The following is a 481,000-nucleotide window of genomic DNA, read 5'->3' as shown; positions in this document are numbered from 1 at the left end:
CAAGCAGTAGGTACTTGATTGTGAATCGCAATTATCTTCCGAAAGGCAACAATCAACATGTTACTGTTGCGATTCCATCAGGTCCTCTTAAACAAATTAAGGCCGGAGTGTTTAAACTACTTGTCGAGTGTTGCCATTTGGATTTCTGGCTGTGTTTAAGGCCTGCGTAAATCCTATCTTATCTCTGTTTTTCTTACGAGATTGGAGTCCGTTTCTACGAAATCAGAACCACTCGTAAACACGTTCCCTACAAGCTTTGTTTCCTTTGGAGTGACCACTGGAGCTGGCAACATGGACCAGATTTGCAATCTCAAAAAGCGAGCCAGCGAGAAATGTGTTTAAGGCTTAAGGAATGACCTTCTAAATATACCAAGAGAGAAAATATAAACAGTTTCAACGAAAAAGCAATCAATCTTATCTGGAGGAGTGCACTATCAGCAATTTAAACGTGATGTTGTACACACTATATGTCCTTTAATATATCATTCAGCAAATCATTAATTTTATGTGGAAAAGCTACACTTACATGTGTTCTGTTGATCTGAAAACAATGAATGTGTCATAGTAATCAACATCTGAGATAAAAGTGTCCGGGAATGGCAGGGCATGTTTAATATCTCTCATCTAATGTTCAGCTATGATTAAATTGTGCAACTGTGGAGCAGCATTTCAATGTATATGCTGTATGAGAAAATGTGACTATTGACTGTTTTAATTAGCCTAGATTTCCCTGATATTTAGTGTAGATGGCGATTGCATTTGAGTATGATAAATAAAGCACCCGAAATCATCTCAGCTGAATTTGAAGTGGGGCTAATGCTTTTAGGCACAAACATTTATAATCACACTGTTTCTTTTGAGGTAAAAGGGTTCACTGTACAATACAACATACTGTACTTTTAAGAACTGAAAAGTTCCCAGTGGTTTACTGAAACTAAACCGCAAAAACAAAAACAAAAAATCATGGATGACATGATGAATTTGTAATAATGATTGTATTCATGTATCATTACATGAATATACTCATATCTTTTTTTGTGAAATTGTCCTGTCAGAAAAACCATTAGTAATCATTGTTGCTCATTTCACTTTCAAAGAGGTTAGCCAGTCAAAACACAGGTACTTTACAGTAGCCAAAAACATCTTTTTTAAAGCTATGATTCAAAAGGAGGCTGTAAAATGTTCAGAAAAACTAAATTAGGACTTTTCTGCTCCAAGGAAGCTTGACAAACACCATAAATAGACTTCAGGGAAAAATAGGATAGTTAAAAAGAAAGATGTGACCACCAGTCAATACGTGATTTACAAAGAATGCCATGTTTGTGTCGTATAGTATACGGTTTTCATTATACTATCAACAGTATCATGCAAAACAAATGAATAAAATGGCATACTATTTGCATAACAGAATACAAGCTCGGCAGGACAACAGAGCTGTAAAATAGCTTGAATAAATAGTAAGATTAATATTTATGCTAAGGAAAGTATAATTTTACATTTAGAGGAATATTTCACTGGGTGTGATGACAATTTAAACATGGTACTGAAGTAATTCCCTGTTCCAGTTCACAAAACACCAGGGAGGGATTTGTTTAGTTTATTCTGATTTATATTGCTTTTGCTCTAGTGGGACAGTGACTAAACGTATATAAAACTAATGTCAATGCTAACAGGGGATGGACTTTTTCACAGGAGGAAGCGTGATTATAGATTATGGACTTGTTTGGGCCAGAAGTAATAATTTAAAGTTAAAACTCTTTAATGATGGATTTGTTTCTTATAAACATGTAGCTTTTCACTTGACTAGATGTTAATTGATGGACTGAAGTGGTGTGGGTTACTTAAATACTGATGTATTTATCAGCTGTTTGGACTCTCATTCTGACGGCACCCATTCACTGCCTGCAGAAGATCCATTGATGAGCAAGTGACGTAATGCTACATTCCTCCAAATCTGTTCTGATTAAGAAACAAACTCATCTACATCTTGGATGGCCTGAGATTGAGTGAATTTTTAGCAAGTTTTTATTTTTAGGTGAACTATTCCTTTAAAATTAGATTTTTTTTTTTTTTTTTTTATTATATTTATACGATCTTTGAGTCTCAAAAATGTAGTTTGATCTTTGAAAAAATGTTTCTTTTAAAAATTAGAACAGCTTGCACATATATGTCACTTTGGACTGAAAAAGCTCTGCCAAATGACTATCTACAAAGTTTCAGATTCACATCAGCATAGTCAACACAGAAACCGAATCAGCCTCAGTCTCTTCAGAGAAGAGAGAGCATGCAAGGTTTGAGGGGGCGTGTTTAACTATGTTCAGAGTTTCTAAGGGTCTGGGGTCTGTGCAGTGTTCAAAATTCCCTCATTAATCCTCCTTTGAGTAGGAAACTTCCTGCAGCTAAGAGCGCTACTCCCCAGAGAGACGTAATTTACAGACTGCAGCACAATTGGTTCATGAACGCTGTCCGCAGCATTCTCTCTTTCACATGTGCACACAAACATAAACACGAACACTGAAACATCCTAACCCCCCAAAAAATGGCAGCACGCGATTGATGTCTGCTCAGGTCAAAGCTGACACTGTCCCATAGGGGTTGTTTCGCACTTTGCATTTTGACAGTGGGAAAACATTTTTTAGAATGTTGCCCTAAAACCAACACAAGGGTGAGCAATGATAATAATTTGTGAATGTCTATATTCCCATAGTCAAACAGAGGCTTTGCATTGTTGTCTATGTATGAGCGTGTTCATAGAGCCTATATGTGCATGCATTTGTGCAACCTTCGAAATACCAAGGTCTAAACTAAATCTAAATTTATACTTGATGATTTACATTTTCCATATTTGCCATAAGTACTTAAAGGCTACATAAACCTTGATGATGTTTAAATGCTTTCTGTTTTGCTTTAATGTTTTTCAAATAAGTTTCTTATGCTACATTTATTTGATACAAAATACAGTAAAAATACAGAAATATTATTACAATATAAAATAACTATTTTCTATTTGAATGCAATTTTAATATATTTTAAAATTTAATTTATTCCTGTGATGTAAAGCTGAATTTAGCATCATTACTGTCACGAATCTGGTCTGCACTCCCGTTCATTTACCACTAGAGGACACCACACATCACATGGACTGCATTTCCCATCAGCCATCTCACCAATCACACGCACACAGCTGTCACCAATCACTCATTGCTCTAATCACATGCACACCTGATCACACAGCATCACTAATCACACACACTATTTCAACCCTGGACATTCTCTCCCTCGTGGCCGAGTATTGTATGCATTATCGCTGCCCTACAGAGCCCCGTTAGTTTTCCTTTCCTTTCCTTGCCTTGCCTTTGTTGTTTAATCGTGTTTTCCCCTGCCTGGACTATCGCTGACGTTTTGGACTACCTCTCCTGTCTCACCCCTTTGGATACTGTTCGCTGATCATCGACCCACGCTTGTCTCTGTTTACTCTTTGTCTCGCCCCTGTTATACCTGTTTGCCACTGTTTGACCCTGCCTGTTATGACCACGTCTCTGCCTAATAAAAGTCTGCAAATGGATCCGCACGCCTCTCGTCTCGTCAGCCCCGTAACAGAATACTCGGCCGCACAAGGATCCAGCGGCTCCCCGTTTTATAGACTATGCTCTGTTATGTGTTGGCTTTTCATTTACTGTGGGTGTTGCGGAGGAGGAAAATAACACCGCGTTTGTGACTAAAATGGCAGTGACACCGGAGCCCGTTCACAAAATGGCAGCCACAACAACACTCCGTCATGTCATTCCTGCCAATAAAGAGCTAAGTCCAGTCACAGTTGCTCTTAAAGAGCCCAGTCAAGTCCCAGTTGCTGTTAAAGAGCCCAGTCAAGTCACCGTTGATTTTCATGAATCCAGTCAAGCTACCGCTGATCGTCATGAGTCAGGCCAATTCATAGCTTCTCTTCACGAATCAAGCCAAGACACAGCTGATCTTCACAAGCTAAGTCAAGTCACCGTTGATCATCATGAATCAAGCCAGGTCAAAGCTGATCTTCACAAGCTAAGTCAAGTCACTGTTGATCGTCACGAATCAAGACAAGTCACCGCTGATCTTCACAAGCTAAGTCAAGTCGCCATTGATCGTCATGAATCAAGCCAAGTCAAAGCTGATCTTCACGAGTCAAACCAAGTCAAAGCTGATCTTCACAAGCTAAGTCAAGTCACTGTTGATCTTCACAAGCTAAGTCAAGTCACTGTTGATCTTCACGAATCAAGCCAAGTCAGAGCTGATCTTCATGAGCTAAGTCAAGTCACCGTTGATCGTCATGAATCAAGCCAAGTCAGAGCTGATCTTCACAAGCTAAGTCAAGTCAAAGCTGATCGTCACGAACCAAGCCAAGTCAAAGCTGATCTTCACAAACTAAGTCAAGTCACCATAGATCGTCACGAATCAAGTAAAGTCAAAGCTGATCTTCAAGAACCAAGTCAAGTCACGGTTGATGTCAGAGAGTCAAGCCAAGTCACAGTTGGTCGTCATCAACCGAGTCACGTCTCAGCTGATCTCCTAAAGTCAAGTCACGTCACGGCTGTCCGTCCAGAGTCACAGCAGCACGACACAGCTGCTCGTCCAGAGTCACAGCAGCACGACACAGCTGCTCGTCCAGAGTCACAGCAGCACGACACAGCTGCTCGTCCAGAGTCACAGCAGCACGACACAGCTGCTCGTCCAGAGTCACTTCACGTCTCAGCTGATCTCCTAAAGTCAAGTCGCATCACAGCTGCTCGTCCAGAGTCACAGCAGCACGACACAGCTGCTCGTCCAGAGTCACTTCACGTCTCAGCTGATCTCCTAAAGTCAAGTCGCGTCACAGCTGCTCGTCCAGAGTCACAGCAACACGTCTCCGCTGACCTACCCAGATCATCAAGGTCAGTCCTTCATTATCCCAGTCTGATGTCTAGTCTGAGGGATGTACCGCTGGTGTCTGCACGCGCAGCTGGTATCCCCAAACTCACTCACTCTAACCCTCCTGTTCCTGAAATGATTCCCCTGTCTGAAACGCTTCCCCTGATGGGGATCGCATTTTGGTGTGTTTGGGCTGCATACACCACCACAGAACTCCCAGAGGTGGCGGCATCCACTATGATGTCTCTAGAGGTGGCGGCTGACGCTGCAGAACCTCCTGAGGTAGTGGCGCTGCCTGCCGTGTTCCCTGAAGTGATGGTGCCCGTTGCAGTTTCTCCAGAGGTGGTGGTACATGCTGCAGAACCTCCCGAAGCGGCGGTGCTCACTTCAGCTCCTCGTATGGTGGTGGCGCCCAGCAATGAACTCTCATTCTGTTGTGTTACGGTCGAAGAGACCATTACTGAACTCTCCCTGTGTCCTGTGTTTAACACTGTAGAACCTCCAGAGGTGGCGGCAACCGCCGCAGAACCTCCAGAGGTGTCAGCGGTATCAGTCAATGAACTCTCGTGCTGTCCTGTCACGGCTATGGAGGCCATCAATGAACTCTCGTGCTGTCCTGTCACGGCTAGGGAGGCCGTCAATGAACTCTCGTTCTGTCCTGTCACGGCAAGGGAGGCCGTCAATGAACTCTCGTTCTGTCCTGTCCCTGCTATGGAAACTAACCATGAACTTTCTGTGTTCCCTACCTCAGTCCTTGTGTCTGTGCATGTTCTGTCTGCTCCTTATGTCTCCATTCTCCCTAGGTCCCAGGCTCTGCTGTGGGTTCCTGATCCGTCGTGGTGGGCTCCCGCGCTATCTGCTCCACCGTGGTGGTCTTCTGCTCCACCTGTTCGATCTGTGCCGCCGTGGTGGTCTGCTGTCTGGTTCTGGTGGGCTCCTGTCCCGTCTGGTCCGCCCTGGTGGGCTCATGTTCTGTCGGCTCCGCCCTGGTGGGTTCCAGTCCCGTCCACTCTGCCCTGGCTTCCTGCTCTGCCAGCTCCACCTCGGTCCCAGATCACTCCACTTCCACAAGAACCTGGCCCTCCATCCCTCCATCCCTCCCCCTGTTCCGCCTCCGCTCCACCTCCCTCCTGATTATAGACTGTGTGGAGCGTCTGGAAGCCGCTCTTTGGGGGGGGGCTCTGTCACGAATCTGGTCCCGTTCATTTACCACTAGAGGACACCACACATCACATGGACTGCATTTCCCATCAGCCATCTCACCAATCACATGCACACAGCTGTCACCAATCACTCATTGCTCTAATCACATGCACACCTGATCACACAGCATCACTAATCACACACACTATTTCAACCCTGGACATTCTCTCCCTCGTGGCCGAGTATTGTATGCATTATCGCTGCCCTACAGAGCCCCGTTAGTTTTCCTTTCCTTGCCTTGCCTAGCCTTGCCTTTGTTTAATCGTGTTTTCCCCTGCCTGGACTATCGCTGACGTTTTGGACTACCTCTCCTGTCTCGCCCCTTTGGATACTGTTCACTGATCATCGACCCACGCTTGTCTCTGTTTACTCTGTCTCGCCCCTGTTATACCTGTTTGCCACTGTTTGACCCTGCCTGTTATGACCACGTCTCTGCCTAATAAAAGTCTGCAAATGGATCCGCACGCCTCTCGTCTCGTCAGCCCTGTAACAATTACCTTCAGAAATCATTCTAAAATGCTGATTTGCTGCTCAAGAAACCTTTCTTACTGTTATCAATTTGTACAGTTTTTGCATAAGGTTTTTTTTTTTAATTTAAAGAAATTGATACTTTTATTCAACAGCAAAAGTGCATTAAATGTGACATTTATAATGTTACAAAATATCTGGATTTTCTACAAATGTAGTACAATGCCCGCAAAAATATTAATATACAATGTTTTCATCATCTATTTGAAATGTTATGAATGTAGTATATGTATGTATGTAGTATATATGTATGGATGGCCTACTTTCAAGGAAATTTCAGCGGCATATTCTTAAAACTGTTTCTTACGACGTACCTGTATAATTTAACGTTGCCTTGACTTTAACTGTAGAGTGGACATTTTCTAGGTTAAAAGTAGGTGAACGAATTGTTCTCGACTTGTTCATAACAAACTGTTTGTTCACTGAGGTCTCTCTCTCCCTCTTTAAGCACCTCGTTCGTGAATGCTAACTGACTAGAAGAGAAACTGGGAAAACGATTATGATGCTTAAACCGTTTATGAGCCTCTCAGTAGGTTTGTAAAATGAATGAATGAAATGACTCACTCATAGCACAAAAAAAGGTGTCGTTACCACCAACTGGTGTAACGATAAAATCGACAAAAAGAGTCGAATTGAATTAAGTGAATCTGAATAAATATGTTTGTGCTAATTTGAATGCATTAAAATACTTACCGACCGCAGTTAGCATGTGCATCAGCGCCGCGGGTTTGTTTGCTGAGGAAACTGCATAGCATTCATTGATGAAATGCTAATAATTAATTAAATACAAATTGAAATAAGTATTTTTAAAGAAAACAGTCAAAATAAAACTATAACAAAAAAGATTAAATACCAAAAAAAAAAGGTAAATACCGACACCAGAGATTCTTGAACATGTATTGTGATATTAACTTCAATGTATTGAAATGTATTACTATTATTAATAAACCTTTTACTTTTCTAAGTGAGTAGTATCACAGTATCAGAAATGTTGAGGCACTGAGAAACCACCTAATTTAATCACATAGCCTAGCAATGTCTAATTTAGAACTCAGTGGATTATTAGCACTGTTTGTTGAAAGTTAACACATGGGTGTGTGTAGGGTTACAATGTTACAGGCATCCGATCAGTTTACTTAAACTTAAATTACACATGGAGACACCTGTGTAAATGCAACTTACAGACAGTATCATTTATGTTTGTAGTATAAAAGGTTTGACTATCGATTACCAAAACCTGTAGCCTATGTGCAATGGTGATGCTTCTCTTAGTAAACAGGACTAATTACAGTTCAACCAGAGGTGCTTTAATCATATGGAGTGTGTTTGCATTCTTGAGAAGACATGTGTCAGGTTGGATGCTGTTCGCACAGCATCAAGCTCACAACACATCATATAATGTGTCACTTCACATTGTATTTGGCATGTTTTCTCTGAGACTCCCACTGAGATGTTTAAGGTTTGTTGCAAAGTTTCATTGGGAGCTGGTGACCCTGCGCTGAGCGGATGACCTCTGAACTGGGTGCCTCTGTTGAGATGTAGAAACAGCCCTTATGATATTCATTCTTAATAGAAGGCTCATTTGATGTAGTGTAGCTGTAGATTTACATTTCAGGTGAACATTACCATCTAGTGGCTGAATATGGAAGAACGATGCTCTAAGAGGAGAGGCTGGTACAGTAATGGTGGTTTAAATTATTTGTAGAACAATTTAAAAATCCTTATTTTTTAAATATTTTACTTAGACTGAATATGCACAAATTCAATCCTAGTTTAATGCTGAAAATGTAAGAAATGTTTTCTTTCAAAAATACAGTAACCCAGTTGATTTGGACTATTATAAATAACCAGAAGCAATTTAGAAATTGGCTACAACCACTCATCTATAACAGAGAATTATATATAGATCAGTGGCTGAAACACACACTTATGGTTATTAACATGTATAAGGGGAAGCTGGGATTAGCTGTTGCATTTTTACTTTATTTATTGACACTAAAACATTTTTTTTTCAATTTTTTAACTTAATATTTATTATAGTGTTCTTAATGGTCCTTCAAAAAATAAAATAAAATATTAAAACAATTATGGAACACAAAACAATTCATGAATCACAGAAAAATAGTAAAAGTAACCACTTTTTAATTAATTAGTATATATATATATATATATATATATATATATGCAACCTGGCACAACCTTTTGAAAATTCATTTAATATTGTAAGAAATACCTTTGTCTTATCAGTCAGCATAGGCATTTACTTACCAAACAGCTTAAGCAATATTTGTACAAATATTTAAGAGAATATAATTACCAAAAATATTTATTTATTTATTTAATAAAATGTCATATGATGGGAAGTTAACATCTGCAGTTCACTTCAGAAAGGGATTTTATTTTCAGATTTAAAAAAAAAATCAACATGATCCCTTTCTTTTTTGTATAATTTTCATAACTCCTCATCTTGAGAAAAAAGTAAATATTCCTTTGGGTCTAATTGCTTTAGCGAGCAAAACTGTGATTTTTCCAGTAAATACATTTCAGCCGCCTGAGAGAATACTGTGGAGGAAAGCACAAATAAATCACATTCAAATCAGCACATTCCCGTCCTTCTCAAATCAAAAGCAGCATGTTTTAGAACATTTCAGTTTTCACGGGGGGACAATAATCAGTTTCAAAAGAGAAAAAAAAAGAGACAATGAGTTTAATGGTACAGTTGAGGCTCTAAGAAAATAATGCAATATTATACTTTAGTTTAAGCTGTTTAGACAAAGTATGCACAATACTGGAAAGTTAACTTAGAAATATACACGAGATATATACATTAATTTATCACTTTTCTTATTTAAAAAAAAATCTGTGCCACTCATTGGGTCACATGATGTGTCCACAGCCAATCACATGCCTGGAGACTAAATAAATTGAGTGCAAGTCATGATCTTGGCATCACTTTACACAATTCTTTACATTATTATTGGTTTTTTTTTTTTTTCTTCTAATGCAATTATAGCAAAGAAGTGCAAATATAGGGGGAGTATGTGGTTGGAAAACACAGATCAGCCCGAGGCATGTAGAGAAAGCTGTGGAGATACAGCTCAAACCACATGAAGCTGTTCGTCTTTTATTCATCAGATGGAAATGTACAATGACCATAGTCCAACATGGATCTTGTCTTTGTTAAACCACACTGTACTGGGGGTTAAGTCAGGCGTTAGTATTGGGGAAAACCCTCCCAACTTGTCAATAAAATAAATGCATAAATACAGGTTAGTATGCACCATAATAATGTAAACAAAACTTAATACAAATCCTTAAAAAAAGGATGTGCAATCTCTTGCTACATGTCAGATTCTAATTATTGAAGTAGAAATATTACAATTATTTATTCAAAATAATTTTGTAAAAATTTGTTTATAAAACTGTTTATATATATATATATATATATATATATATATATATATATATATATATATAATTTTTTTTTTTTTTTACATTCGCCATGGAGGTTCTGTGACAGTTTTGTTCCCAAACAGCTTCAGCATTTTCTGTGGCTTTCTTCTTTCTTCTCTCCTTACATTTTTCCTTTTATCTGTCAAGATAAAACCATAAAACCATGTAAAACAGTGAATCATATTCAAGTTAAATAATGTAGGCAATAAAACCATATATGTCCTTTATTATTGATGTAGAGCATTAAGAATTCAGTTTGATAACTTCAATATGTCCGTCACATCTATAATCTAGCCAGAGTGACATTTTTATTACATTTATTACAGAAATGACATTCTGCTGTGATGTTTTTTGTGTATTGATAAATTTCTTTCATTTTTCCGTTTTGAACATGCTGACATAACATGTCATTTAAGTGTCAAAGAAAAAAGAAAAAGGCCATTCCTTTAAAAAGAAAGAAAGAAAGAGGAAATCAACTACAATATGGAAATTATCCTATGGTGACTGTCCTCATCTTCAACTGTGAAATATAAAAATATATCAAAATGAAATGTGGATTTATGGGCTCTATTTAAAAAAAGAAAAAAAGAAAAAAATATGGGCCATGAATTTACACATTGCCATAAAAATGCATTGAAGAAAGTCTCAAAATATTACTTTGTCACCACGGTTACTGAGTCATGTGGAGTGACTCACAAAAACCATTTTTAATGGGGAATCCCTAGAGAGGTGCAGAAATAATAAGCAAAATTAACTTTTGTTTTCTAATGGTTAGAAACATTAAGCTGATTAAAAATGATGACCAGAAATGATGACCAGTTACACTCCTGACAGAAAATAAAATAAAATAAAATTCTTAAAAAAATTAAACACTAACAGTGCGACAAAATATCAACATAAAACAAAATGCAGTACTGATTTAAATTTATGAATTTATATAAAAGCAAGCTGTCGACTTTCAATGCCTTAGTTTTTAATTCTCCATGCTGAAACAAGGATTTCTTTTTGTATTTTTTGGGGTTAGTGGTCAATTTCTCACTGTCATGCAACAGACAACTCATAACCTGAGAATGCTTCATTGAGTTCCTTACAGTACTTCAAATGTTCATGTCTGGTTTGACTTTAAGATTCAAAATCAGCAACAGAGGAGCTTCAGGGTGGTATGTACTGTCGTCCTCAGAAAAGAGACAAAAAAAATATTCTGGAGCAAAAGCGGAACAAATAGTGCACAGAGGTGGGTGCTTAAGTGTATTTATGCAACATTTTTGTTAGCTAAAACCAAATCATGATCCATGTTTGTCTTTTTAAAGGGGACATAATAAGAGCATTATAAAACTGGAGTAAACAGTTATTATGGCCTAAGGAATGGGGTCTGTGGTCTGGAAAACACCACGGCTTGGCAAGAATGCCACTTTCGCCATCATTTTTTCCTGTTTTTCTCCTCTTGGTTCTCTCCAGTCTTTTTATCTGTTGATATTCTCTGCTCTGCTTTTTACCTGCTGTGATTGAAGCTTCCTAACTTTTTCATTTTCTCCGATTATGCACACACAAAGCACAAAAATTTGATATTTAGAGCACCGAATCATCTGTTTTAGGCCCACAGCGGCCACCGCCCTACCCTTTAATCCTAAAACCAACATCGGTCTCCATGTTCATGATCAGAGGTTTGTGTGTTATGATTTAGGCAGGTAAGTTTGGGTCACCTGCAGGGTCGTAACAGAAAACACTGGCAAATCTTCTGCTGTGAGCCCTTCTGAGATGTGCTGCCTGACTTTCATTAACTCTCAGGGTTACACTTCAATACAAGGAAACTTGAGAGGAAAGGAAATGATCTTGCGTTAATCTAGAGGACATCCAATGACTAAATTAATTCATCGGGTTCTCATTGGTCACACCATAAGTAAGTCTTTGAGGTGTCAACTTCAGAGATAAACCGCAATGGTACTGATGGAGAACATCTGATGTGGACAGTAACCGTGGAAATACTTCGTTATACTGTTTTTGAGTAGACTTTCTGTTGAATTCTGCTTCACTAAGATTCATCTCTGGTATTAGTCAAGTCAAGCCACCTTTATTTATATATAAACCTGATTGTGTCAAAGCAGCTTTACAGTGTCAACAGGAAAATAGTTTGTCAATAATGCAAGAGGACAATAACAAAGAGTCATTTTCCAGCTAAAGTCAGTTCATTGATGATTCAGTGATGTCGTCATCCAGTTAAGCTCTCTTCCATATATATTTTATATAATATTCTTTTTTATAATATTTCATAAATGTTATTTTGCTTTATACCACTATTTATATTAATATTATTTGCCATTATTAATCCAATTAAAAATGTTTTTGTTAGTCCAATGAGTTGCTAAAAAGTCACAGCTCATATTACTTTTTTTCCCACCATACTATAAATTTAATATCAAGTTGAGTGCATTGCATTGTTGGATACATCATTCCTATGCATTGTACTTTATAGTGCATGCATATAGAACATTTGCATACTACACCTTACATTCTCCCATAAATACTTAGTATGCCATTGCAAAGTGTTTTCTCACATGAAAAGGACAGCTATGAAAATTATAATAATAGAAAAAAGGCTATGTCATGCAGTCTTTCACATGGGTGCGACTGAAGGTGACAGAAAATATCATGCCTTGTCTTCTTAATGCCACCAGACATTTGATCTGCCAGCGATAATGAAGATTGCTGCAAACAAATGATTTCCAGTAGACCATCAAATGAAAACAAAACACAATTTCCCAAATTTAGTCAAGGAACCATTTCCACTTTTTATAGTGACAATGTTTGGATCTTGCGTTTCAGTTAATGTGAGTGTAGTGTGACTGGCTACAAAAAAAAAAAAAAAAATGTTATGATGTGGAAACAAGAGAGGGTTTAAAGAGGATCAGCTAAAAGTGGGGCTTATTCTGAAACCGGCATGAACATTTGAAAATATGAATCACCTTTTGGACACTTTATCTTCATCCGGCACTTACTACTCTCAGTCTGAGGTGGGCAGAGTGCTTCTGTCTCTTCAGGCGTGTTTCTGGACAGCTCACGGGTCCTGCTCTGCTGCCCCCATCTGACACCACAGCTCAGGCCGTTGTGCTGGCATGGGCTCCATTCACCCCAAAGCCCAAACATACTGAGCACACAGCCTTCTGGAGTACAAACAGAAAAAAGAATCCTTTACTTATTCTGCAAAATATCTTTTATTTTATTTTTGGGTGAGCTATTACTGATCTTTGTTAATTGATCAACTCTGCAAAATCAACATTACTGAACTGACTTGAGCTGAATAATAACACTATTGTTTTCTGTAGGGCTATTTTGCTGCTGAAATTGCATTAGTTTCATGCATGAAGAACACTGAAAAAATTTTTTAAGGTAAGTGGTCGCAAACAATTTATTTTAGCTACATTTAATTAAAAAAAATATGTTCAAAGTTAGTCAACTAAATTTGTTTATTTAAATGTAGCTAAAATAAATTGATTGCAACCACTTACCTTAAAAAAATTGAGTAAATTCAATGAATCATTTTTTTCAGTGAACTGTGCAACATTAATATTGCTATTTTCATTTTTATTAGTGAAGCAGGTTTGCATGGAAATTTAATTCCACCATGGGATTAAAAAAAATGTAATTGCAACTTTTTAATCAATATATAATTATAGATATAAAGTTGGAATTGCTTAATATAAAGTCAGAATTGTGAGATAAGAAAATTATTGTTACCTGTTTTATTTTTTCCATGTTGGGAAAAAAAAAAGTTTAATGTAAACTCAGAATTGTGAAAAAGTCTTGCAATTGTTTTTTGTTGTTGTTGTTGGAATTATTACATAAAAAGCTGCAGTTAGTTTTTTGAAATTGTTTTTATTGCTTCCATAGCTTTGAAAGAGTCTGTATTGAATAAAGCACTATAAATAAATGTAATTTGACTTGACTTGACTTAATCTTTAGTATCAAAGCTACTGTGTGAGTAAGCAAGTGAAATAACTCCTAAGTACTTGCACAACAACAAGTTAATGGCATGTAAATACCCTGGTAAATGCAACCCATACTTGCAACCCAAATACAAGTCCATATCTGCTGCTTTTCATTGCCACGCATGAGAAAACATCTTGAAGTAATTGTTTCAAATAAAACATGACTGATAGGTTTCTTTCAGTATGGTAATGAGAAATTAATGGCATCTACCCATAAAGTAGGTCTGAAAACAAGTAAAGTGCTTACCAACACAGTCTGTGGACTGAGGAAATGTGCCTTCTGGACAGTTTTTGAAGCATTTGCCTTTGAAAAGCAGATATCCTCCCTTGCACTTGGTGCAGAAGTCTTTGTTGAAACACCTCTCGCACTCTGGAGCTTTGCATTCTGGAAGAAATATGTATGAGGATTATAGTCTTATATAAGGTGTGTGGTATTGTTACAGGCTTTTTTACAGAATTTTTTTAATTTAAACATTTTATATTATAGATATATTTTTTACACATTTGACCATGTTTAATATGTGAGCAAATACCAAATATTAGTGAGAATATTAAATAAAATATGAATTTTAAATATTTTTTAAATATGGATTTAATAATGAGGACATATTTTTAAATTATTATTATTATTATTATTATTATACTATAAGTATTCATTTTAAATAAATATAAAATAAATGTAAATAATAATAATAATAATAAAGAAATCCAAATTTTCCAAGAGGTTTGTATACTATTGATATTGTATCATTTTCATATCATATCATATCATTATTGGATATATATTAACTCTTTTTTAGGATGGACTCACTCATGCAGCGGTTGAGATCTTTGCCTCGGAGGCCGAAGTGTCCGGAGGGACAGGAGTGAACACAAGAGCCGTGGTGTCTCATGCCATCTCTGTTCAGGAACAGGAAGAGGCGCTCAGAGCAGCGCAGGCAGCCATTTTCCTTCGAACACTCCAGACAGCTCCTGCAGTCCTGTCGCCAGCTCTCTGAAAAACATTTCAAATCATTATTAGCAAACAGGAAATGTAGCATCGCAAGGGAGCGTGTCTAAGACTGCGCACTGGGATTTATGTGTAGTCCCGTTATATGAAACGTTACATTTTCTGCGGTGGCATTTGAGGGTTTTGAGATGACATTCTAAAGGCCGTAAGCCTGTATGTCATCTCTGCGGCTTCTTGAAAAGGGCCTGGCTTCTAAACTCAAGAAATTATACTGCAGTGTGCATTTTAGCAATGCAGGATTTGAATTTTGATGTGTGCATTATCATCATTAATTGTGACATTAAGACTTAAGAGTTTCTCCTGGTAGATGATATCTAGAAAGCAGATTGTCAGAGAGACTCATCTGACACGAGAAACCACCTAGCAACCACCAAGAACACCCTACAAAACAAGATTTGCATGCTAAAGTACAATGCATAGGTAATGTTAAAATATCTAATATTAAATAATACAATTGGTACGTGCGAAAAATATAGCTCCAATCTTAAAATTGGTACATGCAAAATATCTAAATATATTTCGTTTAAACTTTTAAATGACAAAGTATATGGATTTTGGTTATGGACACTTTTTTGTTTTGTTCTATCATCTCCACATCTAAAACCATTAGGGTCCCACAAAACAATTGAGGCTCAGTGGTTAAAGGTCAGGGCCATTAAATAAAGTAACTGGTTCAATCCCTTCAAAGAAAGAGATATGAGCAGTCACCATCGTGCCCTTAAAGGAAGGAAGGGACGTGACGTGTGGCCAAGTATGGTGACCCATACTCGGAATTTGTGCTCTGCATTTAACCCATCCAAGTGCACACACACAGCAGTGAGAACAAACACACACACCCAGAGCAGTGGGCAGCCATTTACGCTGCGGCACCCGGGGAGCAGTTGGGGGTTCGGTGCCTTGCTCAAGGGTCTCACCTCAGTCGTGATATTGAGAGCGCTGGACATTCACTCCCCTCACCTACAATCCCCCCCGGACCTGAGACTCGAACCCGCAACCTTTGGGTTACAAATCCGACTCTCTATCCATTAGGCCATGACTAATGCAAGAACCATATCCCTGGACTGCTCCATGAGTTGGTTGTTGTAGTAAGTCAACTGTATAAAAGCATCTGCTAAATAACTGTTTACTCTCTCTCAGTCTTTTCACAAAATGTGTTCTTAATGTACAGAGTGCATGCATGTTTACATCCGACCGATGCCAAAGCCAGAGACTGGAGATTGAAGCCTCTTGTCTGCGTGTGTTGTGTCACACTGAGCCACTAGAGAGGGTTTGCAGGGGGCAGATGTGAGGAAACTGCCAGATGGTTCTTATCTTCATGTCCTTCATTAGGGAAATAAAGAGAGACACCACTGTCTAAAAAGATATCGGTGAGCCAAGCAGAGATGCTTCCGCTGAGTTCTCATCAATATATTGTTCACTATGTTCTGCATGGATGTCAATCAAATGAAATTGAGAAAATATGGCGAAATACAATTGAGAAATGAAGGCCAGATACTTCTACAACTGTGACTGAACATGCTCTGAGACGGAGTATTGAACTGAGAAAAGTCTGTGCGTTTTTGCTCAGTAGGACATCTCTATTCTTGGTTTTCTTTTATATATATATATATATATATATATATATATATATATATATATATAAATTTATAACTTTTTTATTCGCAGGTTTTGCAAACAAATTAGTGCTAGTTTGTATAGGTGCATAATTGGTTAGCTATATAAAAAAAAGAGTCGTTCAAAACAAGGGTTTCAAACAATTTTGCAGTTAAATTCCTTTGCTTGTGCTTTTATGATAGCTAGACAGAGACAGACAGACATATATATATATATAGAGAGAGAGATACAGTATATGCAGAATATAACCATCTCTAATTTAATTTCAAGCTTTCAAGTATAACATGAGGGGGGTTTAGTCACTCTTTTGAGGAAAAAAAATCAATACCTAAAGCAACACATACTGAAGCAGAGAAAAATCTCAGCCATCATAAATTAGATCTAATGCTTCGTGACTATTCTGGAAAATCAGTGGTAAATAAACTGACTGATCTTGCCGCAGTGCATCAAGATTTATTACCAACTGGTCTATATTTCAGTCTCGTTCTGCTGAAAATATGCACATAAATATGATCCACTCGGTGTACACTCCTAAAGCCTCATCACGGATAATACATTGTATGCATTGACTTTACAACTGTCAATCCATACTAGATAAAGGCAATACCAGTTTCATTTTTGTTTTTCCATTTAGATCGCAGTCTCAGACCATCACTTTAACACTGTTCATACTGGTAAAGTCATGGATGTTTAACACTTAGAAGAGACGTTACTGTCTCATCAGTCATTGAGTCAACATCGTTTCTATACCATATTTCATTTGATATAAAATATAATAACAAACATATGATATTATATAGAATTACTACTTCTTATTAAAATAAAGTTCCAAAATCACACAAGCCTATTACATACAATCAAATACAAACAAACCACTGGATGAACACTACACAGTAAATTAACCTTTGGAAATTTTCATACAGTCTTAGCCTAGCATATAATGGTGCCAAAAGCACTAAACAGCAACAAACACCACCAGTACTTTCCTAACAACAGTCTAATGCACTTCAAAATCTTCCTGCTCCATCATGTCACTGCATGTAAAGACAAACGTTTGTCTTTGAGCATTTTTATCAATGGTGTAGATTTATGCAGCTAATGACTGATTTTACTGTATCAAAATTATTTTTATATAGTGACAAAGATTGCGCTATTCACTATTGCCTCTGTATCTACACAATATCACTATACTCTCCAAATGGCCGTTAGCCCCAAGTGTGAGTTAAATGACCTCTGTGATTTTCAATCACAATAAACTTATTTTCTTTTTAGGTTTGCATCAATTAATATTAAATAAAACATATTGTCTTGCTACAGTATATATTACGGGATCATAAAAAAAAAATGACAAAAGCAATCTGAGATTACAATCAATCACATTAATTTATACATTTTTATTCATATTAATTTATACATTTTTAATCAATCACAGAAATCGTTTATATTTAGCAGCACTGAACTGATGCTGTAAGACCCTCGTCTATATCACGTATGGATCCATCAATACAGCGCTATCAACTCAATTAGCAATTAGACCTGCATCCCCCCCACCCTCCCGCCAATAAAAACTTCACACAATGACTTTCATTTTTTATTTAATCTCTTAAGTGTTTTCTAAAGCGAAACTATAATCTCTTATAATTATCTTATTTCAACAGGATGCCAAATCACAACAACTAACTAGAACAGAAATGTGCCATATTACAAATCTAAGCTTCAAATAGCCAGGGAAAGTCACTGCAACACACAGCCTCAAATAACTTATTACTGTCAGTAAATGGTGACAATAATACGGTTGCCAAGTATTGTATAATCCTCACATTACTTTATAATTAATCACACACCTGTCTATTCGCATAAATCACATCTGTTTAAACCACTTTGGCTCATCCAGTCAGATTTGAGAGTCGGAACTATTCTTTGCATAAAACAAATCAACATTGGTGCAAACATGCAATATTTGGTATTGGTACACGTATTGAATTTACATTACAAAAAAAGTACGACGGCACAAGAATTTCACTACCATGGAGCATATAGAAGAACTCCAAGAATACCATGGTACACTCTCAGAAAAAAGATACACTTTTATGTCTCATTTACCCCTAAAGAGTACACATTACCTACCATTAAAAGTACATATTAGAACATAAATGGTCAATTTCAGTAGGTTTTGAAAATGTACCGCCCCTGTGACAAGCTTTGTACCTTTTTTTCTGAGAATGTAACATGTCCATAACCTATAGTATTTGGTACTTTTTGTAAGTGTATAGTTATTATCATTTAAAAGCAGATATGATCTTACCACTTCGTTTTCTCACAGCGAACGTCGAAATAAGCGTTTGACAAACAAGGTAGAGGAGAGCCAAAAGTTGCCAATGCATCTGGACAAGGAACAGGTTCTGCAACATCTGCCTGAAAGACTGCCTCTGAAAGAGAGCCGGCCTCTTCTCTGCCACATGGAAACACATGGTTAACAGCCTGATGCTCACCCTGCCCACATCACCTGATCTCCACCAACATCTGTCCAATTTACCTTTCAGCTGTTGAGTAATTGTGCTCGTCTCAGGATGTCGTATTGCGTGTATTCCACCATTAATGTCGCATACCTGAGGCAAAACTCCACTTTTGACCTTTCTGTCAACCCACAATCCCAAGCCTGACTATTTCATCCCTCTATATTTAGATGGTTTAGAAGATCTGGGTTTATTTTTCCAAACACAGTGGAATACAGATTGCAGTTTGCTGTGGTTGTGGTGCCCTGTATCGTGCAGATCTCCTTCCTGTTCTCCGCAGCTTTGAGGTCAGGTTTGTTTAGTTTATCATATAAAGTTGAGGGTATCATTAAAGATCTGTGGAAATAAAAGAGCGAAAAGAGTGAGCGTATATATATATCAAATACATCTTGTTACTTGCCATCTGCAGATTGTCTTAACAAACAGCAAATGTTTCACAAAAAATGCAGGAATTAGACTGAAAAATGAGCAGATATAAACAAACAAACCAGTGAAAACAGCTTTCATGGTTAATTGGGCTACTGTTCTTTCCAAATATTATTAAGAGGGCTGTTTACAACATGCTTTAGAAGTCCATTTGTATGTAGTTAAATCTTTCTTTCAGTTTTCTCCTCACTGCTTGCATAAGTTCTCCATTTCAAGTGCATTTGTTTAAAACCAAAATGTAAAAATGATAAACTATTGATATTTATTTAATGCCAAGATTTACATTAAACATGAATAATTAACAAGAATTCAGTCATGCATGCAATCAATGGTACTTCGAAACATTTCAAAACATTGTAGTACCACGATGGAATCACATACAAAAACATAAATACACTTATGGGGTTTTGTTGAACATGGTACCATGGTACTATCATGGTATTCACACAAAAAACATGGTAGTACATCAGTGCTGTGATGATATTACATGATAGGTCTCACAAATCAAGTATTAAAAAGTACTGTGGTATACCTACTATGGTTTTGGACCATATGGTACTACCATGAATGGGGACATTCATAATATTTCATATGGTACTTCAATGTACATATATCATGGTATTCATCCCCCAAAAAATATGGTTATACCATGGTATATTTTTTAAAAGTGATATCACATGATAGCCCTTGCAAATCAAGTATCAAAAAGTACTGTGGTATACCGACTATGGCACCATGTATGGTACAATTACTATAATACTGTGGTACTAAAATTCATGTACCATGGTATTTTGTATGGTACTCCAGTAGTGTATTTCCAAACAACATAGTACTATGGTACATGTCTAGAAAAGTCTAGAGTAGTTTTTGTAAGTGATGTAAATTGCATGGTACATGAATATGGTAAACATTCATTATTGTGGTATATGTCAAAGTAATATTTATCAATCATAATTATCCTTAAAAAAAAAAGTCCTGTGATGCATCAGATGGTATCTGTCAACATACCATGATATTACCATCTGATACCATGATGGTATAGGAGTGACGCCTTGTGTCCCGCACGCATGCGGGCTGACATCACAAACCCAAGGTTGTGAACTCTCGAATCGTCTCTGTGTTTGATAAGCAGGCTGAAAGAGCATGGAGGGGGGATAGGCGCCGCTGCACTCATGACATCCCGCTAAATACGCACCAGATGCGGTGGGTAAGATACTGGCCGTTCAGAGGCACGCCATGAGGCAGTGGCACTACACATCTCTGTTGCGCTCTCTTCCAATCAGTGTAACTCCACTGGATTCAAAGCTCGCTGTCAGCTCTGGGTCTGCTGTGATGTCGGGGAGCCCACTTCCCTGCTGGTTCTCGTTTGTTGGATTGTCTCTCTGGTTTCCTTTGAGGCTGTTATGGATGTACTGAGACAGGCAGCTCTCCTCCACGGCCTTGAAGTGCCTGGTTCTCAATCTAATCACAGGATGAAGACACAGACGTACAGATGCATAAAAGATATTACATAACTACCGTTCTTTTTTCCAAAAAGGTTTTTAGCTTTCAGCATGTCTTTTAACATCTGTAAGGAGTCAAATCACTTTTCCCTTTACCATTTCCTTTGACAGAAATCATGTTTTACATAGGACTGCCATAATGCATGCATCATTTAACAGAAAGGTCCATCAAGAGATGAAAACTGCGTCATTATTAACTCACCCTCATGTTGTTCCAATTCAGGATGAAACAAAATAAGATGTTTTGGAGAAATGCGTTGCTCTTCTCCATGAAATGAATGCTTATTGTGACCTTGGCCTGTCATAGCTCCAGAAAGGACAAAAAAAAGTCATTGTGTGGTATACAAGTGAAACCATTCTTTGTATGCTCAACATCACAAAGTTTTGTAATTTTTAAAAAGAAAAACTATTTCCCAAAGGGAGATTCTTTAAAATAATAATTATATTTTAGAAGATATTTTTTCTTGTTTCAAGGATGATTAGATATTTAAACTTTCAAATTTTCACAATAAGAGAAAACTATTTAATAAAGATATATTTTCTAAAAACTATTTTTCTTTTCAATATATTTAAGCTTTAGATATTTTTTTCTACTGGAAAACAAAAGATTTAAAAAGTTGTTACGTATGCAAAATCCAACTTCCAAATTTTCCCAAATATAACATTTTTATTCCTCGCAGGATGATTTATTTGCCTCTGCCATAAAAGTAAAATCTGCTACTGACTTTTAAAGTGGTAGTTTCATTTAACACTGACCTGCACGGTCACCTTCTTGTTTCCCTTTAGCTTGAACTCATTCATCAGTTCACCTTAAAACACAGACATACTGATGACTGACACTCTAAAGTCTGCAGGTCTAGAGCGGAGAATGTACGTGGAATGCATGAAACATTCCTTCAGTATTGAACAGATGGAATGTGGGAGTGAGTTTTGAAGACATCATATATTTCTGTCAAACTCTCTGAAGCTGATTAAAATGTAATGTTTATTATTAATATTCTTATGATTATCAATTTGATTCATAAATGCGATTCATAAATATTGATTCATAAATGCTACGTGTATACTGTGAGACTTGTCATAGCACTTGTATACTGTTGCTCTCTCGTTGGTCTGATTACTTCTATTGTTCTCCTCATTTGTAAGTCGCTTTTGATAAAAGCGTCTGCTAAATGATTAAATGTAAAATATAAATGTAATAAATGTCAGACATTTCAGCTAACAGCCAAGTTTAATAGACAGTTTAGCTGATTGACAGGTTGAAGAGGTGTATGTAACGGTCTAGCAGTATCTGTCTTTGAAAGAGAAAGACAAGCAGTGGAGAGGTGCAAAGAAAAGAAGTTCAAGGTTTCACAGACTTTAGCTCAGATAAATAAAGTAGCAGGGCATCTCAAACGAGGACCATATGCTCCACCTGGACTGTGTGTAATGTGCTCAACAGGACAAGAGCAGCCAAAGCACGCTAACAACATCTCATACTTGGCACGCAGATCTATCTACCAATCTATCTAACATTGTATTTTGTAGTTGCATGTGTATTTTTAAGGCAATACTTTGAAGATTTCATGCATTCATTGGTAATGTTTGATTTTACTAAAATTCTATTTGCAACCACACTATTATAGTTTTGTCATGCAGTAAAACCTTTACTAACTAACCACAATTTATAGTTACAGAAATGTTTTGGTATCTAAACTTCTGCAGATGTCCAGAACGATGTTTGAAAAACAAAATAATTAAAATAACATAATTATTTAAATGAAATAAAATAAGACAAAATAAAATAAAATAAAATATGGAAGGACTAACTGTCAGATGACTCTTCGTAACGTTTTATTTGGATGTTTTATCACGTGACTCGTTGTTGTGTTGTGATAAGTAGCTTCATGGAGCTGGTCTGGCTTTGATGTGCAACGGAATAGCTCGTTTTTCATGATAATGATGCATCAAGTCTGGACCTCATTGGGTAACCAGCTGAAAACATTCACACATGGTGGCCTTATTGTCAGACAAACCTGAACCTGTGTGGACCAACCTACTGAAACTATGAGCCCTTATTTTCTGTATGTGATCTGAACTCAACATATGCCTTCAAGACAGCAGACTCTAGAGCTTCATACCTACCAGGCTTACAGTAAATCCTCCAGACTTTGAGAACTGAACTCATCTAATCTTACCAAGCTGAAGACCTACAGTCTTTAACAGGGAAATGAAAACACCTGTTTCGGGATTTCCTGCATGTCTGTTCACTGCGGCGAGAGGAAAAGCTGTGTTGTGGTTGGTTACTAGGATGTTGCTATAGAGGGATTTTAGCAATTCGCAATGATTCTACAGCATTTTTTTCAGGTGACTGCAAGTTGTTAGGTGCATTGTGTGCATTAGGCTAACCTAGACTTGTCATAGCACTTACATATAATTACTCTTTTGTTGGTTTTGATTGTCATCATTTGTCAGTCACTTTGGATAAAAGTGTCTGCTAAATGACTAAATGTATATAATTTCCCAATTCAAACTAGATTTTCTAAAAACAAGCAAACAACAAACAATTTAGCTATTGCAAGATTAATTTCCAATGCTACAGGCATTTAGGTGATTGCATATATAGCTAAAGATATCGATTTAGCTCCTTCACCAAAAATCTTTGAAAAGATTTTTTCACATCGTATCATAAGCCAGGTAAAAATCATAAGTCAGACTGCTAATAAATGTAAAAGCACACCACTATTCTGCATTTAAACATTATGTCTGAAAGAAACAATGACAAAAGAAACTGTTGCTGGTTGCTTTATATATAATGGACTGTTCTTGGCTAAACTAGGCTGAAAAGTGGTCTAGTCAAAAGTCTGCTTAGAAATTATACTGTTGCCATGAATTATCACTTTTCATTAAAGCAGATACTTTTGAGTACACATCAGACAGCAGCAAAGACTAATGTAGATGGGCAGTACTGTGCATTACTCTCATGCTGTAGTAATAAACCTTTCTAGAAGGTGCATCATGAATTAGGAACCCTTGAACTTTGAGTGGCATCATACAGAGACGACACTGAGCTGACGTACAGGCTCTTGATTGCTGTTGGCATCAAATACACATCTGGAGGCCATAATGGCAAAAGGAGACTTTTCATAGCTCCCTTAAGAACAAATGAGTAGTTGACATGAAATGTCAAGCTCTGGCAGCAGTGTTCTGCAAAAATGACATGTTTTATTAACAATGTTAAACAACATTTTTCTTATATAATTACTACTGTAGATACACTACTGTTCAAAACGTAGGGGTCAGTAAGATTTTAAAATGTTTTTGAAAGAACTCTCTCTCATGCTCACTACAGCTGCGTTTATTTGATTAAAAATCCAATAAAACAGTATATAGCAAAATATTATTACAATTTTAATATATTTGATCATTTCTCCAGTCTTCAGTGTCACATGATCCTTCAGAAAGTAGTGCTGCTTCATTTTTTTTTTTGAGGAACAGCAGATACATTTTGTAACATTAAAAATGTTTAACATTATAAATGTATTTACTTACAATTTATCAACATAATGCATCCTTGCTAAATAGTTATTAATTTCCTTAAAAAACTACAAAAAAGACTACATGAAAAACTTAAATTCATACATCAAATTGCATAACTACTCACAAATTCACAGCACACTTCAGTGACCACATTTTCAGTACATTGTGGTTTTAATACAGCTTTTTGTATATACTTTTACAGTATTTATTGTTTACTAGAGGAGAAAGTCCCAGAAATTCTGTCAAAGCAGAAAACATCTAAGCAGTGAATCTATGCGTTCTTTAAATAGAAGTTAAAAGGTTCGTAAGGCTCTTGTATGTGCTGTAACTGAATATAAGCAACACTGAAATGTTGATTAGATAGCAAGCCTGCTCTCTGAAGTAAGCTTCTGTGCAATGTGTTTTCAATGTACTGTAAGTCAAACCAGATGCTGATGTTATTGTTATTTTTAGCTTGAGAATGTCAAGTAAAGCCATGAACAATCAACTGGAATCCTTTCATTCGTTCATGATTTTAAAGCACAACAAAGATTAAAATGCTCACTTGAAGGGTTCTAATGCACTGCATTGTGATGAATATTATTGTTAGGACTGATTATTTCAGCTTAGCCTACATAATGTTTACACCCTATGTGTAAATGAATATTGTAGCCAGTAAACATTAAGTAAATAAATACATACATAAATAAAAGAAACATAACTATTTATAAACGAATAGCCAGTGGACATTAAATTAATGAATGAATTAATTATATATATGTTTATGAAAAGGCTCCATTGTAAGCAGGTGGTGACAGAAAACAAAACAAAACAAAAAAACTACTTAAATCTAAACGTACTGTGAATGGTATCACATGGTATAAGGTAGTGTATAAATTAATTGAAAGCTGTAATACTTACATTGTGATCTTTTATAAGACAACACACTAGTCCATGCAAACAAACAACCGTATTAATTCGAATAAACTCTAAAATATTCGGGTTAAAATGTATGTAATTAATATAACGGTTGCTATATTTTATCAGTGTCTGTATAGTGACAGCGTGTTATAAATCAGATTTTTAAATTATTTGAAAAACTATTTTCCAAAAGTGTCCCTTTGCTTTTAATGTCAACGGAACGAACGTTCAGTTAGTTGTTTCCAGTCGGGAACATTTTTAGTCGGACTGCTTCAGCGTGACAAACAAAATTAGAAATAAACATTTGTGAAATTCAAGTTTAAAAAACCTTGCAAAACACACGTAATATTACAGTTTAAGCCAAATATTTAGTGTGACGACTGCAGCGTCCATGCGCCATGCATTCAGAGTGAAGTCGCTGTTTATTGTCACTCAGACAGCGGTTTGTTTTGGTTTCATTTCTTCGGAACATCACTGTGTTTAAAGATGGCAGGACTGGAGCTGCTCTTCAACTGCGTATCAAACTCTTTAACCTGTTCTCAAGATGCTCTGATTTGTTTCGTACACTGGGAAATCGTGAAAAATGGCTATAAATGTCTGGGCATTGGAGATGAGGTAAGTCAGTGGTTACTTTGACTGTATACGTGATAATATCTTACAAAATGTTATAAACTTAAAATGTCTGATGGTCATTGCATTACATAAACTATCAAGCCAACAGGCATCTGCAGCAAATGATTTACTAGTTTGTTTTGGTGCAAGGTATCACAAACATTTGCCTGATTAGAAATTATCTATTTTCCACACAGCCTAAAGATGGAGAGAAGAAGTCAGAACTGCTTCCACACGGCTGGAATGAAAGCAAGGATCTGTATGCACTCAGATACAGATCCAGTGATGACAAGTCAAACCTACTGCTCAAAGCCTTCACAGTGGATTCAACCCTCATCTTCAATCTAATGGTAATTAAGCTGCATTACATGCAGTTCAGTCATTACTGCGCTGCCTGTCATCACAGATGATAGATTAATATCAGACTGAATGTTTTTTTATGTCTTTGCAGGACTCCAAGACAGAAAAAGTAACCGATCTCACAGTTAACGTCAGTGAGTATGTTGATGAAGCCAATCTGCAGACGTTTGAAAGGTTTGTGAATTTAACTGCAACTGTATGGTTTTTCTGCTCTCAATCTGTCATCAGTACGAATGTCTTTTCTGACTTTTTTGGACATTTCAGGCAAGACCCATGTTAATAGAGTGCAATATGTTGCAAAATTTACTTTATAATAGGATGCAACTTTTATAACAATTATATTTACAATTATGCAGCTTTATTTAGATAAAATTTACATGGGCAAGGCATACAATTGTTAAATGTTTGGAAATGTCTGTATTTTTGAAAGAAGCATGTCCAAAATTTCAAACTTAGTGTTCATCTGAAAATCTTAAGTGTTGGAAATCACATCAAAAATAATATTTATTTTTCCATAGTTTTCTGGGCATTGAAATTTGTCTCTAAAAAAAGAAAAATGCTTAATGCTGCTAACATTTGCAATGGTGGCATGTTTTCTAGCTGTGAGAAATCATAAAACACAACAATAAAAGCTTCAAATACATGGATAGATTAATCAAAAAGTAATTTCTACATGTTCTAACTTGTACATTTTGCTCTTTCAGCGTGTTTAAGAACACAGATGAGCTGATTACGAAGCTGAAGTCCTCACTGCTACCCACTGAAAAAGAGGAGCGTCAAGGAAAGGCAGAGAAGAAGACAGAACGTGAAAGAGCCTCAAACTTAAGGGACCCTCTCAGTGATCCTCTCCTGATCCCAACCAGAGGCCCTCCGAGAAGACACCCACCTAACTGGTGAACTTTCATTGTATCATTCCTTTCCTCATGCAAATTATACATTGGTTTTCAGAGGTGTCAACTTTTAAAGGGAATCTTTGGGTAATTTTGATATGCAGTCTCTGGAGATTTGTATAGCACCGTTGCCCTAACAGCACTCGAGCAGCCAGCTGTTGCTATGGTTACCGCCTCAGGTGATCCCAACTTCTGTTCACAAACATCTGTTTGATGGCAGGTGAAAAAAATATGCACACTGAATAATTTGTAATTCCACTTTTGTGGTCTGTACTGTTTAAAAACATAGCTAGAATATGAAATAAGGACCTTAATATTTAGGTCCCATCAGTATACCCAATATTACGTCAGTCCCATGCGTTTATGCTTTCATGGTCTGTATGTCTAAAATAGAAGAAAAGCTCAAAAAAATAATAATAATACACAGTTAGTGTCATTAAACTATTTATTTAATTGTTAGATGCTATAATATTTAAATGTGCAATTATTAAAACTGCTTAAAGTAATGCTGCGATCTGTTCTGAGAATAGCAACTAAACTCTAACAGATTAAAAAAGGTCTTTATGCTGCTTTGCCTCCGTGTTTGTCAAGTTAAGGTTCGTCTGTAAATTAAGGTGTTTGTATGTGAAGGCTGTTATGGGCTGCTTTGGGACTTTTAGGGCGAGTTTTGTAGGTGTCAGCTCATGTCCTCTGTCTTATTTAATATTTAGCAGCGTGAGTCCTGTGAGAGCTCTCTCTGCTGCGCTGTGTCTATTTTTTGAAGCACTGAGGGTTTTGTGTGTCTGGCGCTGCAGACTGTGGACTGAGAGACTGGGTGAGAGATGCCCAGTGCCAGCATCGCTTCCATCAAAAACAGCCAGTTTGGGGGATTTAGCAAATTCTGTTTGGTTGCAACCCACTCAAACATTTATATATTTACTAGAAAGGAGCCGTTGGGAGATGGCGGCCTGCGTCCTGACCTGATTCTCTCACCTTTATTTCCTGTTTTCTCTGCAGTCTCTATCAATAAAAATAAGATAGAATAGTAAGAAATAAGACAAACGAGAGAGACTGCAGAGTGGGGTCCTTAAGGTCATGGCAGAAACCCAGAGATGGATTTAGGTGTTTGTCTTCCACTTCCCCTTCCTGGGTTCACGGTGACCCCTATCAGATTCTTTATGATGTCAGCGATTTATCGACTGCTGTTGCTGTGGGCGATGTGATGCAATTCGTTCAAACATGCTCTGCTGCCAGCACTGTCTCGAGTTAAAGCCAAAGAGTCTGTAGACTTTCAAAACACTGAGCTGAGTCACACTGACAAATGTTGTGCCACAACACGCACTGGATAGATACTGAGAAATGAATCCAACAAATCATCAAAAATAACTATCTTTGATGTTGTTAAAAACTGTGAATGTTTGGCTGTTTGCATTATTTTATAGCATTGCATGATACAAAAATGCCACAAAAGCTATATAAGGTGTGTATATATATATATATATATATATATATATATATATATATATATATACTGTCATTCAAAAGTATGGGGTCAGATGGTTTTTTTTATGTATAAAACTAAAACTAACTTTTATTCAGGAAGGATGCATTATATTGATCTAAAGTGAGAGTAAAGACATTTATAATGTTACAAAAAATATATTTCTGGTGAATGCCTTTTTTGAACTCTCTATTCATCAACGAATCCTAAAAAATGCAGGATCATATGACATTGAAAACTGAAGGAATGGCTGCTGAAAATTCAGCTTTACATGGCAGGAATAAATGTAATTAAAAAATGTATAGCTATCTTAAATTGTAATAATATTTCACAATATTACAGATTTTACTGTATTTGTGATCAGATATATTCAGCCTTGGTGAGCAATGAGCATAAGAAACTCAAAACGTAAAAAATCTTAATGACCTCAAACTTTTGAACAGTGGTTTTATATATATATATATATATATGTGTGTGTATTTATTATGTATATATAAATACACACACATACTATATATTTTGAAAATATTTCCATGTATATATTTATATTCATATAATTGATATTATATATAAATATTTTAAATTTATAAACAACATATTTTTCTTAAATATATACATGCATGTGTGTGTATTTATACATAATAAATAAATAAATATATACAGTACACACACATATTATGTAAACAAAGACTTTTATTTTGGATGAGATTAATCGCAATTAATCATTGACAGCACTAATATATACACACACACACATATTTGTGTATATATACATATAAATATTTAACTAACATTCAACTAACCAGCCAACAGAATATTAAACCAGAAAATACTGAAAATAATTTCAAGAAATATTTTGAAAATGTTAAATGCAAAACTACAAATGCAAGACTTATTTTCAATATAGTATAAAAGAAAGCTTCTGAAATGTTTTTCTTTGTGTGTTGTTTTCTTAGGCCTGACCCGATGGCTCCATTTGCCGCAGGCGGTGCCGATCTGGACCCTTTCGGGTGAGTGATCCCATCAATTATTTGTCAAAACAGTCATCTGTAAATGCATCATGCATGTTGACCTGTAGTTTACAGATGTTTCTTGGTGATGCATCAAATATTTGTAGATTACCCTTACGTAGAAAAAACAGCTGGAAAAAGAAAAACTTGGTTAGGCTTTTTAGAATAACAGCTATCAAAGAACATTTAAGAACTCAAATGAATAAGTGCACCTTCAAGGAACGACTGTGCTCACTGAATTATTAATAGTTCTTGTTCTTGGTTCTTTCTCCAGGGGAAGAGCAGGAGGGATGATCGTCGATCCATTACGTGCCGGGTTTCCTCGCTCAGGGTTTGACCCCTCCTCTGGTATTCCTGGAGTCCTTCCCCCTGGCGCTGTGCCTCCTGGTGCCCGCTTTGACCCCTTCGGGCCAGTTGGGCGACACAGACCTGGGTAAGAGCTTTAATGGGATCTTTACAGTTCAGCTGTTAAATTGCTATTACCTCATTTGACCTCATGTCCACACCTCTGATGCCATTTGTTTTGCTCTACCTTGCAGGCCAGACCCTGATCACATGCCTCCACCAGGATATGACGACATGTTCATGTAGACGCATTAATATCCCATAGTTCTCGCTGCTCTGCAGTAATATGCACTTTGTGTTTGAATAAACTGGGTTGTGATGAAGCATAATTACTCTTAATAATTCTGTTACAGAATTATTATTAAAACAATAACAATATTGCCTAAAATATAACAACTGATAATTCCATTTACGTCTGATTGTGTTGTTACTGTTTGCTAAATTAAACTGCTTTTATTCTATTCCATGTGATTGATATTTTTCCGATATTGAAAAAGACAAAAAATGCTCAATTAAACAGTCAGATTTGAAACATTAATGTTTGCTATTACTTTTCTAATCTGCCTGACAGATAATAATAAATTTGGAAACAACTTCATTAAATAAGGGACCTCAGCCAAATGCTATTATAGTTTTTCTGAATATTTTGAATTCAATTTTGTTGTGTTTTGTCATTTTTATTAGTTTTTAAATAAATGTTTTTATTATTAATTTTGATTTGATATGTTTAGTTTATTTACTTTATTTTAGTACTTCGTTAAACTAAACAAAAATGATAAACGTTGCCTTTGCAACTATAGGTTGAAATTAAATAAGCTTAAGCTACGTATAATGTTATTTCAGTTATCATTTATTTTAAGTACAATTTTTTTCTCTGTAGTTTTAGGTTTAGTTAATAATAACAGAATGTAACCTGCTTGACCTTGACCATCCTAGCAACCACTCTGGTGCATTTTTGCTTGGTAAGCACCAATGACATTTTCTTCAGAAGAGTAAAAATATGTTATCTGAAATGTTACAAGTGCTTAGATTTGTGTGAGGGCTTTTCTCCTGTGCTCTCCAGTCTCTTTAAAGCATCAGTAGATGAAAGCAAAGCTTCTGGAGATGGTGGCTTCAGTGAGAGGGACGTCAGCAGCAGATGTAGTGGAAATCAATGCCTGTAATGGCCACAGTGAGTCATGATGGTCACGGTGTCGATGTGACTGTCCTCTACTGCCAGAGCTAAAGACACTCTCGAGTGTCCTCTAAACATGTCTGCACTAAAATCACTGAGAGTTAAGAGACAATTGGTTTAGGGAATTTAGAAGATATAGGACTGTGAGTCACGATAAAGAAAAATACTGTTGTGCTTCACATTTAATGGTAAAATGTGAACCACAACGTGCCCAAATCCACCATTTGAAACCATTTTCACTCAGAAAGTGCTGGTCAATTTCACAAATAATTCGAGAAACAGCCAGACAGATTGAATTAAATGTGAAATTTTGAAGTAGTATTTTCTTGTAAAATGTCCTCCGATAACTTAAAATAAATTTAAGAGCATAACTTTGATCATTCTGTGTATTGGTTTATTATTTAAAAGCTAACAAACCTGTTTAATATGAAATATTTTGTTTGTGCTATTTTTAAATAAAATAAATGCCACTGTTACCTTGTGCATGACATTTATGTATTTTAAGTGTGGCTGAAGTATCCAAATACTGTACTGTGCTATTCTTTAAAGTTCTCTGTCGTTCAATGTACACGAATGACTCAAATCAAACAGGTATAGCAACAAAAAGATTTATTTCACGCATGGAAACGGTATAAAAAACGTGACACATTTGCTTTGAACATACATGAAGTGGTTAAAGACTTAAAATGCACAGCTCACATTGTACATGCAATTCAAACACCCCCGCTCTCTACATTAAAAAAACAGAGTGATTGGCCCAGAAGTACTGTGGTACTGCATTTCATTTGAATACATAACAGTCTGTTTGGCCCACACAAGTATTATGCACATCATTAAGCCACTGCAGTGCTTGTGTTTTCTAGGAACTCTTTATAGCCTGACTCCATGATTAACCTTCACAGATTGTACAATGATGATCATTTAGTAACAAAGATGAGCAGCTGCTTCTAATCAGCACAAATGACTACAAGCCCCATTATTGTGCTCATTTGAACAGCATACTGTCATATTACACATACTTTATCTGCAATATATGCACATTTTCTGTATGCATGTAATACCCGAATGACCGACTAGTACAGTTGCAGTTCATAAATAACCGTCTTCAGCATTCCACTTGCTGAGTAGAATTTTTAGCTATTTTTTAGGTACACTACCATTCAAAACTTTGGGGTCGGTAACACTTTTTAAATGTTTCTGAAAGAAACATCCAAGGCTGCATTCATTTGATTAAAATTACTGTAAAAACAGTAATATTGCGAAAAAAGATGATAAATTAATTTAAAATAACTGTTTGAATATGTATTAAAAAGTAATTTAATAAATGACATATTCAAATATTAAATATACATATTCAAAAATTACATTTATTCCTGTGATGCAAAGCTTCAGTGTCACATGATCCTGATTTGCTCAAGAATATTTTTAGAATATTAATACTTTTGTGGAAACTGTGATACATTTTTTTTCAGGATTCTTTGATGAACAGATGAGGAAAGAACAGCATAATTGGAATAGAAATGAAACAATTTAAATGTCTTTATTGACCTTTTTGATCAATTTAATGCATCCTTGCTGACCAAAAGTATTAATTCCTTTAAAAAATAAAAAATCTTACTGACCCCCAACTTTTGAACAGTAGTTATTAATACACTAATATTCCATTCTCAATACAGTGACTCGACCAGTTCAGGCTGTCATGTTGAAAAAGCATTTCCTAATGTCTTTAAATGACCTTCATATTCATTTAGGAGCTTGTTCATGAGCAATGAGACCAACAGCACAGATTCGGTGTAAGATAAATGCTTAGTGTGCTCAATACTAGATCCTCTGTGCTTACAAGACAATATTTTACACAATTAAAGACGTGAAAGCAATATACCACTTTCCCTTAACCTTGTACCTTTACATCACACCATTACCAACATCTTACAGTTAATAAATGACAGAAATGTTTACTATAATTTAGCAATGTATCAAAGGAACATTACAACTAGTCCATTTCACTTCAAACAGCACTTAAGTTAGTGATGCATCGCGCAGCACATGAACGCATCACACTTTAAACACCACCAAATATTCAAAGGACAGTATATAGTAATGTTTCACTGCCATAGTAAATATATTGTGTAAAGAATATTTAACGTGAAATAAATTATAGGTATGTGACAATATTCTCTCTTTCTGATTTAATGTGCTCTCATTAACCATTAGGTTTAGTGTAACAGTGAAAAAATTTGGTGTTTTCATTTATCAAGATTCAAGCCTATAACATTTATATATTTAAAAAAAAGAAATCATAATCTTCTTTATTCTACAGTGGTTCCAAATGCTCACTTGCATGTTTCAAGAAGTGCACTTTTGGAAACTCTATCAATGCAATGTGAATTTTGCTTTCCCTAGCTTTATATTAGTTACCAGTTTCATTGAAAGAAACAGTTCATCCAAAAATGTATATTTACTGACCCCCAGGCCATCCAAGATGTAGATGACTTTGGAGAAATTTAGCATTACATCACTTGCTCACCAATGGATCTTCTGCAGTGAATGGGTGCCGTCAGAATCAGAGTCCAAACAGCTGATAAAAACATCACAAGTAATCCACACCAGTCCAGTCTATCAATTAACATCTTGTGAAGTGGAAAGCTACATGTTCGTAAGATACACACCTATTTTAAATCGCAACTTCTGGGAGTTCATAATCCATAATCCAGTAAAAACGTCCATCATGTTATCCTCTCACACCAACATCCACATATTTGTTTAGAACTGTTTGGCTTGTAAACGGTGCTTGATCTGTGCATATTCCTCTCCTGATTCACACAAGATGACTTTTTAAAGCAATATTATGAAGAGAGAACTCATATTTAAGCCAGAATTAACAGTTTAATAATAGACTTGTTTCTTACAAACATGCAGCCTGTGGATTACTTACGGATTATTGTGATGTTTTTATCAGCTGTTTGGATTCTCCTTCTGACGGCACCCATTCACTGCAGAGGATCCATTCTTTTCTCTAAATCTGTTCTGATGAAGAAAAACTTATCTACATCTAGGATGGCCTGAGGGTGAGTACATTTAGATGTTTTAGTAAACCGTTTCTTCAATGCCATTACAGAGTAATATACTGGGTATGTATTTTGGATACACCCGGAAATATAACATTGCAGGATAATCTTTACTACATATAAGACTTGTAATACATCTGCTGTTATTAGGTTTCTGCTTAGTTTTGATTACAATCTTGCTTTTGAACAGCGTACTTATAGAAAATAGTTACTACATCAGCAGAAAAACCAAACCAGTGAGGACGGCTTCATCTGGGATCAAGTACACATGAACGTCTGCTTATGTGCTATAACAATAGCTTTGTTTTAAAAGGGGTGATGAGCATATTCTTAAAGCGTACAGTAGCCTATATCTGTTGTGTCACTGAGAAGACAACAACTTTGTAACCTGAACATTGATATGGAAATATATATTTCTCTACTGGAATCTAATGCATATTGCACCATTACAGTAAAACTTCACATTTTTGTTAATTGTTAGCACAAATCTACTATATGACCATATTGATAGATGTTGTAAAATAGATATCTTGTTTAAAAGGTTAAGCATTCATATGTCTATTCTCTTGGTTGCGGTACATTGTCTTCTACTCCAAGAACGTGGGTTGATGACAACGAGTAAGTGTGTGACACAGATACAAAACACGAACAGTATACAAATACAAACAAGCCTAAATGTGTTCACGGTGAACATTTGTAACGTCTTAAGGCATATTGCATCCTTGGATAATAATAGCTTGTATATATTCCACTCATATAGTGTCTTTAGTGATGTTATAGATTATACAGACATTTATTTCAAGTTTTGTAGAGTAGCTGATGGCGGTTTGTTCTGCAGCATGTTGAGTTATTATGACGCTTCGCCATTGTGCTTTCATTCTTTCAACAGTCAACAGAGTTTTTAGCATCTCTTTTTGCACCGTCACATTCTGTGTTTTTGCGTGTTTGCCTACGCCTTGGGTAATATGAAGACAGTGCTTGCAAGGCAGCATGAACAGGTTAACGTATATGAAAACATTTCACATTTTACTCCAGAATTGAAAGGAAAAAATTTGAATGCATATTTTGGTACAAAGAAAATGAAACTTATTTTAGGAGTGTCAAAACTTTGCATTGTGACATAAAACTGTTTAGTCATGACTCATCACATCTATTTGTAAGCCAGCCAGGAAGGCTGATTAGTCATGGTAAGTCTTTATAAAAATGGTTTCCTTTACATTTTTTGTTGAAAAAACAGTGCATCAGTGATGTTAGCATTTTAAAAATACATCATTATTCTTCACTTTACAGTAATGAAGAGGGAATGACCTTGACAGGTTTTGTCTGTTTTGTTTTTATTATAAATATTATACTTCTTAAGAAATTACTTCAATTTAAGATTAAAGTATGAAAATCTAACTGACAGATGGCACTATTGCAATATTTGCATATTGCAATTAGTTTTTTTGTCGTCTTGTGTTTATTTGCATACCGAATCATGGTTGGTATTTTTTCTGTTTAATCATATGTTGCATTGTCCACCTATTATACGCAATTTAGGATTGTTTTTTCCCTACAGTTGCTTAGAAATATGGCCAGTCATGGGTTTCCATTTTTTAGGCTTATTTTTTGATGACTATACCGAATGATGCAGCTTTTTTTCTTTCCCGGGTATATGTGAATATAAAACGATGTAATTAAAATGCACGTGCCAACTGAAGTAATTAATTTAGTCTTTATGTAATCTATTTTTTGTTGTTGTTTTTTCTATTGATCAATTAATTATGAATTCATTATTATTATATTTTATTATATTTTATCATTTTTATTTTTAAGCAAGTTGCTTATCTGCCGTTTCTTTTTTTCTTTTCTTTTTTAGACCACGTTGCTTTTTGAGATCTGGCAACACAGCAGACAACCAAAAAAAAAAAATGGCAACAGCAACTGTGGCTCTGATGAGGTGTTTCATTCACAGATTATCAAAGCCCAAAACTGAAACTTATCCAAAAACCTTTATTTAAGCTGCCTTGCAAGCACTATTTCCTTTTTGCGACTGCAAATCTACAAATTTTTCAATGTGATTCAGTTGTGCTACGTGTTTAGCATTCCAGAAGGAACCTGATTACCGTTCGCAGCGTCAGCGGTGGCGTTCGGTTCACATTCCACAAGCGTCTCCCTCCCATCACCCTCAGCTAACTGCCTCATCCTCATATTAATGGATCCGTATGATTTCATGGGTCTTCTAGCGAAAGTCCTCCGGCGATACAGTTCCCCTTTGCATATAGACACCATTAATAAAATAGATAATAGCATTCCTCCCAAAGTGAGCAAACCAAGTCCTGCAATAATACATTTGTCGAGGTGAGAACCGAGTTGTGCGTAGTACATCTCCAGTTTCTCCATCTGCCGCGCTGTCACTTGGTCCGGGTTGACTTTAGCTTCTCTTGGGATCGTGTAGGCGATTACCACTAATATGATGCCGCTTACGAGGAAAATGAGTGCAAAAATGAACCCGTAGTCCACCGAGTGGCCGGTGTACTCGAGCTCAGGTTCGTCTTCGGAGCGCGGTGACGGCACTTCTCTCTGAATAGGCAGCGGATTTGACTGAGAGTTGATGGATGTGAACTCAGGCCCAGATGTTCTGGAGGTAACACGGATCCTCGTTCCCGGATCCTCATCCTCAAACGACGCGTTTTCGATGCCGGCTGTGGGCCGCGGTCCTGAGGAGGCCTGAGGAGGTTCTCTCCTCCTCCCATCCCCCAGTTCACGGAGCTCCACAGCGTTCAGAGACTCCATCGACACTCAACGCTTGCACTCATGTTGAATCAAATGCCTCCTGTTTCACCTTAAAAAAATAATATAGCATATATTACATTTTGAACCATGAAAGCATCCAAAAACTCTTTTAGATCCAGAGTCCATTCCAATACATAGCACTTTTTTATCTCAAAACTGAGGTAGGCCTATATCAGTGTGGACAAAAGAACTGTATTGTAAAACTGCTAAATGTGGTTTCAGTACAAATCACCTTACACGCTGTGTCCAAAACACAGTCAAATTGTAAAAACCAAATTGTAATTTTAACATCAAAACCAAATGCCTGTGTAGCAACAGCAGAAGTAGGCGTTCACATTGCTAATAGATTGACATTCAATTTGTAACCTGTTTCTCTTTAGAAAAACATGTTGGGAGGTGTGGCACTGTGATAAAATAAAACCAAAAAGTTACAGGTTAGATTCTGCAGAGGCCAACCCAAGAGCGATCAGCATACAATGTACACTCTCAGAAATAAAGGTACAAAAGCTGTCACTGGGGCGGTACCTTTTCAAAAGGTACACTTTTGTACCTATTAGGTTCAAATATGTACACTTTAAGTACTAATATGTAACTTTAAGGTACCCTTTAGGTACAAACATGTACCTTTTGAAAAGGTACCACCCCAGTGACAGCTTTTGTACCTTTATTTCTGAGAGTGTGCCCTTGAGCAAGGAATATAAACCCAAGTAGCTCCAGGGGATTGTCTCTACAATAAGTACTTGGCAAGGACATTTTAATGATCTTACACTATTTTATGAGTGTTTACATTAAAGGATTAAAATGTCCCATTAGCAGCAAAATGAAGCTTTAATGGTATTGATCCAGTGGTTTCATTAATGTATCAACTAATACCACTGAATTTAATCAACATCCAATCACTGCAAACTATTTTAAACAATTATTCCACAATTATTCCTAACATTTTTTGCTAAGGTGGGGAACTAAATTGATCACCCATAAGGTTATATATTTATATAAAAGCTAGTGGAGATTCAAAAGTAATGTATCATAAAATATTTCTATATATAAGGGGGGGGGCTTTGTAATTTTCTAATAATAGTGAAGATTTGCAAGCCCACCTCCCCAAACCTCCTCCAAATAAATTGTCCAAAAATAAATAAATAAATAAATTATTTTCAATAATTTCGGTGAATTAATTTTTTTTCTTACAAATTAGCTTTCAAGCCTCTATATTATGATAAAGTTAGAAAATTATTACATTCACCATTAATCAACAGCCTGATGTTTAAAATTCCTTTAGTAAATCTTCTTTAAAATACACAACAAAACCACCATAAGCAATATGGCACATGTCAATTCAACTTTTACACGTTCAAAATGACAATTTAAAGATGTTAAACCCACATTCAATCTAATCTCTCTCAACCCAGCCTCCTCCACACACATTTTAACATTTCATGCCATGCCTAGAATTAAAGGATAAATAATTGTTTAAACAGTATTTGTTTCTTTGTTCAAAATAATGGTTTTGCAGATTCTCTGTCCCGTTTTACGTACAGTGTTGACAAAGAAGAGGATTTCTGATATTTCAATAGCTCTTTGGCTTAAGCGGTTGTTTTTGCGACATATTTGTAACGAATACTGATAAAAGAGACCATAACACACAAACAGCGGTCTGGACGATATGCAGAGACATTTTTATTCCCCTCCGATGATTTACCAGAGAGTGGCCCGTTTTACCTGACTTCACCCTACGCGTAAAATCTTATTTCTCGAGAGCGACAATAACTAGGCGACGTATCTGCTCTTATTTATCCATGTACGCTCACATTAGCGCGCGTTTATAGTTTCAGATATGACCTTGTAAAAGCTCAAGCGTTAAATGGTTTCTTTGAATATTCAACAACCGGCCTAATTAAAATACAAATGTAGCGCGCCATCGAGCTTTTATTGACTCGCACCTGCTAGTATGTTTATCGGTTCGTTAATGTTATTGATAAGAGCGCGAGCTTACCTTCAGGCGCGCGATCGCTCCACAGATATCATAGTAACGCTGGGATGCTGCTGACAGGAAGACCTTTTCCACGGAGATCTCGAGGGGAGATTTAGCCATGCGCGATAGAAACACTATCATTTTTCAGAATTAAACGCAAATGCATCAACATGTCAGATTATTAATCGTCAATAACAACACAGCTCATGCTGTCGATGCGCATATTGCGTTGTTTATGTATGAAGTGCACATTTTAGTATGCACTAGATCAGCTTCAGTGATTTGTAAGGTGGCGTCTCTGTAGGGATGTGGGTGTAGGTTATATTTAATTAAATGCTTTAAATTAAAATATTGGAATTGATTTTACATGCTTTCAGGGCTTATGGAAGACTTTGTGTTTTTGCTCTGTTATGGTTTTCAGTATATATATATAATTACATAATCATAAATGAGAATTATTAGAATCTACTGAAATCTAGTGCTGGAATTTAAACATTAACTGTGCATTGTTAATGTTAATGTCATCTTTCCAAAAATAAATTAACATTTGCACTGCTTTTTTCCCCTTCTACCTTGACATTAATGTTACTAAGATTATTTTATTTTATTTTTATTTTTTGGACAAGAGGCCATAGGGAGATCGGTTTCTTAATCTGCCATCCAGGTAGATACATTATAATATTTCATTTGTATATCTCTTTTACAAATACAAGCATTACATTTCTTAAAGCTTTTCTAATTAGTTCCCATCAGTTTAAATGGTGTGGGAAGCACAAATGCATGCTTTATAAGCACTAAAAACCAGGTGGTGGACCAAGGGCATCAATGTGTGGGCATATGTCAGCAAAACTCAGACAGTAGTATGCATTATTACCAAAGATACACTTTTTTTTTCTTTCTTTCAATATTGCAGTTACATTAAGCACAACTACTTTAATGACAAACAACCTTTATTCAGTTTTTATTTAGTAACTGGTGGACAAGACTGGTACAATAGTACCATGGTATTTGGTACACAGTAAAATAGCAATTATATTTTACACATAAATGGAATTGGAAAACCATGTAAATAATATCATATTCATACAATGCAACCTGATATCAGTACCTTGATATCAGTACAATACTTTGGTAAAAGGCCATGCATGAAATAAATGTAAGACTAAAAATTAATCTTTTATCATTTGCATCTTTCAGAGAGAAACAGTAAGCTATATGATTTTTTTTTAATCAGGCATGTGTGGGACACCAGCCGTCGGTTGGGTCCTTAGAGTTCCACAAATATACGCAATCACCTAAACGAACTCAATGGCGACGGCTTGTATGCGAGATCGGGATTGGATTTAAAGAATGGCAGGTCTGAACACGATTATTTCAGCCTTTTACGCTTTAAATCTTGCCTATTTGAGACTGCCACGATCATATATTTTCACACATGTGTTCGGAAGGTTTATTTTTGTGCTAACACCTAGCCACATGCTAGATATCCGGTTAGCCAACGCGCTAACATCACAATGTTTTTATTGTTTATATCTGTTTTGTATTGATGACAATTTAAAAACAACAGCTGAAATATAAAATGCCCATAATTAAGTATAAAGTCACACTAACTGCTAGATTTCTTTCTTTTGTAGTTTTGTCGGTCATTCGTGTAAACAATGTAAGGAATGTCAGTCTAGGGAAATTCAGCATATATTTAAAATGTTCAGGGGCGTGAAGTATTTAAAAAATCAAACCACTTGTACTTGATTTGATGTCCCTAAATAATTAACGTATAATGTGAAAATAATTTCAAATTTCTTTGTCTTTGGTAGTTTATTCTCGATTATTTGTGTAAACAGTATACGGAGCGTCAGTCTAACGTACATGGGGAAACTATTAACGTTATTTTCCCAAAAACGACACTTTTTACTAGATATCTAAATGTTTTGCATTTTTATATTATACAACCACCCACCCATAAACCTGTTAAATGTATGCAGAGTTATTAAAAACATAGCTTTAATGTTGAGCATACGATTAATGAGCGAGGAATATTTAGGCTAACGTTAGATTTGAGCTCTTCAGCATAAATGTAAAATGTTTAGGGATGTGCAAAGTATAAAAACAATCAAAACACAATCTGAAATATTGGCCTTGTCCATAATTAATTATAATAATCACACTAATTACCAAATTCTTACCTGTGATTGTAGTTTATTAACAATTATTGATGTAAACGGTGTAAGAAATGTCAGTCTAAAATACACTATTTTCTTTAAAAAAAATTAATTTGATCATAGAAATCTGTAATTTTTACTATTTTTCTTGTATGTATGCAGAGTTATTAAAGTTCCACTATCGGTCTGTTAAATCTTCCTCTTATACATTAATTGAATTGAGTGTTTAACTAGTCAAAGATGACTTAAATAACGGTGTTGTCATGTTTTGTAGATAGAAGTTAGACTGTTGTCATGTAGAACTGAAGGCCAGCAACTATAAATAGCTAAATTTCTTAAAATACACGCATGCTTTGACCTCGGCGCCTTGTAAGGTGGTGTAAGACGAGCTAGGAATTGTGCGTATTAAATGGTTTTCTCTTTCTCTCTCCTTTTCCAAAGGCCTCGCCTGGTATTTGGACACCGCGTCTAATCCCTCGCAGATACACAAGGGATTTGTGATTGTGTAGCGTCACGTCGGATATCTGAGCTAATACGAGGCGGCCCAACACGCAGTGACCATGTACTGCCTCCAGTGGTTACTCCCGGTCCTCCTGATCCCCAAACCCTTAAATCCGGCCCTGTGGTTCAACCACTCCATGTTCATGGGCTTCTACCTGCTCAGCTTCCTGTTGGAGAGGAAGCCATGTACCATTTGTGCCTTAGTCTTCCTGGCGGCGTTGTTCCTCATCTGCTACAGCTGCTGGGGAAACTGCTTTCTGTACCACTGCCACGATTCTCCACTGCCGGACTCAGCACACGACCCCAACATCGTGGGCACCTAGACTCGGGTTTCTGCACGGACACATCCGGACTGTGAATACAAAAGCCGCCTGGAATGCTGGGAAGTTTCGATTCTTTATACCCACGTTGACAACCGCTCTCCGCTGTAACCCGTAACAAACCCTGACTTGAATCTCCTCGCAGGGGCGTCTGAAGCTTGCATGGGTTCCATTCTCGTTGTGTTCGGTGCACATTATTTCATTTCTGGATGCTGAATTTTTCCAAAGGGGTAGATGATAATGTGTGTGCGTGTTTGTATATTGCGATTTTGGGTTTCTGTTCATGTGTCAATAATCAGTATGAATCCAAGTGTTAAGCGGATAGACGCCAGATGAATTTTGTCACGCAACTTGAGCTGGAGGCATGCTTCTGCACTGCTGAGTTAGCTCAAATGCTGTCTCCACTTTTAATTCAATAAAGTTTCTAATGATCAACATCGAGCAGCTGTGTGTGTACATGTGAAATATCATCTTTTGTTTGACAGTGACACACTATAAACAACCTCAGAACAGCTGTGTGGATCAATCATGTTTTTTGCCCACTGTTTTTTCCAAGCAGGTCCGTTCTATGGCAGATAAACATGCATTTTTGGGGCGGAATTGGTGGTTAAGCAAATACAATTACCGTAGTGTTTTTTCACTAGCAGGGTGAGTCTCATGAAAGCCGTTTCACTAGACAGACCGGCTCACTAGGCAAATGTTTTGTTCATCGTGTTATTTAACAGATGCATTTAAAGTCATATCACCAAGTTGAAAAATTTCTATAGTTTGTTTTTCAGTTTAATTATTTTTGTCATACACTGTTAAAGTGAAATTTACATGATTTTTCACTTTAAATTATAAAATTACTTTCCATTTTTCACTTCATCAGTCCATTTTAATTTAACCGTATTTTAAATAAAATAAAGGAACTTGCTGTTAACCAATTTAGTCTTTGAACATTAAAATTTACAGTATTTTTTGACAGTGTATTTTAAACCATTCTGTTCTTGCCATGAAAATCTTTGGTGCTCACATGGCTTTAAAAAAGGAAACTTTATCAAATAAATCAAAATAAATTCTTAATAAAGTGTTTTTATAATTATTTTCACTTATAAAATATTATTGTAAAATATTGCAACGCATCCTGGTGCAGCATGATGAAAAACTGGACATGCAATGGAAGACAATTTGGTAACATTTAAGTAAATTAAATCTAAATAAAGTGTTTTTATAATTATTTTCACTTATAAAATATTATTGTAAAATATTGCAACGCAGCATGATGAAAAACTGGACATGCAATGCATTGCATGGGAATATGGAAGACAATTTGGTAACATTTTACAGTAAAGACCCATTATTAATGCATTAACAATGAGCTATATGTTTGTTACAGTATTTAGCAATCTTTGTTCATTATCTGTTCATTGTTACCTCAGGTCAATTAAATATTAACACATACAACTTTTGATTTTAATAATGCATTAGTAAGTCTTGAATAAACATTAAGATTAATATATGCTTTAGAAATATTTTTCATTGTTAGTTCCTGTTAATTAATATAGTTAATGTGAACAAATGAAAACTTACTGTAACATTTCACAGATTTTTTTAAATTTCTTTTTGTAAACTAATCCTAATTGTAAAAAGTAGATGTTTAGAGTTTATAGAGTTAATAAATCATTTAATTTGGGGTTACTTTAATGAACAAGTCAGAGTTCTCTTATTTACATTTATTGTCAATATATTTCATGTTTACTCATTTTGATACATAAGAAATAGAGAAGACAGTTTATTCATAAATATTTCATTTAAAATTCAAAATTAAAATTATGTAAAAGAAAATATAAAATAATAAACTGCATATTAAATACTTGGAAATGTGTGTACACAGAGATAAAACGTGTTCAATCAAAACCTCACAGTCTCTCAGCACCATCCAATCAGGTAAAATATTGAGTTTGTGGTCTTCCTATAAGATTGTGATTTCTGTTTCCAGGTTCTTGTAAGCCTCGTCCTGTAGCTCATATATCTGGTCCATACGCTGGAATGCCATGTGACCTTTCTTGCCTAAGACAGAACAATGTAAATCAGCTGTGACCAGTACCTCTGTACTTTATAATTACTTGAAAAATGTTGCCTTCTGATAGTATGAATGGCAAGGCACACCCAAATACAATGCTTATATTTTTATTCAGATCATAATAGATTATTCCAATATTCTTACAGAGAAATAAGCACTGTAGTCTTTGTTCTAGATTATTATGAGATCTTGTGCTTTGGAGATGGTCTACTCTGCAATGTCTTCATACAAAAACACCATCATTGACTGACTAGGTAGCAAGGTAGCTACCTTTGGATTCAGAATCAGACACAGCCTATATAGGGACAAAGCAGCACATGACACAGGTGCAGTAGTTACAGCTTAAGGGTCACGTACCGAAGGACAGTACGGTCTCCCGTGCGGCGTTCCTCAGGTCTTCATCCGTGGAGCGCCACAGTTCTGCCACCTGCTCTGCGCTCTCTGAGGCCTGAGAAACCACAAAACCATCACAAACTATCAACACAGAAACATAAAACAAAATTTCTTGATCTAGATTTGTTGAACAAATATATACTACCATTCGAAAGTTCAGTTTGTAAGATTTTTTTTGTTAAGATGTTTTTGAAAGAAGTCTCTTAGCTCACCATTTCTTTGATCCAAAAATATATAGTAAAAAGTAATATTGTGAAATATTACAATTTAAAATAACTGTTTTCCCACTGAATATATCTGAAAATGTAATTTATTCCTGTGATCAAAGCTGAATTTTCAGCATCATTACTCATGATCCTTCAGAAATCATTCTAATATACTGATTTGCTGCTCAAGAAACATTTCTGATTATTATCAATGTTGAAAACATTTTCAGGATTCTTTGATGAATAGAAAGCATTTATTTAAGATTACAAGATTGTCTTCACTGTCACTTCTGATTGCATCAAATATCAACAGGTCAATATAAATCCATTCTTCTGACTGAAAAATGTATTGTCTTGACGACTTACCTTTAGACATTTCAGAGCCAGACAGGCCTCATGCCGCACTTGTGTGTTGCTGTTTCTCAGCAGATCTGTGTAGTGAAGGACTGCCTATAAAACACCCACACAACTGCATCACACACAGAAAGCGCAGCTCACTCAAGCCACACTTAAAACTGCTCAACTGTGATTACATGAGCCAACAAGAAGAAAGATATCTTTGTGAAAAACTAAACTTTCACAAAATGAGGCTAGGTGGGGTTTAAATGGGAATTAAAGGAAAAGTTCATACAAAAATAAAAATGGCTGAAAATTAACATCCTCAAGCCATCATCAGATTTAAAGAAATGTAGCATTACATCACTTGCTCACCAATGAATCCTCTGCAGTGAATGGGTGCTGTCAGAATGAGAGTCCAAACAGCTGATAAAAACATCACAATAATCCACACCAGTCCAATTAATGTCTTGCGAAGTGAAAAGCGGCATTTAACTAAAAGAGTCCGAAACAAATATGTGGGTAGATTTTGATGTGAGAGGACAACAGGGGATGGACTTTTTCACCCAAGGAAGTGTTATTATGTGTTATGGACTCGTACTTTTAAAATGTCAAATCCATCAATGTCTTATTGATGGATTTGTTTAATACAAACACAGCTTTTGGCTTCACAAGAAGTTAATTGATGGACTGGAGTGGTGTGGATTACTTGTGGATTATTGTGATGTTTATATCAGCTGTTTGGACTCTCATTCTGACTGCACCCATTCACTGCAGAGGATCCACTGGTGAGCAAGTGATGTAATGCTAAATTTCTCCAAATCTGTTCCAATGAATAAACAAACCCATTAGTGTTTAGTCAATTTTCAGCAAATTTCCATTTCCATTTCCAAATGATGATAGAATTTTGGTTGGACTATCCCTTTAATTGTTTGGTATGAAAAGCATTAGTGTTTGATAGCAAGTTGGGCCCTTTCTACCTTTGCCCTGAAGGATTTGGACCGCGAGGCCCTGCTAAGGCAGGACGTGGCTGCTGAAGCCACCTTGTGATTGGCGTCTGTCTGTAGCTTGGCCAGGAGCTGGAGGGTGCGTCCCGTCGGCTGCAGCTCAGAGATGCGCTTGCCTTTCAGCTTTTTCAGAGCTCGCCTCCTCTTGGGACTCTCCAGACTGGCTATCAGATACACTGCAGCAAACCGATCCGAGGGAGAAACACAGAGGGAAGTCTCTTAATGAGATCTGTTGGGAAGAATCCTTGAGGGTGATTGATTGATGCTGAAAGCAGTAAACTCACAGTGAACCGATAAGGACAAAAGCATCTGTTTTTACTGCATTTCAGACTAGTTTCTCTGACGTTTCTGTCCTAAAGTGAGTCTGTAAACACTCTGTGCTGTTACCTTCTTTAGAGAGGAGAGAGATGTGCTCCCCAAAGTCAGTGATACTCCATCTGTTGAGGTAGACTAACAGCTGAAACACAGTCACTTGGTCTGTAGTGCACTGAGTCACAGACGCCATCATACAGCTGCACTGCACCTGATGCAGCAACTGACTGAAAACTGCAGGACAAAAGAAAACACTCCTCAGGAATCAGAAGACAAACATTTGCCAATCTGTAGATTAATCCAGTAGTGTGTGAATGAACAATAAACAATAAAATAGAATAGATAACACAAGATATATTATTATATACAAACTATAGGATTATTTCTGTAAGAAAGAAATTCTTCTTTTAGATTTATTCTTTATAAATGATCGGATTTTAGTGTAGTTAAATTCTGAAGGAACACTGAATATAATGGTAATAATAATAATACACTGCAATACATACATTTATTTTATACATAAAAATGTTATTAGATATTTATTTACTAAATTTGGCTTTTTGAAAATATAAGAAAGAATAGACATTTATTTTCATACAAAGCTTATTAGACTATTTCATAGGCAATTATTATTTCAAACAGAAAGCAATTCTACGTAACAATGAGCAGAATAGAAATAGCTTTAAAAATATAATAATAATTGCACAATTAAAAATATAATAATATAGTAAAATATAAAATGAAATGCAATTATTTTATATATTATAAAATAATATTAGATATTTATGTACAAATTAATGGGTTTGAAAATTAAATAACTTCTACAGGACAAACAGAATAGACATTTATTTTATTACACAAAGATTATAAGGTTATTTCAAAGACAATTAAATATTATTTGTGATTCAACAAGGAATGGAATAGAAATATCTTTCAGAAAAATAATATAATATAATATAACATTATATAATATAATAGGATATGATATATGATATAGTAAATTATATTATAATTGACTATGACTATGACATATAATATGAATGACCATTATATACAGTATATATATATATGAAATAATAATAAATCGTTAGATATTTATTTACAAATTGGTGGATTTCAGTTGTTTGAAAAATATTAAATTCTAAAAGACAAATAGAACAGACATTTATTTTATTATACAACGCTTATTACATTATTTGAAAGACAATTAATTACTATTTCAAAGAGAAATAAATTCTGAATATATAGAATAGAAATATCCTGCATAAATAAATACATAAATATTTAAGTAGTTTGTGACTGAAATTCTCAAGGAAGAAAAGAATATAATAAGACATTCCAAAATGTATTATTTTATTTTATTCCATTCTGCCTCGGGTACATCATTTCAGTAGTCTGTGGATTCAGTTCTTAGGGAGCATTAGAACAGAACAGAGTGTCCCACCTGCATCAGCCTGGCCTGGCTGTTTGGCTTTGACTTTGTGGATGTAATGTTTGCGCAGTGTCCTGAGAAACCCATCCGTGGAGCAGCAGAAAGGCGAGTCACTCTCGCAGCACTCCTTCCAAAATACTTCAATCCCCTTAGGAGCTCTGGCCAACACTGAGACACATCCACACACATGACTAATGCATCTAGAGCGCTTCACACTGACACGGCAAAGAGCCTGTGACCGCCGACAGTATAAAGTAACAGTCACAGCACATAATTGCATATTCTAGTGTTACCCTTAAATGGTACGGGAAAGAAAATCTGTTATAATCAATCATAAACTCTGTCATTTGAAAAGTTAGTGTTTGTAGGAAATCTATAAATCTCAATTATTAGGATATAAGGAGAGATTTCTCAGTGGTTCATTTACTCATTCAAGGCCTGGGATGCTGCTATACTTACATTCTGACACTGAGATCTCCTCTATCATCCTCTGCGACAGAGTGACGATTTTTTCCAGCATGTCAACTTGCCGCGAGATCTCCTCCATCACGTCTTTGTGCACAAGATCAGAGTCAGAACACTTTAGAGCCTGGAAGAAGACAGAATGTGAACTTACGCAGACACAAAGTAACAATATATGTTGATAACTGTCTGATGATTTGGTTAGACTGACTGCTCACCCCCAGCAGCACTGCGCAGACACTGAGGTGGGTTTCAAGAGCTTGATCCAGACTGTAGACCCCTGTGCTGAGTGACGGCTTTACTGCACCGTCTCCTCTCTGTCTGACCTCTCCTTCACCTGTGTCTTCTGAGGACGGAGCGGTTTTATCCTGAGATGACAGACCCATGCTTTTCAGGGTGTTCTCATTAAAGGAACCAATCCTGTGGAGAAAAAAAGAAAAAAGAAATAAAACATATTCTGAAGATTACATATAGACTGTATGTATATATTTATTTATTTTTAAAATCTTCTAACCTGAATTGATATTTGCATTTAATTAACTTATTACCATAATAAAGATTACTATAAATATTATATATATATATATATATATTATACTTTATACTTTAACCTGAATTAATATTTGCTATAAACTTTAACCATGTTATACATTTATATTTTTATATGAAAAAGAGCTGTGCAATATCATATCCATGCAAAGATAATTAAACGTCATGTACTGTTTAAATATCAGATCGCTAAATACATTAAATAAAATGTAATGGAGAGGCAACTGACCTTGTCCTGACAAATAAATGAGAGTGCGTACATTTCATGCATTACTCCATTTCATCCACAAGATGGCACTTTAAGCCATCATTTAACATGTTAGTGCAGCAACTTGCCTTTTGTTGCATAGAGATGCGACTTTGCATGAATTCATCAGCCCAAATGATCAGATCAAAGCTAAATAAAAAACATCTTTTTTTAACCAATTTTTCATTTTTATTTATTTTTTTATTAAACCCCACAAAAACATGTAAAAAAAAAAAAAAAAAAAACATTCCAAAATCAAACAAATCTAAATCTCTATATTTCCACAGGGGAATTTAAGCCAACTTTTAGGACCATTCCCACCATTAATTCCCAGCTCTGTAATGATAAAAAAAAAAAAAAAAATCGCCTTTTCATTTTAAAGTAAGTATATATATATATATATATATATATATACAGTGAGGAAAATAAGTATTTGAACACCCTGCTATTTTGCAAGTTCTCCCACTTAGAAATCATGGAGGGTCTGAAATTGTCATCGAGGTGCATGTCCACTGTGAGAGACATAATCTAAAAAAAATCCAGAAATCACAATGTATGATTTTTAACTATTTATTTGTATGATACAGCTGCAAATAAGTATTTGAACACCTGAGAAAATCAATGTTAATATTTGGTACAGTAGCCTTTGTTTGCAATTACAGAGGTCAAACGTTTCCTGTAGTTTTTCACCAGGTTTGCACACACTGCAGGAGGGATTTTGGCCCACTCCTCCACACAGATCTTCTCTAGATCAGTCAGGTTTCTGGCCTGTCGCTGAGAAACACGGAGTTTGAGCTCCTCCAAAGATTCTCTATTGGGTTTAGGTCTGGAGACTGGCTAGGCCACGCCAGAACCTTGATATGCTTCTTACAGAGCCACTCCTTGGTTATCCTGGCTGTGTGCTTCAGGTCATTGTCATGTTGGAAGACCCAGCCTCGACCCATCTTCAATGCTCTAACTGAGGGAAGGAGGTTGTTCCCCAAAATCTCGCAATACATGGCCCTGGTCATCCTCTCCTTAATACAGTGCAGTCGCCCTGTCCCATGTGCAGAAAAACACCCCCAAAGCATGATGCTACCACCCCCATGCTTCACAGTAGGGATGGTGTTCTTGGGATGGTACTCATCATCATTCACACGTTTAGGGGAATTATGACCAAAAAGTTCTATTTTGGTCTCATCTGACCACATGACTTTCTCCCATGACTCCTCTGGATCATCCAAATGGTCATTGGCAAACTTAAGTCGGGCCTGGACATGTGCTGGTTTAAGCAGGGGAACCTTCCGTGCCATTCATGATTTCAAACCATGACGTCTTAGTGTATTACCAACAGTAACCTTGGAAACGGTGGTCCCAGCTCTTTTCAGGTCATTGACCAGCTCCTCCCGTGTAGTTCTGGGCTGATTTCTCACCTTTCTTAGGATCATTGAGACCCCACGAGGTGAGATCTTGCATGGAGCCCCAGTCCGAGGGAGATTGACAGTCATGTTTAGCTTCTTCCATTTTCTAATGATTGCTCCAACAGTGGACCTTTTTCACCAAGCTGCTTGGCAATTTCCCGTAGCCCTTTCCAGCCTTGTGGAGGTGTACAATTTTGTCTCTAGTGTCTTTGGACAGCTCTTTGGTCTTGGCCATGTTAGTAGTTGGATTCTTACTGATTGTATGGGGTGGACAGGTGTCTTTATGCAGCTAACGACCTCAAACAGGTGCATCTAATTTAGGATAATAAATGGAGTGGAGGTGGACATTTTAAAGGCAGACTACCAGGTCTTTGAGGGTCAGAATTCTAGCTGATAGACAGGTGTTCAAATACTTATTTGCAGCTGTATCATACAAATAAATAGTTAAAAATCATACATTGTGATTTCTGGATTTTTTTTAGATTATGTCTCTCACAGTGGACATGCACCTCGATGACAATTTCAGACCCCTCCATGATTTCTAAGTGGGAGAACTTGCAAAATAGCAGGGTGTTCAAATACTTATTTTCCTCACTGTATATATAGACACACACACATTCTTTTTTTTCCCCTTGATTTTTTGACATTTCTTTGAAGTATCCACTCAGACACACCAGCTAAAAATAAGTTGGCTTACCCAGTGTACCCGAGTCTGATGCTGCCCATATTTGATATTTCATCTTCATTACAATCTGCAGAGAGGAAGTCGAAACTGCCCAGCACTTCCTCTTCCTCTACTGCTAGTGTCTGAGATGAGGGCATCTGTGGAGGGTCGAGGTCCTTCTAACATCAGGAAATATGAAAATGAAGAGCAAAGCCAATGAAACAATAGCAAACAAACATTTATCAACAACGCAAAAATGTATATTTATTAATACATTTATATTTCTATTAGAAATAGAAATATTTCTTATTTCTATATAATTAAATAAGTAATAAGAATATGGGGTGGAAATGTGTTTAGTTGTCAGAACAATCATTTAAAAAAATATATCACTTGCCCTAAAATATGCCTCATCCTTCAAGCCTTTAACAAATTGTTTCTTTATTTTGATTCTTGGGTGAAAAACATCCCAGACATGTTCTTGAACTCTTTCAAACAGTGAGCATTCATTTTCTTTTATGCATCCATTTATAAATCTTTTAAAGGAGTCTACCAGTCCATCGATTCATCCATCCACCCATCTCACCTTCAAGACCTCGTTCAGCAGCCGTATCTGCAGATCTAGCTTCTTTAATGTCTCTGCGTTGCTCATTTCCTCCAGCTCTCTATTCAGATCATCTAGCAGTGAACTGACTCTCTTAGCCACAGCTCTCTTCTGAGCTCTGCTCGCTTTTCTGTCCTTCACCAGGAGTCTGTCTTCAATTCCCTGCTTGAACGAGGTCTCCTCTTCAGGGGCCTCACCCGGGGCCGTCGTCTCTTGTGCGTCTCCTTCACCTGTGCTGGGGGTTGCCTCTCCATTTTGCTTGAGGATGTCAGGCGTGCTGTAGCGGTGAAAGAGGAATATGGAGTCTCGCTTGCTGCCCGCAGGACTGGGGGAAGCTGTGTCAGTCTCTGATGGCCATTCCACACTCTCCTCAGCCTAGGGTTATGAATGGAAAGTACTTTTGCAATTTTATATTTTTGAAAAATGTTAAAATCTTAGCACATGGTTTCTCAAAATATAAAATATATTAATATACTAACATTTCACTCAAAACAAATACATACACATTATATATATATATATATATATATATATATATATATATATATATATATATATATATATGTATTTGTTTTGATATAATTATTTAATTTTATTATAAAAGTGAATATTGCTTTTAGTAATAAAAATATAAAAGAATATACTAAAATTATATTATTATTATACATTTTATAATTTATATTTATAATAATATATTTAAAATGTTTATATTTCAAAGAAACCCCACAGCAGTTAAACTCTTAAATGATGGTTTTATAAAATTAAATGATATAAAAATTAAATGTTTTATTATTTTTAATAAAAGTGGCCATTGCTTTTACATATAAAAATATTGACATTGTATACATATAAAAATATTGACATTGTATATATATATATATATATATATATATATATAATAAATAAATAAACTTTTGATGATATTCTAATTATATGACCATCATCAAAAGTTGATTTATTTCACTAATTCCATTCAAAAGTGAAACTTGTATATTATATTCATTCATTACACACAGATTGATATATTTCAAATGTTTATTTCTTTTAATTTTGATGATTAGAGCTTACAGCTCATGAAAGTCAAATCAGTATCTCAAAATATTAGAATATTTACATTTGAGTTTGAATAAATGACCATCCCTACAGTATAAATTCGGGTATCTCTTGTTTTTGAAACCACAATAATGGGAAGACTGCTGACTTGGCAATGATCCAGAAGACGAACATTGACACCCTCCACAAAGAGGGTAAGTCACAGAAGGTCATTACTGAAAGGTGTGGCTGTTTACAGAGTGCTGCATCAAAGCATATTAAATGCAAAGTTGACTGGAAGGAAGAATTTGGGTAGGAAAAGGTGCACAAGCAACAGGGATGACCGCAAGCTTGAGAATACAGTCAAGCAAAGCCGATTCAAACACTTGTGAGAGCTTCACAAGGAGAGAACTGAAGCTGGAGTCAGTGCATCAAGAGTCACCACGCTCAGACGTCTTCAGGAAAAGGGCTACCAAGCCACTTCTAAACCAGAGACAACGTCAGAAGCGTCTTACCTGGGCTGTGGAGAAAAAGAACTGGACTGTTGCTCAGTGGTCCAAAGTCCTCTTTTCAGATAAAAGTCAATTTTACATTTCATTTGGAAATCAAGGTCCCAGAGTCTGAAGGAAGAGTGGAGAGGCACATAATCCATGTTGCTTGAAGTCCAGTGTGAAGTTTCCACAGTCTGTGATGATTTGGGCTGCCATGTCATCTGCTGGTGTTGGTCCACTGTGTTTTCTGATGCCCACAGTCAACGCAGCCATCTACCAGGAAATTTTAGAGCACTTCATGCTTCCTTCTGTTGACAAGCTTTATGGAGATGCTGATTTCATTTTCCAGCAGGACTTGACACCTGCCCACACTGCCAAAGGTACCAAAAGCTGGTTCAATGACCATAGTGTTACTGTGCTTGATTGGCCAGCAAACTCGCCTGACCTGAACCCCATATAGAATCTATGGGGTATTGTCAAGAGGAAGATGAGAGACACCAGACCCAACAATGCAGATGAGCTGAAGGCCACTATCAGAGCAACCTGGGCTCTTATAACACCTGAGCAGTGCCACAGACTGATCGACTCCATGCCACGCCGCATTGCTGCAGTAATTCAGGCAAAAGGAGCCCCAACTAAGTATTGAGTGCTGTACATGCTCATACTTTTCATTTTCATACTTTTCAGTTGGCCAAGATTTCTAAAAATCCTTTCTTTGTATTGGTCTTAAGTAATATTCTAATATTTTGAGATACTGATTTTTGACTTTCATGAGCTATAAGCTCTAATCATCAAAAATTAAAAGAAATAAACATTTTAAATATATCAGTCTGTGTGTAATGAATGAATATAATATACAAGTTTCACTTTTTGAATGGAATTAGTGAAATAAATCAACTTTTTGATGATATTCTAATTATATGACCAGCACCTGTGTATATGTGTGTGTGTATATATATATAAAAACACACTTTTTATTAGAGTATAAATATTTTTATATTTTAAAAAAATTGTAGATTTAAAAATAAACCGCAAAGGAAAACATTTATTGACTCTTAAAATATATTAAAATATAATAACATTTAACTAAAAAACAATTAGCTACTTTAAAATTAGCTACTTCTTTTAATAATAAAGATACAAACTAAAATTACATTATTATTATGTATATTTTAAATGTTTATATTGTTCATATTTTAAATATATATTTTAAATATAAATATAAAATCCCTCTTAATAATAAAACTGTATATATATAAAAAAACAAAACGATCAGTTTCATACGTCTTCTGTGGGAGTCTTCAGTAGATCGTCATCCTGTAATTTAGTGTCTAGAACAGGGTGGTGTATGGTTGATGGGTCACTTGTCTTCTCATAGGCAGGAGGACTGAGTGCCTGGGTGGAGTCAGCCAGGTAGCTGAGTAAAGACACGCCCCTCGATTCACGTGAGCCAATGGAGAAAGAGCCATCCACATCCTGTATCTGACGCATCATAGACTACAGCATAAAAGGACAGATGATATCATGCAAGGACATGTCAGCTCTTCAGGTAAAAGACAACAGAACAATGTGGTGAAGTGGGTAATTTCTGCCTCACTTGCTTTTGCCTAATGATGCCAGACACTCAAAAACCTTGACAACCATCAGCACAAATCTTGTTTGGGTTTGTGTGCCACCATTTCAAATTTGCATCTCATAATGAGGATGTCAAAACGATTTTTCTCAATCATTTTTGTCACAGACTGTGTCGGCTTTTACCCAAGATCTCACTGGGGTCACATCATACAATCTGTCAAGTAACAATCCTAAAGCTCAGATAAAATCTCACAGCGCACACCCGGCTTCACTTATAGTTGTCTCTGCACATTAAACCAGAATAGGAGAATGTATTTTAGCATCAGAAATTACACACTTCACCTTTAAATCGTTGTGAGCGGTCATGCTGGGAGTGTGTGTGGATGTAGGTCACAAACTCACTAGAAAGTATTTCTCAGTGAAACTGGGTGTGTTGGGAGGCGTCCAGCTATATACGGATCCCTTTCTGCTGTGGATGGACTGGCGGCTGGCGGACGCTGTGAGAGGCCTCACCTCACAGCTATCAAATGGACTGAAGGAAGAAAAAGTGAGGGAACAAGAAACTGTGAAGAAAATGGACTCTAGTACACTTACATGTCCAAAATAACAATGATTTTATGAAAAGATAGACAGATAGACAAAATAAAGCAGAAGACTAGTGTTTTAGGATTAAATATATGGTTGTTTGGATTTAAACTGGAATATCAATTGTGTTTAGAGATAACTACCGATCTAGCCACTTGTTGCCCATATATCATCACAATTGTAGGTGTAACATCACGTCCCACCTTAACCACAGCCCTACACAACACCCTTAAATCTTAAAACATAACCTTACCCATAATCCCACTCCTAACCCTGAGCGTAATTCTGAATGTCCCCGAGTCTCCTACACTTACTTTTACCCTACAATAAACTACCACCCAATGCTCAGTGACTTTCAAGTTGTTTTTAAGTTATATTTTTAAACTTGCAATCAAAAAAAACAAAACTTTTATTTTTTTTTTTAAAAGAAATTAAAGTTTTGTTCAAAAACGTATTAGCAAGGATGCATTAAATGAGCAATAGTGACAGTAAATACATTTACAATGCTACAAAAAAAATGTTAAATAAACGCTGTCTTTTCAATTAATCAAAGAATCCTGAAAAAATGTATGACCATTTCCACAAAAATATTAAGCAGCCTAAGTGTTAACCTTGATTATAATATGAAATTTTTTGAGCAGCAAATCAGCATATTAGAATGATTTCTGAAGGATCATGTGACACTGAAGACTGGAGTAATGATGCTGAAAATTCTTTGCTTTGATCACAGGAATAAATTATATTTTAAAACATTCAAATAGAAAACACTTATTTTAAATTGCAGTAATATTTTGTAATATTACTTGTTTACAGCATTTTGTTATTCAATAAATGCAGTTTTAGTGAGCATCATAAACTAATTTACTTTATGTTCGATTATTTTAATTTAATTTTTTTTTTAAATAAATAATTTTCTAGGTGTGTTATTTATACATTTTATACATTTAATTAAATATTTAATAATTTCCCATTAACTTGTTTAACACAAAATCTAACCTTCATTTTAACCTAACTTTCAAGCTAAATTGTGATTGGTCTTTTTTCCTGTGTTTATTTGCATACTAAATTAAAATAGTATTATTTATCTGAAGTCAACATAAAACAGCATTCACATGGTTTTCTGTTTTTCTAAACCATTTTTTTTTTACATATACTTGCTGACATTTATTGTTTTACTCACTAAAGAAGAGAGAGGTATCAAAAATGGTATGAATAAAAGTAACTCAGGATCTGATTGCATATGATATGTGGAGTGGCAGTGTGTGTGTGTGTCATCACTGCTTGATGAAGAGTGACACTGCTAACAGAGACTAAGCAGAACCAGAGGAAATGATGTGACGGCAGTGAACTAACACACACACGCACACACACACACGTACACGGTCACAGCAGAGCGTGGAGATGCTGAACAGACTGTGAGATGTGTTTAATTTAGTGACACTGTAAAAAGAGGCTCTGAAAAATCTTTTCCACCTGGACTGTGTAAAGAGCAGTGTAATTGGATCGGTGTGTGTGAGAGGGATGGGGCAGCGATGGACTATTTATCCATCTCTCTGCAGTCAGCTGGTCTTCCACAGCTGGTGTGTGTTAGGCGATAGCAGCGGAGCACTTACAGGGGGTGTGTTTGTGTGTGAGATCAGTGTCTTGTCTACTCAATTTCATGAAATAATCTTAAAATATGCTGCTCTTACTGTTTTCATGTTTGTGAAATCCAGATGTTAAAATATTAAACTAACCGTCACGGCATCTGAGCTTTTCCTACGAACTCTATCCTTGCTGTAACTGCATCTAGTATCATTCTGTAGTTGTTTTAAGTGCTGTCAAGCTCTTAAAAAAGCAAAAAGGACAATAAAACCAGTCCAATTTTTCAGAAGCCTTACAGAAGCTGTTATTTGCTGAAAATCTTGCCCTATGAAGGCCTTTCTCATTCACGGTTCTTACAAATGTGATTTTTTTAAAGATGCTTTTGAAAGAAGTATCTTATGCTCACCAAGGCTGCATTTATTTTATCAAAAATACAGCAAGAAATATTTCTTATTATCAATGTAGAAAACAGTTATGCTGCTTCATTTTCACGTTTTCAGGATTCCTTGATTAATAGAAAGTTCAAATTAACTGTTAATTACTGTTACTTTTAATCAATTTAATTCACCCTTGCTATATATAAGTACTAACTGTTCAAAAAAAACATCTGAACTCAAATTTTTATACAGAAGTGAACAAAATGCGTGTAAAATTTGATAGAGTTCGGTGTCACTGACATTAAATAAAGTCTAAAATGTCTTAAAATGCCCCATCAATCACTTTCAAGTATTTTGCAGCAGATTTAGCACTTCTTAAAAGTTTGTGTGACTTGTAAACTTACTTCCAAACCACCTCTAGCTGTAGCTTGATGGTTCCCAGCTCTGTAATATCCACAACCATCATCTGCGGCCGCGCTGTGAAAAAATCCGCACTCCTGCACGTTACCATGCCGACCAGGATAGAGCTTAACCCCTTGACCTCTGTGACCTGCAGGACATTTCAGAAAAACCTTCAGATCCAGCAGATGTTGTTGGCTTGACTAGAGTTTTTGAGGGAAATGATTTGTTTAACCTTCTTTATCATGTATGGTGGCCCAAAGGTCTCCCAGGATGGACTTGGCACTAACAAAAAAGTTGACTCCATCATTATGCTGCGGTAGGTGTTTTTTTTTTTTTTTTGGTGGTTGCTAGGGTGTTCTGGATGTGTAACCAAGTCCAACTCATTTGGAATTTTATATTTGAGATCTGATTTTGAATGACAGGGGTTTAAAAATGGACAAAGAGGATTCATCGTTTTCATCTGTAGTAGTTTGGCTCGATTTCTATATTTTCAGGGATGGAATCAATTTCAGACAATCAAACCTTTCATAAGCGTTATTCCACTGGTCCAAAAAGCTTCATAAAGTCTGTTAAACATCTCTATCATTCTCTCTCAGGGGCTTGTGGGAGGTTTATTGTGTCATATGACAATCTATTCAGATCTAACAAACAGTATAAGGACAAAAGCCCTGGAAACTTCTGTCATCGCAACCCCCACAGGTGACCTCGACAGGAAGTGCTATTTGCGTAGGTGTGCGCGTGAGTATAGGTGGACTTGCTCACCTTAATCTCAAAGTTCCCGTGGATGTGAGGGAGGAAGACCATCTCTTCTTCATCCCACAGCTGTCTGTCATCTGTCTGGATTCTCCCTCTGATTCTCCACCTCTGTCGGCCCAGCCGGATCAACACCTACACAAAATGAGACGCTCAATGTATGTGTGTGTTTGTGTGTGTGTGTGTGTGTGTGTGTGTGTGTGAGACCCCAATGAGTATTTGGACATTACACTACCGTTCAAAGGTTTGAGGATGTATGATTTTCTCTTATGTGCACCAAGGCTGTATTTATGTGATCAAAAACACCATAAAACAGGAATATTGTCAAATATTATTACAATTTAAAAGAACTGTTTTCTACTTTAATGTATTTTAAAATGTAATTTTTCCTAAGCGACTGAATTTCATTGCATTATATATCAAAATATCAAACCAAGTGGCATTCATTTTAACTGCTCCCATTCATCCCATTCCATTGACAAAATGTTCTGGCTTTCCATGTTTTCACTGTTATATGGTAGGAGGCACTATTACACATTTTCTGAAAGATTAATGAATGTCTGGATCAAAACGCAGGAGAAGAAGAAGCAGAAACAAGCAATCGCATATGTAAACAGATAAATATGTAAAATAATGCAATCATCATTCAGCATGTAAATAAAAACTGCCAAATGTTATCCAATCATCGTTCTGAATCTGGTCCGGATATAGCCTTTGACAATTATCAGCTTTTTTCTTATGAAACTCGCCCACATTCAAGTGTTGATAAAAAATATTGCATGAAGCTAGAATAAAACACTTTGTTTTGTTTAAAAGCTCTGTTCTTTCTTTTGATTTCTCACATATTTAGATATTCATACAAAAAATATTCTGGGGGCCATGAAAATTTCGTGGAAATGATAGAAAATGCTGGTGGTGGCTGGCAACTTTTTTTTTTTTTAAAAGCTGGCCAGGAAACAGTTAAAGAAAGATAGCAAAAGCACACCTTACAAGCAAAATATTCAGCAAAAAAGTTAAACTTTAAAGGTGCCATAGAATGTAACTGTTTTTACCTTGGCATAGTTGAATAATAAGAGTTCTGTACATGGAAATGACATACCGTGAGCCTCAAATACCATTGTTTCCTCCTCCTTATGTAAATCTTGTGCGTGCAAAAGACCACTGAAAAAAGGCGAATCAGAACGTAACACCGACTGTGACGTTACGGTCGGGATCACTAATAGTTACGCCCCCAACATTTGCATATACCCGACCATGTTCTAGGCCAGCCACCAGCCGAATCATCAGAAGTTCTGCAGTTATTGTGAAGAAACAAGCGAGGACAACAGCGAAAATGGCAGATCATGGAAATAAATGTTATGTTCCAGGCTGTGCAGGTGATGTGAAGTGCAAGGATGGGTTGGTGTCTGTATTCAGAAAGGCACGGAAAACAAATAGCGCGAGCCACTAAAGGGACATGGTTAGCTTCTTGCTAGCAGTAGCCTGTTACATTACAGTACATAAGATTTCACTTACCACATAAACAGAGTAAGGAGAGATGACTGAGGATGATGGCGAATGATTTACAGATCCTGAGCACCACTGACAAGCATCTGACCTTGTAAAATGTGTGGTAAGTACTGCCGCTCCATAGTATAAACAGAGTACGTGCGATCGAGAATCTCGAAAGTGAAACTAAAAAGCGATCGTGCATTCGAAAGCAGTTTCAATGCCCCACATATTAATAGCGGCTCCCTGATGCCCACATTTTATATACAGTATAATTACCCAACGATATAACTGCGTGAGAAAGTATTAAAACATATATTTTACTTGTGTTGCCTTCCTGCTGTGTGAGCTACTGAAATGAGCCGAGATCAGAGCAGAGCTCAACATTATTATTCATGACCCTTCCAAATAAGGTAATAACAGACCGTTTCATTCTAGGAACAAATCCTATGGTTGTAAATGGACATGTAAAACCGTTTCTGGAGATTGTTTGCCCTTACCTAAGCCACATACCTTCTATGTAGATATCAGAGAACGATTTAAAATATTGTATCAATGCATACCTTTAAATAAAAAGCAATAGATGTGGCGTTCAATACCTGGAAAACCCGTTGAAAGTGTTTTGAAACATCCATAGTTACATGAACATGTCTATAGTTATTGTGATCAACTACATACAACCACTGAAAATCGCTCTGGGTTAAACGTAATAAGTTGTGGGTCTAGCATAATGTTTGCATATATTTTTATATCAAATGCAATGAAATTCATATTCTTTGTCTTAATTTTCCAAATTCTTTTTGGGGTGGCTGCATGTGAATGTGTGGTCTCGTGCATGAGCCGGCTGACGGGTCCTGAGACCGCATTCCACTGTGCATGAAGTCATTGGAAACCTGGCCTTAAAAATGCAATCTGAATAGTTGGTGAAATATGTCATTTCTGCATAATATTTTCACATAAAAGAGCCATCATGCATTTGTCTCTATCATATGCAAAAAGAACAGTGAGCCTCGGATTAAGAGTGATGTTTTGGGGTGGAATGCCTTCACATCTTTATTACTTATATGTATTAAATGGATAGATCATCATCCTTCATTCACCCTCATGCCCATATGGCTTTCTTTCTTCCAGTCATATATGGAGCTTTTTTGTAATTTTGGGAGATCATCAATGTCCTAATTCACATTCACTGGAAAACAGCAGCATGAACATTGTGCTAAATGTTTCCCTTAGTGTTACACAGAATACAGAAAGATATACAGGTTTGGAGAAACATGAGGGTGAGTAAATGATAACAGAAGTTTAACAACAGTAGGACGTTGGGTTAAACCTCCTTACCTCATACTGATCTCCAGGGCAGAGTCGAGCAAATCCTATCAACCCTGCCTCAGAGAGAAGAGAGAAAAATTTAGCTGGAAATAGGATGTTTAGGAGACTCCTGCACATGTGAGGTGCTGTGTGTACCTTTCATTTTGATTTGCAGCTCGCCCAGCAGGATTTCCAGTTCTCCTTCCATTGCACACATATCCTGCAGGTATAGATGAGTGTGAAACAGAGATATTTCTGAAGTGAGATGTTTGAATTAACTTAATAGGTTCTTTTTAATCAGTGCATTGACTAAACATCACGTTAACAAAGGAAAAGTGGTTATAAAGTGTTGTTGTGTTGGGCTGGTCGGGATGTTTTGAAAGAGCCATCAAGCCACAGTGTTTACGCTTTTTGGGAAAACGACCACACGAATGGCTTCCTTATTGTTTGTTTTGAGTGTGTATGGTGTCCAAAACAGACTTCACCTCCAGGCTGTGTCTGTGGTTGCGGTTCAGCTCCAGTAGACTCTCTCTAGACTGTCGTGAAGACGGGGACAGAGAGAAAGCTCTCTTCATGTTCAAAGCTCCTTGGCAGAGCCGCCACTGGATACAATAGGACTCATACAGCTCTTCAACCTGTTGACATCCACATTCACATGATACAGGTTTATTCTTAGCACATCTGACTAGTGTTCATACATATAACCAAATTAAAGTATTTTCAAGCTGTGTTACCTTACTAATTTGAAACTCAAGGCGCCTTATGTATCTCTCTAAGGCTCGTATCTCCTGTTGTTGGCAAGCAGGATATAAAACAACATTACATTTTGTAACCTTTGGGTTTAAATGCAATTTTTAATATGGTACAAATAATGGTACAAATACTAACAAAAAAAGTCTCTAAAATATGTTTTTGTAAAGGAAAAAAATGATTGAATATCAGCAAACTTACCTTTTCCAGGTCATAGAAAAAACCCTGAGGAATGAAGAATACATTTTTGAATTAATTATTTTATATTTACATTAACAAATAATGTAAAAAAATTAAATAAAACAAAATGGATTAGGGCTTAAGACTAGAGTGTAAAGCTATTCTCAGTAAAAAGTCTCACAAGTCTGGAGTTCCTCTTTGTGTCTCTCTGCTGGGATGACAGGAAGTCCAGCTCTGTTTGATGGTTTTCCAAGTAGTCCCTATATGAGATGAGATATCATTAATATTCACAAGACTAGTGTGTGTGGTCCATGAGTCCATTCATTTCTCTGCTGCAATGGCTGCACATACTTGAGCCCTTTCCTCAAAGCTTGGAAGATTCTGTCCACCTGCTCAGGCTGTTGCCCCCAGACGCTGCTGCCCACCCGACTCGAGGAGGGTATTCTGGGAGATTTCCCTGCTACGACTTTTGTGCGAAGAGAGCTACGAGCCGAGGAAAGTCTGTGGGATGAGATGGAAAAAAGACTAAATTATTAAATAAAATTGGGTTATATATAAACTATTGTAAACGTTTGACTTAAATAGTTTTTTTGTTTTTTTAAAGACATGAATACTTTTGTTAAACAAGGATGCATTAAATCAAAAGACATTTTCAATGACAATGACATTAAAATTCAAATTACAATAAAGACATTTACAATGTTGCAAAATTTCTATTTCAAATAAATATATTACATATTTCTATATATAGCATATTTCTATTTAAAATAAATGTTGTTCTATTGAAATACCGTTGAAATTTGTTTCTAGAACAAAAAAAATCAACTTGAATCAAATCAAAAATGATTTCTGAAGGCTGGAGTAATGATGCTGAAAATTCAGCTTTGCATCACAGAAATAAATTATATTTGAAATGTATTCAACTATTAAACAGTTATTTTAATAATAATAATAATAATAATAATAATTCACAATATACTGTATTTTTGTTCAATTAAAGGCAGCTTTGTTGAGCATAAAAGACTTTCAAAAACATTTACAAATCTTACCAACAACTATGCAAATTAATAAAAAATGACAGCACACCAAAGAACAATCTTCTTCTCTCAAAAGAACCAGTAAGCTGTTTCTTTTGGCCTTTTCTGAACCCAAAATTGAAGTTCTCAAGTGTATGCAATGATTGGAAGACACCACACTGCAATTTCCACATTTCATTAAATAGCACACAGTGGTTTTCAGCTGGCCAGGACAATAAGAACTGCTTCTCTATTACAAGATTAGCATATTAGAATGCTTTCCTAAAACAGTGTTTTCTTATAGTAATAGCTGCTGAAAATGATGTTCTTAAGATCGCATTGCAGTTATTTCAAACTATAATAATCATTTTGAACATTAATAATGTTTTTGAATGTATTTTTGGTAAATTAAATACTACTTTGGTCAACAGAAGTATCAATCTCTTTCCAAAACCAACATTTGCTTTAGCAATTCCAACAGTAGCATATGTTTTTATATTCTGAATTTAATCCTCATATCCCATTTTAGTTACACCCACAATATAATCTACATATTCCGGCCATGTTCTGACAGTGTATGCTTACACAGCATAACAAACCCAATGACTCTGCAATGTAAATAAACTGTTCTCTTAGGGAAGGCATTCCTCAGTGCTGCTCTGGGGTCACTAATAACACAAGCTCTGGCTCTCACATCAGTATATTCCTTCCTGTCTCCATCACTGACATCTCCGCTGTAACTCGAGGTCCCTCAGTGGACAATGTCACATGTGACACCCTTTTTCTCAGGAATAAAGATCTTGATTTTCTATACTCAGCCCTCTGCATCCTAACATACCTTCAATGTATTATAAGTATTGTAAAAGTATGTACTTAAAATTAAAAGCATTTACCAGTTGAAAACAACTTCCAGTGGAAAACAACTTAATTGACTGTAACACAATTCATGTTTTTTGCTTACATGAATTAGTCACTACCCAACAAGGTTGTACACAGTGTCAAGATGAGTAATCTGGAATTTTTTTAGTGAAAACAGACATAAAATTGTTGACAGAGTGCTCATTTGACTACACCCAACTGCAAATAAAGGTTAATCAAAATGGGTTACAAAACTGGGAAAAAATAGAGAACGTTCATGTATTTGGATTAATCTATTAAACGCGTTCAGAGGTATTAATTAATCTCAGAGGTTTTTGTTTTGATGCAACCTCATGCTTTTTCCAAAAAATATATAATTTTTGTTAGTCACTAAAAGGACGTACTTAAAATTTTCTAAAAATCACAATTATTTAGGCCTATAATTTTGGTTACAGAGTAGGTTACAAAATATCAGCACGATATAACCTCAAAATGATACTAAAAAAATTAAATTAAATAAATAAAGTTGTATGTATATATATATATATATATATTTATTTATTTATTTATAAGAAGTCAGTTAGCCCTCATCCTGAAGAAAAAAAAGGTTTTCTTAATTATTTGGCAGTGTTGACAATAGTAGAGATACACTAAACTTATCCAATCAACAGAAGTCAAAAGAGTGGTTGAAATCGGTTTCTTTATAAATGAAAATCCATGATCTTAACAGGGTCATAGCTGACAGCTATAATTAATGTGCAGTTTACTAAGCGATTGAATGGTTAAAAAGCATTTTCTCACAATGCAGTTTTGTAAAGCTTTTGCCTTACAATAAAGAGTTTACAAATTGAAAGCAGGCGGATCCGCCTCTGAAGTTGTTTTGGCCTTTGTCTGCAATCATTTAGTTTCAATCTTTAACTTGGATGGGAATGCAGGAATGTAGTGTTATTGTGACAAATAAAATAAAAACTTGCACACATGCACGCACACATGCACACACACACACACACGCAGCTGTGTTTACTTATGTAAGCTGTCACACTGCTCAGATGATGCTTGTACTCGAATCTGAACCGTGCATCCTCTCAGGACCTTTGGTTCTTGAAATAACTATTGCCATTACATAATAACCAATGCTTGTTTACGTTACAGATTGTGTGGAATGCTGAATTAGAACTATAAGCAATCAAAGAAAAACCATAAACCACATCAGATTTAAGCTAAGCTCCATTCCAAAACCTAGTGAGCTCCCTGCTAAGGCAACATCCTATGCTTCCTAATTGACTGATTTGGAACATGAATAGAGTTTGCTGTAAGCTAACAAAATGAAATTCAAGTATACGTAAAAGTACATAAAGACACATATTAAATAAAATAGATCATTTTTAATTAGATAACACTGCTTGAACTTCATCCATACTTTTCAGTACTGAATGAAATATGTTTTGGATCCCTTTTGTTTCACTTTACTAAGACTGGAAATCTTCTACATACTATAAATTATGGAAAATGTTAAGGCAATTGGCAAGATGATGAATTTAGATTCCCAGAATGCACTAAAACAATAAAACAGCACTTGAAATTTATCTGGAACAAGTAGTCAGATGCCAGAGGTAGAAATGATCCTGCTGGGCTTTTATGTTGTTGCCAGTGTCATATTAGTATTATTTATGTACTATGATAGTATTTAATAATGTATCAAATTAGTTTTTATTTATAAATTTTCACAATAGTGCTTCTGTCAATTTTATTAGTTCATGTTTTTTTTTGTGAATATTTCTGTTTAAATTTATTTACATTTCTGATTTTCTTCTAGTAATTTTAATACTGTTCTTATTTTAGATTTTTTTTTTTTTTTTTTAGAAAAATAGTTTTAGCTTTACAGTTTTTTTAAAAGAGAAACCACTTTTCTAATTCTAATTTATTTCAATTACTGAAAAACTATTTGTATAGTTTCTAGTTTTACTTTTCGTTAACAATAACACCATGAATAGCTTTATTGCAGGAATGATCAGGACTCCTCCCAAATGTTTTGTTTTGTGCTCAGTTTTGAAACAAGACCTCCCTGAGATGTCCTCATAACATAAATTCCAGCGACCAAGAATCATGCTTTCCATGGGATTCCATGACCCCTGCTTTGAGGACATTTATCTTAATAAAAGTGCAAGTAATGCATTTTGACACACAAGGAAACACGTCATCTTCTCTCAAACACAAATCATAATTGCTTACCTTCTTCGGCCACCGAGTGTGTTTACTCCAGTGAAGGAGCGGCTCCGCTGCACCATCCCGCCGTCAGCCGGACAATCAAACTTCAGCTTTACTGACATCTCGCCTCCACCTACAACACACACAAACACAAGAAAAACAGTTCGAAATTGACTTTTAGTTTGAGTCATAGCCTACAACCAATCACAACACCAAAACAACGCGTTAAAAGGCACTCAGAACATGTTAGGATCTTGAAAACTAGAAAAGATCAGAACACAATTTTTGTCATTGTCACATTTGCAAATGTGTTACCCACACATCTGCTGAACATGAAGCTCCTCTTCACGAACCCTCTGCCTCTCATTTATCAACTAAGCAGCTACAACTTTAGTGACAGCCACTCTATTCTCCTCAATGACAAATGTCCATGTTTCTGTTCCATCTCTCCTCATCCCATAATTCTTCTCTTCTCTGTTATTGTACACAGCTTTTGAACATTCCTCAGACGCAGAGGCCCCAAACACCTACAATGGCCCCAAAAAGACACTAAAAGTTGTCACAAAATGAAAATTCACCCTATCTATCTTCTTAATGCATGTTATAGATCTTACTGTGAACAATTTATCGGTGCATGTTTCATTTTTGCAGTTTTTTGGACCTTGTAATGTTTAATGAAATTGCCATAATTGGATATTCCAGTGAAAAGGGCAGACTGATTGCATCGGACTGAAAAATATACAAATTATCTAGCATTTGTTTCAAATTAAGAAAAAATACAAAAAGATAATTTGAATTTGAGCACAGATGACACTTTGTAAATGTTTTTAAATGTGACTTTAGTGTCCAAATGCAGTTTTACCTCACTGCTGTTGGCTGTAAAATTCAGTTATGGCTTTTGCACCTGTTTGGCTAAAGGAAACGTTTTTTGTTGACAGTGGCACACAAGAGAGAGACAGAATGGAGAAAGTGAGAGGAAGACAGGATGAAGAGGAGAAACAGAGGACAGGAAAGAGACAGAGAGAGATGTCTTGATTGCAAACGCAGATTCGGTTATCATTCTCTACAGGACAGTAACTCATGTTCCTTTTCCTACAAGAGGAAGAGAGAGATCTGTGGGGTAGATGAAGAACTGTGGGGGGTAGATGAGCAGGGGGGTTCAGAGAACCATGTTTGTAAGAACCATGGAAACAGTGTTATGACAGCTGCTATCACTATGACAACGAGCAGTTAACCCTGTTGAAAAAACTAGCATGTCCTGGTTAGGTATATTTATAAGCAGGTTGCTGGTTTGAGCTGGTCATGGACCAGTTTAAACCAGCTCATGACCAGCTAAGGACCAGCTTAAACCAGCAGCTATGCTTCAAAACATACCTAACCAGCATTTTCTGGGGTTTTCAACAGGGAAGGAAAATTTAAAACAAGGAAGAGTATGTTTTTCATTTTTTTAGATGAAAATGAGTGGTGTTTCTCTCTAAAAAAAAATAAATAAATAAAAAATGCAGCCACAATTATAGACTGGCATAGAGTTGGCTTTACTTTGAACGTTCAAGCTTCACATTGATATACCTCAATTCTATGAGATGGGTCCCTCATTCAATATAAGTCTATTGATTTTTTCTAGGGCTGGATAAAAATATACATTTCCAGTTAATCTCAATATTTATTCAAATGATCTCCATATGCTTCAATATCTCCCAATAACTAGCTTTTTTGTCATTGTTTCCAGCAACGCTATTTTACAGGCGGCAAACCGCCGCTGTTGAATCTACAACTGCATGGTAAAATAAATCAATATCTTACCAGAGTTTGCTGTCTGGATTAAATGTACTACGTTTTAAAAAGATGTTTACCGCGAAATAATGGCAAAACACACATTTCCATCGAGTTGTCCTCGCGGGTTACACGTTTCTGCGTGGTCAGTTTAGCCAAACAGTGGTGTGTTTCCGAAAAGCATCGTTTGCTAACTATGGTCAACGGAACTTGCAACCATAGTTGCTTTTGGGAAACCCCTGATCGATTCGCGAACTTTGAATCATCGAATCATTCAAAAAGACTCGTGATGAATATTTGAATCAGTCTGACTGAATCCATTAGAGCGGTTTCCAAATCACCACGAAGATATCAAGAGACCAGTGACTGGGTATTTTAATATATGACAAGAAATATTGATGCAGTGTTACAGTTTATATTAATAAAAAAAATATCTCCGGTCATCGAATTTGACTGATAGCATCGCCAAGTGACTATTTCCAATTCGTCCAAAAAGCTAATTCATTCAGAATCAAAACAACCAGTGAGTCATTGAATCATTCGTTCAAAACACTCATTCAGTCAGGAACACATCTTCATTTCTACTAAGTGTTGCAGCGGAAAATTATGTTTTTTGCTGTAGTTGGCGGAGCAAATTTATCAACAAGTTTTACGATTTTATATATTGTTTATTTCTGTCACGCATATGTTGCAGTTTGGGGCATGGTACTAGTAATACCATGTTATTTGGACATGAAAGTGTCATGATTGAGAAAATGCAGAGGCTGTCTGTGTGCTTCACAAAAAGTAATTCAAAAGAATTCTGAATAAGTGTTGTTAATATGCCATGAAACACAAGTGCTGAAATGTTGAACCTCCTTCGAGCAAGTGGCACTGAGGTTAATCAAAAAAACAGCACAATGTTGTAATTAACCCAAGTCCATCTCTTTTTTGGATTGTTTACCATACAAAAAACCGAACTGCATTCTCCAAAAGTAGCTGTGGGCATCCAAATGCAATGAAAACTGAGGAATTCAATACATCCTTGAGGACATAAACACCAGACACAATGTGTGCGTCCAGAGTAGAAGAGGGAATCTTGTAAATGTTTGGGTTTACATGTTAACAGATCACAGAGATTCATAACAATAGATTATAACACCATTTTAATCAAATTTACATAAACAGTTAAAGGGATAATTCAACCAAAAAAGAAAATTCTGTCATCATACTCACCCTCATGTCAAAGTCATATGAATTTGAAGACTGATAAACTTCAGTCATAATGTACATTTCTTTGATTAGAATAATAATCTACTTATTTGCAAATGACATCTCTAGTTCTGTGCCCATAGTGAATATGCACTTATTTATTTATATGCACACACACATCATTCTCAGTGGGATGCGCAGTAAGACTTCTGAGAGCTGGCCAATCAAAATATTAGCACAAGGATCATGTCTAGCATGAGAAACTTCAATACTAAAACTTTTTTCCATTTGTTTTTTGGCAGGAGGAAGAAAAACAGAAGGGTGTAGAGGGGAGGTATTGTGGATTGACTGGCTTGAACCGTGATTCAGAGTATGATTGCCGTCATTCCAAAAACGCACAAAAATTTGGCTTGAATTTTTTCAGCCATGTGGGATAATTGAACATGGCATATGCGTTAACACTTACCGATAACACTAAGCAGTGAAGTATGTGAATCTTCCTGGAAACCATCTGATTGTCATCGATCATTTGTACAGGGGACTCATGGGATTTCACGCCAAAGAGAATAGATAGCTAGTCCAGAGCACACAAAATTGTGGATCAAGAAAAGCACGGGGTAATGATGGCATCGAAGGGGGGTTCACAGTCTAGGTCATGGTGGGATGGATTTTGTAGGACGGAACAGGACATAACATGTGTAATTTGATATGAAAACTTCTGTAGTTTTACAGGTAATTCAGTGAAAACCAGGCATTTTAGCAGTTATTTTTATAACATCTGTAACACAAAAACGATAGCCAAACATTTATGACGTTCTTCTGTGAATCCAGAAAGTCCAAACAGCAGTTGATCCCATTGACTCTCATTGTATGGATTAAAAAACAGACATTTTTCAAAATATCAGGTTTTGTGTTGCTCAGAAGAAACGACATGTGGTTGAACAAATGATGACAGAGTTTTAATTTTTGGGTAAAATATCCCTTTAAGATCATTAGTCTAGATGCTTAACCATGAAACTACCACATCATGTGAGACAACCCATATGAAACTCGAGCCTCAGCATCTTTTGAAGTCCCCCAGCATCTTCTCTCATAAATGTTTGAAATAGAAATGAGTTTTTAATGACACTCATTAACTTGCCAATATGTAAGCTGCCTATTTCCATGACCCAGATGGGAGTTCAACCTTGATGGTCTGTGCACAAATAAAATTTATTTAATATTTATCACATTGCACATTGCATAGAACTTAAGTCATAAACAGAAACAGACCTAATATCCAAATATCCATACAGACAGGAACCTGCTTGGTATGTAGCTTAGCCAGGGTCAGGCCATTGCTTGAATACCAGAGTCTACCTCCAAAGACTCTCTAACATGAGAAATTCGAAAGCATTTCCATGTGCATTTATGTGAACTCTACCGTATGTTGTAAATTAAGAGTGATTTGTGAGCTCCTTGATTGCACAATTTTCGTTCTGCCTTTTGTTTCTCATGGTTTATGATTCCGCTGTTATCTGGAACTGAGTCATAGGCTTCACTCTTAAATAACGTTCACGAAAGAGATCTCAGGGGGTCTCAGCTGTAAATGAACTCTGCCCCCCTCAGTGTGAACCACATAGACCTCATACACACCCACATACAAACACATCACCCCATCAATCCATACTGGAACAAAGCCACGCATGAGATCACTCAGCATTAATTAAATAATGTTGACTCGAAGCTTTCTTGTGAAAAATCGTCACCTTTATTTTGTAATATTATTACCCAATACCAACAAAAACCACAAAGCAGGGCTGAGGGGGATTTTATGTGGTGCTTACTAAGGCAAAGATCACTATAACTATTGCTCATACTTGGGGTTTGGGACCTTAAATGTAAATATTACAATAATGTAAATACTGCAGGCATGAATTATACTTCAAATTGTCCTGATGTTTGAGAGGAGATGTTCTGCTTAATGGTTTTTGCCTGTCAGATGATACAACAGGTGGGGAAACATTGTAGATTTGTATTCCATTGAGCCATACTTTGGAATATCATAGAGAATATCACATGGGTCTGATAAATAACCACCCAAAAGAGCTTAACAGCCGCATAGAAATGTATTAAAAATCTCTCAGAATGCCTTAGCAATCGCATAGCAATGCATTGGCTGCTACCCACAATACTCTAACATCAACATACTAAAAACCACTCAGAACCACTCATAATAACTTGGCAACCAACAACTACTGTAGCAGCTACTCACAACAACCTAGCAGCTGCATGCAAACATGCTAAAAAAAACACTTATTGTAGAACACCTTAGCAACTATTCTTGAGAACATGTCAAATTTTCTACCTCTAGCTGTTTAGAAGACTCTTTAGGCACTATGTGCGGGTCATGAATTAGCAAACATGCTAAATAAGCTTGCGTTTCAGAGATCTTGTGCAGATTTACAGGGGAGTTATGCACATCAATCTTGTAAGTTATTATGAGTACACACACATAACACATGCTCCGAGTTTGGCCATATTAGATGACAGAAACATGTTTTCATTGCTGTAATGAAAAAGAGAGCAGCATGTGAGTGCAAAGCGAGGAGTATAGAGAGAGGATCGCTTTGGGAGAAAGAGGAATTTGACAGACTAGCAAAAGAAAAATCAAAAAACATTTATTTTTTTGTTTTTTAAGTACAGACCTACCACAAGAAGGGAGCATAGCAATATAATCGTCATATAATGCATACATACGACTAAAATCCAGTTTACTAGTCAAGATGCAGTAGCTAAATCTTGTTACGCTCAACATAAAAGCTTAAAATGAGGGTCAGTATCAAGTTAAGGCATGTATTGTGCTTGATTATATTTAAAGACCTCATAAAATGGTTTGACCAAAGCAATTTGCATTCCTGTGTTTACATGTTTTAGTTAACAGCTTCACAGCTAAGCAAAATCGTGCTCATAAAAGCATGCTATCATACTACTGTTTTTGCAGTATGTACAGTATGAAGATTCATGGTGAGAGGAGGTAAGAAGATTTCTATCGACTTTGTTCAACTTTGTTAGGTGATTTAGTTTCAGTTGAACTCTGTTCTGTCCTCTGCTGGGCAGGTATAGTGTACATGCACCCATCTTGTGGTCTACATGGCATAAACTTGGCAAAGCTAGATTGCTTGAGTTGAAGCTAGGTGGGAATTCCAGGCTTTCTCAATCTAGACAGTATTTGATTGGACAAACAATGTAGACCATATACTACTAAACAATATGTGTCTTCATCAGTTGTTTCCAAACTTTTGGCATGAAATGCGACTTATGTTATTTTATGTTCAAATATATGCATATGCACCTTGTAAACAATTTGTTCTCGGTAATTTCTATCTAGTGTCTTCTTTTTTAACCAGTACACTAACTTAGCTACACCTGTAAAATCAGCACGAAGTGTGTAAAGACAGTAAACGCATGTGAAAGGAAGCAGGGTCGTCTGTTCACGTGGCTTTGTTTATGTTTTCTTGAGGGATGTTTGGCCCCTCTGCTCCTCAGTGATGTATATGTTGTGTGTGATATATGAGTGACTGAGAGTGCTCAGAAAGGCCGTATAAATCACAGAGAGGTCAGATGTAATTGTTAAGAATGCTTTTTTCCACTGCATCACACTGCGACCCCAGAGGCCTCTACACATACTCATGTGCTTTCACTCACAGTTCAGCATGATTGCATTAGTATTCATAGGTATTTGTATGTACAATGTACTCATTCATTTTATTGTAAAATAAATGCCACTTCAGAAGAGCTTCTGTTCCACCTTTAGAAGGTATTTGGCATTAGATACCTACACAAACACAACATTTATTTCATTTTACTTGCATATTATTTTTTGTTATTATGTTACTATAAATACATATTTAAATGTTTATAATATTTATCAAATATAATATTAAGCAATAATACAATTTAGATTAAATATATGATATTAAATATTATTTATAGGCACTTTTATGTCAAATGTAATTTTAATATAATAATGTAATAAAAAACATATTAAGATCAAATACAATCATTTTTATCAATATAAAAAAATTGATTTTGTGACCTGTACATGTGTTCATGATAATTACCAGATACAATTAAATGTTTGAATGCCTATAAACAATAACAAGGTCACACTGCAATTTTCACACCTTTTTTAATCTGTTTTTCCATCTTTTCTTGATCTTCTCTGCTGCACGAGCATAAATGTTAACAGTCATTAGTTGAAGGCACTTGAGAGGGTGTAAGAATGTGGGTAGGTTGTAAACCTGTGTTAATTTGGTAACCTAAACCACATGTTCCACTATCACAACAAACTTGCTCATAATTCCTCCGTAAACCCAAAATGTGGCAAAGCTTTGCATGTTCGCGGCTAATGGAGATGATTTTTATATAAGGACTCCTGATGTTTGGTGGTTGAGTGGAATGTTTTTGCCAGATGTTGCATCTTCCCCTTTTTCCTTCTTTCAGTCCTATGATGATTCATGACCTTGTCTCTCAATAATCAGTTCCTGATTTCTGTCCCATATTTCCACTACGCCAAAAGAGGTTCCTATGTATTCTCATGATAGTAATACTGAATGATGATGATCTCCTATCTCATGATTAGCATTATTTACGGGGCTGTTTTTCTCATCCAAGTGAATCTAGAAGTATAAAAGCCCAGAGTTGGTAATAGCACTTCACCAAGGTTGACTACATGCAAACATCCCTCTAGATGGCTTTTTAGCAAGTTTGTAAGCTTAGCTTTCATGCACACAAGGGGATTTTCATGTATCGGCAATAAGTCTAATAGTTTTCTTATGGGTGTACTTATGTGATGTTTAGTGTTACTTCAAAAGAGCATTCAAGAGTTGAGTCTAGACAGACGTTTTTCCATGTGCTTTGTGAAGCTGGTTAACTACCAGGAGTAAAGCATGGATTTAGTATCTGAGCCCATCTGGCAGGTTGAGACAGCCACAAAATTGGTTAGCGTCTCGAGAGTTTAAGGTCACTATAGACGTCTAAATCTTCTCTGAATAGTAGCTTAGAAACTGAAAGTTTTGTATTATTTCAGTCCAGTCTATGGATTATTTTGTCCAGTAATATGAAGACAGTGCTCTGTGTTACTATAACAACTCAGAAAAATACTAAAATAAAAAAGCTTTCAGCCAATTGGAGCTTGTTGCCAGAGGATGTGGGCTAACATCTCATCCAGTATTTCTCTATGAGGCATTGTCTCCATTTTACCTAAACCACTTTGAACTCCTTCACCTCCTTGGCTGGTTTCTGGTGAAGATTGAACATTGGCTTGAAAGTTTTCTTGGATGGCATGAACTAGGCAAGAGAATTGAGAAGCAGCTGTCCAATCCAAACTATCTATGAGGTTTTGGATTATACAGCAGATGTACACCAGATTTAGGTGGAAGGGTTTGTGGCAGGATGGTTTGTTCTGTAAACTGTCATCAGGTCAACAAGGGTTTAATGTTGCATATAGCCACATCCTTTACCAATAGTTTCCTAAAATTATGGATTTTCGTTCTAGATCAAAGATATATTGTTGGCCATTTTTGAATGAAACGTCTGCTGTTTTCAGTTACATTTGAATCTTTATTTTTGCATGAAAGGCTTAGGTCCATAACTCTTCATACTTCAGAAAACAGTTCATAATAGAACACAAGTGTTGCATTCTCAGCTTTTCCACAACGGATGCTATAGAGAAAATGAACTTGTGTTGTCTTGTTCTATGGTTAGTTTTCTCTTTCAGGTCAACTACTGCATTGTAGAACAACAGTTTGAAGAGAATCTGGCTGAGTAAAGTGTAAACATTGCTGGACTGCGATGTTAGTAACATGGTTTAATTGCTCAAACATTTGACGGTAACTTATTCAGTATACATGCACAAACATTTGTGTCCTATGGCAGATGATTATCAGTGCTTCTTACAATACTTAATGGTGCTTGCTTGCATGTTCCATGGCAAAAACTCAGTTTTTTCAGCTTTTTGTTCAAAATTTTGCTATTTTAATCAAACTTATCCACACTCAAGTTGATAAAATAGAATGCATGAATGCATTTTTTTAAGCAAAGGCTTTGTTCTTTTGACATATTGCTTGCTCAGATATTCATACAACAAAATATTTTGAGGGCCATAATGTTTTCGTGCAAAATGTGCATCTTGCTAAATAGAGGTTTGCAGTTTTTCTTCTTTTTCGTCAGACTTCAAATTTTTAAAGGCCTGTAAGTAACCACCTTACTTGAACACCCTAGCAACTGCATAGCAACAGCTTGACAACCACCCACAGCACCGTAGCAAAAATACAAATCTTCAACTTTGTTTAGTTGGTTTTTGTCATGTTTTGCATTTCACAGACAAAAATGACTGTCCTCAAATGCAGAACAGCATGAATGCTTTCAGATCTCATGAATTATGTGATTAACAGAGGAAATGCATTGCGTGGTTAGAGCCCTGAATGTATTCAGCTCTGCTTTTCGCATGTAAACAAATCCAAATGACCACCTTGCATCTCGGCGGCGAACCAGTGGCCACTTGAAAGTATGAGACAGTCTTCAAAGCAGACAGTGGGAATGCCAACGAAAGGTTCAATTAAGGCTTTTTGTATTTTATTTATTTATTTTTTACTCAAGCTGCATGTGAGTCGAGTTTTAATAGATCCCAGAGCTTTAGGGGGCTGTACATCCTGTTTGTGTATGCCATATGGGTTTAAGTGTGTGAGAGGCCAGTCAGTAAAGCAGGCCATGAACAGTGTAAGTGTAATTACTCTTCTCTCTCTGTCTGTACTTGTTTCTCTCTCTCTTTCAGTATCCTTCTTTTTCTTTCCACTGTAATAGTTTACAGAGATGTTCCTAATGCACTTCCAAGTCATGTCATTTTTCAAAAAGTCAAACTTGCTCTTTGGTTTTAAGGTCACAATTCTCAAATATTATTTTCATGCAGATTTAATATGTAATTAAATTGAAAGTAATTCTTTACAGTTTCAGATGGAAATGCAAGTGCAAAATTCCAAGCTTGCTAGGAAATTTATGCACTGAAGGTTACTTTCAGTATGAGCAAAAATAAAGACTTGCAACAATGAGTGAGGTTGTCTATTTTATTTTTATTATTTATTTATTTATTTTTATGATGGTGTTTTAAATTTAAAGACCAAAAATTTGGCATACTGATGGTACTAACAGTCAAAGTAATAATTAATTATAGTAATTAATAATGAATACAAAGTAATTAATTATAAAGTAAAAAAATTATTAGATATTTTACTACTACTAATAATGATTTTATTAATAATGATTGTAAGTAGTAAAATATTTTTAATTATTTTATTTTATTAGATTATTTTAATATTTTAGTTTTAATTATTATTATTAAACTTTAATTAAAGATTACATTTTCTAAATAATTCAACTTTTAAAAATTATCATTATTACTGTAATAGTATTTATTATTATCATTATTATCATTATTATTTAATATTTGAATTCATACATTTTATTATTATTATTATTATTATTATTATTGCTGTACTACAGTAAAACAGTACTTTTAAAATTGTGACCCTGGACCACAAAACCAGTCTTAAGTGTCAAAACTGGATAAATAAGCTTTCCATTGATGTATAGTTTGTTAGGATTGGACAATATTTGGCCAAGATACAACTGTTTGAAAATCTGGAATCTGAGGGTGCAAAAAAATCAAAATATTGAGAAAATCGCCTTTAAAGTTGTCCAAATGAAGTTCTTAGCAATGCATGTTACTAATCAAAAATTAAGTTTTTATACATTTACGGTAAGAAATTTACAAAATATCTTCATGGAACATGATCTTTACTTAATATCCTAATGATTTTTGGCATAAAAGAAAAATCGATAATTTTGACCCACACAATATATTTTTGGCTATCGCTACAAATATACCCCAGCGATTTAAGACTGGTTTTGTGGTCCAGGGTCACAATTGTATAATGTATTTGGTATCACTTTATCTGACCATTTATATATGAATGGTTTTAGAATATTAATAGAACTACAAGTCAAAGCACCACTTTTCAATGCTGAAAAACTGTTTAAATCAGCCTAAGCTGGTTTGTTGGTCTCCTAACATGGTCAAGCCAGGCTGTCAGCTGTATTTAAAGCTAAATTCAGCCTAAATCCAGTTTAGGTTGGATTAAGCTGGTTTAAAAAAAAAAAAAAAAACCTCAGCAAATTTCAAGACAATTACATGCCAGGCTATTTAATGATTGATGTGAGCAAGGCAGTATTCTGTGTGTTTATAAATCTGTCAGGGCTGTATTTAACATCCATATATGACTAACGTGTCTGATTGGTGTCTGGTAGACATGACTAAACCCAACCTGCATTTTGAAACTGTGTTGTTTTGTACAGAGCTAAGCAGGAGCATCTTTGTCAAACCTAAGATCTTATAGAAAACCAATGAAGAAACTTTTGAAACCTCCTTGACTGCTGCTGTCTTGATGTGACCTCTCTGACAGTCCTCACAATTAGTATCCCTTCGTTCTTGCGGATGGATCTACTTGTGGCGGTGTGTTTTTACAAAGTGGGGCTTTCCGCTCTGGCTTGGGTCCATCTGGGTCCACCTCGCTTTAAGTTCCTCCACCAGAGCGGTTGTACTTTTGGCTGCATGTTTGATGTGCAAATCCCTCCTTTTTCTGCACTTCCTACACTTCTCTCCTTTTGTTTTTCTTGTGTAAACGAATAAAGCATTGCAGAAATGGAGTGAGTTCATCGGGGATGAGAGCGTATTGGATATGTGGGTATCTCAGCAGGGTGTACCACCACTGAAGTCAATGACTAGATGTTATGAAAACACTGTTTCTCTTGCTTGTCTCGTACATACCCGCTCTCTTTCTATATGTACCCATGCCACACCTTTTAATAATGCAATCTGCTCACATTCCAGTACCTTTGTATGTAATATAAGCATTTGGAAATTGCATTTCATATCTGATTGAAGAAGAACGTCTCAAGTTGCACCTCTCCTGCTTGGCATTAATGAATGTAACAGAAATGAAAACGGCTCACCCCTGATGGCATATGAGGAGTGAAACATGCACAATCGTGCATCCCACTCTAGCCTCTAAAATCTATGAATTGTATTCAGTATTTCCATTTTTTGGTGAACTAGCCCATGCGTTCCTGATTGAGCTGGTGAGTCAGTGATAAAGGTTTCAGACAGTAACTCGTGTTTTTGTGGCTGGTCGTGTGTTATCTGAAGCGGACCACCAGCTGACTTTTGGAGTTGTCGTCTATGTGCATGAGTGTAGATAGTGTGAGACATGATTCCATATACACATATGGTCGTATATAAACAGGATGGAAGAGTTTTGTACTGTAATGAAATGGGAATCTTTGTATAGTTTCTGTTTCCCGAACAGGAAGGCAATGGATTTACCAAGCATTTGATGAATTAGAAGGTTTATGTTGAGGGCTCAAATTAGATTAAACGGGTGTGTTAAATTCTCACAGGCGACACCGAAGACAACTTGAGTTCTAAGATGATCATTTCTTGGGAAAGCCCCACCAACTCACACAGATGTTGAAGAATCAGTGGCTGTTCTGAGAACACACATTCTTACAGACGCAACTAATCAAATGCAGAAAATTTGATTCTTGTTCATTGTGTCTTCCAGTGCAACGTTCACAGTACAGACAGGTCAAATAGTCATGCATTTACCTTTACAATGTACTCATTTCATATTTTTTTCAGTATTGTGCTTGGGTCACATAAAACAAAATACCAAATGTGCCATGGTTACCTGCTAAACCATCATTGTACTAATAAGATACAAAGATATTAATATTTAGTTTGTTAAAAATATTTAACAATAATTTTATAATTAATTATTCATTATTAGTATCATCATTATTATAGAGCAAGCATTTATTAATAATATTAATATAATTATTTATTATTTTAACTTATTGTTATTATTAGAAGTTATTTAAATAATTGTTTTATATAATTATTTGTAATATAATTAATAGTAATGATTTATTTTTATAATTATTAACAAATTAATATTAGTATGAGTAAATGATAATAATATTAATAATATGTTATAATAATTTTCAGTTTATTTAATTTGTATATTCAAATTTTATTATTTATTATAATATTATTATTATTACAAGTAGTAAACATTTTAGCATTTTATTTTATTAATAATAATAAAATATTTTAATTTGATGTTGTTGATGTTGTGTTACTATTATTAGAAGTTATTTAAATAATTATTTTATATGATTACTATTAATAATAATTATATTATCAATAAATAAATATATATTAATTAAGTTATATTAATAATCATTATTATTCATGATAATTATTTTATATTTATTCATGAATTTATTTTATTAGCAGTAAAAATATAATAATTAATCATTATTATTATTTAATATTTTGTTTTTGTTTTTTTGTTTAATATCATATTATTATCAGATCACTTGATCCGAAAACAGTTTATCCATGAATGCTTGTATAAAATAAAAGGATGTAGCTTGTTTTTGCCTTATTTCCATATTTAAAGTGACCAAATACAAACCTGCCACACTCTCTGATATAGAACATGAGCACAGCTGGCACATCTTCAAATCTTTGACAAGTTTCTTAATTTAACTTGACAATCATGTATAACACTGCCATTGATGGCCGTCAAAGTATTTGCCTTTACGTGAAGCAACTGGTGTTTTTGATTGGAATTCTAGATTCCCAGATTCCTTCTGGGTGTTGTATCCATTCAAAAGGAAACAAAACCAATGAAAGGAGACGAAAGCAAGAAACAAAAGAGATTGAGAGAGAGAGGGAGAATCTGCATTTTGGGATGGCTCGATTTTCATAGTCTCACGGTTTGGGCCAGTCTTGTAATGGGGAATTGAGTTTCAGATTCCCACAGAGGGGCATCAGGGAGAGAGAGAGAGAGAGAGAGAGAGGAGAATGGAGGGATGAGCAAAGCAGAAGTGTGAAGGAGTGTAAATTGAAAAACACAAGGAGCCTCTCTGTGAACTCATTCTTCGAGGGCAGTGGAACCTGTCTGTTTTTTCCATAACCACTGGTTTGCGTTAAAGCATGACAAAGAGTTCCATTAAACATCATTTGTCTTCATGGAAACGCCCGCGGCCTCTTTCATTGTCTTTAAAGAAGATTTGCTTTTAAAACAGTGTTGCAGGTTAAATGCAGGTTAAGCCCTACCATCAGCATCTTGCGCTGTCAGAAATCATTTAAACTCTTCACTCAGTTCATAAAAGCAAACAAAAACGTGTTTACAGTAATGCACTTATACCATGGGAGTCTATGAGGCAAGACATTGCACCAGAATAAATGTTAATACATGTTCTGAAAATATTGCCATGCGATGTGTGTTAACCTGACACTAAATCTAATGCTCAAAATGTATTAAACTCAACTTCGGTGCATTTCTGTTTGTTACAGACTGAGGTTTAAGTAATAATCAACAAATTTGAACTTTATATGGATTTCTATTTGATTTTAACTTAAACTTTTATTAGATTTCTATCTATCTATCTATCTATCTATCTATCTATCTATCTATCTATCTATCTATCTATCTATCTATCTATCTATCTATCTATCTATCTATCTATCTATCTATCTATCTATCTATCTATCTATCTGTCTGTCTGTCTACACATCTGTTCATTTTGTATTCTTCCAAAGGCTAATCACCTGAATACATCCCTGTCTCTCTCTCCCAATGGCTTAGAGATCTATTATTACTTGCCATTTTTCCAAGAACACGTGCCAGCAGCTGCAAAAATAAACACCAACCCTAGACTGAGAGAAAAGAGTGTCCAACTCATAGCCTGAGGTGTTTTTCTTTCAGCCATCCTGTCCATACGCCACAGTTGACCGCTGATACACAACAACGTCTTTTTGGGGTTAATTTAGCGAAAAAGAAATGCTGGGCAGCATGTGAGATCCTGACAGCCTTGACCCAGGTGTTTCTGATAGCTGACATGCCACTGACACTCATAAATAGTTCATAATAACACTAGGAACATGCTTTAAGAAAGAAAACAAGGTCCGTGTGTTCACAAAATGATTGTGTTTAGACAGGTTTCCCTCAGTATGCCATTGGTTTGCCAAACAGTCCAGTCCGAAACACATGTTATGCACTGTTAGTAAGTTAGTAAATATACAAAAAAAATAATAATAATAATTTACACACATCCTTACATTTTAGCAGTCTACTTTTTGTCTTATTCCTAAAACACTATAATTGTTCACATTTCCATTGAAAAACAGCTGTTCTTTCTGGCTGAAGAGTGAACACAAAGCAGAACAACTTGAACTTTACATGCACAAACTGAAAATCTGTAGTTATAATTGTTCATCCTACCTGCTTCAGAGCTCTTCTATTCCAGAGCCGGGTTACGTCTGACAACTAAGCAAACGCACATTTGTGCTCATCTCTGCAGTAGCGTGCATGCGTGTGTGTGTGTGTGTGTGTGTGTTGCAGCAGCAGCAGATGTCTGTTGACTCCTGATAGCGTGTGTTTCTCCAGCAGCCAGAAATGACACCTGATTCTGAGAAGCTGCTTGTACAGAGCAAAAAGCGAAGTGACTGAATGCATCGAATGCGACTAGCTTTCTCCTACTTCTCTCATCCTGTACTGAGCCGGTCTCAGAATGCTCCCTCGTCGGCTTTAACTTTTCTAACTCTCTCTCCTTTTCTCCTCCCATTTTTGTTCATTGGAGTCTCACACACACTCACTTGTCATTTCTCTCCTCTGTCACACCAGGCAGGAAACACATCAAAGCTGTAAATTCAGAATTCTTCCATATTTTCTTGGCCGCTCGGCACATTTGGCAGCATGGATGGACTGAAAAACTTGGAACTGTTTCCGTGCAAACTGTACAAGTCCATTAAATATCCTGTGAATATGCTTGTGGGACACTTGGCCAAGACCCCCAATGGCTCGTCTGAATTAAACTATACTGCTTTCCACATATTTTCTAACACAGTCTGGTGTTGAAATAGGAATAATTCCTTTTTATGGGGCAATGGAGTCTGCATACTGGCAAATAGTTTGTTGTAATTTTTGTGAATTCTGTCCTCCAAACTAAAATTTAGGATCATATTTTTGTAATGTTGGACAAAAAAATTAAACTGATTGGTGAAAGTGTTCTCTTACGTCAGGTTGTCACATTTATATTGGGGCACGTTGTCACAAATGCTTTACACTTATAGTTCAAAACTTTGGAGTCAGATTTTTGTGTGTGTGTGTGTGTGTGTTTTTGAATGAAGTCTCTTCTGCGCACCAAGGCTGCATTAATTCAAGTCAAGTCAAGTCACCTTTATTTATATAGCGCTTTTAACAATACAGATTGTGTCAAAGCATTTAACAGTATCAAGTTGGAGGATAGAGTGTCAGTAATGTATAATGAAAAGATTAATTAAACACTCAATTTTCAGTTAAAGGCATTTCATTATTGAATTCAGAGATGTCATTGTCTAGCTCAGTTTAGTTTAAATGGTATCTGTGCAATCAAATCGGCGATAATCGCTAGAGATTAAGTGTCCCCAACTGAGCAAACCAGAGGCGACAGCGGCAAGGAACCAAAACTCCCTCAAAAAAAACCTTGGGAGAAACCAGACTCAGTCGGGGGGCCAGTTTTCCTCTGACCAGACGAAATCCGCAGTTCAAAAGTTTATTTCCATTTTAATTTTGTTGCAATTTCTAACAATAGTAGTATTATGTAGTTAGGTATTTTATAATATTTTTAGTTATTTCGTTATATTTTTTTAGTTTTATTGTATTTTAATCGAGGTTTTCGCTGGGGATATGTCTCTGGGGGTCATCTGGGTGTCCTGGTCTCTGCTGACGATCAGGGCTGTAGACATCATCTCTTGGTGCTGATCCACCATCTGATCGGATACGGACTGAGAAACAGAATAGGAAAGAAACAGACAAATATTAGCGTAGATGCCATTCTACTTACGATGTAACGAGTACATCGTGTGTTATGGGGAGTGTTCCCGGTTCCGGGTGATCTAATTAATGCAGCCTAACAATCCTTTAACGGATTTGAATAATAGAAGCGTATTAGTGTGTTATGTGTACACCAGGTTAAAGAGATGGGTCTTTAATCTAGATTTAAACTGACAGTGTGTCTGCCTCCCGAACAGTGTTAGGTAGACTGTTCCAGAGTTTGGGTGCTAAATAGGAAAAGGATCTGCCACCCGCAGTTGATTTTGATATTCTAGGTATTATCAAACGGCCAGAGTTTTGAGAACACAGTGGACGTGGAGGACTATATTGTGATAAGAGCTCGGTCAAGTACTGAGGATCTAACCATTCAGGGCTTTATAAGTAATTAACAAGATTTTAAAATCTATCCGATGTTTGATAGGGAGCCAGTGCAGTGTTGACAGAACCGGGCTAATATGGTCATATTTCCTGGTTCTAGTAAGGACTCTAGCTGCTGCATTTTGGACTAACTGTAGTTTGTTGATCAAGCGTGCAGAACAACCACCCAATAAAGCATTGCAATAGTCTAACCTTGAGGTCATAAACGCATTAATTTACATTTCTGCATTTGACGTTGAGAGCATAGGTCGCAATTTAGATATGCTTTTGAGATGAAAAAACACAGTTTTACAGATGCTAGAAACATGGCTTTCAAATGAAAGATTGCTATCATACAGCACACCTAGGTTCCTGACTGATGAAGAAGAATTGACAGAGCAGCCGTCAAGTGTTAGATAATGTTCTAGGTTATTACATGTGGGGTTTTAGGTCCGATAATTAACACCTCTGTTTTTCAGAATTTAGCAGTAAAAATTACCGTCATCCAGTTTTTTATATCGACTATGCATTCCGTTAGTTTCTCAATTTGGTGTGTTTCACCGGGCTGCGAAGAAATATAGAGCTGAGTATCATCAGCATAACAGTGAAAGCTAACACCATTAAACAGTAATATTGTGAAATTGTGAAAAAACAGTAATATGTAACTGTTTTCTATTCTAATATATTTTCAAATGTAATTTATTCATGTGATGGAAAAGCTGAATGTTCACAAACATTTCAAGAAACATTTCTTCTTATTATCGATGTTGAAAACAGTTGTGATGCTTTATATTTTCACTGTTTTTCTGTTATTATGCTTTATATGAACTGTGATACATGTTTTCAAGATTTTTTTCTTTACTTTCACTTTTGCTGCAACACTGTTGAATACTAATTTCTAGAAAAGGAAAGGAAAGAAAAGAAAACCCCAAACTTTTGAAAAATACTGTTACTGTCAACTAATTAGTGTTGGATTACTATGAACTATTAATTTTAGCCAAAACAAGGATTTGATATTTTCTGTACTGTATGTTACTGTATTTTCCTTAGTTAGCTTTTTCATTATTTTTTTATTTATTATTGTTTACCTATTTATTTATTTAGATGAAAGCTGACTATGCATAATGACTGTACATAATTTCATACATAAATGTTGTGGAAATGGCTTTTGTACTTTTAGATTGTATGTGTGAAATCATGCTGTTTTGCATGTCACAAAAGGTGTATATGAGTTCAGTGAACTGTATATTTTCTCCTACACGGTAACAGTGGAAATATTTTGCTTTTTAAGCAGTCAAGACCTTAAGGATTGTTTATAGAAATTGACTTTAAAAAATAAACCTGCCTTGAGAAATAGTCACCGGAGTAAAAGTTTGAGAACTAATTCTACATGCTAAAATTATGCCACATCTGCCCTCTGCTGGTTTTACATCACTATCACACCTGTGTCCGGTTCCAGATGTTTCAAAGGGGTCAAATATAAGGTTTAGGCTTGAGAACACAAAGAAAGAAAGAGAAAGGGAAAAAATGTTGTTTGTAGTATGGTGAGATGAACTGCAAGAGTGTTTATGGTTTGAATATTCTTGAAGCAATGAACGTCTTAAACTTCTGCCAGAGACACTCTGGGCTCAGAGCCAATGAAGGAGCAGAAGGGGAGAAAAGGAGAGGCAGGGAGCTTTAGGGATTTGTTATGTGCTCCTAAACAGATGCCCTGATAATTTCCTTCATGAATGTCATCTTACCTTCTCATTCTCAACCCCTTTATCACTGGAAAAATATGCATATAAACAGAGCCTCATTTGGCCCCAAAAGTATTTGGACCCTTAAATCACATTTGAAAAAAATGCCTAAATTTCATTGTTGCATGGATTTCAGTGCTGCGGGATCTTTTCTCTTCATTAACTCTTCTTCATCATGTTTTCTCTGTGTCAGCTGGTAAACAGTGGGATGTATATACAATGAATAAACTCCTTGAAATTAGTCCCAGTGTTGGAAAAATAATTTTCTATCAATTGTCTAACCAGATTGACCAGATTGTTTATACCTGCTGTAGAATTGGTCATTCCAGGGTGTTTTTAATACTAGGAGAATATCCTCCAACATGTTCTCTCTGCCAAATCCCTTTATCCATTAAGCATGTTTTATTAGATTGTGCTGGTTTTAACTCATTGAGATTTTTTTTAGAAATTATTATTCAGTTAACTCTTTTGAAGAATTTTTTTTTAACAGAGGTAAGCCAAATAGAGTTTTGGAGTTTTTAGCAAAAATAAATTATAAAAACATGATATAATTCAGCCATAATATTTCTCGCCATGAAAATAGCCACAAAAGCTGGAATGGCGTTAAACACAAACAAACAAACTGTGTCAGCTGGTGTTTTGGTGATTTTTATTGGATGTATGAAATCACTTCTCCAAGATCACACAGGTATCTATGAAATGTGTGTGTGTGCGTGTGTGTGTGTGTGTGTGTGTGTGCGACATATGAGGACACAAATTTGTATGATGACATGGGTATGACATAGGTATTACAAGGAGAAGGTGACTTATGAGGACATTTCCCCATGTCCCCATATTTCAAAAGGCTTATAAATCACACAGAATGAGTTTTTTTGAGAAAGTAAAAATGCACAAAGTTTCTTGTAAGGGGTAGGGTTAGATGTAGGGCGATAGAAAATACGGTTTGTACAGTATAAAAACCATTACGCCTATGGAATGTCCCCACAATTCACAAAACCAAACCTGTGTGTGTGCATGTATTTTATTTTCAGCTGATTGGCACATTTAGTCTGTGAGGGGGAAAAACACATATGATTACATTTATATTAATTAATAATAATTTTACTATTATATTAATTATTTAAAATAATTTTAACATACATTTTACTTGGTCAACAAAAGGTTTTAGACGTGGTTAGAGGACATATAGACAGCAGCTTGATCTACAGCTTACTTTTTTCTTTTCTTTTTTTAAGTTGTAAATACAATCAAGATTACTTGAATACATTTTACTGATTTCAATCTTGCTACTTCAAAATTTAACATGTTGCTTGTCACTTCTTTGTAATTAATTGTGAGGTTTACTAGCAATTTCTGAGTAAAAATAGTTTCTATACCATTTTTTTAGTGTACCTAATTGTTCCTCCTTTCTTTTTTTTCATCTCTTCAAGTCAGTTTACCATATGTGCAGAGATAGAGCAGATGGTTTGGAAATCAGCTGCTGTGAGGAACCTCAATCAGTGAAAGTGAGACGTGTGCAGGTGAACACACACGAGGGGAACATCCTCTGACTGCAGCGCAGAATGAACGCTATCCCTCTTCAGAGGTATTCCCTATATTTGTCCTTGATATTACAAACCTACATCTATTCTAATGTGTGCATTTGTGTCAGTGAAAGTGAAAGGTTCCTTTATAGGGGGGTAGTGTGATGTTTTAGAGATAAAACACAAGGCTTTGATTCTGTGAGCCATGAGCATCGCTTTTGCAGTCTTGCACGAGACACTTAACCCCCGGTTGCTTCAGATGGATTGTCCTTCACTTTATTGCATGCTGTGCTTTATGCAGTATGCTACCTTCAGTTTTTTAAAAATAACATTTGAATTTCTTCACATTCTTTTTATTCAGTTTATCATTTATTTTTCATTTGTGTAAAAAAAAAAGTCTCATAAAAAAGAAAAATGTTTTTGCAGTCTGATAATATGAGTCAAGAAATTGCAATGAGGTCAAGATTGTGATACAGTATTCACAGTGTATGTATTCTGCACTTTTCAATACATTTACTCATTTAGCTAATGCACTTCATTTGTCACAAAAAATAGCTTCTATCTTGAGCTGTTTGCTTTGCAGTAGTTGTGGCATGAGATATGCACATTCTGCACTCTCAGAAATAAAGGTACAAAAGCTGTCACTGGGGCAGTACCTTTTCAAAAGGTACACGTTGTGCCTATAAGGTTCAAATATATACACTTTAAGTACTAATATGTACCTTTAAAGTACCAAAATGGACCCTTTAGGTACAAACATGTACCTTTTGAAAAGGTACCGCCCCAGTGACAGCTTTTGTACCTTTATTTCTGAGAGTGTGTAGTAAGAACGCATCTGCCGAGCATAAAAATGTCAATTGCATGAATTGCCAAAAAAAAAAAAAAAAAGTTCAGAAGTTGAATTATTTATGAATTAACATAACAGAGCTGAAGGTCTCTTTACAGTGTGCTCCTCAAAGCACATGTAACTCAGCCGCAGATTACAAGCCAAAACTGCCAAAAACCTTTAGCAAAAGATGCCAAATTCAGCTTTTCTGTCATCTTCTGGAAAGTTTTGCTAAGTTGTAAACTTTTGAAATTGTAAATGTATATAAAATGGGGATCAATCTGGAATAATGTTGTAGTGTGACAGCACTCAGTTTGTGCCAGTAGGTTTAACGCTCATCAACTACCGGATTGGCAGGTAATTTATTTGAGTGCCGAGATGAGACTTTAAGTCAACATCCTCTTACCTTTAAGAGGAAATCCATGTGATTTTTAAGTGTTGTGTTTGACATGTAAAAACTCATTAGAAGGCTAGACTTAAGATAAAATGTTCTATTACATGCAAAAAGTGTAAACAAATATATGCTACTGATTGAACATTTGCACTGGTAAGATTTTATTTTATTTTTGCAAATATAAAGTCTCTTTTACTTACCAATTTATTTGATCAAAATTACAATAAAAACAGTAAAATTGAGGTGAAAAAAACTATTAGAATTTAAAACAACTGTTTTCTACTTAAATCTGTTTTAAAATGTAATTTATTCCTGTGGTGCAAAGCTGAATTTTCATCATCATTACTCCAGTCTTCAGTGTCACATGATCTTTCAGAAGTCTAATATGCTGATTTGATGCTCAAGAAACATTTCTTATTATTATCAATGTTATGATGCTTAATATTTTTGTAGAAACCATGTTAAATGTTTTTCAGGATGAATAGAAAGTTCAGCAGTAGTCTTTTGTAAGATCATAAAAGTCTTTACTGTCACTTTTGATCAATTTAATGTGCTGGATACAAGTATTAATTTCTTTAAAAACAAAAAGCACAAACTTTTAAAAATGGCATTTTTGTTATTCCTTACAAATAATACCATCACTTACAAAAAAGAAAAAAGAAAAGGGTATCAAGAAGTACCATGGTAGTCTACTACTACCAGGGTTTTGTACACGTGTTATTACAAAGCTATTTTAGATGTACCATGGTATATTTCAAACAAAGTACCTTATGATACCATAGCCTTGCACCATGCTATTTACTGTACATGGTACTCAAAGTATATGTAGTACAAGTCTATGACCAATGACCATGGTGCCATATCTAAACAATGGTAGTACCATGGTACTTTTTACTTAGTGCAAGACAAGTACGCCCAATTTACGGCAATGGCATATCCTAAACTGTTTGAAGCACGGCGTGAATTTCTTCTGTACAAGTCAAACACAGCTTCGCATTACTCAAAAGAGCTTCAGGAAACCCAACACATCACAAGGACATATGCAGCTTCACCCACACGCTTTATTATAACCCCTGCTATTCTCACATCCGGGATATGAAACATGAGCAAAGACGTGGAATGTTACATTTTTTTTCCTCTCTCACAGGCGCCGTAATGATGGAGTAAAAAGCATCACGATTGGTGGATGCGGCGAGAAGAAACATAAAACCCACAGCGTAGCTTTTGCACTCCGGACGCGACGCGACAAACGCGAATGAACCCAGCGCGTGCTTTCGGTCATCGGGGAAGAATTGGAATAGAAAAACCACTTGAATTGCAGCAAAAACATCCACATCCACACAACGGGCTAAAAGTACACAATGGTCGCTGGCGATATGTGTCTCTCAGACAAGCTTAGCGCAGCGTCGCTTGCGTGACAGCTCGCTGGCCAATAGGAGCCTCCAGCGGCCCAGCTGCGCTCAGACTCGTCCAATGGCGAGCGGCAGAATACGGGCCTAAACGCATGTTAGGCTGTTGTTGCAGGCGGCCAGCGCTAAACTTCACCAAATAATAGCTGTTTGTATTTTGGCTGCCGCAGTAGCCATTTTAGGTAAGCACATCTTTAAACTTTTTAATTTTAACGCGTCGCGCGTAAAACCGCATGGAGTAGGTGGCGCGCGGACGCGTCAAACTCTCGCATCCCCTCATGAATGAACTGCTCTTGTGCGTTAGGATTAAAGAAATTGCTCTGAGTTTTTTTCCCTTCCCCGACTCCCACCCCCTCTAATTTTTTATGCATTTTTCTAAACTGTCATGGCGTTTAGTGTCCTTGGAAATAAATGCGGAGAGAGGAACGCGTAGGTTTTTACGCTAACTGATGTCCGGAGCCGGCGTGTCCAGGTAGGTGAGGTCGCGTTTGACGGTCCCTCCGCGGAGTTTGAGCGGCTCTTCACGCGTGTAACGCCTGAAATATAGAGCACCGTTGCCGTGACTTTACAGTTAGCACGCTGGCTAGCGCCCTACAGGGGCTAATGTATATGGGACACGATGTTAGGCTTTTTATAAGAGTGCTTTATGAGGCAAGTTTGGCATCTGTTGAGGCACAAAGCATCCCATGACTGCTATCAAGTACTAGGAACAATGTAACTTCTAGCACTCATGTGGTTTACTTCTACTCCTGGTTTGTGCGATATCCCTGTTGTAATTAACCCGTTCTTTATTGATTTTTGTCACTAATACGAAAGCGTTATTGTAACAAATTCATGCTTTTTATTTTTTATACAATGGACATGCCTTAGTTACATTGACACCTGTCTTAACTCCAGGAACGGGTTAGTTAGTGTCAAGGGGCCCACCTGGTTTATAATGTAACCCTTTTGAAATTAAAGTGTTCATACGGATTTATACAATTAATGATGTTGCATTAGTGTCAACAATTTATGCCCTTCTTTTTTATACAATAATAACGCATGACTGGTAGTTTCACACCTGTCTTGCTTCATGTAATAGGTTAGTTAGTATTTGGGGTCCTACCTGGTTTATGATGTAATTATGTGATTATTATAGATTTATATCACAAATAATGTTGCGTTACTGTGACAACTTAATGTTTTTGTTTTTAATTCAGTGACAGTGCACCACAGGTAGATTGACATCTGTCATAGTTCAAGGAATGGGTTAGATAGTATCAATGGGCCCGTTTGGTTTATAATGTAATCCTTTTGAAATATATGTGTAAATGTGGAGTTATATCACCATAGATGTTGCATTCATGTCAAAACATTATACTTTCCCTTTTTATACAATTAAAAAATTGTATAAATTGCACGACAAGTAGAATGACACCTCTCTGTCATCAAGCAATGGGTTAGTTTGTACCAAGGGTCTCACCTAGTTTATGGTGAAAATTAACAACTAATAATGTTGTGTTTGTGTCAAAACTTTATATTTTTCTTTTTAATATAAGAGCATCACAGGTAGATTGACAGCTGTCTTACCTCAAACAATGGGATAGTTAGTATGATGTAATTCTGCTGTTATTACAGATTTATGTCACTTATAGAGATTTTAATGTTTTTAGTTTTAACTCAATGACAGTGCACCACAGGTAGATTGACACTAACTTTAAGTAATGCAACTTAAGGAACCGGTTAGTATCTAATGGCCTTGGTTTTAGTGAATGTTTCAAACTTACAAATTATTTCAATTAAACCCATTAGAAAATTAAAGTTAATAAAATATTTAGCAAAAGTGGAGAGAAGTTTAAGTCAATCATATGAATAATACACACTTTTGTTGTTACAAAGTTATGTCTTGGTGACGGGTGGTGATGCAATATAAAATTACCTTGTAAAGTTATGTATAACTAGTGTTGAATGAGAGTATGTTTATTGACATGACATGGTAAATATTATTAATGTCTACTGCAGTCTTATTCATAATATGCATTTTTAATCAAAATTTTTTCTACTATGTATTTATTCATAATTTTTTTATTTAATAGATCACAAGACTGTAATGACTAAGATGTCTAGATGTTAGTTTGAACTGCCTTTAAAATTTGTTGTGCACTCTGAATGGAACCACACTCTAAATGCTTTTATTTTCAGAATAATTAAAAAGTTGGTTTATGCTTTGCATAATTTCTATATTCATGACTCCTTGTATCTCTGTATTCCAGACACAGACACAGATATCAAGAAAAAATGAAAATACAAAAGAAGGACAAGCAGGTCGGTGTATCACATGTGTTTCTGTCAGACACTGTGTGAGAGTTCCCTCTGTCTCCCTCTCTCTGTTTCTCTCACACCGTCTCTCACACTTTCATCGTCATTTCAAAATTAGCATAAGTTTTAGTCCTTGCACTATAGCTGTAATTCAGAAAGATTCTCAACCTACTTTTTGTCTTTAATATTTAAAGTGCTGTTTGCAGTATTTTTTTTCTAAGCCTCTTAGGTAGTTAAACTTACCCTGATGCTAACTTTCCCTGAGTGCAATACTTTGAGACTATAGGTTTACGATTAGGATTTGAGGCACATGTAAAATGTGCAGAAAGCTTCTGAAATATGTTTGATCACATTGTTTTTATATCCTCCTAGAAGATTGTTATGGTTTTCAGTTATTATTTTCACAGTCCTGGAGATTTAATTGGGTTCTCAGTTGTGTTGCATTGCAAAATCAACTTTGTGTCTCCTACAGTTCCTAGTAAAAATAGAAACTAAATATTTTTTATATATAGTAAGAGTATAGAGCTATAAAAGTAACGTGGGCAGCATAGCTAAGATTATCTGCTTATGGAAGAATTTTATGAGAAAAATTCATAATGAATCCTTTGAATTTTGATAGCAGGCAAATATGAGTTGTGTTGTTGACAGATCTCTGAAACTCTAGAGGACACACATATGAGATTACAATAGTATATTTTTTCAGTAGAAGACATTTGCTCTCCTTTGAGTTTCTTTGCTACATATGAGAAACAATTAATATATTAAATCAGTTTTTGGGGGCTTTTAAGAATCTTTCAGTCCGTTTTCACATTTTGGCCAAGACCATGTCCTACTGCCCTTTTGTAATGCATATTTTTACTCTTTAATTCAATGTTTTTTTTTGTTTTTTTTTTCAATATTAGAATCAGAGATATGTAAAAAAAAATATATATATATATATAATCTCAGTTATGATGACTTTTGACTTGATAAATTATTGCTCAAGCCACGAAAGGCCTTAGATGGTTGTGATTTTAGTGATTGTAGCATGGGTAAGGTGTGTTGTTAAATAAACACTTCTGTCGGCTACAGCATGTTTATGGTTGCCAAGCATCAAAGCAGCTTTCTGTGTTATATAGAATGTGCAACTGTGCGCATATCTGCATTTTATATGCCTTTGAATGTGACTCATCCAATCAGAATTTATTGTGGTAACTATCCATTTTATAAACTCGGATACTCTGTCACAATTACTGATGACTTTTGACTTGAGTTGAAGATTCAAGGCAGATCATTTCTTCATAGCCTAAGCTAATGAATAGCTGTTATTTGTTAGGAAAGCATCAAATGGAAGATATCTTGTATTCTTCTTGAACGGTAATCTTCTGAATCTACCTCCAGTGTTTGCAGAGTTTATTTTTTATAATGACGGTCAAAAACCAAGAAGTTAAACATCTGTTTTGAGTATCTGTTTGACCAAACTGGCCAAAGCACCTCAGTTACTCCTGAGTTGATGCTTGAGTCAGACGCTCTCTAGAAGTGTAGGTACTGTCAGCGCCGGCTGGCTGGTGCAGTGATTCCTGTCCTACAGGTAAATGCTAAAATTTTGAATATAATATCTGTTGGCATGTGGTACGAATATGCTGTCTGCAGCACCTACATGGTATGACTTAAACCCAGTGTAAACTCCGCACACAAAGTTGCAAGAAGTTTAAATGTATAATTTTAGCAATAATCATTTTGTTCACATTGCTGCTACATGTCCGATTAATGTGCACCATCTGTGCTTTTTATATTACAGCTTTAGCATATAGCTGTGCTATTAATTATTGGCTTAGTGTACATTTGGTAACTATGCCAAATATCAACACGCGTTTTGGGTGATGTAATCACAAGTGGTCAGTCAAAAACTGGAATTAACATGCATCTAAAAGACCTCTCCTCTGACCAGCTGGATTCATTGCGGGATGGTGTGATGATTTGTATCACTTATACTTCAGTTTTCTAGTGCGTATTAATGTCATACATAGTGAAAATTTATTTGCACAAGCTTTTCCAATTTTTATTGATGACCATTTTTAAAAACCTTGTTTTCATGCATTGCAGACAGTTTTCGATGTTGTCTTTTTATTAGTGCTGTCAATCGATTAAAAAATTTAATCACTTTAATCACAGTCATGGACTGTGATTAATCATGATTAATCGCAAATTTAAAATACTAGGATTTACCTGTAAATGTGTTGAAAAAGAAATGCATGAAACTAGTTTAAGGAAACAGAACCTTTCACACTTCTGCCAGGTATGAGACATAATCCTTATTATTCTTTTATCATTATTCTTTTGTTTTTATTCAGCCATTATCAGCTTTTAAACTGGCAAAAAACTATTATCAAAAGTATTTCTAAATAAATACAACAAAACATTTCTTGCGTCCTTACGTGAAGTATTATGACAAAATGTATTATGAAGAAGAATTGGACCTGTTCTGCAGGTGCATTAGAGCTAACATTAGCATCATGCTTCATAAGACAATTTATGAGATTAATAGTACACTTTTACTCAGAACTCACTTCAAACCACCATCGAACGTTTGTAATAACTTCCTTTTGCGATCACATGTGGAATTTGGTCATTTACTGTTGTTAAAATATGCTATTTATAGCCTTTTATATCACTGCACAAATTAGCATTTCAGATGTACACATTATCTCAAGAAAATCACATACAGACCATATCTATCGTAATTGTGTGTTTATTATCTAATATAATCTATAGTGGCTGTTGTCATGTTTATTTCTGCTGTGTAAAAGCCTTAACATGTATGCTCTGCTGAAACTCACGTTGTTTGTGTTACAACCGCCTCTCAGTTCTTAAGTTGCCAGGTATACATTCCAAGTATAATACACATTAGTAAAAGGATCAAGCGATTAATTTGCGTTAAAAAATATTAACACGGTAAATTATTTTTGATTAATCGCATGCGTTAACGCGTTAACGTTGACACCCCTACTTTTTATATCTGTATTTTTAACAATTTGTGCTTGCATTTTAACATCTCGGAGGATGATCAAATGTTAATATTGTTTTTAATTTATAAATATATACAAAACCATTGCAATTCAGCTTCTTAGAAATCTACTAAAACACTCAGGAAGATTGAGGTGCATTTAGCTAAGATAGATCTTATGGAATAAACTGAATTATAAACTAATATCTAATGCTTTCTGGCAACTCCTAAACATTTAATGTTGTTCTCAGTTTTTCTGTAGCGTTTTTGGATATGCATAAATATTTCATTATTTTACAGATGAATGTAAATAATCCATGGATATTCGTACAGAAATGACTTGAATCATCATAATATTGGCATTTACACTTGAATCTAAATTTTTTGTGTCCTGCAAAATAGCAGTAAAAATAATTTAATGCAACATTAAGACATAAAGTTGCATTTGTAAAATTGACATTTCTGTATCTGCATCAAGTAGTGTGTTTTTCCTTAGATACAAAAAGCTACATAGAACATGTTTTATGAGATTTTCTTAGAGAGGTTAGTATTTTAGTAAGTGCAGAACTCTGTGTGTGATGTGTTTGAAATCTGTGGAGACCCCCAGTGTGGACCTGCACATGTCTGATTAGTACTCAGAACATTCAGTAACTTAACCTCCATTCACACCTCATACTTCTAGATGAGGATGTAGAGATGATGATAATGTTTAACTCAGTTTTGCTTTGTTAATGTTTGATTAGAAATCAATGAAATTCCCTAGCAATTTCCTAAGAAATACAACAGAAGTACTTGTAAAGAAGGTGTGACGTGTAGCAGAAAAATATATTCACTCATCCGTTTGAATGATGTGCCTTTGACATTGTGTTCTGTGCATCTATGCAATCTCTCTTCCAGTTTGTTTTGGTTTTCAGGCTGGCAACACCCACATAATCATGCTAATTGTCTAGCAATCATTGGCTGTGCTTTGAAACGTCAGGGGAAAATGATGTCAAAGTTGAACATTACCGCAGTATGCTTCGGTCTGTAGAGTTCAACACATTGGAGCATGCAATCGGTATTTAAATATGCCTTAATGTGTATTCATCTGTGTGGGAAATTTTAGTTAGTCAAGATTTAGGAGGTTACAAAAGAGTTCCCATGATGAAAAATAATCCACAATACAGTATTTTAAACATTTTTATGAATTCCCTTTTATCATGCATCACGCATGTCTATGTATTCCTGTGTGTCTGCCTGTCTGTTTCAACACTTTTGAGACCATAGTAATTAGTACAAAGAATCAGTTGTGACATTTATGAGTTGTGAATAAATCCCAGCCAGCGTTGTGATCATGCACAAGTTAAACAGAACATAAATCAATGTCAGCATCACTCAAACTCCTTCTGTCTCTCGTGCTTCCCCCTTGATCACTATTGCTGCATCAGTAAATAAATGTCAATGTTAGACGTGGTGTGTTGTAGTAAGGCTTTCCTGGTTTCGAGAAATGTACAGCATTTCTCACCTTTATGTGGAAAACCACCCGAGGACACTTCTGTGAAGCTGTCGGATTGTCAGCCGGATCAGGGAGGCTTTTGGTCTGCTGTCAGGCGCAGCGGATCTAGACTCGGCGCTGGGATTTCTTGAAGTGAAGAATGGCTGTGTGTCAGTAGTCAGTACAGCAATGAAGCAGTTAACTTGGATGGGATAAAACTCTCTGTCACATTGTCTGTTCAACGGGATTCATGTGTTTGTTGCTTTGACAGTGTGACCACCTTTTTGAGAGAAGCACGTTGGAGACACCAGTAGATTATGGATGACTTAAAAAGAATTTAAAGACATTAAAGTTGAGAAAGGCCAGAAAAGCGCTTTCACACTCAGACACTCTTCTGGTAGTTTCATGTCACTCTCATGCAAATAATCTGATCTGCATTTGGATTTGAATTTTGGTGGTGTCAAAATCAAACTAGTCCAATTTCGTTTTTTCATTCCCGCACTGCGAGGAAAGTGATTCAAAGGACACTTCCTAAGCGCCCTGAGAGCTTCATTGTCAGGCCTTTCTGAGGAACCAGCAGGGATTCACACCAGCTTAAACTGTTATTTGATTTTGACCAATTTGAAATCACTGCAGGTTTATAAAGTGATTAACAAGTCAAAGGAGGCTTTACAATTGGGTCTGATATTTCTGTCTGTTGTCATTAATCTTGAAGAAAAATGACAGTCATTGTTTGCATTTAGGTAAACATGAAATATGATATGTACTCAAAATATACATGCACACTAGCATTGAATGAATTCATGTTTTTCCTGATCCTTTGACCTAAAGGCATCTGTACAGATACAAATTATGATTTATTATGATTTTTTTTAAAATTTAAAACTATTATAGTAAAACTATTTTATTAATGTATATGCACTACCGTTCAGAGTTTGGGATCAGTTAGATTTTTTTTTGAAGAAAAAATCCTATTATGGTTTCCCTGAAAATATTAATCACAGCTCTTTTCCACATTGATAATAATAAATGTTTCTTGAGCAGAATATCAGCACAAGTGGGCTGTTTTGAAAATACAGTCGCGAGAAAAATTACAGAGCCGTGTGTTGCGGTTTTTTGGGCTACTTTTATAATGTACCGCGGCCGCCCAAAGTGTATATAGACAAATAAAAATTTCAATAGATCCTTTTACTAATGTGTATTATACTTGGAATGTATACCTGGCCACTTAAGAACGGAGAGGTGGTTGTAACATCACAAACAACGTGAGTTTCAGCAGAGCATACATGTTATGGCTTTTACACAGCAGAAATAAACATGACAACAGCCACTATAGATTATATAAAATAATAAACACACGATTATGATAGCATATTTGTATGTGATTTTCTTGAAATGAATGTGTATATCTGTATATATATATAAAAGGCTATAAATAGCATATTTTAACAACAGTAAACAACCAAATTCCACATGTGATCGCAAAAGGAAGTTATTACAAACACTCGATGGTGGTTTGAAGTGAGTTCTGAGTAAAAGTGTACTATTAATCTCATAAATTGTCTTATGAAGCATGATGGTAATATTAGCTCTTATGCACCTGCAGAACAGGTCCAATTCTTCTTCATAATGCATTTTGTCATAATACTTCACATAAGATCGCAAGAACATATTTTGTTGTATTTATTTAGAAATACTTTTGATAATAGTTGGGTAAATGTATACTGGGATTGAAGCGATGTGGCTTGGTAAAGGTTTTATTGCCAGTTTAAAGGCTGATAATGGCTGAATAAAAACAAAAGAATAATGATAAAAGAATAATAAGGATTATGTCTCATACCTGGCGGAAGTGTGAAAGGTTATTTTTCCTTGTCATGCATTTCTTTATTACAACACATTTACAGGTAAATCCTAGTATTTTAAATTTGTGATTAATCATGATTAATCACAGTCCATGACTGTGATTAACGAGATTAAATTTTTTCATTGATTGACAGCACTAATTAAAATAGACAATGCTTCTTTTGAATTGTAGTAATATTTCACATTTTCTAATATATTTTTGATCAAGTAAATGCAGCCTTGGTGAGCATTTGAGGCTTCTTTCAAGAAAATCTTACAGACTCCAAACTTTAGAACGGTAGTGTAAATAAGTAAATGTATTTATAATGGATGAGTTGGAGCAGATAGTTAAGGAAAATCAGTTAAGTGTCCATCATACATGTGAACTCCTTTTTATTTTGTTTAAAAGTGTCCCAGGTTGCACCTGAACCCTCTTGATGTTACCACTTTATGTAAAAAAAAAAAAAGAAAAACACATCTCAATGCTTTCACTGTTTCTTATTTCCCTCCCTGTTCTTGCCAGTACTCCTCTAGATAATGTTTGAAACTTTGTATTTTTATCAATTCTCATGTTATTGCCTCCTTAGGATGAATCACTTTTTTGTATTCATATCTTTTTTGCCCTCATTTTACCTTTCTTTGTAAGTAAGTGTGCCGTGATTATACTTTGCTTTACACTGTAAAACTCTTTATCTTTTAAATGTTTTTGAAGACACGTACAGATGGACATCCATGGCCATTGTGTTGTGTCTTTTGCTGTTTTTCTGAGCATCCTGCCTTGAGCACCACATGTTGTAGATGACATGTCAGGTTAAAAATAGTCCAACTTTTCTTGAGACCCTTGCCTTCTGTTCTCCTCTGTCTAGGTGTTTTGAACACAAGAACACATCCTTTTGTTTTCATTGAATAGACGTTGTCCTACGCATCTGCCTGTGACCATCCAAGCATGCAATTCGTTTTCAGTTTTTTCTGAAACCAAGAGCAAAATGATATGGACTTTATTTAGAGAGGCTTACAGTTGCACAGAGCAGTTGAAGGACCAAAACAGTTAATACTTACATTGTTATGCTTTACGTTATTGCGGTTAGCGTGACCACTGTCGTGCATTTGATGGAGAGGTGGATGCATGTTAGCGGGAGCGAGGTGTGTGCATGTTTTATAAAGCACGTTTGAGCAAGGTGTGTTCGGGTTTGGAGCTGGCATTGACTGAACTGCAGCTGTCGCGTTTGGGAGTTGGGAGTTGGTATTGATTCATAGGGAATTTGATTGCAAACTGTGTATGTGTGTGCGCTTGCGGTTGGCAGATTTGCCTGGCAAGCATGCATACTGCAGCACGTCACGGGAATAGTCTGCAGTGTTTGCGCATGCTTATGTGAGAGAATGTATGCACGCTTCCATGCACTTGTACGTATGGGTTTGCATGCATAAGCGCGTGATGCATAGAGAGAGCGTTCGAAAAAGGTCAACGTAAGGGCAAAAGTGAAAAGGGTAGTTGTAGGAAATTGTCTTTTACTCTTTCTGTCTTTATACAGAGAAGTTAAGTACAAGAAGTAGCTATTTTACCCATGCTGATATCACTAGTATTACCATCAAGAACAGTGAGGTTGATGCTTTTTAGACCTCAGAAAGGAAAGGGTTACCACGGAGACTGCGTGTTTACGTTCCCGCTTCCCACAGCTTGGTCCCGAGCCTGTTGTCATGACGACGGCCCTGATTCCAGCCCGCTTGCTTTGGAAAGCATGTGATTCATTGACATTATCCCCATACCTGCCTGCAGTCGCATGCTCTGTCGGGGAGCGTGTGTGTGTGTCTGCCTGCACATGCGCGTGCTGTTCCACATGTGTACTGCAACGCTAGGCGCAGTTAAAAATAAACGCACAAAGCTAAATGTGTACCAGAAACACAAAGCTCACATACGGCAGTGAATTCTGTTTACTTCATGCATGTGTTTTCCTTTAGAAGGAGGAGAACATTTTTATTTAATCTTCCCCTTTAATGTCTCATTGTTTGGGCATCTTATGGTTTCACTAGGGCGAAGAGATTTTGCCATGTCAGATGAAGTGAGTGTCAACAGGGATTGAATACATTATAAAGCTCATTTACTTTGTGCCTTAAAATTGCCTGTATTACATGCATTGACCTGCTTAGGGCATTTTAAAACTTGAGTGCTCTTTAAAAGAGCTGTAAATGGATTAAAAAGTGAACTGAGTGAAAAAGAACCCAGTTAATTTTGCATTCACTCTGTCCTTGGCCTTGAAATTGAAAGTGGACTCGAATCTCTCTTTTTGAAGTACCTTTTAAGCTTAGTTTAGTGTTGCACACACACACACACACACACACACACACACACAGTAATCAACATTTGAAGTGAATCAAAAAGGTTCAAGTTGTCAAGACAAGACAAGAACGCATTTTGGTTTTAGGTTTTAAGACAATTTTGATGAAAGGTTTTGATCCATTTCAAATGTTGATTAGTGTATGTATAATGTGTATATAATGTACATAAATAATAACATAACAGGTTAAACCAGCCAAAGTGCCTACATGAAAGTGCCCAAAACAATTTTTTTTTTTTTGATAACCAGCAAACTGGAAACCCATGATGGTTTTAACTGGTCAAATCTGAGCTAGATTAGCTACTCTACGCAGTTTATAATGTGAACATCTTTTTCATAAAGTTTAGTTTTCCAGTGATTTTGGGTTAATTTAACTATGATTTGAAAGACTGGATGAACAGTTTTAACTAGTCAGATCTGTCTGTTTTAAACAACACAAATAATGTTTAAATAAAGAAATGAATTTTAATCTAGCTCCTGTTTTTCTAGATGTCTGCCACCCATGTACTAAAGCACACTCCATCCGCTGCTGCCTCAAATGCCTCTGACCAAAACGCACAAACTACATTTCCCATCGGCCACTTGGGCAAAGAACAGTTACGAATCATTGGAGGGCCGCCCAATCATTGCATGGCTCACCCAAAGCACTCTGGCTTACGGGAGGCGGGGCCTGCGGCCAGCAGTCACAGTCTCCGCCCTTTATCAATCAACAGCGAGGAGGACGATGGAGGGGGTGGGACCAGGGTGAAGAAGAAACGAAGGAAAAAAGACAAGAAGGAGACAGAGTGGCACAAAGATGAAGAGAGCAACGCTAAACCAAAGAGAAGGGAGCAAAAGGAAGGGAAGGAGCTTCTTGCGAGAAAGGCAAAGGTGGCGAAGGAACAAAAGGATCATAAGAAGAGGGAGCCAAAAGCCCAAAAAGAGGTCAAAAAAGTCAAGAAAGGTCAAGATGTAAAAGTGAAAACACAGGCCAAGAACACTGCAACACATCCGCCCTCCAAAAGAGGGAGGAAGCCAAAGTGAGTAAAAAAAATGACAGAATTGCAGACAGAATTGTCATTTCAGATTATTGTCAGTGGGAACCATGCTTTCTGTGATGAACATGAATTTTTAAAAAACAGCATTCACTGTGAATTTTGTACAATTTAGTGTGTTTTTGCTGAATAATTTATTTTAAAAATTATTCACTCAGTATTTTGGCCTGACAGTGGAATACTACTTAATATGTGCTTTATAGCAAGACCATAATGGTGGGCATATTTAGCACACTTGGTGCTTCATTTACTAAGAGATGTCTCGAAGAGAGAGCAAAAATCATTTTAGTTGTTAACTAACAAATGTCACCTGACAAAACAGTCCCATTTCAGTAAATTGCATCCTTTGCATGTGACAGTTTTGCATGTATTGTCTCAGCACTGTTCTTGCTAAGCTCAATCACAGACCTTTTCATGTCTTGATTGGGTGAAATGTGATACAGGGATTGTGGGCGTTACAAGGTGAATGTAGGTACTTATTCGGTTTCTAATTTGAAACCAAGGTCAAACATGAAACCTGCGACCATGCCAAGGGCTCTTTGACCTTTTTGGCTATTTTTTTCTAGCGCATTTGGAGAAGTAAAGACACATTTTATACATGCATTCAAAAGGTACTCAAATATGTAATTTTCTCCAGGGTTGCATTAAACAATCCATTGCCACAATGATGGCACTAAAAAATGGCCTTATGAACACAGAGTTTATGCCAATCATCTTTTGTGATTGGATACATTCCCTTTTTAAACTTCCTTACCCACTTTGTGGTTCCCTCTCACCACTTGTTTTTCCAAAAGTAAGGCATTGAAATGCAATTTCATTCAAGTGCTGCACTTGTGCAAAACTGTTGTCCTACTTGTCCACTTATAAACGGTGTTGGGGAGTAACTATTTACATGTAACGGAATTACGTAATTTAATTACAAAATAAATGATACATGATTATTAGATAACCGTGATCACGGTTACAAAAGCATTGTTAGATGCCAGTGTTTCCTGTAGTCATGCAAAGATTTGGTTTCAAAAACAGTAACAATAAACTAATTCTTATTATTTTAAACCTGCATTGAACTTTAGATCAATCTCAAAGTAAAAGGTGCTTCAAGTATTATCATCCTAATTCAAGTGATGAATGAAAGATTTTGAAAGTCTGACATTAATCAGTGTTGAATACTACTGTTAACCCTGCATGATGTAAATGTTTTGAAAATGATTAACAGTTCAAAACATTCATTAGAAATTTAGAAAAGTAATCAAAAACTAATTAGTTACATTACTTTAGTAAAGTAATTGAAAAAGTTACACTACTATTACATTTTAAATAGGGTAACTTGTAATCTGTAACCTATTACATTTCCAAAGTAACATTCCCAACACTGCTTATAAACCAGTAAACGTCTGCACAGCAGATGTCGGTGTTTTGTACCATTATATGGCCAGATAATATCTGATTATCTCAAATATTATTTGTCATTCAAACAAGTCCTTGGGTGGTTTGCGCTAAGATCTATCAACCTGTGCAAAACTGGAGGTAAGATGGATTTTAAGAGCATTTTGTTGCTGTGTTATGCAGAGAGCAGGGTGCCATGCCTCCGGAGAAGAAGAAGAAGGGAAAGAGGAAAAGTGATGCTGTACTTGAGATGGTGGAGAGTGATGACACAACCTCTCTCAGCACACTCGCCACCGGCGAGGAAAGCATCGACCCTATGGATAACACTGTGAGTTCTTCTGAGCAGAATGATTATGGATTATGGATCATGCTGTGTATTTACACAAATACCAAATCCTAAAGTTCATGTTCAGAGTTCAGGTTCAAAGTTCTGCCAGGTTTAATAGAACTTTCCTAGGAGTATTTCCCTGGTATGTTAACAATTACCACAAAAACTAGGGATGCACAATATAGCTTTCATTTCAGTTATCAACCGCTGTTGTTTTTTGGATGATATTGTAGATTTAATTTTAGTGTCTTTTGTCCTGCTATTTTTACGTTTAGTTTAACTTTGCACTCACTTAATGTTTAATTATTTAAAATTGTTAAATGTGAACTTTAGAAACTCTCAAAGTGAGACATTTATTGCAGCATTTAAAATAATTGAAAAAACCCCCCCTGGAAATCAGAAGGAATAAATGTAAATATTTTCACTCTTTTAAAAAGTGTATCCATAAAAAATGGCTAAAAATAAATAATAAATAAATGTGTAAATTAGTGTGACTTTAAAATCACTTACAGATCTGGCAAAATTATATCAGTAATCTTTGGATACACAAAGATTTTTACACAAACTAAATAAGTCTAAATCATTTTCTTTCTCTCTTTCTTTCTTTCCTTTTTTTTTTGTTTTGCATTATTTTCTTAAACACATTTTCCCCATAATTTCATTGAGTAATGGATTTTTTTTGTTGCCATTAATTTATTCATTCATTTTCAAAATTTTTGGTAATTGTTTTGTTAATAATTTTACTGTAATGTATAATTTCTTTCTTTCTTTCTTTCTCTCTCTCTCTCTCTCTCTCTCTCTCTCTCTCTCTCTCTCTCTCTCTCTCTCTCTCTCTCTCTCTCTCTCTCTCTCTTTCTCTCTCTCTCTCTCTCTCTCTCTCTCTCTCTCTCTCTCTCTCTCTCTCTGTGCAGAAGAGGCGATCAGGGCGTCAAGTGAAGCGGCGGAAGTATAACGAAGATCTTGATTTCAAGGTCGTGGATGATGACGGGGAGACCATCGCCGTGTTGGGCTCAGGCCGGATTGCCGCCATGTCTTCCTCTACCCTTGCCTGGCAGGCTGAGGTAACCGTGGCAACATCTGCCATTATGCCACACCACAGACCTGCCCTACTTCTGGAGGGGCGGAGCAAAACACACACTGGAATAATTCCCACCTTCTGTCTTCCCAGGAACCCCCTGAAGATGAGGCTAATATCATTGAGAAAATACTCGCAGTGCGAACGGTCAAGAAAGAGGTAACAGTGTCAGGTTACATGTTACACTTAAAAATGATGGATTACCTACTTGCATTCAGGTCCATGCTAATTTTGCTAGTTATATAAAATTAAACAACAATATTTCTTAAATGGCTGAGAAATTTTCTATGGAGTGTGTATTTGATTCAGCATTTAGAATAGTGGTCCCTCAATATGTGGTGTTCAATTATTGATTCTTAAACCTTGAATGTTTGATTAAATTCTTGATTTACACCATGATACAAAAATACCAGAATACTGAAGACATCTGAATGCAGTTTACATTTACATTTACATTTATGCATTTAGCAGACGCTTTTATCCAAAGCGACTTACATTGCATTCAAGTTACAGTTTTTACATTTGATCAGCTCTTGCTTTCCCTGGGAATCGAACCCATGATCTTGGCGTTGCTAGCGCCATGCTCTACTATTTGAGCTACAGGAAAGCCTGTACTGTAGCATATACCGCTCTGTACACTGGGATGCAAGGATGCAATCTGCCTAAAATGAAATCGTTTTTTATGTAGACATCCCCTGACGAACCACCAGAAGAGATGGAGGAGTTTTATGTCAAGTACAGAAATTTGTAAGTGTACTCATGCAACTCAAACTGCTGTTACCTTTTTGTGCTCTCAAACACTCAAATTGTCAAACTGTCAGAGCAAACACATAACTCACATTTATTGTGTAATGCATTACTTAAAGTCATTTATGCATTAAATTATCCATCTGCTAGAGTGAGAATACAACCTGCCTCAAGGAATAATTTGCTGAATCAACAATGGTGTGATTTACAGCAAGATATTTTTCTGGTGTAATTCTGAAAATTACAGTACTGCAAATAGGAACAAGTTACAGGGTCACATTTAACCTCAAAAACAAAAGAAACATATAAATTGCTTAAATAAATTAAGAAAAATAGTACAGTACCTTTTAGGATCATTGATTTTTATTTTCCATTATTTTCATGATAATTAAGCATACCCCCCACCCATTTGTTTTTTAAATACTTTTGTTTTGGATTTTATTGTAATGTATATATATACTTACATTATTAGTATTATTTATAATTTAAATATATAATTTTTCTGTTTGCATTACAGTAGTGAGGGGGTTATGTGCTCAATTTTCAGTAATACCTCCATACATAAAATCGATGCTAATAATCCTAAAACGCTTCATTTTCTTTTTGCACAATGTAATTAATTATTTCTTTCTTTTGATTTTGAGTTGAAATGTGACTTAGACATGTTCTTGACGAGTTTAGCATAGATGGAGAAACAAGGACATATTGTAAAGAAAATACTGTTTTAAATCAAACACATGCATGCCAGTTGAAAGGTAAAGCACACAGTGTTGTTATCGCACATTGTCAGCTATGAAAGGCTTTTCTCATTGCCAGCTCCTATCTGCACTGTAAATGGGCGACCTTGGAGGAACTGGAGAAGGACCCACGCATTAGCCAAAAAATCAAGCGCTTCAGAAACAAGCAGGCGCAAATGAAGCACATTTTCACAGAGGTGCGTCTGCCAAAACATGCTGCAATTTATTTGTGATTCTTTTAAAGTTATAACCAGGAAATGCACCAGATATACTAGGATGTAAAAGCTAAGATGCATGTAGAAAATTCAAGAATTTGGGATATTTGTTTCGAGTACCTCACCTTTAAATCAATGCTTTTGTCATAGACTGTCTACATATGTATTATTTGATTAAATCTGGTTGACATGATATTGTTTTTCTCCTCAGCCGGATGAAGACCTGTTTAATCCAGATTATATTGAGGTTGATCGGGTCTTAGAGATTGCTATCACCACAGATACAGAGACTGGAGAGGTGAGGTGCTCTTCAAACGATCTTTAAAAAAAAAAAAGAAAGCAGCTGGCTGTTATATATACTTTTGGTGCCAGTCGTTTGATGTTTGGTGTGCTTGCATGTTAACAGGAAGTTACACACTACCTGGTGAAATGGTGCTCTTTGTCATATGAGGAGAGCACTTGGGAGCTTCAGGAAGATGTTGACCCTGTGAAAATCAGAGAGTTTGAAGATCTCAAGCAAATTCCAGAAATCAAGCATGTGGTAAGTCCTTGAATGCAAATGATTGCATGGTTCAGCTGCAGGTTTTATCATACGGTCGATAAATTTTTATTCTGCGTTGCTTTTTAGCATGCATCTCAGACTAGGAAAAGAAGTGGCAGTTCTCTTATCTTAATACAGGAAAGGCCTCTGCCCGAACAGTGGCAAAAACTGGAGAAGTCCAGAGAATACAGGAATGGAAACCAGCTGCGAGAATACCAGTTAGAGGGAATGAACTGGCTCCTTTTCAACTGGTACAACAGGTGAAACAAACTTTTAATATCAGCACTGGTAATGTCCCTAAACATCATGATCTTATTTTAAGGTATGAAGTCACTACTTAAGATTAAACTAAGGCTAATAATAATTATTACAGTGACAAAATGTCTTTTTTATGATTTAAATTGGTTAGTAAAATAAGAAACACTAGGACTTTCTGTAAATAATGATTAATCTATTTGTTTTATTAATTCATCTTGTGTTTAATTTGATGAAAAGATCACAATTTCATACAACAAAAAGATACCCAAAAGTGCAATCTGACTTGATCAATAAACACCTGAACCTGTTCCTCTTGATGCAGGAAAAACTGTATTCTGGCTGATGAGATGGGACTTGGGAAGACCATCCAGTCCATCACGTTCCTCTTTGAGATTTTCCTCATGGGTCTAAGGGGACCTTTCCTCATTATCGCCCCGCTCTCCACCATCACCAACTGGGAGAGAGAGTTCCGCACATGGACTGAAATGAACGTCATTGTCTATCACGGCAGCCAGATCAGTCGGCAGATGATCCTGCAGTATGAGATGTACCACCGAGATGAACAGGTGAGTCAAACAGAGCGATTAATTTTGAGCTGTCAGTAGTGAGATGAACAGAAGCACAGTATAGTTACATTAACCAACATAACCAAAACAAAATTTACACTTTTTGTTTTTTTATATCTTTATTGCGTCTGCTATTTATTATGTGTTGACAGTTTTTATTTAAAAAGTAGTCACTAAACTTCACTATGTAGACTTAGAATAGCATATAATTTATTTAGGAAATGAATACTTTTATTCAGCAAGGATGCATTAAATTGATCAAAATGAAGACATTTATAATGTTTGAAAATATTTAAAACAGCTTGCACATGTAGTGCTGTTTTTTGCATTTCAATCACTTGTTTTTAAACCACAATGCTTAAAAATGCATGCAAATGATGAGTTTTCGTGACCATGGCGCATACCAACATGACGTGAGTGCGCTAAATAGGTTAAAGCTTGCCGCAAAAGTTACCATGTATATGTTGGGGGGATATAGTAAGAAGATATTTGAATTATTTATTAATAAATGATTTATCGATCCTGACTCACCATCTCATCTTTAGACGCGCTTTTAGAAAGAAATGCAGCTTTACGGATTACATAATGAAAGAGTTTTGGATTTGAATTATTTCGTTTTGTGGTCATTTAAAGCTTTCTATAGATATATTCATCATGTCTGTAAGGGAAATATTCACTGAGTTTCAGTGCATTTTTGTGAAGCGCTCCTTCCAAGACCTAGACGAGAGAAATTGTATCGTATTTGTTTTCTTTATTATACAAACGCACAATGTTTTGTTGATATTTTGAGTGCACACAAATAAAAACATACCCTTTACAGTTCCAAACGATTTAGGGGTGGCTCGATACCACTTTTCCAGAACCGATCCGATACCAAAAATTCTGAGTATCTGCCGATACCGATATAGAGTAAAAGTCAGTGTTTTTTATTAATCAGTGTTGAATTTTTATACCTCAATGTGTGTTGACCTGATCATGACTTTTTTTGTGCTACACACAATCTACTAAATAGATAACTTTATTGTAAAGATAAACAACAAATGAGTGCATATATATTTATAATCTATGACAAAAATACTATTATAAACTAGGTTAGTGGATAATTCAATAGCAAAAGTTACTCTAGAACAATCATGAGTGCACAATTTTATAAAATCTAAAATTAGTGGGAAAAAAACATTATTTAGTGGGGAACAAATAAAAGTGAATAAGTGTAGGACTAAATCTAAAATGATAATGTAAAATGATATACATTGCTCTTTGTATTGTTGTAAAATACATTCATGAAAAACAAGTAATATATTTATATATATATATATATATATAATGTAAAATTAAAAGACATTTTAAATCTATAGCACAATAATGAGGTAGAAACATGATAGATTAGATGAACAAGAAAGGCTATTAATAATCTTTCATTGTGCAAAAGTATTATGATACGAAAGGTTTCAAATACAGAGCGACACAAAGTGCTTATGCGCATTCTTTGCGCAGAATGATGTGCTTGAAACAACACGGAGTCACAGCGCTCCGCAAGTCCGCATAGAAAGGTTCAAAGCACAAAGTGAAGAGATATTAATACGTAGTGTATTAAATCTGTGTGATAGTTTATTGAGCCCTTTCTTTTAACAGTTTTAAATTTCAGTTACTGTGCTTGTTAAGAACATAGTGCTCTCTAGTCCGGTGTTGTGATCTAACAGACACCAACATGATTTTGAAAACAGCACGAAGATAAAGTCCTGCAAGATAAAGTCATTTTATGCAAAACCATTTATCTTTATTTACAGATCAAGTATAATATTAGGAACATTTAATAATCTTGAGTTTCATCGTCTTGACTCTTCTTGGTTAAATGTTTAAAGTAACATTGTGATATGCTTTAAGTATATTATATCTACTTTATTTTTGGCAAGTCGTAATTACAACATCGTATGACATTGTCTCAAATGATGCTCATAAGTTTCTTCATATTGCGTTAGTATCTGATAACACCAAATCAGTAAAAGAATACAAATTGCACTATGAAAGATCTCCATGATTAGCCTGTTTTTGCGCTTCCTGTTTTCAACATTGTATTTGGTCTGGACCAAAGCAAGTGAACTAGTGGACTTTCTTGGTGTGAATACACCCTAAAAATTCATCTTTGCCATCACAGGAATAAATTACATTTTAAAATTTTACTGTTTTTATTGTATTTTTTTTTTTTATTAAATAAATGCATACTTGGTGAGTATGAGACTTTTTTTTTTTTTCAGAAACTTTAAAAAGTTTTACCAACCCCAAACTTGTAAACAGTAGTGTAACAAACACAAGAATTCAATGTGTGTTGCTTTTTACCCCCACATTATACATATCTAGGGTATTTATATCATTTTTTTGCCCAAACCCTGGTTAATGTCTAACCTTACTTTACACATCTATTTTACCAGAGTGAGAAGTTGTTAAGGCACATTAAATTTGTTAGTACAGTGTATACAATGGGTTTTTCTCTTGCTCCTTCAGGGAAACATCGTGTCTGGTCAGTTTAAGTTTCATGGCATCATCACTACATTTGAAATGATAATGGCCGACTGTCCAGAGCTGAAGAAAATTAACTGGCGCTGTGTGGTGATCGACGAGGCCCATCGTCTAAAAAACCGCAACTGTAAACTGCTGGAGGGACTCAAACTCATGAACCTGGTAATTATTTTATTTGCTCATTTATGGACCATGAAACATACACAGATGTTTTTGTCATGGGATGTATGTGTCATGTGTCATTTATAATATCAACTGCTCTACAAACGATTCAAAGAGGTCAAGTCTAAATGCAGAAAAGGGGAAGTGAAGCCATCTGTGAGCTAAACTACAGTGCTATCTCTTATGCACACATCTCATTTATCTGCCGAGTTCTGCTTCACTGCATTTACATACGCACATCCTCTCTGGACACAGAATGAGTAATCTCATCTCTCTCACTTTACATATTACTGCAGCTATGGCCAGTGTGTGCAAACTGAGCTACATTTGACGCAATGCTGTTTTATTCAAGAAAATAATCTCTCACAGCTGATTAGGTGTCCACAGATGTATTTTGATATACAGGGGTTTAAAACGTATTTGGACACTTAAGCCACTTTGCAGTAGTGAATGCCGTCCAGAAAGTGTATAAACTGTGTGTTTTCACTATATTTAAGTTTGTAAATAAATCCACAAAGATAATATGTGTGGTATTTAAATGAAAATGGTCCAATATTGAAGTGGAATACGTAAGCTTTGAGTAAATGAACATTGGTGACGTCAAATTGGTGATTTAAAAAGTGGGTGGAGGATTCATATTGTTTGGCACACTGAAGAAGGTCTTTGAGCTGAAACGTGTGTCCTTGTCCTATTGGTGATATGTATAATAAAACAAAAAGAGAACACTATATCATGTGAGTGCGGATCATGGTTTTGTATATCAAGTTTGTAAATAAATGCCACAAGTTTTGATATTTTGTATCCAATACATTTATTTTTAAGCAAGACTTCAGTGTCCAAATACTTTTTTTGGTCCAAGATATAGAAATATATCCTCTTGTTGTTCGAAGCCCAGCTCAAAGTTTTCCACTGTTGTATCTCCATCTTCATCTAGAGAGAGTTGGTATAGATATCTTAATGTACATACATTTTAGTGAATCAGTAGGCTGAACTTAATGTTTCTGTGTGTCTTCTCTCTCAAGGAACATAAAGTCCTTCTCACAGGAACTCCTTTGCAGAACTCGGTTGAGGAACTCTTCAGTCTGCTTAACTTTCTCGAACCCTCACAGTTCCCTTCAGAGACCACTTTCCTGGAGGAGTTTGGAGACCTGAAGACAGAAGAGCAGGTGAGAGCTAACCCTCAAATGCTTGATAGAAAGCTTGTTATGCACTGGATAAACATCTACACGCCTTTACCTCCAATTACACGAGCCACCTAGAGGATAGTAACATGCTGAAATCCTAAGTGGCCAAGGATGATAAACTCAAAATGGCCAAATAAACTGGAGTATTTTTGTAGGCTAGCCCAGAAAGATGGCATCACCTGGTTCTCTTTGACAAAAAGCCAGTATGATTTTTACATTGAATTTTGGATTTTTGCAGAAAATAAGCTCAGTGACCGAAAAAGTTTATGATTATTGCATGTTTTGTACATCTATACAATCTTCACAAATGAACACAACTTTAATGAATTTTGAAACCAATACAATCAATGTAAAAAGCTAACATTTGACTATAAACAAGGTACACCACAGTTATATGACTTCAGCGTCACCATTATGCTTTCAACAACTCTTTTAAAGCGGTCGTATGACGTTGCTAAAAAGATCATTATTTTGTGTATTTGGTGTAATGCAATGTGTTTACGTGGTTTGAGGTTCAAAAAACACATTATTTTCCACATACTGTACATTATTGTTGCTCCTCTATGCTCCACGTTTCTGAAACGTGCCGATTTTTACAAAGCTCATCGTTCTGAGAAGCGAGGTGTGCTCTGATTGGCCAGCTATCCAGTGCGTTTTGATTGGCCGAATACCTAAAGTGTGTGATGGAAATGTTACGCCCCTTAACGTATTGTGATGCCATGTCCCGGCGCGACGACACAAAAACAATAAAACCCACTATAAATGAGGCATTTGTTGCATTCAGTGAGGACATAATTACTGATTATAATGACTCATACTGTCTTTTTACACGTTGTGCCGCGCCGTGTAAACATAACACCATGTCTGCATTTGTGATCGGAGAAACGCCAAACAAGCACTACTCTACACAGCTCAAAAGTCACGTTTGAATAGTCAGTAGCAAATTCTTTAAATATCGAAACATACTTATAGGCTATGAGTCAGAAGCATCAGACTGTCCTTGCGACGTTGGAATTGCTTCACTTTATAGTGTTTAGCTATTCATAGTGTTCACATTGTAGGCTACTCTCTCCCTGGTTCAGAAAAATAGTCCTCCGTAAAATGCGCTGCGCACACTTGAATATTTGTGTTGTACTGTTCTGGAACAGTGTTGTAAATATAACTTAAACACTGATTTCTAGTTGTGTTCTAGTTGTGTGTTTCATAGGGTGGTGATATGCAAATCTCCCCACACCGTGACGTAGACATGTGGGGGCGTGTTTGAATGAGCCATTTTAGGAAGGCGTGGCAGAGTCTTAACTTTTATAAAGAATATCTCTTTGGGTTTGAGACTTTAATCTTTGCAACTTTACAGATCTTATATATGCACAAACAGCTTGTAACACTCCAAAGACAAAGGAAAACATGAAATCGCATCATATGACCCATTTAATCTTTATTTAAAATCTACAGTACAAGTTGAAAAGTTTGAGTTAAAAAATTGCAAGAGTGAAATTTTTTCACAGTGATGCTGTGAAAGCGACTAGTGAGTACATGTGTTTACCTGTTCGGTGTGATGTTCAGTGTCCCTAACAACCTCTGTAGTCCCATTTATCCCCTTGTTAGTAGTACCACATCTTTTTCAAGACATGTTAAAACATAAAGTTACTGATATTAATCATGCTGTAGTATAAAACTTGAAAACATCTTGAGCTTGTGTTCATCACGGACTTTATTTTAAGCATTTAACCTAAATCCGTTTCAAAAAACACTTTGACTTTGGGAAGATGGAAGTGTAAAATGCTAATTTATTTCCATGTTTTAAGACTTTATATTAGGCAATATGGCCTGATTATTGTTAAATGATTATGTGCCCAGCATTAACCTCAGAAACATCAACATACCCACAGGTAAAGAAACTGCAAGCCATTCTGAAGCCCATGATGTTAAGGAGACTGAAGGATGATGTGGAGAAGAATTTGGCCCCTAAAGAGGAGACAATCATTGAGGTGGAGCTCACTAATATTCAGAAGAAATACTACCGTGCCATTCTGGAGAAAAACTTTGCCTTCCTTGCCAAGGGAGCAAACCAGCACAACATGCCCAACCTCATCAACACAATGATGGAGCTTCGCAAGTGCTGCAATCACCCATACCTCATTACAGGTGACATCTGGTGTTTAGATCAAGTGTGAATATGAAATATCTTGTTTGCAGTTCTCTACATCTCAGTAACCACACCTCTAATTGGTATTGCTGACATAGTCTCCCATCTTCCTTCTGTAAGGTGCTGAAGAAAAGATCCTTGAGAGCTTCAGGAAAACCTACAGTTCTGAGGCTGCAGATTTTCAGCTGCAGGCAATGATCCAGGCTGCTGGTAAACTAGTGCTTATTGACAAGTTGCTGCCCAAACTGCTGGCCGGAGGACATAAAGTACTGGTGTTTTCCCAGATGGTCCGGTGCCTGGATATACTGGAGGACTACCTCATTCAGAGGAGGTGAGGCAGCTGCTTATTATACAGTGCCATTAGTCATACTTCTATAAAAAAAAATGTTCAGATGTTTTTGAGACTGTAAGTGAATGAAGAAATAGACTCCATGTCAACATGAAATCAAAACCTGGTTTACTTCACTTGTTGCTTTTCTTCAGGGATCATAATTTAAAAATAAAAACAAATTGAGAATGGTAGTGGGAATTTTTTTTTTTTTTTTTTTTTTTTTAAACTCATAGAAATTCTTTTAATGAAAAAATAAATAAAAAATAGTTCTCAAGTCCAAAATAATAGCTGGAAATTCATTGGTCAAAATGTGTGGGAACCCTGCATCTAATTATTACAACATTAAAAAAATAAGGTTTGGGCTCCTTAAGATTTTTTTAAAGAAACCAAGGATGCAATAAATTGATCAAAAGTGACAGCAAAGACACTATATTGTTACAAAAGATTTCTATTTCAAATAAATGCTGTTCTTTTTACCTTTCTATTAATCAAAAATCCCTGAAAAAATATAACCATTGACACAAAAATATTAAGCACAACTTTTTTCAACATTGAAAAAAAATAAGAAATGTTTCTTGAGCAGCAAATCAGCATGTTAGAACGATCTTGTGACACAGAACTGGAGTAATGATGCTGAAAATTCAGCTTTGGCAACACAGGAATAAATATTATTTTAAAATATATTAAAATAAAAAAAACATTAAGTTAAATTGCAATAACATTTCAGAATATATATATATGTATGTGTGTGTATATGTATGTATGTATGTATGTATGTATGTATATATGTATAATATTTATATTTATATTTATATTTATTTAGTTAGTTTTGGTTCTCAAATCTGATTGGTTGAGAACCGTGAGATATTGTACCGGTATCGCTACAGGAATGCCCTTTCACAATTTTGTATCACTTCGCTTGTTCTAGCCGGGTCTATGTTTTTTTTTAAATTATTCACTGACCTAATCGTAGAGTACGTTAGCTAATCTAAAAAGAAACAAACATGGCAAACAACAAATTTTTTTTTATGAACATTTCATTTGATATTAACTACGAAAGCTCAACAGATGATGAAGATGCAGGGGAATTCTCACTAACAGGCCAAACAGCAAGAAGTGCAGCCATTACATCTGCAGATTTGGACAATTTAGAAAAAACCCGACATGAAAATAACAAAAACAGTGTGACCTGTGAACTGTTTTAAATCTTGGTTATCCGAAAAACAGCTCAATATCGACTTCCAACACATCGAGAAGTCACAAATGAGCTCAGTTTTGTGCGATTTCTATGAGGACCAGTAAAAGAGAACTATATGGTATCAGCAGTTACTTGAGTCTTCGATCGGCGCTGAATCCCCACATTAATGAACCTCCTCTTAGCCGTGCATGGAATTTAATGCAAGACCCTGAGTTTATGTCCGCCAACAACAGATCCGACGATCCAACATCATACTACCCTCCGATTTCATCTGAAGACCAGCAAATACTGAAACAATCTGCTGCACTTGACCCTGGCAACCCGAAAGGTTTATCATTATGACTTTTTGTTTTTTGTAAAATAAAATAAACCTGACTTTGAGATTAAAAAAATAAAAATAAAATAAAAACTTAGGAACAAAAAAATATAAATATATTTTATGTTATGCTTGTGACTTTTTATTTTCTTTTGGTAAAATAAAATAAACCTGACTGAGATAAAAAAAAATTAAGAACACAAAATATAAATATATTTTATGTTATGATATGCTGATGACTTTTTGAAGGAAAATATCAGTTGATTCACTTATTAACTAGCCTTTTTGTATAAATGGTAATGTTACGGAAGATGCTGGAAATGTATACTTATTTGTTGTAATTGCATGCAATGGTTTGACTAAACTAATAAAAATGTATGTCAAGTCAGACCTATAAATCTTAAAATAAAAACGCATGCACATTAATCAGTCTAGCTTTGGGGTCTCTCTCTCTCTCTCTCTCATTTGGATGCACGCCTTGCCGCATTGTTTCTCTTAACGGATCCAGACACAATTTTGTTGCCCATTCTCAGTGGGAAAGTGGCCAAGAAACATTGCCCGGCAACATTGCTCAAAAAGTTGCCCCGTGTATGATCAGCTTTATAACCTCATTATTTCTTACTAATAACCTAACTGAAGCAGTACATGCCCTTGATACGAATTCTAAAAGTGACTCATGTTTAACTGTCAACATGAGCTTCGAATCCGTGGTGGAAGGAAGTAGTTCCGCACAAAAGAGGGTTTTATAAGGCACTCTGTTGTTTCTTGTTTAATTACACACATGTTCTGTCGAACTGTTGTATAAACGCAATATATATATACATATGTGTATATGTTTTTTTCTGTATTGTTGATCAGATAAATGCATCTTTGGTGAGCGTAATTCTTTTTTCAAAATCATTAAAAAAAATCTTCTCAATCCCAAACTTTTGTGTATATTCATCAGAATATTTCAAAATGCATGGCTGAAACCGTAAACCACATATGAGAACTATGGTGGAGAAAAGTGGAGTTAGTAATTTCCATGCATAAAGAATGAAGATGTGAAAAGGAAATGTCTTCTTATCTGAAATTTTTATAATACATGTAGGTATACGTATGAACGTATTGATGGGAGAGTTCGAGGGAATCTCCGGCAGGCTGCCATCGATCGTTTCAGTAAAGTGGACTCTGACCGCTTCGTGTTCCTCCTCTGTACACGAGCAGGAGGTCTGGGCATCAACCTCACCGCCGCCGACACCTGTATCATATTCGACTCAGACTGGAACCCGCAGAACGACTTGCAGGTGAACACGTAGCATCTTTTATGTACAGTATAATTGACACTCTCTCCCTTTAGAAATTTCCATACCAAGTATTAAAAAAAAAAAAACCGTGAATATTACATTTGTTACGAACATGCTTTGAATTCCACAGGCTCAAGCTCGCTGCCACCGGATCGGTCAGAGCAAAGCAGTAAAAGTATATCGCCTTATCACGCGAAACTCATATGAGAGGGAGATGTTTGACAAGGCCAGTTTGAAACTGGGATTGGACAAGGCTGTTCTGCAGGACATCAACCGCAAAGGCAGTCTCAATGGGGTGAGGGATCCACAACTTATAACTTTTTCTTCCAGTGATGAATTGAGAAAATCATCTTGTCTTGTTTAATTACTGTGCCGTCCTCTTTCAGGTTCAGCAGCTGTCTAAGATGGAGGTGGAAGATCTTCTCAGGAAGGGAGCGTATGGGGCGCTTATGGACGAGGAAGATGAGGGCTCTAAATTTTGTGAGGAGGATATTGATCAGATCCTGCAGAGACGCACACAGACCATCACAATCCAGTCTGAGGGGAAGGGATCAACTTTTGCCAAGGTGCACATATCGATATACACTACCATTAATGTTTGGGGTTTGTTTTTGAAAGTAGTCTCTGATGCTTACCAAGGCGGCATGTATTTGATCAAAAGTACAGTAAAACTGTAATATTGTGAAATGTTTCTATAATTCAAAAGTATAGTTTGCTGTTTGAATATATTTTAAAATGTAATTTAATCCTGTGATGCAAAGCTGAATTTTCATCATCATTACTCCAGTCTTCAGTGTCACATGATCCTTCAGAAATCATTCTAATATACTGAATTGCTGCTCGAGAAACATTTCTTATTATTATCAATGTTGAAAACAGTTAAACAGCGCTGCTTTATATTTTTTTGTGGAAACAGTGATAGAGTTTTTCCAAGATTGTTTAATGCATAAAAAGTTTGAAATGGAAAACTTAAAATTTTTAATTATCACCTGTGATAAGTATAACGGATCCTTGCGGAATAAATGTATTAATTTATTTTAAAAACAAATGACTGACCATTTGTGGTAATGTTTTCTGAGATTGCAATGTTGTTTTTCCTGGTATCTCTGTTCATGTTGTTACATTCACCACGGTAGGACATAAATATGGCGGATGAGTGGAAAAGTCATGTGATTGAACAAGATGAATAAGCATTGCTTGTATCAGTAAAACACAGGTTTTAACATGTGATCTGTATTTTGATAAAGTGCTCATAATCCTTTATTTTTACCAATTCCAGGCTAGCTTTGTGTCTTCAGGGAACCGTACAGACATTTCTTTGGATGATCCAAACTTCTGGCAAAAATGGGCCAAAATTGCTGAACTGGAAATCGACTCCAAGGCAGAAAAGGTAAAAATCGTGATGCTTTAAAAGCTTTGCATATATGAGCTCACCGTGACTCCCGATGGTGTAATGCAAGAGAATCAACTCATAGGCTGCGTTTACACTGGCACAAAAAATCCGATCTTTTGCTCACATGTGACACAGATCGGAATTTGTTGCGCACGTGTAAACGCAAAAACCCGCGTGAGATCCGATTTTTTCCGCATCCAATCTGAGCCACTTCCAAATGTGGATTTTAATCGGATACACATCCGATATGTGGACATCCGACCTACGTTTAAACACACATATATCCGATTCTCCACAGAACTCCCAATGTGAGGGCGGCACGTTTGCTCATAAAGATTTTTAATGGCGTTTTAATGCCGGCGTGCTGTATGTGCTCGCATTTTATTGAGATGGAAACTTTAGGTAAGAAATTTCACATTCAGGAGCTGGTTTTCAACCCCTGCCCCGTGAATTTTGAAAATACAACAGCTAAAAGCTACATTATATTTCTCAGCAATGAGGTGATAACTTTGCGGTTTTTGTAATTAAACCGACAAGCTTGTTTTTAATGCTTCACAATCACTCGCTCGCACGTGGGTGCATGCGTTCTCTCTCTCTCTCTCTCTCTCTCATTAATTCATTCGAATTCATTTTTATAAATATAATCTTTATTTCACTAAAGAATTCTACCTTTAACGAGCTGTAGATAAAATAGTCTAACAAATTAAAATTACCGTTATTTTCCGGTCTTTATCCATTCAATCAGATTTTGTGCTGCAAAACATCCATGACAGCCATTGTCTATGCTGGCAAATAATAATGGCCATTCGACGTGAATTATATGAATAATTTTAATAGCACGGCCATTTAAAACCCAAGGGTCTACCATGTGTATAGTAAAGCGATCACTGCAGACAATCCTTTTGGGCGGGAATTAATGTACACACAGATATCGGATACCAGTCGTGTCTAAAGTGAATGTAAACAGACAGGCCAAAAAATCGGATATGGTCAAAAGATCGGATCTGTGCATTAAGACTTGCCAGAGACTAGAGAGAGAATGGGGTCATTTGAATATCAGCAGAATCAAAACAGATGGGTTGCTTTAATGTGTGATTTTTAATGGGCACATTCTAGACTGTTTGCATATTGGTGACATTTAAGGAGTAAAATATTGAGACTGCAACACTTTCTGACTCATGTCTTTGTCTCTGCCAGGAGAGTCTGGTGATCGACACCCCTCGCGTACGGAAGCAGACGCGTCACTATAATTCGTTTGAGGACGATGAACTCATGGAGTTCTCTGAACTGGATAGTGACTCAGAGGAACGACCCTGTCGCACAAGACGTCTCAGCGATCGCAACAGACGCTACCTCCGAGCGGAGTGCTTCAGAGTGGAGAAAAACCTTCTCATTTTCGGGTCAGTGCTTAATTTGCTTTCAGCTGCCCACTCATTCCTTCTGGGTCACCTTCTGTTGCCCTACAACAGGCTGTTAATAAAGTGACTGTTTCCAAACAAGGGAACAAAAACTAAAGGAAATAATCTTTAGACCATTTTCTGCCATTATATTTGCAAGTCAAGCAGATGGTATGAATATTGGAGCCATAAAATAGGCCATATGCAGGTTATACATCTTAGACCAATGAAATGTTTTGTGTGTGTACAGGTGGGGTCGTTGGAAGGATATTCTCAATCATGGACGTTTTAAATGGCACCTGACGGAGAGAGACATGGAGGTGCTGTGCAGGGCTCTTCTGGTCTACTGTGTTCGCCATTATAAGGGAGATGATAAAATTAAGAGCTTCATCTGGGATCTGATCACACCCACTAAAGACGGACACAATCAAGCACTACAAAACCACTCAGGTTATTAATGATTTTGTTCACATCCTGAGTAATTTTTTTTTATCAATTCATTCATTCATTCATTCATTATTTTTGAGATGACTTTATTCAGGAACTTTTGTAATTTAAATAAAACAATAAATAAATCCTTTAATCATTAACACTAATATTGCGCCATGCTTGTGCAGGTCTCCAAAGAGTTTTAAAGGATTTTTGTTACATTTTCAAATAAAAAAAATGGAAACATTTAATTAAATAGAATGAATTAATTGATTACCAAATAATCAGTTTATTTTGATAGTTTAATTTGTTTGCCACCAATTCAAATAATTAAATTGATGATTAGTTTAATTTAGTTTCACTTTATCAATTTTAGTGTAAGTGTTTAATTTACCAGAAAATATTTTATTTAATTAATGTTATTTAAATGCACTTATACATAAGTATATAGACACTTTTTTCTTTTTTTAAAAAGTCACAACAGAATGCTTTCAGTGCTTGAATAAATAAAAATATTTGTGCTGAAATTGATTGACTATATTTAAACAATAAAATTATGAATTACCATTATTTGAATGTTGATTAATCATAAGCATCCCTAGTTCTTAGTTATTTGTCCATTTAAACATAATTCAATGACTGCTCTTCATATAATTGTAGAAAAATTGATTTAAAAACGTCATGAAAAACTTGTGTGTTCACCCGTCCAGGTCTGTCTGCTCCTGTCCCGCGGGGTCGTAAAGGCAAGAAGCTGAAGAACCAGTTGAGTCCCCCTGAGCTGAAGAATGCAGACTGGCTGGTCCACTGTAACCCAGAGGTTGTGCTTCAGGACGACAGCTACAAGAAACATCTCAAACAACACTGCAACAAGTAAGACTTGTGGATATTGCGCAACATGAGTATGCATTTGCAGAGTGTAGCGAAAGTACATTTTACACTCTGATCATACTACGTAAATAAGTACTTAAGTAATAAGTAAATAAGTAATAAATACTTTAATCGGGGTGCAAAATTAAAATGTTCATACATTCTACCAGTCATAAAGCAATATTTGTTATTTCATTACAGTATTATGAGATCAGAAATATTGTAATTGATACATGTGCTCATCATAATTACAGGGTTTTAAATGTGTGATCATCTTGTATCGTGTCATAAACAGGGTGCTACTGAGGGTGCGGATGCTGTACTATCTGAAGGTCGAAGTGCTGGGGGAGGCTGCTAATCAGGCTCTTGAAGGGATCCCAGCCAGGTACTACATGGCCCACAAATTATCTTAACCTCATGCATACTCCATGAATTCTGTATCAAACTGTTGTCATTTTTAAAGTGGCTTAATATGTAAGTGTTTTCTACAGTACACTGGAGGTAACCCTCCCTGATATCGACTATATTGAGATACCTACTATATGGTGGGATGCTGAAGCGGATAAATCGCTGCTTATTGGAGTTCACAAACATGGTGAGACAATCAAAGAAGAATGGGTGATACTGTCGCACCCATTTTTTATGATGCAATTATTGTGCTTACGCAATAGAAATCCTTGCAGACACAAATACATAAGTCATTTTTTACTTTTTAGCAGAGATGTGATGCATTTGAATGCATTTAGCAAATCTTTATATGCTTCATATGGTTCATATTGACTTCCTCTTGCTTTCATCATGTGCATTAACTTCTCTTTGTGTCCCATGCAGGGTATGAGCGGTATAACGCCATGCGTGCAGACCCTGCTCTGTGTTTCCTGGAACGAGTGGGTATGCCTGATGTTACTGCATTGACGGTAGAACAAAGTGGAGCAGAAACTGCTTCAGATGCACCTGATAGGTAATATGCTTTGAGCAGCAGAGATACAACAGTTGCACCGCTTGGCTCTTACACCCATAAACACGTTTCTTCTTTTGCAGTATCAGCAAGAGTGATGAAATCAAAGAGGAGAACGATATTAAGTCTGAGGAATTAGAAGAGAAAGTAGAGATCAAGGTAATAATAGGAAGTCAAAGAAGTGTGAAGTCAGATGAATTTTGCTAAGTGTTTTAACCAAATGCTCAGACTGTTCATTTAAGTAAAGTTTTCTTTTACAAAGGAGGAACCCATGTCAGAGGAAACGGGCAAAAATGACAATACAGTGACAGGTATTGAAACCTTCCTTATCTGTTTACTTATTTAGCAGTACTTAAGAGATGATCACAATATATTTTAACCATGTGAAGTTATTTGAGGGGATTATGTCATGCTTTACTGTGACATTAAAAGTCTACTTGTATGTATGTATGTATGTATGTGTGTGTGTGTGTGTATATATGCTATAAATATGCTATTTGTTTTTTATAAAACTTCACATGTTAGAGTTCTCTAAACTTCAACTTGAGTATGCAGGTGAAAAAAAAATTAAAATTGAAAGTTGTCATATTGCTCTATTGCATTGGCATCCGTATAAATGTGACACAAATCCTAAGGTGACCACCCCTTAAAATGAACTTATTTTAAGGTTGAGTCTAAAGTGTCATTTCTTTTGAAGGGGGATTTATAGTATCTCTCGCAGGAGACCTTGTTGCAGAAGTGATGGAGCAGGGACGGATACAGTGGCCAGCAGGCTCGGCTCTTACAGCACGTCTGCGACGGCTCATTACTGCCTATCAGCGTTATACACGACGTGAACCGCTTCGTCATGATTTCCTCTTACATGAGGGAATTGCACCTGTGGCTTGGCAAATAGGAGAGTTTAGGCACTGCACTACTGAGCCTGACCCACTCTTTTTGGAGTGGCAACGAAGGTGAGTTATGCAATGTTTTATTTTCTACAGTTATTTTCTCAATATGAAATGAGACATTCATTTGCTTTTTTTTTTTAAATATGCAAATGGAAACCAGCTCCTTTGGATCAAATTGTAGAATTCTTGCTGCCTTCAAGTCATGTTGAAGTAATCATAAACACTTAGCATTAAGAGGATGAGGAACATCAACAAAGTGAACAAAAAAAAATTAGATCAGCATGATAAAAAAAAGACAAAAGCAACAGCTAAAAGCTAAATAGAATTATTGGCTAGCATAAAGTCCTTGAGGACCGAAAAAACATTGAAACTTTGCAGGTCATGATGAACATTGGAAGAATAGTATTTTGACTCTGCTTTGGCTTAGAGATTAATAATGTGTGCTTAAAATCAGTTAATTCAGTTTTTGAGGGAAATTGCATTTTTAAAAAAAAAAAAACATATATTTTTTGACACAGGTGGACACGTCGAGAGCAGGCTGACTTCTATCGCACAGTGTCCTCTTTTGGAGTGGTGTATGACCCAGAGAAGAAGAATTTTGACTGGAACCAGTTCCGTGCCCTTGCTCGATTGGAGAGGAAGACAGATGAAAGCTTAGAGAGATATTTCCACAGCTTTGTTTCAATGTGTCGAACTGCGTGTAGACTGCCACCCAGAAAAGATGAAGGTAAAAAAGATAGTTGATAATATGGTGGGAAGATTAATATAAGCTAAATCATAGTCATAATATATACACAACTTCTTGTCTCATGTAGGTAATGTGGATCCTTCACTGTTTGTGGAGCCTGTTACAGAAGAGCGAGCTGCCCGAACATTATACCGTATCGAGCTTTTGAGAAAGGTCCGCGAGCAAGTATTGCGCCACCCACTCTTGGGGGCACGACTGCAGCTTTGTCGCCCTAGCTTGTATTTGCCTGTCTGGTGGGAGTGTGGCAAACATGACCGTGATCTTCTCATTGGGGTCGCTAAGCATGGCTTGAGTCGAACTGATTTCTACATCCTCAATGACCCCCAATTATCCTTCCTGGAGGCCCACCGGAACTACGTTCATAAAGAAAACCACAGATATCCAGTCCCAGGCCTGCCCCACCACCATTGCTGCTTGTATGATGCCAACCTTGGGCATTGTCAGTCCCCACAACCTCCAGAGTATCACCCCACATCTTCACACCACACACCAACACAACTCATCCATACTCATGGGCATCACCAGCCCACAGAAGTGGTGGCATCAGAGTCTGGAAGTTCCCTGGGGATAGGTACAGGAAACAGGGAAGGATTTTTGGATTGTCCTCCATTGGATGACTCTCTGGAGTTGGGGTCTTTACAACATGAAGGCTTGACATCAGACACACTACATGGCAAATCTGGTAAAGAGACCTTCAATGGATTCCCGTTCAATTCTGCAACCGGTGGGCAGAATATGCTAAATTCTTACGGTGTGCAAGGGGAGTTAAATGGGTCTCAAGGAGACATGGCGGACTCCATCGCTGGGAAACTTCGCAGCGATGTTCTGGTTGGAGAGCAAGGGTCCTCAGAGGAAACTGGCTTAATGGCTCCTTCTGTGGAACTAGATGAACTTCAAACTCCATGGGAAAGCTCGGATCCTGCTGAAACCTCTGACATGTTCAACGAGACTGATCCCATCTTGGGAGCACAAACTTTGGAACCCAGCTTTCTTGATACTCCTCAACCAGAAGATGGACGGGAGGGTGATGAAACGCTCACCGACTGTTTGAGCATGCCTAGTTCTGACTCTCAAAGCAACCCTGTTGAACCTCTGGCACCGAGCTTCATGTTGTTCAAAGACCTTAATGTTGGAGATACTTCTGTGGATCAGACAGATTTGTCAGCCAGTCTTCCAGAATATGTTCCACCACCACCTCTTGGACTCCCAGATGTGAGTCTTAACCAGACAGATCCCATTAGTGAGGAGCAAGAGGACAAGCTTAGTGATTCCAACATCACACATGGTGTTCCCAGTCCAGAAGAAGAAACTGAAAGCGTAGGGTTTCATTTTGAGAAAGAAGACCTTTCTCCAGACAGTCCGAAGACAAAGGATACTCAAGATGAGATCGACAAGATGCCTTCAATAGAGTCTCCAAGGGAAAATTGTCTCGAGGAATCCCAGAAAGGGGACTGCCAGGTGCCATTTGACGATTCTAATGGAGATTTGAAAGATCCTTGTGAAGTGGCTTTGGAAGAACCTTATGAAAAGCCTCTAACAGAGCCAGAAAAAGTGCCTTTAGAGGAGTCTTATGATTTAACTTGTGACGAGACCCTGCAGGAACCTTGCGAAGCGTTTCAGCAAGACACAGCAGAACAGCAGTTGATGGAAGAAACCTGCAAAGAACCGCCAGAGCCAATAGAAGAGTGCAATCTAACTGACACTACTCTTTCAACAGATTACCCTATGCCTTCTTCACTCCCATCGTCTCCAACTACCTTACCTGACACCTCTGTATCCCCGGGCCTTGACGCGGTCCCAAAACAAGAGTTTCTCGTGGATCCAGTGGTGTCAGATGTGAAGCCTGAGCCAGATAGCACTACGCAGACCCCTCACCTTGAGCAGACTGAGGTTTTGGAAGTAAAGGACAAGATAAAAGATGAAGGTGCAAAGGCACCAGGTACTGTGGCTGTAAACTTTAGCTTTCTACCTTTTATGTTTTGTTTCTGATTCTGTTAGTCATATGTAGTAGTTGCAGGTAGAATATTTAATTTCGTTCTTTAAAAAACTAGTAATGGCAGTTTGGGCTGTTTACCCTGTTGGAGAAAAGCATCTCGGCAGACTTAGCTGGTGTCCTAGCCTGGCCACGTTGGTGTTTAGCTTGTTAGACAGCTGTTCTCCAAGTCTGAACACTTAATAAGTGTCCAAAAGCTAGCAAACTGGATCAACTTGAACGGGTTAGGAGACCAGCAAACTAACTTTGGCTATTTTAGGCCCCCTTTATCGGTACCAGAAGTATGTACAGATCCGTTTTAGGGCTGAAAACATTTTAGAAGAAAGACAATGATAAAAATTGAATAACTGACTCCTGACTGTTGAATTATTGATAATTATTGATGTTGTGGCCGCATTACCACCTTTACTGTGCATTAAATAATTCAACAGTTTGTCATCAGTTATTTCTAATTGTTGACAAACACTAGTCAGATTTGCTTGATGGAATCACTTAATATTTTCTGTACTGCCCAACTTATTCAGACACATTGCATGCTGATAAATGATTGTTTCTTACTATGTTCAAAAGCCCAATGGAAAACATAAGGAATAAATAATTTAAAAAACTGTTTTAGTCTCTTTCTCTCTCAGCATGGTTTGAATAATAATTATTTGTTTTTTAGCATTATTGGGAGATGTTGATGGACCACGCTTTGCATTGCCCATATGTGAGATGGCAGACAGTGTCCATGAAATAAGGGAACCAACCATTGCTCAGCTTCTACAAGAGAAAGCACTCTTCTCCTTCTCAGAGTGGCCTAAGGTATTGTCCTGTTGGTGGCCATTCTTCATCAATTGGTTATACTGAAAAGATATTTTGCATATTCTGCTGAAAATGTGAAAGTCTTCTCTGAAAATTAAATAAGTAAGGCTGTTGTCGGCCCATAGCATACCACTAGACATGTATCAGTCACCTGTTTCTGCAGTTAGACCCAATTCATACGCTGTTTTGTTTTTTTGCTCCCTACAGGACAGAGTGATCATCAACCGTATTGACAGTATCTGCCACACTATCTTAAAGGGGAAGTGGCCTTCCTCCAGTCAACAATATGAATCTCCCACCTCATTGGCTAACACCTGCGTGCCCAGCAGTGCCCACCAGAGGGCAGGATTTCTGCATACCAGAATGCCTATATCTCAGAGCCTTAACTTTAACCTCTCACACACAGTATCCCACTTACCAAAGGTAGGTGTGAGATCACATCATCAGACAGGAGGTTCTTCAAGGTGTCTGCAAATCCTTAAATTCAAATCAGGTTTTGGAAGTATCTGGAAAAAATATATATTAATGAAAACTGGAGATATCAGAGTATTTTCAAAGTGTGATTTTGCAGACTGAAAGTCATGGACATTAATGGGATCTTGAAGTGTCTTGTGTCTAAATTGTGGTTTGTTTAAAAAAACGATGGAAATTTATCCATCTCACAATGTAAATATCATCAAACAGCTAATACATGTCAGGATTGCATTTGTTTATAGCCCAGCATTGAATATCATCCATACAGTTAAACTGATCACTGGTGTTTAAAGCTGTAGTTTTGGTAAAACCATGCTATTTACTTGCTTAATATGAATTTTCCTCCTTTGATTTGTTTCAAAACTTTTTAGATTTAATTAACTGAAACATGAAGATATTGTAGTTTTATTGAATTGATTTACAACTCTTGTCCCATCAGGAGCGGTTAGTGGCCCCAGCATTTCTCCCTGAGCTCAAACGTCCAAGACGTGGGTTTGAATTCGAAGCAGAAGTCCTTGCCAAACCAAGCCATCTTGGAGAAAAGATCCAGGTTGGCGTGCCTCATCGTGCTAACGCTCTACTCCTTAATGGCTGGCAGGAAGCCGCTATTGACCTCTCCAAACCAACAGAGCTAACAGTTGGTGGAGACAGTGGGCCAATCGGTCAGATGAGCCACACTGTCCAGTCAGCGCCCCATAAAATAACTGGGATAGGCTCCATACAAAGCTCACTGGGATTGGATATGGCTGGCATTTTGCAGGCTGGCCTGATTCACCCTGTCACAGGGCAAATTGTCAACGGCAGTCTTCGTCGTGATGATTCAATGTTGAGACGGAGGAGAGGACGAAGAAGAAATGTGGAGACTCCTGATCTCAGCTTTATGAAGGGACGGAGCGTCAACTTGCCTGAACAACAGGTTTGTGGAAACACATGTCAATGAAGTGGATATAGTAGGACACCCAAAGATGAAAATGGCCCCATGTGATTCTAGCATTGTACAATTTGTTTTGTGAAACATAAAAGGAGATGCTTGGCAAATCTACTCTTCTTTTCTGTGTAAAGAAAGTTGAAAAAACTAAAAAAGTTGAAAGTGATGATTTATCCCGCCAAGCTCAAAGAAGTTAAAAAAAAAAAAAGCACCATAAAAGATTAAAGTCTTCTTCAGAAATGGTTTGGGGTACTTTTTTGATGTTACTTTTTTGGGGGTATAATGGGACAATATTTTAAATATTAATATGGAAGATCTTATATAGTCTCTTTTGTGATGTTGAAAGAATCTTATTTTCAAAGTTTTTATTTCAAACTTGCCATGAAAAAAGCCTTTGATGCTGATATGGCACTAAAATAAATAAATAAATTATAAATAAGTCAATATAACTGGCAAGTGTTGTGTTTATCTTTGTATATTCCACAGAGCGGGTCAGAGAGTATCAGCCACCCTGTTGTGTCCTCCACATCCTCCCAGTCGGAAGGCCCTCCAGCCACCCAGACTACAATTCCTACTCAGCCTCCAGCACCCTCTCCAGCTCCTCCTCCAGCCTCAGAGACCCTGAATGTGAGCATGGACAGGGAAACGGCCAATAAAGGCCTAATGGAATGGCTCCGACAAAACCCTAACTACAACATGGAGCTTTCTGCTTTTCCGGTAAGTTAGAACAGAACTCATGATATTTTTGTGACATTTTCTTTCGAAAATTACAAACACAGATTAAATTCTTATTAGACAAAGTTAAAGGGGACATAACACACACAGTTTCACCCAATCTCATGTTAATCTTGAGTACCTATAGAGTAGTATTGCATCCTTCATATCTCTAAAAAGTCTTTAGGTTTATCATATTTATAAAAGAAAGATACAGCTTTACGATTCTCTCTGGAAAAAGCCGAGCTCCTGGAGTTAAAGAGTGACAAGCACTTGAGCGCTGATCGCCAACAAAACATAGACATTTGATGCTGTTTCACTTCCCATCTGCAGTTCTGAATCATGACCGGGATCTTTTATAGCTGGGACCGCTCCATCTTTTAGTATCAAACAATGTGCAAATCCAGCGTCAAACTGGGCCTTGTTTATAAAACGTTCGTCAACAAACACACTTGAGAAACTCCGTTGCTGCCCCGGAAAAACAAACTGCATCCACTGTTTACGTAACGCTGGGTTCTTCGGGAAGCTGAACGAGGTTGTCTTTCCCTCACAACCAAAAACACACTTCTTTAGAGACATTCTTCCCGAGCGAGTCCTCTTGCTCTCGCTCTGGTCGACGCGTGCATGGTCGCGTTCTTCCGGGAGAAATGCCCATATAAGGAGTTCCACCCTCATTTACGTCATGAAGAGCCATGATCGAAAAAAAACTCTCCGAAACTTGTACCAAGCCGAAAGTAAGATTTTTGGCACAGAAATACTCTGTTATACATCCAAATTATCTTTTGAAACTTTGTCCATGCTTAGCATGAGAATCCAACTCTTTAACAGTGTAAACAACTCTGAATGCATGAAACAGCATTGTACCCCCAAGCCCCTTTAAGGCTTATTTTTTTTCTTACATTTTAAATTTCCTGTTTTACTTGTAAGTATGTCACATTACTACTAAAACAGATGTATATGTGAATGCAATTTCATGTTGATGTATGTACTGTTAAGGAGCTTTTTTAAAAAAAAAATTACAAGGTTGTTAACACTATTTTTCCATCTAGAAAGATATTCGAATGATCCTAAAAGTAAATGTTTATTGTATACAGCTTATAATATATATTATATATTATAAGTCTTGTTACAAATAATATATTTGATATTTAATGCATTAATATAACCTAATTTATATTGCACTTCTTTCTTAGTCTCAGAATGCAAACATATTGCATGGTTTCCTGGAGCGTCCAAAACAGAGAAGGCATCGCTGCAAAGACCCATCCAAGCTCGACGTCAACTCTCTAACTGGGGAGGAGAGAGTCCCAGTAGTGCACAGAAACACAGGCCGCAGGGTAAGAAAACATACAAACATACTCCTATATCCTTTCTTGTTTATTTCATTTAAATTTAATGCGACAATTCCTCTCGTTGCAGCTTGGAGGCGCTATGGCTCCAGCGATTAAAGAGCTCTCCCGATGGCTGGATGCAAACTCAGAATACTCTGTGGCGCCTGATTGGGCGGATGTGGTGAAGCACTCGGTGAGTCATATTTATTCTGTCTAGAAAGAGACTGGAAACTGCAAGAAGCGGAGCAGAGATTGTTTCAGTGAAGCCACTTGTGAATATGTAGTAAACGGAACATGTGCTAATTGTCAAGGTTCAGCATCTAAATGTTGCCTGAAATGTATAGGTTCAGAGTGGAAGAAATCTCAATCTTGCTTAAGCACTTTAAAGTCTTTGAGCTGAGCTGAGCTGAGTTGAGTTTAGTTGACCCTCCTTATATTTTGTCTTGGACAAAAAACATCTGCTAGATGACTAACAATATAAATGTTTACTGCAAAAATTTCACCGGTTCTGTGTTCGTGTGATCTGCATGAAATCCCCCATATGGATGTCTATAATAATCTATACTGTAGTTTATAATATTCTATTGTATATTCATTTGTTGTTAGGGTAGGCATGGTAACTCTGAATTTGTTTTTATTTGTTTAAATTATATTATTATAGTATTATGCTCATATTAAAAATTTTTTTAAATCTTAACTGCTTGAGTGTCAGTGTTTCACTGAAATCCATTCCATTGAAATCCAACCCAAGTTTATGAGTTCTGCAATGACATATAACATGTATGCACATTTTAACTGCAATTAATGAGAGTTGATTTTGATCATGATTTTGAATGAAACTACTTTAAATTTTATATCATATATATGTGCAATTTTTATCCTATACATTAATAATATAGTCTTTGACTTTTATACATACTGGATGAATCTGTTCCTTGTAAACCAACGCTAAGTTTTCGTATCGCACTATCCCAGGGTTTTCTACCGGAGGGCAAATTCACACGCATCCTCTCTGGACCCGTGTGTCGGGATCCTGGTCCGCGTAGGAGAGGCAGGCGACCCCGCAACGAGATGCCCAAAGCCCCTGAGCTCGCCGCTGGCATGGGTCCGCTCTTCATGAACGGTGGGCTCATTGGCAGCATGGATCTGGTTAGCTTACCCAATCTCCGCAATGTCCCTGGCATTCCGCTAACCGGTATCATGGGCTTTCCTCACGGTTTCGCCACCGCTGTACCGTCAGGAGAAGATGCCAAGAATGGACTCAGCATGCTGCCCATGATGCTTCATGGCATGGCGGCCGTGCAGCCGCCCATGTACAGCGCTCACATGAGTGGAATGATAAATCAATCGCTGTCCACAGCGACGTCTACGATGTCCACTGCAACCACATCCTCCACTTCAGCGAGCGTGACTTCGACGAACTCCGCAACCGTAACCTCAACCTCAACCTCCAGCCCGGCGGACAGTTCAGATTCTGCGCCTCAGCGTGAGAACGCAAGCTCTCCGATGAGCACGGAGAACGGGAACAAGGAGGATGCAAAGCAAGGAGGGGAAGAGAAAAAAGTGTCCGCTTCGGTGTCTTCAGCTGCGGCCACTAACAGTAGTAGTAGTAGCATCACAAGCACCGGCAGCCATTTGACCTTTAACCCCTTTCTAATCCCAGGAATGTCGCATAGTCTGTTGTATCCGCATATGTTCTTGCCACCTGGCAGTATAATGGCGCTGCCCGCTATGCCCGCAGCAGACAGCACGGGCAGCCCCAAGAGGAAGAGGAAGAAGGTTAGGGAGGAAGGAGCAGAGGAGGGAAGCAGCAATGTTGGTGTGCATATAGATGGTGTGGAATCGAAGGGGGTTAAAGACGAGCAGACACCCGAACAAAAGAGCCAAGAGGGCAGAATGGAAGAAGGCGGACCTGATGTAGATTTAGCTCAGGTCAGAGATCCTTCTGACCCTATAAAAGGGCCTTCTGAGGATAAAAGTACTGAAGAAAAGGACAATAACGAGATAGGAGAAGAAACTGAGTCAAATGCTCAAGGCTCTTGTGACGGTGGAGACTAGAATGCATCCTCACGTTTGGGCGGCAGTACTTTTGTGTGTGTCGTGTCGGTAAAAGTTTGTGTATAGGACTTTGATTATCAATGTATTTGTTTATAGATCTGCCCTTGTAATTTCACTGACATCTACTCTACCTTCTGAGTGTGTGCTAAAGAAATGGACACTTGAAGCATGCAAACACTCAGAGGTCGCAAATCCTAAAAAAGGGACAACATCATCATTGGTGTTAGCGTGTTCCTTTTGCATCATGGGAATGGATATTCAGACGATTCTGTCTATTGACGGAGAACGCTCTTAGTGACCCTAGCATTTTTCCCCTTCGATTAGGTGTTATTCACTAGCATCTTTCACAGATTCTCAGAAAGCGGTAGGATGTTGGTATTGTGCAAAAAACAGACGGCGGTCTCACTTCGTAATGGTGTTTCGGATCACGCTCCTATAGTTGCATAAGACCTAGATTTGTGTTTTGAAACATTTCTCAGAATAATGTAAAGAAAACACTCATCCCATTGGTAGAGTACCAGCAGAGCTGCATTTGATACAGTCTTGATGGATCACAGTATTTTGTTCTTAGTTGCTTGCTGCTATGTATTCATTTTAGTGAAGATTTTAACCTAAATCCTTTACAAAGCTATAGGTGGCATGAGTGCAACATGGTGAGTGCAATGGAAACTCAAAAAGAGCAAGGCTTGAAATTGATGGCAAAGAACAATCCTGAGATTGATTTATCTTTTGTTTTGTTTGTCTTGTTTTTGATGTCATTTCCACATGGTTGCTTTGATAAGATGCCCCAGTTGGGATACTACTAATCATTATAGAGGTGGCTATATATTCTTAGGGGTGCTGCAAGTTCAAAAGTGAAGGGTTAGTGCCATAGATGAGACTTGGTTCTAAATGGTTTTGGTACATGACCTTATAAAATAAGGCTGATGGAAAGCAGATGGTAGAAAATTGCGAGAACTGTGTTTTTAGTGAATTTTAAAAGGATAATTCACCCTAAAATTAAAGTTCTGTCAACATTTCACCCTTATTTCATTCGAACCCGTCTGAATGTCTTCTGTGGAGCATAAAAGCCGCATGCTCACATTAAGAAGTGGCTATCAAGCTGCAAAAATGGCCATACAACTACTCCGTATGACTACTTTTCCTTATTAAAGCTACCTTCTGTCTTCAGATAACCTGGAATATAGTGCATAATTCATTTGAGCTACTTCTCATTTTTTCTCTTCTTGAAGTTTGATAACCCCTGGTCATTGTGTTTTTATGTGGGGAAGAGCAGTCTTCAAAACATCTCCTACAGGTTTGAAACAACATTAGGGTGAATAAATTGTGCCGGAAAGTTAAGTTTTGGGTGAAATATTCCTTTACCCAAAATAATACAAAAATATCTTTGCAAATCCCTGTTTGTTTTTGCCTTCACTAAAGCCCCTAGGTGATGGGGTTGACAGAAAGACGTCAGAGCGTCTCGTTCTCCTCATGGGTTACATTGCTCTTATTTTCTCTGGTGCATTTGAAAATACTGTAGAGTAAAACCTACCGAGATTTTTGAAAACATGTAAATCTATCTAGCTGTATATTGCTGTTACTTTTGTTTACAAGCAGACAATGTTATTTTTCCTCACCAGTATGTCTCATATTGGGAGGATGTGTAAAAAAAAAATAAAATCAGCACTAGTGTTTCATTTATTTGAAATACTTTACACTAGTTGATAACCAGAGATAATTTAACTCGTTTTCTCCCCCAGTCTCAACAGGGTCTCTCTTTTGTGGGAGTATTCATTTTCCACCTTTTCATCTTCCTTTTTTTTTTTTTTTCAGTTTTCGGATGTGAAAACATTTTTTGCACAGTCTTTTGGTGAATGTTTACCTGTAATTGTGTTCCGTCTTGTTTATGTGTGTTCGTGTGGACGCATGCGCACGCTTGCACATGTCACTTCCTGTACATTTTGACCTATGTAAACCTGTACTGTAAATTTCTTGTCTAAACAAAAAAAAAATAACAAATCATGGTCACCTTCAAAAAACATGCTGTTGTTGCCTTGTCACACTATTTGTGACACCATGTTGTAATTTATTTTGCGTTTATTTCTCTTTTTACTTTGCCAAATTCACCAAATACGACATTTCCCCTTTCTCATCACATCTATTTTATTGTGTTCACTTTGCAATGCCTTATTTAGTGGTTTATATATGGATGTTTGTTACATCTTTATGTTGGAAAATATATATCAAAATACTTGTGTACAGTGTCAACGTTTTGGGAAGCAGTCTTGGTCATACTAGTTAAAATCGAGTTGTACAGATACTGGCCGCCTTGTGCTTTTTTTGTGTAAAACGTCAGGTTATAAAACCTTAAACCTTTCAAATAACATAATCAGGCCTCTATTCTCTCTCAACTCATTCAAAGCAGTATCGCAAAGCACAAAGTCTACTCGACTTTCATAAATGTCTCGTTGTTAGTCTGAAAGCTTACCTCAGATCTTTCTCTATTGTCCCTACACTGCTTTCTCAGTAACATCTGGTGAACAAAAACGCACCTCGTCTAGACGTCTGGATGATTGTGTTATCCTTGCTTTTGACGTTTTGAGTTCGTAACTCCATTAAAGGCCTTCAAAATTTCAGGAGAAGCACAGCCAGTATATGTACAACTGGAGAGTTCAGACTGTTAGACTGAGAATGCTGCGTTGCTGGTTGTAAGTGTGTTGATTTTATAAATGTACTGTTTGTTGGAAATGTACAGTTTGAAAACACAACAATATTGTTGGAAAAACACTCCAGTTTAATTCGATTTGAATCACGGCGTTTGAAAAGAAAGTCTCCCTGGTGCAGTATCTGGGCTCATTTGAAGATCTATGAATATATATTCAATTCCGTGTCCTAGTAACACTCCAGATACCTATTTTTGTCTTTCTCCCCAGCTGAAACTGTTTGGTAGCTCATCTAAACATCTGATCAATTTCAATTTTTACCTGTATTTATTGTTTTACTGTCTCAGCGTTGTCTCCCTGTGTATTGCAACATGTACATAAACTTGCCGTCTCCAGGTTTTGGATGTTTTCCTATATGGGATGTCTACACTGATCCATTTTACTTTCCATAAAAGCTGAACTGTTCTGAAAACGGTAATGTTGACTGTATCTGTGTGTATAAATACGTCTCTGGATAGTTGCTCCCAGATACTCTCGAAAGCCTTCCCATTGGACCCCTACCTCCATTTTTGAATGGGTTGATCAAAGGGAGATCATTGTAGTAGCTTTGCATAGTGCATTTCCGATGGCGAGTGAGAATTGGGAAATTTGTGGTATCATATGCCAGTGTCATTTTGATCACTCTGTCAGCATTCAATATTTCCGATGCTTTCTAATATGCACGTAGTAGGAGACTGGATTTTGCTTTGCCACTGTCAGTGTTTGCATGTCAGGACCTGCTAAAAAGACCCAGTCACAACGTCTGAAACAGAGCAACATCGCATACTTAAAAGTGTATGCAAGTCAGGCTACTGTGGAGTGTTTCTTGTAACAACTGCTTAGCCAGACAAACTTAAGTCCTTAGTGTTCATGGCACAGTAGAGCATCATGTACCACGCTTGCGTCACTATTGAGCCCATGTTGGAGGTTCTGTTCCTCAAGATCTTGTAGAATAACATGGTCAGTGTTCATGACAAGGAAGTACTGTAAGTTCGTAGTTACATTGAAGCAAGTGCACTATATTGGGATGACTACACAAGATAAAAAGTGAACTTATACTCTTGGTATGAAATCTGCAGCAATGCTGAGAGTCGTGGGTGTTTTTATTATTTTATTTTGTAATTTTATTTTAATTTTTTTGGGGATATTTTGTTTGTTTTTGTTCAAATAGCTCCTGTACACCGATGTGGACCAATCATATAATTCAAACCATGGTATGTGATCTTTTATTGTGCAATAAAAGATGACTTTCAACTTTCAAGTCAATATGTCTTATGTTGATCAGTTGCCTGTCAAACAATCTTTAAATGTGAAGGTTTTTATGCACAAATCAGTGATTTAATTAAATTGAACAAAATGAATGCTGTAAATAAGTCATTAAAGATGGTATCAGTGGAGTTTTAAATTAATTTTATAATTCCATATAACATATTATATGTCAACATAGTTAATAATTGTAATTAAGTATTATGAAGTATAAAGGATAAACATGTCAAATGATGCAAGATAAGTATAATATAAAATGAGATGAAAAAACAAGCAACAAAACGGGACATTTGTTTATTGTGTGCGTTACAGATTAAGTCCCGGAATAAAGAGTACAGCAGGCGACTTTAGTTAAACGCCGGAGCTTATTATATTGTGTTTATGTTCTTCATATTGCATGTAATGGTTGGTAAACAGTACTGTGAGGAAGTTTAAATCCATCCTCCATGCTTCCTAGCTGTCGTCTTTGTTGTTGTAATGACGCCATTTACTCCTGTTCGCCCATTGGCTGAGAGGATCCCGTTTTCGCGCCATTCGCATGGCTCGGCATTGTGGGATAGCATCAGGAGGTCAGCGGCGCCCCGGGTCAACTCCGTGTTTTATCTAAACACCTTTCTTTGTACATTAACGGATTTTAACGGATTCCAGCAATGCGTGGAGATGAAACGGATTCGGAGTCCGTTAAATCAGCCGATGGTTCGATTCGGAGCAATCTCGAGGCGCTTTGTCAGGAGCTCAATATGGACGAAGAGACGGCAGCAGAAGCGCTTGAGAACTTCAGCTCCATCTGGAACACTTACACGCTAGAGGTGCGACTTTAATTCACATTCAAACAACGACCAAACGACAACAACAGCTGGTGCCTTCCCCCTGCCTTCAGCTCGTCTGTGTGTTCATACAGACACATAGTCAAAATAACCAGTACTAGTAATGGGTTTCTCTGAAGTACCATGGTATGCGAATATGGTACGAACACCATTATGCTACCATAGTACATATCGAAATACTATAGTTATACCGAGGTATTACACCGATGTCACTAATTTCAAAGTGTCTAAAGAAACATCAAAGTAATACCATTTAAAACGCATTTTTATTAGTGTTCTGCTTCAGGAATGACTGAGGGTTCCCTGATATGTCACATGACTTAATCACAAACAGAAGACGAGGAAGTCATTTAAAGGGAATGCTGGGAAAGATGCATTTTTTTTTTCTCACTGGCTGTTAGATCTGTCAGATTTCTGTAGATTAAAGATACAAGTGGTCTTCATTGTATTCAAGCTTTACCTTCTAAAAACTGACATGGAATAATGGTCACGAAAATCTAATTCATTTGAATGCCAGTTTATTGAACCCTTAAATATAATATATAAGAAATGTTTATGCATGTGTGTTTGTTTTGTATCATATTTGATACATCAGACGTCCATGGCTCTTATAATATGATGTAGGAGAATATGGAGGGGAAAAAAGAGTTCAGAGGCCCAAACTCAAGACAAAAAAAGAAAAAAGCAATTTGCAGTTTCTGATAATTATATGGCCAAAAAGTAAGATTAAAATTATGTTAGCTTGTAATGTAAGTCAGTGAGATCGTTCTAAAAGAAATGCAGATACTTGCATAAAATGCATATAAATATCAGTCGTCATTCTATATCTCTCTATGATGTCTCGGTAAGATGATATTTAAATGTTTAATGTTATGATCAAAGCTTTGTAGTTTTTAATGTGAGGAAAAGACACACAATGCAATATAGCAATGATTGATGAATCCAGTAATGTTTACTTTACTTTATAAAAAAATCATTAGATTTCACAGCAAAAGTCAAGCCTCCTTGTCATGCACCGTGTACACAGGTGTACTGGCGGTGCAAGTCTCTGTAACATGGCAGTGTGAACAACACAACATACATAAATAACAGTATACACCATATACACAGGGAATAGACCGTATACACAGGAAGTTGACATATGTTGCAACCGAATGCAGTTGCAGTAATCACAGACATGTAAACCACAGCCTGAAGGTGATCATTTTACAATTAAATACTAAAAAGCCTAAAACTATCAATCATACGATAGAAAGCGTATAGTAGGTTTTTCAGCAAGGCTCTGGTTATATTGATAATTTAGAGGCCTTAGAAATGAATGTAACTCATATGGGCTTTAGGGTTAATTTAGCTGTGTGTGATATGTGTTGATTTGTGTTATGTGTTTGGTTGTCTCAGGGTGATGTTGTTCACTGGCTGGCCTGCTCTCTGTATGCTGCCTGTAGGAAGAGCTCCATACCCACTGTGGGACGGGGTGTGATGGAGGGCAACGGCGTTTCCCTTACAAGGATCCTGCGCTCGGCGAAGCTCAGGTAAGGATCTTGAACAGACATGGACCGATACCTTCAGGATAGCCGTCTTCTCCTGTAATTTCAGTTTATTTATTGGAAAAGTTTTAGAGTAAGAATGATAATGGCAAGAGCATTTATTTTATGCATTCAAGGATTTTCATTTGTAATACATTTTTGTATTAAGATGTGAGTGTTGTTATGCTCTCTTTCCTCTAGTTTGATCCAGTTCTTCAGCAAGATGAAGAAATGGTCGGACATGTCGAACCTCTCTCAGGATTTCCGCAGCCGCATAGGTCGACTGGAGCGCAATTTCGAAGTGTCGACAGTGATTTTCCGTAAATTTGAGCCAATATTTCTGGACATGTTTCAGAACCCTCAGGGTGAACCTCCCCGGCTGCCTAGAAGCCGCAAACACCGGTAAATCTGCCTGCCTTTTCTCTCCTTTTTTAGCTTTCTTTTGAAAATGAAAATGGTAACATATATGTACTACTTTCTTTTGTAGGCGTCTTCCATGCCACATCAGTGACGTCTTCAAGTTCTGTTGGACTCTCTTTGTGTATACAAAAGGTAATTTGACTGAAAGAAGCCTGTTTGAACTATAGACCATCAGTATGGTTTAGATGAGCCTACTTGCACAGTCTGTGTCATATAATGCTATTAACATCTGTTAATTATTTCACAGCCATAATGAATGAATGAAATTGTGAAGATTTACCATCAAACATAAGTAAAAAGCCTACATTTTTAAAAGTTTGGGATTGGTAAGATTTTTAAATGTTTTTGAAGGGTTTTTAAATAATGACTCCAAGTAGTGTATTCTGAATGATTTGGAAAAAGTTTCTGGTTGACTTATATTAAACATTCTGAACGCTCAAGTAAACTCATGACATGATTTCTGCTTTATTTCAGGCAATTTCCGTATGATTGGAGATGACCTGGTCAACTCCTATCACCTCCTGCTCTGCTGTCTGGACCTGGTGTTTTGCAATGCCCTCATGTGTTCCAACAAGAAAGATCTCATCAATCAATACTTCAGAGGTAAAACTCCCTTCACCTCGCTGTGAGAGAATGTTTCCTTGATTAATTGTTGATTTTCTGTTTGCAACTCATTATCCTTGAGAAGGCAGACAGAGTTACAAGTAGGGCTGCACGATACATTGTTTCAGCATCGATATCGCGATGTGCGCTTCCGCGATAGTCACATTGCAAGATGTTATATTTATACTAATGACTCGTGTCGTGTCGCGCCGCAACAGCTAGAGGCTGTCTGCACTGGACGCGACAAAGCAACCGTTGCAAACCATGTGACCTTAGTGTCAGTAAGTCATAAATAGAATGCGGCATCAGTTTAATGTCGGGGATTTGTCATGCGTGCCGCATCCCAGACAGCATCACTGATTATGGGTTTGTCAATTTTACAACACACGTGCTGCAAAAGCTCACAACGCAAGCAAATAAAGAAACACACTGCAAATAGAAAAAAACACCTGCAAATTAAGAAAACAACTTCATCAATTTGACAACACACGTGCTGCAAATGCTCACAACACAACCAAAGAAACGCGCTGCAAATGAAAGTCTTTATTTGGTTGTGTTGTGAGCATTTGCAAGCACGTGTGTTGTCAAATTGATGATGTTTTCTTGATTTGCTGGTGCTTTTTCTATTTGTTTTCTGAAGTTGCAGCATGCTGAGCTCTCTCGGCCACCGTATATATTAGTATACAGATGCAGCAATGTAGGACTGAAATTTTTTTTTTTTAAGATTAATTTATGATCATATTAGTAGGTTGCTTTGTTGTAAATGCTTCATTTATAGTGTTTTGCTCACCTCTCTTTAGGACTGCCAAAGGACACAGAAAACTTGGAGGAAATACCCTGTGTCATTGACAAGTTGTGTGAGCTGCATGATGGGTTGGTGGTGGAGGCCAAAGGCATAAAGGAGCACTACTTCAAACCCTACATAAAGACACTGTTTGAGAAAAGAGTGAGCAACACACACGCACGCACTTTTACAACCAATCTACACTGCAAGAACATCATGATTGTTTACAGCTTGGTCATGCTTGCCATATTCTAAAAATATTCCCTTGTTTTTCTCAGATATTAAAAGGTGATGCTGAGACTCTGACTGAATTACTGGATACCCCAAATTTCCAAGACAACAAGTAAGCATATGCCTTAAAATGTCTGTGTACATTTTTTTTGTTGTTGTTGTTCTTTTTGGCATTTCCAGCAATTTTGCATTTAAATAAAACATAAAATGAAATGCCTTCTTTCAATAAGTACTTGAATATGAATATTGTTTTTTTTTTCTTCAGTAAAGCCATAAATCGTGAGTATGAGGAATATGTTTTGACTGTGGGGGATTTTGATGAGCGAGTGTTTTTGGGGGCCGACGCAGACGAGGAGATCGGCACACCTCGCAAGACCACCGCTGAGCCTCCGTCAGGTCAAATATCCGCCCGCATGCAGGTGGAGAACAACCTACAGCAGCACTTTGAGAAGGTACTGAAGATTTCTTTCACTGCTGCTACATTAAAGTAACATTTATTATGCTAATTGTTGATCTTAGCTGAAATATTTCTCCAGTCTTCAGTGTCAAATGATCCTTCAGAATATGCTAATTGCTGCTTAAGAAAAATGTAACCAATGTTGAAACCAGTTATGAAGCTTAGTATTTCTGTGGAAACCATGATGCATTTTTCAGGATTCTTTAATAATTTAATAATAATTTAATGTGGCCTTGCTGAATAGAAGTAGTCTTTAAAAAAAGTCTTACTGACTCCAAACTTTTGCGTCATCCTGCTGTGTTTTTGCACAGACACGTTCCCTTGCTCCCTCTACGCCTCTAACGGGTCGACGGTATCTGAAGGAGAAAGAGATGCTGGTCACCCCCGTTTCCTCAGCTACCCAAAGTGTGAGTCGCCTGCAGAGCATGGTGTCCGGCCTCCGAAACGCTCCAAGCGATGCTCTGGTCCAAATCTTTAAGTAAATATCTGCCTAATTCAAACCACCCACGAATAGAAATTAGACCTGATGATATGCATGTGTATCCAAGTATGCATAACCGGCCCTCAGTCTTCAGTCTGTTTTCTTATAGAGTTAGATTTTTTTTTTTTTTTACCATGTTTTTATAGTTCCTGCTCTCGAAATCCCACTGAATCCGTTCTGAACCGAGTGAAGACCATGGGAGAGAGGTTTAAACAGGCCTACAGCAAACCCACAGATGACCTGCCAGGAGCACATATGGGTCAGATATACTGCACATCTTACAAAAAAAGGGATAAAAAAGATGTTTAATATAGGTGATTGTTGTGAAAGCCTCATGTTTCATCTTGTAAGTAAGTGCTGGATCTTGTGTGTAGATTTCGCAGAGAATCGTCTGAAGCTGGCGGAGATCTTGTACTTTAAGATCCTGGAGAATATCTTGACTCAAGAGATGAAGAGATTACAAGGGAAAGACATGGCGGTAAGTCAGTGTAACGGCTAAACTTGATAAATGCACTAGTAAAAACCAATCGCCCTGATGCCAAATAATGTATATTTATCACCAAACAGAAAGAGGAAAATGGATTTTTGCCAGATGCTATTTTTGTGTTTTATATCTACAGCTCTTACATTCTGCTTTTTGTCTTACCTCTTCCTCTCTTCTCCTGATCTCGATCAGGTCCTGTTGGAGCAGGAGGTGCTCCATTGCTCCCTGTTGGCGTGCTGTCTGGAGGTGGTGCTTTTTGCGTACAGCTCTCAAAGAACATTCCCCTGGATACTGGAAATGTTTCAGATCCCGCCATTCTACTTTTACAAGGTACAGAACGGTGTACTGTTGCATCACGTTGCAGTAGATATTGATGTCTATAGAAAAAAAATCACAACAAACTGTTAACTTCTTTAAAGAAAACTGTTTATTTTGAAGCACTAAAGCAAATGTACATGTGTTTGTGCAGGTGATTGAGGTGTTCATCCGCTCCGAGGAGGGTTTGTCCCGAGACATGGTTAAGCATTTGAACAGTATAGAGGAGCAGGTGCTGGAAAGCAAAGCCTGGACCAGAGATTCGGCCCTGTGGACAGCACTCGGTAACGCTAATAATAAAGTCCCCACTGTAGAAGAGGTACATACATACACGCACACACAAAATCACTTTGTAGGGTGAACATATTGTAAAATTGTAAATGGGATCATTGAGGCAATTAAATTATAGAATATAACCTGTTTTGTATTTGATTCTTAGGTGAATTTTCCCAGTAATTTTGACACGGGCAACAATGCATGCGGTCCCACTCACCTCCCATTGGTGGCGCTATCCCCCATCATCCACCCTCGCATCCGGGAGGTCCGCACAGGCCTGGGCTCCAGCGCACGCAAAGGTACCACACATCTCAAAATAAGGCTTGACTTATTGACCCCCGACGGGCCCTGACTTTACATCCCTAGGGCCGGACTTCGGGACAATTTTCACATCATAATTCAGACATGGGCTGGGCCTCGTGCCTGTTTTAGGTTTCTCCTTATTTTTATATTTTAGACATCCATCAATTAGTGATGGAAAAATAAATTATAAATGGTGGAAACAACACGAGACCGTGCCACGATATTGCCCTGGTGCCTCCATGTCCTGCAGAGTGCGCTTTAGCTTCCACTCTCCGCACAAACTTGGATATAGGCTAGTGCACATTATTATAATAGTGCAGGTTTAACGTTTAAACATTGTTATATGCTTGAACTGTTTTAGTATATCTACAGATTTTATGTTAGGTAAGTCGTGATGATTTGAGAAGGCTAAATTGATCAAACATAGGCTATGATCAGCTCACTGTCTGCCGCTGGCGGCTCGGCCGTTACTTTAAAAAACAAAAACGTAACGAATAAAAATGCTCCGAACGTTTTTCTAAATTAACTTAATAAAAAAACAAAACGAAATATAATTATTTTGCCATTACATACAAAACTGAACTATTTTAATAGCCGAAACAGTAGTATAAGCTCGGGCCGGGCTAGGGCCTAAATTTGAGGCCCGTGCAGGGCTCTAATTAACGGATACAACTTTGAACTTTAGTAATGTGTTAATAAACATTGAAATTAATATTAATTGAGATTAATAAATGCTTTGCAAGTATTTTTCATTGTTAGTTCCTAATAACTAATGTTAAAGGTCTCATGGCATGAAAATTTCACTTTATGAGGTTATTTAACATTAATATGAGTTCCCCTAGCCTGCCTATGGTCCCCCAGTGGCTAGAAATGGCAATAGGTGTAAACCGAGCCCTGGGTATCCTGCTTCGCCTTTGAGAAAATGAAAGCTCAGATGTCCCAATCTGGAATCTTCCCTTTATGTCGTCATACGGGGGGAAAGGCTACCTCCCCTTTCTCTGCTTTGCCCGCCCATGAGAAAATGAGCTACTATCGTGCGAGGCGAGCGCAATATTTTTGTTTCTTCCTTGAGAGACATCATGGCTTGCAAACGAGCGAAGCATGGCAGTTGCTCAGTGTTTGGATGTACAAATGAACACCGAAGTATTTTAGTTCCTTCATCCGAGCCTATGAAGTGTAACATGACTTCAATACGTGGACATGGGCAACCTTGTCATTAAAAAAATTATCCAGAGTACAGTCTTCTCTAAACTACAAAGATTACTGATATACAGGTGCTGGTCATATAATTAGAATATCATCAAAAAGTTGATTTATTTCACTAATTCCATTCAAAAAGTGAAACTTGTATATTATATTCATTCATTACACACAGACTGATATATTTCAAATGTTTATTTCTTTTAATTTTGATGATTATAACTGACAACTAAGGAAAATCCCAAATTCAGTATCTCAGAAAATTAGAATATTGTGAAAAGGTTCAATATTGAAGACACCTGGTGCCACACTCTAATCAGCTAATTAACTCAAAACACCTGCAAAGGCCTTTAAATGGTCTCTCAGTCTAGTTCTGTAGGCTACACAATCATGGGGAAGACTGCTGACTTGACAGTTGTCCAAAAGACGACCATTGACACGTTGCCAAGGAGGGCAAGATACAAAAGGTCATTGCAAAAGAGGCTGGCTGTTCACAGAGCTCTGTGTCCAAGCACATTAATAGAGAGGCGAAGGGAAGATGTGGTAGAAAAAAGTGTACAAGCAATAGGGATAACCGCACCCTGGAGAGGATTGTGAGACAAAACCCATTCAAAAATGTGGGGGAGATTCACAAAGAGTGGACTGCAGCTGGAGTCAGTGCTTCAAGAACCACTACGCACAGATGTATGCAAGACATGGGTTTCAGATGTCGCATTCCTTGTGTCAAGCCACTCTTGAACAACAGACCGCGTCAGAAGCGTCTCGCCTGGGCTAAAGACAAAAAGGACTGGACTGCTGCTGAGTGGTCCAAAGTTATGTTCTCTGATGAAAGTAAATTTAGCATTTCCTTTGGAAATTAGGGTCCCAGAGTCTGGAGGAAGAGAGGACAGGCACACAATCCACGTTGCTTGAGGTCCAGTGTAAAGTTTCCACAGTCAGTGATGGTTTGGGGTGCCATGTCATCTGCTGGTGTTGGTCCACTGTGTTTTCTGAGGTCCAAGGTCAACGCAGCCGTATACCAGGACGTTTTAGAGCACTTCATGCGTCCTGCTGCTGACCAACTTTATGGAGATGCAGATTTCATTTTCCAACAGGACTTGGCACCTGCACACAGTGCCAAAGCAACCAGTATCTGGTTTAAGGACCATGGTATCCCCGTTCTTAATTGGCCAGCAAACTCGCCTGACCTTAACCCCATAGAAAATCTATGGGGTATTGTGAAGAGGAAGATGCGATATGCCAGACCCAACAATGCAGAAGAGCTGAAGGCCACTATCAGAGCAACCTGGGCTCTTATAACACCTGAGCAGTGCCACAGACTGATCGACTCCATGCCACGCCGCATTGCTGCAGTAATTCAGGCAAAAGGAGCCCCAACTAAGTATTGAGTGCTGTACATGCTCATACTTTTCAGTTGGCCAAGATTTCTAAAAATCCTTTCTTTGTATTGGTCTTAAGTAATATTCAAATTTTCTGAGATACTGAATTTGGGATTTTCCTTAGTTGTCAGTTATAATCATCAAAATGAAAAGAAATAAACATTTGAAATATATCAGTCTGTGTGTAATGAATGAATATAATATACAAGTTTCACTTTTTGAATGGAATTAGTGAAATAAATCAACTTTTTGATTATTTGATTACTTTCTGATTCTAATTATATGACCAGCACCTGTAGATGCTAATACAGCTTTAGAACCATAGCAAATCAGAGCAACATGAAAAATCGCCTCTCTCCTCCTCATTAGCATTTAAAGCTGCAGACACAGAAATGGCACGTCCTAAGGAAAGCTCATTGTGGGACTGGCTTGTAGTGGCTGAAATTCTACACCAAAGCTGAATTTCGGGAAAGAGTCTTCAGATACAGTACTAGGGACCACTTAGGCCTATATAAAAGCATCCAAAAAGCAGCATGTCATGGGACCTTTAAGAAATGGAACCGTATTGTAAAGAGTTACCTATTAAATTATTTTCATATCATTTCAATCATTTATAACATAAATGGACTAAAAAAGGCAAAAAATTCTTAATTGTTTTTATTATTAATCTTATTTTTACCCCTTCAGACCTGATTTTCTTTTGTTTCACAGAGCAAAAAAAAAAAAAAAAAATGAACATAAAAAATACTTATATTTTAACCATATGTATGAACTACAGTTTAAAAAGTTTTGAAAAGAATATACTTACTGTAGCAATGAGCAATGCAATAATAATGTGGAAAAAGATGGTAAGATGAAGTCTCAAACTCTTTAAATCTTTTTGTGGCTTGCAGTGGATGAATCTATGGCTCAATATCACCATAGAGTGCCTTTCAGCCCTCACAATACTCAATTTTGGTTTTAATTTCCCAGTCGCTTTGTCATAGCATAAATAGTAGACACTCAAGTACAATAGAAACATATTAGCTGAGCTCCCACACATTTTTTTTAGATAATTATGGGCCATTATTCGAAGCATAAGCCATAAGATATGTCCATCCTGTCATGGACATACAGTGCCCTCCAAAAGTATTGGAACAGTAAAGACAAAATTGCTCTGTTGGCTGTGGAGTCAAGACATTTACAAATATGATTAAAAGATGAATATGAGACAAAACTACAGAATGTCACATTTTATTATTGGGTGATTGAACACATAGATGTTTTTCGAGCTAAGAAGTTCAGCACTTTTTGAGTTTCATCCCTCTATCTGATGTGAGCATAAGTATTGGGACAGTTGCCTCACAGGTCTTTCTAAGTGATCAGCTGTGTCCTGTTGCATTAATTCTTCAGATATTAAAAGCAGAGAATGTGTCGTATCAGTTATATCCATTACTTCTGCATTCTGAATCTTGCATTCGATGATGACACACACAAACCAGGATGAAGATGAGGAACTGACTTTGAGAGAAAAGCAAGCAATTTGAATGCTAAAAGAAAAGAGGAAGTTAATTAGATCTATAGCAAAAACAAAGGGCATGGAGAAATCAAGAGTTTGGAAACCACCAGCGACACTAGGACTGTGCGATTTGGGGAAAATATGGAATTGCATTTTTTTTTTTTTTTGACAGATATTGCAGTTACGATTTGATTTGCGATTTTAATTTTGCAACGTCAAGCTTCAGCTCAATATTGTCAGTAGTGTGCAGCACAGTATGGGTATTGTTCTCTGCTGAAAAAAAACCAATAGAAACCATCACAGAAATTCTTATGGTTTCCATTAAAACCATTACAAAATTCCTTTTTGTAGTGTGTTTTGGGCATTATTGCAATAGGAATTACTGTTGTTCTGTTGGTTCCCATCTGCCAGATTACATCCCACCAATAGAATCCATCAAATGCCAGTAGACACCATTAGCTATATTAAAACCAATACAATTCTCATTATAACCCTTAAATCCATTACATTTTCTATTGTGTTTTGGGAGAGGTTCTATTGTTTTTCCAGCAGGGAAGATTATAATGGTATTACTACTTTTACAGAATTTACTTAATTACTGAATTTCACCAGAAAGATTTGTTTTATTACTTTATTACATTTATTCAATTATTATTATAACTTTATTACTTTAGTCAATTATTCAAGTATTACATAGGTTACATTTGCCTGATTTATTCATTTTTAAGTATTTGGGATTTTAAGAACAAGTGGAAAATGTGCTGAATGTTTCATTTCATCCAAGTGAAATTAGCAAAGCAGTTAGACTGAATTGACATTTGTTTCAAACGCGGAGCCAGGCGCAAGTTGACACAGGTTGCGCACGTGTGTCAAGCCTCGTCCATACTGCCAGATGCACTCGTATAGAAACTTGCGGTGCGGAGCCGGCGCAAGACTGTGAGTATAAACGAGCATTACGAAACGGGCTGCGTGTGTGCGGCAAGTGTAAACGTCTCGTCCGTGAGACGCGGGATATGCGCCGCGTGGGGCAGAGAGGAGTGAGTATGAGAAGCATTCAGAGACGCAGGCTGTGTGTGCGGTCTTCTGAATTGGGAATAGCGAACATGCATTATAAACTTATTTCAAATTAGAATCTGTTGGGGAGATAAAATGTGTAAGATAACGTTCATGTACTAATAAAAACAAATAAGAAAATGTATATTTTATTCTCCTGTACTAAAAGCAGAACCGATAAGGGAGCTCTTTTGCGTTGTGGCACAGCTCTTGCAAATTAACCTTTTTTGTTCGGTGTCTGTCATTTTGAAGCCGAAGTAATCTCATATTTTCTTTAGTGTTACTTTGCCTGACTATTGATCTGACCTTGTAGATGCCATAATCCCACTCGCGCGCACTTTCTAGGTTTTTTTTTTTTGCCTCTCAAGGCTGGCAGTCATGCATTTGCGTTTGATCTGGAACAGAGAATATCGTGTCTACATCGCAGGCTTTGCGATTTAGTAAATCGCAACATCTCAAATCGTGATTGCGGTTCGATTTTGATTAATCGCACAGCACTACCAGCAACCAACAACTACCTGATCGGCTGAGAAAACAACAGTAGTTGATGACATAAAAGCTGTGAAATTGAACCCTAAAAGACATGTCTGTAAAATCACCAACAACTTCCGGAAAGCTGGGTGATGCTCTGACAATCTACTGTCCTCAGGAGACTTTGACATAGAATAACCGATGCTACACAGCAAGATACAAACCTCTGACCAGCTCCAAAAATAGAAAGGCAAGATTAGAGTTTGCAAAAAAGCACAAACGTGAGACAGAAGAGTTTTGGAACTGTTTATGGACCGATGAGACAAAGATGATCCTTTATCTAAGTGATGGGAAAGCAAAAAGGGAACGGCAAATGATCCCAAGCATACAGCCTCATCTGTAAAGCATGGTGGAGGTGGTGTCATGGCATGGGCATGCATGGCTTCCTCTGGAACAGGCCCTCTCAACTTTACTGATGACTTAATGTATGATGACAGTAGCAGAATGAATTTGGAAGGGTACAAAACCATCTTGCCTACCAGTATTCAAGAAAATGCCACCAGATTCATTGGGAAGTGCTTCATATTGCATCAGGACAATGACCCAAAACACCTGCCAGTTCAGTCAAGGAATTTATAAGGGCAAAGAAATGGAAAGTCTTAGATTGCCCAAGTCAATCTCCAGATTTAAATCCGATTGAACATGAATTTCACCAGCTGAAGAGGAGAGTAAAGGCAGAAACTCCCCAAAACAAGCAACAGTTGGAATTGGCTGCATTAAAGGCTGGGAAAAGTATTTCAAAGGATGAGACCGAGAGTCTGGTGATGTCTATGGGTCACAGACTCACTGCTGTGAGTGCGCAAGGGATCTGCAACTAAATAATAGCTTTTAATCTTTTATATCTGCCTTATGTTCAGCTGTCCCAATACTTATGCTCACATCAATGAGTGGGATGAACTCTAAAAGTGCTGTTCTTTTTATATGGTAAAACATATATGTGTTGAAATGTCTAATAATAAAATGTGACATTCTGTAGTTTTGTCTCCTATTCATCTTTTCATCATGTTTGCAAATGTCTTGACTCCACAGCCAACAGAGAAATTTTGTCTTCACTGTTCCAGTACTTTTGGAGGGCACTGTATATATTACTGCTAAATACGTTTTCATTGCAAAATTAAGATGCAAATTATGTTTCCTGAAAGGTATGATGTCCCTTTCCTAAACAGGGTTATTTGTTTGCTTTCAAATTATAAATACATAAAATATTTTATGTAAACCATGTGTTTTTAAAGAAACTCATTCAATTCGCGCACATTTTTTTCTTAGTTGGACAAAACTGTGATATTTGGATGCAGTTTTTTTGTTTGCATGTTATTGCCCCCACACCTAGCTATTGAACACATTGAATTATATAGATATGATTTAAAATATTATTGTAAAATATCAAGACGACAGGGTGGACCAGAACATGACGGTGTGGACACATAAAGCAGAACACACAAAAAAATGTATTTGACTTCTAAAAAAATAATATAATAATAATAATAAATAATATAATTACATCTTCAGTCACATTGATATAACCCCCCCCCTGTTGATTTCCCAACAAGACAGGGTGGACAACCATTCAAGGGACATGGAAAAACTCTTCTTTTTTTTTATTAAATAAAAATATAGTTTTTATTACCAAATGATCAATACACTCAAATTGAGTTTAACACATTTAACAAAATATTAATAGAGAACAAAAATTTTTAACTTTATGATTTGACTGTGTTCTACTATTCTCATTCAAATTTAATGAGCAGTGCATGGGACATAGCAAAATAACACGCATCCTCACACAAAACCAAAATAAATCTAGAAAATGTATCTAAAGAGCCAAGTAATGCTTTTGTTATGAATATAAAAACTTAGCCTAATATAACACTCTTTCATAGTGATTTTTATTTTAAGTAATCATGGCAAATGAGTTATTTATGTACAGGATACCAAAAGGCACCCTACAGTGATATTGACCCCTATGTGTTTATATCTCTGTGTGTTTCTATGAATATTGAATATGTATTCATATGGATAATATTTCTCTCTCTCATAGACTTCCCTCAGTCTCCCATCTCTCTCCACGACCGATACAGCTCACCTGCAGCCGGCAGCGCCAAGAGACGCTTGTTTGGTGACGATCTTCCACCGCAGTCCCCAGTGAAAAGAATCTCAGTTACTCCCATCAAAATCATTCCCAACACCATAGAAAACAACCTGAATACCACAACAACTGTCTTCTCCATGGCCACCGGAAACGGCCAGCAGCTCACCATTCCACTGCCGGGTACCACTTTTGTTTTTTGTTGACATTTATTTGACAAAAAGACACAAAATTCCTGTTTTTATTGACGTGAAGGTTCCTCATCCTTTAGTGGTAAAGAACGAGATGGGCGGCATCACAGTCATCCAACTTCAGGCCAGTGATATGAACCCCCTCACTGCTCAAGTCTTACTGACCGCCTCCCCCAGCCGAACCGCAGCTCTACCCTCCAGCTCTGACACACAGCCACCGGCCGTCAACAGACCTCGCCGCACAGGATCCCTCGCTCTCTTCTTCAGGAAGGTGAGGAAATGTGTGCTGGGCTTTTTTTACATCTGCTCTTGAATGAAGATCTTTGTCAGCGGAAGTGCATATATGCTGTTGCTTGTCCTGTCAGGTGTATCATTTGGCCAGCGTGCGTCTGCGAGACCTGTGTCTGAAGCTGGATATCTCATCAGAGCTGCGAGGGAAGATCTGGACGTGTTTTGAGCACTCACTGCTGCACTGCACTGACCTGATGAAGGACAGGCACCTGGACCAGCTGCTGCTCTGTGCCGTCTACATTATATCAAAGGTATGGCTTTTGAAATGTGGAGAGAGGGGCTACTGTAACGCTGTTGTGTTGAGCTACAGCAGTTGACTAAAACTAAAGAACTACACTACCTTTCAAATTTTAGTGTCTTAAGATTTTTTTAATGTTTTTGTTTTTCAAATAAATTTCTTTCTCACCAACGCATGCATGCACACTTGCACTTATTTATTTACATTTGTTTATTTTTCGTAAAAATACAGACATATTGTGAAATATTATTACAATTTAAAATGTTTTCTATTTTAATGTATTTCAAAGTGTAATTTATTCCTGTGATGCAAAGCTGAATTTTCAGCATCATTACTCCAGTCTTACGTGTCACATGATACTTCAGAAATCATTCTAATATGCTGATTTGCTAAAAATACATTTCCTATTATCAATGTTAAAAATAGTCCTTGCTGAATATTAGTATTAACTTCTTTAAAAAAAAATATTGACCCAAACTTTTGCTTGTGTATATTACTGAAGAATTATCTCTGAGTGATTTTCATTTAAATGTTTTTTTTTTTTTTTTTGGCTGCTTCTGCAGATCACAAAAGAAGAGAACACTTTTCAGGACATTATGAAATGCTACCGAACCCAACCTCAAGCCAACAGTCACGTGAGTATAAACAGTCTTAGTCTTTCCAAACCTGCAACTGTTACTGTTTTTTTAGTTGTTTTGTTTAGTTTTTTTGTGCATGAGCTTAATGTGGAAATGCACATAAATGTCAGAGGTACACAATGTCTGTTTGCCCCAACTTCCTTGTGTCAAAAACCTTGACGTTTGGCTGTGATGACAGCACATATGAGGTTTTGGTGCGTCAGCATCCACAACATCTTGTTGGTGTGTTTGTAGGTGTACCGCAGTGTTTTACTGAAGAGGCGTCCCAGAGAGCAGCATACAGATGAGAACATGGAAGTGGATCCACCGGCAGAACAGTGTAAGGACAATGTCCTAGATGTTTCTTTATCCTTTTTTTCTAATGCACAATATATTACTGAAGAAAATGTACCAGTTTCCATAAAAATATTACACACTGTTGGTGTTTCTTGAGCAGCAAACCAGCATATTAGAAAGATTTCTGAAGGATTATGTGACATTTAAAGGGGTGGTTTACTGCTTTTTTTCTTTGCTTGATTGTGGTTATGGGGTGCAATATAACATGTCTTCGTGTTTCGTTTGTTAAAAAACGCCTTATTTTTCATATTTCACCTTTATTGTAAGCCGCTTTCTCCTCTGTCATTTGAACGACCGGTTGACTTCCTGATTCTCTGAAACCACTCCCTCAGAAACAGGCAATGGGCTCAGATTGGTTAGTTGGGCCGGTGTGTTGTGATTGGCTAAACTGCGTACTGCACATTGTCCGGAAACGTCACGCCCATTACCTTCACGGGCGACCGCTGCATGTGCTGCGGTCAAATGTAAATAATGGTGTCAATATTGCCGTATCAGTTTGAGCCAGAATCAGACCCAGAAAGCGGTAATGAAGAGAGTCAAGCAGAACTTCCGCATAACGGCTCTTACAAACGTTTCTGAATGGAAGTTTGCTGTTGTGATTACATATAATTTTTTGAAGTTTGTACACGTTTGTCTTATACACACAAAATAGCATCGAACTAACTGGCTACTATAACCAAACAGCGTTGGCTTGTGTTTACAGTCTTGATCAAATCGAAAAATCACGTCATAAAGTATACATGGAAAATACATTTACAAAATTAGTACATAATTACAAATTCGGGTCCAAAATGTTTGTACGCATTTGTCATAGACACACGAAATAGCTTTTAACTAACTGGCTACTAAAGCCAGCGTTGGCATTTGTTTACGTCCTTGATAAAACTAAAACATTACGTCTGAAATTATACATGCAAATACATTTAAAATGATGAAATCTTACTTACAGGTTGTGGCCCAACAACTGCTGCCTCTGGTTTTAAAGTTGGAACTGCTCCATGTTTTAGTAATAGTTTCTGTGTGAGTCCGGCATTGAACTCGTGTAGATTCTGGAAGCTGTCTTCCGTAAAATGCGCAGCACAGAGAGCTAAATTAGGATTGTAATTGTCAGGAACATAATCAAACACATTTTAACCATTGTTAACGAACTACAGCGTCCGTAGGAAGCCCGAACACAGAAGACCTGACAGCTGGGTGAAAATAACACGTTTTGACGGCATGGCTACAACTCTCCACTATAACTCTTCCTCTTCGACACAGCCGCAGAACATGGCCTTGCCCCCTTGTTGATGCTAATTTATGGGTTTATTACGTATGCAACCCGGGAAGTATCTCGTTGTAGTCCCATATGAGTTGTTTTTGTAGGCATTAAACCTCCTGATTTTTAAAAGACGATATCTTACGTTGAACCTTCAGCGCAGCAACTTTGCAGATACTGTTCATGCACCAACAGCAACATTACACACTATTTAAAATGAAAAAAGTGAAATCGCAGTAAATCATCCCTTTAAGATACTTTGTGACACTAATGAGGCTGAAAATTCAACTGTGCATCACAGGAATAAATTACATTTTAAAATATATACAAATAGAATCTATATTCAGCCTTGGTGAGCAGAAGAGACTTCTTTCAAAAACATCATGTTACCAATCCCAAACTTTTGATTGGGTGTGTGTGTAATGTATACCTATTTAGTTTTGATGTTGGCAAGTCTCCTTTTTTTTTATTGCAATTTAAAATATTTTTATTTATTTGTTTGTGTTTACAGCCAATGAGAGGACAGAACAGGCAAACACAACAGAGGCTGACAGCGAATCAGAGGAAAGAGGAGACCTCATACAGTTCTACAACTCCGTTTACGTAATGAAGATGAAATCATTCGCTCTCAAATATGCACATTCCACACTTGATAACAAGGTCGGTCTATTGTCTTTTAATAACTGATTTATTTTTTTTTAGATCACTTGGAAAAAGTATTTGACTCTTTCTCCCTCTTTCTCTGTAAAGATGGAGGCTCCTCCATTATCTCCGTTTCCATCGGTTCGCGCTCAGCCTCTCTCTCCTCGCCGTGTTTCTCAGAGACACTCCATTTTTGTCTCTCCTCATAAAAACGTCTCAAGTCTCACACCCAGTACTGCATACACGTACAAGTTCACTGGCAGCCCATCAAAGGTTAGTCAAACTACAGGATGTCACAACAAGCATCAACAGTAATAATTCCCTTTCAGAATATTTCATGAAATTTTTTTAATTGTAATCATTTACACATCCACGCCACTCCAAATCCATATGATTGACTTCTGTGGAACACAAAAGAAGGTGTTCTGAAGAATGTCCATATACAATGAAATACACACAATGCAACTGGGTATTATCATAGTCAGTATAAATAATCAATTAATTCCAATTTAGTGTCTTATTACATTTGAATGGTCATACTGTAAGTTTTTCCAGTTAGAGTTGTGGATCTAAAAGCCTTCTGCTTGCTGTTTCTCTTCAGGAGCTGAGTGACATAAACCAGATGATCCGTCAGGGTGGGGTGAGCAAGAAGCGGGCATTCACCATGGAAGGCGATGAGACTGAGTCTCCATCTAAATGCCTGCGGCAAGAGAACGACGATGTGCTGCTCAAACGCCTACAGGATGTGGTCAGCGAGAGAGCGAGTCTCTGAGCTGTGGCTCCTTACAGACCCAAAATAAAGCCAAAAACTCTTCCTATGTGCTGCTCAACGACTCCAGGATGTACAGAGAGATGAGACAACAATCAGTCTCTTATCTGTTCAGAATCGAGCACATTAATTATGTCACCGAACAATAGCAAAGCCAAAAACCATCACGCTTTATCATGACAGATTTTATTTTATTTTTTTAAATATCACACCAGGATTTCGGGAATATCAGGGAGATTGGTATAAACTTAATTGATTTATACCGAATCACGTATCATGTTTTTCATGATGCTCATCATGCTTTCATAATGAATCATTTCTTACCTTATTACAGAGATATTCTGTAGCTGTTGTTTTCTCAATCAAGTGTCACATGACTATCATTTTTGTAGTAGAATCTCTCATAATCTCCCAGATATATTAGTGATTTGTATTTTATTTTAATCCGGTTATTTACTGGCACAATGCACTGGGCAAATTTAATCTTTTTTTAATTTTTGTGTGTTTTTTGGTGAACCTGCCAATGGTAATTATCAAAGTTTTGCAAGCATTCTGCAGATCCTCTGTGCAGCTTTATATTCAGATGTGTGGTATCTACACCTCTCAATTAATTGTAATATTTCTCTTTAAAGTTTCATGTATTTTCTCAAAACAGTGTTCTGTTTCCTGAAATGGTCATGTTTACAGTGCATTTAACATTTTAGATGTTAAATTTGGTGGATTTTTCCATCTTCTTGCTTATGTGGTGTACAAATAACTTTTTCTACACTTTGTTTAACAGTGATACAGGTATAATTGCATTATTTTATTGACATTTATTGGTCACATGCTCAATGAGGTGGAAGTGAAATGTTTTCTTTGAATCATGTGACCAGTGCTATAGCTAGCTGTATCTGTATTTCTCAGAATTGTCGGTTAATTTGGGATTGCAGTTTTATTCTTGTACAAATGTTTATTTTATCCATTATGTTCTTTTGCCTTCATCTGACTCTATCTCTGATGTCCAACACTGATCTCTTTGCAGTTGGTGCTTTGTATATTCTCTGAAATACCTTTTATGTTTGTTTATACAAACTCCATATTTTAAGCTTAGAAATAATTTTCCACAAAACAATGCTTTTGTACTTTTTTTTACATCGACTGTTTGTAATTTAGCTTTTTTGTAATTGTTGGTTTGATCAGTCAGCTGTTGGTCAGTTCTGCAGAGTGCCTTAGCATGTACATAACAATAAAACTTTTATCAATTCTCAAAGAATTTTTTCCTTATTAGGACTTGATGCTGCACTTGCATCAGAAGATATGGTGACACTGTTTTAGCTCGTTTCTCCAGGTCTCATCTGAACATGTAGAATACTTGTGTTATGGAGGAATCGGATCCAAGTACAAGCTGAAGTTGGATAAGAAAGTTGACAATTGAAAGTTTTAATTATGTGTAAGTAAAATTGCACAATTATGTGTGACTTCTGCACAATGACCCTGAGACAGGATATCCATTATTTGTTTATGTATTTATTTATTGACCACTTAAGCTCATCGCAACACGTTTATTGAATGGCCAGTCATAAGTAGCACGGGTATATTTGTTGCAATAGCCAACAATACATTGTATGGGTCAAAATTATAGATTTTTCTTTTATGCCAAAAATCATTAGGATATTAAGATTAAAGGTCATGTTCCATGAAGATATTTTGTAAATTTCATACCGTAAATATATCAAAACTTCATTTTTGATTAGTAATATGCATTGCTAAGAACTTCACTTGAACAATTTTAAAGTCGATTTTCTCAATATTTAGATTTTTTTGCACCCTCAGATTACAGATTTTCAAATAGTTGTAGCTTGGCCAAATAGTGTCCTATCCTAACGAACCGTACATCAATAGAAATCTTATTTATTCAACCAGATGATGTATAAATCTCAAAAACTGACCCTTATGACTGGTTTTGTGGTCCAGGGTCACAAATGCGTATACTACGTTGTAATTCAAAATCAATATAAAAACCATATCTGTGTCCAAAATCTCTCTTTATTTTCCATAAAGTGCATGGTGGTGTACCATTCATTAGGATACACTTGGAAAAATGAACGCTTTCGGACGCATTGACGCTAGAGGGCTGCCGAGGCCAGCGAGTCTGAGCCAATCACAAAGCTCAGAACGAGTGACGCACATACGTCAATGTACTCGCAGGCCTACGTGACGCGCGAGCGGAGAATCAACTGATGTTGTGTGTAAATGAACTCTTTACGTGATTTCCCAAGATTTCCACGCCGCGAAATGTATGAAGAAATGTCAGTGGAAAGAAACTGGACGGACACCGAGACGAGGGCGCTGCTGTACATCCGACAGGATGAAGAAATCAGTAGGCAAATCAGCGGAACGGTTCGCGACTCTCTTATTTACGCCGAAATATCAAGGCTTCTGCGGGCGCAAGGGATCCACAGAACCAAGCGACAGGTCACCACCAAACTGAAAACACTCAAGCAGAAGTTCTTGAAAATACACCAACATCACAAAAACAACGGCCACGGCAGAGTCTACTGGAATTACTATGATCTCTGCAAGTCCATCTGGGGCAGCAACCGCTCCACAGACGCTTTAACACTTCATAATAACGTCAAACTCGAAGAGCCCCAGAGTACATCCATCGAGGATGCGAGAAACGAGAGCAGATCCACGGACATCGAGGTGTCAGTCAGTCATGATGAGGAGACGGATGACATGACAGACGGTGTGTTGATGCGTACTATTAAAGTAGTGTGTCAAATGGAACGATAGTGTTCTGCTTTATGGTCACATGATTTCACTTGCATCTTTATTTGAGCAATAGATACTGCGCGCTACATACTGCATTTCACGTAATACAAATATAGTGTGTGAAGAGCATGGCGCTAGCAACACCAAGATCATGGGTTCGATTCCCAGGGAAAGCAAGAGCAGATAAAATGTAAAAACTGTAACTTGAATGCAATGTAAGTCGCTTTGGATAAAAGCGTCTGCTAAATGCATAAATGTAAATGTAAATGAATCAAGTGTGCAACAATGGTAAACTAGTGTGCAACGATAAACATGCCAAACGCTCTATATACATTGATGTAACGTGGCCTAATTTGCAAGTTAGTTTGGTTATTGTGTATGTAGGCTAATGCATTTGATTTACAACGAATATGAAGAGCCTGTTTTGAATACAATATCAGCACTACTGCAAACACCGTACACACATGGTGAACATTTTTCTTAAAATAAATAGTATGTAGTATGTAATGTCTTTAATGCAAACAGTATTTAGTATGCAACGTTTTGCCACACTACTCATTTACATATTTAAATAAAGTAATGTGTTTACAATTATTTTTTTTTTAAATTACATTTTTTAAAAACGGTTTTAAAATTTCTTTTCGAATCTGTTTGAGTGAATAATTTAAAAGATCTATTCAAAATCATTCATTTGTAAATTGGACATCACTCTTTTTGTTTATACTTTGTAGCTTAAAATGGGACAATTGTTGCTTTATGTCAAGGTTTAGTAAACTGAGGTTCATGAGTTGATGAAACTAGTGTTTATTAAATGATAAAAATATCAAATTAAAAATAAGTAAAACACTTAGCATTTTTTTTTTTTTTTTTTTTAACAAAGTTTAAATATTTTATTTGTTTATTCGCATGTCGTGACCATTAAACAATATTGATGAATTCTTGAAATATTAATTTAAAATCACAGAGGGAATTAAAGAAAACATTTTAGGTTAGAGGGGTTCGACTGACAAAAACATTTGGGGATCCCTACTTTACCTGCACATGAATCATGATGTGCATAACTGATTATTTTGTCCATATTTTCAGTTGTCACTCAACCTGTGAGGAAGAAGGCCAAAAAACATTCCATTACCGACTCTATGAGAGATCAAGAGCCTCTCCACGTGCAGAACCAGAGGGAGTATGAGGAACGCTTGCGAAGGGAAGCCAGAGAAGAGCAGAAGGAGGAACGAGCAAGTCTTATGGCCATGTGGAAGGAGATGATGGAGTTTCAAGGGAACCTCTTAAAGGAGTTTATTCACCGCCCATCTCTGCCTTCACATCCATCTTACCACAGACATGCTCTTCACAACCAAGGACGCTCTAGTTTTCCAAGCACTAGCTACATGGCACCGTACGACTCGCCAGGGTATGAGCACAAACCTCTGATGACATGTTTTGTCCAACTCGGCATGATAATGTAGTCAAAGGTTATTTTAGTATTATATAGTTTAAAAAGTACATTAGTATATCAATTTTGAATTAAGGTTAATTTTATATTCAGTCCAAAACTTTTTTTTAATAATAATAATAATAATAATCTTGAATAAGTAATAGTAACATGAACAAAATTGTGGGCATTTTGTATTTTCCTTTTTTGATGTTTTCTGGCAAAAAAAAAAAAAATGGTGTAATTTTGCAGATTCAAATGCTAAAAGTTGTGTTAAAGAGATTTTTCACCCTCATGCCATTCCTGTATGCATTTATTTGTTAATTTTTGGTCATTTTATCTCTTGATAATGATCTTTGTTTTTAAAAATAACAACAAAGATGCAAATAAAGAGATAAGAAAATACATATGAAATACATTTTGGATTTACAGTTTTCAAATACATTAGTTCTATTCAACAGTAGCATTCAAGTAAGAAATTGAAAAATCGAATGTAAAAAGAAAACACTGCCTAATTCATTCACTGTATGAATTAAATATACATTGATTCTTATTAAGCTACCAAGTTATTCACTAAAAATCAGAGAACTGTTTGTCTTTTGTTTGATTAACATTAAAGACACAGACAGCAGCAGGTATATTAGGCAGCTGTCACTTTAAGACCTAATGCACAAATCCAGGACATCGATACACATATACGATTTTCTCCCGTTTACATTCACTTAAGACTTAACTGATTGTGTTTATGTGAATACTCTCCTAAGATGGGTATTTTGACATCATTTTGTATGTATTTGATCATTCAATCGCAAAAAGACACGAACTGATCACCATTTTGCTATTTTAACAACTTTGCCCTTTCACAGAGCTGAAACTGAGAATGAAAGTGCAATCTCACACGAGGAAGAGGAGGAGGAGGAAGAGGAGAAATATGTTATTCCAGCTGAGATTGCACCCATGTTGGACGTTCAGTCTGTTAACCGTGCGAACGACAGCCAATCAAACACAGCAGAGACTGTTTCACCCCCGACGCCTACACAATCAGCAGGAAAGAGCGATCTGGAGATGTCTGTGCTACGCAGACAGGAAAGAGTCTTACAGCTTCAGGAAGAATACTATTCACTCAAAATCAAGTATCTGAAACACAAGATGGCTAAGGATCCATGACAGAACGCTGAAGAGGAGTGTTAACTGTTCTGCTCTTTCAAGCTGTGAAAACTTGCTTTGCAAATGTAGATGTTCTCAGCTGGGCTGTGAAAAATATCAATGTGTACGTTTCTGTGCACCTCATATTCCTTGTAGTTTATTTGACATATTTTGACCAGTAGATGGCAAGGTGGTTACGTCATATTTTTCCTGGTGTCATTAGACATGTCCAAGAGAAATTAACAGGTAGGTCTACGTTTTTCTTTAAATATGTGAATATTTATAAACATTTGCTAATATGGCAGTTTACTAGCAGTTGTTGGTTTTTGGGACATTATTTAGTAAAATTCTCCCCATTTTCTCCACTAATTGGTTTGTTACTATATGTAACACCCACTTTCACAATTAATTCCTGATGGATAACAGTCTTGCTTTACCTTTTATGTTCCCATTTAAGGTTCTGTTTTGCACATTACAGCAGTAAAATGTGTTGTAAATACATTTTAATGTTGACTATATAGGAACTATCGTGAGCTAGACATTACTCTCCTAATGTGGAGTACGTCTATACCATTATTTTTCATTAAATTAATGAAAGCCATTGAGTCATACATAGTATTTAAAAAACTAAATCAAAAACAAAAGTCTTGGTCACACTTTATTTTAATGTCCAATTCTCGCTATTGACAAACCATTAACTACGACTTTTGCCGCTTATTAATAGTTAAGGTAGTTAAGTTTAGGTGTTGATTAGGGATGTAGAATATGGTAATGCAGAATATGTGCTTTATAAGTACTAATAAACCAATATGTTAATAGTAAGCATGCTAATGAGCACTAGTTAATAGTGAGAATTGGTCCCCTAAAATCTTTTTTTAAATAATTGTTTAAAAGCAGGGATTCCCAAATTATATTTGTTAGTCAAACCCCTTTGAACTAAAAGATTTTGAGATTTATATTTATTTTAAGTTATATTTAATATTTCAAAACATTTGCATGCTCATGGTTCTCTGATGTCAGTTAATGGTCACATGACATTTAGGTAAACAAATAAAAAATATATTTTTAAATGTTTTTATTTGGATTCATTTTATTCTAAAGTTATTTATTTATTTTTCATTTTAAAAGTTTCAATAAATAATGGATTTTCGTTATCTTTCAACCCTGTGCAGTTCCTTTGTGAACCCCAGATTGGGAAACGGTTCAATCAAAAAAGAAAAGAAAAAAAGTTGTTCTGAAGCCTTATGCTGTTATTTGTTCTGTACACAGCTTTTACAACATCCGTCAAGCTTTAAAAGGGACCAAAAATGCCATAAAACTGCTTCACATAGAACTTTTAGACTTGTGCTAAAGCACACAAGTATTATGGAGTATTTTGTGTTCCCTTACATCTGTCAAACTCCAAAAAGGCCCTTTTTGAGCTTGACAAACCCGAGTCACTGTGAACTCAACAATTCTTCAAAAATGTCTACATTTGTGTTTCACAGAAAAAAAATAAGCAAACAGGTTTGGAATAACACGAGTGAGTAAATAATGACAGGATTTCCGTTCTATATCCTATATCCTTCAGTGTTCTTTTTAAATTATCACTCTATTTTCACTTCCACCTCTCTCTTGTTCCAAGTCTCCCTCATGCTATTACTTCTCACAGGAAGACATGTCCAGTGTTTTTGTTTTAAAATGATGTGTGATGCCAAATTGGCTAGGATTTTCACTTTCTTTACTGTTGTGATTTATATATTTTTTTGTTTCAGTCTTTTGTGAAAAAAAAAAAGTTTATAGATCTGAACATGAAATGAAAGCGAAACAAAATCGATTAAAATATTTATAGTTATAAGGAATGTTTTGGATTATATACAAATCAAATAACAGAGCTTTATAGAGCTTATATATTACATGCTGTTGATTATGTAAACGCAAATATAGATTTTAATTAATGCATTTGGCAGATGCTTTTATTGCATTTAAGCATACATTTAATACAAGTGCACATTTTGTCAAGTTAAAGCAAATCGCTGAGTATTGAACCAATGATCTCAGTGTTGTTATGCATGCTCTGTTTGGGCTATAGGAATGGAGCTAATCATTTTGACTTGTCCTTAAATTTGTAAGAACAAGCTAAAGTTGGTTGGTAATGCATTACCAGTCATTTATTTGCCTAAAAAAGTAGTCTCACAACTAATGGCATAATTTAGGTGACTTTACAGCTCACATAACATTTTTTATTTATTTTTTTGTGTAAGAATTAATATAAGCGCTTAAAAAAGATACAGGATGCACATTTTAAGCCCACAAAAGGTTCTTTATTGACATCTGTGGTTCCATGAAGAACTTTTATCATCCATGGAATCTTTTCATTGTACTTGACAATTCACTTAACTTATTTATTTTTTCAATTTATTATTTATTTAATAATTTTAAGGCAACGGGCTTCCTCAATTTTTTTAAGTTAAGTCAACTTATCACTTTTTACAGTGTAGGCATTAATTGTAAATATACTGTACACTTTTATTCTTTAACTGACAGATGAGTTGAAAATGTCTGTGATAATCGATGAAATGCCACAGAAGTCATTCATAGATAAGTTTTGTTAAACTTTGACAATTGAAAGTTTGTTGGAAGCATTATGTCTGCAGAAGAAAGCATTGTAACCTTAAAATGTGTCAGGGCTTCACATCACAAAATGTCCATGGGGCTTTGTGGTAAAGCTGAATGTTCTAAGAAAGTAATTAATAAATAACTGGAATAAATACATAAGAACCTCACAAGAGTTCTCCTGTGGTTTTCCAGCGAGAGGCTGATGAGAAATGTCAAACATACTGGGCATGATTTTCTGTGAAGCAGCTGCTCACGGGGTCTTGCTGAGTGGGATTACACTTAACACTTCCCTCCTGGGTGAAATGTCGCCCTCAGACTGTTACCTAAGTGCTGCAGTCAAAATGAAAAACACTGCGACTCTTCAGATGCTTTGGAGTCAGTGTAGACTGGATGTTCAGCATGGTGAAGCCCAGATCTTGTATATGTCCCAGATCTGATGTTCTTTTAGAAAAATACATGAATACTTTACTCTGAGTGATTTCAGCTTTGTGATGTTATTGTGCATTTATGCCTTGCTAACAGGGAATTCCCAAGCAAACATTTGAAAGTAAACGTTACATTGTGGGAATATCCAATGCTTGGTTAGTTTAAAAATTCATATGCATTTTACTTGAGAATGAATGACAATGTTTGCTACATGAAATCTAGTTATCTTTAGTTTAAAATTTTTATGGATTTTAAAATATTGTGTCCCATTTCTTTTATTGTCTCTTATCGACAGCATCATGACCAATAAATAAAGTTTTAGTGCATTTAATATTTAAATTATATATATATATAACAGTAATATTAAATAACTGTTATATACATATACTAACATATACTGTATACGTATTACTTAATCTTGTGGATCTTTTTTCATTTATTTTGTTTTATTTTTCATGATTCTTTGATGAATACAAAATAGAACAGAAAATAATTAAAAGAATTTATTTGAAATGAACTGATTGTTTTGTAAAATTGAAAAAAAAAATGTCTTTACTATCAGCTTTGATCAGATTTAAGCATATTTTCTCAATTAAATTAGGTCTATAGATGGCACTGTGTATATAACCTACATTAAAATGGAAAATAATTGCCGTAAAATTGTTCATTTGCGATGTTAGTCTATTTCCAGTAACAAATTGTTACCAAATCATTATAGCTACTTCCTTTAGCTTCACTTCTGCTGGTTTTATCAAAGCTTAAAAAAGAAAAGGGGGTCCTGCTGAGAAACAGAACTGATATCTTTTGTGTGCTTAAATATTTAACGAGTCGAGGGAATCGAGAGCTATTATTGTGCCTGTTGAAGTTTTAGTTGATGGCCCACACAGAATCTGCGCCCACAGAACTCTACAGAAAGCTCAGCAGAATTGGACCGCCTGTCATTCACAAAGCTGCGCACATCCCCCGCCTCCTCCTTTATTACGTATTTTAGATATTTATTTTTATTTTTTTAACACATTTTACTATTTGAATCCATTCCACGGATCCACAGATTCTGCCCGGGCCTCATTTAGCAGCTTGCAGGGACATTTCATGGGTCAGCGCTATCAGGTTGACCATAGGCTACCCACGCTTCATCACCTCATTCTCTGGATCTCTTCCCATCTCTCGGTTTGTATTCCTGCGTGTCTTAATTTCTTTCCGTCGCTGAGCTGTTCGGGTAAACCGGACACGGGCAAAGTTGAAGGACGCTTGATCCGTCGCGCCGTGTTCTCTGCAGATCTCGGTAAAAGGCAGCACACGGGCTATGATTATCCTTCAGCTTTAGGAGGCTTTGTGACTGTACTCGTAGGATGATATCCGCACAATTTCTTTGTGACATTCAAGAGCCCAAATATAACCGGCGTGCCGCGCGCGGGGCTGAGTCAACTGTCACCGCGAACCGTCGCGCGCGAGAGAGCTGAGCAACAATGACTGTAAACAACTTTGAAAATGCGCGAGACCCCCTTGTCACACCAGTGTGTCCTGCGCCTCAACACACGGAGGTAGAGTGACACTTTTGGTGGGGCGTTCCATTATAATGAGGACTATTCTTGTAGGTTAGTTTAATTTTTGTTTTTTTTCTGTCCTCCCTTACTGTCACGGAAAGGGTTTGACAAGCCCTGTCACCTGTAAAGGTAAAGCTTTGCCTCGCGAAAGGCCATCTGTATTTAGAACAGGTTTGACGATTGCACCGTGACACAAAGTTGAATGTGTCACCTGCTCGGAGTTCATTTACATTTGGAAGATTCCCAATTCATTTTACATTCTGTGCAGAAGATAGGGGAGCATTTTAGATGAATGCATACAAAATGAAGACCTGAAACCTTGTAAGACATGGAAGGCCAGGTTTCACATTTTTACTGTTGTAATGTGACAGAAAAGTCCATAGGCCTATATCCGTTTGTTTATTTATTTATTTATTTATTTATTTCCTATTTATTCATTTTGTCAAATTGGTATTAAGGTAGACATGGTGCTTTTGAGAGTATTACCATTAACTAAAGCTCGGTGAAAACTATTAAAATATTTTTGTTAATTGAAATAAAATATATTAGGGTTATATAATAAACGTATATATTAGGGTATACGTTTTGTCTCTGAAAAGCATGTCCTATGGTGTGACACCATATCCTGGTTTTAAATTGGCCAATTCCAGAAAAAAAAATTTTATTTTTTGAGGGACCCCATTCATGATTATGAAGCCCATGACATGTGCACATGGTCAATTTTTCCCTCAGAACTGTTCAAATATTTAATTTATTTGGAACAACTACAAAAGTGTTACACTTTGTTGTCCTTTGGTGTGACACAACTAAATTATATTTTTTAATTAAAAACTGTATGTTAAACTACATAATCATGGAAAATTATGCAAATGTGTCTTGCTAACTACTAATGACAGGTTAGCTTGGAACGGCAAGGGCATTAATTGACAGAAAAAGGAAGAAATGTCCTCCGGTGTGACACCTGTATGTCACACCACAGGACAAAGATGTCACACCAGAGGACAAGGTTTCTTTAAAAAGCATTTAAAATAATTAAATAAGATTTGTTTTACTCCTTTTTTATTATTTTTTGATCATTATCATTGTTTTTAAATGCAATAATTACATTAATTAAACAATTTTCTGGTGTTTTACAGAAAACTTGTGCTGTTATAAAGTGTCATGAAAATAAGTATAAAATGTGATACTTTGTTTTTGAAACAGAAAGAATTGAGGGAGAGAAATTAAGGGAAGAGAGAGGACATGGAAATATAGACAGAAAATGAACAGGGATCCACCAGAAGGGAGGAGATCCTAAGAGAACAATGCAGAAAGTAAATAGAATCAAAATGATGCCTTAAAAGGATATCAATCATATTTAGCTGTGCCACACATGCAACGGGGACTAGAAGAGTTTCAGTAACATACTGATTGACTAAGATACTGACTTTGTTGATGAAAAGTATTTTTTGTTTTGTTTAAAAAACATGTTGATATTGTTTGTATCAAAATTAAACTTTCTTTCTCCTTTGACATGTTCAAAATGAAAAAGAAATCATTTAATTACTACCATTTCTGTCCTTTAGTGTGACGCAATGTCCTATGGTGTGACGTAATGTTGGTGTGACACACATAAAAGAACTAAAGATTTGTTTTTATCTCAAAATGTCTTTAAAAAAACAGTTGAGTATTGTAATAGGGGGGATATAAATATCACTCATATTAAAATTGTATCATTTTCAGCAGTTTTGAATGGATGACAGCAAAGTTTGTCTTGAAAAATGATGTTAATTATAATTTCATACTAAATAAATAACACTATATGAAAATAAGTGTCTAATAATGAAGATAAATCTCTCTCATGCTATTTATAAATTATTAAGAGTTTTTTTTTTTTTTTCTTAATTTTTGCTATGTCACACCAGGACAAATTTATGGTACAGTTCAGTGAAAATCTTTAAAAAAAAAAAAAACAATGAAAGAATCTCAAAGATCAGACTTCACACTACATAAATATATGCATTTCTTCTTCAAAAATTGTCTTTTACAAAATAAGCATTTTTTACTGCATATTTGTCAACTACCCATTAACTAAATGAAACTGAAATTAAGTTGATGCACTAAAATTACTAATAGAAAATAAATAAAACTAAAACTAAAATTGAACTGAAAATAAATGACAAAATTTAATTAAAAAAATAAAATAAAATCTAATTAAAAATATTTATAAAAACTATGATTCCATGCAAAGTTGGATGTAGGATGTTTACTAGACTTCCAAACAATGGTGGTCCGTATATGCAGCCTTTAAAAACACTTAATGCACAATAAAACAGAAAAATTTACAATGCTTTGCAATGCTAGAATACTCCCTATATATATATATATATATATACACTTCTCTGCAAGCTTAAAAATATCTTAAAAATGAATGTTTATGAATGTTTAATGTCTCCCTGGATGCCACTATATTTAGATGTCATCAATCCTGTTGAAATCAGAGCTCTGGAAGCCACATATCCCACTTGTCCATATAATTTGGGAACTGTGACTCTTAAATTGCATGGACTGCATGAATAACAAAATCAGTGCACTTTAAATTAAAGTACACAAATTTAAGACAGGCATTTTTGTATTCTTGCCAAGGCATGTGAAGTTGTGATGATGTTAGTTAAATAAAGCTCAGCACTGATGGCAGATAGTTTGTTTTAAACTTATCCAAGCCCAAACTGAAAATATCCGCTGTAGATTAAATCTGATTCTAGATTCTGATTCCAGGTTCAAACAGGCAGGACTAGACAGATTGTGCCTTATTTAGACAGGGAAACATTCGTCATAGTTGCATCACCGAGACTTCATATTAATGCATGGACACCCTACTTGACACTAGGAGGGAACTGAATAGCAAAGAGATATTATTAGATCTGTGACACTTTATAGATTGATTCCATCTCTATCTGAGATTAATCATCTACCATTTTGTAAGACTCATCTAGTCGCTCACATGATACTTGGAAGGAATCATGAGCAGTGGAAGGAAAGGAAAATAGTAGAAGTGATATCTCGAGACCGAGAATGTTATAATCTGTATCATCATGTAAGGGATAATGTACCATTAGCTGATTCATATCATAAACCAAAAAAAAAAAGGGAAAAAAAGGCACCTTCAGAAGTAAAACAAAACACATGAAATATTGAGTTGACATTTTATTATGTGAGAAGAAAGCACGGAGTGATTGATACAAGACATGAAACTAGTACATTTATGGAGAAAATAAGTTGAAACAGGATTGGATTGCAGATTATTAACAATAATAATATTTAAAATTATATTTCTTTCTATCTATCTATCTATCTATCTATCTATCTATCTATCTATCTATCTATCTATCTATCTATCTATCTATCTATCTATCTATCTATCTATCTATCTATCTATCTATCTATCTATCTATCTATCTATCTATCTATCTATCTACTGTATCTGTCTGTCTGTCTGTCTATCCATTCATCTGTCTGTCTGTCCGTCTGTCTGTCCGTCTGTCTGTCCGTTCGTTCGTTTATATCTATCTATCTATCTATCTATCTATCTATCTATCTATCTATCTATCTATCTATCTATCTATCTATCTATCTATCTATCTATCTATCTATCTATCTATCTATCTATCTATCTATCTATCTATCTATCTAATGTAGCTGTCTGTCTGTCTGTCTATCCATTCATCTGTATGTCTGTCCGTCCGTCCGTTCATTTCTATCTATCTTTATATCTATCTTTATATCTATCTATCTATCTATATCTATCTATCTATCTATCTATCTATCTATCTATCTATCTATCTATCTATCTATCTATCTATCTATCTATCTATCTATCTATCTATCTATCTATCTATCTATCTATCTATCTACTGTATCTGTCTGTCTGTCTGTCTGTCTGTCTATCCATTCATCTGTCTGTCTGTCCATCCGTCCGTCCGTCCGTTCGTTTCTATCTATCTATCTATCTATCTATCTATCTATCTATCTATCTATCTATCTATCTATCATCTATCTATCTATCTATCTATCTATCTATCTATCTATCTATCTATCTATCTATCTATCTATCTATCTATCTATCTATCTATCTAATGTAGCTGTCTGTTTGTCTGTCTATCCATTCATCTGTATGTCTGTCCGTCCGTCCGTCCGTCCGTTCATTTCTATCTATCTTTATATCTATCTATCTATCTATCTATCTATCTATCTATCTATCTATCTATCTATCTATCTATCTATCTATCTATCTATCTATCTATCTATCTATCTATCTATCTATCTATCTATCTGTCTATCTATCTATCTGTCTGTCTGTCTGTCTATCCATTCATCTGTCTGTCTGTCCGTCCGTCCGTTCGTTTCTATCTATCTATCTATCTATCTATCTATCTATCTATCTATCTATCTATCTATCTATCTATCTATCTATCTATCTATCTATCTATCTATCTATCTATCTATCTATCTATCTATCTATCTATCTATCTATCTATCTATCTACTGTATCTGTCTGTCTGTCTATCCATTCACCTGTCTGTCTGTCCGTCCGTTCGTTTATATCTATCTATCTATCTATCTATCTATCTATCTATCTATCTATCTATCTATCTATCTATCTATCTATCTATCTATCTATCTATCTATCTATCTATCTATCTATCTATCTATCTATCATTTTTCTAGTAGATTATAAAATAACAATATGAATTGCTGTTCTGCAGGTTATAATTGCTCTTGAGCACAAGGTGCAGATTCCTTCATTTGGTTCATGTTTCATGCTCATGATAAGTTTGTGATCATCATGAATGATTGTGTAAATCAGGACTTGTGTAGTGCTGGTACTTTGATGTAATATTTCAGTCACTGATACAATTTCTGACATTAAAACTTTAGGTGTGCTTTTAGTGTTACCTTGCCTTGTGCTTTTCATGTCACTAACTACATTTTGTGGTAATGAATCAGTTGCCTACAGTAAAAAAGTAATTTTATTGCACAACCCAAAAGAACGGAACATCTGAAACAAATATCCAGTATTCTTAGTATCAGTTTTATTCTAAAAATATTGAAGAGCAGTATATTTTGTTTTTAGCCCTTAAATTAGTTTGGATTGGGGAAGACTATTCTAATTTATGAGAGCAGTAAGGAAATAGGAAAAGAAATGAAACAGTCTTTGTTATTGATCTTGCATTTTACAAGGACACTATCAAATATACATTAGGCCACCCTCTCATAATTTGGAAGAAAGGCTGAATCATATTGGACTAGCAGTTCCATTGCAGTGAATTTGTACTCAGGAGAGCAGCTCAAAAAAAAAAAAAAAAACCTAAACAACAGACATTTTAGTGGAATCTATGCAAAGTTTTATGCATGAATTCCCAGGACTGATATTGTCTTTCGCTCATATGCGCCTCTAGCCAGGACTGTTTGCAAATGCACTGCGTCTTATGATGGAAAGAAGCTTCATTTCGGTTAAAATGGAATGTGTGCTTCATTCCGTTGAAAGAGATTTTTATCCTGTCCGGAGGAGGAGGAAGTTCTGTCCTCGTTTGTCAATATATTTAGTTTTAGTTGACTGAGCAATTCCCGAGATGTCAGGACTGCCGCAGAGCCTGTAGTGTGCAGCAATGAGTTTCTTCAAGTTCACTGATGAAGTCTAGGCATCAGCGAGAGGAAGGAGAGAATAACAGCTAACAGGTAAATAATGAAAGCTTAACCGTGGGCGCACATCATGCATAAAGATTAAGGGTGTGTTCGACTGCGAAATAGATTACAAATAGATTCAATTAATGACTCTCTTGCTGAATTTAGAATATATAAATTGCATATTAATATGCAATATGTTAATATCACTGTAAAATAACTATGAAATGACAAAAAAATCTATTTAAATTATATTTTCACAACACTCTCTCTCTCTATATATATACAGTATAATGTATATGTGTGTGTGTGTGTGTGTATGTATACACACACACACACACACACACACATATGTACAAATATATACACACACATACAGTGCCCTCCAATAGTATTGGAACAGTAAAGACAAAACTGCTGTTGGCTGTGGAGTCAAGACATTTACAAATATGATTAAAAGATGAATATGAGACAAAACTACAGAATGTCACATTTTATTATTGGGTGATTGAACACATAGATGTTTTTCGAGCTAAGAAGTTCAGCACTTTTTGAGTTTCATCCCTCTATCTGTGAGCATAAGTATTGGGACAGTTGCCTCACAGGTCTTTCTAAGTGATCAGCTGTGTCCTGTTGCATTAATTCTTCAGATATTAAAAGCAGAGAATGTGTCGTATCAGTTATATCCATTACTTCTGCATTCTGAATCTTGCATTCGATGATGACACACACAAACCAGGATGAAGATGAGGCAGCTGACTTTGAGAGAAAAGCAAGCAATTTGAATGCTAAAAGAAAAGAGGAAGTCAATTAGAGCTCTAGCAAAAACAAAGGGCATGGAGAAATCAAGAGTTTGGAAACCACCAGCAACCAACAACTACCTGATCAGCTGAGAAAACAACAGTAGTTGATGACAGACAAATCATAAAAGCTCTGAAAATGAACCCTAAAAGACGTGTCTGTAAAATCACCAACAACTTCCAGAAAGCTGGGGTGATGCTCTGACAATCTACTGTCCTCAGGAGACTTTGACACAGAATTACCGATGCTACACAGCAAGATACAAACCTCTGACCAGCTCCAAAAATAGAAAGGCAAGATTAGAGTTTGCAAAAAAGCACAAAGGTGAGACAGAAGAGTTTTGGAACTGTTTATGGACCGATGAGACAAAGATGAACCTTTATCGAAGTGATGGGAAAGCAAAAATGTGGAGAAAAAAAGGGAACTGCAATGATCCCAAGCATACAGCCTCATCTGTAAAGCATGGTGGAGGTGGTGTCATGGCATGGGCATGCATGGCTGCCTCTGGAACAGGCCCTCTCAACTTTACTGATGACTTAATGTATGATGACAGTAGCAGAATGAATTTGGAAGGGTACAAAACCATCAAAATTCAAGAAAATGCCACCAGATTCATTGGGAAGTGCTTCATATTGCATCAGGACAATGACCCAAAACACCTGCCAGTTCAGTCAAGGAATTTATAAGGGCAAAGAAATGGAAAGTCTTAGATTGCCCAAATCAATCTCCAGATTTAAATCCGATTGAACATGAATTTCACCAGCTGAAATGAATTTCACTAAAGGCAGAAACTCCCCAAAACAAGCAACAGTTGGAATTGGCTGCATTAAAGGCTGGGAAAAGTATTTCAAAGGATGAGACCGAGAGTCTGGTGATGTCTATGGGTCACAGACTCACTGCTGTGAGTGCGCAAGGGATCTGCAACTAAATAATAGCTTTTAATCTTTTATATCTGCCTTATGTTCAGCTGTCCCAATACTTATGCTCACATCAATGAGTGGGATGAACTCTAAAAGTGCTGTTCTTTTTATGTGGTAAAACATGTATGTGTTGAAACGGTTAATAATAAAATGTGACATTCTGTAGTTTTGTCTCATATTCATCTTTTCATCATATTTGCAAATCTCTCGACTCCACAGCCAACAGAACAATTTTGTCTTCACTGTTCCAGTGCTTTTGGAGGGCACTGTATATATACATATACACATGCATACATACAAAAAACACATTCAAAATAAAAATCATTAAAATTAGACTTAATTTATTTTATTGTTTATGTGGTTAAATTATGTGGGTATTTTGGATACCAGTCTGAAAGACTCAAATTCACTTCCTTTTTTGACACTGTTGGGTCATTTATGTTTAATTGCTTGTGCTTTCCCTAATTTTTAAGTCACTTTGAACAAAAGCATGTGCAAAATTAATAAATAATGTAAAGATTTTTCATTATTCAACATTACTAAGTGCCAACATTTGTCAACAATACTGATGCCGTTGATATTATGATGGATGAGCCATTTTTTCACTTGCAAAACTGAACCACTGATTACATCGCTACCAACGAAAAAGCTAGAAGTGAAACAAGGCATAAGAAATCTGAACTGTTGTAATGCTAAACTACATACAGATTTAGCAGAGACAGAATCATGCAGAGATAGGCCATGAAGCATTAGCATATGGTGCTTAGAAGCAGCGGTGAGTGACGGCTCGCTCCTGCCTCCTGGCCACAGACTGCCATCTCCTCCCTGCTGCTCCTGAGGCTTTTGTGCTCGGCTGTGATCCGGGGATCCGAGATAATGTTCTATTTGCTCGTTCTGGCTTTAACATGCCCAGTTGTCTCTGTACCGCCAGGGGGTAGCAAGCAGGATGAATAGAGAGCAAGCCCATGTTAAGGTTCTTCCCTTGGGGGCTGGCACTGGCAGAAATCATGTGGAGCGACAGCCGCACTGCTATGAGCACTAGAAGGGTGATATATAGCTAGCTTGTTCTCGCTTTTCAACTATTTCAAATGTTGTACCATGTCTGTTTGTATACTTGTGCTGCTAAAGTGAGATGACTTAAATAAATGTAATTTATTTTAGGGGTATTCAAATTGACAGGGAGTACTAGAGGGTCTGTGCAAAGTAAAATCAAATCAAATTTAACTATTAATTTAATCAAAATGTAATATTGATATTTTATCAAAAAATTAATAAATAAATACTTTTACATTGCTATTTTAAAATGTACTTGTTTTATTTAAATTTAAGTAAATATTTCTAAAAAATAAATATAAATATTTGTGATTAAATAAATTAAAGTAAATAAATCTACAGTACAGAAATTAAAATATTTTCAGAAATTAAAAATTTTCCATTACACATGGCATATTGATAATATTAATTTGTCATAGTATCAATAGTGTCTTTATAAATGACAATATATGGCTGCCGTTTAAATTTCAGGATGGGGGTCATTCATACAAGGATGATCATATTTGGGGGTCTGTGGTATCTAAAAGATTGAAAACCTCAGATTTTTTCCCCCTTTGCTTTTTAGTGCTTTCTTTACATTTAATGCTTTTACCTAATTTGACTTTTAAAATGGCTGTACTGTTTGATTCCTAAGGACTGGTCATAATAAGAAGACCAACACAGGTGTTTGTGTTCAAAACTGTGCTGTAGGCTTGTTTATTGCCGTAAGACTTTTGCTTATCAGTTAATGATGGAGGAAAGCCTTTTTAAATGCAAATTTAAAAGTCATTTGCGGATTTAGGCTGGGCATGCATGCTGCAGTTCAGCCTGTTGTACAAGTTTGCATCTGTGGATTTCTTCCCATATGGTTGCTGTTTGCATCCCTTCTTCTTCAGATTTTGTTGTTTAAATAGTAACTGCTGCATTAACTATTCGCCAATTTTTACATTCAATGAAAGATTTTAAAGACAAAATTGTCATTTGAATAATTACATTTTACATTTATGACAGATGCATTGCATTCAAAGCAGGCATTGTATCGAGTGCATGCATTCCCTGGGAGTCGAACCCATCCCTGTGTTGCAAGCGTCATGCTCTACTTTTGAAGCTGCAGGAATGGACAGTATAGAATAGATTGCTTCAGGATGACATTTTTGTTTACCAAAACCCAGAAAAGTGTTAGTATTTCAGTTTCTGGTTTCATCATCCTGAAGTCAGTGCGTTTGTAGATTGGGTTTTTGGTTTAATGTCTGAAATGAGGTCTGTGGTGAACAGTTCAAGCTCAATATATTTTTGTGTTTTCTTCTATGACATAAAACACATCAGTAACACCCCCTTTTGTTTGTTTTAGTTTTTTGTGAGTTTTTACTTGTCTTGAAAAAGGCGGTTTCTAACAAGTCTTTAAATGGGACTAAAGAGGTTGTGGACATTAGGTAAACGTCATCATGGCGACATCTAAAATCTCACTAGTTATATATTAATAAAGACTTGTCCAAAGCTTGGTAATGGCAGAGTTGAAGTCATGCAGTCGTGGTGTAGTTCATTAGCTTTTTACTTCTAGCCATTGCATTTTGCTTAAAAATATTAATTTGTGTTAATTTGTAAAGTTTATTAGAAAGGACAAAATGTGTAAGAATCATAAACATTTGTTCGTCACAGAGCTTATTTTAAGCATTAATCCAAAAGCCAGTGGAAAAATTGTCTTAGGAAATATTGGGTTTTTGTGGAGGGAACCAGGGTGATTTGAACATTTGAGTTGGCCTACAAAAATATGTTATTCCTGTAGCACTTCAGAATGTACACAGTAAGAGAAAGAACATGTCTTAACAAAGTAAACAGTCCATTTTGATTTCATGTTGACTTAAATGCATTAAAATCAAGGGCACTTAATTTCGAAAAGGAAACATGTGGCAAACTTCAGTTAATTGTACAGATTACTCCCAATTAATTGTTTAAGACTATCGACTGCCCTAATCTTTGTCTAAAGCTACCTAGTCAGTGCCAGTGTTTTGTCATTTGTCATTATCCGTCTTTTATGATGACTTGACCTGCCTGGATGTTGACGAACTGTGAAGTCGTCTAAGCCGCGACAGCACAGCTCAGATGGGATAATCGGTTAATCCATTATCTGCTTAGCCACGGAAGTGACTGGCCATGTGTGTGTCATTGGCTCTTATTTAATGATGAAGAGACTTTTCACAGGGAGCGAGGACTAAGAGGCGGATTTTCAAGGCCAGGTTTCTGTCGGCTCCAAAAACCCTGTAGTGTCTCTTCCTCTGGACTATCCTTGTCTGACCCCTCGACATGATGAAATACTGAATCAGGGTTGCCATTTATGTGCCCTTTTATTGACAATGGTAAAGATCAAAGAAGAAGAAAATCTTGTAAATCCTCGGTGTGATTGCTTCCGTGGCAAAACATGTTTTCTCAGTTACAAAATGCTGCATCTTGGTATTCACCTTTCATCTCCAAATCCATCTCTCCAAAGTTTCACGGCGAAAACACCCTGAGCCAAACCGTTCTTAGAGGCCTGACTGTCAAAGTAGGATTTTTTTTTTCCCTTCAGGAGGGATTTTATATCTTTTCTCAAGCCTTCCATCGTCTTTCTTTCAGTCACACAGTTTGACGTCTTTCTTCCGTAGGCAATGGGAGTCGTGCCTTGTTGCACAGAAGTCATAGCGAGAGGTGTGAGCGGGTATTTCTCAGTCAGGAGATTAGTATTAGCATTGGATTAGCAAAGGGTGCTGCCTTCGCAAACTCCTTGTGTGTATCTCCTTAATGTAGCGTCGGACGGTCTTGTGTGCAAAGCAATGCCTATTCACACGCATGTTAATACTGCAGGAGCCAGTTGGTTGCAGTTGAGCTGTGCTACTTCCTCTTAAAGTCTGGAACACGTTAGCCTTTAGCGGCTTACTTAGTCTGTGACCTGTGACATGTCTCAAGCCCACTTGAAAATTCCTAAAACCTACTTTTCAACGGTTCTGACTGCAGGGTTGCCAGGTTTTCACAACAAAAACCTGCCCAGTTGCTACTCAAAACTAGCCCAATCGTGTTTCGAGGGGGGCCCGCCTTTCAGGGGATAAAATATATGGTTTTTGGTGGGGTTCCCCTGGTAAAATTTGCATTCCAGGGGCTAAATATCACGTTATTGGGGTCACTTGAACCCACCGACATGAAAAACAACTGGCTGATGTTCAAAAGTGTTTTTTTTTTTTTTTTGGAATTTCAACATATACAAATTAATAATGTTTCAAATAAATACTTTTTTTTCATTATTTTTTAAACTTTCTATTCATCAAAAAAATCATGACAAATATGTATCATGATTACCACAAAAATATTACAGAAGATTTGAGTAATGACAAAAATCAGTTGTGCCATCACAGGAATAAATTACATTTTAAAATGTATTCAAATGAAAAAGAGTTATTGTAAATTGTAATTCTATTTCAGAATATTACTGTTTTTACAGTTTGAATAAATAAATGCAGCTTTGGTTAGCAAAAGAGACTTCCTTCAAAAACATTATTATTGTTTTTATTTTTATTTTTTACTGACCACAAACCTTTGAACAGTAGTGTGTATGTGTATATCTGTGTGTATATATATTCTGAAGCTTAAAATATTTATATGGTTAATGCATGTCATAAATATATTTCATATATTTAAATAATATTTAATTTATGAATAATGTTTTATTTATTATGATTAACAAACTGCATCCTTTAAATATGTGACTTCAGAAATAAAAGCGAATTTATCTTCTACTGGCACAATAATCTAAAATATTAAGAAATTGTTGTTTGTCTCTGTTTTATAAGAGCTCTGTTTGTATGTGTGTGTGTGTGTGTGTGTGTGTGTGTGTGTGTGTGTGGTGTACCGCTGTGCTGTGATGATTTAATAACAGCCCAGAGATGATTTCACTAGCACAGATCAATGTTGAGAGGCCAGAGAAAGAAAATTATTACTCTGCACTCCCAATACCTTTTACTAGAGAAACCTCTCATAGCATCCCATTGCACCACTTTTATAAAACTGATGTGGAGGGGTGGAAAATCATATAAAAATGCTATTTATTTTTCATCTCCTCTTATATTACACTTGTGCACTTCTCTCCCCTCGTCTCCCTGAAGGTTTCAAGGTATTGTTCAGGATGAAATGCAGACAAATACATTGTTTTCTGTGTGCGTTGGCTATGGCGCACCATGCAGCTCTCTAAGAGAGATGAATGCAAAACATATGTGTGTTTTGACATGCCATTATACATTTAGAACCTGTATGGGTTGTGTAGTGGTACAATACGGACAAAACATTCCATTTCTTAAATCTATAATATTAAAAGTGCAAGATGATGGATCATCTGATATATATATATATATATATATATATATATATATTTTTTTTACTATAAGAAGTACAGTACAAATTTTAAATGCGTATAATTCAGTTCAGTTTTATAAGTAAGCATAGCAGGCATTGACTTAAAGCCACAAAACTTCCATTTTGATTTTATGTCCTCTTTAAAATTCGATCATTTCAAAACATGAAGTCGTGAGTTAACATCATAATGCAGTCAAGGAAAGATTTGACTTCTCTGATGGAAGAAAGCCGTCTTTGTGACATGGACAATGTGAGATTTAACACTCCATTCAGAATGCAAATTAACTCTCAGGTCCTTTGTATGAGGTTTCACGTCCAAAGCCTGATTGCCAAGATTATTTAATTGTTTGTCCTATTCTCCATGAGTGCAAGTGAAAAGAGGCTATTATATTTGTATGAATTTCCGGAAAATGGTATTCAAGCAGGTTATAATAGTTGCCAGACAATCATTTTGACATTGCTCAGAGAATTGGCATCATCTGGCAAATATTTACCTGAAATTACACAAGTTCACAAATGATGTTTGTGAACTTGAGAGCATATACACAGAGACTCAAGATAGCAAACATCCCATCCACTGTTATAAGCTTCCACTGCACAGATGAATATTTTTAAATGTGCTTGAACGCATGAATTATTCATATAGTTAAAATCTTAATTCCCAAGACAGGGACTGCTGAAATCCAGACTGGCCTACAAAGACGTTATGTGATGTTGCCTTTAAACATGGTAAGGAACATCTTAACTTGATATGACAGATGAAAATTTTTTTTTCTTGTTCTAAATGTTTTTTATTTATTTATAATTTCTTTAATGTAATTAAACTAATTAATTAATTATATATTTTTATGTAATTTGTATTCAAGAATTGTCTTAAAGGTACAGTGTGTAAATATTACAGGGCTCGCAAAATTTCAAAATCCCTGGTAGCCCTTCGGGCAGGTACTCTTCAGATTTTGGTAGCCCAAATTAAAAAAATACTTTTTTTTATTTATTTTTTTAAATATAGAAAATCAGATAGGTAATAGGTAATCAGATAATCAGAAAATGTCAATCAAAAATATTTTCAATTCACAAATATAAACAAATATGAAGGAAGGAATCTTATTTCACTATTTACAGGGTATCTGCAGAATTTTTAAAAATAAATTTAAGGCAATTCATGACCCATTTTAAGAGCTGCACAAGTAAAATGAACACAGAATGAGCGGGGTTGGACAATGTCTATGGTAACATACAGTATTGAGCCATAAAATTACATGATTTACAGTTCAGATACAGGTTTTCATGTTAATTTAAGGCATTATGGTCAGGTATTATGTTAATTTAAAACTTAAAAATATTACTGTCTTAATTGTTTAAATTTTTAGAAGGCACATTAACTTCTTTCTCATTTACAACTCTATGTGTTTGCTGCGTAAAAAGTTGATATTTGCATTGATCTGATCATAAACAGCAAGAAAGGCTTATTGGAAATGCAGATTCATTCTGTGCCACAAGGTGGAGGTTTTTAGGAGCGCTGAAATACTGCGGTTTCCCCGGAAACGCTGTACACAAAGCAGCTCCGCGCTCATAAATGCTGCTTTATCAGGAATAAAATGCCAACGACACGTTTCTGAGGACAGTCGGTTCCCTTCAGATACATTCACAAGACATCCGCGCCATGCAATGAAAACAGTGGGGTCCAATGTCATTTGGACACCTTTGTGTTCATCAGAAGAAAGTCAGTTTAAAACCACATGATCGTGAGTAAAAATGACAGAATTTAAATTTTTAGGTGAACTATCCCTTTAATATATTTATTTTTTTCCCCTTTCCATTACCTTAATATATCTCCTTTTATTTAATTTATCCATTTGCGTTGTAAAATTGAAATCTAATCTTGGCCTTTTGGGAAGTGCTCATCAAATCATCCGTAATTGGCCATATTCAGCCACTGCGTGATTGAATCAAAAATATATTATCTGCCATGTGCACTTACAAAGAATATTGTGTGTCTAAGTTCCTAGTGTGTTTTCAGACTCTTTTCAGGCTGGTTCTCATCTGGGCCCTTTGGTGCTTTTTCCAAATGATAGCCTCTTAATGTGCTCAGCACATAAGATTATGACTATTGATCTCACAATCATTAAATTATGTCCAAGGTAGTGCATCAAAATTGATCCATGCAGTTCTTTAGATGAGTAATGGGCTTCCATCTTCGCTCAAGTTTCACTTTACACTTCCCTTCTCCACCACATTCCGACCCCTAGACACTTTGAACTAACAGTGAGGTCTTCAGGTCATTGTCTGCATCCTTGAGATGCGGTCTTGACATCAGACGAGTTCAGCAGAAAGTCGCTTCATTTCCACAAGAGGTCTTTGTCCCGGGAGCTCTCGCTTCTTGCAAACAGCAGGGGGTCCCGAGTCTCTCGAGCACACATGCGTTGGTATTAAAAGGCCAGAGAGGCGCTTCTCCAGCACTGAGGTAAAGCTGATATTACACACATTAGTCGTCTCATTAAACAGCTCCGCGGGGAGAGACGTTGTTTGAGCTGTTTTAATTGAAAGAGAAGTCATGGGAAGGAGCAATGGGTCCATGTGAAGTTACGCAGCGGTGTCTGCCCTGGAACGGAGGACCTAATATCCTGATGCTAGGCAAACAAGATGAGCTATCCAAAGTTTCACGGCTGTGTAATCGATTAAAGTCAGTGGCCGTTGTTACCGAACTTCATTACACAAAAGTTGGTTTGATTAAACTTCATTCGCAATTACGACTGCTTGTGAAGGTGTTTGTTTAGCTTGACGCCAGAGGAGTTAGATAATTGAACTGGAAGTTGTAGCTCGGCCACGACTGGGGTTTAAGTTCTTTCCGCTTTGTCAAACAATTTACACACCCTTATAATCTTTGTATGCACACTGACTCAAGAATATTGCTAAAACAAATGGCTCTTGGAATAGTTGACCTAAAAGTGAAAAATTGTCATCATTTACTCACCCTCATGTCGTTCCGAAAATGTATGACCTTCTTGTTTTCTGGAACACAAGGGAGAATGTCCCTTTCCACAAAATTAAAGCATATTATGTTCAATGGAAGAATGAAAGTCCTACAGATTCTGAATGGCATGAGAGTGAGTAAACAATGACAGAATTTGAATTAGTGGAAAAACTAATCAGTCAAGATTACATTTTTATTGCAAAGGTATAAAAAAACCACCACAAGAAACAACAACCAAAAAAAAAAAAGAGGCAGGTTTAATATGTTAGTAAATCTGTCATTTTTAATCAAACACTGAACATGCACTGTAACATTGCATAAAATATTGTTACTTAATTGAATTGGGAGTTGCAGCTTGGTTCTGATTTTGTCTTAAGTTATGCATTCTTGAAATCTTATAAGCTCACTCACTGAAGAATATGAGTGGCCCTTGGTCCCCAATGGATATTTGACCCCAAAAATTTGGTCACTTTTTCCTCACCCTCACGTCTTTCCAAACCTCTATGACTTTTTTTATTCACAAATGTCCTTCCAGTTTGGAATGATATGACGGTGTGTAAACAATGACAGAGTTTTATTCCTGGCTGAACTATCCCTTGAACCTGTAAAAAACAAACAAAACAAAAAAAATGAATACAATGTCAGTGGTCTTGTAATTATGATAAGAGGCGGTTGAAGATCCCAATGAGTGATATGTTAGTTACATGCCTGTAATATCCCAATAAACCGACCTCCAGTCCGACACTGGTCTCCAATAACTTCCTGGGTGCTGGAGTATATGATCTGACTGACCACAATTTCCTGTTGTGCTGTCTAGTGTATTTAATGAAGGAGCGAAAGTGTTAGGACGTGGCATGCGGGAAGAATTCAAATGAAGTTCTGGAGGAGTTTTGAAGGTTGCGGGGCCTATTTGCGATGAGAGTGAAAATGAACGTTACCTGAGGAGCTTCAATAAACTACAGATTTTATATTTAAAAAATATGAACCAATATAAAAACTTAAATACAGTCAAAATATAATCAGAAAGATGTGGGCATAAAAGCTTTTCAGTATGGCCAATGAACTGTCAAGGATGCATTTTAATAGGTGTATAATCTTGTGTTTCTATAGGCAGAAATGGAAGGAGACGGTGCTTATATGTGCATTCTGTGACTAAGTAGAGTTTCTTCAACTATAGGCACTCTCTGCCCTGTGGACTAGTTTAATTTGACAGTATACATCATATATACTGGTAAACCTCTTTGTTGTGATGGAAATTAGGGTACTGAGGTATGGATTTAATTTGTTTAAAAAAATGGAAATGCATAATTTTCAAGCGCTGAATATGTTGAAATGGTTTGGTTATTTATTTTAGTTTTTTTCAAAAAATAAATATTGGTCTATCAACATAAAATGTAATATTTAAATATTTGTATTGATTTAATAATGTTATATTTTGTAATATGTTGTATTACTCAGTATATTGTATCTTAAGCAATTGAATTTTACTTTGAACATTTAATAGCTTAATATGTCTTGGACAATCTAAACAATCTAAAAAGCATTAGGAAAGTTTGAATGTGTCCTTTACAGAAAAAGATGAAAACTGATATTTTAATCATAAAAGTGGCCATAGCTGAATAAATTTCCTACAACTGTGAAAAATACTGTAACTTGGCTATAAAAATCACATCATTCACTGGAAGAAACATTGTATGGTTTTATCTGCAACTTTATGATTTGCATTTGGAGGTTGTTGGAGATTCCAGACGTGCAGTTTAATCAATAAGCTGAGAACTAATATTTATACATAATGCATGAATTTAGCACCACACAAAAATCTTTCTTGCCCTCTAGTTTGCCAGAGACATATTGAATCCTTAATAGCCAGTCCATCTCTCTGGTGATTAGAAAACTCTTTTTCTGAACTCATAAAAATACAGTAGCTAATTCCCTACTTTACCATTTTCACTGTTTTCCAATACCGCCCAAAGAAATATCATTAGCTCACACTTTCTTTTTTTTAAGCAACGCCTCTTAAATTGTCCAACTCGACCCAGCAGGCTTTGAGCTGGCCAATTAAATCTATTGACTAACCGAGAGATGTTCCCTGCATGTAGGAGAAAAGAAGAGTGGATGGCGCATTGCATGCTTTGATGGTGGACAATCACGCTTATAAGAGTTCTTTATGACCTTTCCGATGACTGGGATGAGCGTGGTAAATGGTTGAAACCTTCAGGCACAGAGTACATATTACACACATTCAAGCTGTAGAAAGGCCTCCTGGTGGCTGTAACTATTGGCAGGTGTGTGGGGGGGACGACTTCCCACCTCTCGCTGCAACAGAATGATTTGCACCTACAGTATGGCGCTTTTCAATCCACAACCCCCTGCTGTGTTTATTAGCTCTAGTTCTGCTTTTGCCTTTAAGTTTAATATATTTATATATAGAGTGGGGTACCAAAGTTTGAGGCCACTGAGGCTATGCTTATATTTTGTAGACCTATGATTTAATCATTCCTTTATTTATTAAATGAGAGTATCAGCATAAAAAAATTAAGTATGGTTGAACTGAAAAATTAACATGAATTTCTCTATTTTTTTGGTATTTAGTTTTCCACCTCTTTGCTTTTATGACAGCAACACTCGAGCTCCAAAAGTTTGTGTAAAACCCGATGATCATGTTTTCCAGCATGATTTGAGAATGATCCAAAGAACATCTGTGCTTTTTTGTAGTTACAGAGAATTAAATATTTATTAATTTTTCATATTTTTTATTTTAAATGTATTACATTTAAATATAACTCTTATTCTTATGTCTTATTTACATTAGACTTTGAATCCCAGATTATCAATGTGCTTTCAGACTCCTATTTTATTAATTACATAATGAATATAAATATTTATTATATGAAATATTTACATTTATATTTAAATTAAGTATTGTACACACACATACACACACACACACACACACACACACACACACACACACACACACACACACAATGTATATAACTTTTAGTATGGATATAACTTTTTTTATATATTAGCACTACATTTGTTTCTGCACCACTGCCTAATTTGTATAATTCCTTTCATGAGCTGAAACGGTCAGCGCTATAAACTATTTTGATATAACTATTTGATTCAACTCATCCATATCAATGGATTTTAACTGCAGAGGCTGAATACCTTAAACTGGGTGCAACTGGATGACGAGCATAAAAGTATATGGTAATTATATGAAGCATTATTATATGTACACAATAGTAGTTTTTTACACATTTCTTTATCATTATATGTCCTGAGCTTGAAACAGCTCCACTTTATTTTACTCTGCTAAGCTGATTTGGGAGCTGAGAAGAACAGATGAAACGACGTATCACGCTGTGTCTGTGTGCATTCAGAGGAAGGGGAAAAAACTACACCCAGTTGACTCTTGTCCTCTCATTGTACTGATCTGAAGCCATTCTAGTTAGCATGGAAATAAGTCGAGGCTGTCTTGCAGAGTTATGAGATGGGGAGTGACTGGCTGGGGGCCGTGGGGGGTGCACATTGATCTAAAGTTATAAGGAAGTACATTTGAGATGTGCTCTCTCTTACTCACACAAACAACTCACACCCACAGCGATTGTCATTAGCAGTAATTATATTTTGGCTAGAGTAAGGCTGTTATCTAGGTCTAGCACTCTTCATGTTTTATGAATATTCAAAATGCTAGATTTAAAATGTTTGTTTGAAGGTTATTGAATGTTAGTAAAATATTTTTTTAAGGTTTTTGAATGTTAGTGGTGTTGGCCCATGCAGAACGTGATGCTCAGGTTTTGGTTTGTGGTTGTCAGGACGTAGTTGTGTTCGTAGTCCCCGCAGTGCTAGGTGGTTGCTATGTTTGAAAATATATAATTTTCCACAATATTGCTAATATAAATGTTATAATATATTCACATAACTAAAGCTTAATTTAAATATTTTTGGCCGTTTTGCATTTACCCAAAATGTAAAAAATAAAAATAAAAAAATAAAAATTAAGAATATATATTTTTCATGTAATATATTTTGGCACTTTATAAAAAATCTGTTTGGAATTTGAAAATATATTTTCTGTGTTACTTGCAACATAAATTTAGCAGATATTTTAGAAAGAAAAATAGTATTTGGCATTTTGGCATGAAATTACACCATACTTCTAAAAGAATGCTTCTGCTATTATTGTGAATGATCCATGCATGTGTTAAAAATAAATAAATAAATAAATAAAGATAAATAAATAAAATAAAAGTTTTCTGACCAAAATATCATAACTCCATATATTTTGGTGACTATGGTGACATTTGCAGGACTCTAATCATTTAGTCTGCTTAAGTCCTGCCCCTTTCTCACAACAGACTGCAAGCACACATTCAGTTCAGCCTCCATCCAATCAACAACCGACTGACTGAACTAAGACTACACTTTACGATTTTTATTTATTTTTCCAGTAATCTGTTTCACTCTGATGTACATCACGATATGGAAGAAAAGGTCACTACTTCTGTAACTACTTCTGTTTTTTTTTGTTTTTTATTGGCACTATAAATGACAAATAAACCTGCTTTGTTGATAGCTGTTCTGTATTAATTCAGAGATTTAAAAAAATAAAAATAAAAATCCTTTGCCTTTTATGCAACTGAAACCAATAGGATGGGATGAGCATGGGAGATTGATAGTGGAGTGAAGGCTCATGGACTAGAGTGGGTTGGTATGAAGGATGAAAGGGCACCTTTCTGTGTTAATGAGGCATTGATTTCCACATCACTAAATAATGAATTCATAAATTAGGTCTAACCATAAAACACTGTAACTGAAATCTGCCCACTCAGGGTGTTTCTATCTTATAAATGAACCATGGAGTTGACCATAAGCATTCTTCAACTTGATCTTGCGTTCTCTTCCTCACACACATATAAATGAAAAAAAAAAAAAAAAAACATAAGCAAGGATTCACTGTCTTGATGCAAAATGCAATGGGGATTGTGTGCAGTCAAAAAATTGTGTTAGTAGCTACAAAAAGCATTTGGGTATTTGAATATCAAACCAGGTTCCATCTTCAAATGCAATCTGTCCATCGTTGTCATTTTTTAAATCTGTCGTTCTACCTGAATTGTTTAAGTCAAGTCATCTTTATTTCTGTAGTGCTTTATGCAATGCAGATTATTTCTATCTATCTATCTATCTATCTATCTATCTATCTATCTATCTATCTATCTATCTATCTATCTATCTATCTATCTATCTATCTATCTATCTATCTAATCACTGTACCATTAATGGCATTATAGTAGACGTTTGGCCATCTTAGACATGGTTACAGCATTTCTGAACCCATAATACCCCAAAATACTGTCTGATTTATTACTTTTAATCACCTGTAGTTCATGATTTTAACTGTTGGTATGTTCCACTAACAAAATTTCCATATAATTTATAGGCCTATACTTTAATTATTATTATTATCATTTTTTTTTGATAATTAAAACGTATGTTTGTGAAATATTTAGCATAATAAGTGTTTTTGAGCTATATTTGAAATACTTGGCTTGATATTTTATGCAACTCCACAGCATTCATACATTTTTAAGTGTGTCTTAAGTGTCCAAATACTTTGTGGGACCTCTGTATGTAACACCGTGGAAAACAATGAAACTAGAGTGGTCTGGAACCTCTCTCACTCATTGCTCAGGGGTGTTGAATTACTTTAGGCACCGCGCAAGTGCGCACCGTGTCGCGTAGTGCACTAGAGAGCGTCTCCAGCGCGCGCTGTAGTGTGTAAAGCATCACTTCACCAGTATTTCTGGCAGGCAGGTCTAGGGACCTGGGGGATATTGGAACCCTCTCCTCGTTCATTCGCACCCACTCTCCTCCCCACACACCCTGTCGTAGCAGTACAGAAAGCCAACAATCAGACAGCTGTCGACTGGCGGCTTGAGTCGCGCCGCTACATCACCGATGCCGGGAAACCGTCAGCTCTCCCGCGCGCGAACGGACAGCGAGTGTGTGAAGTAGTGACCGCAAGAATGGACCAAAGGAACTACTTCGCCGTTCTGCTGCTTGTTTTTCACCTTCAACTCACATTTGGAGAGTTCTTTCCAGGCAAGTTTGCATTCTGTTCTGTATCTTTTTGGCCACTTTGCGGAGGTTGACGAGCTTTGAATGCCGTAACCCAAGACGGGATGAAACTTTAATAATTGTATCTTGTTTATTAATGACGACGTTCTGACGGGAGATGTAACTTCATATTATAACGTTAATGTTGGATGAATACGAATTCCAGAAGATCTGCTGTTGCTTTATTTATCGTTTGTGACTTTTTATACTCAAAGCATAGCCTACCTTTTAATGACGGATCTGTATCGATATTTGCCTCAGTTCTTTCATGTGGAGACAAGTCTTTCTGAAAGATGACTGTTGTCCTCTTTAAAAGTATTTTATTGTATTATAGCCTATTATATTTAAAATTACTATGTGTTAAGGCTATTCTATGCTCAAGCTGTATATTTATAAATGACAGACTGGATTAAGAAAAGTTTACTCCATAGCCTACGTTACTTAGTGCGCTCATAATTAAAAGAGCTATTGGTAGGTTACTTTGTGACTGGGATAATTAATTATATATTTTTGCGTCTGTCCCAGCAGTTTGGGGAACTGTTGAGCACGGCGATTAGATCTTAAAATAGTCTCGTATCGAGTGAGGGAATCGGTCACCGTGTCCGTGCCGCTGTGAAATGGCTGCAGTTCATCTCTCCGCCGGAGGGTGGCGCTCTGGGCACATCCAAACCCTGAACCACAGCGTCCCTGCTTGAATCGTGGGTCGCTGAGAAATCGTCCGAGAACAAGAAAGATTTATTCGTTTCTTTTGTTTAGGATATCATAAATATATTTTTTTGAAAAGCATATTTTCTTTTTCGTAAATAACCCGAGGCGTTCAAATATGTTACAAAAAAGAAAAGCAAAATTATACCAATCATGATAGACATATAGCTAATTGATAAAGAGGATTTCTGAAAAGAACCAAGCACGTTTTCACGTGTTTGGAAGAATGTATAGCCTGTAAGACAAAATAGAGAACTGTCTATTTTTATTTTACCTGAAAGATTCGAAAAGTCAATTATTTTTCAAATAGCTTCAAATAAAGAAATTCTAGAAGAAAAAGTCTTGTACGTTAAAACTTAATTGATGCCTTAAATTTAAATAAAGTGGTAAGTCTCTTACACTTGTTCACATTGAATTTAATTACTGATGTAGAAAATTGAGCTGAATCTCTGAGAACTCGTACAATTAAGAACGATGGCAGAAATGTAATAAGTTAGATGGATGGAAACAAAGGTGTTGATGTAACAGTGGGGATTTTTCCACGTTATTTGTAATAAATGATTAAAAAAACAGAACAACAATATTTTAATTAATAGTTTATTAAGCATAAATGTTTAATTATGCTCTTTATTAATTGGGTTTATTAAGTTTATTAATTATCACCATTGCATTGTTTAATAAGTGTTGTTTGTGCATTTCAGCTTTTGGCTTGAGGTCTGTGTGCTAAAGACTAACACTCAGGCAATAAAGTTAATCAACAGACAACCACAATGGACACATATTAAAATAGAATTAGCTAATTTACTTCTGGGCCTTGACTAATAAAACCAGGATAATTTCAGGACTTGCAGAAATATCTAGGCTTTGTTTGTTTGACACATCTCATGTGCTGTTGACCTGTTGAGCAAGCACGATGTGCTTCTGTTGTATCTTTCATGGCTTAAAATGTTCATTTAATAAGCCCCCAGACCAGTGTTTTAAAATTGCTTTTAGTGTCACGTCTGTAGCCTGGCTCTTGTTGCGAGGATAATTTGTGTTCCATTCTATCTTTGCTTGTAATTTTGGCAGGGCCAACAAGACTTTCTCTGTGCTTCAGTGAACAGCTTGACAAGTATAGGCCTATCTTTATTCACCAGTCTGAGGAAATGAAAGCAAGGCTATCAACGTAAAAAGACACTAACAAAAAAGTACATCTTTTTTTGGATGTGGTTCTGGTACGGTAGTATTCTTTGAAGCAGCGTTTACATTCTATGGCATGTGGTCATTTAGTGCCATGATAGGCCTATGTATCAAAGTATCATGGTTTTACTGTCTAATTCCACTATTGTACCATGAGAGCCTCAGGGCAAATGGGGCTAAATGCTTCTATCGCATTTATTCCAGATATTGATGGACGTCTCTTATACTTTATTGATGTTTACTTCATTTAAAAGCTGTTTTGGTGTGCAACTGGTGCAGTAAGTCTACATGTTTTATGCCTATGGGCGAAGCGGTTGATTGTGCTGTAATGGATTTAAAAGTGGCGATTATCCCACTGAAAGATTTTCATTTGGCATTTAATTGAATATCTTTGGCTGGCAGCAGAGAGACAAATAGGGAAGGCCTGACATGTCTGACTCTCAGCGTTTCTTGTCGTCATCTTCCTGTCATAAGATGCCATGCTTTCAGAACTGTCTTCTCTGTAAAATGATCTGTCTTCGTGAGATGAGAGTATGAACTTCTGTGGCGATGTACAGTACCATGGTATGAGATGGTAATACTATGATACTTTGGTATACACTTCCAGGTTAAAGGTTTGGATACACCTTCTCACTTTCTCATTTTTACTATCAAAATGTTTTTAAGATCATGAGAAACAAGAAAAGAGATAAGTGTGTCCAGACTTTTGACTAGTAGTGTATATTTTGGTACTATATTCAAGTACCATGGCATTACCTCAGTATTTAAATGTACTTCAAAGAATATAATCGTATTACGATTGTACTTTTTGCTGTTCTTTTTGTTAATGATAACGTAAGCTTGTTTGAGAATGGAGCTTTCTTTCTATAATGTAGTCTTTAATTATTTTAGGCTGTTTAACGTCACCATTTAGATGACAAAAAAGATTTACTGAACAAAATAAATAATTCAGTTGTATCAAAAAAATTTAAAAAAAGTTTCTTGGGCCCTCTATGCTCCTGTGATATAGCCTAAGTTTATTCACCGGAGCCGGGGGTGACGTGGTCCATCCATTTAAATTTATCCCCAGGCCCTGTCTGTTTTAGCAGCGGCATAGTAATTTATTGCAGGGCCAAGTTAGTTTATCTAACTCAGACGCATCAGTTTTTTTTTTTATTTGCCTGGCAGATTTTTTAATTTCATTGAGGTTGCGAGGAGACGCCTATTATTAATAAGAATGATTAATTAAAACTAATGAGAGATCATATACCCTGAGGGAGCTGTGGATTTGTCTCCCTCTCTCTCTCTCTCTCTCTCTGTCTGTCTCCTGCTCTCTGACAGCTACTCATTTGCAGCTCAGTGAAGTCTCTTATCATCCGCACACTGCCAGACTAATAGCTAATCCAGAAACTGCCAGACTACTGGATAATCCAGTTCACCCAGTGTGTGTTTCTTAGGGCTTCTAGATTAATTTTCATATCATTGAGCATGAGGCATTTAGGAATTCATATATACCTCTTTTTGCGCAATGTTGCTTCTTTTCTAATATATTCTGTTCATCTTTCCCTTTACTATGTCTTTCTGAAGGACTGACTGTTTCTTTGAGTGTTTACTGCTGTAGTTGAGGGATTCACTTATTGCATTTACTTATTTTTATGCATTTAACCCTTGTAGCATTGAATGGATTGTATATACATATACATATACATGTTTATAAATTCATATGCAGTCATATGATTATTATTTCAAAATGTCTTAAGAACCATTGTTTTAATGCAACCCTCAAGTATAGATTAAGTATAGGTCATAAATCTTTCAGGCTGTGACCCCCTAAATTTTATAGTAGAAATATGTTGTTATAGAATAAAATTTGTGTTACTTAAAATAGAAATTTTAAATTTGAAAAACAAAACTTTAACCAAAGGTAAAATTAATAGATTAAATTAATGTTTACATTTTTATATACAGTATATAATAAAATATTATAAAAATATTAAATTTCATGTGAAATTTAATATGCAATAATTGGCAGACTACCGTAGTTGTTTGTCATTCTGTGTAAAATATTTAGTAAGAATATATGTGGTAGATGACAGCTGAATGTCAGTTGAAAAGTAAAGTAATTTTAAAGGTGGACATTTTAATGAATATTTTTTTCTTTTGTAATAATGGGTGCTTATGAATGTTCACATTAAGACAGGGAACGTGTATTCAGAAATTTCACATTGATTGCATTTGACAAGATTTGTCTTAATTGAATTGACTGAAAAATTTGCGCAAGATGCAAAATTATGTCTACACCAACACCGTCTACTTCCTCAGTGTGTTATCTTTTTGAATGTTTGCCAACACTCTGATTTACGCACATTAGAAATGGCAGAGATGAGCCTTGAACGCACGGTCCAGTGGGCAAAAGCTCCTTATAATGAACAGAAAGCTCATTCCTTCTCCAACCACTTTGTCTGAGCCCTTGAATGAGACACTTCACCCATGTCTAATGGCTGCCCCGTGCTGTAACCCCATCTCTCTCGGAGTCAAACAAGAGTAAAAAGTCGTAAAAAAAACCCTGAGTAAAATGGAAACGAATGGCAAACGAAACTTAAAAGGAAAGAAAAAGAGTTTTAACTTCATTGAGAGTAACCGCCACATATTGAGTGAGTGAATTCTTGCCGAGGCTGCCAGGGCTAAATGAGCAGGCGAGTCTGAAAGCCTCACTCCGGCGCGACTTGTATGGAAACAAAACGAGTTGCCTTACTGTGACGGCTTCCTGTTTTGTTGTGATTGCTGCTCTAGACCGAGATGGAGAGCCTGTCTGAGGGGGTGGAATAACAATGCGAGAAATCAGGGAGAAATGAAACGCTGAGAGCCGCAACTGAGAGATAGACAGAAAAGAGCGAGGAGGGAAAGGGGGAAAAACAACACTTGAAGTGGACGAAAAAATGAGACACCTGAGAGGACCAACAAATGACTTTGCAAGGGCTGTCGGGACATAATGGATTTCACACACACACACACACACACACACACATAGAGGAACATGATTATTTCCCGTGTGTCCATTAGAAAGCGCCAGGGCCGTAATTGTTTTCTTTGACCTGCTTGTTATCGCCCTGCTCTTGGGTTGCCAGGTTTCAGCGCTCCACTCTTGCCCTCTGACAAGCTGTCACTCAGTGGCCTGTTTAGTATTCGAGCGAGAGCGAGAGAGAAAGGAAGACTGTCAGAGGTGTTATCTGCATGACTGTGCTGGTCTAATCCTCCCCACTTATTCTATTTGGCTGACTAAATGACAGCTCAATACTGGAGTGCGGGCCAAGTCCACTATAAATGAGACATCTCCTCCTCGTACTGTACAGAGAGCAAAAACCTCTGAAGCAGCCATGTTTAATATCCGAGGAGTTATCCGGAGCCACACTTAGTCAGTATTTAAAGTGGTAGTTCACCCAAAAAAGAGAAATATCCTCTAAAATACCCTCTTCATCTATTTGGTGTTGCCCAAACCACATTTTCGCTTGACACTTTTTGTGGAAAACAAAGTTGCTTTCTCATACAGTGAAAGTGAATCATGTAATCATATATATATGTATATGTGTGTGTGTATATATGTGTATATGTGTGTGTGTGTGTGTGTGAGAGACCCTGGACCACAAAACCCGTCATAAGTAGCACAGGTATAAACTTAATTTTTGATCAGTAATATGCATTGCTAAGGATTTCATTTGGACAAATTTAAAGGTGATTAAAGGCACCCTCAGATTCCAGATTTTCAAATAGTTGTATCTCAAACATTGTCCTATCCTAACAAACCATATATCAATGGAAAGCTTATTTATTCAGCTTTCAGATGATGTATAAATCTCAATTTCAAAAATTGACCCTTATGACTGGTTTTGTGGTCCAGAGTCACTATAAATATATATATTTGCCCTTTTTTTTGGTTTGCTGGTCACCAAACCCTCTTAATTTTCTCGACCACCTGTCATATAGAGATTTTTTTTAATTGAATTAATTTCATATGGATACAACGAAGTTCCAGCCTACCTAATTATAATTTTGTCTTTTTTAACATGCATCTCTTTCTCAGATAGGATTTTTTGTAATGCCATAGACGCTAAATTAATTAAGCATGTGACTCTGATCTAGTCTTATGCCAAGAGAGAACATGAAAGCGAGATCTTCCACTCTTCTTTCATCCATTTCTCCGGGGCACAAACATCCGTTCCCCTTCAGTCAGCACTCTCCAGCAGGGTCATGCTCATTCAGGATGGGCATAAGGACCCTCTCTGATGTCCAGGGTGTCAGGGGATTTAATGTGTGATAAAAAGTAATTATATTTTTTTTCTACTGTGTGTGCAAGCCTGGATTTACAGACATTCTCTCTGAAAAATTCATGAGAGTTTAAGAGGAGAAAGAAAGAGAGAGAGGTCGAAAGAGACACTGCTCCTGTGGGAGGAAAAAAGAGACAATGTCAAAGAGAGACCGAGAACACAGGAAGAGTGAGGAAATTGTAATGAGAAAAAAAAATCCCTACAAAAAATTACCACAGAACTACTACAGCTAAAGGTATATGTTAAAATGAGAGAGAGAGAGAGAAAATTATGTGTTATATATATATATAGCTGCATTGTGCATTAGGACACAATGTGAAGTGTTCACTGATATGAGGTGTTTTGAAATGTGAACCACTTTGCAACTGCTCAACATTTGATAAATTACGACACTTGCTTAAAATATTTTTGGATGGAATTAACTATCTGGCCTGTTGTTCTTTTTATTCACCTCTGTTTGGGTTGGAGATTGAACCGTTTTGTTGCCGTAGCATGTGAGGCTCAGTTACAGCATCATTAAAGAGACACAGGCTCATTTGACGCCCCATCAAGTCACTGTCAGTCTCCGTTCAGGGCTGCCATCGTAACGCTCTCAGAATCAATAGAGCAATAAAGAGCTTTGGACAAAAACAGCGAGGGACTCATTTGAATGTGACACCTTACACCTCTCTGTCCTGAGTACAAGCAGGGGATGGATTTCTATTCACGGCTGTAAGTGTCTCAAAGAAAGCATGCTAAGAGATTCCCACTTAAACCAAAGCAAAAAAGAGAGGAGAGAGAGAGACGGAAAAGAAAAAAAAGATGCTTTATAAATATCACTTAAGTTAAGAGGTGTCATTAGGCACAGAGGGAATCATAGAAAGGGTATTGTTAATAATAATATTAATAATTGCAATAATAGTTCTTTCACCATATTATGTAGTCAGTGAGCTTGGAAAAATGCCTGCTGTAACTGATGTCTTGTCATAGCTCGACTTATTTTGGGCTCATAAAAATGGCTCTTAAAATTAGACTTCAGATGTGTAACTGTTATTTTTTAATTAAGAATTATGCAATTAAGTACATGATGATGTGCAGTATTGTGGATGTACACGTAGTGAGGTGCCTGCAATGTGTATATTTACAATATAGCATGGCCTTGAGTGTTTTATTGCTAATAAAATTAAAATGTTTTCATTAAAGGGGTCATCGGATGCCCATTTTCCACAAGTTGATATGATTCTTTAGGGTCTTAATGAAAAGTCTATAACATACTTTGGTTAAAATTTCTCAATGGTAGTGTAAAAAACACCTTTTTTACCCTGTCAAAATCAGCTCTGTTTCAGCACGCTGTTCTAGTCCATGTTGCTTTAAATGCTAATGAGCTCTGTTCACTCCGCCCCTCTCTTCCGTGGGGTGACGAGCAGACTGTAAACTACAGCCGCGAATCTTGCTAACTAGCACATATTAGGAAAGACGATTTGCAAAGATTCATGAAAATCCCTTAAATTCACTTCTTCTGTAGGTGAGGCTGGATCACGAATGATTCACACGAACATAGACGCATTTAGGCAGATCGGAGATCGGCGCATTCCCTTCAAAACGAAAGTAACATTAATCCTCTGCATCTTCAGAGGCTCAGATGTCGGGAGTAAATGAGGACTGCTATGTTCATTATTACAGCCAACAACAAAACACCTCAATCACTTAATCGGAGACATCTTGTCTTCCCCTGCACCGGAGTCGACATAATGCCAGACTGATGACCGCTCACTCAGGGCGGGTCTAAGGTAAGACGGCCTTGTCATCTATCAACTATTGTGGGAGTGGCCATAAATGTGGGACATAATTCTGACAGGAATCTCAGAACAGCCTGATTTGAGAAAGGGGATTTAAAAAAACCCACTGGGTGAATTTTTATCATTATAGGATGGATGTGTACACGCACTTCCAACACACATTTATGTTCAAACAACTTGTAAAGTGAATTTTGCATCCGATGACCCCTTTAAACCATTATTTTATTAAGCAACTGTATTACTATCCTTTCCCTTCCAATTACATTTGTGTAACCTGGTAATACCAAACTCTGCTACTTCGCTTTGCTTCGTAGACAGAGTCCGGAAGGGCATAATTGACAAGCGTTTACTTTCTCGTGGGGCGGCGCTTGTCTGAAGTTTAAAATCATTGGTGTACCCGTAAGCCAATCACATAACGTTTGGTTATGACCAGAGGTGGGTAGTAACGAGTTACATTTACTTCGTTACATTTACTTCGTTACATTTACTTGAGTAAATTTTTTGGGTAACTAATACTTTTAGAGTATATTTAAAAATGGGTACTTTTACTCTTACTCAAGTACATTTTTAGTGAAAAAACGGTACTTTTACTTTGTTACTGTGGGCGACGCTCCTCTCGTTACTTTATCTTAATGCAATACAAGTTAAAAATCCTTCAATTTATTCCTTCTACTTTTTCTCTGGGCAATGAGCGATGCCCGTTCGCGAATGATTCATTCTTTTGAGTCAATTCTGTTCGAAGGCTTGATCAAACCAGTTGGCAGACCAGTGAATCGGTTCGCGAATCAGTTTGAATGATTTGTTCAGTTCCCTGCCGCACGCGCTGAGTCGTCTGAAGCGGTTCTCACTCAGAGTTGTAACATCAAGAGCGTTGAAGACGTGGCTTTGGATCTACAGTCAGTTGAAAGCAAATCTGCAAAGGCTATGGTTTGCTAGCTATGAAGATCTTTATTAGATGAACACCGCGTGTGCTGTCGATTCCACAGGTATAGATTCGATTACAATACACGATACCACTATGACATTAACAGTTTGTTGTACATGTACCTTACACATTAAATACATTGTATAATTTATTCATTAAATAAGCTGTCACAGAGTATGAAATGAACACCCGCCAAACACGCGTTAGTTCCAGGAGGAATGCCTTTGCCTAGACACAATTAATATTGATATTTTCACAATCTTTACGCTTGCAGAAATAAAGGCTACATTTGTTTACATTTTGCAGAACAGACGGAAGAAGATCCGTCAATGTGCATTTGTTTCGTTATGTTCAGATGTTCGGTAGCGGTCATGTGAGGAGTTTTCACTCTTCTCCGTGTCAGAGGTTATATACATTTATAATACATAATTAAACTTTAAAATATAATTTAATTTAACTCAGTGATGCAAATCAGAATTTGTATCAGCTGTTACTCCAGTTTTCAGAGACATATGATCTTCAGAAATCATTCAAATATATTGATTTATTACCAGTGTTGTTGAAAAAAACAAAAAACAAAACAGCATATATGCTGGTTAGGTATGTTTTGAAGCTGGGATGCTGGTTTATGCTGGTCTTGAGCTGGTCGGACCATCTTAGGACCAGCACAGGACCAGCACAGGACCAGCTTAAACCAGCAAAGGACCAGCTTAAATCAGCTCAAACCAGCATCCCATGCTTCAAAACATACCATACCTGCATATGCTGGTTTTTTCAACAGGGAACAGTTTTGCTGCTTAATATTTTTTGGAACCTGTGACATTTTGTTCAGGGTTCTTTTATGAATAGAAAGCTAATAAAGATCAGCACTGATAATAAATCAGGCTGATAAAAATTCTGATTTGCATCACTGAAATAAATTACATTAAAAAAAAAAACATTAAAAGTATTTTGAACAGCAGTGTGTGTATGTATATACAATTTTATCTAAATATCTATGTATCTAAATAAAAATAGACTATATTCAGTATATGATCCAAAGTAACTAGTAACTAACTACTTGAGTAGTTTTTTTATCCGATACTTTTTACTCTTACTCAAGTAACTATGCAGACTATTACTTTTACTTTTACTTGAGTAAATATTTCTTCAAGTACTTTTACTTTTACTTGAATACAGTTTTTGGGTACTCTACCCACCTCTGGTTATGACGTATGTTATGTGCCGGCTCAGCAGCCTCGAACGTCCGCTGTAAATACAGGTATGCGGCGAAAACAAAACCATCGAGCGAAATACCGGAGTGAAGATGGCTGTGAACGACTTTTGCAGATTATGTGAAGTAATCACATCACACACACACAATCACAATTATCGCCTTGCCGGACTTTGGCCTCCCCAGTTTCTCGCTGACGATCGGTAACAGTTGATAAATTAAACTTTTTCCCAAAACCTGTCGGGAGTAGGGCCACAACATCACCTCCATTCAAAATGTGAACCAAACACTCTTCTTGTTCGGGCTTCAGTTGGCAAATGCCGGGAATATTCTCCACAACAGAGCGAATAGCATCCCATGTCTCCATGTCAGCTGTCGTTTTAGATTTCCCTAACCTAAACTACAATCTTAAATTCGGCGCTTAGCGTCTACGTCACGGCTCTCAGCCCGCCCTCTGTTCGTTGGTTGGCCGGCTGCTGCGGAGGTAGTCTGGGAGATGGTTTGCTATATCAGACTGAGTACAGAAGCGAACTGAAATTGAGAGGATGTACAAAGTCTGACGTAATCAGGCTAACATTTGTGACCCTGGACCACAAAATCAGTCTTAAGTCGCTGGGGTATATTTGTAGCAATAGCCAAAAATACATTGTATGGATCAAAATTATAGATTTTTCTTTTATGCCAAAAATCATTAGGACTTTAATTAAAGATCATGTTCCATGAAGATATTTTGTAAATTTCCTACTGTAAATATATCAAAACTTAATTTTGATTAGTAATATGCATTGCTAAGAACTTCATTCACAGTTCTGTCACAGTTGTTACTATATTGGGTTTTTAGAATTCTTGGAATGTTATATTAACCAATCAGCATTTAGGACTGGAACTATTTGTTTTATAAATGTATGTAACCAATGGTGACATTGTATGTTGTTGCACTTCTAGTAGGGCTGTAATGCTACATTCAAGTCATATGATCATATTTATATGCTGAACAACATCATAAAATCATACGTTTCCGTTTTGCATCTGCGTTTACAGTGTGTCAGTTAAATGATGATGGTGGAAAGAAATTGTTATTGATATATAATACGTTGTAATTGTCAAAGTTTATGGTATAATATAGCTTGCACGTGTTCTGTGTGTTGTACTGCTGATGAAGAACAACAATAAAGCTTGCCACTAGTCATTTAGCCGGTTTATGAGGCGCCAGGCTTGTGTGACCAAACTACATTTACCATCATTCTCAACAGCAGCATGAAATGCACAGATAATCCATCAATTACAAATATAATGAGCATCCTTTGCTCTTTATTTTGTTGCAGTAGTGCTAAAAAGGTTTCTTTGTTGTCAGTATGGGTAAAAGGAAAAAATGCACAATGCATTTATGACTCCTGTGCTTGTAAGTATGAACTTCCCAGGAGGACTTGATCACTGTTTGTAAGCAGGATTGAATTGAATCGGGCGTAGATGTTCCTCAGAGAGCGAATGAGGGATGGAGGGGTTGAGATAAAGAGGATAAGGCTAAGGTTTTCTGGCAGAGGGTTATTCAAGAGGTGGATGAGAGAGAGAAAGAGGAAGGTGTTGGCAGAATGATTCAGATGGTGCAGATCTGGAGAGCTGAGCAAACATCATATGGCTGGCATTGAGAAATATCCTGTCCTTCTATTTACTCTACAATTCTCTCATGGAGAGGAACAAACTCAGAGAAACCTGCACAGATGTATGCACGCACACATACGCAGTAATTGCCATCAATGAATTCATCAATAAATTCAGTCTAATTGGATTGAGATGGAGAGTGTCTTGAATGTGAGTTTAGATTTGATTAATTGATAATTAAATTCGTTATTATGAAGACAGATTGCGTGTGGTTGTAAGCGAATCTTAATTTGAATAGCATTGGAAAGGTGTTGAAAGACCCCATTTTGGTCCGGCTGTTCATTTCTTTATGTGTTAATTATACAAAATCCAGCTGTTTCTTCATTTATCACTTTGAACAAAGCTTTATCCCTCTGTTTAATAGCTGACTAGTGAAGATCTCTGCAACTTGTCTTTTGAGTGTGTTTATTTAGATTTATTAATGCAAAGATTTTATTGAAAAAATACACACGTATTAAATACATTTTTCAAAAATATTTAAAATATTTGTTAAAAATATATTTAAAATGCATAGAATTTTATATATATACACACACACACAGTGCTGCTTGAAAGTTTGTGAACCCTTTAGAGTTTTCTATATTTATGCATAAATATGACCCAAAACTAGGGCTGTGTATCACCAGCAAAGTCACGACACGATACAGGACTGCACTGAATTTCACCTCAGCAGAATTTAGTAAAACAGCTGTTTATTAAACACTGCATACTATAGGGCCAATTCTAACTATAGGCAGAGCAGGCAGTTGACCTCTGCATTACGAAGGGCCTCCATAACTGTACCACAGTACAATATAGATAATGGCATATGTTTCAAAACCAAGCCAGTCGATTTGGTCAGTCAAACTTTTAAATACATTTTAGCATTTCTGTAGTAACGTACAAAGTCACAATCCGTATATCGTAATCTTTCAATCGTTAGGCCCCCGCAATTTCTAGCCATGCCCTGCAATTTTATCAACTAAATAGCTTAATCGCTCAAGAGCTACATTATCTTTCTCAACAAGGAGCTAGTAACATCATATTGTTTCTAAAGGAATAAAAGCCACAGCTTCACTGTTAATAGAGAAACGCGGCAAAACAGTAGTAATTCATACATGCATACACAGCCTCTCCCCCTCTCTCTCTCGCTCTCTCTCTCATAAATGAACACTTGATAAATTACACTTTTCTGATAATAGATTATTGAAGTGGAGATCGCTAAACTGCAAGCTAACCGGTGTTTTCAGAAAGCAAGCACATTTATCCACAGTGGAGAGAGCGCGTGCACATGGTTGCCAGGTTGACAAAGATAAGTATCACATTTAGCAGATATTTCCGTATTGCGCAAGTGGGAGGCTCTGTTTCGGGGATTACATCTCTTTATATCAGGCAACCCAGTTGTGTTCCTCTGCGGCCAGATAAAACTTTGTTGTAGCCTATATTTTATGCTCTATTCCAGGGATACTTAAGTTTAGCTCTAACCCTAATCAAACACACCTGAGCATGCTAATCAATGCCTTCATGATCATTAGAAAATCACAGGTAGGTGAGTTTGATCAGGGTTGGAGCTAAACTCTGCAGCAAAGTGGATCTCGCAAGCCAGATTTGAGGATCGCTGCTCTATTCATTATTTTTTAGAAACCTCGCACTTTTCTACTCAATTTTAAACTGTGTTCTTGTATTCAAATTAAGCGCGGTCACTGCTGCGCACGTGCCACAATATCGATACAGGGCCAGCTGTCAAATCTCTGTGACGATACATCGTCGTATCGATGTATCGAACACAGCACTACCCAAAACATCATCAGATTTTCATATAAGTCCTGAAAGTAGACAAAGAGAAAATTTTTTCTTTTGTCATTTATTTATTGAGAAAAAGGATCCAGTGTTACATATCTGTGCATTGCAAAAGTATGTGAATCTTTGGTTGGTGTGACCCCCTTTTGCTGCAGTAACTGAAGGTAAAGTTTCTTGCAAATGCTGATCAGTCCTGCATAATAACATGTAGGAGTTTTAGCCCATTCCTTAGTGCAGAAGCACTTAAACTCTGTGAGGTTGGTAGGTTTCCTCCTATGAACTGCTTGCTTAGGTCCTTCCACAACATTTTAATTGGATTAAAGTCTGGACTTTGACTCAGCCGTTCCTAAACATTAACTTTGTTCTTCTTTAACCATTCTTTGATAGAATGACTTGTGTGCTTGGGGTTGTTGTCTTGCTGCATGACCCACGTTCTCTTAAGACTCTGTTCTTAAACAGATGTCCTGACGTTTTCCTTTAGAATTTGCTGGTATAATTCAGAATTCATTGTTCCATCAATTATGGCAGGCTGTCCTGGCCAAGATGCAGCAAAACAGGCCCAAGCCATGATAACTACTACCACGATGTTTCACAGATGGGATAAGATTCTGAAGCTGGAATGCAGTGTGTTCTTTTCATCGAACATAATAGCTTCTCATTTAAACCAGTAAGTTCTGTTTTGGTTCCATCCATCCATTAAGCCTCTCTCGAATAGACCTCTGGTTTGTCCAAATGATCTTTAGCAAGCAATTTTCGTTTTGGAGAACAGTGGCTTTCTTCTTGCAGCTCTGCCATGCCACGCCATGGTTGCTCAGTGTTCTCCTGACAGTGGGCTCATGAACATTAACATTAGCCAATGTGAGAAAGGCCTTTAGTTGCTTAGAAGCTACCCTGGGAACTTTTGCAACCTCGCAGACTATTACACGTTCTGCTTTGGAATGATCATTTTTGGTCGATCACTTCTTGGGAAGGTAACAGTGGTCTTGAATTTCCTCCATTTGTACAAAATCCGTCTCACTTTGGATTTGTGGAGTCCAAACTCTTTATAGATGGTTTTGAAACCTTTTCTAGCCTGATGAGCAACATCAACTCTTTTTCCGAGGTCCTCAGTAATCTCATTTGTTCATGACATGATTCACTTCCACAAACATGATCAGACTTTGATAGATCCCTGTTCTTTGAATAAAACAGGTCACGTACTGACATTTGATAGTCATTGCACTGACTGAAAACACCTCTGCACAGATGGACTCTTAATTTCACCTTTAAATTAACTGCTAATCCAAGAGATTCACATACTTTTGCCACTCACAGATATGCAATATTGGATCATTTTCCTGAATAAATAAATGACAAAGAAAATATTTTTGTCTCATTTGTTTTATATACATACATACAGTCATGGCCAAAAATATCGGCACCCTTGGTAAATACGATCAAAGAAGGCTGTGCAAATTAATCTGCATTGTTAATCCTTTGGATCTTTTATTAAAAAAAATTCACAAAAATCTAACCTTTCATTGGATAATAAGAATTTAAAATTGGGGGAAATATCATTATGAAATAAATGTTTTTCTCTAATACATATTGGCCACAATTAACGGCAGCCTTTTATTCAATACTTTTTGAAACCTCCATTTGCCAGTTTAACAGATCTAAATTTTCTCCTATAATGCCTGATGAGGTTAGAGAACACCTGATAAGAGATCAGAGTCCATTGCTATGGCCATAGCAGAAGCTTGGTTTTGTGCTCAGTGACCTATTTTTGTGTTGTTTTTGAGGTTTGTGTTTGGATTATTGTATGGTTGGAAGATCCAAACATTGCCCATTATAAGATTTCTAACAGAGTCAGTCACTTGGATCTTTTCAAAAGTCGATCCAAGATGGCGCTGCTCATGGCAGCCTCCGTGGCGTCGTCTGCAGTTGTTTTTATGTTTTTGTTAGTTTGTCCTGTCTTTAGTTAAATCCCTGCAATCAGGGTATATCCCTGCTAATTTTAGCCTGATAGCACTGAAAGCGAACATCCCACCCTCCCTGCAATCTCCGTTTAAAGCCACGCCCCCTTGAGCGCATATACGCTCACAGACCAGAATACCAGAGACAACATTACTACAATAGGCTACATCAGCGGTTCCCAATTCCAGTCCTCACCCCCACCCCCACTGTTCTATTCAACCGTAAGTGCCCTGCGAAGTGGACATCACCGGATATTCCGCCATGATTCCAGTTCGAAGCGAGCGTATATGTTCCATACAAAGGGCATTAAAGTGTGCGAGATGTAAATTTAAATAGTATTTATTTACAGAGGTATATTATGTAACACTTCACACTTCTCTAGTAAGTTTCGTCTGTGTGTGAAGACGCTGTGCAGCGCAAATCTGTGAATGAATGTTCTGAAGTGAAGTAAACTTCAACGGATTTCCTCTGCTCAGGGAGTATGGAGCAAAGAACACTGTGTAGGGAGTCAATGTCAATCGGAACACAGTTCATGCACGTAGCTCTCTTCTAACGAGCTGGTTATCTGAATCGGGTGTGTTAACTAAGCAAGACGTGCAAAATGGAAAAAATGGCGAGGACTGGCGAGGTATGCAAATACATACATTGACAGGCAGGTAGGAAAGTCAATAAATATGCTCGGACCAAGCGTTTTGATTGGACCAACATTTCTAGGTCCTACGCCTTCCACAGAATATATAAATACATTTAGACCACTTAACTTAATGATTGCTATTGGGATGTGAAGAGACTTTCAACCAGCATAACAAAAAATGTTTCTGAAGACAATCACCTATTGCACCTTTAACACCCCGTCATGCAGAAAAAAAAATATTCTGTCATATACCGTGAAACCGGTAAAATTTTGAAAAATACCGTGATATAAATTTTTGGTCATAGTGCCCAGCACTAATGTAATGCACTATGCACTAATATATGTATTACATGTGTAAATTTAATTAATGAATTAATGTGCAAAAAGTTGTAGACAAACATACTAATCAAACTCATTAACGTACTAGTTGTTTGCTGAAAACTATCTGACCATCCTGACCTTAAATTGTGGGAGAGTAAAGTATTTTAACATCACTTTTGGTGTGTACACCACAATAATCCTGTCAATCTAATAAATAAGATAATAAATGAACAACCTTAGCTATCCAGACTCATGAGATAAAATCTGACCCTCGTAAATCAATGCTCATCCGAGCCCCCTCATTAGCCATTAGAAACCCGACAGTCTGCCACATTTTGCCCCGCACCACGCAGTTGATCCACAGAAGGAAACGTGTGGGCAAATGTAATGAGATGAAGTACCATTAATTGGCTGATCCAGCTCTGCACTGAAAGTTCTGTGCTTTTGTACTGCGGTTTGTTTTACTGTGTCATTGTTTCACTCATGCTGCTTCTCAGTGTCTAAAAACAGCTGCTGTTGCTTGGCCTTTTCATCCACCTGTTGTTCAATCCAGCAGGTTTCATATTTGCAAGAACTTACCATCTTAATCCTTTATCAAAATAATCACTTTTTGCTGCATATTGTTTTCCTAATATAATAACCTACTTCACTCTGAAATATGTCACATTACAGAAGCTGTGACTGCTGGTTCATGTGGACTTTAATTTCTTGTATAAACAGTATAGCGAGTGCAATACAAAAAAGACGAGGAAGATAGCAAGGGCAGGAATATTTGCAGAGCGCTGTGACCCAAACATAATGAACTGGGTGGCTCTTATGTCAGGGCTCTGTCAGAAGTCAAGGGAAGGGAGAGACGAGTAACAAGACCCCACACGCATTCATTCTCCTTACATTTCCTTCTCCAGAGACACCATTAACCTTTAAGGGCTGTGGTGGACATCCAAGACATACTTTTGGCTATTCGAGAGGGAGGCTATGTTCCCCAGTGGAAGATTAAAAACGCTTTTAATTGGTGTGGTTAATGGCGATTTGCAGGAGTGGATTCACGCTTTGGTGCATTATTTGGACGTTGTGAAAAGGTCATCCTCTAGAGCCGTGTGGTAAAGCATTTGGGGAGGCTATAGTAAAAGGGTTTAAATGAGAAAAAGAAAGTGGTTCACACTCTTTTGCAGTGTTTGAAATGTATTATGAACAACAAACTAGATAACGAAGAGCAATTACAAGGTGGAAAGTGTAACTTTTTGCAACCTTTTTTAAATGCAAATTATGCATGCAATGATTTGTACGGCGAGTGCAATGCATATAAATTGTATATGTAAGTCACATATTTTACTGACATTTTTAATATTTGGGGGAGGCAGAGCATGACACAGGATGAGCTATGGATATATAATATTTAATGAGGGTTTGAGCTAAAAAGCACATAGTTCAGAATCATATAAGGATGAGCTCTGCCTCCCTCAAATTCTCAATGAATCATGAATCTGTACATAATCATATTAAAGTAAATATTAAAAATGTCAGCAAAATGTGTGACTTTCAGATGCATTGTGTTGTTTTCAAGGTGTACTTCGATGTTCATACATCGATTTTGCCTGTGCTTTAAGATAAATGCTCTGCTTTTCTCATTTTCTGGTGGCTACTTCATCTCCCGCGAATGCGAATGCAATCGTCTTTTCCGGCTCGCCATTGTTCAAAGTGACAGTGTTAATTTGAATGTTTTCCCATTCTTTCATCTTCGCACATTTACTCCTGCTGACGGCCATTAATTATGTGAAAACCAAAGCCATCGTAAAAATGATGGATGAGTTACGCTTTCGACATGACAGCGAGATGCCAGAACCCAACAGGAGCTCCTTTGTGTAGAATGTTTGCCTTGATTGCCGCTAATGGGAAGTATTAAAATGATGACTTTTGACCTAAATCCAGCAAAGCACCCCTCATTATTTGAAATAGCATTTGTTAGACCACTTGTGGAATTGGGTGGAATTACATGGAATTCTGGTCCTTGTTCAGTTGAACTTGGAAATTAATTGAAAATCCAGACATTTTTCTATTTCTATTTTTAAAGTAGGTATAGTTTTATATAAGGTTTTACTCAAATAGTTTGACCTTATTCATGCAAGTACCTGGAAATGGCTCTGGGAATTCATTGACTCACTCTTGGACGCAGTGACATTGAGCTGGAAGGTTTGCTCGGGGTTTGAAATGAGAGATTTCTAAGTGCTTGAACTCTATTTGGGGTTTTGTTTAACCTTAAGCATAAGGTAACAATTCTAGTAAGACAATTCTATTTTGCATAACACAAGGTCTTCTTTAGTGCTTTAATAAAGAGTTTTTCTTTAAATGTGGCTTGTTGAGATGCCATCTTTATCTATCTAGATATTTTATTTTTTTGAAGCTGTGGTGTAGCTTAAAATACACTTTGAATGCATTAGAGTCGAACCTTGTATTTCTATATACCTATGCTCCCAATCTAAAAGCAACCAACATGTTAGAGCTATTAATAGGAGCACTGAGAGTGATCCATATCTCAGGGTCTTTGAGTTTTGAAGGTGCACTAGTTTTCACAATTTTCTCTTTTATATTTTATAGGTTATATGTGAAAGATTTTGCAAAATTGAAAAAAGACTTGGCAGTATGTTTGAAAGTGATTTTAAATGGTTTCAAAAGTATTTGCAGGGGGTTGTTTTGTACTCCCTGCTTAAGAAGCCTGCTAAAGCTATTAATTTTCTTTATCAGCATGAAGATGGCAGACTATGATGAATGCTGCTGGTGTTTTGCTGTTTCCACCCTCTCCTCAGTGCTCCCTGCAAATCCCCAAATATAATATTTGATTGTGTCATGTTGATTGGCAGTATCCTTCCTGACAGTGTTTTGAATTTTCTGCTGTTAGTTTAGTTAGCAGGAGATCATGCCTCGTGTTTCGTCAAAACCAAACATGCCAATGTATTGACCCTTTTATCCACCACTCTTTGATTTTAATTGTAAAGTTTCTTTTAGAGTACCACGGGAGGCCTTTATTCACCCCCCGGAGCTGTGAGAGGCATGTGTTTTTTATGGATTCGCGCACTTTATTTTACGTGTTTTGGACTGTGTAACACAAACATCTGCTGACTGCGATGATAGAGCTTAGAAGAGCCAGGACAATTTTGAATATTACTCCGATTGGATTCATCTGAAAGAAGAAAGTCATATACACCTAAGATGCCTTGAGGGTGAATAAAACATGGACTAATTTTCATTTTTGGGTGAACTAACCCTTTAAGACTGCATGCAAAATGTTACTGTAGCAACCCACTTGGGTTTGTGAGAAAAAAAAATAATCCAATTTGTAGTTAAAAAAAAATATCTTAAAATTGAATCAAATACACCAGATTTTAGTGGTTAAAAGTGAAATGTGTAATTTTTTTTAGGTTAAAATACATTCTGCTCATGTATAATATTGCATGTGCAAACCACAAATGTAAAAATTTAGGATATATGCGTATAACCTATGTTTGTTGTCACTTTCTTGAAAGAAAGGATGGAGGTGGTGTTTAAAACGGTTTAAAAAACAGAATTAATTTAGAAAATTGGAGACACTAGCAAAAAATGACACATTTCATCTTTACATTTGACAGGGTCATTGGTGCAGCCCTTTCCAGAGTGCTAACAAATATTGACAGATTTTGCTCAGTTGGATCAATGATCAGTAATTCCCTTGAAATGATCAGTTTGGTTAATATATGCCCAGAAAAATGCGACATTCCGAGAATGTACATTTCTTGCCTGGTGCGCTGTTCCTCTTGGCTTTCTCTGCAGTCTATTAGAGACCGAGGGTGAGTTATACTGTCCAGTGAAATAAAATCATGGACAAATAGAATCAGGTGGGAAAGAAAACTAGAATACCATTAGTCGTAATTTGCCCCCATCAGACCTGCATTCTGTCTCTATCCACCGTATCATCTATCACTTCTCTTTCTTTCACAGGCCTTGTGTGCACCTGCGTCTGGTCAATACCCCCCAGCCATTAGTTGATTTATCATCATTATTGTCTTTTCATACCTGCGGTTTATTTGATGAAGCTTTAGCGCGCCAGGCTTCCAGCCGCTATAATGGCTAACTCTCCTTCATCGGGACTGTAAATATGTTATGTGAAAAAGCTGAGGATATAAAGTGAATGAGAAGGCGGGCGGGAGGGGGGTTAAAGAGGAAAACATAGATCTTTTTAAACCCTTCATGTGACATAAGTGTAATTCTTTCCTATATTATTTGTGGTGCTTTCTATGTAAACCTCTTTGTACAAACCCACAAGTCTAAGACTGGATTCATCTTACTGATTCAAACCTGTAACTCCCGAGTTAGTGAGGCTTTTTGAGCAAAATTGTGTTATTTTAGTACTATTTTATTAATATTTGAAATTCTTTTTTATTTCTATCATTTCAGTTTTCATTTTAATTTGTTACATTTAAAAAAAAAATGTATATATTGTTATGTGCTTTTGTCATTTTTTTTTATATATTACTATTTTTTTTTTATTTCAGTTGTAGTTTTAATTCAGTGTAGTTTTTACTTATTTCTTTCTAGTATTCTTTATTTAGTAAATTTGACGTTCTTAAACTTGTTTCAGTTAGTTGCCAAGGCAGCATTTCTATTTTTAGTTTAAAGTTTTACATCTAATATTTATATTTAATTTTATTTCAGCTTTTATTTGTGAACAAGCATGTTTTTAATAGTTTCATGATAATAACCCTGCATAAGAATTTTACTCACTTTTGACTCATCATAACATTTGCTCGTGAATCAGACTACATTGGGTGTGCAGTATTTGTTTCTGATTCACTTAAGAGATTTGGTGCGTACAAGTTATTTGCATTGAGGTGGATTTCATTTGTTGTAATGTATGAATCAGCTCATATAACAAACAAGTCATTTGCTTGTGAATCAGACACATTCAAGATTGGGCTTATAAGGATCTTTTTGTTGTTGTTGATAAAGCTGTATTTGGCCATGCTGTATGTCTTTGTTTCATTTAAAAGCTTTGGTTCATAAGAGTAACATGTTCATGAATCAGACTACACTGGTTGTGCTGTATTTTTTTGATTCCCATAAGAGTTGGCATGTAGAAGTCTTTTTCTTTTTCTTTTAATCTCATCACATTTTTTTATTTGGTCCTGCAGATTCAGCAATGGTGGAAAGCCAGTTTTGAACATACAACATTGAAATCACCTTAGCAACCACATAACAACCATCAGAACATCTTAGCAAAAACATAGCAACACACTAGCAACCATTCACAATTTTGCACAGGTTTTGAATGTAAGACAGCAGGCCTCTCTGTAGACATTTAGTCTTGGACAGAATTTTATATGAACCTTTAATAAAACCTATATTGTATGTCCCTCTTTGCAGCTCATAAATGACACAGTGACATTATAAAAGTCTGTTGTCCTTGCATGTGTGCTTGATCCCACACTATATTCATTAATGCAATTGTAACATTGTAGCAAGGACACTATTTCTGCAGACACAGTGTGTGTGTGGACGTCCTCTCTTTATGAGCAGAGTCAGTATCATAGCCTCAGAGCTTTATTATTAGTTCTGTGTTTGATGTGTTAGCTGTACATTGCAATATTGCTGGATGACTGTCATAAAGCTATAACCCATTATATTTAATATAGCTTCATTCATTCTTGCTGGTGAATGCAGTGATGGTCTGTCATAAAGTACAGTTAGCCAAGAAAGAAAAACCAAAAATGAAATCTCTCTGATATCTCTAGTCTAGTTTTGCCTAGACCGTGATAAGATTAGGTGTAAAGAAATGTGGGATTTTCTGCTTGTTTCTTGTTATGCTTACTATAATTGTAGTGTAGATTTGTACCGCAATGTCCAACTTTCCTGAGCGCATTCACAACAGCCGGTGGATCAGAGGTAAAAAATGCTATAAATACTGTTCCGTTTCTTGCACAGACCGATTGTTACGCGTCTTAACACCTCAATGTATCGTCAGCCGCAGGGTTTAATTTGGTTTTGTCTGTGTATGTTTTTTTTACTCTCAAAGCCGTGGGTCCCATTGACTGCCATTATATGACTGACAGATTGCAACAGTTTGAGTTAAAAATCTTCATTTGTGTTCTACTGAAGAAACAAAGTCACCTACATCTTGGATGCCCGGGGGGTAAGCAGATAAACATCAAATTTTCATTTTTGGGTGAACTATCCCTTTAACAGTTTTGTTGGGTTACTGTACAAATATGATGTCCCGCAAATAATGTTCATGAGTCAAGCTGATAAGTTTTTTTTACGTCCCTGATCACAGACTGGTTTAATTTATTGAAAAGGACATGTAAATCTGCACTGACACACAAACCCTCGTATAAACTCACGCTTTTGCCCTTCTGTCGTGTACAAGTTGCATCCAAATGTCACCTGTTAAAAACAAGTTAAAGCTTCATGCAAATTATATGCTAATGTCGCTCTCCCCTCCCCCCATTCCAGTGTGTAATTGGTCCACGGCAGACGCTATGTAAATATTTTCTTTTATTTTTGATGCGTGTCATAATGGCGGGGAGACTAATTGAGTTTACTCAAAGTGTCGCCTGGTTTCAGCCTCAGACTGTCAACAGTGCACAGGGAGTGTGACAAGGGAAAGTGGATTTCGTACGCTAATGACATGTTGCACGCCAGCAAGTCACGCATTCGCATGGCGCCAATCTAACAGCTAAAACCCACGACCCGAGCACTCTGGGCTGCATTTACGCTTACAGGGCTTACTGTCTGTAAGCATATTGCAGGATGGGGATTCAGTATTTTTGAAACCACTGCCATAAAATTGAAAAAAAGGAGAATTTGTTCTGGCCTAAACCATAACAAATATGGAACTATGGGTTGAAAGGTTGAAAAATGTTTATTATATTTGATTATGGACTAAATTCTTAAGCTCATAATCAAATAAAATAATTTTATTTCGTAAATGTATTTTTTTTTAATTCAAGTGAAATGAAATGAAATGAAGCTAAATGTAATAAAGTAAACACTAGCTATTTCGGAAGCCAAAACCCGAAACAAATACATAAATTCTATTTAGTTGACCAGACAGCTTCAATCATTTCAGTCTGATTTGCTTAATTCACAGTTTATTAAATAATTATAAATAAAAATTTAATTCCGTTCGGTTCGATACGCATACCGTTACACCCCTAATATATATATATAATATTTTTGCATATATTTATACATATTTTATTTTTATATTTTGGATATGTTCATATTTGTGTGTATTATTTCAATATTAAAATACTTCCTTCTATCCTACCATAATGTGCAGAGACATTTTTAGGTCTTGTGTTTTGTGAAGTGTTGTAAATTTAGGCCAGGACTACCTGTTTGCTAAACAATGGCAGCTGGGGCATGTTTTGAAGTCTGTGTGGTAGCGGAGCAGAAATGACATGCTTCAGCTTTAACGGAAGCTATTTATGCTAAAGTGCTTTGACTTATCTGCCTGTGACTGCATGTGTTCTTTCTAGCATTAGTTGAAATGCAGTTGACCAGTGAGATTAGGCAGCAGCAGCATGGTGCGAAACGCATGCCAGCACACACGCTCTCGTGCCCAGAGACTTCAGAGGGCCACAGGGGGAGATCTTCATTTGTATGTGCGGCACTTGATTAGTCTTGCCTGTCAGGCTAATGATAGATCAGGGCAAATGTGCCCGCAACTCAGCTCCTAATGGAACGCTACCATTCCCCGCTGGCCCTGGAAGCATTTTACTCTATCAACTCTGGCCCCTGGAGTGTGAAAACACACAGACACACACTGCACGCACACGCTGACACTGATCATAACCTACACAGCTCAGCCTGGCACCCCGTGACCTCCGTTATGCTCTGAAAAACACACACAACCTTCGTTCTGCCTTCAGTGGTCCTGCCGTTGCCCCGTTTGCCACAGGGTACCGATGTTCTTGATGCCAGCTGACGAACCACCGAAGAGCAGGCTGCTGTAGAAGTGGATCACCTGCTTTTTGTTTTTCCGCTTTATTTTTCATTTCACTGCTCATGTGTTTCAAGGACGCTGATGCGAGTGTGTGTGTAGAGCTGCGATGAATGCTCTGGACACTTGACCCTACGGGCATTTGTCTCGAACCTGCACTACGTGTGGATCTGGTGCTGCTGTTCTGCTTTTTGCAAGGTCGGTTTGTCCTTTGTGTTTACATACAGTTGTTTGTGCACTTTAGTGGGTTTGCCAGTGTCAACATTAGTGCTGTTAGTATTGTTCATAGTTAGTGATTTAAACAAAGGTCTGTCCTAAATATTAAATCTCAGCTAGTAACTCAGCTCACTTCATTTATGCTGTCTGTATGGTTGGTACCTCAAACCTTGCATGTTGTTCAGGATGTTACATTTGCTGTGTGCAAAAATGGGTGAAAAAGGGACCAAAATATTATAGAATTACAGAATTACCCTGGCAACCAAATAGCAATGTCCTATCAATGACAGAACACTACATTTTTTTATGAGACCTATTGACTTGGCCTAATGACCTAATTTGTAAAAAAAAAAAAGAATTGTGTGTGTGTGTGTGTGTGTGTGTGTGTGTATATATATATATATATATATATAATTTATTTTTTTAAATTATTATTATAAGGTTTAAGGGTCTAGAAAATAGAGCAAGAAAACATTAGCTCTTTGTAAAATGAAAATTATTATTATTTTTTTTTAGTTAAATATATAGACAAATTACATGTATAGGTTTGTTGTTATTGTTAATTATTAATTATTTTATTTAACATTTATTTTGATAATTATATATAAATAAATTATAAATTATAAAAATAAAATAAATTATATAAATATTAAAGAACAAAAAATAAACAGTGCATACTGTAGGTAATTTAAAATAATTTTTTAATGTAAAGTTTATTTTAATATAATTTATTTTTAACAGTTAATTCATTTAAAGAATCACTATGGGCTTTAAGGGTAGGATTAGGATATATAAAACATTTTTAGCTCAGTATAAAACAATAAACGGGAGAAGAAAATCCCTACCATAACAGAAAAACAAACGTACGTGTGTGTGTGTATGTGTGTGTGTGTGTTTGACCCACAGTGATGAGAAGTTCAGGTAATACTGAGGATATCAAGTTAGGAAGCAGTGCTGAGAAGAGCTTAATTGCTTCTAGAATATCAGCAGAAAGTGTGTGTATGTGTGCACTTGTGTGTGTGTGTATGTGGTGTGTGTGTTCAAATCATCTGGCGTAAAAGTCACAAGCACTAGTTTCTCTGCTCAGTAATGAGTAACACCACAGGAGGAGCTCTCGCGAAGCCCGCTGACATCCACACACACACACATTGGTTCCACCAGGGTGCCTGAAGCTGTAATATGCAGAGAGATGTGACTGGTGGCAGAGTGCAGTTGAGGGAACGACCATTTGCATTCTCAACCTATTTGTTCTCATTAAGTCTCTCTCTCTCTCTTTCCTGGTCTGATTTGTCTCTCTGGGCCCTTAAGCTGCAAATAACACGTAAGGCTGCACCTTCGGCCCACCACGGTGAGACTAGGAGCACTCTAATTAATAAATAAATTAATAAAGCTTACTTAATGGTTGGATGCCCAACAGGCTATGAGAGATGAACAAAGGCCAGTGACAAATGACATTTCCTTTCATCCAGGGGTCCCTGTGTGAGTGTTACCTGCATTATGAATAATTTTTCACTGGCTTTTTGTGCAGTCTGTCAGTCTGTCCGGTTCTGAATATTTAATACACCGATCTAACTGAGCAAAGGATGGCTATGATTACAGGACAGTTATTTCTCTTTGAAATGCCGAAACGCTTTGAAACACCCGCACGGATGCAGACACGCACTTATGTGACTTCCAGATGGGCTTTCCCTGTTATTTATTCAGATTTGTCTGTGTTTGCCCCGTTGAAAAGACCAGCATATGGTGTGTCTTTCTATCTATCTATCTATCTATCTATCTATCTATCTATCTATCTATCTATCTATCTATCTATCTATCTATCTATCTATCTATCTATCTATCTATCTATCTATCTGTCAATTGTTCATTCATTCATTTGTTCTGTCTATCATTATATCATTTTATCTATCATTATTTGTTTGTTCGTTCTATCATTCATTCTATTTATCTGTCGTTCTATCTTTGTCATTCTATGTCTGTCTGTCTGTCTGTCATCTTTGGAAATCATGCACTGCTATCCTAACTATAAAAGGAAACTCCTCTATCCTCTGCATAGGTTATCTGGAAATTTTGACATTTTGACCTTTAGTCAAAATGTGTATTAATCATGATGAAGCCGCGCTGAATTACGTCATGAAATCTCAAACAGGAAATGGCTCTCTCTCGCCTCCTATCTTTGACTTCATGATAGTTATGCTTGAGTCTATTTTTTCCTCTACCGTGAAGTCCATTTGAGAATTCACCTTTGACCTCTCTCTCTTATCACAGGCAGTCCAATAGGAGTCCACGAAACTTTGAAATTATACTCTGACCGCTCACTTTCGCCCTCCCCAGCACTCTTGCACTTTCTAAATTTTTTCCTGCATTTTCTCTCAGGGCGGTCAGATCACTTTTCTAATATTCTACTCCTCTCGCTGTATATGGTTGTACTATTCGAACTAATTGCCTCATAGCTCAGCTACAAAAAGGCCTCCAGTGTCGATTGTTAGCTTTATCACGCAGAGAAAAGGCTAGGATACATTAGCATTTAAATTAGCTGGAGACGAATGCTAATAGAGAGAAGTGACACTGGCGGTCAAAGAAGATACAATCTGTAGCACACTTTAAAGAAGTACCTTTCAAAGGCGGTCACTGGTTTGGGATATTTTCATCAGCCTTTTATTCACATTTTCTCTGAGAATTAGCATGCTAATTGTTAATACGTTGATGTTAATGATGTTAGATTATTATAGTTAATTAACTAAATTTCATTGCTGTTTAACTGTGAAAGTACTGTATGTAGCTGTTCTTTTAATGCCTTTTAAGAACATGATTGACTGTTGTAAGAATGGCTATAGTTGAAGAAATTATTCATCTAAAAATGGAAAGTGGACTGCACAAATATATTCAACCATATTAATTGAGATTCCAAATTTGTATTCATTTTTATAACTACTTGAATTTCTGTTGTTCGATCAAGTGTATATATTCACAATTTTATATTTATATATATAATTAAATCGAATATTTTATATAAATGCACATTATTTCAATTAACTTTTCTTTTTAAATACACAAGTACAGGATAAAAATATTATTATAAATTATAAATTTTATAATAAATAATATTATAATAAACATTCTTGATAAACAATTTCTTTAAATATTTTTTCTATTTCTTTGTAAGTGGCAGAAGGCACCTTATGGACCCTAAAAACAGCCATGTAAGGTGTAATGGCCGTGGCTACACACACATTTTGTCACATGCATACACACATACTTTGAGGCCATTATTGTCCATATGGTGCAACACAGCTGGTTCAAACGTGTATGTGTGTGTAGTAGTGCAAGGTAAACTCAGCCTCTCCTCTCTCAGGGTGAAATTGCTGTCTTTGTCCTTGTGGGTAAAAGCTCTTTGCGAACCTCCTCATTTATTACCTGCTCACAGGTGCAAATGGAGCAAATCGCTGCCGTCCATCAGACAGTGGGAGGCATTGGAGTGTCCTGCTGCGTTGCTGCCCGTTCTTTACCCGCACACATGCTCGACGTGGGGGAATGGTTTGTCATAAAAAGCTCTTGTATGTTAATGTGTAGGTCTAATGCTGGAGGAGGTAATGGCTGGAAAAAAACTGCTGGATGCTGCTGCTGAATTCAGGAGGACGAGGCCTTGTGCCCACCCCAACCAGAACATACTGCTTAATGAGGCATCACAACTCCGATCAACATACATAAACACATTCTGCCATTGGTGTAGACAAGGTTTGGAGGAGCACAGCAGCTCAAATGAACCCAGAAATTAAGCGTGTGACCTTGAATGTACAATTTGTTTGGTGTTAAAAAGCATCCTTTTTACGATCCAGAGGGGAATGAGATGCTCCTCCTGGTCTCACGCTAGCAGGGACCAGTGAAGACCACAGCAATCTGATCTTACGGTTGTGTTTCTATTTTCAGGAGTCTCATGTATTCAGGCAGAGGAATTCGATATTGAATACCGAATCTTTATTTGTTGTCACATATCTAGGGCTGCTGGAGTTTGTTTCTGCAACTTTCACACAATGTCACATAAAAACTTATTTCAGGGACAGGCTTTCTTTCTTCCTTTCTTCCTTCCTTCCATCCATCCATTTATTCTTCCTTCCTTTATCACTCTATCCATCCATCCTTTATCACTCCATCCATCCATTCATGCTTACATTTAGGGCTGTGATGGTCACCGTGACGCGGTTGTCTATTGCCACCGGCGGTAGTGCATGTGACGTGTAATAATAGTAACAGTTGCAGATTGTTTTATTTAGACTGTAAGTCTATGCTAATTCACAAATTACCTCAAACGCTATACACGGCGTTTCCTTTAGATTGGCAGGTTTGAGCGCAGAAAAATACAGTTTATTCTGCATTCAGCAAATTTATTTAGTGTTGAGGGATGGACCTTGTTGGGAACCCAAATACTACATAGCCGATCTGGAATCATTTCCATTCATGTCACCCATCGGCGTTTGTAAGTGTCTTCAAGTTCACGTGATAGCAAACGCTCGGCTGATCAAGTTTTTATTGGGGAGGCTTTCTCCAAACTGGCCAAATACAAACGAGACAGCGGTAAATGGAAGATGCTGACAAGAAATGTGGCAACATATGCTGTGATTCCTATTCCACAGAGAGCGCGTGCAGACAAGGAGCCCACTTGCTTGGTGGCGTAACAGTGAACCGTGTCTACCGGACGCGACAGTTGTCACGCCACGTCACAGCCCAACAGGTTTAGTCTGTCTACAGGACATTTGAACTTTGTGTCAGTACGTCATAAATAGGACGAGGCAGTCTACTGTGGGGCATTTGTCATGTCGTGCCGCATCCAGTGTAGACAGCATCACTGTTCTGTAGTATTTTGTTGCGACTCGCTGCGCCGCGCCGCCTGCGTCCGGTAGACAGGGTGTATTTAACTAAATTTAATTAGTGTTTTGCAGGCTGCGTGTTCACTGACGGAAGTGCTAAATTAAACACGCACATTTGTTAATAGATGATCGAGCCTCATTTATTTATTTTTTGTGTTTCAAAATATTATATTTAGCCTATAGACATATATATAATTAATATCACAACATCGCGCCACCAGCGGTAGTTGGTCCATTACCACCGCGGTGGTAAAAATCTGCCACCGTCACAGCCCTACTTACATCCATCCATCCTTCCTTCCTTCATCTGTCTTCACCCTGTTCATCCATTTATCAATCATCCTATCTTTTTTACTCCATCCATCCATCCTCCCATCCATCTATTCATCCATCTATTTATCATTCTTTCTACCTGTATAACTCTATCCATCCATCCTTTCTTCCTTCCTTCCTTCCTTCCTTCCTTCATCTGTCTTCACCCTGTTTGTCCATTTATCATTCATCCTATCTTTTTTACTCCATCTATCCTTCCATCCATCTTCACTCTGTGCATCTATTTATCATTCTTTCTACCTTTATAACTCTATCTATCCATCCATCCATCCATCCATTCTTTCTTCCTTCCTTCCATCTGTCTTCACTCTGTGCATCCATTTATCATTCTTCCTACCTTTATAACGCCATCCATCCATATGTCCATCCATCCTTTATTACTTTATCTGTCCATCCATTATTTATTCTTTCTTCTTTTATCACTCTATGGATGGATGTGTGGCATTCATCCATCCATCCTTCCTTCCTTCATCACTCTATCCATCCATCATTCTTCCTTCATTCATCTGTTTTCCTTCATTCCTTCCTTCCTCCTCCATAATCCTTTTTTCTTTCTGTTATTCTGTCCATCCATCTATCCTTCATCTGCCTATCCATCCCCTCCTCCTCCTTTCCTTGCTCCCTTCCATCCACCTTTGCCATCCGTCTTTGCGTTGTGTTTAAATGTTTATTTTATTAGACTCTGAATAGAATTGACACTGAAGAATTACTGTTTTCTAAGACTTTTTCTCAAGTCATCATCATTCAGATGACTTCTTTTCTGTCATTAGTAATGAATGATGATGAATACTCACCAGGCGTTTTTCAAATCAACAAAAGCTGTATTTCTGTGGGTTTACAGTCAAATAAAAGCGCCAGTTCGAAGAAAGACGTCTGTTTAACTGATCATACAAATTGACTGATCTCAGGGCAGTAAATCCCATTATTTGCTTGAAGGACACGCAAGCATCACAGTGCTAATATCATTTCATAAATTTGTGAGTAAATCTTCTTTATTCAGCTCTTGTCTTTTAGCAGTTGACTAGTGGGTGATTTGAACAGATCGGCTGACATTATTGCATGTTGTACATCTTCACTGCATTCAGTAATGTTTGCTGAAGTGAAGGACGGGTTCTTGGAAGTTTACAAGTACGAACTGTTTAACATGAAAGGGCGAGAAAGGCCGAAATGATTTCATGTTCTTGGGGCATTAGAGGCATTTTTGGTGCTTTCTGTCAAACACATACCTGCATTTGTGCAGGTCTGACTGGATTGACATGGTCGAGACAGAAAAGGAGAAAGAGTTGCTCCAAATCTCTTTCCTTGGAGGTGTTGTTTTGTGTAGGGTCTGTTCAGATTGAGCTGTGTGTTCAATTGTGTGTGTTTCTGTGTGTCTGTCTGTCAATGTTGAACTCTAAAAGTGCTGACAGCACTTTGAGGTCACAAGGGCCACTGAAATGAACTGAACCGAACCACTGTTCCCTGCCAACACACACAGACTTGTATTCCTCATCTGCCAGTCAGTCCAGCAAAAAGAGAAAAAATCACTCATTTTTATTGGTATTTTAGCACAGAAACCTTTTGAACAAGCTCCTCTTGATAAGAATGAATCTTCACTATTTTTGCTACAGACAAATAATACCTCGAATCGTACGGCTTGTTGTAAGGGATGTGCTATTATCATTTTTTTTCTGCTATTATTACTTATTTTTCCTGTGCCAGCAGATAATAAAATGGGCAAAATAGACATTACATTTAAATTTGAAAGACATACCAGAGCCATACACTGTTTAAAGGTTTTGGGTCAGTAAGATATATTATTAATATATTTATTATATCAAATATGTCATTTTGTTGTGTGAAAGAATATAACACTTTTAATTTAGCAAGGATGCATTGAAATAAAAAGTGAAACAAATTCTGAAACAAATTATCATGGTTTCCCCAACTGTTTCCATGGCTGCACAACGAAATTGATTAAAATTGATAATAATAAGAAATTTTTCTTCAGCAGCATTTCGGGATATTAAAAAGATTTCTGAAGAATAATGTGACACTGAAGATCAGAGTAATGGTTGCTGAAAATTCAACTTTGCATCACAGGAATAAATGACAATTTAGAATATTTTAAAATAGAAACAATTTATTTTAAATTGTAATACTATTTCACAATATTCCTGTCCTCTTTTAACTGTGTTTTCAATCAAGTAAATACAGCCTTGGTGAACATAAGAGGCTTCTTTCAGAAACGTTTTTAGAATGCAAACTACTAAACAGTAGGCCAACCAATAAGTAACTACCAAACCAGACTGCTAAAATGTTAAAAAATAAATAAAAAAAATCTAGGTTTAAAAATTGAGTTTTAAATTTTTTAATTGAGGCCAACTTTTTTGTGGCTACCTATGATGAAGATGAGTTGTAATACTTCCCTGCATATTAGAGAAAATGTTCTTTAGATTATGGTGATTCTAGGATAACAGTGCTGGGCATTCATGAGTTATTTCTCTCTTTTATAGCTTTAAGGAGTTAGAAAGAAGAACTTTTTGAATAGTAGACTTGGAAAGGGTTTCTCGTAACTCCGGTGAATTTTAAGATGGAGCCATTCATCATTCTTGTCATTTTTGTCTCGAACATCTGTGTCTTTTGGGCCAGTAGACATGTGTTTTGCCTTTGACGTGCTCACGGAACCATATTTTATTCCCACTGCGGGTCTTTATGCTGTCCATCTGCCAAGTAAGTGCACACACTTGCAGGTTTTCATGTAGTTCCCATATAGTACTACTTCAAGAGTAAAAATTACAATCGTTTCTCTCATAAAATGTGTCTTAATGTGCTGTAATTGTGCAGTGATCCTGATACGTGGAAATTCAATGCTTGGCCACTCCAGAGAAAGGCATTGTGCGCGATTTTAGTTTTCGGTTCAGCCTGCCTTGCTGAGATATATTACACAAATGATTGTGGATGTCTGAAGTGCTCTTGAGATATAGGAGCTGACAGGGAAATATCTGTCCCATTTAAGGGTTGGCTTGTTGTGCATTAAACTGTATGGTTGGGATATCTGAAGATGTAGCTGAACACACTACCTTCGACAGGCCTCCTCAATATCCCTCGCTTGAGCGAACCGCTAGTTGATTGGAAAATTGAAGCGTCCATTCGATTGAAATGACACACACACACACCTCTCTGGTTTATTCTTCAGTTAATCACTGTGCGATTTTGGCCACAATTTGGTCGTCTGAGACCAATTTTGAAAATCCTAAAAGATTCCTATAATCCTAGGCTAAAATCTGAAGTCTTTGATCGCTGGTTCACCGACAGCCGATTAATGGCCGTTGCGATCAAATTTCACCTCCGACGAAATTCTGGCAGTGTCAGAAGATTTGGCGCACAGTCCTGCAGTGTGACAACCCTACAATGAATGTCAGATTGTCTCATTTTTTCAAGACAAGCTATGAGCAGAATTAATGCTGGAGAATTCATCCATATCAGCCATAAACTTCGGCGCTCACGGAATTCATGTGATATGTTGCCTTTTCTATATAAACACTGGTTGCGCCGCTGTTTTCATGTGGGTGTGTAGAGCTGCATACACTATTCTTCTTAAATACGCTGGTATTGTCACCATTCATATACTTTTCATGATAGCCAACATTTCGGTCCCACGTGCAGTGAAGTTCGCAGTCACTGGACGTGTATGGGTTGATAATGTAAAACTCCGGAGAAGTTTTCTTGCACGCACCCATTTTTAATTCGTCTTGACTGTCGTACAGTCTGACATTAATGACAGCTGAGATCCCATAGTGTGACATGATCATCATGTTCGTACAGTCTGACAAGTACAATCCTAAAGGACTTTTAAAAAATCACTCAGTGTGAGCCCGGCTTAATTTAAAGGAAATATATTTATTGTTATTTATTTAATGTTTTTGAAAGAAGTGGCTGCCTTTATTTGATGAAATATATAATAAATAAATATTATTACAAATTAAAATAATTATTTTGTATTTGATTTATATATTAAAATATAATTTATTTCTGTGATGCAAAGCTGAATTTTCAGCATCTTTACTCCAGTCACATGATTCTTCAGAAATCATTCTAATATGCTGATTTGCTTCTAAAGAATAATTTCTTATTATCATTGTTGAAAACAGATGTGCTGAGTAATATTTTTGTGGAAACCATGATGCATATTTTTCAGGATTCTTTGATGAATAGAAAATTCTTTTGAAATAAAAATATTTTGTAACATTATAATTTTTTTTTTTATCAATTTAATGCATTCTGAATAAAAGTATTAATTTCTTTAAAAAAAAGCATGTGTCATATAAAATAGCTCTATAAAGGTGAATCAAAAGGAGAATCTGGCTCTTCTAAGAGGAAATTTATAGAAGTTGGAGGAAGTTGGGCAATTTTCTATCAGTTTATCTCTCCCCATCCCCAGTAGTTGAGTATGTGGTGACTGATGAGGCCTTTGGAGACTCGTGTTTTGTGTGTGTTAGCAGTTCTGTTTCAGCCCATACCAGTGTTTTTGTCATTATCAGCATACAGAGATGGAGTTTTTGTAAGCATATGTCTGAGTGTGTTCCTAAGTGGGCATTTTACTTGAAGGAAGTACTAATCACATGATGACGAGTCGCTTAACAGGGGTACGTATTTAAACTGCTAATTAATTTGGTGTCTTAATTGCTGTGTAATGAATTGCTTGTTAGGCAACGAGTCGCAAACGCTCATATAGTACCACAAGGTCATTTACGACTAAAGGCGAAAACATATAGTCTCAGTTAGTGTGTGTTTAGTATGCACTTCATATTCAGTGCACCTCATGGGCTGATGCCATTCAGATAGACGTGGATGCTTGTGACCTCAATTAAGTTTTTGTTTGCGGGCAATAATGCTTAGCATGCATCAGCTGTGTGTGTGTGCATGTGTCATACCTGTCCAAACCCATAAACCCACTGCTAGGTGTTTATAGGAAGTCTGCAGCCTATAGCATTGCCTCAGTGCCCCTTCACTCTCTCAAAGCGAAGCATGACCTCTTTTATTCTCCACGCGGGCCAGGATGACCCCAGGTGTGTGTGTATTTATGCGTGTGTGCTTGACACACTCCAACCCACATCCCAGCTACCAGCTTCCTCGGCCTGTCAGTGTGACCGTCAGAGCGTCAGAGGTCTGTCCATTTTCCATTTTATCTTTTGATGGTGCCCCAAATAATGAGTGTAATTCGGCCGTAGCAGCATCAGCCCACAGCCAGCTAGAAACCATCCCGCAATGATTCTGCTAAAGTGAAGCGCTAATAGAGCGGAGTCATTTCCACAGAGATCAGCGGGACTGGTTCTGGATCAGTGTTCAGCGTTTGGCTGAGATCATGAATCTGTGGGCTGGAGAAATCTGCTGTCTGAACAGGTGCTCTGTGTGGTGAGGAAGGTAGGAGTGCTGAAAAGAGTGAATAATGGAGCACTGAGTTTATATCTTTTGAATTGGACGGCTAAGCTTCTTCAGACTTGTTTTTCAGCTTTTTATTCATTTTGCTTTGTGTGATTGTGTGTGTGTTGACAGAGCTAGACAACTAGCCATTGTGGATCAAATATATAGAAAAATATGGAGGGGATTAGAGTTTTTTTCATATGCTCACCAAGGCTGCAAAACAATAATACAGTATAATTACAGTATAATTGAGAGATATAAATTTTAACATTTATTAGACTTTTAAAAAATAGCTTCTAATTTAAGTGAACTTAAAACAATCTTCGCATAAACCCATTGTAATAAATGCCATATTTACCTGTGCCCTTCAGCAGAAATATACAGAAATTGAAACTGAAGTTATCAAACACTAAATACTAAATTAAATATAGATGAATCCTTAAAGCTATAAAAGTTATTTTTTCCTCTTTTTTTTTTTTTGTCATTTGATTAATAGGCATCACAGCAGCTGGTTATTAGGTTATTTTGGTTGTTATTTCTTTAAGAGCTGCCACTGCTGAACGTGACGTGGCTCTGACACGCATCATATTTTCTCTCAACTCTTTTTACCATTTCTGACACACTTCAGGTAGTAAAATCTCTATTAATGAGCTGACGAGTTGAATCGTGTGTGTTAGATGAGGGAGAAAGTGCTGGGCTGCTCCAGGACAGTTTTGAAAACCATTTCATAGACATGTTCGTAAATGTTACTCATATAAAATATATTACATGCACACACAGTTTTAAGGCAGCTTTATTCGCCTTTTTGGTAACATCATGACTAACTGACCACGACATTGCATGCACGTAGTTTATTTCGCGCTTTGATATGAAATGATACAGGCTACGAGGGTAACGGCACAAGTGGGCTATTTTGAAAATACAGTCACGGGAAAAATTACAGAGCCGTTTTGGGCTACTTTTTTAATGTACCGCGGCCACCCAAAGTGTATATAGACAAATAAAAATTAAATAGATCCTTTTACTAATGTGTATTATACTTGGAATGTATCCCTGGCAACTTAAGAACGGAGAGGCGGTTGTAACACAAACAACGTGAGTTTCAGCCAGAGCAGCAGAAATAAACGTGACAACAGCCACTATAGATTATATAAGATAATAAACACACGATTACGATAGGATATGGTCTGTATGTGATTTTTTTTAGATTAATGTGCACATCTGAAATGCTAATTTGTGCAGCGATATAAAAGGCTATAAATAGCATATTTTAACAACAGTAAACGACCAAATTCCACATGTGATCGCAAAAGGAAGTTATTACAAACACTCGATGGTGGTTTGAAGTGAGTTCTGAGTAAAAGTGTACTATTAATCTCATAAATTGTCTTATGAAGCATGATGCTAATGTTAGCTCTAATGCAGCTGCAGAACAGGTCCAATTCTTCATAAGGCATTTTGTCATAATACTTCACGTAAGGTCGCAAGAAATGTTTTGTTGTATTTATTTAGAAACACTTTTGATAATAGTTGGGTAAATGTATACTGGGATTGAAGCGATGTGGCTTGGTAAACGTTTTATTGCCAGTTTAAAGGCTGATAATGGCTGAATAAAAACAAAAGAATAATGATAAAAGAATAATAAGGATTATGTCTCATACCTGGCGGAAGTGTGAAAGGTTCTGTTTCCTTGTCATGCATTTCTTTATTTCAACACATTTACAGGTAAATCCTAGTATTTTAAATTTTTAATCGATTGACAGCACTAATATATATATATATATATATATATATATATATATATATATATATATATATATATATATATATATATATATATATATATATATATATATATATATATATATATATATATATATATATATATATATACATATACATATACATATATAAAATCATATATTCAAATATTGAAATGAAAATTATGTAATGTTACTTCTTTTGCATTCTAAAATAAATTTAACTGATGAAAATAGTAATTGATACTGATATGTCCATACATTAGGGGCATTCGTGGCCTAATGGATAGACAGTTGCATTTGTAATCCGAAGGTTGCGGGTTTGAGTCTCATGTCTGGCAGGGATTCTTGGTGGGGGAGTGAATAACTAGTGCTCTCTCCACTTTCAATACCATGACTGAGGTGAGACCCTTGAGCAAGGCACCGAACTCCCAACTGCTCCGGGTGTGTGTTCACGGTGTGTGTGTGTGTGTTCACTGCTGTGTATGTGCACTTGGATGGGTTAAATGCAGAGCACTAATTCCAGTATGGGTAACCATACTTGGCCACACTTCACTTTCACTTTCACTTTCAAATAAACAAAATAAGTATTACATTATATTACATTGTATTACATTATATTACATTACATTACATTACAGATACAGTAGACTCATGCCCACCCATAAATTATGATTAAGGTTTTCATTTTGCAGATCTTATTTTTGAAAATAAATATAAATTTAATTGTATTACTTTGAATCAACGTCTGTCATTAGTAAAGTTCCACACAACTCGCTAACTCCATGCGCGTTTCTTCATATTGATAAGGGTTTTATTCTTAACTCTGTTTAACATATTTTTCTATATCTAAACCCATTCCCCAGAATTTCACAGTTTCCCTGCACAATCAGCACCAAAATGTGTGACACATTCCGTGCGGACCTAAAGTTGTGCTGACAGTGATAGTACTGTTTACCTAACTGTGTGTTTCGGTGTGTGTGTCACAGTTTATATTGGCGAAGTAATAAAATGTCATATCAGCAGAGCTTGGCTAAACGGCAAGAAATCAGAACGTCTGCTAAATATTCATGACAGGTTACAGGAGCGTGGAGCTGTGTGTGTGTGTGTTCTGGTCCCTGCGCAGAATTCGCCATCACATGCCACCGATCCAGATGATAATTAACTGTTTGCATGCATGTCATATTCTGAAGGTCACACACACACACACTCACATACACACAAAGGACCAGACAATAAATGAAGGACAGGTGAAGAGTCTATCAATCTAGTTAACACATACACGACTTTGACAGCGACCCAGTCCATTTAGAATATCCAATGGCAGATTATTCCAGAGAGTGACATTCAAAATGTGTATTTGTGTCTCCTGGAGTGTGTGTGTGTCTGTGTGTAAGGGGCAGTGGAGTACTGTAAGATTAGATGCTTTGCTTGACTGGGAATCCTCCCATAATATATAATAATTACATGGATCATTGCTTTCCCACCTCAGAGAGAAAGAGAGAGAGAGAGATGGCCAAATGAATTCAATTTCATCTGAGCTCCTCCATGCTGATGAGGAGAACAGCCTTATGGGATATGGTGAGGATGACAGCACGCCTTACTGCTCTCGTTTCACTAATCACTCCATCCAGCACTTCTCTATCATCTGACTGTCCTCTTCCTCCTCTCCTTCGCTCACCCATCTGTCTCTGAGTGCTTCATGCCTCCAAGTTTGTACTGAAGTCATTGAAACGTCGCTTCATGCAGATCTTTCTGATAAATTCAACTTCTCTTTCTGAAGCTTTCACTTCAGTCTGACTGGCGTCTTTTCTTTAGACCTTAAAGGGACAGATCATCGAAATCACTTGCCACTTTCAGCCTGAATCGAATTTGATATGATAAAAAGACTGTGTACCACAAAGTAAAGGCAAGACAGCATGTTTTTTTTTATTAGGTTGTCCAGTTTTGTGTGTCTGTGCTTGTCACGCTTGTTTGACTACAAATGACTCTTATGAACCGGTTCTTTGAATGAATCATTCAAACAGACTCATAAACTCCTATTTGATTGTGTTTGATAAATACTTGACTGAATAAACTGATTCAGTCACTGAATCAACATCTGATTGCTTTCAGTGATGTAAAGCACTTAAAGTTTGTGAAACATATAACAAAATGTATCCACAGTGACAGCATTTATTTATTATTTATTTTTAAAATATTATGTTACTGTTAAAAAGCTTAAGGTCAGTAAGATTTTTCTAAAGATATTAATTTTTATTCAGCAAAGATGCATTAAATTGAACAAAAGTGACAGTAAAGACATTTATAATGTTACAAAAGTTTTTCTTTAATTTTTATTCTTAAAAGTTGAAAATCCTGTTCTTTTCAACTTTGTATTTGTCAAATTGTCATGACAACGGAAATATTAAGCAGCACAGCTGTTTTCAACTTTGATAAAATTAATAAGAAATGTTTCTTGAGCATCAAATCAACATATTAGAATGATTTCTGAAAGATCATGTGACACTAGTAATGATGCTGAAAATTCAGCTTTGCATCACAAAAATAAATTACATTTTAAATTATATTCAAATAGAAAATTGTTATTTTTAATTGTAATAATATTTTTTTGATCAAATAAATTTCAAAAACATTGGAAAGAGCAACGTGAACATTCTCCTAAACATCATCAGTTGCATTCCACTGAAGATTCGTAAATGAATCCACCCTATTTCTTAGATCAGTCCCTACATCTTTCATCCATTTCTGTGTTTTTTCCTGCCTTTCTCTTCTCACCGCAGGACCGCATGACTCCCTCTGCTGACAACGATAAGGGTGAAAGGAGGGAAATAAGAGAAGAGGGAGTTATAGGGGAGAGAGGGGCTAAGACGGGAAGAGAAGGGGTCTGAGTGGGCATCCCTGCGGAGCTCACAGAGCAGTAGATGGACCTGTAATGAGCACCTGAGAGAGTGAGAGAAAGACAAAAAGAGTGGGAGTTAAGCTTGAAAAATATTGCAGTCCTCAAGCAAGGATCAGCTGAGAAATGTGCCGATGTTTCTCCCAAATGCATCCGCGCGAAAACACACGTTGATGATTTCTCATTATTATTGCGTGGTGTTCGTACAGTACTGTTAATGTAGGGGTTTAATTATTGCTTTAACATCTGCATAAAAGCTGTTGCGCGCGCACACTCGCGCACAGATACACAATTTAATCACAGTGCCGGGGACCTGATGCAGCTGAGAATTCAGCAAGCGGAGCTGGACTAGAATACTGACAATCACAGCCAGAGAACGGTAAACACAAGCTCGCACACACATACAAATAGCCTTGCAGAATACTAATACACACACCACTCCCACCAGAGGCCATGGGTGCTAAATTAGATTGGCAATTGAAATATGTTTTTCTATGCTAATTTACTGCCTCTGTTTCCCTCTGAAAGATTTTCATTAGCCACTCTCGCTAACACCTCACTTGAGGCTGACCGACAACTTTTAAAGAAGTAAATGAGAATACGTTTCCATTTTACTTGCATATTTGCATAAATAAGTGTCAAATTGACAATCAAACGCACACACGCAAATATTTTATTCAGTTTCTTTTTAAGTAGCTAAGTAGATGCTGGCTTGACAATGTGACTGTCAAATATCTATTGCAACTATTGATTTTTTTCTGATATTGAAAGGAATAGATCACCCATAAGTAAAAATGTTATTATATTATGTTACTTTATTATTCTTCTTATTTTTATTAGTACATATAATGAATATTATTTATTTTATATTTGAAATGCAGATTATTTACTCTTGTAATTGACTTGTTTATAAATGGTTGCCAGGTTGGGAAGATTAAGTAAACCACTTTATCCATTTAAGAGAAAAACTCAGATTGGGGGATTTAAACTCTTGACATCTGGCAACTGCAACCATTAACCAAATATCACAGACAATTATGCTAAATAAATAGTGAGAACCAGAAATCGTGATCACGATTCAAAAAATATGATTTATCTTCCAGCTCTACTGTAGATCATAATGGCTACATCTGTCTGCTCTGTAATGGCAAAAAGTAGTCTCAAGCTCATAAATGCATAATGTAAGTACATTTTACATAAGACTTGTGCGCTGGATTGTTTATCAAAGTCGATGAAATTCTGGTCATTTACTAAAAATCTTGTCCTTCTTGTAATTCTTCTACCCCTATTTAAATTGCATTTGGCTATGATCTATGTGAGAACCAATGGCATGATTTTGAGAAGTAATTTTGAATTTGAATGTGAAGAACGGGAGATTTTCAGTGAACAAAGTTGTATGCCTTCAGAACACGTGGAATAAAGCAAATAAGTCATATGGAATATTTTATGCTGCTTTTTCTGCCTTTTTGGAACTTGATTTAAGGAAAATGTCTTTTGTGTGATGGATGAATCCATTTTTTGGGTGAACCTTAATCTTTGCACCTCAGCATGAAAGAACGGTCAAACTATTGCACTATGAACTGCAAGATATTGCACCTTTTAATGTAAAACTTCATGCAGTTTGCACAGTTAAGCATGTTACTATGAGCTTTCTTCGAGAACAGTTATGCAGGTGAAGATCTTTGACATTCATTTCTCACTCAGCACTTGAACTTTCCTTTTTTTCCCTCTCTAGTATTTCACACTCTCGGGTTTTTGACAGCTTGGGCGTCGGGAGTATTTCAAATGAGCGTGTTCAGTTCAAACCCCGTGCAGAAGGGCACTTTGAAGTGCACTTTGACAATGCTTTTAGTGTGCCTCCTAAAATGCTCTCAATATTTTCATGTCTCCAATGTCTTTCAGAGTTTCGCTCTGCCACTTCAGTCATTTTTTTTTTCTTTTTTTTGGGGGGCTGATAGGTTTTGTCGAACATGTCTCACACGTAACAAGCATCTCCCCGGGTGAAAATTTCCCAAGAGGCATGCATGACCCTGAAGCTTCAGCGTGACGTTAAACCTAACAAACCGCAGTGCTGAAAACACTCACAATACGTTTGCAGTTTTCAGACACAGAGATCCATTATGGCTTGTACAGAGTGCAGGGGGTTTCAGAGCCCTGTTGCATTGCTGTAGGTAGTGCTCTACGGTCGGGGTGTTCATAGAGAGCTGCTATTATAGAAAGGTTAAGGGTTGGTACAGACAGAGAAATGGATTGACAGCAGGAACGTTTGATGCATCAGTGACCATATTGGTATCGGCCAGTGTTTTCTGTTTTAATTATGCATGTTTGCATTGATCTGATTATTGGAATTATGATGTTTCGAAGCCTTAATTTACTTTTTGATCATGTCCAAATACCAGATAAACGCCACATGCTTTGGGTTAAGGGGTTTCTTCAAATAACAAAGAAGGGTTGAAATCACTGGCTTCGGAAAGTGTGTTTATATGGGAGTGTGCATAGTACGACCCCGTATAACCTATAACTTCAGGGCTGAAAACCCTTAAATGGGAAGTTTAACAGCTCTTTGAAGCGTGTATTCCTCTGGCTTGTTTGTTTGTGTGTGTGTGTGTGTGTGTGCGTATGAGCCAGTAATAGCAGTTGAGCTGATAGGAACAGACAGAGATGGATGGCAATGTACTGACATATTAAAGCTGCTGTGTGAATGAGGGTGTGTGTTTGTGTGAGCGGCTCAGTAATAAAAACCTTCTTCTGCTGTCTGGAAAGTATGTGTTGCTGACCTTATGAAACCTGTCAGGAACATTTCCACTGCAAAATAAATTAAATGTATAAAATTAAATTTTAATATTTTAAAAATATGAATAATTAAATATTTAATATGTATTATTTTATTTGCTGGTTATAGGACTATTCTGTTTTTGTTGCATGTTTATGTATCTCATTCTCTGTACTGTAATGCAAAAATATAGTGATACATTTATAAGTATTTATGGTAGTATTTGTTTTATGCCGATTTAAATAAACACTTTTATAGTCATTTTTACTGTAAATAAATGTTAAATAAATGTAAACGAAACGTTTACAGTAAAGAAAATCGAATATTGGTATTTATAATGATTTACAAAAATCTCATTACGGTAATGAAAATGTGGGGGAAATTGTATTCCTTGCGGAAAAATAATTGTAATTAAAAAATAATTGTGTGGCACTTGAAGTTTGTGAAGATATTTGGTGTGGGTGTGCGCATGTGCGTCCTCTCACTGTCTGCCCTGGGACAAGCGAGAGAGCAGGAGGACATTTTTATTTATGACCCGTCCAAAGCAGCAGAAACAGTTGTTTAGAGTTGCACACGCAGACGTGTTTTACTGCCCGAATGAGCTTTCATTTCTCTAGTAATCATTTTTTAAGGGAAGAAAAACTGCAGGACATGCAGTTTGTGGCAGCTAATAATTTTTATTGGCAAATTTTTAAGACCTAAAGTGCAGCACTGGAACATTTGTCATTTTTAATCAGAGAGAGAGTCTCCTGAGATGTATTCGTAGTTACCTGAGGCAGCTCTACCTTCTCTGCGTGTGTATTCTGCTGTTTCGGCTGCCAACCTCCACTTGGCCTCTGCGGAGGGAAAAAAATAATTAACTTCCAAGGACATACAGTATTGAGACTGTGAGTCTGTCTGTCTGCAGGGGGGAACTCATAAAATGAGGTGGAAAAGTGAGCTGTAAAGTCTTAAACTGACAAATACAAATTCCCAAGAAAAAAGTAGCAGGGATGTATGCAGTAAACATTAATTATTGGTATTTTCTCATAGGCAAGCATCAGGAGGGTTCTCGCACCGTTTGTGCTTCAGACACGAATGATACCTCAAATTGCATATGTGCTATTACTTTCCTAATCATCAGACTTACTATTGCAACTTGGGTCAGTAAGAAACCACCAAGAACACATTAGTAACCACAGTGCGACTGCCTAAAGTTGCCATCACATTAGCCAAATTTCAGAGAATTTAGTGGGCAAAAAAGGTCCATTGCCTGTCATCAACAGCGAATTCACATGACCAACTGAAACCGATCCAAAGTCTGAGTGGGGAAATCTTTCGCTGAAATTACTGAATTTTGCAACAGTGCATTAAAACCACCCAGAACACCTTAGAAATGTCCTGACAAACAACTTAGTATCACAGCAACAAAGTTTTGCATGAGCAATTCCTGTTTTTACTATGTTTTCTGTATACAGTAAAATTCACTATATTAATATTGAAGTTGATATAATAAAGGAAGTTTGTTGCCTATATAAGTATTATTATTTTTTTAACCTATGCAGTTTAAATGGAGCAAAACGCCAACAAAATGTAGGCTACTTAAAAAATAAGATGAGATCATTTGACTGGTTTTCATTTTTCTGGTAGCATTCAGAACAAATAATACGCTTTAAAGCTGTTCAAGGTGGTCATGTAGCAATGTTAAACTGGTAATGACAGTCTACGTGCAAAAATAACCAGCTTGAATAGCTTGTGTTTGTAACGGACCAACATTGACCATATAAAATCCCAAAATGGACAGGATTTTGCTAGTCCAAACTCATCTAAGCTCTGTATTTCTCTGCAGGGAAGGTATCCTGACCCTGTATGTCAAATATTGTACTGCAGAGTATTATAGACTGTTTTCTTCAGAGAAACCCGGAGGAAGAGATTTAACATGAGCCTTTGAGGTAAAGTATCGGGCCTATTCAGCCCAGTGGGAAAGTGAGAATAATATCAGAAAGAATCCCGTGTCTGCAGGAAGTTTCAGCTGGAGTCGGTATGTGCTAAGCGGATCAGAACAAACCGGGTCAAGAGAAGATCTACCAAGTTCAGCTGAGTCAACTAGTAGCACTAATCAAATTCTCAGACTCTTTGAAACAGACATATGGCAACTGATTAATTCTTACCAATTATTCAACAAACAAGCACTGTAAAGGAATAAACACGCCATTTGTCAGCAGAACTGCAGGGTATTGTGAAAGGTGAGAATTGAGTTTTTGGCAAAAGCGTGTTGCATTTTCACTTGGTCTATGGGGGAAAGTGGTTTGGCACTGAATGTCCGGTCAAAACTGCTTTTCTAGCACTGATATTTAACTCCAGAGTGTTGCAATTGAAGGTGTAAAATGTGATTTTTAGCAAGTCACGCAACGTGTGGATCCATGGGAGCGGTGCGGGGTACCGAACCCCGTAATCCGTGTAGCGTTTTAAAGGCGCGAAAACCTACTCGAGCAACACGACACTTCCCACTCGCGCTGGTGAAAGTGTGAATGTCTGTTGGACGCCTGTTCTTGGAGGACCCGAGTCCTGCTGTCTTTGTGTGGGTGTAGTGTGTACTAAATGAAGGAATCGCTGAGGTGTGTACAGCTAGTATATGGGGACGTATGAATGAGTTTGAACAATTAGGAAGTTGGCGTCAGGGAGGGTGGTAAATATCTGCTCAGGCGTGGGTGGACTGGCACCTCTTTGTCCTTCTGTTGTAAGTGAAACTAGGAAATCAGCGCCTATCCGGCAGGCACGGCTGCACCTGTAGCACAGATGATGGATGAGAGAGATTTGCAGCGCACAATGGATTCTGTGGCCCGAGCGGACGAGGTTAAAGGCGGCAGGTGAGGTGGAAAAAGTTGCATTAGCTCAGGTTGACGGAGCTGCTACACTGAATGAGTGACAAGCTCGCTAGAGAGCGGCCGCGTGTGTTTGTGTGCTAAAAGGTGTCGGAGACGGAAACAAGTGAGTGTGTGATGTGGAGTTTCCTTTCTCGTTGTACGCCGTGTCAGGCCACTCTTGCTTAATTCAGAGCGACAAGCTGTGCGAGGTTGCCTTCAAAACGAGTGTGTGTGTGTGTGTATGTGTACGTGTGTTTCGTGGATTAAATTGGCCCACTTGCTCTTGGTCCGTGCACCCGTCTGATCTGATTGGAGTTGTCCTCTTCTGGGGTGGGGGAGGTTGGTTTTCTCCTGTGAACTCCATAATCACAACAGCAGCCGTCTCTTGTTATCAATAATATTGACAAAAAAAATCTCTGGGTTATGTTCTGCATTACATTTTGAACTATGACATTTTGTAAAATGAATATGCTTATATTTAAGGTAGTATTTCAGCATATGAACGGAAATAAGGAACTAGATGTAGAGGGGTTTTACAGTTTTATAGAAAAACCTAAAAATGATTAATTATGTGCATGGACATTATCTGTCTAAAGATTTTTTTGAATGAGACAAACCTCAAAAAAAAAAAAAAAAAAATCATCAAATCCTTTTGGATGTTTTCCCATCATAGAGATGTCACTTCCTGGAGGATGATGCTATTAGGAACTGGCTTTTGTTAGTTAGGGATTTTACAAGCCTAACAGGACAGAAAGTCATATTGAGGACACAGGAAAAATACTGAATCAATAACCAACTGTATGTATGTATCTATCTATCTATCTATCTATCTATCTATCTATCTATCTATCTATCTATCTATCTATCTATCTATCTATCTCTCTCTCTCTCTCTCTCTATATATATATATATATATATATATACATACTCTAAAGTTGTCATGTGGAAACATGAACAAGTACTTCATAGAAATGAGCCCCTCTCAGTTTGGCTTGGATTTTCAGTATGTTTCTTTCACACAAATAAAGCCTGTTATAGATTTGGGTGTAGCTTGGAACAGAAAATAAACTATATACATATGATGGGATTTTAAACAGCACTTTGATCGCTGCATTAACAACACATATCTGAGCTATTATCTGTGCTTAGTGGGTGGACATAATCACTTTAGTTTCAAACCGACTATTTGTCTGCTCGACTGGAAATGCCGCTGGTGAGGGCCAAGAAAGACACAGCATATGCTTATGACTAATGCAGTTAAACTCTCAAACATGAATGTAACGTCAGTATCTATTAACTAAGGTGCGGGTACCGAACCCCGTAATCCGTGTAGCGTTTTAAAGGCGCGAAAACCTACTGAGCAACACGACACTTCCCACTCGCGCTGGTGAAAGTGTGAATGTCTGTTGGACGCCTGTTCTTGGAGGACCCGAGTCCTGCTGTCTTTGTGTGGGTGTAGTGTGTACTAAATGAAGGAATCGCTGAGGTGTGTACAGCTAGTATATGGGGACGTATGAATGAGTTTGAACAATTAGGAAGTTGGCGTCAGGGAGGGTGGTAAATATCTGCTCAGGCGTGGGTGGACTGGCACCTCTTTGTCCTTCTGTTGTAAGTGAAACTAGGAAATCAGCGCCTATCCGGCAGGCACGGCTGCACCTGTAGCACAGATGATGGATGAGAGAGATTTGCAGCGCACAATGGATTCTGTGGCCCGAGCGGACGAGGTTAAAGGCGGCAGGTGAGGTGGAAAAAGTTGCATTAGCTCAGGTTGACGGAGCTGCTACACTGAATGAGTGACAAGCTCGCTAGAGAGCGGCCGCGTGTGTTTGTGTGCTAAAAGGTGTCGGGAGACGGGAAACAAGTGAGTGTGTGATGTGGAGTTTCCTTTCTCGTTGTACGCTCGTGTCAGGCCACTCTTGCTTAATTCAGAGCGACAAGCTGTGCGAGGTTGCCTTCAAAACGAGTGTGTGTGTGTGTGTATGTGTACGTGTGTTTCGTGGATTAAATTGGCCCACTTGCTCTTGGTCCGTGCACCCGTCTGATCTGATTGGAGTTGTCCTCTTCTGGGGTGGGGGAGGTTGGTTTTCTCCTGTGAACTCCATAATCACAACAGCAGCCGTCTCTTGTTATCAATAATATTGACAAAAAAAATCTCTGGGTTATGTTCTGCATTACATTTTGAACTATGACATTTTGTAAAATGAATATGCTTATATTTAAGGTAGTATTTCAGCATATGAACGGAAATAAGGAACTAGATGTAGAGGGGTTTTACAGTTTTATAGAAAAACCTAAAATGATTAATTATGTGCATGGACATTATCTGTCTAAAGATTTTTTGAATGAGACAAACCTCAAAAAAAAAAAATCATCAAATCCTTTTGGATGTTTTCCCATCATAGAGATGTCACTTCCTGGAGGATGATGCTATTAGGAACTGGCTTTTGTTAGTTAGGGATTTTACAAGCCTAACAGGACAGAAAGTCATATTGAGGACACAGGAAAAATACTGAATCAATAACCAACTGTATGTATGTATCTATCTATCTATCTATCTATCTATCTATCTATCTATCTATCTATCTATCTATCTATCTATCTATCTATCTCTCTCTCTCTCTCTCTCTCTATATATATATATATATATATATACATACTCTAAAGTTGTCATGTGGAAACATGAACAAGTACTTCATAGAAATGAGCCCCTCTCAGTTTGGCTTGGATTTTCAGTATGTTTCTTTCACACAAATAAAGCCTGTTATAGATTTGGGTGTAGCTTGGAACAGAAAATAAACTATATACATATGATGGGATTTTAAACAGCACTTTGATCGCTGCATTAACAACACATATCTGAGCTATTATCTGTGCTTAGTGGGGTGGACATAATCACTTTAGTTTCAAACCGACTATTTGTCTGCTCGACTGGAAATGCCGCTGGTGAGGGCCAAGAAAGACACAGCATATGCTTATGACTAATGCAGTTAAACTCTCAAACATGAATGTAACGTCAGTATCTATTAACTAAGATCTTAACTAAAGGATGAAAACTATAGCTGAACATTCAAAACATTCAGCTGTCATTTCAGTAGTTGTTTCATGTTATACAGTTAGCCAAGTATCTCGTTTTTTTTTGTAGCATAGACAAAGGTCGGTCTGTCTGTCTTTCAAATTCAAAATTGCTTTATTGGCATGACTGTAAAAAATACAATATTACCAAAGTTTGAAATATAATAACAATGAAAAGATCAAAATAATAGAATAAAAACATTATAACAATATGAACTTAAATAAACAGTGTAACAAATAAGAACTTGTGTGAGCATTTCATACCACAGTGTTTAACACGTATAAACACACACAGGCTGAGGGTCACTGTGGTAGACAGTAGGGAAACACACAGAGGTCAGACATTATATACATTATACACGTTCACCTGCTGTCTCTCAGGCTGTGGCACGTCCACACGTATCTCGCAGCCAGTGCTGCTGTCTGTCCCTCTCCTAGTATTGTCTGTCTGTCTATCTATCTATCTATGTATCTATCTATCGGTTTATTGATCTATCGATCTATCATATCGTTCTATCTATTGTTCTGTCTGTTCTATTGATTTATCATTCAATCATTCTGTTGTTCGGTCTGTTGTTCTGTCCATTGTTTCGTAATTCTGTCATTCTGTGTATTGTTTTATAATTCTGTCTGTTTTTTATCATTTTATCAATCAATATTGTTTTGTCTGTCATTGTATCATTCTGTTGTTCTGTTTGTTGTTTTATCATTCTATTGTTCTGTCTGTTATTTTATTCTGTCGTTCTATCATTCTACCATTCTCTCTGTTGTTCTATTATTCTATTGTTCTGTCTGTCGTTTTATCATTCTATCAGTTTGTCGTTCTATCATTTTCTCGTTCTGTTTGTCTATTTGTCTGTCGTTCTGTCATTCTCTTGTTCTGTCTGTTTATTATGTTTTGAAAGTAAATTAGTGGCGTTATAAGACACAATTATTCATGTTGCAGTTAAAGAGAACAGTAAAGACCGTGACACTGCTGTTTCTGTACACGCCAGTTATTTTTCAGAGTGTAAACAAACCCTTCTGTTAATCGAGCAGATGTTACCCATCCACCCCTTCCACATCCGCCCCAAATCTCACTTCTTCCTTTCCTGCGCTGTGAAATCATCTCTAAGTTCATCAAGCGCTCCTGATAGGGCAGCACGAGCGCTAGATTCGATAAACATCGTATTGACAGCGTGCCAGCAGCAGGGCATATGCCATCGAGCTGTGAGAGGTGTGGAGCCGTGAGCAGCAGATGTGGGGGACGAGTCAAGCTCGTACCGCTGCCATGTCTGCCGCTGATGAGATTGGAAACTGTTGCTTGTCTGCTGTGGGGCAACTTATCAATAATGGATCAAATTGGTAGGCAACATTAATTAGAGGAGAAATGAAGAACTTGTGCTTGTTTTATGTTTGCGTGTGAGTGTGAGTGTGTGTGCAGTGTGATCTCATTAGTACTTGTAAATATTTGGATGTGAAGTATGGTTCTAGCACATTTTAATACATTTCCATTCATTTGGATAGACACTGCTGACAGCAGATACTGTAAAACATAAACCTTATTACATTTAAATGACTTGAAATGTTATAGAATCCTTAACGGTGCATAGAACAGAGCGAGTTTATTGTGTTTTTAATAATAAAATATTAAATGTTTAATGTCATCAACAATGCAGTTAACTATTTATTAGTCATTTGTTTCTTGGGGTTTCTAAACAATGAATCAGTGAAATATGGAAAGTACTATACTTTTGTTAGTCCCATTTAAATTTCATTTATAAACAAATTTGCCATTTAAAAAGATCTTGAAAGTTTCTCCTCAAAGTCCTGTTTCTTCTCAAAAGTCATGCAATGGGCTTGTGTTTGAGTCACCTGTTGGAGTAAACTCTCAAACTTTCTGACACGTCAGAGATTTCAAAAAGTCTTGTACGTCTCTAAAGTGGTACATATATAAAAGGCTTTTGAACTTTAGATACTATCAGTGATTGTATCTCTCCAAAAGTGTATGAATCCTTAAACATCCCTCAACAAATCCAAAATTCAGACCAACAAATTCAGACGCTTTTCGATTCTGAGTATGAAAACATCTTCTTTTCCCAGCATAGGCCGGGGACGAGCAGGGTGGCAGTATGAATATGTGAACACTTCAAAGGCAATTAGAAACCGAGGGTTACATAAACTACAGGAGACCTAATTTCTTCTTCTGCTGCTGTCTAACTGAACCCCAGCGGGCTGACGTGTTCCACAAAATCACGTCTTTGACTGGTTAATTTTTTCCTTCAATAGATCGCGACGCTATCCGATCGCTCCCCCTGGAAAATTCTGAATATATAACTATTATTGTTTTTTACGGTTGTGCGATTTCTTTGAGAATACCTTTGATGTGGTTTGCGAGTCTTGCTGGTATTGTAAGATTCATCGTCTTTCGGCGCTCATGGCAAATTAATTATTTTTGTAGCATTTTAATCCTCTTGTGTAGCTTAATACGCAGGGGCAAATTAAGACGGCAATGAATATTTGGTCCTTGAAATATGCAGAAATGTAAGTATCCTGCAGGCAGAAGTTTCATCATGTTGAATCTGAGCGCTTAACATGCACACAAACCAAAGCGATTTCCATGTTGGGTGGTACAGAAAGTAACGTCCAATCGAATGAGGCTGTCTGACACAAATAGTCTGACACAAAGAAAATAGTCTAAAAGGAAATGAGAAATATAAATAAATGTATATGTATATATGTGTATAGCAATATGCTTATTGGTCAATACAGTATTCCAGTCATAATATAGTAATTTTATTATTTCTTTTTTTAAATCTGCTATTGTAGAGGCACAAAAACGATCTCAGATATAAGAGCTTCATTGTTTTTTTTTTTTCTTTTGTTTTTTTTTTTAGATTTTTCATGATAGTTTCACAAAATATCATATGTCTGAACTGTTTTTAAAAACTTTAACCTTTTTTTCTACTTTTTATTTTTTCATTGGTAATTTAAATCAGAAAATACTGCACTTGTCAAAATTAAGTTGACATGATGTCTTATTAATATATAATTTTTTAATAAAAAAAAAAAAAAAAAAATATATATATATATATATATATATATATATATATATATATAATTTAAATATTCAGAGACAATGTATTTTATTAATTTACTTTATAATGTAGTATTTTAATAAAAATCTGTGATCTTGATTTATTTTTTTATGTGGTAACCATTTCTTAAAAACAGTAAGCCAAGGCTGTGCTGTATTGTGTCACTCATGTCATAAATAGCAATGGCCTTTTAGTCATGTCTATATTCACAATACAGCACGCCCTCTTGCACCTTACTGCTTAAATAAACCCCCTCTCAAAGCTACGATACAAGAAGATGTGTTAAAACGAGTACATTTAATTAGTGCTATTTCATCCTGGCTTTCTAATCCTTAGCTCCTGGCTAGCATAAAGCTTAATGCAGTGGAAAATCGTGTTTTTAGCGAAGATGAAGTAATGATGGCGCTCTGTGGCTTAATCATGTTGACACATGCCATCTTCCCCTCTTCTCTCTTGTGTGTGTTCTGTAGGCAGCTGTTCGTTTGAAGAGCACTACAGTAATTGCGGCTACAGCGTGGCATTGGGGACTAATGGCTTCGCCTGGGAGCAAGTCAACACCTGGGAGAGACCCTCCATGGATGCGGCCGTTCCCACAGGTATGGGATACACCTTCATGGCTCACTCTTTCCTGTTTTCTTCATCTCTTTCTCTTCTGCTGAGGATTTTTTAAAGGAATAGTTCACTCAAAAATGAAAGTTCTGCCATTGTTGTCATTCCAGACCTGTGTGCTATCATTTCTTCCATGGAGCATGTCTCCAAATGGACATAAAACACCATTAAAGTCAGGGATCCGCTATGACGGATTTCCGTTAATTAGAAAAATTAGAATTAGAAAAATGCATTTACAAAAGTAAAAAGAAAATTCCCCTGTAAATCACTGTCAAATGTCACCTTGTATTAAAAAGGCTAATTTTTGATCAGAATTTTTTATTATTTATTAGAAGGTGCTCCTAAATTTTTTTAAATTAGGAGGACAAGTGCTCCTAATTACAAGAAGAAAAACACGGCTCTTAAACTGGGTGTGTGACAGGTATGGCTGTGGATCCGGGGTTTGGCCGAGGAAAAATTTTCAGTCAAAAGATTTTTTTTTTGCTTTAACCCCTGTAAAGTGCACCGTAGAGTACAGCAGTCGGCAGTAAAAATCCCATTCATTTTCTTCTAAGTGGAATTGATCTTTAATATTATCTTATAAACCTTTAAATACGGACCTGCTGTGAACTGCAAGGTTGTTAAAGGAATGTATATGCTTGTGTTGAAGCCATCAGTCTGCATTATTTCAACTTAAATAATTGTGTTTAATGATGGAATTGGAGGAAAAACTACATTACCCATGATTTTGCAAAGAAATTCCACCAATCAGAGAATAATACTTGTATATTTTGCAATATATAGTTTCATTAAACACAATCTTTAAATCAATCATTTTATATTTATTTGTAATTTTTAATTTAGTTATTTTATTTGCAGTGCTTCATGGGATTGTAGTTCTTTCCCTCCTTTAAAGGGTTAGTTTACCCAAAAATGAAAATTCCGTCATTAATTACTCACCCTCATGTCGTTCCAAACCCGTAAGACCTTTGGTCATCTTCAGAACACAAATTAAGATGTTTTTGCTGAAATCAGAGAGCTCTCTGACCCTTCCATAGACAGCAATGCCGAAGATGACCGAAGGTCTTATGGGTTTAGAACGATATGAGGGTGAGTAATTCATGACAGAAATTTTATTTTGGGGTGAACTAACCCTTTGAGCTTTTCAGTACAGTCTTCTACCTTTTTCTTTGTCTTTTTTTTCCGATTGGTGAATACTTTTCAAAGTTTAAATCAAAGTTTGTAATGTTGTGATTAACCTCGTAGCTGGTTGATTTGGTTCGTGGCGTATAACTTTTTAACAAAGACTTTTTAAAAATCCCTATGGGAAAAATGACAGGGGACTAAAGGTGCGTTCACACCAGACGCGAATGAAGTGTTAAGCGCGAGTGATTTACATGTTAAGTCAATGCAAAGAAGCGAATAGACATCCTGCGGTGCGATTCGCGCGAATGAGGTGGCGCGAATTGAGCGTTTCGGGCGAATCGAAAAATCTGAACTTTGGTGAAAATTTGCGCCGCATTAACCAATCAGGAGCTTGCTCTAGTAGTGACGTGATTACGACGTAGCCAGCAGAGGGAATCCCAAACAACAATGGAGGACAAAATAATCATCGCTGTTTGTGGACACCCAGAGCTGTATGATAGCCTACATTTTCGTACTTTTACAGAAACAGGAATAAAAAGATTTTGCTTGGAAGCAAGTGAGTGAGGAGGTCAGACAATCTGGTAAGTTGTAAAAAACGCTCTTTATACAATTTAAGCTATATATACATATTGAGACTACAAGCTAGCTAAATTGAGCTTATTCGGCGTATTTTATCCATGTCAGCCATTTCGCAACGAGACTGGAGCCGTTCGCCTGGCAGAAGCCCCTCCTATGACGTGAATTCGCATCTGTTGTGAAGTGAATGTGACGCGCGAATGAAGCGAATTTCACGCGCGAATGAAGCAAGTAAACTCAAAATGTTCAAGCGTCCAACTACGTGCAAATAGCACGATTTATTCGCGCAAGTCGCGTCTGGTGTGAACGCACAGTAAGACTGCTGAATAAATGGGTGCACACTTCTGCACTCTATAAAGACTTTTGCACTATATCATCGTTTTGTCTGAAGAACAGACCAAAATTTAAGTTAAGTTAAAGTAGTTTATGTTCATGTATGTTTTTTTTTGTTTTTTTTCCTTTTAGAGCTTAATGTTGTATGAAGAAACAAACATACAGGTTTGAAACAAGTAAATTTTCATTTTTGGGTGATCAGTTCCTTTTCCAGCTGCTTTCTTTCAGCAATTCCCAAGATCCATATTCTTCAGTCATATCTCAGTCTCTCCACCATTTTGTTCATGTTTTTTCCTTTGACTCTTCTCTCTGTTGGCCTCTTGTTATATGGAGAAGGCACTTTGGTCTCCCGTCTGTCTCGAAGTCTATCTCTTTCTCTCTCGGAAGCGAGGCAGTAGTTCACAGTGAGACAAATGGCAATCAAGTTCGCTGTCACTCTCACTCAGCCATCTCCTGCAGCGCTCAACAACCTCTGTCTCACAGCACCCTTAAAGACAATAGAGTCAGCTACACAACTGCGTCTCTCCCCACCAGTTTATTTAACCCCATTTGCTCCCTACACACTACATCTGACACCAAAGCACTCCAGCTTCCAGGCACTCCATTGGAAAGATGCTACATCCTTATAAATGACAATTTTGGGGGGGTAGTGTGATACTTTCAAGCCACTAAAGAAGTTTATGATTGCTGTAGTGGAAGCACCTTTCCCAGAATTGGATGGTGGTTTTCAGAAGACAATAGTGTTTTTTTTATTTTAATTTTTTTTTTATAAAAGGCAGTGGTTCTCAGTTGGTGTCCTAAAAATATGAGCTTTTGTGGTTCAGAGGATATATATATATATATATATATATATATATATATATATATATTGAATTTAATATATTCCTAAACGCCATTTAAAAAAAATTGAGTTAACACCAAAATCAGTATTGTAAACGCCAGTCTCCCTTCTCTGCAGAACGCAATATATCCGCTCAACCAATCACAGTGCACCATTCCACACACTGTAGACAGTAATGGCGGCGCTTTGAATACACCCAGCATCCGAGTTTTCTTCATCTACTTTGTACTTTGTGATCAACAAACAAACAAAAAGGGCTGCACGATAAATCGCATGTGATTGTCATGCGCATCTCATCAGTAAAGCCGGTTTTGTGAGCAAATCTTTTAGCAAATCTCCATGACGTGCTTTCAGATGGAGCAGCATTTAATACACAGAGCCGTAGTTCACTGACAAGCTATGCAATATCGCATTCATAATCTTAGATGAATGGCATTCGATTATAAACGCGTTATTGCTTAGCTTGTCAGTGTAAGTGTTTTTATTAGTGCCATTAATGTTTTTGTTAATACAGCTTATAGCACTAGTCAATTAAATGAATGTAACATGGCAAAGATGAATGCACTTTTGGAAGTTGAATGTAAGGGAAATGTCATTTTGGAATTTCTGTGGTCTAATGTGATATTGTTTTTCATGTTCTTGTTCATGATGAAATTTTGTTTTATTGTTGTAATTAATTTATAGAATTAACAAAATGACCCGTTGAATTCATTTTGGGAGTGATGACTGGTTTAATGGCTATTTTTAGTCCAGTGCCTTTATATAAGATTAGTATTGACCAAGTTCAGAGGCTGTTATATGTGGATTAACTTGCTTTGTTGTGTATTTTCAACAAATTTCAATATGAAAAATAACTTTTATATTAATTAAATGGATTGCATTTTGAAAAAAAAAAAAAAAAAACTGTCATGAATTTATTGCATTTTGGTAAAAAATTATCTCTTTTATAATAAAACTTTGAAAATCAAAATCTGGATTTGAATTTTTAATGTTATTATAACCTAAAGTTGGTATGTGAAAGTTTGAAACAGGAAATAGTGGTTTTCATCTTGCCACTTTCTTGGTAAAGTAAACAAATTTTTGCTCAAATTAATCAAAATGGATTTATAGCATTTTGGAACCAAACTCTTATAACTCAAATATTTAATGTATTCATTATTTAAAAAACACAATCTGTAGTTTGTAATTGAATTGAATATTATGGATATATTTTATTATTTGTTAATAATTAATTAATTAATTAATTAATAAGAAATACATAAATACATAAATACATTAAATATTATATATAATATTTTATATATTTTTATATATATTTAAATTAGTAAATTAATGAATGTATTTATGAGCAATACTAGTATCCACCCAAAAATACATTAATTCATATATATATATATATATATATATATGAATTAATTTATTTGGGTGGATCCTATTATTGCTCATAGCTTGTTGTAGTTATGGCTGATTAGGACAAAACCACAAATTTACATGCTTTATGATGATTTATTGCATCATGCCTGATTAGGACACAGTGTTGAGTTGCCACTTGTTGTCCAAAGTAAAATCTGGGTCCTGAAGCAAAGCCAGTTGAGACGTACTGTTTTAAGGAAATGGGGTCGTCAGCAGCTTCAAACAAAATCCAGCCGAAAACATCAAAGTCTAGTAATTTTTCTCTATTGGGGGCACTAGCATCAGGCCCCATCTGATAAAAATACACAAGCACTCATTAATAAATAAACGGCTGAAGAAGCACCATCTGCGCATGTTGATGTCATCAGGATCTGATTGTCTAATCAGGGGAGGAAATTGGGCCGCGGCATGATCCTTCCGTCATTAAACCCCGTGGAGACACGCCGATATCAGTCTCTCCTCTCTGATTGTAGGCGGCACTTAATACAGTGTTCAGTGAATTACACCCAGGATGCAAAGGACCTGATGAAAAAGGAGCAATTGAAGAGTGTACCCACAGGAAAATTGTATTGCTCAGAGGTTGCTCTTTCATATCATGCTGCAAATATAGATCACCCCAAATTCCATGATGATAGAATTGAGAATAGAATAAAATAAAAATATAATATAATATAATATAATATAATATAATATAATATAATATAATATAATATAATATAATATAATGTGTAATTTTAAAATAAAATAAATCAATGGTTTTACAATCATTTTAGAACAGCCTTAAGATGACAGCTAATATAGTCTTGTCTCATCCATGGGGGACTTAATTGACTTCTAATTTAAGTTTATAATTTAAATTTGTTGTTTTTTTAGAAGAAATGAAAATAGACACAAATTAGACTACTGTTGATGTATAGTACGAGTATAGAGCTAAATAATGTACTAAGCAGAAGTTATATTACGGAGCCGGCGAACTAAGCAGAAAGGACTCTGGCCTGCAAGGCGGGGATGTCCAGGTTGTAAAACCTTACAAATGTGGACGGCGAGGATCAGCCGGCCGCCTCACAAATTTCCGAAATGGACACCCTGCTGGACCATTCCCAGGAAGAGGCAATGCCTCTGGTGGAATGGGCTCTGACTCCAGTGGGGCACTGCAAGCCCAAGGAGGAGTATGCTAGGGTGATAGCATCCACTAACCACCTGGAAATTCTTTGCTTCGTAACAGGGCTAACTAAATTTGTACAGCTGCTTTTTGTTTTGTGCTGCTGTTCCCTGAAGAAAATTCAATAAACAGTTAACAAAAAAATATTGACCATGGCATCAGAGTGTAAATAGGTTTAGGATTAGGATATTTTTATCAAAAGAAAACTCTGAGAAGGATAAGATTGAAGCACACATCTCCTTTTGCTCTCCAATTAGTCTCATTGCTGCCCAGGAGAATCAATTGTATTAATATGGATGTCTTATTTACATTTTGTTTTCTCCACGGGCAGAGCAAGACGAGGTGGGAGATAGAGAGAGAAAGGTGACTCAGGTGGGGATGAGGGCACCTTAATGTGTTCTTACAGGATGTGTAATGAAGCCTGTCAGTCGCCACTGTTTCGTTTTATTCCTCCGTGGACCGCGGGTCACTAGCATCAATACAATCCATTCCTCTCATTACCGCCACTCTCAGAAGGCTTCAGAGACAAGCTCCTCCAGGGAAAACACATCTGTGAATGAGATGTTGTGGCCAGGTGTACACGCTCTTATTGCACTCTGAGAGGAGACCAATCATTGATGCCACACTTCAAAATGCTAAGTGAGGGAATGTGCACCGGTACTTTCAGTTGGAGTTTTTTCAGGTAGTCAAAACATCTGTGTTAATGTGCACAGGTGATTTGAGAGAGGTTCTTTTTTGAGGGAAATATCCCTTTAAAGGAATAGTTCACAGAAAAATGAAAATTTGCTAAAAACTTACAGTACTTACCTTCAGGCCATCCAAGATGTAGATGAGTTTGATTCTTCATCAGAACTGATTTGGAGAAATTCATCATTGCATCACTTGCTCACCAATGCATCCTCTGCAGTGAATGGGTGCCGTCAGAATGACAGTCCAAACTGTTGATAAAATCATTACAATAATCCACAGGTAATCCTCAGTCCATTAATTAACATGTTGTGAAGCAAGATTCTCCAGTGAAAAGTCCATCCCCTGTTGTCCTCTCACATCAAAATCTTAGTTTAGAACTGTTTTGGACAGTTTTGGCTTGTAAACTATGCTTGATCTGTACTTATTTCTCTCCTGATTCAAATATGATGTCTTGAGAAAGCAATAGTATGGATAGAGGACTTAACTGGAAACAAGAGGTTTATAATAAATTTGTCTTACAAACACACAGCTTTTCACTTCATAAGATATCAGTTGATGGACAGTTGATGGAGTTGTGTGGATTACTTGTGGATTATTGCAGTGTTTTATCAGTTGTTTGGACTCTCATTCTGACGGCACCCATTCACTGCAGAGGATGCATTGGTGAGCAAGTGATGTAATGTTAAATTTCTTCAAATCTGCTCTGATGAAGAAACAAACTCATTTACATCTTGAATGGCCCGAGGGTAAGTAGATTTTCAGCAAATTTTCATTTTGGGTGAACTATTCCTTTAAATGTAAGATTAAGACAGCTCTATCTGGGTATTTTTAGACTGAGATTTAGGGTCACTGGTTTGTTCTTTGAAGGAAAAACTAAGTATCTTTCTGAATGGCCTAGACTTTGAGTTTATAGCTTAGCGATGTGTTTGATTTATAACATTTTTTGAAATCTGTATGGACCTAATGATCTCAAAGAGGTGTTGATTTTCAGATATGTTTGCATTTGATATGTTGTCTTTGATGGACAGATGAAAGCTCTTGGCCTAATTTTAGTGTTCTTTCACTGTTTCTATTCCTCTGTTTCTCATGTTTGTCTGATATTTGTCCTACTGTTTCTCTCCTCTGATTGGCCAGAGCTGTCAACAAATCAGAGCCAGTCAAAAGAGCTGTCATTTAATCATGACAAACGATTTTGTGCAGGCGTCCACTTGGGTGTCCGAAGTCCCTGTGCATACTGTGCACTTTTTGGAATGGTAATTGAGTTCTGAATTATAGGTTGTCAGGGCGGTATTGCATAAATGTGCACGTTACAGATGGTTGACGAGGGTAAATGGCATTTTTAGCCTTTCATTTTTCCGTTTTCAATTTTTTTTTGTTCTTCGTGATGATTTGAGGGCCCTCATGGACAGCAGTGCTTGATTGTGTGTCTGATTTCTTTCCTCTAAGATTAGAAAGTGGGGCAGAAAAGGTTGCAATTGAAAAGAAATTGACAGGGAAGGAGCTTTAGGCAAGAACTTGCGTACACCCACTTACACATACACTTAATCATATGGATGTGCATAAAAACCAGTGTTGGGGAAGCTTCAAGGTGCTCATAATTCCAAGTAGTTAAACTACAGTCATGTTACACTACAAGTTAATGAATTAATTTACTTTTCTTTGCAATCAGAGCAGTGTTTTTCTAACACAAAAACAATGTGTCCTAATTAAGATGACAGATTTGAACAGATTTATTCACAAAATGCCCCTAATATAACTAGAGAACACCATCATTCATATAATTTATATTATTTTATAATTGATTTAATATTACAATTCACAGTTTTAATGAACTGGTGCATTTAAATTAACTGTCCAAGTGAACAGATTTGCTAAAATGAATCTTCCCTAAGTTTTATTTGAGAGAGCTAACATTTAGTGCCTTAGTTTGCTCGGCTATAAATGCATAATGCTACATTACAAAAAACAGTGATGAACTGTGATATATATATATGTGTGTGAGTGTGTATACTGTATGTACACACATAATATAATATATTATAATATAATGTAATGTAATATATGTAATATTTTATTTAATAATAATGATAATAATAATAATAATAATAATAAATAATAATTTATCAAATATTACTAAAGTAATAATCCACAATAAAATAAAAAGTAATAATATAATAATAATAATAATAATAATATAAATTAATATTTAGATATTTTCTCCTCATCGTGCAGCCCTCCTTGCAAGATTGATCTGGAACTAGTGGTATAACAGGCTTCATTGACATTCTGTCATTTTACAGTGATAATAAAGGATTATCTGATGATTCTGGTGAGTAGGTGGTTTTGCAAGGTTGACTATGTAAAAATGCTACTCGGAGAGATATAGAGAATGAAGGAAGTTGGGTATCCAGCAGCGAACTGCCTGTATGACTTAAAGAGATTGACAGACCAAAAGAGACAATAGACAGAAATTGAGAGCGATAGACAGAAAAAGACAGATAGAAAAAGATGATGGAGAGTGCGTTAGTGGGTTTGGCATCCTATCCCAACACACATCAGTCTTGTTTACTGATTTCCAGGCTCCAATAAAGCAAAGCTACAGCCTCTAAGATTCTCCTGCCGCGAGCTGCCGGAATCACGCTCTCACACTGGGGACCCGACTGCTAAGAGCCCTCCGCTCTTCCCTTCTCCCTCTGCCTCTATCTTCCCTCTCCCCCTCCCATGTCTCTCGAATTCATCACACCTTCCGCTGACACGCTGCTTTCATTAAAGCCTCGCTCGGCCCCTCTGCTGACTTACATGTCTCTGCTCTGGTTTACATGCCTCGATGAACACACTCCCAGTGATGCATTCACACTTACAGACTCACACACACACTCACACTCACTCGGTGGGACAGAATGCTGCTGAGCGGCTCTGGTCAGGAATCGGAGCTTGTGATTAACAGGACAAAAACATGCATCTGTTCTCGGCGGGAAAACAGAATGTTTTTTTGTCCACGTCTGCTTCGTTTGGTTGTTTGTTCACGTCTCCTTCCTTATCAAAGAGTGATTTAGGATTTAAATAGGGACTATTATGCTTTTTTTTTCTTTTTTTCTTTAAATTGCCTCTCTCATGTCTACTTAGAATGTTGGAAGAATTTTTTTTAGAACTAAAAACAGCAAAATTTGCAGTGGGTGAACAACGATATGAATAACGACAACGACACTGAATTGAACTGAATAATGATGCTGTTGTCTTCTGTAGAGCTACTTATAGCTAAATTAAATAATTGTTTCATAATTGATTAACTTTTTGCACAGATTTTCAATGCTAAACTGACTTGAGCTGAATAATGACACTATTGTGTTTTTTAGAGCTGCTTTACAGCAGAATTTGAATTTGTCTCATATTTGAAGAAGTCAGCATCAATGATTGTTATTTTCCTCTTTAGTACTGTGAAGCCGGGAATCTGTATTGTATATATATATTGCTATCAGCGCCGACTCTGATGTCAGTTTTAATAGATTCAGTTTAGTTTCTGTTTTTAGGTATGAAAACTGTTTTAGGTATGTTTCTATCCCTTAGGATTAACAAAAACCCACAAACAAATGATGTGATTGCATTAATGATTTAAAATTAGGATATGATTAAATTTTTTTATATCACAAATTGACCTGTTCACCCTTCAGTTTTTTAAGCTTGGGAGCCTAAATTTGCTTTGCATTAGATTCTGTGTGATTTGAAACCATTGCAGCATTAAAAGTTTGTGCGTGTGTGTCTCTGTGCCGTTGAATTTAACAGACATACAGACTTGAAGGCCTTGTGATCGCCTGTCAGAAACACGCAGTGTCTTTTCCCCTCGTACAGCACCTCGGAAAGTGAAATGCTTCGTCTTTCCATCCTCCCCTTATCCCTCAATATGCCCATTTTTCATTGTCCCCGTATCGCTCACGTTCTCATCTCCTCTGTTTAGTAATCCTTTTATCTCTGTGCTCGGATAATACAATTTTCTGATCATTTCTGTGTCGGGATGAAGCAGTTTGTGTTATCCATCACTCGTAACAGAGGCCAGAAGTTTGTTGTCTGGTTATGACCTTGAGCAGTGTGTGGTTGTGTGGTCGCCTTTTCCCTTGTTCACATAGAGGAACCAGGGATGGATAACCATAAGTCAATGCCATTTTTCAACCGGCAGAGCATTTAAAAGCCATTGCTGTCAGGCGCAATGTTGCCCCAGAGAGAACGCAGAGTTGGTAGCTTTCTTCATGGCGAGTATAAGCTTTATGCAGCACTGCCTCAGTAAGAACAAATCAGAGGCCTTGATCGTGCATTGAGAATAGCATGCACTGCAAGGTCTGTCAGGACTGAATAAAACTGCTAATCATTAGGGCTGCACGATATATTGCATGCAATATTTAATGCGCATCTTGTCAGTAAAGCCGGTTCTGTAATCAGCGGTAATTTCCATCACGTGCATGATTTCACATGGAGCAGCATTTACTACACAGAGCCACTGTTCACTGACAAGCTGCGCAAATCCACATTGATAATGAACTAATCATACTATAATGCATCACATAGGTCATTCAGTTCTTATGAAGGCAGATGAAGTATTTTCAGTGGATGAAGATGCTGTATGGGAGTTCTACAGACATATAATATCTATGTAAAAAAAAAGGGCAGCATAAAAGAAGGACATTTAAATTTAAAGAAGGAAATAATGGAAACCCTGTAATTAAAACAGTGGTTTATAGGCCTAGAAAATTATTGTAGTAAATGTCATATTATATATAATGAAAATTAAAAAACATCATAGAAATTGTGTAGTCACTATAGACTTTCCCATTTATGTTCTTTTTGTCTCTGTACAAAATTCTAAAAAAATTAATTGTGGTTAAAATCCTCATCCAGTGCTCATAAATGACTGGAAAAGTCACAGAAGTTTGTGTGGAAACCCAGAAGTTAATTTCAGAGATATAAAGGTTACTCAAAATGGAAAAGTCCAAAAAGTTGTGTAAAACCAGCATATTTCAGGGATATTTTAAATTTGTGATTCCCAGGCCTTTTTTCTACTAATTATCACATATTTAGTTGTCTAGAATTTGTCCTCTAAATAAATGACTGGAAATCATTGGTCAAAAATTTTGGAAACTCTGAAGTTCTTATAAGAGGTTCAAAGGTTTGCACTCAGAAAGAACTGAATGCAAATCCTTTGAGAAAGCAGACAGACCTATGAATCAGTTTCCCTTTTGTACTACAGTTTTAGATGGTTTGCATGTGCATTTGTTAAGCAAGATATTAAAATTGCTGTACACATCATTAAAATTTATCAAGATGATGTAACCTAGATTTAATCACAGAGATGGGGAATTGTTGTTCATTATTAGTGATGAGTGTTTTAAATAAACAAAGGAAAATATTCTGCATTGTAATTAAGCGAAAACAGTGGCTTGCTAATTTAGAGTATTGCACACATGGGTGATGAATCACACAGATCTGCCATTCAGTTTTTCTATGCAAAATACTGTGTAATATTACTTTTAAAAGTAGCACAACATTATTGAATTAAAGTAACAAATTGTGTTGCACTGTAATTTTTTATGGAAAGTTTTATATTAGTATTTTAAAGTTTGTGTGTTACTTTTGCTTTTGCCACGTGGTCTCTTAACTTTCAGAAATATTGCACCATGATTGACTTTCGGGTGTTTTTATTTTTTATTTCGGAATAAATAAATAGAAAAGTAGCTTGTTTTTAAGAGTGCACTAGCATATAAATTACCTCAAAGCCAATAGGCATGGACAAGGTCTTAAAGGGATTGTTCACTCAAAAATGAAAACTTTGTCATCCTTTACTCACCCTCAAGTTGTTCCAAACCTGTATGAGTGTCTTTCTTCTGCTGAACAGAAAAGAATGTTGGTGGTCCCCATTGACTCCCATAGTATTTTTTTCCATTCTGTAGAAGTCAGTGGGGACCAGTATCTGTTTGGTTACACACATTCTTTAAAAAAAATCTTCTTTTCTGTTCAACAGGAGAAGGAAAATCATACAGGGTTGAGAATTTTTATTTCGGGGTGAACTATCCCTTTAAGTCTCTGCGAGTTCCTATTAGTCTTTAGTTTGCTCTTTTCTTCTTGTTTGTAAAGGAACAGGGTACAAAGGGTAGTTTCATGGAAAAGAGTCATTTGGGTTTACAAAGACATAAGGGTGAGTAATTAGTGAAATCATTTTCATTTTTGGGTGAACTGTCCCTTTAAATCTCTCTACCAAACATCTGTTTTGATTTTTCGCCTCGTGTTCATAAGCATACTATCACAATTCAGCAAATTGTCCTCACCAAATCAGTTAACTTCACATTCGTCTCATAGTCTCTTCACATTACATTTGTTTGAAATGATTTTATGAGACAATGCACCTTATGTTCCACCAAATTTCATTCATGGGAGCCATTTCTTCACTGGAATAGTTTAATCTGAAATAATGTGACCAGAAAGATTACATTGGGCTGGCAGAGAGAAGGGCATAATTAATTTGATGGTGACTTAATAAATGCAGGGTGACATATGAGGCACTGCGAGGCATGCTTAATGAGAGCGGGAATAAAAACGAGAGAATGAGAGAGAGCAGAGATGTTCTACTGTCTTTCCACAGATTGTGAAGCAGACAGCAGAGCTCCGGGCGATGAGAGGGCCACTTTACAGCTGAAGTTAAATACCACAAGAGAGCTTCGACTCTGAACAGTTGAACCCAGCAGATCCATACTGATCCTTGAGCTAAAGTGACGTTACCTCAGTCTCTCTGCCAACAAAGTTTGGGTGTCAAAGGCAAAGGCCTTATCGGTGATTTTAGGAAGTTTTAGTTAGCGATGCCATTTTTCAGATGATTTGTACCTTGCTCAGATTGTGATTTAGCCACAGTACCTATGATGATCTTGTGTCCCTGATATTGTGTGTTCTCAAGAACATGTCTGGGTCATATAGAACCCCAAAAATCAAAAGAAAGAAACAAGAGGTTAAATTCTGTATAAATTTGTGGAACCATTAAGGCTGCATTGGAATTATTTTCACATTATTATTATTATTATTATTATTATTATTATTATTATTATTAATTAATTAATTAATTTATTTATTTATTTTTTAATTATTTTAAATTAAAATATAAATATAAATTGTGCTATTACAATTTATAACACAAAATATTGTGTTATTATAATTTATTATAATAGTAATATGTATAACAATATTAATTTTTATTTAATTATTTAAAATAATAATCATATTAATTATTATTAGTCATACTGATATATAAGCCTTTTACTTTTTACATTTTTGGCTAACAAACCTATTGTTCTTTATATAGATGTTTGTCTTTATCTAAATGTTTGCATTTTAAATTGTAATCGCAATTTTTAACCAGAAAAACTGCAAATTGATTTTTCCCCAAATTGGGAAGTCCTAGCTGAAACTCCCAAAACTGTCTGGGTCATAAATCATGCCAAACATCAAAAGAAAGAAATAATTCAGAACAATTAAGATTACATTTAAATTATTGTCATGGTATTATTAATCTTATTTCCTAACTGAGTTATCATTACTGTAATTCAAACAAAACAAAACAAAAAGCACTAAGCATTTATAATTCATGGTATTGTTTGCTATGGTGCCCTTATGTTGATTAAATAAAAAATAAACAATTTATTTACTGTAATACAGTCAAATATCACTGTATTACACTAATGAAAATCTAATGTAATTAAAATTGTGTGGATGCATTGTGGGAAGGGAAATTTCCTACTGTACATTGCTACATTATGTGATTACATCTTAAAAAATTTATTTTTGTACGAACAGCTTAAAAATGATTATTTTTCAAATAAAATCACAATTCTTGTAATTCATTAGCTTGAAAGCCAAATTGGTGCATTAATATGGAATATTCAGGGATTCGAAGCAACATCATCTCATCGGATATACTTAATGTTTGCTAAGCGTATTAGGCTGTTCCTGTTCTGCACCTGTTGTTATGTCTCGCTAACTGCCTCATGTAACGTAATGCTTAATGACTATTCATTGTAGAACGGCCACAAGGCTTTTAAGTGCCTATTATGTGTACATTGTGTGTGCGAGTGTGTACTAGAATGGTTGAGCTTGTAGAAAAACAGAAAGCTGGGAGGGCCAAACAAAACAATCGAACTCGGCAGATGCTTTGCCAGAGAAAGGGACACCCTCCGGTCTCATTTTTCTCCCAACTCCTTTAAGAAAGGCTTGCCGATAGTATTACAACTTCATTATGGGAGTTCAAAGCACAGAAATAGTGTTTCCAGCAAAAGAGAGCATTTATTTTGCCCTTAGATCTCTTGTTCTTTGTGGGCTTTTTTCTGCTTGCTGATTTTCCAGCCCAGCAGCAGCGTTGTATATCACGACACACAACACAAACCTCATTCTATAGAGCTTGCTTAGTTGCTACAAGTCATTTGTCGTAAGTCTTTGTCCTGCTTTACCGTTTTGTTAGCCAGCCCTGTTATCTTCTTCTGTGTGTGTTGGTTCACATGTGTGTATTTAGACTGTAACCGTTGCTTATCAGCAGATATAATACGGTGGTTCCAGCTGAATGCTCTTTTTGTCCTCCTTGCAATCAGACCCCGGCCTGGCCTTTGTTGACGGAGCGTTTCTCTCCAACCCTCAGGGAACAATGAAGGCTCATCTGAAAGCTTGATTCAAGAGTGGCCGTCCAAAACCACCAGGCTTGGGCGTATGTGCGATATTGAATAGGCCCTCTGAAAGCACTGACCTTTTCTTTTGCCAAACCAACAACAGATTTCACTTTTGCTGCTACCTTGGGGACAATTATGCATCTGCTTTCCCCCCCATTTTTTTCTTACCTCTCTCTATCTCTCGCTCTCTCTCTCTGTTTACCACATTTGTTGTATTGTGTGAGTGTAAGGTCAACTGCCTCGGCGTGCTTTGAATCATTCTCGTTTCACAGGAATGCCTGCGTTTGGGAGGCTTGCAGCCTCCGGGGAAAGACTGAGATGTCATCTTTGATATTTTGCGGAAAATGACTAGTTCTATATGTCTCAGATCTTAAATGAACTCTTCTCTTTGGGATTTAGCAAACATTTAACCATCCAATGCTCATATATTTACCCCATTGCAGTTTTTAGCCTGCCTTGGTGTAATATTGTATAATCAAAATATAATAACTTGTTCCACCAAGAAAATATTATATCAGTCTTTCTACTTAAAATTCTTACGTTTGATTAAACATATTACTTGCTGTTTCTTTCCGATTATTCGTGAAATTCTCTGCCAGTTTTTGAGTGAAAATAGTTTCTACATCAGTGGGTTTTTTTTCGTCTTTAAGTGACTTTTTTTTAACTTTGATTTGGCGGATTATGTAAAGGCCTCATTATCTTCAGGTTCAGCTACGAATTTTGAAGAATTTTGCATGTGGAAATGATTGTGATTTGTTTTATTAGCTAGAAAACATTCTGGTTTTAATACTGCATCAAAAAATGTGAAAAATATATTTAAAAAATGTAATAAAATCTGAGAATACCCAAGGATTTGGAATGGTTTTGGTGGTGCACAAGAAAAGTTGTTATTTTCAATTTTAGTAAATGGAGGCCCTTGTGGATTGTAAGTGCAGTGCGTCTACTACAAGAAGGCTTTTCATTGGTCCTCAAGACTTCCTTTACAGCCACATGTGGTCTGTCAGTACTTCCCTATCACTTCCATTCTCTTTCCTCCCCTCTATGAAAGATAAAGTGTCATTTGACCTAGTTTTTTACAAATACAACCGAATTCCTCTCTTTTCTCTTTCTCATTCCCTCTCTGATGGTTATAGTGATAGAGAGAGAGAGTGTGGGTGAGTGCTTATTACTTCTATCTCCACCATGTCAAATCCAGGGGATGTGGAAAAGGTGTTTTTTATAATACCACCACACCTTTTCGCTAAGGGCTGGCTGTCCCTCGTTTTTCATCTTCCCCTGTCAGCCCAATCCTCAAATCTCCTAAGTGTTGAAAAGGATGAGTTTGAGAGTGTGTCTGGCTAACCTGAGAGACAAAAATGTTTGATAAGAGCGAGAGAAGTACATCTTTTTGTCCGTGGTCTTTTTTGCCTGTTCCACCGAGTTCATGTAAAAGCGGTCTGGAAATCATGTCAATATGAAATGGCATTCACAATACATTTTAGTTCTGTAGTTTGATTTCTAAATAAAAATACAGTGGGGCAAAAAAGTATTTAGTCAGCCACCAATTGTGCAAGTTCTCCCACTTAAAAAGATGAGAGAGGCCTGTAATTTTCATCATAGGTATACCTCAACTATGAGAGACAAAATGAGAAAAAAATCCAGAAAATCACATTGTAGGATTTTTAAAGAATTTATTTGCAAATTATGGTGGAAAATAAGTATTTGGTCAATAACAAAATTTCATCTCAATACTTTGTTATATACCCTTTGTTGGCAATGACAGAGGTCAAACGTTTTCTGTAAGTCTTCACACACTGTTGCTGGTATTTTGGCCCATTCCTCCATGCAGATCTCCTCTAGAGCAGTAATGTTTTGGGGCTGTCGCTGGGCAACACGGACTTTCAACTTTTCGATAGGGTTGAGATCTGGAGACTGGCTAGGCCACTCCAGGACCTTGAAATGCTTCTTACGAAGCCACTCCTTCGTTGCCCGGGCGGTGTGTTTGGGATCATTGTCATGCTGAATGACCCAGCCACGTTTCATCTTCAATGCCCTTGCTGATGGAAGGAGGTTTTCACTCAGAATCTCACGATACATGGCCCCATTCATTCTTTCGTTTACATTCTTTTCGTTCTTTGGATGCAACTCAGCATTCTTTCTCCTCCAAACACGACAAGTTGAGTTTTTACCAAAAAGTAAAAACTCAACTTGCAATCCTCTTCTGGATCATCCAAATGCTCTCTAGCAAACTTCAGACGGGCCGGACATGTACTGGCTTAAGCAGGGGGACACGTCTGGCACTGCAGGATTTGAGTCCCTGGCGGCGCAGTGTGTTACTGATGGTAGCCTTTGTTACTTTGGTCCCAGCTCTCTGCAGGTCATTCACTAGGTCCCCCCGTGTGGTTCTGGGATTTTTGCTCACAGTTCTTGTGATCATTTTGACCCCACGGGGTGAGATCTTGTGTGGAGCCCCAGATCGAGGGAGATTATCAGTGGTCTTGTATGTCTTCCATTTTCTAATAATTGCTCCCACAGTTGATTTCTTCACACCAAGCTGCTTACCTATTGCAGATTCAGTCTTCCCAGCCTGGTGCAGGTCTACAATTTTGTTTCTGGTGTCCTTTGACAGCTCTTTGGTCTTGGCCATGGTGGAGTTTGGAGTTGGATTGTTTGAGGTTGTGGACAGGTGTCTTTTATACTGATAACAAGTTCAAACAGATGCCATTAATACAGGTAACGAGTGGAGGACAGAGGAGCCTCTTAAAGAAGAAGTTACAGGTCTGTGAGAGCCAGAAATCTTGCTTGTTTGTAGGTGACCAAATACTTATTTTACCGAGGAATTTACCAATTAATTCTTTAAAAATCCAACAATGTGATTTTCTGGATTTTTTTTTTTCTCATTTTGTCTCTCATAGTTGAGGTATACCTATGATGAAAATTACAGGCCTCTCTCATCTTTTTAAGTGGGAGAACTTGCACAATTGGTGGCTGACTAAATACTTTTTTGCCCCACTGTAGATGCTCAACTGGAAAAAAAGAGGTATAGGTCAGGACTTGATTTTATCTGTCAAGATGCTGAAAAAAACGAACATACCCAAATGTGAGAGTTAAATAGATTACAAAGGTCTTTTCCTGAAGCACCACAGCATCTGCTTTTGAAATACATTACAGAAGTAGGTTGTGAATGACATATGTTGATGTTAAGCCTGAATCTCTCTGCAGTGTTATTTTTGTATTATTTATATACTATTGTAGTATTTATTGATATTTTCAGTTTATATTTTAATTTTAGTTTGTGCTAATATGTGCATTTGTGTAATATTTTATTTTGTTTTTTATATTTCTATTTCCTTTCATTTATTTAGATTTCAGTTTTAGTAATTTTAGTATATTTCTAATTTTCTAGTAAGTTTAGGTTTTCATCTAATATTTACATTTTATTTGATTCCAGCTTTATTTTAATTAACAAACAGGATTTCTAATAGCTTTAGTTAAGAACAAAACTGTCTTTCTGTTATTCATTTGATTTTTAACAAGCCGTCATGTACCACTGAACACATCAAGATGTTGAGATTAAAACTGTATTCAGACCACTTTCCTCCTAAATTTAATCACCAATTATATGTGTATTTGTGTTTATGTGAGCAGAAGAGAGAAAATGAAAGTGCTTTCATCCTCAAGAGTCAGTAAAGAACAAAATAATGCGTGTTTGCTGAGAATTACATCACTGTTCAAGATCTAATTATGTCTGAAGAACATAAATCTGCAATATTGATATTTATTACGCGTGTGCATTTGTTTAAGGCAGACAGGTGATTTATCTCAATGTGTGAGTGTATCTTGCACCTTTTCTCGCTCTCCGTCCCTCCAAGCTCCCTGACAGAATGTCATTAGAGTTGTGGTTGCATGCATTCTTCATGAGAGATGCCTGCTGGAGCCATTAGCTAATTATGGTCATGATTTGATCGCTTATGGATTAGTGCACAAGGCCCAGTGTTAACTACACATAGCATGCTGTCTTGCGTGAGTTATATATATATATATATATATATATATATATATATATATATATAAGAGTGAATCTGTGTGCCGTCGTGCATGTGTTTGATGGAAGTCATCTGGACAGGCTAATGCACACTAAATATTACTTTTGGACAGGCGCCCGCTGTTTTCCCTTCAGCTCTGAAGACACCTGTATTGACCCCTGAAAGCTCTTTTAATTATGTGTTGGTGGAAATTTTGCATCAAGCCTCGAGTTTTGAGTTTTGAAGGGAAATGGCAGGGGCAAGATGGATGGCAGGAGGAAATGTATCTCACGATTAGGCTTTAGGTATCCATTGTACACACATAAATGTGTACTTTAATTATTATTATTATTATTATTATTATTATTATAAATCATTTACATTTAGTCATTCAGCAGACACTCTTATCCAAAGCGACTTACAAATGAAGAACATCACGAGCCACATTTCAAGAATCAGCTAGAGCAAAAGTAAAAATAAAATATGCCAGAGAAAGAAGAAAACATGTAAATTGTGCCTTTCATTTGTGATTTCCTTTGTAATGCTCATATAAATCATGTGTGTTTCCACACTTTCACCTGCAAATCTTTAGACCAGTGTTGGGAAACATTTCAAGTTATGAACTGCTGGAAATAACAAGATAAGTAATATTCTCTTCTTGAATTTAAATTGTTGGAAAAAAAAAATAAATTACTGGCCATAAATTGTCTTCAGCAGGCTTGAAACTATAGATTATATTATTTCCTTGTATATACCATTCAAATGTTTGGGGACCATTCATTTGTCTCACCAAGAATGCATATTTGATCAAAAATATGGTAAAAACTATAATGTTCTGGAATATTATTACCACTTAAATAAACTGTTTATTACTATAAAAAGCAGTTGTGTTGCTTAATGTCTTTTTAGAAACCGTGATATATTCTTTCAGGATTCTTTGATGAATAAAAGCATTTTTTGAAATATATACAGTGGGGCAAAAAAGTATTTAGTCAGCCACCAATTGTGCAAGTTCTCCCACTTAAAAAGATGAGAGAGGCCTGTAATTTTCATCATAGGTATACCTCAACTATGAGAGACAAAATGAGAAAAAAAAATCCAGAAAATCACATTGTAGGATTTTTAAAGAATTTATTTGCAAATTATGGTGGAAAATAAGTATTTGGTCAATAACAAAATTTCATCTCAATACTTTGTTATATACCCTTTGTTGGCAATGACAGAGGTCAAACGTTTTCTGTAAGTCTTCACACACTGTTGCTGGTATTTTGGCCCATTCCTCCATGCAGATCTCCTCTAGAGCAGTAATGTTTTGGGGCTGTCGCTGAGCAACACGGACTTTCAACTCCCTCCAAAGATTTTCGATGGGGTTGAGATCTGGAGACTGGCTAGGCCACTCCAGGACCTTGAAATGCTTCTTACGAAGCCACTCCTTCATTACCCGGGCGGTGTGTTTGGGATCATTGTCATGCTGAAAGACCCAGCCACGTTTCATCTTCAATGCCCTTGCTGATGGAAGGAGGTTTTCACTCAGAATCTCACGATACATGGCCCCATTCATTCTTTCGTTTACACGGATCAGTCGTCCTGGTCCCTTTGCAGAAAAACAGCCCCAAAGCATGATGTTTCCACCCCCATGCTTCACAGTAGGTATGGTGTTCTTTGGATGCAACTCAGCATTCTTTCTCCTCCAAACACGACAACAATCCTCCTCTGGATCATCCAAATGCTCTCTAGCAAACTTCAGACGGGCCCGTACATGTACTGGCTTAAGCAGGGGGACACGTCTGGCACTGCAGGATTTGAGTCCCTGGCGGCGCAGTGTGTTACTGATGGTAGCCTTTGTTACTTTGGTCCCAGCTCTCTGCAGGTCATTCACTAGGTCCCCGTGTGGTTCTGGGATTTTGCTCACAGTTCTTGTGATCATTTTGACCCCACGGGTGAGATCTTGTGGAGCCCCAGATCGAGGGAGATTATCAGTGGTCTTGTATGTCTTCCATTTTCTAATAATTGCTCCCACAGTTGATTTCTTCACACCAAGCTGCTTACCTATTGCAGATTCAGTCTTCCCAGCCTGGTGCAGGTCTACAATTTTGTTTCTGGTGTCCTTTGACAGCTCTTTGGTCTTGGCCATGGTGGAGTTTGGAGTTGGACTGTTTGAGGTTGTGGACAGGTGTCTTTTATACTGATAACGAGTTCAAACAGATGCCATTAATACAGGTAACGAGTGGAGGACAGAGGAGCCTCTTAAAGAAGAAGTTACAGGTCTGTGAGAGCCAGAAATCTTGCTTGTTTGTAGGTGACCAAATACTTATTTTACCGAGGAATTTACCAATTAATTCTTTAAAAATCCTACAATGTGATTTTCTGGATTTTTTCTTCTCATTTTGTCTCTCATAGTTGAGGTATACCTATGATGAAAATTACAGGCCTCTCTCATCTTTTTAAGTGGGAGAACTTGCACAATTGGTGGCTGACTAAATACTTTTTTGCCCAACTGTATGTATATATATCTATATATGTATGTGTATGTATGTATGTATGTATGTATATATATGTATGCATGTATGTGTATATATATATATTAGGGCTGTCAATCGATTAAAATATTTAATCGCGATTAGTTAACTCGTGATTAATCGCAACTTAATCACACGTTTTTATCTGTTCTAAATGTACTTTAAATTAATACTTTTCAAGTTTTTAGTACTCTAATTCACATGGGCATGGACAAATATGGATGCTTTATGCAATATATGTTTATTATTAGTGAAACCATAGTCAACATAGAGCATGGAGACTAGACATGTTTCAAAGGTCATAGATGTTTTTCAAAGAACTTGTTCATGTCTATTAGACACATGAAAAAAAGAACATAGAAATTCCAGGTTCTTATTACTTCTCTTTCTTTGCACAATTGGAAATGAGGAATTTACTTACACAAGCCTGTTTATATTTTCGCAGGACAGGGCAGCTCACTTGTTCTGAACATGAAAATTTACATTATTTATTATTATTACATTTGTTTGCCTCTCTGTGCCCACATACTGTATTCTGATGCAGCTAAATTCTCAATAAAACTGTTTTCATTGATGTATTTTACTGTTTCTGTTGCCAGACAACCGAATTAATATGAAATAGTAACTGAAACGCGACCCATTAAGACTACATAGCTCTCCCTTCCAAGACATTAATCTGCACAAAAATCCTGATTTATAATCGAGCCGTCGTCTGATAAAATCCAATAGGCTAAACATAAGATAAAGACAATAGCTGTGCTGTGATTTCGGCTATACCTGCATGTAAAATTAGAGAAGCAACAATATACCTGTTTAACTGAAAGCGCTGCTCCTCTCTGCCGCTCACTGAAGAATGCAGACGCACAGAAAGAACCCAAAAAAACTTAACTGACCTTAAACTTTTAAGGATGGAACCAATCTGAGGAAGCTTATGATTTTAATTATGGGTTTACATGTGATGTTCATGCGGTGCATCTCTTTGACCATCAATCTTGGTTACTTGCCCCCAATTTGACAATCTCCTTCCTGAGTTGGGATTATCAATGGCTTTTTTTGTGTTCATGTTGTAAGTTGTTCTGTGCGAGAGGCTTGTTTCAGACTGGCTGGCTCTAGGGTGTCGTGGACAGATTTATGACGAACATCCTGTTGTCTCGGGGCCTCTTTGTGGATTTTGCTCTTTTGGTGGTTCCAACACCAATCTGATCGATTCTTAAATTGTCTGATTCGCTCTGATATCCTACAAACTTGTGTAGTGCAACTATTGTTGGCTCTTATGAGAGATTGCTTGTGATGCTCTTCTTTTGTAAAATATTATGGATAAAAGTGTCTGCTAAATGAAGGGCAATCCAGTGCATCTAACACCAAATCAGCAATCTGCAAGTGAAACTAGATTGTTCCCGTTACCGGAACTGCTGTATCTATTCTCTTTTAGGAGTAACACAGTAATGTAACCCACTAAACTTTTGAATGTAACGCTCCTGTCATTGCCTTTGACCTCTACTATTGTTCTTTTCTCAAGTTAGAAATTGCGAGAGCCGCTGAAAGATAGCGTAAATTCAGCTGGTGTCATATTTTCCCTTGGGTTTACTATTCTCACTCTAGATACCTGTGAAGAGAAATCACTAACATCAAACCAGAGGAAGAAGAAAGAAAGAGACAAAAACAGCATCCTACCCTAAAACAGGATAAATGTCTCCCAGAATTCCCATTTTCCCTCCTGGCCTCACAACAATTGGCCAGAGTTTGATAAATGACAAGCCTACAGGACCAATGACAGTTTTGTTGCTCAGGGATATTTTTATACCCAGTAGGGTTTTTAATGATAGATAGCCTCTGGTATGAAAGGGCTGCCTCCTTTTTTTTCCCTTTTGTCCTATTTGTTCTGTCACAATCTAAAATTAGCTAATGTGATGGCAAATAACCAAAACCTTGCTTCTGTCTCAATCTCTTTCAGTTGTAATAATTTTTTGATGTCTAATTTTAGTAAAAAAAAACAAACCACATGCTGTGAATAGTTTTTTTATTTTTTCCTGTACAAGCTCTTTTTTTTCCCATTGCAGTACTAGGAAAGAATCTCAAATGAAAAAAATTGTTTCTCCTAGACAGCGTTGAGATTAGAAGGAGTGATGTTCAGTAGAGGGATGCTTAGATGTTTTTCATATGATTTTCTCAACAATGTCTCAATCTGTGCTCAGATTTGATATATGAACAATATGAACTTTCAAGACCAAAAGAAACATCTTTAAAACATATCTTAAAATCTCCTGAGACACAAAAGAGCAACCTCTGAGCATTAAAATTATATTTTGGGCTGTTGTGTTCAGTTGTCCATACCAGAGTTTCTCAGCTGAAGTTTTTATTGTGTTGGTGTCTGTGACCTCATCATTAGTGGCTGATCCCAGGCACATCAAACACACAGCAGCCAGCAAAAAGTTAGTGCTTTGTTTTATGTTTACACCATGGAGTGTATCTGCAGACATTAATAAAGGACACGTATATACAGTATGTGTGTGAGAGAGGCAGAGAGGTTATTAAAGAGATGTGTGAAGAGTGTGTGTGCTGGCATGTCTGGATCAATATCACTACACACCATGTTTTTAGCCCTTGTCAGTTTCATGATGTAGCTTGTCCAACGAAGTGTAAGGTTCCAGTTGAACCATTGTATCGTGTGTGTGTGTGTCCTGAAGTGCTGTAAACCCCAGGCTCGTGATGCTCTCCATGCCACCACTGAAGCAGAACAGAGCACTGGGCGATGTTCCAGTTGTAGGTCATTATCCCCTATGCCATACACCCTGATTCCTGCCAAGTGTACTTCCTTTTCACTGCCTAATACACTCTTCTAAGTAATCATGATGCCACCCTTTAGGCAAGATATTTTTTCTTTCCCTTTGTTTTCTGGCTCTCATTTACACTTTTATTCACTAAATGAGTACTAGCTCCATCTCTGCAACAGACTATAGGTCAACTTTCTTTTCACCTTTGAGAATGTATACATATCAAAGGATTTGATTTTTAAAATAAATAAAATAAAAGTAATTTAAATTGTGTTAATTCTGAACCAGCACTGAACTGATTGGAGCTGAATAATGACACTATTGTGTTTCTACAGTTGCTTTATAGCAGAATTATGGATTGCCTCATTTTTTAAATTTGCCTAGTTGACTCTTTTCTGCTTAATACTGTGAAGCTGCAGTGAAACAATCTCTATTATATAAAGTGCTATAAAAAATTAAGTTGACTACGTTTATTTTTGTTTAATATAATTTTTCTTTACTTTTATTAAATTTAATTATTTTTATTTCATATTTTCTTAAATTAAATAAATTAATAACAGATAATACATGTTTGATTACCACAAAAAATGATTTTGACTCGCCCCTGAATTTGTTAAAAATAAAAAAAAAGAATATGTCTGCAGTAATACCCATACAGCATTTGGAGTTGTTCAATAGGCAAAAATCTTGTTGTTGTTTTTAACCAATGATTGAAATAGACAATTCTGCTCATGTTTCTGGAAGGCTTATTGTACAACTGTTTCTGTAAACACACTTTCCATTTATTTCTACAAACTGATTGACAAGTCAAAATGGTCACAGGATACTGTTATAGACAACATTAACATGTACATGACTTGGAATATTCCTTAGAATGAAAGAAGATGGCCATTTCCTTATCCAGACATGTACTTCGGCTTCTTCTATACTTCCTCTCCTCTTTTCTTCAATATTTCCTTGTCCTTTGTCATTCTCTCTGATCTTCCTCATGCATTTCTTCCCGCTGCTCTGACGCCCTTCAGAACGTTCCCCAGGAAACCCCTGTGGAGTTACATCGGACACATCTAATTTCCAACTTTAGGAGTGCAGCTTCTGTTTTCATTTTGACCCAGGGTGGATCCATCCTGATTGTTATCTGTGAACGTCTTGCCTGTCGCTGGGATTTGAGTGTCTCAGCTTGGCTTTCAGTGACCATCCCTGTGTGAAAGCATACGGACAACCTCAAATAACCGGCTTACAAAATCGCTCGTGGCTCGCTCTCAAGGGCCCGGGAATGCACTTCCCTCTGTGAGGTTGAAGAGTTCAGCGGGAAATATTTTATAGCAGCAGCACAGGAGAAAGTGTCCAATTGCTCTCAAGGGAGCAGTAACAGAGACTACTTAAGCAGCTACGGACTTCTGCCCACCATAACAGTTACAGAAGCCAAGATATCTCCACCAAACACTGGCAGGGCAAATCTCTGTAGGTGTCAAGATGTGTAGAGCAGTGATTAGAGGTGGATGATATAAGCAAACATTTATATCACTATTTAGCTTGAAGACAATGTCTGTCTGTCTGTCTATCTATCTATCTATCTATGTCGTTCTTTCATTCTGTCTATTATTCTATCTATTTATCGTTCTGCTGTTCTCTCTATAAGGCCTTTCAGACTTGCAGAAAAGTCAACATTCAAAGTTTTTGTTAGTTAAATTAAATTATTTCCTGTAAATTTATCTAGATTATTACTAGATATAGTATAAAAAATGTATTAGAAAAATGCAATAAAAATATTATTTAATAATTAAAAGTTATTTACTTTATTTGCACAGTTAAGAAAGTTTTGCTAGTAGGAAAGCTTTGTAGCAACAGTAACTAAATATGCTCTCCTTTTGTGGTGCTCCAGCTTTGTCGTAGCACACATGGAACTCAAGGACACCTGGTCCATGCATGGGAAAGACCGGTCTCAGCAAAAAGAGAAGTGATACTAGATTTATGGCTGTGTGACAAGGTGCAATAAGCATCAAGTTCGCCTCGTCGCACGCTGCCAGCAGGACGCCGCTGTCGTGCCCCTCTTCTCAGCCACCTGTTCCTGTCATGAACCTGGACGTGGGCCGGCAATAGGTGGGCCAGGGCGACTGTGAATTTGGAGCAAGCAGGTCTTCTGTCCCAACACAACTCTTTAATTTGACACAAATCTGTTCACCTAGAGCTAAATTTACTTGTTACTTGAGGGTAAATGGAGCTTGAGTTTAAATTGGCTTTCTCAGCTTCAGAAAATACTGACAAAATTGCACCGTTTTTAGATCATTTCGGATGGTTCCACTTTCATACACATATCTGCAGTCTGTCAATTGAGATTCATTATTGCGCATTCTGTCATCTGGACTGTTTTGCAGAAAATACGAATCTTTACCAGACATGGAGATGTGTATCTGTTTAAAATGTATTTTTAGATGCTATTGGACTCTTTTGCATCTCCCTTTATCTTTCTCCCTTTTGTATTTCTTCTTCCTCTCCCTTGTTAGGCTAGCTATGATCTCCCCAGGCAATTTGACCGCCTTTGGATCTTTTCAGTCCTTTCCTTTTAGATGCTAATAATAAATAGCCAGAATACGATCAATTTGAGACAACCTGAGTCTAATACAACTACTTGGCCACTGAGGCAGACTTTACTAGGAACTGATAAAAGGCCATCCTTTGTTCCAAAATGAACACACACACAAAATAAGAATAAGAAACAGAAGAATCCTTTTTCCTTTTAAAACCCATTCTGAAATGCAGATTTCAGAATTCAAATAACCATAATTCAAATGCCAAGATGGCCAGTTTCAGAAAGCCGCAATCAAAAGAATGCCAAAATAAACACAACAAATTGGACCAGCATTCTTGAAATCTGCATGCACAGCAGCCACAGAAATTATCTGGAAATACTTAAAAATGTATAAATGTCATTGTCTTATGGCACAAACCAGCTTAAGCAGTTAAATCAGGTTTCTCAAACATTGTTGGAACATGTTCATAGTTTGTGATGAACTTGTGATTTTCATATATTTACTAAAAATCACAGCTTTTAACCAGCTTTTAAAATTGAATGGCTTTTTTTTTTCCAGATGCCACTTTAGATATTTTTTAGATTTTGTTTTCAAATGCATTTACTTACATTTTTAAATGTAGCTTAAGTGTATAGTTCACCTCAAATTAAAAATTCTGTCATCATTTTTTCACCATATCTATCTTTCTTCTGCAAAGCACACAAGAAAAGAAGATATTTTGTATCAGTTTTTTTCCCCATGCAGTGAAAGTCAAATGTTATTCAGATATCAACATTCCTCCACCAAAGAAAGAAACTCGGAAAGCATGAGGGTGAATAAATTATGAAATAATTTGAATATCTTTAAGAACCTAATTACTATATAGTATGTTTGCAAAACACATCCTTATTGTGTAATATTAATTAGCTGTCTGTTCTGTTAAAAAGCAATTGGAAGGCTCCCTATTTGCATATGCATTTACCCTTGATTTAAATAGTCCCTGTATCAACATCAGTTCTTCTGTAGCCAATCAGCAAATGGAAGTCTAGTGAAGCAGAAAGCGTGAGCTGGAATCCTTAACCACTGATGAAGTTGTATCTATTGGATTTGCCATCGGACGATTCACTGATTTGCATTAAGGTGTCCAAGCGTGGCGTCTTCACTCAGATAATGACACTTCAATTATTGATTTTCCACTTATCGGATTATCACAGTCTCGAGGGTTTGCGACAAGGCCCACCGAGGGCCCATGAGAAAAGGGCATCGGAAGTAAAGGCTGGCACCATTTCAAAGGGCCATGACGAATTGCGGCACACAGCCGGTGGGTCTTGTTGACTCTACGCCAATCACGTATCATTTGGCGCGACAAGCAGGGCGAGGCGGTTTCTGCTCGGGTTGAGATGGAAAATGGGTGTGCATGTGTGAGAAGTAATAACGAGGGCTTCGGAGAGAGAAGAGGACACGGATAGCGCCATATCATGAAGGTCCATTACACATCCAGGGCAGCAAACATATGGGGCCCGGCTGAAGTAGCCAACTGTCTCCCGTCCTGTCTCTCTGCCATTAAAGCATCCATTCCGTTCCTTTTACACTTACTTTCACATATACACTCTCCATGAGGTGAGGAGGGATTTGGGGAATTTCCTGTGCTTAAATGTGTCAAATGGGCCACAGCGCAGATCCACTGTACTCTCGAGACCTATAAAGAGTATGTATGTGTTTATAAAGGGGCGGCCCATCTGCAGCCTGTTGTTGGGGGGAGGGAATCAGGCGCGCATCTTTTCTTGATCGCAGCTGCTCCAAACTAAATGATTGCAGCTGAAGCATCACCATTTCCTCTGAAATAGGGCCGTACAGTGGACTTCTGATATGAGAGGGCAAACTGTTATTTAATTATTTTTGAGTAAATTATTGTTCCAGATGCATCTGATGTTTACACAGTGGCAAAGGGAGTTAATATTATAATTTTTTTAATTTATTTTCTTTATTTTAACATACTTAAAGTATTTCAACTATATTTGTCAATGTTTTAGTCTTTTAAAAGTTTATTTATTTCATATGCTTCAAAAATATTTTTGTATCATTTTTTTTGTAGCTTTTATTTGTCCAAATTTTATTTTTCTTCGACAAGTCCTCTGTACACATTGCAGATGTCATCAACATTGCTGGCAGGGAGATACACCTTTAATTTAACCAAGCTTACCAAGTTGCTACAAATTGACTCATTTCGTGTTTCACAAGTCATTTTAGCTTTGTTTAGATTCGGATGTGACCGAAAGTGTGATGTCCGAGTGGCTGAGTTGTTTACTTAGTAATTTTAACCCTCTCAGGTCATTTGCGGATCACTTGTTAACATAAGTGGGAATTATCTCATTCACTGGGTAATCGGCCAATTTTGTCCTATCATGTGACTTTTTGACTGTATTTTGCAAATGTCTCTCTCACATTCACACTACAGGACCTCAATTAAGAACACAGTGAGCTCAAGAGTGATAAAAGGTGTCCTTTTAGAAAATTAAGTATTAATTGATCTCACATTTCAAAGTATACACAACCATTTAAAACTTTGGGGTTGGTATGTTTTTTTTTTTTTTTTGAAAGAAGCTGAATTTTCAGCACCATTACTCCAGTTTTCAGTGTCACATGATCCTTCAGAAATCACTCTAATAAGCTGTTTTAATGCTTAAGAAATAGTTTTTATTATTATCAATGTTGAAAACTGTTGTGCTGCTTAATATTATTGTGGTATTAATGCAACATTTTTTTTAGTATTCTTTGATGAATAGAATGTTCATAAGAACAGCCTTTTTTTGAAATAGAAATCTTTTGTTACATTATAAATGTCTTTACTGTCACTTTCAATTTAATGCGGCCTTGCTGAATAAAAGCATTAATCATACAGACCCCCAATTTTTGAATGGTAGTTGATATATTTTTATTGTTTTTTGTGCTGTCTGAATATTTTAGCAGAAGCTCAAAGCGATCTGGCCTCCGATATACGCTGCCACACCTATTGAAGCTCTTTCCTCGCTTCCTTTTTATTCCTCCCTGTGTTTTTCCTCTCAACGCATTAGCTTTTCCATGGTATGTTTCAGATTACCGCCCTTGCTTGGCTCAATGGTAAATAAGTGCTTTATTGTTCCCGGGATAAAACTGCCAGGCAGAAATGAGGAATGCCGTGACTTTATCAGACCGAGCAGCAGAGGGCCCAAAGTACAGGGACCTGCCATAATTGCATATTAAAGTGACAACTAGCCGAGTTTTTGCTATTTGTCATGTGGGGGATCATATTATGATGGCGGGAATGTGACATTTAGTGCAAAGAGCTCCCAGTGGAAATACTCAGAGGGAATAATGACTTTCACCGGCAAGTCCTCTCGGTACTTTGCAGCCACACGCAGAAGAATCCTCTCCAAGAAAATGAGTTGAAATTGCCGCACAAGGGCCAGGCGTCTCTAAGATTGATGTGAATTGCACGGCATTCTAAAACTGCTTCTCAGATGTTTGAACCGATAAATCTTCCAATCAAGGTCGTTTAGACATAAATGAATTCATATAACATCTCTTCATATTAACGCAGGGGTGACAGCTGTCAACCAAGCGGCACTGAAGCGATACCTTATCGGGTTGCCTCGTGTGGCCCCTATGAAGATGTTTTACAGACTGTTGCGCTGTCCTAGAAAAACAGTAATGGATCTGTCTCAACGTTGGTCTTGAAAACCACGTACTGGTTATTGGTTGATGTGAACAACATTAAATCACCAGTAGTGTAGCTGTGATTCTGTGAGGACTCTATTTTGTTGACGGCACGTTTGCTGATAGCTGAGAACGACTCTCATATTGCTATCGATTTTAGTAAAGGAGATCGCCAAGTGCTGCGTTTTACTCCAGAAGCCAATTTCATTCTGCAGTAAGCATTGAGAGAAATCTTCATCGACATTGATTTGTGTTTATCTGCACCCACAGTTCCAGGAAAAATTATTATCATCCAAATAGCGTTGCCCTTGAGAATGTACATAACAAGTTGTATATCATGCTCAGGTATTTCTCAGAATATTCAAAAAATTACTTTTAATAATATTTTGATTCATCCCAGAACTTATTAATAAATGAAATGTAAGTGCCTCCAATGCATTGGGACTCCAGGAGGTAATTGAAATCTGGTAATATCACTGAAGCAATTTGGACGCTACGTGTTTTTAATCCGTTTTCCAGCAAGAGCTGAGGCGGCATTGCATTCTTAGTGATGTAAACATGAATTTCCATTTAAAATTCTCGTGCAAAGTCCCACCGCAAGATTGTGCCAATCACAGGCATGTTTGTAGTGTTGTCATGCTCATGTAGGCCGATTTGTCAAGAATTCTTTGTGCATCCAGCAGTCCACCTGGAATAAAATGTGTTGAATTATTTATCTTAGAACCATTACATCCGATTTCACATTAGCTCAGCTTAAGACAGTGTAATCTACTGAAGCGGCCGATGGTGTGATTGAGGACACTCGTATTGACCGTGGTGGTAGGGCTGATTGCCTGCTTGTAGGTTCGCTCTAAATTACCTCTCGGTTCAAAGGCCTCGCTTTGCCCGAACATATATATTGGCAATCATCAACGGTAGGGAATATATAGATGTCTGCTCAGAATACCTGATGGAAAATGCACGTGGGCCGAGAGGGTTGAATATGAAATGCAATCAGGCGAGTTCACTACCAGCCCGCTGTTTAGGGGGCCTTCGCTAGATTGGATCAGTGTGCAGAATTGATTGGCCTCATCCCAGGGCTCAAGGTTGTGTTGATTGATAGATGCGATGCGCTCGGGTCTTGTGGTCATGTCTTAGATAATACTTGTGATGAATGGGGTGTTATGGCAATGGCTTCCTCTGCCCACCTGGCAAATTATGTATGGTGATTTAGCACAGCCAGGCAGAAAGGTGTGGAAAAAAATTTGGGACTGATTTTGACCTACTTATGTGATGTTTTAACCTAGCCCTTAACATATGGATCCAAAAAGCCTGGTTCTGCATTGGCAAGCTTTCAGAAGTTCTGTTTGAAATAACATTTTTGCAAGCAATGTACTGTATATTATAGTAGATAGATATACTCCATTTTTTGCATGTCACAGCTTAGAATAGTCCCTAGTGAAGGGATCTGCATATGCACACGGCCTTGGAAATATTTCAAAGGTCTTTCAGTCACCAAATCATGAACAAGCCAGCGCTATAATTTCTGTAAAAACACTATTGAATAGCCAGGGTTTTGATTGATAACCTTTGTTAAGGCTAAAACCTTTTACCTGAAATGAATGAGCTGAACTCTTTTGTGGGATTTTTTTTAAAGAACTTTGAATGAATTACTATAATTTAGCCTATCAAAAAAATGCTACTGCTGGGTCCTTTAGCTTAACTAAATGCTTTTCCCTGAGGAAAGTGAATTATTGTCACTTTTTTTTCAAGAAATCATGCGCTCTTTCTTCTTTCTCAACACAGTCTCATCCCAACTGATCACATATTGAAGCTTGGACAGGACCGTTTTGGCATCACTTTTCGACGTGAAGGGTCCTCCGTTGTTTTAAATAGGAAACCCTTAGCGTCAATATGCCGACGCGATACTGGGAATTTTATCGTCATAATTAAAAGATATATTGGGTAATAACATTGCCATTATTGCATATATGTAGGGGTGTGATTTTTCAATGTAAACAATCAAAACTTTCAGTCAAAAGTTTTATTTATATTACATTATTTACACATTTATGAGCACATAACCCAACCCCTGCCCCTAAACCTGCCATCTGTCAATAAAACACAAGATATAGCAGGCAGATACAACTACCGTCGTCATTTATTTAAAAAGTATTAATATTCCAAGTTAGTGTTGTCACGGTACCAAAATTTCAGTATTCGGTACCGATACCAGTGAAAATCCACAGTTCTCGGTACCAATTTCGGTACCACATGCTAATTAAAAAACACACTATTTTTAATAATAAAGTCAAACAAAAATAAAATGTACAAAAATAAATGCCATTCTTTATACTTATTTAAATTGTTTCAAGTTTTTCCGCAAGTAATAAAAGTATGAAAAACAGTAAACAGTAAAGTTTCACCCAAATTTAATTTGTCTTTTAATTAATGAAATTTAAACATATTTTATTTATTTTTTGGTAAATAAAGGGGATTTACTATTAAAATTAAAATATGGAAGAAATATTTTGTGATTATGTCTTTAAAAATAAATATTATTTTTTTTCAACAGTAGTAATAGTATCACATACATTCTACTAAATAATAGTAATATATTTCTGGCACAATGTATTTAAGATAAACTTTTATTTTGACGGGTTGTCGTGAATACCTTTAAATTTCTGTGTGTAGCTATATGATATGACGCTGGTTTTACTCAAATGAAACGGTAAAATGCTCGTGAAGTGACTCTCAGAGCAGTTCTGTAGATGTTGTTTATGTTTTTATGTCCTCATTGAGACGGCAGATGCTGAAATCACCGCGAGCGTCACGCGCGCTTCAGTGTATGTAGTAAAAAAAGACGCGCATCTCTGCTATTTATTCATTCACACAGAGACTCGCAGAACATGCGAGATTCATATCTGAATCGACTTTTGCGGCTTAATATTTACAGATACTAGTCAGTGTCGCGATTTGATTTAAGTGCAATAACCTACTTTTGATTAATTCATCCAAACTTTGACAAATTCCGTGGCATTCCGTGTTAAACTGTAAATTCAGTTTTTATAACTGGATTCCGAGGTTCCGTCCGCGTTTTCGGCATCGCGGAAATCATAGGGCCGCACGCTGGCCAAGAACTGGTTGACTGGTACTCGGTACCACCGGTACTTAAAAAAATCTGGTACCGTGACGTTTTCATTTTTTTAGTACCGACTTGGTACCAAAGTACCGGGTCTTTTGACAACACTATTCCAAGTCTTCCAAGGCAAAATGATTGATTTGTGAGAGGAACAGACGCGATCGCCATCCGCCGCAAAGACTTCCTGTGTGCTGTTGCAGTCTGTGCGCGAATTCAAAAAATGCCGCCATAAGAAGCCTTACATCAGCTTTGGTCAATAGCATCCAGCTGCAGCCCCGCAGACTCACCTCCGGCTAGACACCAGTGGCTGGACACCAGTGGATAGACAGCCTACGTCATTTCCATTTTCTCCGTCATTTCCGTTTCGCCGCTAATTTCCGTTTTCACCGCTGGATGGACATATATTTATTTTATATTTTCACCTCTGGATAGACAACATATTTAATTTATATTTTCACCTCTGGATTGACATATATTTATTTTATATTTTCACCTATGGATAGACAGCATATTTATTTTCGGGTTTTCACCAGTGGATAGACAGCTTCTATAAATGCTGTGTGCAAATTGAAATATGATCTTTATCATATCTCTTTACTTAAAACAATTCTCAATAATATACTTAATATTATAACATCAATAATTCATGCAAACTGCATTCACAAGAACCACCTTGAAAATATATATTGTTCAGATCATATCACTATTTTTTTGTGACTTAAATTCAGTCTAGATCAATGGACTATAACGTTTTGCCAATACAACAGACTTGTACATGTTAATTGCCCACAGTTTTTTGCCTTGCACATTTGGATATTCAATTCAGATTTTTTTTTGTAAATGTAACCACTTCTGTTTTTAAAATATACGTAGATTCACATGATCAGACAATTTACCAAACAATCCAGATCAAATTAACACTTCATGGTTTTGCAATATTTATTGGAAATTACACAATCTAATTAGTAAAATTAGACCATCAGAATGAAGATGCCACAGTCAGGCCCGTAAGGTTGTGGGGGAAGTCTCTATTTCAAGAGAAAATAAACAGTTGACAAAAAAAAAAAAAATGGCAAAAAAAAAAAAAAAATGAACAGTTCCAAATAAACTATTGCACACTGTGCACACCACACCTCATTCCTGCCCCCTAAAACTGGCAGTCTGGGCAATGCTCAGGAAATTCAGGCTCTGTATAAAACCCTCGCAGGTCTCCACGTCTTCCGTTTCCACAGTACCCCACCCAGTCTTTGAAAAAACATCTGCAATTTCTGCATTGCACAATTTTAAAAGGGACACACATGTCTCTTACAGCCTGGGGCAGTTTTTTGACATTCACCACACCTAAAGCAAGAACAGATGTACAATATGATTATAATGAGCATGTTTATATTTAACTATATTAGAGTAATATATAACACGACACAGTACCTTGAAAACAAGACGATTTTTTTTTACTAGCTAGTTTGTGCATTTGAATTCTGACATGACCAATAAATCATATTATTTTTTCTTACCGCTGACATCTGCATGGCGCGTCAAATTTGAAAAGTGAATGACGATACGGAAATGACGTCAATTTGAAAAGTGAATGACGATACAGAAATGACGTCTGCTGTCCATCCACTGGTGTCCAGCCACTGGTGTCTAGCAAGAAGTAAGTCTGCGGGGCTGCAGCTGGATCCCTCTCGCTTTGGTTGTGAAATGCCATTGGCTCTTGAGTGTCTTGTGACCAATTACGTCATGCTACAGGAGTATCTTTTTGAATGAGATGCGAGCGCGTTAATGGAGCGGGATGATTTTCAACGATTAAAACCTTGTGTTTTACTCTCTTCTTCGCATAAAGACTTCGTATGGCTTCAGAAGACTTGGAATGCAACACGACTTGTTTGTAATGTTTTTATACTGCTTGTTTATGGTCAGTTTTTGCAATAAATACCTGTGACTGCACTTATATTTGCCTGTGTATGTTTTATATTGTTCAGAGGTGGGGTTAGGTGCTCCAATGAAAGTAAAAATGTGTATAAACTTATTTAAATTTTTTACAAATGCATGCAAACCATTAAATTAAGACAAACAACTCGCTCAAAAAGCGACGCCAAAACGGTCCTGACCAAGCTTCAATATGTGACGAGTTGGGAGTGAGACTGGGTTGTGCCGCTGTTGGTAGTGACTTGTACAAAACTACACATAAGGCTGTAAGATGGCATATTGTCTCATAAAATTGGAGTAAAATGGATGTAAAGCTGTCCGCAGAATCATTTCATAAGTAGTGCCTCAGCACTTTACAGTTTCAGGGTGGTTTTATAGCAGGCAGTTACCCAGTTACTCGGTTATGTGATGTGTTATGCTTACAAAGGCACAAAAGACCATGAACATGATTGTGTCATGTAAAATGACAATGACAATGTAGCCTTCAATGTGGGAAAAGAGTATAAGGTACCGTACATCAAAACATTCTTCTCAGTAAGCGTTCTTTTAGGAGGTCTATTCTATTCTGTTCTACTCTGTTGTACTGCAGTGCAGGCTACTTAAACATCAAGACATCCTTGTTTATAACCAATGCTATGTGGAAATATTATATTCTGGAACACATTTTTATATTATATATTTTTATTTGGAAAATTGATTATTTTTTTATATTTATTTCAACATACTATATTTATATTTTAACTTATTTGTCTTTTTTCAAGAGGTATCCTATTCTATTCTATTCATCCTCATCTATGGACATTACTGTGAATAAATATTCTACTGTGGATTGGGCTTTTTATTTAAATTTTTTTAAATATCAGTTTTATTTGATGTTTTGATGTGATTGTTTTTTTGATGATAGTTAAAGGAAAAAGCAATCCATATTATAATACATTGCCCGACCAAAAAAAATGTCACACACTCTAATATTTCGTTGGACCGCCTTTAGCCTTGATTACGGCACGCATTTGCCGTGGCATCGTTTGGATAAGCTTCTGCAATGTCACAACATTTATTCCCATCCAGAGTTGCTTTAATTTTTCGCCAAGATCTTGTATTGATGATGGGAGAGTAGGCACTAGGCATGACTAGGGTGCATCACTTCATCCGCCTCTCTTCTTACCCTGATGCGCCCATCACTCTGGAACAGGGTAAATCTGGACTCATCAGACCACATGACCTTCTTCCATTACTCCAGAGTCCAATCTTTATGCTCCCTAGCAATTTGAAGAATTTTTTTTTAGCCTCACTGATAAGTGGTTTTCTTAAGGCTACACAGCTGTTTAGTCCCAATCCCTTGAGTTCCCTTCACATTGTGCGTGTGGAAAAGCTCTTACTTTCACTATTAAACATAGCCCTGAGTTCTACTGTTGTTTTTTTACGATTTGATTTCACCAAACGTTTAAGTGATTGCCGATCACGATCATTCAAGATTTTTTTTCCTACCACATTCCTTCCTCGAAGATGATGGTTCCCCACTATCCTTCCAGTTTTTAATAATGCGCTGGACAGTTCTTAACCCAATTTTAGTAGTTTCAGCAATCACCTTAGATGCTTTCTTTGCTTGATGCATGCCAATAATTTGACCCTTCTGAAACAGATTAACGTCTTTTCCACGACCACAGGATGTGTCTTCCGACATGGTTGTTTAAGAAATGAGAAGCTACTCACTGCATCAGTTAGGGTTAAATAACTTGATGCCGGCAGAAACATAATCATCCATGCAGTAATTATCCAATGGGGAGGCTCTTACCTATTTGCTTCCTTAAATCCAGGTGTTGACTTTTTTTTTTTAGCATGTTTATTTTAATGTACTATTTATTTAAAACAAATTTATGAGTTGATTCAGTAAACAATTTGTGCGTCTGAATCAGTTTTGTCTGAATCAGTCAGTCTTCAGTCTTTTTGAATGATTATTTAAAAGACTGGCCCCAAGAATCAATAAGAAACACTTGTTCACTTGTGGCTTTGTTGCAGCTGCTACATTTCCAGTTGAATGTGGTGAATTGTTCTATTCTGTTCTATTCTGTTGTACTGCAGACTACTTCAAAATCAAGACATCCTCGTTTATAACCATTGCTATGTGGAAATATTCTGTTCTGGAACATATTTTTATATGATATATTTTTTTATTTGGAAAATTGATTATTTTTCATATTCATTTCAACATACTACATTTATCTAATTTGTCTTTTTCAAGAGGGACATCATTAAAAGGAAATGATAACTTGTAGTTGACTGATTGATGTTGAATGAGTGAAAGTGATAAACAGAATTCTATTCTATACATCCTCATCTATGAACATTACTGTGAGTAAATATTCTATTGTTGATTGGGCTAACACTTTATTATTATATATTAGGGCTGTCAACGTTAACGCGTTAATGCATGCGAGTAATCTTAAAATTTTAATGCGTTAATATTTGTTTTAACGCAAATTAATTGTTTGATGAGGTTTGACCCCAACTTCTTGCTATCGTCGCAGTGCGGAAGGTTATCTATCATTGTGTGATAAGGGTGTTGCCAGGGTCGCGGTTTTCCCGCACAATTGGGCTATTTTGAATATACAGTCTATGACTTTACCAATCGACAATTGGCTCTTTCATTTAGAAGGCGGGACTATCCCGCCATATTGCGCATTGCACTTTCTCCCATTCATAAGTGTAGGAGTGAACTGTCTTTGTATTTCTATAGTCTTTGCTCTAATGCAGCTGCAGGACAGGTCCAATTCTTCTTCATAATGCATTTTGTCATAATACTTCACGTAAGGTCGCAAGAAAATGTTTTGTTTATTTAGAAATACTTTTGATAATAGTTGGGTAAATGTATACTGGGATTGAAGCGATGTGGCTTGGTAAACGTTTTATTGCCAGTATAAAGGCTGATAATGGCTGAATAAAAAGAATAATAAGGATTATGTCTCATACCTGTCCGAGGTGTGAAAGGTTCTGTTTCCTTTGTCATGCATTTCTTTATTTCAACACATTTACAGGTAAATGCTAGTATTTGAAATTTGCGATTAATCGTGATTAATCACAGTCCATGACGTGATTAAATTTTTTAATCGATTGAAGAAATATATATATTTATTTTATTTATTTTTTTTTAATGAAAGCAACCCATATTATAATATTTCAGTATGTCTATTCTATTTTTTTTTTTTACTATACCAATTTCCGTATGTTGTATTACTTCCGATTCCTTCTAATAAAGTGTAGTTAAGTCTCCAGTTGATTGATTGACCTATTGTAAATGATGTTTTCCTCTTCTAGGTTCCTTCATGATGGTGAATGCTTCAGGTCGTGCATCAGGTCAGAAGGCACACCTGCTTCTGCCCACGCTGAAAGAGAACGACACCCACTGCATAGACTTTCACTACTCCTTGTCCAGCCGGGATGGGACAAGTCCTGGAACCCTCAATGTCTATATAAAAGTGGACGGTGGACCGCAGGGGAATCCCATCTGGAATGCCTCAGCACCCGTCACGGAAGGCTGGGTGAAAGCTGAACTCGCCATCAGCACCTTTTGGCCCAACTCCTACCAGGTAAGCATGATGATAACAATGCCAGAGTCATGGGTTTCAATTCAGAGAATCTGCATACTGTAAGAAAATATTCTGGTTTAAAAAAAAAAAAAAATGCATTAACAGTTATGCACTTACAATGGAAGTCTATGGAGTAAACGGTCTATGATCATTTAGGTTGTTTTTAGCAGGATGAGCCACATAGCAAACAAACTAATAGAAGCTAAAAGAACTGCAGCCAAAAGAAGTACTGAAAATGTTGTCCCCTTGGCCACTGAAATCGACTGAAGTTTATTTTATGCCATATATTTGTGGTGAATGGCACCAATTGAACTGCAGAGAGGGGCAGTAGATTGCTCTCTACTCCAATTACCACTGCAATCACTGTCCCCTAATCTCACCCACAAATGGCCCTGGTGAATAAGCTTTTAGCTGTTAATTTTAGATCTGTCTTTTTTTACCTCTAACTCTCACCCCCTCCTTCTTTTTCTCTTCTGATTCTTTACACCCAGATCTCTCTCTATCTCTCTCTGCCTCTTACGCTCCTCTTCATTCTGTCTATAGATTCACCGGTCAATCTGTGCAGTGAAATACCCTCATAAGATTAGCCGTGTAATTGAATTAACTAATGAGAAGAGCAAATATTTAGAATGTGCTGGGAATACTCAAATTCTCTTGGCAAACAGCAGACCAATATTTGCTAAAGGCAATATTTGCTTAGGGCATCTATTTGACCAGCAGGCAATATCAAAGCTTTTGCGTGTATGCGAGTGTGTGTGTGTGTGTGTATTTGTACATGAGGTTAATGTCACAAAAACATGTGCAAGTATTATTATTATTATTATTTTGTATTGTGGTATTTATTGCATATTATAAATTATAATTATAGTAATTTAGATTGTTGCAATTCCTTTTAAAATGTAAGATTCTTTTTTAAAAATATAATAAGATTGTATTACTTATTATACAATATTACAATTATATTTCTTTTTTGGGGGGGTTTATTTTGATTTTGAATTAAGACCCTGACATATTTTCGAGATTCACACTCTCTGCGTGCTTGTTCCCAGTTTGTGTTCACAGGACGCCATTTAAAGTTTTTAAAAGCATTCACTTCTCTTGCTGAGTTGAACTTAATAAATTACCGGGTAAATATCGAGAACTAATCTCCTAGAAAATCAGTCCGTGGGATCATAAACTTGCCATAGTAAAAAATATCCCACTGTGAGTTTGATTAGAGCAACAAATTTGCCAGATAAGTGGCCAATTTTGCCAAAACGAATCTCTGGGTTAATTTACTTGTTTCCTGCCGTGATACATTTTAAATCGTAGGGTGCCACTTTCAACGTGACCGTGTTTAAAGGGTAAAGATTTATGATATGCAAGGAAAAAAGGCAAATCTGTCTCCTTTTGAACATATGACGGTACGTTTTTAAAAGCAGTTATTTTTCCCATGTCCTGACAGTTTTAGACATCATTTGAGTCAGCCATAATGTTGTGAATAAATGATGAATACAGCAATGTCCTTGAGTAGGGGAAAGGATGATAAAATGACGATGTAACGGGTTTGCTAATTCAAAATAGAAAATACCGTCATTGGTTGCTCAACCTCATGTTGTTCCAAACCTGCGTAACTTTCTTGTGGCAGGATATTCGAACGGCTCTTTTCTAGGATTGAGAATTGATCTAAACAACAACACTGTGCCAAAGCCACTGAAAGCAGTTTCCACAACATTTCTGATCCGAAACGTGACATTCTCTGGTTGTGGTTTGTGCAAACACACACCTTAAGTCTCTACAGTCTCACCCTGAATAACATGGTGAGAATTGAATCTGTTCGAGTAGATTGAGTCTCTTGACTGGTCACAGTGAGGCCTTTTTGGGAAGCCAGGGACTCAAGTGCATCCTGTGTCCAAGTTTTGGCATTCTACTTCCAGTCCTTGGCAGCTTTATGAGAGAGGGCATTGTTCAGACCACACATGTCCTCACCACATGGCATGTACAGTATGCCATGCAAACCATGCCAGTCCCATATGTGTGTGCTCGCATTTGTGTTTACAAAGTTTCAGTGCAGATTATCAGATTATCATGTCTTGCTTGAAATGTTTTCTTGTGCTATCTCTCTTTAAAATTAATGCAAGATGCATTGACATTCAAACATTTTTAATGACTCGTTTCCACCGAGCGGTACGGGTCAGTACAGTACAGTACAGTACGATCCGGGATGGAACACCCTGATCTAGCTTGCATTTCTACCGCCAACAGTACCCTTACTTGATACGCATGGTGTATGCCTGAAAGTTGCGAACGACGATAAAGCGCGACAATAAGCACAACTCTGCCTCTTTTTGTTAAATGTCAGTCTTAATGAACAATAATAGCCATTATAAAAGTATAAGTACAAAGTATAAGAGGCTTATATAAGGACAAAATAAAGACGAAAGCAAACAATTCAGTCAAACATATGCTACAAACTCAGCGCAGTACTACGGTGAAGTTCAAAATAAATATATAAAGTTAAACATAACTTTGTGCTCAGCAAAAACGATATGACCATGAACAAATAATAGATTCATGAGACCACGAATGCCTGTTAAATATACCCAAAATGAATGGGATCTCATGTTTAATCACTACAGAGACATCAGAGCCAGCGGCAAATGTCGGAAGGACTAGCCGAGCTAAGGCTGCTCTAGGCGGATACATGAGCACTGAGTGCCTAGTGATCGCCGATCGTCCGAAATTGGCATAGAAAATTTATAAACCACAGATTTGAGTATTAAACAACTACATTCATGCCTGAAAAACTCTTAAAACTACATTTCATGACACAATAACAGTAATATTTTGAGAATTATGCGGGTTTTTGGACAATGACGTTTCACCTAGTCCACAAGAACAGACAAGAACGCATATTGAGAAACGGCTATTGTCTGTGTAAAAATATAAAATTATAAAATACACTGTTATATTTTTTTTGTGTTTGCACACCATGTAAATAAGCCCAACACTCACGGACAGCAGAGCGGAACGAGTGAAGGAGAAGCTTTATGCTCTTGTATCATGCAAAAGTGACGATTCTAGTCATCCAATCAGCATTCTGTAGTGAATTTAGCTCCACCCTTTTGGTACCCTTTGCTGTGCTAGGTACCCAACGGAAGGGTACCAAAAAAGTGGTACGGTACGGTTCGCTATTTTGGTACCATTCACAACTTCTGACAATGGAAACGGACATAATTGCATACTGTACCGTACCGTACTGAACCGTACCGCTCGGTGGAAACGAGCCATAAGTGTGCCACGAGTGTTTGGGGCCACTGTAGGTGGTTTTACAGTTAAAGATCTCTCCTGTTGACTTACCAATTTGAATATTTTCATGCTTGAAATAAATTCACCATCTCAGTTCAGACTTTAACAAGCTGACTTGATTTAAACACTTGATTTCCTCTCCCCTCTTCTCTCATTTAGGTTATTTTTGAGGCAGTATCTGTACAAGGGCATCCGGGGTTCATCGCAGTGGATGAGATGCACGTTTTGGCCCACCCTTGTCGTGAGTACACACACACACAGTGCCTGCTTACTTTCACAGTCTTGGCTACGCTGTAGGAGTTCAGTCTGTCAACTACTATGAAAAGCACTTCATGTGGATCGAGGGTTGAACAGAGATGGAAAAGGCCAGCAAACAAGCAGGTCTGTGCTGAGGATGAGAGAGAGGGAGACAGATTGCAGAGCTGAGTGCTCAGACTTCAGGCCCACATCATTCTTGTTGTGACGGGAGAACTTTAGCCTTTGACTTCCATTGTCCAGGATATCTCTGTGTCACTAATGTAAAGCCAGCAGTGCCAATTAAGAAACGAGGTTAATTCATATTTTAGAAGTGATAATGACCCCTGGACTTATTGTGCATGATTAATCATTGCATGTCATTCCAAAAAAGTTTGACTTCATAGGCATTTTATTAATGTTCAAAATCCTTATCAAATAGAATTATGTTTGGTTACAGATGTAAAATAAGTTTCGAATGACAGATCACATAAAAAAAAGTGACTGTGTTCACTCAAAAGACTTTTAAGACATTAAAAGACATTTATGAATAATGAATAATAAGACATTTCCGGTGTGAGTGTGACTAATATTTTTTTTCTTATTTTTTTCCTTAATTTAATCATTGCAGACACTTTTATTCAAAGAAAAGTCATCTTAACAGTTGGCATTGATTATCTTTGCATAATGCATAGTTTTACATTCAGTGTTTGAAAAACAGTAAATAGTGTATATTGCACATATGTGGTAAACTAGTATTCCATTTCACACAACCAGAATTTTAAATAAAAATGTAATAAGAACTGAGTTGAAGAAACACAAGCATAGATCTTATCTTGATTTTTTTTTTAAAAATTTTAATTTGCTATAATATATGTGGGTAATTTTAAGATTCCGTCATTAAATCTGAGAGCGTTCCACATTATAGCAGAGAAACTAAAAAAAAGAAAGAAAAGAAATCTATATTCTCAGTGACTTTAATTGAAAAAGATTGATATTGCTTTAGTGCAGAAATGCATGCACAGATAATGAAGCTGGCAGAGAGAGTGGGTGGAGACTGCTGTACTGAGACACAAGAATTCAGCTAGTGCACGAGTTACCCTTCTGACAAATGCACCTGTACATGCACATGTAAATTGAATACAAATGGGATCTCCATTTAATTTCTAGTTTTCAGATGGTGATTCTAAAAGTACAAACAGAAAAACAGACAGAAATGTTCCATGTTCACCATCTCAAAACAAATATGCAAGAGCTGAAAGGAGCATTTGGACACTTGTGGAACACTTACAAAATCAGAATGTCATTTCATTAGATACAATAAATGACACTTGTTTTGATATTTTGCAAGGACGTTAGCACAAGTACACTTCATTAGCAAAAAAATTCTCAAAAATATATTCACAAAAACATGTTCATAGCTAAAGCTGCACCTTTTTAAATGTGGAAACACTTTTGGGCCACTGTATAGTTGACCACCAGTGTCTTTGGAGCATGTGCTTTATTTGATTTGCATGGATGTTGTAAGATTTTTGTGTTTTGAAGGTATATGTGTGTATGTGTGTTTTTTGGTAGGCAAGACACCACATTTTCTGCGGCTGCAGAATGTCGAGGTGAACGTGGGACAGAATGCCACCTTCCAGTGTATTGCTGGAGGCAAATGGTCACAACATGACAAACTCTGGCTACAGGTGAGTCATGCACACGACCTCACACATATGCATTCACATATAATCTCACATAAAGGGACTGCAACGTAAATTTTTTATGATCATTATGTTTTGTGTGTGCTATTTCTTATTTTGTTAAACTATGTGCTGCCTCCTTTGGCCAGGAGCTGCTTGCAAAAGGGATTTTAAATCTCAAGAGTATTTTTTATTTTTTTTAATCCTGGTTAAATGAAACTAAAATACCTATAGAAACATTCAGTGACATATTAAACCTGGTTTGATTATGCACTGAAAAAAAAAATACTTTGGACCCATTTTGTTACAGCAAAAATGTACTCGCGTTATATTTATGGTTTGGTTTAAACCTTATTTCTTTTCTCAAAGACAAAAACAATCACACAAAGATTATTTATTATAAAAACCTTTTTGTTTAGACATGATCCAAAATGTAACTTAATGTAAGCTAAAATATATATATGTGTTTAATTTAGGTTACTTACAGCAAATAAAGACAACTTTGAAAAACCTTAATTTTTAAAATAAGCATTATATTTAACTGAATAACTGAACTAAAAAAGTTTAAACCAGAAGCCAAGCTTTTCAGTTAGACCAATATAAGATTTTAAATAAATGACAGTCGTTTAGTTTTTTTCAGTGTACATGCTCAAAATGTTGATTTTATCCCTGAGCATCTCTATTATGTATGTGCGTGTAACGTTCACTTCATTTGCATTGGGAGGTTTTGAACCTTGGTCCCGAGACACATCGCTTGAGGAAACTTAATAACTTGTTGGAGATTTTTGTCAGCAGGATTTCTAAGCCAGTGTCTATGTCCATGAAGTCTTGGATAAAATTACCTTTTCCCTTGGCTGGAGACTATAAGCCTCCATCTATCCTGTGCTACAGCTTTGAGACATGAAGACAATACACCAGTTCTTATTGTGCACAGTGTGTTTTAAGAGCTTGTGCCTCTGTCTTGATGTAGCACTATGGTCCACCTTGTAAAACATATTATGTGTGCTTATTGTCGCTTGCAAGAATGATTATTTTTCTGTTTTTCAGCAATGGAATGGTAAAGACACATCTCTCATGGTGACCCGAGTGGTGAACCATCGGCGCTTCTCCGCCACCGTTAGCGTAACGGACACGTCACAGCGCAGCACCAGCCGTTACCGCTGCGTCATTCGTTCAGATGGAGGATCTGGAGTGTCCAACTACGCTGAACTCAGCGTCAAAGGTGCGTATAGATACCTGAAAGCATCGATGCCACTGGTTTCAAATGAACTAAAATGTGAATGTTAATTTGTAATGATGATGCAATTGCTTTTGTCCCTGTACATATGATATGTGATGAGTTCTTCAGTAGTCAAAAACTATTGTCATCAGTCTGACTAGGGATGCTCTGATCAGGATTTTTGCAGCCGATACAGAGTACCGATTTCTTGTCATGGTGATCGGCCGATGCCGATTCTGATGCTTCAAGCTTTATATAACATATGTAATAATGTTATATACATAATCACAAAAATTATTCCTTATACAGTTAACATTTTAATATTCATTTAAAATAGTGTTTATGCATAACATATGCTATATCCTCTAGTATTTTTCATCTAAAGCCAAACACGCTTTATTCAACCGTGCCCTTTCTCTCTCTCTCTCCGGACGCGCGCCGGCGTCAAGTTTAAGAGCTGCGATGACGCGGTTATTCTAACAACAACAGAAACACGGTGAGCAGCAAAAAATTATAGATTACTTTCACTAAAACACAGCAGAAAACAACAATGCTGCAAATATAGTTATTTTTCTTTCTTTCTATCTATATTTATCTATCTATAACCTATGACTCTGAGTATTCAAACCAGACGTTTAATCTGTAGGCTAAGAACATTTAAATATATAAATAAATATATATATATAATTGCTGTTAGATGGCTAGGTTGAAATTTAAACTTTGAAACTGTTATCTTTCATAAATAATTTATGTCCTCACACATCATGTACGTCCTCGCGCATTGATGTCATCAAATTGCGATCAGTTCGTGAGATCAGTCAAATGTATGAGTACCGATCGAGTCATAAAATGTGATTATCGGCCGATACCGATCTCCGGCCGATCGATCGGAGCATCCCTAAGTCTGACTGATACTTGGCAACATAAAGAGTTCATTCCAACCTATTCAATTCTATTGGATGATAGACAGTGTCTATGACAACAGCTAGCCTCCTCATGTTGATCAGCTAATCACAGCAAAGAAAAAGGAAGCGTTTTTTTGTTTGTTGGTTTGGGTTGTTTGGCTATATTTAAAACATACTGTTAAAGGTGCAAATGTAGTAGTAGTAGTAATACTAATAATTTTATATTAATAATGTTATATTTATTTTTATGTTAATATTAAATTAAAATTAAATGTTTTATAGTAACATTTGCACTTTTAACAGTGTTTGAATATAACCAAACAATTCTTCTTCTTAATAATAATAATTATAATATTAATTGTGTGCCATTGTTAAACATTATATATTTAGAAAATATTCTGATTACTAGAATTTAAATCAGTTAAGTTCAATAAAATTTTAAGTAGAATCAGAGTTGTTTTGATTTAGTGTAGTTTGATTTAGATTTGTTCATTGCACTTCTTAACCATTTTATTTCATCTACTTTATTTTGAAAATTCAAGCAGAAATAGTGATTTTGTTCGAATGATTCAACCTTTTTTATCAATGTAAATTTTCCATTCTTATTGTCTACTGCCTGAATGCAGAAAGTTTACTTTGATTTTATGCAAATTGCCATAGCTCGCGTATCATAAATGTGGCCCAGTGTTCAAGGACATTGGCTTTCAAATGCTGGCGTGCACGTTGAGAGATGCTCGCTAAAACACAAAGCAAGCCCACAGCCCAAAATACAGCATTTGTAGCCCGCATCAGCCGTCAACAGCAGGATTCCTCCTGAATTGTTACCCACAGAGTGTTCATTATTTCAGCTAGCATTGCTAACGACTAGTGGAGAAGCCTTGATTCTCCTCTGTTTCTTAAGATAATGGGGTAGAGCCTCAGCTTTGCTACAGAGCCATTGTCCCACTTAAGCAGAAAAAAAAAAAACTGGTTTTCTGCAAGGCTTGTCAGCGCGTAGTCACTGGACTTGAAAGAAATGCTAGCATCTGTTTGGCTGTAGCTGTGCAGTGTGTGACTTAGCATGGCCAAAAACACCTTTTGTGATGCTCTTTACCCCTGATAAGATTGGTCTGGGATTCAAGCTTGTCTGCCCATATGGCACTTGGAAGTAAAACAGGAGAAATAACTAAAATCCAACAGTTTGTCAATGCTGCTTTTGGAACAAAGACATGATTAAATCCCTTAATCAATATAGAGACATCAGTAATTGTCCTTAGTCTTTATTAGAAGCTGCTATTCTTCATTTCAGATAGCAATAGATTAGGTAAAATGGCTTTTTACAAAGTAATAGAACATCTTTTGGCCAATAATTCAACATCACATTCACATTTATTTCTAGGTAGAGTGCATTTGTAGCTCTCGATCTGTTCAGTTTGAATTTAGGCTGATATGCAATATATCAATGTATTTTCAAAGTTTCAATGTCAAATTAGGTATATGTGAGTGCTAACAGTGTTAAATTAACATTTCGGCACTGTTAAGCATATTTAATCAATCTCATTTATTAGAAATATGCTAAAATTAGGCTATCCGTTCAATAATCTGTGAACCTAAACAGAGGATTTTGTATTTCTGTGAAGCCATGCATAAAAAGCCATCCATATGGTATTGTATGTATCAGTGTCTATTCAAATGTAAAAATGTATGAATATCTATGAATAATAATGAGAAGACTGTAAGAAATGATTTTTAAGGAAGACTGGACAATAATGTAATTGACTAATCATTTAAGGTGAAGTGTGTAATTGCTGTGCCACTAGTGGAATTGCAGAAGTAATTAATGTTTTCAAATAGATTTCCCAAACACTTCTTGCACCCCTTCTGCCATTGTTAGACCAAACTGATTGTCCCATCTAGCACCAGTGATTCAAAAAGATATGTATTTGACTTGCGTGCAGTTGTGCAGATTAAATTCTGAGTCAAAGAATCATTCGAACAGAACTGAATCTTTGACTCAGACAGTAAAAGTAAGTTTAAGGCCTGACAAACCTGCATTACAGTTGGAACCGCTCGAGTTCCCAGGTGTACCCAGCATGACGGTGGATCTAAAGCTTCTCTTTGCAGATGATTTAGCATTGCTGTCGCTGCTAGAGTGAGCACTGTGGGACAGTTTCAAGTCCTGTGTTTGCTCTGTAAGATCTGGTTGTCCCTGTATCTTTTGGGGGAAAAAGGAAAATATTAGAAACTTTAGAACCCCAAACTTCACAGACATCATTTGATTGTTTGATAGTTTGAATTTACTGTTCATAACTTAAATACGTGTGTTTTAGATTGCTTATGTGATGTGACTTTCATTATATGAATATATAGACATATATATGAATTTTTTTAAATTAATTAATAGTAAATTAATAATCATTTTATTCAGCCAAGATGCACCAATTTGATCAAAAGTGCCAGTAAATGCATTTATAATCCTACATAAAAATGCTGTTCTTTTGAACTTTCGATTCATCATTGAATCTTGAAAAACACTGTTTCACGGTTTCCACATAAATATTAAGCAGCACAACTGTTTTCAACATTGATAATAATCAGAAATGTTTCATCAGCATATTAGAATGATTTCTGAAGGATCATGTGACACTGAAGACTGAAGTAATGATGCTGAAAATTCAGCTTTGCATCACAGGAATAAATTATATTGTAAAATATATTCAAATAGAAAACATTTTAAATTAATATAATGTTAGACAATATTGCTGTTTTTACTGCATTTTAACCAAAGATGTGAAGCCTTTGTGAGCAATACGACTCTTAATTCCAAAGGTTTGAATAGTAGTGTTTGATTCATTACATAACTAATGATATTAATTTCAAGTGCAAATGGATATATTCTCTTACCGTTGTCATCTTATGAAGCTATATTCACTAAGCACAGGAGAATCTACACTGCAAATAAGTTCATCATTATCCTGTGATGCAATGTGTAGCATGCAGGTACTCTATTGTCAAGGCTGTTATCTGTCATTTCAAGCAGTGATATATTCTATTCTGCTTGAATTCCAAATTTTATTAAATGCCACTAAAGTGTAAATTAACGGTCAGATCACATCTAGAGTTTCGGAGTAGCTAGACCAAACTAGTTCAAAGCTAAATATTTTCAAAATTGATGTATCCCCTTAATCATGATAAAATGGAGCAGTTAAATTGGCTTTTCACGAAATTTAAATACCCCTTTATTTATACCTAAAGTGTCTTTGTAGCACACAATTTTAAAGTTTTAATTTGAACCTACACGGAGGATTTTGTATTTCTTTGCAGTCATACATAAAAAAAAAAAAAAAAAAAAAAAGGATTTGTCTATTTGTTGATATTGTATGTATCCATAGTGTAAATGGTTTTGTTATACACAAGGCCAAACTTCAGTGTCTGAAACCCCATTAACCATGGTAAAATCATTCTAACTTCTCATGGTTTATTATGAAATGGTTGGAAAGATGGCCATGTTCAATTAAATAACTAAGATAGTTTTTAACAACAAACAGTTTTTCACCAGGTGTTATACAGTAGTTTATTTTAGCCTTTTAGTAAGTGAAATTTTAGATTGATTCAGAGTATAATGATCATCTGTGACTCATCTAATCAGATTTTCTTGTACAGTAATGACCCATCTTTGTAATATTAGTATGCATCTGATTAACATGCCAAATCTAGAAGTTAACAGAGGTGTCACATATAGTGGCAGCGTGATCGTGTTTCTCGAGCAGCGTGTTTGTGGCTGGCTCTGCCAGCGATCACTGCCATCTGGCTTTGCTGAGCATGTCCTGGGAGGGGTGGTGCACGCTGGGGCAATATCCCTCAGGCTGTGAGCGCCTCAGGTGCTCAAAGAGTCCAGTGTCATCCTGGGAATTCAGAGGTGTGTGGATGCGTCTGCGTACAGTGTGTGTGTGATTAGGGAAGTCAACAGAGGGGTGATGTATAACATCATTTCCCTGGGGAAATGAATAGAGTGGAAGGCAATATGCTGCACAGCACAGGCATGCTAAATGATATATGCATTAATTAATGCATGTGGTGCCAGGGATTCAGTCCAGGGGGAGGAGGTAGGGGCAGCGTGTATGGCATGAGTGGCATTGTTCCAGCCAGACACTGACAATTAATAAAGAGAACTTGCTGGGGGCGTAACTTTTAACAGGAGCTGAGCTGAAAAGGCCAAAAGTTTGACCTGTTATAACTGAAGAAATGCAGACTAAGTGGACCTGCAGAGACAATTATTTTCTTAATCAGTTTTTTGGCCTTAACATCCCTAATGCAAGATAAATTCACTGGAGAAGTAAAATTATGCTCAATTAAGTATATTCCTCATACCCCATTGGCAGTGTTTTTCTTGTTCTTACCTCGTTAGCAATTAATTTTTCTTGTTTTAAGCATAAATGCCATTAAATTTAGTTAAATTATTACTGTTGTTGTCTACTATTCAAAGGTTTGTAGTCGATTTTTAAATGTTCATGAAATAAGTCTCTTTTCGCTCACCAAGGCTGCATTTATTTGACCAACAACACAGTAAAGGTCTCTCCACACTGGCAGCGGTGTGAAAAAGCGAAACGAATGTCCGGCGAATTGAGTATTCACATCAATGGCAAAATGAATGCTCGCATCTTCAATTTGACGCCTACATGGTAGGTGGCGCTGACTGAACTACATCAAAGCTTATACTATACGATATAAATATATCAATTTTCTCCGTGATTCTTTGCCACAAAACATCTTTTTTGTCCTGGTTCTTGTAGTCGGTGTGACTTTTGAAAAAAAGTTCTCTATGTTCAGACACCAACGACAACATCTCAACATCCATATTCTTTGTATGTTGGTTGAAAGTCCCCTACTTTGGTGTTTTTACGCTCATGCTCAATACAGTCTTCTGAGCGCTTCTTTAGCGCCACCGCGTCGACCTTTTGGGTAACAGCAGTTGCTCTGGCCATGTGATGTAATGCTCAAATCTTATTGGACGGCCCGTGTTTTTGCTTTGCGAAACTGAAAAGATTTGACGGACTGGTTTGAAAAAAAAAAACAGTCACATTTTTTGGTGCGCGAATGTTCGCAGTCTATGTGGAAGCATCCATAGGAATCTGTTGTTTTATTCCAGCGCGTCATCGAACCCAATATTCGTTTCGCTTTTTTGCGCTTAGGCCTTAAAACAATAATATTATGAAATATTTTATAAATATATTTTAAATTGTAATTTATTCCTGTGATGCAAATCTGAATTTTCAGCATTACTCCAGTCTTCAGTGTCACATGATCCTTCATAAGTAATTCTAGTATGCTGATCTGCTCCTCAAGAAACATTTTTATAATTATCAATGTTGAAAACAGTTGTGCTGCTTAATATTTTTGTGGAAGCTTTGAATTTTTTCAGGATTTTTCAGCATTTTTGCTAACTTTTTAACTTTTCCTTGCTGAATTAAAATATAAATTTACTGATCCCAAACTTTTGAACTGTTCAGAAAATATCTGAATATATAAAATAAATTGAACAAATAGTTTTGGTTTTGTTTTAAGCATAAATCTCACTAAAGTAAAAGTTTTTCCTCCATTTTCCCACAAAATTGTCTTAACATTGCTCTTTTTAATGTACAGCAACATGTCGGTCAAGTTTCAAAAAAAGGGAAAAACCATAAAAGACTATATTAGGAATATTTTGGATGAGTTGTATAACCGGTTAAGCAACAGAAAGAAAAAGAGAACGTTGGGGTGTAAATACGAGTAAGCGTGCTCAGTTTTGGGCAGGTGCCTGAACTGTAAGTACTGGTCATTGCATTCTCTATCCCCCGTAAAGGTGTCAGCCACTGAATGTATGAGTGTGTTTGCAGGCTGAGGGAGCGCGGGGGAGTAACACACACCGAAAGAGATTAAAACGGTGAGTTTTATAAATGGGGTGCTCACAGATGGGTGCAGGGGTCATTAATAACCACCGGCTGATGGCATAGAGAGAGAGATAGAGAGAAAGACAGACAGAGGTGCTAGTAATTGTGATGTGAGGGTACCTTCCTGCTGGTGACCATGGAAAAAGTCCCATTATTTGGCATTTTCTTCTCATGTCTCTTTTATTTATGTTTGCTTTTGCTCTCTCGGGATTTCCTTTGTGAATATGTTTCCCCTATGCGTGCCTGTATCTCTTATTTTGATTGCTTTCTCAGCCACAGTAACATTTTATTGCTCACAGGTTGCTCTTTCATAGCTCAGGAGTTTTAATGAGTTCACAATTATGTTTTATTGCAGTACTTGGAAGGCAGTAGAGTAGATATTCCTCAAACAATCTGGTTAGTTTGTTCTAAACTCCTCACCTTAAGTGTAAAACTTCTGCAACTAATTGAGCCTGAATCGCTTGGCATTTTCACTACGTTTTTAAACTTCAGGGTTCTGCAAAGTGTTATAGGCCTATTTTGTTATAAAGATTGAAAATGAACACATTTGCACTGTCAAATGCAACTGACACTCATGATGTCATTGTGATGTTTGTCTACAGAATTGTTGTTGGTATTCTTTGATTTGCTTACTGAATTGTGATTGGCTTGACATTCTTGCTTAATGTTGAAGTTTTCCTTTAAATAGATCCAAAACCTGAAACCTAAGCTTACCTTAAAAAAACATAAACATTGTTACTTTACCTCCTTGCAAGCATTGTTTGTACTTTCAGGAAATACAAATGTAGTTTAATCACTTGTTTTCTTAGATGTTTCTTCTGAAATCAATTTAGATGAATATACACAAATTAGATGATCGTTGAAGTACAGTAAGACAGCAGAGCTATGAAGAATTGTAGTTCAGATCAATTTGTGATTATAGAATGTTATACAAATGTTCATACTGGGATCTCTTTTGACTTTTGATTGCAGAATTTGGTATCTTGGCCAATATGAACGCAGTTTGAGAAACATAGCAGATGATTACTGAGGTATTTTTTCTCTTAGGATGAAGAAGTAGACTTCTGAATTTGCTATCTATTTAATCTCTCTTAGTCTATGAGCAACAACTGAGATGTCTTTTGTGATTTATCTTTCCTGTGGGCAGCACTTTCCTGTCATTACTCTTCGTTTCTGTCTCAGACACATTTGGACGTACAATAATTTTCATCTGCCTGCATTATCATCTTTATTTCCTTTTTTCCTCTTCCTTTCCTGTTTTCTTTATCTCTACTTCAAGCCTATGTGGTGTCAAAGCTCCCCCGTTTTTCATATTTAATGTATGCTAATCTGTGTTAAGTAATATTCATTCTGACAGTCATTTCACTCTCTCATGTCCTCTCACAATCTCACCCTGATGCAATTTTAACCCAAAACCCTCTGTGCCTTATTAGCCCATTTATACACATTTGCATCATAGTGTCAGAGGGTGAGAGATGTGGGAGAAAGAAAACTTTTAGATTCATTGTAGAAGAAACCATTTGCACAGGTTATTAAAAAATCTATGGGTTAAATTAGGATTTTGGAGGTGGGAAAACCCATTCATTTCGGTTTGGATCTTGGTGGTTGACAAACAGCTTCCCTCAAAATAATTGACTTGATATATATCAGTCAAATGTTTGCAATAATTACAATTCTTTGATGTTTTTGAAAGAAAGAAGTCTCTTATGGTCACCAAGGCTGCATTTATTTGTTCAAAAATACGGTAAAATCTTTTTTTGCTGCTTAATATTTTTTTGTACAATATATGAATACACTATATATATAATTTTATTTATTTATTTTTTTTAAATTACTCACCCTAAACATTTAAATGGTAGTGTATTCATAGATTATATATAGCCACACGTGTTTGTATATATTTAGCTGCTATGGTCCTATTTTCATCATAGATTAAAATGAATACAATTACCATATATTTATAGAAATCTCTTATAGAAAAGCCTTACTGACTTCAGTATTCTCATATAAATATGAACTCTTCTTGAATCTTCACTATCTCTCAGTGAATCACAGGCCTGTGCACAGTAACCTCTCAGTGTGGCGGAGGCAGTGCGCTAGGTTAGTTAGCATGCAGGTCTTGGCGTCCCCATGGTTCACGAAACCCCTCTCTGCCTCTGACAAGACAGGAGGCCCCCAGAGGCCCTTCATCCACACCACACTCTCCCCACAGACTCACATCAGCAGAATAATAGCAAGGTCTGTGCGAATGACTGTGTCCAGTACGGCCTTATTGATATGCTGCTGGTCAGCGTTGGACCTTTCATGTGAGAGTGAATGAAAGAGAATAATATAGTGTTGATATAGCTAATGGATTCATAGAGAGAGGGATGGCTTCAGGTAGAGGCACTAATGACAGGTGACAGCTGTAATCTGGGACCGAACTCCAGGGTGTAATCTGGATCGATTCTCTGTAGTCTCTGTTTGGTATGATGTCCGTGTAGTTGATGAGGGGCATGTGGAGAATATAAACCTACTGTAAAAGAATGCAGTAGACTGCAGAATCTTCAGTTCTAAATTATGTATATTGTCTTTATAGCATAACAAAAAACTTTTATAAATAAGATGTATTTTTGATTTCCAGAACAAAAGCAGTTGTCATTTTATTTTATTTTGTTTTATAAAGCATAGTACAATCGTATGAACATGCCTGGATGATACTTTTTCAAGAGTTTTTTTCCCCCTTGAAAAATTAAGTTATAATGATTTTTAAGCTCTTTTGGGCCAAATCTGAACACAAAATTCCATTTGTTCTTTACAGATTTCATTTTTAATGTATTTTATTATATTTAATGTATGTTTTACCTGTAACAACCAAATATAAAACTCTATTGGAAATAATTGTGAGCTGCTGCTTTGTGACATTTACTGTTCAGATTTCCAGTCTATGGAGAAGGTTTTTATTTTATTTGTATTTATTTATTTTAAGTGAGATTCCATGTTACCTTAGAAGTCAGCTGTCTAAGTAGAAAGCTTCCTAGGTTTGTGGGTGGTTTCAGGATATTGGATGGAAATACAGTGAGTTTGCAACTTGTGCGTGTAGAGTTTCAACACGTACCTAAATGTCTGCCAACATCGCTGGTCTGTGCGTGTTTTTTGCAAGAGTTGTTTATGTGTGTGATGGTGATGCAGAAAGCACTGTGTTATCAACACACAGACAGAGAGAAGTATTAGTGAAGGATTTTGGAAGTCTGTGTGTGTGTCCGTAGACTGCCTGCGAGCGGCCTTCACTACAGAGATGGATTAGAGCTCAGTAATACTACAGCCCAGATAAGCAGGAGCCGAGGAGTTAGCACTTCAAACACTCGCAGCCACTTTATTTGTCTGTGTGAATATTTATTTATTTAGTTTGTATTCCGTAGCCTCTTGATGCACTGCTCTCCAAGTACCCGGCACTTCAAAGTATATGCCGCATATGTGCATTGAAATACATAGCTTTTTCACAGACTCCCCATCTCATAGGAATACAGTTGTTCAGTTTCCAAAACCTAGTCAGCTGCCTACCTAGACAGCATTATAAGGCACCGCAGGTGAGCTACTGACACAAAGACTGCAGAGAGAGTATAAGGAATGTGAGACAGACCACTTAAAGAAAAAAGGTAGAATCATAAGACACTGTATAGTGGCTATAGGAATGTAAGTTATGCCTTTCTGTTAAAAGAGCCATTTATGATTAATTTATGATACTATTGCTGTTAGATGTTATTGCTCAACTGAAATATTTATTAAAACAAAAAAAGTATAGCTGTATTTGTATGTATGTGTGTGTGTGTGTATATAATATATATTACCTAAGTAGAAAATAACCAAGAAGGCTACAGAGTGAACTGTCTTGTCTTAGTGGGGCTTCAAAAACTGTTGCAGGGTAGTTTAATTATGCAGCTTCTATAAGATACTTCAAATGTAGCATTATGCATATACATTGCAGAAAAATCAATCCATACCTTGTCGCGAACTCAGTGAAGAAATTAATTCAAGATTGTGTTTAAGTCTATAAAATGATGATGATGATTTTAAGCATACTTTAAGATATTAAGATATTATAAAAGTTAAAATCATAATAGTCTGTAAAGCTGCTTTGAAACCATTTGTATTCTGAAAATATATAAATAAACTTGATTAGCATCATGCTAATCAAAGTCTTTGCAGCAATTGTGAGTAGCTTTATTGTGTGCTTCACATAAGCAGCACTGTTTGTGTAGCAACTGAACATTTTTAGTTTGTTCCAAATTGGTCACATAGGCCCGAAACCTACACTATGCAAATGCATGATCATAAATGCCTATAGCTATCAAACACACAAGTTTGTGTTGTATTCTGTAGTGAACACTAATGTAAACTGCCATCTCTTACAGTCAGTTTTCTGTTACAGGGTCTTCATTTCTGATCTTATGAGGCTCCATTTAGGATGCCTATGTAGGCAGCATACAGTAAGGCAGCTCACTAGATTTTGGAACAGATATTTGTGCGTGTGTGTGTGTGCGTGTGTGTGTGTTTTACGTCTCACTGAGTCCAGAGATGTTTCTGGAGCAGAATTTTGAATTTTATGCACAGGTGTCCTCAGCATGCCGTCTTTGAACAGTGCCGGGTTTGTGAATTCAGTCTAGCGAAAGACGCCTCCTCCCTTATTTTCACTCTCTCCCTCTCTTGTCGTTCGTTCCCCGTGCATTGCTTTTATATGTCCAGACCTGAATGTACTTCTTCTGAAAGAGGATTTGAAGAGCATTCACTCCTCTCACGCTGTTCTCACTGCGCTTGTATGTTTACAGCGTTCCTCTGTATTTTGCTTGTTCCCTGCTCTTCTACAATGCTCAATATGGTGTTTTGATTAAAGCATCCTTTGAGGGCATCCAACAGAAACCTTTCTAACACCAATGCACAACTAAAAAAAAAATAGAAGGGAAATTAGTTTTTAAATGGAAGGAAGAAAAAAGCAGGAATTGTAGTTCCTCGCCCTGACAAAGAGAATCAAACCTCCAAAGAGATACTTCATCAAGGGATAAGGGTCAGGTCAAAGGCACAGACTGCATCTCTCCTGGCATCTCTCATCTGCTTCCCCTGAGCCATTCTTCCGAGGTTTGATCCAAACAATAAAGCGAATGAGCCGAAACAACTGTGTGAGTCACTCGGATCTGTTTCCCATGAGGCTGCAGGTATGGAGGATGTGTCTTTGTGGGTGCTGCTGTAATCTTGGTTTGCAGAGAGCTTGCTAGTTCTATGGAGAGCTTTGCAATTGTTCTGAAGTGCTTCTGTGATTTTTGGCACAATGTGATGCAATTGTTAAATGGAATGAAAATCTGAGGATGTTGCTCAATACATTTTTGTGATGTTATTAATACTCTGTGGTTGTGTAACATATATAAGACATTATTTTTCAATTATGCTAGCAAAATTCATCTGATTTGGAAGAGCTTTAAGTGAAACCAAGTTGAAGTTTAACGTTTGTAGAGCTGGAATATGAATATGCACAAGAAACATTCAATTGATCAAAAGTGACAGTAAAGACTCTTACATTATTACCAAAAATCCAATTAAATGCTGTTCTTCTGAACTGTATGCACATCAGTGCATCCTGAAAAAAGTATCAAGATTTCCACAAAAATATAAAGCAGCCCAACTGTAACACCTAAGACTGGAGTAATGGCTGCTAAAAATTCAGCTTTGCATCACAGAAATAAATATATATTTTTAAATATATTTAAATGGAAAATAGTTATTTAGAATTGCAATAATATTTCTCAATATTACTGTTCGTACTGTATTTTTGATCATATAAATGCAGCCTTGGTAAGAGAAACCCCAAACTTTTGAATGTTGTATGTAATGTGTGTGTGTGTATATATATATATATATATATATATATATATATATATATATATATATATTAGTGTAACGGTTCACAAAATTCACGGTTCGGTTCGATACGACACAGTGGTGTCACGGTTCGGTACGTTTTCAATACGGGGGGCGGGGCAATTGGTTATGTAGCAATGTTGGATTTCTGTTTTAAACCATGAAGTGAGCCAATGGATATCACACTAGCACACGTTTGCACACGTGCAAACTTTGCGCAAGATAATCTCAGTCAATTCACTATAAGCAGAAAGTGAAAGTAAAAACTGAATGACGGAGTAATGACGGAGTTTTTGGCATCTGATGCCTCTCAAATGGATTCTCTCAGAGACAAAGAGAGACGAATCTACTTCAACATGCTGATAATGGTATAGCTGTTTTCATTTATTTCCTTTATATTTCTCTTGTGACCCCCAAAAAAAAGAAACACATTTTGTGTTAAACAGGTTGTTAAGTCGGTGCTTAAAATAAAAGCTTTTTATTTCATTGATTTTTATTGATGGCTGCAGTGTTAATATTTTAATTATAGGACTATAATTCATTGTAGGTAGCCTGTAGCCTAATAGACCTGTTTTAAAAGACCTTTTTAAAAAACATTTTAATTGAGGAGTAAATATAGCCTAATCTTATCCTCGCAGCGCGTCAGTTATGCGTTAATTATTGCAGGGCAAATTAATTGTGCTTTTAATTTAATAATAAAAGTAACTTCATAATAATAATAGGCCTAATAAAAATAAGAATGTAACAGGCCTACATTAATTGGAAATGCCAAATCCTCTTAAGATTGGCAATAATTGATGTTTTTGACAATATCTCTGACTATCGTTGATACAAGATCATCGTCTTTCGACGCACCCCAACAAGGGGAGGTCGCGGGCAGACAGCACTTTACTTCATTTGAGCTGCGTTGTTGAGCGTAGTGGCACTGATATTTCACACACTTTAAGCATTTATTTTATTTTATTTTTATTTAAGTAATAGGATTAGTCCAACGAATCGTTCGGTTTGTAATGCATCATATATATATATAATTTCACAGCCAAAATAATATAGAATCATAAATACTCATTTATCATCCTGCAAGTGTGTACGCAAGCACAAATGTGTATGTATCAGTTTTTGCATCAATTGAATTGTGGATATTAAAAAACGCTGTGGTTCTAGATTAAATCTTTCTAAACTTTCTAATACTGTAGCCGTATTCTCTCTTTCTCGGTTTCTGTTGAATTGGTTGTTCCAACAGGCAAGAAACCAGATTGCAATTATTGTTGTTTCACAGCTACAAATTCCCATTTGACGGTGGAGCTCATCTTTCTCTCCTTCAGCTCTGCTATCAGACAAACCCGGTGGGCTTTGATCAGATAGCAGTGTGGGATTTCTGGAGATTTCTCGCAAATCCAGCTGGTTTTAAAACCTCCCTGCGGACACCAGGTGATAAAGGATAAAATTACAGGGGCGCTTGGCCACATGGACACACAAACACCTGCACAGGGACTCCAATCACCACATTGCTTCTAATATTCCTGAACGTATGGCAAAGTATCAGTGGAAATGGGAATGAACTTTGTGTATCAAGGGAATTTGATAAGAAAAGAGTATTTAGAATTGTGCTCTCTCACACACATGAACTTCTACACCTGAAATAATAAATAGTGTGTGCAGGAAACCTCTTATGTCTGGAGAAAATAGGTTTTCCCTGGAGTGAAAGGGACCCCTGGTGAACGGGTAATGCTCCTATTGTTATCTGTATCCATACTGTGCGGTTGTGTCTAGCCTGTCTGAGCCTAGCATATTTCCTTATTCATTCTCATTTCATCTCTTTGAGAGAATATACTGACATAAGAAATGGAGAACTTTAGAAGTAGCTGAGATGAGCTGAAGCCTTTGTGTCATTCATATATTTGTTTTTGTTCTGCCAGCATATTTATATACAAGCCCTCCCTCACTATATTCGAGCACTTGCAGTTATTAGTTGTGATACCACAATTTCTTATTTCTTTGTCAAGACTGTTGCGACATCCTAAGCAATATGTGATCTGAATTGGACTACAAAGTAATTAATAGACGTCAGATGTTTTAACATTCCTGTAATGAACATATATTGATCTCTCTAGTGACGTAGCCACAAACCACTGTGCTAATCAACAACCACATCGTCAAAGCTGGAAGCTCAAAATAGTTTGTAAATCATCCGGAGTACAATAACACTCAGCCAATCATCAACAAGCAATCACCAAGATTCAGCCAGTCATCAGCAGCATCCAAACCTCATTTCAATCCAGCTGCAATCATAAACGCTCAATCCAAAATCACTCCACTAATCGGAGGGTTTATCAACTGCAGGACCATAAATGCCCACGCCAGGACAATGTGCTGACATAAAGCCTGCTGAAAATGCATTAAACGATGGAAGTGTATTAATGGTTTGAACAAAGGCACTACTTCAAAATTGCAATTTAGATGTGATAGCTGCCTTGATGAACAACACGCTGGAGTCCATTCATATGATAAATAAGACATTATCCATAGGCAATATCTCATTTCACACTAAAGTGTTGATGATTTGTTTTGCAGTCATTATTAGTGGGGTTTACTATGGTAAATTATTGGTCTTGCTTATGGCTAGGGATTTAAACAAACCCCTATGCTTAAGTATTACACACATATTAGTTTCCTTAGCCAATAAAATGGGCAAGATATCCAATAGGCTTGCATTAAATGAGGGACTCATTTGAAAAAACAGAATATTATAGAGACTATAGGTGGACAGTATTTGCAGAAAATGTTTTTCCTTTTTCTTACCCTCCTATATTTCCTGTCTTTTTTCTGTGGTAATCTCTGTTTACTTTTTATTATTCCTCCTTACTTTCTGTTATCGTTTTTATGTTCTCCCACCTTCATTTTCATTTCAAGCACTAAACGCTCTTAAACTTCGGAGGTTGACGGGTCACGTCTAAACTCTCTTCTTCGAGCTAGAGCGTATCCTTTCTGGGCAGCTGAGGGAGTCAGTGGTTATCAGCTGTGGGTAAATGGGCTTTGGTAATCTGGCTTAGTTGATTACATGGCACAGTAGAGACAGCAGCCTCTCATTAGAGTGGGCCTGGGTGGCTCTTCCATGCTCTGATGAACCTTCATGCACCGCTACTCACCTCTAACCCTGGATTAGTGTCTGTCTGCACCCTCTCCTGCTGAGAGAGAGTGCCAAAAAGACGATTAGAAGATGGAAGGCGGGAACTGAGAAAGAAAGAAAGAAAGGATAAAATAAAGAAAATGATTCTGAATGTATCTTTTTACAGTTGGAACATAAAAAATTAATCGGGGAAACAATATTGTTTGAATGTAATATTTACATTTTATAAAGAAAGTGTTTGGGAAAAACACAAAAGTCATTGCTAATGTGTTCCGGATGGTTGCTAGGGTTCTTTTTCTTATTTACTTGAAATAAAGAATGAAATTGTGAGAAAGGAAGTATGGAAAGAAGGAAGGAAATGGGGAGGAAGGAAGTATGGAAAGATGGAAGGAAAGGGGGAGGAAGAAAGGATGGAAGGAAATGGGGAGGAATAAGGAAATGGAGAGAAAAAGAAGGAAGGAAATGGGGAGGAATGAAGGAAATGGAGAGAAAAAGAAGGAAGGAAGGAAATGGAAAGCAAGAAAGGAAATGGGTTGGAAGGAAGCAAATGGGGAGAAAGAATGGAAGGAAATGGGCTGAAAGAAGGAAGGAAATGGGAGAAAGGAAGGAAGAAATGAAGAAAGGAAGTATGGATGTAAGGTAGGGAGTAAGGGAGAAAGGAACAAAAAAGGATCTTGGTGAAAAAGAATGAAGGAAGAAAGGAAGAAAACAGGAGAAAATACAGAAATTAAGAAAAAGAAGGGGAAGGGAAGAAAAAGAGAGAGGAAGTAGGACATAAAAAAGGAGGGGAACGAGTTGAAGGTAGGAAAGTAGTAAAGAAGGAATCATGAGCGTAAGGATGGAAGGGAGTAAACAATGAAAGAAGGAAGCAAGCAAGAAAGAAAAAAAGAAATATTGTTTACCTTTCACAGGTTTGAGGCTAAATCTGAGGTGCTCAAAGGCAGTGAGACAAAGAAGGAAGAGACAGGCAGAGACAGGAAGTTAATGCAGTGCAAGCCGTAAGCTGTCTCCAGTGGATTTAATGTGAGTGGGTAGAAGCAATGGAGAGAGAGAGAGAGAGAGGGAGAGAGCTTAGCTAAGTGTTTAGGGAAAAGCTATGGCCCACCTTCTCAACTGGGATTCCAGGAAACGTTTCATTCCATTTATTCTAACAATTCTGCCGGCCAAGCAAGTCTGTCTGATATCCCTTAATGAGCTTCAAAGCTTCGGCCGCATGCTTCAATGTAATTCCAGCCTTCATTTTCCTCTCACCATTTTGCACTACAAAAGCAAATGTGAAATGATGGCTGAATGCAGTGTAATAGTGAAGCGAGATTACTTTCTACAGCCCTTAATTGCTCTTTCAACAACTTTTTTAAATTTGCTGAAAAATTATTGCCAGAAATGGCTGATGTATTTCAGTGTAGCCTCTTTTTTCATTTCTTTCTATTGCTTCTTCCACCGCCTTCAAATATGGATTTATTCGTATATTGAAGATGCTTGGTATTGATCATAATGGGTGTTTGGTAAATGCATCAGTTTGTACACATTTTGTGTGCTATTGATGAAGAATAATCAAAAATATGCAGATAAAACATTGATTATAGATCTAATTCACATTTATTGTTCTTTTTTTTTTTTTGCACTAGTGTTAAAAAGCTTTTTGGTGTAAAGTGCAAAAGAAAGGAATATGAAAACCTTTTTGATTCTGACATTCAATGCACTTCATAATAATGGTTATGACTTCTGAGTTTCTATGTGAAAACTTCCTAGAAGTATTTGAAGAGAACATGATAATAAAAAGGCAAAAAGTCTTGCCTTTTCTATGATGCCATTTTGTAAGGGGTTGATTGTGTGGTGATAAATACAGATTGTAGATAATAATCAATATGTAAACAATCCCTTTCTTTTTTCTTCTTCAGCACCCCCCACACCCATCGCTCCACCTGAGCTTCTCGCAGTTGGTGCCACCTACTTGTGGATCAAACCAAATGCCAACTCCATTATCGGCGACGGCCCTATCATCCTGAAAGAGGTGGAGTACCGCACCACCACTGGAAACTGGGCCGAGACGCATGTCGTGGATGCGCCAACCTACAAGCTCTGGCATTTGGATCCGGATGTGGAGTATGAGATTAAGGTTCTTCTGACCCGACCTGGGGAGGGTGGCACTGGACCACCGGGACCACCCCTCATCACTCGGACCAAATGTGCTGGTAAGTGTCAGTATATATGATTAGAGCTTACTTTGAGGAGAAGGTTAAGAGCAATGGAATAGACAAGTGCTTGGACAGTTCAAAAGTAGTGTACTTGTCTCTGGTTGTTTCTTTTCTATGTTTCTCTCATTCTTCAGAGGGAACAGTTACTACAATAAAGTGGCCATTCTATTTGTTTGTTACATTGGCTTTTACACCTAAAGCATCCAAGAATGGTAACGTTTTTTTTTTTCTTGCTGTAAAAGCAAGAGTAGTGTGTTATTTGTGGCTAAACGCTCTGCTGTGGTCTTTTTTTTTTTTAGAAATGACCTTTGTAGACTTTTAGGTTGAATCAAAGTAAAGGTTTGGAATTGCTCTTCATACCTGGTACTCTTCTCTAGTAAAAGAAAGAGACTTTTATGGACCAATAAGTAGAGTTTTGTTTTTTGCTTTTATTTAGGGTAGTAGAGTGTAGACAGGAAAGTAGGGTAGGAGAGACAGAACTGGAACAACGTTTGGTCTGAGGTCAGTGCCATTATAATGGAGCCCTTTGACTTTTTTATTATAATATATTTATTATTTGAACATTACTTAAAAGAATATTGGATTCCTTGAGGCTTGTGTAATATTTGTGTGTGATGATTTTAAGACAGTTTTGTTGAGCTGCATAACATGAAAAAAAACAATAATTCATTTAAAAAAAAGAATGATACATGCAGCTACTATTTCAAAAGTTAATGTTGATTTTAAATGCTTATATATAAAGTTGTATTTTTTAAAATAAATTAATATATTTATTCAGCTAGAATTTATTAAATTGTTCAAAAGTCATTGAAAAAAAAAACGATTTTAAAGAAACATATTTTATTTAAGTTATTTTGTAGAGTTTTTTTATGAAGTACTTTCTATTCATCAACCCTGAAAAACAGTTTTCACAAAAAATAGTAAGCAGCACAAATGTTTTCAACTTTATGCTGCAAATCAGCATATTAGAATGATTTCTTGAAGGATCATGTGACACTGAAGAAATGATGCTGAAAATTATGATTAAATGACATTTTTAAATATATTCAAATAGAAATTAATTATTTTACAACATTACTGTTTGTACAGCATTTTTTGAACACTTCTTTTGAACAGAAGTGTGTTTTATGCTTAATAAAAATAATCATGTCCTTAACTTTGCAACATGCTGGGTTGTATTCGAGACAGGGTGAGTGAGACAGCACTTAAGTACTCTATCAGTCAGTAGTAGTAGTAATCTAAAAAGAGTCCAAATGAGAGCGTGATATTGTGAAGTTTCCTGAGGAGAAATGGGGAGAGACTGGGATGATTTGATATGATGTATGGGGGGGTGAAGGTGTTAGTTGTAATGATAATTGAGATTGTTACATTTCCACTGCAGAATGATGGCAAAGAGCAGGAGAGACAAAGGCTATAGGTGGGAACAATTTTCAGGCGTAATTATGAACACAGCAGGGTGGCATGTGGAGCGGCGCTCAGATAGACAGAGACACTCTTGATCTGATAAAGTGACAGATAATGAGATGACGGGAGCAGATGAGAGAGCCCTAGGAAGTAAGGAAGACTGTGATCCAGGTGAAGGAAGTCACTCTGTGTGTGTGTGTGTGTGAGAGAGAGAGAAAGGGAGAAAGATCCAGGTGAGGGTTATGTGATGAAGGAGCTGGATTGTCATTGATGACACAGCGGGTGAGATCCAGAGGGGCTCTTCTGTGTCTCCTCTCCTCTGTCACTCTCCCTCATTCTCTTTTCCTCCACCTTACTTCCTCTTTGACATTAGGATGCATACATGTTCACACATAGTCTTGCACAAATTCAGCTGGAAACTAATGGGCTTCCAGTGGCAAGGACATTTCACTTCAAGTAATGTGCAAGTTGTGCAAGATTTGAATTAAAATGCGGATTTTAGATTCCTATTCATTTTCAAATAAATTTTCTGAATTTAAATTGCATTTGAATTGAGTTTGCAAGCATGATGCAGAATTGCAATTCATATAGCTGGCATTTCTACATAGAAAAGCAAAAAACATGAGTAGTAAAGGAGGGCTAAGGTGACGGTGTATTGATGACAATTTTCACCATCCTTTTCCTGCTCTTTTTTTTAAATTCTAGAGTATTTGGCCATGAATATGAGCTGTGTGTGTGTGTGCTTGTTTGATATTTTTTACTTGTCCAGGTGAGGCTGTTCTGCATAATCAGTGCGTTCATGCCAGCTCACCACAGGTAGCCGTCTATTAAATATATACACACACTCGCACACATTTCTGATCCAATGAAGTTGCTTCCAGCCGACAGCACTGATCTTCCTTGTCCTTCCAATTCAATTTTTCTCCTCCGCTCCGCAGCACAGGAGCTCTATTGGTATGCTAATACAGTCACACAGAAGTGTGTCCTCTTTAAAATACACCAGCAGACTGGAGGGTGTCATTGTACGAGTACAGAAACACACACACATACATTTTGCCTTTCTCTTTCAATATTTATTCTGAAATACAAGGATGTTAATACATGTAAACAATATGGCTCTTATACTTGGTGCAGGTATTTGAGCTAAGTATTCAACATCAGCGTGTAACAATAAAATCCAGAACACTTTAGCAACCACATAGCAATGACCTGGCAACTATCTGTGTGTTTACACCTGTTATTTTATAAGACGTTTACACTTTACATTGCACCAAACCTACAAATATAGACCCCACAACACTTTACCTTCGTACACTTTCTATAATGGAACAAAACCACTGGGTTGTCAATGTTGACACGCTCCCCTTGAGATTCAAGCTGCAGCCCACCTAATGAGCTGGAAGCTGGGTGTCAACTCACACGATTCTGACTCTTGCCCTCAGCCCAGTGAGTTCTGATAGTTTTGGTCTATAAGGGTCCAATTGGCATTCAGGTACCACAAAATCTGTCTACAGCTTTATCAACAATCCAAACTGTGTAAAATTGCTGATATAGCAGGAGAGTTTGAGGGGAAACAGGAGCGAGAGAGGTCAAAGAACTCAATGATAAGGCTGATTGCAGCAACCATCAAAGCCTTGTGATCCACGCTTGTGTGTGGAGATCAATGTGAAATCCACTGTCAGCTTTCATTGCATCACAGCCAGGGAGGCATTTTGGGAGTGAGAGGACAGGACAGACAGAGGGATTGGAGAGAGGTGAAGCGTGTCGGAAAAAACATGTGTTTATGAAGTGACGGCACTGTCTACCTGTCACACACGCATGCGCGCACACACAGCGGTGCGTATCTGTCACACAGCACTGATTAGAGCAGACAGGTGTGGAGGTGCTGTGGTCAGGTGAGGCCTGTTTGAGGAAGTGTGAGTGTGTGCTGCAGGAAAGTTACTGGGTCATGACAAAAGATGGACACACACTCTTCAGGGCTCTTGTTCTGGAATTGGATTTGCTTCAGTTGTTATTATCCATGAGTCCATGCAGGGTGTCAATCTTTGACATATGCAAGAGTATTTTATTTAAAAGCGAGATAACTCTTAGAAACCTGAGCATTAATAAAAGTATTTTCTTGATTAATTATAAATATTTGTATAAAGTCACTTTGTTTGTTTGTGTTAATTTTTTGTTTAGCTGAAGCTTCTATATTTTTTATATGGGCTGCCGTTCAAAAGTTTGGGTCAGTAAGATTTAAAAAAAATACTTTTATTCAGCAAGCATGCTTTAAATTGATCAAAAGTGACACTGAAGACATCTAAAATGTTACGAAACGAAAGACTTTACTTCAAACACCTTTCTTTTGAACTTTCTATTGATCAAAGAATACTGAAATTTTTTTATTAATTTTTCAGCAAAAAAATATTAAGCAGCACAACCAATGTTCCCTCTAAATTTCTTTTCTTGCTGAGCAAAACTTTTCTCTGTTGGGCGGGTTTGGGATCAGTAAAGTTTTTTTTAAAGAAGTTTCTTATGCTCATCAAGGCTGTATCTATTTATTAAAAAATACTGAATATTATTTCACAAAATAATATTGTGAAATATTATTGCAATTTAAAATAAAAGTTTTCTATTTTAATATATTTTAAAGTATAATTTATTCTTGTGAAGCAAAGCTGAATTTTCAGCATCATTACTCCAGTCTTCAGTGTCACATGATCCTTCAAAAATCATTCTAATATGCTGATTTTTAATCAATGTTGGAAACAGTTGTGCTGCGTAATATGTTTTGGGACTTGTGATATTGTTGATAAATAAAAAGTTAAAAAGAACAGTGTTTATTCAAAATAATTTTGTGTTACAATATACACTATTCAAAAGCTTGGGGTCAGTAAAAAAAAAAAAAAAAATCTTTCTTTTTTAAAGAAACTTTATTCAGCAAGGATGTGTTAAATGGATAAAACCGACATTAAAGACTTATATTGTTAGAAAAGATTTCTATTTTGAATAAATGCTGTTCGCTCACACTTTATATTAGGTGGCCTTAACTACTATGTACTTACATCAAAAAATAAGTAAAATGTACTTATTGTGTTCGTACTGTATTGCAAAACACTATTGCTGCTATTCAGGTGGGATACAGGTAAGGTTAGGGACAGGTTTGGTGGTATGGGTAGGTTTAAGGGTGGGTTAAGCTGTAAGGGATGGGTCAACAGTGTAATTATAAATTTAATTGCAGAAATTAATTACAGATGTAATTACATATATGTATTTTTAAAAATATAAGTACAATGTAAAAACATGTATGTACACAATAAGTGCATTGTATCAAATTATTAATTTAAATGTAAGTACATTGTAGTTAAGGCCACCTAATATAAAGTGGGACCTGCTGTTCTTTTTAACTTTTTTATTAATAGTATAGGTATTAATAAAATAGAAAACCAATATTCGAAATTGAAATAATATTTCGCAATATCACAGTTTTTTTTTTTCTCTGTATTTTTGAAATAAATACAGCCTTGATGAGCAAGAGACTCCATTAAAAAAACAAGGTCAATTATTTATTAGGTTTATAATATAGGCCTAACATGTTACTGTAATATCAAAACAAACTAAAGCATTTAATCTGATAGAATAGAATAGAATAGAAAACAAACTGAAGCAAAACTTAAACTGAGATCTGTAAGTTAAATATTTTCAAAAAACTGAACATGTGAATTCTTATATGGTTATCTAAACATCCCTATGAAGTGTCGTTTGCACAATACACCTGTGTGTGACTGTAAATGTCTCTAAGTTTTGTTAACGTTCTGTGCCAATCCTCCGCTATTTCCACCACTTAATCAAGTCACTCTTCTTTAATACATGAGGACTTTTTATTTCACGTCATTGCGTTTGCGTTGGTTCTCGATTTGAGCTATTTCGTCCCCACCATTGAAGTATTCGGTTTCTACAGCGACTCATTTGGCGCACATCGTTCTCTTTCTGTAACCTGTAAACCGCATTCACCAGTTCTAACTCTATAGCAAAATCAACTCTATAGCTGTTTACCCGACCATTGTAATTCTTTCGCTTTTACTAGAATTCAATCAAATGGCTTTCCCAACTCATTTTTGCGTGTGCGCGGCCCATTATTTCTTCTGCGCAGCCACGATGGAAGAAGTGCACGGGCAAATCAGTATTGGAATGATTTCTGAAGGGTCATGTGACACTGATGACTGGAGTAATTATGCTGAAAATTCAGCTTTGATCACGGGAATAAATTACATTTTCAGATATATTCAGTGATAAAACAGCTATTTTAAATTGTAATAATATTTCACAATATTGCTGCTTTTATCAAATAAATTCAGCCTTGGTGAGCATGCAAGATTTCTTTCAAAAACATTAGAACCTGCCAACCACAAAATTTTGAATCTTACTATGATTCTGCTCCCCCCCCCCCCCCCCAAAAAAAACCTTATTAAAAATTATTTATTTATATATTTACTTTCTTACAGACCTTAACTGTTCCTGTATACCTCGGTTTTGTGCCAAATTGACCAGAAAATAATGTGTCCTCCTAAGTAAGCCATGATCAAAGAAAGACACCCAATATCCAGCTGATACTGACTCTGTAATTTTAATACCACTTGTGTGGGGGAAGTGTTGGATAAGATGAAAATGGAGTTGACATTTGGGATCTATTATAATAACTTTCCTGTAGTCCAGTCTCTCATCCACCGCACAGCTGCAATCCTTCTGGGAAATATCTGCAGTTTCGTGGACTTGCTAGCAGGATTCATATAAAAACTAAATAATATTGTTCTTTCTAAAGTTTCTTTTTATTTATTTCTTTTGTTTATTCATGAATACATTTGTCTTTCATTTAGTATTTCTTCCTTCGTTCCTTCCTTCCTTCCACACCTGCATCCTTTACAATGCTCTGCATCTTCCCCTCTGCCGTTCTGTTTTTGTCCTGCTCCATCACCCTCTGTGGCACAGACGTATTTAGGTGTGGAGATCTCTCATCCATTCTTTCTCTTCTCTTCTCTTCTCTTCCCTTCCATCTAGCACAAATGATGGATAGAGTTTAGTCCTCTGCTTGACTCTCCAGCAAAGTGGATTTATTTAAATATATTTCCACATCGCTCATGATAAATCTTCATCCTCTGCAGGGGCAGGAAGACGGAGGTGATAATGTATGTGTTCTTAATTGCTGAATATCCATTGAAGTGACTGTGGTGCTCTTAATATTTAATGCAGCAATTTTTCAAAAAAAAAAAAAGAAAAAAAAAAGAAAAGCTCTCAGTGGCAATATCTCATCTTTTCATCCTCCGCTATAAATTCTACCCTGAGATCTTAAAGCAAATTTACTTTACCTGTAGACAGTCCTTCATCATCCTTTTCCACTTTTCATGGAAACCCAGGGCTTCCACACACACACACACACACACACGGTTAAGGTCAATTACCGTCTCCTCTCTAGCCTGAAACCTTGAGATAAAGCCTGTCATAAAGAACCTCTTTGATTTGCTGTGGCCTTTGGGACTTCTTTTTGTTAAATTTACGACATTTTAAAACACCTCCGCTTTACGAGTTAATTACCAACATATTTCTGAGTTAGAGGGCCTAATGTGTCTTCTGGCTTATGTCCTAACATTATGAAGGAATATGTTTGGAGATACCAGCACTCTGCAGTCCATCAGTTAATGATATTATATATAAGCAGAGGTTTGGGCAGCTTTAGGTGTCCTTTACTGTCTTTACTGCTATTCGTATGGAATATGTAGATATCAATGGCTGCAAGTTTCACAGCGCTTTCAAAGTGAAATGTCAATTGAGTGGCATAAAAATGGCATTCGGTTTTATGCAAAACAGGTGAATGTAAATTTGGTAACATTTTATTATGTTAGTTGTTGTATGTAGTGCAGCAGTTCTGAAATGAAATGTCCATTGAGTGGCACTAAAAGGTTAAAGCTCTATAGCATTTGAAAATAACATACCACCTACATTAAACCTGACCCAAAACCAAATAAGAAATATTAACAGGCAATGAAAGCAAAAGTGAGAAAAAAGCACATTTGTCATGCTTGCTTCTGTAAGTCTTTTATCATGACTCATGATTCTTCTTTAAGCGCTCCACATTGCAAGTGCAATGCTGTACCAGGTGAGCTACCGAGCAAGTTTACTACATCAGAAAAGCCATTCATATGGAGTTTATGTGAATCAAACATCAAAATATTTTAGTTGTACAAATCTTGTATTGTTCAATAGACCGCATAGAAATAAGTCTTTATTAATCAATAATCTGCCCCCGTAATCATAATTAGGTTAAAAGGAATAAAAATCGCTGGTGTTTTACTGCCACAAGGGTTCATTTAAACTGAAAACTGCCGTCAATTGTTGTAGTTAGAGGCATGTTTTTCAAATGAGCCTATGTTGAATTTTATTCAGACGGTACTGAAAAAAGCAGACGTTGTGCCAAATATCCAAATTCTCATTATAATGCTAAGTGTCGATCAGTAGCCCTGTAGCACTTATCAGTACTCAAAGATGATTTTCAAAACAAATTTTTGGTCATTTCCTCCTTTTAACTCAGAGATGTCAATTCAGATGGGAAATAAATCAAACAATAGTAGATAATTCACTTTTTTCCTGGATGATGAGAGTAAAAAGAAATGGACATTTTCAATTCATACAGCAATAAAATCATCTACTAGCTCATGTGGATACTGAAATAACCTCACAGTCTTATGTAAAGCAATTACAGTCTCAATAGGACTTTTGTCATGAATGATTAGACATCAGCGCAGCAGCAGATGACATACATGTCTGGGTACTGTTGTCTTACCTGAGAGAAAATAGATGTAATGGAGAATGCGGCCTTATCATTATCAATGAGAGGGGTTTGTAATGGATTTTCGACTTTTGAATAAAATTCAGTTATGTGAAAAAATGTGAGTGGTACAGAACGATAATGAAAGTTGACACTCTTTAAAGGGGCAGTGATGTAGGGCTGTAGCGATTCGTCGATTTTAGTCGACTAGTCGGTTTTTAAAAATCATCAACTTAATTTTGCTTGCGTCGACTAACCGGCAAAATACCGGAAGTAGCGCATTTCACGGACAAGAATCCATGGCTGCATCCGAAAACTGAAAAATACTGCCTTCGGAGGTCGCATTCCAAGGCAGGAAGGCATCAAGGCACATCCGAATCCAAAGTTAGCTTCACTTCCTGTCTCCTGAGATGCCTTCATTTGATCGATTTTTGAAGGCAGCATAGATGTATCCTTCGCTGCCTTTGATATCCCACAATCCTGTGCGTTCCATTCCGAGATGGTTGAGCTAAAAAATAAAGAGGGCGGCTGGAAGTTGCGTTTGGTGGTTAGATTGTGTGTAAATGTATATTTCTGATTAACTTTTTGCACTTTTGATATTACTTCTAGAGAGAAATGAGTATTATAGTAATTAAATATTCGTTTAGTTATCACCAAAACTGGTTCTATTTTGTTTTAGATCGTTAAACCGTTACGCTGCCTCAGAAGCCTGTCCAAAATTAGTTTCGTGTGGTACCTTCGTGCATAAACACTGCCTGCAAAGTCATTGCCTCATAAGGAAGCTGCCTAAGTTTTCGGATACAGCCCATAAAACTCATTTATAGACTATTTTCCAAGGCTGAATGATATATTAAACCCATTTAAAAAGCATAATTAAGCGTAATTGTGAATTCAAAAATGCTATGATTTAATAAAATAATTATATGCGATGCCGTTCTAATACAGTATATGCGCTTTAATTATTTACATGCGTGTATGTTAAGCACGTGCGTCACACAGCGGCTCCGTGTGTGTGGAGCGTCTCAAACTCCATCTCTGCATGTTGTTGTGAGTTTGGGTTTATTATAACGTTCATCTGGGAACGCAACGTGCGCCATTTCATCAGATTTGTAAGGTAAATCATTTATAAATCTACACAAACACAGGAGAATTCATCGCGATTTCAAAATAAAAGCTCAAACAGGTTTTGATGTCCACATATTCATTTAATTACAGTTGCTATAGCATTTCTGTCCTAAGGTAATTGCCAAATATTAAAGATTAAGCGGACATTTAAATTAAATGGTTCTTGGTCAATATTAAACAAGGATTAGATCGCGCAGTGATGTGTAAAAATAATCATCAGGCTGTCGGCGCCCCCTGCAGGCCTTTGTTGTTATGCGTAATGTTCATTAGCTCTATTGTTTATAATACTTTATGTATTTTAACAGTTTTGTTCAATAAAACCATATGATTTCTTGCTTTTGATACTTTATTTGAACGAATTATTATTGCATCATTGCTATTATATATGTATTTTAAGTCATTTTAAAAGCTATTGTTCACTTAAATCAATTTTTTTTTTTTTTCAGAAATACTGCACATTTACATTTTTCACCTAAATAAATTCTGGTAAATAATATATTTGGTAAATGCTCCTTTAAAAAGTGTTTTTTGATTTATAATTTTATTATTAGTAGACTAGAACACGTGGATTAATAGAAATAAAAATAGTCGTTAGTGGCAGCCCTACAGTGATGCAATATGTTCAGTGTTTAATGTGTGTAGACTTAATGTGAGACAATTTTTGGTTAACTGTCTGAAGAGTGTAAACACTGTAAACACTGACAAAAAAAAGCATTGTTTCTGGCTCAGCCAATAGCGTGCGTTTGGAGGCGGGGCTGCTTTTTTTGTGGTAATAATGATCTTTTCTAATAATAATGATTACCTTACCTTTATGAAGCATGACATTTCTCTGATCACTGTAGTTTTTTTTTTTTTTTTTTATGGTGTATTTTATGAATATAGCTTTCATAAAGTGAAATAAGACATGGTAATGAGGCAGCAGAGAAAAGTAGAAGAGAGAAGGGAAGAGGACTCCTCTTAGAGGAGAAGCAGGCACATAGATAGGCTTATATTGTCTTTCCCAGCACGTCAGGCGGTCACGGTGCAGAGATGGTGAATAATGCACAGGGGGCAGAGTGAGAGAGAGAGGATGGAGATAGACAAGGATGGAGGGAAGTTTTTTTTTTTTTTTTTTTTTTTTTTGTGTGTGTGTGATTCTGAAGTTGATTCAGTTTTGTGAGGCCTCGGCTGTGGAGCCTGTGGCAGTGATTATGTTTAAGTCCCTGGAAACTAGGGAAAATATTATTCTAAACTTTCATTCTAGCCTTAAAGGCATAGTTCACCAAAAAATGAAAATCCTGTCATTATTTATTGCCTTATGTCATTCCAGACATTCAAAATATCTTATTTTTTGTTCTGAAGAAGAAATAATGACATGGGGGTGAGTAAATGATGACAAGAGTTTTCATTTTTTTGGTGAACTATCTATCTTGTGCCATACAGAACTGCACTGTTTATTTAAAGGGATAGTTCACTCCAAAATGAAAATCCTGTCATTTACTTACTGCTGCCGAGGTCTTTCATGCCGTGGACCAGATATTTTGCAATTATTTTGACAGTGTTTATGAACTTTTGTTGTTCATCCAAATATGAATATTTACCCAAAAATTAAAATTTGCTGAAAGTTTACTCATCCTCAGGTCATTCAAGGTGTAGGCCTAGATGAGTTTGTTTCTTCATCAGAAAAGCTTTGGATACATTTAGCATTGCATCACTTGCTCAGCAATGGATTCTCTGCAGTGAATGGGTGCCATCAGAATGAGAGTCCGGACAGCTGATAAAAACATCACAATAATCCACGTGACTTCAAACTGTAGTAAATGTTGAAACCTGTATTTTACCAAGACCAGTATTTTAGTAGCTTTATGTGAGAAACAGACTGAAAATTCTGTCTGTTTCTCACAAAGCAATCATTTGGCATCAGAGGACTTGAAAAATTAAAGTCCTTCAAGTCCTTTACTTAAGAGTATGTCCATATCATAACTACAGGAATTATTGTGCCGTAATGCATGCATAAGACATTTCTACACCTGTTTCTGTAATACAGTACAAGCTTGTGTACTTTAGATGTGGATGCTCACAGTATTCCGGCAGGATCTGTAAATCCCTCTTGTGCCACGTTTGAGGCCCCATCACACCCCATTTGCCAAACACAGAGTCCGCCCGCCCCCCTGAGCAACATCAGAATACATTGTATGTCTGCTCGAGTTTTTGATGGTTGATCACACCCTCAGATTGCCCTCTGGGAGATGTTCTCTGAATTATAATACAGTTGGCGTTCTGTATTTTACATCAGCTGCAGTAGTTCCCCTCTCGCTCTGTCATCACGATCTTGCATCAAACGTGGCTTTCTGACTGAATGTGACTGAAAGGATTGAGCTCCTAAAAGACTTGTACTTAAAGGAACGTTCCGGGTTCAAAACAACCTAAGCGCTGTTGACAGCATCTGTAACATGCCATAGACGATTAGCACAGAGAATAATTGAGCTGTAAATTTGTCCAAGTCACCTTTCATAGGTGGATAATTTGACAAAATTTGCACATAATTTGACAGTTACAATATGTATGTATGTATGTTTAAGACTTTCTTAAGAATTTTTTTATTTTATTTTTTCTGTGAAAGAAATGAATACATTTGTACAGCAAGCATGCATTAAATTGATCAAAAGTGACAGGTATTGATAATGTTATGAAAGATTTATATTTTAAATAAATAATCCTGGTCATGGCATGGAAAGTGTACCATGGTTTCCACAACATTAAAATAAGTTCTTGAGCAATTAACAAGCATATTAGAATGATTTCTGCAGGATCATGCGACATTGAAGACTGGAGTAATGACGCTGAAAATTCAGCTTTCACAACAGGAATAAATGTTATATAAAAATACATTTAAATGGGAAACTGTTATTTTACTTTATAATATTATTTTACAATATTACTGTTTTTACTGTATTTTTGATCAAATAAATGCAGACTTGGTGAGCAGAAGAGACTTCTTTCAAAAACATTTAAAAAATCTTAATGAATTTTAGTGTATTTTAATGTTTATCCTGCTTCATTATACTGCAAATCCATTTTTTTGTTTTTACAAACTGACAGACGAGTTTAATTTATTATTTATTTATATATTCATTTATTTTTAATTTAATTTTTTTTTTTGTGGTGAAGGATGACTTATGTTGAACTTGGAACATTTCTCCAAGAAAAAAAACTAATTTATTTCAAATTCCAGTATCTCTTCCCCTGAGTAGCAGTTGTTTGTTGTATATTATTTGCTTTATTCTTTGTTTTAGAGATTTCTGATAAGAGTTGGTGCTCAGTAATAACAGGTGACATTATTCAAAGATTACTTTTGAAGAAACTGTAATGAATGTTATTGTGAATTTGTTTTGTCTTGAACAAAGACATGGCTGGGTGAGAAACAGAGGGAGAAATTCTGACCAAAGAGGAGGAGGAGAAGAAAAACATCCAGCATAAATATTAATTTCTCTTTTGTTCAACAAGAACGACCCAATCAAATCCTCAGCGGATTCCAATCCACCTCAAATAGTTTTGTTATTCATAACCTGCCTTTATATATTAACATAGAATACTTCAAAATGAAATCACATCAATCCCTCTGGATCATGGGAAATGTGGATTTACCACATTTGTTGATTTCTAACAGATTGGATTTCACTGACATCTGTGGTCATAAATCAAACATTTACAATGGATAAATCAATATCTCTACTATAGGGACAAATTTAAAATGGTTTATTGTAAATACATCTGAGAGGGAGCAAGAAACCACAACAAAAATGATCTGTGATTTTAACAGTTTTACTCCTAGATGCACTGTTGTTTCAATGAAATGCCCCCCTCCCCCATAGTGATTGTTAAGCTTTTATTCCTTTGTATTGTAAATTAAAATAAAATGCTAGGAATTGAATAGCTGACAATATATCAAACAAAGAGGACTGTGAGTGTAATTGGTACAAATAGCCACAGATATCTCAGTCTTGCACAAGACTGCTCTAGAGAGAAGGAAATAAATGAAGAATTTCAAATCATTTGAAAATGCAGCTACTGTTTCAGTAATGGAGATGAGGGGAAAATGTGCTTTTCCTTAATTAATTTGAACGTCTTATAGAGGGAAGATGAGGCGGTTTGCTTGTTGGGAGAGTAGCGCCCACTGGGCACCAACATATGGAGGCTGCATTTGGCTTTGGGTGACGTTTAATGAACTTCTCATGATTATGAGTTCCGATACCAAAAATAGCCCCCAACGGACCTGAAGCAGGCCCTTATCTACAGGAGAAGCAGACTTTGTGGTTTAGCTTTAGGTTGTGTCCCACTGTGATTCAGCTTTACAACGCCGCGTTCACGCTCGCCTCGCTGACAGCCAGATGTTTTTCGAGACTGGAGTCATGTTTTCTTGTAGGCCTGGCCTTAGGGCAGCTTTCCATTTTGATGGGCTCATGAACATGAATAAAAAAAAAACAGGAGAGAGAGACAAAGAGGGTGGCATTAATAAATCGTCCATGAATAATGCAGCTTTGCTTGTCAGATGAAGGCTTTCTGTAATCTTAGGGTCATTATCAGTTTTGAAATAAACTTGTTTGCTTCATTTCTCTTCCCAAATTAGTGTGGAGATTTAGGTCTCTAGAGTTGGACAATAAGCAATATTACATGTAAATTTCTTGATGGAAAAAATGAGGATCTACGCTATGCTACTGTAAGATTTTTCAGAAAGAAGCCTCACATGTTCGCTATGGATGCATTTATTTGATCAAAAATACAGTAAAAACAGTAATATTGTATTTAAAATGTAACTGGCAAAGCTGAATATTCAGCAGCCATTACTCCAGTCAATAAGTCATACTTATTGCTCAGCAATAAATCAATGTCCCACTGGCCCAAAGCAATGTTGCTATACCGCAAAGCTTTCACTCATTCATCTTGTAAATCCAGTTTTCATGCCTTGCAAAATTAAACATTTGCTTTTCTGTGATTTACTCTATATTGTTCTGTCAACATTTTCTGATTTGTCACATCACAAAAATGATTTGTGATGGTCTTGAAAACATCAGTAAGAATGTGTTAAACTGCATATAAATCAGTACTATTTTGCATAATATACCATTGCTTTTCAGCAAATGAAGATATTTGAATTTATATACCTATACAAAAAAAATTAAATAAATAGTGAACAAAATATATATATACTCGCTGTGAATACATAAGATTTATTAAATAATTATATATACAGTGTATATATATATATATATTAGGGGTGGCACGGTACACAGATGTCACGGTTCAGTACGTACCTCGGTTCGGGGGTCACGGTTCGATACGATTTCGGTACAACGGGGGAAAAAAAATCTACTATGCTCAATTTCTTTTCATTTATCTTGAACAGACAGTAGTGATTATTAATAAGACAATAAGTGTTTAAAGTTGATTCTGCTGGTATAAGGAAACAGCACGCGCACGCACGCACACACACACACACACATACAAAAAAAACACATCAGTTCCAGCATTGCTAACTTGACAGCGCAGTTGGTACTTTATCAAAATAAAATACAGTGAGCCAAACATCAGCGCGGCCTCCTCTTTGTCACCGTTGGAACGCGACTGAAGTACAAAGCCTATCATTTACATAATAAATAATAGTTTAGCATTCAGATACATTACATCGCAAATATGGAAATATTATGGAATATTTGGATTTGTGCCGAATGAGAGAGGTAGGATACTCGAGCACAAAGCTCCATTTCGCAAACAGATGAGTGCGCAAGCCTTTAAAGTATACTCCCTTGTCAAGTCTATGTGAGAGATGCGTTCAGAATCAGCACGTGGTCACTGTCTAGTGTGCTTTGTTTTCAAGTGCTGCGGGCGCCCCCTTCTGGATTGGGGGTGAATTGCCTGTATTCGTCGTAAGGTCTCATGCACCGAACCGAGACGCCCGTACTGTGGCGGTTCGGTACGAATACATGTATATATATATATATATATATATATATATATATATAAACTTATATAAAGCTGGGTAGTAACTGATTTACATTAATCAGATTCCAAAAATCAAGTACTTGTAATTAGACTATATTAATTTAATCTTAATTTTTTTTAACGTTTTTTTGTCAGCCAAACCACTTTAACATGTAATATTTACTTAAAATATTTCTGAGGAATTTAATATTAAAATAATTTACCAACATATTTGCATGTGTACAGTCCTTTTAATGTTGCTTAATGGTCATATTGACATGCAGGTAAACAAATGAAATATTCCTATTTTTAGTGTTCAAGGGTTTAAATTTTTATTTTATTTTATTTAACCTTTATTTAACCAGGAGAGAACCTCCATTGAGATTAAAAATCTATTTTCCAGGAGTGTCCTGGCCAAGATAGGCGGCCCAGTTATACAAATACATGTATTACAAACAACAGTACATCACAACAATAAAAATATTACAGCATTAGAAGCATTTGCAGATCATTAAATTATTTATTTTACATTTTTATGATTGAATTGATTATTAGCTTTTTATCAACTCACAAACCCCTTGCAGTTCTTACATTAAGCCCAGTTTGGGAAACCTTGGTACTGTATAATTTTAATGTTTAATGCATTTTACGATGCTGGTATCAAAAAATGGAGTATATGTTTTGTTTTTTCTCTCTTTGCTTTTTTACTGTATATCAATGTGGTATGTTTAATGGTAAGTTTACGTAGCCTAATCTAAAAAAGTAGTCTAATTAATCTAAAAAATAGAATACATTACCTAAAATCAGTAACCTAGATTACATTATTAATTACAGTGTTCATCATGTAATCTGTAATTAGTAAGTGACTACTATTTGTAAGTAATCTATACAGCTCTCTCTATATATAAATATATAAATGCTTTTAAAAATGAACTTTCAGTAGCTCCATTAGATGCCATTTTCTTTCAGTTAGATCAGCCGTTAAATCACATACATGTGTTGTCGGTAGGCTGTGAAGGGTAATTCTGGTTTGCGCCTTTTAATCAAAATTTTTAGTGTTCTTTCTCTTTATCTATCTCCCATTCTACTTCCTTTCCTCTCTGCGTGACTATATTTGGACCTGTCAACCAGATGCAGTGTGGGTTTTGGAGCGTCGCATTCTAAAATGAGCCGTTAGCGAGCAGGTACATAAGCTGCCAATGACAATGTCACATTCCCAGCATGCAAAAAATGAGGAATCATTAATAACCAGGCCAGGCAGTCTCTGTGCTCAGGTGGTACGCTCACCACTGCACATTAAAAGAGTAACAATGATTTAATCGTCAACTCTTCTGTAAATTGTTTCCAGGCAATCTGTCTTAAACGTAATGATCTCAGTTTGATGAAAGAACTGGAAGGAGACTTAAAAGAGAGACGCGGCACAGCGTGGGGGGCTGGAAGCGGAGAGTTTTGCTGCGCTGTCAGATTTTTTTTTGTCTAGAAAAGTGAAGTGTATTCACGAAGGACGATGTTTCGTAAGACATATCGGCTGGTGTTCTCTTTCTTTTTAATGGTGCGTTTAGTTCACGTGCTTGTTGTTGCCTGAGCCGACCTTTTTAAAGATCAACAGATCTGTGCAGGGATTAGAGAGTTAGTTCTCCAAATGACTGAGAGAGATGGTCTATGGGGGCTTATCTTGAGGGGAATGGCTGGTTGAAGAGCCATTCGACTGGAGAGCAGGGAAACAATGTGAAGAAAGAGTTTTGGAAGGGAAAAGTGAGCACAGCCCTCTTCTTTAGCTCCCTTTGGAGCTGTCACCCTGTCTTGACGTGCATGGCTGCAGATAGCATGCTGACCAGAGGAGGCTGACAGGTGGAGCTGACCCCCTCATTCAGGCTTCCAGAAACACCTCCGAAATCCATGACGCCAGGCACAACCATTGAAGTGTGTCCAAAAACCACACAGAGTGGTTGGGGGAATGGAGGGGGAAACAAAGAAATGGGAAAGTTTCCTTCACAGCAGACAGGTATAAATGGAATGCGGTGAAAATGAAATTACGTTTGTTGTTGGCTTGTCAAACATTGCAAACCTGCATAATGTGATTATTAGTGCCACAAGCATTGTAAACGGTTTCAACCCACCTTAGCTTGAAAACGTTTCATTTTTTGCCTTAAACGTTTGAGTAAAATGAAAGTGGTTCTCAAGTTACAACTTACAGGGGCTCCAGAAGTATTTGTATACTTATAGATAAGGGTGTAACGATTCATCGATATGGATCGATGCATCGATGCCACGCGTAAAATATCGATATCTATAGTATAATTAGGCACCTTTATTTTGCCACTGTCCACATTTTCACATAATGTCTGTCTATGCATTACCGCCAACACGTGCATTCTCGTTCAAACTCACGTATCAGGACTCAATATAAGGACTGCCCGAAGGCACAAGGTGAGCACAAAAGACGCTTGGGATTGTTTGGGGAACAGTCGAGCGCTGGCTGTGCAAGACGTTTTCTGCGCACACATCTGACCCGAATGCACACAGACTACCGCATTCTACATCGCGTGAGTACTAAATTGAGCTCTCTTCTGCTTTTTTGTGCAGGAATGAATAAATACAGACAAAATTACATCAAAATGTGTGTTTTGCGAGTATCCTAGTAAACACAGTCGCTTAGGCATATGTCTTAACGTAAACAGTTGAGAAAGAAAACTCATGTGTATCAGTAGCCTACATTAAATCCGTGCTTTCGTTCTTAAAGTGAAAGCAAACGCTGTCAAAGAAAAATACAAGTGCTCACTGCTCCTGACTAAATAACCTTTGTAACATCAAAAATTATTAATCTATATTAAGCATACCTGAAAATGTATTTTAGACTGAGCAGAAAAACCTGAAAAGCACTGTTTATTGAACTTGTGTCTATGTTCTATTGTATTTATTTTCTGCTATTGCTTGTAATTTGGTTATCTGTAGAAAAGATTTTTAGCACTGAGCCCATAGCAGCCAGAATTGTTTTTCCAATTGTTTATATTCTTTATTATTAAATATATATATATATATATATAGGCCTATACATATATAAATGTATAGGCCTATTGAATTGAATTGAGGTACAGGATGTGAAAATCTCAGATAAATGTTCATGTTATATACAGGTGCATCTCAATAAATTAGAATGTCGTGGAAAAGTTAATTTATTTCAGTAACTCAACTCAAATTGTGAAACTCGTGTATTAAATAAATTCAATGCACACAGACTGAAGTAGTTTAAGTCTTTGGTTCTTTTAATTGTGATGATTTTGGCTCACATTTAACAAACACCTCAATAAATTAGAATACTTCATAAGACCAATAAAAAAGAATTGTTGGCCTTCTGGAAAGTATGTTCATTTACTGTATATGTACTCAATACTTGTTAGGGGCTCTTGGTAGATTCTCTCTGGGGTTCAGGTCTGGTGAGTTTGCTGGCCAGTCAGGCACACCAACACCATGGTCATTTAACCAACTTTTGGTGCTTTTCGCAGTGTGGGCAGGTGCCAAGTCCTGCTGGAAAATGAAATCAACATCTTCAAAAAGCTGGTCAGCAGAAGGAAGCATGAAGTGCTCCAAAATTTCTTTTTAAACGGGTGCAGTGACTTTGGTTTTCAAAAAACATAATGGACCAACACCAGCAGATGACATTGCACCCCAAATCATCACAGACTGTGGAAACTTAACACTGGACTTCAAGAAACTTGGGCTATGAGCTTCTCCACCCTTCCTCCAGACTCTAGTGCCTTGGTTTCCAATTGAAATACAAAACTTGCTCTCATCTGAAAAGAGGACTTTGGACCATTGGGCAACAGTCCAGTTCTTCTTCTCCTTAGCCCAGGTAAGACGCCTCTGACGTTGTATGTGGTTCAGGAGTGGCTTAACAAGAGGAATACGACAACTGTAGCCAAATTCCTTGACATGTCTGCGTGTGGTGGCTCTTGATGCCTTGAACCCAGTCTCAGTCCATTCCTTGTGAAGTTCACCCAAATTCTTGAATCGATTTTGCTTGACAATCCTCATAAGGCTGCGGTTCTCTCGGTTGGTTGTGCATCTTTTTCTTCCACACTTTTTTCCTTCCGCTCAACTTTCTGTTAACATGCTTGGATACAGCACTCTGTGAACAGCCAGCTTCTTTGGCAATGAATGTTTGTGGCTTACCCTCCTTGTGAAGGGTGTCAATGATTGTCTTCTGGACAACTGTCAGATCAGCAGTCTTCCCCATGATCGTGTAGCCTAGTGAACCAAACTGAGAGACCATTTTGAAGGCTCAGGAAACCTTTGCAGGTGTTTTAAGTTGATTAGCTGATTGACATGTAACCATATTCTAATTTGTTGAGATAGTGAATTGGTGGGTTTTTGTTAAATGTGAGCCTAAATCATCACAATTAAAAGAACCAAAGACTTAAACTACTTCAGTCTGTGTGCATTGAATTTATTTAATACACGAGTTTCACAATTTGAGTTGAATTACTGAAATAAATGAACTTTTCCACGACATTCTAATTTATTGAGATGCACCTGCATTTTGGTTGCATTTGTGAGTTAATAAAAATGTAGATGGTTGTTTAAAATATGTATATAATATCATATCAAAATATCGATCAATATACTCCTGAATCGTAATCGTATCGTAGAATTATTTTGAGGTATCGGCAAATATCGTATCGCTGGGTATGACAATCAATATCGTATTGTATCGTGGCAAAAAATCTGATTTACACCCCTACTTGTAGATGTCTAAATGTCATTGCATTAGATTTAAAATATAAAAAGGAAACCACCAAGTGGCATATCATTTTTAAGATAGCACAAGCATAATTTAGAATTTGAGGTCTGATAGGGTTAAATAAATAAAATAAAATCCTGGGTTGAATTTAGGTCTGAATTTCTCAATAAAATTCAGTTTTGATTCACAAGATTTTGATTCGACTGATTTCGGTTGGTTCAATTAGATTCTGATTCTCATCTGGATTACATTTAAGCGGATTCTGATTTATTTGGTTATTTCAGTCATATGAAATAAATAATTTCTCTGCTAATGCTGTAAATGACACATTACAGCATTTCAGTCTGGTTCGAATCAGTTTTAGAACCAGCTCATAAGAGTCATTTGTTTTGGGAATTGGGTGACATTGGTCACAATATGTTTTTGATTTACTAAAATGAACTGGCTCATAACAGTGATTTGTTCATGAATTAGACTTCACCAAGACCGTTCAATATCTTTTTGTTGCATCATATTTAGTACAGTCTCAAATGTAAATCAGACAGGCTTTCAAGTTTTCAAATACTTGTTGGGTTTGCTCTAGTTTTCAACTATTTTGATTTTACTTAGGCATAAGCAAAATTGAGCTGCATCTCTGAAAACCCAGAGGTTTTTTTAATTTATTAATTTATTTTTTTACAAATTTTGATAACAGAGTGGATTGAAACAAAGAAGCTGTTATAATGATGCAATCATTTTTACAATTGATTTTTATTACACTTTCTCACATTCAAAAAGCTTTGAGCTAATATCAGAAATCTACTGTCTACTGAGGCGTTTGGGTCCTTGGAGACTCAGGCTACTCAGAGAGACTTCATAATTCACGCATAGCAATGTGCTCCTTGGCCTTTTCCAGTCGAGGTCATCTGGGACAGAAAGGTCTTTCTCACTCGATAGGAGGGGAATAGCAATATTGTAACCTTTTTCAGCATTTGATTGAACAGGCAATTAAAATTTATATCATGTAACTTCATACTAGCACCATTGCAGCTGAAGTTTTGTGCCTAAGAACATTATTTCCTAAAGAAATAATTATAACCAATGAGACACTGACAAAAAAATAGCAAAATCTACACTTTTATGCACAAATGCTTCCGACTGAAGTAATTCTCTGCTGATGTCATTAGTTCAATGATGACTATTTATGAAGTATTTTCAGAATTAAGTACTAGCATATTGCTTATTATATACTGAATTTACGCAATGAACTTTTCAAACATTGATATGCTACATTGTAACATGAACAGTTAATTTGCAACAACCAAATGCATCCAATCTGAATATGTATGGTTTGTGCTTAAGAGAAGATGAGTTTAAAAATACAACTTTTCTAAGAGGGCTTTTATTGGAGAGGGTTTTTACCATGAATTTTCAACAAGAAAATGTAGATAAACTACTTGACCTAACTAATCAACTTGTTGACTATCTCGACCCATCCCTAGTCCAATCAAATGAGTTTAGTGTTCATTTGACACACTAGAAATGGAATGTCAAGTTGAGTGCAGTGCATTCTGGGATACAGTATACTACACATTTGTGAAAAGATCATAGGTCAACAATGCATGAAAATTTGCATACTAAGAACAAAACGCATGCTACTTTCTATAGAAATTGTACAGGTTGTGTCATAAGTTGATATGCAAATTTAATGCAGTTGAATTAACCATAAAGCATCAATGTTAATTATTCTTGCCATTCAGCAAGCATATATTAGTGGATTGCGCACACACATGTGCATTAATATTTTAATGTCTGTCTGCAGTTAAGAGAAAACAATCATTGTATGATGGAGGAATTAAATAGTTTGACATTGAATATGCATGAAAATGGGTTTAATAATGTGAAGTTTTGGATTTATTTATTTATTTATTTTTTGCATCTGACGCAGTATATGCATGCGATTGGTTTAACGTTTTTCTTTTAAATAGCTATTTTATATCTGCTATTATAGCTTTCTTGCAGTAATTTCAGTTGCTTATTTCCAGGCTTTTCATGAAGCTAAGGCCAGAAAGCACTTCAACCCTCAACAAAAACTAGGAACAATCACCTTTGTCAGGAGACGAAGCTTAATTGTTTTTATATGACAATCAAAACTTCATGCAGAATTGCATTGAATGTGGTTGTATAGTTTCTTGGGCTGTGGAATTAGACTTCTAAATATTAGTTAGCCTCCGTTCACACCTCAGCAATCCTCACACAGACGCACCAGAGAACACCACGCATGCTCTCGTAGGTTCTTTTTGATGTCTGCTCCAACCTTTTCTGATTCAAAAGCTCTCCAAGTCTTTCACAATTGCCGTCGCCCCCCCTTCTACAACAGATTGCTTACATGCACTCCCAGTCTTTCCGTAATGTCCCGAAACCTCCTGCGGAGTTCATGAATATAAGCACTTTTCCCCTCCACTCTTATCCCAACTCCCACCGATCTGCTCTCCTCCTCGCCGCCCGCCGTTTGATATATCATGATCCTCGTTGCGTGAAGTCATTACTGCAGGAAGTGGAAAGCAAGACAGTTCACACTGTTTTGCTCTTGGAAGGTTTAAATGATTGGAATCCTGGAGCTCATGATTGACTAGGGAAGAGGGAAGGGTGATTGCTTTTTTCCCCGTCCGGCGCCCAGTTGAAGGCTAAACAATAACAAGACAGACTTGGAGTCATCTTTTGGGAATGGATTGTGTGAGGGTGTCTTATGGCTTTTTGTTTTATAACTCCTCTGTGTGTATTGTTGTTATTTTTTTATTTTTTTTCTACTGAGATTTTCTTCAATTTTTTTCTGCTGTTTATTTTCATTGAAACAATGTAGCAAGAATCTCTCTGCTCTGTGTTCATTTTTCAGCTCATTTATGGCCATCAAGTATCCGTGGATGAATGGTAAAATGGCTGTTTTCTGCTCTAAGGCAACTGTGGGAAATCATACTAAACATCTGAAAATAAAATCTTCAGATATTTAAAGTAAATATTTTATATTGATGTTTCCAATATTTCAAAACTGACTTGTAGTGTTGAAAGTATAAAAAACTAAAATAATAATAATATAAATAAATCATTTTTTGCACTCTTCATTATGACATAATAGTTAATAGTTTTATTGACAATTTAAAACTTACAATAATGTGTACTTTTTGAAATTAATAAATTTTTGTATTATTTATTTATTTGTTTGGATGGGTTTTTTATTTTAGATACATTTTTTTTAATAATGTGTTCTTCTTGGTGTAATATTAATAAAATATATTATATAAAATATGAATAAACTAAAATTGAAATGTCACTTTTTTGTGGTTGAACCAATTAAAAAAAATGTCATAGGGCAATTAAACATCTGAACTACAAACCACAATACTGTTTTCTGTTTAGATTGCACCGATATCAATTTGGGTCATCTGAAATATTGTAAAATATCTGAAAAATATAGTGAGAAAATGAAACCGAATTCATCATCTAATCGGTTCCCATGACAATGAGGAAACCTAAAAACAACAGAGAACACCATGTTACTTCACACTGTCATCGTGTTGGATGATCCAACAAAATATGATAAAGGACTTTTTTCTTTTTTGGTCAGTTCAAAGACTGCTTCCCTTTCAGACCAACCACTGTTCTCAACATCTCTCAGTTAAGGCAGATTGAGTGTTTTCTCAGAACTGCAGCATTCTCTCTTGTGTTCAGTGTTCAGTGTGGGTTTGTCTTCCTGTCTGTCAGTAAATAGTTTGCTTGAGCAATCTCAGTTAGACTTTCACTAAAAATGTTTGAAAAAAAGGCTTTTATGCTCACCAAGGCTGCATTTATTTGATAAAAAGACTCGTAAAATGTTATTACAAATTAAAATGGCTATTTTCTATTTTAATACATTTTAAAATGTTGTTTATTCCTCTGATGCAAAAGAGAATTTTCAGCATCATAACTCCTAATATGCTGATTTGCTGCTCAAGAAACATTTCTGATTATTATCAATGTTGAAAACAGTTGTGCTGCGTAATATATTTTTTTGTGTGTAAACTGCAATACAGGATTCTTTGATGCATAGATCAATTTAATGCATTCTTGCTTAATAAAATTATTATTAATAATAAATAAAAAAAAAGCTACTGACCTCAAACTTTTGAACAGTACTGTATACCGTGGTTTTACAATTTAAATTTTAAATGTTGAACTACCACAGTACTCTAATTTTTTTAAAGGTAGGTGTGACATGTATTCAAGGGTTAATTTGTTAGGATTCATGTCAAGCATTATAGCGTATAGTGGCATGTGTGGCTGTTGAAGGTTATTGTGTACTACAGGATAAACCACAACAACAGCACACCCACAAAGGGACGACCAGACAGACGGCGGTGTCGGCCTCACAGAGAGTATATTCCTTTTGATCTGCTGAGTCTCTCTCTCTCCATTTCCCCTGTTCCCCTTCCACTTTCACTTTTTTCCCTTAAGATCATCAGTGTGAAATCACAACCAAATATATTTTGTTGCCTTTGAAACTCTTGCTGATGTTGCCAGCTGCTGCCGCTCGAAGGAATAGTTCACCCAAAAATGATGAAATCATTTACTCACCCTGTTTTCATTCTACCCCGTATGTCTTTCTTTCTTCTTTAGAACACAAAAGACTTTTTTAAAAATGGCAGTTTTATCATTTTAGGTGAACTATCGCTTTAAATTCACTTCCTTTTCTCTTTCCGCACAATGAATGTACTTTTAACGTGTAAAACTGCAACTCAGCACCCATATCCTCATAAAAAATCGAGTTTTCCTCTTTAAAAATGTTCAACTTTGCCACGCAGTGGCACTTGACCCTTCAGCATGCCCTTGGCTGAAATGTAGCAGCAGTATAGCAGAACTTTGCTTTGCTGAGTGTTTTAGAGCTCAAAGCTGCAGTGAAGGTGAAAACTGTTAATGCTGAAGCAGTATGTATGAGGAACTTCTGTATGATGTCAGTTGTCCTCAGTGTTTGTGACTGCTGCAGCCGTGAGATATTCCTTAGCTGGGAATGTAACCCGACACAAACGTCAAGTCCCAGCGTGATACGCAAACTCTTGCTTCACGCTGCGCAAAGTACAACCGTTTCACTTTGATGCGCGTCACCTAATTAAAAGGAGAAGTTTTAAAGTTACATCCAGTGTTAAATGCTAAGTATTGTTTACTGCAGCTACAAAAAAAACAGACAGTAATTAAAAAACACTCTGGAGAGAAACGACCCAACATCTGTTCCCAGTGTTAATCTAATTGATTCGAGTTGTGTCACTGCATGGGGTGACTCGAGTCTTAGGGAGACTTTGGATATCTGATTCTATAAATGCATTAACTGGCACACAATGCGTACTTCCTGTCCACGTCCAATATTCTTTAATTGTGTTATGTGCTGAGAACACATTCTTTTTTGCAATGACTTTGTTTCAAAACCTGTGAGCTGCCTAACTAGGCAGCATTGTAAGGCATTATACGTGGACAGTACTTTTGGACCAATTCCATTGCACTTTTATGACTGAATTTGTATTTCTTTCTTTCTCTGTTTGTTCATATAAAAGCAACAGTCTATGTAGGCAGTATACAGCAAAGCAGATCACTGGGTTTTGGAGCAAAGATTATATACAGTATTTTGTGTCCATCCACACACTTTTTTAACCTTCGATGGGTTTTTCTTTGATTGGATGGAGATGTTTGTGAAGGTTGGCCATGTTTTCATGTAACCGATGGTGCCACTTTGGCCTACAAATGACCATTGAATGGAAGCTTTAGTGAGTTTTGAAGACAAAGTGCAACCTTGCAAAAATATCTGAACATTTTCTCTGAAGAAAAGACAAGACTCTTTAGAAGTGTAATAAAGCATCTGTCAAGCGTGCTGTGTTTTATTGTTCTCTGCAAGACTCGCAAATGACAAAAAAACTTTGACTCGTCTATATATATATTTTTCTCTTTCTCATTTATTTTTTTATTTTATTTCTAGTTTGTTAATTGATTTATTTCATTATTAAAAATCAAATATTTTATTTATTCATTTTATGATCAATTTTATAGTTCTTTTCTTTATTGTTTTGTTTTATTTTTATCTGTATTTTTTACAGTTGTTTTTCCCATTTGTTCTATACAGCAGAGGACTCTTGAAATGCTTTCTTTATTTCAAACAATAAAAATGGGTCATCATGTCATTTTCAATGCTTGATGCTGATATCTAGAAAGCAGAATGGCTGTTGGCCAATATATGATACAATTACATTATGGCGAATGAGGCACATTTTGTTTTGTTTCATTTTTCACTGCTGTTTTCCACTGTTGTTCATTCCCTGCCTCTCTTTCCCTCATCTGAATATCTCGGTTTAAAAAACCCACGCAGCTGGGTATGGTGGACACCTATTGATATGTTTATTGCTTGCAGTTTCCCCTCTCGTTCCAGAGAGAGCGAGAGGGATGGTGGAGGTGTGATAAATGTTGCAGGGCATTTGGGTCTGAAGAGATCGCGCCAAAGCAGCGCAGCAGCAGTACTGAAGATTGATTTCTCTTATGCAATTCTCCCCAATGTCTGCGATTAATGACCCTCTACGCTCACCATCCATCAGCATCTCCCCTTTCTAAACCACACCAGCCCTCTTCCAGGCTCCAAAAGCCCACCTATGGCACCACGGCGTACCCTGCAGCCGCGCATTAGCGTGTTGCTAAAGCTCTCACATATTCACCTCTTTCTGTCAGATTAATGATGATAGTGTTACCCCGCACCTGTCCACCAGGCAAATCCCCTGCCCGCCCAACACCTTCCCTCGACGGGGGCTTCATGTTGGACACGGACCCTCAGTGGCTGAAAGCCAAAGCATTGCCTGATCAGACATATGTCTCTACTTTTATAGCTAGTGAGGCTTAACCACGCACAGTAGGATTTACAGTCTTAAATCTGCTCAGATGTCACCTTTAGATGGGAAGCAACTCTGATTAAACATAGATTAGCCATAATCTGGCCTTCAGGAGCAAAGGATTTGGGGTTTTGGGTCATTTGTTGTTATTTTTAAGCAATTTGCTCAGCTATGAGTTCAGCTTCAGTACAAATCTCCAGCAGAGAACCTAAAATGAGGCTCCCAAATAGGTACAGACAACAAAACAGTATCTTTTTCCGACTTTCATGGTTTGCTTGATCTTGAATAGAATTCAGTTGAATAAGCAATGCTTCAAACTTTGTAAGTCTAAAACTCCCATGTGTAGGAGCCACTGATGACTGAGCCATTGAAGCTGAAAAACGCTGATGTCTGTCCTAGACGTGACACAGTTCTCACAATGCTCAAATTGCTCTGCACCCAGGAACTCTCAGAACTTTGAGAATGAAAGCGTCCTAAGAGAGCTGCCATGATGTAAACTATCTTAAGACGTTAAAACTCCCTTTCACATGCGGCTCCCTCAAGATTCACCCAAGGCCAAAGTCAAAAACCAGTCGCCTGCCTCTTTTATGCTTTTCTTCTAATCTAGAGGAATTAGTGTGAGAGATTTTGTCCAACAGCCCCACTGGATCCACTGGCGAGTCTCTGATACTGTTTGTTTCACTGCTCGATATTGTTCTAGGATCTCATATACAACAGAGAGTAGTTGTAATGCTTAGTTGTAGCATTTATTTATTTTTTGAAAGCTCTTGCAATTTTGATTACGAAAGTGATGATCTGCTAAAAATATAAAAAAAAATAAAGGTTTGAGAACCTAGAGAGCAGGTTGTCCAAATATAATGCTGAAATATAAGGGATGCTTAATGCTATAAGTCAGTGGTTCTCACACTGCGATTTTTTTTAAACGTCCTTTTTACTTGTCAGACTGTACGAACATGATGATTATGTCACACTATGGGATCTCAGCTGTCATTAATGTCAGACTGTACGACAGTCAAGACAAGTTAAAAACGGGTGCGTGCAAGAAAACTTCTCCGGAGTTTTACATTATCAACCCATACACGTCCAGTGACTGCGAACTGCATTGCACGTGGGAACGAAATGTTGGCTGTCATGAAAAGTATATGAACGGTGACAATACCAGCGTATTTAAGAAGAATAGTGTATGCAGCTCTACATATTTTCTTTATATAGAAAAGGCAACATATCAGATGAATTCCGTGAGCAGTGACCGGGAGCGCCGGAGTTTATGGCTGATAGAATATTTCTCCAGCATTAATTCTGCTCATAGCTTGTCTTGAAAAACAGAGACAATTTGACATTCACTGTAGGGGTAGTCACACTGCAGGACTGTGCGCCAAATCTTCTGACACTGCCATAATTTCGTCGGAGGTGAATGGCCATTAATTGGCTGTCGGTGAACATGTCAGACCAGCAATCAAAGACTACAGATTTTAGCCTAGGATTATAGGAATCTTTTAGGATTTTCAAAATTTGTCTCAGAAGAACAAATCGTGGCCAAAATCACACAGTGTGAGCTGGGCTTTATATCGGACACACCCACTTCAGCTCTTGCAGTCTCCACTAACGACCTGATGAGTTGAATCAGGTGTGATAGATGAGGGAGACATACAAAATGTGCAGGGCTGGGGTACTCCAGGACAGGTTTGAGAACCACTGCTATAAGTAATAATGTACTGTACAGCGAGACAATTATTATAGATTTTTTTTTTTTTTGTGATAATGACTCTATGACTGTCTTTTATCTCACTAATCACAGTTACATTGTTACCAAATAAATAATGGGCATGAAATATTGATTAGATTTTAAATTAAGCTGTATAGAAATATTTGACTGCCAAATGCAACAATTGAACAGTCAGAATAAAGTATTTAAAGTATATTCAATGAGTTCAAATTGCTTTATAATTTTTAATTATATATATTCTATTCAAAAGTCTGGGGTCAGTTTTATTCAGCAAAGAAAACATTAAATTTACCAAAATCAACAGTAAAGGCTTATATATTGTCAAATTTCTAAATCAGCTAAGTTGTTTTGAACTTTTTGTTCATCAAAGAATCCTGAAAAATGCATCACTTTTTCCACAAAAATATTAAGCAGCACAACTGTCAACATTGATAATAATAAGAAATGTTTCTTGAGCAGCAAATCAGCGTATTAGAATTATTCCTGAAGGATCATGTGACACTGAAGACTTGAGTAATGACGTCATCACAGGAATACATTTTATTTACAATATTACTGTTACTTTTATTTGTAATTTTGATCAAATAAATGCAGCCTTGGTGAACGGAAGAGACCCAAAAACAAAAATATTACCGACCCCTTTTGAACAGTGTACATATATTTTTATGAAAGAAGAAATGTGTCTTTTGATAAGTGTTTCTCATATGACTCAAAATAAATTGGCCATGTAATGACAATTTCCCATCATATATATCTCTGACCTTCTATTCTCTTTCTCCTATTTGTATCCCTACAGATCCAGTCAACGGTCCCCAGAACGTGAACGTGGTGGACATCCGTGCCCGTCAGCTGACCCTGCAGTGGGAGACCTTCGGATACGCTGTGACACGCTGCCACAGCTTCAACCTGACCGTACAATACCAGTATGTGTTCAACCAGCAGGAGTTTGCTGCTGAGGAGCTGATACCGACCTCCTCTCATTACACTCTGAGGGGACTCAGGCCTTTCGTGACGGTCAGACTACGGCTGGTGCTGGCCAACCCCGAGGGCAGCAAGGAGAGCGAGGAGATCGTCAAACAGACGGAGGAAGACGGTGAGTGGGATTAAGTTGGTGGAATGGGATAGATGTTGTAAGTGTATGAAACCTTTCATTTTTGCTGGCTTTAATTTTTACAATCCAGCGCTCAGTATTGGCGTTGGTCTGACATGATTTTTGTTTTGTTGTTGTTGTTGTCACATCCATCCCTACTTCAAGTCCTCCATAATTTGCACCCTGACTTCTCCAGTTTATAATAAGATTACTTTACTAATTACTGTGTCTGAACAGTAATCACATTACTGATAATCACTCATGACTTAATTTCTGAAACCCATCATCCTTTAGCAGATGGACAAGACAACATGCCAAACTGTCCATCCAGTTGTAAATTCAAAAGATCATTGCAGTTCAGAAGTATTTTCACCAGAACATGATTTCACTCTTATATACTTTTCTGTAAATGTCAGTCAAAAATGAAGTAAGGCAAGAAAAGGTAATATATTTATATAACACATTTCACACACAGTAGTACTTCAAAGTGCTTTTTAAAAAGTAAGTAATCAAAAAAGTTTCATAAAAGATCCAATAAAAGTAAAAAGTACAAATTGAAGAAAAATTTGTAAGTTAAAATGCAATAAGATTCTACATTAAAATGAATAAGTGTAATAAGACTAATTTTATATTCTGCATGCAAGCGATTACATTTAGTGTTGTTCTCTCTATTAAATTTCATCCATTTTTGTTTCATTACACATAAAAGAAATTACAATTATGCTAATGCATGTTTACATTGTAAACTCGTGGTTCACATCATATAAAAGAAGACCTGACAGAACATTATGGCTACTTTACAATAAATGAACAAATAAAGAAACAAACATGTAACATGTGGAAATGATTTTATCTTGTGAAAAGAATGAGACCATAGAGTACTATGAGAGACATGAAACTAACACAGTATAGGAAATTGATTGCTAGGCAGAACAATTATACAGTTTAGTGGTCATTATACAAAGAACATTTGATTATTCAATCAGAATAAAGCATTCCAAAGAGCCATGTTAATATTTACTAATCTTTTTTTTTTAAACTGAACACTCTTTCTCTCTCTCTCTCTCTAATGAAACTCCTGAATTTATCTGTATGTTTTCATTTACAAACAGTGTTGTATTGAATATATTTTTCTGTTTACTGACAGCAAAACTCTCAAGACAACTATATCTAAAATTGAATAGCTGCCGTTATAGTTTTTAATATCTAAGTGCTGATTTAGGCTAATTAGAAAACTTCCTTGGTAAGAGTTATAATTGTAAGCAGTATAAATACATTGATTGTCCTCTTCTTGAATTGATATATTTTTACTTGAAGGTTGTTTGAGGAACATTTTAAATGGAGCTTTGTTTGGAACAGAAATCATTAATACTTGTTCTTGGCATTTAATCTTACTAGACATTCAAATTAAACAAGAACAGAAGAAATAACTACTAACCTTCACTGGAAGAATTGCACTTGTAGAGAAAGGCTGGAGGTTATTGCTTCAGTACTATGAAGCAAAACATGACTATTATAGGCTAGAACATCCTTTCATAGCCAATATTCAGCATCAGGGACTCTGCTATTATAGCTAATGTTGACAGTTGTAGATTTTGGCAAATTAGTTTCACAACATGCGTGACCCTTACCACATTCTCAAATGCAAAAATGGGAATAGTTCAATGACCTCAGCCCATTATTTCAATTGTCCAACATTTTAATTAATGACTCTTACCCCTGGTTCTTGAGGGCTGAAGGGCCGTTGGTTTTGTTTTTAAATCTTTGTCTTAGAGCGCTTACGTGTTCTTTCCAGCTGAATGCAATTCTGAAGCTTTTCAGAGTGCAGCTGTGGAAATTCAGTTTTGTGTTTTTTGGGGGGTGGGAAATGCTGTTCAATAGTGGTCGCTCACAGATTTTTAAAAATGGTTTAAAAGCAGGTTTTTTTTTTCTTTGTTACATTTTGTCTGTTCATTGCCTATCAGTTATGATAAAATAAGAAAAAAGAAAACCAAGAGTCCTTTTTTTAAAGCAATGACTAAAGATAAAAATAAAATAAAAATCTGTGTCTTCTATTATGTCAATTTGCTGCTCAACAAACATGTCGTCTTATGATAAATTTTGAAAACAGTTGTGTTGCTTAATATTTTGTGGAAACTGTGATGCATTTTTATCAGAATTCTTGACGACTACAAAGTTCAAAAGAACTGCATTTATTTTAAATGGAAATCTTTTGTGGCACTTTAAACGTATCAGTCATTTCTGAGCAATTTAATTAAAAAAATACTTAATTAATAAATAAAAAAATAAAAAATCCTACTGTCCCTAAACTTTTGAACATTAGTGTTGATATGCAATTGTTTTATGATTCAATGATGCTGTGCAATGGGGTTGTTTTCCAGCATATATTAAAACAACGCCGATGGCAAATGATCTGTGTCCCTTCTTAATGTACATTATATTTACATTATAAAGTTTGGTGCAGTTAAAGTTAAAGTTGATTTAGTTCAGCTCATAAAGGAAACCAGTGTACTTTTTGAATAACACATTAAATTGTTGTTTAGTAATGGTGAAGCTTTAGAAAAATCTTTAGTAAACGATTTGGAAATGGTTTTAATAATGCATCCTCTCTGATATCTGCAGTTGTAATGCTCACAGTGAAACTGTTTGTATTGTGAGACATTAGATTGTCTTGTGTATTTGAGAATCACTACAGATCTGTTCAGAAGTCAGATCCACTCAGAGAAGTAAATGGAAACAGAATTGTTAGACTGTAGTACTGCTCTGCTCTTCCTGAAGAAAAACAACAAATATGAAACAAAGATGATGAAAGCCGTCCTCCTTTAATCCATCCGTTCCATTGATGTGTTGCAGTTAAAAGGAAATCCCAACGTAGAGCATGTTAAAGCTTCACAGTCTGCGAAAAGACACAATGTTTCTCAGACGGAGGGAAGGTTTGCAAGAGGCGCTTAATTCGAAAATTTCCCAGAGGGAAACGCTCAGCCACCGTTTACAATTAATTTCTCCCAGCTTGTTTTTAATGCTAAGCAATAAAACCGTGTGAAAAGACAGCCTATTGTCAGGCCTTAGATTATTAGATTATAGCGTATAATTCAAGCTCGTCTCATTTTCTTTTCGTTTTTCATTTTCATGTTCTGATGAGTCTGTTTTGATATGGATAGAACTCTTTTGGTTATTCAGTATCTGCTCTTGTCTGCCGCACTGATGTTTTTTCTTTTTTTAAATGTTTTTTGCATATGAAAACCTATAATTGCTGTCCTTTGTGTTAGCAAATTGATGGACAGCTGCAACATATCAATAGTGAAGCAAATTTGTCTCTCTGTGTAACCTTATATGGGGATAATTGCAGGAGGGTGAAATTAACATGAGGACGGCAGACCGTTTTTTTTTTACCTTATTAGGTCAACAACAACACCGACCCTGCACTTACCGAAACCTGCTTGCCCGTAAACAGGAACAGAGCGAATATGTTGTTCGTGATTTATTCAGAGAGACGAAAATAATCAGTAAGATTCGATGTATAATAATTACGAAACCTTTCAAAAGTTATTTGTATCTGAGAGGGGCAAGCATAAAGGGGAAAAATGGTTTCCTCCGCCTCAAACTTAGTCTCCACACGAGAGAAGCTAATCAGCTGGATTAATATGTAAAGCGGCATTTCTCGCACATGCATGGTTATATGGTGGAAAAGATAGCGGACGGAGGACTGGATCTAATTATATTTCATTGTAACCGTGATTTAATGTGCTTGTTGGCTAGTGCCCAATCAAGCTATTTGAAGAATTGTTGAAAATCTAATTTAACTGGCCTCACTTTGCAGTACAATATCTGACATCAGCACCTCGGTGAGAGAGCAGTATTCACCTTTTCTTTGATTAGCTCAATTCTTTTCCCTATTTAGCTTTTAATAGCGATTGAGGGCAAATAACTCAACCTCACTACCTTTTTTTGAAGATGAACCTAGTCGCATGCGATAGAAACAATCAGAAAGAATGATATGAGATGAAATCTGTTCTATGAGGAAAAAGCAACTTTCCTGTGAGATTTCCATAGATGGCTATATTCACTCTAATTTAGAATATATTCATAGCCATTTTCTCTTACAACATAAAGTCTGGTGCAGTTGTGCTCATTGATTAGTTCAGAAAATGTATTTCTGCTAATAAAGGAAACCAGTGTACTTTCTAAAAATAAATCAATATTTAATAATTTATTAATTTCATTTAATTGCATAAATCATATATGGACATTGGCTAGAATTTCTCTCAGATCTCAGCAGTTGTAATGCTCACAATAAAAGTGTTTTTATTTTAAGATATATCAGATTAGCTCAAATCATTTCCTATTAAAGTATAAATGCCAAAGACTATTCAGCTTTTAATAGCAATTTAAGGCAAATATCTCAACCTCTTTACATTTTGAAGATGAACTGAGGCTTATGCAATATAAACAAACAGAAAGAATGAGATGAGATCCTTTCTTTTTTTCCTCATTAATTGGAAGAAACAATCAAACATTTCAAGACATAACTTAATACTTGGAAAAATTACAGAATTACAGTATGAGAACAAAAGAAAGAAATGCAAGCATAATGTATGCCAGTGTATATGAACATACAAACACAGTATTATATGCATGATTGCTGCATAAATCATAATTGTGTGTGGGCATTGACAAGAAATTATTTGCATGCTTTATTAATCTCAAGACACAGTGAGTGTGTTTTTATTTTAAGTTATTATATCAGCTCAAATCTTTTGCCTTTGAAGAATAAATGTTAAAGTCTATTCAGCTTTTAATAATGAATGAAGGCAAATATCTCAACCTCTCAACGTTTTCAAGATGAGCTTAGTTACAAAAGAAATAAACAGAAAGATTTGAGTGAGATTAAATCTGTTCAATGTGGAAAAAAAGAAACACTCTTTTGTTAAGAATAAATGAGATTCCCAAAATAAAAATACAGCTCGATTAGATTTCCTCAATGAAATAGTTTTGTGTGTTTTTGCTGTGTTAATGAAATGCTCCATGAACAATAGATGTTGTCATTCTATTCTTCGCCATTCAAGACGACCTCCAGCTTATCTGTTTGTGCCCGAGCTTCCTCTCCCGCTTGCCCCCGTTACGGCCCTGCCACGCTCATCTTTTTAATCTGCCCTCCCAATTAGCCGCGACTTAGTGCAAAGCAAACAGCAACGCTCAGGCTGCTAAGTTGGACTAAACGGCCTCTTAGCTAAGTCATTAGCTCCCTTTGACTCATTAGTGTGTCATCGCTAACAGTCAAGTCAAAGACACTAACCAAGACTGAGAAGTGAAAGACAACTAGCCGCAAGTTAACATATATGGGCTGTTGTCAAACTGAGCTAAATTAGCACATTTACTAGCTAATTTATGAAATCATCAAGTCATAGCATCTCTGAAAATGCCATGCTGGCGTACGAGAGCAGGGTGAGGCTGTATATGGAGAATGACATCTTGAAAACAGGTTTTTAGGGTATTAATGATGTTCTAGCAAGAGTATATCTGGAAAACTTGCAATGTGTGCCAGAGGGGACGTGCGCACAAAAATATGCAAATAGAGACACGCATATGCGCGCAGTGGTACTCGTAACACTTGTTAACACCTCTCTATACCGAAGGGTAGCAAAGCTGCTACAATTCACACTTCGAACATTGCGACTGAGGTGTGTTTGACATAGTTTTGCTTCTTTAGTCAGCCAATCTCTGCTTGCCTCACTTTACCTTCTACCCAACAACAAGCCATTTCTGTCACCCTACGTCACATCTGTTCTCAAAACAGTCACGTTTTATTGAAAGGTGTTGATGCAATGGTGCAGTATATGAGTTATAGATGTTGACTAAACATGTTTTTGAGTTGCTAAATGTTTTGAATGCGTGTTTGTGTTTCTATACTAGTTCCTGGCCCTATTCCTATGGAGTCCATTCAGACAGGCCCTTACGAGGAGAAGATCTTCATGCAATGGAAGGCTCCGAATGAAACTAATGGAGTCATTACACTCTATGAGGTAAGAAAATGTTCCATCTTTTTTTTGTTTATTTATATTTAATGTACTTATAATTCATATATGTATATAAATATAATATTATAAGGCCCTTCCACAAATTATGGCCTTAAAAAGTCATAAATTCATTGTCATGCATTGCCAAAAATGAAAATCTTCTTCAGTATTTTTGCATATTTAGCAACACAAATATTGAAACATCCTTAACTTAAGGTGTCTCGAGATTTAATGAAGTCTTGTAAAACTGAACAAAATTAAGTTAGTTATGCTTAAAACAGAAACGGATATCTCTCGATGGGGTACTTGATTTAATTAATTAAGTTTAATCAAGCTGATTGGCAGATATTCTGGCTTGTTTTAATCATGCAGTCACTTCATTCTGATCAATTCCACAGAAAACAAGACTTCTTATGTAATATAGCTTCTCAAGTAAACGTGTCTTCTAGATTGCAGTGGTTGGAAGCAGAGGAATTCATTGTAATACTATTTTTGCTACAATTAAATAAAAAGTAAGGTAGATAGGTTGGAAGTTGCATTTTCATGCATGAAACTGAGATGTTGCTGTGTATGTGTTTCAAAACTATATATCAAAGTAAATATCTGTGGTAAAATTAGGTGGCAGGACAAAAATAAGTGATTTTCTGTTGCAGGAAATGTTGTTTGACAGGCCGGATCTCTTGCAAATTAATTATTTCTTAGTCAATGCATAGAATATCCGCATTACAAGCAAGGAAATAAAGTCACTGCATAACAAAAACAAATTACATCCAGATTTTGCTTTAATGTGTGTGTTCGAGTGGCCTGGAGGCACAAAAGAGCCTCACTATCTCTTTGATTTGATGAGGAAGACAAACCACGTGCAAGACATTGTGCATATCCAGGTACATCATTAAAACGGGGTTACGGCGTGTGCCATCTTGGTGATAAGAAGATTGACAGAATTTACTAAATGTATCGAGCGGACACAATGCGGTCCCATTTGGCCGGATAATTGCTATAATAGCCCTCATTGATTTAATTAGAAGCGTCCAATAGAATTATCCAGGAGATCTGAGCAGCCGTATGCCTCCTCTCCTCGCTTTTAGTGATTCAGACAAATTAGACTTAGGACAAAGAGCTTGGAGGCAGGAAAAGGAAAGCGCGGAGATGAATGCAGCGGAAGGGTCACAAAAGGATACGGTTTTGTTTGTGGCAAGCAAGTTTCTTGATTCGAAGCGTCAGGAAAGTTTGGACTTGGAGACTCATGGAAATAAAATAGGGCTGCAACAACTAGCAATAAAACATTAAAGATTGATAGTGTTTTTATGTATTTTGTTTTTGTTTTTAAATATATTATTTAAATTTTTTTTTAAATGAAATATTGCATATACAATGTGTAATGCTTTTATTGCTATGCATGTTATGTATTTTAAATGTTTAAAAAATGTTTATATATTAACCATATTTAAAAACATATCAAATGACGGACGGACGGATAGATAGACAGATAGCAATTATTAGATTATAAAGATATATGGTTTTGAGATGATAACTACAAAATAGTATTATATGATATACATTTGATAGTTAATGTATTTTTGTTGCTACATATTTACAAAAAATATACAATATAATATATATTGTATAATTATATATACACACGCACACACATATTTCACAGTCTTGACAGAAAAGTTGTCAGTAACACATCATTTAGTGTTGAATGAAGAATGAATTCTACAGCAGAGTTGAAAGATTTGAACGACTTAAATATAGACTTTTCTGTTGACAGTCACAGTCTGTGCTCATAGAAGTTTCTATAACTAAAAGCGTTTCCAGTACACTCACTTCCACGGCAAACACACCAGAAGTGATTTGAGGTTACGTACCTGGAACAAGGACACAGAGATGATTACTTATGGCTCAACCCTTGTAGGAATGAACCAGTATCCTTCTGGTTGCCAGACACTAGGCCACATCACCCTATATGTACTATATGTAATGACGTGCTGGGTGGTTCATTGATCTACTCTTATAAGAGCAGCTCAGCAGCCTGCTAAATATGACACGCATACATCGCAGTGGGTTTCAGATCAGTTTCTGAGTACCTGAGATGTGTCCTGCATCAGAATCCATACTTTTGATCAAATTTCCCCTCTCTCTCTCTCTGTCTCTTTCCTCTCCCTTCATTTCACTGCACAACAGCCTCCTGTTATCAAACCATCAAAGCCTTTCAGAAATTAATTGCTTTGCTGACAAAATAAGAGTGTGCGTATGAAAGCGCATGGAAAGTAAGACAGAGAAGATCCTCAACAGCTCCTTATTAATCAACACTGAGACGTGTAAAGCGAAGGTGTCTTTTGTCCTCCTGCTTCTTTATTTTTCTTTATCTCCATGCAAATGAGGATGAGTAAATAGCAGAACACTTCTGCACATGCGGGTGTTTAGTCCTTGATCTTTGTTTTGTTTAATTTGCGTGACATGTTGTGAGTTTGCGATGACGTGATGTCTTCCACCCCTCTGCTGTGTCTCGCGCGGTGTTTCTGAAGACTTCCTGTCTGGAGTTAGGTGGAAACAAACCACCCACTTTGTTTACAGAGAGAACATGTCTGATGGTTTTTCTTTGGAGTGATGGACAGGGACATTGACACTCTCTGTGGGTACTGTTATTTATGTACACACTTTAAAACATTTGAGTCTGACATTTGAGTTTGAACTGATTTTTTGCAACTAAAATGTACCATATTATTATACCATGTTTTTTTAACAATTGTATTTCAGTTCGTACAAAATGTACCATGATATTATACCATCCACATACCTTGGAGAACTTTATATAAAAAAACGAAAAAAACATCAGATGCCATCAATGTACCATGTACTTATTTGTGTGATACATGCATGGTATTTTTTTCATGCTAAGATTTTTAGTTATCTTTTCTTGGCTTTTATGAAAGGAATTAATATTATTATTCAGCAAGGACACATTAAATTGATCAAAAGTGACTGTAAAGACATTTATTATGTTTCAATTTCTATTTCAAATAAAACAACATTGATAATAATAAGGTTTTTTAAAGCAGCAAATCAGCACATTAGAATGATTTCTGAAGCATCATGTGACACTGAAGACTGGAGTAATGATGCTGAAAATTCAGCTTTGCATCACAGGAATAAATTCACATAGAAAACATCTATTATTTTAAATTGTAATAATATTTCACAATATTGCTGTTTTTACTGTATTTTTGATCAAATAACTACAGGCTTGGTGAACCTTTAAAAAAACAACAAAAAAAAAAAACATTAAAGCATTTACCAACCCAAAACTTTTGGGTAACACTTTATAATAACTGCACACTATAAATCATTAGTTAATCATTAGTAAATAGTCAATTCATCATTTATAAAGCATTGTTCCAACATTAATAGGCATTAGTAAGCAGTTTATAAATACAGCTATAAATGTTTTGTTCTTGAGCATATCTATAATGTTTAATAACTGTATTTCCATACTTTATTAATGATCAGTTTATAATTTCTAAATTATTACGTTATTTACAAACCAGTTATTTAGGAGTTGTCAGTGGTTCATAAGATCATTTAGAAAGTGTAAGTAAATGATTAATAAACTATTTAAATGTACATTTATGAATCTTATGATTTAGACACATGATAATAGTTGCTCAGTGTGTTAATAAATGCTTTATTAACACATATTCCTGCTATAATTCGTGATAAAGTCAGGTAGTTATAAAACATTTAGTAGTTGCCAGCCATCTATTTTTGTGAGCTCATCTAAAGTGAGGACTATTCATACCTCGTAAAGCGTTTACAAAGGAGATTTAAAGGCTCATTTATCTTCCAAACAGACAAGTTAAACAAACACAATACAGAGGGATACAGAACACAGAAATAATTTTTTTCATGATGCAAAAAGGAAACTGTACAACTAAAAAGAAAAATTAAAGTGTACAGTTTCATTTTTTTTTTCACCTTGAAATAAATATTTCTGAGTTGTGTATCCCTCTGTGTTGTGTTTGTTTATTTTTTTGTTAGGAAGATAAATGAGCCTTTAAATCTCCCTTTGTAATAGATATGCTTATAAATCAAGAACAAGGCATTTATAGCTGTATTTATAAACTGCTTACTAATGTTGGTTAATATTAATGTTGGAGCAATGCTTTATAAAGGATGAACTGACTATTTACTAATGCTTACCTAATGATTCATAGCATGCAGTTATTATAAAGTGTTACCAACTTTTGAACACTAGAATAAATACTTTAGTATACAAATACAATAATCATGACTAGTGCCATGGTACCACCATAATGCTTTTTTTCTAAGTAAAAATCTCCTTTTCTCTGTCTAAATAAGTCAAAATAAGGAGCTGTTGTTCTGTGTGCTGATGCAGTGTGGAAGGTTTCACCTCTAACGAAGATAAACAGCCTTTTCTGGCCTTACGGGATGGAGGAAAACCTGTGCACGTCCCACCTCCTCCCTCCATGGTGTTGTTTTCATTTCTATCAATAAGCGCTTGAGTTGCAAGCACTCGAGTTGAGAGAACCAGTAACCCCTATCTCTCCAGAGCGGCTAAACCCGGTTAATGGGCTCACGGTCCTGCACGTCTGGTCTAGAGACAGCTGGAGGGAGGTCTAAATCTGGGTTAATGTCGAGAGTGTGGTTTTTATTTACCGTTTGTCTTGTCATGTGACCGTGAGATTCAAGTACCCTTATTTTGTCCCAAACAGCAGACATTAGTGTAGTATTGCTAGTAGTCGGAAGGAAGTTGTAACAATGTACCGAGTTGAGTTGATTGAGTTAGTCAATGGATTTGACAGCGTTTGTGAGGTTTATGACATCTTTTAAAGAGATTCAGAATTTTCATAAGCAAGTAAACAAAAAAAATCCATGAACATATTGTGTATTCTGCTTTTTTCAGAGTAGCTTTCTATGAAGTAAAGTTTTTATTTTTGGGGAGAATTAAATTTGTATCACCACGTCTATAGACATTTTCCTCTATTTTCATTCTCTCTCATGCCGTATAGTTGTTTGTGGAGAATGGTGAGCTATTATTTGAATAATTCGTTTGTCATTGTTTTCAGATTTATTCACATTAAAAATAATGTAAAATCACATTGTATTGTAGTTGATCATGGTGGTCAGTGTCTGAGCAGACAGTTCTTGATCAGTCTGATTATATGAGACTGTATTATTAGTATTTACAGTACTGTATTTTCTTCTATATATGTTTCTTTGTGTATTTTATTCTGTTTTATGCCTGCAGAATTGAGTGGAATGTAACATATTATTCTCTACACCAAATGTTGAGTAACCTCATTTCTTCCTGGCATCCCAAACCCTCATAACTCATCCTCAAAATTGACAAAATACTAAATATTCTGTGTTCTCAGCCAGTCTGTTTACCAACTGTAAATCTCAGGAGATGCTGGCTTGAACGAGGCCGAAGAATTACTAACCAATTCCAGCTTGGGTTTATAGTTTTGCATTTCACGCGTCTGCTTGTATAACAGCTGCTTTGGATTTCAGGTTCTTATAATCTTTTCTGAAGAGTTGAAAGTCCATGCAGAATTAATTTTAGATGTGTAATTGCTTCGAGCTTATTGAAGCACTTCTTTGTGACAGATGTATTCAAGTGTGGTTGCAGGTTTGTTTGTTTGTTTTTCTAGGGTGCCTTTTTTTGTTAGTTGTTTTACTTGTCACATGACAAAAGGAATATTGTATGACAGTGTCACAAGAGACTTTATCCCTGTTCCAAAGCGTAGTGAGCTGCCTTCAGTATATGCCTGCTGTGTACATTGGCATCTGCCTTCTATGGCTCAGTTATATTGGAACCTCCATAAGTGTCTGTTTTAAATAAATGATAAATTAAATAAATGCCGTGGTATTCAAAAAACTTATTTAAACACACAGAATAGTAGTTTTATTATGTTGCTAATATTTATTTATTTGCCCTTGCGCATCACAATGCATTTGTCCAAAAACAAGCTGTAAAAATCATCTTTCAAAGTGTTATATTATAAAGTACTATTTCAGTTTTCCTACTGCAAAAGTTTTTTATTCGCTATGTTTCCTGCTGTTTCTTTGTAATTGATTGTGCAATTTACTAACAATTTCAGATTGGAAATCTACACCTTTTTTTTCTTTTTTCTTTTCACTGTATAGCATAAGAAGCAGTGTGCTTAAGTTGCCTTTAGAAAAGTCTTTTTGTTGCTAGTGCACTTATGAGGCCTTAAAAGGCAGCTCACTGTGTTTTGGAACAGCATCTCTCTCCTTTTTTAATACTCATTGCTGAAGTGAAGTAGCCATAAATTCAATATCTCCCACAAACAGGGCTGTTTTCTTCGCATTCCCATCTCCACTGAGAAACTGAACTGGGAAATGAACCCTTTTCAAATCAGCTGTGGTCAATTAAACTCAAGCGGCTCTTTTAACAGAGAGCCACAGTGCGTTCAGTAGTGCATTAGGCCACTTTTAGCAGCCTGTCGCGTGGCATCACATGCCCCCTGGCCAACACCTCCTGACAACAGTCTGAAGCGAGAGAGGGAGGACAGATCCCCCATCCTCACCTCTTCATTTCATACTTTCAGTCTTCTACAGGATTAACCATACCTTGTGTTTTTTTGCCCGTCGGGACATTTAAGTGATGACCGGGTAATTGGAGGTCTATTGATCTCTATGCTGGCCTTTGAGTTGTTGTGTTGTTATTGCTGTTTTTTTTTTCATTTAGTCACATAGAAAATGGAAGAACTGCTTGATTTTGTTCTGGACATGTTGTCAAAAGTGAAATTACTCTGGTAGTACATTTTAATGACATCATAAATGGAGTATCCATGTGTTCTCTTGTTGAGCTGGAAAATACACTTAATCAAACGTACTACAAATATTACTATACAACAACAACTAGTTTAATGCAAAAATGTGTGTAGATTGTTTATTCTGTTTGTATAACAGATGCCTTGGATTTCAGGTTCTTCTAATCTTTTCTGAAGGGTTGAAAGGTAATGTAGGATGAATTTTGAGATGTTTAATTGTTTTGAGCTTATTAAAGTACTTCACTATTTTTAATTCAGCGTGTTACTTGCTGTGTCTTTGTAATTGTTGGAGAAATGTACCTGCAATTTCTGAGTGAAAATCGTTTCTTTACCAAATTCGTTTCAGCGAGGTTACTCCACTAGACTACCTAGTGCACTCCAGATGCTTTTTGAATCTGATGCGGTCTGTATATTTCACGAACAATACCCTTCAGCCACCTCACGCTTTCTGTTTCATTGGGCTGTAAAGAACCTGTGTTTTACGAGATATGTTCAATACGGCCCGCTGTTGGCTGAGTATATTAACACCGAACAAGGGCACAAATTTAAAGAGGAGCTTCGCTAAAGGCAATAGATGATATTTTAAAAGCCCCTTTAATAAAAGGCCTGCCATCAATCTCTAATGCCCTTTCATTTACAGGAAAACCTATGAATTTAAAACAAAAAGTATCTAACCGGTAGGTATGCAAAGCTAAAACTGGACACAATTAAATGTTAAAGGTGAATTTCTTTAATGCTTAAACTTCTGGCTCAACTAAAGGCATGAGTTGAAGCAGAAATACCTGTTTGTCCAAACAGTAGCTGAAGAGGATTTAAACATTTCAGTCAGCATGTACAGTAAATTGGCAGCTGTAAAAGCAAAATTCAGGCTGTAACTCTCTATTAAGACTGATTTATAATCCGTAACATGTAAACTTGTGCTTGGCAGTATATTACACCAGGCTGCTCCGCCACACCTCAGCACCGCTGTGTGATTTACTGACCCAACATGAAATCATAAACATGATAGCATATTAAATCAAAACTAGGCTGCTGGAAAACATAAAAAAAATATGCCAGTATAAACAATCCTTTGACATGAAATAAAACAGCAAGCATGAAGGTTTAAGGAAAACCTATGTATAGTTGGATACTGTTACTGCATATTCTTGTCCTATACAAGACATCGCATGCAGGATTGTTTTTCTTTGACATATTATTTAAAAAACAATTACGTCCAAACATTCATACACCCATGGTGTGTGTGAGTCAGTATGAGAGTGTTTATGAGACAGTACTGTCTAATAAATGATAATTCTGTCATTATTAACTGTACTCATCTTCATGTTGCTCCAAACCGGTATGACTTTATTTCTTCTGTGGAACATAAGTGCAGATTTTCCAAGCTGATTTTTCCAACAATTATTTCCAATATTTTTTTTTTTGTTCTGTTCACAAGGACACATAACTACTTTCGGAACTGATAATAATAAGAAATGTTTCTTAAGCAACAAATCAACATATTAGAATGAAGTGACACTGAAAACTGGAGTAATAATGCTGAAAATTCAGCTTTGCATCACAAGAATAAATTACACTTTACATTTTGATTTTGGTTGCACTGTCCCTTTAAGTGACTTTACTGTATATGTGACTCTGGACCACAAACCCAGTCTTAAGTCGCTGGGGTATATTTGTAGCAATAGCCAAAAATACACTGTATGGGTCAAAATGATAGATTTTTCTTTTATGCCAAAAATCATTAGTATATTAAGTAAAGATCGTATTCCATGAAGATATTTTGTAAATTTACTACTGTAAATATATCAAAACGTCGTTTTTGATAAGTAATATGCATTGCTAAGAATTCATTTGGACAACTTTAAAAGCGATTTTCTCAATATTTTGATTTTTTTGCTACCTCAGATTCCAGATTTCCAAATAGTTGTATCTCGGCCAAATAATGTCAGATCCTAACAAACCATGCATCAATGGAAAGCTTATTTATTCAGCTTTCAGATGATGTATAAATCTCACTTAAGACTGGTTTTGTGGTCCAGGGTCACATATACTGTCTTTATACATCTATATGCCATCTGAGGTTTTCTTTTTCCTAAAGATGAACAATGTTCCAAATATTAATTTTAATTTCAGAATTAAATGGGTAACACTTTACAATAAGGTTCATTAGTTAAACATTAGCTAATGTATTAACTAACATGAACTAACCATGAGCAATACATTTGTTACTGTATTTACTAATCTTCACTAACGTTAGTTAATAAAAATACAGATGTTCATTGTTAGTTCATGTTAGCTCACAGTGCATTAACTAATGTTAACAAGATTTTAATAATGTATTAGTAAATGTTGAAATTAACATTAACAAAGATTAATAAACGCTGTATAAGTGCAGTTTATTATTAGTTAATGTTAACTAATGTAGTTAACTAATGAACCTTATTGTAAAGTGTTACCATTAAATGTTTATTATGTTGACGTCTGAAAAGTTTCATCACTGCATTGTGTCTGTCTCTCAAATATGTGTGTGGATTTTCTGGAGTGATATTTGGTTTGAATGTGCAGATTTGCTTCTCCTGACTGTTTTGTTGCCTGTGGTCAGTGGACAGTCACGGATGTGTGTGTGTGTGTGTGTGTGTGTGTGTGTGTGTGTGTGAGTGAGAGTGTTTAGAGGGCATTCCGAATCACTCCACTATGCATGAAAAGCTTTTAGGCAGCGGGCCTGCCAGGCACCCAGCTGTCAATTTATTTGATTTGAATTGTGGAATGGAGTTATGAAGTGTGAAACGTCAGGGCTAAAATGTTTTGATTACCCCCATACACTGTGGCCATCAATTTCCATCAGCCTCCTCTAATATATGGAAGGTATGTGCGTCTTAGCATGAAAATGGTTATCTGTAACCTAGTTTAGTAATTGTTTTGGGGCGTGTTAATTCTTAGCTGGATATTGTTTTCTAAAATTTACATGTTCAAAGCAGATCCGAAAGCCTCGTAAAAGTGTTTAATAAGCAGCTTGTATTTACAGCGCAGTGCACTGAATGTTCTTGTTATTCATTGTATTCATAATGTAATATTTGGGTTGCATTTCTAGTCACTGAAATTGTCTCAAATATTTGAAGAGAACATCTGAATGCAGAAAACCCAAAGTAACTGAAAGAGATCCAGTAAAACAAAAATGTTCAGTGCTAAATTGCTTTTCCTGTTTCAAAATGTTTACGTTATTAAGAAAAATAATGTTTAAAGGAAGAATTTACTCCAGGATGAAATATTATTTGCTCACACTCATGTTGTTCCAAACCTGTATGACTTTCTCCTTTCAGTGAAATAGGAATCCAATGAAAGCACAGGCCAATATATATAGTTTATAGTTCCAAGTGTTTTCAATAAAAAAGCACCATGAACATTAATGAAAACATTTTTTGTTTGTATAAATATAAATCTTGAAAAAATATATAAAAATGTAAAATATACCATATAAGTGCTTAACCCTAAAGGTCCTTGCACACTGAGTCTGAAATTTTCGTATGCATTTTTTCGTATTCGTCATCCTTTCCTATCAAAATACTTGCTATGGACGCGAAAACGCAGAAAATCGAACCCGGTCCGATTTTTTTTTTTTTTTTTTTTTTATTAACGAAAAGACGAAAGATTCGGTGGCAGTGTGTGGCACAACGTGAGGTTGTATTTATTTTTCAACGTGCAAAAATTTTGGACGAAAATTTCGGACTTCAGTGTGCAATGGCCTTAAGTCATGCAAGTCTTTTGAAATCATGCTGTTGTATAAACTTTGTGTGAAGAACAGACTGAAATTTAAGCCATCAGTCATTGTATAAATGTGGCATGTGAAGACAGGTTTGTCATTGAAACAAAACTGGAGCATTTTAATTATTTTATTTCTTTGAAACTGACAGCCTTTGGTCAAGATACAGCATGCTTTTGTTGCATGTATAAAGGGGCAGCATGAACATTCATCAAAACCTTTTCTTTTGTATTTTTTGGAAAAAATAAAGTAATTCAGGTCTGGAACTTAATGGTAAATAAACTAAGACATAACCTTTATTTTGGGGAATATACATAGTATAATACATTTAAATTTGTGATTCCATTGAATCTACAAAACTCTTAATGAACTTATTATTGTAAATGTCTATCGGTCTCTTCTTTTTCATTAGATCACCTATAAGGCTCTTGGCTCCCTGGACCCCAGTGCAGATTTGACAACACAACGTGGCCGTGTCTTCAAACTCCAAAATGAGACCCATCATCTCTTCGTAGGGTTGTATCCTGGCACCACGTACTACTTTACTCTGAAAGCCAGTACAAATAAAGGCTTTGGCCCCCCTGTGACCACCCGTATTGCCACCAAAATCGCAGGTAAGGGAACGGCAGGGTTTTAGTTGAGGGTTCAGCTAAGATTATTGGATATTTTCCAAAAGCTAATGATAATTATACACAATTATAGTAAAACAGACCCTCAAGTTCCAGTTTAATTGAGTTAATGTGACAGATATTTGTTCTTTATGGATATAGAGTATTGACGTCGGACAGACTGGTGATAGTGTATGAAATTATTTCAGGGAACATGAACTGACGGGGTTAAATAAGCTTAATTTGATTGCTTACCTAATTATCTCTTGCATTTCAAAAATTTGCATAATTAGTTTTGTCATTTTGACTTTTTTGTGTCTTAAAGAAGCTTTGCTGGAGCGAAAATCTCATTAGCGAGTCGTGTTATTGGCATAAATATCATTGGAATACAGTTAATGTAAAGTGAACAAAATAATGAGAACATGAATCGTAAACAACATCCTCCACAAGTTCAGCCATATTCCTGTGGCCCGCGGCTGTCAGTTCGTTCCATTTCATAATGACGTGGCATTTGTGCAGCACCCCAGACACCATTTATTAAAACCGTATTGTTCACTGAATCTAAACATTGTAATGAGAGAGTGACATTTTCGATACGATTACATAGTAATGATCGTTTTGAGTCAGACTTCAAAACTGTATGCTTTCTCGTAGGAGTAAATACTGTGAAATGAATGTTTTCACAAATACATGAATATTAATTATGCATAATATTAAAACATGTTTTTGTGTGTTTGAAAGGCAGCTGAGTTCCAAGTTCAATACAAGCTAAACTCTGCTGACATGCTGTCAGTTGCCGCAGACAACAATTTTGACATCTCCTTCAGTTTGTAAAACATGCAAGAAGTGTTTACAGTAATGCACTTTGATTTCAAAGCTGTTTTAATAAATATTGGTCATTTTATACTTGCAAATGCAATTAACTCTCATCCATTTGTCCTTGTCAGTTGAGATGAGGTCTGCGAAGCTATACAGTACGTGCTTGCTTTATATACTGATAGTTGGTGTCCTTTAACATGAATCTATGTGTCTGCAGCTCCATCCATGCCTGAATATGAGACCGACTCTCCTCTCAACGAGACAGACACGACAATCACCGTCCTCTTAAAACCCGCCCAATCACGAGGGGCCCCTGTCAGGTGAGCGTCCAAAGTATTTTTATTTCTTTTACATTGAAGAATTGATCAAATGTAAATAAAATAAAATGTATACCTTGAATGCAATCTAAGTTGCTTGCGATTAAAAGCATCTGTCAAATGCATAAATGTTATTGATGTTGAGTGTTTGCATTTATAACTTTATCTATGAAAATTCCTGTCAAGTGTGCTCTTTTGACACTTTTATTCAAAGGAGAATATAGAGAGGACAAATATAATGAGGAAATTTAAAATCCTAATTGGCTGTTATCAATTGCCTGAGATTAGGAGCCTGAAAGTTTGTCCCCTTGAGCTCGCTGGACCTCAACATTGGCTGTGTTTTAAGTACTTGTTCACATGCTGATTGTGTCAAACTACAAAACTGGTAATGCTTTATTTCCATAGTCCACTTTAGACATACTAGCTGTAAATAACTTTGTCAACTACTAGTTGTTACAGTACTAGTAGACTATCATTTAACATCTGTTTCAATAAAGAGATTTTGGTGTCAACATCAAATAATGTTTGTAAAAGTGATTTTATTTACATAGAAGTTAGTGGGTGTCTTCTTTAAACCATGGTAAAAATGTATGATAGTCGTTATTTTTTGGTCATTAAAAAATAAAAAAAACATTAAACAGGATTATTCGGTAAAACTTTATAATAACTGCACACTGAATCATTAGTAAATAGTCAATTGATCCTTTATAAAGCATTGTTCCAAAATTAATAGGCATTAGTAAGCAGTTTATAAATACAGCTATAAATGTTTTGTTCTTGAGCATATCTATAATGTTTAATATTTGTATTTTCATGCTTTATTAACGATCAATTTATAATTTCTGAATTATTACGTTATTTACAAAACAGTTATTTAGTTGTCAGTGGTTCATAAGATCATTTAGAAAGTGTAAGTAAATGATTAATAAACATTATAAACATTTATAAATCTTATTATTTAGACACAATAATAGTTGCTCAGTGTGTTAATAAATGCTTTATTAACAAACATTCCTGCTGTAATTCATGATTAATTCAGGTAGTTATAAAACATTTAGTAGTTACCAGCCATCTATTTTTGTGAGCTCATCTAAAGTGGACAATTTATACCTTGTAAAGCCTTTACAAAGGAGATTTATCTCCCAAACAGAAAAGTTAAACAAACACAACACAGAGGGATGCAGAACACAAAAATGCAAAAAACTGTACAACTGTACACTTGATAAACAGTGAAAAATAAACCTCTGCAATTTCATAGGGAATTTTTTTTTAAATAAAAATTCAAGTGTACAGTTTCATTTTTTGCATCTTGAATTAAATATTTCTGAGTTGTGTATCCCTCTGTGTTGTGTTTGTTTATTTTTTCTGTTAGGAAGATAAATGAGCCTTTAAATCTCCTTTGTAATAGATATGCTTATAAGTCAAGAACAAGGCATTTATAGCTGTATTTATAAACTGCTTACTAATGGCTATTAATGTTTGGACAATGCTTTATTAAGGATGAACTGACTATTTACTAATGCTTACCTAATGATTCATAGCGTGCAGTTATTATAAAGTGTTACCGATTATTCTAATGTACGGGAGGGAAAAAACTCTGTTAAGCTGTATTAAGCTTTTATTGTTCTGATGCTTGAAAACCCCTTTTTGTCTTTGACCCATCTGTTAACACTTAATTATGAATAGTTCCCTAACAGACATTCTACTGACTTTGCAAGTACATGTCAACTTATGCTACTAACTATAAACCTAACCCTGACTTAACAGTCTACTAATACTCTAATGAGAGTTAGTGGACATGTAGTTGCAAATAAATGACAGTTAACTAAGTTGCTGCAAACTTTCTTACAGTAAGTAGAATGTCTAATGTGGACTGTCATAAAAAAACAACAACAACAAAAAAAACAAATTCTTTAAATCTGCAGACAGATGCGAAGCACATTAAAAGGCAAGAATATACCAAATTACCCATGATTCCTCTCTCCAATCATCCAAGAGGAGTCTAGTGCATCGTCTGAATGAAGAAGTGCATTACTGTTGATTCACTCGGGGTCCTGGGGGTTTTTAAATGCAGTCATTCAAATAAGCGTCATTTGTATGCTAAGCCTTTGAGGGGATCCTGGTCCATTTGGCTGTGTTTTGGCACTCAAACAGAGCCTTCCTCTGTGTGGAAATTCAGACTGTGAATGTGCAACAGATTTTGGCAAATTCTCGAAATTGCAAGTCGACACTGACTTGGAAGAATAGCACAGTTGATGTGCAGTGGGAGCCCATCAGTAATTATGACAATTATTTGGTTGCAAACACGATTCTGAGTTGTATTTGCCAGTATCATCGAGATACTACTTTTTATTAATATTTTGAGTCAGTTTTATTTTTTTATATTTTTGGTTTTCATTCTAGTTAAAGTTTTTGTAATTTTGTTGTGCGTTTTTATTTATTTTTATTTCATTTTTATTTATTGTAGTGTGTCAAGTTAAACTAAGTTTCAGTGAGAAATGTTGCCTTGGAAACTAGCTAAAATAATATATTTTATTTCAAGTAATAATAATTTTTAATGGCTTTAATTGTAGTTTCAGTTTGATATATCTCAGTTTAATTTTATTTTCAGTTGATATATATTTAAGGGTAGAACCAAAACCTATAAAACTTATGCCTGTTTTACAGTAAACATGTGGAAAAATGTATTTCCATTGTTAGTGTGCTCTATAATGCATATGACCCTGGCAATCCATAAGCGTCTTTATGAAAAATACACAACTGAAAATTGTTTATAATTACAGCAGCTTTCGACCAGGGTTATAGTGGATGCACAACACACGACATCCAGTGTGCACTTAAAGCCATTAGTTTGAAATGGAGATCCAGCGTGTTTGAAAGAGAAAAGCAGGCAGGCCTCTTTGGTCATGGGAAATTATCCTTTATGAAAGATGCCAGATTAGAGGCTAGGATAATTTGCCACATCTTTTTGCCGAAACATACATTTCCCTAATTGCACATAATTGGGAAGTATGTTCTTGGAGTAAGACCACATAATTGCAAACAAGTACTATTAGCACAGGGAGCTCAAAAGATGTCCTTATCTATTCACCGTGTACTGAAACACACACATGCCCCTCTCCAGTCCTTCCCCATGACGAGCACTTTCAAAAAGCCCCATGCGCACAAATCCGCCACCTCCCCTCCAGCTAATTACCGTAGTAGAGATTTCCCTCTGCTGGCTTGCTACCGTATCGCCTGCCTCATCGTTTTCTCTCAAGAGGAGAAGCAGCTGTGTATTTTTGGGTCTCAAATAAAGAGTTTTTTTTTTTTATTATTCCAAGAAGAGAGTTTAATAGAGATGTTTAGCAGCTAGTTGTTAGCGGTAGAGAATTCTTGATGGCTGACAAGGCCTTCTGTGATTCTTAGAAAGCTACGGGAAGAGATGTTCTTGATGGTTTTAATGGCTCGTTAAATTGCCTCGGGCACAGCTCTCTCTCTCTTTTTTGGATGTGCCATCACTAGCTGAAGATATTTCTCAAATCAAGAGGCTGCAGTACAAGCGGCTAATGCTAAAGCATGTGCTTAAATACTAAAATTAATGTTTACAAGTCCCATCCTACTGTTTTCTCATTGAATGTCATGTTTTCCTAATCAATATGTCACATTACAGAAATTAAATGCATTGTGAACATGTTTCATGTTGACTTAAAAACCTATTGGAATTGCGCCTCTTCATTATTGTTTCTGAGGCCTCGTCAGAGACTAACTACAATAATGACATATTAGGTACTTGTTTTGATATTTAGTACATTAATTTGTCTTTTTTCCCTCTAGTGCTTATCAAGTGGTGGTTCAAGAGGAAAGGAAGCAGAAAGTTCGCAGAGCCACTGATGTGCTGGAGTGTTTCTCCGTTCCTGTTAGTTTCAGAAACGCCTCCATCTTGAATTCACCTCACTATTTCGCTGCTGAACTCCCCCCTGTTAGTCTTGCAGTAGTACAGCCTTTTACTATAGGAGACAACAAGACTTACAATGGCTACTGGAACGCTCCGCTGTCACCAGCCAAAAGCTACAGCATTTACTTCCAGGCCCTGAGCAAAGCCAACGGGGTGAGTGTTTCATTTACTGTTTATTTCATTTACCAATTCAATCTGCTTGATAACAGTTGACACTTAAAGCTGCAGTCCGTAACTTTTAGCTCTCTAGCGGTTAATAAACAGAACTGCATGCTTCTTGCGGAAGAACATTGTAGCCGGAGCTGCTTCTCTCTGTTTATGTCTATGACGGTACCTACCCGAACCAGTCTAAAATAATCCGAATATAAACACTTATTAAAGGTGTACCGTAGTGATTCAGGACTAGCCGAAAACACGGTTTGGAAATTGGATTTATGGTATACTCGCTTACTATATGCATTTTGTCAATTTTGAACACAAAAATGTTACGGACTGCAGCTTTAAGTATTGGTTAGAAAATTGAACTCAAACTGAATGAAGTAATGAATTATATTTTACACATAAAAATTGAACTTTTTGCATGGTCATGACAGTTAAACGTATTCCAGTTCTCATCGTGATAATCATGAAAAAATAACCCCCAAAAATACTTATATTACTTACTTCAGTATGTTTTGTACTAACAAATGCTGTGAGGCATACACATACCAAAACCTAATGCAGATGCACGTCAAAAATGTATATTGCAAAATAACACTGTTGGCACACTGTTATTATTAATAATATTCTTCCCCCTAATATATTTAATAATAGGAGTCAAAGTAAGAAACAATATTGACAGTTATGTGAATTATAAAAAAGGTCAATTTAAAAAGACACATTTGTAGCTTTTTAATCTTATTTTTATTAATATTACGGTATTTTGAGAGATTCAGTCTTAAACAAGTCATCTTTACATTTGAGAAGTCGTACCATTGGGGAAAAAAGTCACATTTCAAAGCATGAAGCTGTAGGATAAAAAGTCTAAAAGTACACAGAATGTAACCTCTGCTGTATATCATCCAAAATTACAAGGCTATCCTAGAAACGGGTAGATGTATTAATGCATATTTAGATATATATTCACACATTAGCATTTCAGCAGGCATAATGCGCTCAGTAAAGGCTCCATTTGGGCCTGCTGCATTGCTCTGCGTTTTGAAGTATGTGGTTCCCGATTTGATTGGATTTGATTCAATTCAATCTCTCAGTCTCAGGCGGCTGGAGAAAAGCACTCAAAAACAACCTCAGACCGTGACCCAGATAATTTGATTGGAGATTCATGCATAAAATATGGATTTAGGTTGGTAGTTCAGATTTGTTTTCAACTTACCTTGTTCCAAGTGTGTTCGAGGAGCGCTTGGCGTAAATGTGTGCCATTCGATTTTTTTTCATTTCCACGGCGCAAAGTAACAAATAAATTCACAATGCAATTCAGTGCTGGGATTACCTGTCATATTGATAGCTATTCAAACCGGCTTGATGTAGCAGTTGTTATTAGTAGAATCATTTATTGATTTGATGCATTCTGTGCAGTTTCGGAATGATATTTATGTGTGAAAAATACAAAACAAAATTGCTGCTTTATACAGTGACTCCGAAGAGTATTTGGACGTTAAAGTGATGCTTAAAAATGTCTGAATGTGAATGCACTGAAATACCAAGTGTAGACAAATGCACATCTCAAACTTCTTTTAGTTTGTATTATCTAATAAAGACATTCAGAGATTGTTAAGTGTCACTTAAGCATCCACGTACTTGTAGAAAGTTTCTTAACAACACCAGAAACTAAAAACATCACACAACGCAATACTCTCTAATGAACTACCTTTGCTCCGTAATGTCAGCATGAGCAGGAACTGTAGTCCACATTAAATCTGCTAGTCATCATTATCACTTTCCATGGAGTCCAAATGCCAGCCTGACTTTTAAAGGCCTTTTCAGATGAAGTGTGTAATTTTGGGGGTGTTAAAGTACTTTTTCTTATCCCTGCTTAAGCCAATCATAGGTTGATTCCCCCGAAAAGAGCCCATCTTCGGTTGACATTGCACACATCACTTTAGAGACAGAAATACTGCTGTTTCTTGATCTCTCCGTGTAGCAGCAGTCCATAAACGATGGCATCTCAGAGCGCCGCTGCCCACAGAGTTTCTCCTGGCACTGCTAATAGCACCAGGTCACTTCTGATAGACTTTATCACGTCAGTCTTGCCAGAGATGGCGAGAGAGGGAGGGTCGGTCAGGGGAATAGGGGTCTCAAACTGTTCTAAGCTAAATTAGGATTCCTCTGCTTGCTTTTGTCCCTCCGGTGTGTTTGTGAACAGGACCGCAGACGCTCGGGCTAAAAGAGCAAGTAATTGCCGCTGCAGGCGTCTTTTGTTCTGAAAGAGGGATACGGAGTTGTGAAGAGGCACTCACTCGTTTAAGTGGCTGAACCCACACTAGACAGAAATTGAAACAGACACATGCAGCTTTTAACAAAATGGAACCCGTAAAGCACGTCCTGTCTTCGGTGTGTGGCAAGTAAAAGGATAAGTTTGCGGCACTTTGTTTCCACGGATGTGTAGCTCTAATAGGAACAAACACTCTAGAGGAAAACAGCTTGCATTTAAAAGTCGCGACCTGTCAAAGGTGAAATCATGGCTTGTTGGAGTGTGGCAGCTATTATTGGACAACTTGATTAAAAAAAAAAATAACCAAGCAAATAAAGTGTGTAAAAACGTTTCCCCCTCCGGTCTAGTGTTAAATGGTAGGTCACGTAAATAAAGAAGAAATATTTTAGAATCTGCACTAAATTGTTAGAAAAGGTCAGATTTTCCTTTATTCCACTGAAGCACAAGATGCTCATAATAATAATAATTATTTTATTTTTATTTTAATAGTAGCTTTTTTACTAGCTGTCTTTTACCTTTGGACCCAATCCAAATGTATACATTTGAAACTAAAATCTTGATGAACTACCCAATATGTGTGCCTTGATGCGTTCAAACACTGAATGCAGAGTTTTCATTTGGTCAGTGCAATGAAATACTTAAAGCAGTATTCATATATTCATGGTTATGATTAATTGCTTCCTAATTGCATAAATGAAATGGGAATAGCCTTAATAACGGGTTAATTTGTGTATCACCCTCTTCCTGTTGTTCTGTACAGTTCATCAGTGTCTGATACCATTGATACTCTTGGTCGGAGACAAAACATTTCTCTCGTGGTGGTCGGGAGTGTTTTTGAAGCGTCTCGCACTTCTTTCACACGTTTTTTGAGAATCTCTTGCCGTTTCTTTCTTCATTTACACCTAACGCTGCAGTCAGCTGTCATGCTTTCCTTTTGTTCTTCATGAAAAACAGAGTGCTCTGTATGAATGAAAACATTATAGATAGCAAAAGCAGCTTGTGTCATAGTTTTTTGTTTTGTTTTTTAGTTTCTTTTGCTTAATCCTCCTGTTAATACTTCACCAGACTGGAGGTGTTACTCTCGAAAGCAACGTCTCCTGAAATAGTAGCGCCGCTGTCTCAAATACCTCCAGAAGACTGGCTGATGCCACTTTTCTTTTGTCATTTTGTACCGCACATTTCTTTTATTCCTTCTCAATGGAGCGTTTTTCCTCCTGAGCCCCTAATGTGTAGATGATTGCCTCAGGAGGTTGTTGTAATCATTCAAACCTGCGTTCATAATACTTAATTATAAGCATCCATTGCACAATCTGTTTAAAACGCTGCAGAAACTAGGTGAACTTGGCTTAAATTGTGAGACACTTTCATGCTTTTGTTCGTCTCCTAGGAAATAATGTTTTTCAGTTCAGTTTGTGTGACATGCAAAAGCTGATTGTGACAAATAAATCGATTTTAATAAATAGAAGTTTCATCATGGATTATGTCTGTAGCGTATATGTGGTTATTTGTTCCTTCTAGAGGCCCAAATTTGCAGAAATCAACGTGTTCACACAAACTGACCTAGTTAATAGTTAGATATGTGTTCGTAGGTTGCAGCAGCTGTTGTCATCAGCAGATTTTGCTGCAGGCATGTCAAGATAACTGCTGTAATGGCTAACTAATCCATAACATGCTTCAGAATTGAATGAGTGACCAACTAGAAACCGTATTGACTGTAAATCTGCTGTCATATGGATTAACTCTAGCAGGCATGGCAAAAAGCTGAACGGTGACATGAAATCCATATTCTTTAACTTCTCTGGCTAACCATTAGGCATTTGTCATAAGAGTCCTGTGTTCTTTTTAAACACATCAATGAAAAATTGTCACTCAGTAAATTGCAGTCGGTTGGATTTGTCTGTGGAGAGTTATTAGCTTATTTTTGCTTTCCCTTTCTTTCAAAACTGTCTTGAATGTCCCAATCTTTCCTCATCAACAGCCATCTTTTTTGATTTTGTTTTGTTTCAGAACATCCTAACCACCATAGCAACTGCATAGAACAACTCAGAATACCTTAGCAGCTGCCTCACAACGCCCTGACAACGTACCACATAGGGGTGGGAATCTTCAGGCACTTCATGATCCGATCCGATTCCAATTCTAGGAGTCACGATCCGATTCCAAAACGATTCTTGATCTACATTTTTTCCCCAATTAATTATTCTGCTGTGCAAATACATATTTACAACTTTATATTTTAACCAAAATTGCAGTTTCTATGGTTTTTGTTTATAGTTGGAATCTCTGTATGTCAGTACTGCCATCTTAAAAATAGGGGTGTGAAACTTCACTGGTTTCACGATTCAATTCAATTACGATTATCATTGTCAACTCAATATCACGAAGCGTCACATTCTCAGTTTTCAATATTACTGCACACGGCTACATTTTCATATAAATTTTATATCAAATTTATTTTGTGCAAAATTTACTTTATTTATTTTTTATTATATTAGCAGGCTACTTTTTAAAAAAAATACTTATTTAAAATAAGTGTTCTTTAAGTATCCGAAAGTTTACAGACAATTGTTATGGGTTTTTCTTTTTCCCTCAGCATTATTGCTGTTTGATTATTACTGGTGAGATCATAGACAGTGGCAGCTTTAACAGGCTGCATTCAGACTAATGCACAGATCGATTTCGATATATCAGATGTTTTGTCTTGCTCTGAAAACATAACTGACTGTGTGTACATCAATTTCATATAAAAGTATTCGAAAATGCAAGTGCATTTAACCGCAGCCGCAATCAAGCTTCAGGACTAACAAACACAAAGCGCACGTGAAAGTCTGTTAGTGCGCGATTTTTGTGCATCTAATAGTACTGCATTCCAAACAGCATAAATGAAAGCATATCTAAAGAAAACACAGCGGGTGGAAGCACACACTGTAAAGCAATGCGCACGTGTCTCACAGTGCAAATTCTGTGCAGTGAAGCCTGCCGCATCTCTAGCACAAACTCGTGCCATATGCGGGGGGAAAAAAAGCAGAAAAGCTCAGAATCGATTCTGAAATATTCGACACCGCGATGCGAAAGAATCAATCAAATATCACAGCCAATCAGAAGTGTTTGTGGGCGGGCTCTCTCTGGAAGTGCACTGCACTCACAACAAAATGTTTATGATCTAATTCATAAAAATTAAACCTTTTTAACATTCTAAAATTTATAGGGCTGACCCCTACTAGTCGAGTAATCGTTAGTTGACCAGAAGAGTTTTGGTCAACCAAAATGTATTAGTCGCTTAGTTGCAGAAAAAAAAATAGCCACACGAATTGCATGGCGAAGTCACGCATTTTGTGACAGACAGATTGTTAACGGCTGGTCTATGGTAATACAGTACATCGGGCAGGACATCCAAACGCTCGCCTATCATTCATTGACATCATATATAGCTTATCATCTGAAATATGTTATTAGCAACTTTACATGGCCACTAATGTTAACCTAGAGAAATGTGTGCTATTCAAGTGTCTGTGTGGAGTGTGGAAGCCGAACAGTAGCGCTCACTGCAGGACAGATGGAGGCACCGGTGCGGACGTGGTCACTTGCTCTTAAAATACTCCGTAATTTTTGGTCATACAGATAAGAGTAATACAGCTTTCAAATCTGTAAAGACTACGTTTATTTGTTTGCACTCACAATAACAACAAAACCTGCTTTTGTAAAATAATGAAAGCAAACAGGATGTGCTTTCTGCCATCTCGGTCTCTGTGAACTTGAGAGCGAAACTCCCTATATATCTTTGCCTTACAGACATTAAAAAAATCTATAGAAAGTGAAATGTCTACTTTCACATGAACCAATTCAAATAGAAAACAAATATTCTCAGATTATGTAATCTGTATGAAACATGCATACAGGCACATCACTACTGCTGAGATGACGAGTCAGTGTCACCGACTTCATCTCTTGACTTAAGCCGAAACAAAGAAAGCACTTGTTTATCAGTGAATTATTAAAATGTTAATGCAGCCTCCTTACTGTTTTTCCCTGACACATTCATAATCATTACTTCTGCCGGTGCACTGTAGCAAGCTTTATGCATGTGCTTGAGCGCTTATAGGCTATGTAGGCAATTAAAGGCTCATTATAATGATTTAAATGGTTTATTGATAAACGTGCGATTAGTCAACTAATGCTTAAAATGAATGACTACTAGTCGACAAGAAAAATCCTTAGTCGAGGGCAGCCCTAAAAATTTGCATACTGAGTGACTGATAACATCTTTGTTTTGGAATACGCTTGTTGGTTCGCAGTGAGTTCACAGTTTTAACTGTGTTTAAATAAGTTTATATGTTTGCTTTAATTTATTTTCAAGATCTAAGGTAAACTAGCCTATCTATTGTTGATTTCAGTATGGCTGTAAGGTCACACAAAATGATATTTAAACTCATATTAGACACGTTTAACTTTGAATAATGCACATAATCAGCTGAGATTATCTACTGTCATATAGTTTTTATGTTGTTGTTCCTGCCGTGTTGTCGCGGAAATAGAAACCATTTCTAAAATAGAAATTTAGCCATGGTTAGTTAGGACAAAAACTCTGATTAACATTGAAAAGATACCTTTTATCATGTGTCATTGCGTTGCGTGTAGTTAGGACACGGTGTATGTCATCCAAGTTATCTTTCTTTCTTCAGTCGAAAAGAAATTAAGGTTTTTGAGGAAAACATTAGTACAAGATGAGCATTTGTGGTTAAAAAGTATTTAAATTGTAATTTTCTTTAGAAAATGGCCAATCGTTTCACTAGATAAGACCCTTATTTCTCAGCTGGGTTCGTGCAGAACAATCCTTTAAGTTAAATGTTTAGATGAAGACTCTTTTCTCGTTTTTTACTCACACTTTTCCCTGAGCTGCAAAGGCTTGTTCTTTTTCATACCTTTTTCTCCATCTTTCTCAGTCTTCCTCTCTCCATCATTACACGGCCATCGTAAAAAGCCTTTGACAGTCTGTCAGTGAATTATTTGACTGGAGGGGCAGACAGTATAGCTCAGCTGTCACTTCCTGTAGGGATGTTTCCCATCAGCCGAGACCCCCTCGTATTATTCCATTCCCCAAGTCCCAACGCTCCGACTGCACTCAGAAACGAAGTACTGGCCCTCAGCTCCTTACTCTCACCCTTCTCTCTTACAAAATGTACTGGAGCCGTACCATGGTGAGGCAGAATTTTGGGTAAGACTTAGATTAGGTAATTATAAAAATCCATCCAGTGTTTTTTTTTAAATCCTTATTTTAAAATCCCCTTTCTCAAATCAGGCTGTTCTGAGGGTCCTGTCAGAATGAGCAGGCTGCTCCCACGATAGTTGATTGACAAGGCCGTCTTACCTTAGACCCGCCCTGAGTGAGCTGTAAACAGTCCGACCGCCATTGTGTCGACTCTGGTGCAGGGGAAGACAAGATGTCTCAGATTAAGCGATTGAGGTGCTTTGTTGTTGGATGTAATAATGAATATAGCAGCCATTATTTACTCCCGACATCTGAGCCTCTGAAGACGCAGAGGATTAACGTTACTTTCGTTCTGAAGTGAGTGCGCCGATCCCCAATCTGCCTAAATGCGTCTATGTTTGTGTGAATCATTCGTGATCCAGCCTCGCCTACAGAAGAAGTGAGTATAAGGGTTTTTTATGAAACTTGGCAAATCGCCTTTCCTAATAACGTGCTAGTTAGCCAGTTTCGTGGATAAAGTAAACAGTACTGCTTGTCACCCTACGGAAGAGAGGGGCGGAGTGAACAGAGCTCATTAGCATTTAAAGCAACAAAAAAGGTGCTTTTTACACTACCATTGAGAAATTTTAACCAAAGTATGTTATAGACTTTTAATTAAGACCCTAAAGAATCATATCAACTTGTGCAAAATGGGTATCCGATGACCCCTTTAAGTAGTTGTTGTAGTAGTTATATTTTGGTTTTAGTTAGGGTTAATGGATTAAGAATGTAGCAATGCAGAATAAGGAATTGCATTCATATGTGCTTTAGAAGTATTAATAATATGCATGCTAAATAAGAATCACCCGGCACTTATTCCATTGTCATTTGCCAAGTTATGGACAAGTTAAGACTAGATTGCTCATTGCTGCTCAATATTTGACCGAATGGGTAAAAATGACAGTTATTTCCATCAGTTATGGCACGTTAGCTCTAGCATTCTGCCTGCTTCAAATCAGACACAGAGATGAAATAGTGCGGTAAGATCACATTTATTTGAATGAATTATAGCATTTAATTCAATTAATTATCGATCGAGAGAGAGAGATGACAGCTGTGTGTGCGTTACCTGCGTGTTGCGTCTGCACGTCTCTCTATACAAACAATAATTAGGCTACTTCAAAAACAGTGATTTTACACCTCATTGCTGAGGAATATAATGTAGCAATCTAGTATCTAGGCTATTTTATTAATAAAAATTACGGGGGAAGCATTGACAACAAATTTACGTGTGATCTGCGATCTCCGACTCTCTCTCTCCCTCTGTGTGTGTGTGTGTGTGTGTGTGTGTGTGTGCATCAATTAAAGCAGCGCATTAATATGGAACGGTGATTAAACTTAAACATCAATTTAATGCATCCTTGTTGAATAAAAGGAAATCAATAATTTATTTTAAAAAAAGACCCCAAACTTTTGTGTAGAATTACCATCTGATACCATCGATGTACCATGGTACCGCCATAGTACTTTTTTGGAAGTGAGCTCTTACTATGGTAAATACCATGGTACAGAATAAGTATCCTATTCACATTTCATGGTATTTACTTGATACTCTAAGGTACTTCTAGAACACCATCGTCTCAAAAATCACCATGCCCAGTTAAAACTGGTACTTTTTCATTAATAACCTCTTTTTGACTTCCCTCCCTGTTTTTGTAGCTTGTATATTTGCCTCCCTCCATTCATCTGCATCAAAAGTCCTCATAGAACTCGAACAATATTATTTTCACCCACTTTTACAGTGGCCAGCAGTGTTTGACCCTGCATGTCTGATAGCAGTCTGTGACAGACAGATGGTCCGCTCACATATGGACCCCTCTCCGCTTCGCTGTGTCAGTCCACCCCCTGCTTCAATGCCACAATCAGATGGGACAAACCGTCACTGACAGCGAGGTCACATGTTAGTGGCTGCCCTTTTCCACTGCATTGACGGTTAATTTCTCAGTGTCAACAGTGTGAGTCGAGGGCATTGTTGTGTTTGCATTCATCAGCATTGGATGTATTTGAGAAACTCATATGGGTTTTGATTGCTGTGAGCCAAATTGATATGTGCAATGAAGTGTTGCCAAGGGGATTTTTAATATTTCTGAAGAGTGCCGCTGATAAAGGCATAGTGAGTTATAATATAAATTCTAGGAGAGAGACTGCCTGTATTGCCTCTTCGAAATGCATTTTCTGATTGATTTATTAGTGGTGCTTGCTAAGCCGAGCTTCATTACTGTTGTTAGGGTCAGTCATTTAATAAAACCCCTAAACTGTCCCAGTGTCATGTTGAGGAGAGGTGTGCTTTTACTTTTCTAAGCAATCAGACTTGTGATTTTCACTTGGCAGACGATACATCCCATAGACTTACATTGAAGGAGGGTCCGGGGCCATATATTGGGGGTCAGAATACCATATTGTCCATGCTTGAGTCTTTTGACATGGGCCAATGCATAACCACCTAGCAACCAACCAGAATACCGCAACAACTGCAAGGCAACATTTTGGCAAATACATACTGGCTATATCATCAATGCATTTATTCCAATACACAATGTGTATTATTCCAGTGCATTACTCTTATAATGGCATCTAATAAAACAAAAATGGCAAAAAAAGTATTTACCATGGTAACAAACTATTTTTTAGTCTGTGTTGTCACGCCTCTGGTAGCGACATTCTGAACTTGTAAAGAATCAGTTGGCAGATTAATTTGAATGATTTATGCAGCATACAGCAAAGTGATGTTGAGTGGTGCTAAAATAAAGAAAAAGAATTAGCAGTGAATTTTGAGAACATTTGTAGGGTTTATTTAGTAGTAGGCTGTCATTCAGCAGATGATTTTATCTAATGCAACCTGTAGTGCACTTATTAAGGTAGAAGCACACTCTGAGAATGTGCACATACGCAGGTGTGAATGCTCAGACAGTGCATTGCAAGTTCAACTTAAAGGGATAGTCCACCCAAAAATGAAAATGTAGTTATCGTTTTCTCATGTCGTTCCAAACCCATAAGACGAATTAAGACATTTTTGAAGAAACCTGATTGCTTTCTGTCCCTCCATTGAAAGTCCAGGTGTTGTAATCAATCCATATGACCCATAAAATCATAATCCGTGATCTGAGTCTTGTGAAGAGATATAATTGCTTTATATGGAGAACAGGTTTCATTTAGGCTTTTTTATAGATCTAAACAATGATCAACACATGAATAGAGAGCATGTTTGAGGTTCTGTGTTTACCGTATGTGATGGCTCTACGTATGTGTGCTTATAAACACATCAAATAAATCTGTTCATCATATAAAGCAAATTAAACAGACACCTTTGTGACCTTTTAGGATCTTCTACGTTTTGGTTACCTGGACTTTCAATGGAGTGAAAGAAACCTCTCAGGTTTTATTAGGTTTAAAATGACATGAAGGTGAATAAATAATGACAGAATTTTCATTTTTTGGGGGGTGAACCGTCTCGTTAATGCTCATTCTTGCATTGCTATGATGTTGTTATCAGTTTATCTTTCTTAGTAAGATTCTTGTCAAACAGTTGCTTTTCCGTGACAGTAGTAGTTTACGTAAAAGAGAAAAAATGAGCACAGAAGAAAATAATTTATGCTATAGAGCCTCTTGTGGCAACACTGAGATTGCACAATGTACTTCTGGCACTTTTTCAGATTTATAATACAGCTGCTGTACAATATAACTTTCTGAAGTATTGCTATTAGCAAAACCTTTCAAGGCCCTGCGCTGTGTAGGCATTCATGTTTACTTGCCTGCTGAGATGAGGTGCAGAAGGACAGCAGATCTAATCAAAACAAGTGGCTGTTGTAAACACACTCACAGAAACACATGGTAGCATCTGGCTTCCTGTCTCAGAGCTCTAAACTTCCATGCAGACTTCACACCCAAATCTGCCAACTAATTAACACCTGTCATGCCACACGTGCCATTCGGAGGATGCAAGTGAGATTTTTATCATCATAACTGGCATTCTAAAGGCAGCCATATACACTTTTGAATAGAATAGAATACTATTTTGTTGTCTAAATTAACGGTTTTATTCATATTGATAACTAATTAGTATGACTAATGATTTCACTGGGTAATACCATCAGAAGTATTCTTTTAAGCATCAAATCATGTTTTATGTGTTATGGTTGTTTTATGACCTTAAATAGCTTTACTTAACTTGGCTGTCATGACTTTACATGAATGGGAAAACTGAACTCTGTTTTGGCCTCAGCTCTGCATTTGTGAATCCTTCACTATCATTAGAAATGTTGTTATATAATTAACTGTTTCTTAATGTCATGCACCTCGTGATGAAAATAACCCGCACTTCATTGTGTTGCAATTACTAAGATCACTGTAGCTTGACAAAAACAATGTTCCTCAATCCAGTGTCGTTTTGACGTTTAATTAAAACACAAACTTTCCTCTCCTCTTCCAGGAAACCAAAATCAACTGTGTGCGACTAGCTACCAAAGGTATGAGAATTGTTTCACTTATTTTTAGCTTGTATGAATGAAACATTTTAGTATTACTTACAATTGATTTATTCATTTATTTATTTGCTTGTTCCTTTTGAATGTTCAGATGAGACTTGCTTTGGAAAAGTTCTTTGGCTGGGTTGATATTTGGCTAGTTCCCTGTAGCACAAAAACACTCAATCAAATTCAATGAAATAATGTTGTGGTTGGAATTAAGCAGATGTAATATTAGAAATGTTATTTCCTCTGTATTCTTAATAGACCTTTGATTTTAGAGTGGAACCCATTATTAAGCATGATGAGGTACAAAAAAAATAAATAAAAGGACGAAGCCTTTTCATTTAAGTTGTACATTCAGACAAAGCTCAGTTGCATCAGACTGAGATTAGTGCTCCCGGTTTCATTGAAAAATCTGAAATCCCATTTTATTTTACCTGCATGATTATCTGCCTCTGGCCAACAATTCTGTTCAGTTTCTTTTGCTCCATTTCATTTCCCCTTCTCTCCGTAAAAAGACCCTTTTACATAATCACTTCCAGGAACAGAGCAATCACAAGAGACTTTCTATTATTTAATGGACATAACAGATAAAGAGTTACTATAGCCGTGCAGCGCTACAGACTCATCATATTTGTTTTTCCTTCCCCATTCTTTCTTTTCCAGTTTTCTTTCATTCCTTTTGTTTTTTTTTCTCCATCTTATTCAATAAGCTTGCTTCAGCACACACCTGTTTGTTTGTTTGTTTTGCTGAACTCATTTTATTTTGCTCCATGTCAGGCTTTTTTTTTTCTTTTCTTTTGGTCATGGCCTGTTTTCCTTTCATATCCCAGATAGATCTGTCCTGAGTTGGGTTCTTATTATGATTGTAAAAACCAATTACTTTTGTGTTTCTGCTTTAGAAAGACATGCTTTACACTTTGTGATGCCTTGGATACAGACATTTGAGAGTTTCAGCCTTTCCTTGCCTTTTTAATGTTGGTGTTTTTAATAGCTTTAGATTACGGGGTGAATTCACTAAACGGTTGTGATTTTTTTTTTTTTTTTTTTTTCACATGGTATTCACTCACCACCTGAAAACTAGTTTAATGAGAATGAAACAGTGCTACACTGTATTAATTGGATTTGAATCCAAACACATCTCTTTTTTTATGTGCATTAGACTGATTTAAGGTCATGCCTTGTTCATAAAACCCAGCTCTTTGTGCTGAAATACCATTAAGTTATGTTTGCCTAGATTTTATAGTGATCGAGTGCAGTTTCTGTATTTTAAATAACTGATTTAAGGAATAGCTCACCCAAAAATGAAAATTTACACACCATCTATGATATAGATGAGTTAGATGATATAGATGAGTTTATTTGTTTGTTGGAACAAATTTGGAGAAATGTAGCATTACATCACTTGCTCAACAATGGATCCTCTGCAGTGGGTGCCGTCAGTAATGCACTGGAATAAATCAGCCAAACAGCTGATAAAAACATCACAACAATCTACAAGTAATCCACACCACTCCAATCCATCAATTCATGTTTTTTTTTTTTTTTGTTTTTTTACAAACATGCAGAATTTCACCTCACAAGATATTAATTGATGGAAATTTCTCCAAATCTCTCCCGCATCTAGAATGGTCTAAATGTGCGTACGTTTTCAGCAAATTTTCATTTTTGGGTGAACTATTCCTTTTCCAATGTTTAAATTGCAGTGGTAGAACTGTATTATACAAGTTAAGTATGCCAAAATACAGAAGTCTGCTGTACTCTCCACATCCTAGCACTCTGAACCCGCATGCGAGCTGGGGAATTGTTACATGCGATTTTGAATTCAGCACAAATTTTGTAGTGTCATTAGCACAGTTTGCATAATTTGCATAATTCCTTTATTAAATTGGTTGATAAAACAGTGCAAATGCATATAAATGACAGCATACGCAATTCAGTCTTAGTGCATTCCCCCCGTATTTTATTTTTCTTTCAGTTTTCATACAATTGGAGACTCAGAATAGAACAATTTTTCAAAGCCACACAAGGCCTCAGCTTGTAAAATATTTGCATTCATATGAAAAATATCTATTTATAAAATTTTCTTAACTCCTATGCTTACTCTGTCAGTTCCACTAGATGATTCTGGAGTAATATTAATTTTCCCATGTAAAATAGCCTACCTGTTGTATCCTACACATTTCAGTTTCCTTTCCAGCCAAATGTTACTCGCTCGAAGGAAGCTCAGATGATTGAGTTGAAAGCATAATTCTTTAGACTATTTTTTCTTTCCTTCTTTTCTCTCATGCATGCCGGCCTGGAACGTAAAACCTTGTGTTAGTGGTAATAGGTAGGGGACAAAATACCACGCCCTACATACTTGTCATTCCCAGTGAAGGTGAATATTATACCATAGTCAAACTTTTCTTTCTTCTTTGTTCTTTCCACCCATCTACATTTCTTCTGCTGTTGTTTCCTTCTCTACTTTTTTGTTTTTACTTATTCTTTTTTTTTTCAAATCTTGTTCCTTTATTCTGCTTCTCTCCATCTGCATCTTAATGCATTTTTTGCATGTCTGGTTCACTAAAAAGTCTAGCTGGTTCTCATTGACTCCATTGACACTATTGTAATTTGGGACCCTGAGAATGTACAGTGCCGCCCACATGTCTTAAATGATCGTATTATTATTAATATTTCATGTTTAAAAACAACAGATATCCCCTCTCTATGATAGTTTTGCTCATGACCTTGTTATGCTCTGAAAAACTGAATCCGTAATTGATATCAATTATCCTCTTTTAAAGAAAATTGCCTGCTTAGAAATTACATAATCTTGCTTTTAATGATCTGTTGTTAATTGGGGGAAAAAATCCTTATGTACTTCTTTTTTAAAAATTATATATAAATTAAAATTTTATATTATTTATTTATTTATTTTTATTTTTACTTAAGCTCTATAACCCAGCCCTGCTATTGTTCTGGAGTAAATTAATTCATTTACGTTCCACTCAGACTATTACTTAATTACTGTTTGGATATGCATAAAGATATTTTACAGTAGAGCTTAATAAGTTTTTGAGCAAAATGTGAGCATAAAGTAATGTTGCCTTACCTACAACACTCCACCCCCTTACATGTGCAAGTGACCACTTCACCTAACATGACCCCAGTCATACACTCTGACCCTGCCAGCCTAACCGGTGTGTGTGTGTGTGTGTGTGTGTGCGCATGCGAGTGTGTTTGCCAGCATGTGTATGTTTGTGTGTGTTTACTAGATATGTGTTCCTGTGCACATATACAATGTGTGTGGAAGAATTGAGTACTTAATTGTTATATTTGTTTATTGTATGTTCATGTTATTCTTAATTAATTCCTAATATTAATTATATTGAAGGATTTTGCTGTTTAAATCAGATATCAAGCTCTAACACACATGCACGCACAGGTGTCAGCTCTTTAGTTCCAGTGCAGTAAGGTCCACGTTTCGTTGCTTCTCCATTTCACTCTACAGTCATATACAATACGTTCAATTGCCCTGACAGAAATTACAAATTGCTTGTACTAAAATATCTCACATTTCTAAAGGATCGTGCTGGATATCTGCATTGCACAGGAGATAGCCGACTTTTAGCCAGCTAGTGAACCGTTCCAATGCCTAATCGTCTGAATTAAGCAGATTACAGCTCTCGCCATTTTACGTTTTAAGTACATATTTTGACATGCAGTTATAAGGATCATAATTATATTTTAAGAGTTAAATTTGAGTGTACGGTGGCCCCAAAAAGTAATTCGAACCTTGAAACTTGAATATGCAATGAATGTCATTGTACTAATTAGCATATTAAAGGTGGGTTTATTGTAGAGAAAGAGCATAAACACAAAACACTGGACTTTTGCACAGTACTTAACTACAAATTGCATTAATAAATAACATTATTCAATTGCAGATGTAACTTGGATTGATATTTTGTGATATTTTAATTCTATGCAATGAAATTCTGATATTTTTGGTGTGGCTTTTACAGACACTTTTTCGGCCCAGTAATATTCACTATGCAATAAAAAGCAAAACCTAGTTGTGTTTGCAGCATTATCCCAACAGTTCCAATAACAAGCAAAAAAGAAACAAACAAAAGACATCATGCATTATGCATGTACACTTTGAGCTCAAAATCAATTGTCAGTTTACACAAATACCTTTGTTTCTCAATACTCCCATCTGGAATTTAACAAAATGCTCAAGACCAACAATGCTTAAATGTAAACCCAGATACACTTGTGAGTTAGAAACAAAAGGATTTTGAACTAAATGTATTTAAAATCCACCCATTAACCTCTCTGTATTTGCTGAAGGGGGACGCTTTGTTAGTATCATGGGTTGTTTACATGACTGCCTGGTCTTAATCCCAGTCCATCTGAGATTATAATCCTGTTAGATGCATCCAATGCCGCATCTGTAATCCTGTCAGCTGCAGAACAATGGCAATAGAGATGTCAGCAGCGATATGCACCCCCATAAACCTTTGCGTAATCCCTCAGCCTACAGACCTGCTTTAAATAAAGTTATACAAAAGTACCGTTTCACACGCTAACAGAACCACACAGAGTATCGCAAAATGCCGGCAATTAAAATGGCAAAACTCACCCACTCCAACGCCCCCCACCCCGTATATGGAAGGGATTAAATTTTAATATGATGGGCTTTGATAATAATTCCTCTTTGATACTTAATTTTACCCCCTCAAAATAAAATGATTTGCATACTCGCATATTTTATTGGGCATACAACAGGGCTCGTGGGTGAAGAGAAATTTACAGTGCTTCTATAATCAAGGGCAGATTGTTTTTCTGTATTATATTACTTAACATTTTATGGTAAATAAAAAAAATAGCACAGCTCTTAAAGGATCGCTGACCTATGATTGCTAAGATCTTTATGATTCATATGAGTGTAAGAGTCATTAAAACCAATATTATTGTCAAAATTATACAGATACAAGCACTTAGAATCACTTTCTAACCGTTTTATTAGGTTGTAGGTGGTACGTATGAAATTAACTGTTGTAAAATCATTATTTTAAGCTGTAGTTTGAACCATTTTTGTCCCAAAGACCCTTTCAATGAACATTAAAAGAATTGTTGTTGTTTTTTCTTAGTGTGAAGAACATTTTTTTTTTTTAAATCTAAAGAATCGTTTTCCACTTTAAAGATCTAAAAAATTTAATTCAAAAAGTTTGTTTTCATAGTGATGCCATAAAAGAACCATTTTTGGTTCTTCAAAGAACCTTTCAGTGAATAGTTCTTTAAAGAACCGTGATTTTCTTAAATAACCTTTATTTGTGAGTGCGCCATGATTTACTGCTTGCTGTTGCTGGTCAAAAGGGAGACATTTTCTGTACAGAGGGCATTTTATTGGACACAGATTTAAACTGGTCTTTTTGTACCAGTAAATTTTAAATGTACATACTAAAAATTAATCTGGTCAATTCTTAGGTGCATGCTGCCATTTAGAGCTCTATGATGAGAAGTGATTTTCTGTTCTAAAGGCTCAGTAAAATGAGTCAATTGGTTGGTCAAGATTAATATTGTTGTATTGTCATGAAGATAGTGCTGTCGTGGAGGATGATATCAGAAAATAGACTGAAAGAACCCCATCATGGTGTAAGTGTGTGTGTGAGTGTGTTTGTGTGTGTGAATCATGAACTGTTGAACCCAATCAGATCAGAGCAGACTGGAGGACATGGAGTTCAGTTACTACGTTGATAGAGTGAAAGGAGAACACATAGTCCATCCGCATAGACCATCCATAGCTCTCCCTTCACCTTCTGACAGCTGTAGATGGAGCTAAAATGTGTTTGGCTGGAAAACACTCCAAAGACTAGCAAGGTTAGCAGAGATTGGCTCAGTGTTCTTTTCAAAGGTCAAAAGAAACTAAAAGTTGTGAATGTTTTCAAGGTCCAGTCTCAGATGTCTTTTAGGGGTTTGCTTAAGTCACCTTAGATTGCAAACCCATTGGAAATTAATTACTTCTGATCACTGATGCCATTGGAAATCACTGTCAGCACATATACATAGTATTTTTATCATGTTCATATCTGAGTGTCCTTAGAACACCTTGATGAGCAAAACTGCATAAAATAGTTACACTTTTTTCAGTTACTGAATCTTGAATGAGTTTTTACCCCATCGATTAAAAAAAAAAAAAAAAAAAACTTTCTTGTGTGTATGTGTAATTTACATACTGAAAAACAAGACAAAAATACTGTTTGGTTTTGCTCTGAAGGTTTAGCTCTTCAATGTACAGTTCCAGAAATGTCTGTACGTTTAATGTCGAATGTTTGCTCATGCTTAAAAGAACTGTATGGTTTGAGGGAAATAAATAAATCAAATTATTGAGCTTACATGAAAGCAAACCTCCCACATAAAGAGATCAATGCGTTAATATGCAACAGATTGTTAAAGATGTCACACTGGCAGGTTAAAACATTCTCTTAAAAGCGAAGCGGAGGTAAATATAACAACATAATTGTTTAATCACTCAGCACAGGGATTACATGCTTGCATGCATGCAGGTTTGTGTATCTGTATATAATATGCAACTATTTATTTAGGCTATATTTATGTGTTTTTTGAAGTCTATTCAACCTTTCGTCTTCATATCATATTAGGATTGATGTAGATTATTAAATGGTGGAATATGTTTCATTTAGTTCAGGCTTTGAAAATAAAATGCAAAGATGATTATGATCTTTTCAACAGTGAAATATGACAACAACAAACAGCTGACGTTCTTTCATATAAATAATGGCAATTTCACAGTAGAATCACATGCCTGATGAAGGTAGATGAGCCGTTTGGTGCGGAGCCACGCTAATCTGAACAGCATTTTCTAAAAGTCATGCATGGTCGTACAGATTTTATACAGATATTACAATAACAATATATTGTCAACAAAACGTCCCGCAAGATACCGTGCATGCAAGTATGCAACAAACATATGCACACAAAGACACACATACATCTGCATGAATCTCTGCCTTCATCCTCTTTTTGTTTCTTCTATCCATATTTCATGCCTGCATTCCTTGCGTTGAATTGTCTTTTGGTTTTTTTTTGCATTCTCTAACCCAGAATCCAAAGGCCCTAAAGTGTTTCATTTCACCACAGTGATCCAGTATTTGAAAAGCTCCTTAAGGTCTTTTTTTTTGTCTGTTGCCTGTTAATTAATACCATTCAATAAACGATTCCCCTTTGCCATAAACCCGCCACACAGTAATGATCAATGTCGCTTGTGCATTTGTTTTGTCTGAATTTAAATGCATTTAATTAATTTGATTTTGAAGTGTGTCTTTCGTTTTCTGTTTTTGGACTGGTTGTATTTATTGAATGAAAGTGTGAGAACGTGAGATGTGCTTGTATGTACTTTCTGTTTGTGTTTTTATTTGATTCTTCCGTTTGTTTGTTTTGTGTGTTACCGTAGAGCCTTTCTCTTCAGTTCCTGTCATAGTTAAAGGCCCTTTCTCTTCTTTGTGATGTACTTGTTGCTTTAAAGGTGCTTCTACCCAGAATTCCAATGACATAGAGCCTGAAAAACAGGTGGACAGCACTGTAAAGATGGCAGGGGTCATTGCAGGAATCCTCATGTTTGTCATCATTCTCCTGGGCGTTCTCCTCACCTTCAAACGCAGGTACTGCTTGCACACGCACACACACACACACACACACACACACACGTTCAGCTTAATATTACAATAATAGAGTTTATGTATATGCAGTTGCTCATATTTGAATGTACAGTAGCTGAGGCGCTTTTCTTTTCAGAGGAATTTGAGAGTGTTAGTTAGCATTGCTTTTGACATAATCAGCTTTTGTGTCTCCTGATGAAACATGCACACTGGCTTTCTTTCATTACATCACTTCCTCTCACCAACTTTGCCACCCACCCCCCAACACACCTCCTCATGTCATTGTGCCTTACAAGAGCCCACCTCTTCCCATAGTGTCTCTGCCGTCCCTGCCGCACACCGACACTCGCACACCCTGCTCTCGCTCCTCGTAGATCTTTCCTCTAGTGTCTGTCTGTAACAGTTTATTTGGTCTAGGCATGAATTACGGGGGTGTTTGTCTCACCTGCTATTTAAGGCTTGAACTCTTTAAATTGAAACCAAAACTAGAGTTTGAGGTAGTAGGGATCGGGTTGAAAAGATCCTATCTGTGACAGAACAATGTTTCTGTACTTCATAATTTCTGTACTTGTGTAAGTTCCCTTGTGTCAGTTACAAAACCTATCTGCAGTCTTGTCTCAACATATAGATATTTAATCATAAACTTTTTCTGTTTTTATAGTCTTTCAGCTAATTTTTAGTACATGTGCAAAATAAGCTTATTCAGAACTTTGATGCATGTTTCATTTTGCATTATTCAATTGAATTATTTATAATATATTGACATTATATTAGCTTTAGATATTTACTAATAAATTTTTGTTTTTAAAAATGTAAGTGAATTTTCACCAAATATTGTGTGAAATAGGTTTATGCATGTTATATGCATTATTAAATTAAGTAATTGGTAATATATGGCATTATATTGACCTTATAGGTATTTAATAATGAACTGTTTCTATTTTTAAAATTTTACAGAATTTTTATCAAATATTGTTTGAAATAGCTTTTTGCGTGTTATATGCATCTCTTTTTACATTATTAAATGGAATTATTTATAATATATATTGGCATTATATGGGTCATTTGTCATATTAAATATAGTATGCTACATTCATAATATACTAGTTTGAAAATGTAAACAAGTTTCTTGCCAACTGCTTTCTACTGTATGCTTCACAAACACTGAGACTATTTGCCAGATACACTTAACGTTGTGCATTTATAGACCACAGAAACCTGGAGGTAAACAGAATTTTATTGTAAAATGTTTATGTAGATTTTCCAGTGGTCGTGACAGCAGTAAGTCATCAAATGATGGAGAAGAGCATTATAACTAGGCACGTATCCAGATGCACATTGTAGTTAAACACACTTTCTGCATTCCAAAGAGCCAATTTAAGAGTATATACTGATGCTGTACATCCTAGCAAAGTATGTCAGAGTGGGACAGTCTGCTGCTTTTTTTTCATCAATCTCTGCATATTAAACTACGACAAGAGCTGGGCAACGATTAATCGCATCCAAAATAAAAGTTTTTGTGTACATAATATATGTGTGTGTACTGTGTATATTTATTATGTATATATAAAAACACACACATCCAGTATATATTTTGAAAATATTTACATGTATTTTCATGTATATATTTATATTCATATAATTTATATTATATATAAATATATTTTATATAAAAATGTAACCTTTTTCTTAAATATATACATGTATGTGTGTGTATTTATACAGGTATATATATATAATAAATATACACAGTACACACATGTATATTATGTACACAAAAACTTTTATTTTGGATGTGTTTAGTCGCGATTAAGCGTTGCCCAGCTCTAATTTTAACATCTAAAAACATGGATTACTTCTTGAAGAACTGATGAGAATTCCTTGGAAATCATTTAACAATTTGTACATTGTGTAACATTAGAAGGACAACAGTGAATAGCCTGTACATCACACTCAAACCCCTCTGTGAAGCACTATTCCTGTTCTTCATGGCATAGTTAGGATTCGCACTCATGCTGCTTTCTTCAAATAGCTGATTAAGTTGACCACGTCTTTATGCATGTGAACCTATAAAGCTAGGAGTTTTTCATTTGTTTTTTAACCCGTTTGATTGTTCAGAAGGGCAAGGTGATAACCGGGACCTTAGAGTGAACGGCACATTGCCCATATAAGCCACAGTCGGAAATACAATAGTGGTTAAAACCGCCAGCTAAATCAATAATCTCTAATTACCATGAATTGTAAAGGAGAGCTTGACAGCACCATTGTTAATGCATCACTGTCTGGAGCAGCGTGAATGGAAACTTAATGATAGATCTCGCTATTAAAAGAGCGGGAATCAAAAGGTTAGCCATGAATGGCCTTAGTAGGTGTTCATTTTCCACAGTCGATGGAGGAAGGGCACTTCTGCTATTCATAAGGCAGAAACTTTGAGGCTTGAATATTACAATAATAGCTTATGCTTTTTTGTCATTTTTCTGATGTGTGGGAGTCATAGCTGCAGAAGTTATATGCAAATACAAGAGTTCCTCAAGTCTGGATTCACACAAATAGCTCAGACTGCGGTTGGTTTGAAAACTTTACAGCTATAATGCATGCATCTAGACACCACCGTACTGTAGCATTGTGTTTCCAACCCTAGTGAGCTGCTTCTCTGTCTGCTATCTATATAGGAGGCTGCTTTTTAAGACAGTCAGTTAGAGTTTATGTTTACATGTTGCTGAGATAGCAACTCCAAACTCTAAGAAATACAAAAATACATGTTGCATGCACATATTGGATGAAATATTTTTAGTACCTTTTAAAAGTGCAAAATCTGATTTAAATTGTCAGTACATGAATGTGAATTTGAATTGAATTGGACATCGCTTTGTTGTCTATCTCTCGTTCAGTCCAACAATCATTCTGTCATTTTATCTGTTGTTTTCTCTTTAAGGCCCATAAACCTTCAAACTTCAACGCATTTAAAAAAATAAAAAATAATGGTTTTGTCAAAACAACGTTTAAAATTTGTCTTGACAAACTTTGCTTTTGTGGTTAAAAATTGCAGTTTAAATATCAATTTATCTAAATAATAAATAAATAAATAATGCTTATTTTATTTCAATAAAAATTACTACATTTTTAAATATAATAAATAATAGAAATAATTTAATAAATAATATTTATTGTATTTCAATTCAATTTTCAATTTTTTGTATTCAAATTGTACATCCTGTTATTCATCAAATTTAGGAGATAAATTACAATTTTAAAGGCATTCTCAATTCAATCCTAAGTGGCACACAGTCCTGTTACTAGAGATGTGTTTATTTCATGACTACCACAAACAATATTATCCATGTCCAATTTTTGGTTTAAAAAGTCAACCAGATCAGTACATACAGGTAGTGCACATTTTCTGTTTTCAAGTATACTGTGTTGAATTTTGAGTAAATATTCAGCTGTTTAGGGAAGCAGCTCAATAGGACTAATAGGGCTTGGAACAGACTAGGGTCTAGTGCACTAGAATTGTACATTTTAAGCATCAGAGGACTCGGGAATTCAATTTACGATGATTGTAGATGTCTGCACTCTAGTTACCCACAAACAAGAAAAGACAAAATTGCTTATCCCTCAACTTTTGATCATTCATATTTTAGCCACTGACACCAGCACTTAAGTCAGGCGATGATGTCTCATGAATTGCAGCATTTTACATGTCTTTCAGTCACCATGAATTATTTCTGTGGCATCAAAAATGCTTGCAAGCTCATAAGCTATGCTTTTTTATCTCTCAGAGCTTGTGTAAAGCATGTTTTTTTAAAGGCAGGAGAGATGGACTTCATTTTTAAACTAATAATACAAGGATGAATGGACTGGACAGGCTGAGTCTAATGGCAAATTGATGTTTTACTTCTTGGTAATAAAATGTCCCCTCAGGCATCTTTGACCAAGCCTAGGATAGATTGTAATTAATAATGGATGGCTCGCATATCTCTTAAAAGTGGAATTGTGGCAGCTTTCTTGCATTGAGCCACAGGAGATTTGGCTCCGGTGCCATTCAGTTTGGATATCTAAACACACTGTGCTCGACCTGAAAGGAACATGCGTTGGTCATAGTACTCCATGAAGTCTAATGTGCTATTTCACATTTCTGTATGCCGCCTGTTATGTACAACAGGTCTTATTTTGCCTTAAAAACTTGTAGGTTTTGTCCCAGAAGAACTGTTAAGAACATGTCTAGGTCACATTAAAACCTAAAATCAAAGTATTTTAATGAATAAAAGCCTATTGTTTACTATTGTGACATTATTTCATGAAAAAAAAAAAAAAAAACTTTCCCCCTCAAATTCTCATTAATGTAACATATCTAGATAATTCTAATTCTTCTCAACTGATAGTCATTGCATTTTTTTTAAATACTGCAATACATTGCTTTTTAAATTAACTTCAGCATACATTAGCACACTACTATTGACCATATATATTTTATGTATATTAATATATTAAAAATTTTCTCCACATTACTGTCATGGAAATGTAATGAAAATTGGATGGAAAATGTGCTTAATTGTCATCTTAATTTAAAAAATCTTAATGCTTAATGTTCTTGAATGGTCTTTATTTCTTATGCTTTTAGGGTGAAATGTGACCCAGACATGTTCTTGATCATTCAAAACTAATCTCAAATGGCAATGTCATATGTATACTGGCTATAATGTATTTTTAAGGTAGACTGATGTATAATGTGCTGAAACGTTTCTATGTGAGGCATGGGACAGTGTAAAATTTCCATCTCAGAACTCACCCGCTCATTCAAGTTTCTCCATTTCAGCCAGAGTCAAAGCTCAATGAGTTGCATGCAGCGCAGTACATACACTCACAGTTTGGCCTACCACACGGGAAACCCTCAGATGCTGTATTATATGCTGTGAAGTATGAAAAGGTGATGTTAGTGTGTGTGTGTGTGTGTGTGTGTGTGTGTGTGTGTGTGTGTGTGCGAGTGTGTGCGAGTGTGTGTGAGTGTGTGTGAGTGTGTGTTACTTAACCTCTAGACTCATACCCTGTCTTTTATTTCTCCTCCTCTGGGCTACGTCCGCTAGAGAAATCCACACCTGGAGAACTCTAAGTGTGGGGTATTGTATGTTTAATTCTAGCCACAGTACGCATCCTGAGCCCATTCACACACCATTTTCTTTTATTTGATCCCATTTGTGTCATGTTGTATGCTTTTCTTTATTTATTTCAAATATTTGTTTAGTTGGTTTTTGTCATTCACATTTTGGCACATGCACGGAAACGATCATCTTGATTTGTTTGTATTAGTGATTAAATACAAGCTCTGTTCCCAAACCTAGTGAGCTGTCTTGCTGCCTACTGCCTACTTAGCCACCTGCTGTCTAAAACAACGGACTGATTTGGAGTGCTGTGTATATATATATATATATATATATATGCAAAAAATATAAATAAATAAATGAATAAAAACTCATACTTTAGCTCATAGAATTTGAGACACAACTTATTTTAGGAGAATTTACTCTGATACTCTAATAAGCCTAAACATAACACAGTATTGAGTAAAATTGCACGATATTGAATAAAAATATAAGTATATTAATAATTGAGATTTTTATTGCATTGGCAAGTTTAGATTTGCATTGAACGTATCATGATTTTCAATGTTGTGATCTCAGTGAAAGAAATAACTCTAAAATAGCGATGAAATTGACAACGCAAGAAAAATCTAAATTATAATTAGCATATAAATGCATAAAATATATATAAATGAAAAAATATATTAATATGAAGGTTTACACCTTGATAATGGTAGTGTGCTAATATATGCTGAATTTAATAATATGCTGAAAATCATAACAATAATAATAAGAAATAAATAAATAAGTGAAATTGCCGATGCAAGATGAATAATAGTGAATGTTATCACTAAAATCCCTAAATGCATAATGAGATGATTGAAAAAAATTAATCGGACCGGAAATTGACGACAGGATGCATCAAGGATTGGTTAAAAGCAAGGAATCTTATAAGGCAGCATCTGTTGAGCTTCTATGATGCCTTGAAATGCTGTCTCTGTAGGCAGTTGACTAGGTTTTGGAACAGAGCAATAGTGGGTTGTTGGTGTTAATTGTGAAAGTATGATGCTTTTGCTCGCTATCAGTGTGCCCTGTGTTTAATGTGTGTTCAATTTTTTCTGCATTCTCACTCTTGTTTTTGATTGCTTGTTGTTGTGCATTGTCGCTGTTAAATGTTAGAGAAATCTGCAGTGATTTGTGCCGGGAAATTTAAGGGCGGTTCAAATGTCACTACATTACCATATTAAAATAAGTTTAATTTCTGCAGCGAATCCCGTTGCCTGTTAGATCACCTTCTCATAAATAGCATTAGCATATGTCCCATGGTGCAACAATTACAGTGAAAAGGGCACTTCATTCGCTTAGAGAGTGGCTTCAAATGACACTTTATACTGCAATCCGGGCTAGCTGGTAATTATTCCTCTTTAATACTGTCACAACCCTGCCTCATGTGCCGCACTACGCCGTTAAGCTAATATGGTATGTTTATGAAGGCAAAGGGTGATTACTCCCACGCCAAGACACCTACACAACCAACTGTATAGAGGATTTAGCTTAAAGCCCAGAGGTTGCCAGGTCTTTTCTGTAATCTTACAAAATCCACTGCAACATTACTGAGAACACATTATAATATCAGTGCTTAAGGTCGTTTGGCTTGGATTACAGAGGGCAACAGTAACAGGTAAACGATTTATGGTTTATGGTACGTTTTCATATCGGAATTGTATAGGCTGTAAAGTAGCTCTTTGGAATATGGAACCAGACACTGATGCGTTGTGGGTTTTCTTTTCAGCCTGTTTAATAGAATGTTATAGCGCCATAAATCGATATTAAAAAGGGTCTCTTTGAAATCCTTAAACATAACAGCACTGAAATATTCATAGCAATATTCCATAAGCTGACATGCATCAGCCCCTTTTAATAGCAATTTCTGTCTTGTATTTCAAGGTATTGATGTGGAAGCACTGAATTTTTGGAAGTACTTGTTCATCTTTAAAGGGGTCATAAACTTTCTTTAATTTAATTTAATTTGTGTTTTATTTTGTGGTCAGTTTATCATGTAATCCCTCTTTTTCTTTTTCCTGAAAAACGGTTATTATGTGGAAAATTTTACTAAAAGATTAAAATGTCCAGTTTATGTACAAACATTTCCTCAAGTTCACATTTTCTGTGAATGCCACTTTAGAGACTTTGTGCAATTCTTTGTTTCTCTGTCATGTTTTCTTGCAAAACAGTTATTTTTCCACCCTTACAATTAATTTTTGATAAGTTAAGAATTACTTGTAAACAATACTTTTTTGAAATTATTTCCTTTCTGTTGTATATTTGTTGATATATGAATTATTTAAGAATTATTATTATTATTATTAGCTAATGTCTTTGCAGGTGAATTAGGTGTCCTTGCTTATTGTTGAGTATAATGTAATTGGCTCTGCCCAATCTTTCAGTAACATCATCTTTGCAGACTCTTTGTGACAGATTCATAAAACAGTCCACGTTGAAATGATCTGCTGCTGTTCCACATGAACGGTTAAAATACCTTGATAAAAATAAACTTTCCTAACATTGGGATCACTCATTTGCATAGAACCCTAAAAGATGGAGGTAGATTTGACTTTTCACAACATGATCTTTTTATTAAATACCTTCAGTCTGGTTTTGGATCCGTTTTGCTTTTTAACATGAAGCCAGAAGTGCATAAGTGCTATTATCTGATTCCAGATCAGAGCTCCAATGCTAAGAGATCTCAGGAGGTGCAAGTATATTATGTGAAATATAGTGGCTTATGGTCGGCCCTGCTGAAAATTGATGTATGTGATGATTCAGTGTGTAATCATATGCATAGGCAGCACAGCTATTACACAAAGTGTTGGTCTATTTCTCCCTCGGTCAGCATTACCGTGGAGCGATGAGGGAGTCGATCTTGGACAGAGTTCGTTCGGACACTACTCAGTCCCAGACCATTAAACACACACTCTCATGCGCGCACACACACACACACACACACACACACACACACACAGAAACTGCAGTATGGCCCTGCACTCAACACACGGCAGTGAAACTCTTGCACATCTTTGGGGTTTTGATCAATGACAGACCTAGACACAAAGCAATTTAACATAAATAATAGATGATTGCTATAGGAGGGCGATGTAGTAGCATAAAACAGTACACATATAGGGAGAGACAGAAAGAAATAATTTCATAATATGGTGCATGTGAAAGTGTCATAGTATTTCTATGTAATACAAGGTACCATAGTATTATTTTAAGTACCCTGGATTGCCAACATAAATTTGTACTATATTTACCTACATATTGCAGCATTTTTATTTTATTTTATTTTATTATGTATTTAGTTAGTATTTATTTATTTATTTTACCTTTTTTTTTCTGTTTGCCAAGGTAAAATCATGTTTGTGGACGTGTACCATGGTAGTATGTGAGCATGATAGTCATTCAGTACTGTAGCATACAGCAAAGTACCATGATATTGGCATCAAAAGCTAATTAGCTAAATCTGACATCTTCAGAAGTGAAAATAATGTACGTATATACATTATATTATACGTATACAGTGGTGGCCAAAATTATTAGAAGACTAGTATTTTCACCAGCTAAAAAAAAATGGTTTTAAGTCAGTTATTTCTATGTTTGGTAACACTTTATTTTGATGGTCCCTTTTGAACATTCTGTTGACACTAAGTAATGTTGCAACTACATGTCAACAAACTCTCATAAGAGTATTAGTAGACTGTCTACTTCATATATACTAACTCCTTATTGTTTTGGTCTCTCAACAGACACTCTACTGACTATAAGTAACTGCAAGAACGTGTCAACTTATTCTAACCCTACCAGTCTACTAATACACTACTAACAATCTAATGAGAGTTAGTAGAAATGTGCGTGCAACATTACTTATAGTCAATAGAATGTGTTAAATGGGCCATCAAAATAAAGTGAAACCCTATGTTTTGCTTTAAACGCAAAGGATTCTCACACCAAATGTTGATTTAATTTACTTAATAGAAGTTAATTGATAAAGAAAATCTATTTATGACATCATCCTCATTTTACAGCAAAACTTTTAAAAGTACTGTAGCTTTGCAGGTAGGTTTCTTGATTCTTCTGGATTTAGTCCGTGTCAGTTTGTTCTGTTTCTTCATGTCATTCCAGACAGACTGATGAGGATCAGATCAGATCTCTGTGTGGAGCACTGGCTGTTATCAGACAAAAATCTCACTGGATTATTACAATTAATGGCAAAATGAATGTTTGGAAATGTAAACTGATTTCCTACTGACACACTACAGCTAACTTAAAACCATTTTTAGCTGGTGAAAATACTAGTGTTCTAATAAATTTGGCCACCACTGTATATATGCATGTAATTATTATTATTATTATTATTAATATTTTGAGCTACATTTTGCAGGCTTGGCATGTCCTGATTTATGCTGGTAGGCGTGTATGTGGATGTGTGAGAGATGTGTGTGCACACTTCTACATGCTTGTCAGCCGATTGTGCGTTTGCTTTCAAGCCTGAATGGATGAATGAACAATTTTATGATCTAATAAACCACACTGTCTCATTTACAGTCATTAGCTGAAATAAAGTTGTATGAAGTCTTTTGGCACTTTGTTAAACAAACCAACCGTTTGTTGAGTTTCGAACCCTTTCTCTTCCCCGTCTTCCTCCACCCTCCCTCTCTCTCTCTCTTTCCCATGTAAAGTAGCGGTACATGCGTGTAACATCACTGTGGGCATCACACTTTCTCCTCACACCAGAAATGCGTCTCGTTTCAGGAATGATGATAAATCACAGGAGAGCCCAAAAAATAATAAAGAGGCCACTTATGCTGCGAGCTCCTCGCAGTTCTACTCTATTAATATTTATGGCCACCTTCGCCCGCCGTGGTGCTCTTCACTTCGCTCTCTTTTATTAATATCATCAGAACAATGTCAGCAGGCCATTTTAAAGGGCCATTGAGATGAAATGGCCAAAGATGGATGCCCCTGCTGCATATGCATGCCGCCTAACGCATCGACCGTTTGCATCTGTTTTAGCACCGTCAGCCCGTCGCAAAACACATTTTCCATAACAGCCCATATCCAAACTGTGTTTTTATTGCCTACAGAGAAGTCACAGGGTCATTAAATATATTTACTTTGGTGCTGCTTTAGCGATAAAGCGAGCAGTTTGGGTGCTATAGCTTGCTTTTATGATACACGAAGCGCACAGGCGAGAATTTAGTGTTTGTGTGACTTAATGCAGCTGTGTGCCAAAGGATAACTCTGACAGGCTGATGCATGATTATTCCGGTTTGTATTATTGTAAAGATTTGTGCAAAGTGGGAGGTTTTGGGGGTATTTGTAGCATGAAAAACATGTTAATAACTCAGGCTAGTGTATGATTTCTTTAGCAGTTTCATTTCGTCATGAAGGTTTATACATGGCGGGAAATTTTGATTGATAGATGAAACATGATTACTTTGGTTGGGTTTTTATCATTGTAAAGGTTTGCGCAAATTTTTAAGGTTATTATATATAAATCATTAGTTGAAAAATGGTAAAGTCAATATAGTTATTTTACACAATATACATTTTGCACTAAGTTTTAAAGGATATTTGATGTATATTTATTTTTCAAAATTATATTAATATATGATATTAATCCATCTACAGCTTGTTATTATTTATTATAATTTGTATTATTACTTTATATGATCATAAAAGTTTGAGCAAAATGGCAAAATTTGAAAGTTGTTTGTCAATTGCTAGCGTGAAAACATGCTATTAACTCAGACTACAGTACTACATTATTATTTTAGCGGGTTTGTTTCAGTGTAAAGGTTTGCACAGTGGCAAATTTGAAGTTCATTTCAAAAATGTTAAAAAGCAAAGAACGCACCTTGTGGAAGATATGTTTCAGAAAAGCGATAAAAAGCAGTGAGCGCAGTCAAGAAGCAGACGGCCATGAAGTCACTAATTGACAACTTCACTTGCATGTCATCACCGATATTACAGTTAATCAAATCGCCGTTAACAGACACCATCTGGTCTTTGTTATGGTATCAGGCTGCAGTCGCTGTCCTAGCTTGCCGTATGTCACCTGCTCTCGTCTTTACCCGGAAGGAACCAGTCCACAGAGACGTCAGCGCTGAGACACGCTGATGACAAGGCCTCATTTTGGAGTAGCAAAAGTGTGATGTGCTCGCCAACTGCTTTTGGTGTCTCTTGTCCTCCTCCTTTCTCTTTCTGTCTCTGCTAAGCTCATAACAGAAAACAGAGTTACAATATGTCTGTGAAACACCCACCATTCCTGTCCATCTCTTTAGCTGTCCAAACACACACACTCCCACCAGTACAGGTACATAGACTTTTCCTTCTTTTTGTTCTCTTTCACATTTTTTTTCTTTCCCTTGAAGGGGAGCCAGATGTGCAGTTTCATACATTTTCATTTGTTGTTTAATGATCATTTTTTACAGATTTACTAACTATTACTGATGCAAAGGCCGTTCACAAACCTAAATTTACAGCCTCAGGTAGCAGAAATTCATAGCTTAGCTACATGAAGCTGCGTAGCATTTTCTTGTCTAAATAAAACATTATGTGGTCAGCATGTAACAGTGGCAAGTTTTAATATATTTGTCATTAAACATCTCGTTATTTACAATACTGATCACTAATCAATGTGTTTGTCCTTTTTTGGTTCCTTTTTTGTTTTATGTTATATTTAAAATTTTATTCTATTGTGGTATTTTCATTTATTATTATTATTATATTTTAATTTGTATTTCATATTTCATATTGTTTAAATATTTATATTTTATTTTATTTATATTTTCATATTTCCATATTTTTTATTTTATTTTATTATATTAAATATTTTATTGATTTTTTTGTTGTTGTTTTGTTTTGTTTTTCTTTCTTGTTTTTGTTTTGTCCTTATCTTGCTGCTCCAGAAGAAATGCGTATTCCTACTCTTATTACCTGTAAGTAGCATTAAATACAGAACATCTAACCAACAATCCTGTTTTTTTTTTTTTTATTTATACTTTCCTATTCATTTTTCTTCTAAGTACTTTTAACAATTCCTAAAAAGTAAAAAAAAAAAAACCTCCTTAGTTCATTAGAAGAAAAAAGTAAGAGAATGAATTAAATGAAATTAAAGTTAAGTGACAATTAATCTTAGTACCAAAAGCCTCCTAACTTTGCCATGGTGAACAAAGCTTTTCAAAATCGGTTTTATATTCATCACACTTTGCTCCAATATTTCAGCATCACAGTAGTTCCATTTTCTAGCAAACACAGTCGATTTCGGCCATAAACCGTCTTATGCACTATATACCTACAGTTTTTTTCAGATTGCATTGAAACTTTAGCAGGTCCACAGTTATAAATTGCTCTCGTGTGCACGTAAATTGATGTAGCTCCACTGTTATCTTATTATTATCGACTTTTGCTTGTTCAGCTCAAATCCCTTTGGTCTGCGGACTCCACCTCTACTTTTTATTAGTTTTCCGTTACGCTTAAACTATTCACTATTACCTCGACTAGCTGTTATGCCTGCCTCAGCATTTTACTGTGCGGGATTGTTTCATTTGCGCTGTGTGCAACAGAGCCTAGCTGCAGGATGTTTACCTCACGCGTTAAAGGATTTAAAAGCTCAGATTCACAGTCGGTCTACTATGTGCATTCTCCCTGCTCTCTCCCCGCTCCTGAAATATAGATGAAAGTAGGAACACAGCCAGCAGGAGCTCTTTCAAAAGGATATCATCTGAGAGGGCAAAGACAGACAGCTACAGGCTAAAGCTAACCGTGACGCCAGTATATTCCCCAAACCCGGAGAGCAAGGCATTCTCATATTCAACGAGGTTATGTTATGGACGTTTTTTAGCATGCCAGTTCAGATTTAGTAGCGTAATCAGTGCACATCTTCACTCTTGTCCTTGCCCAGTCACAAACTGAGTTTATCGTTAGGAAAGAAGTTTTGACTTTGATACCAATTTGTAATCTTGTACTCAAAGCCTAAAATTAACACTCACCGAGCACCAAATGTGACTGAAAAATAGCATTGAAGAGTATATGAAACAGTGTTATGGTTTAGTGTGATTTCAAATTGCAATGATTGTGTAGTAATTATATAAATACAGTGGGGCAAAAAAGTATTTAGTCAGCCACCAATTGTGCAAGTTCTCCCACTTAAAAAGATGAGAGAGGCCTGTAATTTTCATCATAGGTATACCTCAACTATGAGAGACAAAATGAGAAGAAAAAATCCAGAAAATCACATTGTTGGATTTTTAAAGAATTAATTGGTAAATTCCTCGGTAAAATAAGTATTTGGTCACCTACAAACAAGCAAGATTTCTGGCTCTCACAGACCTGTAACTTCTTCTTTAAGAGGCTCCTCTGTCCTCCACTCGTTACCTGTATTAATGGCATCGGTTTGAACTCGTTATCAGTATAAAAGACACCTGTCCACAACCTCAAACAGTCCAACTCCAAACTCCACCATGGCCAAGACCAAAGAGCTGTCAAAGGACACCAGAAACAAAATTGTAGACCTGCACCAGGCTGGGAAGACTGAATCTGCAATAGGTAAGCAGCTTGGTGTGAAGAAATCAACTGTGGGAGCGATTATTAGAAAATGGAAGACATACAAGACCACTGATAATCTCCCTCGATCTGGGGCTCCACACAAGATCTCACCCCGTGGGGTCAAAATGATCACAAGAACTGTGAGCAAAAATCCCAGAACCACACGGAGGGACCTAGTGAATGACCTGCAGAGAGCTGGGACCAAAGTAACAAAGGCCTCAAATCCTGCAGTGCCAGATGTGTCCCCCTGCTTAAGCCAGTACATGTCCGGGCCCGTCTGAAGTTTGCTAGAGAGCATTTGGATGATCCAGAAGAGGATTGGGAGAATGTCATATTCCAAAATAGAACTTTTTGGTAAAAACTCAACTTGTCGTGTTTGGTGGAGAAAGAATGCTGAGTTGTATCCAAAGAACACCATACCTACTGTGAAGCATGGGGGTGGAAACATCATGCTTTGGGGCTGTTTTTCTGCAAAGGGACCAGGACGACTGATCCGTGTAAACGAAAGAATGAATGGGGCCATGTATCGTGAGATTCTGAGTGAAAACCTCCTTCCATCAGCAAGGGCATTGAAGATGAAACGTGGCTGGGTCGTTCAGCATGACAATGATCCCAAACACACCGCCTGGTAATGAAGGAGTGGCTTCAGAAGAAGCATTTCAAGGTCCTGGAGTGGCCTAGCCAGTCTCCAGATCTCAACCCCATCGAAAATCTTTGCAGGGAGTTGAAAGTCCGTGTTGCCCAGCGACAGCCCCAAAACATTACTGCTCTAGAGGAGATCTGCATGGAGGAATGGGCCAAAATACCAGCAACAGTGTGTGAAAACCTTGTGAAGACTTACAGAAAACGTTTGACCTCTGTCATTGCCAACAAAGGGTATATAACAAAGTATTGAGATGAAATTTTGTTATTGACCAAATACTTATTTTCCACCATAATTTGCAAATAAATTCTTTAAAAATCCTACAATGTGATTTTCTGGATTTTTTTTTTTTTCTCATTTTGTCTCTCATAGTTGAGGTATACCTATGATGAAAATTACAGGCCTCTCTCATCTTTTTAAGTGGGAGAACTTGCACAATTGGTGGCTGACTAAATACTTTTTTGCCCCACTGTATGTAATCTGATGTAATGTGTAGTGATTATTTTACATGAGCAGTTCATGATAACAGTGTTTTCAGTGTATCAAAACTTGCAATGTGAAGCATTTATAAATGTTGTCAACAAAGAAATGCATTTTAAAAGACATTTCCCTGCATTTTTAAGTCAAAATAAAATGATTTAACTTTCGAAAGCAAAGGAAAAACAACTAAAAATATCTAAATAAATACATAAAAATCTATTATTAATAATAATTGCAATTAGATGTGTTTCCCAAATTTGTTCTGCCTGTTACAGACTTTTGAGTATGTAGTAAGACATGACACTTGCGTAGCACAATCTACTTTAAAATCAATACCACAGTGCACTTTTTGGGCCAGATTTACTAACAGCTTGCACCAGCACAAACCGTCTTTTGGCGTTAAAATAGTACTGTCAGGATTTACTAAAGACGTGCAGTGAAAAAATAGGGCTGAAAAGGCGTGGACAGTTATTTTTGCGTCTGACCTTATTTAATGTGCATTTGTAGGAGTTTCCCTTTGAGATGGGAAATTTATGGGGGGAGAGTATTAAGATGAATCACGCAACGCAATTTGCTAACGTTTGCGCTCGTCAAATTACTGGTATTTAATGCCCGAAAAAGCATGTCTTAAATCAGGCGGTAATTTTCGCTGCTCTTGGTTGATTGCGCTGGTCATTATGGAAATGATCTGGTTGTGTCTGTTTTCTTTCATGTGCGCATTGTTATTAAATAACCCGCAGAATTTTCCCCTCCCATCGGTGCTTTTATGGAATTCCGATTTAACACTAATTTGCCCTGTTTAGTAAATCTGGCCCTTTGTTTTCATGTATTATGATTTTAGGGGGATACAACAGTCATAATATATGGTGCTTTTGATGTTTATTCCAGATTCATCAGCATGTCTACTCCAGAAATTTGTTTGTGCATGAATTTACACGTTTGGCAGATGCTTTTATGTGACTTAAAGGCATTCAAAGACATCAACAGAGTTTTAACACCGTGTTCCCTGGGAATCAAACCCATGACCTTGTCCTTCCTAATGCCATGCCCTACAAGTTAACCCTTGTGCATGCAAGCAACTGAATAATAGTGGTTAGTTTAAAGGTTATTTTGAGATCTTCTGCATGCTTACTAACACTGCTTTGACATGCACTTCCTGGCCAACTGCCTTGTCTTTGCATGTTCTGATGTCACGAGTGCACATGTCTTTGTACTGTTTCCTCCATTCTAGTTTTAGCTCATCCAAGTGTGATATCCTTATTAATGAACAGTTGGTGAATTTTATGCATGAATGAAGAGCAAAATCAAGTCAGATTTTACAGCTATCTCCTCATTCTTCCCCCCTCGCTCTTTCTCTTTTACAAAAAGCCATTAACAAAAGTTGGTGCTATAAATACTGTTTATGGTGCCCTAACTATAGTATAGTCTTCACTTTTAATGAAGTGCTGCACTGACATTCATTAAATAAGGATTATCTATAGTTTATGCCACTTGCAATATGTCCAGAACTTGGCACTTGAAACGAGACCTATTACTGCAGCAATCAATGGGTTTTATTATCTGATGGCTGTTGTATTATAAAACACTGTGACCTTCAGCATTCATTGTGGGATGAGCCAATGGTTTGTTGACTATGCTGTCTAGGTAGGGAGCACACTAGGTTCTGGTATAGAGTTTGTGCATTGCAGTTTCTACTACGGAATCTCAGCACTTCATAGTCATCACATTGATGCTTGGCTGCTTAATTGGAAAGTCGTGACCCCTCTCTTATTGCTTCTTGGTGTTAAGACCTGCTTCTGAACACTTTTCGTCCTCTTTTGATCCTCAGTCACCAAAAACCAATGTTACTGAATTTATTTTCCAACCAAGGTAAAATGGCCCCAATTTGAAAGGTTGGCCTGGTTTTTGTGAAAGCTGAAACTTTATTTGATTTTTTAAAATTCCCAGCAGAGAAAATAACAAAACAAAGAGTTATTATCAGCTCGGCCCCGTAAGAGAAGGGAGCACATATTGAGGTCAAATGGTGTTCTGTGGGACCTGGAGAATGAGTCGTTTTATTGGATGACTCCAATCCATTGCTGACAGTAATATCTTCCTTGAAGTTCTGTGCACTAAAGTGTGGGGAGACCTCAGCTTATGAACAGCCAGACAAATCAACAAATCAAGGAGCAGCAGAAGTGAAGTCTGCTGCCTTTATAAAAACTGCCATAGATTAATTTTATTTGGTTATATTTTGAGGCCATTTTATGGATAATAAGGCAGGAAATGACAGGTGAAGAGGAGGGATGAGATCAGGAAATGTTGCAAACCACATTTAAACATCACAGCTCAGTGTGTTAAAGTAATAACTGCTAGGTCACTTATTCAACATGTCACAGTTTTAACAACGATATAATGCTTTCATAGTGCAATGATATCTGTACTTAATGAAACATTGCAGCTGTCATCCATGTGTGTGCTGCCCATTGCAACAGTTATGTACTGGACCTTTAAGAGAAAACGTTGCAATATATTAATATTTTATTAATGTATAGTACTTTAATATGTTCGTCTGCATTATCTACAAGCGAATGTGTTCGTGTACAAGTCTTTGCTGATCAATAGACTTGTAGTGTTCAATTGGCTTTGTTCTGCATGGCAAGGTTTTGAGCTTCTCTCTCTTGATTTGAGTAGGTTTGTGATTTTTCTTCTCTCTCTTTCTCACTCACTGGCATATATCACTGCAGAATATATATTTTAGATGATAATACAGAAATCATACAGCCAGTGCGACTGGAATAGACAAATGCCAGCCTCACTTCTTGTCCTCTATGTGCCCAGTGTCTGTTTGTGTGTGTTTGCCTTGTATATCTTGTGTGTCAGTTTTACTGCAGTGTTGTGGCAATGCTTTGGTTTAGTGCAGTATACTGTTACTATTACATTCTTATACTATATGTACTGTATATGTCTAACCAGAAAAACGGCAAGTCTAGCAGTAACTACTGTAACTTGATAACTGATTTTAATAAAAAAAGTGAATACTTTTTGCACATTTAAAATGTTTGTACAAAAGTTAAACAGTTTGCACTAGCCAAAAGCATTTCACCAAGACTGAAGTGTCTTCTTTTGATCATGTGTATAAACTTGCCCTGTTGTGGATGGATTTGAAGGAAACTAGCTAAAAAACAGAAGGAGACAGCCAGCAGCAGCACTCAGAGAGAGATGGGACCCGTAGGCACAGCGGATAAAAGCACAGGAAAAGTCAGCACGTTACACAAGGACGATCCGTTCTCCACCAGCAACCAGGACCTCAACGGATTCTGTGAGTTCAGCAAATATTGTGCTGTGACATTATTGTGCTGCCTTGTTTTTCGTATAATCTCTGTTTATATCAAATGTACCTGTGCTCTGATAACAGTAGTTACTTAGAGAGGGAAGTTGGCATTAACTGATAAACCAATGAAAATAGAAATGAATGAATGAACAAATTAAAGAATGAATCAAGACATGAATGAACAAATTAAAGAATGAATGAATGCATGAAATTACAAATGAGCAAATGAAAGAATTATAGGATTCACACATGAACAAATTAAAGAATGCATGAATGCTCAAATGAACTAATGAATGAACTCAATAAGTGAACAAAGAAATTAATACATGAACAAATTAATGAAATAATGAATGAACAAATGTTCAAATGAATTAGTAAATGAACAAATTATTTAATGAATAATCAAATGCATGAATAAAATATTGAACATGTAAACAAATGATTGAATTAAAAAACCAATGAATGAAGAATTGAATGAACGGAGAGATTAATGAACAAATGAATGAATGATTTCACAGAAACTTAAGTGTTATTTTTAACATACTTATTTTACTTTAGGAAGCAATTAGTGATGCACTGAAATTTTTCGTGAAACTTGGCCAACTATTCAGCCAGAATAGAAAAAAAAATAAATTTGGTTTGGTCATTGATGAAACAGCAATGTTTGGTGCATTTTGACTGTGTTTATTACGTGCACACAATGATAGTGATGAAACAAGATCTCTTAGTCTGTGCTGTTTTCTATTGATGCATGAAAACGACACATTATTTATAGCAATCATCCCATCCAATAATCGCCATAAGCTTTTTTACTTTTAATTTGAAAGTCTCAGCAATCATCTGTTCCTCTTTACTACTAATTATAGCACTAAATAAACATCAGTTAACATTACAAGATATGTTGAAAGATACAGCAATGGTTTCATGTTCAGTCAGACATTTTCACAGTTTCTCTTTAGAGAACTTCTTGCTCTTTTCCACCGGTCTCAAAAGTCAAAGTCCACAGGTCATATAATCACCACGTTCCCCAAATACCACGATCTTCTGTAGTGGCCGCAGTGTGTGTGAGCCAGTCTCTGGACTCATTACTGCAATCACACAAACCTCCTGCACGTCCCACCATCACGCTGATGAGCTCAGCAAGCCCTAAAAGGGGTCAAAAGCAGTCAACAATCTGTCATTTTAACTCAACTCACCATTCTCCTTGATTGTCTTTACTAAGCATCCATCAGGAAACCAAATGATGGGACGCCACCACCTCACACCTGCCATTCACAGATCTGAATGTCGCCCGCCGCAGAGAGCTATTTTGTAGCTACACAGCACGGACCGAAGCGTTCTACATATCAAGAGACCTTGCTATTGATGTGCTGCTTTAAGAGGCGCTAGAGAAGAATAGCAAGTGGCATTTGGACTAGGCATTTTTTTCTTTCTCTTGCTTTCATTCTCAGTTTTAAGTGGGCTCTGGCATGCTGTGAAGGGGCTGTAATTAGGATGGGTCTTTCTGAGTCGCTTTTTGCACAAAATGTCACAGTGGCCTTTGTGTACAGAATAATTTGAATGGAGCTGGAAGAAGAGGAGGCAACGGAGAGTAAGAGCAAGATACATAGAGAGAGAGAGAGAGGGAGAGAATGTCATTATGCATAATGATCACATTTATTTCCTTTAAAATCAACACTGATTGGCAATGTGTTCTGCATGTTTAGTGTTCCTTAGTTCCTTTGAATGTCATTGGTCAGAGGATGTGCAAATGCAGTTTATTTGAATGTTTATTTCGGATCATTACAGGCACAGAGTAATTGGAGGCTGTTATTGTATCTGTTGTTTATCAAATGGTCAGAGAGTCACTATTACTGAACCAGTACAGGCTCTTTATTATAAGCATGAATCTCAGCTGGGGTGTTGGAACAGAAACAATCTAGAACTCAGCCCAGCTCATAATTGCTGTTTGCGAGCAGTTCTTTAAAAAAAAAATTGTGTCAAATGCCTGGTGATACATTATCAGAGACCATACATTTTCAACTCAAACTTTAAAGCTGCAGAGGGTAATTTCTGTGTTGGATTTGCAAAATAATTTTTTCTGACTGTATTTTTTTTTTTGCTGCAAAAATCATTTCTTAATCACTATTTTGTCTTTTGATATAACAACCTTCTTAAAAGAATATTAAATGAATATAACATTCTTAAAATAAGATCTTAAAATAAGAAAGAAAATTATTGTACTTTTTTATTTTTTTTTATTTGTCTAATATTGCATTATTTGATATGTTATATAGGCGTTTATAAAGCATAGCATGTGCTGGCTTTACTGTATTTTTGTTCCAGCTAATTTTTCTATCAGTTTTATATTTTTTACTATGTGCATGACAAGGCACAGGCAGAATCTGCTGCTTTTTATTTTTTTAATATTTTTGCACTGGTTCTAGGAGGGAAATCTTTGGAGAGTAGTATGTGTTGAACTCTGTGAATGACAGGCCTTCCAATTTGTAAAGCCTTTTCTGTGGGCACCAAATTCTTGCGGGCCTTTATGTCTCATATTGCAATTTTCGTTTTTCTGATTTTATATCCAGACCTTCCTCTCACTGGCTCCACAGTTACAATCACACACTATCATTATTATTATTTTTTTATATCTGGGTTTTTTTTGAAGACGATTCGACATAAGATGTGTGAGATAGAGATCATAGCGATCCCAGCCTACAAACTCAGCATTTTAGCTGTATTACCATTTAAATGAACACAGAGACACCTGCCTCTAACCTTCCACGCTTCTCTCATTCAGGCGCTCTCGATCTCACCCCGCTGGCCCATGAGCTTTTGCTGCCAAAGCACTTTCTGTAGAGATCCTTATGTGAGCAAATGCGTATGCGACTACACATGTGAGATGCAGGGATTTGTGTAAAGGGAGATCTGGAGTGATAGGTGATTAAAATGGAAAGTAAAAAGGATAAGACTTCAGCCGAGAAGAGTAAAAGAAGGTTACTGGAGTGTGTGATGCTCTAATAGTGTGTTTCTGTGACTTTCATTTACTTTGTAGTGGAAGTCTACACTGTAAAAAAAAAATTCAAAGGTGTGAATAAAACAAATATTATTGGAATATGTTTTAATATGCAAGTTTTCTACTTCAAAATCAATGTTTTACTTGCTGTTTCTTTGTAATTATTTGTAAATTTTACTGGAAATGTCTAAGTAAAAATTTGTTTCCACACCAGTTTTTTTCAATCTATGTTTTTTATTACAGACATTGTTTAGAAAACCACTGTATATACTGGGCTAGGATATGCATGTGGATATGTTCAAAATAGTCCATGACATTTAAAGGTCTTGTTGACTACAGCAAAGATGCATTCGATTAGTGTGATATCTGTCTCCTTTGCAGAAAGTGACCTAAAAATCTTGTATTCTGTTGACACTGTGTTTCTGTCACAATGGGACACTGCTATTAATCTGAACATAATGTGGTGTTTTATAGATGTGCAGCATGTGTATAGTACTGTAAGGTCACTGTCTAAGCGCTCTCCTCTCTGTCTTTCCCAGCCTCCTCTTCTCCATGCTCCTTCTCCATCCAGGGTAAAGCCCTCCAGAGTAAAACCCTCCTCAACTCCTACTACTCGGGTTTGTAGCTTTCTATGTTGGATAGGTCCATGTGGTAGAGTAATAAAAATTCCTGGACTGGTAACCAAAAGATTTGAACTGTATAATGTATCAGCAGGCCAATCACAGAAGGCTCTGCGGAATTTGAACCTCACAAAGTTCTATATATTTCCTACCACTTGCATGTTCATTTGAAATATTTAGGCTAATTTGATGATGCTTTCAGTTGCCAGTAAGAATGCAGTGCTCTGTTCTTAAAAAAAAAAAATCTTTCTCTCAGCTTTTAATACGTTTTTAAAGCCAAACACTTTAAAACTAGGTTTCTACAGGATCACGGTATATTATATTAAATGTTGCTTTAGACAAGGCATCTGCTAAGTGACTGCTGAAAGGAATAGTTCACAAAAAAATTTAAATTATGCTATCAAGCTTCAAAAAGGACCCATTACAAATAGACTAAACAAAACTAAGCCTGTGAACGAATCATTCAGACTGGCTTTGTAAAACTGATCAGCTGATTCACTGAAAACATCTGATTAAAAAGAATGATTCATTCATGATTGGACATCGCATTAATTCATGAAGACTTGGCATGTAGCACAGTCATACATTTTTTATAGTATTTTGCATCCTTTTTGAAGATTTAATAGAGGCATTTTTATCCTTTTTTTGTTGCATGGAAGAAAAAAATGTTATGTTTGTGAGTGTTTTGATAACAATGTTATTTTAGCATAAAATATATTATTGTTGTATTTATTAATATTTTAGTAATTTTGTTAAGTCCTTTTGTCATTTTATGAGTTTTTTATATTTCATATTTTTCATTTCAGTTTTAGTAATTTTAATACTTAAGCTTATTTCTGTGAATGAAGATATATTATTTAATTTATTTAACATTTAATTTCAGCTTTATTTCAATTAATGAAAACAGTTTTCAATAGTTTTAGGTAACAATAACAACAGCATTTTTTTCTTAAGAATCTCAGAACAATATAACTGTTGCTGTGTTGCATATATCCCAAAGCCAAAAATAAAATACATACATAAATTTCGGTTTTATTCTGTTTTTAATTGCAGTTTCTAAGGAGCCAGTCCCTGCCACAGCATCCATAGGTAAGACACTTTTCCTTCTCCGCTGATTATACGTGGATTACATTAAACCGTTTCTTCTGTTTCTTTTGATGTGAATGTAGGAGGAAGCTGATCTTAGACAAAATGAATATTCAGAGGCAAATTGCTATTAAGTGTGTAGTTTCATTCCAAACCTGCGTGTGTATCGGCGAAACATCTCTGAGTCATAAAGTATGGGTTTAGATGATGAAAGATCATAACATTGACCTTTGAAGTCAAAAGCAGGCGCTCGAGACTTTGGCTCCCATCCGATCAAACTAATTGCAGCTTGTAATTTTGCGGCAGCTGAATGTGGTTTCAGTGAAGAGTCGGTGGCGTCCTCCTCACACTGATGCGTCCGTCCCACGCTGAGCCAGATTAGAGGAATGAAAGCCCTCTGGCAGTTCAAACAAACTCTATGTTTATATCCCAATGTGTGGAAAGTGATTGAATCAGATCGTTAGCTGTCGGAATGCTAATTTTCAGATTTGGCAGATTGGTGTGTGACACACACACACCCTCATGTCTTTTCAAAGGCAGACTGACCATTTCACAGCCAATCGCAATACCTCATAATAAAGACTTATCCATCCTTCCTTCATTCTGTCTTTATTTTTTGTTCATTCATTTATTCTTCCTTCCTTTCTTCTGTTCTTTCCTTTTTTCATTTGTTAATATATTTGTCCATTTGTTGTTCCTTCCATGTTTTCAATTGATTGTCCTTTCTTCCTTCTGTTCTTTACTTCCTTCTTTTCCTTTGTTTGTTAATTTTATTCATTTTTTTTGTTTATCTGTCCTTCCTTTCTTCCTTTTCAATTTTGTCATTCATTTGTTAGTTCATTTCAATCCATTTTTTTCTTTTCTTTCTTGTTTTCATTAATCATTATTTCTCTTCATTATTTATCATTTCCAGTTATTTATTCTTCACTGAAAGCTTTGAGAAATTCTTGGACAAATCGAACAGTAATTGCATTTCATCAGTGTCCCAAATTTACAACAACAACCCGCCGTCAACACAGAAATAACTGTTGATTGCAGATGATTTGGATGTTTACTTTTCCTTCACTGTCAAGCATGTTTCGGATGAAAACATACTCACTTTAGCAGCTACAGTGAACTACAGTACTTCTGCTCCACTGCTGACACTTTCAAGTTTTTCCTGGTCACGCAAAGCTTCATCCTTTACTCGTTCTTCAGGAGATATTGAAAGCGTCTTTACAGTTGGCTTTTGAAAAGGGATTTCTGATAGATATCTTGGTGGGCTCGGGGCTTAGAGTCAGTCCAAAAGCTCATTTCAAAGGTTCACTCTAAAAGGCTCAGATGCAGGGGTCTCTAAACACGCACCTCTGATCCAGACAGCTTCTAGTAGGAGTTTGAAAACTCTCGCTTTAAGCTAAACTCAGCAGCGGAGACCACGACTCTCCCATACACATACACACTCAACGCCAATAAACCACTGAGAGCAAACGTATTTACAGAGGTTATGAAGGTGGAGACGGCTTGCTTGGTGCCGATGGAGAAAAGAGAAAATGAGCACACAGGTGGTGTATTGAAGGAAGAGAGGGAGCAAAATGGGGAAAAATTTGAAGCAATAAATTTGGACTGTGAGATATTTGTAAACTGGACGTGAAACATGCCACAATCATACTTTCAAATTCATGCCAACCTGACCCAGGGAAGCCAAGGGATGAACAGAAAAATATGAGTAGAAAATCTGAGATTAAAAAGCGCAGTAGAAGGTGATGGAGGCTGAGAGATGAACTGCAGTTAATGGAGGACTGGGATGGAGGAAGAAAGGAATGGATCAGAAGTAAAAGAATACAAGTTAGAGTGGGAATCTGGGATGTCAGAATAAAACTATAAAAATATTAAGAAAATATTAAGCACTCGGGAGCCAAAGTAGTGTTGAAACTGTTGGTAAATTTAAGTTGTAGGCTTTGATTCTCTATCAATGTTATAAAGTATATTGTCTATAGTGTTCAAAACTTTGGAGTAGGTAGTTTTTTTTTTTACTCGGTAGGTAGGTTTTGCTCAACAAGGCTGCATTTATTTGATCTAAAATACAATAAAAACAGTAATTTTGTGAAATACAATTTAAAATAACTTATTATATTTTAAAATATAATTTATTCTTGTAATGCAAAGCTGAATTTTCAGTGTCACATGATCCTTCAGAAATCATTCCAATGTGCTGATTTGCTTCTCAAGAATCATTTCTTATTATCAATGTTAAAACAGTTGTACTGCTTAGTATTTTTGTGGAAAACGAGTTTATTGGGTTACAAAGAATAGCATTTGTTTTAAATAGATTTTTGTATTAAGCTTATTACTATTATTATTATTACTACTATTTATTTATTGTATTAAGATTATAAAAGTCCTGAACCACAAGTCAAAATATACAAATTAGAATGTCGTAATCGTTGTTGATGTAGATAGTGTAAATCAAAATGAAATGACCATTGAAATCAAAATTTACTTCTTAACTTTATTGTGCACAATTCATCAGTGCATGCATAAACTGTTTTTTGTTGTTGTTGTTTTTATTTTTGTTAAATTACACTGAACAAAACTATAAACGCAACACTTTTGTTTTTGCCCCCATTTTTCATGAGCTGAACTCAAAGATCTAAGACTTTTTCTATGTACACAAAAGGCCTATTTTTCTCAAATATTGTTCACAAATCTGTCTAAATCTGTGTTAGTGAGCACTTCTCCCTTGCCGAGATACTCCATCCACCTCACAGGTGTGGCATATCAAGATGCTGATTAGACAGCATGATTATTGCACAGGTGTGCCTTAGGCTGGCCACAATAAAAGGTCAGCTCATGAAAAATGGGGGCAAAAACAAAAGTGTTTGTTCAGTGTATAATTGCTTTATCTCTGGTGGTTTTGTTGGGTAAAATCATATCTTGGCCTGCTTTTTCAATATGTCATGGCACTAAGACGGATTTCAAATACCATTTCATGTCGACTTTAACGTCAAGTTGCTTTAAAAGTAAAATGTTTATTAAAAAGAATGGATAATACAAATAAGATTGAAATTATCTTCAAAACAAAGGTTGAATGGATTCTAGAGTCTAGCAAGCACTGTATTAAGGAGTGATTGTGTAAAGAAGAATGGAAAAGGTGAAATCGAGTGAAGGGTAAAGATAGTGAGATGGAGAGAAGATAGCAAGAAATACAGCCACCAGTACAGATAAAAGAATGAGGCATTAAATGAGGAAGGAGGCCTTTTCATTCTGTTTTACAGACCCCATCTCTCGCTCTGAGTGAGGGCGGTCATATTTCTGTTCTGGAGATGCTCCCTGCCGAAACGATGTCGCTGAGATTACGAGGTCGGGAAAGACTGTCGGCCCCTAATCATTTATAAACCTGCCTATTATGTGGGCTTCCAGTTCATTTACAGGCTATCGATCACCTTGTGGGACGAAAGCCTTGGTAATCGCTTACAGGAACTGTGAGGGAGAACTGTTTTTTAAAATCATATCTCCTGTAATACACGCAGAGATGATCATCAATGCATCTGATGAGCAGTCCGAGTTTTGCATCTGGGAGAGAGAACATTGTGTTAGAAAGAGAGGATAATGGTAGAGATAATAGGGTACGTGCAATATTTTAGAGCGAGATAAAGAGTAAAAGATTTAGATGTTGCAGAGGAGTGTAGATATCTGCAGGATCGATGGAAATGAAGAAAAAAAAACAGAATGGAGGAGCAGAGATAGGAATGGGGAGAGAGAGACAAGGGTTCTGTTTCATGGAGAAACGATAGTTTTAGAGGCTGGAAATGGATAACCCGCTAAGGGATGTGTGTGATTCTGCTGGTTAGCTGAAAGACGCCTGACGACTCCAGCTTAACTTTGATAATGGCATTTAGTGTAATGACATTGCTCAAAGGTTGCTCTTTCTTAACTTCGGAGACTTACAGGAGTGAAAAATAGACACAAATGAGACCGTTTTGATATATAGTAATAGTAATAATACAGTAAGTGGTGCAAACTCAGTGTTACATTTCTACAGTCTGCTGTGGGTGTTGCTGCGTAATTGCTAGGTGGTTACTTTTTAAGTAAGAAAGTAATCTTTTTGATATGGCTCTGTGAAAAATCTATCATTATTTTTTATACTATGGTATTTATTTATTTATTTTGCTCATTTTATTGTCCTACAGGTAAAAACCATGAGCCTAATCATTAAAAAAAAAATTATAATAATAATACACTGTTTAATTAAAGAAAATAAATCATATATGTGTACGTTCGAATGTTGAACTGTAAAATCTCTTGTGCTTATCAATGCTGCATTCATTCAATCGAAAATATTAACTATTTGAGAATATTTTAATATATTTTCAAATGCATTTTATTCCTGTGATGCAAAGCTGAATTATTAGCTGGAAAGCATGATTGAAAGTTCAAAAGAACAGCATTTATTTGCAACATTATAAACAGTGTTGGGGAAAGTTACTTTTAAAAGTAATGCATTACAATATTGCATTACTCCCTAAAAAAGTAATTCATTACTTTATTTAGTTACCTTTTATGGAAAGTAATGCATTACGTTACTTTTGCGTTACTTTTTAAATATGAGAAGCATCTATTTATAGCAAATGTAAAAGCTCTTTCACACCAAAAAGTGTAATGAATAAACCTCAGGCTGAAGGAAAAGTAAATTCATGTCTGTACAGTAGAACACAGGAGAAGAAGGTTCAACACTCTTCAGCAATAAAAAAACAATGAAGCACAATTGTTATTTTATCTAAAGTTATTTTTGCTTATTAGTATGATTGAACTGGATCATCAAAGGTCAGCAGCAACGACATTGGTTAATAAAATGGGATTAGATACATTTGTGTTGTTTAACATATTTAATTATTGAAGGTTTGCTCATATTCTGAGTTTGCATTTCACTGTTTTAATTCATTTTGATTCTGTTTTCTTGCGAGTGGGATGAATTAATGCACATTCACGTTTAGTCTAGAACTACAGTAACATCATGTTTACACAGCGCACACAACGCCTCTGTACTTCCGATTTCTCTCAACATCGGGACAGGAGAACTGTCAGTCAATAAATGGGAAAAAAGTAACTCTTGTAAATTATATTATATTGATATTTTCTTGTAAATTAAAAGGTAATGCGTTACTTTACTAGTTACTTGATAAGTAATCTGATTACGTAACTCGCGTTACTTGTAATGCGTTACCCCCAACACTGATTATAAATGCTTCACTATCACTTTTGATCACTTGAACATGTCCTTGCTGAAAAAAAGTGTAATTTTCTTACATAGAAATGTCTTACTGACTCCAAACTTTTGAATAGTGGTGTATATATTTAAACAAACTACTTTCAGATGACTTTTTCAATTCTGTAGCCAAGGACAAAAAGCTTGGCATAGTGAAGCATGTTGCAACAATGCCCGTGCTAATGTTTTTTATAATACTTTGCTAATAATTCCAATGACTTTAATTTATTTTGCTTTGACAGCACTTACTACAATTACACGTATTTGTTTTTTTATATCACATTTATTTTCCTCCATATACCCACACGAGAGCCATTCACATATGACATTTGAAAGTAATTTACAATGTCATTATTTAGTCACCTGTGCTTTATTGTGACTTGTCAGGTAATTATTGTTAATGGCAAACACCATAGTAGATGATCATAATGTAACAGTGCATGCCGATAATTGAGCTTTAATGCGATTTTAGCTCTAATCATCTGAATGCATATAATGCGATGGCCACAAAGAGTTCATGCTCAAATGAAAGATGCCATTATGGGACGGAACAAGGCTGAAATGAGAAAATTACCTCTGTAAGGAGAATAGTTACGTGGCATACGTCTTTCTCTCTCTTTCACTTAATATATGACATGAACTATAGTATGCTTACTAATATTCCAATACATGCAGTTGCACTGTAGCAGGACATGCTGTGTATCTGTACATCTCTCAACATTTCTCAAAATGATACTTCTTATTTAATATTTTAATGGATACTTGAAGTCGGTTCTCTTCCAAAACCAGAGGTGAAGTTCATCACAAGTTTCAAAGCCACAGTGTCACATTACTTTTTACATTCATTTACTGTTGTTTTATCATTTCAAACCTATTTGTTGCACCTACAAGGAACACAGAGAGAACTTTGTGTTAGAAACAGAAGATATGAATGTGCAGATGTGCATTATGTTAGAAAAAGTTTTAGATGTGGCTGAGATTTTGTAGAGGAGTCAACTCTAAATACATTATTGGCCTGTATGAATCACGTCTAGCTAAATATTATCAGAAAAATTAAGTCAATGCCCATGGTACCAGTGAAGATATAAATCAGAAACGTAATATAGTATTTATTTATCTATAACTTACCACATTTACACAATTAAAGATGCGTTACTGTTATTGTTTGGTACATAAAATACACATTTCGAATTTAATGAAGGACATATTAAAATCTAGTTAAGTATTCATATTGTTTTTTCCATATGGGTTTTCAGTCATGTTTTTTATGTTCCCATCATCCTAAGGTGTATGTAGGACTGAATGTATCCCATAGGACCTCACAGTAAAATCTGCTAATGGTTCAGTATAATTTATTTATAAATTGCACTCTTCTATTTATCAACTCATAACTTGGAACTCATCATCCTGAAGATTTAAAACTACAAAATCTAAACGTTTATCCATAAACTACATAACGGTCTCCTATATGAGGTCACCTAAAATGTGCAGTTGACCTTTTGTTTCTAGAGCAAGAGCTCTTCGATATTTCTCTGGGTTGGATGTGGCAGACGCGTCGTAATAACAACATAATACACCCACTGGGCCGCCACTTTGGGATTCGCTCCATGCTGCTGAGACAAAAACACATGAATAATTAATTATAAAAAAATTGATAGCGATAGAGGGAAGGGGAAAGGCAGAGGGTGGGGCAGTAAATTGAGAGACCTTAGAGTCTCTAGTGTATACTTCTCTATCGCACACTCTTTTTTCTCTTTTAGTGTTTGTATGTTGGCATGAGTCATAAACATTTTTTTTTTTTTGCAACATGAATTTGCCTAGTCCAAATATCATGACATGTAATATTCAAATATCATGACTTTGTGCACAAAAATGTGTTTTGGAACTAAAGTTTTTAGGAGTATTTGATTTTTATTTATTTTTTTGCAAAGCTAAAGATCAAGCTTAACATGTTATGCTTTCCATTGACTGTTGGCTTTAATTGTTGGCTTGGACTGTTTAGACCATGTATTGTTAAAAACGTGTAAATATCAGGGGAAAAAATGAATAGTTCACCCAAAAATGAAAACTCATCTTTTACTCATATCGTTTAAACCCTTTATGACTTTTTCTTCTGTGGAACGTACAAGAAGGTATTTTGAAGAATGTTGGCAACCAAACAGGTTCAGTTCCCATTGACTTCCATTGTGTTTGTGTCCATACATTGGAAGTCAGTGGGAACCAAAACTGTTAGCCATTCAGTCAGATCCAAATGATGTTTTGTGTGCTGGTTGTGAACCTGTTCAGATTCATTGAGCAGCCTCAGCACCTCTCTGCTAGTTACTTTTTTGTGCCCTTTAAAAAGACCCTCCTGAGGCTACGACTGTGGCATAATTGTTTTCTTCATTATACATTGTCGCCGCTAATACTTTCAACTTTTTCCTTCCGGCGCTAAAGTTGCTACAGCGCTAACACGTCATGCAAAATTACTCGTATTTCGCCGTGTCGAAAGCGTAGATGTTTGGTGTGGATTATAAATTTTTTAGCCCCAGAATTACTTTAAGTGTATAATGAATTTTCAAGGCGATTAAGATGCAAATAGCCACATTAATAATTTGTCGAGCAATATTCCATCCCTCTATGCATCTGAATGATGCTTTAGCCAGTTAAATGAGGCCATATGAAAAAAAAAAATCTCTGTCATTTGCTTAATGAACTCATTAACATCAATAAACTACTTCCCAGTCTTATTCTAATAAAAGAGTTTGCAAGGAGGGACTGTCTGCATCTCAGTATATTGTCATGCATAACTGAAGTCTGCAGTGAGCTGTGATTGAATGGCGCTCAGATAGCTCACAGTAGTCGAGGTCTTAGCCGAGCTTTCAGGGGTTTGGTCTTGATTGAGAGGTATTAGTGCACAGTAAACAAAGCTGTGCTTTTTTGAGAGCAACATGATATCCTAGACTGCAAATATTTGTGTTTTCTTTGTCATTTTCTGAGTGGTTCTACAGATTATGTGGTATTAATGTGTGTGGTCTGGTTGGCTAGTTCCCATAACATTTTATTCACGTCTGTTTGCTTTGAGCTCGTCTTTATGCTAGCATACTCCTAAAGGTTATATGAAATTAAGTATTTACATTTAAAATCAATTTAAAAATTAGTTTTTCTGTATTGCAATTTCAAATAACTGTATTCTATTGTAATATTAGCATGTTAGAATGATAGATGAAGGATCGTGTGATGCTAAAGACCATCACATTGTAAAATATGTTGAAATACAAAATGGTTATTTTAAAGCATAAAAAGACTTCTTTCTATTGAAACTGTTAATTTATATATTGGATGGGGGAGAGGGGGAGATGGCCGTTACATTTTTAATACATTTAAAATGCATATATACACTTTAATGTATTTTTTTTTTTTTTATGCAGGCTGGGTTTGTCTTTTAAATATTGATAATATTAGTAGCAGTGGGAAAAATTTAGAAGAATCCAATTTAATCTTTAGATGGTCTGAAACAGAAATGCACTATTCATTATAGCAATTCAACCTGCCTAGGTTGTAAATTATTGAATAAAAGCACCCAATCTTCTAGCGTTTCCATTTTTGCCCATGGCTTTTACATTGATAGATTGTAATGTACGTGGGAGATTGTGAATCCAACAGTTGTAGAAATTAATTATGCCTTTTCTGGGTAAACTGTAAATTAAACATGCTGCTCAGTGGAAACTATACGCTACAGAACAAAGAATTTTTTCGTAAAATGACCAGGACTGGAAGAGTCCGTTACTTTTATGCCTTGAAAGTGCAACCCAGAGTTTTCTGCCTTGCTTGCCTTGTTTGGTGTGAAAGCAGCAGCCTTCCAGCTGGCGATTGGACATTGTGATGGTTACTCAAGGATTGTGAATTGTTCCTCCACAGATGGCAGCCACAGTGAGATGTCCCAGCCCTCGATGACCATCCAGACGTACCCATATGGAGGCTGTGAGTCGGTGGAGATGTCCTACCAGGCTGGCCAGTTCCAACCGGCCATCAGAGTGGCAGACTTGCTCCAGCACATCACTCAGATGAAGTGTGGGCAGGGTTACGGCTTTAAAGAGGAGTACGAGGTAAGAAGTCTTGAGCTTGTGTGATCGACATCAATAAGAATTAAACTTTCAGTATGGCAAGGCAAGTTTATTTATATAGCACATTTCATACACAATGGTTTTACATAAAAATGACTTGACCCTGAAAAGAATATCGACGCTGCTTTGTTTGCTGCATTTAATAAATGAAGCCGTCTTTACTGTACTTTGCTGAAAGTTTTCTCTCTTCTGTTGCTCTCAGTATCATTTGCTTACTTTTTAGTGTACTAAATTTGTAAAAGTGTGTTAGATCAAGCCTCTCTGCAGTAATTACGACAGCCGCACAGCTATGAAATTTGTTTTTGCCTTTGCATGCACAGTAAGCCAAAAAATGATGTGAAATTAATCTTACAACTGTTTTATTGAGGGGGTTATTAAAATGTCAGGCATCTTTTTTTTTTTTTTTTTTATCATTCAATAATGACTGGGTTTTTTGTTGTTGATGTTGTTGCTAATTTCCTGTCTTTTTTCACATCGTTTTATTTCTTAAACACATTTGAATAACTTATAAAAAAAACATCTGTGCTTATTAAAATAAGCAGGTCTGTGCATCTCGATGACATGCTGGCATTTTGTTCAGAAAAGGTCACGTGAGATACGAAGCACTTCTTGAAAAATCTGCCCACACAGTGGGCCACAGAAGATCAGCCCCCCGTGACAATAAAACCAATTACTGTATCTTTCACTGTCCTAAACCTTTACTGGTAAGAATATGAAAAAGACCTTTGTGTCAATAGCATGTCTTATTCTAGATTTTTTTTAAAAAGCATTCTAACCTCGGGCTTGAAGGCTCACTTATCTCTGCCGTCCGTCCCCACACACAATCCGCTCGCTTTAATAATACAAATAAAGACCTCATTTTGCTCGTTCACGAAGGTCAGCAACATAGAAATTGCATCTGTTAGATTGTCTCCTTGTCATTTGAACATTAAGACATGTTTTTTTGTGCATGCGTCTTATTGTTCTCTGTTTGTAAGGTACAGATGTTGTAGTAGGGTAAAGTGTTTTATGATTGAGAAATCGTGCACTGGCATCGTTGTGCCTCTGTTATTTTGTTTGAATAGCGCTAGAGGAAAGATGCTGCCAACAAAAGAGAGATATGAAATGAACTTTTGATAAGGTCATTTATTTTTCCTCTAAATGTATTTCCTACAAATTGTGGCTTTGAAGTAGCTGCCTTGTATGAGTTCCAGCTTCACTTTGTGATTTGTTTTCATTAAAGGGATCGTTCACCCTCCAAAAATGACAATTCTGTCATAATTGATCTTTCTTCTGTGCATCATAAGTTTTACATTTTTTAAAGAATGTACTGGATGCACTTGTCCTTGCAATTTAAACAAAATGTGGACTGGAGCTTTAAAAAAAAAAAAACACCTTAAAAGTACCATAAAAGTAGATATTGAGCTAAAGTATATACTCTACCAGCCAGAAGTTTGGAATAATTCTGACTTTTTAATGTTTTCATATAAAGTTTCTTATGCTCACCAAGGCTGCATTTATTTGATCAAATAGGCAGTGAAAAGAGTGATGAAAAACTGTGAAATATTACCTCAGTTTCAAACTGTTTTCTATCTACTTCAACTTCAATTTCTATTAGTCATTATTGGTGCATTTTGGTAGCAATAGCCAAAAATACATTGCATGGGTCAAAATGATCGATTTTTCTTTTATGCCAAAAATCATTAGGATATTAAGGAAAGATCATGTTCCATGAATATATTTGTAAATTTCCTACCGTAAATATATAAAAACCTAATTTTTGATTCGTAATATGCATTGCAAAGAACTTCATTTGAACAACTTTAAAGGTGATTTTCTCAGTATTTAGATTTTTTTGCACCCTCAGATTCCAGATTTTCAAATAGATGCATCTCGACCAAATAATGTCCTGTTCTAACGAACCATACATCAATGGAAAGCTTATTTATCCAGCTTTCAGATGATGAATGAATCTCAATTTCAAAAAAATAAACCCTTATGACTGGTTTTGTGGTCCAGGGTCACATATGATGGCAATTTTGCATTTTAAACGTCTTATTCAGAATTCTAATATGGAATCTGGTCTGTAATCAGATATTCTGAACAGCTCTTTGCTCACTAATGTAGGAATACTCTTAAGTAAGCTATCAAAGGAGAGTATTGTGTAAACATTCAGCAGAGAACTTTGCTTGAGTATAAGTATGAATCATAATTGGCACATTGTTGTGTATTCAGACAGGGCCTTGATGAATGGCTCTGGCAACAAGAGACATCAGTGAATTAGAGAGGAAGGATGCTCTCTGCGTCCAAATTTTCAATCACCTGGATTGAAGGCATGTTTAAAAGGGCAAAGATTGCACTTTTAAAGACGAGGCTCTCATTTATAAAGAATGACTCATAGTTATGGCTGTCATACATCTGATTTACTATTCAGAGACGACAAAATAATAAATCGATGTGCATGTTCTGTAGTATCTATTTTGTCCAATTTATTGTGAGTGCCAGAAATAGGATAATGCAGCTCCACACCAAGCCTGAAGGAGATCTAGATGTTACAGAGGTCTGTCCCAACCTCCTCTCTTACTCTCTTAACAGGATCACTTGAAGGGTTAGGCTAGGCCTAGCTTAATTTCAGCAGTGGAATGCTCAGCTGTTTAGGCTGGTCTCGGCCATCTGAAGGGTTGAGGTAAACATGAGATAGATGTATGGCTGGCAGCTCATTCCTGTCATAGGCAGTCTGATAGCACCAGAGCCTGTGCCTCCGTGTTTAAAGGGTCATTCATCAAGGCAGACGTTTTTATAACTCCTTTTTGTTATCGCCTCTCTCTTCTAACCTGATTTGCCTCACAAGTTTGCCTGCAAATGAAGTTGGCAGCTTTTTGCATCAGCCCATCTCTACCCTTGCCGCCCGAAAATAAGTCATTTTTCCTAATATGTGGTGAAGGAGGAGAAACTCAATACATTTACACTGAGTTGAATGGAGTGTTTGCTTACTGGCTTGTGACTGGCTGATATGAGCGAGAGCACATTAGGGGCAAATACTGCGTTTCCCATAATGCACGTTTCACTGTGAATTTGGAGGTGGTTTTTACTGCAAATGAGATTTTAATGTTACTAGTGCCCAATAATTGAACCTTTTTAGCTTTTTAACCCCTTCGAATGAGCTGATAAATTAAGATACGTGAAGATACGTGTCATAAATGCTTCATATCTGGACTTGTTCATACCTGGACTGGTATTTTCATTTAATTTAATAATTGTAAGTTATTTTAATTAAATTAAATTAAAGTATTAAATTAAATATTTTTAATTTAAAGCATTTATTTTATTTAATATTTAAAAAGTTAAGCGGCTGTTATTCCATATAATTTTCCTGAACATCTATGTGATGCATATTTGTCAGTTATACGTAAATGAAACAAGAATGAGATTTATATAGCAACACTAATAAACTGAATATTTTAAATATACAGTAATCAGATTTATATATTTATCATCGATAACTGTGTTTTGTTTAAATCTAATACATTTGAACTGAATCGTGCTTGTTTCACACTTTGCATGTTTAAACAATGTTCATACATTTAATTGTTTACGTTTAATTTATTTTCACATTTCATCGATTTATGCTGGTAAGGGATGTGAAAAAATGACTTGAAAGTATGATTATTAAAATGAAGTCAAATAAATGCAAATACATGTCATACAACATGCTTAGACATGTTACAATATAAAACAATGTCATATTTCTCACTCAATAACATTCATTTTTTTAGTGCATTAGTGGATCTTACACCTCTAATTTTACATGACGCGTAAAGTAGAACAAACAAATAGTTGAGTTGAGACAGAAGGAATGGAGATGGATGAGATATGATGGACAGCGAGTGAGTGATGCAGATCTGATCATGTTGGTAAAAGCTGATGATGGCCACCTGTGTGTGTATGTCAGCACAATCGCATCATTAATCTCAGCCTGCCAGATGTGTGATCCTGCATCTGTGCTCACGTTACAGAGAGAAGAAACAACGAGAAGTTAATGGTACGTACAAATATGGAGAAGGTTACAGTGGCCCCATAAAGTATTTGGACACTTAAGTCACACTCAATGTGTGAATGTCATTGCATTAGATAACCAAATAACAAAGTGATGAAGAGTAGAAGTGTAGCTGGTGAAGAGGATTATGAAATGTTTGTTAGTGTGAGGTAGGAAGAGGTCTGACTGTGTCTCTGCTGTCTTTGTGTCCACACACACATACACGCCACATTTTATTCTTCACTGTCTTCTCATCACTTCTCTAAAGTATTAATAGTATCAAAATCAGAAGATCAGAAGACGAGAGAGGCTCCAGTGAGGACATTTTTGGAGGGTGGATGAGGAACCGGTACAGAACAAATGAAGAATAAGTTTAGCTCACTGCCAGAAGACAGAAGTTTAAGGCTTTTTGTGTAGCGATTCTCTCCGGATGTCTCAAAATGTATCATTAAGAAGCCCTCAAACAGTTTTAGCATCGCATTCTGTCAGGCAGACAGAGAGTTTGGCCATAACTGACTCAGTTACCCTGACTGTTACCGTGATAATAATGAGAACATGGGCAGAGTTGCCAGATCCCAGCATCCCTGTGCAACTGAATATGACTGATTTATTGGAAGGGTTGCCAGATCATGTTTAATTCACACATGAAAGAGCAATTCAACAAAAATGAGGCTTTGTGAGGTTTCGATTTTCACAGGTGCCAGATCACGTTTAATGCACGCGAAGGAACAGTACAGCAGAGATGATACGGTCTGTATGTTCAGGCTTCTGTGCTTCACTAGTTCCAGATGGGATCCATCGTACAGCCTTGGGAGAGGAAACAAGTCTTGTACATATATGACCCTATCTGATGCTGATTGATTCACCCAACCAGAACAGTCAATTAGTTAAAAACTACTGCATGTAGTTATGCATGATGGAACACATTTTTTTTCAATAATACTTTTAATTTATATATATATATATATATATATATATATATATATATATATAAAACAATGTCAAAAGCTGACAAAAAAACGATTTTTTTCAGCCATTTTTTTTTTGTTTGTTGGTTGGTTGGTTGGTTGGTTATTTATTTATTTACTTTTTTATTATTATTTTTCTATCCATCTATCCATCTGGTATTGCTTTTTGGTACATTGATTAACGCTACATGCTACATCAATAGAGGTACCAAAAAGCAATACCGTATGGATGGATGGAATACAATTCATGCAATAGATACAATTCATTATGTGATATCTAGTTACTGACATTATATTTTTCTAAAATATATAGTTGTGATTATTAAATGTAGATAAAACAATGCATGAATGAAGTAGTCTGTCATTCACTGATGGCCAACATGTATTATGATCAATTTTCTTTTTGTTAAACCTTAATTATATAAACTGGTAATGAACTTATAATGCATTTTTTGACTTGGTGTGCGAGCTCATGTCAATAACGGTATGCATTGTAAAAACCTTCTAGTGTATTATCAGAAATTTTTGATCGTCTAACATGAAATTCAGGTATATTGCATCACAGACTAATAGATTTAAGAACAGTTTCTACCCCAGAACCATATGAACTTAACAACACTGCTGAACACTGAACTTTTAATTATACTTCGAACTGACATGATTCAATTGCACTAATTATTATTAGACATAGGGTCACTTTATGGTAACAATGTGCAATATCTTCACATGCAAGTGCCAAAGTTACTACATGAATTTCGTCCCCCAAATTTTACTGAGTGTGAAAATAGATGAATGAAGAAAAGACACATCATGAGGTCTGTGAATGAACTTTTATCTCTCAGTCGATTCTCGGTTGCTGTTCTTTTACAGAGACATCTTTTGAAGATAGACCTTCACTAAATTGCGGCATCACCCCTCCAATTCATCTTTAAAATGTGCTTGTTTTGAATCACTTTGTCCATGAAGTCTTTCTTTAATGCAGACACTTTGCAGACCACCGTTGTTTCTCTACATCTGTCACCATAAATGGCTTGTCTTGTGTGTGCTGGACAGGATGAAGATTGCACTACGGCTTTAAGTGGCCACCATTCAGCCCTCTTGTCTGACATTTCAGAGTCTTGTCTTTGCCCCAAGGCTAAAGGATGAGTCTACAATTACCAGACTCTTCCAAACACAAGAGTCTTTCAGTGATATCAAGGGAAAAGAGGCACCTAACTATTTCAGAAAAGCATCTCAAAGTGTGAAAAGTCTTTTAGCTATCAGAAAATATATGATATGTATATATGTATGTATATGTGCAAAAGCAGTCTCTGTAATGGAGTAACATGTTAAAAAATATTCTTGATTTGATTCCAGGGTCTGGCTGAGGGACAAACGGCTCCATGGGAAACTGCCAAGAAGGATGAAAACCGCAACAAGAATCGCTACGGCAATATCATCGCTTGTGAGTACTGAAACAACAAGGATCCTAAATAGTGTTTAAACTACATTTTTAAGTCAAATTTTGGGTTTCTTTCACCTTGATAACTGCAGCTCACTCCTCAACCGCACCAGTAGCTATGTTATATCCATTATGCTTAAAAAGTACTATGGAAGTACTCTACTACAGTAAGGTATCAGATGGTAATATCATGAAACGTATGATATATACTTTAGCATATTCATGTATGTTTTACAAGTTCCTTTAAGGTAAGATCACATTGAAAATCCACAGTACTGAACCACTTCATTCAAAAAAGTACCAAAATCTACCATGGCACTACACTGGTACATTTAAATACCATGGTACTTGAATTTCAGTATATTTTAAAGTACCATAGTTTTCCCCATACAATGAAAATACCATATGAACATGGTACACCAAGGCATTTCAAAGAAAACTTTTGAAGACGTCAAAACATTATGGTACTGCTATGGGAGTACCATGTTAGACTTTGGTAATTATTTTGCTAATATAGCACCATTAAATGATATCTGGTTGTTTTCATTATATTTCTTCTACAACATTACTTGTCAGTTGTCACTGTCACGGTGTTCTTAAAATGAGATGAAACATTGGGCCAAATGAAATAGCCTGTCAGTCGCTGATGGCCAGCGGGTATTATGATGAATTTGCTATTAGTTAAACCAATTTAATTATACAAGTTGCTAATGAAAACTGTCCATCAGGCTGTTCATCAGTACAACGGATCATTTTTGTGGAAAAATAGTGAAATATGGAGATAAGGGAGATGGCTTTATTTAACACCAGGTGCCTAGGGTGTTGCTTTGCTTGTAACTGTGACTTTAGCCTATATAGTAATTTGTTACATTTAGCACAGCGTTCTTGTATTAGTTAAATGACTGCTTAAAGACACCTAAACTTAATTATTATGTTAAGAGCAGTGCAAAAGCTGTCAAAAAATATGAAAATGATGGTAATTATGATTAGAATACACATATTATGAAGCAGATCGGTCCCTTCTTACTATATTTGATGATAGCTTTATGGCTTATCATGTGGCTACATTTAATGTAACAAAAAGCATCGCATTTGGACTTGGGTAATGGGTTTTTAAGTAACTGAAAAGTCTCAAGTCTACCAGCCAAAGGAGGACGTTGTTTTGTGAAGCATTTCATTATGTGAATGCATGTTTAACCACCCCAAATTGGAGCAATGTCTTACAAACTGAGCCAAGAAAAAAATTAACCCACAAACAAAATTGGCCGTGCATCCCTTGATTAACTTTGACAATTTATGGGAGATGAGGAAAGCCGTTTCAATTAGAGACATCTGTCCGGTCTCGCTCATCTCTTCAGTGTTTCAGCAGGCAATGTCAGCCATTCAAGCCCATATGGTCATCTATAATTCACGAGACTCTACACCCAAAATAAACTGTTATTGGCAAACATTTACATATCAGAGAGACGAGAAAAGGGGGTGGGGGGGTGGGGGTATTGGGAAGACGGCTGTATTTACTCCTGCTCGCCTTCAAGACCAATTTCTGCTTTTCTGTGTATGCTGAGATTTTTGTATCTTTTCCAAATGATTCCTCATTAGTATATTTCATCAATTATGGTTGGGAAAGAGGTATGTGCAGACAGTGAGCCTACTATGATTTGGCGCAGGCCGTTTGACAGATGCATGCTGTTGAGCCCCTTTGCGTAGTCTGTTTGGACTGAGATTGCAGGAAATGCTTTGGCAGCAGGTTTGAATAGGAATGGATGAGTCACAGCATACCTAAGGGGCTGATCCTAAAGCAGAGGACAATGACATCACAGCGGAAGGTTAGTAATGGAATGTTTAAAGGGGACTTTGAAAAAGCAAAAAAGATTGCAGCTCTGTACTTACCTGAAATCGAAGTATTTTTACAGTAATTTGAAGAATTTATGAACATTCTATGGAAGATGAATCTCAGATTTTCAGAAGAAAATAAAAACCAAACCTCAGTTCAGGCATCACAATCCTGTTCCAACCATTTTTATTATTATTATTGTTTTAATCAGCTTTTATTTCTGTATATATATATATATATATAAATATTTTTTTTTTTCATTTTCATTTAAGTGCTTCTGTTTTTATTAGTGTATATATATCTGTCACAACACATTCTAGGATTGCCTTGTTTGTCCATATGAGGTCATTTTCTCATTTTCGTGTCATTCCAATCCAGTATTACTTTCAAAAAAGATATGAAAAATGTCTTGGTGTTACAATGAATAGAATCCAATGATGTTCAGACCCCATCTAATTTTGTGTTCTATTTGTTGTCACTTCATTTATTAACTCTACTTGTAGTGCAGAGGAAATTTTCCTTTATGTTGTATGAACTGAATTCAGTTCTGTTGCTGAGTAAAACTCTCACATGATGCAATTCATGTAGCGAACACCAACATCACACAGTCATCCCATGGAGAGGGATGAAACCCCCAACGGATAACCAGCACACATTGGCTCATTATCCAAACCGTCATTCATTTTAACCAGTTAGTATCAATGCCTTTGTGGATCTGAGGTTAAAATATGCAAGGTAAGGCACCTGCTGAATAATAAATGTCCAGGTTGTTCATCTTCATTAGTCCAAACACAGAGGAGAGCGTGTCTTGCTCTTTTAAGTGCTCTGCATGCGTGGATCCGTGTGTCTGGATGAAGACACCTTCTCATTTCTTCTCTCTGAGCTCCTCAAATTCTGACATTTATTCCTTTCACGTAGCGCTGCCAGAATCGTCAGGTTCCCTTGAAGTCTTAGCGGAAAAAACCTCCTCTGATGTATTGACCAAAGCTGGAGAATTAGCATTCACATGAGCTGTGTAGTGTATTACGCTCTCGCTTCTGTTTGTTTGTTTGTTTGTTTATCGTCGTCGATTAATGCTCTTAACCGAGAATAAACACCTAGATTCAGATTCATACCTCGTTTACATTCAAATGATTAGTGGATTTTGGCATCATCAATATTTAGAGGTTGCTGTTTCATAGCTCAGAAAACTCTGTTATGCTTTATTCAAGAATCAACTTTTTAATTTTGATAAGAAATGTTTGAGTTGATATTGAAATTCCACTTTTGATTGCAGAAGCACAGCTTTTATGAGATTTCTAAAGAAATGAACGTTCAAGAAGTGGAAAAGGCCAGCAAAAGTCACCATTAGGGATGTAACGATTACCGGTTTGACGATAAATCATGATAAAACTCCCCACGGTTAGTATTACCGTTTCATTTTTTAATTATCATTAAAACCAAAAACGGACCCAATTTGCATGCCCTGCTCTAAATTTTGCCCGGTTGAGGAAAAACAAGCTTATGTGGATTCTACACATTTAAACAATTCAGATAAGTTATGTAGAATTATTTATGGAGCAGATAAAATACATATAACCATTTATTCATCAATTATCATTTTGACTTAACCCTTTTCTTTATTTCAAGGCTGAAATGTGAGGTTTACCTTTTTATTAAACTTTTTCAATGCTTTATTTGAACATTTACATTAGATATTTGAACATGCTATTAAACTGTTGTCATTTAAAATCCAAACATCATTGGTAATGTTATTGTTTTAGTGATTATGCAAACAAAAAGTCATTTTGTTTGTTGTTTATTGATTTTTAAATATAAAACTTGATGAAGGGATTTATGTGTCTGTACTTTTGGAACATCTCCAGCACATTTTAATAATACCGTGATAATACTGATAACCGTGATAATTTTGGTCACTATAATCGTGATAAGAAATTTTCGTTTTTTTTTTACTGTTACATCCCTAGTAACCATTTAGTATTAATACTGTCTAGGAGAAACAAATTGAGATACTAAAGAGTGATGTTTCTATCCTTTAGCTTGTTATATAAACTAATAGGATCACTTCCTTACAAAATGGTGCGAATAACAGATGGAAATTAATTTCTTTAATAAGAATCATTGCGTATGTGGCAAAAAAAAGATCCTTTTTATTGCCGTTGGTGCAAATTAACCTTCCGAAATGAATCCCTTTCAGATTAGGATGACACTTGTCCTAACACCAAGCTCTCAAAGCTCAAGCATTCACATAAACTCTGCTGCTGCTTTCTAAAACCCTCTCAGGTAGACTTCATGAGCAAAGCGTCTTATCCCAGAGCGGATGGAAATGGATTAAACTGGATTAGAGTGCTTCGCTCTCACGCCACGAGGTGTGTGCGACAGCACTCGGCCCATTTGACACAGGAACCTCTTTTCTGCAGAGCAGGGATTTAATAGGCTGTTTAGGTGTATAATGCACTGGGGCCAGCTGACAACACACTGAGGTTATATATAAGAGCAGCGGCGAGGACACGGGCTTAAGAGCGCTGATTAAGAGACTGCTGAAATTTTTCGGGTGCGGTACTTTTAAACACACAAACGAACAGAGTTGTTCTCTTTGTGATTCATTTACTTTAGGATGGCGTGCAAAATAAGAGATTTTTAATGTTACCTCTGCACCTGAAATCCATTATCTGAGATTTTAGCCTAATGATGTTTGTTGTGTTTTGTTGTTGTTGTTGTTCAAATGATTGCATCAGCATGATTAGGCCGATAACCGATGCAATGGCCTTAGAAATTATTTGGAAACTACGATAGACTTTAAAATGAATGAATGCCATGACACTAAAGTATCTTAGTGACCTTGAAAGTCATTGCAAAAATGGGTCAGAAAAGTGCAGAATTTGTTTGCAGATGCTTCTTCTATATATTTCAAATTCTTTATGCCATTCATTCAATTTCAGGTGGCCACTGTAATTTTATAACTTTATTTTTTTCCAATTCAAACTGTAAATTCTCTTCTTGCCATGCATCTTGTCTGCTGTACATTAAAATGTTTCAGTGCCAGATTTACATTTGAATAATGTAAAATATATTGATGCTATTGTGTACAAACTAAATCTTTTTGTTAAAAAGCTGCAGTCATACTGGTTATTAACAATAATGAGATAAATTGTTTTTTAAAAATGTGATTAAAATAGATTTGTAATGACTAGTGTCTGCCTGTGCAGATTGCTAGAGTGTTCTGGGTCGTTGCTTACTGGCCCAAGTCAAAAGAGTAGCTAGATATGGCTCATGTCCCCAGATTTCTTTCTTTCTTTCTTTTTTTTTTTTTTTAAGCAGTCTAAGCATAGAAAAGTAACTCTAACCACTTAGAAAAGTAATAGCACACCTCTCCTCATTTGAACTGCATGACGTGAGGAATCATGTCTGTGGTGCAAACGGTGCAGAATTAAGATCCTTACTCATCATCATGTCACTGTAACGCCTCTCATCCGCATCTAAACAGGTGATCATCCAGACATCTGGATAGTTTTGCAGGCTGACTCAGAACTACTGTACCCATGCATCACGGCGCTCGTCTGCAGTCCGGTCATTCTCTCCCAATTAGAGCTTTGTGTCTGGCCCCTCACTGCGGAGAAGAACCCTGCCGAGTGCTTGCTGTTATGACAACTGACTCAGTGGCGTCTAATTAGCCCCGTCTCTTTCTCTCGCTCTCTTTCCGCATCCCTCCATTTCCCTCTTTTCTGCTTCCCTCACGCACGTTCCTTTTCAGGGAGCAGAGAGGTCAGCAGACAGACCAAAGCGCCGGCGAGAGACAGCTGAGATGTTTGTGAGGCGAAAGAGAGAGAAAGGAGCTAATAAAAAAAAAAGTCTGAAGTTAAAAAAAATATAAGTTGGTGAATTTTGAGCAGACAGAATAAGAAACACAGCAAGTTTGGACAGGAAGGAGGGGCTGTCTGAGAGTAAACAACCTTCACGACCCGCTTACAGCTCCAGACACGGACCTGCTTCTCCTCAGAACGAAAAAACGGAAAGACTGAGAGAAATCAGGAGGGATTCTGCAGAGCTGCCTGCCATCAGAGAACATCCGCTGGCTTGGAGTCGACATGCCTCAACGGCGCATTTGCATTCTCCATGTGATCAAAGAAGAACGCCACATGGGTTTGCGGGAGCTAGTGTCAGACCTTTCCTTTACCGCTCCTCTCTTTCCGTTTCCACCCTCTTCCCCTTTTCCAGAAGCGTCGTCGTAATTGCCAAGACATGCAGCTTCACCTTTCAAGGATGGAAAGACGCGGTGCTTGAGCTTAACATTAGCAGGTCAAGTGTTTATAGCGAAGACAAGATGAAGATTGGCGGTGCTGGAGTAATTGCATTAATTACATCACTGGTCAACTGTACATCCACTCTTCGTTGGATGGGAAAATTGTCTGATTCTTGTTGTCAATTCCCAAAGTGCAACGCTGAACTTGGGGCACCCAGACTTGAGTTGCTTAGAAACAAGAACTTTTTTGAAAACTGTTCCCCATCATTATAGATATTTAAAAAAAATTGTAATTGTCTTCCTTATGCAGGAAGTTACTCTGAGGTTGCAGGTCTTTTAAAACAGCACATAATTCATCAGCACCATTGGTAAATCACACTAAATGTGATGTCTTTTATTTAAGGAGATTGCTGGCATAGTTCTCATACTCATTAGATGCTGTTTTTGTTTTTGAACTCAAATGTGCCTACTATATTAAAGTGATATATTCAAATCCACATCATAGTTGACCCTGGAGGGGAAAAAAAGCTCATTTAAATCTGCAAATTAGTAGGAATGTATGTAGAGTTTGACAGTTTTCTCTGTCCAAAAGTGATTGTTTCACACACAAAACTCCTGCTACAGTTCAGTACGGTTGTGTTTCCTGGACAGCTCATGCATGTTTAGCTCCCCTTTAAAGTGTATGTGTAACTTTAGACCGGCTCTTCTGTGAATATTTGACCCCACAGACGATCACACTCGTGTCCGACTGCAACTGCTGGAGGGAGACCCCCACTCTGACTACATAAACGCCAACTACATAGACGTGAGTATGACACGTTATACATACATATATAATGTTACAATGATATTTATTAATTCCTTATTATGATCTTTAGCGCTGAAAGTTCAATGCAAACAGAGATATCGTCTTTTAAAATTCTGGAAGTTTAATGCCTACAAAAACGGCTGGTAAGGGACTACAACGAACTACTTCCCGGATCTGATACGTCACTGACCCAGATAAACCCCGCCCTCGGGAACATGTAAGGAAGGGGGCGAGGCCATGCTGTGCTGCTTTAGAGAAGAGGAAGAGAAAACTAGGGGTGCACGTAAAAATCTATTCATATATGAATCGCGATTCTGTCTTCAAGCGATTCTAATGGATTCACAAGTTTCAAAATTAATGTTCTAAAACAGCCGTTCTTAATACTGTTCCTCGCGTCGCTCTCTCTCTCTCTCTCTCTCTCTCTCTCTCGCTCTCTCTCTTTCTCTCTCATTCAGATCAGCTCCAACAAACTGTTCCAATTATACATTTTCACATAGCAATGAGAAGCGTTATACATGGACGTGTGTGCGGTTGCCGTACTGTATTAAAGCTTTAATCAGAATAAAACCGTATATTAAAAGCTAACATAAGCAGTAGCATAATAACAGCGTATCTAAAAGTATGAGACAACAAACATACCATTAAGAGCCGTGCTTGCACAGGTTCTGCGCGATCCTCTTCACTAATATCCTCTGAGTCTCAATCGGGCTCAAATTGATAAGCAATATAGACAACGCCATTGTTTACAATACAACCGAGCACATGCCGCTGAGCTGAGGGGCGGGACATTTAGACGCACGCTCGGCGGTTTAGTGAATCACAACACACTGAGCCAGCTAACCAATCAGAGCCCATCACGTATTTCTGAGGGAGGGGCTTCATAAAAACAGGAAATAATCGAGGCGTTTGTCAGAGAAGGGAAGGAGCGGTGTGGAATAAAGGTAAATTATATGAAAAATAATGCGTTTTTAAAAAAACAAAGCATGAACACATGTTAGACTGCACCCCATAAACACAATCAAGCCTAGAAAAAAAAACAGTAAACCACCCCTTTAAAGGTGCTATAGAAAGGAAAACTGTATTTACCTTGGCATAGTTGAATAATAAGAGTTCTGTACATGGAAATGACATACCGTGAGCCTCAAACACCATTGTTTCCTCCCCCTTATGTAAATTTTGTGCGTGCAAAAGACCACTGAAAAAGAGGCTAATCCAAACATAACACCGACTGTGACGTTACAGTCAGGATCATTATTGTTTACGCCCCCAACATTTGCATAACGTATACCAGTCCATGTTCTAGGCCAGCCGGACCTGTACAGCCAAATCATCGATGCAGTGTTGCCAGATATTGCTATTAAAACAAACAAAAAATTATAGGTAAATAAATAAATAAACATAAACTGAAATTATTTCAAATCTTTTGCAATTAAGATAAAATAAAGATATCGCTGACCCTAAACTGCAACGTCCTACTTTATTAACTTTCTAAAGTGTCAAAAAGAGTGAAAAGACAAGTCCAAAAATGCTTATAACAGCTGGATCTGGCAACACAGAGGCTGCGTCGGCGCCCTTACTCTCAACTCTGAACTCTCTCTCAAGCCTCGTTCACTCCAGCAGCATCTCACAGTGATCATCTTCATACCATGGACGCTAAACATTCTTGCAAAATCTCTCAAAATCTGCATCTTCGTCTGATACAGGCTCAAACATATAAGGTTGGATGCCTAATCCTCCCATCATTCACGCTGGACAGTAGAGATCTGTTTTCTATGTGAGCTACTGAAATGAGCCACACTGTGAAACAGCCAATCAGAGCAGAGCTCAGCATTATTATTCATGACCCTTCCAAATAAGGTAATCACAGACCATTTAACTCTAGGGACAAATCCTAGTATTGTAAATGGACATGTAAAACCGTTTTTGGAAAAACTTTGGCCTTACCTAAGCCACATACCTTCTGTAGATATCAGAGAACAATTTAAAATATTGTATCAATGCTTTCTAGGGCACCTTTAATGAGCACAAGTGACTTCTTTCAAAAATCTTGCCAACCCTGCACTGTATTTTTTGAACTGTATATATTCATATCTATTCAGATTTCGATATTTTCCTTATTTCATTTTAACTGAACATACAACAAGCTTCACATATACTGATAATAAAAAAATGATCTGCAAGTTTCAACATAGTATTAATGACCTTTAAAGTCTGCGTATTGCATAACCACCTTAAAATGTCAGAACAACTTCACTCTTTGCTGTCAAAGAAGGGCTTAATAGATTAATGCAACATTTATGTGCTTCGCTTACAACGAATGAAGGATACAAGGGATTTCTGCACTTAAATCGCTCTTCTGAGTTTCTGCAAATTACTCGAGCAAATGCTCCATGTCCACAGCTAGCGACAGCTCGATTGAAAGTGCTTCCCTGGCTGCTCCAGATCCACTAACTTGATCTAAACACCATGATGACACAGTCGATATGATTGTGATCATTACAAAATGGGAAGTAAACACGTGCGGATATGCTTCAGCGCGAGGCTTCTCGCCCCGTGGCAGCTATAATCAGGCCACCCAATCTCATTCTCGATAATAAAACAATTACGGGCTCTGTTGTACCACAGACCCGCTCGTAAAACGCAGCAGCGCTTTAAAGCCTGACATGAGCAAGGCTACATTGGTCACCAATTTGTTTCACAGTGGTTAAAATGCTAATGAAGCCAAGGCATCAGAAAGGTGAAATTACAATGTCTCATTGAGTGCTGAATTGGATTCAAACTAAGATTTTTTTTAAGCAAGTTCATTGTTGCATACGGTTTGTGCAGGTCTAAAAATTAGTTTCATTTGAATAATTTATCTTCTTTTTTCATTCTGTTTCCCAGGGCTACCACAGACCAAGGCACTACATAGCCACACAAGGTAATTAACAAAACACATAACAAAGGCACAGCATCGGCAAAACCAAGATAAGTCTTCTGACATGAACACGATCTATGCATCTGTCACTACATGGAAAATTATAAGTATGATTAATTAGAATATCTAAACTTAATGTAGGCTTTTGAATGTTATAAATAAAGCATGCATCTGTGTGATATGCTGAGTCACATTGTTTATACATGCAGCTTTATAGCCTAGCAAATTCATTTTGCACTTCATAGGCTTCTGATTTATAAATGAGGTTGTTTCTTAGCTTTATTGGTTGTATTTAGTGTAAAAAGTTTGGTAAATTAAGTTGAATGTCACCCTAATTGAAATCCTGTTTGTTTTTATGCAAATTAAGCACTGCTAAATATCAGCATAGCTCTGCTAGAAATAGTTCAATTTGTAATATTTAATTTTCAAAAAGTTATCACCCCCTTAAATAGTCCCAGTGTAGTTAGCTGTTTTAACAGTTGTTAATGTAGACAGTTAACTAGTTTAGTTATCACTTTACTGCAGTTTGCACATCTGCATAGAAAAAAAAAATGAAAATGACTTACTTTTAATACATATTTTTAGGATTTGATTTGGGGAAAAATTTAGATGTTCACACATGGGTTTACTCTTTTGCAAGAACCAACTCACACCATAAAGTGAACAGTTTAAAGGATTAGTTGACCCAAAAAAGAACATTTGCTAGAAATGTACTCCCCCATAGGCCATTCGAGATGTGGATGAGTTTGTTTCTTCATCAGAACAGTGTAATCCGCAATTACTTGTGGATTGTTGTGATGTTTTTCTCAGCTGTTTGGACTCTCATTCTGACGGCACCCATTCACTGCATAGGATCCGTTGGTGAGCAAGTGATGTAATGCTACATTTCTCCAAATCTGTTCCGATGAAGAAACAAACTCGTAGTATAACTTGGATGACCTGAGGCCGGTTTTCAGCAAATTTTTATTTTTGGCCAAACAAGCCAAAATATCTTTCCACTCGAGTTTTTACAGGCCACATTGTCACTTTTTTTACTTGAATAAAAAATATTAGACAAAATAAGAAACTGCAATAATATTATTAGTGCAAAATAAAAAATAAACTGTAAAGTTACGATACTAAGTACTTTAGATTGGTTAACCATCTTCAGACGAAAAACTGACCTATGATACTTGCTTGCATACTAGCGTGCACTAATGTGGGCATTTATGCTGGTCTGCGATGCTCTTTCCCTCAGGGACTGTCTGTGAATCCATCTTATTTCTAGTTGTTTTGTGAGTATTGCATGATCTTCTAAATTTGTCCCTCCTCCTCTCCTGTAGGCCCCATGCAGGAAACCGTGAGGGATTTCTGGAGGATGATTTGGCAAGAGAATTCTGCCAGTATCGTCATGGTAACCAACCTGGTGGAAGTGGGCAGGGTAGGGTTCTTGTAATTATCTCTTCCCTTAATAAATATCACAGGATTAAGAATGTTATTTACGAAGTGCTCCTCCAATTGCTACACATTTAATTACGGTCTCACGGTTAAACGGAGTGTATATTTAAATCTGTGAGGTGGGTGCGTGTGCAATGATTTTGGAAGTAACATCTAGCAAGAAATCCATGCAAATGTGCAATATGTTTCTGGATCTCAAGGAATAGAGCATAGCAAGCAACATCAAGGTCTTGGGTTCCATTCCTGTACACATCTTGGATGCTCCTACAACTAGCATTGATGGTTCCATGAAAATCCTTTAACATCCATGGAACCACTCCATTCCACAAAAGATTCTCTATAATAGAAAAAGATTTTTTATATACAAGGGAAACTTCAAGCGAGTGAGTCAAGCATTTTGGAGGACATCCTATAATCGAGCACAATTAGGTGCACAAGTCCTTCACAACATTCCCAACGAGAGCCGTTTGATGTCACGTTGAGTGTAATTGAGCGGTGTTCAATGATTGGCTCCAGTGAACTCGGACCACAGGGGTCGTTCATTCAGAGATAACATCCTGTCTGACAGGTGGCCAATTACACCTCTCTGTTTTCAAAATGTCATCAGGGACTTGTTTAATAATACTGTTTCTGCAAATGCCAATTTGACTTAGACCTTGCTGTAAAATAGAGTAATACCCAGACAAATTAAGATGCAGGTGTTGTGTGATAATGTGTTCGTGTGGGTTCCTATGTGTCCATAAAGGTGAAATGTGTCCGATATTGGCCTGACGAGACCGAGGTGTATGGAGACATCAAAGTGACGCTGATTGAAACGGAGCCTCTTGCAGAATATGTGATCAGGACTTTTACTGTTCAGAAGGTAAAAACCCATCCTCCATCTATACTCATGTGAAATATTTCAGGTTTCTCAGTGGTTTCACTTTCATTGCTCAGGTGTTCTCAATTTCCTCTTATCAGTTTAGATACAAATGATTCTAAAATGGAATTTTCTAAAATGTCATGTAATATGCATATATGTAATTAAATGTTTAATATACAATTTAAGAATATTTATAGAAAATAAAAAGAATGTTAAAAAAAATAAAACATAATCTAATAAATTTAAAAATTAGAAAGAAAATATACATACGTATAATACATGTATACATATTTATACATACATATAAAATACATATATACATAATAAATATTCAATTATTTTTAAATTTGTGTGTGTGTTTAATGGGATGAGAAAAATAAACTTGAAAATTTTTGTTTTACTTTTAAAATAAACTTTTTAGCACCCTCTGCATGCACCTCTTCATCTAGTCTAATGTTCATCCATACCATATGAATCATCAGCTTGAGTTTAAGCCAATAATGCATCTCTCACTCAATCAGTTTTATTGTTCTTATCATTCAGGAACAGCTTGACGTCAGATCTGCAGAAATTAAAAAAAACCTAACCACACTTACAAACAAACTTTACGAGATCTTAACATAAGCCAACAGACAATATTTTGCAACGAAAGCGAATCGCAGAGAAAGCTCTTAGGAGCGGGTAGAGTTTTGTTGTTGAGTGTTATAATCCAAACAGAACAGATGTAGGGAAGCTTTGATAGTGGGAGAAATTAGTGTTTGGGAGTTGTTTTTGAGGGGGAGAGCGCAGTCTGGAACAGCATGTCATCAGCAACTTTCTTAAATCACTCAATCCATCTGTCTCACGAGGCTGCCGCCTTTCAAACGCTTCCTCAACTTTGAAAGAGAGTTGTTAGGGTACATCCTCCTCTCGGCGCATAGTTGTGCTTCATAATGAGTGGGAGCAGAAAATGACTAGAGATGTTTTCTGGTTCTTCTTAGACAGCAATGAGATCAAATGGATATATCAAACAGGGACTTTTGCTTAAGTCTTCTGATTCTCAGATGTTTCTCCAGAGAAAGGGCCCTCGAAATCTTGTCTTGTCAAGAGTTTGCTAAAATCTTGAAAATATGTCTAATGAAAACATGTCTGGGTCACATGTCTAGTTAAGTTATTTAATCAAGGATTTATGTGCATTTATATATTTTATTTTTATAGATTATAAAGGTTTATGTATATACAGAACAATTAAAGTTTGTTTGGTTTGCATTGTCATTTTTTGAAAATTAAGAACATTTTCCCCAAAATCTATCCATCTATCCATCCATCCATCTATCCATCTGTCTATATTTTCCTCTTGGAGAGATCTGTGACTCAAATCCCACATACTATAGTATTGTGGATTTCAAGAGTTTCATGGTCAAATGGTTTAATTAGTCGTTCAAGAAGATGATCAATTATAAAAGGTGATAATAATATTCAACGTTGGATTGACTCCTTCATAAGACCATTCTTGAGTGGCTTTGTGTGTGTCTAGTTATGGATTTCATTCCCAAGTGTTAGATATCAGAGAGTCTTCTGTTTTTTTTTTTTTCTTTTAAAGCTTTTGTTACCTCTCGTCATCTTTAGCAGCTCAGTTACACACACACACACACACACTCTCCAGACTCATACACACACACAAGCTGCAGTAAACGGCTACACGGGTCCTTGCTTGGTGGTATCAGCACCTCCAGGCACGGATTACGCCGCTCTCAATCCCAAATTATAATTAAAAGCTTATCAGAGCATTAAGTGCTAGTAAGGAAGTAAGGGTAAAATGTTTCTACTGTAACACAACAGTGCTCACACTGATCGAATGTGTAGTTGTGCAGTGGTTCAAACACTGACCATGAGGCCCTGAATGACATTTTTTGCTCTAATTTTAGAGAAAATCAAAGTTCTAAATGTTACAGTGATGCCTTGACTTATTCCATGATACCATAATTATATGAGGCCTCAACAATAAAGATCCTGCAGGATCAATAGTTCAGCAGTTCCTTATTTTATTTTATTTATTTATTTTATCAGGTTATCCATAATGTTGTGCCCATAGTATTTACACTGTATACACTGCCAAAAAATACCACATGGTGTTGATTGTTATTGACATGCATTTATTGGGTCTGGTAATCCTAGCCATCTTCTGTGATAATCACCTACCTGTTACCCTCAGATGACGACACCTGTTGATATTAAGCTCACCACATGCTCCTGTTTGCAGAAGGGTCACCATGAGATTCGAGAAATCCGGCAGTTCCATTTCACCAGCTGGCCAGATCACGGCGTTCCCTGCTACGCCACAGGCCTGCTGGGCTTCATCCGCCAGGTCAAGTTCCTCAATCCTCCAGATGCAGGACCCATCGTGGTACACTGCAGGTGTGCTCCTATCTAAACCTCTCTTGCATCATTGCATCTCTACGGTCCCTTTCTCACTCTTCTTACATACATTTATTGCAAGTCAAAGGTTCTGGTTTAAAGTTGGACTGATGATGTGATTATGAATCTACAATGAGAGGTCCATTGATTATTTAAATAAGACAAACTCTCTGAGGGCTCTCAGTGGCTGCTATGAATATACTGTAATATTTTTAAATGCTGGTGTAGGTTTGTTTACTTGTCCTTGGGCTGCTCTGTGTAGTTTTTTAATATGGATGTCACTAGATAAAAAAAAAAAATGTAATATAAAATTTCAATATAAAAAATTATTAATTTTATTTGCTACCATTTTAGAATAAAACTAGCCGATTAAGGCTATGCAGTTGCTAAGGTTTTCTGAGAGGTTGCTTACTGGCTAAAGTTAAAAGAGTCCATGTACTGCACTATTGTTGTTATAACTAAAACTATTAAAAAATAATATTGAGTAGTTGAAATAAAGCACAAAACTACATTACAAATCCTTAAATGAAAACTGAAAATATAACAATAAAAGCTCATTTCAAATATTCTAAACAAAATAAACTAAAAATGAAACTAATAACACTGATTAACTAAAAACTTAAAATGAAAAAGAAATATGAAAATAAAAGCGAATTTAAAATATTATTATTAATAATATAATGGTTTTTAAATAAATCTAAAAAATAACTTTTGACTCTACATGTGATCTTGCAGATGATACTTTTACATGTTGAGCTTCCGTGATGTTAAATTCTGCCATACAAACATTGCCGTTCAGAAGCTCTTGCTCCATCATTTACTGATAAACGAGAGCATCTTTAGTTAGTGTAGAACCAATTGAAACCATTTTAATGTGAAATTAGGTGAATGCATTGATTTTATGTAATGTATTTAAACTAGTGCTGTCAAACGATTAATCGCGATTAATCGCATCCAAAATAAACGTTTTTGTTTACATAATATGTTTGTGTACTGTGTACATTTATTATGTATATATAAATACACACGCATGCATTTATATATTTCAGAAAAATTTTATGTTTATAAATTAAATATATTTATTTATAATATAAATTATATGAATATAAATATAGACATGTCAATATTTTCAAAATATATACTGTATGTGTGTGTATTTATATATACAAAATAAATATACACAGAACACACACATATTATGCAAACAAAAACTTTTATTTTGGATGTGATTAATCGTTTGACAGCACTAGTTTAAACATTTACTTTATCGCAAACGTTTGACAGTCCAGATGAACGCTTGCTGGCAGCGTAACTAACTTCTCATGTAACAGTGAAAGAACCCAGGGAGATACAAGAGAAGACGATTTTCACACATATACATGAGCACTCACACATTCTCACACTAACGTAGGATGCTTCGGCACATGGATAGACATTCACCCATGAATCTGTCCACAACATGCCCACGTGCTCACAGATGGATGCATGGATAGACAGACTCGCTCTCACAATTGTGGGGAGTAATTGGGGGCCGTGTGGGAAGAAGGTTTGAGAATGAAAGGTGACAGCAGGAGACTGTGAAGTGGCAGTGTAAATTTGCAGTCGGCCCTGCAATCCCAGAGACGAAGCAGATGTGACAAAGAAACTTTCAGAGCGGATTAGCCCAAGTGTCAGGGGCTACTGGTGCCGAGATTAAGATTTTGATTCAAGCAGTAGTTTTTCAGAACGTTCCAAACATTGTTTCTTACTTCCATGAAACACAAAAGGAGTTTTAGCAGAATTTCCTGGCTGCTCGCAACAGGTTTGATGTCAGTAATAGGATATGTGAGAAACAATAATGTTGGTCACTGTAGTTTTATGATCAAAGCTCTGTAGTTTATATTGTGGGAGACAAAAAATAATAATAATTTAATTAAACGCACATTAATGATTGTTGCTTCAGTCTTGTGAATGTTCATCTTGAAATATTACTAACAATATTAAATGTAGTCTTATCTTTTACTAAAAGGTCAATCAAACACCAGAAGGCATGTAGTAGATTGAGTACAACTGTTTTTCTGCAACGTATAGATCATATTGATCATTTAGATGCTTTAGAAATGTGCGTATCAATTATGATTCAGTAGGCTTTTCTAATGAAAACTTCTGGTAATTTGGGGATGATGATAATAGTGAGCGAATAGTAACAACTGAGGATGTGAGGGGTAAAGGACATCCTGCCTGGCTCTCCCTCTCTGTCCCTTACTTTCTTTTTGTCAGTTGTTTACCACTCGTACCATTAATCACTGTGAGTGACAGCCAATCTGTGACACCATGGAGTTGCTCTGTATTTGTGTGTGTGTGTGTGTCGTTTTAGACTGACTGATGGCACATCTTCTGTCCAAATGCTCTTTTACACACACAAGCATCTTGGTCTGCCAGAGCCTTGTTTTCGTAACACCTAACATTTGGATCTTAGCAGAAATCTCAGTCTTATGAATGTGTTGTGTGTGGGGGTCAGGTTTTGGCCATGTTGTGAGGACAGAATGTCCCCAGAAACATAGTAAAAACTTAAAATCATGACATGTACAGTGTGGAGACCCACCAAATTCCTGCAAGAAAAATGAAAAGAAATAAATAACTAAATAAATTCAAGGGCTAGGGTTATATTATTAAATATAAATATATAAACATTTATTTGTATTTAATAATAAATGAACATATAGAATAAGTCTCTTATGCTCACAAAAGCTGCATTTATTTGTTCAAAAATACAGTAAAAACAGTAATATTGTAAGTAGCATTGTGAAATATTATAAATAAGAAAAAACAGTTTTCTGTTTTAATATATACAGTATACTGTATATTTTCAGCAGCCAGCATCACATGATCCTACAGATATCCTTCTAATATGCTCATTTGCTTTACAAACAAACAGTTGTGCTTCTTAATATTTTTGTGGTAATTGTACTGTTTTTCTTTGAATAGATACCGTTTCTGAAATATAATTTTGTACAATTATTAATGTCACTTCATTTGCAGTCTTACAGCGGAAATGGAGCTGGTAGAAGGTTATCATTAGGTCAAAAGTCTCATGTAAACCTGTTCTGTATTTTCCGCAGTGCCGGTGCTGGAAGAACAGGCTGTTTCATTGCAGTGGACATTATGTTGGACATGGCAGAGAGTGAAGGTGTGGTGGACATCTTCAACTGCATCAGAGAGCTGCGCTCACAGAGAGTCAACATGGTCCAGACAGAGGTGAGCAGAACGACAAGAGTTTGTCATTCGGCCAGCCAGATTATGCACAAACTTATATACTCATTCATTCATTCATTAAATGATTCATTCTTTCACACACGCAGTCGCTTACTTACCCGTTCACTATTTTCAGAACCTTGCTCACACTCACAAAGCCTTTTACTAAGCTCTCCAGTCTGTGAAGATGATATTGAAGCCATCTATTTTCAGCTTAAAACTGGGAGATAACCTTTCTCTTCCCTACATTAATCTCCACACTGTAACATCAAAACAGCCAGAACATGAACTTGCCTCGGCTCTGACAGGCAGATTCCCTACCAAGAATTTACTGGATGTTGGAATTCAAAGTCATGCCCCCTAGTGGTGGATGAAAATTAGTATTGCACTATTGCACTATTTTTAATGCAACAATTAGACACAATAAATATAAAAGATTAAATGGTTTATTTTACATTTCCTATTTTACAAGTGTTAATTGTTTTTTTAAAAATCAGCCTTTAAGCCTTGAAAATCATTCAAGCATTTGACGTGAAAAACTGATGAATTATTAACAGAATAATTTTTTAGCACAATGATGATTTATTTCTATTATTTATACTCATAATAAATAATTATTATTATTATTATTGATGTTTAAATAATAATTCTTGTTATTTATTCTCACTTGACTATATCAAGTGAACATGGCGTTTTATTCGATCCATTCTAATGTTCCATGTTTTTTGGATGTATGCTTTTAAAAGACTAACACTAAACACAGTGGTGGTGATAATGGCTTCTGGGAGGCAATTTGTGTCAGCCTGCAGCTCCATTCAGAGATAATCCTCCACAGACACAACACACAGCAATTAATCTTTAAAAGGGTTTTTCCTTGTCTTTTGTCCTCAGCCCTCCGCAGAAGTGCTCACCAGGTTATGGAGTAATAGGTACGAGAGGTCAACCCAGCTTGACTTTAGCTTAGTGTGGATCAAAGGCCTACATTAGCGTTCAAACCTTTAAGCCGGAGGCATTGTTGAGTTAAAATATGGATAATTCCAGCCCATATTCGGAGCTGGGGTTTAAGAAGGAGTTTAATATTAGCTGCAGGATGGGGGACGGTGCTTTGAGTGCCCCCTTGATCTAATTTTTAAGGCCGCTGTTGGAACGGTTTAGGGGGACGTTGCTGCCACCGCAGGATTTCAGCATCAGAAGCTGCAGCGCTGTAATCCATGTAAAACATCCCTGAGGCTGGAGTCATTTCGCCATCAGCAGATTGAGCTTCATGCATCAGTATTCATGCACCGCTCTCATACTAACGTTTGTGCGGAGTATCGACTCCATATTTCCCTTATGATTTGCTATGATGCTGTGCGGCGGTCGCTCTCAGCTTGAGGTCGGGCTCTTTAAACGTATGTGTTTGGATGTTCATGAATTATGTAGATTGGGTGGTTTGAAGATGTAAAACTTTAAATCAAACCCTTAATTATTTTAGAGCTGTGTTTTATTATTGTTTTTATTATAAAAAAATTGGTGCTAAAATGCCAAAGGGAGGTTTTCTCATGTGACCTACAAGCTACCAGCCATTTCAATCATTTTGAATCAGCAAGATAATTAAAAGTATCTTCAATAGGGTTGAATTGTAAATCTGAAATCTGAGAAAAAAAAAAAAAAAGTATGTCTTATGCACACCAAGGCTGTGTTTATTTGATACATACAGATTGCATTGATTTGATACAAACAAATGATTTTAAACTTGGTGCATTCATATATGCTCTTAACATGATATTAGCATGTCTTACCATGAGTGTACCACTGTGTTTTCTGTAAGTGTTGATATCTGTCTCTCTCTCTGCAGGAGCAGTATGTGTTTGTGCACGATGCCATTCTGGAAGCGTGTTTGTGTGGGAACACGGCTATCCCAGTGTGTGAATTCAGAGCCATCTACTACAACATCAGCAGACTGGACCCTCAGACCAACTCCAGCCAGATCAAAGATGAGTTTCAGGTGAGCCGTTTACACAAATAGATCCATTTCTACCAAAATAATGTCGTTTTTTCCTATGTAGATTGCTTCTAAAATGTGAACATACCATCAATACAACAGTTAACATTTTGCACAGCAAAACAATAAGTGAATTAATATGTCCAGAGGGAAAATTGCTTTTTCATAACCCAAAAGTACAGACCTAAAACATTACTGTGAATAGCATACCTCGGATCATTTAGTCTTTGAAGAACTTGATGAGAAATGTTTGAGTTCATAGTAAGTTCATAGTCTTAGTCAATGTCTGTGACATTGTAGAGATCTGATTTCTCATATCTTTCTCCATTTGTTCTTCATTCATTCTCATTAGAGTCTAGGAAGAGCAAATGAGATACTAAGCAGATGTCATTTGTGATTGATCTTTCCTCTGAGTCTTAAAAACAGTGGGAACATGCTTTTTTTTTAAAAAACTTCATGCTTCGTGTTCCTGCAGCTCTTTAAACTATAATCAGCGAGATACACGAGCAGCCCACGTGGAGGCCTAATTTACTGAATCCTCCAAGGTTTTTGCTGTCGATTGGTAGTACTGCATTATGGCTGAAGGCCTCGCAGCTATTTCTAACAACTTTATCAAGCTCTCTGGTGTGATTTCTTCATGATTACTCCTGAATTCAAAGTGCTCTTAAATAAGTCAATCGGCAAAGCACGACAGCATCCTTAACCCATTTAGATGAGGCAGGTGAGTAGACATGGTGACTCAAACGTCAAGGGAGAAAGGGTTTCTTTTCGAGCCATCAACGAGGAGCTGGAGCCCCATAAAGCCCAGAGCTGAGCTATTTCTTTTCATGGTGCCTTTATGTTTTGTATTCCCTGTGAAATGAGCGAGTCGCTACCATCTGAGTGGGAAGCAAAGCTTCAGATCTGTGAGGTGTCTCATAAAATATGATGAATATGTTTCTATCTTTCTTTCCTCCCAGATCTTTCGTTTTCTATCTAGCGCTGCATCATTCTCTCTTGTAAGCCATTTTGCACTGTCTGTCTCTCTCCCTCAACGTCTCTGTTCTTCAGTCTGTCTTATACATAAGCAATGACTGACCTTCGGTTTACTAAAATATTTGCATTGCTTGTGGTTGGACCAGAAATGGTTTTTAAACGCACCATTTTTCCCCAAGTAAGCCCAAGAGCAGCCTAATGTTTTTCTATGTTTTAAAGGTGTATGTTACAGTCCTCCTTGTCTTCTTTTTCAGACTCTGAATATAGTGACACCGCGTGTCCGTCCGGAGGACTGCAGCGTAGGTCTGCTCCCGCGTAACCACGATAAGAACCGCAGCATGGACGTCCTCGCGGTGGACCGCTGCCTGCCTTTCCTCATTTCTGTTGATGGCGAATCCAGCAATTACATCAATGCAGCATTGATGGATGTAAGTTTGATCGCTTTTGTTAGAAGTCACCTGGCCTACTTTGTTTAATTGAAAAATCTGATCACACTGTATTTTAAGGTCCAATTTTTGCTATTAATAAACCATTGCTTATGACTTTTGTCAATAACCTCCTAATTTGCTGCTTAGAAATCGTTAGTTTAGGTATTGATTAGAGATGTAGAATATGGTCATACAGAATATGTGCTTTATAAGTACTAATAAAAAGCCAATATGTTAATAATAGGCATGCTAAAAAGCAACCAGTTAATAGTGTGAACTGGTCCCTATAGTAAAGTGTTACCAAAAATCTAGTATAATTGCATTCTGTTGTCAATCTTGCACTGAACTTTAAAGGGGCCATATTACATTTCTTTCCACTTATAATAGCCAAACATAATTTGTAATTTCACAATTTAGTCCAAATTTAGCTATTAATTTATTTTGCATCCTCTTTTATACATTTCGGATTAAATGGGCCGAGAGTTTTCGAGATTTAAACTATAAAAGAGCATTCAGAATTACCACAAATAAATTGCTGGCAGTTGCCATTTTGCTATACTTTTGTTCGCAGATCTTCGCTGTCTGAACTCTGGAGAACCTTTTTTCTAATGTAGCTTGAAACTAGAATTAGAGTCAAGCTACTCTTTTGAAAAGGTAGCTAGCTATAAGCTACTAACAAGTAGCTAGCTGAAGTTACATATGAGACACAACACTATAAGGGTTTTGAGCGAATAAACTCAGTTAGAATGATAACATCAAATCATGACATCAAAATGTGTATTATATACAACCAAACAATATTTTGCAATAAATATCATGTAGGGACTTTCAATTTATTCAGTGTGTTCAATTACAAGGATGTCCAAACAAACTGGAATAAATCAATCAATCACTGAAATAAATCAAATGTTCTATTGTGAAGTATTAGAGGAGCATTTAGAATGAATTTAGTCACTCGCATGAATCAGACTAGAAGCATACATCTTGAGACAGATGACAACGAGTGTGATATTAAATATTTTGCATTGCCTCATCAATTTTATCTAGTCACAAATATGAACATTTAAAAGTGTCGTTTTTTTGCTGCTCAGTGTCGATAAATGGTTTATTTGAACTAAGAAGAAATTTATTTTAGTTTTAAAACTTGCAGTATTTTTACAGTAAATAACTATATTATAGTAACATTACAGAGCTCGCCTTAGTACACTCTGATAAACTCCAGGTAAGCAGAGCAAAACGGTCTGGAGATCTCATATAAACAAGCCAATTTAACAGAGTACAAGATTAGATCACATCTCCGTAATCTCCACACATAGATCATAATCACACTCGTACCATAAACCAGCATCTTCACTCAGCATCCAAAAAGGATAATCAAGACAGAAGACATGCACCTCAGATAAAGAACAACAAGATGAAAAGAAGATAAGCAGCAAATGAAATGAACGGCCGTGTGTGTTTGTCTCAAACGAAGCCTCGGCAGTCCATGTCAATGAATCCCTTGGCAAGGTTATCACTCAGTCTCTGTCTTTCCTGTCCCTCTGCAGGTCTCCATTTAGTTTAGGTCATTACACATGTGAGGCACGTTGGGATGTGTTGGGTTCAGGCACATCTTCAGTGCTGGAAGGAAGAGTTAACTTGCTCTGTTATTGATTGTCCTAGAGCCACAAACAGCCGGCGGCTTTCATTGTAACGCAGCACCCTCTGCCCAACACTGTGGCCGACTTCTGGAGGCTAGTGTTCGACTACAACTGCTCCACTATTGTGATGCTGAATGAAATGGATGCTGCACAGGTATGTGAAGTACTTGACCCTCACCACCATTTGTTATCTGTTGCAATTGGATGTTGGAAGATGGGATTTATTTTCCTCATAGTGTTGTATTGATTTTTGTGGATGACGCTTAATCTAGAAAGGAGGGCAAATCCAAAAAATGCAGCCTAAATTAAAGTTTTTTTATGCACACATTAATATAAATGATGTTTTATATAAAGTATATGCTGAAATGAATGCGTTTATTCAGCAAGCACACATTACATTGATCATTATTCTGAAAATGGATTCTACAGAAATATTAAGCAGCACAACCGTTTTAATAATATTAATAAATGTTTCTTGAGCAGCAAATCAGCATATTAGAAAGATTTCTGAAGGATCATGTGACATTCAATACTGGAGTAATGATGCTGAAAATTCAGCTTTTCCAATAATAATAAATTGCATTTTAAAAATATTTTCAAATGCAAAACTGCCATTTTAAATTGTAATAATATATCACAGTATTGCTTAATTTACTGTATTTTTGTTCAAATAAATATAGCCTTGTTGAGTGTAAAAATAGTACAAACACTTAGCTTTAGAATGGTAGTGTATATATGCAATATAACTAATATACTGTGTGTGTGTATATATATATATATATATATATGATTCATTTGTTTAGTTTCAATAAATGGTCTTTTTTCACTTCTAAAGTGTAAAGAGTTCTAAATTCACAGTATATTTTCAAAGTATAACAAACTCTTTTATCTCAGAAGCTCAAGGGAAATTTGGTTCATTATGATGTGACTCGTTTAAGTTTGAGTGAGTAAGTGAGGGATCATTGGAACAGATTTATTTGGCGTACTGCAATTTGAGTTTAGATTTGTGGACTTTAGAATTATTGAGTTGTTTCCATTTTCTCTTGCACTCTTTAGATTTCAACTTCATGAACTCTTAAGTACATTATCGAGTCATGTTGTCTGAATGTGGACTTCCGTTCAGTGTGCTTATTTGCTGTAATTCTCTCCCTCGCTACAGCTCTGCATGCAGTACTGGCCAGAGAAAGGCTCCTGCTGCTACGGCCCCATTCAGGTTGAATTCATCTCCGCTGACATTGACGAGGATATTATCAATCGCATTTTTAGGATCTGCAACATGGCACGGGTAAGTGGGGTCAGTGGACAGGGAAGGGACTGCAGTTTAGTGGCTCTTTGGGACTCAGTTGAGTGACTGAGGCAGAAATGTGTTCATTGATTTGCTTCTCACTCCATCATTTGATCCTTTGTTGATACACAGACTCCAACCAGGTCTGCCAGATCTTTTTTGGCCTCAGTGCAAATTTTATATATGCACTACTGTTCAAAGGTTTTTAAAGCTTTTTTTTTAAAAATGTTTTTGAATCAAATCTTTTATGCGTACAGAGGCTGCATTTATTTGATCAAAAATTCAGTAAACTGTAACATTGTGAAATATTATTACAATTTAATATAACTGTTTTCTATTTGAATATGTTTTAAAATGTAATTTATTCATGTGATGACACAGCTGAATTTTCATCATCATTACACTAGTCTTCAATGTCACATAATCCTTCAGAAATTATGATTTGATGCTCAAGAAGCATTTTTGGTCCCACTTTATATTAGGTGGCCTTAACTACTATGTACTTACATTTAAATTAATTATTTGGTACAATGCACTTATTGTATACATATATTTTAAAAAAATACCTGTATGTAGTTACATCTGTAATTAATTTCTGTAATTACATTTATAATTACTCTGTTGACCCATCCCTTATACCTTAACCCACCCTTAAACCTACCCATACCACCAAACCTGTCCCTAACCTTACCCGTATCCCACTTCAATAGCGGTAGAAATGTTTTGCAATACAATAAGTACATTGTAATTATTTTTTGATGCAAGTACATAAAAAACCTAATATAAAGTGGGACCGCATTTTTTATTATTTTCAATGTTGAAAACAGTTGTTCTTCTAAATATTTTAGGCAGAACAACACCATATAAGCATGATAGCTTTGCAGAAACTGTGATACATATAAATCCAGTTCATGAAAAAAAAAAAACTTCCAAGCAACATTTCTGTAGCAAAAGATAAGTTTAAATAAGTGTGCATTTTCACTTGCCGCCAAACAGATGCTTGTGAACAGAAGTCACGTTGACCTGAGAAACCATAGCAACAGCTGCTTAAATTATTCCTGTAAAATGATTTGTTAACAAGCACTGTCATTATTTATCAAAAATCTGTAGTTTAAAACTTTAATCTGCAGAGTTTTTTTAAAAAGATGTAGTAGGTTTTTTTTTTTTTGGTTTTTTTTGCCATTAGCTACCAAATTGAAGTGGAAGAAATACTGATGGTTTTCAAACAGTTTCCTGATGATGAACCTCAAGCCAAGTTGAACCCCCTGAAAGTGTCAATCCATCCTTTCTATGAAATCCTAGAGCTCAAGAAGAGATCAAAATTCACTTCAGTCACTTTGATTTGGCTCCTAATGTGACAGTAAATCAACAGCGGCTGAGATTATGACCCTGAGTTAGTGATGTGAGAAATTATGTCATAAACCAGAAACAGGCCTCGACTATATAGTCCTTCTCAATCCGCGTGATTTCAACACTCAGCACGTCATGCATCTTTGAACGCGATTCGTTCCGCCAGACACATATGCAAGAGCACAATAATCACATAAATATTTGACCACCATCCTGCCACAGCCGATAAAAGCCATTGCTGGTTTTTGTGCAGATTTTCTTCTTTTCCATGCGAGTTAGCTTGAGCTTTCTGTTCGTGCACATTAGCAGTCATTACTGAAGCTTGACGTGTTTTGAGCGTCAAACGTTTCAGAAGACTTACCCCACCTCCTCCTGCTTCCCTTCTCTTTTCTTCCCCCTCATTCTCTTTAACCGCCGGTGACAGGCGAGGTTTACCGGGTAGCTAATCAGTGCCGGCGCAGCATAGCGGCACAAAATAAATAAGTGCCACAGCATCACAAATTTGCCATGAAATGGCTCCATCGATGGCAAATTGTGTGTAATATGACTCTCATTTAGCTGATCTGGTCTGACTGCAGTATCCAGCTGACATCTCTGTTTGCTTTCGCTTCTTTTTTGATGCTTTATTTTTTGCTTTTCAGTGTCACTGCAAGAATTGGAGGTAGTGTGAATGTTATATATACAGACAAAATGGTTACAATCGTTTTCCAAACCAGCTTTCAGTTATTTATTGTTCCAAGGTTGCACTTTCAAAGCTCAGGAGGCTTGAGTGTTTTGTTAGGGTTTAATTTCAGTATCGATTTTGTTGCTTCTCCTAAAAACTGAGAAATAACAAATAAAAACATAAATCAATCAATAGTTCATATACACTAAAATATTGGTGTAGAAACAATTTTCAATCAGAAATTGCTAGTAAATTTCACCATTAATTACAAAACAATGGCAAGTAACATATAATTAATAATGAAATTAATGTAGAAAGACTGAAATGTATGTTTCTTGTAAAACATATTCCAGTCATTTTTATGTACAACTTTTTTTTTACAGTGTAAGAGTTATAGAGCTATAAAATGAATGTGAATAGCAGTTCAGACCATTTGTTGAGGAAAAATTTGATGAGAAATTTTGAGGGCTTTGAGACATTGTGGAGATCTCTTCTGAACCTCCCCATTTATCCAACCTGGTCTCATAAAAATACGTACCTCTGCGCACTTTTTGTGCGACACCGTTTTACGTACCTTGCTGCACGTTTCGCCGCAGTTTCAAATAGAAATGTCCACTGAGTGGCGCTAAAACACAGGTTCAATATGTAAACCCTGGCACGTTTTTATTACGTAGATATTGGTACGTATTGCTGTTTTATTATTACGTTGCTTCAGATACGTATTGCGGCGGTTCAGAATTCAAATATCCGGGGACTGTCGCCAAAGGTTAATGCTCTATTGTGTTGGAAATATGCCCTACACCAAATCCAGCCCTAAACCTACCCGATAGTGTTAACAAATGCAAAACTGACATAAAAACGTATCAGCTGATGCAACTCTGCCATTTGAACTTCCTTTTACGCAGATTTTAACTGCTTTGTCGAACCGTAGTTACACGGGATTCGAACCGGTGCTTCTCGTCTCTTAAGTCCGTCTCCGTACTCCGTGAGCTACCGAACAAACTTATCATCCATGAAAACCCATAGATATGAAGCTGGATGTGTGCGATGCTAACGTTCAAAAGTATCAGTTTTCAAATCTCCCAGCATATTAATATTGTTTTGAAGTCATAGCATGATATTCTTCAAGTAATTGTGCGAAAATTACGCTTTATTAATCGCAACTCTGTAAATTTGTGTGAAAGTGTTCATTTATTTTGGAAACTGCAGTGATATGTAGTTATTGGTACGTATTTCATGTCACGCTAAAAAGTGCACCCAGGTACGTAAATGCCATGAGACCAGGTAGCATTTATCTTAATTTAATCTCATTGCTAAGAGACAACTGAGATATTTAAATCAACATTATTATGAATAAGTAAAGTCAATTTCTATTTCGTTTGACTTTAAAAAGATGTCTTCATGTGGATTCTCTTGACTATGGGGTGTTGGTCTTATACTATAAGTTCAACACTTTCACTTTGTGAAACATAAGTTGACATAAATGTTTTCTGGATAAATGTTCTCAGAACGCCTCCTGTTTTCTTCCAGCCTCAAGATGGCTACCGGCTGGTCCAGCATTTCCAATATATTGGTTGGCCAGCGTACAGAGACACGCCACTGTCCAAACGCTCTATTCTGCAGCTGGTCAGACGATTGGCCAAGTGGCAGGAGCAGTATGACGGAGGAGACGGACGCACGGTGGTCCACTGTCTGTGAGTGTGACCTCCACAACACCAGCTCCATCATAAACACACAGCTGTTTTACATAAACCCGTAAACATGTTAATGTATGAACAAGTTAGTCTTGTTTGGAGAAACCCTGTGATGAGCAGTTTTGACAGAATAGAAACATAGCAAAACACATAGCAGGATAATGATAATCCACCTGAAATATAATGCATTTTTGATGACATATTAAATGCACATTCTATGTACTTAAAGGAATAGTTCACCCAGATATTTGCTGAAAATGTACTGACCTTCTGGCCATCCAAAATGTAGATGAGTTTGTTTCTTTATTAGAACAGATTTGGAGAAATTTAGCATTTCATCACTTGCTCACCAATGGATCCTCTGCAGTCAGAATGAGAGTCCAAACAGCTGATAAAAACATCACAATAATCCACACAACTTTAGTCCATCAATTAACATCTAGTAAAGCCAAAAGCTGCATTTTTGTAAGAAACAAATCAATTATTAAGATGTTTTTAACTCCAAATGTGTCCTTTTTGAAGTAACGTATCCTCAAGGCAAGGCAAGGCATGTGTATTTATATAGCACATTTCATACACAATGATAATTCAAAGTGCTTTACATAATAGAAATTCAAATAATCATTAAAAAAATCACAATTGTGTTTTTTTTTTTTTATGATTTAAAAATTGATTTAAAATGAATTAAAATTAAGAATAAAAAAATGATTAAACAAAATACAGTGCAGTAAGTTTGGATGTAGCACAGTGCTCATTCAGTTAATGCACACCTAAACAGATGAGTTTTGAGTCTATATTTAAATATGGCTATTGATTTAGCACATCTGATCTCTTCTGGAAGCTGGTTAAAACTGCAGGCGACATAATAGCTAAAAGTGGACTCCCCTTGTTTTGAGTGAACCCTTGGTATTTCAAGCTGACTTCATCCTAATGATCTCAGTGGTCTGCTTGGTTTATATTCTGTGAATATATCTGCAATGTATTTAGGTCCTAGGCCATTGAGTGATTTAAAAACAAGTGATAGTACTTTAAAATCAATCCTAAATGTAACTGGAAGCCAGTGTAAGGACCTGAGATGTTCTGGATTCCTCCAATAAACAAGTCGCCTCATCTGAATCAGGAGACAAATATGCACAGATCAAGCACCATTTACAAGTGAAAACTGTCCAAAACAGCCCTAAACAAATATGTGGATTTTGATGTGAGAGGACAACACGGGATGGACTTTTTCACTGGAAGAAGCCTTATGATGGATTACTATTATTATTAAAGTTCAAAAGTCTTGATGGATTTGTTTCTTACAAACACACAACTCTCATTCTGACGGCACCCATTTACTGCAGAGGATCCATTGGTGAGCAAGTGATATAAAGCTAAATGTCCCAAATCTGCTCCAATGAAGAAACTAACAAGTCGGATGGCGTGAGTATATTTTAAGCACGTTTTCATTATTGGGTGAACTATTCCTTTAACTGGAATAGACTGATTTCTCTATATATTTTAACATATTTAAGACACTGTCTGTTGTAGCTAATAATGAGTTTAATGAAGCAAATTTTGATCATTCAAGATGTATATTTCACAGCTTTTCACCAAAGTCTGTGTGCACTGTGAAGCAGTCGATACAGAATCGTAGATTAAAACTGCAGCTTTAAAAGGACTAAAGGATAAAACCGCACAGCCTTTGAGCCAAGGACAATCTTATCAGCGTCACAAATTAAAGCCAGAGAGATACAAAAGATCTGACAACTTCATTACTTTCCCATCACTGTCAAAAAAGTTCAGCTGTTGAATGCAGAGCAGTTTCCCCGAGAGAAATAATTTAAAAATGTCACAGTTATGCTGACATTCTGCAAACAGCAGGAATCTCTTTGAAGACAGTTCTCTACATGATTGTGTCATGTCATTGTCCTGATACCAATCAGGTGTTAAACTGACCCGTGATCAGTGCTAGTTATCTGATTTACCAGTAGTTCCGCAATGTCCTCTGTTCAAGCAAACATCCAGATTAAAAAAACGAGCCTTTTGCTGTCGTAATCTCAGTTCTGATGAAAACTCTACTTATAAACCGTGTGTAATGTGCCATCAGTGTTTGTGTTTTTCGAGGAAATGAAACTGTGAATGGCTGCACATTAAACTGAGATATTAGAAGCTATTTTTACATCTCAATAAAATGACACACTTCAAGGTTGGAGCCATGAGGCCTGTGATCTTCCGAAATGTTGCACAAGTCAAGCTGTGATTTTATGGGATATTAACTCTGCGTATCTGTGACATTATGGGATGTGTGATTTGTTTCTCATGCCTTATTGTTGTTGATCTCTTCAGGACCGGTGGAGGACGCAGCGGGACATTTTGTGCCATCTGTAGCATCTGTGAGATGATCCAGCAGCAGAACATCGTGGACGTGTTCCACACAGTAAAGACACTGAGGAACAACAAAGCCAACATGGTGGAGACAATGGTGAGCTATATGTATATCTCTCTGCTGTTTGACTCAAATAATGTAGAGTAGTGTCATGTTTGGTCAGTAAGATTCAGCAAGGATGCATTAAATTAATCAAAAGTGTTATAAAGGATTTCTATTTGAAATAAATTCGCTTCATTTGAATTTTTTTATTCATCAAAATTCAGCTTTGCATCATAAATTACATTTTAAAATATATTCAGATAGTTATTTTAAATTGTAGAATTGTTTTTACTGCATTTTTGAGCAGTGCAAATGTGTTTTAAGTAATATTGTGTTAATTTATGTGTATTAACGTATTTTTTGATACTTTAATTGAAATAAAAAACTCTTGTTAGCTGAATCATGTAATCCTATAAATATAAATGAGATGGCTTCAGTGAAGTAACTTTTTGTCAGTATCTTTCAGTTAGCTATTTGTAAAATGAAAGACCCTGTTAATTCACTTTTCTTTCCAGTATTCACATTTCAAAGGAAATAGGAAGTTTACATAGTCCAATGGTCTTTAGTTACATTGCATCCATTAACACACGTTGCCACTTGTTAGCTAGTCATTTAGAGATGGTATTATTTCTTTCTCTACGCTACTTCCAATCACAAGTCTTCTCTACGGGGAGCATTTTTGTGTTATGTTTTTTTGTTTGCCAGCATATGATTCCATCCTCATCGCTCTCAGTTCTCAACCAGATGAAGGCTTCCATATTCAGATACTCACTATCTTCAGGAATTTTGTTGGTGGTCTTGATGATTCCACTTGAAGCAACAGTTCCTTGAGTCTCCGCAGCATGTCTGAGACAGAAAAGGAGTGTAATTACTCGTTCACCTCAAACCCCTGAGAGTCACAGATGCACTTTCTGCAATTCTTGAGTGTAATAGGAGGCTGCTGCAGGTGCAGTTAGACATCTGTCCTGCACCTCTTCCGCCGACTGCACTCCAAACATCTCGCTCAGCTGGAGAGAACCGAAAAACTCCACAGCTGCGCGTCTGATGTGATGCTGGACCAAAATAGGACTAACGTCAGGTTACTTATGGCCATTAGACTAGAAATTTGTTGTTATTTGTACTCACTTCAAAAAAGAAATTCCTGTTTGTGAGTGCAGTCTCTTGAATTTATTTATGTATATTCATTCATTTTATTTCTCTATTAGATTCCTAATTTTTATTTATTTATTTGTAATGATTACAGCTAATTAATTTCCTCTAAGGCTAAGATTGATTGCATTGATTTTTAAAAAGTAATTTTTATTTATTTTTTAAAAATTGATTCTAGATAATTCTATTTATGCTTGCGATCTCTATTATAAACATGATATTATAATGAACCTAATGTTAACAAACTTTGTAAAAGTGGCCCTCTGACATCTAGACAGCTGATGAGACTGAGACTGAAGTTTCTCTCTTATAAGCAGATGTTTTTCCTCTAATAAAAGTGACTGTGTAATGATGGGGTTGCATTATTAACGCAGGGGTTGTAGGGAAATGTCCCCTGAGCGGCGTCTGCCTTTGAACTGCTAATGCATTGTTGCTATCGCTTCTGTTTTTGTTTAGGAGCAGTACAAATTCTGTTACGAGGTGGCTCTGGAAAGCTTGAATGCCTTCTGAAACAAGGGGGAAAACAAGCAAAGCAATCTTCTCTTCTTCCTCAGAATGACATGTCATCTCATCACAGACTCGTCATCGTTCAGTCTTTCCTGTGAGCTTCTGTCATGAGAACAGGAAACTAAAGTTCAACCCTTCGCTGTAAAATACTGTATAAATAAAACAAAACGTTATTTGCCATTTCTTTCTTCTTCTGTCAATGTCCAGCATCAGAGCGTGTATCCTGGACCGTGAAGTGATCTTGTACAGTCCTATTCCTTTTTAGCTATACGCCTTGAATGTTACCCATCAATGTAAAGAACAACGGTGAAGAAAAAAAAAAGCTTCTTTCTACATGCCAGCTGGGAATAACCAAATAGACTTTCCCTGAGCTCTGTACAGATTTAAAGAAAATACAAAAAAAAATTCAAAACAAAGCTTAAGCGAATTTGCAGAGAAACGTGAGGACGGATATTTTTGTTATTCTGATGATTTTTGTGGTTCCTCCCTTTGGTGCGTTTTCACTCTGCCTGCTTTCTCACACACTTACGCCGCTCGCCTACAGACCAGCATAAAGATTTCTCAAAGGTTGGACGTTTTGGGTAATATTTGTTCTATTGCCGTTCTGTCTTTTCTTTTAGTGTTTGTTCTTTCTAAAAATAGATGTTGCCATTTTGGTTTTGGTTTCATGATGTAGGCAGTGAATGTAAAAGATTAAATATGTATCTGAAGTATTTTCTGTTTGTCATTTGCACTTTATATGTCTGTTACCTCCAAGGGTGAATCTCACAAATAATGATATACTGTTGTATAATGAGAAATTATATTTAGCATCATGAAAATGGAGGCGATTTTGGACCAGTAATTGCTTAACTGTTAATAGTGTATTGTAACGCGAGAAAAATATTGTCAGGAATATGAAAATATACACTTAAAAATAAATACATAATTACTGTATTATATATATAAAATATGTTTTGTGAGATTCACCCCCAAAGTATTTGTATTTGTAAATCCTGTTGCATCATTTGATTTAAAGTGCCAATTTCTCACATTAAATAGAAGGACTGCCACCAAACCACAGACAAGATTCATATCATGAACAATGCGTAGCTGCATTTCCAACATTAAACAGCTGGCGACTCTTTTCTAAACCACAGTTTGGTTGAGAAGCTTTTCAAACGTCTGCATTTTTCAGTGTGATAAAAGCTAGTAAATTTAATTGTAAATCCAAGAGTTTTGCACGAAAACTGTGATATGACTGTGATATTTGTTTCTGAGCTTCTGAACCGTATTTTTTAGAATATATGAATGTTTCACTGAAAACCAGCCATCACACAAGGTTACGGCACTTACTCTTTTTTTGGACTGTCTTTTTTTGAATTTTCATGAATTCACTGCCTGCTTTTATGTTTTACTTCACTATATGTATTTTTACTTATTTTCAATGATTATTTATCATTTATTTGTCTAGCAAAGTGGTATATAGAGCTGGTGATTTCATGACCATGGTGGTTCTGTTGCTTGGAATTGTGATAACATTAATAAAGGGACCAAAATGTTGAACAGCAACTTTCCTGAAGCGCTGAATTTCTGTTTGTCGCTTCACTTACGATTAGAGGTGTAAAAAGTACTCAAATTGTACTCAAGTGAAGGTACAGATACTCAGTGAAAGGCCAAAAACATACTTGAGTAAAAGTAGAAAAGTACAACTTTAAATTGTACTCAAGTATTAAAAAAGTAGAAGTGCTTTTTTTTCTAACAGATATACAGAAGTTTTGTTAAAGGGAGAAAACAAAACAAAATGCACAGGTCAAACGCATACATCTAGTGCAACGACAACATTTAAAATGCAGCACAGTGGAACATACACACAAATACAGGGAAAAGGATTTAAATTAAACTCTATCCTTTCCACCCTCATGCCATCATATATATATATATATGTATATATACACAGTGGGTACGGAAAGTATTCAGACCCCCTTAAATTTTTCACTCTTTGTTATATTGCAGCCATTTGCTAAAAACATTTAAGTTTTTTTTTTTTTCTCTCATTAATGTACACACAGCACCCCATATTGACAGAAAAACACAGAATTGTTGGCATTTTTGCAGATTTATTAAAAAAGAAAAACTGAAATATCACATGGTCCTAAGTATTCAGACCCTTTGCTCAGTATTTAGTAGAAGCACCCTTTTGATCTAATACAGACATGAGTCTTTTTGGGAAAGATGCAACAAGTTTTTCACACCTGGATTTGGGGATCCTCTACCATTCCTCCTTGCAGATCCTCTCCAGTTCTGTCAGGTTGGATGGTAAACGTTGGTGGACAGCCATTTTTAGGTCTCTCCAGAGATGCTCAATTGGGTTTAAGTCAGGGCTCTGGCTGGGCCATTCAAGAACAGTCACGGAGTTGTTGTGAAGCCACTCCTTCGTTATTTTAGCTGTGTGCTTAGGGTCATTGTCTTGTTGGAAGGTAAACCTTGGCCCAGTCTGAGGTCCTGAGCACTCTGGAGAAGGTTTTCGTCCAGGATATCCCTGTACTTGGCCGCATTCATCTTTCCCTCGATTGCAACCAGTCGTCCTGTCCCTGCAGCTGAAAAACACCCCCACAGCATGATGCTGCCACCACCATGCTTCACTGTTGGGACTGTATTGGACAGGTGATGAGCAGTGCCTGGTTTTCTCCACACATACCGCTTAGAATTAAGGCCAAAAAGTTCTATCTTGGTCTCATCAGACCAGAGAATCTTATTTCTCACCATCTTGGAGTCCTTCCATGCGGGCTTTCATGTGTCTTGCACTGAGGAGAGGCTTCCGTCGGTCCACTCTGCCATAAAGCCCCGACTGGTGGAGGGCTGCAGTGATGGTTGACTTTCTACAACTTTCGGTAACACTTTATAATAACTGCACGCTATGAATCATTAGGTAAGCATTAGTAAATAGTCAGTTCATCCTTTATAAAGCATTGTCCCAACATTAATAGTCATTAGTAAGCAGTTTATAAATACAGCTATAAATGCATTGTTCTTGATTTATAAGCATATCTATTACAAAGGAGATTTAAAGGCTCAGTTATCTTCCTAACAGAAAAAAATAAACAAACACAACACAGAGGGATACAGAACTCAAAAATATTTATTTCAAGATGAAAAAAAAAAATGAAACTGTCCAACTGTACACTTTAATTTTTCTTTTTAGTTGTACAGTTTCATTTTTGCATCTTGAAAAAATATTTCTGTGTTCTGTATCCCTCTGTATTGTGTTTGTTTAACTTGTCTGTTTGGAAGATAAATGAGCCTTTAAATCTCCTTTGTAAACGCTTTACGAGGTATGAATAGTCCTCACTTTAGATGAGCTCACAAAAATAGATGGCTGGCAACTACTAAATGTTTTATAACTACCTGACTTTATCATGAATTACAGCAAGAATATGTGTTAATAAAGCATTTATTAACACACTGAGCAACTATTATCATGTGTCTAAATAATAAGATTTATAAATGTACATTTAAATAGTTTATTAATCATTTACTTACACTTTCTAAATGATCTTATGAACCACTGACAACTCCTAAATAACTGGTTTGTAAATAACGTAATAATTTAGAAATGATAAATTGATCATTAATAAAGTATGAAAATACAATTATTAAACATTATAGATATGCTCAAGAACAAAACATTTATAGCTGTATTTATAAACTGCTTACTAATGCCTATTAATGTTGGAACAATGCTTTATAAATGATGAATTGACTATTTACTAATGATTAACTAATGATTCATAGTGTGCAGTTATTATGAAGTGTTACCCAACTTTCTCCCATCTCCCGACTGCATCTCTGGAGCTCAGCCACAGTGATCTTTGGGTTGTTCTTTACCTCTCTCATCAAGGCTCTTCTCCCCCGATAGCTCAGTTTGGCCGGACGGCCAGCTCTAGGAAGGGTTCTGGTCGTCCCAAACGTCTTCCATTTAAGGATTATGGAGGCCACTGTGCTCTTAGGAACCTTAAGTGCATCAGAAATGTTTTTGTAACCTTGTCCAGATCTGTGCCTTGCCACAATTCTGTCTCTGAGCTCTTCAGGCAGTTCCTTTGACCTCATGATTCTCATTTGCTCTGACATGCACTGTGAGCTGTAAGGTCTTATATAGACAGGTGTGTGGCTTTCCTAATCAAGTCCAATCAGTATAATCAAACACAGCTGGACTCAAATGAAGGTGTAGAACCATCTCAAGGATGATCAGAAGAAATGGACAGCACCCGAGTTAAATATATGAGTGTCACAGCAAAGGGTCTGAATACTTAGGACCATGTGATATTTCAGTTTTCTTTTTAATAAATCTGCAAAATGTCAACAATTCTGTGTTTTTCTGTCAATATGGGGTGCTGTGTGTACATTAATGAGGAAAAAAATGAACTTAAATGATTTTAGCAAATGGCTGCAATATAACAAAGAGTGAAAAATTTAAGGGGGTCTGAATACTTTCCGTACCCACTGTATGTATATATATATATATATATATATAAGACTTTCATTTATCAGATGAACATAAACAAAAACAAAAAAAAAAGTTTAAGAAAAAAAAAACATCTCCCTTTGTATAATGCAAGTGTATGGGACGTCTAAAAATGAATATTACAGTAACTCATACAACCCCTGTTAATGAATCAGTGTCATCTTAAGTGAAACGATAAATACAAATACCAATATTTTAAACTTAACCGTCGTGTTCACTTTGTGTGGTTTCTGAAGTGGTCCTCTCCCCTTGCATTATACAGACTAAAAATCTTTTCTTGTGTTCATCTGAAGAAAGAAAGTCATAAACATCTGGGACGACATGAGGATGAGTAAATAATGAGAGAATTTTCATTTTTGGGTGAACTATTCCTTTGAATAGCAAGATGTGATGCAGAGGCTAAAACATATCCCAGACAGAATACAAGAATGTGTTGAATTAATGAGGAGAGTCATAGAATTAAAACATGCAACATTAAAGTCTTGAAAGGCAACTTTTTTGTGCTGTCTGTTCAACATCACTGTCTAAAACAGGCATGGGGAATGTTGATACTGGAGGTCCCACACCTGAACAAGGTCTTCAGGATACAGGTAGGTATTTTTTTTTTCAGGGTTGGAGCTAAACTCTGCAGGACAGTGGCCCTCCAGTATCAACATTCCCCACCCCTGCTCTAAAAGGATAATTCAACTTTTAATTGTTTATTTGGGGCATTTAGAGTTTTTTCTCAATTATGTGTGACTAATTAGATTAATTAACAACTTTGCTACCTCAATATGCTCCCTCAGATTTGATGTTGAACGTTTGAAGCCTGACATTTATCTGATGAAAAGCACGTCAAGCACGCACATTTGAACTTCCCTTTACCATATTTATTGTGCATATGATAAAATAAAAATGTAATGTACTTTTCAAGATGAAATAAAACTGTAAGGAGTAAAAAGTACTGTTTTTTTTCTCCAGAAATGTAATCAAGTAAAAGTACAAGTAACCCATTTAAATTGTACTTGAATAAAGTACAAATCCCCCAAAATAATACTTAAGTAATCAAGTACAATTACTCAAGTATTTTACACCTCTGCTTACGATCCCTCGGTCTCCAGTAATGACAGCTGAACATCTGCACCTCTTTACAGTCCTACAGACACTGAGGAAACTAAACTGTTATGGGGTCATTCTGATGAAACAGTGCCATTTGTGCCTGAACATTTCAGGATTTTCATTCATTTAATCATTTCATTTGAAATTTGGTACTGCAGCATGCTACAAAAATCCCTTTAAGGCAAGTAATTTCACTCGGCAGCCATCATTGAACTATTCCAGTCATGCAAGTACTGCTCCTATCTCTTTGAAAGGGGAAATATTCAATTCTTCAAAGCTGTTGACCAAGCTCACAGTTAATTTTCATATTTGAAATCACAAATGAAATCTGACAACATCTGTATCATAAATTTAGTTTTTTATGCTCGAATTGCAGATTTTTCAGGCAAGACCAGTCAATAAGCATGTGCAGTCTTAAACGTGTCTCGGGTCTCTATAGCAAAGAGAACTTCTAATGGCAACTACAAGGATGTGATGACTTTACTAATTAGCGATTGGCTCTTTTATTCAGAAGGCAGGACTATACCGGCATATTGCATGTTGAAAAAAGTCGGCACACTCATATGCGAGATAAAAGACTGAAGAAACAAGGCACCAAGGCCCTGGTTTCTGTCTTTTTCCAGTTACTGTGCACTTTCTCTCATTCTTAAGTAATATCAGTGCACCGTCTTTGTAGATCTAAAGTCTTTGACCAGGCATTGTATGCTGTATCCCATAATGCAAGGCACTGGACTTGACCTTCCATGTCAACATGTAGTTGCATGAACTAGATTCAATATCAAACACGATTTTTAACATTACTAACGTTCTCATTAATTTATGAAAATGTTATTTCTGAATGTTATCAGAAATGTTCAAAATTTTATTAAATTTTTATTTTACTTTTTTTTTTTTACTTTTGGTTATACAAACTAAATGTTTTCTCAATGCAAACTAAACACGGTATGAAACGAGTAGTAACATTTAAAAATCTCACGAATGTCCAAGTTAATATTGTATAAATATTGTTTTTGAGAACATTATTTAAAACAACGTAACTTAGAACAAACTAATTCTATTAACGTTACTGGAAGAATGTTTGTTCATAACTTTGAAAACCTTGCCAGAATGTTACCCAAAGTTCTGAGAACTTTCCTTGTTAGCTGGGTTAGCCTGCAAAAAAGTAAAAACAATAATAATAATTACAATATTTCTAGACAAAGAGACAGCAAACAATTTGTAACACAGTTCGTAGATCGGGAAGAAGGAGGCGGGAACCGGCGAACATTTAAACAAAGTTTTAATAAAATAAACAAACATAAAAGTAAAGCGGCAGCCCCTCACGGACGACTGCCGCTCATAAAATACAAAATAAAAGTCCAGGCCTGGTCCTCTCTCCTCTTCCACTGTCGTCACTCCTCCTTTTATCCTTCCGGAGCTCCTCCGTGGGACTCGAGACCGGCGAGTGGCGCAGGTGTCGCTCATTATCGTTAACTCCACCGGCCTCGCTCCGTTCCCACGGCTCTCGGCCCCGCCCCACTCGCCACACAATGCATTATGACAATGACAAAAGGCAACGCTGCTGTTTATAACATTTGCATATTACATATAATGTACCACTTAAAAATATCTAACAAAGTCAAGATGTAACAAAAACTGTTTAAAACACAAAGAAATAGATATTGAAATTTTGATAGACACAAGGCCATTACGTGGGCTGTGCTCTCAGTATACTGTGTTCAGCTCCTCTCCCCTCATGCCCACCTGTACAGGACCAACATCAAAGACAACGAGAACTCAAAAGGGTGAAGGTGCTTCTTTAAGTAGTCAAGGCCCAGGCTGCAGCAGAGACTCGTGTAAAGACAGACGAGTCTTCTGAGATCCACTTCAGACTGCCAAGTACAGAAATAACCTGCCGCTGCGGGCTTTGATGTCATATACAGTATATACTGTACGAGCAGAGAATGTCTGATAGGAAACAGCACAACGACGACTCTCTCTAGTTTTTAACTTCCGTTTCTATGTCTTCTATGTCTTATTGAAAAGCATTGGGGACAAACTCACTAAAAGATGCGTTAAAGCCATTGTACTCGAATTAGCAATGGCTAATATAAGAGGAATGGGTCATTTTCACACCAAAGTAATTGTCCTCAATTTTCCACAAGGGCTCAGTAGGGGCTGTTTTTCTTGAAAAAGAATGAAAAGAAAGAACAGGAATGAAAAAAGAACCTCTGCACCAAATGTGTTTCCGGCCGCGCTAAAGAGATATATAAACACTGTGTTGTTAGCATGTCGTGTGGGCTAATAGGTGAAGCATCCGTTGTATTATGGACTAACCATTATAACACACACAACACAGCAATTATGCTCCTTCATGTGCTGGAAAAGCTTGTTCAGGTGAAGAGGCAAAGATTCTTCTTAAAAAAAGAAAAGCTTGTAGCGTCAGTGCTAAGCTGCTAATTTCACAGCACCACGTCAAACAAGCACATCTCGATTTAAATTAAAGCAATACCCAAAAATGAAAATTAAAGATTATAAAAATGTGCAAGGAACAGAATGGAATTTACAACAAAAGTGGACTGGAAGCAGTGGCTATCAAAAGCTATGAGAAGGACAAAAAGTATTTCATTCGACTGAAATTTTCAGTGAATAATGACAAATTAAAGGATTCGGAAATTATGTAGACCAGGCACAAACTGTGACTCTAAGTTTAGTAAATTTGGTTCAAATTGAAAAAAAAGTGTTTAGTCAGCCACCAATTGTGCAAGTTCTCCCACTTAAAAAGATGAGAGAGGCCTGTAATTTTCATCATAGGTATACCTCAACTATGAGAGACAAAATGAGAAAAAAAAATCCAGAAAATCACATTGTAGGATTTTTAAAGAATTAATTGGTAAATTCCTCGGTAAAATAAGTATTTGGTCACCTACAAACAAGCAAGATTTCTGGCTCTCACAGACCTGTAACTTCTTCTTTAAGAGGCTCCTCTGTCCTCCACTCGTTACCTGTATTAATGGCATCTGTTTGAACTCGTTATCAGTATAAAAGACACCTGTCCACAACCTCAAACAGTCCAACTCCAAACTCCACCATGGCCAAGACCAAAGAGCTGTCAAAGGACACCAGAAACAAAATTGTAGACCTGCACCAGGCTGGGAAGACTGAATCTGCAATAGGTAAGCAGCTTGGTGTGAAGAAATCAACTGTGGGAGCAATTATTAGAAAATGGAAGACATACAAGACCACTGATAATCTCCCTCGATCTGGGGCTCCACACAAGATCTCACCCCGTGGGGTCAAAATGATCACAAGAACTGTGAGCAAAATCCCAGAACCACACGGGGACCTAGTGAATGACCTGCAGAGAGCTGGGACCAAAGTAACAAAGGCTACCATCAGTAACACACTGTGCCGCCAGGGACTCAAATCCTGCAGTGCCAGACGTGTCCCCCTGCTTAAGCCAGTACATGTCCGGCCCGTCTGAAGTTTGCTAGAGAGCATTTGGATGATCCAGAAGAGGATTGGGAGAATCAGATGAAACCAAAATATAACTTTTTGGTAAAAACTCAACTTGTCGTGTTTGGAGGAGAAAGAATGCTGAGTTGCATCCAAAGAACACCATACCTACTGTGAAGCATGGGGGTGGAAACATCATGCTTTGGGGCTGTTTTTCTGCAAAGGGACCAGGACGACTGATCCGTGTAAACAAAAGAATGAATGGGGCCATGTATCGTGAGATTCTGAGTGAAAACCTCCTTCCATCAGCAAGGGCATTGAAGATGAAACGTGGCTGGGTCTTTCAGCATGACAATGATCCCAAACACACCGCCCGGGTAATGAAGGAGTGGCTTCGTAAGAAGCATTTCAAGGTCCTGGAGTGGCCTAGCCAGTCTCCAGATCTCAACCCCATCGAAAATCTTTGGAGGGAGTTGAAAGTCCGTGTTGCCCAGCGACAGCCCCAAAACATTACTGCTCTAGAGGAGATCTGCATGGAGGAATGGGCCAAAATACCAGCAACAGTGTGTGAAGACTTACAGAAAACGTTTGACCTCTGTCATTGCCAACAAAGGGTATATAACAAAGTATTGAGATGAAATTTTGTTATTGACCAAATACTTATTTTCCACCATAATTTGCAAATAAATTCTTTAAAAATCCTACAATGTGATTTTCTGGATTTTTTTTCTCATTTTGTCTCTCATAGTTGAGGTATACCTATGATGAAAATTACAGGCCTCTCTCATCTTTTTAAGTGGGAGAACTTGCACAATTGGTGGCTGACTAAATACTTTTTTGCCCCACTGTATATATATATACACACATTCTAAAATTATATAGCTATTTGCCTTTGAGAATTTGTAATTTTTGTTCTTTGAAACTGTAAAAATCTAGAGCCACAATCCTTTTCCGAGCTTTTCTTCATTTTTTGAGAAACTACAAGCGGTTAAAAATGCAGAGCTACAGCCACGGGCGCTGCTGTAATGGTGGTCACTCCTTCACTAGAAGGTAGTAGTGGTCCGGTTCTCCGGCCTGTCTGTCGCAGCGATCACTTCATAGCGTCTGTCAGTCAGTTCTGTCCGCCGGCGGGCTTTTCTCTCACATCCACAAATTATTAATCCCCCTCTCACAGCAAGGCCATTGCGAGGCAGGTCAGTACTGATGAATTATTAACACTGTTTATAAACATTATTTTTTTACACCTGTGGTATATGTGAGGAACCTATGGAGAGCCGCTGCCAGCGGTATCAGTCAAAGTAAAGCTCATCCAAGGTTGTCAGAAGATTGGACTGCACTGCTGTGCGAGCCGCTCGGGGAGGCTGGGAAACATCAAGAAATTGACGCTTTGATCTCATTGAAAATCACATGTGGAATTGTGGTTGATTGCACTGTGTTGCTTTAATTATAGATTACAGGACTGACAGATGAAGAAAAATCTGCTAAATGATCACAACTGAATGAACCTTTAACAAGATGATAATATGTCAGTGCAGATGTAAGTACATATCTGAGAGGTGATTGCTTTAAGGCTGCTTTAAAAAGATGAGCATCCCTTAAAATTAAATTTATAAAAAAAAAGCTAATGTAATTATGCTTATCTATGTGCACATAACACACGCACACACACACACACACACACACACATATATATATATATATATACTGTATATACAGTAAGATTTTTTTAAAGAAATTAATGCTTTTATTTAGCAAGGATGGTTGATTAAAAGTAAATGTAAACACACTCGTGTCACAGGAATAAATTAGATTTTAAAATATATTCTAATACAAAATAGTTATTTTAAATTGTAATAATATTTAATATATAAAAATGCAGCCTTGCTGAGTATAAGCCACTTCTTTCCAAAGCATAAAAGCCCCCAAATTAAATATATAAATGAAAAAATACATAATGATTTCTAACAGATCATGTGACATTGAAGACTGGTGTTAAGATTTTGAAAATTCAGCTTTTTTGTGTCACAGGAATAAATTACATTTTTAAAAATACTGAAATACAAAGTATTTGTTTTAAATTCTAATAATATTATTATTTTAAATTCTAATAATATAAGTTGTATACTGTAATTTTGATCAAATAAAATAAAGCCTTGCCAAGTATAAACATCTTTCCAAACCATGAAAAGTTCCAAATAAATAATAAAAACAACAAAAACAAATTACTGACTTGACATGATGGCATAAGATAAGCGCTTGGCTGGTTGGCACAGACTGCAGTCTTATCCAGCATGATGAACTGATGGCCGTGACATAACACAAACCTGCAGGCTGAGTTAAATGGAGTAAATGCCCCGGCAATGATCGAGTTATGACCAGATCAGCTGTGACTGTCATTCAGTACACTAAACCAAAATCAGAACAACAATTACTGGATGCGACAGTTCTAGTTTATTCTGGCTGCTTGCTTGCTTTTAATATTCCAGCTCATGATTTAAAGTTCATATCCAGAGAACAATGTGGAGGAGTTACACCCCAACGTTTAATACTTTAGGGTAATAGTTTTGGAAAAAGCAATATAAAAACACATTAGGACTTACAGTTAAAGCCATGACAGAGTAGAATTCATTAGACAGCCTGTAAAAGGACTTTATGAATGGCAATCTGTTCAGAGTCATTTGTAAGACACTTTGGAATCATCCCTCTGCCAATCCCTTAATGTCAATCATTTCAAATTCAATTCTAAATCTGGGCTCGCAACAAGGAATCACGCATCCACCGGGAATTACATATTTAATTTGTCAAGGTTACCCATTTGGCACATAATGGCAACATTACGACGAGTGGCACGAGATGGCGAGCAATTTGGGTCAAGTACAGAGATTTTTCCCCCCTCTCCGACCTTGAAAGCAGGGAAGGCGGTCAGAGAGACGGAGGTGCCCCTGTCTGTCAGGCTCTGGCGTTGGCGGAGGTTCTTGGCAGACAGTCAGGGCTGTTTGGAGACGCTCAGAGGTAGGCGGCGCACGACTGTAGGACTGGGAGGCTGCGGGGCTTGCAGATGGTGGCGGATTCTGATACAAGTGGAGGTCAGCCAGCGGATTCAGAAACAGCCCTGTGCTCACACAGCTATGAGCAGGGCAGAGAGAGAGAGCGAGGGGAATATTTCACATGCTATTGATTCCTGAGAGTGACAGACTGGGGCAGGCTGGGTAAGGAGGAGAGGCCACATGGGACAAAGGAGAGTAGGAGAGACATGTACAGTAGACTGAAGGTGATGGAGAGAGAAAATAAACTGGAAAAAGAAAGGTTAGAAATGGCTCAAAAACAGGACAAAGCTGAATAAAGGAAATGTTGTTGTGTGCTGGGTCATCTTAAGAAACTAAATAACTAAATAAAAGCACAGAGTATTGGATTTTTATTTGAAACAAAAAAAATAAAAAATAAGTAAAAGTTCTGAGTATGTTCAAACTGGAACTGGTTTTAGTCATGAACTAGCCAAAATTCCAAAACACATATTTTTTAATTACACCATTATGCACAACCATTCAAAAGTATCAGGTCAGTTTAAAAAAAAAAAAAATAGAAAAATACTAATATTCAATTAGGGTGCAGTAAATTGATCAAAAGTAATTACAAAAAGTCTAGAAAGACATTTACAATGTTACAAAATTTCAAATAATTGCTTTTTTTTCTTTTCTTTTTTTAAGAATCCTGAAAAAAAATCATGTTTTCCACAAAAATATGAAGCAGCACATCCGTTTCAACATTGATAACAAGGAATGTTTCCCGATTAGAATGATTTCTGAAGCATCATGTGACACTGAAGACTGGAGGACTGATGCTGAAAATTCAGATTTACCATCACAGAATAAATTAGGTTTTCATATATATTCGATTAGAAAATTATTATTTTAAATTGTAAAAACATTTCACAATATTACAGTTTTTACTGTATTTTCGATTCAATAAATGCAACCTCAGTGAGCATAAGCAACCCCAAACTTTGCTCCCTGGTGCTGTATAAGACAGTGTAGGGAAGTAGAACTGGCTCTAAATTCAGACAATCACCATGGCAAGGCCGATGTTCTTGTATCCAGCTCACTGCAGAATAAAGTTGATGATCATCATCATCATCACCATTATATTACTGAAGCCTCTGGGCAACACCACCTCGGCTTGAACCCACATTACACACATTACAACAAAAGAGACAGCTGGACCAGGTCTGATTGCCAATCGCACATGTCCAGGCAATTCAAAGCCAAGCTCCAATCCCTCTTCCTCAGACGGCATGGATAACCCTAAACAGCACGGCCCAGATTCCCTCTAATAGTATCTTTTCTCAGTACATTTCTGTCATTATTCGCTATTCCCCAAACAGGGCCAATCACAGGGGTTAGACGGCAAAAAGCACAATGTAATTTTACAAAATTGCAAAGGTTCGTGCTTTTCCGATATACAGTCTTTGGTCTGGTGTGTAAGGGCCACATTGTACAAGCATACACACAATTACACGTGGCTGCGGCAAGCTTTTCACACCTCCAATAAAAGCCAACAAGAGCAGAATTTTTACCACGTTGTATAAGGTCACTATGATAATGGTTATGCAACACGATAATTGCATGTGCCACAAGATAGCAATTTTCTTTGAACACAATCTTTTGTGATTAATTTTAAGTCTCGCAAGCCGACTGTGAAGGTCAGCATCTGATGCGAGGCGTGATGCATCTTCTATGATTAGACAACAATTTTGCCAGACGTAACCATTCCCTAAGTAATTGTCTCTCGAAGACGGACGTGCTAATTTAATTGTGTAAATACACGCGGCTTGTTTTGTGGCGCTCCAAAAACCGATGATGAAATGTTTGTGTTGAAGGGTTGATGGTTGCAAAGTGACTAGATTGCACGAGCCTCCTAAAGGTCTCTAAGAAGATCCAATTACAGCTCTTCACACACATCATCATTTTGCAGCGACCTAAAAAGGGGATGAAACTGAATTTTGCATTATTTTATTAAAAAATATATTTTGTTAAACTGTATATCGGAATGGTTCCTCCATAGCAAGTCTCTTGTGTCACTCCAGTCGCTTTCTTTTTACATATTGAGGTCATTTGAACGCAGTTTTAATATTTAATGAGCGCTTGTTTGTTTATTTGCTAAGTAGCCATGTAATAGCGGGACATATTCAGCAAGATCACCCTGATATGGCAAGCCGTTTTGACTTTTATTCCTTCACAGGATATGAATTCTTGATATCAACAATTCAATTTTTACTAGTTAAAATGCTAATTCTTGATATCAGGAATTAGATTTCTACTAGTAACAATGGCTAATTTTGAGATCAGCAATTCAATTTTCACTAGTTAAAATGCTAATTCTTGTTGTTGATATCTGTAATTGTATTTTCACTAGTTAAATGTCACCATAGGCTGCCATTCAAAATCAATTGTTGATATCAAGAATTAATTTCTTACTAGTTGAAATTCCAATTTCACATATCAGAAATACAATTCTTACTAGTAAAATTGTCTATTCTTGATATCAACAATTTAATTGTCACTAGTGACAATGTAAATTTCTGATATCAAGAATTAAATTGTTGATATCAGAAATTACAATTGTAAAAAGTGATAAGTTGACTTAACTTAAAAAAATTGAGGAAACCCGTTGCCTTAAACCCATTTAAGTACATAATAATAATTTAAAAAATTAAGTGAACTTGACAATTCAATTAACTTATTTTTTAAATTATCATTTACTTAAAAATTGTAAGGCAAGGGGTTTCCTCATTTTTTTAAAGTTAATATCATTGTTGATATCAGAAATAAATTTTCAGATATCAGAAATGAACATTGTCACTAGTGACAATTAAATTGTTGATATCAAGAATTAAATTGTTGATATCAAAAATTATATTTATACTAATAAGAAATACAAAGCTGATATGTGCATTTAGAATTGTAACTAGTAAGAAATGTGTTCTTGATATCTGTAATAGTTTTGTCGCCCTTTTAACATTTAAACATATGTAGTGTTGACATCAACAATTAAATCATATTTAAGGTAACATTGAAATGGCTGAGACAGACATGAGAAAGAGGTTCAATAGACTTTATCATTAATCTTGTCCACCAATACTTCAAGAACTGGACAACATGTTATATAAAAATGATGCAAGTATTAGGACATTACAGTGTGTATCAAGTTTGCTCCCAATGGTCAAGAAAATTCGAGCCGAATTGGGCAGAGAGTGAAAATATGTTGGCTCATAAAACGTCGGTGAACATAATATTGTACGAATTTGGGTACGCAATATGACGACTCATTCATGTAAATACCAATGATAGTTTAAAAAAAAAAAAAGTCAAGCAAAACGTTGTTTGACGCATTATTATCCGTTTTATTTTTCATTTTGGTTGTATTTTTTATTTGATATATTAGGAGAAAGTGTAAATAAATAAATAAAGGAGGAGCCGTTTCTGCACATGGATGTTCTACCGCCATCTTTGGCCTATACTGATGCTACAAAGAGGATTATGGGAAAACCAGACCTCATTAATATTAATGAACTCATTAACATAGCTATTCTTACTAGTAAAAATGGCATTTCTAAATATCTGTAAAAGTATTTTTACTAGTTAAAATATTATTTAAGATATCAGTAATTCTATTTTCACTAGTTGCAAGGGCAATTTCAGATATCAACTGCCTTTGTTGATATCAATAATTATTTTGTTACTAGTAAAAATGTGAATTCTTGATATCAAGAATTCAGTTGTTACTAGTTGAAATGTTAAATCTTGGTGTATTTCAACGTTACATTTGTTATTTCTGATATCTGATAATGCATTTCTGAGATCAATATAATTTCTGATATCTAAAATCTAAAATCACATTCATGATATCAGGAATGATCATTGTCACTAGTGACAATTTAATTGTTGATATCAAGAATAGACGTCTGTACTAGTAACCATGTGATTACTGATATCAAAAGGTTTTTACTAGTAAGAATTGTATTTCTGATATGTGAAATTGGAATTTCAACTAGTAAGAAATCAATTCTTGATATCACCAATTGATTTTGAATGGCAGCCTATGATGACTAGTGAAAATACAATTACAGATATCAACAATTATAATTTTTACTAGTTGAAATTTAATTCCTGATATCAAGAATTGGCATTTTAACTAGTGAGAATTTAACTCGCCTATTGCCATTACCATTATATCAATTCTTGATATCAAGAATAATATTTTTTACTAGAAGAAATTTAATTGCTGATATCGAGAATTACATTTTTGCGAGTGATGACGTCATTGTTGATATCAAGAATTAACATTGTTACTAGTGGAAATCTAATTCCTGATATCAAGAATTAACATTTTAACTAGTAAAAACTGAATTGTTGATATCAAGAATTCATATCCTGAGAATGAATAAAAGTCAAAACGGCTTGCCATACCCTGATGGGGTATATTTTGCGATAATGACCAGATGACTGTACATTACCCATGACATATACAATCATCTACATGGCAAATTAATTATTAAGCTGTTTTTCGTTTGTATATTTGCAAACATCTAATCTTTGTGAAAAGACATGATCTGCTAAAGCATAAAAAAGCATTACCAACTTTTTGCTATGCCAAATTTTCCAGTAAGAAAAAAAGTTTTGAAAATATGTGTGACAATCACTGAGATTTTGTTCATAGATATTATGATTTTGATTCAATTTCCTCATGACATAGACAAAAAATTGCAATCTATTATTTATATGCTATTATGCTATTTATTGGTATTTTGAATTAGCTTTTATTTTAAAATAAAATTAATTTCAAATTTAATTTCAAAATTAAATCTATTATTTATGATTAAAAAATAATAATTTACATTTTAATAATATTATGTATTTTTATATTTTTTTAATATTTCTCTTGAGATTTAATTTATTTTTATTTTTAGTCACATTAATACATAAAACTTAATTTAGTGCTTTAACTTATTTCAGTTAGTTTCCAAGACATTTTTTTTTAATGCTTTTAAGTTTTTTATAGCTTTAATTTGGATTCTTTCTTCAGTTTTAATTTAAGGTTAACTTATTAGTTACCAAGACAACATTCAACTTATATTTATATTTTAGCAGACACTTTCATCATTTATTATTATTTTAATAATAATGATGATAATAAATTATTATAATAATTATTACAATAATAATAATTAAAAATTTTATCATTAGTTATTAGTCATTTTATTTCACCTTTATTTCAATTACCAAAAACAGATTCTTTATGAGTCTGAACTCTGTATAGTTCAATATGACAAACACTGGCAGCACATGAACCTGGGGTGAGGGTCTGTTCTCTTGAGGATGGAGACTCTACACCCTCTCCTCCTGAGTTCTTAGCACTGCAATTCCTCACACCTCTTCTCCTCCTCACACATCACTGCCCTTGAAAAATGAGCAGTGCTTCCGTCGAGCTTTCTGCCCTGCCGGAGCAGGAGTGGCGCTCTGCTCTGATGTCATTTAAATCTGCCAGTCGCTGATGCTTCAGGAGGCCGTGTTTCATCACAGTGTCGTTGAGTAACCGAGGTTGCTGCCACCCACTGTCCTTTGTGACTTCATCAAACCAGGTCAGGGAACGAGCACCGCCCCCGTCTCTAAGCACTGACACCCCAGCGCTACGGGTAATAAGAAAATATTAAAGGGAATTGAATCATGGGCTTCTCCCGCTGAATTTGTTATTGGTTTCCGTGTGGAGGGGTGAAATTGTGAAAGTTATAAATATGAAGGCAACTGCCAGAGCAGCAGCGAAGATCGACTGCATAACCAGAGGGGTGGAAGACAAAAACAAGAGCCAAATCAGCTGACGAGTGTGCATGGCTGTCAGGGCTGCAAAGCTGCTAACTAAACATAGTTACATTAATAACTAAAGTACTTAAATTGAATTAAATGTTTTTGGCTGAATTTACAATAAAAACAGTAACATGTTATTAGAATTTAAAATAACTGTTTTCTGTTTGAATATATTTTAAAGTATAATTTATTCCTGTGATGCAAAGCTGAATTTTCTTTAGTGTCACATGACCCTTCAGAAATCATTCTAGTTGCTGCTCAAGAAGCATTTCTTAATATTATCATCAATATTATCAATATTGTTGTGCTGCTTAATATTTTTGTGATACATTGACAAATAGAAAGTTCAAAAGATCAGCATTTATGTGAAACAGAAATCTTTTGTAACTTTAGAAATGTATTTATGTGCAGCCTCTTTTGATCAATTGAATGTATCCTTGTTGAAATTTACCATATAACACATTCTCCTAAACTACCCATATCTGGTATATTCTCATATTTATTAAATAAGACGGTTCATATAAATCAAGTGGTTCATAAACAAGATTACTTAAGGCAAGGCATTAAATATTTAGTTAAATGAATAGTTATGATAGTTTATCTAAAATACAATTCTATAATCATTCACTCACCCTCATTTTGTTCCAAACCTGCATCACTTTATTTTTCCTGTTGAACACAAAATGAGACAAACTTGACAAAAGATAAAAGAAAGCCCCATAAAAAGTTCTTGTGACCTGCGTGCTATATAGCTCGTCTGAAGCCATATACAGTAATAGTTGAAACAGGATCAGTGAATGAATAATTCTTTTCTATTCCGTTTAAATTAACCAGTTGATGCTCTTCACGAAATGGACAGAATGATCCTTTTAGAGTGATCTGAATCAGAGTTTAACTCACTGACTCATTCCAGTCATAGATTTTGAATTAACAGCTCACCGAGGCAAAGATATTGAAAAGTTCAGTCTGTTCCTTCCTCAAACAAAGCTAAAGGAAAGACTTATCATAAGATCTCCTCTTTTGTTTCACAGAAGAAAGAAAGTTTAGATTCATCTCCCTTAAAGTAGCTATAGTAACGTTTTTTTAGTAGGTTGTAGTCCATCTAACTACTTTTTCGAATGACTGTAGTTTATGTTCTTTAAAGTATGACTAGCCTGGGAAGTTGGAGTTTAAAATATTGTTAACGTCTAACGCAGACTTTTAGAACGGCATTATACAGGCTGCAATTGTAACTGCTAGGTTTTAAATAATAAATTATGAATGTCAGACAGGATTTATGCAGCTCGAAAACCATCAATTCTCCAAGGCACTACAAGACGAGTTTATCCTTGGGAGAAGAGACGTGATGGGTTCATGTATTTTCATGAGACAGACATCACTCTCGTTTTTGCAGCATGCCAATGATTATTTTACCAAGTTCCTGAACTTTTTGCTTCATAACAAAATATTTATTAGCTGGCAGAAGCACTGACCACTGTCCGAGCAGTAAGAGCTGAAGAAGGAGGTGATTATGCAGCAAGGAAACAAGCAGTGTGATGTTCCAGAGGTGCGCTGATGTATAGACAAACACCTATGATTTGTCACCATTGTGTTTCTTATTTATATGATAAGCTGAGTTTCATTAGTATTCTATAAAGACAGCTAAAGGCTTCGCTGATTGAATGGATTTGCGAGAAGAAACGCCATCCATAGAGAATCGTTTTGGATCCAATTTACAAGATTGCAGTTATTGAGGGGTTGGGAAGCGCTGTACAATGCATTTTGAAACATGAAAACTATTCAACTCACCGACTCCTAGGGATCGAGTTGGATAGTGAGTATTTGTGAGGTTTATGTTCCATTGCGTAAGGGAAATGGTTTAACTGTTTGATTTTGTTCGCTAATGGATTTCAAACAGAGATGGGTGTGTGATTATAAGTTTATGTGACACTGTAAGGTTGAAATAATTCAGTATCATAACAGTTTTGAAAGCGTTAAAAATTATAATAAAATGACAAGTTAAAGGACTACCAGCAGGGAATAACTGGTCCATTGCTAACTAGCCAACCCTTGACCCATTGGGTGGTCAAGATTTGCCTGGGTAACACGGGCCAGTTTTTTTGTAGTTATAGCTCAAATATTCAGATATTTTGAATGAATGTAAAAATCATCTGAACATTTGTTTTAATTTTGCACTCAATTAATTTTTCAGCAATTATTAAAATCAAATGCCATTTTAGACTAGTTATGACATGCTATTATTTAAAAATAGACAAAAAACAAACTATGACTAAAACTATAAAAATGAACACACACACACATACAGTAAGTGTGTGTGGATGGATAGATAGATAGATAGATATTCAAAAATAAGTCTAAATGACTAATAATTAACTAGAATATTACAGTGTTTCCAATGCGTCACCTGGAGTCCATTTTTAAGCCAGTGTTTACTATACAATGTCAAAAACTGCTAGAAGGCACATAAATAATCATATGCTGTAAAAATACAGGTATGACAGGTAAACCAGGTAAAAATGGGGATGCCCACTACTGTATGGATTTTTTTTCTGAATTTCTGCTTGGTCAGGCTGGTGAAGGTCTGATTCCTCTCACGTCCTCTGAACTCGCTCCTGGTCGAGCCCTGCATCGCTTGTGTACCGACAGGCTGACAGGCCTGATCAAACACTCCAGGTCCTGCTTCTCTTTGAAACAGTGTGGCTGAGCTAATACTGAGCTGAGAAGTCAGATCTGACAGGACCCGTGTCAGCGAGAGTCCATTAAAGATAAATGAGAAATGCTGATGGCGTAGCTCGGCTGACAGGTCCAAGATCAGCCTGTGCCTTCTCTGATCCTCCTGAAAACGCTCACAAAGGCTGGGATCTTTAGTCACGCACATCACCTGGGTTTAATTGCAACACCGAACCACAAATCTATCAAATTGAATTATCACACTTAGCCATTCAGTGGCTTTTGAGACTCTAACAAAGGCACTTTGCTTTACTGTACTCTTCAGATATCAGCTGGGTGAATTTGAATATAATGTGCTTTCGATAAAGAGGCAGGACCCAGAAAAGAGCATACCTAATGTATTAAAATGCAATTGAACAGAACGTTCCTTTAAAAAAGTTGTTTACATTTTTACATTTTCATAGTGTCTGAATGAATTCTGTTTGTTCTGGAGTTTTTAAAGCATTAGTTAAGGTTTTTTCTTCTTCATCTAAAGGACATTATAATGAAATTCACACATCTGATATCTTAAGATTTTATATATAGCCTATATATATATATATATATATATAGTGTATATATAGTGTGTGTGTGGGTTGGTATTTGTGGTTTACGGGGACAAAAACATTTGTTTAATGACATGGGTATAACAGAGGTATTACAATTTGAAGGTGGTTTATGAGAACACTGCCTATGTACCCGTAATTCAAAAGGCTTAAAAAACATACTGAATGGTGTTTTTTTGAAAATCTTAAAATGCTCAAAGTTTCCTGTAAGGGGTAGGTTTAGGGTCGGTGTGGGGCAATAGCACATACAGTTTGTACGGTATAAAAACCATTATGCCTATCCACGAAACCACAAATACCAACGTGTGTGTGTGTGTGTGTGTGTGTGTGTGTCTTTCAATAAAGTGTCTACAGAAGTGGAAATACACAGGGCCAGATGACAAACATCAAAAACACACTCTTTCAAACAGAATGATTATAAATGTTAACATCAGACTAGTTTGACAGAAGCACTTACTGACCTTGTCTGGGAAAAGTTGCATCCAGTCTTTCAACTTCAATCTCATAATATGTGAAAAGAGACCAGAAAGAGACCATTGACCAAAAAAGCTGAGTGAAAAGTCCGGAATCAAAACAGTTTTGAAGCAAGTTACTTGTTTACCAAACAATTAAAGTGCTAAAAGAAAAAAAAAAAAAAACATATTTCTGCCTCTGTACTCTTATGCACATATTTTTACTTTCAGAATTATTGCAACCACATTTTTTAAGTAAAATGTATCAGAAAATTCATCCAAAATTAGTGTCCATGATAATCAAAGTTGTGCTATGAATGTTGATAGAGCTTCACTCATGTTAAACTCAAACACTACCTCAGCAGGTTTACTTTAGCCAGGGTTTGAGAATGTAGCAGAATGTGCCAAAAATGTCTTACTCTGTTCCACTCCAAAGCAAGACAACAGGCTTTCCCTGGATTAAGAACCTCTCTTTTGTTGTCTTCTGTCTCTCTTTTTGCCACAAGCTGAAAATGGGTACTGACGGTGCTTAAATGAAGCAATAACTGTGGCCTAGAGGTTCTGCTTTAAGAGGCTGACTTATTTCTATAAAAATAATAAAACAAGGGCTCCTAGCATACAGAAATGTGCTGAAGTAAATGCAGCAGGGGGTGCGTGCACCTCTCATTATTTACAGAACATTTCTGTCAGTGTCTTTCTTTTGCTTTCTTTCATTCACCGCAAACAACCTTGTATTTGACATTTTCTGTCTACGTTTTTTTCCTTAATTATTATTATTCATTCAGGTCACAAAATTCACAGTTTTAAGGGGAAATGCACTTCAGGATGTATACAATCAAAATGACATTGCCAAAAGATATAGAAAAAAAAAAAAAAATTGTCTTCTAAAGCCATTTTTGTAATATATTTTTTAATGAATATACCACAATAATGTAATCTCGTTGAATTAATTTCACTCTTTTCTCTGCAAATATTTGCATACACAATTGTGATTTGACTAATTAATCAGCATATCATGTAATTAATTTGATTCAAATGTGCTTCAAAACAGATTTGAAGCACATACTTTTTTTACCAGTGGCCTACAGTCTTTTCCAGAAATGTAATCTTTTTTAAGCAATTTCGTGTTCCCATTTGAATGGACTATCAGGGCTCATCTGTGCATTTTTGTTCTTGCCGATTCGGCGTCTTAGGACAGAGAAAGACTCTCAATTACCTCCTGAAAACCAAATGTCTTCCAGAGCCTTTTCCCACCTATTTCAGAGCAATTACCAACAGCAGACTTGACAGTGTCAAAGGGACAAAGAGATCTGAGTGAATTCACCATTTTTCCATAATTGCGATTCAATGTTAAATATAAAAAATAAAAAAAAAATGCTGCATGTCAGTTGAAACACCTTTTCCATGGAGGATTAGTTATGACTTTTTTTCTGAATAAAATCAGTCCAAGGAGGAGGTCATGGTTCGACTGGTTCAAATTGTGCAGCTAATAAATATCTTCTTAACTACACCATTATGCTTGCAAAATATATTTCTTCATTGACAGCCAATAAAAAGCTGTGCATTTGGTCTTAATACATTCTTTACAATAAATGAAAATGAAATAAATATGCAACCATTCAACTATTTTTGATGTCTGCTGCAAAGAGATTTCACATAGGCTACTGTATTGTGATCAGTTACATGACATTCATCAGATATGAGCCATTGAAATGAATAGCAATGCTAATGGATAGCTTTCTCAAGGTGATATAGATTTTCAGCAGTTTCTTTTATTGAGTTGCTGCATTTAGTAAGTATGCTGCAAGTCACTTCAATAAAAGCATCTCCTAAGTCACTACTTACTTATCATGCATCTTACTTATTTGCAAGCTTATGTTACACTGTCAAATGCACATTAGATTAGAACAATTCATGCCACAGCCATTGATACTCACTTTCAATAAACACCCTATAAAGACACAGAACACAGCTAGTGGTAAATGCTTGTATATTGCACTCTAGGCTAAAACATTAGCTAACATTGCCTTGGCACTAAGTGAAATTCAGAACCCATGCGAAACATCGCCCAGTGGACATTAACTTAAGTAATGCAACGTTAGCTGTGAAAAATTTCAGAATTGCTCTTCAAGTACACAATCTTCACAAAAAAAAAAAAAAAAAAACTAATGTAGGGCTAGGCTAATGAAGCGCAAATAGCATGGCTGTTGCTGTGTGCAGCAAGGTGCTTTCCCATGGAGGAAATTGAAAATTGATTTTGTGGAGAATGACTGCAAATGAACTGCGAGGGGATAGGAGAGCACAATTTCCTCTCTCTGCAATAAAGCCGCGCCGGCTTGGGCTTTATTTCATTTTTAAACCACAAATCGTGTTAAACCTCAATGCCTTTTTAATACTGTGATATCAGCATTTGTTTTACAAACAAAGAGGAATTTGTAGTATCCAATCCATGCTAAATTTCTCACTTTATTTTGATTTTTTTCTCCCACTACAGCCTCACCTGAGCAGAGCGTCTTATTGCCTCCAAATAATCAGAAGCCTCTAGAAAAGCAATTTATCTGAAAATAACGTACTGTATTTAGAAGCGCACTCAATCTGTTAAAAGGAAGGATGCATTTTACTGCCTGTAAAAATATCATGCTTTTTGGACATGGTACCATGGTAACACTATGCATTTTAAAACATGAACATGTAAATACAATCTAGTTCTTATTGTCCTATAGTACTATATGTATGTATGTATATAGAGAGAATGGCAGAAGAATCTCAAAATGTCATGTAAAATAATGGTGAGCAATTTTAAATAAAAAAAAAAGCAAATATCTATGTCTTTTTCTGTACACGATATCTAACAAAAAATTATAATTATTTAAAAATTCAACTAGAGGAAATGCAACAAAAGAAGAGCAGGATTGTGTAATGAAGTGTAAAGTGTGATCAGACTTTTATAGCTACTAAACACCGGCGCACTGTGTAGCATATTTAATTCCATTGTGAGCTGTTTTATTTTCCAGCTCTCATTCTGGTTGGCACCATCTGTGCTCGGGTATGAAATAAGAGCCTATTTTCCTAAAGCAATTTTTAAAACATCTAATTTAGGAAAGCATAATTTATCAGTTGGCCACAGCGCATTCACTAACTAACCTCTCGACCGTAAAAATGAGTAGAAAATTAAAAATTCTTTACTCAAAGAGAGCCAAGTGATCAGTTGTGCATGGTTGAAATGTAATTTTGGTGCAGTAATTAGTTGAATTAGACATATGAAGTTTGAGACTGAAAATGATGTGACCCTGAATTAAACTGTAATGTTCCAGGTCTCCATTACAGTGAAAAATAAGTAGCAAGTGCACGCTACTGAATTCTAGAAGTTTGATGTGAATTGCCTGTACTTTGCATTAGCAAATCAGCATCAGCATCAGAAAAACCAGTAGTAAACCAACTGGTACTGGTAAAATATTGACTATAATGTGGATATATATATATATATATATATATTTTTTTTTTTTTTTTTTTTTTTTTGACATGCTTAGGTTTAAATTACTGGTTCTATCACATTCTGGTTCCCATATAAAAGTCTTCTTTCAAAGGCACCATGAAAGTTTTATGTTACAATATGCTAATCAGCCCTTTTTAAAACTTTGCAGCCATGTACAGCACAGATGTTAGCCAAGAATATTGAACTGTCATGCAAACTCTTACTATTACAAAAGCAGAAAATGTAATTACATCAGTGACTGGTGCTGGAAATTCCTCAGAAACATTTCTTAACTCACAAACACAAGCTGCAGCATTTACACAGGCTTTAAATTCATGCCGGATTTGTGAAGGAAAACAATGAATGGGAAAACGTGAAGCATCCCATGAGCGTGGCAAATAAGTAACGCATTTGCCAAACATGCTGCTTAACAGCACAAAAGCACCCACATGATGTGGGATGAATACAACCGCTTTATTGTGAGACTTCTGGGATGTTCCTATGGCCTTCAAAGTTTATTGTAACTTGATTTTAGTTGAGCGTACAGTATACTTGAATAAATAAAGAGCTCAAGTTATTAAGTTAACTACTGCTCAATGAGGGAATGAGAATGAAAGAAAAAGACTTATATTTTTAAAAAATGACTTATAAATACTCATATTTTTGCTGTCGATTTATGTCCAAAAAGATGTCACTTCCTGGAGGACGATGTCATTAAGGGAGTTTTTTTATTACAAATAACTAACATTATGAAGAGTCATACACTCTTAAATAAAAGGTGCCAAGAAGAACCAGCGGTGCATAGAGGAACCATTTTTGGTTCCCTGAAGAACCATTTTGTGAAAAAAATTTTAAAGAACCATATTAGAACCTTTTTTAAGAGTGTACTTCACGGAGAAACAATGTACTGCCTCGTGTCATGCCTAACAACATTGGGGTTTATTTTTAATATACAATACGTGTTTTCAAGGAAACGTATTGTATATTGTTACATGTTGTTGTTGTTATTATTAAAATGTATTTTATAATAAATATATCATGGGCATATTAAAACATACTTCATAATAGGAATGACCAAAATATTATTTGCTTTTGTTTTGTTTTTTTATTATTTTATTATTAATAAAATTCAAGTTTATATTGCAAGAATCATATGAGCTGATCAGCTAATACAGTTAACTAATAAAGAGAACAAACAGAAGCATCTAACAAATAGCCATACACTTTAAAACAACCCAAACTTATCGAAATGCACTATTAACTAAGAGAAGAGAAGCGAGATGGTGAGGACAGTACAGAGAGCGGGTTTTTTAGCCTGATCCTCTACTTTATGTTCAGCGGAGCATCTCTGAAGGTGATTTATTTGGGTGTTAATCTGGTTTGGCAGTGCTTGTGTGTGTACGTGTGTGTGCTATATTTACAGGCTGAGATGTGTCCCTACGACCTGCTTCACAGCTGCACACCAGAGATAGGAGCTTCAATCCAGAAGCCCCCACAAACACAAACACACACGTGTGTAACACTCACTGGCTGACAGACAGCTACACACAAAGACACACATGTATTAGAGAGCACTCCATCACGGGCAACACAGGACAGATAGTGTTGTTGTTTACGAAAACAGAAGTGGCTTTAGGTGAAGGGTAATTTCCTGTCTTCTTTGATTGGTCATGTAAGAGAGCAAAAAATAAATAAGACATCTTGTGGGTTTGTGCTTGCAGCACACTGTCAAAAAATTCAGACAAAATATGGATGGATGGATTCATGCATGTGTATGTGTGATGATTTTCCAAAAACAACTACAACATATATGTCAATGATTATAAAAAAGAAATATCTGCTTAACTCTTTCCCCACCTTTGACTGATTTCCGTGTTTTTACTGTTATGTGGTAGGGGGCGCTATTGCACATTTTGTAAAAGAGTACAGAATCTCTAGATCAAAACATGGTGAAGAAGCAGAAACAAGCGACTGCATATGTAGGCAGATGCATATGTAAAATAATGCGATCAACAAACATTCAACATCATATGAATACAAACTGCCTAATGTTACTGAATGAAATGTCAACCCAGGTGTAGGACTGTACGAGCTTTAGAGCAGAGGTGGGCAAACTACGGCCCGCCGAGAGTTTTCATCCGGCCCGTGAGGAGGTGGTCCAAAATGGCTAATTTGATGCAATGTCAGTAAAATCGAATAGATGGTGCTGTAACCTGTAGTGCGGTATATAACCCCTGATTTATTCTATCTTTGACGGATGCTGCGTCCAAGCCGCACAGCTCAAATATAAAATAAAAATATACACCCTGTGCAAAATTGGCATAATTATTACTTGTTTTAAAAACGTAAAAGTGTTCATTTGTTTAAAAAAATACCTTGTATTGGTAAAAATATTTTAAAAATGCTTTATGCTCTGTAGACCTAGGAGAACAAATACCAGTGTTATCCTCCTGCTCACAGGCACTGTTACTTATTGGGAAAAACATGGAAATAATTTGTCGTTTTATCTTGCAAAGATTAGGTTTTCCACACATATTCTTATGAAAATGGATAGTCATTTTCTGCATTATAAATCACATTTTAATCATCTGAAACGTGCTGCGATTTCCAAGGCGACTTAGGCGTATTTAAAGCAATCAGGTCAAGCGCAAAGCGCACACATTTGGATTGGTGACGAATGAGAAAGGCAAGTGGGTTTGTATCGCGCATTTTCCAGCAACCACGCCGTTAGTTTCAGTTTCTCTTTAAATATTTAGGTTGGGCGTTTGTAATAAATGTTATGAATGTCACAATAATTTGTGTTTGTTTTTTTTACTTATATTTTGTTCCTTTTTCTGTTCTGAACACTGCTAAATTTACAGGATTTTTTGTGGAGTGAGGGGAATATAAATACATGTTTCTAATGTTTGTAAACGTTTAGCTTATTTTACATTATCTATGAATGAAATAATAAAATGTGTCTTATACACCAATGCAACTAATCTGTGTCATAAAGTGCTCATAAAAAAATAAGGCAGAGATGACACAAGAAGAATAGAACTACCATGTATGTACAAGTATACATACAGTAGTGGACAATTTAATAAAAATTAAATAAAATTTGTCATACATATATTATGTGGCCCCTTGATGTGGCCCTCGAAGTCAAAAAGTTTGCCCATCCTTCTTTAGAGGTATTGATAGACATAATCTACTTGATCAGTGTTTTGATCATTCTGAATCTGGTCCGGATGAAGTCTTTGGGGGGAAAAAAAGCGATTTTCTCAGCTTTTTGTTCAAAATGTTGCTTTTAAATTAAACTTACCCAAGTTCAAGTGTTGATAAAAAAAATTATTTGTAGGTTTGTTTTGTTTAAAAGCAGAGGCTTTGTTTTGTTTTTCTTTTGACATACAGTTCCTATGTTCAGATAAATATACAAATATACAAACAAAATATTCTAGGTTCCATGGAATTTTTGTGAAAATGATCAAAAATGCTTGCGGTGGCTGGCAACTTTTTTTTTTTTTTTTTTTTTTAAACAAAAGTCTGTTGGCTCACTTCAGTCTTATTAATGTAAAAGAGAAACAGTTGAGACATGCCCATTGTGATTTTTCACAAACATAATCACCTCACAGCCATTATATCTTGCACTTGTGAATTTCAATGACCTTCACAAATCGGACTGAATCATGAGTCATTGCCATGCTTTTTTCCCTCTTTCTTTCTGCCATTCCAAATCCTCTTGATGAGTTATTCCTCTCGTTAGCACAGTGTGCTTAATAAGGCATGAAAATGCAGCATTGAGGGGGCTGACATTTGGATTTGAGAAACAACGGGCATAGAATGAGTTTAAGTGTGTAGAATTGTTTTAACAGAGGCGGTACTCTGTCAGATGTAAATTGAATGACAAGCATCAAACCACATTTGCAATATTACCTGCAAATCAGCCAACAGGTGACAGCTGCCCAGCTTCATTTAATTCTATCAGACATCCAGAGTGAGAGCACTTCTTTCCTGCTCTCCTTGTATCTCTCTATATATTTTTATGTTTCCATTATGAGTGTTTGCCAAGGTGAGCATTACTATTAAAAATATGTTCAAAAATGGAGGAACGCACACCATATCTAGTGACCAGAAGATTCCAGAGAAATATGATACAGAACATCCTAGCAACTACATAGCAACACACTAAAATAAACTCAGAGCACATTAGCAACAAATACTCTAGTAACCACATTTTCCTCAGATAATGTCACAAATCTAGTTTTCTGTTTGTTTTCCTTCTCCTGTTGACCAGCTCTCTAAACATTCCCTTTTCAGCACCTCCTGTAGCCGTCGCTCACAGATCGTCCCGGGGCTCTATCACTGTCAGGCAAGAGAAGCAGCAGTGGCGTATAGTTAGATCGAGTGTTTGCTGGTGAGTCTGACCCCCTCTGAGAAGAAGTGACTGATGAAGGAGGGAATGGAGGATGAGAGGAGCTAGACAAGTCAGAGCTGCTGATAAAGTCAAAGAGTCAGGAGGCATCAGGCCAAACACTTTTCAGAGGATTTTTACTTGCCTCTATGCACTCTAGTTGTTCCATATTAAAGATGTCTGTTTAGGTGTGGTCTAAGAACACTTTCAGTTTTAAACTGTGGAGCACACTGGAGAAAAAAGCAACAATAAATACCCAGTGTGCCACACACATCCTGCAAAGTGAAGTTAAAACATTTTGATCGCCTCCCTGGTAGCGCGTTGCAGTATAGGTCATAAACCCCACCCTTATGAGACGTGAACTTAAAAATCAAATTACTCTTCAAATAAATTTTTCCCAAAGATGTTTTCAGTCATTTAGGTAGGTCATATCACGCTGATATATGCTCAAGTGTTTGTTTGCTAATAGGTCAGCTCCAGCTCATGATCACTACTGTGACGACTCGGGCTCCCAATGAATCACTACTGCACAGACTCAGGCTCAAAATGTCATTGGCACAAGATGGCAGTGCCATATCTGGGACATTCAGGTTTCAATTTTCAACAATGGAAGCAAATAGAGACGTGTTGTCTATCTTTTTTTTTACAGTCTATTCTAAATACACTGTGTATCTTCTTCTTTATTTTCCCTTGGGTGTTCCATCCATAAGCTACGAATGCTCTGCATACCCAAGCCATTTGAGAGAATGAGTTCATGGACTGGCTAATTAATATAAACATGATTATACATAGACCCCTTGTCATTTGAAATGTGACTTTAAGCTTACATAATAAAATGTTGGGAATCATAATGTAAAATTATTTATTTGCCAAATGACGATGGTTTTCTGTAAATCTTCTCCAATTATAGGTAAGCAGATTCACAGCAGATTTGGCACATTTGCTCTTTTGTTACTGTTGCCAACTATTTTCAATGGAAAGTAACTAAAGCCTGCATGAAGTCGCTAAATGGTAATTAGCTAAGGTTTGTCCAAAAGGTCATTTTTTTGCTAAATCTACTGACTTGTCAGGATTGCTGCGCAATCTCGATTTCAATAGCCAAAAATCACAAGGTTTGATGCAAAGCTAAGCCGACTAAATCAAATGAAGAAGAAACAAAACCTTGCAAATGTATATTTTAAAAGTCCACTGAAAACATTTTCCTACATTTTGCCATGGACATTGTAAAAAAATATATATTTGTATAAAATGTTTAATTATTTTTTTGAGGATTTAATTGTGTCAATTATAGTGCTTAAAGCCCTTTTCTGATTTTTTTTGTTATTTGCACTATCACCTTGCAATGTTTCACTTGACAATATTTTAAAAATATCTCACTGCTCACCATTTGACACCTTGTTCTGACCATAAAATGTAACAAGATGTTTAAGATTGCACACAGTAATCTCACTTACCTACCACTTAAGTAGGTTAAGTAGTCAGCAAGGCAGCTCACTAGGTTCTGGAACACAGCTACACACAGATTGTGTTCAGGAGCCTGAAGGTCATACTGCAGCAGGTTATTGTCTACAGAGGACAGTGTCACTGAACAGCCACATCTCTACAGGTGCTGTCTGAATGCCCAAAGTCACATTATCAAGAGACTCATTGTCACCCACTATCAGAAAAAGAAAAAAAAAAAATCAGTGAAATGTGGTAGATGACCATATTTTACAAGAAGTTTCTATACTGTTCTTCAGATGTCGTACTGCTTTGTATAGCTGGCTGGAAAATTGAATGTTCAATAATTCACGATTTGCTCAATGAACAACTTTGTATTGAAGTGTATGACATTTCTCACCCCGAATAACTCATAAATAATTACTTCATTGACTGAACAACGTGCAAGTATTCTTTAACCATTTTTCACTGAAATAGCACAATATCATTGCAAGCTAAAGTTCAAGATAGATTGGTAGCATAAGGATCCTGGATGAAATCTCCCAGTGGATAAGGTCCTGACAGATTTCATTTATCACATCAGAGAAACTTTGAATGATATATTCGGTTTCACGCTGCATATTGAAAAAGGCCACAGAAATGGCCTCGACTGCTTTCTTAGACAAGCAGCACTATTATTATTATTGCTCATACTTAGTGTTAAAGATTTGAAAAAACTACTAACTCAAATATGACTTAAGAATTTAACTTATTCAGTAGCACATGAATGGATTTTGACCTGGGCAAGTAATTAATCACCAAAAACACACTATGTGCAAAGAAACATATTATGAACAATTCCAATGAACAACACCTCAGCAACTGTATAGCAACACCTTGGCGACTAATCACAACACCTGAGTATGAATTTGGTGAGTTTTGTATAGAAATGCACCACTCACATTTAATACAGGAAAATGTAAAAATCTAGTTAAGAGTTTCCAAACTTTTCTGGATGGTAAACATGTCTTCAGAAAGGGACAAAGACAGATTTGAGTGTGACTGCTGAGCACCTGTTGTATCCAAACGGTTCTGTTACACAGATCATCTTCTGTCCTCCTTTCTGATGCAGATGTGGCAATCGGAGGATTTGATTCTGACTGCAGCTTATGACAAAATGCCAGGATGAGAGGGAGAAAAGGATGAAACGAGAGGGGAAGTAGCGGGAGGCAGAAGGTTTTATGTTGTGCGGTTTGTCTCCTGCAGAGGAGTGCTGAGAGGAGCAGAAAAGATAGTCCTGAAAACAAAATGCCCATTGTGAAGGAGCAAAAGTAGATGAGGATGAAACAAAAAGAACAACAAAATGACACTCCAAATTTTGTCATCTTCTACAGGTCATGTTGCTCTAAAACGCCAAACTGTGGTACATCTTTGCAGTAAATGACAAAACTACATAATACCCTTCTGTAATTGTGTGCAACAAACCTCTAAATAAGATTTGAATCACAAACAGTTCATGCAGTGAAAGTCATTTCCATAAACAGCTTCACTTTTCAAACAATAGTTCACCCAAAAAATAAATACTTTTCTGTCATCATTTACTCACCCTAATGTTGTTTCAAAACTGTATGGCTCTTTTTTCTTCTGTTTTGTAGAATCTTTCACTCAACTGATTTGTTCAAAATGCTGATTCATCCAGCAAACAAAACAAATGACTTATTTTTTATAAGCAAGTCATTGAATCATTCATTCAACTGATTAGTTCAACAGATTATGACTGATTATTCAGGACTGAAATAAATGACTGTCTTTATGAATGAATCAATTTTACTGTACCACTTCAACACTACTGTATGTTATGTATGCATATATATATATATATATATATATATATATATATATATATATACATACATACACACACACACACACACACACACAGTTTGGAGCAACTTGAGAGGGAGTTTAAATTTTTGAAGTGGACTATTTCGATACCTTTCCTTTACAAATCTCCAACTCCCTCTATTTATGCAGTATTTATCAGCTGAAATCTCAAGGCATATTCAAAATGCAATTTCATATAAGGCGATTTGTTTTGTTTCTGTCGTATAGTAATTGGCAAATCCAACACTCTTTGAAAACAGCATCTTATTCTAATTTGTTACAAAACACGCATCAAGTCTATGGATGAAAGGGGTAATCCATCAAAAGACAGGTAGCGTCAATGCACACTTCACCAGTAACAAATGTTTGAAAATGTGCAGTCAATCAAAGACAACAGTGTCTCTCCAGCTCCATACTGATAAATCCAGTTTATTTTCAGATGTAAACAAGTAGCATGTGTTTGGCTGCTCTTGTAGAGGTTAAATCTCTCAAGACTGACAAAAGCTTTCAGAAAATGTAAATGAAAATAACTTTGCTACATGCTAGATTCAACATCTAAAATGTAACATTTTTTAGCGTTTTTAACCATTCTTGATTGCATACTTGGGTGCTGTTTCACATATCATTTTTTAAAGAGTGGGCTGTATGCTTTAGACGCTAACATTCATCTAATAGAAACATTTCATTCCAAAAATGTCTGTTGGTATGTACATATCACAAAGCCTATAGAAAATGTGACCGTACTGGCATGAGAAACATGTCTGTAAAAGTACCAAAAAAATGTTTAGCTATTCAGATTTTCAGGTAAGACTTTAGCTCTCTATTGATAAAGACTCAAAAAGAACTAACAGAACAGTGTGTGTGTGTGTCATTCTTGTGAGAGTGTGTCAGTCTCCATGGGAGGGCTCCGTTTGACAGACGGTAGGATGGAACGAAACGGACAAGGACATACAGAGGAGAGACAGACAGCTTTACTATTCTTTGAAAATCGCTCATCTGCCATCTCAAGGGTGTGTGAGTGTGTGCAAGTGCACGAGAGCTTCCCATCCATAACATCCTAATTTTCCAGCCACCTCTAACTGACACACTGCCAGATTTACGATTGCGGCCCTGACAGTAACAAACAGGCGATGGTGTAATGATATGAGTGTGAATGCGTGTCTGAGACATAACCCACGGCATTTAATCTGTACCGTTATGCATGTTTTTGCAGCTCGGAGTTCATTTGTGTTGACAGAACACAATAAATGGAAAGTTTGGGATGCAGCTTACATGCATTTTGCTGTAACTGCACAAAATACAGTTAACAGAACACGGATGAAAGCGTACAACCTCTATGCTTTAGGATGTTTTTCTCAGGTTCTCATGGTTGAGTCCACCTTCCAATGAACTGAAATTGCACTCGCATGACTTTTAAATCTGTCTTAACACTATCATCCATTAAAAGCAACCATTGTGTTTAAAAAACATGAAAGATCAGGACTCGGCAGTCCTATTCCCTGTGCCACACCATCCCTATTGTGAGATAAAGAAGGCTTAAAAACAATAGGGCTTTGATTTCTGGGTCAGTGGGTCCGAGTGCCAAAAAACAGACAGCGAGGCTATGAATAAGAGCAGAACGCAGGCCAAGGGACCCTAATGCACTTGTCGAACACACTTAAAAGATTAACTATCCTTTTAAGTACTTAAAAAACCCTTTGTGACGCTGAAAAGAGACTAAAAAGCTCTTTAGCATATCGTTTGACAATGACCGGATACTGCCTTTGAGAAGAAGATTAGGCTCTATAATGCCAGACAACAGTAAATAACATCAGGGATTGAGGCCTTTTTTTGAACAAAGACACTTTGTGCGTGTGATGTGTCTTAAATATGAAATGCAGTTTAAGGGATGATCGCTTTTTATGAGGAAATGAGTATTAACAATAAGCTGTTTGAAGCGTGTTATGTAAAGAATGATAGATTTACCCATGAGTGCTGTTTAAACTCTGCCATTTGCAGCAGACATTCTGCATGTTAGCCCGAAAAGCTGTCATATTAAAAAGTCAAATCTGAGACAAAATACAAACAGAAAGTTTGATGAATGACATTTGCATTAGATAGCAAAATATCAACAAAAAAAACAAACAAACAAAAAAAATCTAAATAAGTGGCATTTGTGTTAAAAAAAAGATAGCACAAGCACACTTTTTGTTAGGCATTAAAAGATAAAACAATACATATACTGTTCAAAACGTCTATTTTCTATTTAAACAGTAGTCAGTCTTTGGAGGAACAGAAGTTTATGATGAGAAAGTTTTAGCATTATTTGTTTGTAGATGCCACTTGGATATATTACTAAATTCATACATTGGATCCTATGGAAGCCTTTTTCTGCCACTGAATAAATAAATAAATAAAATAAAAAAATGTAGCCCACATTTCTTGACTTTTTTCTTGCAATTGCTAGTTTACATCTCAAAATTCTGGCTTTTTTCTCAGAATTGCAAGATATAAATGCGCAATTGTGAATTATAAAGTCAAAGAGTTGCTGGGTATAAACTTGCAATTCTAATTCTATTGCAAGTCCAATTCTGAGGGAAAAACGTCTGATTATTTTCTTACAATTGCAAGTTATTTCACAGTTCTGACATTATAACTCGCAATTGCATGTTACAAAGTCAGAATTGTGAGGAAAAAGACAGAATTGTGAGATAAAAAGTAACAATTACCTTTTTTATTTCTTATTCAGTGGGAAATGGTCTGCCATAGTATCCAAACGCTGGAGTCAAATACTTTTGAACGCTTGTTTAAGATATAATAAACCCAGAAATACATTCAAGTGGGTGCATAGTGTAGGTGTAGACACAGAGCACTAACAAATCAAGCAATTTCATACAAGAGCAACAGTGACGGTATGAACCACAGGCCTTTAAATATGCAGTATATATCAGTTTCAGGCCTAATGAATGAGTTCAGCTGAATGGATGTATCTGACTCACGCAGGTTGCTGTGATAATTACTGTCTGCTCATTAACGGACAGTCTAGGAAAACCTCTTCATCTGGCCGGCCGTCAGAGGGAAAGTCAATGATATAAATGACTTTTCCAGCATGATGAGCGAAGCTCTATCAGGCACGCCGAGTAAGTAAGGACGTAACTGATGTGCGGTCGTTAACATGTCGCACTCAATTAGGAGTATCGGCTTGGAGTCCATATTGAGAAACCAGAGCTCATTTTGGGACACACTCCAGTATGCACTGCATCATAGATGTCTTGAGTGAGAGAGAAAAAGATTGAATATGTTTCAAGTAACATATCTGAATTTACTCTAACCCTCAAAACTCCAAACTAAAAAGTCTGAAGGCCTACATGTTGATGAGCTGCAAATAAAATAGCAATTGTACTACTTGATCTCCTTTGAGAAAGATTCTGTGAAAAGTAATTTTAGATTACGGGATGTGATTTTCCAATGAATGCATTATTAGTGAATCACTTTTGAGTGATTCATGTAGTTCTTAGTATTTTTAGAAAAACAGAACATTCATTTTACTGCAAGACTAAACTTTTATTATTTAATAACTTCTGTGTTCCACAAAGAGAGAGAGAAAAAAATCATATGGGTTTGGAACAACTTTGAACAATTTTGATTTTTGAATGATCATTTCCACAGTAGGAAAGATCACACCTACTTAGAAAACATTACAGAGCTTTGTAGGCAGTCGATAGAAGAATCAGTGGTTGTCAGTTTGAGACCAACCTATGTGTCAATGTCTACAAGATTCCCTCCGTCTAAGCATGTTTACAATGTAAAAAATACATTTCAACAGAGAGCTTTTATTTTCTCCACTCAGTATGTGTCAATCAAACTCGCTTCCTATTCAAGTGTGTCTATGGGAATGAAAGGTTCGTAGAGTTTGGCGAAGTGCAAATGGAGAATCAAAAGAAAAAAGCGACAAATACAGCATTGTGGTGGAGAGCTGTCCACTCAAACAGATGAAGAGCCTTGTGGGGAATAAATAAAACAAAAAAGAGAGTTTGAGAAAAGAGTTTCACGATAAAT

The 481,000-nt window shown here is 36.4% G+C and overlaps 9 protein-coding genes across 28 annotated transcripts; 6 read left to right on the top strand and 3 right to left on the bottom strand.

The window, feature by feature from the left end:
* Positions 1-10,106: 10,106 nt before the first annotated feature.
* rspo4 (R-spondin 4) lies at positions 10,107-19,061 on the bottom strand. Its single transcript, XM_058780283.1, has 5 exons — positions 18,983-19,061; positions 14,866-15,048; positions 14,302-14,439; positions 13,032-13,229; positions 10,107-10,207 (listed from the first exon to the last, which is right to left on the bottom strand). The coding sequence occupies exons 1-5, from the start codon at positions 19,059-19,061 to the stop codon at positions 10,107-10,109; spliced, it is 699 nt and encodes a 232-aa protein (XP_058636266.1).
* A 6,715-nt stretch (positions 19,062-25,776) lies between these two features.
* Positions 25,777-30,698, top strand: psmf1 (proteasome inhibitor subunit 1). The gene is made up of 7 exons (XM_058779994.1): positions 25,777-26,155; positions 26,350-26,502; positions 26,604-26,686; positions 27,217-27,405; positions 29,839-29,892; positions 30,167-30,325; positions 30,432-30,698. The coding sequence occupies exons 1-7, from the start codon at positions 26,027-26,029 to the stop codon at positions 30,481-30,483; spliced, it is 819 nt and encodes a 272-aa protein (XP_058635977.1). The 5' UTR covers positions 25,777-26,026; the 3' UTR covers positions 30,484-30,698.
* Positions 30,699-32,011: 1,313 nt separating this feature from the next.
* On the bottom strand, positions 32,012-39,880 carry tmem74b (transmembrane protein 74B). The gene is made up of 2 exons (XM_058779996.1): positions 39,251-39,880; positions 32,012-37,303 (listed from the first exon to the last, which is right to left on the bottom strand). The coding sequence occupies exon 2, from the start codon at positions 37,252-37,254 to the stop codon at positions 36,550-36,552; it is 705 nt and encodes a 234-aa protein (XP_058635979.1). The 5' UTR covers positions 37,255-37,303; positions 39,251-39,880; the 3' UTR covers positions 32,012-36,549.
* A 587-nt stretch (positions 39,881-40,467) lies between these two features.
* On the top strand, positions 40,468-42,650 carry blcap (bladder cancer associated protein). Its single transcript, XM_058779062.1, has 2 exons — positions 40,468-40,586; positions 41,830-42,650. Exon 2 carries the CDS (start codon positions 41,949-41,951, stop codon positions 42,210-42,212), a length of 264 nt encoding a protein of 87 aa, XP_058635045.1. The 5' UTR covers positions 40,468-40,586; positions 41,830-41,948; the 3' UTR covers positions 42,213-42,650.
* A 1,254-nt stretch (positions 42,651-43,904) lies between these two features.
* ripor3 (RIPOR family member 3) lies at positions 43,905-68,502 on the bottom strand. Of its 2 annotated transcripts, none has more exons than XM_058779897.1 (23): positions 68,347-68,502; positions 66,518-66,626; positions 62,763-62,912; positions 62,593-62,671; positions 62,433-62,456; positions 62,216-62,269; positions 61,967-62,116; positions 61,638-61,701; positions 61,512-61,555; positions 58,695-58,820; positions 57,935-58,080; positions 55,387-55,516; positions 54,694-54,906; positions 51,869-52,261; positions 51,316-51,461; positions 48,641-48,842; positions 48,420-48,549; positions 47,973-48,128; positions 46,604-46,762; positions 46,190-46,392; positions 45,240-45,323; positions 44,632-44,722; positions 43,905-44,261 (listed from the first exon to the last, which is right to left on the bottom strand). In XM_058779897.1, the coding sequence occupies exons 1-23, from the start codon at positions 68,375-68,377 to the stop codon at positions 44,164-44,166; spliced, it is 2,982 nt and encodes a 993-aa protein (XP_058635880.1). In that variant the 5' UTR covers positions 68,378-68,502; the 3' UTR covers positions 43,905-44,163. The 2 variants fall into 2 exon arrangements, with proteins under 2 accessions (XP_058635880.1, XP_058635881.1); XM_058779898.1 differs by having other exon boundaries at positions 61,512-61,546.
* Positions 68,503-89,250: 20,748 nt separating this feature from the next.
* On the top strand, positions 89,251-135,575 carry chd6 (chromodomain helicase DNA binding protein 6). 5 transcript variants are annotated; one of them, XM_058778521.1, is made up of 38 exons: positions 89,251-89,869; positions 91,940-91,991; positions 101,113-101,642; positions 103,227-103,371; positions 104,283-104,432; positions 104,540-104,605; positions 105,135-105,193; positions 106,010-106,127; positions 106,357-106,443; positions 106,552-106,686; positions 106,774-106,946; positions 107,267-107,510; positions 110,016-110,192; positions 111,215-111,358; positions 113,266-113,521; positions 113,643-113,853; positions 116,458-116,653; positions 116,784-116,948; positions 117,040-117,219; positions 117,933-118,043; positions 119,244-119,446; positions 119,694-119,893; positions 120,583-120,742; positions 121,035-121,124; positions 121,231-121,334; positions 121,571-121,700; positions 121,781-121,856; positions 121,960-122,008; positions 122,395-122,650; positions 123,106-123,314; positions 123,403-125,274; positions 125,993-126,132; positions 126,340-126,555; positions 127,046-127,522; positions 128,021-128,251; positions 129,442-129,585; positions 129,668-129,772; positions 130,555-135,575. In XM_058778521.1, exons 2-38 carry the CDS (start codon positions 91,965-91,967, stop codon positions 131,635-131,637), a joined length of 8,919 nt encoding a protein of 2,972 aa, XP_058634504.1. In that variant the 5' UTR covers positions 89,251-89,869; positions 91,940-91,964; the 3' UTR covers positions 131,638-135,575. The 5 variants fall into 5 exon arrangements, with proteins under 5 accessions (XP_058634504.1, XP_058634505.1, XP_058634502.1 ...); XM_058778522.1 differs by lacking the exon at positions 89,251-89,869 and adding an exon at positions 89,876-90,159 and having other exon boundaries at positions 106,825-106,946; XM_058778519.1 differs by lacking the exon at positions 89,251-89,869 and adding an exon at positions 89,876-90,159 and having other exon boundaries at positions 121,963-122,008.
* A 528-nt stretch (positions 135,576-136,103) lies between these two features.
* rbl1 (retinoblastoma-like 1 (p107)) lies at positions 136,104-155,659 on the top strand. Its single transcript, XM_058780110.1, has 22 exons — positions 136,104-136,396; positions 137,813-137,946; positions 138,142-138,342; positions 138,428-138,492; positions 138,835-138,963; positions 139,764-139,909; positions 140,026-140,090; positions 140,244-140,430; positions 140,747-140,913; positions 141,063-141,175; positions 141,291-141,394; positions 141,593-141,730; positions 141,870-142,034; positions 142,155-142,290; positions 149,994-150,224; positions 150,313-150,503; positions 150,598-150,774; positions 151,325-151,396; positions 151,634-151,718; positions 153,505-153,653; positions 153,744-153,908; positions 154,237-155,659. Exons 1-22 carry the CDS (start codon positions 136,238-136,240, stop codon positions 154,405-154,407), a joined length of 3,150 nt encoding a protein of 1,049 aa, XP_058636093.1. The 5' UTR covers positions 136,104-136,237; the 3' UTR covers positions 154,408-155,659.
* An 841-nt stretch (positions 155,660-156,500) lies between these two features.
* Positions 156,501-163,158, top strand: si:dkey-6e2.2 (uncharacterized). Its single transcript, XM_058780343.1, has 3 exons — positions 156,501-157,135; positions 158,248-158,569; positions 159,457-163,158. The coding sequence occupies exons 1-3, from the start codon at positions 156,640-156,642 to the stop codon at positions 159,755-159,757; spliced, it is 1,119 nt and encodes a 372-aa protein (XP_058636326.1). The 5' UTR covers positions 156,501-156,639; the 3' UTR covers positions 159,758-163,158.
* A 22,717-nt stretch (positions 163,159-185,875) lies between these two features.
* On the top strand, positions 185,876-445,711 carry ptprt (protein tyrosine phosphatase receptor type T). Of its 15 annotated transcripts, none has more exons than XM_058778885.1 (34): positions 185,876-186,193; positions 238,357-238,478; positions 277,193-277,464; positions 280,912-280,993; positions 282,562-282,677; positions 283,719-283,893; positions 301,628-301,921; positions 331,361-331,657; positions 337,568-337,677; positions 348,665-348,866; positions 349,897-349,999; positions 353,813-354,086; positions 366,042-366,078; positions 368,402-368,458; positions 373,613-373,748; positions 378,830-378,862; positions 391,706-391,857; positions 395,407-395,484; positions 396,541-396,576; positions 405,719-405,906; positions 412,264-412,351; positions 419,145-419,230; positions 422,117-422,153; positions 423,473-423,570; positions 424,333-424,449; positions 426,692-426,846; positions 429,948-430,083; positions 431,918-432,067; positions 433,294-433,467; positions 435,130-435,261; positions 436,267-436,392; positions 439,937-440,100; positions 442,429-442,564; positions 444,116-445,711. In XM_058778885.1, the coding sequence occupies exons 1-34, from the start codon at positions 186,114-186,116 to the stop codon at positions 444,167-444,169; spliced, it is 4,497 nt and encodes a 1,498-aa protein (XP_058634868.1). In that variant the 5' UTR covers positions 185,876-186,113; the 3' UTR covers positions 444,170-445,711. The 15 variants fall into 15 exon arrangements, with proteins under 15 accessions (XP_058634868.1, XP_058634870.1, XP_058634866.1 ...); XM_058778887.1 differs by lacking the exon at positions 185,876-186,193 and adding an exon at positions 210,713-210,830 and having other exon boundaries at positions 238,353-238,478; positions 368,411-368,458; XM_058778883.1 differs by lacking the exons at positions 185,876-186,193; positions 378,830-378,862 and adding exons at positions 210,713-210,830; positions 385,798-385,824 and having other exon boundaries at positions 238,353-238,478.
* Positions 445,712-481,000: the final 35,289 nt, after the last annotated feature.

This window comes from Onychostoma macrolepis, chromosome 06 (assembly GCF_012432095.1).
Source record: "Onychostoma macrolepis isolate SWU-2019 chromosome 06, ASM1243209v1, whole genome shotgun sequence".
In the NCBI taxonomy this organism is placed as follows: Eukaryota; Metazoa; Chordata; class Actinopteri; order Cypriniformes; family Cyprinidae; genus Onychostoma; species Onychostoma macrolepis.
This window is presented reverse-complemented; position numbering and strand designations above follow the sequence as displayed.

Coding starts and splice junctions, on each gene's coding strand:
- rspo4 (XM_058780283.1), bottom strand. CDS start 19,061: ATGCATTGGCAACTTTTGGCTCTCCTCTACCTTGTTTGTCAAACGCTT. Junction 15,049..18,982: donor CGCTGTGAGAAAACGAAGTG/GTAAGATCATAT, acceptor AATGTTTTTCAG/AGAGCTGGCGACAGGACTGC. Junction 10,208..13,031: donor GAAGATAAAGTGTCCAAAAG/GTGATTCATATT, acceptor TTATCTTGACAG/ATAAAAGGAAAAATGTAAGG.
- psmf1 (XM_058779994.1), top strand. CDS start 26,027: ATGGCAGGACTGGAGCTGCTCTTCAACTGCGTATCAAACTCTTTAACC. Junction 26,156..26,349: donor GTCTGGGCATTGGAGATGAG/GTAAGTCAGTGG, acceptor TTTTCCACACAG/CCTAAAGATGGAGAGAAGAA. Junction 26,687..27,216: donor AATCTGCAGACGTTTGAAAG/GTTTGTGAATTT, acceptor TTGCTCTTTCAG/CGTGTTTAAGAACACAGATG.
- tmem74b (XM_058779996.1), bottom strand. CDS start 37,254: ATGGAGTCTCTGAACGCTGTGGAGCTCCGTGAACTGGGGGATGGGAGG.
- blcap (XM_058779062.1), top strand. CDS start 41,949: ATGTACTGCCTCCAGTGGTTACTCCCGGTCCTCCTGATCCCCAAACCC.
- ripor3 (XM_058779897.1), bottom strand. CDS start 68,377: ATGGAAATGTGTGTTTTGCCATTATTTCGCG. Junction 62,913..66,517: donor ACACTCGGTGGCCGAAGAAG/GTAAGCAATTAT, acceptor CTCATCCCACAG/ACTTTCCTCGGCTCGTAGCT. Junction 51,462..51,868: donor TGCTGAACGAGGTCTTGAAG/GTGAGATGGGTG, acceptor TCCTGATGTTAG/AAGGACCTCGACCCTCCACA.
- chd6 (XM_058778518.1), top strand. CDS start 90,137: ATGTCCGGAGCCGGCGTGTCCAG. Junction 125,275..125,992: donor TGAAGGTGCAAAGGCACCAG/GTACTGTGGCTG, acceptor TTTGTTTTTTAG/CATTATTGGGAGATGTTGAT. Junction 126,556..127,045: donor CAGTATCCCACTTACCAAAG/GTAGGTGTGAGA, acceptor TTGTCCCATCAG/GAGCGGTTAGTGGCCCCAGC.
- rbl1 (XM_058780110.1), top strand. CDS start 136,238: ATGCGTGGAGATGAAACGGATTCGGAGTCCGTTAAATCAGCCGATGGT. Junction 150,504..150,597: donor TCGCTCTCTTCTTCAGGAAG/GTGAGGAAATGT, acceptor TTGTCCTGTCAG/GTGTATCATTTGGCCAGCGT. Junction 151,719..153,504: donor GGATCCACCGGCAGAACAGT/GTAAGGACAATG, acceptor TTGTGTTTACAG/CCAATGAGAGGACAGAACAG.
- si:dkey-6e2.2 (XM_058780343.1), top strand. CDS start 156,640: ATGAACTCTTTACGTGATTTCCCAAGATTTCCACGCCGCGAAATGTAT. Junction 157,136..158,247: donor GACGGATGACATGACAGACG/GTGTGTTGATGC, acceptor CCATATTTTCAG/TTGTCACTCAACCTGTGAGG. Junction 158,570..159,456: donor GCACCGTACGACTCGCCAGG/GTATGAGCACAA, acceptor GCCCTTTCACAG/AGCTGAAACTGAGAATGAAA.
- ptprt (XM_058778881.1), top strand. CDS start 210,746: ATGCTCTGGACACTTGACCCTACGGGCATTTGTCTCGAACCTGCACTA. Junction 368,459..373,612: donor ACTTGTCATTCCCAGTGAAG/GTGAATATTATA, acceptor GTTGCTTTAAAG/GTGCTTCTACCCAGAATTCC. Junction 426,847..429,947: donor CCCATCGTGGTACACTGCAG/GTGTGCTCCTAT, acceptor TATTTTCCGCAG/TGCCGGTGCTGGAAGAACAG.